At 42.2% G+C, this 444,969-nt stretch overlaps 2 protein-coding genes and 1 non-coding gene across 3 annotated transcripts; 2 read left to right on the forward strand and 1 right to left on the reverse strand.

Moving 5' to 3' along the window:
- The first annotated feature begins 30,124 nt into the window (after positions 1 to 30,124).
- TRNAC-ACA (transfer RNA cysteine (anticodon ACA)) lies at positions 30,125 to 30,196 on the forward strand. The gene has a single exon. It is a non-coding gene; the product is annotated as a tRNA-Cys (tRNA).
- Positions 30,197 to 118,563: 88,367 nt separating this feature from the next.
- CAMK4 (calcium/calmodulin dependent protein kinase IV) lies at positions 118,564 to 388,577 on the forward strand. Its single transcript, XM_068981356.1, has 11 exons — positions 118,564 to 118,724; positions 236,556 to 236,634; positions 264,438 to 264,500; positions 267,768 to 267,850; positions 299,423 to 299,495; positions 334,389 to 334,479; positions 336,520 to 336,594; positions 365,202 to 365,277; positions 375,790 to 375,916; positions 386,350 to 386,502; positions 388,164 to 388,577. The coding sequence occupies exons 1-11, from the start codon at positions 118,564 to 118,566 to the stop codon at positions 388,575 to 388,577; spliced, it is 1,395 nt and encodes a 464-aa protein (XP_068837457.1).
- An 18,248-nt stretch (positions 388,578 to 406,825) lies between these two features.
- STARD4 (StAR related lipid transfer domain containing 4) lies at positions 406,826 to 422,609 on the reverse strand. The gene is made up of 6 exons (XM_068981296.1): positions 422,496 to 422,609; positions 414,985 to 415,098; positions 413,982 to 414,031; positions 409,081 to 409,207; positions 408,215 to 408,329; positions 406,826 to 407,326 (listed from the first exon to the last, which is right to left on the reverse strand). Exons 2-6 carry the CDS (start codon positions 415,087 to 415,089, stop codon positions 407,097 to 407,099), a joined length of 627 nt encoding a protein of 208 aa, XP_068837397.1. The 5' UTR covers positions 415,090 to 415,098; positions 422,496 to 422,609; the 3' UTR covers positions 406,826 to 407,096.
- Between the last annotated feature and the right edge of the window lie 22,360 nt (positions 422,610 to 444,969).

The following is a 444,969-nucleotide window of genomic DNA, read 5'->3' on the forward strand; positions in this document are numbered from 1 at the left end:
TTTTTGTAAAATGTATCAGTTTGTGCATGCTGCTTTTTCTTTACCTTTTAAATTGCAAATGTAGTATATGACTGCATTTTACTTGTAAAAACATCAGTCTATTTTTGATTAACACTCAATCCCAATACCTTCCCTAGAAGTAACAATTGTTAACTTTCCATTTAGTCACTGCCATGTTTTCTGAGAATGTATATATATGTAATTGCTACAAGAAATGTATAGCTTCAGTTTTTACATAGATATATGTATATCATTCTGCAGCTTTTCTATGTGGTCTCTTTGAATATAATTTCACCTAATCTTACCTGTTGATTTTTGTATAGTGTTCCACAACCTACTTAGCCTATAATGGACGCTAGGGTAGTTTACTGCTTTTTTTTTTTTTTTTTTCTATTTTCAAACAATACTAAAAGAGTATCATCCTGTATGATTATATGGGCATGTAAGGATTTATTGTATGCTTAAGCTTTGACTTGCTGAGCCAGAGTTAGGCAGTTTTAAAGAGATACTTCAGTGATTAAATTTTTTTAATTTATAGGTGAAAATTTGTCATTTTTATTGTTTATGTTTAGGAAAAACCTTTACTAGTAGGTAAAGGTAAAAATGGACATCTTTTCATATATTTGCTTTAGCCATGTGAATTGCCTTTTGCCAACACTGCTCATTTTTCTGTGAATGATTTGTCTTTTTATCTCATGGCTTAGGAGTTTTTCATGTAGTTTGGATATAGATACTAGTATTTTTACATCTGTTTCAGTGTTTTCTCCCAGTCGGTCACTTGTCTTTAGTTTTACTTTTGGTATCTTTTTTAAACAGATGTTTTATATTTATATATAGTTAAATTGATAAATATTTTTATGACTTTCATTACAAAGTATAGATAGAGCATGTTCTGTGTTTTCTTCTAAGTTAATTATGTATGCATCTAGATCTCTATTTGGAATTAATTTCTGTGAAGAGTGCAAAATACAAAGCTTCTATTCAAAAGTCCAAAAACTATTTGTTGAAATCCATTCTTCCTGATTTGGGTGCTGTTTTATTATGTGTTAAATTCTCTAATTAAGGCATTTAATTTTCCTAATAAATAATGCATTGTTTAAATTACAGTTTTCTGGTATGTTTTCAGAAATGGTGGGAGTGATGCATTCCTAATGTTTTTCAGAAATTTCTTGGCTGTTGGTGAGCATCTTTTTGAGGTTTTGATTGTAGTCGCAGTACATTCATAATACTGATTTGAAGAGAATTACAGTTGACTCTTAAGCAAAAGGTTACGGGTGCCACCTTTCATGCAGTCAAAGCTGAGTATAATTTATGGTTGGCTCTCCTTACTTGTGGTTCCTCCATGTCCATGGTTCTGCATCTGTACTGTATGATCTCAATTCAGCTAACTGCAGACTGTACATACTTGAAAAAAAAATGTATAAGTGGACCACACAGTTCAAACCTGTGTTGTGTTGTTTAAGGGTCAACCCTGCAATAGTATTTCTCTACTATTTCTCTACTGTTGCAGGGTTGGCCCTTAAAAAACACAGGTTTGAACTCTGTGGTCCACTTATTCTTGGGCTTCTGTTGTGGCTCAACTGGTAAAGAATCTGCCTGCAATGTGCGAGATCTGGGTTAGATCCCTGAGTTTGGAAGATCCCATGGAGAAAGGAAAGGCTACCTACTCCAGTATTCTGACCTGGAGAATTAAATGGACTGTATAGTCCATGGGGTCACAAAGAGTCAGAAATGACTGAGCGACTTTCACCTTTCACTTGAAAACAATCTGTATTTTCAGTAAACCAGGAGTGGTATTCTCTTAATTTAATCAGATTTCTTTATATAATTATACATTTTTTGACATTTAATTCTGGGGATTTTATTTTCATTGCTATAGTGAAATTTGTCTTTTTTCTAATGTATTTCATAATTGATTATTGCTGTCCTAGTAAAAGCAATTTGCTTTTTATACAGTGATCTTTTATGACACTGCAGAACTCTTAGAAGTTTGTCAGTATAGATTTAGGAAATCCAAGAGAATCCCATCTTCTGCAATTGATGAGCCTTTGTTTTTTTATCCAGTATTCATATTTCAGGGCTTGCCAGGTGGTAAAGTGATGAAGAACTTGGTTGCCAATGCAGGAGATGCAAAAAACATGGATTCCATCCCTGGGTCAGGAAGATCCCCTGGTGTAGCGAATGGTAACCTGCTCCAGTATTCTTGCCTGGAAAATTCCACAGGTAGAGGAGCCTGGTGGGCTACAGTCCATGGGATCACAAAGAGTGCAACATGACTGAGCACACACACATTCATGTTTCACCGTTGAGGTCCTTTAATGGACGGGAACCTGGGGGTCCGGAGTCGACCGATAAGAAAGTAGAGGAGAGAGAGAGAGGCTGATATTCCTTGGTTTATGCAGAAAGCCAATGAAGCCCCTGCATCAGGCTTGCTCTGTTCACAAAGGCCCCAGGCGCCCTCTTGATGGGGTGAAGGTGCAGAGTGCCTTCTCAAGAGGGTCTTAGAAGCCTGGGCAGGAAAGTGAAATCAGAGAGCCTGTGCGCTCCAGGGAATCAGCCTGAAAGAGAGAGAAAGAGAAAGACACGGGAACCAGAGCTCTGATGGAGCAAAGGTGTTTAATCAGCTTGGTGTGGGCATATATACTGTCTTACAAGGTAGTTCTCAGCAAAGATAAAGATTAAAATTCCAGACTTAACAAAACAGGTGATGCATATTAAAGGGAGAAAGAGAGTTGTAAACAATCACTTTTACCTTTTGGTTCACAAGAAGGAAGAGGGTACTTACCACCGTATAAAAAAACTAATGAAGGAAATGCCTGGATTCCTCAGCCTCCTGGAGAGGCTTGCCTCTCCTGTTAATTCCTGAGTGAGTATTCAGGAATTAATAAGGAACAGAATTCCTGATAGACCCAGAAGAGCACACAGGAAGCCTTCTGTTAAATGCTTCCTGACATTCCACGTAGTTGTTTTTAGTTAGAACTGCTTTAGCAGTCCAGCACAGAATGTTGGATACTAGCAGTGCTTAGAGATGTTTGTGTTTCTGTAGTTATTGACAAGTGGAAATGCTTTTACTGTTCCACCATTAAGGATAATGTATCCTCTGAATTTCTGGTAGATAGCCTTGGTTAAGTTCTGCTACTTAAAAATATTTAGACTAGAGGTAAATATATGATTATACAGTAGAAATGACATAGATTCAAGGGATTATATACAATAGAGTGCCTGAAGAACTATGGATGTAGGTTCGTGACATTCCACCCAAGGCAGTGATCAAGACCACTCCCAAGCAAAAGAAATGCAAAAAGGCAAAATGGCTGTCTGAGGAGGACATACAAATAGCTGAGCAAAGAAGAGAAGCTAAAGGCAAAGGAAAAAAGGAAAGATAACACCCACAAGGAGAGAGAAGACAGCCTTCTTCAGTGATCACTACAAAGATATAGAGGAAAATAATAGAATGGAAAAGACTAGATGTCTCTTTAAGAAAATTAGAGAGATAAAAGGAACATTTCATGCAAAGATGGGCTCAACAAAGGACAGAAATGGTAGGGACCTAACAGAAGCAGAAGATACTAAGAGGTGACAGGAATACACAGAAGAACTGTACAAAAAAGATCTTCACACCAAGATAATCCTGATGGTGTGCTCGCTCACCCAGAGCCAGACATCCTGGAATGTGAAGTCGAGTGGGCCTGAGGAAGCATCACTACAAAAGCTAGTGAAGGTGAGGGGATTCCAGTTGAGCTATTTCAAATCCTAAAAGATGAAGCTGTGAAAGTGCTGCACTCAGTATGCCACCAAATTGGGAAAACTCAGCAGTGGCCACAGGACTGGAAAAGGTCAGTTTTCATTCTAATCCCAAAGAAAGGCAATGCCAGAGAATGCTTACACTACCACACAATTGCACTCATCTCACATGCTAGTAAAGTAATGCTCAAAATTCTCCAAGCCAGGCTTCAACAATACATGAACCGTGAACTTGCAGATGTTCAAGCTGGTTTTAGAAAAGGCAGAGGAACCAGAGATCAAATTGCTAACATCTGCTGGATCATTGAAAAACCAAGAGAGTTCCAGAAAAATACCTCTTTCTGCTTTATTGAGTATGCCAAAGCCTTTGACTGTGTGGATCACAATAAACTGTGGAAAATTCTTCAAGAGATGGGAATACCAGACCACCTGACCTGCCTCTTGAGAAATCTATATGCAGGTCAGGAAACAACAGTTACTACTGGACATGGAACAACAGACTGGTTCCAAATAGGAAAAGGAGTACATCATAGCTTTATATTGTCATCTTGCTTATTTAACTTCTATGCAGAGTACATCATAAGAAATGCTGGGCTGGAAGAAGCACAAGCTGGAATCAAGATTACTGGGAGAAATATCAATAACCTCAGATATGCAGATGACACCACCCTTATGGCAGAAAGTGAAGAACTAAAGAGCCTTTTGAGGAAAGTGAAAATGTTGACTTAAAGCTCAACATTCAGAAAACTAAGATCATGGCATCCAGTCCCATCACTTCATGGCAAATAGGTGGGGAAACAGTGGCTGACTTTATTTTGGGGGGCTCAAAAATGACTGCAGATGGTGACAGCAGACATGAAATTAAGACTCTTACTCCTTGGAAAGAAAGTTATGACCAACCTGGACAGCATATTAAAAAGCAGAGACATTACTTTGTCAACAAAGGTCCATCTATTCAAAGCTATGGTTTTTCCAGTAGTCATGTGTGGATGTGAGAGTTGGACTATAAAGCAAGCTGAGCGCCGAAGAATTGATGCTTTTGAACTGTGGTGTTGGAGAAGACTCTTGAGAGTCCCTTGGACTGCGAGGAGATCCAACCAATCCATCCCAAAGGAGGTCAGTCCTGAGTATTCATTGGAAGGACTGATGCTGAGGCTGAAGCTCCAATACTTTGGTCACCTGATGAGAAGGGCTGGCTCATTTAAAATGGCCCTGATGCTGGGGAAGATTGAAGGCAGGAGGAGAAGGGGACGGCAGAAGATGAGACAGTTGGATGGCATCCCCGACTCAGTGGACATGAGTTTGAGTAAACTCTGGGAGTTGGTGATGGACAGGGAGGCCTGGTGTGCTGCAATCCATGAGGTCGCAGGGATTCAGACACAACTGATGGACTGAACTGATATAAAAAAAAATTTTGCGACCCAGATAACCCCAGTGTTTTGATCACTCACCTAGAACCAGACATCCTGGAGTGTGAAGTCAAGTGGTCCTTCAGAAGGATCATTATGAACAAAGCTAGTGGAGGTGATAGAATTCCAGTTGAGCAATTCAAATTGTAAAAGACGATGCGTTAAAGTGCTGCAACTCAATATGCTAGCAAATTTGGAAAGCTCAGCAGAGGCCACAGGACTGGAAAAGGTCAGTTTTCATTCCAACCCCAAAGAAAGGCAATGCCAAAGAATGCTCAAACTACCACACAATTGCTCTCATGTCACATGCTAGCAAAGTAACGCACAAACTTGTCCAAGCCAAGCTTCAACAGTATATGAACTGAGAACTTCCAGATGTTCAAGCTGGATTTAGAAATGGCAGAGGAACCAGAGATCGAAAAGCCAACATCAGTTGGATCATAAAAAAAGGAAGAGAGTTCTAGAAAAACATCTATTTCTGCTTTTTTGACTTATATTCCAAAGCCTTTGTGTGGACCACAACAAAGTGTGGAAAATTCTTCAAGGGATGGAAATACCAGACCATCTTACCTGCTTCATGAGAAATCTATAGTCAGGTCAAGAAGCAACTGTTATTTGGACATGGAACAGCAGACTGGTTCCAAATTGGGAAAGGAGTACATCAAGGCTGTATGTTGTCATCCTGCTTATTTAACTTATATGCAGAGTACATCATGAGAAATGCTGGGCTGGAGGAAGCACAGCTGGAATCAAGGTTGCCAGGAGAAATACCAATGACCTCAGATAAGCAGATACCACCACCCTTATGGCAGAAAGCGACGAGGAACTAAAGAGCTTCTTGATGAGGGTGAAAGAAAAGAGTGAAAAGTCTTGCTTAAAACTCAACATTCAAAAAACTAAGATCATGGCATCTGGTCCCATCACTTCATGACAAATAGATGGGGAAACAGTGGAAACAGCTACAGACTATTTTCTTGGGCTCCAAAATCACTGCAGATGGTGACTGCAGCCATGAAATTAAAAGACGCTTGCTCATTGGAAGAAAAGTTACGCCAACCTAGACAGCATATTAAAAAGCACATACCTTACTTTGCTGACAAAGGTCTGTGTAGCCAAAGCTATTCAGTATTTGTGTGTGGATATGAGAGTAGGACCATAAAGAAAGCTTAGTGCCAAAGAATTGATGCTTTTGAACTGTGGTGTTGGAGAAGACTCTTGAGAGTCCCTTGGACTGCAAGGACATCAAACCAGTCAATTGTAACGGAAATCAGTCCTGAATTTTCATTGGGAGGACTGAGGCTAAAGCTGAAACTTCAATATTTTGGCCACCTAATCGAAGAACTGACTCACTGGAAAAGACCCTGATGCTGGGAAAGATTGAAGGCAGGAGGAGAAGGGGAGGAAAGAGGATGAGATTGTTGGATGGCATCTCTGACCAATGGTCATGAGTTTGAGCAAATTTTGGAAGTTGTTGATGGACAGGGAAGCCTGGTGCTGCAGTCCATGGGGTTGAAAAGAGTTGGAGATGACTGAGCGACTAAACCAAACTGATAGAATTTTATCAAGTGATGGTTTTCAGGTGAATTTTATTCAAAGATTTCTAACAGAGTCACTTTGACTTCTGTAGTAGCACTTTTTGTGAGGTGAAACTGACATACTTTTGTCTCATGAAATTCATTTATCATTGATAAATTTTTTGAACTTGGCTATTTAAGGGGAGAAAGGCTTGCATAAAGTCTCTATTACATGTTGATGTTTAACTACTTGATTTTTTCTGTTGTTACTGAAGTAATAGGAATTTCTATCTCTTTTCAGTCCAGTGTTGGTAAACTCTGTTATCCTTACAAATTATGACTTTGTAAATCTAGATTTTTAAATTTGTTAAATTATATTAGGATTGTGCCTTTTTTTAATTGCTAGGTTGTAAGTGACCAAAACCTAACCCAAATATATGAGTATCTACAATGTCCAGGCTTTACCTACTGCTGAATCCATGGATTCCACAAGAATTGGTCCTTTTCTTCATCTCCATTCTGTTCTTCTCATTTTTAGTTATCTGTTCAGTCACAGTCCTCATTCTCTGAGTCGTCAGATATTTATTGAGAACTTACTGGATCATGGAAAAAGCAAGAGAGTTCCAGAAAAACATCTCTTTCTGCTTTATTGACTATGCCAAAGCCTTTGACTGTGTGGAGCACAATAAACTGTGGAAAATTCTGAAAGAGATGGGAATACCAGACCACCTAACCTGCCTCTTGAGAAATCTGTATGCAGGTCAGGAAGCAACAGTTAGAACTGGACACGGAACAACAGACTGGTTCCAAATAGGAAAAGGAGTATGTCAAGGCTGTATACTGTCACCCTGCTTATTTAACTTCTATGCAGAGTACATCATGAGAAACGCTGGACTGGAAGAAACACAAGCTGGAATCAATACTGCCGGGAGAAATATCAATAACCTCAGATATGAAGTTGACATCACTCTTACGGCAGAAAGTGAAGAGGAACTAAAAAGCCTCTTGATGAAAGTGAAAGAGGAGCATGAAAAAGTTGGCTTAAAGCTCAACATTCAGAAAACAAAGATCATGGCATCCGGTCCCATCACTTCATGGGAAATAGATGGGGAGACAGTGCAAACAGTGTCAGATTTTATTTTGGGGGGCTCCAAAATCACTGCAGATGGTGACTGCAGCCATGAAATTAAAAGATGCATACTCCTTGGAAGAAAAGTTATGACCAACCTAGATAGCATATTCAAAAGCAGAGACATTACTTTGCCGACTAAGGTCCGTCTAGTCAAGGCTATGGTTTTTCCTGTGGTCATGTATGGATGTGAGAGTTGGACTGTGAAGAAGGCAGAGCGCCAAAGAATTGATGCTTTCGAACAGTGGTGTTGGAGAAGCCTCTTGAGAGTTCCTTGGACTGCAAGGAGATCCAACCAGTCCCTTCTGAAGGAGATCAGCCCTGGGATTTCTTTGGAAGAAATGATGCTAAAGCTGAAACTCCAGTACTTTGGCCACCTCATGCGAAGAGTCCACTCACTGGAAAAGACTGATGCTGGGAGGGATTGGGGGCAGGAGGAGAAGGGGATGACAGAGGATGAGATGGCTGGATGGCATCACGGACTCGATGGACGTGAGTCTGAGTGAACTGCGGGAGGTGGTGATGGACAGGGAGGCCTGGCGTGCTGTGACTCATGGGGTTGCAAAGAGTCGGACACGACTGAGCAACTGAACTGAACTGACTGTGATATTGAATTTTTTGCCTTGGAAACGAACAGAGATCATTCTGTCGCTTTTGAGATTGCATCCAAGTACTGCATTTTGGACTCTTTTGTTGACCATGATGGCTACTCCATTTCTTCTAAGGGATTCCTGCCTGCAGTCATAATGGTCATCTGAGTTAAATTCACCCATTCCAGTCCATTTTAGTTCACTGATTCCTGGAATGTCAACTCTTGCCATCTCCTGTTTGACCACTTCCAATTTGCCTTGATTCACGGACCTGACATTCCAGGTCCCTATGCAATATTGCTCTTTAAAGAATCGGACCTTGCTTCTATCACCAGTCATATCCACAACTGGGTATTGTTTTTGCTTTGGCTCCATCCCTTCATTCTTTCTGGAGTTAATTTCTCCACTGATCTCCAGTAGCATATTGGGCACCTACTGACCTGGGGAGTTCCTGTTTCAGTATCCTATCATTTTGCCTTTTCATACTGTTCATGGGGCTCTCAAGGCAAGAGTACTGAAGTGGTTTGCCATTCCCTTCTCCAGTGGACCACATTCTGTCAGACCTCTTCACCATGACCTACACATCTTGGGTGGCCCCCCGGGCATGGCTGAGTTTCATTGAGTTAGACGAGGCTGTGGTCCTAGTGTGATTAGATTGACTAATTTTCTGTGATTACGGTTTCAGTGTGTCTGCCCTCTGATACCCTCTTGCAACACCTACCGTCTTACTTGGGTTTCTCTTACCTTGGACTTGGCGTATCTCTTCACGGCTGCTCCAGCAAAACGCAGGCTAACTGAGGCACGTGCTAAATGGAATGGTGGTGGTGGGTGGAGGGAGGAGGAGAGAAGGATCTGGCAACACAGAAGGCTTTCTGTTATCCATATGCATTCTTGGAAAGAAGGGAGTAGATTGAACCACTAAGAAAGAAATAGATTTGGTAGAAAATCAGAACATATAATTCCACTAAATATGTATTCAAAAGAGCCTAATGCAAAAGCGACTGAGATACTTTTTATTTGGTAAATTTGTTTCCCCCATCCCTCAAATCAGTGGCATGAGGGTTTAGGATGATTTTAGGCCATTATATAAAAAATTCTGTAGGGATTTTTTTCAGTGTCTCTACTTTAGGCTGAATTTCCAATTCCAGTTATGCTAATTTCCAATTCCAGCTGAATTCTACTAGACATCTCTAAAGAAGTACACATAATATTCAGTATTTAGTTTTTATCTACACCAAAAGCATGCAGATAGTTGATTTAAAGTTCAAGGGAAAAAATGATGGTATAAATCCTAGACAATTGTTAGCAATATCATCTATTTGCAATTGCACCCAGGAATGTATATTTCAAATCAAAAGGTTTTGTTACCGTTTTAATTTTTTCCACTGTCTCTGACTAATCAGTCTTTAAAACTTACTTATTTTGGCTCTTTTCCCCTAGCTGAACTTTACAAGTCTGGCCTCCATCCTGTAACTCTGGCTTTGTTTTCCTCATTTGTGAACACACCCTGCTCTCTCCAGAGGAAATATGCAAGTGCAGTGGCTGAATTAGTGGCAAGTGTGAGCATTTTCCAGCCTGAATTCAGTTCACCGTCTGAACTGAGTCTCTAAGCAGTATAATACACGGAAAGGTGACCGCCTCCCACCCAGCAGTGTTTCACTCCTTTCTCCAGTCACTGACTTACTCATCCTGCTTCATCGAATGCTAGTCACTTAGTGCCTACGCTCTGAGGTGCTGTTTTATGCTCTTGAAATACTATAGAAAACAAAACATACATGGACTCTTGTGGAGCTGTTTTAAAACTCGTCCTTTCATACTCTGTTGGTGGCCATTTTCTTTTGCTCTTGTTTAGTGCAAACACACATTAGACCGTTTCCACACCCTCAGACTTCTCAAAACCGGTAGCTACGGACTTGTTTTGAATGCGCATGTGCGTGCCTGCGTACGCTGCGTACGTGCCTGCCGCCAGCAGATCTCCAGTCCCTTCTAAACGTGTGCAGTACCCGCGTGACAGGAAGTGCGACATGAGGAAGCGCGTGATTGCTTAGCTGCCATTCCTTTCTGAGGGAATTTGGTTATCACTTAGAAACGCAAGGCACGCGAAAGAAAAATAACTTTAACAACAACAACAACACACTTTTTCCTCAGAAGGCACCACCTGTAGGTTCTCTGAAGGGAGGCAACAGGTTGGTGCTAGATGACGACCTTTGGGGGGAGTAGAAGCAAGGCGTCAGCCCAACCGTGCCTGTGTGACGGGGCTCCTGGATCCGAGGGCCAGGCTCCAGGGGTTGTGGTGCCCGCTCCAGCTCCTGGCGCAGTGGACACGTTCCGGCGTGACGGGAAGGCGGAGGCGGGGACGGAGGTGAGGTGAAGGTCGCTGCGACAGCCGGGGTTGTAACCAGCGAGGAGACAGACACACGTTGGCACATGTGCTTCTCTCAGTCCGCCCCTGTACCCTCTCCTCAGTGGTTCTTACAGAATCCTGGGTGGGGTTCAACAGAGTGTTGGGGATACCAGCGCAAACGGGACAAGGTGCCCAAACCCAAAACTCCGACGAGATGAGCCGCACAGGAGGAGTGCCTCTGCCTCTGTGGAGCCAGGAGAGACTGCGTTGAGAGGACTGCTGTCAGGAGAGCTCTAAAGACAGGTGGGTGGCCAGGGGGTTGGTGGGTAGAGAGAGGCAAGAATTCAGGAACCTGGGGCAGAGAAAAAGGCAGGGGAAAGTCAGGGGTGACTGAATGCATGCTCTGTGTTACTCCGGGGAGTGTGGAGGCCACTGGTCCTTGGGTGTAAACGAAGTGAAGTTTTTTGTGATGTTTTACGTATTTAACTTAAAATTAGACAAAATCAGATAAAAAATTAACTTGATTCTGCATGTTGGTTTGTTTGCATTTCAGTGTTCTTTAGGGGTTTTGTTTTGTTTTGTTTTTTAACTCTTTTTAACTTTTCATTTAGTTTTTCAAATAAAATTTATATATACACACACACATATTTGCACACATACATATGGATAGACAGCTTGTCACCCATCCGTCCAACGTGCACACATACTATTATGTGCATATATCCTATGTGACTGGCCAGAATTGCATTTCATTCTGGAAGCGACCCCGGTAGCTACAGTTGTACTTTCTGCCCAAGCATTGGACCTTCCTCCAAACCTCCAAACTTGACTGATGACACTCACTTGAGGAGTGAAAGTCTCTAGCATTGGCTCTTTGGGAGGAAGTGATACTCTCCAGGTCCCGTCTTCTCCTACACTTGGCTAACAAGAGCTGAGATGTAGCAGACCCGTGGAAATGGCTGTGACTCACCTGGCACTGGGCCGAGCCTGGAGCTCTTTCAGGAAGTGGTGGGAAGGGCAACTAACACAAAGATCCTCACCTAAATAAGTGGTGTAGTGTGTGCCTCAGATTTCCCAGGAAGCTTGAGGAATATTGGCATGGAGAGTTTCACTCTCCTTCAGTGATAAGGAGAAACAACTCGCTTGATTCCTCATGAACTAAATGGCAAAAAAGACACGGTATCATATTAGCTTATCTCTTTGCCCTTTACTAGAGCCCACAAGGAAATTACCATTACCTTTCCTGCTGAGAAATGACAGTCTCTCAACAAACATACCATAACTAGTCATTGGAAAAGACCCTGATGCTGGGAAAATTTGATGGCAAAGGGAGAAGGGGGCAACAGAGGATGAGATGGTTGGATGACATCACTGACTGAATGGACTTCAGTTTGAGCAAACTCAGGGAGCTAGTGAAGGACAGGGAAGCCCAGCGTGCTGCACTTCATGAGATTGCAAAGAGTTGGACACGACTTAGTGACTGAACAACAAACTAATTTTAAAGTAATTGAAACTAATTAGTTTGAAACTTGAAACTAATTTTATCTTTAAAAAAATACTGAGCCTTAAGAGATTATTCTTTTTGGAAACAAAAGGTTGTTTTTTTTTTTTTTCTTACAGTTTTATGTAGCAAGACCACTGAACAAGTAACATTGCCCAGAGACACTTAGGGTAAATTTAGATCTTATGGGAAAGTGTCTCTCATTGTTTTCCCTTGTCTTCAGTGTTCCACCTGGTTGGTTTCCTCCTCTTCTTCTCACATGCCACTCCTGTTCTCATGGCTCTGCCTCTGTTTGTGTTATTGCCTTCAGCTGAACTTCCAAATTTGGTATAAAGTCTATTTCAGTGTTGTGCACACAACAAGTGTGCAGTAAATACCTAATTCCATGCTTTTCATAGAGTGATAGAGTTGCCTGGGGATTCCTGAAATCTTTTCAGAGGATCAGCAAAATATTATGAAAAACTATTTTCATAATAAGACTCAGAAGTTAATTGACTCTTTTTGATCTCAGCATTTCAAATACAGGAAATATTAATAGATATGATCTACATAACCAAATCTTGGGGTGGGGCTTAATAATTTTTCAGAGTGAAGAAGTCCTGAGACCAAAAATGCTGAAAATTACTGCCCTAATTAATTGGCTAAAGAAATACATAATCTCACCAAGAGATGCTAGCATATCCTATGCAGTAAGCTATACTTATATCTGAAAATGCCTTAAAACCTGATTTTCCAAGATATGGAATATAAGTCAATACTACTCATAGATTTTTGGAGAGGGCCAGTGGGGCCAGGGTGGCACTAACATTTTGAGGGCCTGTTCAGTGTCAGATTTAGTTGGAATCAGTTGTCTGTTGAGTTCAGTGAGGACTAGATGGCAGACTTTAGGCTAAGATGAAGAAGTGATAAATCAAGAATGCTTAAACTGTTAAGATAATGAAATGTATCAGTCCAGGTGTTTATAATCAGTTTCAGGTATTTTCAATAGAAAAAAAAAAAATCTTTACAAATCTTATGTGGCCTGTGTGGTTAAGAAGATGTCCAGATCACCCCAAGTCACTTGCATGGCCAGCCCTGGGTGTTGGGTGTATCTCTGGCACCACTGAAGACTGTGGATCTTGGCCACCACTCTTACTGAAATGGCTTCTGTACCGTACCTCCTCCACAACAGTGACTTACAATTCATATTGTAGGCACATACTGTGCAGGCACATCCAGTTGGAACAGTCTAAAGCTCATGCCTGTACCCAAGTCACAAGAGAAGCCGAGAGAGTGAGGTTTTGGATTCTGTGTTGGGAATGCAGAGACTTAAGTGGGAAATCTTCCAAACATAGAGTTTTCAGTCAATGATTGGAGTGAAAAGTAGGAATGATATTCCCATAGTTCTTCCCTTGGCTGTCCAACACACACCCTTATTCCTAGCAACAATAATAAAATGCTGCCTGTCATGCAGATAAAAACACACTCATCCTTTCCCCTAAATAGAGAAATAGTTATCTATCAGTTAAAAATGTCTTTAGGATTAAGCAACAGAAAATCCCAATTAACCATGATTTGGACCAAATGGGGACTTTTCTCATACATCAACATGTGTAGAGAAGGCAACTTTTCCCACATTGGTTCAATTATTCAGTGATGCTGTAAAGGATATAATTTTTTTCCCCAATATCAAGCTCTCAACATTTAATAGAATGAATATACAGAAAAGTAGAAGGATATAGTAGAACTGAGGGCTTCCCTGGTGGCTCAGGCCGTAAAGAATTCACCTGCACTGCGGGAGACCTGGGTTTGATCCCTGGGTTGGGAAGATACCCTGGAGGAGGGCATGGCAACCCCCTCCAGTATTCTTGCCTGGAGAATCCTGTAGACAGAGAAGCCTGGCAACTACAGTCCATGAGGTTGCACAGTCAGATACAACTGAGCGACTAAGCACAGCACACAGTAGAAGTGAAAGGCACTTTGAACCAATTCAAAATTAAGATTTATACAATTTTTACAGAACAGTAGGATACAAATTCTATTCTAAGTTCCCATAGACTATAAACCAGGAGACACTGGAGTATAGGCAGGGACATAAAACAAGGTGCAAAAATTCATGTCTAAAAGTATTGAAATCATATGGTGTCTATTTTCTTATCACTATGGAATTGAAAGGTTGTTGTTGAATCACGACTCCAGGATTCTTGGCCCTGAAGGAGAAGAATTCAATCCGGGGCCAGAGATGAGGCTTGATCGCTCAGAGCTTTTGTGTAATAAAGTTTTATTAAAGTATAAAGGAGATAGAAAAAGCTTCTGACATAGGCATCAGAAGGGGCAGAAAGAGTACGCCCCTGCTAGTCTTCACCTGGATGTTATATAGTCACTAGCAGTCTGTTAATGAAAGAGAGGAATGTCTTAAAACTCAGAATGGCACCAGGCCCCTCACCCATAAGATGCATTGTGGGATAATCTTGGCACCAAATGGTTCATCCTGGGCCATAAAATAATCAACTTGAATCTTGAAGAAGGCAGATCACCATACAAATCGTTTCATTTACATAAATTAGGGGAACAATATCTGAGTGTAACACACTGGTTTGTCAAGGAGGCTCTGAGCCAAAAGGCGCACTGACTTGAAGACAGAGTTTGGGGTAAATGCATAGTACATTAGCATAGCTTAAGATAAACATTTCCATAAGAAAAAGGCATTGGTTAACTTCAGGTGAAACCAGGTGTCATTTTGGCAACACAGAATTTTAAGAGAAACCTCCTTTTAAATTTGTATAGAGAAGGAAAAAAATATCTCTAGTTTGTTTCCTCCTGCCGCTTAAGAGAGATAAAAATGTCTGACACTTGGAGGCTGTTTCCTCCGTTTGGAGACTCCTGGCCTTCCTGCCTGTTACCTACCCTCTCAGAACTATGTTAGAAATCAATATCAAAAGACATACTTTCAAGTGCAGAGTGACATTTACCAAGAGAAATATTTGACTAAGCCATTGAAAGCCTCAATAAAGCTAGAAGACAGGAAAAAAAAAACCCCACTGAGGGTAATTGCAGAGAAGAAAGTATTTAAATCAGAAATTAATATTAAACGTACTTTAAAAACCCCAAGGAAATAGGGATTTCCGCCCCCCTCCCCCACCCCAACCCTGGGCTTTCCCTGTTTCATTTTAAAGTTCCTCATGTCTTCATTTTGTGGTTTAAAGGTGGCTGCCAACAACTGTAGACATTGAAGAACCTAAGCTTCTCCATTTTGTTAAAAGAAAAACTCCATTTTATAAGGTTCCGGGAAAAGAGCCTTTGGAAATCCCCTGACCTCACCTGACCACCCATGAGCCAATCAGACCCCAGACCAAAATCTCCTGACTTAACGCTCAGGAACTTGTGGTCTACCTAGACAATAGGGACCAATCAAGAACCAACACACAACCCTTCAAAAGAAAGTGACCAATCAGACGTCCCCCTACCTAGAAATCCTTTTTTTCCATGTATACTCCCTATATAAGCTATGTAATCCAAAGCCCGGGGCTCTTCCCTATAGCCGCTGCGTTGGTAACGGTGGGAGCCCCAGCTCGAACTTGGTAATAAAAAACTCTCTTGCTTTTGCATTGGATATCAGCTCCCTGGTGGTCGTTGGGAGATTTCGAGACTTGGGCATAACAGACATCAGACATTACCAAGCGTGAAAGAAGGAAGATAAGCAAAATTATTTATCCTTTTGAGGTTTTGTTTTTTTAACAGGAAAGACCCCAATCGCACCACTCAAAACAGATTCTCCCTAAGTATCATTAGATAGAACTGGCTCACATGACTGCCACTTGGCCCATCACTGATAAAGAGAAATGATTAACTTAGACTAAACATGATTTGGGCTTCCCCGGTGGCTCAGTGGTAAAAAATCTGCCTGCAATGCAGGAGCCATGGGTTAGATCCCTGAATCAGGAAGATACTCTGGAGGAGGGCACGACAACCCACTCCGGTATTCTTGCCTGAAGAATCTCAGGAACAGAGGAGCCTAGGAGGTAAAATCTCAAAGGATTGTACATGACTGAAGTGGCTTAGCATGCTAGCAGCACCCACACATGATTCATCCCCAAGGACTGGGAAAGAGAGCAGTGAGCACTATGTAAATGTGAAATTGGGATCCTATCAGAAGGGAAGAAATGGCAGGCATTGCTGTTATATTGGCAATAGATACCGTCTTTGGTTCATAATACCAAAAACAAACAAAAACTACATTGTTTTCTACTGGAGATTGTTTTTATTGAGTTGTAGGATATTCAGAGACGCAGAATACACCACACTTACGGCAGAAAGTGAAGAGGAACCAAAGAGCCTCCTGATGAAGGTGAAAGGAGGATGAAAAAAATTGGCTTAAAGCTCAACATTCAGAAGATGAAGGTCATGGCATCCGGTCCCATCACTTCATGGCAAATGGATGGGGAAACAGTGGAAACAGTGACAGACTTTATTTTCTTGGGCGCCCAAATCACTGTAGACAGTGACTAAAGCCATGAAATTAAAAGACACTTGCTCCTTGGAAGAAAAGCTATGACCAATCTAGACAGCATATTAAAAAGCAGAGACATTGCTTTGCCGACAAAAGTCTGTCCAGTCAAAGCTATGCGTTTTCTAGCTGTCATGTATGGATGTGAGAGCTGGACAATAAGAAAGGCTGAGCGCTGAAGAGTTGATGCCTTCAAACTGTGGTGTTGGAGAAGACTCTTGAGAATCCCTTGGACAGCAAGATCAAATCAGTCAATCCTAAAGGAAATCAATCCTGAGTATTCAAGGCAAGAACTAATGTGGAAGCTGAAGCCCCAATACTTTTGCCACTGGATGTGAAGAGCTGACTTGCTGGAAAAGACCCTGATGCTGGGAAAGATTGAAGACAGGAAGAGAAGGGGACGACAGAGGGTGAGATGGTTGGGTGGCGTCATCGTGTCTGTGGGCATGAGACTCCAGGAAACAGTGAATGACAGGGAAGCCTTGTTTTCTGCAGCCCTTGGGGTCACAAAGAGTTGGACGTGACTGCATGAACATCAACAGTGGGTTAAATACGATTTAAATGAAAGACATTTGGTATATAATTTAACAGTGGTCAAATATTTCAATATGAAATAAAAGTGAATGGATGTTAAGAGATGAAAATGGTCCAAATAAGTCCCACTTATTCTCCCTTGTGAGCCTGACTCACCATTTCTGAGTAGCTATGAGTGATGAACACAATATTTCTAGAATTGGCAGCAGTATGGCTCTTAGAAAACAGTCTAGAAGGGAAGATTCAAAGCCAAAGGTGACACTTGTGCCAAGACCTGACCATGTTCTCATATAAATTTGCATTCTAGTAGCAATTCCAGACTTCCTTCAGATTAAGGTCTGGTGTGAGGTGATGTCATTATTCTGTTTCCCCATCCCACTCATGTCCTCACTCTGCTAGGTCATTATGAGTAGAGTAGCTGCTCACATGATTATTTTTTACAGAGGTTTAATTGATATGGGCTTCCCAGGTGGCTCAGTGGTAAAGAATCCACCTGGAAAACAGGAGATGCGGGTTTGATCCCTGGGTCAGAAAGATCCTCTGGAGAAGGAAATGGCAACCCACTCCAGCATTCTTGCCTGGGAAATCGCATGGACAGAGGAGCGTAGAGGGTTACAGTCCATGGCGTTACTAAAGAGTCAGACATGACTAAGTTACTCAACAACAGCAACAATAATCGATACAAAAAATTGCATGTAATGTCTATACTTTGATGAGTTTGGTGCACACTCAGAGAGCCGTGATGGCATCACCGCACCTTGGCTGGGTCAGAGCGCCCTCTGCTGATGCCTGGAGCCCCTGGACCGACCGGCACTAAGGCAGGTCTAGGCAGTGTGTGGGGCGAGGCGCTGGTGAGTCAGCTTCTCAGCAGCTCGTCTGAAAGCGGCAGCACCGTGTGAAAGCTAAGGGCTGAAACGGCATTTCAGTCAAGGTATGGGAAATAGAGCTGGCCCTGCCTCATCTAAAGATGTTAGGTAGCGATATTAGAAAGAAGGTGCTAGGGAAGATTTTAGAACATTTTCCAGGGATTTATATTGGATTCCAAACCATCTCAATAGCAACTGCGTGACAATATTCTGTATTCAGAAAAAAAGAATGTTTACTTTTAAAAATAAAGACATTTCTATTAGTATGAATTTTACTTTCCATTAAGAAGCGACAAAAAGGGAAATGACATGTTTTAGGGGGAGAAAATATGCCGTGTTACTTTCCAAGAATAACTGATGCTACATTTTTAAGTCAATTCTGAAGAAAACAAATGTAAATAACATAGAGTGTAGAGTATTCCATGTTTCATTAAACTTATCATAGCAACTTAAAAATTTATCTCTTCCTTCTCCTCCCTTCAAAAACCAGAGAACTACCCGCTTAAAAATCCACATCATTGGGCCTTTTTCAGTGGCCAGAAAAGAGTTGTCTGTGCAAAGCTGGATGCCAGTTGCAGTTAGTGCTCCACTCATAGGGTTTCTGGCTGGCCTGAGAATTAAATGGACATAAAACCAGTTAGCAGAAGAAAAGCATGCAGGTTTATTCCATGGAACCTTTATGTGTCATGGGAATCCTCATAAGAAAATGAAAACTCAAAGAAGTGGCAAAACCTAAATGCTTTTATATTAGGTAGAACAAAGAGAGGCAACTGTGGGAGAGCAGCTAAATATATGGGGAGGCCATGCAATTCAAAGGCGCTTGCTCCTTGGAAGAAAAGTGATGACCAACCTAGACAGCACATTCAAAAGCAGAGACACGCTTTGCCGACTAAGGTCCATCTAGTCAAGGCTGTGGTTTTTCCTATGGTCATGTATGGATGTGAGAGTTGGACTGTGAAGAAGGCAGAGTGCCGAGGAATTGATGCTTTTGAACTGTGGTGTTGGAGAAGACTCTTGAGAGTCCCTTGGACTGCAAGGAGGTCCAACCAGTCCATCCTAAAGGAGATCAGCCCTGGGATTTCCTTGGAAGGAATGACGCTAAAGATGAAACTCCAGTACTTTGGCCACCTCATGCAAAGAGTTGACTCATTGGAAAAGACTCTGATGCTGGGAGGGATTGGGGGCAGGAGGAGAAGGGGATGACAGAGGATGAGATGGCTGGATGGCATCACTGACTCAATGGACGTGATCTTGAGTGAACTCCGGGAGATGGTGATGGACAGGGAGGCCTGGCGTGCTGCGATTCATGGGGTCGCAAAGAGTCGGACACGACTGAGCAACTGAACTGAGCTGAACTGAGCTGAAAGGAAGTTGAGAAGTATTTTAACAAGGTTTGCTTGTGCAGAATTCTCTCAGCCTTGACTCCCAGATTGTGATAGCGTTTCTTTCCTTCAGAATAAGAAGGACATAGTTCACGTGGGAGTTTTATTGCCTGCTTTCAAGGTGAAAAGCTTTCTTTTACCTGCTGTCAAGTCTTTAGCTCAAAATAATCCTGATGCCCAAATAGCATAACTGGGCCATGCTTCAGTGACTAAACTCTCTCCACTTTGAGCTTACAGCTGGGCACAAAGCATGGCATTAGGAGACTTTGGAGACAGACACACCTTGCTTCCAGCTCTGCCACTTGCCAGCTGGGAAAGCTTAGTTTCTTTGAGTCTCAACTTCCTCATCGGTAGAGTGAGAGTAAAAATAATCCTGCCTCATAAGGTTATTTTGAGAGTTTATTCCATGTGAAATTCTGGGCTCTGAGAGGCCTGATCCTCCTGGATTGGGGAGCAATCTGAGAAATAGGTGATCTCAATTGCTGAGTCCCACTGGCATCGCTGAGTGAGGCTTCCCCTTTTTCCAGAGAGAGAGAAACAGCAAGTCTGCAATGCCCCAAAAGTTACCCAGCATACAAGACTGGATTTACAGAGTTTCTCACAGTTGTAAACCCCCTCTTCCTTCGGTTCTTATTTCACCCAGGTGCTCACCTAACGCCTCCCTCGAGGTGGTCTTTCCGCCAGAGGCCCAGCCAGCTGTGTGCGCCTGTCCCCGTCGTGCGCACTCTGTGCCTCTGCCTGTGTGAGCCTCTGTCTTCATAATGTATAGGGGAGTCTGGCATCTTAGTCTTTGTTGAATCTGCACTGTCTTTCCTTGGAGTTATTTTTACTTATTCTTGATACTGTATTCATTATAGACCAACCACATTACTTTTTTGTCACATACAAAGAAGCAGAGATTTTCCCTTCATTATGCCCTAGATATAGAGACCAGTCACCAACACCAGTTTATCTGCCTGTGTTTTGTCAGTCCTTGACCTCTTTTTTTCTTGTTTATTTGTTTTGTGCAGAACTTTATCCTCAGGTTGTCTACTTATTTCTAAAAATACTGCTTAATTTGAACACATGAACAAGTATTTTCAGCTAATTTAATTCATTTTTTCCCCCAGCAATGAAAATTTTGTGTGAAAAGTCTGAAATAGCATATAGCATGGGGATCTGATGCAAAGGTCGGCCCTTAATATCTGAGAGGTTTTGATGGAAACAGATTTTAGAAAATACTATTCATTATTAGAGGCTTCCTTAGGTGTGTTTATACTGAAAAAGCAACTACAGACAAGCAATTCAGTCTGAGTCTGTTCAGCAGCTCTCCACTTGTAGGAGCAGAGAAACAGGGAAGAAAGATTGAAATTATTAAAACAGAAGCCTGAAGCAGAGGCATCAAGGAGCAGGGATTCGTAGAGCTCTGAGGACAGCGGGGCAGCCTCACTGATGTTGGTGCCTCAGGAACAAGGCACTGGAGGATTGCTAAACAGATAAAATGGATCTCTAAGGAAGCTGCATTGGCCAACTGTTGCTGGCACCTCTGAGTGAGTGCTGCTGCTGCTGCTGCTGCTAAGTCGCTTCAGTCGTGTCCGACTCTGTGCGACCCCAGAGACGGCAGCCCACCAGGCTCCCCGTCCCTGCGATTCTCCAGGCAAGAGCACTGGAGCGGGTTGCCATTGCCTTCTCCAATCATGAGGTCCTAGTGGTCTGGAAAAACTGCCAGCTGGAATCACCCTTGCCTCTGGAGTAACTTGACGGATCAGAGCAGGGTTGCTGGAGGGCTGCTGACTAGAGCAGGAAGCGGCAAGAGCGTGTCTCTTCTTCACTGCAGCTCGTCGTCCTGAAGTCTTCCTTCAGCAGCCTCTCGCTAGGGGACCCTGCCGGAGCGCGGGAGGGAATTTCAGTTCTTCCTACTCCCTAGAAATTAGCAGCGATGTCGTTTCCCTGTGCGGAGAAGTCAATGGCACCCCACTCCCGTGCTCTTGCCTGGAGAATCCCGGGGACGGGGGAGCTTGGGGGGCTGCCGTCTCTGGGTGCACAGAGTCGGACACGACTGAGTGACTTCACTTTCACTTTGCACTTTCATGCACTGAAGAAGTCAATGGCACCCCACTCCCGTGCTCTTGCCTGGAGAATCCCGGGGACGGGGGAGCTTGGGGGGCTGCCGTCTCTGGGTCGCACAGAGTCGGACACGACTGGAGTGACAGCAGCAGCAGCGGCAGCAATTTCCCGGTGATGATCGAGAAGTCACCCAGAGTGTGGAGCATCTCCTTTCTCTCCTTTTGCCTGTTTGTTCCTCAGTTTCCAGTTCAATTTGCCTTGTTCCCTGGCGGCAGCATTCCTCCCTTAAGAACCAAGATTTCCAAACCAGAAACGCCCAGCGTTGAGGGGAAGGGCACCAAGCACCCGGAGCGAGGCTTCTTCAGTGTAATGGGTTACTCCCACTTCCAGCACTTAATCATCACCTTCAGACATTCTGAGTGTGAGCGCATCAGCACCGTGTGTTGGTTGTTGGATCAAAACACGTACTGCCTTTGGCACAGTACCCCCTGTCCTTTGAGGGCACTCTCTCTCAGCTGTCGTCCTAATGCAGTCTTCAGCAAGCTGCCTGACTAGTCTGTCAGGTCACGGCCTTCTGGAGTTTCAGGGCCGTGGCAAGACCAGTGAATTGCATAAGCGCGCCCTTTGCTGAACTTCTCTTGCCGTGGCGTGCGTTTCCTGATCCGAGATACTGTGGGAATGCGGTGGAGGTGCGTAAGGCGCTCCCTACGTTCATGCATGCTGGTGCTGGCGTAGTGTTAAAAGCAAGGAGCGCAAATGCCCGAGGACAGATTGCTGTCCCTCCGTGATGGAAGAAGCCCAGTATAATTAACCTGCCGCTGGGTGGCTGGCTGGATCTCAGGAAGCACGCGTATGGGGGCTCAGCGCTGGTCTCTGCTGGGCGCAGCACCAGCACGCAGCAGCAGCAGTCCCCTCAGCCCGTGCCTGCTTGGAAGCCGGGCACTGCCTTCACCCTTGCCCCCGTGGCCATTGCCCATGGGCGCTTTAAACAGGCACTAGGGTAGCTTGGGAAGGAGGCACATGGGCATCCCCAGAACGTGTCTTCTTTTGAAAGCTCCCCGGTGGGAGAGGCCCTTCGGTGATACCACGTAGGACACAAAGTCTTTACTTCTACCCCTCTGAGGGTCGTGGCTCTCAAGTTGTGCAGGTGGCTAAAAGTCGCGTATGTTGTCTGGATAGAAGGGCCCAACATACTAATCAGCCAAATGGATTAGACCCAGGGGAGTTCTCGTTTGGGCGTAGAGGCAGTAGCCCTTGGACGTTGCTTTAGCTATTTGATTCGTCCAGAGTGATGCTTCATAATTTTTTTATGGGTTTTATTGACTGATATCAGCACAGAGGAAGCTCGGATCATCATGTTCTATCAGCGACCTCAGCTTTCACATGGATGAAATCCTCGACAGGAGCCAGCAGATAATGCAGTCTAGGAACCTGTCATCCTAAAGGGATCTCAGATCTGCTAACACGTCCCACTTGCTCCTCCACGCGTCACCTAATGTCATGACCTTGTTTCTATCCTTGTAGCCCAAGGACCCCTTAGGTATGCAACTGCTCTCCACTCACCTCCCCTTACCCCCCTCAGTACTTCAAAGGGACTATATGTCAGTATTGCCATTAGTCAAGAGTCATAAACTTCTAAAAAGGATGGAGGGGAAACTCAGTAGTAATTAAGAATCACCCACCTGATTGACTTCCTTATTCTTCCCGAATGCTTACAAATATTTTGATATTTGCTGTAGCAATTACAGTACATCAGAAGCAAGTGGCCTAGTAAAACAATGGACTAGCTTATTAAAGGCTCTGTTTCTGAGGAAGTGTTTTTCTCAAAAGGAAATCAAGTTACGTATGTGTCATGCAGATTTCTGAGAGGAGGCTGGGAGGGACTCTCATCTCAGTTTATGATTATTGACCTCACTTGATCATCTAAATAATCATCCTGTTCACCCTCCTGGTACCTGCTCGTTTGAAGTCATTTGGCCAAGATCACTGTATAGTTAGAAAGCCAGTCTCAGTCGCCACAGCCTAGTCCATTTAAGGAAACTGGTGCAGTGTCATTAAGATTGAGTAGAGTATTTCTGCACATCCTATACATCCTGGGTGTCCTGGCTGGGATTAATTAGTGCTGGGAACCTCCTCCTCTTTACCTTGGGGAAAGAACTCTGCTTGTGCCGATATTTAAAAAATGATCTGTTGATTTTATTATCACCCACAGAACCATTTTGCTGATCTGGTACCTGAATAGATGTGAAAACGTCATACCCAACAGCCCTCTAGATCTGTTTGTTTGGGAAGCAGATCAGAAAGGCACCCTGGCTAATAAAGAGCAGACCTCATTAATTACTGGCTTTGGTCCCCTTCAGAGCCTAGCACACCCTGGAGTATGGAATTATCTGGAAACTGACTTCCTGACTTTACCTGTACGGGTGAAGCTCACTATTTACAGAGGAGAAAAAGTACAGCCAGCCAGAACATGGTTTTTTGCTCAGCTATAATCTTCTCCACTTTCGAGAGGGCAGTTGAAACTTCAGGGTCCTTGGTTTATGGAAAGTGCTGGCAAGGCTGTTGGCAGTATCTGTGACAACCCTGTATTTTCTTTTCTGAGTTTTTATTTACATAAATTCAAATGCACAGATATTAAGTACCCAGCTTAGTAAAATTTGACAATCATACAAATTCACAAAACTACTAAAATAAGCTATTGACCATTTCCATCGCCCCAGAAATGGCACCTTTCGTCCCTCTGCACTCAGTCCCCTCCTCCACACACTCATCTCCTAAACCGCCACTGTTTTGATTTCTGTGACTATAGACCACTGGTACTTGTTCTTAGATTTCATGGACGTGAAATCAGGTATTGTGTGCTTTTTTACGTCTGGCTTTCACTAAACGAATGTGTTGAGATTTATCTGTTTCTCTGGGTATCAGTAGTTTTTTCTTTCTATTGCTATCTGATATTCCTTCATATGAATCTACTAACAATGTATTTTTCCATTTATAGACTTTCTGGTTGTTTCTAGTTTGGGCTTGTTTAGATTTTCTTTTTAAAAAAGATTCAGATTATCTGGGGTAGATTTCATGGAAAATTGTTAAAATATGTTTTGCAAAGAGGAGATTTCTCTAACAAAGCTTCATTCCTTTTCTGAAGAGAAAATAGAATTGCATTTGTTTTGGAGCAGAGAGAATTTCACATGGCCTTCTAAATATTCTCAGCTGTAAGATTTGGGGGATATGAAATTCTCTTCCAAGAGATCATGTGGCATTTCCTTCACTGAAGGACCTTAATGATACTCATTCTGATTGATGTGGGATAATTTGGATGAAATTCAGAGGCACAGGGAAGGATCAAGTCAGTATATTTCAGATGTTATTTTTAGCCCCAAGCTGATTTAGCCACCATTCTTTCAAAAAACTACTTCATTGGCTGCCGTGGTGCAGACATGTGCTCTGCTGTCTGACTAGGTTCTCTATTTCGCTTGTAAGAACCTTCAGCTTCCCTTGGCATGCTGAGATAGCCCTGTGCCTCATTGTCCGGTCATTTGCTCATCTAACACATTCCTGTGTACCGACTTTGCTTGAAGTTAAAGTTGAATAAAACTTACTTCTTTTGATATTATATGAATTGGTGGATGTCTCTTATAAGAGCCCAATATAAAAGTATTCTGTGTTATTGCTTGGTTTATAGTTAAGATGCTAAACATGCAGAGAGCAGTCACTTGATTCGTTACGGCAAAGACTCGGCTTGTGCTTTTCTCCAGCTGGAGGGTCGCTCCGTTTCCCGGAGGAGCCGGGTGATCAGACGTCCCGAGTTGCGGCAGCAGTGGTTTAACTTTCTGTCCTCATTTCTGGCCTCTTCTCTCCTGCTCTTTACCTCCTCCCCAGGGAAGGGTGAATGCCTTCCTTGGTTGATGGATATGGGAGGAGAGACTGTGCACATTCAGCTCAGATTTTCTTTCTGCTCCTCAGCCGATAGAGGGTGTTATTATCTACAGTCTGCCACATGGTGAAAGTGACCTGCCTTTAGAGAGCTGAGACAGAGGGCTGAAACTGTCCAGCTCTGCCAGGAAGCGCGTGAACAAGTGAGTTAAGTTCAAGAGTGAGATACTGACAAGACTGTTTGGCCTCAGCTCTGAAGCTGTGATATGCAGTCAAATTTTCCAGTAAAGAAAGCAGATATTTAGAGTGCATTGTCTTTAAGCACATCCGTTTCGCTAAACTTTTACGTTTCCTAATTTGCAGTAGGGTGGGGAAGAGGATGGGATAAAATATAATTTTAAAATATATGTAATTCATACAAATATGTGATGAGTGCACGTGAAAGATGCAGTTTACTTTACAGGAAATTCAGGCTGGTTCAGAGAGGATATAAGAGACTGAAAGAAAGTAAAAGACGGCCAAGACCAGTTCCTCCGCTGGATGCAGAACTAGTTAACGTTCTGTAGAGCAATAAGTTTCAAACTTTGGAATACCAGTTCTGCTGAAAAGAAATTACTTGCATCTCTACTGGACAAAAAAATTGTAACTTCTCTTTTCTAAGTAAATAAATAGCTTTACAGAATCAGAGCCTTAATCAAAAGTAGATAACAGGTCCAAGTCATCTTCCCATATATCAAATGACCCTTGTTAGATATCATAGCTTCTGAGACAGAAAGCTCTCGTGTGGCTTTCAAAAGGCATGAAGTGATTTTTTTTTTTTTTGCTTTTTTTATTTTGTGGGTACTCTTCTTAACAGTTGTTATTTATCAGGGCACCAAAAATCCTAAAAAATACAAGCACCCATTCAATAGAAAAGAAAACACTCTGGCCTGGAATATGGCCAGCTGAAGTCAGTTGTCACTAACTGGGAACCTTCACGTGACACCACGAATAACATTCCTAAAGCCAATCCATGCCCTAGAGCATCTGCTATGGACTGAATAGTTGTCTTTCCCCCAAATTCATGTGATGAAATCCTAAACCACCCCCACACACACTTCCCCCAGTGTGATGGTGTCAGGGGATGGAGCCTTGAATGATTCAGTTCAGTTCAGTTGCTCAGTCGTGTCCAACTCTTTGCGACCCCGTGAACTGCACCACACCATGCCTCGTTGTCCATCACCAGCTCCCGGAGTTTGATGCCATCTAACCATCTCATCCTCTGTCATCCTCTTCTCCTCCTGCCCTCAATCTTTCCCAGCATCAGGGTCTTTTCAAATCAGTTAATTATTCACATCAGGTGACCAAAGTATTGGAGCTTCAGCCTCAGCATCAGTCCTTCCAGTGAACACCCAGGACTGATCTCCTTTAGGATGGACTGGATTGATCTCCTTGCAGTCCAAGGGACTCTCAAGAGTCTTCTCCAACACCACAGTTCAAAAGCATCAATTCTTCTGTGCTCAGCTTGCTTTATAGACTAACTCTCACATCCATACATGACTACTGGAAAAACCATAGCCTTGAATAGATGGACCTTTGTTGACAAAGGAATGTCTCTTGCTTTTTAATATGCTATCTAGGTTGGTCATAACTTTCCTTTCGAGGAGTAAGTGTCTTAATTTCATGGCTGCAGTCACCATCTGCAGTGATTTTGGGGCTCAAAAAATAAAGTCAGCCACTGTTTCCCCATCTATTTGCCATAAAGTAATGGGACCAGATGCCATGATCTTCGTTTTCTGAATGTTGAGCTTTAAGCCAACTTTTGCTCTCTGCTCTTTCACTTTCATCAGGAGGCTCTTTAGTTCTTCTTCACTTTCTGCCATAAGGGTGGTGTCATCTGCATATCTGAGGTTATTGATATTTCTCCCAGCAATCTTGATTCCAGCTTGTACTTCTTCCAGCCCAGCGTTTCTCATGATGTACTCTGCATATAAGTTAAATAAGTAGGGTGACAATATACAGCCTTGACACACTCCTTTTCCTATTTGGAACCAGTCAATTGTTCCATGTCCAGTTCTAACTGTTGCTTCCTGACCTGCATACAGATTTCTCAAGAGGCAGGTTAGGTGGTCTGGTATTCCCATCTCTTGAAGAATTTTCCAGTTTATTGTGATCCACACAGTCAAAGGCTTTGGCATAGTCAATAAATGAGAAATAGATGTTTTCCTGGAACTCTCTTGCTTTTTCAATGATCCAGTGGATGTTGGCAATTTGATCTCAGGTTCCTCTGCCTTTCCTAAAACCAGATTGAACATCTGGAAGTTCACGGTTCACGTATTGTTGGAGCCTGACTTGGAGAATTTTGAGTATTACTTTACTAACGTGTGAGATGAATGCAATGGTGTGGTAGTTTGAGCATTCTTTTGCATTGCCTTTCTTTGGGATTGGAATGAAAACTGACCTTTTCCAGTCCTGTGGCCACTGCTGAGTTTTCCCAATTTGCTGGCATATTGAGTACAGCACTTTCACAGCATCATCTTTCAGGATTTGAAATAGCTTAACTGGAATTCCATCACCTCCACTAGCTTTGTTCATAGTGGTGCTTCATAATGCCCACTTGGCTTCACATTCCGGGATATCTGGCTCTAGGTGAGTGATCATACCATCGTGATTATCTGGGTTGTGAAGATCTTTTTTGTACAGTTCTTCTGTGTATTCTTGCCACCTCTTCTTAATATCTTCTGCTTCTGTTAGGTCCATACCATTTCTGTCCTTTATCGAGCCCATCTTTGCATGAAATGTTCCCTTGGTATCTCTAATTTTATTGGAGAGATCTCTAGTCTTTCCCATTCTGTTGTTTTCCTCGATTTCTTTGCACTGACCACGGAGCCCTCTTAATGGGATTAGTCTCTAAGAAGAGACATGAGAGAGCTAGTTTCCTCTCTCTTTACTCTCTGCCAGGGCAGATACCAGGGAAGATGGCCGCCTGTGAAAAAGGGAGAGAGTCTTCACCAGATACCAGAGCTGCTGGTTCTCCCTTGGACTTCCAGCCTATGGCGCTGCGAGGAAGGAAGGACTATTATTAAGCTGCCCCATCTATGATATGCTATTAATAGCAACCCAGATTAAGACCTCATCTATACAGTGGTTGATTTTGGACAGAAGTCTTTACCCTTAGATGAGTAAATTATCAAATGTGCTTTCAGATTGCTGAGTTAATTGACCTGTTGAATAGAGTTCTTTACTGCCTGGACCATAGCATGTAGGTTACATAGTGTTAGCCTTTACTTTTCTTGCCCATGTGAATGCTAAGTATCTGATATCAGCCATGATTTTATTGTGAATTATTAATAGTTAGCTCTTCCAACAACAATTGACTGGAAAGTTTGCTTCTTCTTGAAACCACACTTGGTTTCTATGACATAAACATAGAACAGAGCATTTGTCTATTTCTTAGCCATGGCTGGAAGCTAAGAAGCTGGTTCATCTAAAAAATGTATCATCATTTTGACTAAAGAAAAATGGAACTAGGACATAAAACTGTTCCATGCTGTTTTGTAGTGGAATGTACTGTCAACTGCTTAGCCCTAGTAACTGAGAGTCACAATCACCTGTAGGAAAACAGAAATTCTGAGGGAGCAGAAATAACCTGGTATCTATTTATAGATGAAATAGCTTGGCTATCCCATTGTTTCTTTTTATAGGATCAGGAATTGAAAGCAGGGATATGATTAGAAACTGTATTAGGATTGAAAACAGTGAAGAAAGACTTAACTAATGCTTAACAATTTACTGAATTGTAAAAGTTCAGTTTTTCCATCCAAGATCATCTTGTGCCTTTCACAGAAGAGTCACTTGAGAAAGTTGGACTGTAGCCATTTGTGTATAAAATTGGTATAGATTTACAAGGAGCTAGCTAGAGAAATTCAGTGCTTCCTCTTTGAAAAAAGAGAATTTTTGCATAGTGAAATATGTCGAGAAGCCAAATAAGGATATTGTTGTTGTTTAGTTGCCAAGTGATGTCCAACTCTTTTGCAACCCCTTAGACTGTAGCCCGCCAGGCTCCTCTGTCTGTGGGATTTCCCAGGCAAGAACACTGGAGTGAGTTGCCATTTCTTTCTCCAGGGGATCTTCCCAACCCAGCGATAGAACCCACATCTCCTGAATTGCGGGTGGATTCTTTACCACTGAGCCACCAGGAAAGCCCCAAATAAAAGTTTAGACGGACATAATGGGTATTCTGTGTACGAGGCGTCTGTTAAAATTGTTTTATGTGTTTATTTTAGTGGGCGGCATGAAGCTAAATTCAAAGCTAGACATTTCCCTCTTTTGATATCAGAATGTAGAAAGGAACATTGTCAAGATACAAAAATATGCCAAATATAATATGAATTTTAACCTTTATTTGAGGATATTACATTTTGCCATAGAGAGTGAGATTAAAAAACTGATGGAAGAAGCTTGTCTTTGTTCAGAAATAAGTAGGTTGGGGACCCCTGAGATATGTTAGACAAATAAAGGAAGTAGAGAGTTTGCGTGTGAGCACAGAAAGCGAGGGAGGGAGCGAGCAGTCACTGAACATCTCTCATTGCTAGCCGTACACGGCCTTCCCTGGTGGCTCAGCTGCTAAAGCATCTGCCTGCAATGCAGGAGACCCCGGTTCCATTCCTGGGTCGGGAGGATGCCCTGGAGAAGGGAAAGGCTACCCACTCCAGTATTCTTGGACTTCCCTGGTGGCTCAGCTGGTAAAGCATCTGCCTACAATGCAGGAGACCTGGGTTCGATCCCTGGGTTGGGAAGATCCCCTGGGGGAGGGCATGGCAACCCTCTCCAGTATTCCTGCTTGGAGAATTCCATGGACAGAGGAGTCTGGTGGGCTGCAGTCCATGGGATTGCAAAGCGTCGGACACGACTGAGCGCCTAAGCACAGCACAGCACATGGCAGAGCTCTGCGTGGGAAACTCAGTGTTTCTGAGAGCTGAAATCAGCTACTGATGAGTGCCGTTCATTCTGGCCCTACCTATTCGCTGCCAGATAAAAACCATCGCTGCTCATCACGCTATCATGCTGATTGTTGAGCGACACTGTGGCCACAGGCGCTTGCCTCTGGATAGTGAACCCACAGGAACCACTGTCTCAAGGTGATTGCTCACCTGGCAACAGGAATTGAGAGAAAAACGTTTCAAAAGCTTGGAACCGGACTCGTACCCCGCAAGCAGTGGGCCTCCTGTTGGTATCCTTTATCATCCGCCTCTCTGACTCTCACTGTGAGTCGCCGATGGTCGCGGTGGCCACTGTTCCTTCATCCGTCTGGACCCGCACGGCTCCCCTTCACCCCGTCGTGTCCGTCCGCTCTCTCCGCTCTGCCCTCCTCTCTGGCTCCTCTGCCCTGGCTGTCCGTCCCCCTTTCTCGCTGTCTGCATGCTGGGCCCTCTCTCCTCCCACCTTCCCTCGTCTCTGGCTCCTCTGCCCTGGCTGTCCGTCCCCCTTTCTCGCTGTCTGCATGCTGGGCCCTCTCTCCTCCCACCTTCCCTCGTCTCTGGCTCCTCTGCCCTGGCTGTCCGTCCCCCTTTCTCGCTGTCTGCATGCTGGGCCCTCTCTCCTCCCACCTTCCCTCCCTTCCCCTCTCTCCTCCCCACCTTCCCTCCCTTCCCTTTCTCCTCTGCCCTGGCTGTCCGTCCCCCTTTCTCGCTGTCTGCATGCTGGGCCCTCTCTCCTCCCACCTTCCCTCCCTTCCTTCCCCCTTTTCCTCTTCCCCTCTCCCCTTCCTTCCTTGTCTGCCTCCTGCCCTTTCCCGCCTCCTCTTTCTCTCTCTTGCTTTCCCTCTCCTCTTTCTCTGTTTCTCTTGGCTCTCCTTGCTCAGGCTTCTACATGGTTTACTTTAGAAAGATTTGAGGGTGGTTTAATGGGAGAAGGGCAGCAAGATAGTATTTGTGAAAGTAGGTGAAAAAGATAAATGGAAATCTTGGGTGGAGATGGAAAGTCAAAGTAGAAACACTGCACTCTGCAGGCTCTTACCAGAGAAGAGCCACACATTTGGCTCAGGCTTCTAGAAGTTAATGTGAAAGGGGAGACTGATCAGGATTCCCGACTCTTGGGCATATTGCTAGTGTGAACAGAACTGGGCTCTGTTAGTAACGAGTGAGGTTATTGAGTAGAAAACTAGCCAGTGTTCCTTACACCCCGTTGGTGGGAATCGTGTCATGTGGAGACCCTTGACTGAGGGGATGGACTGCCAGACACGGAGTTTGTAGCTTGGAGCAAAGCGGCAGGTCTGATAGTGAGTGAGGAAGGGTGAACAGAAATGGTGAAGGCAGCACTCAGTGCTTTTTACAGTGTCCTTCCAGGCTGACAGTAACGCTCAAAGCATAATTCAGTGATAATTTAAAAAATCAGGAGGACCTTCTGATATATTCTGGATAACTCTTTTGTAGTTCAATCTACAGGAAGATTTTAAAGTTTTCTCAATAAATATTTTTTAGGTACGGAAGCCTGAGGCCCAGCTTCGGATTTTCGTTGCTAGCGCTAGCCTCTCCTTGAAAGACCAGCAGGACTTGGAAATCTGGGCTTGGGGCCAGAAGAAACAGGTCTTCCCTGAAGCCGGTCACAGGGCCCTTCTGGGAGGGGCCCTCTTCCTCTGCATTGCTTCTTTGTGGAGGGCAGCTGCTGCTGCTGCTGCTGCTGCTGCTGCTGAGTCGCTTCAGGCGTGTCCGACTCTGTGCGACCCCATAGACGGCAGCCCACCAGGCTCCCCCGTCCCTGGGACTCTACAGGCAAGAACACTGGAGTGGGTTGCCATTGCCTTCTCCAGTGCATGAAAGTGAAAAGTGAAAGTGAAGTCGCTCAGTCGTGTCCGACTCTTCGCGACCCCATAGACGGCAGCCCACCAGGCTCCTCCGTCCATGGGGTTTTCCAGGCAAGAGTACCGGAGTGGGGTGCCGTTGCCTTCTCCGGTGGAGGGTAACAGCGCCTGTTAAAGACAGAGGGAGTCTCCTCTGGATGCAGGGAATCAGGCGCGATATCACACTTTGCCAGTAGATGGCGACACCTGTCTAGCCGGTGGGGATTTCCGACCAGAAATCCCTGAAGTTTGCGCATTGAATAGGAATCAGTATTTTCTGTCATCAATTGTTGTCATAAATCTTGACCCTTTACTGGGCTTTCCTGGTGGCGCAGAGGTTAAAGCGTCTGCCTGCAAGGCGGGAGACCGGAGTTCAATCCCTGGGTCGGGAAGATCCCCTGGAGAAGGAAATGGCAACCCACTCCAGTATTCTTGCCTGGAGAATCCCATGGACGGAGAAGCCTTGTAGGCTACAGTCCATGGGGTTGCAAAGAGTCAGACACGACTGAGCGACTTCACTTTCTTTCACTGAAGGATCAATTGTTATATTGACCCTTTACTAGTCGATTTTACTTAGAGTGAGATATATATGTTTGAATAGTAATATAAGCATCAGTATTTAGTTGCTTATATGCAATTTTTAATTAGTGGTAATTAATGCTGCAAGTGAAAGAGGAGAGTGAAAAATTTGGCTTAAAGCTCAACATTCAAAAAACGCAGATCATGGCATCTGGTCCCATCACTTCATGGGAAATAGATGGGGAAAGAGTGGAAACAGTGTCAGACTTTATTTTGGGGGGCTTCAAAATCACTGCAGATGGTGACTGCAGCCATGAAATTAAAAGACCCTTACTCCTTGGAAAGAAAGTTATGACCAGCCTAGATAGCATATTGAAAAGCAGAGACATTACTTTGCCAACAAAGGTCCGTCTAGTCAAGGCTATGGTTTTTCTAGTGGTCATGTGTGGATGTGAGAGTTGGGCTGGGAAGAAAACTGAATGCTGAAGAATTGATGCTTTTGAACTGTGGTGTTGGAGAAGACTCTTGAGAGTCCCTTGGACTGCAAGGAGGTCCAACCAGTCCATTCTAAAGGAGATCAGTCCTGAGTGTTCATTGGAAGGACTGATGCTAAATACTTTGGCCACCTCGTGCAAAGAGTTGACTCATTGGAAAAGACCCTGATGCTGGGAGGGATTGGGGCAAGAGGAGAAGGGGATGACAGAGGATGAGATGGCTGGATGGCATCACTGACTCGATGGACGTGAGTTTGAATAAACTCCAGGAGTTGGTTGGTGATGGACAGGGAGGCCTGGAGTGCTGCGATTCGTGGGGTTGCGAAGAGTTGGACACGACTGAGCGACTGAACTGAACTGAACTGAACTGAATGCTGCAAGAAAATATTCAAGACAATGCCAATGATTTATATATGAATTAAGAATATACACATAAATTACGATGAGAAAAACTTTCCAGATAAACAAGGTATCTTGTAGAGGAACCAGTGGAAAACTAATTAGGTGAGTTTAGCTGCTGTGGCCACAAAGCTTTCAGCCAAGTTTTCAGTCTTGGCTGTACATAGTAATCATTAAGGTAGTTAAAAAAATTACTGATGCCTGAGCCTTGTCCAGGAGATTCTGATTCAATTAGTCTGAGGTGGAACCTGAGCATCGACTATTTTAAGTTTCACAGGTGATTCTGTTGTGCAGCCAGCATGAGAGTGCCCCATTGGCCTGTGGCTGACACTAGTCCGTGTTGCGGTCAGTTGCCTAAAAGGACCTGTCTCCCCTGATACCGAGCAGACGGCCACCTGCTGGACATCATCTGTGGAACCAGGAAGGCTTCTGCTCTTTGGTGTAGAAAAGCTGCTGTATGTGCATGTCCTCCGTGATGGGCACATTTCATCACTGCAGAGAGAAATATTCAAAAAAATAAGCTCACAAAAGTCATACTTTGCGCTTTATTCAACTTTGCTGTTTGTTAGTCATTTTCCAGTAAGTATTCTTTGTGTAAAAGGGACACGAGAAAGCTTTGGACTTTGCCCATATCAGGGAGGGAGTCACCCGGGGCTGAGGCCTTGGGCATCACTGCCGTGAGTTCGGGCCCATGTGGCGCTGCCGGGGGCCCAGCGGCCTGCGGTGTGAAGGTGAGTTCAGACGGGGAGCCTGAATGGCCTTTTCCTCAGGTAGCTTTCACAGCAGCCTCTGAGGCGACGCCCTCACTGTCATTCCTGCCTGTGAGGCAGCGGACAGGAGTGCGTCAGGGACCCCCCAAGGTCACCCAGCTGATAGGAGGCGGGACCAAACTGTTTGGGGTTCTGACTACTGCACTCTACCCTTCTCATGTATATCTGTTCCCCTTAGGGGTGCAACGCCTTCAAGCAAACTGGCTGCTTCCATGGCTGTTTTCTTGTTCGTTATCTGGAAATGTTGTCTCTTAGGGGTGTGTTGAGGGGTACAAGATACGCTGTGTGAGAAAGCTCTCAGAAGCCTGACAGCACGGCGCGGAAGCCTCTAGAATTCCCATCCCACTGCTCGATACACTCTGATGATCATTCTGACACTGAGTCTGCCTCTTTAGTCCCACGGAACCTCCAAACATTTTAAACCACTTAGATAACATGACTTTTAAACAGAGACATTTAGAAGCACAAAGTCCAAGAAATCCATTCATTCCTGAGCAGTTATTTGCTAACCACTTACCAAGTGCCAGCTATTCCACTGAGGCTGTAAAGTCAAATGAGCCACGAATCACACTTCGAAGGAGCGTCTCATCTGGGAGCCCGAAGACCTGCCTCGTGACTGCAGAGTAGTGGTGTGAAATAGCAACTTCACTGCTGTGCTAGAAACATTCACCCACAGCCCCTTCTGTTTGTTGACTGCTATGTGCTCGGTATCGTGCTCAGTGGTTTTTCACTTTGAGTTAATCCTCAAAACTTCTTTAAGAGGTCGATATGAGATAGGTGTTAGTAGTATATCCACGTGTAGACGAGGAAACTAAGGCCCAGAAAGGTGACATAGCTTGCTCAAGGTCTCACATCCTATAACGTGAACACTTGATCTTATTATCCCACTTGCACTGATCTCTACATCCACATGCGATAAATGACGAAAAGGAACGCTGCAGCATGGGAAGCCCCTTCGTGCTGCAAAAGACACAGCTTAGACGGGGGGTCATTTATACACCAGATCATAAAAGGTCAAGGTCATGAATGGAATTCAGTTCTGTTCAGGTGCTCAGTCGTGTCAGACTCTTTGTGACTCCACAGACTGCAGCACACCAGGCTTCCCTGTTCATCACCAAGTCCCCAAACGCTCAGATTCATGTTCATCAAGTTGGTGACGCCATCCAACCATCTTATCCCCTTCTCCTCCCACCGTCAATCTTTCCCAGCATCAGGGTCTTTTCCAATGAGTCAGTTCTTCACATCAAGTGTCCAAAGTATTGGAGCTTCAACTTCAGCCTCAGTCCTTCCAAAGAATATTCAGGACTGAATTTCCTTTAGGATGGACTGGTTGGATCGTCTTGCTGTCCAAGGGACTCTCAAGAGTCTTCTCCAACACCACAGTTCAAAAGCATCAATTCTTCAGTGCTCAGCTTTCTTTACAGACCAACTCTCATATCCATACATGACTACTGGAAAAGCCATAGCTTTGACTACATGGACCTTTGTTGGTAAAGTAATGTCTCTGCTTTTTAACAAGCTGTCTAGGTTGGTCATAGCTTTTCTCCCAAGGAGCAAGCATCTTTTAATTTCATGGCTGCAGTCACCATCTGCAGTGATTTTGGAGCCCAAGAAAAGAAAGTCTGTCACTGTTTCCCCATCTATTTGCCATGAAGTGATGGGACCAGATGCCATGATCTTAGTTTTCTGAATGTTGAGTTTTGAGCCAACTTTTCCACTCTCCTCTTTCACTTTCATCAAGAGGCTCTTTAGTTCTTCTTCACTTTCTGCCATTAGCATGGTGTCATCTGCATATGTGAGGTTATTGATATTTCTCCCGGCAGTCTTGATTCCAGCTTGTGCTTCATCCTGTCCAGCATTTCTCATGTACTCTGCATATAAGTTAAATAAGCAGGGTGACAATATACATCCCTGATGTATTCCTTTCCCAATTTGGAACCAGTCCGTTGTTCCATGTCTGGTTCTAATCATTGCTTCTTGACCTGCATACAGATTTCTCAGGAGGCAGCTAAGGTGGTCTGGTATTCCCATCTCTTTCAGAATTTTCCACTCTTTGTTGTGATCAACACAGTCAAAGGTTTTATCATAGTCAATGAAGCAGAACTAGATGTTTTTCTGGAATTCCATTGCTTTTTCTATGATCCAGTGGATGTTGGCAATTTGATCTCAGGTTCCTCTGCCTTTCCTAAAACCAGCTTGAACATCTGGAAGGTCACTGTTCATGTATTGCTGAAGCCTGGCCTGGAGAATTTTGAGCATTATTTTACTAATAATGTATGTGAGATGAGTACAGTTGTGCAGTAGTTTGAGCATTGGGATTGGAATGAAAACTGACCTTTTCCAGTCCTGTGGCTACTGCTGAGTTTTCCAAATTTTCTGGCATATTGAGTGCAGCACTTTCACAGAATCATCTTTCAGGATTTGAAATAGTTCCACTGGAATTCCATCACCTCCACTAGCTTTGTTCATAATGATACTTCCTAAGGCCCACTTGACTTCACATTCCACGATGTCTGGCTCTGGGTGGGTGATCACACCATTGTGATTATCTGGGTCCTAAAGATAGTTTTTGCACAGTTCTTCTGTGTATTTTTGCCACCTCTTCTTAATATCTTCTACTTCTGTAAAGTCCATACCATTTCTGTCCTTTATCAAGCCCATCTCTGCATGAAATGTTCCCTTGGTATCTCTAATTTTCTTGAAGAGATCTCTAGTCTTTCCCATTCTGTTCCCATTCTCTATTTCTTTGCACTGATCACTGAGGAAGGCTTTCTTATCTCTCCTTGGTATTCTTTGGAACTCTGCATTCAAATGGGTATATCTTTCATTTTCTCATTTGCCTTTCACTTCGCTTCATGAAAAGATGCTTTTCAACATCAAAAATAACCTTTCAGTGGAGGCCAGATACCGTCATAGAACTTTCATACTTTGTGATGGATTTGAATGCTAAGAGAAATTCCCAATCCAGATATTTTAATACGCCCATTCACTTCTTGACGCCTTAGCATTAATGCTCTTGTTGGTTCGATGGACGGCACTGATTAAAACGTGAACATCAGTCCCAGAAGTGAAGCGCCACCTGAAAATGTGGGAGGTCGTTGGTGTAGCAGTGCCTTCCTAGTCCGGTGGTGAAGTGGGGAGCAGAAATAGAGAAGGTGGTAGCCCCTGACTTGTAGACATAAATGGGGACTGAAGAGGGAAGACGGACATTAACAAAAAGCGAGCAGGGTATTTGGGCCAGAAAGCGCATTGCACAGTTCTGCCCTGAACACAGCAAAGCGGCAGAGTTCCATTAAGGAAGCCTTTCTCTTTCAGGAAGTGACTCAGTGGGACTAACTAGATATTCTGCTGCCGCTTCTTCCGCTTAGTCTGTTTGCCACCCAACAACCAGGGTAATTTTGATAAAGTGGAATCATGTCACTCTCCTGTTTGAAGTCCTTCAGCAGTCTCCATCTCCTTCCCATGTTCTACCAGGCCCATTTGATTTCCTGCCCTTTTCTCAAACCTCAATTTACACCAGTCTCTTTATGACTGTAGTTTGTAGCGCATGTACTCCGTAAGCATTTTTCAGTGGTAAATTATTAGAAGACAAAGTGTCTGCCTATCCACAAGAATTATCGACACCGCAGACACTGGGCTAAGTCAGATCCTCAGCTGTGTTCACGCTCTGTGACCCCTTTCCACCTTTACATTTGCCTTTTGCCCTCCTTTTATCCTGCCAAACTGGAGGTCAGGTATATTTTTCTGTGTTGATTACTTATTTTTAAAAGCAAATCAAAGGCTGATCACTGGCCCGCATAGCAGTATGTTTCTGTAGCTCCTACCCTTCCTCTGAGACTCCCCGGAAGGGGCCTCCCTGCAGGAGCCAGTTCTGTCTTAGCACCTGTTTGCTCGCCTGCTCTCGTTTTGGAGGACCCAGCGTCCCGCCGGGCCCCTGCAGTGTCATCTAAACAGCCCGCTCTCCCCGGAGGCTAGCAGCACGCACATCTCGCCTTACCTCCCAGCTCAAAGCAGGGCAACTGCAGAGCTCGCAGACATGAGTTCAGGTCCCGGCCCACATGCTTACTGGTTTTTGATCTGGAGCCATTTCCTTAACCTGGCTATGGTTTTCTCAGATAGAAAGTGGGGAAAATAATATCTGATTTACAAGATTGGTATAAGAATTAAATGACACAATGTGCGAAACTGCACAGTATCTGATACAAAGAAAGTCTTCCCTAAATTGGTCTCTTTCGCTTCCCACCAGCCCAGCTTGTCGTGTGTTCTAAAGCAGACATACACTGGTTCACACGGCTGCTCAGCACCCGTTCTTCCTGGGAACCGCCTCGCTTCCTGTGGAGGAATCACTTAGCCTCTGTAGCTTTAGTGGGGCTGTAAATTAGGAATTTTATTCTTGTGCACTCGCTCCAAACTAGGCCAGCTGATTAATTCTCCCTGTACTCACGCAGGGGGGTGCACAGACAGAAAGGACAGATGCTGTCTACCCGCGGCGCGCGCTCAGCCCTGCCTCATTCCTCTCTCACACCCAGACTTGGTTCTCCAGTGTCTCGTCTGTTCCCCAGCCACTCGTTCTTGCTTTAATTCACTCTCTTCCTGGTTAAGGAAGCAGAGTTGTTCTCTGTTATTTGCAAATTGTAACTGATAAACATATTCTCATAAATCTCGGAAGTCATACTACATTTCACTATTTGTATATTTATGTGAGTTGATGATATCTTTTAAGACTTTGGTCACTTACTTAATTTCTTTATTTGAACTCTATGACATACAGTACTGTCAATAACTGTGCTAACCGATAGTCATTATTAGCTCTCCTGTTTTTCCTTTAAGACTCTAGTACAGCTGGACGAACTTTCTGACCGAGTTGATCGCCGAGTGACCCAGTAGACTGAACTATTCATTCAGTTCAGTTCAGCTCGGTCGCTCAGTCGTGTCCGACTCTTTGCGACCCCATGAATCGCAGCACGCCAGGCCTCCCTGTCCATCACCGACTCCCGGAGTTCACTCAGACTCACGTCCATCGAGTCCGTGATGCCATCCAGCCATCTCATCCTCTGTCATCCCCTTCTCCTTCTGCCCCCAATCCCTCCCAGCGTCAGAGTCTTTTCCAATGAGTCAACTCTTCGCATGAGGTGGCCAAAGTACTGGAGTTTCAGCTTCAGCATCAGTCCCTCCAAAGAAATCTCAGGGCTGATCTCCTTCAGAATGGACTGGCTGGATCTCCTTGCAGTCCAAGGAACTCTCAAGAGTCTTCTCCAACATGGTTGGTCCAAAAGTAATTGTGGTTGTGCATTGCTGACCTTTGCCGTAACCTTAGGAATAAATACATTTTTAAGTAAATGTGGTTATGTTTTACATCATTTTAATGCACATTTCTCGCTTTATTTTTTTGCTAATGACATTGCTTGCTGTTTATTTTATATCTTAGACTATAGAAATGATGTTAGACAAGACGCAAATTCGAGTGATTTTTTATTTGAGTTCAGATGGGTCATAAAACAGTGGGGACAACTCGAGACATCAACACATTTGGCCTAGGAGCTGCTAACGAAGGTACAGTGCAGTGTTGGTTCAAGTTTTGCAAAGGAGACAGAGCCTTGAGGGTGAGGAGCACAGTGGCCGGCTATCGGAAGGTGACAGTGGCCGATGGAGAGCAGTCGTCCCAGCTGACCCGCTACAGGGATGCGAGAAGTTGCCAGAGAACTCAGGTGCTGACCATTTTACAGTCACTTGGCATTTGACGGAAATTGGAAGGTGAAAAGCTCTATAAATGAGTGCCTCCTGAGCGGACTAAAAAAAAAAATCGTCATTTTAAAGTGTTGTCTTCTCTCATTGTATGCAGCAACAACCAGCCATTTCTCCATCAGAGTGTGATGTGTGACAGAAAGTGGATTTTTGTATGACAGCTGGCGATGACCAGCTCAGTGGTTGAACGGAGAAGAAGTTCCAAACACTTCCCAAAGCCAAACTTGCACCAAAAAAGGTCATAATCACTGTTTGGTGGTCTGCTGCTGGTGTGATGCATGATCGCTTTCTCGACCCCAGTGAAACCGCTGCATCTGAGAAGTGTGCTCAGCAGATTGATGTGGGGCATGGAAAACTGCTGCGCCTGCGGCCAGCGCTGAACGATAGAGAGGGCCCAGGTCTGCACGAACCCCCGGCTGACGTCGCACAGCCAGCGCTTCAAAAGTGGAACAAGCTGTGCCTCATTTGCCGTATTCACCTGACCTCTAGGGAACCAACTGCCACTTGTGCAAGCATTTTTGTAGGCAAACACTTTCACAACCAGCAGGAAGCAGAAAACGCTTTCCAAGAGTTCTTCGAATGCTGAAACACGTATTTTTACTCGATGGGAATAAGCAAACATTTCTCATTGGCAAAATTGTGTTGATTGTAACGGTTCTTATTTTGGTTAACAAAGATGTGTTGGAGCCTAGTTATATGATTTAAAATTCATGGTCTGAAACTGCAGTTACTTTTGTACCAACCTAAAAGGGCAAATGCAAAACCCCTCCCAAGTAAGGCTATTTTAACAAGCGAGAAATCACAATATATAACGTCTTATATCCCAGAAGTAAGCAAGCAGGCTGGGCAGGCAACAGATGTGAGGTGGTGAGTACTTAATGGTGTATCTGAGAGGTTTCCTCCTGAGATGCCAAAGAACACTCTGTGTTTGCAGCCACCACTCTGCCTACACATAGCCTCTGCGTGAGCGATCGTGCTCGTGCTGGAAGAGGGACCGTGGAGCTGCTTCACAGATGTTTTTCAGAGGAAGGGATGTGTGTGTGTGTGCAGATTGGAAGGAAAAGAGTAGAAAGGAAGTCAGATTTTTAAAATTTTCTTGTTACTCCAAAATATTTTATTAACAATTGGCCAGTAAATTGTTGGCTAAATGGAAACCATAGCTGTTTGATTGGTGTAAAGATGATTTACATTTATTTAGTACCTGCTGTAATCTAGTTACTTACACATGTCCTTGTGAATCCAGATTAATTATTCCATTCTACAGCTAAAAAACTGAGCTTAAATGACTTGAAATACCATGTTCAAAACTTACCCTGAACTTCAAACTTTCTGCTCTTTTCAGCTAACTCCTGTAAAATGTTGGTTAATGGTAAGATGAAGCAGAATTGAAAGGGAGTCATAGGGATCAGTAAGTGAAATCTAGGTTCTAGTAAATCCTGCCACTGTCCAACTAAATAGGGTGATTATGGAGAATTTGCTCAAGTTTTGATAGACTTTAGTTTCCTTGTTTATATTAGGTTGAAGCCTAAACACATTTAAAAAAGACCAGAAGTTAAAATTTAAGTGAAATGAGACAGTTGGATCAGTGTGGCCACAGGAGACATTATTGCCTATTATTTTCTATAATTGGATAACCACCGTGACTTCCATGAAAAAGTTTAGCCATGATCAATGGTGATAACCTGGAAAGATCACAAAGATCAGTCACTCCCCTGGGAGCTGAGTTACTTGGTACTTACACAGGCTGATTCCTCCCAATCAGAAGCATCGTATGGGAATTTTCTATTGTTTCTGTGTGCAAGGTCAGGGCTTTAACCTTGTATGCTGAAAACAGGGAAGCAGCATACTAAAGCCTTACTTTACGTGGATACGTGACAAATTTTAAATGAGGGCAGACATGGAGAACTCCAGAAAATGGATCTAAATTTTGTTTTCCTCTTACTTTCTATCCCAACTGTAAGGCCATTTCTAGGAGTGATTGTCTCGTGTGAAGTCCACGGATGTCTTTGCTGTCATCAGGATCTTTTCCATTAGCCCTTTCCCCTGAGGACTAGCTTCAGGACTCAGGAAGCTCTCCTTGAGGAAACTTAGTTGTTCTGTTTTAAATGTCATGGTTTCTGCTGAAACTTACGGGGCATTAGCCGCAGAGTTTAGGTCAAGAAGAGACAAGGAGGAAGTGGGACTCGCAGCCCCCACACTGTGCGAACATGAGTTTCTGCTGTTTAAGCCTCCCAGGCGGTGGCGTTTTGCTTGGTGACCTGAGCGCATATAGCAGTGAGCTCACGTCAAGAGAGAAACCGAGAACCCAGACTGAGGTGGTCACTTTGGGGTTACAGAAAGACAAATAAATGAAAGGTGAATAATTTAGTGATATCCTGAATTGGGAGAATAAGGGAGAAGGAGAAATCTAAGCCAGCCCCAAAATTTCTAATGGAAGTTGGGAAACTTGGAAATGTGTGTGTGTGTATGTGTGTGTGTGTATAAGTTAGCAAAAGGCACAGAAGCTATTAACTACGCACCCCCAAAATATTTTTGTGGCTTACAAAATATAGACCTTTATTTCTGTCTCACTTATCAGTTCAAACTCAGCACTTCAGATTGGTGGGAAGGTCTGCTTCTCAGCAATCCAGGTTCCTAGGCTGCCTTTGTTGTCATCTGTATGGCTGAGGTGGGCTTACCACAGACTTCAGAGTTCACAAAAGGGAAGGGAGATGAAACATGGAGTAAACAGATGTGGCCAGCTGAAGTCTTAGAGCTGGAAGTGGCACTCATCGCATTTGTTCGCATTCCTTTAAAGAGGAATTAGCAGTGTAGTCAGAACTAGCTTCAAGAAAGACTAGGAAATCTTGTATGTTCGGGAAACTTCATGCCAAGCTAAATGCTTTCTCCAGAAGAAAAGGGTAATAGATTTTGGCAAACTTTAAGCAGACTTACACAGTGATGATGTGAATGAGGCTGAAGAGGTACATTTAGGAGCCATAAAACTATGAAACAGATGAACTCTCAGGAGAATGTGTGCAGACGAAAACACGCAGAGAAGGAAATGCCAGTGTTTGGAACAGGAGCCTCTGAGGGAGGTCGAGAATAACTGGGCATAAATACAGGAGTAATCCGTAACTACTGGGATAGGCATTTATCAGTTTTTCAGCCTACCAAGTATCTCAGCCCTCTTTCTATGTTTGAGGAATTTCTTACCTCATGAGTTTTGATATGAGGAGAACCTACCTTCAAATACAGAGGTTGAAGGTACCATGTATTTCCTTCCCAGCCTCCGTGTAGCAAGACTGTGAACCTGTGAGCCCACTCTGCCATCAGATGCACCCGACCTGCCTGCCCGCTGCTGGCTGGTAAGGCTGGCAGCACTGGGTGCAGTGAGGGGCGTCCCGGCCCCCGTGCCCATGATGCTGGCCATGCAAGCTGCAGGCCCCCTCGTGAAGCAGACTCCAAACGTGGCTTAGAGTCTGTTTCCCTGTCAGTTGAGGGCTCTATAAGTTACTTATGCCTTATGGGAATAAGTCATATAGTTTATAATTTCAGATTCGGTATTTTTTTTTATCCATCTCTTGGTTATCTGTTAAGACAAACTCTTTTTTTCTGATTAGAAACACAGATTTAAATGGAGATAGAAGGTAGCTGATTTTCAGACCCGGAAGTCTTACAGCACTATTGAGGCATTATGAGTATTTTAAATCTGTTCTTTTTCATGATTTTTGACGATATCTCTCTGTCTAGTGGTCTGCTGGGACTCTGCCGCTGCAGGGCTTTCCTCCAGCTGCGGCGAGAGGCTCGCGGCGGTGGTCCCAGGCTCCCGAGCACAGGCCCGCAATTGTGGCTTATGGGCCCTGTGGCCCGCGGGATCCTCCTGGACCAGGGATCGACCCCTGTCTCCTGCATGGGCAGGCAGACGCTTTACCTCTGAGCCACCAGGGAAGCCCCTAAAAGTCTTTTCTTTATATTCCCCCATTCCTTTCTTGGTTTCAATTCTCTTTTCTATCTTCTTTCACTGAGAACTTCTTGAATAGACACTGACTTCGCTGTTTCTCATTCCCATTACTGGTCCTTTCTAAGTTACCCAGCCATCCTCTTCAGTTTTCACTTAAAAAACCAGAATCGTGTGTGTGTGTGGGGGGTATGTACATATTTATTCTACAGGGTAGTCTTTGTTGTGAGTTTAGCGGCTCTTTAATAAGTTTTGGTTTTGAATGATTGGCTAGGTGAACTAGAAAACCATAAGACGTGGATGAGGCCCACGTGTACGATCCTGCTGCAGGAGGACACAGAGCAGGCTCCACCTTGAAAGCAGGGCTCCATCTTGGGCCAGACTGTGGACTTTCAGCTCAATGCCCAGTATCTATAGAAACGACAACTAATGGAAAACCAGGCAGCCGGAAGGAAGAGCCCCAGGTCTCTCTGTTGCTAAAAGAATACTTTAATTATCTGTGTGACCAAATAGAATCATATATTCTATTATGCTTATTGGGGTATGACCACAGGCCTATTGATAATTGTCCGCTGTTAACTACCTAGGCTTAAGGCATATGAATCACGGGTTCACTTTGATTGTCAGGGAATTTGGGGAGGTGGGTTTGTGCATGTGCACTTAGGGTATATAAAGTTTTCACAAAAGCTGGTCGGGGTCCTTGGCTAAGAGGAGACTCTGCCTTGGGCCCGCCGGGGTAATAAACTGCACTCCACCATCTGCGTTGTCCTGCTGAGTGAGTCTGTTTCTCGGAACACATGGCTACAACGCTGCAACTAGAGATATATATATTTTTTAATCTTTAGTTTCAGCCATTGCCACCCTGTGTCTATGAATTTCTGGGCTGAATTTACCTAATTGTTGTTTCTCTTGTGTGGAAATGAGAATGTTATTTTTAGGGTGTAATGCTTGCTGAAACAGCTCCTGCTGCACACCAGTCACACAGCCTGTCCTTTTTAGTTTATTTTTAACTGGACGGTAATTGCTTTACACCATTGCGTTGGTTTCTGCCACACGACAGCACGAATCAGCTGTAGGTGTACATGTGGCCTTTCCCTCTTGAGCCCCACTCCCACCCCTTTGAGTTGTTGCGGAGCATGTGGTTGAGCTCTCTGTGCTATCTGGCAACTTCCCGCCAGCTGTCTGTTCTCCTCGTGGTAATGGGCATGTTTCAATGCTGCTCTCTCCATTTGTCCCACCCTCTCCTTTGTCCAGTGTGTCCACAAGTCTCTTCTCTATGTCCGCATCTCTATTCATGCCGTGCAAATAGGTTCATCAGTACCATTTTTCTAGATTCCATGTACGTGCGTTAAATTACAATATTTATCTTTCTCTTCTTGACATACTTCACTCTGTGTAACAGGCTCTAGGTTCACCCGTCTCACTAGAGCTGAATCACATTTGTTCCATTCATGGTTGGGTTGTACTCCATAAAGTGCTGCACTCAATACAGCGGCATTTTTGGAAACCTCTGCTGTGGCCACAGGACTGGAAAAGGTCAGTTTTCAATCCAATCCCAAAGAGAGGCAATGCCAAAGAGTGTTCAAGCTACCAGACAGTTGTACTCACCTTGCACTAGTAAGGTTGTGCTCAAAATCCTTCAAGGTAGGCTTCAGCAGTACATGAACCAAGAACTTCCAGATGCACAAACTGGCAAGCTGGGTTTAGAAAAGGCAGAGGAATCAGAGATCAAATTACCAACATTTGTTGGATCATAGAGAAAGCAAGGGAATTCCAGAAAGGCATCTACTTCTGCTTCATTGACTATGTGAAACCCTTTGATTGTATGGATCACAACAAACTGGAAAATTCTTAAGGAGATGGGAATACTAGACCATCTTACCTGTCTCCTGAGAAAACTGTATGCAAGTCAAGAAGCAATAGTTAGAACTTTACATGGAGCAACTGACTGTTTCAAAATTAGAAAAGGAGTACAACAAGGCTGTATGTCGTCACCCTGATTATTTAATTTCTATGCAGAGTACATGATGCGAAATGCTGGGTTGGATGAATCTCAAGCTAGAATCAGGATTGCAGGGAGAAGTATCAACAGCATCAGCTATGCAGATGATACCACTCCAGTGGCAGAAGTGAAAGGAACTAAAAAGCCTTTTGATGAGGGTGAAAGAGGAGAGTGAAAAAGATGGCTTAAAACCCAGCATTCAAAAAACAAAGATCATGGCATCTTGTCCCATCACTTCATGGCAAATAGATGTGGAAAAAGTAGAAGCAGTGACAGACTTTATTTTCTTGGGCTCCAAAATCACTGTAGGCAGTGACTGCAGCCACAAAAGTAGAAGATGCTTGCTCTCTGAAAGAAAACCTATGACAAATGTTGACAGCATATTAAAAAGCAAAGATATTGCTTTCTGACAAGGGTTCATCTGGGCAAAGCTATGGTTTTTCCGGTAGTCATGTATGGATGTGAGAGTTGGACTATAAAGAAGGCTGAGTGCCGAAGAATGGATGCTTTTGAATTGCGGTGCTGGAGAAAGAAGACTCTTGAGAGTCTCTTGGACTGCAAGGAGCTCAAATCTAATGGATCCTAAGGGAAATCAGTCCTGAATGTTCATTGGAAGGACTGATGCTGAAACTGAAACTCCAATACTTTGGCCACCTGATGCGAAGAACTGACTCATTTGAAAAGACCCTGATGCTTGGAAAGATTGAGGGCAGGAAGAGAAGGGGATGACAGAGGATGAGTTGGTTGGATGGCATCACTGACTCAATGGACATGAGTGTGAGCAAACTCTGGGAGATTCCCAGGTGGCGCTAGTGGTAAAGAACCCACCTGCAGTGCAGGAGACATAAGGGACGTGGTTTCAATCCCTAGGTGCCCCAGGAACCACTCCAGTATTGGCAGCTCACTCCAATGTTCTTGCCTGGAGAATCCCATGGACAGAGGGGCCTGGCAGGGGTTGCTGTCAGTAATGCCTAACGCGGCTCCCAACAACAAGGGCACATGAGAAGAAGTAGATAAGAGAATCACTGAGGCAAGAACTCCTTTTGAGGGGCAACAATGATTTATGGAGACAACAAATCTGGGTCAGGGAGAACTGAAAATGTCAAACCTCTGACCTAATGCTTTTGTAAAAGTATAAAAGAGAATCATAAGCTTGAAATGAATAGGTTGTCCAAGAAGACTGAGAGGCTGTCTCGTTTCTCACCGACACCGCTCACTCCTTCAAGTTGATTCCCTGGCTGCTGGAGCTGGACTCCGACAGGTTGCAAAGAGTGAGACACGACTTAGCAACTGAACACCAGCAGTATTCCATGATATATATGTGTGTATATATTTGTGTCTGTATATACGTGTGTGTGTGTGTGTTTGTACCACAACTTCTTTATCTGTTCATCTGTTAATGGACATCTAGGTTACTTCTGTGTTCTGGGTATTGTAAATAGTGCTGCTGTGAACACTAGGGTACAGATAACCTTTTGAAGTATGGGTTTCTCAGGGTATGTGCCCAGTAGTGGGATTGCTGAGTCATATGGTAGTTTTATTCCTAGTTTTTTAAGGAACCTCCGTACTGTTCTCCACAATGGCTGTATCAATTTACATGCCCTTTTCTCCACATCCTCTCCAGCATGCATTTATTGTTTGCAGATTTTTTAATGGTGGCCATTCTGACTGGTGTAAGGGGTCACCTCATTGTGGTTTTGAGTCGTGTTTGTCTAAGAATGAGTGATGTTGAGAGCTTTCCCTGTGTTTAGTGGCCATCTGTGTGTCTTCTTTTGGGGCTTCCCTCATAGCTCAGTCAGTACAGAACCTGCCTGCAATGCAGGAGACCCGGGTTCAATCCCTGGGTCAGGAAGATCTCTTAGAGAAAGAAATGGCAACCCCCTCCAGTATTCTTGCCTGGAGAATCCCATGGACAGAGGAGCCCTGCAGGCTGCGGTCCATGGGGTTGCAAAGAGTCAGACACGACGTAGTGACTAAACTACCACTATGTCTTCCTTGGAGAATTGTCTGTTTAAGTCTTCTGCCCATTTTTTGATTGGGTTGCTTGTTTTTCTGATGTTGAGTTGCATGAGCTGCTTGTATATTTTGGGGATTAATCCTTTGTCATTTGCTTCATTTGCAGTTATTTTCTCCCATTCTGAGGGTTGTCTTTTCACCTTGTTTATAGTTTCCTTTGCTGTGCAAAGACTTTTAAGTTTAATTAGGTCCCATATGTTTGTTTTTGTTTTTATTTCCCTTACTCTAGGAGGTGGGTTGAAGAGAATCTTGCTGCCATTTATGTCAGAGTTCTGCCTGTGTCCCCCACAAAGAGTTTTATAGTTTCTGGCCTTTCATGTAGGTCTTTTATCCATGTTGAGTTTATTTTTGAGTCACACAGCTTTTAGTGCACCCCCACCTTTCCACCCCCACCCCTTTGGTTCTGTTCTCTGAGCCTTTGAGTGGAGTTAGAACCTGTGCCAGCCTCCATGGATGTACTTAGAACTATATTGCTGTTTTGAGTCTTTAGTTCACACTTCAGTTCTTTTTTTTTTTTTTTTTTTTTTGGTTAAACATTTCTGTGTCTTAAAGCTTTACTAGAAAAAAAAATGTGTTTTATCCTTGGCTATCCGTAAAACTTTATGGTCTGTGCAGTTCTTTCTAGTGTTTATTTTCATTATCTAAAGACAACTGAAGAGAGCTTTTGAAAATAGAACCAGGCACTTGGTAGTTTGTCTCCACCTTATTAAAGGCCTTATTAAGTTTATCTGGTGAATTTGCAGGCAGAATCAAAGCATAGACTCTGTAAAATTCATTGACATAATAGGCAAAAAAAAAAAACTTACAATAATGTGAACTTATCTAAAAGCCAGTATACAGGTGGACCACCTAGGGAAACAAGTTGATACCAACAGGGAGTTTAAGCTTCCTATCTCAGAGGTGGAATCTCCAGATAAGACTGATGGTCTGGGTATTTTTGTTTTTGTTTTTTCTAGATTGTGTCATTGCTGATGACATTCAGGATCATAATTCAGTGTTGTTAAAACACCATGCAGTATACTTATTTTTGATAAGAATTAAGAAGATAATGAGAAATAGAAGGAAGGAAAAGATGAATAAAAGGAAGGGAGGGTGAGCAGAGGAAAAGACTGGAAACAGAATGAGACTCAGAGCAGGAGGGGAGCTCAGAGGAGGAGAAGGGGAGAGAGACGAAGGAGCAGGAGGGGAGAGAGAAGGAAGAGCAGGAGGGGAGAAAGAGGAGGAGAGAGAGAGGCAGGAGCAGGAGGAGAGAGAGAGAGGGAGGAGAGACAGAGCAGGAGAGAGAGGCAGGAGCAGAACTCAGAGGAGGAGAGAGAGGCAGGGGCAGGAGGAGAGAGAGAGGGAGGAGCAGGAGGGGAGAAAGAGGAGGAGAGATGGAGGAGGAGAGAGAGAGGAGAGAGACAAGGAAGAGCAGGAGGGGAGGGAGAGAGGAACCGAGATTGAGGAGAGAGAGCGGCAGGAGCAGGAGCGGGGAGAGAAAGAGGAGCAGGTGGGCAGGTGGGGGAGATGGGGGGAGAAGGGAGAGCGTCCAGAGGTGAGAGCTGTGTTCTCACCCAGTTCCACATGCAGGGTTGTCTGCTCGCTAGCCTAGGCTGCCTTACAGAGTCTCCAGAACTGAAAGAATTGGACTATTTTATAATACAATCCCAGCTCTATCCTTGGATAGCCTTTTCAGCTTTAAACAAGGAAAGTTGGCGTAGTATATTAGGATCTTTGTCATTCTTCCTAGGAGAATCTGATTTGGAGATGAAGGCAATGGCAACCCACTCCAGTACTCTCACCTGAGAAATCCCATGGACAGAGGAGCCTGGTGGGCTGTAGTCCATGGGGTCGCTAAGAGTCAGACGTGACTGAGAGACTTCACTTTCACTTTTCCTTTCATGCATTGGAGAAGGAAATGGCAACCCACGTCAGTGTTCTTGCCTGGAGAATCCCAGGGACGGGGGAGCCTGGTGAGCTGCCGTCTATGGGGTCGCACAGAGTCGGACACGACTGAAGAGACTTAGCAGCAGCAGCAGCAGCAGCAGCAGCAGCAGCAGGGTCCAAGAACTTATTTCAGATCAAAGTAATTTTATTTTTGAACTTTGGGATGTATGTTGTATTGAAACAGAGTTGGATAATATATCTGATTAGTTGGAATGCTCTGGCTCTTTCAGACAAGAAAAGCTGTATGTTCTGTGCATTGGACTGTTTTGATATTGTTATTTAAGAAATATGTTGAACTGACTGAGAGGCATGGAGTAGGACTTGCACTGTCAAGCCTCAAGTTTAGTAGTTCTGTGGTTTTGGGCAATTCACCTAACCTCCCTGGTTCAACTGAGCATGTATACATAACTGAATTAGTTCCCTTCAGCTTGAACATTACACAATTGAATGATTTAAGTCTTTCCTTGAGATTCCTTCATGTCTTGTTTCAGGAGGTATAGGTCATGTGAAAATGGACTCAGGAACTATGCATTGTCCTAAAACATTGGCACTTATGAGCACAGGGTCTAGAAAGCCTAATTTAAGTAATTGCAGCTCTGTCATTTGACTTCAGGCAACCTCAATCCTTATTCTAACCTTCAGTTCAGTTTAGTTGCTCAGTCATGTTCGACACTTTGCCATGCCATAGACCAAGGCACGCCAGGACTCCCTGTCCATCACCAACTCCAGGAGCCACCCAAACACATGTCCATTGAGTCAGTGATGCCATCCAACCAGCTCATCCTCTGTCGTCCCCTTCTCCTTCCTACTTCAATCTTTCCCACCATCAGGGTCTTTTTAAATGAGTCAGCTCTTCGCATCAGGTGGCCAAAGTATTGGAGTTTCAGCGTAAGCATCATTCCTTCCAATGAACACTCTGGACTGATTTCCGTTAGGATGGACTGGTTGGATCTCCTTGCAGTCCAAGGGACTCTCAAGAGTCTTCTCCAACACCACAGTTCAAAAGCATCAGTTCTTCGGGGCTCAGCTTTCTTTATAGTCCAACTCTCTCATCCATACATGACCACTGGAAAAACCATAGCCTTGACTAGACAGACTTTTGTCGGCAAAGTAATGTCTCTGCTTTTGAATATGCTGTCTAGGTTGGTCATAACTTTCCTTCCAAGGAGTAAGTGTCTTTTAATTTCATGGCTGCAATCACCATCTGCAGTGATTTTGGAGCCCCCAAAAATAAAGTCAGCAACTGTTTCCACTGTTTCCTCATCTATTTGTCGTGAAGTGATGGGACCGGATGCCATAATATTAGTTTTCTGAATGTTGAGTTTTAAGCCAGCTTTGTCACTCTCTCCTTTCACTTTCATCAAGAGACTCTTTAGTTCTTTGATTTCTGCCATAGGGTGGTATCATCTGCATATCTGAGGTTATTGATATTTCTCCCAGCAATCTTAATTCCAGCTGTGCTTCATTCAGCCCAGCATTTCTCATGATGTACTCTGCATAGAAGTTAAATAAGCAGGGTGACAATATACAGCCTTAATATACTCCTTTTCCTATTTGGAAGTAGTCTATTGTTCCATGTCCAGTTCTAACTGTTGCTTCCTGACCTGCATACAGATTTCTCAAGAGGCAAGTCAGGTAGTCTGGTATTCCCATCTCTTTCAGAATTTTCCAGTTTGTTGTGATCCACACATTCAAAGGCTTTGGCATAGTAAATAAAGGAGAAATAGATATTTTCCTGGAACTCTCTTGCTTTTTCCATGATCCAGCAGATGTTGACAATTTGATCTCTGGTTCCTCTGCCTTTTCTAAAACCAGCTTGAACATCAGGAAGTTCATGTTCATGTACTGTTGAAGCCTGACTTGGAGAATTTTGAGCATTACTTTACTAGTGTGTGAGATGAGTGCAATTGTGCAGTAGTTTGAGCATTCTTTGGCATTGCCTTTCTTTGGGATTGGAATGAAAACTGACCTTTTCCAGTCCTGTGGCCACTGCTGAGTTTTCCCAATTTGCTGGCATATTGAGTGCAGCACTTTCACAGCATCATCTGGAGGATTTGAAATAGTTCAACTGGAATTCCATCACCTCCACTAGCTTTGTTCATAGTGATGCTTCGTAAGGCCCACTTGACTTCAAACTCCCGGATGTCTGGCTCTAGGTGAATGATCACACCATCGTGATTATCTGGGTCCTAAAGATATTTTTTGCACAGTTGTTCTGTGTATTCTTGCCATCTCTTCTTAAAATCTTCTGCTTCTGTTAGGTCCATACCATTTCTGTCTTTTATTGTGCCCATCTTTGCATGAAATGTTCCCTTGGTATCTCTAATTTTCTTGAAGAGATCTCTAGTCTTTCCCATTCGATTGTTTTCCTTTATTTCTTTGCATTGATCACTGAGGGAGGCCTTCTTATCTCTCCTTACTATTCTTTGGAACTCTGCATTCAGATGCTTATATCTTTCCTTTTCTCATTTGCCTTTCGCTTCTCTTCTTTTCACAGCTGTTTGTAAGTCCTCCTCAGACAGCCATTTTGCTTTTTTGCATTTCTTTTTCTTGGAGGTGGTCTTGATCACTGCCTCCTGTACAATGTCATGAACCTCTGTCCATAGTATTAATCTTTCTATTAATCTTTGAGTATTAAGAAAATATATATTATGTAACGAATGCTAGTTCACAATGAGCTGTCAGATGGGTCAGAATAACCTGAGTCTCTGTGGACTGTGTCCAGTCGGAAGAAGAGCACCCTTACTCCATCCACTTCCTCCCTCCAGTTCGCTCTAACAGAGACTGCGCTGTCGTTGCTGAGCGGCAGTGCTGTCCTCACCGAAGTCAGCCTTTATTTTATTACTGTGAAATCCACGGAACAGATTTTTTGTCCTTGTCTCATTTTTGTGGCGTTTGTCACAGTCTACGGCTTCCTGTGTCTTGAAAATGTTCCTCGGATTTCTGAAACGCGCTCTCCCAGCTTTTCCTCCAGCCTCGCAGGCCACCCCTCCGCTTCTCCCTCTGCCCTGAGCTAGCTCACCAGCCTCAGAAGTGACCTGTTGTTCACAGTGTTTTCAGAGTCCAGCACATATCCCCTCTGAAAGATCATTCTTGCCTCAGGAATGCAAACCTGCCCTGTCCGTGCCCTTCTGAGCACACAGGAGCACCGTCTGACCCGGGCGGGCGCATGCCTCCAGCCCCTCCTGCCGCGCTTATGGTGCTGCCGCTGACTGCCCGGGGAGCATCTCTGCCGATCTTGCTCAGCTGCTGCCCAGGAGTTCTCCTCTCCCAACAGGACTTTCTGTCCCTCAACTGGTCATTAACTGCAGTTTATAATGAGGTAAAGAATTGGAAGAATTACTTTCTCTGAGAAGATTTCCCTGAACTCTGCCCCAACTCCTTGCTGAACTATAGTGTTGCTCTTTCTTATAGAACTTCTCAAATAGAGTCTATTTATTTTGTAAAAATTTAAAAATTTCATCAAGGTTATACATGCATATAATTTAAACAAAGAGTTTCACAAGTTTTATTATGAGAAATAACGTCCCACTGTCTAAATCAACTACTTTCAACCCTTGCGGCTTTGTCTTTTGGTTCTAACTCCATATACCCACATGACAAGATTTTATTGCTTATACTGCCATTTCTTAATTTGTCAGTCTTCTCTCTGTGGAAAATACGAATTTAATTTTCTTTCCTGCTCTCTCCACAGCCCACCAAATGAAGACACACACGCGCACACATCTCCCACAGCCCTTCTGGCATAAATACGGCAGTGGCTCGTGCCTGAGCAGCACGGCATGCTGTGATCACATCTCTTTCTTGTATGAGCTTTCGTTTTTCTTGGAGAAGATAATCTATGTTTTATTTTATTGTCTTAGTTTTCTGTGTAGCGATTACTAAGCCATCTGTACACTCTTTACCTACTCTAAAAACTTTCTGTTAGTTATTTAAACTTAACGGACATTTCAGTGAATTTCATCTCCGTTTATCCCCCTCTCCTAGAGCCCACTGTGCTCTCACACCATTTCTCTCTGTCAGGGGCTCAGCTGCTGTTCTAGGTTCTATGAATTCCACCCCTCTCATTGTATTGGATCCTCTATTTTATGTGGCCTATGTTTTCTCCTTTATTAGTTTATTTTCTTCTAATGAACATCTCCGTTCAAAGCTTCCTAAGAAAGGGTGAGTATGGAGAGATTCATTTGAGACTTTGAAAGTCTGGAAATGTTTTGTTTTGGTTTTTTTTTAACTATTTTTTTAAGGTGTAAAAGTGAATATTTAGAATGAGAAGGAAAATTTCCACAAATATTGGAATATTTGGAATTGTGAGGCCCTTTTCTCCTCATAATTTCTTTTTTTCCATGTCTTTTTTATAAAAACAAATTTTTGTTTGTGTAATTGATTTACAATATTATATTACTTTCAAAGCTACAACATAATAATTTGATATTTTTTATAGATTATACTCCATACAAAGCTGGCTTCCCAGGTGGTGCTAGGAGGAGACATAATAACCACAGTTTCAATCCCTGAGTCAGAAAGATGCCCTGGAGAAGGAATGGTAACACACTCAAATGTTCTTGCCTGGAGAATCCCGTGGACTAGGAGCCTGAAGGGCTGCAGTCTAGAAGGCCATGAAGAGTTGGACACAGATGAAGCGACCGAACGCACTCTACGGAACTAGTGCAGCATGGCCCGTGTGCCCTGTGTGTGTGCTGCGACCGTTCAGTGTGCCTTCTGCCTGGTGCTCTGTGCTGCTCGAGCCCCCTCACCTGTTCTGCTCTTCTCTCCACCCCTCTCTCCTCTGGTGACCACTTGTTTGTTCTTTGTATCTGTGAGTCTGTTGCTGTTTTGCTATGTTTGCTCATTTGTCTTATTCTTTAGATTCTGAATAGGAATACAAACATGCAGTATTTGTCTGATATTTCAGTAAGCCTAGCATCCTCCAGGTCCATTCATGTTGTTGCAAATGGAAAAATTTCATTCTTTGTTACGGTTAATATGTCATTATGTATGTACATGTATGTATGTATGTGTGTATATATATTACCACACAGTTTCACTCATCTCACACGCTAGTAAAGTAATGCTCAAAATTTCTCCAAGCCAGGCTTCAGCAAGACGTGAACCATGAACTTCTAGATGTTCATGTTGGTTTTAGAAAAGGCAGCAGAACCAGAGATCAAATTGCCAACATCCTCTGGGTCATCAAAAAAGCAAGAGAGTTCCAAGAAAACATGTATTTCTGCTTTATTGACTATGCCAAAGCCTTTGAATGTGTGGATCACAATAAACTGTGGAAAATTCCTCAAGAGATGGGAATTCCAGACCACCTGACCTCTTGAGAAATCTGTATGCAGGTCAAGAAGCAACAGTTAGAACTGGACATAGAACAACAGACTGGTTCCAAATAGGAAAAGGAGTACGTCAAGGCTGTATATTGTCACCCTGCATATTTAACTTATATGCAGCGTACATCATGAGAAACGCTGGACTGGAAGAAGCACAAGCTGGAATCAAGATTGCCAGGAGAAATATCAATAACCTCAGATGTGCAGATGACACCACCCTAATGGCAGAAAGTGAAGAAGAACTAAAGAGCCTCTTGATGATAATGAAAGAAGATAGTGAAAAAGTTGGCTTAAAGCTCAACATTCAGAAAACGAAGATCATGGCATCCGGTCCCATCACTTCATGGCAAGTAGATGGGGAAACAGTGGAAACAGTGTCAGATTTATTTTCTTGGGCTCCAAAATCACTGCAGATGGTGATTGCAGCCATGAAATTAAAAGATGCTTACTCCTTGGAAAGAAAGTTATGATCAACCTAGAGAGCATATTCAAAAGCAGAGACATTACTTTGTCAACAAAGGTCCCTCTAGTCAGGGCTATGGTTTTTCCAGTGGTCATGTATGGATGAGAGAGTTGGAGTATAAAGAAAGCTGAGCACCAAAGAATTGATGCTTTTGAACTGTGGTGTTGGAGAAGACTCTTGAGAGTCCCTTGGACTGCAAAGAGATCCAACCAGTTGAATATACATTGGAAGGACTGATGTTGAAGCTCAAACTCCAATATTTTGGCCACCTCATGCGAAGAGCTGACTCTGTTGAAAAGACCCTGGTGCTGGGAAAGATTGGGGGCAGGAGGAGAAGGGGATGACAGAGGATGCGATGGTTGGATGGCATCACTGACTCAATGGACAAGGGCTTGGGTGGACTGCAGGAGTTGGCGATGGACAGGGAGGCCTGGCATGCTGTAGTCCATGGAGTCACAAAGAGTCAGACACGACTGAGCAACTGAACTGAACTGAACATCATGAGAAATGCTCAACTGGATGAAGCACAAGCTGGAATCAAGATTGCCAGGAGAAATATCAATAACCTCAGATAAGCAGATGAAACCACCCTTTTGGCAGAAAGGAAAGAGGAACTAAAGAGCCTCTTGATGAAAGTGAAAGAGGAGAGTGAAAAAGTTGGCTTAAAGCTCAACATTCAGAAAACAAAGATCATGGCATTTGGTCCCATCACTTCATGGGAAATAGATGGAGAAACAGTGTAAAAAATGACAGGCTTTATTTGTTTGGGCTCCAAAATGACTGCAGATGGTGACTGCCGCCATGAAATTAAAAGGTGCTTACTCCTTGGAAGGAAAGTTATGACCAACCTAGATAGCATATGAAAAGCAGAGACATTGCTTTACTGACAAAGGTCGTCTAGTCAAGGCTATGCAGTGGTCATGTATGGGTGTGAGAGTTGGACTATAAAGCAAGCTGAGTGCCGAAGAATTGATGCTTTTGAACTGTGGTGTTGGAGAAGACTCTTAGGAGTCCCTTGGACTGCAAGGAGGTCCAACCAGTCCATTCTAAAAGAGATCAGTCCTGAATATTCATTGGAAGGACTGATGTTGAAGCTGAAACTCCAATACTTTGGCCACCTGATGCAAAGAGCTGACTCATTTAAAAAGACCCTGAAGCTGGGGAATATTGAGGGCAGGAGGAGAAGGGGACGACAGAGGATGAGATGATTGAATGGCATCACCGACTCAATGGACATGAGTTTGGGTATACTCTGGGAGTTGGTGATGGACAGAGCGGCCTGGTGAGCTGCAGTCCATGGGGTCACAAGCAGTTGGACAGAACTGAGCTCCTGACTGAACTGAAATGCATGGTAGTTTATTTTAATTTTTTGAGGAATCTCCGCACTGTTTTCCGCAGTGGCTGTATTAATTTACATTTCTACCAACAGTGAGCTAAGTTTCCCTTTTCTCCATTCTCGCAGCTATGAGGTGATAACATAGTTGTTTTGATTGGCATTTCCCTGATAATTACTGATTAGAACATGCTTTCAGGAGTCTGTTGGCCATCTGTTTGTCTTCTCTGGAAAAATGCCTTCAGGTCCTCTGCCCATTTTTAATGGAGTTGTCTTTTTGATTTTGCTGAGTTCTTTATATATTTTGGATTTAGCCCCATATTGGACATTGCAAATGTTTTCTCCCATTCAGGTTACCGTTTTGGTTTGTTGGTGAGCTCCTTTGCTGTGTGAAAGCTTTTAAATTTGATTATGTCCTTCCCATTTGTTTTGTTCTACTTCTAAAGTATTTTGTAAGTAACCGATTTTAAAACTGATTGTTTATTTTGGGGCTCGCTGGGTCTTTGCTCCTGTGCAGGCTTTTCTTCAGCTGTGGCAAGTGGAGGCTCCTCCCTACTTGCGGCTCACGTGTTTCTCGTTGCAGCGGCTTCTCTTGACACTCAGGCTCAGTTGCTCTGCAGCACATGGGATCTTCCCGGAGCAGAGATTGAGCCCGTGTCTGCTCCACTGAGCTCTCAGGGAAGCCCCTCCCACGTTGGCAGGTGAGTTCTTTACTACTGAGTCACCAGGAAAACCCTGTTCCACTCTTGATTTTAGGTGTTTTATTGTTTCAGTTAGCTGATATTGCTTAACAGTGTGTTTCAAATATATGTGTACTGATGTTTTCTTCTTCTTCATAAATTATGGAAAGAAGGGTGTTAAAGTCTCTAACTGCTGTGGGTTTGTCCATGTCTTTTTCCAGCTTCATCTTGTATTGGGTGCCTAGACTCAGGATTAGGGCCTGTGGTGAACCGATGCGCTTTAGCAGTGTGTTCAGTCTTCTGTGTCTGCTCTGTTATTAATCCTATCCAGTGAAAGTTTATTTCAAGTATTTTGTTTTCAATAAAAATTTTTATTTTTATTTCACTTTTATGTTATTTGTTTTATTTCTTTAAAAAATATCTTTCACTTCTCTCCTGTCATGTTTATGTTTTCTTATATCTTTCAAGCATGTATTATATATAGCAGCTGTTTTAATGTAATTTTCTCCTAATTTTACCATCTTTTTCATCTATGTGCCTGTTTTTATTACTAAGTTCACTCCTTTTTCTGGGACATTATTTTCTTCCCTCTTTTCATGCCTGACAATTTTAGACTGGATACCAGATATTTTAATTTTACATTATTGGTTGATGAAGTTTTTAAAAATTATATCTTTAACTATGTTTGAACTTTAATCTGGGCCAGTTAGTTTATTTGGAAAGGGTTGGCTTGTTTTGAGGCTTGCTTTAAAGCTTGGTTAAGCTGAGTCCTGAGCAAGATTAGTCTAGGGCTAATTTAGCTTCACTATTAAAGTGATAAACTTCTGATGCCTCTATCCACTGATCCATGTATTAAGAAATCTTTTCATCCAGATTGGTAGAAATTCCAGCCCTTTTCTTCAGACTTAGGTAGTTTCTTCACATGCATGCATTGATCAGTACTCATCCAGAGACTCAGAGGAACCCCTTGGGAGGTCTTGAGGGCTCTCTCTATGAAGCTCCTTTCTGTCTCTCCCCTAGTCCTAATTCCAGCTGCCTTGGCCTTTGAATTTCCAACCCCATCCCCTCAACAAGACTTCTGAAATCACTGGATTTCCCTCTGCGTGGCACACTGGAAATGCTTTCCAGCATAAGACTCCTTATTTCTTATCCTTCAGACTTCATTTCTTAGACTTCTCCTAAATACCATACAAAGTACGAGCTACAGGCCTCAGGTGGAAAGGCTCATGTGGGCTTCCTTAGTGGCTTAGACAGTGAAGCGTCTGTCTGCAATGCAGGAGACCCAGGTTCGATCCCTGGGTTGGGAAGATCCCCTGGAGAAAGAAATGGCAGCCCACTCCAGTATTCTTGCCTGGAAAATCCCACGGACCGCGGAGCCTGGTAGGTTACCTTCCATGGGGTCGCAAAGAGTCTGACACAACTGAGCGACTTCAGTTTCACTTTCATACTTATTTAAGGTTACAACTTTATACTTTTTATGTATTTTCATCCTAACTAAATAAATCACTCTTCTCCAAATTGGTAAATATATAACTTTAATTCTTTAATTTCTTGAAAGGCTATCAGTCCATGTAAATAGGTCCAATATTTTTATTTTCTTTTGTGTATAACTCAGTAAATCAGGGATAGAATCTGACTTTTCAGGTATGTAGGCACAGAAATCTGTGCTGTTAAGAGTGTAAACTCTTCCTGGAAATTCTTGTGCAACTTTTTAGCAACCTGATGGCCACAATCGCAGCTATGGGGAGGTTTGGGAAAACAGTCGTGTTCTTAAGATTCTTTCTTTATCTCGAAGGGCTTTCAACCATGCATGTAGGGATCATTACATCCTCCATGTTAATGTGCTTTGATTCCAAATGCAGCAGTGCTTTCATTTAGGGAATATGACACCGTGGGGGCAGATAATTTATGTAGCAGAAGGCCAGTCCATCTCAAGGCAGTCATGGGTATGCATGGTTTCTGCACATAAAAGGGGTTCCTTTGAGTGTCATATTTTCTTTTTCTAAAACTGTAAGTTTTCCCAGAATCAAAGTGGCTTTAGGATCTACAAAGTTTACAATTTTAGCATGGGCGAAGGAATATGTGCATACTGTAGGAACACAGTGCCTCTGTTGACATAGAGCATTAATCCAAGTATGTCAGCTGCTAAAAGAAGACAGATATCTCTGTACTGTCTCACTGATGTGAAAAGGAAAAGAATCAATCATATGAGGTTTCTACAGCAGGAGCCTCCAACTCTTCCAAGTATTTTCTCAGCTGTGAAGACTTAACATCATAGGGGCTTTTCAGTCAGTGTTCTGAGATGTATGTCATCTAACTTTTGAAATGTAAGCATTTTACACTTTCTTTTGGACAGCTCAGAGAACGATTTGTTTAGTTTTGTTGTAGTGTAAAGAACCAATAAAAAGAGGCATAGTAAAACTAGGCACAGGCCCATAATTTTCTGAAGTTTTTAAACACTGAATAATTTTTGAATATTATCATAGTTCAACATCAAAATGATAGAAAAAGCATGTGTTGAAAATGATTGCTGTCTTCTCAGCCAACACTCATGTTCCTTCTTCCCCTCTCCTAGTTTCCTGTGTAAGCTTTCAGGAGCTTTTTAGAAAGTAAACAAAAGCAAATCTGTAAATGTGACTTTACTGCCTCCATTTTAATGTAAACATCAGCACAACATGTAGAATGCCCTTAGTTTTGCTTTAAAAAAAAAAAAAACACCTAATAATACAGCCTTGAGATCTTTTCACCTGAACACTGATGTAATATTAAGCAGTATTTCTTTATATGAATGTGTCATAGTTTATCTAACCAGTCACCTCTTGATGAATTCTTGGGTTGGTTTGCGTCTTCTGTTATTATAACAGTGTTCCAATGAAGAACCTTACAGACGCTTTATTTGGTATACGTATTGGTTTAGTTGCAGAATAAGTTCCCAGAAGTGTAACTAGTAGGTCAAAGGGTAAATGCATTTGTAATTTTGACAGATATCATCAGATTTCTTTCAAGATAGATCGTACAATTTCTTCCTCCTAAGAAAAAGAATGCTTTTGCCTCTAGCTTTGCCACAAGTGTTTTTTACAACACAATTTTACATGTGTTTGAAAATTTGGATTTTTGACAGTATAATAAAGTGATAGTTTAGCATAGTTTCATGTACATTTTTTCATTTATGAGTCAGTTTAACAATTTCTTATGTATATGGTTGTTTATTTTTGTGAACTCTGTTGTTGCCTTTTACCTATTTTCCTATAAACTTGTTTAATTTTTAAATGGATATTTATAAATGTTTATAATCAGAGGGATTGGCTCTTGTGCTATGAGTTGCAAATATCTATTATTCTCAGTTTGTCATTTGCCTAAGTTTTAGTTATGGTATATATTTGCCAGTGAGGAGATTGTTTCTTTTTAACTTAGTTGTTCTTTTATGGCTTCTAAATGTTGTCTTAGAAAGGCCTTTCCAAGTTCAAGGTTATAAAGGAATTCTTTCTTGTGCTTTTCATGTTTTATATTTACATATTTGACTCATTTAGAATTTACTCATGTTTAGTTGATGGGATAGAGCTAGTTTTCTTTTTTCCTATAAGGTTCTAATTATTTAAACATCACATATTAAAGAGTCCAATTTGGGGCTTTTGGTATACAACTTTCATGACTTCTTAAGTCTCAGTGTGAATTTTGCTCTATTTTTGAACTTTCTACTCTGTTCTTTCAACAGCAAAAATCACTAATATATCTGAAACTAGGTTAAATTTATTACTTGCTGAAGAAGATAGAGATATGTTTTTGAGCCATTGTCTTTCTGAACAAAACAAAAAGGGAACTTTAAAGAATTTGGGACAACATGAAGCGTAGGGGTTGGCTGATTTTCAGAAGTGGTTTTTTTTAAAGAATTGGATGATGTTTAGCGTGGAGTTTAGTGATTGGCTGATTTTCAGAGTCGGGTACCAAACCAGATGTGTGATTGATTGATTGGCAGCAGCTTGTTTAAACCGGATTTATGATTACTTATTTACAAGTGCAAACTACAGACAAGGACCAGTCAGCCTTAAAATGTAGGAACTTTTTCTTCTCTGTTCCATTTCCTGTCCATCTGTTCATGGCATGGGCTAACTCCAACCAGGCTCATCATTTTATATAAACAGAGCTTCATGGGCCTCTTCATGACCATTTTTTTTTTGAAGAGATAATTTCATGCTCACACGAGCCATGGGCAGTAAGTCTGGTTTCTATACAGTCGTGATGAGTTCACTTTTCACAATCTTATTTTGACCTGTTTCCACCATCAGTTCTGAGAGATGTGGGCAGATGAGATATTGTTGAATCTTTAGAATTTTTCAAGGAGCATATAAAATACAGTTTGTGAAACACATGCCCTGACTCTGGTAGGAGGCAAAGATATTACAAACCTAGGAATGAAGACCCGAAACGTCTCTTGCTGTCAATTATTATGCTAGTCTCCACTCCTAAATATGTACCTACTCAACCAGAAAAGGTATATGCAGACATTAATATATTTTAATGAAAAATACTTCCCAATTGAGAAAATTAAGTTAAATGTCAAAAGAAGTATCTCTAATAGGCAATATGAGCTGCCTGTGTCTTGTCAGCTTCCAACATTGCAGCCTTGACAGATTGAACAGGGAGTTCTGAAACTGTTCAGCAACATGGTAACCTTTGGAATAATCTTGAATTTATGGTTTGCAGAGTTATTCATTACTCATCTATCTGTGTTTCATCTTTATCAATTTTATGGCCATAATTTCTTCTTCGTTACACTTTCCTGTGTAGGTTTATACCATTAAATTTTTTTAATTAAATTTTCCTCTGTCCTTTACTGTCATTTTATTAGGGCTTCAATTGAGAGTGAAGATAAATGCATACATTTTGAAACTTTTTCAGCTAGAAACTTCCCAGAGTATTATCATTTTACTCATCTATTGCATGACTACTTTGAACATCCCCTGAGAGAATACCTATGACTTACTCATTTTTATATAATCAGAGCTCCAGCCCATGGTAAACCATCACAAGTTTTCAATAGATCTTTATTATTTTAATTAATTTGTACATTTCAAAATATAGGCAGAATGACAGAAGGAACTTCTTAAAAAAGGACTCTGTCGACAGAGAATCTTCCATCTGACTATGTTCTGTGCTAATAGAATTGTTTGGATCTGATGGGAGGTGCAAGTTTTTCTGTTCAGTTCTCATTATCTGTTTTAACCCAGTTATTCTCATTTTAAGCAACTTGCTTAGATTTGAAATAAGATTAAGTCTCATTCAGGAAAAGCCAGAACATGGCAATAGAGAAACTTGCTGCTGTCTTATGTCAAGGAGAGCAAATGTCCTTCCATGGTGGTATGCGGCACACTGTCCTAAATCCCCAACACTCTCACCACCTGTTTTTCCTGAAAATTAGTGTAGACATTCCATCCCAGGAACTACTTTCTACTCATAAAATGTTGTTCATGAAATTATTAGCTTTTCCTTTACTCGAAATCAATGGATTGTTGCACTTTGCATGTAGAAGTCCTATGTCTGTTCATTGCAACGGACTGTACATTGGTCTTCATTCAACACAGTAAGCAAGAGAACCAGATGATCATAAATGGACCGTTCATGTTTATGATTGTACGCATTTGTGGTTACATGTATTGACTCACAGAGAAGAGTCCTGTTTGACTTTAAAAATAAAAGAGCTGACCATATTCTCATTTTTTACTACTCAATACAAAAATGATGCTGTGAGCAGCGCTGGAGGAGTGACTGTTCCAGCTGTCATAAAATTTTAAAAGAATCTTAGTGTTCACTCCTGTTAAAAATCGAAAACCAACACCGTTCCATTCATCTTTTCTTCCCTTCTTTCTTTTTTCCCCTCCTTTCAAAGGGTATTTCTTAATATAGTAAAAAAAAAGTTTAAGGACAGAAGTACACAATAAAAGTAAGTCTGTGCCTATCACTGACCTCTTGTTCCTCTCTCCAAAGGCAAGCACTAGGGCAAAGCCAGTATATTGTGAATCATTCCAAAGATGGTGTATCCTTTGCCAGTATATGCACGCAGAAATTAAATTTTAAGTTTTTCTCAAATGTTTGAATATTGTACATATTTTTGAGTCTTCCATTTTACTTAATAATGTACAGAAAAGAGTGAATATTTAGAAATACATTATTTTACAGCTGTAACTGGTGTAGCAGCATTTAGCATATGCCCTATTGATGAAAGTTTCAGTGTTTTTCACTTTTACATTAAAACAGTATAGTAGAGGACCTTAATAGATATTTTTTTCTAAAGACATACAGATGGGCCAAAAGACACATGAAAACATGCTCAACATCACTAATTATCAGGGAGACACAAAGCAAAAGCACAATGAGATATCTCCTCACACTCGTCAGAATGGCTGTTATCAGAAACACAACAAATAACGAGGATTGGGGAGGGGGTGGGGAAAAGGGAACTGTTGGTCGGAGTGTAAGCAGTATGGAGGTTCCTTAAAATTTAAAATTAGGTCTACCGTATGATCCAACAATTCCATTTCTGTGTATTTTTCCAAAGAAAACAAAAAAAGTTATATGAAAAGATACATGCACCCACCGCTATGTTCACTGCAGCATTCCTTATAGTAGCTGAGCTGCAGAAGCAATCTGTGTCCATCAACAGATGAATGGGTAAGAAAGATGTGGTTGGTATATGTATATAGATGTCTGTGTGTGTATATGTGGTTCAGTTCAGTTCAGTTCAGTTGCTCAGTCATGTCTGACTCTTTGCGACCCCATGAATCGCAGCATGCCAGGCCTCCCTGTCCATCACCGACTCCCGGAGTTCACTCAGACTCACGCCCATTGAGTCAGTGATGCCATCCAGCCATCTCATCCTGGGTCATCCCCTTCTCCTCCTGCCCCCAATCCCTCCCAGCATCAGAGTCTTCTCCAATGAGTCAACTCTTCGCATGAGGTGGCCAAAGTACTGGAGCTTCAGCTTTAGCATCATTCCTTCCAAAGAAATCCCAGAGTTGATCTCCTTCAGAATGGACTGGTTGGATTGCCTTGCAGTCCAAGGGACTCTCAAGAGTCTTCTCCAACTCCACAATTCAAAAGCATCAATTCTTCGGCGCTCAGCCTTCTTCACAGTCCAACTCTCACATCCATACATGACCACTGGAAAAACCGTAGCCTTGACTAGACAGACCTTAGTCAGCAAAGTAATGTCTCTGCTTTTGAATATCCTATCTAGGTTGGTCATAACTTTTCTTCCAAGGAGTAAGCGTCTTTTAATTTCATGGCTGCAGTCACCATCTGCAGTGATTTTGGAGCCCCCAAAAATGAAGTCTGACACTGTTTCTACTGTTCCCCCATCTATTTCCCATGAAGTGATGGGACTGGGTGCCATGATCTTCGTTTCTGAATGTTGAGCTTTAAGCCAACTTTTTCACTCTCCTCTTTCACTTTCATCAAGAGGCTTTTTAGTTCCTCTTCACTTTCTGCCATAAGCGTGGTGTCATCTGCATATCTGAGGTTATTGATATTTCTCCTGGCTATCTTGATTCCAGTCCGGCATTTCTCATGATGTACTCTGCATAGAAATTAAATAAGCAGGGTGACAATATACAGCCTTGATGTGCTCCTTTTCCTATTTGGGACCAGTCTGTTGTTCCATGTCCAGCTCTAACTGTTGCTTCCTGACCTGCATACATATTTCTCAAGAGGCAGGTTAGGTGGTCTGATATTCCCATCTCTTTCAGAATTTTCCACAGTTTATTGTGATCCACACATTCAAAGGCTTTGGCATAGTCAATAAAGGAGAAATAGATGTTTTTCTGGAACTCTCTTGCTTTTTCCATGATCCAGTGGATGTTGGCAATTTGATCTCTGGTTCCTCTGCCTTTTCTAAAACCAGCTTGAACATCCGCGAGTTCATGGTTCACGTACTGCTGAAGCCTGACTTGGACAATTTTGAGCATTACTTGACTAGTGTGTGAGATGAGTGCAATTATGTGGTAGTTTGAGCATTCTTTGGCATTGCTTTTCTTTGGGATTGGAATGAAAACTGACTTTTTCCAGTCCTGTGGCCACTGCTGAGTTTTCCCAATTTGCTGGCATATTGAGTGCAGCACTTTCACAGCATCATCTTTCAGGATTTGAAACAGCTCAACTGGAATTCCATCACCTCCACTAGCTTTGTTCATAGTGATGCTTTCTAAGGCCCACTTGACTTCACATTCCAGGATGTCTGGCTCTTGATTAGTGATCACATCATCATGATTATCTGGGTCATGAAGATCGTTTTTGTTATATGTTTTCTTGCCACCTCTTCTTAGTATCTTCTGCTTCTGTTAGGTCTATACCATTTCAGTCCTTTATTGAGCCCATCTTTGCATGAAATGTTCCCTTGGTGTCTCTAATTTTCTTGAAGAGATCTCTAGTCTTTCCCATTCTGTTGTTTTCCTCTATTTCTTTGCACTGATCGCTGAGGAAGGCTTTCTTATCTCTTCTTGCTATTCTTTGGAACTCTGCATTCAGATGCTTATATCTTTCCTTTTCGCCTTGGCTTTTTGCCTCTCTTCTTTTCACAGCTATTTGTAAGGCCTCCCCAGACAGCCATTTTGCTTTTTTGCATTTCTTTTCCATGGGAATGGTCTTGATCCCTGTCTTCTCTACAATGTCACAAACCTCATTCCATAGTTCATCAGGCACTCTATCTATCAGATCTAGGCCCTTAAATCTATTTCTCACTTCCACTGTATAATCATAAGGGATTTAATTTAGGTCATGCCTGAATGGTCTAGCGGTTTTCCCTACTTTCTTCAATTTCAATCTGAATTTGGTAATAAGGAGTTCATGATCTGAGCCACAGTCAGCTCCTGGTCTTGTTTTTTTGACTGTATATGTGATATGTGTATATATATATGTGGTGTGTGTATATGTGTGTGTGTATATATATATATGTGGTGTGTGTATATGTGTGTGAATATATATATGTAGTGTGTGTATATATATGTATACGTGTGTGTATATATGTATATGTGTGTATAGTGTATATATGTATATATGTGGTGTGTGTATATGTGTGTGAATACATATATATATATGTAGTGTGTGTATATATATGTATACGTGTGTATAGTGTATATATGTATATATGTGGTGTGTGTATATATGTGTGTGTGTGTGTATGTGGTGTGTGTATATATGTATATATCTGGTGTGTGTGTGTAGATACATATATATATGTGGTGTGTGTCTATGTATATGTGTGTGTATATATATGTGATGTGTGTATATATGTGGAGTGTATATATGTATATATGTGGTGTGTGTATATATGTGTGTGTATGTGTGTATGTGGTGTGTGTATATATGTATATATCTGGTGTGTGTGTAGATACATATATATATGTGGTGTGTGTCTATGTATATGTGTGTGTATATATATGTGATGTGTGTATATATGTGGAGTGTATATATGTATATATGTGGTGTATGCATATATATGTGTGTGTGTGTATATATGTGGTGTGCATATATATGTATATATGTCATGTGTGTGTATATATGTATGTAGTGTGTGTATATATGTATATATATGTGGTGTGTGTGTATGTGTATATATGTATGTAGTGTGTATGTATGTATGTATGTATGTATGTACATATGTATGTATGTATGTATGTATATATGTGGTGTGTGTGTATGTGTGTGTATATGTGGTATGTGTATATATGTATATATGTGGTGTGTGTATATATGTATATATGTCATGTGTGTATATATATGAATGTAGTGTGTGTATATATGTATATATGTGGTGTGTGTGTGTATATGTGTGTGTGTGTATGTGGTATGTGTATATATGTATATATGTGGTGTGTATATATATGTATATGTGTATGTATATATAATGTGGTGTGTGTATATATATATGTGGTGTGTGTATACATATACATGTGAGTGTCTGTGTGTTTATGTGGTGTGTGTACATATGTGTATCTATGTATATAGACACCATACACACACACACAATGCAATATTAGTTTAAAAAGAAAGAGAGTGAAATCTTGTCATTTGTGACAACATGGACTTAGAGGGTATTGTGTTAATTGAAGTAAGTCAGACAGAGAAAGACAAATGCTGTATGTTTTCACTCGTATGTGGAATCTAAGAAACAAAACAAATGAACAAACATCACAGACTCACGGATACAGAGAACAGGTGGTCACCAGAGGGGAAGGGGATTGAGGGATGAACGAAACAGATGAGGGAGATTAAGAGGTACAGACTTCTGCTTTAAAAACAGTGAGTCAGAGGGTGGATACAGAGCATGGGAAATGAGGTCAGTTATTGTAAGGTATAGATCAGACTGAGGCAGAAAGAGGAAAGACGACCTCAACAGAAGTAGGTTATCTTTATTCAGGCAAGAAGCGGTGACAGTCAACCTAACGACCCGGCTGAGCACAGAGAGGGGTCAGGGAGGCTCCATATTTGTAGGGAGGCTTGTGGAAGTGATAAGGGAAACGTTAATCAGGCGGGATGTTTTGGGTGTACTTTAGTTGAGATGGCGTTTGTAGTTGGCAGGGGGTGATAAGTCTTCTGGGCAGGTGTAGGGGGTGGAAGGTTTCTGGACAGGGGGTGATAAGTCCCAGATAGATGCAACCGGCCTGGAGCATCAGGGCAGGACCTGAAGTTCTCTTTTGTTTTCTCCAAAGTTAGATGATTCAGCAAGCGCCCTTGAAACTGTTGTTTTCTTTTCTAGGCCCAAAAGACTCCTTCAGTTATATTGTAATATCTTTGTATGTTGGTAGATGGTAGCTAGATATCATAGTGATCGTTTGTAATGTATAGAAATCCCTATGTTGTGCACAATGTTGAAGTGGTTTTCATTTTGTTATTACAATGTAGTAATATATATACTAGTACATAATTATTTGTATATAAGTAGTAAATATTTGTAGAAAAAAATCCCAAATGTGTACTGGCTGAAACAATAAGGAGTGTATATCTAACATATTGATAGACATTCCGGTTTTCCAGCTGTAATCCCACTGGCTATGTATGGATACTTTGATTTTCTTGTAACCCCCATTCGAATTTTTAACCTAATTGAAAACTGAAATATCACTTAGTACTAGTTGATGTTTCTTTTATTATAAGGTTCAGCATCTTTTCATGTGTTGTTGAAATTTTACTTTTTGTGATTTTTCTTTTCATTTTTCTATTAAATAGTTGACTTATACAAGTTTATTATATTAAGTGTTAATTCTTATAATCTTTTTTGCATATATTCTTTTCTTATTTTTATTTATCACTGGAACTTGTTTATGCAGAATGTTTTATTTTTAGGGATTTGAAAATCTATCTTAATTGCTTCTGGGTTTTGTTTGATTGCTGAAAGAGAAAGAGAGGGAGAATTCCAAATGTCTCAGATTTTCTCTTTGTACCCTCATTTGCCTTATCCTACATTTTAAAATTCTCTGTCTGGGATATAGTTTGGTATAAATAGTGATATATGAATCCAAGTGTTACAGTGTCTATGTTGTAGCCACGCATTCCAGGAAGCAAACTCACTCAGAAGGACAATGCAGATAGCGGAGTGCAGTTTATTACCCCGGCAGGCCCAAGGCAGAGTCTCCTCTTAGCCAAGGACCCCAACCAGTTTTGTGAAAAACTTATATACCTTAAGTGTATAAGGTTCCCTGAAACTAGTCTGAACAAGGGAAAAGGAAAGATACAATCAAAGTTAACCATGATCATATGCTTTAAACCTAGGTAGTTCAGTTCAGTTCAGTTCAGTTGCTCAGTCGTGTCTGACTCTTTGCGACCCCATGAAATGCAACACGCCAGGCCTCCCTGTCCATCACCAACTCCCGCAGTTCATTCAAACTCACGCCCATCGAGTCAGTGATGCCATCCAGCCATCTCATCCTCTGTCGTCCCCTTCTCCTCCTGCCCCCAATCCCTCCCAGCGTCAGAGTCTTTTCCAATGAGTCAACTCTTTGCATGAGGTGGCCAAAGTACTGGAGTTTCAGCTTTAGCATCATTCCTTCCAAAGAAATCCCAGGGCTGACCTCCTTCAGAATGGACTGGTTGGATCTCCTTGCAGTCCAAGGGACTCTCAAGAGTCTTCTCCAACACCACAGTTCAAAAGCATCAATTCTTCGGCACTCAGCCTTCTTCACAGTCCAACTCTCACATCCATACATGATCACAGCAAAAACCATAGCCTTGACTAGACGGACCTTTGTTGTAACAGTGGACAATTATCAATAGGCCTGTGGTCATACCCCAGTAAGCATAATAGAATGTATGATTCTATTCGGTTACACAGATAATTTGAGTATTCTTTTAGCAACAGACCACCCTGGGGCTCTTCCTTCCAGGGGCCTGGTTTTGCAGTTGGTATGTCGTTTCCAAAGATACTGGGCATAGAGCTCAAAGTTCACAGTCCTGCTTTCAAGATAGAGCCTGTTCTGTTTCCTCCTTCATCTACAGTTTACTTTGAAAATTCTTTAGTGTTTATATGGTGGTGTTTATGTTTGGAGAAGGAAATGTCAACCCACTCTAGTATTCTTGCCTAGGAAATCACATGGACGGAGTCTGAGCCTGTTGGGTTACAGTCCTGTGAGGTCACAAAGAGTCGGAGATGACTTAGCCGCTGAGCATATAGCGTGTTTCTGTGTATTACTTAGGTTGAGCTAAAATGCAGGTTAGCCAGTGTTGTATCAGAAAAGCCTGTACTTCCTAGAAGCAACTACAAGCTCTTCTGTTACACCCATCACCACCAAGTCATGCTTTTCTAATTAGCATATTGAATGTCAGAAATTGGTTTTCTTTTCTTTTAAGCTTTCTATTGAAAATTGTTGCATGTTCACTAACTTGATGAAGATTAGGTATGTAAGCCCACTGGTGAAGTTTAAGATATTTAAGATTTATAGATGGATCCAAAAAAAAATCTGGAGACATTGTAAGCATGCATGAACAGAGTCTGAAAATCCACTGAGCTCTGTTGAGGCTCAGGGCAGACTGGCCCAAAAGATGTCAAGTAGGCATACTGATTATTTTGAATTAAAGTGGCCTAGGAAATAGCCAGTGCAAGAACACCTGGACCCTACTCTGTCTCCTTGGAAACAGGAAGTGGAAAAACACCCGGAGGTGGGGAATTCAGGACAGAGGAGGCTTTGTAAACAGACTAAACAAACTGCTTCGATTCTTCGCTAATTAGTGCCCAAACCCAGCTTTTCTTTTTTTTTGGTCAATTCTTCACAAATTTATTGTTTATTTGCTTAAAAACTATTAAAGCTGCCTGCTTTGGTCATTTCTTTAGGCCCTATTTCTATTAGACCCCTCTATATACAAATTCAGTTTTTTTCCTGTTAATCTTTCTTGTGTCAATTCAATTATTAGACCCACCAAAAGAACTCCAAAAGGGTAGAGGCAACTTTCCCCTTCCACCACAGTTTCTGCTTCAGACTCTTAGGGGTAGAGCTTGAGTCTTGAATCTCTTAAATAGTTTTGAGTCTGGTCATTGTTATAAAAGGTTGGTCAGTTACATGATGCTGAATGTCATTTCTCAGGAATACTGTCCGGTTTGCCTTATGTGAAGGAAAACTTTCCTTTTATCGAAAGTGGTGGGTCTCAGAAAAGCTTAGAGCACCTCAAGTATTTATTTAAAATGTGTGTGGGGGGGTGGCGGTGGGGGTGGGGGTGGGGGGGTGGGGGGGGGTGTGTGTGCAGACGTGCTGGAACTTGGCAAGCCACATTTGTGTTTGCCGTCTGGTTCCCTGTCAAATTGGGGCCCAAGAGGCAGAAGGCAAAACTGGAGGTAGAAAAGGGGACTTGCTGCTTCTGATTCTGCTTCCTATTCCTGCCAGTGTCCTGACAGAAGTGGTGTTTCATCCTGACGACAGCAGTTTGTCTCTCGTGGTCCCAGAACAGCTCATTGCCTACTCAGAGGCACTGGTAGCAGCTTGCAGCTGCCCTGCAGCGGCCTTCTCTTAGGCTTCTGAGTCCCAGCTGTGTTGATCTCTCTTCTGAAGCTCCTGGGATGCCAGCACCCGCTGATCAGTTCTAATAATCTTATCCTTTCTTTTTGTTCCTCCGGGTTTAATAATAGGAGCTGCTTTTTTTGAGTTTCTATGTGTTACTTTAGTTCCTGTTACCTTCAGTTGTCCAGTAACTCTGTAACCGATTCCTTACATTATATTTACTCTGTTAAAATGTCTTGTCTTCATAAATGAATCCTGGCCGATACGTTCATTATTTATTAAATCAAGGAAAAGGTACAAATTTTAAAGGTTTATTAATGTAGATAGCAGTAAAATATCCAAAATAGAAAAAAATTAAACTGCAATCCTATTTTGGGGGGATTGGGAAAGAAATGTACATTTTAAATAATGTACAATATAATAAAAACTTCATAAATTATATTATGCAATATAATAAAAAATTTAAAACGTGAGATGACTTAACTTTTTTTAGTATGAGTTTTCATTAAGACGTAAGGCCTAATAACTAAAACTTTCCATTTGATTTTCATCCTTTTTCATCCTTTGATTTTTGTCCTTTTTGGCAGGCTATACATTTTCTCTGTAAAAAGTTTTGGGACAGTCCTCTTGGTGGTTAGTACTGGTTATGCCTTACCTTACAGAATCTGTGTATGGTATTAATACTTCAGAGTGGGTTTTGCAAGGCTTGAGGCTTGCAAATGCAGCTGCAACTGTTCCCCCTTCAGTGTCTCTCTGGTAATACTTTCCTGAGGCTGGCCCACCATAAACTTACAAAATATAACCTGTGGGTCTGATTTTAATTTCTTTAATCCTAATAAGTGATTTTTATTTTATAAGGCTCAGAAATTCAGGACATTAAGGAACTAGAAGTACACAAAATCGTTGACATTCTACGGAGAATTTACTCTTTTTTAATATAAATTTATTTATTTTAATTGCAGGCTAATTACTTTACAATATTGTATTGGTTTTGCCATACATTGACATGAATCCGCCACGGGTGTACACGTGTTCCCCATCCTGAACCCCCCTGCCACCTCTCTCCCCATACCATCCCTCTGGATCATCCCAGTGCACCAGCCCCGAGCATCCTGTATCATGCATCGAACCTGGACTGGTGATTCATTTCACATAGGATATTATAAATGTTTCAATGCCATTCTCCCAAATCATCCCACCCTCGCCCTCTCCCACAGAGTCCAGAAGACTGTTCTATACATCTGTGTCTCTTTTGCTGTCTCGCATACAGGGTTATCATTCCCATCTTTCTAAATTCCATATATATGCGTTAGTATACTGTATTGGTGTTCTTCTTTCTGGCTTACTTCACTCTGTATAATAGGCTCCAGTTTCATCCACCTCTTAGAACTGATTCAAATGTATTCTTTTTAATGGCTGAGTAATACTCCATTGTGTATATGTACCACAGCTTTCTTATCCATTCATTTGCTGACAGACATCTAGGTTGCTTCCATGTCCTGGCTATTATAAACAGTGCTGCGATGAACAGGTACACGTGTCTCTTTCATTTCTGGTTTCCTTGGTGTATATGCTCAGCAGTGGGCAATGGCAACCCACTCCAGTACTCTGGCCTGGGAAATCCCATGGATGGAGGAGCCTGGTAGGCTACAGTCCATAGGGTCGCAAAGAGTCAGACACGACTGAGCAACTTCACTTTCACTTTTCACTTTCCTGCACTGGAGAAGGAAATGGCAACCCACTCCAGTGTTCTTGCCTGGAGAATCCCAGGGATGGAGGAGCCTGGTGGGCTGCCATCTATGGGGTCACACAGAGTCAGACACGACTGACGTGACTTAGCAGCAAGGCAGTTCTATTTCCAGTGTTTTAAGGAATCTCCACACTGTTCTCCATAGTGGCTGTACTAGTTTGCATTCCCACCAACAGTGTAAGAGGGTTCCCTTTTCTCCACACCCTCTCCAGCATTTATTGCTTGTAGACTTTTGGATAGCAGCCATTCTGACTGGTGTGAAATGGTACCTCACTGTGGTTTTGATTTGCATTTCTCTGATAATGAGTGATGTTGAGCATCTTTTCATGTGTTTGTTAGCCATCTGTATGTCTTCTTTGGAGAAATGTCTGTTTAGTTCTTTGGCCCATTTTTTGATTGGGTTGTTTATTTTTCTGGAATTGAGCTGCAGGAGTTCTTTGTATAATTTTGAGATTAATTCTTTGTCAGTTGCTTCATTTGCTATTATTTTCTCCCATTCTGAAGGCTATCTTTTTACCTTGCTTATAGTTTCCTTTGTTGTGCAGAAGCTTTTAATTTTAATTAGATCCCATTTGTTTATTTTTGGGAAAAACAACAAATAACACACAAAGGGATTCCCATAATGATAACAGCTGATCTTTCAATAGAAACTCTTCAAGCCAGGAGGGAATGGCAAGACATACTTAAAGTGATGAAAGAAAATAACCTACAGCCCAGATTACAGTAACCAGCAAGGATCTCATTCAAATATGAAGGCGAAATCAAAAGCTTTACAGACAAGCAAAAGCTGAGAGAATTCAGCACCACCAAACCAGCTCTCCAACAAATGCTAAAGGATATTCTCTAGACAGGAAACACAAAAAGGGTGTTTAAACTCGAACCCCAAACAATAAAGTAAATGGCAATGGGATCATACTTATCAATAATTACCTTAAACGTAAATGGGTTGAATGCCCCAACCAAAAGGCAAAGACTGGCTGAATGGATACAAAAACAAGACCCCTATATATGTTGTCTACAAGAGACCCACCTCAAAACAGGGGACACATACAGACTGAAAGTGAAGGGCTGGAAAAAGATATTCCATGCAAATAGAGACCAAAAGAAAGCAGGAGTAGCAATACTCATATCAGGTAAAATAGACTTTAAAACAAAGGCTGTGAAAAGAGATGAAGAAGGACACTACATAATGATCAAAGGATCAATCCAAGAAGAAGATATAACAATTATAAATATATATGCACCCAACATAGGAGCACCGCAATATGTAAGACAAATGCTAACAAGTATGAAAGGGGAAATTAACAATAACACAATAATAGTGGGAGACCTTAATACCCCACTCACACCTATGGACAGATCAACTAAACAGAAAATTAACAAGGAAACACAAACTTTAAATGATACAATAGACCAGTTAGACCTAATTGATATCTATAGGACATTTCACCCCAAAACAATGAATTTCACCATTTTCTCAAGTGCACAAGGAACCTTCTCCAGGATAGATCACATCCTGGGCCATAAATCTAGCCTTGGTAAATTCAAAAAACTGAAATCATTCCAAGCATCTTTTCTGACCACAATGCAGTAGGATTAGATCTCAATTATAGGAGAAGAACTATTAAAAATTTCAACATACAGAGGCTGAACAACACACTGCTGAATAACCAAGAAATCACAGAAGAAATCAAAAAAGAAATCAAAATATGCATAGAAACGAATGAAAATGAGAACACAATAACCCAAAACCTGTGGGACACTGTAAAAGCAGTGCTAAGTGGAAAGTTCATAGCAATACTGGCATACCTCAAGAAACAAGAAAAAAGTCAAATACATAACCTAACGCTACACCTAAACCAACTAGAAAAGGAAGAAATGAAGAACCCCAGGGTTAGTAGAAGGAAAGAAATCTTAAAAATTAGGGCAGAAATAAATGCAAAAAGAAACAAAAGAGATCATAGCAAAAATCAAAGCCAAAAGCTGGTTCTTTGAGAGGATAAATAAAATTGACAAGCTATTAGCCAGACTCATCAAGAAACAAAGGGAGAAAAATCAAATCAATAAAATTAGAAATGAAAATGGAGAGATCCCAACAGATAACACAGAAATACAAAGGATCATAAGAGACTACTATCAGCAATTCTATGCCAGTAAAATGGCCAATGTGGAAGAAATGGGCAAATTCTTAGAAAAGTACAACTTTCCAAAACTGAACCAGGAAGAAGTAGAAAATCTTAGCAGACCCATCACAAGCACGGAAATTGAAACTGTAATCAGAAATCTTCCAGCAAACAAAAGCCCAGGTCCAGATGGCTTCACAGCTGAATTCTACCAAAAATTTCGAGAAGAGCTAACACCTATCCTTACTCAAACTCTTCCAGAAAATTGCAGAGGAAGGTAAACTTCCAAACTCATTCTATGAGGCCACCATCACCCTAATACCAAAACCTGACAAAGATGCCACAAAAAGAGAAAAGTACAGGTCAATATCACTGATGAACATAGATGCAAAAATCCTCAACAAAATTCTAGCAATCAGAATCCAACGACACATTAAAAAGATCATACCTCATGACCAAGTGGGCTTTATCCCAGGGATGCAAGGATTCTTCAACATCGACAAATCAATCAATGTAATTCACCACATTAACAAATCAAAAAATAAAAGCCATATGATTATCTCAATAGATGCAGAGAAAGCCTTTGACAAAACTCAACATCCATTTATGATAAAAACTCTCCAGAAAGCAGGAAAAGAAGGAACATGTCTCAACGTAACAGAAGCGACACATGACAGATGCACCGAATTCACTCTTCATACTGTTCTGCTCTCAAGTACAGTGTGTTCCAACACACAGCGTTTGGCTGAAGAGAGAACTAGACTAGATATTTCCACATCCTGTTAATCCAAGTAGCATTTCCTCTGTGAAATGTCCATTCTCTCTATTGTGCCGTATGATCTTTCCACTGTGATATTAAGAACTGTTCCTCATTTTGTTATTAGAAACATCCTTCAGAAATTTGAACAATACTTAAGTTTCAGCAGAAATGTTATCAAAGGGTCTAAATAAATATTTCTACATGAAACACGAATATTTTTCCTCTAAATTTCAATCTTTTTGTATTGGAGTTTTTATTTAGTATACATATGTTATGTACATCAAGTTTAAGCCAAATTAAATTAAGGACTAGTTAGCTGATTGTAATATTGAAAATGATCATTATTTTATGTTTATAATTCTGAAAAATTAGGGTTTCTGGGAGATTGCAGATTATTTAGAAGACTCTACACATGGACATCACCAGATGGTCAACACCAAAATAAGATTGATTATATTCTTTGCAGCCAAAGATGGAGAAGCTCTATACAGTCAACAAAAACAAGACCAGGAGCTGACTGTGGCTCAGATCATGAACTCCTTATTACCAAATTCAGATTGAAATTGAAGAAAGTAGGGAAAACCGCTAGACCATTCAGGTATGACCTAAATTAAATCCCTTATGATTATACAGTGGAAGTGAGAAATAGATTTAAGGGCCTAGATCTGATAGATAGAGTGCTTGATGAACTATGGAATGAGGTTCATGATATTGTACAGGAGACAGGGATCAAGACCATCCCCATGGAAAAGAAATGCAAAAAAGCAAAATGGCTGTCTGGGGAGGCCTTACAAATAGCTGTGAAAAGAAGAGAGGCAAAAAGCCAAGGCGAAAAGGAAAGATATAAGCATCTGAATGCAGAGTTCCAAAGAATAGCAAGAAGAGATAAGAAAGCCTTCCTCAGCGACCAATGCAAAGAAATAGAGGAAAACAACAGAATGGGAAAGACTAGAGATCTCTTAAAGAAAATTAGAGACACCAAGGGAACATTTCATGCAAAGATGGGCTCAATAAAGGACTGAAATGGTATAGACCTAACAGAAGCAGAAGATACTAAGAAAAGGTGGCAAGAATACACAGAAGAACTCTACAAAAAAGATCTTCATGACCCAGATAATCATGATGGTGTGATCACTCATCTAGAGCCAGACATCCTGGAATGTGAAGTCAAGTGGGCCTTAGAAAGCATCACTACGAACAAAGCTAGTGGAGGTGATGGAATTCCAGTTGAGCTGTTTCAAATCCTGAAAGATGATGCTATGAAAATGCTGTACTAAATATGCCAGCAAATTGGGAAAACTCAGCAGTGGCCACAGAACTGGAAAAGGTCAGTTTTCATTCCAATCCCAAAGAAAGGCAATGCCAAAGAATGCTCAAACTACCACACCATTGCACTCATCTCACATGCTAGTAAAGTAATGCTCAAAATTCTCCAAGCCAGGCTTCAGCAAGACGTGAACTGTGAAATTCCAGATGTTCAAGCTGGTTTTAGAAAAGGCAGAGGAACCAGAGATCAAATTGCCAACATCCCCTGGATCATCGAAAAAGCAAGAGAGTTCCAGAAAAACATTTATTTCTGCTTTATTGACTATGCCAAAGCCTTTGACTGTGTGGATCACAGTAAACTGTGGAAAATTCTTCAAGAGATGGGAATACCAGACCACCTGACCTGCCTCTTGAGAAATCTGTATGCAGGTCAGGAAGCAACAGTTAGAGCTGGACATGGAACAACAGACTGGTTCTAAATAGGAAAAGGAGTACGTCAAGGCTGTATATTGTCACTCTGCTTATTTAACTTCTATGCAGAGTACATCATGAGAAACGCTAGACTGGAAGAAACACAAGCTGGAATCAAGATTGCCGGGAGAAATAACAATAACCTCAGATATGCAGATGACACCACCCTTATGGCAGAAAGTGAAGAGGAACTAAAAAGCCTCTTGATGAAAGTGAAAGAGGAGAGCGAAAAAGTTTGCTTAAAGCTCAACATTCAGAAAACGAAGATCATGGCATCTGGTCCCATCACTTCATGGGAAATAGATGGGGAAACAGTGGAAACAGTGTCAGACTTTATTTTGGGGGGCTCCAAAATCAGTGCAGATGGTGACTGCAGCCATGAAACTAAAAGACGCTTACTCCTTGGAAGAAAAGTTATGACCAACCTAGATAGTATATTCAAAAGCAGAGACATTACTTTGCCGACTAAAGTCTGTCTAGTCAAGGCTATGGTTTTTCCAGTGGTCATGTATGGATGTGAGAGCTGGACTGTGAAGAAGGCTGAGCGCCAAAGAATTGATGCTTTTGAACTGTGGTGTTGGAGAAGACTCTTGAGAGTCCCTTGGACTGCAAGGAAATCCAACCAGTCCATTCTTAAGGAGATCAGCCCTGGATTTCTTTGGAAGGAATGATGCTAAAGCTGAAACTCCAGTACTTAGGCCACCTCATGCAAAGAGTTGACTCATTGAAAAAGACTCTCTGATGCTGGGAGGGATTGGGGGCAGGAGGAGAAGGGGACAACCGAGGATGAGATGGCTGGATGGCATCATGGCCTCGATGGACGTGAGTCTGAGTGAACTCCGGGAGATGGTGATGGACAGGGAGGCCTGGCGTGCTGCAATTCATGGGGTCGCAAAGAGTTGGACACGACTGAGTGAGTGAACTGAACTGAACTGAACCACATAGTAGAAGCAAATATCCTATCCTCAAGGAACTTTTGAACTCCCATGATAAATCATGTAGCCAAGATACAGATTAGAAAATTACGACAAAGATGTATACGTATATATAGCACACACACACATAGATACAGGTATTTGCTTTAGAATATTGCTGTGGAAATTCAGACTCCAAAGAAAATTACATCCAATGAAGGTGATGGGAAAAAGATTTCAATTAGTAAGATTTTTTTACCTTATCTTGGAAAAGTGAGATTGAGGGAAGCATATTCTAGGTAAAGTGAGTAGCACTTGACTAAAGGCCAGGTATGAGACGGCTGGAGGGCATCACTGACTCGATGGGTGTGAGTCTGAGTGAACTCTGGGAGTTGGTGATGGACAGGGAGGCCCGGTGTGCTGCAATTCATGGGGTCGCAAAGAGTCGGACACGACTGAGCTACTGAACTGAACTGAACCGAAAGGCATGGTATAAGATTGGAAAGTAGAAGTATTTTACAAGGGAGAAGGGAGAATGTTATCTGGTACAGTTAAATAAAAAGGATAGAGAACGAGAAATGAAGAATAAATTCACAAAATAATTTGTCAAGTGTTGTAGATTAGTTCAGTTCAGTTCAGTTCAGTCGCTCAGTCATGTCCGACTCTTTGCGACTCCATGAATCACAGCACGCCGGGCCTCCCTGTCCATCACCAACTCCCGGAGTTCACTCAGACTCACGTCCATCGAGTAGGTAATGCCATCCAGCCATCTCATCCTCTATCGTCCCCTTCTCCTCCTGCCCCCAATCCCTCCCAGCATCAGAGTCTTTTCCAATGAGTCAACTCTTTGCATGAGGTGGCCTAAGTACTGGAGTTTCAGCTTTAGCATCAGTGCTTCCAAAGAACACCCAGGGCTGATCTCCTTTAGAATGGACTGGTTGGATCTCCTTGCAGCTCAAGGGACTCTCAAGAGTCTTCTCCAACATCACAGTTCAAAAGCCTCAATTCTTCGGTGCTCAGCCTTCTTCACAGTCCAACTGTCACATCCTTACAAGACCACTGGAAAAACCATAGCCTTGACTAGACGGACATTTTTTGGCAAAGTAATGTCTCTGCTTTTGAATATGTTATCTAAGTTGGTCATAACTTTCCTCCAAAGAGTAAGCATTTTTTAATTTCATGGCTGCAATCACCATCTGCAGTGATTTTGGAGCCCAGAAAAGTAAAGTCTGACACTTTCCACTGTTTCCCCATCTATTTCCAATGAAGTGATGGGACCAGATGCCATGATCTTCGTTTTCTGAATGTTGAACTTTAAGCCAACTGTTTCACTCTCGTCTTTTGCTTTCATCAAGAGGCTTTTTAGTTCCTCTTCACTTTCTGCCATAAGAGTGGTGTCATCTGCATATCTGAGGTTATTATTATTTCTCCCGGCAATCTTGATTCCAGCCTGTGCTTCTTCCTGCCCAGCCTACTTAGGTGTTATTCTGGTTTAATACTGGTATATAACCCTACTGCTGCTACTGCTACTGCTAAGTCACTTCAGTCGTGTCCGACTCTGTGTGACTCCATAGACAGCAGCCCATCAGGCTCCCGCATCCCTGGGATTCTCCAGGCAAGAACACTGGAGTGGGCTGCCATTTCCTTCTCCAATGCATGAAAGTGAAAAGTGAAAGTGAAGTTGCTCAGTTGTGTCTGACTCTTAGCGACCCCATGGACGACTGTTGCCTACCCTGCTCCTCCGCCCATGGGATTTTCCAGGCAAGAGTATTGGAGTGGGGTGCCATTGCTTTCTCTGATATAAGCCTAAGGTAATCATAACCTTTACAGTAGCTGTTAACCACAACCATAACCATCGGTCTGACTCTTGTGACCCCATGGACCACAGCACACCAGGCTTCCCTGTCCATCACCAACTCCTGGAGGTTACTCAAACTCATGTCCATTGAGTCAGTGATGCCATTCAACCATCTTATCCTCTGTCGTCCCCTTCTTCTGCCCTCAATCTTTCCCAGCATCAGGGTCTTTTCAAATGAGTCGGCTCTTCACATCAGGTGACCAAAATATTGGAGTTTCAGCTTCAACATCAGTCCTTCCAATGAACACTCAGGACTGATTTCCTTTAAGATGGACTTGTTGGACCTCCTCATAGTCCAAGGGACTCTCAAGAATCTTCTCCAACACCACAGTTCAAGAACATCAATTCTTTGGCGCTCAGCTTTCTTTATAGTCCAATGCTCACATCCATACATGACTACTGGAGAAACCATAGCCTTGACTAGGCAAACCTTTGTTGGCAGCCTTTAATGTCTCTGCTTTTTAATATGCTGTCTAGGTTGGTCATAGCTTTTCTTCCAAGGAGCAAGTGTCTTTTAATTTCATGGCTGCAGTCACCATCTGCAGTCACTTTGGAGCCCAGAAAAATAAAGTCTGACACTGTTTCCACTGTTTCTCCATCTGTTTGTCATGAAGTGATGGGACCAGACCCCACGATCTTCGTTTTCTGAATGTTGAGCATTAAGCCAACTTTTTCACTCTCCTCTTTCACTTTCATCAAGAGGCTTTTTAGTTCCTCTTCACTTTCTGCCATCAGGGTGATGTCATCTGCATATCTGAGGTTATTGTTATTTCTCCCGGCAATCTTGATTCCAGCTTGTGTGTCATCCAACCTGGCATTTTGCATGATGTACTCTGCATATAAATTAAATAAGCCGGGTGACAGTATACAGCCTTCGCGTACTCCTTCTCCTATTTGGAATAGGTCTGTTGTTCCATGTCCAGTTCTAACTGTTGCCACTTGACCTCCATACAGATTTCTCAGGAGGCAGGTCAGGTGGTCTGGTATTCTCATCTCTTTAAGAATTTTCCACAGTTTATTGTGAGCCACACAGTCAAAGCTTTGGCATAGTCAATAAGGCAGAAGTAGATGTTTTTTCTGGAACTCGCTTTCTTTTTTGATGATTCAATGGATGTTGGCAATTTCATCTCTGCTTCCTCTGCCTTTTCGAAATCCATAACCATGATCATGTTCATACCCATATCCTCTGAATCTTTGAGAATTACATAGGTCTGTGGCTCCCAGTTCTTTCATATAGGATTCCCCATTCATTGTCCTTTAATTTAAACTTTAAAGACACTGAAATCTAACAAATATACTTTTGAAAGACCACCATAATATCCTAAATCTACTTAAAATGGAAAATAGTTCATAAAATTACATCCTTGGGGACTTCCCTGACAGTCCAGCCGTTGAAACTCTGCACTTCCACTGCAGGAGATGTGAATTCCATCCCTGATGTCAGAAAAGTGAAACCCTGCATGCCGGGTGGTACACATAAAAAGAAATTAAAAAATATATATCTGTTTCAATATGTAAATACGGAATAAGATTACAATAACAGAGGACATAATGAAGCCAAATATTTGCTTCCTTTTATTCAAAATTAATAAGTTTGGGTTTATGAGAAGTTGATCTGACACTTTCAGTATGAGAACACAGGAAAATTATAGAAGAGCGGCACAGGGGACATAAAAACAAAACCCAGCATTGGGATAAGTAACAGTAGCCAAAACGTTTTCATGTACAATAAAATGAACCTAACTTAATTAATATGGGAATAGTGTTTCAGACAGTCATGGGCTATTATCTTTTGTCTTGGATTCTTGGACTGAGACAGTAGGAGACCCCAGGGGCCACAGAGAGGTGGTGTGGTGGACACTGGAGACATGGAGAGAGAGGGACAACTCCCAGAGAAATAATTTTAATATGTAATTTACCTAGATTTAACCTGTACTGTAATTTGAAATTACATAGGAGCTTTTTCATATTAATATAAAATTAAAAACTTTTATGAATAAATTCATGATTCCTATGTGTCAAATATTTAGCTGTAAATCTGTTAGAATGAGAATCAGTCTCCTCTATTCTATGTTTGCCTATAAACTAAGGATAAGTATGTAGTTCAGCGGTGGTGTATTATATTGTCAGCTTAAAACCACAAACAGCATTGCTCCATAAAATAATTTCCTAAAATGATGGTCAACATTCTGGTTGTGCTCTTGAAAAATATTAAGACCATGAGAAAATACTTTGTGGTTATATTAAAAATTTTTATATGTGTTTATATGCCAAATATTTTAAGCAAAGTTGGTTTTAAATTGGCCTTTCAATTGCTTAGGGATCTGGTGGGACATTGGAAAGTTGTGCTGTTATGAGGCTTCTCTCAATGTTACATGTTGCAGGATGCCTCACCTCTCTTGTCCTGTCCACTATACTCAATTAGGTCTCTTCAGTCACTGCAATGACCCAAAGCAGCCCCTCAGATCTGGAGAATTCTCCCTAGGATGGGGTAGAACCTTCATTGAAAGTCACTGTCAGGGATGTTAATTATCAGCTTGCCAGAGTCAGACTCAAAGAATAAAACCTTTAAGCAATAATCTGAAAGATAGCTGGACGACCATCACTCACTGAGCCACGGCAGTGAGGCAGTCAGGAGGGAAAAAATGCAGGATCTGAGACGCAGGGATGGAATCACAGTCTCGTGGGACATGACACAGCTTTCTGAAGTTGTGCATCTCATCGTTGTACACATAGGATTTGTACGTAATTTTGTGTAGGTATTTCATAAGCATCTTTCTAAATTGGCATTTTACCAAAGAAACTCGATTATATAGTTCACAGTTCTCTTTTCTGTTTGATTCAAGGTCTCAATATGCTCCAGTAACTATGAGGTATTCAAATCAAGAATGAGTACTCCTCAGAGCTATAATAGTAAATGTATCGGAGTCAGTCCAGGAAAAAACTGAAAGTGGTTAAACTTGGAGGAGGAAGGGATGATTGGAAGCACATGGTAGGAAAGGAGCAGTGGGTGACCTCCGTGACGAAGTCACGGTCTCGGGAGCCCCTGAGAACTCCTCTCAGTCAAGGAGGGGCGCCTAACAGCAGAGACCACACACCAGCTCTCACCCTGGACAGCGATTAAGTTAAAGGCCGTGTGGACGCCTTATACACTCACATATAAGTGAGAGATGAAGAGTGTCCCCAGACATTTGGTTCATTAAAAATATTTAATCAATGGTATCAATGGTCTGAAAAGGAAATCAGATTTTCTTTTTTAAAATGTTTTATTTAGTAAAGTCATATATAGTTATCATGCAGGTCAGGAAGCAATGGTTAGAACTGGACATGGAACAACAGACCTTCCAAATAGGAAAAGGAGTACGTCAAGGCTGTATATTGTCACCCTGCTTATTTAACTTATAAGCAGAGTACATCATGAGAAACACTGGGCTGGATGAAGCGCATGCTGGAATCAAGATTGCTGGGAGAAATATTAGTAACCTCAGATATGCAGATGACACCACCCTGATGGCAGAAAGTGAAGAGGAACTAAAAAGCCTCTTGATCAAAGTGAAAGAAGAGAGTGAAAAATTTGGCTTAAAGCTCAACATTCAGAAAACTAAAATCATGGCATCTGGTCCCATCACTTCATGGAAAATAGATGGGGAAACAGTGGAAACAGTGTCAGATTTTATTTTGGGGGGTTCCAAAATCATGGCAGATGGTGATTGCAGCCATGAAATTAAAAGATGCTTACTCCTTGGAAGGAAAGTTATGACCAACCTAGATGACATATTGAAAACCAGAGATATTACTTTGCCAACAAAGGTCCGTCTAGTCAAGGCTATGGTTTTTTCAGTGGTCATGTATGGATGTGAGAGTTGGACTGTGAAGAAGGCTGAGCGCCGAAGAATTGATGCTTTTGAACTGTGGTGTTGGAGAAGACTCTTGAGAGTCCCTTGGACTGCAAGGAGATCCAACCAGTCCATCCTAAAGGAGATCAGTCCTGGGTGTTCATTGGAAGGACTGATGCTAAAGCTGAAACTCCAGTACTTTGGCCACCTCATGCAAAGAGTTGACTCATTGGAAAAGACTCTGATGCTGGGAGGGATTGGGGGCAGGAGGAGAAGGGGATGACAGAGGATGAGATGGCTGGATGACATCACCAACTCATGGATATGAGTTTGAGTGAACCCTGGGAGTTGGTGATGGACAGGGAGGCCTGGTGTGCTGCAATTCATGGGGTTGCAAAGAGTTGGACACGACTGAGCGACTGAACTGAACTGATATAGTTATCATAAGCTATTTTGATAATGTACTTGTTAAATCATCACTTTTAAACCATGGAAAACTTTATAAACAGAAAGTTGACCTTGAAGTGTGTTCCAGAATGGAATTACCTAATCATGAACTCCTGGAAGGCAGACACCATTTTTGTTTAACCTACTTTGTGTGTGTAGCATCTATTAGAGAAGAAATTGGGTTAGGTACAACCTGTATTCATTTCTATCACAGCACTTATTTCCCTGTGTTATTACTTCCCGTCTGCTTGTCTATTCCATTCCCTTGTTCCCAATAACTCTGCTGGAAAATAAGCTTTTCTGTTAGATTGACCTAGTTTTTAAGTGACATATTAAAATCTCCCTCTATAATTTTTGGTTTTATAGTTGTAACAGTGGTCACCATTCACTGTGTTGTTTGACCCATAAGTAGCCTATTACATTGTGTTAAAAAAAATTTGCCTTTTCTCATTTATATAGTGACCCTTGTGGCTTCCCTGGTGGCTCAGAGCTTAAATGCCTGGTGCCTCCAATGCGGGAGACCCGGGTTCGTTCCCTGGGTCGGGAAGATCCCCTGGAGAAGGAAATGGTAACCCACTCCAGTATTCTTGCCTGGAGAATCCCATGGACGGAGAGGCCTTGTAGGCTACAGTCCATGGGGTTGCAAAGAGTCAGACACGACTGAGCGACTTCACTTTCACTTTCACTTTCTTTGTGGCTAAGTAGTGATTGTATTTTTAAGTCGTACCTTATTTTATATGTGTAGGTTTATGCATACATGTATTCCTACATATGTATTCTTTTTATTCCTTTATTTATATTATATTTTTATTTGTATTTGCCCATAATTATTTCTGTCATTCTCATTTTAAAATGTATCATTTTAGACGTATGTCTTACAAATAACATTTAGTTGCATTTTTTTCTTTTTTATTGAGTTATGATTAACATGTAGCAGTGTATTAGTTTCAGGTGTTCAACATAATGATTTGATATTTGTATACACTGCAAAATGATCCCTGCAGTTGTTGTAGCCACTCGGTCCAGGAAACAAACTCACTCAGAAGGACGGTGCAGATGGTGGAATGCAGTTATTACACTGGCGGGCCCAAGGCAGAGTCTCCTCTCAGCCAAAGACCCCGACCAGTTTTTGTGAAAACCGTATATACCCTAAGTGTATGCGCCTAAACCCACCTCCCCAAATTTCCTGAAACTAGTCTGAACGAAGGAAAAAGAAAGATACAGTCAAAGTTAACCAAGGATCATACGCCTTAAGCCTAGGTAGTGAACAGTGGACAATTATCAATAGGCCTGTGGTCGTACCCTAGTAAGCATAATAGAATGTATGATTCTATTCGGTTATTCTTTTAGCAACAGAGCGCCCTGGGGCTCTTCCTCCGGAGGCCTGGTTTTCCAGTTGGTGTGTTATTTCCATAGATACTGGGCATAGAGCTCAAAGTCCACAGTCCAGCCCCAGTCGGAGTCCTGCTTTCAAGGTGGAGCCTGTTCTGTTTCCTCCCTCACGGTAAGTCCAGTTAACACCCATTACCCCACATAGTGACAGATTCTTTTTGTGTGATGTGAACTTTGATGTCTAGTCTCTTAGCAACTTTCAAACGTGCAATATGGTATTGTTAGCCGTAGTCACCATGCTGTACGTGACAGCCCCAGAATTTATTTATGTTGTCGCTGGGAGTTTGTACCTTTAAAGTCGGTTTACCCTTTCACACCCCGCCCCTAGCAACCACCGGTCTGTTCTTTGTGTCTATGAGTTCCATTCTGGGGTTTGGTTGGCTGGTTGGTGTTTAGATTACGCATGTAAATGAGATCTTCTGGTGTTTGTCTTTCTCTGTCTGACTTATTTCACTTACCATAATGCCCTCAAGGTTGGAGTTTTGTTTTTGAAACAAAATTAGAGCATTTTGGCTCTCTTACATGTGAAAGAAGAGCTTAGGTACTCCCTGCAGTATTAATTTACTATTTATCATTTCCATCTTTACTTTCCCTTGTTTCTTATGGTATGATAAACTACACTTTATTCTCTTTTTTTTCTCTTGTTAATTTGGAAGTTCAGCTTTTTGTTCCCATTGCACCAGGGGTTACCATATTCCCATTTTGAATACAAATCCTCACTTGTGATACAAAAGCAAAATATTCACTGTTCCTTTTGTGGACAGTGTTTTTTACCTACCCACCTGTAGCGCTCTCCCTGCTGAACTAATCAGAATGCAAATTTCTCTGGGGATGAAGGATTTCTTGCAAACTTGATTTCTCTAATTTAGATTAGCAGTGGCCAGGGACCATTTCCTGGCTCATTATATGCATGGAGAAATCTACTGGATGGGGCTTAGGAGAACAATAGTGTATATACTCAGCTGGCTTTTGGTTTTGCCCTTTGCCCTTCCTTTTCTTTATGCCTAAAATGCATACATCATGCCTGAAGGTGGAGCAGTCACCTTGTGTCAAAATGACAGCAGCCACAAGAATGGGGGCAGAGCGAATCAGGAGCCAGGCCTCTGTGGCCCTGTGAGCTGTGCCTGGACTGGCTGCTCGCAGTGTCTGTCCCAGGAGAAACTCGAGGCCCGTTCAGAGCCGTTCAGTTTCGCGCAGCTAGTGCAGTCTGAATGGAGTCAGTCCCCCGAGCAGGGCACATCTGATTCCCCCCTGCTCCCCCTGTTTTAGGTGGATGAGTGTCCCAGTGGCCTACTCTCCCCGAGCTATGACAGGGTTTCTGTTAGTTCTCTCCCTTTCTCCTCATTCTCAACACAAGTTTTGGTGGAATTATTTTTTGTTTTAATTCTGAACTTATTTTGTGTTATTTTAGAAAGTAGTATTTTATTCCAACACCCTAAATTATTTTGAGTCGCTTTCCTGCATAGAGCAAAAATCATAACCATGCTTGTTCTCCTTCACCTTTGCTAATGTTAAGATTTATGTTCTGATTTCACTCATTTGGCTAAAGCTCTTTATTACACATTCTCCTCAGATGAGACGTGTGCTGATAACTTCTGTGAATTCTTGTTTATTGGCTCACACTTCTTTTCTCTTGCGAGCTGTGAATGTTACTTGCCACCTAAACTCCACAGTCACAGACAAGAAATCTGATGTGTCTGTTCCTTTTTCCTTTGTAATCAATTCTTTCTGTCTAGAAGGTTATAATGTTTTGTTTTCTTTTGTTTTATCTTTGGGATTTATATACCGATATTATCTTTTATAAGTCAATCTTGTTCAAATTCAGTGAGCTCTTTTAACCTGCAGAATCAAATCTCTCTTAAAGCCAGGGAATTTTTCTCTTGTACTTAATTATTGCTTCTCTTCCTTTGTTTCTATCTGTCCTGGATCATCTATTATTTGCTTATTTAAACTTTCATGTGTTCTCCAAATCATTTCTTCCTCCCTCAGGATTTACATCTCTTTTCATTATTGCTCCATTTTTGAAGAATTTCTATACTTTGATTTTCCATGACAATGATTCAGTTCTTGGCACTGATCATTCTGTTCTTTATTTCATCTAATGCAATGCAGTTTTCAAAAGATTAAAAAGCATACCTCTTATTTCCAGAAAGTATATTTTAGATGGTGACTAGGTTCCCTTAAGTGCTCTTATTATTTTGCTGTTGTTGTCTTTAACGATTTATGTGTTTTTGGCTGTGCTGTGTGTCCATTGCTGCATGTGGGCTTTCTCTAGTTGCAGTGAGCAGGGGCTACTCTGTTTTGTGGTGCGTGGGCTTCTTATTGTGGTCACTTATCTTGTTAGAGTACAGGCTGTAGGTGTGCACACTTCAGTCGTGTGGTGTGTGCACTCAGTAGCTGTGGTGTGTGCTCAGTACCTGTGGTGTGTGTGCTCAGTAGCTGTGGTGTGTGCTCAGTAGCTGTGGTGTGTGTGCTCAGTAGCTGTGGTGTGTGTGCTCAGTAGCTGTGGTGTGTGCCCTCAGTAGCTGTGGTGTGTGCACTCAGTAGCTGTGGTGTGTGTGCTCAGTAGCTGCGGTGTGTACCCTCAGTAGCTGTGGTGTGTGCACTCAGTAGTTGCGGTGTGTGTGCTCAGTAGCTGTGGTGTGTGCACCCAGTAGCTGTGGTGTGTGAGCTCAGTAGCTGTGGTGTGTGCACTCAGTAGCTGTGGTGTGTGAGCTCAGTAGCTGTGGTGTGTGCACTCAGTAGCTGTGGTGTGTGAGCTCAGTAGCTGTGGTGTGTGCACTCAGTAGCTGTGGTGTGTGCTCAGTAGCTGCAGTGTGTGTGCTCAGTAGCTGTGGTGTGTGTACTCAGTAGCTGTGGTGTGTGAGCTCAGTAGCTGCAGTGTGTGCACTCAGTAGCTGCACTGTGTGAGCTCAGTACCTGCGGCGTGTGTGCGCTCAGTAGTTGCAGTGTGTGTGCTCAGTAGCTGTGGTGTGTGCACTCAGTACCTGTGGTGTGTGTGCTCAGTACCTGTGGTGTGTGAGCTCAGTACCTGTGGTGTGTGCACTCAGTAGCTGTGGTGTGTGCGCTCAGTACCTGTGGTGTGTGAGCTCAGTAGCTGTGGTGTGTGAGCTCAGTAGCTGTGGTGTGTGCACTCAGTAGCTGTGGTGTGTGAGCTCAGTAGCTGTGGTATGTGCACTCAATAGCTGTGGTGTGTGCTCAGTAGCTGCAGTGTGTGTGCTCAGTAGCTGCGGTGTGTGTGCTCAGTAGCTGTGGTGTGTGAGCTCAGTAGTTGTGGTGTGTGAGCTCAGTAGCTGTGGTGTGTGCACTCAGTAGCTGCACTGTGTGAGCTCAGTACCTGCGGTGTGTGAGCTCAGTACCTGCAGTGTATGTGCTCAGTAGTTGCAGTGTGTATGCTCAGTAGCTGTGGTGTGTGAGCTCAGTACCTGTGGTGTGTGAGCTCAGTAGCTGTGGTGTGTGCACTCAGTAGCTGTGGTGTGTGCTCAGTAGCTGCAGTGTGTGTGCTCAGTAGCTGTGGTGTGTGCACTCAGTAGCTGCACTGTGTGAGCTCAGTACCTGCGGTGTGTGAGCTCAGTACCTGCAGTGTGTGTGCGCTCAGTAGTTGCAGTGTGTGTGCTCAGTAGCTGTGGTGTGTGCACTCAGTACCTGTGGTGTGTGTGCTCAGTACCTGTGGTGTGTGAGCTCAGTACCTGTGGTGTGTGCACTCAGTAGCTGTGGTGTGTGCGCTCAGTACCTGTGATGTGTGAGCTCAGTAGCTGTGGTGTGTGAGCTCAGTAGCTGTGGTGTGTGAGCTCAGTAGCTGTGGTCTGTGTGCTCAGTAGCTGTGGTGTGTGTGCTCAGTAGCTGTGGTGTGTGTGCTCAGTAGCTGTGGCTCGTGGTCTCTAGAACATTGGCTCAGTACTTGTGGTGCACAGGCTCAGCTGCTCCACTCCTTGTGGGATCTTTCCAGATCAGAGATTGAACCCCTGTCCCCTGCATTGGCCGGGGGATTCTTAAACTAGGCTGCCGGGGAAGCCCTGCTTTGTTGTTAATACAGTTAAATGTGTGTCCTGTCCCCATGAGAAGCTCTTATCCCGGGGAATAGCCGTTTCGTTGGGAAGCACAGGCCATGCCTATTGCCCCTCCCTCTGGTGACGGATCCATCTCTTTTCTTGCCTTCAGGGCGCAGGCTGATGGGGGTCTTGTGGTGGGAGACACGATGTTATACACTCCTGTGAACTGAGGCTAGACCAGCATGGCTTCTTTCTAAGAAAACCTCTTTCCTTTCCGTTATCAGCTACAGAATTCGAGTCAGGCTGAAGCGGTAGAAAGTCAACGTTTTTGACCATGTTGTTTCAGGTGCTGCTGCTGCTGCTGCTGCTAAGTCGCTTCAGTCGTGTCCGACTCTGTGTGACCCCATAGACAGCAGCCCACCAGGCTCCCCTGTCCCTGGGATTCTCCAGGCAAGAACATTGGAGTGGGCTGCCATTTCCTTCTCCAATGTATGAAAGTGAAAAGTGAAAGTGAAGTCACTCAGTCGTGTCCAACTTTTAAAGACCCCATGGACTGCAGCCTACCAGGCTCCTCCATCCATGGGATTTTCCAGGCAAGAGTACTGGAGTGGGGTGCCATTGCCTTCTCCTCAGGTGCTGGTCTAAGCAATTTGTGAAAATCAAGGATTCCTATTATAATAGGAATAGCTATTCACAGCTATAGCTCCGTAGCTGTGGTGTGTGTGCTCAGTAGTTAAATGTGTGGCCTTTGATTTATACACTGTTATCTCCGTTGTATAAAAGAAGTGTTAAGAAGCTTGCCCAAGCTTTTACAATTATGAAGCAATGGAGTCAGGACTTAAATCCAGGTGGTCTTTGCCCACAGCAAGAAGACATGCTATTCTGCCCACAGGAGCATCCCTCGTGTGTGTATCCATAATAGCTATTCCAGGACCAAGCCGACCAGGAGTTCCTACAGGAGGACCAAGGCTCTCCAAAGGCCAAAGTCTCACCAGTAATTCCAGGGCTCAGATTCTTGCCTCAGGCCTCTCCACTACCGGTCTTTAGACTCTGTTGGCCAAAGGAGGACCCATCCTGTACCCACTTTAGAATCCAGGTAAGTCGAAGGCTTTGCACCTGACAACCATTTTTAAGCTCAGAGGAAGGAGTATTTGGAAGCTGGAGCAGAGTTTGAGTGCATTGAAGGCGGAGACATTGTGTTCATATAGCACCATCCTCTGAATGTAACTTGCTTTAGAGTGGTGACTGTTTTCATTGACCATTGCATTCTCAATATCCAGTAAATTATAGGGATCATGGTAATAAATATTTATTGAATGAAATTGTAATAGGACTTAGCCATCTGAAAGCCATCACCCTAAAGTAATGTGTAAACCTAAGAGTCCATCTTCAAAACTTTAACCCTCAAACCAGTTCTAGTCTTAATTTTTTGAAAACTCATCTCTGGGGTGGCTATCTTCCTAGAAGAAGAAACAGGAATTCATCTTTTGGTTATGAGTTTGCAACAATAAAAAGACAAGGCTTTACTTTCTTATGAAGCAAATGAATGAATGAATAAATACCTAGTGTGTGGAATAGCTCTGGAAAATTGTGTGTGTCTGTGTGGTGGTGGTGGTGGTGGTGGTGGTGGTGGTGGTGGTGATTAGGAGGAAAGGAAGAGGAAGATCAAGCTGATGAGAAGTTATTATGGCAACCAAGCTCATCAGACAGGAAGGAGGAAATGGCTGCTTAGCAACTAGAAGTTTCAAGAGGAAAATTCTAAATTCCAGTTGTAGAAAGTGTGGAAGGTAAGGAAATGTGTACCTAAAGGGAAGTCCTTTGAGATGATCGTTTTGGTGAATAATTTGCTACTTCTTTTCCTCTTCACCCATTGAAAATTGAGCCCTATCTCAAAGCATGAGTGATAAGTGGCCAGAATGAAGGGAATGGCCAGATTTGGGGGTGAATTTGTCCATTGCAAACAGAAGCGGCCAGGGGTCAGAAAGGAAAGTCTTTGCTCTTCATTTCTCTAGTTGTTTGTCTTTTTAATTATTCCATTAGTGCATGAATATATTCTTATTACAAAAGAGCTTATAAATACAGAGACTAAGAGCAAACCCTGGAGTGACCTCTGTAGTATGCTTCAGAACTTTCATTGCTGACTTGGTACCACTGCCATGTGTCTAGTATGCATTCTCCTACCCTTCCCCATGTATATACACATATGCTTCTTGATGTTTAACACAGAGTGGCCACATCTTAGTACTTGAACTTGAAAAAATATGGTTGGAAAGTTTTTGTGTGATAGGTAAATACATACATATATGTATAACTCATTCGTTTTACACATCATAAATCAAATGACACAACTTCCCTATTTGTAGACATTTCTGTACTTCAGTTTTACACTAATACATAAAGTTATGAATAGTCTTGAATATATCATTGCACACTTGAGAAAACATTTCTTAAAATGGTATCACTGGAAACAGAATTGCTAGCCCAAAGGAACAGAACACTTCAAATCCATACTTCCTAATTGCCTTCCCAAAAAACTTCTATCTACTGTATACAAATCTACCAGGTTTTTTATACATCTTTCCCAAATTTGACGTTTGTGCTATCTGATACACGAAAATGCACACACACAGTTGCCAGTGAGAATGCCTATCCTCTGTGTTTACTGGCCATTTTATTTCTCTTCGTAAGAACTGCCATCTAGCCTCCTTTACTCATTTTAGTGTGGAGTTGTTTGCCTTTTCCTAAATTATTTATAGCAGTCTTTATACATTCTGGTTATTAATATCTTGTCTGCTAAATGTGTTGCAATAATTTATCTCTTCCACTTGTTTATGTTTCTTTCTCCAGTTATACAAAATCTTTTGAGTTTTTGGGAGAAATCTGTGACATACACTTGGTAGTTTCTGGGCTGGAGGTCTCACTTGAGAAGACCTTTGCTACCTGAAGGCTTTAAAAGTTTTCTGTATTTTCCTCTAACACATTTATATTTTTGCTTAATGTTTGGTACTTTAAGCCATATGGAATTTTAGTAAATGATATGAGGCATGGATAGTATCTTGCTTCACTTTTTCCATATGAGAGCTACTTTCCTACAATTTAATAAACACATGATTTTTCTTACTGACTAAAAGGCCAAGTAAATAATAAGTTAAAGTCTTGAATATACTTGAGTCTGCTTAGGTACCCCATTCAACCTTGTTTCCCTGTTCCTAAACTCTCTAGGCTCAATTAGCATAGGCTCAATTAGCATAGGCTCAATTACTATGTATTCATATATATTTAGAAGTCGTGTCTCATTGATATTCTTTTTCAGATATTTTTAGTTCTTCTAGATCATCTTCAGAGAAAGATAGATAGTAGTCTTCGGATTAAATCAAAATTTACTCTGATTAAGCGAATTAGATATTTGCTATCTTGGTTTTGTCTTAAACCCAAGGGCCAAAAGCAAAATAATCCATGACAAGGACTCCTGCATTTCAGAATGAAGGATGTTTTCGGAGTATTTTATATTTTTAATAAGACCTATTTTTCTTACTGGAGAGTGCTCATAAAAAGAAATGCTAGCTTTATTGTTGGGCTTCTCATGTTGATACCTCCTGTTTCTTTCTCTCCATGTGTTCATCACACTGAGTAGCTGTAGAAGATCCTTTTTCTTGTGTCTGTAGTCACGGTGCTTCTCACATTTTGCCAGGTAACTGTGGTATTTTCTGTAAATTTCATATAAGCATCCCTTAGATTGAGGATATTTCTCTTTAGTTTATGCTTGCTGATTTTTTGAGTCACTAAAGAGCATTAAATATAGTCAAATATATATTTTCCTTAGACTGCTAATAGTGATGTGTATACTTATTTTCTGATAACCAGAAATAGTATTTAAGCAAAGAAACCCTGAGATCAGACTGCTTCACATAGAGTGGGGAAGAAAGGGGTAAGTATTAATTCAGATACATGAAAGAAAAAAGTTTCTCATCAACAGAAGGCTGAAACCAATGTAAGAGTATCTGAATATTGTGTAATATTATATTGGCTATAGACTCAGTGGTCAATAGAGTGACACCCCATTTCCTAAATTTCTTAACGTCCTCTTTACTGTGTGTGTGTGTGTCCAGAGAAGCAAATTTTCTAATTTTTCTAAATGCCAACACAGAGATAACTTCTACTTGATTATGGTATTCTTTAAATTCTGCTGTTTTTTAATTGGAGGATAATTGCTTTACAATGTTGTGTTGTTTTTTGCTGTACAACAACACAAATCAGCCATAATTTTATGTATATTCCCTCCCTCTTGAGCTTCCCTCCCCGCTCCCATCTGCTGGGTTTAGAATGTTAACACAGTTGACCCTTGAACAGCATAGGTTTGAACTGCATGGCTCCACTTACACGTGGATTTTTAAAATAGTAAATATTATGGAACTACATGATCTGAGGTTGGTTGAATCCCAGGGTGTGAAACCTTGGATTCAGAGGAACTGCCCGCATATATACATAGGAGGGCCAGCTCTAAGCTACACATGGATTTTCTACTGTGCAAAAAGATGGCACCCTTAACCCCCACATTGTTCAAGAGTTAGCTATATTTACTTTAAGGTTATAGTGGTCATGCTCATGAGAAGAAAATGGGTTATATTTCTCTCTTGATACACTTTTAGTTCTTTTTTCATAGTAGAGTTTGGCTTTTGTCAAAGAATTACATACCAAACTTCTTTTTAAAATCTATGTTCTGGGACAGTTTATATATAATGTGGAAAATATCTGCTATTTGAAGTTCTATAGAATCTGTGAAATTACCTGGACCTAAAGTCTTTTAAAGAGAAGATTTTAATTGCCTTGACCATTTCTTTGCTAATAAAACTTCTATTCCTATGTTTATACTTCTTGAATTATTAATGGTAATATATACTTTTCTATGAAGTGATACACCTCACATAGATTTCTAAATATAATATAATATTTTATTATAATTCTTATCTTGTTTAATGTAATCCTATATTCCTTTCCCGTCTATAATTTTGTTTACCTGTGTGTTCAACTTTTTTTTTAATAATTGCCAGAAGTTCAGTTTAATGGGATTTTCAAAGAAGAAACTTTTGATTTTAGTTATTGTGCTTGAAGTTCATTTATATAATCAATTTCTGCTTTTGTGTTTATTAATTCAAGTTGGTTTTGTACTATTTTGTCAATATTTTCTGGCCCCTTCAGTTTCTGTGTGTGGCAGGATGAGTAACCGGATATTTGCTGTCTCGGTCTTGTCTGAAACCCAAAGGCCAACATCATAGGCTACAAGGACCCTTACATTTCAAAACGGCGATCTAGCTCGTCTGTGTGCAGGGACAGAGGGGGAGCGGAGAAGCCGTCTGACCCTTGGTCCCACGCGCAGCTTGAGGGCGTGGAAGCATCGAGGTGGGGGGACCCGGGGAGCGCAGGGGCCCTGAGGAGCCGGTGCTGCTGGGGCGCCGTCCCTCCGCGTCGTTCCTCCCTCCGCGCCGTCCCTCCCTCCGCGCCGTCCCTCCGCGCTTTCCCTCCGCGCCGTCCCTCCGCGCCGTCCCTCCCTCTGCGCCGTCCCTCCCTCCGCGCCGTCCCTCCGCGCTTTCCCTCCGCGCCGTCCCTCCGCGCCGTCCCTCCGCGCCGTCCCTCCGCGCCGTCCCTCCGCGCCGTCCCTCCGCGCCGTCGCCGTCCCTCCGCGCCGTCCCTCCGCGCCGTCCCTCCCTCCGCGCCGTCCCTCCGCGCTTTCCCTCCGCGCCGTCCCTCCGCGCCGTCCCTCCCTCCGCGCCGTCCCTCCCTCCGCGCCGTCCCTCCCTCCGCGCCGTCCCTCCGCGCTTTCCCTCCCTCCGCGCCGTCCCTCCGCGCCGTCCCTCCCTCTGCGCCGTCCCTCCGCGCTTTCCCTCCCTCCGCGCCTTCCCTCCCTCCGCGCCGTCCCTCCGCGCCGTCCCTCCGCGCCGTCCCTCCCTCCGCGCCGTCCCTCCCTCCGCGCCGTCCCTCCCTCCGCGCCGTCCCTCCCTCCGCGCCGTCCCTCCGCAGTGCGCGCGGAGGTTTCCGCCGACCCCAGGACTCGCTGGGCTGACTTAGAGGACCGCTCCCTGATGGTTCCATATCCCCTCCTTCCTCCTTTGCCTCAGTGTCTGAGGGGCCCAGGGGGAGCGCGCTGCCAGAGCTGACCTGCCGAGGCGCGGAGGCCGCCTCCCCGACAGCCTGTGCTGCGGCCCAGACGCGGTCATGGAGGGTCCCAGGCCTGAACAGACCGAGAGGAGCCCTCAGAGGCAGGAAGCGTCCGCCTGACGAGGCCCGGAGGCCGCCTCCCCGGCAGACAGCCGCACGGAGGCCTGTGGGCCGGACCAGGCGCCGTCATGCAGGGTCCCAGGCCTGAACAGACGAGAGAAGCCCTAGAGACGGACCCCACGGGCAGAGGCTTAGTGGCCAGGCCAGACAGAGCTCTGCTCACATCCAGAGAGCCACAGCTTGATGTTTCTAGGAAAGCAGTTTCTAGAAAGCCTACTGAATACTTACGAAGTCAGCCGTGAAGAGTCGGCAAACCCAGAGAGCATGTCACTACATCACAGCCGCCCTCACCCTCCGTGGTGTTAGACTCTTCTTACCCGCCTGACCGCCCCGCCCCAGCCCGCCGGGCCCTGAGGTGGCAGCTGGAGGTGCGGGCCCGAATGCCAAGGGGCCCCCCGGAGCAGACGGAGCCCACCTGGTGCCCACTGCCACCAGCAGGGTCCCGACTGAGGCGGACTGAGTAGGGAAAGGGGAGTGAAGCATCGCGTCAAATGCCAGTGTAGACGGTTCCACTAAAGTGGGCCCCTTAGTTAATAAGCTTGCTGTAGCCATGCGTTCCGGGAAACAGGCTCACTCAGAAGGACAATGCAGATAGTGGGGAGCCGTTTATTACACCGGTGGGCCCAAGGCAGAGTCTCCTCTTAGCCAAGGACCCCAACCAGCATTTGTGAAAATCTTTCATACCCCATGGGTACTTGTCTGAACCCACCATCCCAAATTCCTTGAGACTTACATAAATAAAGGAAGAGTAAATACAGTCACAGTAACCCCATCATTCATGTGTTGCGTTCAAACAGTTAATAATAAGTCTGAGGTTACATTCCGATAGATACAGAAAATATTCATGACCTGTCCAGAGGCACGGGTGATCAGTGTATGTTTTCTCTGAGGCGATGAGTAACCTGGATATGATCTTCAAGATTCCCCCGTCCAGAGAGGGTCTTATCCTTATGTCCTAGTTTCCATAGGCAGTAAGCACAGAGTCCAGAGTCCACTGGAGAGGTGGTCTACCATGATCATCATGAACAGGCCTGAGATGGAGTCCAGGCCCTATGAATTCCTTCTTCAAGCTCATAGCCATTACTAGAAGTGACTGGAGGATTTTTTAAAATTCCCATTTAAGAGCAGTCAGAAAAGCTATGACCGTTTCTCAGTATTTTATCCAAGGAGGAGGAAAGAATGAGACTGTAGAATGGATTTTAAAAGATAGTGAAAAGAATTTGAAAATGAATTTTCTTTATATTTGCACCCTATCAATTTTTGCTAGTTCAGCATACCAGTTACTTATTAACTTAATAATAAGTTTATTTATTTTCAAACTTTGTTTACTAACATTTAAAATGATGACTATTTCTCTGAGTATTATGTTGACCATATTCCACAGATTATTGTAATTAGTGCTTCATTTTCATTCCTTATAAAGGATATAAATTGTAATTTATAATTTGAATTTTATCTGAGGGGTGTTTAAACAATTTCCACGTGTGACTTCTTTTGCTATTTTTTGTGTTAATCTCTAATCTGACTGCAATTTGATAAGAAAATTTGTCCTCTGTGATTTCTTTTATGAATACTGGAGATCTTTCTTTGTGACTTAACACACAAATTTTTATTTAAGGGCTTCAATCCAGCATCAAGGAAGCAGTTTCCATGCCCATAAAGTCTCCCTTATTCAATTTTTTGTTCAGATTCTCTTGATTCAGTAACCTCAGGATCCAAATTCATGGCAGTGCATGTTGGTTAGGTCCGGTAGCCCCTCAGGGTTTAGTTCCCTTCCTTGCATAGCACGCCCAGCACTTCCCTGTTGTGTTTCATGATGTTGTGACTTGACCCTACTTATTGGGTCAAGAGGAACGGTTGGGGGATAGACGCTGAATGAGACGCATATTGTCTTGCAAAGGTGAGGCCTCACTACCATCTCCGTCAGCGGAGGTATAACGGCCTTTAATAGGAGGGGTGGGCCACCCAGTATGGTCAGGGCCATCTGGGGTTACAAGCTTCTCCAGCGCATCAGCCGAGATGGTTCCACCGCAAGACTTGCAGTCCCATTCCTTCCGCCAAAGGCTCCACCTTGGTATGCCAGGCTTTCCAGGGTTGAGAGTTCACTTTTTTATGCAACTCGATAACTTTATACTCAAGTCCTGCTTGACAGTTCTTTCTGCTATCCTGCTGCAGAGGCATGAGTCTCTACAACAGCTATCAAGGAGGCCCACGCGCGGTTTCACTTTGCTTTAAACTGGAGACTAATCATCATTGGACTTTTCTTTTCCCAGTGGCTAGCTGCACTCAACAAAATCCATCTTATATCATTGCTATGATTATTTCTCCCAAACCTTTCAAAGATTTGAGACATCGCACCCATCAAGGCTTTTCCTCCTACCGTGCCCGCCTCAGTTCATCACTGGTGAATCTTTAACAGCTGTAGTCTGTGACGGCTGGTTCCCTAAGATGATCCCGATTCTACAGCATGTAAATGTCGTAGAGCTTATTTTCTCTCCCCTTGGATCTGGCCAGAGCTGTGATTTCTTTGATCAATAAAATAGGATATGTGTTATACTCTTGACCTGGATTTTAGTTAACTGGAAGTTTTCACATCCGCCCTTTTGGAACACTTGTTCTTGGAGTGTTCCCTCTTAGAACCCATTTGCCGTTCTGTGAAAATCCCACTTGTAGGCATCCTGGTCGCAGTCCCAGGTGACCTTGCAGTTGAAGCCAGCATCAGCCTATTTGAATGAGCCCGAGTGACTTCCTAGTTGATTGCAAATTCAGTTGACCTCTTTGAAGCTGAAGAACTGCCCAGTTGAGCACACAGTCATGAGAAATAATGAAATAGTTATTTTAAGCCACTAAACTTTTGGGTTACTTGTTATGAAATAGTTTATAATTATGATATGGTGTCATGGTGTGCCAGGAGCTGCTTCAAAGAAAGCAGAAATAATCACTGCCATTAGTGAGATCTTCATTGTTAGCCAGCTGGTGAGTGATTTGGCTCCAAAATTCTATTCTTAAAGTCTGCTTCATTGGACCACTTGTCTCCAGCTGTCTGAAATCAGGTCCCCTTAGAAACATTTAATGAGATAGAAATGACAAGCGACGTGCATGCAGTTTATTTGATGGTAATCAGAATAATGCCTGCAAGCGAATGAGAAGGGAAGGACTGGGCAGAAGGAGAGCTGAACTGTGATTCATTTGTCCCACGGCGACTCTGAAGGTGGGATGGGCCTTCAGCGTTTCCCTGGACTGAGGCAGGAAGCCTAAGATGAGTAATTGGGTGCAAGCCGCCCCCAGGGAGGGGGCTAACTTGCGTGAGGCGTCCTTGGAGTGTACACTGCAACATCCGCTGTAGTGTCACTTAAAATATTTGATGGTAGCGTTTTGCTAACCCCTCTGCCTTTTGTCTGTGAAACTTGCTTTGTCCTGTTCCCTCTGTTCATTATGTTGTTTGAAAGCTCTTACCATTTCTTAGTCTCTTCTCATTGTTATCCTTACGTTTTTGAATATGAGTCTAATCTTAGAACTTTTCTATCAGTATCTATATTTAATCATAACATCTATACTTTGCCTGGAAGGGATGGGATTTGTAAGCTGCTTCTGAGTGTTTTCTGATCCTCGCCTCTCTCCTCTGCTGCCTCTGTAGAATAATACGTTACACTAGTCTATATTATTATATTTTGTACTGATAAGTTTTAAACTAGAAAAAAAGCTATAGTTTTTTCCTCAGCACTATTGTATTCTGTATCACTCACTTTCTTGCACATATTAAAGGTTTTATTGCAGTTAATCCTATAGTGATTATTTCTGAGAGAATCGAAAGGGTGATACATTTTCCTAGTCCCTTAATATTTGAAAATGTCTGTTATTTTGATTCATTTGAAATGCTAGTTGCTTGGGCATAACACATAGGTTCAAAATCAGTTTTTTCCTTTGAACTTTGGAGTGATTGCTTCATTGTCTTCCAGCTTCCAGTGCTGCTGATGAGAAGTGTGATGAAATTCTGACTGCTGTTTCTTTGTAGGTAACCTGGTTTGAAACTTCAGTGTTCTTAAATGACAACAAGATATATCTTGATGTAGGCCATTTGCCTTTACTTTTTTCTTCCCGAATTCCAAATAAATGAAATCATACAATACATACTCTATTTCAGTCTGAATTCTTTTATGTGGCTTAATTTTTTTTTGAGGCTCATCCATGTTTCTGTGTATATTAGTTTTATTCCTTATAGGTATAGGTAAACTTACCTATATGCAGGTACTAAAGTACTACCTATATGCAGGTCAGACAGTTAGAGCTGGACACGAACAACAGACTGCTTCCAAATAGGAAAAGGAGTACGTCAAGGCTGTATATTGTCACCCTGATTATTTAACTTATATGCAGAGTACATCATGAGAAATGCTGGGCTAGAAGAAGCACAAGCTGGAATCAAGGTTGCAGGGAGAAATATCAATAACCTCAGATATACAGATGACACCACCCTTATGGCAGAAAGTAAAGAGAAACTAAAAAGCCTCTTGATGAAAGTGAAAGAGGAGAGCGAAAAAGTTGCTTAAAGCTATTCAGAAAACTAAGATCATGACATCTGGTCCCATCACTTCATGGGAAATAGATGGGGAAACAGTGGAAACAGTGTCAGACTTCATTTTGGGGGCTCCAAAATCACTGCAGATGGTGATTGCAGCCGTGAAATTAAAAGACACTTACTTCTTGGAAGAAAAGTTATGACCAAGCTAGACAGCATATTCAAAAGCAGAGACATTACTTTGCCAACAAAGGTCTGTCTAGTCAAGGCTATGGTTTTTCCAGTGGTCATGTGTGGATGTAAAAGTTGGACTGTGAAGAAGGCTGAGCGCTGAAGAATTGATGCTTTTGAAGTGTGGTGTTGGAGAAGACTCTTGAGAGTCCCTTGGACTGCAAGGAGATCCAACCAATCCATTCTAGAGGAGATCAGCCCTGGGTGTTCCTTGGAAGGACTGATGCTAAAGCTGAAATTCCAGTCCTTTGACCACTTCATGTGAAGAGTTGACTCATTGGAAAAGACTCTGATGCTGGGAGGGATTGGGGGCAGGAGGAGAAGGGGACAACCGAGGATGAGATGGCTGGATGGCATCACTGACTCGATGGACGAGAGTTTGAGTGAACTCCGGAGTTGGTGACAGACAGAGAGGCCTGGCGTGCTTCGATTCATGGGGTCGAAAGAGTCGGACACGACTGAGCGACTGAACTGAACTGAACTGAAGTTTAATTTGTTTTTTCTTTTCTAGTTGTTTGTTGCCATTATATAAGAATACAATTTTTGAATTGAATTTTGCACATTGTATTTAGTGACTGTAAACTCATTAATTCTAAGGATTCATTTATAGGTTCTTTTGGATTTTCAGCACAAGCATTTCATCTGTAAGTAATGACAGATTCTTTTGAATACTCTTAGTATTTTTTAAATCTTGCCTTATTACATGGGTTAAGACATCTGTACAATACTGAGTAAAAGTAGTGGTGCTTGCTTTCATCATTTCTAATCTCAGAATAAAATTTCTCAGCAGATCACCATTAAGTATGATTTTTGCTGCAGATTCTATCCTAGTTTTAAAATGCCATTCTGCTTTTTATGATTAATGAGCTTCTATATTTTCTCTGCATCTATTGAGATGGCTGTATGATTTTTCTGTATCTCATTCTCTTTTGAGGCCAGGATAAACTGGTTTATAACAAAGACATCATAGGGAAAAAATTTTAAGGCCAATGTTGCTCATGAGCTATTTTTATTTTTAATTAAGCAACACATAAAGATTATACTATATCAAGGTCCATTTGGGTGTATTCGAAAATACACCTCCTTTTCACCCATATTAGCAAATAGAAGAAAAGTCTCCAAAATATACAAACAGTTCGTGCAGCTCAATAATGAAAAAAAACCTAATAAAAAAATGGGTGGTGAATCTAAATAGACATTTCTCCAAAGAAGACATGTAAATGACCAAAAAGCATATAAAAAGATGTTCAGTGTCACTAATTATTAGAGAAATGCAAATCAAAACTACAGTGAAGTATCACCTCACACCAGTCAGAATGGCCATCATCAAAAATCTACAGACAGTAAATGCTGGAGAGAGTGTGTGGAAAAGGGAATCCTTCTACACTGTTGGTGGGAACGTAAACTGATACAGCCACAGGGAGAATAGCATGAAGCCCTGTAAATAGGCTCATCGATACCATTTTTCTAGATTCTATATATATGCATTAGTAAACAGTATTTGTTTTGCTTTTTCTGACTGACTTCACTCTGTAAGAGGCTCTAGGTTCATCCAACTCTGTTCAAATGACTCAAAGTCATTCCCTATAATGGCTGAGCAATATTTTATTGTATATATGTACCATAACTTCTTTATCCATTCATCTGCTGATGAACATCTAGGTTGCTTCTGTGTCCCGGCTATTGTAAGTGGTGCTGCAGTGAACACATGTGGCTTTTTGAATTTTGGTTTTCTCAGGGTTTATGCCCATTGTGAAGTGAAAGTTTCTTAGTCATGTCCAATTCTTTGTGACCCCATGGACTATGCAGTCCATGGAGTTCTCCAGGCTAGAATACTGGAGTGGGTAAGCTGTTCCCTTCTCCAGGGGATCTTCCCTGCCCAGGAATTGAACCCAGGTCTCCCACATTGCAGGCAGATTCTTTACTGTCTGAGCCACCAGAGAAGCCCTTACATACACATATTGCATGGATTATTCCACATTTTTTATTTTTGGCCACACTGCACAGCACATGGCAACTTAGTTCCCTAGCCAGGGATTGAACCCACGCCCCTGCCTTGGAAGTGCAGAGTCTGAACTACTGGACCACCTGAGTAATATGCCCATTACCCAGTCATAAAAAAGAACAAGTTAATGCCATTCACAGCAATATGGATGGACCTAGAGGTTGTCATATTGAGTGAAGTAAACCAGAGAAGGACAGTATCATATGCTATCACTTACATATGTGATCTGAAAAATATGGTACAGATGAGCTTGTCTACAAAGCGGAAATAGAATCACAGATGTAGAAAGCAATCTTCTGTTTACCAGGGGGAAAAGGGAGATTCATAAATTGAAAGATAAGGTTTGACATATGCCCAGTGCTGCATGTGAGATACGTAGCTGCTAACGAGGACTCACTCTATAGCACAGGGGCTGTGCTGAGTCCTCTGTAACGACCTATATGAGACAATAATCTAGAAAAGAGTTGACATGTATATGTGTGACTGACTGACTTTGTTATACAGCAGAACGTAGCACAACATTGTATTGGGTTGGCCAAAAAGTTTGTTCAGGTTTTTCAGAACATCTTGCAAAACACCCAGACAAACTTTTTGATTAACCCAATAAATCAACTATATTTCAATAAAATTTTCTTAAAAATAAACTTTAGTCTTAGGTAGACCCTGTGTTCCTGGGTCTTGAGGATGTGACTTTTTTGAAGCTTTTACCTTTCCACCCTTTGTAGTTCTATTTAGAGGACATATTCCTGCCTCTCTCTTTAGAGTAAAAGAATTTTTCTGGTTCCCTTTCCCCATCTGCTGTGGATTTATGCCCATAGGCACTGTTTGTTGTGGACACAGTGGCTGTTCTCCTTCTCCAGGTCTGTAAATCAGGCATGCTTCTTCAGGACTTTCAACCATCTTTTGTTGTGTGTGGAGTAGAGTTTGTGGAGAAAAGCTTGCAAGAAGGTATGAATTCTCCCCACATATGTGGCTCCCAGGCTCAAATTCTTTTGTTAGCCAACACTCAGTTCAGTTCAGGTCAGTTCAGTTCAGTCGCTCAGTCGTGTCCGACTCTTTGCAACCCCATGAATCCCAGCACGCCAGGCCTCCCTGTCCATCACCAACTCCCAGGGTTCACTCAGAATCACGTCCATCGAGTCAGTGATGCCATCCAGCCATCTCATCCTCGGTTGTCCCCTTCTCCTCCTGCCCCCAATCCCTCCCAGCATCAGAGTCTTTTCCAATGAGTCAACTCTTCGCATGAGGTGGCCTAAGTACTGGAGCTTCAGCCTCAGCATCAGTCCTTCCAAAGAAATCCCAGGGTTGATCTCCTTCAGAATGGGCTGGTTGGATCTCCTTGCAGTCCAAGGGACTCTCAAGAGTCTTCTCCAACACCACAGTTCAAAACCATCAATTCTTCTGTGCTCAGCCTTCTTCACAGTCCAACTCTCACATCCATACATGACCACAGGAAAAACCATAGCCTTGACTAGACGGAACTTAGTCGGCAAAGTAATGTCTCTGCTTTTGAATATGCTATCTAGCTTGGTCATAACTTTTCTTCCAAGGAGTAAGCGTCTTTTAATTTCATGGCTGCAATCACCATCTGCACTGATTTTGGAGCCCAGAAAAATAAAGTCTGACACTGTTTCCACTGTTTCCCCATCTATTTCCCATGAAGTGATGGGACTGCATGCATGATCTTCATTTTCTGAATATTGAGCTTTAAGCCAACTTTTTCACTCTCCTCTTTCACTTTCATCAAGAGGCTTTTTAGCTCCTCTTCACTTTCTGCCATAAGAGTGGTGTCATCTGCATATCTGAGGTTATTGATATTTCTCCTGGCAATCTTGATTCCAGCTTGTGTTTCTTCCAGTCCAGCGTTTCTCATGATGTACTCTGCATATTAGTTAAATAATCAGGGTGACGATATGCAGCCTTGACGTACTCCTTTTCCTATTTGGAAGCAGTCTGTTGTTCCATGTCCAGTTCTAACTGTTGCTTCCTGACCTGCATACAGATTTCTCAAGACGCAGGTCAGGTGGTCTGGTATTCCCATCTCTTGAAGAATTTTCCACAGTTTATTGTGATCCACACAGTCAAAGGCTTTGGCATAGTCAATAAAGCAGAAATAGATGTTTTTCTGGAACTCTCTTGCTTTTTCCATGATCCAGCAGATGTTGGCAATTTGATCTCTGGTTCCTCTGCCTTTTCTAAAACCAGCTTGAACATCAGGGAGTTCACAGTTCATGTATTCCTGAAGCCTTGCTTGGAGAATTTTGAGCATTACTTTACTAGCCTGTGAAATGAGTGCAATTGTGCGGTAGTGTGAACATTCTTTGACATTGCCTTTCTTTGGAATTAGAATGACAACTGACCTTTTCCAGTCCTGTGGCCACTGCTGAGTTTTCCCAATTTGCTGGCATATTGATTGCAGCACTTTCACAGCATCATCTTTCAGGATTTGAAGTAGCTCAACTGGAATTCCATCACCTCCACTAGCTTTGTTCGTAGTGATGCTTTCTAAGGCCCACTTGACTTCACATTCCAAGATGTCTGGCTCTAGATTAGTGATCACATCATCATGATTATCTGGGTCGTGAAGATCTGTTTTGTACAGTTCTTCTGTGCATTCTTGCCACCTCTTCTTAATATCTTCTGCTTCTGTTAGGTCCAGACCATTTCTGTCCTTTATCGAGCCCATCTTTGCATGAAATGTTCCCTTGGTATCTCTAATTTTCTTGAAGAGATCTCTAGTCTTTCTCATTCTGTTCTTTTCTTCCATTTCTTTGCACTGATCACTGAAGAAGGCTTTCTTATCTCTTCTTGCTATTCTTGCTATTCTAGCCCACACTCACTAACCCCCAATTTGCTAATCTTCACATCTAATTCTTACTGGTGTGTGGCTATGTTTGCTGCAGGTAAGCAACTGCCATCTTTCCTTGTAGATGCTTGTCTCATAGATTTTAGCCTACTTAGTTGTCTGTCCTCTGAAGGGTTCAAAAAAAGTCTTGACCTTGCATTTTGGCCTTTCACTGATGTATTGTAAGGGTTTGAGCAATGTTTTTTGTAGTGCTCTATATCCTGAGCAAAAACCATAAGTCTTTTAATTTTTAGTTTTTTTTAATGATTTTTAAGAACTCTCCATATATTCTATTACATATTCTTTTTAAAGGTATTTTGTTTTAATTGATTGATGATGGGCTTACAATATTGGTTTGGTTTCTGTCACACACCAACATGAATTAACCGTAGGTGTACATATGTCTCCTCCCTCTTGACTCCTTTCCCCACCTCCCGCCCATTCCCAGCCCTCTAGGTTATTACAGAGCCCTAGTTTGAGGTCCCTGAGTCACTAGTTACATATGGTTTGTCAGATGTTTCTACTGAAAGTATTTTTTCCCAGTTTGTGGCTTGTGTTTTTACTTTCTTAACAGTGTTTCTTGCTGTGCTGCTGCTAAGTCGCTTCAGTCGTGTCCGACTCTGTGCGACCCCATAGACGGCAGCCCACCAGGCTCCCCCGTCCCTGGGATTCTCCAGGCAAGAGCACTGGAGTGGGTTGCCATTTCCTTCTCCAATGCATGAAAGTGAAAAGTGAAAGTAAAGTCGCTTAGTCGTGTCCGACCCTCAGCGACCCCAAGGACTGCAGCCTTCCAGGCTCCTCCGTCCATGAGATTTTCCAGGCAAGAGTACTGGAGTGGGGTGCCATTGCCTTTTCTGTTCTTGTACTTAAGTGCTAAAATTTTATGAGTTCCAATTTTTAATATTTTCTTATGTTTAGAGCTCATTTGTCCCAAGATATTTTTATCTTGTAAGTTGCTGAAGATAGTGTTTTCTTTTAAAAGTGCTACTGTAGTTTTAGTTTTAAGGTTTATGATCCATCTTAAATTAATTTTTGTTTGTGGTACAAGGAAAACATTGAGGTCATTTTCCCTGCGTATTTATCCAGTTGTTCTAGTACGATTTGTTGAAAAGACTTTTCTTTGCCCATTAAATTGCCCTGACATTTTTTCCACAGATCAATTGACCACATGTGTGTGATCTCACTTCTAAGTTTTGTTCTTTTGTTCTTTCACTCCTTACACCAGTTCCCGTTTGTTCTCATTTCTGTAGCTTTATTGTACGTTTTGAAATCAGATAGAATGGGACCTTCAGTTTTGCTCTTAGCTTGGTTTTATATTCCAGATATTTTGCATTTCTTTACACATTTTAGCGTCTTCACGGATCACTGCCTTGGCATGGTGAAGGGGCTTGTGTAACTCAGTGAAGCGGAGTCATGCCATGCCACTCAAGACGGGCAGGTCATAGGAGAGAGTCCTGACAAAACATGGCCCACTGGAGGAGGGAATGGCGAACCACTCCAGTATACTTGCCATGAGAACCTCACAAACAGTATAAAAAGGCAGAAAGATACGATGACCCTGAGAAATGAGCCCCCCAGGGAGGAAGGTGTTTAATGTGCTCGTGGGGAAGAGCGGAGGACAGCTACTAATAGCTCTGGAGAGAAGGAAGTGGCTGGGCCAAAACAGAAGTGACGTTCAGCTGTGGCTGTGTCTGGTGATGAAAGTGAAATCCGATGCTGCAAACAACACCATTGCTTAGGAACCAGGCAAGTTAGGTCCATGAATCAAGAGAAATTGGACATGTTCAAGCAGGAGATGGCAAGAGTAAACGTTGACATTTTAGGAGTCAGTGAACTAAAATGGATGGGAATGAGTGAATTTAATTCAGACAACCATTAGACCTACTACTGTGGGCAAGAATCCCACAGAAGAAATGGAGAAGCCCTCTTAATCAGCAAAAGAGTCCAAAATGCAGTACTTGGGTGCAACTTTAAAAATGACAGAATGATCTCAGTTTGTTTCTAAGGCAAACTGTCCAACATTACAGTAATCCAAGCCTATGCCCCAAACACCAGTGCTGAAGAAGCTGAAGTTGGTCAGTTCTATGAAGACCTAGAAAACCTAGAATTAACACCAAAAAAAGATGTCCTATTCATCATTGGGGATTGGAATGCAAAAGTAGGAAGTCAAGAGATACTTGGAGTAACAAGCAAGTGTGGCCCAGGAGCACAGAATGAAGCAGTGCAAAGGCTAACAGAATTCTGCCAAAAGAACACACAGGCCAGAGCAAACACCCTTCCCAGCAACACAAGAGATGACTGTGGGGCCCTAAACGGGAAACCTTGAAAAGAGAAGGGCTAGCTTTGCGGTTTACGGCTAAGATGGCGCCTGGCGGAAGACATGAGGGCGTGGCCTAAGTTGTTTGTTAAAACTTTTGATTGGCTCTCTTGATTTCCGTGCACGTGGACAGCACGTGATCACCATAGACTCTTGTTACAATGAACCGCATGACGACTTGACCTTTAACGTGATTGGTGCAACTATGGCATATTACAATTTGACCTTTAATGTGATTGGTCCAACCCTCGAAAAATCCCCTTGCTTGCCTATATACACCAAGAGTGTGTGGCAATAAAGCGGAACTGCTTAGACGGAACCCCTGTAGTGTCTGATTGTCTCTTGCTCGCTGAGGGGCTGGGTTGGCAGACAGCAGGCTCACCTCTCCTCAGGACCCCTTGGCTTTGCTGAGGGAAGTTCCACTGCCTCTCTCTTTCTGCGGAGCGCCCCCCGCAATGACTTTATACATAGGCATCACCAAAGGGTCAACACCGAAATCAGATTGATTGTATTCTTTGTAGCCAAAGATGGAGAAGCTGTATACAGTCAGCAAAAACAAGACCAGGAGCTGACTGTGGCTCAGAAAATCAGCTCTTCATAGCAAATTCAGGCTTAAAATAAAGATGTTCTAAGCTGGATTTAGAAAAGGCAGAGGAACCAGAGGTCCAACTGCCAACATTTGCTGATTCATAGAGGAAGCAAGGGAATTCCAGAAAACATCTACCTCTGCTTCGTTGACTAGGTTAAAGCCTTTGATTGTGTGGATCATAACAGACTATGGAAAACTCTTAAAGAAGCGGGAATACCAGACTGTCTTACCTGTCTCCTGAGAACCCTGTATGTGGGTCAAGAAGCAACTGTTAGAACCCTGTATGGAACAACAGACTAGTTCAGGATTGAGAAAGGAGTAGGGTAAGGCGGTTTATGTCACCCTGTTTATTTAACTTACACGCAGAGCACATCATGTGAAATGCTGGGCTGGATGAGTTACAAGCTAGAATCAAGATTGCCAGCAGAAATATCAACAACCTCAGATATGCGAATGATACCACTCTAACGGCAGAAAGTGAAGAGGAACTAAAGAGCCTCTTGATGAGGGTGAAAGAAGAGAGTTAAAAAGCCAGCTTAAAACTCAAGAAACCAAGATCATGGCATCTGGTCCCATCTCTTCATGGCAAATAGAAAGGGAAACAGTGGAAGCAGTGACAGACGTCCTCTTCTTGGGCTCTAAGATCACTGCGGATGGTGACTGCAGCCATGGAATTAGAAGACGATTGCTTCTTGGCAGGAAAGTGATGACAAACCTAGACAGTGTGTTAAAAAGCAAAACTATCACTCTTCTGACAAAGGTCTATAGAGTCAAGGCTATGTTTTTCCCAGTAGCCATGTACAGATGTGAGAGTTGGACCACAAAGAAGGCTGAGCACTAAAGAATTGATGGTTTCAAACTGTGGTGCTGGAGAAGACTCTTGAGTCCCCTGGACTGCAAGGAGATCCAACCAGTCCATCCTAAAGGAAATCAACCCTGAATATTCACTGGAAGGACTGATGCTGAAGCTCCAATATTTTGGCCACCTGATGCGAAGAACAGACTCACCAGAAAAGACCCTGATGCTGGGAAAGATTGATGGTGGAAAGAGAAGAGGATGAGATGGTTGGATAGCATCACCTGTTCAATGGACATGAACGTGGGCAAACTCTGAGAGATGGTGAGGGACAGGGAAGCCTAGTGTGCTGCAGTCCATGGGGTTGCTAAGAGTCGGACATGGGCTTGGCAACTGAACAACAACACATTTTAGAATAAATTTTTTGATTTCTACAAATGCAGCCTACTAGCATTAGTCTACATCTCAATTAGGAGAAAATTTGTTAGCAAACATTGTAACTTCCAGTAAGTGACCATAGTATATCTTTCATTTATTTGGGTCTTATTTAATTTCTCTTAGATATATTTGTTAGTTTTCACTGTAAAAAATTTGAATATCTTCTGTTAAATTCATACTTATTTTACTGTTTTTTATTGTATTGTAAGTGAAGTATTTTATTGCATTTCCAATTTCCTGCTCATATGTAGAGATACAGTTGATTATTTTGACCTTGTAACCTGTGACCTTGTCAAATTAATTTATTAATTTTTGGAGTCTAGTCTTAGTATTTACTATGGAAAAATCAAGTCATTTATAAATGGCAACAGTTTAATGTCTTCCTTCTCAGTATTTATGGACTTTTAATTTTACCTAATTCAAAGAATTGCCAATGCTACTATTACAGTTTTTATTTTGCTTTATTGATATACAGTTCCACACAATAAAATTCATCAATTTAAAAGTATTTGTAACTGAAAAGTTTCAACAAATGTATGAAGTCATGTAATAACCATCAAACTCAAGATATAGAACTTTCTGTTACCATTCAAATCCCCTCAAACACATGTTCAGTCACTGTGCAGTTGAGTCACTGCATTCTGTCAATTCATTTTACCTCTTCTTGAGTATTATTGAATATTATTTAGAAGGAATTATACTCATTTTACCTTCACATATATTATAAACCATACAATTCAGTTATAATTTTTGCTTTAAACCATGAACTGTCTTCTAAATAAGAGAAGAATATGAAATGTGGCCATTTTATTTACACATATCTCCCATTTTTGCTCTCTCTCTTTTTTTTTGTATGTCTGATTTTCTATCTCGTTTATTTCCCTTCAGCCTAGACATATTTTATTGGCATAGAATTCTGGATCTATTTTTTTTTTCTCTTTCAGTTGTTAAATATCATCAGAGTTAAATAACTTTTGAAATATAATTCCATTGTTTTTTGTCCCATAGTATTTTAATGAGGCATCCACCTGTCATATTGCTTTCTTTAATGTATAATATATTCTCCCTCTCCCTTCTTTCCCTCTCTCAGAAGAAGATACTTTTAAAACTTAAAAACAAATCTATTGTTGAAAGCATTTGTCTTAGATGAATCTACATGTGGTTTTATTTCTATTTATTCTGCTTGGGTTTCTGAGATCCTTGAATCTGTAAGTTGATGTTTACCTAATTTGAGGAAATTTCAGCCATTATTTTTTCAAATAAATTTTCTACGTCACTTTTTCTTCTTTCCTCCTGGAACTTCAGTTACACGTAAGATACCTTGATTTGTCCAAAAAATCACTCAGAATGGCTTATATTTTTAAAAAAATAATTTTCCTTTTTGTTCTCTAGATTGGATAATTTCTGTAGCTATATTTAGTTCTCTGTGGCTATATAACAAATTACTCCACATTTATTGACTTGTAGCAGCAATAACCATTAAGCTCTCACAATTTCTATGAATTCAGAATTCTGAATTATCTGAAATTCTGAAACTGGTTTCAGCTGAGGTCTCTCATGACATTACACTCAGATGTCGGCAGGAGACGCAGTCACTTGAGAGCTTGCCTGGGGCTGAGGAAGCTGCTTCAGTTGCGGCCTCGTGGCTGGCAAGCGAGTGCTCCTCCCCGTCACATCTCCACGGGCGTGACATGCTTCTCGAGGGTTCTTATGTCGTGACTCCCATCACATAAGCACCCCAGGAGATCAAGGCAGAATCTGCAATGCTTTTGTGACCTTAGAAACCACATACCTTCACTTCCGCCATATTCTGTTTATTATGAAATAGACATATTCTAGAAGTCAACCCTAAATTAGTGTGGTGGGTAAGCTCAGAAAGGCATGAATTCCAGGAAAAGAAAACCGGGGCGGTCTTGGAGGTTGGGTGCCGCATTCTGTTTCCAGGGCCTCTCGCCCTGTTTCCTCCAGTCTGCGTGCTTCTGAAGCAGATCGAGTGATCCTGCCCCCCATCCCCCCGCCAAGTTTCAGGTAGTTTGCTTGTTCAGTTGTTAAATTTCTAATTGTTTATTTTGAATCATTTTCATATCTCTGATAGGAATACCCATCCCCACACTACTTGTGACTATATTTTCCTTTAATTATTAGAACATACTTAAAATGTGCTGTGCTAAGTTGCTTCAGTCGTGTCCGACTCTTTGAGACCCCATGGACTGTAGCCTGCCAGGCTCCTCCGTCCATGGGATTCTCCAGGTAAGAACACTGGAGTGGGTTGCCATTTCCTCCTCCAGGGGATCTTCCCAACCCAGGGACTGAACCCGTGTCTCTTACGTCTCTTGCATTGGCAGGCAGGTTTTTTACTGCTAGCTAAGGAACCTGGGACATATACTCACAATAACCGTTTTAAATAATTCATCTATGCATATCAACCTGTGAGCCATCTTGGGGTTGCTTTCTATTGACTGATTTTTCTTTTGACTCTGGTCCGTGTTTTCCTACCACTTCACGCGTCCAGCCTATGTGTATGTTCATTATGTGCGTATAGTGGATTGCTAGTGATGCCTTTGAGAGATTCTGGATTCCATTATCTTTTCCCTGAAGAGAATTTTTTGTTTTTTCTTCTAACCTACAGTTACATTTGGTAGAACTCATACTTCAAACCGTGTCTCCCCAGTGGTGAGGAAGAACTTAAGTTTTTCTCAGTGTCCAGCCTTCTAGTCACTGCTGTGTCCTTTTTGCTGGGTTCTTTAGACGCTCCGACACGTATACATAGCTCAGAGATCAGCCTGGTATTTGAACACAGTTTACATGTAGATCTTTGGATTCTTCCACTTAAGTCTCTTCTTTCTGGAACTCCCTCCTCGATTTTTAGTCTCAGCCAGGCCTGATTTCTGTTTTCTGACACCACAAGCTGCTAAAAGCTGTGCTGCCTTCTGCACCCTCAGAGGAAGAGCTGAATAAGGGTTTGGCTTACTCAGAAGAGTTCCTTTCTTTCATGGGTTTCATCACTTTCAATTTTCTGATTTTGGTAGTTCATTCTGCACATTTAAATAACCGATTTTATACTTAGTTCAGGGATAATACTTGTATGTGCAGGAAGGTTAGCCATACCAGCGACTCTGCCATACCAGAAGGGCATCTTGTGCATCTCTGTTTGAGTGAGACGCAGGAGAGCTCATTAGTAGCTTTAGGTTCCTGACCCTGTTCAGCGATGGGCTTCACTGTGAGGTGTGGACAGAAATCAAGTTCCTTTGTTGCGGCGGGGGCGGGGGGGGGGGGGGGGGATGGGGGGTGGGGGTGGGGGTGGGGTGGGGCGGTATCCTAATTGTTAGTATTCACAGATCCCCTCCCCTTGAGTTCTTTAGTTTTCTCATTGAGGAATCCTCTAATTTCAGTACAGCTGGGACTGTGATAGATAAAAGCCTGATCTTCAGCATCCTGGGAGCCTGTTGGACTTGGAATTCTCACTGCTTTTTGTGTAGAGTTTCACAAATCCCTCTGTTTTCAGTACATTCATAGCTATATCTTGTAATCTAAGACATACTTCATTTTTTATTCAACATTTCTCAAGAGTAAATCTTTTTTCAAAGGGAACTGTAGGAACTATGGTTTTGGCTGTGAATAGCAGAAGAAGAAATATTGGGACTAAGGGCTTCTTATTAAAAAAACATTGAACCAATATCTTATTCTCCACTCTACTTTTAGAAAGATCTAGTAAGTACTCTGATTCCTAAGCATTTCTGGAACTCTGTGGCAAGGATTATATTTCTTCATATTGGCTTCTCCCAGTTGTGAATCTGGGGTTCAGGTATATCCAGTCTTCTGAGTCAGTGACCATTTGTTCATTTGTTTCAAGATTTTAAGTTTTAGTTGATATTACTTCTCCTCTTCTTTTTGTGGATATATGGATTTGTTCCTTTTCTGTCATTTTAGATGGTATTTAATAATGAGTGATGATAAACCGCATAGATTCTATTCCTATTCCACCAAACTGCCATCTCTAATTTTTAAATAAACATAAACTGCATTTATGAAATCAAACACCTTCATTTTAAACTTCAGCTACTAACACTTTTACAAAAATCAGTTGTGAAAAGCCGAGGTGTCAAATAACTAAACCAGTGTTGAAGGTAAATGTCAACTCCGCCGTCACCTTTGTACCATGAAATACTGTTTCCCTGGCCACTGTTCCTTGGAACAGCAGGGAGAGGCTAACCGGCTTGTTTAGTGTAGCATGTTGCTTTCAGCTTATGCTGCAAAAGAATTGCTCACAGCAGACAGCTTGTGCACGCAGTGCTGCCACTCAGGCCTGGGTTCCGGGAGGGGCGAGTAAAGGCCCGGGCTCTGGGAAGGGTAAATAAAACACATGGCTTAGCTGCTGCTTCGTGCCCACCCTTCCACCGGTCAGAGCAAACCAAACGAAACTTACTTAGTAAGAACTAGAATTTACTTTCAAGAGCTTCATCAGACTGCTTTGTTTGTGAACTTCCATTTTCTAACATGAAGATTATGGAATTCGTTCTCTGAAGTTACAAATCATGTGAGCATTTGTATTTTACTGAATATAATCTGGTATTAATTGAATTTGTGTGAATCTACATGTACTTGCTGTTCTTCAGGCCGTTTCTAAACTGATCCTATGCTGATCTTCATAAAATTATCTGTGAAGACTAGTTTCTGAATTTACTTTTAGTTTTCAATCAAATGATGAGTCACATTCCTGTCATTAATTAGTTAGATTTTGGGGTTTTTGCTTTTTTATTTTCATTTTGGTAGTCCACCAATATAGCACGAAAGCTCTTCAGCTCAGTTCAGTCGCTCAGTCGTGTCCGACTCTTTGTGACCCCATGAATCACAGCACGCCAGGCCTCCCTGTCCATCACCATCTCCCGGAGTTCACTCAGACTCACGTCCATCGAGTCAGTGGTGCCATCCAGCCATCTCATCCTCGGTCGTCCGCTTCTCCTCCTGCCCCCAATCCCTCCCAGCATCAGAGTCTTTTCCAATGAGTCAACTCTTCGCATGAGGTGGCCAAAGTACTGGAGTTTCAGCTTTAGCATCATTCCTTCCAAAGAACGCCCAGGGCTGATCTCCTTTAGAATGGACTGGTTGGATCTCCTTGCAGTCCAAGGGACTCTCAAGAACAAAAGCATCAATTCTTTGGCACTCATCCTTCTTCACAGTCCAACTCTCACATCCATACATGACCACTGGAAAGACCATAGCCTTGACTAGACGGACCATTGTTGGCAAAGTAATGTCTCTGCTTTTAAATATGCTATCTAGGTTGGTCATAACTTTTCTTCCAAGGAGTAAGCGTCTTTTAATTTCATGGCTGCAATCACTATCTGCAGTGATTTTGGAACCCCCCCAAAATAAAGTCTGACACTGTTTCCACTTTCTCCATCTATTTCCCATGGAGTGATGAGACCAGATGCCATGATCTTTGTTTTCTGAATGTTGAGCTTTAAGCCAACTTTTTCACTCTCCTCTTTACAAAAGCTCTTAAGAGGGATAAATTAATCAGTAATAGAAGAAACTATTGGACCATGTTTACTGGTATAATCAGGAATGGAGACATACTGAAAAGAGTTTAGTACATGTTGCGAGAAAGAAAAAAAAAGACTAATACGTGTGAAGTGAGTGAAAAAGTTGGCTTAAAGTTCAACATTTAGAAAACGAAGATCATGGCATCTGGTCCCATCACTTCAGGGAAATAGATGGGGAAACAGTGGAAACCGTGTCAGACTTTATTTTTGGGGGGCTCCAAAATCACTGCAGATGGTTGTTATGCCCAGAGTTCGAGTCCCCAGAACTGAGAGAATAAGACGTCCACAGCAATGCAAAAGCATAAGGGGGTTTATTACCAGCTCGAGCCAGGACCCATGTTTCATCCAGCACAGGGGAATCAGACAAAGGCCCCGAGCTCTGAATCACATATACTTTTATACAGATGGTTCTTTGTTTCTGTAACAGCATAGCTGATTGGTTAAACCGTACACTCGCGCGGGACTTTTAAACCTCGCATCCCTATCCGGATTGGCTCAGGCCTGGCACCGGAAGTGGGCTACGGGGATTTTTTTCTCATTGGTCGAGCTACACTGCCTGCAGGAATTCCCAGAGCCTCAGCTTTTCTCAGGCCTAGCCCGCCCCTTAGAGCCTGTCCTGGCTTCAGTTTGGTCCTAACAGTGGTGACTGCAGCCATGAAATTAAAAGACACTTACTCCTTGGAAGAAAAGTTATGACCAACCTAGATAGCATATTCAAAAGCAGACATTACTTTGCCAACAAAGGTCGGTCTAGTTAAGGCTATGGTTTTTCCAGTGGTCATGTATGGATGTGAGAGTTGGATTGTGAAGAAAGCAAAGCACCGAAGAATTGATGCTTTTGAACTGTGGTGTTGGAGAAGACTCTTGAGAGTCCCTTGGACTGCAAGGAGATCCAACCAGTCCATTCTAAAGGAGATCAGCCCTAGGATTTCTTTGGAAGGAATGATGCTAAAGCTGAAACTCCAGTACTTTGGCCACCTCATGCAAAGAGTTGACTCATTGGAAAAGACTCTGTTGCTGGGAGGGATTGGGGGCAGGAGGAGAGGGGGACGACCGAGGATGAGATGGCTGGATGGCATCACGGACTCGATGGACGTGAGTCTGAGTGAACTCCAGGAGTTGGTGATGGACAGGGAGGCCTGGCGTGCTGCGATTCATGGGGTCGCAGAGTCGGACACGACTGAGAGACTGAACTGAACTGAACTGAACTGAAGATTAAATAAAGGGCTCAAAGTTATTTAGCCAGAAAGATGTGATGTAATGTCTTTATATATACAAAGATTCATTACATAATATAATGACTAGTTATTGTTCATCTCTGCTGAAATCTAAAAGGAAAAATGTTCAAGGGTAGAAATATTCAATGTAAATTTAACCAATGCTTAGAACGATAGCCTGAAGGTTGATGGGCAGACATTAGAAGACTTGTGATGGGACAGCTCTCCTGGGAAGAGGAAAGAGCTTTAAATACAGCAGCTTTCTCTGTCATGAATGATGCCAAGTCCCGCATTAAGGCAGAGAGCTGGACTAGTTGGCTTCCAGAGGCCCCCTTCCAAACCTGGAATTCTCTGATCATTTCTGTCGCTAGCCTTCGGAAGCTGGAGTCAGCCAGGCACAGCAGACAGCTGCCCTTTCAGGAGCTCCAGCAGTGCCGAGGAGGCAGCGCAAGGCAGCAGCTGGCCCCGCCGGAGGCTTCGTCCAGAGGGAGTCAGGGCAGCGCGCCCCTTCCTCCGCCTTCCCGGCTCTGTGCGCGGCGGCTCCGGAGGCCCGGCGGCCGTGGGCCGGACACCCCAGCCACCGACACGCCCTCTGACGGGGGCCGGCGGGACGGCTGGTGGGCTGGCGCCGTGCGGAGGGCCTCGCACCGGGCGCGCTCGGGTGGCACCTCCACCGCCGGGTCCCCGTGACGCCGCCGTGCAGGGCGCCCGGCCCAGGCGCCCCCGGGCGCGCCGGGCGCTGTCCGCTCGGAGCGGCTGCCGCGGCTCCCCCGCCGCGGGCCTCACCCAGTCTCCCGCATCCGGAGCCGCCCCGCGGGCTCGGCGCAGAGGAGGGCAAGAGGGAGGGGAGGGCGGCGCGGTGCGCGAGGAGGGAGCGCGGGGCGGCGCCGCTCCCGGCCACCGCCGCTCCCGGCCACCGCCTCCGCCCCTCCGGCGGGCGGCTCGGCCCTCCTGCACCCTCTCCCGCTGCCTCGCGCCCCCGCACGCTCCCGGGCGCCGAGGGGAGCGCGGCCGCGCGGAGGGGCCGGCGGGGGCGCGCTGGCAGGGCGCAGCTCGCGCCGGCGCTCGCGGGCGGGGACGCGCGGGGGCTCCTCGCTCCGGCAAACGGCGGCGGCGCTGGCGGAGTCCCGCCGCGAAGATGCTCAAAGTCACGACGCCCTCGTGCTCCGCCTCGTCCTGCTCCTCGGTCACCGCCACCGTGGCCCCGGGACCCGGGAGCCTGGTGCCGGATTACTGGGTCGACGGCTCCAACAGGGATGCTCTGGGCGATTTCTTCGAGGTGGAGTCGGAGCTGGGACGGTACGGCGGGGCGGCTCGGGGGCCTGGGGGCGGCGGGCTGGGGCGCTCGGGAGGCGCTCGGACCCGGAGGAGCCGGACATCCTGGGCGCCGGCTGGGGCTTCTGCCCGCGGCGCGCTTCGGGCGCTTGCCTTTCGCGGCTCCGGCTCCCCGGAATACCGGGGCTGGCCTCCCGGCCCTTGGGTTCTGCCGGGTCCGGGAGAGAGCGCGGGACCGTTCACGAGCGAGCCGGCGTCCCCGCGCGCGCCCGGGCCGGTGCAGCTGCGGGCGGCAGCCCGGGTCCTCCCCACCGCCGCCGCCTCCGTGGGTGACAGCTCCACCGCACGTGGGCCCTGCTTGCCCAAGCGGCGTCTCTGATCGCGATGATAGCTTGCCAGAGGGTCCTGTCTGTCTAGTTATTTTTTGGGGATGAGGGGAGGACGATGCCTCTCCAAATCTTGACAGAAATATTAGATTCGATTCTTCCTCCTTCCCCTCATCAAGCTCTCCAAAGCAAGTGGCACTGGAGATTAAACTTAAACACCAGCTTCCCCGCAGAGTCTGCTCAGGAGTGAAGGGGAATGAATCATTTAAGGGAGTTGAAGGCAGAATAATGAAAGTGTGGCTTTAAAGGAAAGGCAGTGGTAATTAGTGAGAAGACTTCTGCTGCTCTTTGACGTGCTGGAGTGATTTGTTTAATTATGTATGCAGAAAACCATCTCCCTGGGGTTGCAGAAATGTCCCTCATCCCTGCTTTGAAGATCCAAACAGGTAGTGATCTTGCCATGTGCATGATGCCGTGTGTTCCTATATTTTTATCCACTGAAAAATATTTTCCCCTTCCTTTTTCCTCCTTTCTTTCTGTTATTCATAGGTAGGGAGACCTCTTTTCAATATTCATTTTAGAATCAGACCCTTTATTATATGGAATCTAAAGATGTAATTTCAACCGTTAACAAGTTGAAGCTTCTATACTTAATATTTCTTTGCAGATTTCTTTTTTCTTTCTTTCTTTTTGCTGGAATAGAGTTAGCAGACATTTTCTATTTAGTGTCACTGGAGACCACATTATGGGATTCTGGATGGTGGTCCTTAGTGGGACTGTGTAAGGGCCCCTTCTGCTCTCTGAATTGCCTGTTAATGGCTCACTGAGTACAGAGGTGTGTAAGAAGGGCAAAACTTCTGACAGGAATTTAGAAATTGCCACTCTTTGAAAAGGTTTGCAGAACATTAGAACATTGAATAATATGTAAAATCCTGTTTTGATCAAGGTTTTCAATGTTCATCTAAAGGTCTGCTATTGCAATGCATTCCTTAGTAAAGCTGAAAATAAAACATCTCCTTCTGTAAGGTTTGAAGTCTACATAGTTGTATGATGAGCTGCAGTGGAACCCTGTAAACTTCTGATTTAAGTGATAATGCTTAAAATTGGTGAGTTTCAGAAACTGCCGCCTAGTCGAGGAAGCGCCTGACGGTGTATAGGGACTGTCCCACCACCAAATTTGCCTGTTTTTTGAGTCACATTTACCTTAGAGGTCCCTCATTGGCTCTGACTTAACCTCAGCACACATTAGCTGTGTGATTAAGGGTTGCAAGGTTAACTCAGGAAACTTTCTTTTATGTAATGAATGGGAAATTGGGAAAATACCAGTTGCATACATATACGGAATGGTAGACTTCATAGGGAAAACCTAAGGAATTTGGAGTTTGTTCTGCTTTTCAAAACCGTGTTGTATTTTGCAGTAATTTTGGAGCCCGGATATACACCAGTCATATATGCTCAGACTGCCACTCTGCCATCGAGTCATTTGATTGCTGTAAAAGTCACAGAATCAAAATATTTTGAGAAGAGGTTAAAAATGGCTCTTTCTGTCCTCTTTCTCAGTATTCAAGAACATTAGGCAAGTTCTCTGTAGATGGCAGTATTGGTGAGGTGCGTACTACTCCATTGGGTTGAGACTTTGAGAAATACCGGCACTTCATGATCAGAGTATTTTGTTTGTTTCTTTGCATGCTTGCTTGGCTTTTTTGGTGCCGCACGACTGCTTTTAGTTCCCTGAGCGGGGACTGAGCCAGCAGTGGAAGAGCAGAGCCCTAACCACTGGACCACCAGGGAATTCCAAAACCTTACTTTTTTTCAACAAAATAAAACTAAAACAAAAAACAGCTATGTTACAAATATAATTGCTAAGAATCTCTAAAGCCAGAGAATTCAACAGAATTATAATTGTAGGTATTGACTGAGTGACCAAAGTGTGCTTCCTTACCCCCCTAGTGATAAAGTTGAGGCTTAGTCAGTTGCTTTCAAGCCTTTCCTCTCTTTCCTCTCGGTCTTGTGCCAAGTCTGCCTGTCAGTGGTGATGCTAAAGCCCAAGCATTTAGTTCCTAGTAACACGGTTGTCATTCAGAGTAAGAGAACAATATCCCTGGTGCTGTGTGGAGCCACTATGGTTAGTTACAGGGGGTGCACTGTTCCCTGCAGACTAGTGTAGATTAAGTAAGAGAGTAATCCATTGCAGTTACCTGTTGTAAGCTAGTGACTCCTGATTTCAAGAATATTGGACATATGACCATCAGGGCATCGTCATACTTTGAGGATGTATTTGGGGATTTCCGGGAACAAAATTCCCGTGGCTGTAACCACCTGGATTCCCCATGTGGTGCTCACAGCACCGACCCACATATAAACAGTCAGACCGGGGAGATGTCATAGCTTGCTTTTTTCAGATTGCGAGTAAGTCAGGAATGGAAAGGTGTTGAAAGGAATTATTTAAGAGTTTCAGGTAAGCTAATTTATTTTTCTAAAAACCACATTTGAAAATACTGCTGTGTTTATAAAATTTGTTTAAAAGTTCATGAGAACCGAGGTCACAACAAATTCAGTTCTACTTAAAAAGATGAATTGGCCTTGATCCCATTCAGGGCTCCGTATCCTAGAGAGTGGTTGGTCCTTTGCCCAGTGATTTGAGAAACTGGTGTTTTAAAGGTTTTTCCAAGGGAGAAGTGAGCTTCCCTGCGGCCAAGATCCTGCCTGGTGGTTTGGCAAACAGAGGGACAGAATTTGGCCTGGGCTGCTCTGTGGTTCGGGCTCCAGCTCTTTCTCAGCTTCTGCTCCTGCCTTTGGTGTGAGATTGGAAGGGTATTTGCCATGAGATCAGGTGTGTGTCCCTCCACCACCCTGCAGCACACACACACACAAGTTCAGGGAAGCAAATGAAAGATAATTAGGACAAAAGAATAAGAGTGTGAAAATCACATAATTAAAGTATTTTGGGAAAAGGTTGAAAAATCTACTTCTGTTCTCATTTTGAGTAGAAATTGATTTTTTTGGAATCAAAACTTTTAATAAATTTTCATGCCACTTCACTATAATTTTTTCAGGCTAATGACTTTCAGTACCTTCTCTATCCCTCCCCTGAGTTGGTTCACAATTTTTAAAAAACTTATATAGCAACCCCATATAACTATAATTATATAGGGTCCCTTGCTATGTGTATCCTTGCTTAGGAACCAAATAGATTTAGATAATGAGTCATATGTGTGTGTAAAATGGGGGGAAGTTTGATAAAATAATGTTTATTCTTATTATGAACAATGTGTTCTGATATTTCCTATTCTATGCTGTTTGATTTTATCCTAGTTTTTTAAATATATTGACTGGACCCATGTGATTCCACATCCCACCAGTAGGTTGTGACTCAGTTTTAAAAGGACTGTTTTAGGCTTAACTCTGTGTGTGCTGGATTAAAACATAAGACAGTTCTTTTGAGAGGAGCCGTGCACACAGTTGGTGACACTGAGTCCTGCCTGATGGCACAGCTCTGAGAAGAAAAATTCCCCTGTCTTTATTTCCAGCATGATTGGGTCTCCCTTTTCAAACACTTTGAAAAACTCTGATGTCTCTATAAGAGAAGAGTGGAGTATCTGCTGGACTGACTGAGCGTTTCAGGAGGCTGGACCAGGAGCATCTTCACTGTGAAGCAGAGGAATCCAGAGGCCTGAGCAGGGCTGTATTCCACTCAGTAACACCTGACTTTGTTCCTGGGTGATGGTCAGCAAATGCTTCCTGTAAGGGAACAGCAGAAGGTGCTTCTTCTAAGAGAACGGCTGCAGCCTGTGCTCCTGGCTGAGAAGGACTCAGACCCCCTCTGCCCTGCCCTTCTGTTGGTCTGCACCCTTCCGCCACTCTCCACCGGGGCTCCAGAGTTCTCCATCTTCTCTGACACTGGTCTGTAGGCCCCACAGCTGCCCGCGGGCCTCCTGCCACACTCGCTGCGCTGGGTTTCTTGAGCTCTTGGGGGATGCTGTGGTTTTTATTTTTTAATCTCACTAAGAATTTAAAGTGTACCTGTTCAGGCCCTCTCTTGTTCTAGCTGCACCTGATTCTTTTCTCAGGCAGTTGACTCAGGAGCGAGGTGGGATTGCAAGCGGGAGAATAGCAACTGGGGCTGCACACGCTCTTTGTACCAATACTGAGGGTCTGTAGACCTGGCTGATTCACTGCTGGGTACTCATTGCCTACCTCAGTGCTCAGTACCCGGCGGGTGCTCGATAAACGATTCTGAAGAGAATGGATGAATGGTAACAAAATGCGCCAGCACCGTGGGTCCTGCTATGATCGTCTCAGTTCTGGGAACCCTAAGGAAAGGATAATCTGGTGACCTGCTTATCTTCTCCCTAAAACATATGCAACCGTGATCCTAATCTCACTCAGCATTTGGTTTTCTTTCTTGGTAGTGTGAGTGTTGATAACTGCCACCTCTGTAACTTTTTCCTGTTCAGAACAATGCTGCTTTGCTGTTGGCAAAGTGCTTTCTGGCTCTGAAATGAAAAGGATTCAGTTTCACCTTTACCATCATTTTACCACAGGCATGTCAGAGTTAAGAGTTAAACTAGCTTGAATTCAAAGGCATGAAATACCTCCAAGGTATGCCAGCTACTAAAGTTAATAAATAGTAAATGCTAAATTTAGAAATACTGTCGTTATAAAGAACCTTTAAGTCAAGTGAAGATAATGATAGCATCATTACTTTAAGAATACAGTATTTTTCCTTGTTTAAATACTGTTGCAAGGGTAAAAATAACTTTAAATTTGGGAAAAAAAAAACATAAAAAGACCCAGGTGCTGTCTGCTTCTAAGTTGCTCTGGTGAACTCTACTTGGAAAAAAAAAAGAGAAAGAACGAAAACACTAACCACAAAATAGCTTCAAAGACCTTTCTTGTAAACACTTACCCTCATACACATCTGTGTGGATTATGTATTTGCAATAATAGTTTTGAGAATAAAGTACTGAGTGGTAGCCAAGTGAACTGTTTCAGCTACTAACAGTTATATTGTTTTATGTTAATGATTTTATTTTTGCTAGATTAAAAAGTAGTTCTCTTTAAACTCCCTCTCAGGAAAGCTAATGCATTTAATAAAAAATATTGAATTAAAAAATTTCAAGGTCAAGTTTATTCTGCAAAATATAGTATTTGAGTCAATGAAGCATATAATTCAAGTCAAAGAACTCTACATGAAATCAGTAGCAGTTAGAGTCAAGGTTTTACTGAAGTTGTATTAATCTTTACCTCAATTATTTTAAAAAATCTATTTGATAATGCAGGATCATCTGAAAATGTCATAACTTCCATGGTTTAATTAGGAAATTTGATCTAAATATTGATGGCCTAATATTAGCATATAAAGGATCTGCCCCAGTGCAGTCTGTTTTTAAAATCCTAATTGCTGATGGAGGGCAGCGGCTGTGCGGGCAGTGTAAAGTAATGAAAGGTTTGGGTGGGAGATTTCCTCAGCAGTCTCATCTGTGGCAAAGATCGAATAGGGACAGCGTGCTGCACAGAGGGCGGCTCATAACTGTGGGCAGAGGCAGGGCGTGCTCAGCTTGCTCTTTTTCTCCAAGCAGTTTCTCAGCCTTGGCACCGTAGAGGTTTAGGGCAGATAACTCTGTGTTGTGGGGCCATCCTGTCCCTTGGGAGATGTTTAGCAGTATCCCTGGCCTTTACCCATTAGCTGCAGGCAGGCCCTCACCCTACTCCGCCAGTTGTGACTACCGAACGTGTCTGTGTGTGTGTTTGTGTGTGCGTATGCTCAGTCGTGTCTGACTCTGTGACTCCATAGAGCGTAGCCCGCCAGACAGGGAAGAATAGTGGAGTGGGTTGCCATTTTCTCCTCCAAAAAAATGTGTCTAGACATTATCAAATGTCACCTCCTCTTCTTTGGAGAACCCCTGTCTCAGAAGCTGGAAGCTCGTCTTTTGCATGATTTTCTTTTAGTGATGTGGATAGTTAACAAGGAGTTTGATGGATTAAAGTCATTTGGCTTTATTGATTACTTGCTACAATCAAATGTTTCTTCCGTTTTTATGTAATACCGTTGATTTCTGTTGTATATGCATAACCCTTGTGCTATAATTTGGTTAATATTTTTGTTTAAATCACCTCCTTTTGGTTAACCTAAATTTACTTACTGAGATTACTCATTTTCATTAAATTGAAAACCAGTATTCATGCCATAAATAGAAGCAATAAGAACAAAGCATTTTTACTAAATTGTAGCAGAAATGCTTGCCTCCAGAAGGCTCCAAGCCTAGAATTGTTTTTCTCATTGTTAAAAAGGGAGATTATCAAAGATTAGAGAGTTTAAACCATAGTAGCACAAATTGAGGTTTTCTTCTTGATGTTATCAGAAAGATTGAAAATAATTGAAAAGAGAATGATGTTGTCATCTTTTGATTTATTATTATTGAATTCCATATCTTCATGCCACTTCAAGTCCTCTCTGTTACAAGTCTGATCTTTTGAATATTATGAACTGGACACTTTATGGTGTGGGGACAGAGTGTGGACAGGGAAGATGTTAGAGTATGAATAGTGAAGTGAAGTCATTCAGTCGTGTCCAACTCTTTAAGACCCCATGGACACCAGGCTCCATCCATGGGATTTTCTAGGCAAGAGTACTGGAGTGGGTTGCCATTTCCTTCTCCAGGGAATTTCCCAACCCAGGGATCGAACCCAGGTCTCCCACATTGTAGACAGACACTTTACTGTCTGAGCCACCAGGGAAGTCCCGAGTATAAATGAATGTGATAAATAAAACCCTGCTTGGCATCCACATGCATAGTTTACTGATAAGGCACCAACAGTTCATATGAGATAAACAAATAAGACTAATACCAGATGGAGGGGCTTCCCAGGTGGTGCTAGTGGTAAAGAATCTGTCTGCCAGTGCAGGAAATGGAAGAGTCGTGTGTTCGATCTCCAGGTCAGGAAGATCCCTTGAAGGAGGGCACAGTAACTCGCTCCAGTATTCATACTTGGAGAATCCCATGGACAGAAGAGCCTATGGGCTTAGCATGCGTGCAGGCATGCGTGCACACCAGGTGGAGATAACGAGAATCACAGCAGGGGAGCAGGGGCTCAGGCTGCAAAGCCTCTGCCTACAATGCAGGAGACCCGGCTTGGCTCCCTGGGTCGGGAAGATCCTCTGGAGAAGGAAATGGCAACCCACTCCAGTATTCTTGCCTGGAAAATCCCTTGGACTGGTAGGCTACAGTCCATGGAGTCGCAAAGAGTCAGACACGACTGAGCAACTTCACTTACAACGAAGTGATCATTTTGATTGGGAAGATTGAGATGTCTTCTTTGGGAGGGGTGGATCTTGAAATCTGGCAGGATTTTAATGAGGTAGAGCTTTGGTGAAGAGTATCCCAGGTGGAAACTGCATTCTAAAAAAAAGGCAAAACTTGGCAGAAAAATGTGGAGTATACAATTTATTTTGCAAATTTTATAAAGTATGAATATTGTAATGAGAAATAAGGTTGGAAGAGTAAGTGGATATCAGAACAAAGAAAGCCTGTGAAAAAAATGGCTGAGTTTGTATCAGCTGAAAGCCAAAATTATACTTAAAACAGAAAGTAACCATTATGAGAACGAAAGGTGGCTATAGAAGCAGCTGCATCTTAGGGTAAAGATGTGGAACACATTTGCCTCTAACTCTTAATGCAGATAAGTGAGGGGGATGGGTAAGAGAGAATTTACCATGTTGGTTTAAAACAAACAAGCAAACAAACCTTCCTCCACTCCATGGATAGGATAAGAAAGGGAAGTGTGGGACTGAGGGGATTAAGATCAGCTGCCTGTACTGGGTAAAGAGCCTGGAAAGGGACAGATAGCACTGCTTTAGGTTTTGAGGGTCACAGGTCTCTCTGGCAACTCTCAACCCTGATAATTAACTGCAATCAGCCACAGACAACATAGGAACCAATGCACATGGCTGTGTTCCAATAAAACTTTATTCAGTTCAGTTCAGTCACTCAGTCTTGTCCAACTCTTTGCGACCCTATGAACGGCAGCACACTGGGGCTCCCTGTCCATCACCAACTCCCAGAGTTCGCCCAAACCCATGTCCATTGAGTCAGTGATGCCATCCAACCAGCTCATCCTCTGTCATCCCCTTCTCCTCCTGACCTCAATCTTTCCCAGCATCAGGGTCTTTTCAGATGAGTCAGCTCTTCACATCAGATGGCCAAAGTATTAGAGTTTCAGCTTCAACATCAGTCCTTCCAATGAACACCCAGGACTGATCTCCTTTAGGATGGACTGGTTGGATCTCCTTGCAGTCCAAGGGACTCTCAAGAGTCTTCTCCAACACCACAGTTCAAAAGCATCAATTCTTCTGTGCTCAGCTTTCTTTATAGTCCAACTTTCACATCCATACATGACCACTGGAAAACTTTATTAATGACAATGAAAGTTCAATTTCATATAATTTTCATGTCACTTAATATTATTCTTCTTTTGAGTTTTAAAAACCATTTTAAAATGTAAAAACTATTCTTCAGTTGCAGACTGTTCAAAAATAAGTGGCTGCTATCTTAGGCCCTTAGCCCATGGTTTGCTGACCCAATACATAGATCAGTCAAGGTAAACTTCTTCTCCTCCTCACATACATGAAAATTTCAGATTAAAATGACATCAAAGCTTCATTTATTCAAGTAACTACCTTTAGTCTCCCTTTTACTTGGGACATGTCAACCTGATAGTGTTTTCAGTGGGCACAGTCTTTAAATGCATTCTCATCCTTTTTCTATATCTGTTGAAACTAAATCAGTTGCAGTTCTTACATGTATAGTACATTGGTTAGTTTCATTCATCATTCTTGCTTTTGAAAATGAAGTAACTCTACTTGAAAGGTGTACTTTAAGCTAAATTTCCATACCATAAAATTTAAAAAAATTTCCACATCATGATCAGCATTCACATTCAAAGATTATTGGAGTGCATTTATTTTGTGTGTAATAATTAAATCAATTTCAATTGATCATTCTTCTCTTTATTTGAAATGATAGATATTACAAAAGTAATATGCTAAATAATCTATTTGCTTCTAATTAATAAAGTTTAGTTCATTTTTCTATTTACTAATATATTATCTGCATGTTGAATGATCCTTCTATCATGCATATATCACAGGTGGACTAACTAAGGTCCTTTGAGACTGTTTTAAGCATTAAAAAAATATATATTTTTTTCATTTGATTAGACTTTAGAACTAAAGTAAAGCAGTCCCTCATATCTTAACTAAAGCAGAGGTCTCCAAAGTGGGATGTTCGTACCCAGGGGGTGAATAATATATTGGGATGTTAAAAGAATGTAGAAGAGAATCTATTTTTACTTATTTTTCTAATTTTTGTGTTTTATAAATGTTTTGAAAAGAACATCACATTTTGGTTCAACAGCATGTGTGTTGGATTTATATGTACATAAGTATACACAGTTTGGGAGCATGTGCTCAAAACATTTTGTTTGATGATTACTGGGTCAAAGAATAGTAGTTTTAAGTGGCTATTGAGTAAGTTTTTTACTTAAATACTAACCTTTTACTTTATGAAAATTATTTTAAAGCAAATATATAGATCAAAATGAAAACAAGAAATCATATTGCAAGGTGTGACTTTGTGCAGAAAAGGGGAAGTGGACTCATATGTGCACTTGTTATGCATTTTAAGACTACCTGATGAAAGGTTTTGATAAGAGCTTAACTGCCATTATAACCAAAAAAAGTCATATAGCAAAATAAAAAAAAAAGAGAGAGAGAGAAAAGGAATACAGTTTGCCCATCAAGCAGAGGGTTAAATGAATTTTGGTTTTGACATTTGTTTTTGTGGGTGCGTGTGTGTGGTTGTTGAACCCAGAATTCATAAGCAAGAATGTCAGTTTCAAAATACCCAACTTACTTCATGGTAAATTTTGTCAACTACTGGCTTAGGCTATTGACTGCATTTTCCTAAAGTGTTTGATGGTCAGGGCTTGAAGAGGTGTGGGCAATTCATGCCAGGATGCTGAGTTTAACTTGGTTAACAAATGCATTGTCATCAGTTAATTACTTTTTAAGTCATGCTTCAGGGTGATATAGTGGAAAAATTCACCAGGTGCAAAAAAAAAATTTTTTTTTAATAGCTAGACTTGAGACAACATTCTGATTACAATGAGTTGCTAAAAAAGCAATGCATATAATGTGTCCACCATTTTCTTTACTAGTTTGTGGTAGCATTTTTTGTTAAAAACATACTTTCTTTGATTGATGTCATGGAGAGTATTTGACTAATATTACAAGCCAGAACAGAGAAGAGTAGGGGGTCGCAAATCTGTTAAGTTCACACGTTTGTTGTGACTCTAATGCAGTATTTGAACGACTTTTTCCCACTTTCAGTCTTCATGGACTGTTTAGTAGGTTCTTTGCTTGCACTTTCCCTTTCATTGTACTGTAGTTTGTCCTTTTAAGCTTGGTCTGCTTTACCTCTTGTACTGTCTTGAAGGGACAGTTAGTGACTCTAACTTAGTAAATGACAACTTTCCATGTGGGACTTTCACATACAAAGTTGTTCTTTAGTTGTAACAGCTAGTCAGTCCAAGTGTTACCTTTAACAGGATATAAATGCACTGCTACCTCTTCATTCAAGTGAATCTTATTGCTTCAAAGCTCCCTGTTAGGACAGCCAGTGAGAAAATAAGATATGTTATTAAATGTATCCAAATTCAAACTATATAATTCAGTAAATTAGCCTGGCCTGGAGGGTTCCCTCCTTATAGGCCTCTGCAGTTTTCTTTGTGACTGGAAACATTTTTAGTGGTTCCTATGGAGAAGGCAATGGCACCCCACACCAGTTCTCTTGCCTGGAAACTCCCATGGACGGAGAAGCCTGGTGGGCCTGCAGCCCATAGGGTCGCTAAGAATTGGGCATGACTGAGCGACTTCACTTTCAGTTTTCACTTTCATGCATTGGAGAAGGAAATGGCAACCCACTCCAGTGTTCTTGCCTGGAGAATCCCAGGGACGGGGGAGCCTAGTGGGCTGCCGTCTATGGGGTCGCACAGAGTTGGACACGACTGAAGCGACTTAGCAGCAGCAGCATAGGGCTGAGTCCTTCCTCTCCCTTTTCCCTCTGTGTGAACACAGAAGGCAATAAAAATGTTCAGTGAAGTTAACTTGTGAGTTCTCAGTGTAACCTGTTTCTAGAAGCAGTTTGTTGCTGCTGCTGCTAAGTCCCTTCAGTCGTGTTCGACTCTGTGTGACCCATAGACAGCAGCCTACCAGGCTCCTCTGTCCATGTGATTTTCCAGACAAAGAGTACTGGAGTGGGGTGCCATTGCCTCCTCCTCTAGTGGTTCAGTTCATTTCAGTTCAGTCGCTCAGTCGTGTCTCTTTGCGACCCCATGAATGACAGCACGCCAGGCCTCCCTGTCCATCCCAACTCCTGGAGTCCACCCAAACCCATGTCCATTCAATCGGTGATGCCATCCAACCATCTCATACTCTGTTGTCCCCTCCTCCTCTTGTCTTCAATCTTTCCCAGCATCAGGGTCTTTTCAAATGAGTCAGCTCTTCACATCAGGTGGCCAGAGTATTGGAGTTTCAGCTTCAACATCAGTCCTTCCAATGAATATTCAACTGGTTGGATCTCCTTGCAGTCCAAGGGACTCTCAAGAGTCTTCTCCAATACCACAGTTCAAAAGCATCAATTCTTTGGCGCTCAGCTTTCTTTACAGTCCAACTTTCACATCCATACACGACTACTGGAAAAACCATAACCTTGACTAGATGGACCTTTGTCGACAAAGTAATGTCTCTGGTTTTTAATATGCTGTCTAGGTTGGTCATAGCTTTCCTTCCAAGGAATAAGCGTCTTTAATTTCATGGCTGCAATCACCATCTGCAGTTTAAACATGTAATAATAAACAGAACCGGTCATGTATATGGATGCCACGTTAGCAGAGTGGGAATCTGAGCACATCCTCCGGGTAATTCATGGCACACGGTGCGGTTCTGTCCGGTCTCGAGGTTCTGAGGAGGTGGCGTGTCCAGGCCGAGCAGGGCGCCCAGGGCGGGTGAGGTTTAGGCCCGGGCCGAGGGGCTGCGGGGGCCCAGTGCCCGCTTGGGCCCTGGGGATGGAAGCGAGACCCTCAGGCGGCCTCAGCCAGGGGACAGCGGGGCAGGCAGGCACTCGGGGCCGGCTAAGGCCGGGGCAGCAGGCAGGGCGTCCTGGACAGCAGAGCCCGGCGGGGTGAGGAGGCTGGGAGCCCGGCAGGCGGTGAGGCGGCCAGGAGCCCGAGGCGGGCGGTGAGGCGGGTTAGGGGCCGCGGAGCCTGAGGCGGGCGAGGAGGCCGGGAGCCTGAGGTGGGTGCTGAGCGCGAGGTGAGGAGGCCGGGAGCCTGAGGCAGGCGCTGAGCGCGGGGTGAGGAGGCCGGGAGCCCAAGGCGGGCGAGGAGGCCGGGAGCCTGAGGCGGGCGCTGAGCGCGAGGTGAGGAGGCCAGAGCCTGAGGTGGGTGCTGAGCGCGAGGTGAGGAGGCCGGGAGCCTGAGGCGGGCGCTGAGCGCGGGGTGAGGAGGCCGGGAGCCCGAGGCGGGCGAGGAGGCCGGGAGCCTGAGGCAGGCGCTGAGCGCGGGGTGAGGAGGCCGGGAGCCCAAGGCGGGCGAGGAGGCCGGGAGCCTGAGGCGGGCGCTGAGCACGAGGTGAGGAGGCCGGGAGCCCGAGGCGGGCGAGGAGGCCGGGAGCCCGAGGCGGGCGAGGAGGCCGGGAGCCTGAGGCGGGCGCTGAGCACGAGGTGAGGAGGCCAGAGCCTGAGGCAGGCGCTGAGCGCGAGGTGAGGAGGCCGGGAGCCTGAGGCGGGCGCTGAGGCGGGTTAGGGGCCGCGGAGCCTGAGGCGGGCGAGGAGGCCGGGAGCCTGAGGCGGGCGCTGAGCGCGGGGTGAGGAGGCCCTAGGCGGGCGGTGAGCGCGAGGTGAGGAGGCCGGGAGCCCGAGGCGGGCGGTGAGGCGGGTGAGGAGGCCGGGAGCCTGAGGCGGGCGCCGAGCGCGGAGGCCGGGAGCCCGGCGGGCGGTGAGCGCGGGTGAGGAGGCCCTAGGCGGGCGGTGAGGCGGGCGCTGAGGGCGGCGGGCGGTGAGGCGGGCGCTGAGGGCGGCGGGCGGTGAGGCGGGCGCTGAGGCGGGCGCTGAGGGCGGCGGGCGGGCGCGGGCGCTGAGGGCGGCGGGCGGGCGCGGGCGCTGAGGGCGGCGGGCGGGCGCGGGCGGGACGCAGTGAGGTCGGCGCTGCGCCGGGCGCATCTCCCTGGCGTGGGCCTGGCCCTCAGTGGGCCTCCGTCTGAAGTGAAAATCGGTGGTGCCTCCATCTCAAGGTTGCCATGAGGATGAAGGGAGGTCACGTGTGTAAGGACACTTAACCGCAGGGTCGGCACTTGAGCTCAGTATCATCCCCAGGTGGAGCAGAAGGTAGGAGGTATTTCCCTACACAGGTCCTTTGCTAAACCAGCACATTGTGCGATTACTGATTCAGTGTCTTTTCCCCTCTGTTTAGAGTGTGAGCCTCTGTGGGCCAGACCTTGGTCCTGTCTCTTTGTTCACTCCTGTGTCCTCAGACCAATTGCAATGCCTGGTATAGTGAGCACTCATTAAATATTTGTTAAGTGAGTCAGTCATACCAGCAGGGCCTCTGCAATTCAGAGTCCTTCGTAACATTCTGGGCTCCAGTCTTTTATCAGGCTGCTCTGTCTTAAAGGGCCTCATGGTGGCCCAGCGGTAAGTATACTGCTTTGCAGGAGATCTGAGGTTGACTCCTGGGTTGGGAAGATCCCCAAGAGACAGAAATGGCAACCCACTCCAGTACTCTTGCCTGGGAGATTCCATGGGCAGAGGAGCCTGGCAGGCTACGGTCCATGGGGTTGTAAGAGTAGGAAATGGCTTAGCGACTATACAACAACCACCTCTGAATGACTGGGAATAATGTGACCTTCTGTGATTAGATCATTTACCTCAAAGTTACCTTCTAGCCACAAGCATCTGTGCATCTGTGTTTTCTTCCAGTTGATTATCAATCAATCTCCAGATGATTGCCTTAGTTCTTTACTGTGTGTTCAGGAGACAGAACAGCTTTTGGAGTAAGTAGGGCTCTAAGCTCCAAAGGCTTTATAAATGTGCTAGAAGATCTTGAATAATTTTTTCTTATTTTGTGCTTTTTAAATGCTTCATCTCTTTTTAGAGACATGTTCTTATTGTTATTTACTTCTTTTAGTGGAAGTAAAAATGGTGAAGGGTTATTTAAAATTATTTAAATTTAAAAGTAATGAAGGAATAGCTACTCTGAAAAGGCTTGACTCATGCCCTGTTTGTGGCTGTGTGAGCAAGTACTGATGCCCTGATGTCCTGTACGCACATCCTGCCTGCCCGAGGGTGGAGGAGGAGTTGAGGAGACAGGCAGGCAGGAGAGCCGGAGCAGCTCGCCCTGCGTCGGGCTTTATTTGTGCTTCTTACCTAAAAATCATCTATTGGGATGTCTAATTCTTTGTCTACTTCTTTATCAAAAAAGTCACCCTTTGACTTGACTTCTAAGTAGGGTCATTAACTTCACAGTCATGACTTTTATGCTCTGTCAAAAGAAGTATTCTCCAGTGTTTGTTTGTCCTCATCTTGTGTTTAATGGCAGAGAGAGGGGGCGGTATGGTGAAAGAAAGACTCCAGGCGGGGAAGGAAGGAAGGTCACTGCTTGCCGAGGACTGAGCTGGCTGCGCCTCAGCCCACAAGCACCTCCCTATTACTGTTACCTGACTTCTCCTTGTTCCTGTTGTCCCACCATAGCCCAGGTCCACCTCATTTTCCTTGTATCTTCCTTGTGACGGCCTGATGCTTGTGTCCCCACTATGGATCTCGTGCTGAAGTCCTCATCCCCATTGTAATGGTTTTGGCGCAGGGCCCTCGTGATCTGATCTGCACTCTCATGAGAAGAGAGGTTGGAAAGCGTGCTCTCGCACTCTGCCACATGAAGACACAACGAGAAGTCAGCTGTCAGCAAGCTAAGGTGCGAACTCTCACCAGAACCCAACTGTGCTGGCCCCTGATCTTAACCTTCAGACCCATGAAGAATAACCCTCTGGTTTAAGTCCCCCAGTCTGTTGTGCTGTGGCAGGTAAGGCAGCTGAGCCTGCCAGAATCCCATATGCCCCTTTTCTCCACTTTGACACCCTTCCGACTTCGGTCACAAACCTCAGAATCGGCGTGCTGTGTCTCAGGAGCCAACCTGAGTTAATCTAGGTTAGTGGGGCAAGTGTAGCTGGAGGAGAGGGATTCGCTTTTTCTTTCTCAGATGCCCAGTGTTGTTCCTCTCCCAGCTGTTCGGGATGGATTTCTGAGGCTGACTTCATGGGAAGGTGATGGTGCTTTGGCTTTATCTAGGAGCTGCCTCGGGCACCACTCCCATGGTATCCACTCTGCGTCTGTGTCCAAACCTGTGGGCTTTCCAGGTGCCCACGCCTGCCAGCTCCTGGCTTGTTGTTTCCTCAGCAGCTGGCACAGGGATTTTTGTTGTGAACTAGAGGCTCAGCTATTAAAACATAAAACTTGGCTCATCTTGAATATTGTATGTTTCCATCAGGACTTGGACCTGGGACAGCTCATGTGGTCACTTACACACCTCTCTCAGGACTGAGAACCCAGTGTTCCCCTGAGTTCTGTCCTCACTTTCACCTGCTGGTTCCAAGTGCAGTTTCCAGCCTGGAAAACCCTGTTAATGCTTTTGATTTGTTGAGCACCAGTTTATTAACATTTACTTAGTCTTTGTTGTTGTTCAGTCACCAGTTCATGTTCAACTCTTTGTGACCCCATGGACTGCAGCACACCATGCTTCCCTGTCCCCCACTGTCTCTCAGAGTTTGCTCAAGTTCATGTTCATCAAATTGGTGATGCCATCCAACCATCTCATCCTTTGTCACCTCCTTCTTCTCCTGCCCTGTATGTTTCCCAGCATCAGGGTCTTTTACAATGAGTTGGCTCTTTGCATCAGGAGGCCAGAGTATTAGAGTTTCAGCTTCAGCATCAGTCCTTCCGGTGAGTATTCAGGGTTGATTTCCTTTAAGATTGACTGGTCTTACTGAATTTATAAACTTGGTCAGTGTTTCTTCAACACTTGATTCCCTTCTCTGATAGTTGGTGTCAATTTTATATCTTAAACTGTTAATTTCTAAGAATCAAGTTCACATTACTTTGGCTAGTGAGAAGCTTACATACAACGTAGAGTCATGAAGTAGACACTGCATGACTTTGTATGAGCTTGAGGTGATCCAAGAAGGATCTTAATATTTGTAAATAACTGCTGTCCTTTTGCATTTCACATATTGAAAATAATGTATGGAATAACCTTAAGATTTTCAATATCTGTAGCGAAAAAGATGGTTGAGGGAGATAGTTTAAAATAACTGCTATAACTGCTAACTGTCTTTCTGTATAATTTTTAGTTTGTTTTTCTTATAAGAGGAGCATTAAAATTAGAAAATATTAATCATTTTGTAGCTTTCAGATCTCATTTGCCCTAACTTTAACTTTGGTACATATTCATTCGGTTCAGTTCAGTCGCTCAGTCGTGTCCAACTCTTTGTGACCCCATGGACTGCAGCACACCAGGCCTCCCTGTCCATCACCAACTCCTGGAGTCCACCCAAACCCATGTCCATTGAGTCAGTGATGCCATCCAACCAGCTCATCCTCTGTCATCCCCTTCTCCTCCTGCCCTCAATCTTTCCCAGCATCAGGGTCTTTTCAAATGAGTCAACTCTTTGCATCAGGTGGCCAAAGTATTCAAGTTTCAGCTTCAACATCAGTCCTTCCAATGAACACTCAGGACTGATCTCCTTTAGGATGGACTGGTTGGATCTCCTTGAAGTCCAAGGGACTCTTAAGAGTCTTCTCCAACACCACGGTTCAAAAGCATCAATTCTTCGGCGCTCAGCTTTCTTCACAGTCCAACTCTCACATCCATACATGACTACTGGAAAAACCATAGCCTTGACTCGACCGACCTTTGTTGACAAAGTAATGTCTCTGCTTTTCAATATGCTATCTAGCTTGGTCATAGCTTTCCTTCCAAGGAATAAGCATCTTTTAATTTCATAGCTGCAGTCACCGTCTGCAGTGACTTTGGAGCCCAGAAAAATAAAGTTAGCCACTGTTTCCCCATCTATTTCCCATGAAGTGACGGGACCGGATGCCATGATCTTAGTTTTCTCAATGTTGAGCTTTAAGCCAACTTTTTTACTTTCCTCTTTCACTTTCATCAAGAAAAGAAGCTGGGCAGCACCTTAGAAATTGAGCACAGAAAGGGCGCATGTCTCTCCTGGCTCTCCAAAGCTTTGGCAGTAGGAGTGGACCGGAACCTCGGCCTCTGCCTCTGACTTTGTGACACACTTCCTTCCCTAGTGTCAGTGAAGAGTCTAGGGCTTAAATTAAGCCACTCCTCTTTCTTCCTTCAACAGCTTTCCTGAATTATTTCAGAATACAATATTTCTTAATCTCTAAGAAACTGTTAATATTGAGATTTTTAAATTGACACTATTTTCTACTTTATATAGTGCTTTTTTTTTTTTCTTTTTGAGGAGGATATAGTCTTAAAAAGTAAAATGCAGCAAAACTATTAAACATTGGATAATGTTTTCCACTCCATTTCTTTCACATTTTGGACAGTGTTCATTCATGTTGTGAAAAACACTTCTGTCCCTGCAAGCATTGTTAGCACATTTAGAAGTCTTAGCATGCATGTTAGAATGCACTCTGTTCCTTTTGGTCTTTGCGGGGGCTGAGATTCTCATTCTTACACAATTCATTAAGAAACTAGCTGATGTGTGTGTCCCATCCACTTTAAAATGGCTACCTGTGTTAAACTGTAGTGTTAGTAAGTAGCTTTATTTGTTCTTTCTGACTCCAGGAAAGCTGAATGTTTGAGCAGATGAATTGATTAACATATTCAGTTCACTTCAGCTGCTCAGTTGTGTCCAACTCTGTGACCCCATGAACAGCAGCATGCCAGGCCTCCCTGTCCATCACCAACTCCCAGAGTTTACTCAAACTCATCTCCATTGATGAGATGGAGATGCCATCATTGATGGTGATGCCATCCAACCAGCTCATCCTCTGTCGTCCCCTTCTCCTTCCACCCTCAATCTTTCCCAGCATTGGGGTCTTTTCAGACGAGTCAGTTCTTCGCATCAGGTGGCCAAAGTATTAGAGTTTCAGCTTGAATTAATATATTAGTGCAGTATTTAACAGTACTTGAACTGGAAAAATTACGTGGAGGTATTCTTATGGTGCCATCAGATGTTATGAGATCAAGGCTGTTTTCTTACAGCTGGGGATGCTGTTGATTCTAAAAGTTATTTATAAGAGAAACATGCTAGATATTTATTCTTAATTTCAGTTAATATTGCCAAGATCTGTTTTTTTTTAAATAAATACTCTTTGTCTTTTTTCCCTAACCTCAGTAGTTTTGCTGACTCTATTGATAAGTTGTCCAGTTAGGTTTGAATTCTTTTAACTGATAAGAAAAACTGCTTTTATTTATTGTTGATAGAAATGGCAGAGATTTTCATTATCTGTAACAGGGAAAATTGGAACAGTATGTTATTTTTTTGTTCACATGACTATATTTAAGCCTGCGCTGAAGAATGCAACGCTAACAATACTTAATGCTGTATCTCATTTTCTTTTCTTAGTCTGCTGTCTCTGACATGAGTCAGCACAGCCAGTTTTAAATTTCTCTCAAACAACTTCTACTTTCGCCCCTGTAACTCTTTTTTATCCTCGTAATTCCATTAAAAAGTAACAGGTGAGTTCCACTTGACTTCTACCTCCCAAATTGATTCTTTGATATCACTTTCTAAACCTCTTAACCTCCTGTCAATCTGCTGATCAATTTTCCCTTACCTTTTTAAAAGCTGTAACAACTATGCTCTTCGTGCCATGAAATGCTGAGCATTCATAGACAAAGTTTACTGATGTAAATAAAACTTAAGATTCTGTTGCTGCTACTGCTACTGGTAAGTCGCTTCAGTTGTGTCCAACTCTGTGTGACCCCAAAGATGGAAGCCCACCAGGCTTCCCTGTCCCTGGGATTCTCCAGACAAGAACACTGGAGTGGGTTGCCATTTCCTTCTCCAGTGCATGAAAGTGCAAATTGAAAGTGAAGTCACTCAGCCATGTCCGACTCTCAGCTGACCCCATAGACTGCAGCCTACCAGGCTCCTCCATCCATGGGATTTTCCAGGAAAGAGTACTGGAGTGGGGTGCCATTGCCTTCTCCAAAGATTCTGTTAGATGTGTGTATAATGTCATGTGAACAGTGTTATCAGTCCCAGGAGTAAATGGTTCTCACAAATAACTGTAGTTTGTATAAGCTGTGTTCAGCCAAACCACATTTCTAGTTCTATTCCATATCTGCTCACAAACATGAGTGTTGATGGGTTTTCCTACCCCTGTGTAGATGTGTAGAGTAGTGGTTCCTAACTTTAATCCATAGACCTCCTATGTGGTAGGACAACATGAGACTCATGAAATTGAAAACAATTACGTGCAGTCTTTTTTCTGATGGACGTGACCACAGCTTTCATCAGGTTTTCAAATATGTTCAAGGAGCCCTGATGTTTGAGATTCATTCAGACAACGTGCATTCTTTATCTGTTCTGGAGAGCTGGGTAGCACGAGGCTTGTGTTGATCTAATCATTTAGGGGATATCGTTTTTCTCATTTCTGCTGCCCTTCCTGGTATATTTATGCTTAAACAGAGCTTTTTATATTTTCACATACTGTTTTTACCTCTTCTGTGTTCCCTTTAATTACTTTGGATACTGTTACCCGTGCGTGCTAAGTTGCTTCAGTCGAATCAGACTCTGTGTGACCCCATGGATTGTAGCCCCCCAGGCTCCTTTTCCATGGGATTCTCCAGGCAAGAACACTGGAGTGGGTTGCCCTGCCCTCCTCCAGGGGATCTTCCAAACCTGGGGATCGAACCCTGCCTCCCTTATGTCCCCTGCAGGCAGGTTCTTCACCACTAGTGCCACCTGGGGCGCCCCAAAGAAAAAGTGAAAAGTCAGAGTTGCTCAGTGGTGTCTGACTTTTTGTGACCCCATGGACTGTATAGTCCATGGAATTCTCCAGGCCAGAATACTGGAGTGGGTAGCCTTGCCCCAAAGGATACTGTTATATGCAGGTGGTATATATTGAAGTGTCAAAAGAAAGCCAGCTCAGGTTGTCTTTACCAATGGAATGGATTAATTGGCTGAAGTAAGTGAAGTCCAGAGGTTGTTCAGCTTTTACCTGTGGTTTCACTTGGAACACAGTTGTTTTTCTTCGTTTCTTTCAGTGTTGCCCTCCTAAGTTTGTTGGTTTGTCTCCATGCCAGCATTCCTCATGGTAGCAAAATGTAGCAGTCAGAGTCCTGATGCTGGGAACTGACCGCTGTCATCCAGGGCAGTAGGGGTCTTCACTTCCTTCTACCACTTAATACAGCAGAATCAGTGTGGCAAGGCCACCAGTGCATTTATTGTCTTCAGTCTATACTGCCAGCTCACTTGAACACATCATGTGACAAAGTGGAAGAGAAGAGTTTTTGACTAGTGCGAATCCAGTATTCTTGCTGGAAAGTCCCGTGGACGGAGAGGCCTGGAGCACTGAGGTTGATGGGCTCACAGAGTCGGACGACTGAGTGAGTGAGCGCACACAGTCAGGGTCTGCCTTTAGGATTCTGGCAGTTCCAGCCTGGGTGTGGGTGCTGACAGGACAGAGGCTGAGCAGCAGCTGGCAGTGTTTATTATGTCCCTTAAGTTAAGTGGGGTTCAGGAATACACTCCTGATGCCTGATTACAGTCATGCTGTGGAAGGTAGGAGTTTACTGCTGTGGAAGATGGGACTGTATTGTAGTCTCTAAAGAAAGTTATGTAAAATGTTAGTTTCTTGAGGTGTTTTATCAATGAGTTTGACCAGAGAAACAGAACCAGTAATTAATACACACACACATAAATGCACGTTTAAGGATTTAAGTTATAAATATTACAAAACTTAATGCATATTTAAATATTATTTATTTATTTCAAGGAGTTGGCTTATGTGACGTGGAGGCTGTCTAGCCCCAGACTGAAGGGCGGGCAGGAGCAGCTGTGGACTCTGTAGTCTGTTTCAGGGAAACCTCAGTTTTGTTCTTATGAGCTTTCAACTGGTGTGATGAAGCCCGCCCACACTGTTGAGGATAATCTCCTATACTTTGATGCCAACTAATTATAGACATTAATGAGATCTACAAAATGCCTTCACAGAAACATCAAGACTGGTGTGTAATTGAGCAGCAATCTGCTACAGTCTAACACAGTTGATGTATGAAACTGTCATGGGTGTTAATAATTGTAATACCAAAGAAGGGGTATGTGTCTAAATAAACTTGAGAAATTCTGTATTAAACATACATTAATGTATGTTATATTGACATATAGGTTATATTTCATTCTTTACTGTGCTCCAGTATACTGTGTTTTGAACTGTTTCTCATACTTACTTGATTAGGAATGTTTTTGTCTTCCCCTGAAGACTGTCTCACTGGACTAGTGAATACATTGTGGGAAACACTGGATCAAACTGATCGAGAAAACAGGTTTTACTGTAATTGTGGGCAGTTTCATTTGCCTGTATGTTTCTGCTGTTTGTGTTCTTAAATGTATTAGTGTGGGCTCCTCTTTCTCTGTTAAATTATAAGACTCTTTGGGATCACACTTTGTGTTTTCACCAAGTGGAGATTCAATAATGTTGATGGAGAAATACTTTTAGATAAGTGAATGGTTATTAAGTGTTGAGTTAATGATCTTCATATTTGCTCAGAGCCATCACTGTCCTTTGGCAGATATTAAATTGTAATAACTTTAAAATGTTTTCTTCCCTTTGGAGATTTTCTCACTGTGGGGAACCATTCACTGTGGTAAAGCAGGTTCTTGGTTCTGGACACAATAAGTCTCATTTTATTACTTTTTTAATGTGACAGGTTATATGTTTGTTCCACTTAAGAGATTGTTTAAATCTATAGAAAACAAGTGAAAGAATGGACAGGACTGGTTAGGCCCTGAAGTGATGCTGATATGACTTTGTTCCGTCTCACTCCACTCACCGTGTTCAGCACGCTGCTGTACTCTCAGTGGGCGTCGCGTGTGTTATGCCTGATTCGTGGAAGAGGAAAATATTCCTTCTTAACTCTGTTTAAATCCGTTCTCACTGTGATGAATTCTTAGATCAGACAGAGCTGAGATTCTCTCTGCTGTACCCCCTCAGGACTGTCACCTGATCTAGAGATGGTTTAAAGTCTAGATGTGGCTTCAGGTCCCGGCGAAAGACTGTGACCTGTGATCAAATCATGTTGTGGGTAGAGCCATTTGTCTGGAGTGCAGTGGAGCGTGAGAGGCAGGTGTGATCGTCAGCTGCGTGTCCCTGTGCGTAAGAGCTGTGTCTTGGATTCCTGCCAAATCCTCTGAGCTGCTTCCTGTATGAGCGCCACCCGAGCTTGTCTGCATGGATGTTGTGAACAAGGAAACATATTTTTGGAAAACAAATCAAAATTTAAAGTCTGATATTATTAGAAAGGTACTAGTTGAATCAAAAGAAACTGTTTTAAAATAGCAAGTGTGATTGGATCCCACCAGAATGCTGGCAAGCAAGCGAGGGAACTGTTGTTTGTTCTCCTTTCCACCTCCTGCAGCAGGGGCCCCACTAAGGCCTTGCCTGAAAAAAGCCAGTTTCTGTGAGAAAAAGTGACTAATTTCCTATTCCTTTCCTAACTGTTCTAAAGGAAAGAGGCTTTAAAGCTACTGTAGGTCAAGAAGTTGGGGTTAAAGCCCAACCTTGTAAAACTTCAAAGATTTCTTCTTCCTAAGGACAGAGGCAATCCTAAAACTGCCTGCTTTGCTTGAAACAATAGCCTGAAAACTGGAAAGAGCTGTCTTTAAAATCTTCTTTCCTAAGGTTATGCAGTGAATAACCTAAATATTATACTTAGATAATATTTTTTGTGTATATTTATTACAAATAAATACAGTATGTTTAAATGTATTAAACATTAAATAATTATAACAATTTTTTTTGAGTGTAGAAATTTTGAAAATGATAGATAAACAAAAGGCAGACAATAAAAATTGCTGTCAATCCCATTACTCAGAAATAATCACTGTTCATATTATGCTCATTTCTTTTTGTGTTTGTATATGTGCATAATTGTTTTTGTCTAGTTATTTATCTTCCCAAACAATTATTTGTTTCAGGGTTATAGTTAATGTTTTATAAATTTATAAATATATTTATTGTTGATTGACTTTAATATGCTTTTAGATAGTTTATATGGAGAAGGGAATGGCAGCCCACTCTAGTGTTCTCGCCTGGAGAATTTCACGGGCAGAGCAGCCTGGTGGGCCGATGGTCCATGGGGTCGCTAAGAGTCAGACATGACTGAGCACACACATGCATATAGTTTCTATAAAACATAAAAGCATATCTCATGTGTTCTTTCGTGGAGTAGACAAAATCACATGCAGTAATTGCAGCTGGCCTTTAACAGGTATGTACCATGAGCTGAGAATGGTATCTTTATTGTCCTCGGCACTCACAGTAACCTGCCAGGTAGGTGTTATTAACCTGGGGAGTAGAGCGGGGGCAAGCAGTACCCCGTCAGGTCAGACAGGCAGGAAGTGCCATGGTGCAGCTTGGTCTAGGAATCAGTCTGATTCCAAGCCAGTTCCCTTAAAACTATCATGTAGCCTCTTCAAAGTGAATTCCATGTTGAATTTACTAGGTCCCAGACACCATATCTAAGATATAATGAAATTATGAGCACATTGGCCAAGCACACCAATTTGGTATTCAGGACCTGGCCCAGGCAGTTCAGAGTGCTCTCACACTGCAGAGGTGTGATGGGACTGTAGGTCAGGGAGCTGTGGGAGCTGGGAGAGTCCTTTGGCCTGGACCTACCTGATTGATGGTGTGGTGCACTTCTTTAAAGAAAGGTTTTCTTTATAGGGTTTTCTTAAATATCAGGTTTGTTTCTGATAATGGCCTCAAAATAGTATCAGAGAACCCAAATTGGTGACTTTGTTATTATATTTTGTTATCCATTATTAGTGCCTAAGTGCCAGCTTTTTTAAATTGGCATTTAGTCGCTCCCTTGGACTGCAAGGAGATCAAACCAGTCAGTCTTAAGGGAAATCAACCCTGAATACTTGTTGGAACGAATGATGCTGAAGATGAAGCTCCAGTATTTTGGTCATTTGATGCGAACAGCTGACTCATTGGAAAAGTCCCTGATGCTGGGACAGATTGAGGGTAGAAGGAGAAGAGGGCATCAGAGGATGAGATGGCTGGATGGCATCACGGAGGCAGTGGACTAGAACTTTGGGAGATGGTTAGGGTCAGAGAGGCTCGGCGTGCCTGTCTGTCCCTGGGGTCTCAGAGTTGGACACATAGTTGCTTTACAGTGTGTGTTGGTTTCTGCTGTGGAACGCGGTGGCTCTGCCGTGTGTGCGTGTGTCCCCTCCTCCTGGACCTCCTCCCTGCCTCCCCCGTCCTGGCTGTCTGGAGTGCAGCGTTGAGCTCCCTGCTCGCTGTCTGTTTTCACGTGGTCATGCATCTGTGTCAAACCTAACATCCTGATGTATCCCCCTTCCCTCCCCCACTGGGTCCACACGTCCTTTACATCTTCACCTCTTTCTGCCCTGGAGCTAGGTTCATCTGAACTAGAGAGAACCATGTACCGCAGTGTTCATTGCAGCACTGTGTATGATAGCTGGAGCGTGAAGTGAAGTGAAGTGAAGTTGCTCAGTCGTGTCCGACTCTTTGCGACCCCATGGACTGTAGCTTACAAGGCTCCTCTGTCCATGGAATTTTCCAGGCAAGAGTACTGGAGTGGGTTGCTGTTTCCTTCTCCAGGGGATCTTCCTGACACAGGGATTGAACCCGGGTCTCCCGCACTGCAGGCAGACACTTTACTGTCTGAGCTACCAGGGAAGCCTCCCAACCTAAGTGTCAGTCAACAGATGAACAAACTCTCAAAATGCAGTACATGTACAATGGAATATTACTCAGCAATATAAGGAATGAAACTGGGTCATTCGTAGTTTGGGTCAGATGTGGATGGAGCCAAAGTCTGTCATACAGAATTAAGAAAGGAAAAACAAATATCATATGTGAGATCTGGATATATACACATGTATGTGAGATCTAGAAGAACGCGCCAGCTTTTTAATTCTAGAAAGATGAACACACAGCTGAGGGCTCAGTCCTGTCTTCCAGTGTGTGGGCGTGCATGCTCAGTTGCTTCAGTAGCTTCTGGCTCTGTGACCCTGTAGCCTGCCAGAATCCTTCGTCTGTGGGGATTCTCTAGGCAAGAATTCCAGAGTGGGTTGTCATGCTCTCCTCCAGGGGATCTTCCTGACCCAGGGATCAAACCCAGGTCTCCTGCCTCTCCTGCATTGCAGGCAGATTCTTTACCACTGAGCCACTGGGGAAACCCATTTTCCAGTGTACTGTTGCTTATTTGTACATTGTCTCTACCCCTTCAACATTGTTTTTACTCTCATATCTGGTTTATTTTTCATCCTCTCTATTCTTACCTGGTTCCTGTTTTACCGTCTCTGTCTTCTTTTTTCTTCCAGTTTTCCTTTCCTAGTCACCACTATCTTTTGTCCTGACTACCGTTTTATCTTCCATGCTGGCCTTCGACTTCTGTGCCAGGCAGTACTGAGCCCCGTCCTTGAGTTTCCTCATATTTTCCATCCTCTTTGTCTAGAACTCCCCCCGCCCCCACTCAGTGAAGTGTGACTTTTGTCAACTGCTTTCACTTAGTAAATTGTTGGATGTTCTTTGCTGTTGCCTACTGAGCTTAGATTATTTAACTTATATGCAGAGTACATCATGAGAAACGCTGGACTAGAAGAAACACCACCTGGAATCAAGATTGCCGGGAGAAATATCAGTAACCTCAGATATGCAGATGACACCACCCTTATGGCAGAAAGTGAAGAGGAACTAAAAAGCTTCTTGATGAAAGTAAAAGAGGACAGTGAAAAAGTTGGCTTAAAGCTCAACATTCAGAAAACAAAGATCATGGCATCCGGTCCCATCACTTCATGGGAAATAGATGGGGAAACAGTGGAAACAGTGTCATGCCGGGAGCCAGTGTGAGGAATCCCGCCCGTGACAAGGTCATGAGGAAGGAAGCTGACATACGCAAGGCATGCTCAGACTTCAGGGACCCCTCTGGAAATTCCTAAGCATGTACCCCAACAAAAATCTGCCGGCTTTTGTGCTCTGCTTTTCTGCTTTTCTGATATTCTCTGGGAAAAAGTCAATTCAGGGTTTTAGTCTTCTGCATTTGAAAGGGATGTTTCAGTTAAACCCCTCTGATAGCTCTCTAGCCTGCCTAACAGGTTCCCCAGACCTCTTACAGCTTGTGAATTGCTTACAGCCCCCCAACCGCCGGAGGCACAAAGCTTAAAAGCATCTTAAAGATACAGAGCCTTTTCTAAAGAGTTAAAAATTATATTGGTAGAGGGTTTTCACTGTTGACTCAAGGATTGCTGCCAGACCTCCTTATTCTTTATCTTTTAGGCACCTGGAAGGATGTTAATGTAAGCAGGATGTAGAAAAAGATACATAGTAGTTTTGATGTTAGCAACACTAGACTTTTGAGTTAATTGCTTCTCTTCTGCTGTAAATCACTGTACTCCCTCGACTTGTTATAAGTTGCTGTATCCTTGCTGTGTAAGAATGTAACTTTATTTAGTGCTTTCTGAGAGTGGCACCAGACCTTGGGAAGATCAACACAAATAAGTCTTGTGGTTGACAAACCCTTATCAGAAAAAAGGCTGTAAAATGTTAAATTGGCCCTTTTGGCTGGAAGATGATGTAAATTACCTAAGACTTGTGTATACAATTAGGTATGCAGAGAAAAAAGCCTGGTTTTGATAAGAGTCTGGACTGCTAACGCTGCATAACTTTGTGTTACCCATTGATCTCCATGTTTTATCAAAAGTATAAAAGGCCTTCTGAACAATAAAGGACGGGACCAGCTTCTCGGACCAGATTCTCGGACCAGATTCTCAGACCAGTTTCTCGGACTAGTCTCGGCCTGGTTTCTTGGGAATCTGGCTCCCCCCGTGTCTCTCTCTCTCTCTTTTTCTCTCCCTTTTTTTCCCTCTGCTCTTTACTTTAATTTCAGGCTGAATTTCCATCTGGGGCGCGGAGGCTCGCCAGGTCTACTTATTTGCCCTGGTTATTAAGATCCGCGAGAAAGGGAGCTTAAGGCGAGGCACCCTTAGATATTCAAGCGGGCACCGGTGGCCCAACGTAGATGGTGCAAATTCCTTGTCTGGAATTTTATTGGTCTTCCGCGTAAACCAAGCTATTCAGCCCTCTTTCTCCACTTAATCTTCCTACTGCACTACAGTTTCTTAATCTAATCTTATATTAATAAATAAACAAGTCTTTCCACGCCAACGCCGTCCACCCTTCGAATTCCCTGGATCCACCGGGGCTGGACCCCGGCAGTGTCAGACTTTATTTTTTGGGCTCCAAAATCACTGCAGATGGTGACTGCAGCCATGAAATTAAAAGACGCTTACTCCTTGGAAGAAAGGTTATGAGCAACCTAGACAGTATATTGAAAAGCAGAGACGTTACTTTGCCGACTAAGGTCCGTCTAGTCAAGGCTATGGTTTTTTCCAGTGGTCATGTATGGATGTGAGAGTTGGACTGTGAAGAAGGCTGAGCGCAGAAGAATTGATGCGTTTGAACTGTGGTGTTGGAGAAGACTCTTGAGAGTCCCTTGGACTGCAAGGAGATCCAACCAGTCCATTCTGAAGGAGATCAGCCCTGGGATTTCTTTGGAAGGACTGATGCTAAAGCTGAAACTCCAGTACTTTGGCCACCTCATGCGAAGAGTTGACTCATTGGAAAAGACTCTGATGCTGAGAGGGATTGAGGGCAGGAGGAGAAGGGGACGACTGAGGATGAGATGGCTGGATGGCATCACAGACTCGATGGACGTGAATCTGAATGAACTCTGGGAGTTGGTGACGGACAGGGAGGCCTGGTGAGCTGCGATTCATGGGGTCGCTAAGAGTCAGACATGACTGAGCGACTAAACTGAACTGAACTAAACTGAGCTTAGATAAAATTTGAGCTTCAAGAGTGGTGGACATTTCTGTCTTTAAGAAATATGGGTAACTGCATTTTCTATTTTCCACTTCTCTCAGGTTCACTTTCCTGAGGTGATAGTTCTATTACCAGTGGAAAGGCTCTTGCATTGTGAATAATCTGAGTATATTTTACTCTTAGTAATCTTTTGTTTGCTGGACAAAGGCTTTTGACCAAAACAAGCGACATCCAGTCACCGACCAAGCCGTAGCACTCCAGAGGAAGAGGCGTCCATTTTCTGGTCTTTCTCCAGGAGCGTTCAGTCCAGTGGAGGCCTTGTCTGCGGGAATGTCCAGGTTGGCCTTGGAAATAGAGAAGTGCACTGGTAGTAGGAAACAAGCAAGCCAACGGAGATCGTGACGGAAAGGAGCTGCCCAATAAGACACCGCCATGTGCTTGGCATGGCCACACGTCACAAGCCTAGAAGGGAGGCAAGGCTGGTTAATCCCAGCCATCTCTTCAGTACAGTTCAGTGCAGTTCAGTTCAGTCGCTCAGTCGTGTCCGACTCTGTGACCCCATGGACTGCAGCACGCCAGGCCTCCCTGTCTATCACCAACTCCTGGAGTCCCCCCAAACCCACGTCCATCGAGTCAGCGATGCTACCAGGGAAGCCCGTCTCTGCATTTAGCTTCTTTTTAAAATGAAAAATGGCAGCTATGAGGATTCAGTTTGAGAGAGCTTTTTTTCTTTCTCTGATTTTTTTGATGTCTGTGCTTTTCTTTAATTGTCTCCATTTGCCTTTAATTTTTGCCCTTTCTGTCTAGCCTTCAAATGCTTCTAAATATCAAGTCTAAATAAGGAAGAATGTAATATGTAACTGTGACAGAAGGGAAGCTTCAGTGTGTGTTCATGAGGGAAGAATTCCTGGTACAGAAGTGTCCTGAGGAAGTTTGTACTTTTCAGCTCATTTTGTGTGGTGTAAGTGTGTGACTTTGTGGCCTTGGGTTTGAGGCTCACCAGCTCTTCTGTGTTCATGGATCCTTGCCAATAAGGGAGTCAGATTTGATGGGAGAGAGCAGGGACCAGCTGTGGGTCCAAACTCCTGCATATATTTGCATTTTCTTTTTCTTTCTGCTTGTGTTACTTCTCAGTTCATGTGAGCGCGGCAGAAAGCATCTGGGGTAGGGCAGAGGGTTGTGGGAGCCAAGGCACCATCATCTTCGTGGTGACTCTGGGGGTCCCTCCCCATGCCTAGCTGCATGCTTCCCAGAAATGGACCCATTTGGAGGTGCATCTTAAGCTCTGTCACTTCGCCTGCCTTGGCTTCTTGGTTGATTCACGTGGGGACTCTGACTGTTGGCTGCTGAAGCACCATCTGCATGTAGAGATGTGGGGCTCATGCTGTGAATGGCATGGCACATCACAGAGCCGGAGAGAATAGTGCCTTCTCACATGGTTTCGTTTAGTATGGGGAAATGTGGAAGAACACAAATAAGACACGTTCCTACTTAGGCCTTCATGGTATGTGTTCAAGACCAGCATCTTCTTCTGTATTTCCCCTGGATCTCTCCATTTAACCACTTTAAATGGAAAAGCACTTTTGGAGAACTTTGGAGTTAGCAGATGGAGTGGAGTTAGTAGAACAAGATTCTATGAGCCTCACTCACAGGTCTCAGTGAGCCTGCATTTGTTGCTGGTGGTTCAGTCACTGAGTTGTATCTGACTCTTTTGCAACCCCATGGACTGTTCCCTGCCAGTCTCCTCTGTCTATGGGGTTTCCCAAGCAAGAATAACTGGAGTGGGTTTCTATTTCCTTCTCCATGGATCTTCCCGACCCAGGGATCAGACCCGTATCTCCTACACTGGCAGGCAGATTCTTTACCACTAAGCCCCCAGGGAAGCCCAAGAATATATTCATAATGTTAAAAATCTGTAATGACATTCTTAGCAACAGGCTAATGACTAGTCATAATAATAATAATAATATTGTTATAGTAAGTTAATTGTGATGTAATGCTTATAAAAAGAATTTGCTAGAAAAATTTAAATATTTTGTGACTCACTGCATGTTTTTTTTTGTTTGTTTGTTTTCTGGAGAAATTGTTTTGTCTTTGATTCTACTGATTTTCAAAATAAGGACTCGATAAGGAACTTGCCCCTAACATAATGATAGTTATTGATGTAGCATTGCATGGACTAAAAAATAATTCCAGTAGTCTACAAGTTTTCACCAGTCTGACAACTACTTATCAATAGCAAGTGGTGTATTCAGAGAAGGCAATGGCACCCCACTCTAGTACTCTTGCCTGGAGAATCCCAGGGACGGGGGAGCTTGGTAGGCTGCAGTCCATGGTGTCGCGAAGAGTTGGACACAACTGAGCGACTTCACTGTCTCTTTTCACTTTCATACTTTGGAGAAGGAAATGGCAACCCACTCCAGTGTTCTTGCCTGGAGAATCCGAGGGACGGGGGAGCCTGGTGGGCTGCCGTCTATGGGGTCGCAGAGTCGGACACGACTGAAGTGATTTAGCAGCAGCAGCAGCTACCTATATTGGTGAGAGCTCTGCGTAGATAATGTATGAAGAGATAGAGCTCAGTCTGTGAATTGTATTTGCATTTGCATTATTTTCCTTATTTTTGTGAAGCCTATTCCCTTGTCCACAGAGACTTCTTTTATGTCATCCTGACTTTGCTGATTAAATGGCTATACACAGACACAGACTCAGGCATACATTCGCGGTGGTAATGTGTGCGTCTCTGATGTGAAGGGGCACGCTCTGCTCTGTGTGGGTGGTATTTCCATGTGCCTTTTCTGCACCATCGTTCCTGCCTCTGACCATCCTCCAGAAGCACCTTGGGTTCTGGCAGCGTTTCTGAGTGGTTCTCCCTGCCCACGGCGGTGCTGGCTGTCCACTAGCCCTGGGCGCTGGGAGGAGGGACACTGCCAGGCCTGACAGGGCCGGGCAGCTCTGCCTCAGTAGATGGTCAGTCAGCATTTGCTTTTCCCAGGCCTGTCACCTGGAGAACTCCGACAGTTATGTGTTCTGCTACTTACTTTTCCCTAAAAAGAAGCAGAAAAGGGGAACACAATGCCAGTTCAAAATAGCCAGCAGCTTCAATGTTGATAAGCGTGAAACATGATATTTTAAAACAAGGAAAAGAACAGAAATGAGCATAGCACGTTTGCTAAAATGCTTCACTGTGATAATCTTGATAGCATTTATTTTATGGAAGTCTAAAAAGATAATTAAAAAGATATATCTACTGAGTAGATTTTGTACATTTTTTTTCATTTTTCAAAAATGTGTGCCAGAAATTTCCACTTTAATTTTCTAATTTTGTGTTCCTCTATGCACACTGATATTTCATCTGATTTTCAAAATAAGGACTGGATAAGGAACTTGCCTTTAACATAATGATAGTTATTGATGTAGCATTGCCACTTTTGTCATTATCAAACTCCATTAAGCTGCATAATGACAGGTCAGTTCATTATTCTAATAATTTCCAAATAAATTTCAGTTATTTAAATAATAAATTTCTTTTCTTTTCACCTGGAAAGCATTTCAGAAGACTTAGGCTGCTCTGATACAGAACTCTTGGCAAAATGGTCAGGTTAAGATCTGAACATTTAATCTGGCTTATGCAAACTAGAAGCCTAATGTGAATGCTCTTCTTCTAGACTATTTCTGCACACAGAGATGGGAGGGACTCCAATTCTGTTCTCAAATGTAGTCAAGGTCCGTTTTGGAAGTTGAGGGCAAGGGCTTTAGTTCTGTCTCCTGGGATGTAACTGGCTATGTTGCTACATCAGATTAACTCATTTTACGAGACTGACACAAAAAGAGAGGCTGACAGAGAATGAGAATCAGGGTGGGGAGCATGTGAGACCCAAAAGGAGGTCACTGTGGGCAGACCCTGCGGGAGGCTGGTGTGGACCGTGGCCCTGGGACCCTCGCGTTGCGGGGTGCAAGGTGACCGTGGATCTCTCTTCTGGAATCCTCTTCTACGTTGTGAGCAGGGTTGACACCCTTGATGAAACCCAAGAAACAGATGTGTTTAACTCCATCTTACTTTGTGATGACATGAACTCATGTTAACATCAAAATACAAATTTTAAACTGTGGCAGAGATATATGATGTTCATGTAGGGTATGAAAAATTAGCATTTTCTGAGAAAAACTGAGGAACCAAGAGATTGCTTTCTCTCAGGATTCAGAAATCCCTTCTCAGAAATACATTTGCTCATTCCTTCTCCTCTTGAGTCCTTAGATTGCCAGCATCTACCGGGAAAGGGATTGTCGCTGCTAATTACTCAGCGTTGCACCAACATTGGCCTCTACAGTTCTTTGGGTGATGGTGGTAAAAATGAAACTAAGTATGTGGTTCGCTGAGTAATGAAGGCACTGGCCTCAGTTCCCTGTTTTCCTCTGAGGCGGTAGCTCCTAGGGGCCATTTCCGTAGCCCGTGCAGCTGCTTGTGTTGACTTTGAGGGCCCGCATCAGGTGCTGGGGGGGGACCTGAAGCTCCCTGTAGCAATAACACTGCAGCGGGCTCTGTGACTGTGAAAGAGCCCAACAGAGCCTCAATTTCTCTGAAGTTGCACCTTGTCCAACCTTTACTTAGAACTTTGAAAAAAAAATCAGAGTGTTTTTTGTGTCTTCTAACTTGGGGCTGTTTAGTGGAATTCCCTGACGTAAATGAAGTGGGTTTCTGATTGACGTTATTGAAGGTCTGATAGCACAGTGGGGGTTTATCTGAACCGCTCGTGATGGTCAGCGGAGCCACTTCCTCTGGCTCACGAGTAACCATGATCTGCCCAACTCACACTCTCAGTACCCCCATCAGGTTTACTCACTTGGTTAGCTGAGAGGAGAGGACTGCCACCAAGCAGTTATATTTCTCCTTACGAAGAGAAAATGTTGCAGCAGTCTTGGCTATAATCTGAGTGTGTTTTCTTGGACTCATGCCCAGCAAGTTTATTTTTGTGTAGAGAGGTTGATTTTCTAATTTTCTGTATATTTCTTGGTAGAGTTTACCAAGCTGTTTATCTTTGCTGATAGCTTCAGCTAGGTCATAGTTTGAGTAAATGCCGTGGAACCTTTAAAAAGCTATTAGCTAAAGTTCCCTAAGCTCTCTATTGCCTCTTTTAGAGTATTTCTACAGCACCTTAGCTCAGCCTGTCTTGGGAATGAAGACAAGAGCTGAATTATGTTTGTATCCCCAGAGTCCCAACCTGTGTTTGTAAAGTTCCCGTTATTTGTTTATCTTTTTAGCCTTGGAAGCTTTGCATTTATGGATTCATTGTATCATCATCATCTTATGATCATTTGGAGTCTCTGATGGTGTTCTCATTAAAAGCTCACTTCCTCTTTACCAGCACTGTTTTACCAGCCTCCTCAGGGTATTTTTGGCTATGTGGGTGATGGATTGGAATCTGCAGTATTGCAGGAACTAACTGATTTTAAAGCTGAATGTAAAGATTAAAAATGATCCTTTTAAAGTAAGTTTTCTCATCCTTAGAACACAAACACATACACACTCCATATATAGCCATATGTATTTTTATACTGACTAATCATTCTTTCCAAACTGAGTGCAGCCCAGGGAAAAATTGCAGCAACTAATGGATCCTCTTAGTGTAATTTGATTTGAAGTATAGAAAAAAAAAAAGAGTGATTTTAACCCAACTGTCCCCAAAGTTGTTCTTACTGAGCTCATGATATCCATGGGAAGAATCCTGAAGGCAACATGGGCAGGTTTCCAACAGTGCACTGGGGGTGACAAGGGTCTGCGTTCTCTAGAGGATGGGACGTGGGTAAAGGGAGACGGCCCTGAGTTCTCTTCACCACGTCGTGACAGTGACCCACATGTATTGCTCCGTGCAATTAGAAGATATTGTAATTTTTAAAAATGACATAGCCATATGTGTGATCTCCTAATTGTTCTGGTACCCATTTAGAAAGTGTGATTCACAAAATTTACATTGTATAAAACTAACTTAAAGTATTTCAAAAGAGCTTCACATTATCAAAGTATTTCCCATGACATTCATTTAAGAGTGAACTCCTTTATGTGAAAGAGGGATTTTATAGATCGTTAACAAGTTGACAAGTTCTGGGAGTAGAAGAATATAAAACTGATGTGTTAGGAAGCAATGCCAATTGAAGATCGATCAAAAGCAACATAAAGTATTCTTGAAACCTTTAGATGAACTATGAAGAAAGTAGCGCAATTTATAAGCCATTTTGCAAGAAGCTATCAATTATATATTCTTGTACATTGTCTATAAATTCTTTTAATATTACCATAAATAATAGCTGAAAAAAATTTTAAAGGACAAAATAAGTGTAAGAAACACCGCAGGAAGAAGGAACCACCCCTATGGACCGTTGAACAGGGCCTTTTTTTGGGCGGTCGCTCTCGGGCAGAACTCCCGGGGGCGGATAAGCAGGGGAGCGAGGGGGGTCTGCGAAGCAAAGGGAGTCAGCGGGGTAAAGGGAGTCTGTGGAGTCTGCGAGGTGTGAAGGGTGGGGAAGGGGTTTTATAGCCCGGGCGGGGGCTCCCATATAAGGAAGAAAACGCGGGCTCAGCGGTGATTGGTGTTCAAGGGCTCCGTGTCAGTTCCTGATTGGTCGGCTTGGTTGCCGGCCCGTCTCCGGGGTGTGTCTGCAGCGCCCTCTGCTGGGGCATGCCCAGGCATGCCTGACCTTGCCCTGACCTTCATCCTGACCTCGCCCTGACCTTTCAATAAGTGTGTCTCCTTTTTTGTTTTATGGCTAACATTCTTGAAGGAAAAATCAGTCCACTTGTTTTCTCTTCATCTTGGTCTCTCATTCTTTTTTCCACCTGGGTCAGTCTTGATTCTCTCCTGTTCTGTAGCCCACCAGGCTCCTCTGTCCATGGGATTCTCCAGGCAAGAAAACTGGCCTGGGTAGCTGTTTCCTTCTCCAGGGATCTTCCCGACCCAGGGGCTGAGCCTGGGCCCCCTGCACTGCATGCAGACTCTACGCTGAGCTGCCAGGGAAACCTGACCCTGCCTGACTGGGCCAGTGCAGTTAGCTCAGGGCAGCCAGCCGCTCAGTCGCGTCCGACTCTGCAACCCCATGGACTGCAGCACGCCGGGCCTCCCTGTCCATCACCAACTCCCGGAGTTTACTCCAACTTGTGCCCATTGAGTGAGTGATGCCATCCAGCCATCTGATCCTCTCTCGTCCCTTCTCCTCCCACCTTCAATCTTTCCCAGCATCAGGGTCTTTTCTTTCCTTACTAGGTCACTAAAACTTACACACTTAAGTCTCCTTTTATTAGTGAGATTTAACAGAACTGTTTCTATTGTTTATGTTTGTTGACTTCTTTCTGGCATTGAATGGCTTTGATCAAACAAAACATTCTCTGTTGGTCCCACTTACACCTTGTCTCTGGTGAAATCCCCTCCATCCCTCACTGGCGCTCCTCTGTCCTTCACTCGTGCTTCCTTCTTTGTTTCTCCCTGGAGTGTAGGCGCCCCCTCAGCCTCCTTGTCTTCATCTGCAGCTCTTGCTTGGTAATCTTATATGTGCCAATATTTTTGGTTATAACTCAGTATTCTTCTTTTGAATATGTGTCTGATTTTCTAAAGTAAATTCTCTAAGGAAAGGGAGGTCAGGAGACTATAGTCAGAAAGAAATCTGTCTAAAGTGTAAGCAAACAATTTTAAATCCATATTGGTTAGATGGGTAAGCATAATCTAAAAGATAAATAACGACCCACTTAACTTGCTTTCATGTGGCTTTTCATATTTCATCAATAACAGTGAAATGGGTTGTGCAATAGGGCAGGTACCATTATTAATACAATTTATATATATTTAGCCTAATAATATGCTACAGTTGTGAATAATTTCCCTCTTAGGTTATGTCATTTTGAGGAGAAATGAAAAAGCACTTCAAAATAAATGCTTTGCAATTATCACTCTGTTTGTTAAAGGTGTATGCATTTAGCACACAGGCAAATATTTGTGATTTGATTGATTTGTATTATGGCTTTCTCTTTACTGTGGAAGTACCTATTAGGATAAGTCTTTTTTGTAGTGTGGACAATGATGATTTAGCACTCTAGTTGGATTGTTTCTAGTATAAGTGAATCCCATGAATCCAGAAGGCAGGTAAGTTAAAGCAGGCAGAGCAGTAAGATGGCACAAAGAGATCACAGTTCAGCGTCACTACCTTTCTGAAAGGTACACTTTCAAGGGTGATTCTTGACTACACCAGGTGATTTTTCTTTTCCACTTGGTAGAAACGTGTTTGACTTAGTTTCCCATGTCTGCTACGTGAAATCAATTTCATAAATACAGCTAGTGATTTCAAGGCAGTATTGATCTTTTAATTACATTACATATATCATAATTTTCATTGTGACCTGACATTTTATATAAAGTTTGCATGAAGTGGGGAAGATAAAGGAAATATATGAGCTCATCCGGGTACTGAGTGGAGTGGTCAGGAAAGCCTGACTGGGGACAGTCAGTAACTGGGACTCTTTAGGAAACACTGCGGCTCACTCCTTCTGTGACTGTTGGTGCTCGGGGCTTGTTCACCACTGCAGTTCTTTCCCGCCACATTGCTCTGCACTAGGCTGCCTCTCCAGACCCCATCACCAGCTCTCTGTCTGTCTCAGCCCAATTCCAAGCAAGCCTCTCACATCTCAGATGCATTATAGCAGTTTTTTGGCCTCTCTAATATATTATTTTTTACAGACTAAGTGTTTAAAAATGTGAACCAGACCACATTGTTCTTAATGTCTGTAAAACTCTCCCATTGCTTCCCAGTATGCTCAAAATAAATTCCAAACTGTGACCCTCAGAGCTCAGTGCACTCTACACTGTGCCCACCCATCTAAGTCCTCACTTCTTACCACTCTCCCCTGGGCCACAGGCCCAGGCACACTGTCCTTTCTGTCTCTTGAACCTGCCAAGCCTATTACTGCTCCTTCTCCCTGGACAGCTTTGCCACCGGATCTTTGTGTGGCAGGCTTATTATTTCCAGTCATCCCTCAGAACAAATGTCCTCTCATCAGTGAGGATTCTCTGACCACTCAGTCTGTGTTAGTCCCCTTCCTGCCATTCTGGTTTAATTTTCATTTTAATACTTATAGTTACCTGGAAATTCTCTTGTTTGTTTCCTTGTTTCGCTTGGTGAGTTGCTTTGAGACTATAAGCCCCATGAAGGCAAAGATCTTGCCTGTAATTATATACTGCTGTAACCAAAGCACCGAGGATACTCCTAGAACATTGATATGTTCAGTAGAAACTTGAGTGAGTTAATTACTCAGTTTTCTAAGTAAATATAACTTACTGATATCCTGCTGTCTGCCAGGTCCAATGCAATGTTGATTGGGAATAAAAAATGAGTTTTGCATGGGTCTATACATAGATAGCTTACTGGCTGGTTTGTGTCTTTATCTGGGCATTTGCTTATCAAGCTGTCTTTTCAGGTTTATATTTTACTTTGGAGAATCAAAATGCATTGATGATGTTCATGGGTAGTCAGATAATTTTGGTCCTCTAAGTATGCATGTATGCCAAGTCGCTCAGTCAAGTCCAACTCTTTGTGACCCGTGGACTGTAGCCCACCAGGCTTCTCTGCCCATGGGATTGTCCAGGCAGGAACACTGGAGTGGGTTGCCATCCGCTCCTCCAGGGGATCTTCCCAACCCAGGGACTGAACTCCTATCTCTTTCGTCTTCTGCATTGGCAGGCAGGCTCTTCACCACTAGCGCTGTCTGGGAAGCCCTATAAGTACACTCTATGTCTTTTTCCAAGGACTCTCTTAAAATTTAGCTCCTCTCATTATGCACATATTATTTATTCACTTTAATAAGGCTTTATCCAGCAGGCACACACTCAAGCTTTTTACTGTTTATTATGGAGTGTACACATGAGAGTAAGATGCTTGCCCTGGCTTCAAGGAATGTGAAATTTTGTAGGGAGAGATAAACTTTATAGTCTGATAAACATGAAATAAAGCTGTATCATATAAATTTCACTACAAAGACAACAAATGACACAACAGTGCAGAAAAAGGGGCAGTCACGCAGAGAGGAGATGAACAGGAGATGCTCCTGTAACAGATGAGCTTCCTCTTGGGTTTTAATAACTGCATCAGTTTTGACAGGTGGAGGAAATGGCACGTGTAAAAGAAATGGCAAGGGAAGTCAAAGGAGTTTTTCAGATGCAAGTTCTGGAATAGACCTCTAGCTAGAAGGCCCTGAAAGGTTTTGGTAGGTGATGGAGCCCCTGGGGTTTTCTGAGCCAGGGACAGTGTCTCAGCAGTGCAGGCTAGATGTCTTTTAGCGGGATGGATTGGAGTGAAGACAGAGTGGAGCAGGCAGACCAGTCGTTAGCAGCCTTTTGTGAAAGGCAGTCCAGAGGTAATGGAATAATGGTTTGGTAGAGTGGTAGTTTCCCTAAACAAATATTTTCAGGACACATGTGGAGACACCATTGTGTACCCACAAGGGACACGTTTATCCTGAATTAGAGTTGATCCATTCTTCAGACCTAGACTTTTTTACCTTTTATACTCATGAGCTATCTCTTCCTGTAGGTTACATCAGGAATAGATTTTGGAGTCCATTTTAACTATTCTTATGGGTTTGAAGACATGTTCACTATTTCTGTGAATCTTCAAAGTGTTTCACATTTTTGGCAGAGTTGAAACATCCAGACTTGAATTTGGTCTTTATTTCTTATGAGTTCTGTCTTGCTGTTCATTAGGCCTTCACAGATTGGCCTGGTTGGACTAATTTTCTGTGTAAGTCTTTTACTCCTTCCCCCTCTTCTAAGACGCACACACACACACGCCACACACACCAGATTGAATCATACTTGTCTCAGAAATATTTTGCCATACAAATCACACGTCTAGCCCTGTGACGTTCTGTTTATATATTGCGTTCATATATTTTAGTTGAGCCATGTACCAGTTTATTAATACCATAGCCCCGGGTAAGAGTGTCAAAGTGCTAAATCAACTGGATATGTTTCAATTCCTACCTTATTTGAATTCTTGGAATATTTGAAACGGATGACCATTTTGTCCCTGAAACACTTGTTTCCATTAGTTTCCGTGATGTAACATCCTCTCTGCTTTCTTTTACCTTTGCCTCTTAGTCTCTTTCTTCTCTAGTAAAGTATTCTCTACTTGTCCATTAAATAGTGATGCTTCCCAAAACCTAGTAAAAAAGGAGAGTGAAGAAGCTGGCTTGAAACTCAGCATTAAAAAAAGCTAGAATCAGGGCATCTAGCCCCATCACTTCATGGCAAATAGACAGGGAAAAAGTGGGAGCAGTGACAGGTCATATTTTCTCGGGCTCCTCAATCACTGCAGACAGTGACTGCAGCAGAAATTAAAGCACGCTTACTCCCAGGAAGAAAAGCTATGACAAACCTAGACAGCGTACTAAAAAGCTGAGACATCACTTTGCCCACAGAGGTCCGTCTAGTCAAAGCTATGGTTTTTCCAGTAGATGTGCGTGAATGTGAGTTGGACCATAAAGAAGGCTAAGCACTGAAGAATTGATGCTTTTGAACTGTGGTGTTGGAGAAGACTCTTGAGAGTCCCTGAGACAGCAAGGAGATCAAACCAATCCATCCTAAAGAAATCAGTCCTGAATATTGACTATGTGGATCACAATAAACTGTGGAAAATTCTGAAAGAGATGGGAATACCATACCACCTGACCTGTCTCTTGAGAAACCCGTATACAGGTCAGGAAGCAACAATTACAGCTGGACATGGAACAATAGACTGGTTCCAAATAGGAAAAGGAGTACATCAAGGCTGTATATTGTCACCCTGCTTATTTAACTTACATGCAGAGTACATCATGAGAAACGCTCGGCTGGAGGAATCGCAAGCTGGAATCAAGATTGCCGGGAGAAATATCAATAACCTTAGATATGCAGATGACACCACCCTTATGGCAAAAAGTGAAGAACTAAAGAGCCTCTTGATGAAAGTGAAAGAAGAGAGTGAAGGAGTTGGCCTAAAGCTCAACATTCAGAAAACGAAGATTATGGCATCTGGTCCCATCACTTCATGGGAAATAGATGGGGAAACAGTGGAAACAGTGTCAAACTTTATTTTGGGGGGCTCCAAAATCACTGTAGATGGTGATTGCAGCCATGAAATTAAAAGATGCTAGCTCCTTGGAAAGAAAATTATAACCAAGCTAGATAGCATATTCAAAAGCAGAGACATTACTTTGCCAACAAAGGTCCATCTAGTCAAGGCTATGGTTTTTCCTGTGGTCATGTATGGATGTGAGAGTTGGACTATAAGGAAAGCTGAGCACTGAAGAATTGATGGTTCTAAACTATGGTGTTGCAGAAGACTCTTGAGAGTCCCTTGGACTGCAAGGAGATCCAACCAGTCCATTCTAAAGGAGATCAGTCCTGGGTGTTCATTGGAAGGACTGATGATGAAGCTGAAACTCTAATACTTTGGCCACCTGATGCAAAGAGCTGACTCATTTAAAAAGACCCTGATGCTGGGAAAGATTGAGGGCAGGAGGAGAAGGGAATGACAGAGGATGAGATAGTTGGATGGCATCACCGACTCAATGGACATGTGTTTGGGTGGACTCCGGGAGTTGGTGATGGTCAGAGAGGCCTGGTGAGCTGCAGTTCATGGGGTCGCAAAAACTCGGACACAACTGAGTGACTGAACTGAACTGAGCTGAAAGGAAATCAGTCCTGAATAGTCATTGGAAGCACTGGTGCTAAAGCTGAAAATTCAGTACTTTGGCCACCTGATGTGAAGAGCTGACTCATTTGAAAAGACCCTGATGCTGGGAAAGATTGAAAGCAGGAGAGGGGGACGACAGAGGATGAGATGGTTGGATGGCATCACTGATGCAAGGGACATGAGTTTACACTGTCTCTGGGGGATAGTGAAGGACAGGGGAGCCTGGCGTGCTGCAGTCCGTGGGGCTGAACAGCAACCGCAGGAACCTCGTCCTCTTCTTTTCTGGTTCTGCCTGCTGTCCCAGCTGTTGTCTTCACTCCCCTTTTTCTGCCAGTAGGATGCTCTTTAGGTTGGCTCCTAAGTCCTTTTGAAATGACCCTGATAGTCTTTGATAGCTGCTTTGTTACCTGCTTTGTTAAGATATTCTAGGCTCTTCTTATATGTTTCCTGTCCCAGACCTGGGATCAATCATTTATCCAAAAAAGTTCTGTTTCTTTAAAGTGGTAAATGCTGTTTCAGGATCATAATTTGGGCCCAGTAGTGCTTGTTGAGACAGAATTTGCCATTGTTTCTAGGCTTTTTCATTTTATATATATAATAAATATATAATGAACCCAGGTCTCCCGCACTGCAGGCAGATTCTTTACCAGCTCAGCCACCAGGGAAGCCCATGAATACTGGAGTGGGTAGCCTATCCCTTCTCTGGGGGATCTTCCTGACCCAGGAATGAAACCGGGGTCTCTTGCGTTGCAGGTGGATTCTTTACCAACTGAGCTACCAGGGAAGCCCATATATATAATAAATATATATAAATTAACACTAATACTCATAATTCAGATTTAGGACTATGTGGCTCTTATTTTATCTCTTGTATATTACATCTGTGTTTTCCTTCTGTATTGAGAATCTTGGTTCTGAAGGGTGCAGGGGATAATAGAATTAGAATACCCCATATTCTGAACACAGTATCCTCAGAGTAAGTTCTAACACTATCACCACTAGTATGACTTATATATTGTATTTGCTTTAGGAGGTGTTGGCAAGAATACTGATGACTATGTTGTGCACGTATTCTAGCTGATTTAGAAAGTTACAGACCACTGTACTATTTGTGTAACAAACAGTACTGATTAGTAGAAGTGAGTTTTCCTCGGTATTCTCTTCTCTACCCATGAGGTTGTCAGTGGTTTCCAAGAGAAACCTAGTGGGAATTCCACACTCAGCACGTAGAGTGCCGTAATTAGGCCCAGCATGTTTCTCTGTCAGAGGCACCTGATAAGGCTGGAGGTGGGCCCCCTGCAGCTCATTCTGTTGACTCCTCTTGTAGTAAAGGGAGCTTCCAGATTCATGGGATTATTAGGTCCATTAGGGATCAGCAGTTCTGCTTTTACATGCTTTTCTTCCAGTGACCATAGTACTGATTTTTTGTTTCTTGCTAAGGTATATTTTAATGAGTAATTCCTTGAAAGCTACTTTGAGAGGATCTTAATTGTTGTTCAAATAAAGATGGAGGTATGTCTGTGATAGAGCTAGAATAGAAATGGGGTTTGATGGATTCAGATCAGAATGACACATACAAGTGTCCATCCTTCAGGAGAAAAAGGGAAGACAAGACAGGCTTCAGCAGGAAAAGTGAGGCTGGGGTTGTCACACTATCGGGGTTTTGGGTTTCCAGCCCATGAAGGATACCCACTCCGTTTTTTGTTTGTTTGTTTTAACGCTTAATATTTTTAGAGAAGCCTTAGGTTCAGGGGCTTCCCGGGTGGTGCTGTTAGTCAGGGCAGGAGATGTCAGAGAGGCAGGCTGGACCCCTGGGTTGGGAAGGTCCCTTGGAGGCAGGCATGGCAACCTGTTCCAGTGTTCTTGCCTGGAGAATCCCGTGGACAGAGGAGCCTGACAGGCTATGGTCTGAAAGCAGGGTTGAAAGGAAGGTGCAGGGGTTTACCATATACACTTCACTCAGCTTTACTGGGTAAACTGTTACATTGGATAAAGAAATCCTATTATTTGCAGGAAATTAATGAAAAGGCAAGCTCTTTTGAACTTTTGTGCAACAAGTTTTGGGGCAGCTAAACTCTAACTCTGAAAATTTAAGTATGAAGGAAATGGGAATGGTGGTGGAAATCATACTGTTTGCATTTATGCTGTGATTTAGTAGCTGAGAAGGCTGATGTGTGGTATGTGGCATGTCAAGGATAATTTCTTTTTGCTCCATTTTAATGAGACATCACTCACTAGGTGTTCCTTTCTAGCTGCTTCTAAACTTGAAAGATACTAAAAGAAATGACATGTAGAGCAGGAAAAAATTGAATTCTAAGGAAACATAGGGATTCATTTAAAAGGAAAAATGAAAGAAGTTAAATATATACATTTTCAATTACATCAGTTTAAGAAAGGATTTAACATACAAATGATAAGCAGTAAAGAAAAAATCTAAAAGCAAAAATTATTTGATGATTTAAGAGGTATGCAACTAGGAGAAAAAAAAAGAAATTAAAGTATTGGAAATTTAGTTTAAAAGTATTTTCATGTGTATCAATAATGATAACTTTAAAGAAATACTCTTCAATGTTTCTATGCATTGAAATTGTAAATTTACACGCTGTGTGCATGTTTGCCGAGAAATTGGAGATACTTAGAATGTCTTGTTTTTGAGCTGATTTGCCTTGAGTAGTGGAGTTTGTGCTGGGTTTGACTCAGGGGAAGGGAAAAGGTAAGCCTTAAACTTGGCATTTTTTTGTATCATATTATCTTCTGATTTAAATAACCTATTTTGGATAGCTCAGTCTTTTTGAAGTAAAGTATTCAATCTCTTAGGTATTTCTTCCTTTCCTTCTTTAACTCTCCAAAGCGGCGACTGGTGGTGTGAGGGATGGGACTGCTGGGAGTCACGTAACCAGTGCACAGCCTTTGGCTGTGGCTGGGCCCTTGCTGTGCAGGGGCCAGCTTGGTTTGCTTTTGGGACTGGTGGCTGCTGAAGTCTGTCTGCCTGACTTACAGTGTGGGCTCCACGTGAGCGCGGACAGCTGCCACGCTGGGCCCGTATTCTCTGCCGTTGCTCACAAAGCCCCTGCACACCGCTCATCTGGTCCCACTCCAGCCCCGCTGCAGAACCCGCCTGCAGTGCAGGAGACCCGGGTTCCATCCCTGGGTCAGGAAGATCCCCTGGAGAAGGAAATGGCAACCTGCTCTAGTACTCTTTCCTGGAGAATCCCATGGATGGAGGAACGACTGAGCAACGCCCCTTCCTGCTTCCCGCCCCACGAGCACCTTTTCATCTTCTCCTGGGCCCCCTGCGAGCCCTCGTAGAGGACCCAGGGGTCCCGGAGCTCTAACTCAGCCCACCCATCGAGCCACGTTTTATCTTTTAGCTGCCCTAGTGAGTCTTCTTTGAGTGTCTCTCAACCCATAAACTCCTAGAGGGAGTTTTGTTGTTTAGTCGCTCAGCAGCATCTGACTCGTGCGACCCCGTGGACTGTAGCCCGCCAGGCTCCTCTGTCCATGGGATTTTCCAGGCAAGAACACTGGAGGGGGTTGCCATTCCCTTCTCCCAGGGATCTTCCCAATGCAAGTCTAACCTGCGTCTCCCTTGCATTGCAGGCAGATTCTTTACCGCTGAGTCACCAGGGAAGCCCTTCACTGGGTCTTTTAGAAGAATTTCAGAATCACTGTTGCTTTCTTCTGTCCATGCTCCCTCCTCTCTTTCTTTTCAATCCTCATCTGTGTTATGCTGTAGGGAAGGCAACCAACATACAGATGCCAATGATGGTGTTAACATTTTCATATGTTAGGTAACCACTTAATATAATTCTCACAAAAAATTGTGATTACTGTAATAATAACTCAAGAGGTAGGCTGAAGCACAGAGTAGCTAAATAAATTTCCAAAGGACATACAGTTATTAAGTGTCAGGAACCTAGGTTTAAATCTAGATTTGAAAAATATGTTTTGCGACCATAATCATGAGAGACTACAGCCTAAGTTGACATAAAACTTAACGCTTGACTGAAGATATTCATGTCATGCACTGATTGCCAAGATTGCAGATTAGGAATTAGATACTGTTACAGATTCCAGTTTTTGTGATTAAGATGATTACTTGGAAATGTTGTAAATAAAATTATTTAAGTATTTCAACAAAGTTGCAAAATGTCTGAGTGCCAGATTGAAGGAATTAAATTCTTTAATGGAAAATGTGGCTTTGGTAGAAAGACAGTCATGGATATTTCCAAAGAGTTTGCAGAAAACTTTTGAAGAAGTCATTGTTTTAAAAACATTTTGTCATTTATCTGTGTATCTTTGTCTCTCTGCACAGTGTTTATGAAATAGTTGGCAGTAAGAAAATTAATTGTCTAGAGCCTTCCACACCCAATCCTTATATTGTATGTATCACTTTTCCTCACTCTGATGCATTCAGGTATGATTTACGGGACTGTGGTTTCTTAGCTATCAGTGTACATCTAAAGGGTTATTTTCTAATGAAGGTACACGGCTTCTAGGTCTATTTCTGTGCTTCTCTGAGTCAGGAATCTTTGGAAGAGCTTCCTCACTGTGACTCACCTTTCTATAAGCCTAGAAACTTTTGTCATGTTGGATACGTTATTGCGTCAGTAAATTGTATGACTGTCACTTTGCACAGATCCTCACTCAGATTTCATCATCACTTCTTTCTTCATCATGTGTTTCTTACTCTCTCCTGCTGACAGTATTACACCTTTCACAGGACACACACACACAAATGAAAGTCAGGTCGAATTTTCCAGAAAAGGTCACCTTTTATGGGTAATTATCATACTCGTGTACCATTTATATGGAAATTTACTTGTAATATTTCAAAGATCCCATCTGGAGAAGAGTATAGCCACAGAACTCGTTCTTTCAGGATACAACGTTTTGCTGAATGGTTAAAAATGATCAGTATTTTTCTTTGTCTGATTTTCAGTGTAACAAATAATACATGTATTCTTTCTCATTATAAAGAAATTAAAAACATGTGGATAGGTTTACTGAAATCTCTCTTGACTGCTTCTCCCATTCCATAGCTGTCCCCAGTGTGTTTCCCCTTTGGAGTGTCTCCTTCCAGCTTTTACAGACTGGGTTTATGTACATATGTACACACACACGCACACACAGGACACTTTAGCTTGTCTTGTGTTTGTCTTGGTTTAATATGCAAGATGTTACAGACGTGTACTGTCCTGTACCTTTTTTGTTAGTCTGTGTGTTCTTCAGACTCTTATCGGGACTCACAGCTGGATGGTATCTAGTCAGCTGAAAATGAAGTCCGGTGTCCTTCCGTGATGGGATCGTGGAGTATGCAACCCCATCTCTCTGTCTTCCTTATGCCCTCTTTCCAGCCCACTGGTTGTGCCTTAATGTTTCTGGAACATGCTGAGAATACTTGCTTGCCTGGCTCCTGCTTGAAATGCTCCATCCCTGGGTATGTTCTTGATTCGCTCCCTTACTTCATTGAGGTCTCCACCCAGAGATTCCTCTTCAAAGCTCTCTGCTGTTCCTCTCCGTCTCCAGCTACCTCCAGTTCAGCTTCCTTCCTCTCCTTTTTTTTTCTCTGTCTCTTCAGTCTGCATCTCCTTAGCCTGCTTTATTTTTATTCCGAACACCTACGCCTGGCACACACTAAACTCATTTCTTCGCTGTCTGTTTTCCTCCGCTACAACGTAGAAGTTACTTTCAGAGTTTGTTCACTGATACATTCCCAAGACCTATTATAGTAGCTGGTCCCATAATTGGTGTTCAAAGTATTTGTGAATAAATGATTAATATGGAAGTTTATTTAACTGTTCCTTCCTGCTGAACATTTAGGATGTTTCCAAGGTTACATAATGACAAGCAATGTCACCTGAGTTTTTTCTTATTTGTCTCCATGTATACAGTGAGTGTATTTAGGGGGGATTCTGGTAAGGAGCATCATGAGAAACGCTGGGCTGGAAGAAGCACAAGCTGGAATCAAGATTGCTGGGAGAAATATCAATAACCTCAGATATGCAGATGACACCACCCTTATGGCAGAAAGTGAAGAGGAACTAAAAAGCCTCTTGATGAAAGTGAAAGAGGAGAGTGAAAAAGTTGGCTTAAAGCTCAACATTCAGAAAACGAAGATCATGGCATCCGGTCCCATCACTTCATGGGAAATAGACAGTGGAAACAGTGGCTGACTTTATTTTTTGGGGCTCCAAAATCACTGCAGATGGTGACTGCAGCCATGAAATTAAAAGACGCTTACTCCTTGGAAGAAAAGTTATGACCAAGCTAGATAGCATATTCAAAAGCAGAGACATTACTTTGCCAACTAAGGTCCGTCTAGTCAAGGCTATGGTTTTTCCAATAGTCATGTATGGATGTGAGAGTTGGACTGTGAAGAAGGCTGAGCCCTGAAGAATGGATGCTTTTGAACTGTGGTGTTGGAAAAGACTCTTGAGAGTCCTTGGACTGCAAGGAGATCCAACCAGTCCATTCTGAAGATCAGCCCTGGGTGTTCATTGGAAGGAATGATGCTAAAGCTGAAACTCCAATACTTTGGCCACCTCATGCGAAGAGTTGGCTCATTGGAAAAGACTCTGATGCTGGGAGGGATTGGGGGCAGGAGGAGAAGGGGACGATCGAGGATGAGATGGCTGGATGGCATCACTGACTCGATGGACGTGAGTCTGAGTGAACTCGGGAGTTGGTGATGGACAGGGAGGCCTGGCGTGCTGCTATTCATGGGGCTGCAAAGAGTCGGACACGACTGAGCGACTGAACTGAACTGAACTATTAAGGAGCATCTCTGGGCTAACATGTATGAATTTTTAAAATTTTAACAGGCAGGGGAAATAGCCCTTTAAAAAGGCTATACCAGTGTGCACCTGCCCCAGTGAAAGGGTATGTTTCCTCGTGTCTCATACACCTTGCCAGTCTGTATTTAACTTCTCAATGTTTGTCCGTTAGGCAAACTGGAATTTGTTACTGAAGAAGAAAGAAAAAGTATGATTGTATAGGAAACCATTAGTTTCAGCCTTACAGTTAATTTTCTTTTCAATATTACATCACTCTTTTGTTTTTTCTTGACTTATAAGGCAACTTGAAAAAGCTCAGCATGCTGTTGCATAACAGAAGAGACAGGGGTATCCGTTTCTTATTCCCGGCCCTAGTTTTCACCAGTACATGTGGTTTACTTGTTTTCTTGTAGCTTCCATACTGAGTCAAGAACGTTTCTTAGTTTGCTTTGTATTCTTAGTTGGCTATGCGTTTTGTTTTCCTTTTAATCAGAGATGGGAGCTGTAGAATGTTGCCTGAGGTCCTCCTGTGGGTATTTTTCTCCTTTTGTATGTGTTATAGTGAATCGCACTAACACATTTTTAGATTGAAACACTATTACATTCTTGGAATAAATAATGGTTATGGTGAAATTGATTTGCTAGTATTTTTATAGGATTTTTATAAATTTTATTGAAGTATAGTTGATTCAAGTTGCTACTATTTTTCCTTTACATTTTTTACTATATGTTTGTAGAGAAAATTGACTTGTTTTCATATTGCCTTTGCTGGCTTTGGCATAGGAGTTATTTTAGCATTATAAAATAATTATGATAGCCTTTTCACTTTTTCCATACCACAGAACAGTTGCTGCAAGCTGGAAATTATCTTCTGCTGAAAGGAGTATGGAAATTCGTTCAAACTGTTTTAACAGCTAACTTTTTGAGGGTAGATATGTTCCATCTCTTCTATTGTTTTTGAACTTTTTAATGTCTCTTATTTTATGCCAATTTTGATAATGTTTTCCTAATAAAATTATTTGCCTCAATTTTCAAATGTATTGAGTAAAACTTCTCATAATGTTCTATCATTTTTATAAACCTCACAACCATTTTTAGTGTTCCCTTTTTTTATTCTTTGTTTCTTCTCCCTTCCTCCTTTTTTTGAAATTGATTTGCCAAACCATCTGGATTTTATGTAAATACTTCTATTTTTAAGTGTTGGCAACTAATTTGATTTTTAAAAAAATTAACTGAATTGTCCTGACAAAATACTGGCACTAGCCAGATTTGAACTGCTGATGATTCAAAACTATATTCCTTCTTCTTTCTAGTAGGAAAAGCTTCATTTTTAACAAATGTTTAAACGCTCATTTTACTTTCAATGATGAGTTATTCAGAAGCTATAGTCTCTCCAGATAAGACCAGAATCTAAGGAAACTTTTAGTTTTTCCTTCCTTTCTTTCCTTAACATTTCTCGTGTTGATTGCACCTGGGATTTAAATTAAAATTTGTTATTGCAATTAAACAATTTTTTAATATGCATTTATTTGCACTTAACCTTACAATTTACTGTTGTCTTTGCTCACCATACTTCCATGTTCCATTTTCCTCTTATATTTGTTTTTCATTCTAGTGTAGTAATTCTTTTAGATAGTGTCTGAGAGTGATAACCTTTGAGTTTCACATACTTGAAAATATCTTTATTTTGCTTTTACATACAAATTACATAGCTTAGGAGCATCAAATTTTAAGTTCAAAGTAGTGTATCTCATAACTTTAAAGATACATTTCCATTATCCTCTTGTATCAATTATTATTGAGAATTCTGTTTAAACCTGATACTGATTTTGTTTTCTTCAGTGTTTATAATGGAAGCTTAGTGGGTTTTTTCTTCTTTCTTTTTATTCTTAGTGTTCCCAGACTGACTGTCATCTGTATCCTCTGTACTTATCATCTCTTTGATTTTGAGGGTTAATGCCTTTATTTATATTTGAGAAATGTTGTGTTAATTTTTTTTGAAACATTTCCTCCAGTTGGCTCTATCTATTCTGTTTCAGGAATTATGATTATATGTGTTTAAAGATTTATATCCATCATTGAAGTCTCCATGTTTTTCGTTCAAGCTCTGATTTTTTTTTCTTGTTTTGCTGCTTTCTTATATACTTTCTTTGCTCAAAAGAAAGTATATCCCACAGCCCACAAAGAGTCTGCACACCGCAAGGAAGATCAGGGATCCCGTGCAGCCAAATAAATAAAATGCTGTAAAAATAAAGCATACAGATCCAAAGTGCTTAACACTAATTAAGATACAGAGCAGTGGTCTGATTCCAAGAGGTCTCCTGGGGCCCCTTTCCAGGCAGTCTCTGCCCTTCACTGGAAAGCACCATTCTAAGAGCTTGCCTGGTTTGAATTTCACATGCATGGAATCAGTTCACTCCTTTGCATCTGGTTTCTTTCTGTGAGGCTTTTGCTCATGGTGTTGCCTGTCTCAGTAGTTTGTTCCTTTGTGAGAAGTGTGTCATTACATGAATAGAATTTGTTTGTCCAGACTTACTGATGAAGTTTTGGACTATTGAGAAAAATCACTATGAACATTCTTGTACAAGTATTTTATGGACATATGCACTAATTTCTCTTTAACTATTCACTGTTGCATTGCGTTTGTTTCTTAGCCAATCCAATTTTTAATTTAAAAATTTTGGGTCATTTCTAAGATCTCTTTTTGTATGTATGATATACATGAAGGGTGATTTGTTCTACCGAATGTATTATTTCTTTTTATTCTCTTTTCTCTGCTATGGACTGGGTTATTTTTGAGAGTCCTGTTTGGGTCTCTTTTTCATACGGTAGTTCAGCGTTGTGTTTTCACCTTTGTCTGAGTTTAAGACGATTTAGAGCCCCTGGTGCATCTCTCCCCTCGAGTGTGAGAAAGAGGTGGAAGAGCTTGATGATGCTGTGGCCAGCTCTGGGCCCCGGGCTCCGGCTCTGGGAACTCTCCTGGACATGCCTGCTCCCGGAGCCCTGCGGCTGGTCACCCGGCCCCCTCGGGTGTGAGGGAGGCTCCGTGGGGTGTGGGGGCACCCCTGGGTCCCCTCGGGGGTGAGGAGGCTTCGTCGCCCCGAGGGGGTCATTGGCCGCGGATGCACAAGGCTGGCGCTCGCGAGCAACGCAGCTGCTCCCGGCCCCCCCCCCCCCCCGCCCGACTCCTCGAGCCCTGCAGCTGTCCTTCACCATTTTTTGTAGCAATCTAGATTTTGTCGTTTACGTATTTCCTTTTCACTTAGATCGAGTTCTGTTTTCTACCAGCTTTGTGAATTTTTTGTTTTTGAATTTGTTTTTGATGTTTGTCTGGACTTGGAGCCACGGAAGAGGCGTCCATGGGCTTCCTGGTTGCTCCGGGTAGAGTCCCCCCACGGGGGGCGGGGGGGAGCCGCAGGAGATGAGGGCTCAGCCCCTTGGTCGGGAAGCCCCCCGGGAAGAGCACACAGCAGCCGCTGCAGAGGGGACCCAGTCGGGAAGCCCCCTGGAAGAGGGCACAGCAGCCGCTGCAGAGGGGTCCCCTGGAGAACCCCCGGGGCAGGGGAGCCCGGCAGCCGCAGCCCCTGGCGCCACACAGAGGCAGATACTGCCGGCAGGAGGCTGCAGGCAGTCCTGTTCTGCCGTCTTGATCCCCTCCCTCCGTTAATGAAGGGTCAGACAATAGCCATAACTTATCTGTTATAAACATGGTTAAACACTAGAGATATTAAGAGAGAAGGCCCTTTATTCAAAGTTCTTAAACATGTGAGTTTTGGCCGTCTTTCTGTTAACATTTACCTGTGGTGGTGGTTTAGTCACTAAGTCCTGTCTAACTCTTGCAACTCAGACTAGCCTCCAGGCTCCTCTGTCCATGGGATGTTCCAGGCAAGAATACTGGAGTGGGTTGCCATGCCCTTCTCCAAGGGATCTTCCTGACCCAGGAATCGAACCTGCAGAACTTAGGTCTCCTACATTGCAGGCAGATTCTTTACAGACTGAGCTATGAGGGAATCCCAGCGTTTACTTGTAGTCCTTCCCAATTATAAGTTTGGCTCTTTAACCTCCCAAGGCTGTATGTAAGGCAGCAGTTCCCAACCTTTTTGGCACCAGGGACTGATCTCATGGAAGACCATTTTCCCACGGACCGAGTTAGGGGGTATGGTTTTGGGATGGTTCAAGCACATTACATTCTATTATTATTACATTAGCTCCATCTCAGATCATCAGGCATTAGATCCTGGAGGTTGGGGACCCCTGCTGTAAGGCATTGGGTCTTCAAATTAAGAGTGCATATTTCTGTTGCTTTTGGTGTTGCTGTTGCTGCTGCTAAGTCGCTTCAGTCGTGTCCGACTCTGTGCGATCTCATAGACGGCTGCCCACCAGGCTCCCCCGTCCCTTGGATTCTCCAGGCAAGAGTACTGGAGTGGGGTGCCATCGCCTTCTCTGTTCCTTTTGCTATAAACAATATTTTGATAGATTGAAAGTATCAGTTTAAAATGAAAATCCCCACTTGACTGAATTTCCGTTTTCAGGAGATGTACTCACATACCCCACAATATACTATCGGAAAATTATCTCCTAACTAATTTTCATTAAGATTTTAACATGTGGATGACAAACTTTGAGAAACTGGATTTTATGGATACAACACATGAAGTTCCATGAGGTACTTCAAATGAGGTATTTGAATCCTGGAGATGTCAGCTGTGGTTTTGGAGGCTTCAGGCTTTTAGCACTTGAACTGGAATCTAGTATAAGTTGAAAAAAGTCCTTGGCTTGTTCTTATAGCAATTGGCTGAAAAATATCCATTGACTAAGACAGTGGCATGTGGGTATGCTATGTCATAAAGCATTAGGAGCATAATACATCATAGAGACTCCCTGCAAACTGATTTTCTGGGATTAGAGGTAATGTTTCACTCAGCCAGTTGCCTGTTACAATTTCCACTAACTTGAAGCCATTTTATTATTTCCCTTTGTACCTACCTTTCAAATTTACCTCTAATAAGATTTACAGTGACTTTCATTTTGGTAAGGAATGATAAATTTCAGCAGCTCCAAAAGGATAAAGAATCAGTATTAACTTGCAATCAATACAGTTTTTAGGTATTCCCCGCCCTCCCCAAATTGTGAATTTTTAAATACTTGTCATTAGCAGCAGCAGCAGCAGCATCAAACTCAGTCACGTTTTTCTTTTTTAATTTTATATTACAGAAGTCTTTGTCTCTCTCAACTTTGGCTTCTACACTGCATGTACCATTTCATACATTTTAAAGTGTCATTTTACTTTTATTGTTGCTTAGAGGACCAAATGGTTACAAACTGCTTCTTACTGGTGAGAGCCAGGCGGCACGAATGGTAAAGCGCCCCCTGCCGACGCAGGAGGTCAACAGATGCGCGCCCCATCCCAGGGCCAGGAAGACCCCCGGAGGAGGGTGTGGCAACCCTCGCCAGTGTTCTTGCCTGGAGAATCCATGGACAGGAGAGCTTGGCGGGCAACTGTAGGGCCGCAGAGAGTCCAGCACGACGGAAGCGACTTAGCAAGCATGGATAAGGCTGCTGCTGCTGCTGCTGCTGCTGCTGCTGCTGCTGCTGCTGCTGCTGCTGCTGCTGCTGCTGCTGCTGCTAAGTCGCTTCAGTCGTGTCCGACTCTGTGCGACCCCATAGACGGCAGCCCACCAGGCTCCCCTGTCCCTGGGATTCTCCAGGCAAGAGCACTGGAGTGGGTTGCCATTTCCTTCTCCAATGCATGAAAGTGCAAAGTGAAAGTGAAGTCGCTCAGTCGTGTCCAACACTTAGCGACCCCAAGGACTGCAGCCTGCCAGGCTCCTCCGTCCATGGGATTTTCTAGGCAAGAATACTGGAGTAGGGTGCCATTGCTTTCGCCTGTAAAAGGCTACATACATATAAAAATATATGTACATATACAAATGTGAATCTGGAAAGATTTTAATTCAGTATTGCCAGAGGCACAGAGGACGAGATGGTTAGATGGCCTCACCGACTCCATGGACACGAGTTTTGAGTAAACTCTGAGAGTTGGTGATGGACAGGGAGGCCTGGCGTGCTGCAGTCCCTGGGGTCGCAGAGTTGGACACAACTGAGCGACTGAACTGAGAGGCAATGTTTAATTATTATGGGTAATAATTACTTAATTTTGGGATGTAGTATTACTCAGAGAAAGAGAGAAAACTTTTTTATGGCGAAGCTCTCTGGTGTTAGAACTTAAAGAATTGAGTTATTCTGTTACTTTATGTTTCAGTAGCTGTAATAATGTTTTTAGGTCATTCCTCTGTATGCTTTGTTTCTCCCAACTGAGATGGTGGTGTTCACAAAGGCAAGAGTTTTGCTTTTGGTTCCCTTCTGTATGAATGGTACAGTGCTTTAAACTGTGATCAATAGAGAAGATGCTTGGGGACTTTAAAGTCACTTGTGTTCCACTGGACAGTCATGCAAACCTACTTTGTGTGGGAAGAGGGTATCAGCATAAACCCACATAATCACTGAATTTCACAAATTTATGCAATAATGAGTTTCAGTAAACAGTTTGGAGATTGAACATTTGTTTGATTGTTTTCTCTTGCAGTGACACTTAAATAGTTCAGAATAATTTGAGAAAGGCCTTTCTCAATGATTAAAAATTTTAATGAAAAGTTTAAAAGAAATGTACTTCTATAACATTCAAATAAATGTACAATTTATATGTTGTATTATTACACTGTAATATTATGGACAGAGACCCTGTTAGGTCTATGTGAATAAATAGTTAAGAGAACTAAATATGTAAGTATTTATTAAGTGCTATGAATTTATGATTGATTATTTTCTCAGCAAGGCTTACCAGACATCTTAAAGAAGTCTCTGCCTTCTGCAGAAAAAGCACTCAGTCCTTTCCTTTCTGAAGAAATTAGAGGGAGAATAAAAAGGGATGGTTTCAAAGTGACTATAGAAAAATTTAAAAATATGTATGTATGATAGATCTCCTTTCATAGGAAAAAAGCAATCCTAGAGAGTTCTAGAAAGGACTGTAAAATGCCTTGAAACATGAACTCAGTGCCAGTAGGGTATCTCAGGAATGTAGGGCACCTCAATGGGGAGAACGCTCAGAGTGCCCTAGTGAACGGCGCCTCTGGAGCACAGCCTCGTGTAAATGGCACCCGTAGGGCGTTACAACAGAGGGGCTGGCCCAGAGAGATGAGGTTTTGTCATTTGCCTGAAATGAATACAACTTGCACACACCTCCCTTTGTTTGAAGTAAGTTTAGTCGTAGGCTTGAACTGATCATGTTTTGTTGTTCAGTTGCTCAGTCGTGTCCAACTCTTTGTGACCCCATGGACTGCAGCATGCCAGGCTTCCCTGTCCTTTATTATCTCCTGGAGTTTACCCAGACTCATGTCCATTGAGTCGATGATGCCATCCAACCATCTCGTCCTCTGTTGTCCCCTTCTCCTGATCGTGTATGTTGACCTGAGAAGTCAGGGTAGGATAATGGATACTAATGGGGGAAAGAGTGAGGTCAGGCTAAGGTTCAGAAGGACCTGGATTCCTGGCCCAGTAACTGCAGGTTCACACCCTGACTGAACCCGCTGGAAGCAGGAGCTCTGTCTCCATAGCAACAGTGGGACCACTTCTGCAGATCTTAAGCTGTCTCTGCCAATCAGCTTTTGCCCTGAGCCATCAGATCCATAACGCCGGATGCCGCACACTGAAGGATGCACAAACCAAGCACAGATGAGCTGGAGGAAGGAAGGAAGGGAAATTGTCTCTGAAAGTGATTTTACCCTTCACAGGACAGAAGTGATTAATGATCATAGAATACAACTATTCCATCTTTGTGTCAAAATACGGTTAATTCCACTAATTCTGGCCCCCATTGCTAATGAACTACTTCCTTTTAAGAGCACCTGTATAGCTTTATTTTTCATACTTCATGTATGGCACTCATTATTGTATTTTTGTTTGCAGTGTACATGCAAACATACATGTGAATGTATGTTTACTGTGTGTTTGTGGGTGTGTTCATTAATAGATGTCACGTGCTCTAAGGATGAGAATTTCATGGTATTTATCCTTCTGTCCTTTGCACCTGTTTCCATGTTTGGCATTTAGCTCAGCCTCTGTAAGCCCTATTTGAATTGTTGGATATAATTGGGAACGGCTAAACTTAATGAATTGGAGAGCTACTCTTGACTGGATTTAATTCCCAAGTGGACTGGAGGTGTTCACTGGAGGAGAGGAGTGTTACAGAACCTGTGTTTAGAGTATTATTGATGTCAGATAGTTTAGAAACAGAACTGTCAGTTTTATATGTACAGCTTGTAAGCAAAAACATTAGAAGGTGATTTTTATAAAGAGCACAACAATGTCTTTCAAAATAGGTATTTTCATAAACCCAGACACCAGTGGTCAATTAATCTTCAACCAAAGAGACAAGTATAACTAATGGAGAAAAGACAGTTTTTTCAGAAAGTGGTGTTAGGAAACTGGACAGCTCTGTGTAAATAAATGAATTTAGAAAACACTCTCAAAATAAACTCAAAATGGCTTAAAATATAAGATGACACCATAAAATTCTTGGTAGAGAAGTTAGGCAAACCATTCTCTGACATAAATCATACCAATATTTTCTTAGGTTAGTCTACCCAGGCAATAGAAATAAAAGCGAAAGTGAACAAATGGGACCTAATCAAACTTATGAGCACTTGTACAACAAAGGAAACCATAAATAAACCGAAAAGACAGCCTGTGGAATGGGAGAAAATACTTGATAATAATATGACTGACAGAGCTTAATTTCCAAAATATACAAAAACAGCTCATAAAACTGAATAACAACAAAACCCAATAAGTGGGCAGAAGACCTAAATAGACAGTTCTCCAAAGAAGACATACAGATAGCCAGTAGGGACATGAAAAGATGTTCAGTATCACTAATTATTAGAGAAATGCAAATCAGAACTGTCGTGAGGTACCACCTCACGCCAGTCAGAATGGCCATCATTGGAAAGTACAGAGAGCAAATGCTGGAGAGAGTGGAGAACGTGGGACCCTCCTGTACTGTTGGTGGGAATGTGCATTGCTGTAGCTACAGTGGAAAACGGTATGGAGTTCCTCAAAAAAACTGAAAACAGAATGACTGTAAGATTCAGCAGTCCCACTCCTGGCAAGTATCCGGACAAAACTGTAATTCAGAAAGATATGTGGAACCAACCTAAAAGTCCACCAACAAATAGATGAATGAAGAAGATGTGATACGAATTAAATAATGCGATGGATGGACCTAGAGATTATCATAGTAAGTGAAGCAAATTAAAGAGAGAAAGACAAGTACCATGTGATGTCACTTATATGTGGAAGTGTAAGCGCGACACAAGGGAACTCGTCTATGAAATAGACTCACAGACAAAGCGCAGACGGTGGCCACCGCAGAGGAGGGGGAGGGGGGCCTGGGAGCCTGGGGTGTGCACGGCACACCTCGTCACGTGACTGCACCCCAGAAACTAACACAGCCCTACTTCAATAGCAGCATTGTTTCTGGCTTTGAATATTTCTTAAGAAAATTTTTTTATTAAGGATAATTGCTTTACAGAATCTTGTTGTTTTCTGTCAAACCTCGACATGAATCAGCCACAGGCGTAGATACAGCCCCTTCCTTTTGAACTTCCCTCCCATTGTTTAGATTTGTGTTTTCAGATGTCTGATTGCGATTTGCTAATGGAATGAGGACATTGCCCAGACATCGTAGAAGGGGGCCCATTTTGAAACAGGACAGGCTTTTAAGTGATTCTTCTAATAGTTTGTCAGGTAATAGTGATAACCTCTCAGTTTTAAAAATCAGGAAATTACAGCTCCAGGAAATTACAAGCTTGATAAGAAGATGCCTTCTGGAGTCACTGGAAGCATTCTTGTATCTTAAGAAAAGGCAGAAGAAAACAATTTCTTTCACTGTTTTCTGAGATTCAAAGTCAGTCTGCCAGTTACATAACCTGGTCATGAACCAGGAAGCCCCGCCGGCGCCTGTGTTCAGTGCCCGTGCTGCTTCTCCTCCGCTATGCTGCTGGTTATGATTGAAATTCATGCAGATGACCAAGAACTTGGCAAAGACAACGAACACTCCAGAATTCTAAGTACAGTTATTTCTGTAAGAAAGCCAACTGTTCCGTAAAAAATCTAGGCTGAATGACCTAGATCACAGACTGAAAGGTTTGCTGAGACACGTGCAGCCGTGTAAGTCTCTGAGATGTGGGTTATTCAAACAGATGGTGACTGTGACACAGTCAGCTCCGCATGCAAATTGGCAGAGACCAAAACCAGAAAGGAAGCAAGCTAGAGAGGAAACATTATCTCACTGTGGACCTCTGAGAATTTTTATTTTTTTAAATAAAACACAGAGCAGAATTCAGAGTGCTTGAATATATTGCTTCAGAATATTAATTGAATATCAGTGTTGATTGTATTGTTGCTATGATACCAATAGGGGAGAGGGCTAGGGATGTTTTGCAATCTTCTTTAGACTTAATTTCTGGACGTGATGGTCCTGCCTGTTCCATGTTCATTCAGATAAGATCTGGAAGGGGAGAGGACTGTGGGGGTAGTGTTTCTGCAGTGCTGGTGATATTGGCAAATACGTTGTGGAGAGGTCTCGTTTGCTTTTTCTCTTACCTCATTCTGTGGCCAGGGTGCTGCTTGGGTAGGTGTCAAGAGCTGAAGCAGAGGCATCTGTGACCTCCAGGCCTGTGGATCTGGGTCCAGGCCCATGCGGCTGGGGTCCAAGAATCCCTAACGGCGATATGGGGAGAGCTCTGCCGTCTTATTCTGGAACCCAGCCCCACTGGCCTGGCCAGAGACTTCTCAAACTCTTAGTGTCGTGTTCTAACTTTCTAACTTAAAAGCGTTCGAATCCATTTTCTTTCCCGAAACCCTAGCCTAACTGATTCAGCTCCTGTGATAAAACACGGCTGTTTCCTCGCGTCCCCTTCCCCCACATCTGTATCAAGTCTCGTATGAGCCCTGATTCCACGTCGAATTTCAAAACAAGCATCATTACCTCATGCGTCTCTCTCTAGAAGGAAGAGAAGAATAACATTTCAGGAGAAGCGGGTTAACCTTATTCATTAAAACTCAGATCATTTTGGAACATGAGAATATTATCAAGAGAGAGAAAGGTAAAAATCAAGTTCATAAAGGTTTAAGGTCATGTTTGCAACTTAAATGCATCAAGACAGAAGATGAAAGAATGGTTGCTTCTCACGAAGAGCGGTTATCTCAAACTGGCAAAGAAATTTCCTGGAATTAGGGCAATGAAGTTTCAATTTACTGCATTTTTTTCTCCTAAGAGAGTTGAGGGACATTGAAGGATGGCCTCATAGTGCTTGGTGGCGCTGATGGAAAGCTGAGTCGTCTCGTTCATACCTGATTACTCTGTCTGATGTTGAAAATGTATGTGTAATTTCCTAATGTTAATTTACTTTCAAAAGTTGGGAGGCTAATGTGGAAATTGAAAAAAAAAAGTCCAACTAAAAAATAAAGACTGATAGTCTTATTAACCACTGGTAGTTCACCACTGGTTAATATTTATATGTATTTGCTTTCAGTCAATTTTTCTAGGTATGCAGTACTTGAAAAAAAATATCAGTAATGTAAGAGTGTATTTCCCATTTTAGAAGCAGAACTGTATAAATGATTCAGTTAGATCCCTGGCTTCTCTGGTGGCTCAGTGGTGAAGAATATGCCTGCCAAGTAGGAGGTGTGGGTTCACTTCCTGAGTTGCGATGGTGAAACGCAAGTTCATTTTTAGCTACTGCATAGTATTCCAGTTTAAAATCTATACCGTCTCTCTGTCTGCTCTCGGACGTTGTTTTCTTTCTTGCTATTCTCTTTCATTTGAAAAACCTTTGTACTTTCATAAATTGTGTCATCATAATGTTTAAAACTGACTTGCAAGGCTTTTGTAAAATAGGTATATCAATTCAAATATGTTAAACTTTAATAGATGATTAAAATAAATAACTAAATTAATGACAGTGTAGTTGTTAGGTGAAAATTGCAGTCTCCTCTCTTTAAACATTACCACTATCGGTTATTTAAATACTGTACTGTATATCTCACTTATAACTGTAAACCAGGTTTTCAAATTTTACATTGATAGCAGATGATTGTGGGCAACAAATATTTCAAATTTGGCTTTGACATTTTTCAACTTAAATATAAATATGGATTTGTTAACTATTAATCAGTATATTCATTTAAAGGGCTTATATTGGTAGTTTGATATTATAAGGTACTATATTGGGTAATATGAGAAATATAAAGATAGAACTAATATGAACTAAAAAGTTGCTCAGCCTTCTCATTATGGCCCTTTCTCAGAGTAATTCCCTGTCTCTCACTCGTCACCTCAGCTTTGGGGGTGCGCTTGTAGGCTACGTGCCAGGCACAGCAGGACACCCCCCTCCGTCCCCCACTCTAAGAGGGCACTTAGCGCAGAGCTGCATGTGCTTCTCTGGAATGCTGCAGGGGGAGCTCCTGAGCTTCAAAGTCTCCAGGATAGGCAGAAGGGCCTCGAGGAAGAGAAAGACGTTACCTCTTGAAATTTTTTTTGCTCGTTTGGAAGTGAAACATGCTAATGCCTTTCCAGTATTGCTGAACCCTATGGAAATAAGTCAGATTACAGTCAGATTTTTTTTGCCCATCTAGTTTACATTTTCGTTTCTGATTTCTTTATCATCTTTGATCTATGAAAAAGATCTTTATTGTAGTGAAAGTGAAAGGTGCTCAGTTTTATCTGGCTCTTTGCAATCCCATGGACTGTAGCCTGCCAGGCTCCTCTTCAAAAAACAGCAAATTCACTTTATCACAGAATCATATATGGAACATAACTATACATCAGTAGACTCTATAATCTTGTCATATATTACACAGGCTGGAAATACTGGATGTTTTCTGATTTTTTTTTAACATTTTATACATGATACATATGGAATGTCTGTCACTAAAATAAGAGCTGTATCACATACTGCTCTTTTGGCTGGAGCATAAAACTAAAGCCCTACTGCATGAAATTGAAATGAATGAAAATTGTCTTAAAATGATCATGGTATACCAGAATGAAAAAAGTCCTATATTTAAACTATGTGGAAATAAATATCCTAATGAACAGCTACGTATAATTGGGAAAATGAAACACACAAACACACCCTGAGCTGTCCATGTATCTCTGTGCATTTTATTTTATTTTATTTTTAATTTTTATTTTTACTTTATTTTACTTTACAGCACTGTATTGGTTTTGCCATACATTGACATGAATCCACCACAGGTGTATATGCGTTCCCAAACATGAACCCCCCTCGCACCTTCCTCCCCATAACATCTCTCTGGGTCATCCCCGTGCACCAGCCCCAAGCATGCTGTATCCTGCATCGGACATAGACTGGCAATTCGATTCTTACATGATAGTATACATGTTTCAATGCCATTCTCCCAAATCATCCCACCCTCTCCCTCTCCCTCTGAGTCCAAAAGTCCGCTCTACACATCTGTGTCTTTTTTGCTGTCTTGCATACAGGGTCATCGTTGCCGTCTTTCTAAATTCCATATATATGTGTTAGTATACTGTATTGGTGTTTTTCTTTCTGGCTTTAATGAAGCTGCTAAATGTGTGCTTCTCAGTCTCTGCTGCGTTTACACGAGTCATAGGTTGCCAGTGTGATTTTCATGAAAGTCAGAATGCCATGGCACTTTGCTGACTTATTGTTCAGTAACATAATGTGTCATCTTGCTGAAACATTTATAAACACAAAAGCGCTGCAAACATCGAGGCTCCTGTGCCCACTGGCGCCGCCCACTGCGCTGCTCCGGGGGTTGCGATGTCTTAATTCGTTCAGCACTGGTGCTTTCAATGCAGGTCATTTCTCACATCTGTTTTTTGTTTTTGTTTTTGTTTTTATGACTGTAATTTTAATTCTGCTGTGCTCTTAGAATGAAGGGACACAGTCGTCTCTTTCAGTGGTGGTCCCCTTGCAGGTGAGTTGTTCATGTTCCTTGTCAGGGCTATTATGATCAGAATGACACAATGAATGCTTTTTATTGCAGATAAATCTCTGCTCTACATTGTATAGGTACGCTTTTGATAATCTCTGTGGTTTCCATGTGCTAATCCATTTTTCTGATAAATTAATAAGAGTTTCAATACTCTGTTGAGGAGGATCCTATATCACTCTCAGATTTGCTGTGTGTAGCCGTGATGCTGCCATTGACCTTGGCTGGAATGAATGGAACACTCATCATCATCTGTCACAGGCTGTGCCATTCTGACCAGAATGCACAGGAACACACACCTGTAAGAAAGAACGATGGCACGCAAAATGCAGCAAGATCCAGATTAGACCAATGATGGCGACCTCTAAGAGTTCGACGGTTCTGGGTTCTGTACATAGCAGCTTTTGACATCTCACTTTCATCACTGTAATAGCTCTTTTGAGGTAATTCTTACCATTTTCTCTTTGTAAAGATGAAAAGGTGGTGCTCCAGAGAATGTATACTTTACACTCTGGGATCACATGGCTGTGCAGTTTGGTATCTGGCAATACCATATAGAAAATTTTTACTAATTAACTTTTAGCAGACTGATTTTTGCTTCTGTGTCCATATTACAGGAATACTAAATATGAAGTTAAATTAGCATAATAATTATGAGCACTGGTAGTACTTTAATAAATTATGTAGCAGATTTTATATATTGCTTTCCATTTAACAAGGCTTTGAAGCCCAGAATGTTCCACATGTAGAAGAGTTTGCCCAAAATCACATGACTATTAAGTTTCAAAGCCAGGACTTAAACCCAGTTCCTCGAGCTGCGATTCATGGGGTTGCAAAGAGCTGGACACGACTAAGCAACTGAACTGAACATTAATTAAAAGTTTATTTTATGAAAATTTTGCTGGTTTAAATACTTCATTAATCACTAATATTGTAAGTTGCTTTTTTAATGTAGCATTTCTGATAGCCAAATATCCAAATATAGAACACTAAAGATTAATCCTGTTAAGAACCTTGTGAATTGACACTAGAAAAACCAAGGGTTTCCCTGGGGCTCAGTGGTAAAGAATCCACCTGCCAGTGCAAGGGACACCGGTTCGATCCCTGGTCCAGGAACAGCCCACGTGCCTCTGACTAGCTCAGCCCATTCGCCGCAGCCGCTGGGCCCGCGCCCTAGAGCCTGGCCTCCGCAGGGGAAGCTGCTGCCGCGAGGAGCACGCCCCATGGCTGCTGGAGGAGAGCAGCCCGCTTACAGCAGCGGAAGAGAGCCGTGCAGCAGCCAAGGCCCTGAGCAGCCAAAAGTAAATACGTTTTAAGAAGATATTATACAGAGTGAAGATAGCCAGAAAGAAAAACACCAATACACTAACATATATATGGAATTTAGAAAGATGGTAATGATAACCCTGTATGCGAGACAGCAAAAGAGACACAGATGTTTAGAACGGACTTTTGGACTCTGTGGGAGAGGGAGAGGGTGGGATGATTTGGGAGAATGGCATTGAAACATATATACTATCATGTAAGAAACGAATCGCCAGTCTATGTTCGATACCAGCCCCCAGGATGCTTGGGGCTGGTGCACGGGGATGATCCAGAGAGATGATGTGGGGTGGGAGGTGGGAGGGGGGTTCGGGATTGGGAACTCATGTACACCCGTGGCTGATTCATGTCAATGTATGGCAAAACCAATACAGTATTGTAAAGCAAAGTAAAGTAAAAATTAAAATTATAAAAAGAAGATATTAACAAAGCAGAACTGCTAATAAATCTCATTTCTTGATTCCTTAATGGGTGAAGCTCTTTGAAATTAAAGTTTTCAGTGTATTAAACAGGTTCATTTCCTGATGCTTAGCGTTCATTCTCTCTCTCTCTGTCTCTCTCACTTTCTCTTCCCTCAGCAAAGCATTTAGCCTTTGTGTGTGTTCCTGAGACTTTTTTGGAAGTCACAGGTAATCAAATTCCATGACCTCTGTGACCTATTTGTTTTAAAGATTGCTGATTAGTGGGAATATTAGTGTCTTTTGATAAGAACTGTCTCACTGAACCTTAACTGTTCACTTCTTCTTTTTGTCAGATTCCTACAGGTACCTACAGACAGAAGACCGCTGCACTTTTTTTCTTTCCAAAAGGATAAACAGGCCACTAGGGAGGAAACCTGAATACTGTTCAGAATAGACAGATGGTACTTAAGTAGGAGAGATGAGTCACCCCAGAAAAGGCAGGGTAGGAACAAAGTCCCAGAGAAAGTTGGTGTGAATTTGAGTAAAGTTTAGAAAAGATCAACAAAAAGCTTTGGTTAATAAGTAGAAAATACAGCTTTCATATTACGTTTTACATGAAATCTTGCACAATTTAGATTTCATATATTGTTTTGAATTTTAATATTGTTAATGGTGATGGAAAGAATTACTGTATATTAATAAAAGTTATTTGTAAGCATATATAGTATTTACTATGACAGTTATTAACTATTTTGTCAAGATGTATTTACATTCTATTTTGTATTTTAATACTTGATAGGGTGATAGAAGTTAGGGTTAGATTCTTATGTAATAGTTTGTCTTTCAAATACTATAGCACTTACTAACCTGACTGCTACAGAAGATAACTGTCCAAAAAGTGGCCACCTCATATTAAAAAACAAATTAAAAATACATTTTAACCTTTTTATTGCCCAAAACACCCCATAAATATAGAGAAATAATTACCAGCACTCCAGGAGCCTCCTGCCTTTCTTTTCCTGATCATATTCCCTTCCTTTCTATGCTAATCAACTTCCTTACTTTCCTTTGTCATTTTACCGTTTGCATTTCTAAGTAATATAGTTTAGTTTTGCCTGTTTTGAATTTTATATAAAAAATCATGCAGTAATACTATTTTGGTTTGTTTCTCTTGCTCAGACTAAGTTGTTAAGACGTATTCATGTTTTGGGTTTTGTTGTGGCTGTTAATTCTCATTGCTGTGTAGTACTCTATTGTAAACATAAACCACAATTTATTTTTCTGTTCTGCTGTCCTGGAAAGATGGGTTGCTTCCAAGTTTTGGCTATTATGAATAATGATGCTCTGAACATCTTGTTTTGTAACCCACTGTACGTGAGTTTCTCTAGGGTGGATGATCAGAAGTGGAATTGATGCTCATAGAGGATGCGTAATTTCACTTTTTTAGATAATGCTCAGTTTTTTTCCCAAAGATATTAGATCTACTGAAAGCGCCACTGATACTGTATGAGAGTCTAAGTTGCTTCACAAGTTTGACAAACTACAGTATTTTGATTTAGTGCCTCAGTTATCTTAATTTGCATTTTTATGATTACAAATCATATTGAGCATTGTTTCATCAATTTTTGCCTATTCAGATTTTCTCTTTATGAAGCTTCCGTTCAGGCCTTTGGCCCAGTTTTCTGTTATGCTGGCTGTCTTTTTCATGCTGATTTTTGAAAATACTTTTATGTATTTTGGTTTCAAGCTCTTAGTCTCCCTTTTCCTTATAGCAGAGCATAGGACAGAGGGTTTGTCTGCTCTGACTTCTTTAGGAAGTGCAAGCCTAGAGAGAAGGTGTGAGGAACAGGATGAGTGACATGGAAGAGCAGGGCAGGAAAGATAGGAAGGGTCGCTGAGCAGGCTGCCCCGTGTGCAGCGGCCTGCTCCGTCTCAGAGGCTTGTCCACAAGAGCGGGAACTGCCTCTCAGGATCTTCCAGTGCAGGAGAGAAAAGGGGAAAGAGTTACCTGCTAGCTGTTGTTTCCTGCTGGCCAAAGGCCCACCCAAAGGGTGTTAACTGACCCACACTTCTGGGTTGCACGTACGTAGTGCTGAGTGGTATCTGCTAGTGCAGTGGAAAAGCTCATGGTGGCTGGAGAGGCTGAAACACAGGTATGAGGTAAGCTATCCAGGTCTCACAGGGGCTTTATTTTTTGAGAATACCAGACATCCTCCTCAGTAGCCCCTTAAGGTAATGACGTGTCACAATCTCTAGAAGACTTGAGGCAGGAGGGATAGTGAGGCAAGTAGTGAGCTCCACTGTTGCAGGCAATCCCAGCACTGCAGTTTATGTGCACTGGAGATTTCTCTCAGCGTCAGTCCTAGACTTTCTCTTCCTCTTTGGACGACAATTCAGCCGGTCTTGGTTGCTTGCCTGGTGAATAGTTTCACATTCCTTAGAGATCTAACCCTTTGTTTTTGGTGGCTTATATAGCTGCTGCAGTTGCCCATTTACCATTATCACAGATGCACCATGAGATGCCAGCAAGTCGCCCCTCCTGTGTAGCAGAAACCCTAGCTCCTCTTGATGATTGAGGTTGATTACCCCTGATAACGTAGTAACTCACTTGTCTGTTGAGCTTTAAGTATGAGGAACATTGCAGTATCTCCTGAGGACGTAGTATCTTCCTAGGAGCCCAACCCTGGCAGAGTGTAAGCTTGTGGGAACAGGAAGTACAGATTCTACAGTGGCCACTGGGAGTATTGATGAGAAAAGTCAATCCCACCTCTCCCCTTGAACACCCAGACTTGTGCATTCCAAACCAGTACAATGCTGTATATATGCCATTGGTTCAATATTTAAACCTTGGTTGGGCTTCCTTTGTAGCTCAACTGGTAAAGAATCCACCTGCAATGCGGGAGACCCTGGTTCGATCCCTGGGTTGGGAAGATCCCCTGGAGAAGGGAAAGACTACCTGCTCCGGTATTCTGACCTGGATAATTCCATGGACGTGGGGTCGTGAAGAGTAGGACATGACTGAGGGATTTTCACTTTGGAGAATAGACACTCCTCAGTTCAGTTCAGTTCAGTCGCTCAGTTGTGTCTGACTCTTTGTGACCCCATGAATCGCAGCACGCCAGGCCTCCCTGTCCATCACCAACTCCCGGAGTTCACTCAGACTCACGTCCATCGAGTCGGTGATGCCATCCAGCCACCTCATCCTCTGTTGTCCCCTTCTCCTGCCCCCAATCCCTCCTAGCATCAGAGTCTTTTCCAGTGAGTCAAGTTTTCTCATGAGGTGGCCAAAGTACTGGAGTTTCAGCTTCAGCATCAGTCCTTCCAAAGAAATCCCAGGGCTGATCTCCTTTAGGATGGACTGGTTGGATCTCCTTGCAGTCCAAGGGACTCTCAAGAGTCTTCTCCAACACCACAGTTTAAATGCATCAATTCTTCAGCATTCAGCTTTCTTCACAGTCCAACTCTTCACATCCATACATGACTATTGGAAAAACCATAGCCTTGACTAGACGGACCTTAGTTGGCAAAGTAATGTCTCTGCTTTTGAATATGCTATCTAGCTTGGTCATAACTTTTCTTCCAAGGAGTAAGCGTCTTTTAATTTCATGGCTGCAGTCACCATCTGCAGTCATTTTGGAGCCCCCCAAAATAAAGTCTGACACTGTTTCCACTGTTTCCCCATCTGTTTCCCTGAAGTGATGGGACCAGATGCCATGATCTTCATTTTCTGAATGTTGAGCTTTAAGCCAACTTTTTCACTCTCCTCTTTCACTTTCATCAAGAGGCTTTTTAGTTTCTCTTCACTTTCTGCCATAAGGGTGGTATCATCTGCATATCTGAGGTTATTGATATTTCTCCCGGCAATCTTGATTCCAGCTTGTGTTTCTTCCAGTCCAGCGTTTCTCATGATGTACTCTGCATAGAAGTTAAATAAGCAGGGTGATAATATACAGCCTTGACGTACTCGTTTTCCAATTTGGAACCCATCTGTTGTTCCATGTCCAGTTCTAACTGTGGCTTCCTGACCTGTATACAGATTTCTCAAGAGGCAGGTCAGGTGGTCTGGATTCCCATCTCTTGAAGAATTTTCCACAGTTTATTGTGATCCACACAGTCAAAGGCTTTGGCATAGTCAATAAAGCAGAAATAGACATTTTTTTGGAACTTTCTTGCTTTTTCGATGATCCAGGGGATGTTGGCAATTTGATCTCTGGTTCCTCTGCCTTTTCTATAACCAGCTTGAACATCAAGAAGTTCACGGTTCACGTACTGCTGAAGCCTGGCTTGGAGAATTTTGAACATTACTTTACTAGCATATGAGATGAGTGCAATTGTCAACTTCATGGAATTTTCCCCTAGCTGGTATTTAAAATAATTTAATAACTGGTCATTGTGTTGTTTTTTCAGCCACCCGCTTTTCATCTTTGAAGGAAGAGCAGTGATCTTCGTGATCACGCCCCTGCTTTCCACCAGCATGAACAGCTTTGCACCTTCTTCTCATAAAATGGTCCCCAGACAGACGTCAGAGCCTGAGGCCAAATCCTTATGAACTGTCAATTAGAGGATTAAACCCCAGGCTTTAGGAGTGAGGGAAAAGAGAAGTCAACTAGAAAATGGAGGAGAGCTGATATGAAGATGTTTTATTTTGCTGGCAAGCACTGAATGTGACGGGTTGCCTGATTCCGTGTGATTATCCCCTGAGAAGCCTTATAAACGCTTCTCAGGACTGTACCTTGGAGGCAGGGATGAGGGGCGAGCACAGAGGAAGGATTTGCCCACTGGCTATTGAGTTGGTCACAGAGGACCATTAAGGAGTGGTACCAGGCCGAGCCTGTTGGGGGGGAAGTGTTAGCAGCGTGGTGTCAGGAGGGAAGCCCCACAGCAGGAGACGGGAGAGACACTGCAGATGTTAGGTAAGATGCCGAGAGTCCTCTGCTACTGATCTTAGGCCCTAAAATCACACTTCTCTCTGAAATTTAAATAAAAGGGAGTATCTGAAACGTGAGGGACCACACATACAGACTTGGATTCTGCCATGAGACTTGGGCTTATAGTCCAAATGTCATTTAAATTAGGAAAATGCCACATAGCTCCTTATGTTTTTTACGACGAGTTCTAAGGAAAGAATCTCAGAATCCATGTTTCTGTGGTTTATATATGCATGAGATTGAAAGTTGTAAGTGAAGGAAGCTCAGTTTTTTTAACGAATCACTTATCTTTATGTCAAATCATCTAATGTCAGTATGCATTGGATTTAATAATTGAATGTAGGAGCAGTGTTCATTATGTGGTCAAAAAACGAGAGAGTTTGTAAAATACTGTTAACAGTGGTTCTCTCTAGTGCTTAAGTTATTTTCTTCTTTATGTTTGTTTATTCTTTGTATATTTAATAGGAAATATATTTGTGATCAGAAGAAATATAATGCTCGTTTAAAAATGACATAATGGCAAAGGGCTAAGAAAGGACTGATGTTTTCCTCCGTAAAAGTCAGTTTCTTTCCTGATAGCTGTAGACACACAGTATCACTTTTCTTTAAAGTTAACCAAAGCAAGCAGAGATTCCTGCTCAATCATGTCTTTGCAGCACCTGTCTCCTTGGTGCCTTATAGTATCTGAAGGCTCGATTAAGATTTTAATCAATCTGTATCTTTAAACTTGTACATAACGTTTTTTTCAAGGTATTTTCATTATCTGCCTTTGAAGTGATACTTATTAATTGTTTGAGATCTTGGGTTTCTCTTGAAAATATGCTATTTATAAACATTACACAAAACATATCTTACAGTAACTTTCAGATACTTAAGAAAAGAAGATAAGCCGCAATGGGTATATATTTATGTTTCTAATGTCCTACATCATAATCTGTGGTTGGCAGGGGAACAAAGGAAATGCACATTTGCAGTGAATTTTAATTTCCATCACACCATAAATGCACAACCTATGTCATGCTAACACTGCGTGGGTATAATCAGTCAGGCTTACAGTAACGCCAGAGACAATGTCTTCTCATAATTCTCTCCATGATGTCACCCTCAAAGGTTATGGTGTGTGTAAAATAGATTGACTTTCAGTAAACTCCTATATCTGTATCACGTTTGAATTTATCTAAGTTCCTCTAAGAGTTATGTTTTCAAACTATACAGTATCAGCCACAGATTATTATAGAAATAAAACACTCCTGTATAAGACTAGTATATATGATGTGTATAATAAGGACATGTGTAGCAAGAGCTTACCTTAGTAGACAGTTTAGGTTGGATGAGTTGGCAGAGCAAGGACATGACTGCTGTGGAAGTAGTATAGCTGGTGTTCAGAGGATATACCCAGTGATTCCTCCTTGCCTAAAAAGCAGTAGAAGAGACACCATTGCCACTGACGTTTGCTCTTTCCTGCCACAACATGTATGGAGAAGAAGTATGTGCCACACACTGCTTTGGACCCGTAGAGTCAGAGGACCAAGTTGCCAGTCCTTGATAACTGACACACACGTTCAGTTCCTTGTTGAATGGGCTTCCCTGGGAAAATATTCATTTCAAGGTTTTTAGATTTTTTAAACTTAAATTTATGTGTTAATTTAAATTTCTGAAGGAAAATAGCTATACTTATGGAAGATTAGGTTATATTTGGTATCCTTGTGTTTTGTAACTTTTAAAAATGATTTGCTTTCTTAAAAATGGTGGAAAGTTTATTCACTAGTTTGTATTTATCTACTTGTTCAATAACCTGTTCATTCACTAATATATTCAAACAAATACACATAGAGAGCTCACAGTTATGAATGAAATGGAAATGGTGGTCTCTTAACATTCTTACAGTGGGACGTTAAGGACTATATAAATGATTTGTGAGCTTTTGAAACCACAACCATTGTAACCTTAAGCATGGTACTCGTAATCCATAAATCTGGGGAAAATCACCCCTAATTCCATCACATTTACCCTTGCATAACACCTTCTAGTTATTTTTTACATACATGTGTGCATAGTTTCAAATAGCTGCATTAAGGCGTGTGCATTTTTTACATTCTTTTTTAATTTAACATTTGTGTGATATGTTTAATCAGAAGGAACAACGTAAAAGACTCAAGATTGCACATTCTCTCTTTAATTTTTCATCCTGCAGTTCTCCGAGTCATGATTGAGATATATATTGTTCAGGGAAAAAAGCGCGATGGTGATATCGTAAGAATGCTAGCACTGTCTAAGCTACAGGAGCAGAAAAATTGGTGCACATTGTTCTATATTACGTTGCAAATGGAGCCAGTTCCCAGGATATTGTAGAGAACCTAGTGAGGGCTTAGAAGAGCAGCTGAAGCCCTGTGGCAGAGTCCCTTGGTGCTTGAGTCCCACGTGCCCAGTCTCCTTTTTTAAAAAGCAGGTTGCATTCTTCATAAGAAAATTCTAAAAGTTGAGCTATTTTATTATAACTATGGAATTGCTGCAGATGCTGCTAAGTTCTGTTCAATGTATGAAGCTGTTATATTTTTCACTTTAAAAATTCAAGGTAATAAAAAGCTGAATGTCATACAGCTTTGGTGTCTATTACAGGGAAATAACTCAACATATAAAGCTTTAGGAGGCAAATTTCATTTTAGACATTTATGACTTTAAAAGCCTATGCAGATCTAAATTTTGAATTAAAAATATATTGCCAGCTGCTTGTTTTAGTAGGGCTTATTTGCAGTTGTTCTGACTTTTAAACTTAACTCTTTATAATAATTCTCCAAAATTGGCTTTCCCCTTTTATCCTTTTATTTAAGACTTTAAAGTAGTAAAAGAACCCAGCGGCAAGGGGAGGGGTGTTCTTTTCAAATCTGACTTAAATATCTTAAAAGCATGACAGTTTTTCGTGTCCTTTCACATTCAACAGATTTATCATTTATCATTTAGATGCACCACTATGCTCTCTTCCCAATCTGAAATTAATTGTCTATACTCTGTTACTCTAAAATGGTCAGTGAAGCATATTAAACTCTGGCTTAATTTTGAGAACTCTAGACTTCCTTTAGCCACCAGCTTGGTGCATCATGGTGGTGTACAAGCTGAAATCACCTCAGGTACATATCTGTAAAAGTTCTACCTATAATAAGGCAGACATTTAGGGACTGGGTTAGCCAAAAAGTTTGATCTTTCCATAACATCTTCTGGAAAACCTCAGTGAACTTTTTGGCCAACCCAATAATTAGTAAAGCTATTGTGGAATTATGGCTCATGAACAATATAGGAAAGAATATTCTACTCTATAATTCCAAAGTATATCTTGGAAATTACTTGCTGGGAGAAAGCTACAATATTTTAAAATATTCAGCAGCTGGGCTTCTCCTCCTTCTCGCAACTGTTGTCTGGGAAACAGAAGGAGCAGAAAATGAAAAAGGAACCAAGACAACTCACACCAGCAACTTTTTTCCTGTTGGTCATACTGTTTTTTAAAAAAATGAGGTTGAAGCATACAACTAAAATTAGGGTTTTTAAATAAATTATGAGTTCTTTTCTGTTACTGATTTTTATTTACTGTGTAGTTGACCATAGTAACTTCCTTCAAATAAGAGTTGTTTCTTGTATTATTTTTATTGCATCCATTGTGAAAAGAGTCCTACTATCTGGTTAATTAACACATCCAGCACTTCATATATTTATCTTTGTGCACGTGTGTATGACAACATTTAAGTTCTACTCTCTTAGCAAATTTCAGTTAAATACAGTGTTATTAACTATAGTGGGCTTCCCAGGTAGTGCTAGTGGTAAAAAACCCACTGCCAAGGCTGGAGCTTTAGGAGACATGGGTTTGATACCTGGGTTAGGAAAATCCCCTGGAGGAGGACATGGCAACCCACTCTAGTATTCTTGCCTGGAGAAACTCCTAGACAGAGGCGCCTGGTGAACTATAAAGAACTGGACACTACTGAAGTGATTTAGCACGCACACATTAACTATAGTTGCCATGTTTTGCATTAGCTTCTCAGACCTTATTCATCTTACAGCTGAAAGTTTGTACCCATTTACCAACCTCTCCCTATTTCCCCAGACTCCAGCCCTTTACACTCTCTGTTTCTGTGAGTTTGATGTTTTTTTTAAAGGTTTCTGATTCCACATGTAAATGACGCCATGCAGTCTTTGTTTTCTCTGTCTGGCTTACTCTTACTTTTAATTGTTTCACTGATTAATAGTATAATACTAAATGAAGGTAGGTCCTCAAAGCTGTTTTTATTTGGCAAGATAACACATATTTTCTTTTAGGAAATTCACTTGCTAAAAACACAAGCAAGTAACAACACCCATGTCTTCCTCCAGAAAATTAGCAGCTTTTCTGGCACCCTCTCAAACTCCCACCTCCACCCCTGGGGATATGGCAGATATCAATACATATTCATTGACCGTGGTAGAGAAAGAAGCATCTGGCAGCTCCACATAAGCCTCCTCTGAAAGAAGTCAAGCCTCACCTTCAGGAAACACAAGGGGATATTTAAGTCTAGTGAAGACAGTTCTGTTAATACCACTCCCACGTTCTATCCCTTAGGAAAATAGGAAAGTTTCCATGGTAGCCTTTATATATACAGAATTCCTAATTAGGAATTCCTGGTTCAGCAAATGTTTTAACAGGGAAAGATAATTAACTCTAATCTTTGCTGTCAGTTGCTTTTTTTCATTTATTAAAATTTGCATTTGCATTCTGTGATTGTTTTTTCAAATGAGTATCTTCCAAGATAAACTTAGATCTTGTTTATAAGACTACTCTATATATTAGCATCTCCTTCATGTAGCACAGCCTTGTCATGGTGAAGGGGCTTGTGTAACTCAGTGAAGCTATGAGCCATGCTGTGCAGGGCCACCCAAGATGGACGGGTCATAGTGAAGAGTTCTGACAAAATGTGGTCCACTGGAGGAGGGAATGGCAACCCACTCCAGTATATTTGACTGGAGAACCATTTGAGCAATATGAAAAGACAGAAAGATATGACACTGGAAGATGAGCCTCCTGGGTCAGAAGGTGTACAGTATGAATCGTATTTTCCTGGGCTCCAGAATCGCTGCAGGCAATGGCTGCAGCCATGAAGTTAGAAGGCAGAGACCAGCCCCTTGGAAGGGGAGCTACGGCAGACCTAGACACCGTGTTAGAGAGCAGAGACGCCACCTTGCTGACAGACGTGCACATAGTCTAAGCCAGCCCACTCCAGCACTCTCGCCTGGAGACTCCCACGGACAGAGGAGCCTGGTGGGCCACAGCCCATGGGGTCGCAAAGAGTCGGGCACCACTGAGCGACTTTACCTTACCCTGCCTATGGTTTTCCCAGTAGTCATGTCCAGATGTGAGAGTTGGACTATAAAGATACATGAGCACCCAAGAATTGATGTCTTCAAATTGTAGTGCTGGAGAAAACTCTTGAGGGTTCCTTGGCCTGCAAGGAGATCAAACCAATCAGTCATAAAGGATGTCAACCCTAAATATTAAGGACTGATATTAAAGGTGAAGCTGGAATACTTTGGGCACCTGATAGAAGAGCCAACTCAGTGGAGAAGACCCTGATGCTGGGAAAGATTGAGGGCAAGTGGAGAAACGGGCAACAGAGGATGAGGTGGTTGTATGGCATCACCGACTTGATGGACATGAGTTTGGGTAAACTCCACGAGATAGTGAAGGACAGGGAGGCCTGTGTGCTGCGGTTCATGGGGTCACAAAGAGTTGGACACGACTGAGTGACTGAAAAACAACAATAAATTAGCATGTATAGACAACCTATGGCTTGAAAGAAGTTGATCTGGGGTGAAAATATATCAGTAGTCAAGTAAGTAGAATTTTGAATAAAACAGAACAACATTCAATATTTTGGCTTTGTTCTGTGACTTTTACAGCCTTTGGGAGATGCCGTTGTGTGACAGACCCAGTCTCTGCCGGGCCAAGCATTTCTGACTCGGTCCCAGCAGTTTCAATCCTGTCCATGGTACTGAGAAGATTATCAGTCATCAGTCCTGAAACAGTATGTGATTATAGACACATGTATGGCATAAATCAAGAAATTGGTTATTGGAGGTAGAATTGGTGTTGATTAGAGCCTTTTTTACATTCTAAAAGGAAAACTCTTCCTGTTCATAATTACTTAGAATTGGCAAAAATGCCACATTCAGTAGCTTTGCGTGGTGGAGTCTCAATTTTTCTCTCAAGCTTCTTTAAGGTACAAAAGACTCAGATACTTTTTTGACTAAACTGCACAACAGAATTTCAGTTTCTTAAAGATTTCCTAAATTAAAATCCTATTGTAAAAATGAGTTCTTTCTAGAAGAACTTCAGAATTTAACTTTCATCAGTAAAACATCCTCTTCTTTTTTCATATTCAAGCTTTGTGGATACCATGCAATTAATTTTTAAATGATCATGAAGGCAGTTTAATAGCTCATTCGTATTTTCTGAACTCTCTCCTGGTAGTGTCTCCAGATGAATGAAGTACAGTGCTCTCCATAGCACCTAAGGAAGGAGTGTTGCTTAATATTATTCAAAGTGCTCTGAAATGAGAGCATTTACAATCATGAAATAATGTCTATTTCAGCATCTTTTATTTTAAAAATTCTGTATTGACCATTTACAATGTTTGTGGGCACATTCTAAATAAAGATAATAGAACCTGTTGCTCAGTTGTATCCGCCTCTCTGCGCTCCCATGGACTAGAGCCTACCAGGCTCCTCCGTCCTTGGGATTTTCCAGGCGAGCGTGTTGGAGTGGGTTGCCATTTTCTTCTCCAGGGGATCTTCCCAACCCAGGGATCAAACCTGGGTCTTCCGCATTGCAGGCAGACGCTTTACCATCTGAGCCGCCAGGGAAGCCCTATGATACCCTACTGCCTTCCAATATATAGGACACCTATCATATTTGCATCACCAAAACAAAACATTTTCCTTTTAAACCTTCAGATAGCTGTCTTATCTGTGATGAAAAATAAAAATTTCTGTCCCTTAAAACTTCTCTGTAAAACGATATATCTTATATATATCTGTGTGTCTTATAATGACATCAGATATGTTTCCTTGTGTTACAGTTTCCTTATTTGCCCGGTGGAGATGATGCAGGTCCCTACCAAGTTAACTAGGCTATTGCAAACATCAAGGAGATCAATTATGGACACATTAGTAGAGATAAATAAAGCATTATGCAAAATGCCCTTATGCTAATAGCAGTTACTAGGGATTAAGTAACTTCACCCTTTGGGTGAAGAATACAGAACTTCCTCTACTGTAGCTAGGTGATAAGACCTAAAGATAATACATATAATAAAGATATAATAAAAATATATAATAAAATGTAATAAAGATAAAAATAGTAAAGATAATAAGTATACATTATCAGATTGAATCCTATGTAAAATCAAGAATAGTATAAGGAAATAGTTTGCAGTAAGATCAGTGTACTTTTTGTTGAAATGCAATTAATTTATAATACACTTATTGCTTTGATATCTTTTGTAGAGTTGTAAGTGTAGCTAGGGAACTCAGCTATGATCATACTCTGTCCAGTGAGGGAATTTCATTATCTTTCTTCCCTCATCTGTCATCTTATACTCAGGTCTGAGTTTTGCAGATGGGACACTGTTCATGAGAGCAGAGGGGCATGAGGGACAGCAGACAGGAGGCCCAAGGCCCAGGAATGGAAGCAGAGTTGACCTAAGGTACCTGGGTTATCATGAACAGTGAACGTGAGTAAAAAAAGTGCATGTTGTGGTCAAGGTTAAACAAACAAACAGGATTTAGTTAAGAAAATGCTTCCAAGAGAGAACTCTAAAACAAGACCATGATGAGAATCAGACAATAAAGCTCAAAATGGGTAGGTAGAACGTTCTGGAGCCAAGTGGAATCGATGAGAAGACAGGACTGCAGAATGAAGTTCAGAACTCAGTGAAAGGCAAAATTGTGCTAGAGTCCCCCTTTGACCCTGTGCCATTTCCTTAAGCTTTGCCAGTGTGGTGGCTGAAGGGAGGAACAACTTAAAAATATTTGGCACTTCTTCTGCTTTTTAAACCTCCATTTAATTCTCATCCCTCTACAAATGTTTTTTCTCTCTATAGTACTCCCAGCAAATCACTGTCACTAAAATCAGACTTTCTAAGTAGCTGGTCCAAGGAACAAATTTTAGTCCTGACATTTAATATTATTGATCCTTTCCTCCTCCTAAGTGACCAAATGTGTGTGTATGATTATATTGTAGTTTGGAAAGAGGAGAGAAAAATTATTCTGTTGATTGTGTAGAGATTTGTGGCCAAATTTTTTTTATCACCCCAGCTAATCATTGAGGCCCATGGTAGAGACAGTTGCACGCTTTGCTGCTCTCATTCATTTTGTGTAGCTCCTGTATCTCCATCTACCAGCAATGTTCTAGCAAGGACAAAGGTGGCTCTAGGTTTGAGCTGAAGAAAAGTGCTGTTAGCACTGGGCCTCAAACAGTAAACAATCTGTCTGCAGTGCAGGAGTCTCAGGGTCCATCCCTGCATCAGGACGGTCCCCTAGAGAAGGCCTGGCAGCCCATTCCAGTGTTCTTGCCTGGAGAATCCCATGGAGAGAGGAGCCTGGAGGGCTACAGTGCGTGGGGTTGCAAAGAGTCAGACACGACTGAGTGACTTTCACTCACTTGCCATCTTAAAGAGAAGTTTGAAATATGGCTCTTATCTTGCCATAGAGAAGGAAATGGCAGCTCACTCCAGTGTTCTTATCTGCAAAATCCCACGGACAGAGGAGTCTGGTAGGCTAAAGCCCATGGGGTCGCAAAGAGTCAGACACAACTGAGCGACTAACATTTAATTAAAAATAACATTTGCTTTATGGAAAATAACATTTAATTAAAAAATAGGAGATTTTTTTTACTATTTTTGTTTACTGTACAAATTAAGAATCAAAGTAAATGTGCAAGTGACTTTTTCCTTTATTTAACGTGAAATCATTGAGTGCCTAATGAATGCAAGCAGCCGTATTAGGCGGTAAGAGGTTTGTACCGGGGACTGGGAGAATGGAGAGGAAGGAAATGCTCTGGGAGAAACACTGGAGTTTGTGTGTTCATGTGAGGCTGTAGGAGGAGGTAGAAATTTGAGAGGTGACTTTGAGGGTGGGTGAAACTTAAAAAGGTGAAAGGAGATGAGAAGGTGTTCTGGGCAACAGCATAATTCCAGACAGGAACTGGATAATGAACCTGTCTTCTAAGCATGAGTGTCTGATTGTGCAGTTCGCTGAAAAGAATAAAAGAAGTTGGTTGTAAGGGCAACATGCCGAGCGACAGCAGTGAGTCTGAGTCCCCCTCCCGTTCCGGCCTGTGCTGTCTCCTCCAGGTGTGCAGCGCCTAAGCACTTGAAGTGTGGCTGATCTGACTTGAGATGTGCTTAAAGTGTAAAATACACACTAGATTTTTAAGAGCTAGCATAAGAACAAAAAAGAATGTAAGGTATCTCAGTAATTTTATATTGGTTACGTGTTGAAATGAATTTTGGATAAATTCAATTTATATTGGATATAAACTTGGATACATTGACTATATTGAAAATATTATTAAAATTAATTGTAACCTGTTCCTTTTTACTTAAAAAATGTGGCTGCTGGGAATTTTAAATTACATATGTAGTTATCATTCAGAGATAGCAGTTTGCTTCTGTTGGTCAGTGCTGTTCTAAATGCTAGAAAACAGGAGAATGTGGAAATAAATGGCTTCTGCAGTATGATTACTCCCCATGTACATGTATTAATATTTCTAAAAGCCTTCTTTGACTCCTACTCACATGCTTTATATGTGATAGTGAACAGGATTTTCGTTTTGGTTGCCTAGTGGGTTTGTACAGTATTATGAAGTTGGATCTATGCTGAATATCTTGAGGGTTCCACCCGTGGAGCAAGCCTACAAGCCACCCCCGGCTCCACCCAGGAGATAGCTAGAGTTGGGCTCATACTTAGGCCCTTTTTGCACCTTCTCGTTTTCATCACTCTCTTTAACCTTTAGGTGAAGAAAGAGGAAAGAGATTGAGTAATGAGACCAAGTTTGAGACGATGAGGTTAACTGAAGTCACAGAAACGTCTGTGCTAGTGTCTGCTAAATTGTCTGAGAATGTCTCCATCATGGGATTGCTTTGCTCGTAAAATTTGTAAAACAAGGTAGAGTTGCTGCCATTAATACAGGTGAAAAATACAGGAGCGAGAGAGCTCATGTGGACTGATTGCAAAAAAGATGCTTACATTCTTCCTTCTTGAAAATCTGAAACGTTGCCTTGTCTGGGAACATGACTCTTCACTTTGCCTAGTTGTTTGAATTATTTTGAGATTCTATAATTTTCTTTTTGAAGAAGGCATCTAGTGATGTGTATTGTTTTAGTAAAAATGAAGTCATTGATGAAAAGTGTAGATAATCCTTGCAGTGCAGTAATAGTCTTTTTGTCCAGGCATTTTTCACAAAGGAAAGAATTACATAAAATGTCTTATTTTCTCCTTTTGTTGAAATATTTAATTTACCATCTGCTTCCTAGCCAGTGATACTATAGTGGTAGATATCATAGACAAATTGCTGAAGAAAAGAATGTAATTGACTTTTTACTGAACCAGTGGGTGGGATTTTTTTTTTTTCAGTATTTTAAGGAAACTGCCAAACTTGCATGCATCACTTTAAGGAGTTAACCCGTTTAAACTTTTGCAACCTCTTTTAAATAACCTTGAGAGAGATGTCATGAAAAAATACGGGACTGTAAATGTTGGAATCCAGGGAAAATTAGGTCACCTTAACATGACCTTTTAACACGTCATAAGAACTCTTCTGTCAAAAATCTGAACTGCATTTCACGGTAGATTCAGTTGAATGTGTTCGCATCAAAATTACCAGGAAACTTTCACGGGAGGAAAGCCTCTTGGGAGCCAAAACGGATTGAGCATCTCTGTGCTTGTGTCCAGGGTCTCAGTGACCATGATTTTAAAGCTTCATTTACCGTTGGGAAAATTTGCAAATTTGTGGTTTGAACTGACTCCTAATCAAATTCCACATACTGAGAAAGGACTTGATGTATAATTATATTTTTAACCAATCCCCTTCAAATATCATTTGAGAGGGGTATGGCTTGCCTCCTTCACCCAGCTAGGCTGTCTGTTTGCTTCCACATATCTCAGGGAAAATCCCTTCCTAGCAGTAATTGAAAAGATTATTTACTGGGGAATGACAACAAAGACTTTTTTTGAGAGTAATTCATCTCATTCTATAGAATGATTGACATACATGCTTGCACAGTATAACAGTCACAATGAGTAAGAATTAACAAAGAGCGGCTCTGGTAGTAGCTGCTGATCCATTTCCGTTTGGATGTTAATGAAACTCTTACTAGAGTGGTGGAGCAACTGTAAGCCCTGCTTTTATTCCACTTATATCTGGGATTGGAATGACCTCAATTATTGTTTTTAAGTGTAACCTATTTATTAAAAGAATATGTTACCTTAAAAGCCTAGGATTTTCAACTCCAAACATGTAGAATTATAAGAAAGGAGGTAAAAATAAGGATTGCAGAATAATATTTTATTTTATGAAATAACCAATGTTCCCTTAAAAAAATTATTTTCCTGTGATGATGATTATTTATTCATTTATTTATGGATATTTATCTAGATGTCACAGAGTTTGCAAGTAAAATTTAAAATAATTTTGGGAGTCACTGTTTTTGAAAATCAGTTCCAAATGACAGCAGAGCATCTCTGGCATTAAAATTTAGTGCAGTGGAAAAACATGACGTGATCTAGACATTTTCAGTTTGGTTGACTCGGGTTTTAGAAAAAGTCAATTATGAACAATATTCTTGAAATCATTTATGCAGTGGGAAAAAAGAACTAATTATCTGGGCTTTAGCCCTAGATATTGAACTCATTAAAAATGCTTTCTATAATCTCAAAATGAAACCCAGTTAATCATTTGAAAGGAAAAATAAAATTAAGCATCCAGTCATTTGAAGGAGAAGGCAATGGCACCCCACTCCAGTAGTCTTGCCTGGAAAATCCCATGGATGGGGGAGCCTGGTGGGCTGTAGTCCATGGGGTCTCTAAAAGTCGGACACGACTGAGCGACTTCACTTTGCCTTTTCACTTTCATGCATTGGAGAAGGAAATGGCAACCCACTCCAGTGTTCTTGCCTGGAGAATCCCAGGGACGGGGGAGCCTGGTGGGCTGCTGTCTATGGGGTTGCATGGAGTCGGATACGACTGACGCGACTTAGCAGCAGTAGCAGCAGATACAAAATATAATAATTGAAATGTAGTTTACTTTCCACTTGGCACATTTGGTTTATCTGTGTTGTGATTTTATTTGTTTAATTTCATTGACTGACTGACTTCTTTGTATAGCAAAGTTTGTGTTAGTCACTGAGTTGTGTCCAACTCTTTGCAACCCTATGGACCGTAGTTCCTCTGTCCGTGGAATTCTCCAGGCAAGAAGACCAGAGTGGGCGGCCTGCTCCAGGGGATCTTCCCAGCCCCGGGGTTGAGCCCAGGTCTGTGTTACCTGACAGCAGTGGTGAGCATGATCCTCTCAGGCACGTGACAGACTCACATGGACCTCTCCTAAGAATGCCATTGAAATGCAGTTGAATTTAAAGAGTGAAATTTATGTGCAGAGAAACTGTTATTAAAGAATCTGACAGCCATCAGTCTTTCTATAATCAGAGTGCTGTCTAAGTGAATGTGAAAACTTCAAGTCTCCCCTCTTGAGCTTCCCCCAAGCCCCTCTGCACTGTGAGGAAAAGCGGCATCAGTTTGGCCAGCATTAAGTTGTAACCAGGTCCAAGGCAAAAAGAAAAAATAATTATTCCAGTCCCTCTTCCTCATAGTTTCTAAAATCGGCTGCTGTCAGGGGCTGCCTGCTGCCATGCGGCAGCCACCACCTACGTCGTTGCTGCTCTGGAGACTTGCAGAGAGTGCTGGTGTTAGCATGCTGCGTAGCTTGCTGTTCATCTCTGTGATTTCTGTTTGAAGATAAATTGAGCTTTGAATGGAAAAACTCCAAATAGGTGATATGTTAACCCATTTTTTCCTTCGAAAGGAAAAAGGGTGCAGGGTTAGTATAAAGGCTACATAATGGACGGGAGGCCCGCTGGACAGTCTGTGACTCCCACTGAATATGCAGGGAAATATTCCGGTTTTGTAGAGCCAGCACCATGCCTGTGTTCACAGGGCAGCATTGTCACTCAAAAGTTTAAGGATTCCCTGCTTTCCTAGAGAAGTTTCTCAAAGCCTGGTAATTGTAAATACTATGTAAAGATGGCTGTGTTTGCTGTTGTCTGGTCTCATTCCAGCAGGGAATCAGTGTGGGTGATTGGTCAGTCTTCCCAATCTTCAGTAGCAGTGAGGTGGGTTTGTGGTGCTGTTGCTGTTCCTTTGGGGTTTTTAAATTTATTTCTTTGATATTTTTTCACTGCCAGTTCTCTTGGTATATTTACAAAGTCAGATTAAAAATTATACTGTTGTTTAGAAAACTCAGAGAACGGAAAATGTGGGATGGATTTCTGTTCTTGAAGTGTTAGTTCTTTTCGTTTTGCTGCTGCTGAGTCGCTTCAGTTGTGTCTGACTCTGCGCGACCCCACAGACGGCAGGCCACCAGGCTCCCCCGTCCCTGGGATTCTCGAGGCAAGAGCACTGGAGTGGGCTGCCATTTCCTTCTCCAATGCATGAAAGTGAAAAGGGAAAGTGAAGTCGCTCAGTCATGTCTGACTTTTAGAGACCTCATGGACTGCAGCCCACCAGGCTCCTCCATCCATGGCATTTTCCAGGCAAGAGTACTGGAGTGGGGTGCCATTGCCTTCTCCATCTTTTCGTTCTAAACCAAAGCAAATTGTTTGGTTTTCTAATTATAAGTTTTGGTACAAAGAACTTACTAATTCCGGGAAATAACTTCCATTTGATTGCAAGCTGATACACCCTACAAGATTACACGAAAGTTTCTCATGCAGCTGAGTGCCTGGACCCTAAGACCAAAGTGGAGGACCCCTGGTAGGCCCTCAGACAATGGGGATTTGAGAGTTTGCCAAGTAAACCAAGTATCACAGTGACTCTAATGCTAGAGAGAACTGAGATCAGGTTCCAGATTTGCCTCTTGCTGATTGAATGAACTCGAGCAAGAAAGGAACCACTCTGCGCTTCAGTCTTTTCATCTGTGAAACGGGTGTAAAATAAAACCATGCCTCTGTGTCTTGAGAAATAGAGGAGATAGTGCAAGTGCAGATCATGGCACAACGCCTGACCTAGAGTAACCGCTTATTAAATGTTTGTTTTCTGTTTTAAAATTTAATTAGAACATTGTTTTATATTGTGGTGTTGGTTTCTGCCACATGACAGGGGAAATCAGCCCTGATCACGCCCCCGGCCGCCCCGCCCCGCCCAGTCCGTTCCTCCGGCCAGCACAGCCCCAGCCCGGTTCCGGTGTTGACAGCAGGGTCTCCCCAGCCAGGCCCAAGTGCTGTGTTTCTGAGACACCTTGGTCTGTTCCTACTTCCATGACCGCATCAGGCTCAGTCTGAATATCTAGAGGCCTCCATGGCTTCTTTTCAGATATTCTGGAGTTTCTGGTGGTAGTCAGAGATTTCAGGACCCAAACGGATGCTACTTCAGCCACAGATTATAGAATTCTTCAGGCTATGCCTTGTAAATACTGTATTAATAAAGCAGTCAAGAAACAGCGATGTCTTTGAGTTTAAAACACAGTGTAGGAATGAGCTGAGGTCCAGTAACCCATTGGTTCAGGTGATTTCTGGGTAGAGGGCCTTTGCAGTTCTTATTGATGCCTTCAGTGGGGGCCTTTGCAACATTGGCTGTGGTATATTTTCTGAGACTTTAGTTAGCAATGGGACCCCTTATCCCATCATTGGGAAATATGATCAAAACTAATTTCTTTGCAAACTTAAAACAACTTTAACACAAGCTGTGCATGAAGTATTTTTTAGTACATCGAATGGATGTCCCTTCTATTTTGGGTATCTGTTATCCTAAACAATTTACAATTCCAAATTGGATGCATCTCACCTTAAGCCAGAGTTTCACAGCCTTGGCACTATTGATATTTTGAGCCAATAATTCTTCACATTTTTTTGAGTGATGTCATCTTGTGTTTTGTAGGATGCTTAGCAATGTCTTTGTCCTCTGCTTATAAAATGTTAGAAAACCCCTCCCACTCAGACAACAAAAATGTCTTCAGAGATTGATAAATGTCACCTAGGGAGGTGGGCAAAATCACCCCCAGTTGCGAGCCGCTGTCTTAAGTACAGTTACTTCTTGTTCAGTTGCAAAGTCGGGTCTGACTCTGTGACCCTGTGGACTTCAGCAAACCAGGCTTCCCTATCCTTCACTGTCTCCCAGAGTTTGCTGAAATTCATGTCCATTGAGTCAATGATAACTTCCAACCATCTCATCCTCTGTCTCCCCTCAATCTTTCCCAGCATCAGGGTCTTTTCCATTGAGTTGGCTCTTCACATCAGGTGGCCAAAGTATTGGAGTTTCGGCTTCAGCATCAGTCCTCTAGGATTGAGTGGCTTGATATCCTTGCTGTCCAAGGGACTGTCAAGAGTCTTCTCCAGCACCACAGTTTGAAAGCATCAATTCTTCAGTGCTCAGCCTTCTTTATGGTCCAACTCTCACGTCTGTACATGACTACTGGAAAAACCACAGCTTTGACTACACAGACCTTTGTCGACAAAGTGATATCTCTGCTTTTAAATATGCTGTCTATGTTTATCATTACTTTCCTCTTAAGGAGCAAGTAGAAAGTGAAAGTATTAGTCACTCAGTCATGTCCGACTCTTTGTGACCCTTTGGACTGTAGCCCATCACTCTCCTATATCCATGGAATTCTCCAGGTAAGAATACTGAAGTGGGTAGTCATTCCCTTCTCTAAGGAATCTTCCCAGCTCATGGACTGAACCCAAGTCTCCAGCATTGCTGACGGATTCTTTACCAGCTGAACACCAAGGAGCAAGTGTCTTTTAATTTCATGGCTGCAGTCACCATCCACAGTGATTTTTGGAGCCCAAGAAAATAAAATCTGCCACTGTTTCCACTTTTTCCCCAACTATTTTTCATGAAGAGATGGGACCAGATAATTTTAACGTGTGTATGTATATATGCTCAGTCGCTCAGTCATGTCTGCCTCTGTGACCCCATGGGTTGAGTCCACCAGCCTCCTTTGGATTGAATGTCAAAGTGGTGTTCAGAATCTCCCTTTCTCCATGACTTTCTCCTCTATTCGCCACACTTCCAGTAGCCCTGACTCTGGTCTCTGTCTTCTCTGCTCGTCTGTCTCTGGCTCCATCCCAGCTGTGTCAGCCATCAGAGCGCCGTTTTGGAGTCTCTCCGATGCCTCTCCCTTTCCTCCCCTCCCACGGCCGCCGCCCTCATCCGTGCCTGCACTTCTGTGCTGCCTTCTCCAGCAGCCTCCCGAGTTTTTCTCTCCAGCGTATGTCCTGCACCCCTTATCTTCTTAAAGCACTGGTCCTAATGCTCCTGGACTTGGAACCCTCAGTAACTTTTCTTCTGTGCAGTGTTGATCACAGATCTCCAGTCTTGGTGTAGGAAACTTTCCGTACTCACACCTCATCCGATTCCACGTTAGACCGCCCCCTCATGCACCCGGTGGAATCGCCTGCCCAGGGGTTCTCACTGTGCTTGTGTGTGTATTGAAGCCCAGCTCTTGCGCCACTGCTCACTTTCTTTTCATGGAATAGTCGTGGCTTTCACCTCCTGCTAAATTCTTCTTATCCTTGAAGGAGAGAGCCCAGTGATGCGTCCTCTATGAAGTTTTCCCCAATTCCATCACTTTTCTTTAAGCTACCATTGCCTTTTCCTGAGCTTCTTCCTTGTATCACTTGTTCTAGCACTGTGCATAATTAGAGACTCAAGAAGGATTTTTTAACATTTCTTGTCATTTTTAATTGGAGGATAGTTGCTTTACAGTGTTGCGTTGGTTGTGCCATTCGTCAGCATGAGGCAGCCGTCGGTGCACACGGTACCCCACCTCTGTGCCCGCCTCTCCCTGCCTCCCCATCGCACCCCCGGGCTGTCATGGAGCCCTGGTGAGCTCCCTGCATCAGACAGCAAGTTCCCACTGGCTGCCTCTTTCACATAACAGCAGTATATGTCTCCATTGTCCCTCTCCAATTGTCCCACCCTCTTCTTACCCCACTGTGTCCATTGCTGCCCTGCAGATAGGTTCATCAGTACCATCTTTCGAGATTCCATATATACACATTAGTGTATGATATTTGGTACTTTGGCCACCTCATGTGAAGAGTTGACTCACTGGAGAAGACTCTGATGCTGGGAGGGATTGGGGGCAGGAGGAGAAGGGGATGACAGAGGATGAGATGTCTGGATGGCATCACTGATTCGATGGACGTGAGTCTGAGTGAACTCCGGGAGTTGGTGATGGACAGGGAGGCCTGGCGTGCTGTGATTCATGGGGTCGCAGAGTCGGACATGACCGAGTGACTGAACTGAACTGAGCTGAACTGATATGATGTTTGTTTTTGTCTTTCTGACTTACTTCACTCCGTGTAATAGGCTCTAGGCTCATCCACCTCATTAGGATCGACTCAGGTGTGTTCCTTTTTGTAGCTGAGTAATGTTCCATCGTATATATGTACCATATCTTCTTTATCCGTTCATCTGTCAGTGGGCATCTAAGTTGCTTCCATGTCCTGCCTCTTGTAATGAGTGTTGCAGTGAACACTGGGGTCATGTGTCTTTTTCAGTTATGGTTTCCTTGGGGTATATTTTTTGGGGCTCCAAAATCACTGCAGATGGTGATTGCAGCCATGAAATTAAAAGATGCTTACTCCTTGAAAGGAAAGGCATGACCAACATAGACAGCATATTAAAAAGCAGAGACAGTACTTTGCCAACAAAGGCTATAGTTTTTCCAGTGGTCATGTATGGATGTGAGAGTTGGACTGTGAAGAAAGCTGAGCACTGAAGAATTGATGCTTTTGAACTGTGGTGTTGGAGAAGACTCTTGAGAGTCCCTTGGACTTCAAGGAGATCCAACCAGTCCATTCTAAAGATGATCAGCCCTGGGTGTTCTTTGGAAGGACTAATGCTAAAGCTGAAACTTCAGTACTTTGGCCACCTCATGCAAAGAGTTGACTCACTGGAAAAGACTCTGATGCTGGGAGGGATTGGGGGCAAGAGGTGAAGGGGACAACAAAGGATGAGATGGCTGGATGGCATCACCGACTTGATGGACATGAATTTGAGTGAACTCCGGGAGTTGGTGATGGACAGGGAGGCCTGGCGTGCTGTGATTCATGGGGTTGCAAAGAGTCGGACATGACTGAGCGACTGAACTGAACTGGGGTATATACCCAATAGTGGCATAAGAAGGACTTTTTGTATAAGTAGGTGACTGAACAGAGATGGGATCCTTTCATTAATGGAATTAAAACTTGAAATGTTTTTCCCTTCTACTGAAAGATCTGTTAGAAACTACTTGTTATCAGCTAATCTGTAATACTTAATATGAATAGCCACAGAGCTTTTCCTAAAAATATCAGTTATGCAAGTCATCAAATCCTCCCTCGCACTACATGTTAGCTCTGTTACTTTGGTCGTATTACTTTGCTGCTCTAAACCTTGCTTGTCTCAGCTTTTCACCTAGTTACTGTTATGAAATCATGTATATAAAGGGGTCCATGGAGTGCCTGCAATGCGGGGTTCAGTGCATACTGACTAATTATACTTTACCATTGGAACTATCCAGGACACTCTCTTTAAGTGAATTTCTTCTCTAAGGATTTCTACAAAATGCCTATAATACAGAAAAAGCTGTGTGCTGCTTGGATATTTTTCTGTTGTGGATTTAGGAGGAAGGCCAATGAAATGGGACCTAACTTTAATGAATGCTCTTTGGGATGATGTCTAAAGTGATGTAAACTTGCTATTTACAGTAGTTTCTTGCAGCAGCTGTGTGGGCATGTAGATTGACAGGAGTAGGGTCTCCCTTGTAGTCGACATTAGAGCTCTTAAGTGCGTCTTTTCCCCCATGAGGACAATGTTTGCCTATAGGAATCTTTGCTTTAGAATGTAATGGAAACTGATGGAAAAATCAGTCTAACATTAATTCATGTGGGGATGTACCTATTTAATATCTAAGATATGGTTAGTACTTATAATGGAATTTCTTTTAAACTAGGGTGTGTTTTGGTTAGTTATAGGCTGTGTAATTTTGAGGGGAAGGTAGTGATACTTTTTGGTGCTCTTAAAAGCACTCATGAAGATGTACCTTCATTATCTTTGCCAAATCCTGATAAGATTTGACCAACAGTACACAAAATTCACATAAGGGAAGTTCAGTTCAGTTCAGGTCAGTCGCCCAGTAGTGTCCGACTCTTTGGGACCCAATGCACTGCAGCACACCAGGCCTCCCTGTCCATCACCAACTCCCACAGTTTACTCAAACTCATGTCCATCAAGTCGGTGAAGCCATCCAACCATCTCATCCTCTGTCATCTCCTTCTCCTCCCACCTTCAGTCTTTCCAAATGAATCAGCTCTTCACATCAGGTGGCCAAAGTATTGGAGCTTCAGCTTCAGCATCAGTCCTTCCAATGAATATTTAGGACTGATCTGCTTCAGGATGGACTGGTTGGATCTCGTCACAGTCCAAGGGACTCAAGGGTCTTCTCCAACACCACAGTTCAAAAGCATCAATTCTTTGGCACTCAGCTGTCTTTCTAGTCCAACTCTCACGTCCATACATGACTACTGGAAAAACCATACCTTTGACTAGACAGTCCTTTGTTGGCAAAGTAATGTGTCTGCTTTTTAATGTACTGTCTAGTTTGGTCATAACTTTTCTTCCAAGGAGCAAGTGTCTTTTAATTTCATGGCTGCAGTAATTTCATCTGCAGTAATTTTGGAGCCTAAGAAAAGAAAGTCTGTCACTGTTTCCCCTGTTTCCCCATCTATTTCCCATGAAGTGATGGGACCAGATGCTATGATCTTAGTTTTCAGAATGTTAAGTTTTAACATAACTTTTTCACTCTCCTCTTTCACTTTCATCAAGAGGCTCGTTAGTTCTTCTTCGCTTTCTGCCATAAGGGTGGTGTCATCTGCATATCCAAGGTTATTGATATTTCTCCCGGAAATCTTGGTTCCAGCTTGTGCTTCCTCCATCCCAGTGCTTCTCATGATGTACTCTGCATATAAATTAAATGAGCAGGGTGACAGTATACAGCCTTGATGAACTCTTTTCCCTATTTGGAACCAGTCAGTTGTTCCATGTCCAGTTCTAACTGTTGCTTTCTGACCTGCATACAGATTTCTCAAGAGGCAGGTCAGGTGGTCTGGTATTCCCATCTCTTGAAGAATTTTCCACAGTTTGTTTTGATCCACACAGTCAAAGGCTTTGGCATAGTCAATAAAGTAGAAATAGATGTTATCCTGGAGCTCTCTTGCTTTTTCAGTGATCCAACGGATGTTGGAAATTTGATCTCTGGTTCCTCTGTCTTTTCTAAAACCAGCTTGAACATCTGGAAGTTCATGGTTGAAGCCTGGCTTGGAGAATTTTGAGCATTACTTTACTAGTGTGTGAGATGAGTACAATGGTGTGGTAGTTTGAATATTCTTTGGCACTGCCTTTCTTTGGGGTTGGAATGAAAACTGACCTTTTCCAGTCCTGTGGCCACTGCTGAGTTTTCCACATTTGCTGACATATTGAGTGCAGCACTTTCATAACACCATCTTTTAGGATTTGAAGTAGCTCAACTGGAATTCCATCACCTCCATTAGCTTTGTTCATAGTGATACTTTCTAAGCCCACTTGACTTCACATTCCAGGATGTCTGGCTCTAGGTGAATGATCACACCATCGTGATTATCTGGGTCATGAGTATCTTTTTTGTACAGTTCTTCTGTGTATTCTTGACACTTCTTCTTAATATCTTCTGCTTCTGTTAGGTCCATACCATTTCTGTCCTTTATCTAGCCCATCTTTGCATGAAATATTCCCTTGGTATCTCTAATTTTCTTGAAGAGATCTCTAGTCTTTCCCATTCTATTATTTTCCTCTGCACTGATCACTGAGGAAGGCTTTCTTATTTCTCCTTGCTGTTCTTTAGAACGCTGCATTCAGATGGGTATATCTTTCCTTTTCTCCTTTGCCTTTTGCTTCTCTTCTTTTCTTAGCTGTTTGTAAGGCCTTCTCAGACAGCCATTTTGCTTTTTTGCATTTCTCTTTCTTGGGGATGGTCTTGATCCCTGCCTCCTGTACAATGTCATAAACCTCTGTTCATAGTTCATCAGGCACTCTGCCTATCAGATCTAATCCCTTGAATCTATTTCTCACTTCCACTGTATAATTGTAAGGGGTTTGATTTAGGTCATACCTGAATGGTCTAGTGTTTTTCTCTACTTTCTTCAATTTAAGTCTGAATTTGGCAATAGGGAGTTCATGATCTGAGCTACAATCAGCTCCCAGTCTTGTTTTTGCTGACTGTATAGAGCTTCTCTGTCTTCAGCTGCAAAGAATATAATCAGTCTGATTTTGGTGTTGACCATCTGGTGATGTCCATGTATAGAGGCTTCTCTTGTCCATCCGTCTTGGGTGGCCCTACACGGCATGGCTCATAGTTTCATTGTGTTAGACAAGGCTGTGGTCCATGTGATTAGATTGGTTAGTTTTCTGTAATTGTGGTTTTCAGTCTTTCTGCTCTCTGATGGAGAAGGATAAGAGGCTTATGGAAGCTTCCTGATGGGAGAGAGTGACTGAGGGGGAACCTGGGTCATAAGGGAGAGCCATGCTCTGAAATTGCTCTAGCGCTCTCACAGTCATGAGTCTGCAAGTCCATTAGTGGTGTGTCCTGACTGGAATTTGTAACAGTGAAGTCTATTAATGAATATAAAGTATTGCTCTTCTTCAGTGTTTTTGTAAATGTAATTATAAGAATGTAAATTGCTTTATATGAATGTAAATTATTTCTCATTTACCCCATAATATACATTTAATATTATAAAAATTTGCTTTATAATTGCCCAATAAATTTAATAGTACCTGTAATTTTACAATAAAACAGACATGTATCTTCTCTTCAGAATATTTTCATATTTGAGCAGCTTTAAAATGATAATAGTTAAAAGTCTACAAAAGCTAATGAATTAGTTTGTTTTTATCTATGTGAGGATATATAGCAGCATAATTTTGTGTTGCATTTCTGTTCTTGAATATGACTGAAAATCATTGAGATCTTCAAATAAGTGTCCTGTTAATATGTGGAAATTATTGTTTCCATCTTCATAATGAACAATATACAGATGAGAAAAGTTGATATTTACCAATATAGGAGATTGTATTGTGTATAAACTAAGCCAGAAATGACTACAAATGACTGAGAGAGCTTTTTTAATCTTGCTATTTTGGTAAAGCAATAATGTCAATTTAGATGAAGAAATGTCTTTTTTGAAATAGATGGATTTGATATAAAAAAATACTTTATCAAAGATATGAGAATGCTGTAGTAGAATGATATGACAGATGGGTAGCATACACGATTGCACACGGCTCTTCCTCCTTGAGATACTTGGTTTCCTGGTGAACATTTTATTGTCCTGTTTATTGCTGGGTTAACTGGGAAATTCTTTCCTACCTTTATTTGAAATGAATGTGCATTTGGGTGACCTTTAGGCCAGAGTTCTTTAAGAAGAAAACCGCCACTTGAAAGGTTGTGTTCCTTCCGTATGCAAAATTGGTGGTGGAAGGGAAAGGTCACCGTTTGTGCAAACAATTAGAAACTTCTTTTTGCGTTAGTTTTAGTTGATTAGTGATAGAAGTGGTAAGCTACTTTAAGGACTATTTGCCTTGTGCAGTTTCATGAGTATTGATTTGTCCAGATTAATTTGAAATATTAACATTGTAGGTGGTGAACAGAACAAGGAATGTCATTTATTAATGAGCCTGCATTATGTGGCTAGGTTAGTCTTCATTTGAGGTTCTAAAATCAGATACAGTAAAGGGAAATGAAGGGAATTAAAATTCATTTAGCTCCATTTATGTGCCTGACACTGTGCTAGGATCTTTCACAAAAAATACCTAATTTAATCATCAAGACGATCTTAGTTGTTAGGATTATGATTTCCATTGTTTACAGATAAAGAAACTTACTCAACTCATTTTTTTCTCTTTTCCTCTAATTATTAAATTCACTAATTCTTTCCCCCCAAGGTGCACAGGAGGAGCTAAATAAAAGTTAGCTTTGGAAAAACAGTTTTCTGTTTGGCAATATGTAGACAAATCTGATCGTATTTTGTTGAACTGGCTCAGTTTTTCTGTCTGCAGCCAGTGGCAGCTTCTGCTACTAGGTAATTTTGATTATCACCTGGATAATTGCAAGAGTCTGCGATGCCCTAGCCAGAAAATGTTTTGTGTGTCTGTGTAAGCTAGACATGCTTCTTCCGGAAGCGGTTCATGCAGTCTAGGATTAAAGTTAGGAAGGGAGCAAAGGAGCTTATCATTTTGTTTGGCTCATTAAGCAATAATTAGATGCCATTTCTAATTAATGCAGGAAACAGAATAGACCACTACATTTTAGCCATTACAGATTGCATTTTAGGCCAACTAAAGTTATTTCATGACCCTAAGCAAACATTACCAATAATAAAGAGGAAATTGACATTCTCCCAAGGGATTTCCAATCATTCCTGATCGCATCAATGCCCTGGCATGCAGCCTAATACTCTAATCTCTTTCCCCCAGCCTCCTTTGGCCATTCCCACTCTATGGAAAGGGGCAGGAATGTCTCCAGTCTCCTGGGGGAAATAAAGCATCTGCCCAGTCCTTTCTGTGACTGGCCTTTGTGGTCTCAGTTTGGGCACTTTGTGATCGCCACTGTCCCACGTAGCTGCTCTCAGCTGTTTAGTTGCAGCCCACAGATACTTGCTCAGGAGGCCCAATCTGACATTTGGAGATACACTTTGAGTTGTAACCTCCTTTTCCTTTACTTTTTCTTTGAAGATTAAGACACCAAGGTGGCTCTTTTTTTTTTTTTTTAAACTCTGAGCCTCTAGGTTGGGTGACCTTCCTCCAGCTCTGAGGGCTGGACCCTCAGCTCTAAATGGAAGCTGAAGTAAGTGTGTGATGATGCAGAGCGAAGGCTCTACAGTCATAGACAGGATCCTGTTCAACAGAGAACTGCACTCTTTGTGTAAATTTCTTGGTTTAAAAGTAGTGTTCTTAGGTTACATTTTGGGTTGTTTTACTACAGAAGAAAAGGGTACAGAGGCTGTAGTGTTTCAATGTTTTAGTGACATTGATAAATCACTGGGAACAAGAAATCTACAATTTCAATTAATATTACATTTTCAGGGATAGGAATAGCAATATTCTAATCTGTTTCATAGCTATTTAAATTTTCCATGAAAGACCGAGTGAGAACAAAGACCAGAACAAAAAGTGAAGAGATTTTACCTTCACACTGAAAACTGAGTCCATTTTGTAATTGAATCCTGGTGTGTTCTCTGATTTCAAGATCAAGAAAATATAGGAATTCATTTTGAAATTTCTAGTTGGTTTAAGTTTGTCTCCTTTGCTTCTGACCGAAAAGCAAAATGCAGAAATATTACTGAAAAAAATTACTTAACAAAAAAAGCCTCTACCCATAGGGTGTGAAATGCTGCGAAAAAGGCAGAAGAGCTCAGAACTGAGGAGAGACACCTCACACTTCCCTCTGCGTAAATTCTTAGCTCAGCAGAAAGAATAAGTAGAGCCTGTTAATGCAGGGGTTCTCACTCTCAGGCCACGGACTGGTACCGGGTCGTGGCCGGTTCAGACCCGGGCCGCATGCAGGAGGCGAGCGCTGGCAGTGAGGGAGCCTCTATGCTTCACCGCTGGGCACAGCCTCCTGTCAGGGTGGCCGTGCCTCAGACTCAGAGTGCAGCCTCCTGTCAGGATGTCGGGGAATCAGACTCAGGGCACAGCCTCCTGTGAGAACGGCGGGGCCTCAGACTCAGAGCGTGGCCTAATGTGAGGTCAGCGGGGCCTCAGACTCAGAGTACAACCTCCTGTCAGGACGGTAGGGCCTCAGACTCAGGGCGCGGCCTCCTGTGAGGGTGGCGGGGCCACAGACTCAGGGCTCAGCCTCTTGTGAGGATGGCGGGGCCTCAGACTCAGAGCGTGGCCTCCTGTGAGGACAGGAGGCTTCAGACTCAGAGCACGGCCTCCTGTGAGGACGGCGGTGCTCAGACTCAAAGGAGCCCCCACTCCACTGCAGGCTGCACACGAGGGTTCCTTAGAACCATCCCGTAATCACCCCCACCCACAAGCCGCAGAAAAATGGTCAACCACGGAACCGGTCCATGGTGCCACAGAGGTTGGGAACTGCTGTATTAATGCATTTTTGATAACATGCTAGGAGAATTTCTACCTGCAAACTAGGCAAGTAGGGGTGGAGGATGGGTGAGTTGTAAAACTAAGGCAGCCTGATGCAGAGACTGGATGTACCAGAAAATGAACGTAAAATTTCAGAGTCTCATGATGTAGTGATTTGAAGCAGTTAAGGTTAGTTTCAAGGAATCCATTTTTGCTTTGGTAGATATATTCAGTAGATCTAAGCAGAATAAATCTCCTTTGGCAGATCTATTCATCCTAAAAGAAATCAGTCCTCAATATTTGCTGGAAGGACTGATGCTGAAGCTGAAACTCCAATACTTTGGCCACCTGATGCAAAAAACTGACTCATTGGAAAAGACCCTGATGCTGGGAAAGATTGAGGGCAGGAGGAGAAGGGGACGTCAGAGGATGAGATGGTTGGATGGCATCACCAACTCAATGGACATGAGTTTGAGTAAACTCCGGGAGTTGATGATGGACACGGAGGCTTGGCGTGCTACAGTCCATGAGGTCACAAAGAGTCGGACATGACTGAGCGCCTGAACTGACTGAGATCTATTCAGTAGACTCCCATTTCAAGGGGTATGTTATTGTTCTCAAAATATATAATCAGTGTAAAATCTTTGTAAAACCTGTTGTTTTAAGAAGAATTTGGGTTCTCAGAAATACGCAATTCTCATCTCTTTCAAACTTAGGCCTGTTAGAAGTGTTTTGTCCGTTCAGTCACTCAGTCATTTCTGACTCTCTGCGACTCCAGGGACTGCAGCACGCCAGGCCTCCCTGTCCATCACCATCTCCCAGAGTTTAGTCAAACTCATGTCCATTGAATTGGTGATTCCATCCAACCATCTCATCCTCTGTCATCCCCTTCTCCTCCCGCCTGCAATCTTTCCCAGCATCAGGGTCTTTCCAATGAGTCAGTTCTTCTCATCAGGTGGCCAAAGTATTGGAGTTTCACCTTCACTGTCAGTCCTTCCAATGAATATTCAGGACAGATTTCCTTAGAGTTGTTTAGGATTTACTGGTTGGATCTCCTTGAGTCCAAGAGACTCCCAAGAGTCTTCTCCAACACCACAGTTCAAAAGCATCAATTCTTCGGTGCTCAGCTTTCTTTACAGTCCAACTCTCACATCCATACATGACCACTGGAAACACCTTGGCTCTGATTATATGGACCTTTGTTGGTAAAGTATTGTCTCTGCTTTCTAATATGCTGTCTAGGTTGATCATAGCTTTTTTCCCAAGGAGCAAGTGTCTTTTAATTTCATGGCTGCAGTCACCATCTGCAGTGATTTTGGAGCCCAAGAAAAGAAAGTCTGTCACTGTTTCCCCTGTTTCCCCATCTATTTGCCATGAAGTGATGGGACTGGATGCCATGATCTTCGTTTTCTGAATGTTGAGCTTTAAGCCAACTTTTCACTCTCCTCTTTGACTTTTCATCAAGAGGCTCTTTAGTTCATCTTTGTTTTCTTCCATAAGGGTGGTGTCATCTGCCTATCTGAGGTTATTGATATTTCTCCTGGCAATCTTGATTCCAGCTCGTGCTTCTTCCAGCTCAGCATTTCAAATAATAAGTTAAATAAGCAGGGTCACAGTCCTTTCCCAATTTTGAACCAGTCTGTTGTTCCATGTCAGCTTCTAACTGTTGCTTCTTGGCCTGAAAACAGATTTCTCAGGAGACAGGTAAGGTGGTCTGGTATTACCATCTCTTTAAGAATTTTCCACAGTTTGTTGTGATTCACACAGTCAAAAGCTTTAGCATAGTCAATTAGGGAGAAGTAGATGTTTTTGTGAAATTCTTTTGCTTTTTCTATGATCCAAGGATATTAGCAGTTTGATCTCTGGTTCCTCTGTCTTTTCTAAATCCAGCTTGAACATCTTCAAGTTCTCAATTCACGTACTGTTGAAGCCTGGCTTGGAGAATTTTGAGCATTACTTTGCAAGCATGTGAGATGAGTGCAATTGTGCAGTAGTTTGAGCATTCTTTGGCCTTGCCTTTCTTTAGGATTGGAATAAAAACTGACCTTTTCCAGTCCTGTGGCGACTGCTGGGTTTTCCAAGTTTGCTGGCATATTGAGTGCAGCACTTTAACAGCATTATCTTTTAGAATTTGAAATAGCTCATCTGGAATTCCATCACCTCCACTAGCTTTGTTTGTAGTGATGCTTCCTAAGGCCCACTTGACTTCACACAATCACACCATTGTCATTATCTGGGTCATGAAGATCTTTTTTGTAGAGTTCTTCTGTGTATTCTTCCCACCTCTTCTTAATAGATTTATTATGATCATCAATTTAAGATGTATATAAATACTGAATAAAGCTCAACATTCAGAAAACGGAAGATCATGGCATCTGGTCCCATCACTTCATGGGAAATAGATGGGGAAACAGTGGAAACACTGTCAGACTTTATTTTTGGGGGGCTCCAAAATCACTGCAGATGGTGAATGCAGCCATGAAATTAAAAGACGCTTACTCCTTGGAAGAAAAGTTATGACTAACCTAGATAGCATATTCAAAAGCAGAGACATTACTTTGCCGACTAAGGTCTGTCTAGTCAAGGCTATGGTTTTTCCTGTGGTCATGTATGGATGTGAGAGTTGGACTGTGAAGAAGGCTGAGCACTGAAGAATTGATGCGTTTGAACTGTTGTGTTGGAGAAGACTCTTGAGAGTCCCTTGGACTGCAAGGAGATCCAACCCGTCCATTCTGAAGGAGATCAACCCTGGTGTTCTTTGGAAGGAATGATGCTAAAGCTGAAGCTCCAGTACTTTGGCCACCTCATGCGAAGAGTTGACTCATTGGCAGGAGAAGGGGACGACAGAGGATGAGATGGCTGGATGGCATCACTGACTTGATGGACGTGAGTCTGAATGAACTCCGGGAGATGGTGATGGATAGGGAGGCCTGGCGTGCTGCGGTTCATGGGGTCGCAAAGAGTTGGACACAACTGAGCAACTGAACTGAACTGATGATGTACACCTGAAACTAATATGATATTGTTTCTCAATTATATTTCAGTAAATAAAAGGACAAAAACCAGGGTAGAGCTTTTATGTTGGAAGTGTTTTGTAAGATTTGTTAATTAGATGGGAAAAAAATACATCAACCAATAACTTTGTAAAACATATTTTTTAATGTGTCTACAAAGTGAAGAGTCTACAAAGCGTTTGAACTTATGTGGCCTTTACCAGGTCCATGAGAGGGATAAGGCAGCTGTGATTAGGCCACATTTGGAAATGAACCATCTGAGTGAGGACCATGGAGGCTGAATGATTTGCATCTAGTCAGGTCCAGTGTGACAGCATTTGTCCTGAACAGTCACGTAGGTTCCCCAATTCATAAAAGCTCTACCCTTGTTTTTGTCCTTTTATTTATTGAAGTATAATTGAGAAACAATATTATAGTAGTTACAAATGTAGATCATAGTGATTCAGTATTTATATACATTTTTAATTGACCACCATAATAAATCTGGTTTCCATTTGTAACCATACAAAGTTATCACAATACCATTGACTATTTCCCTTATGGTGTACATCACCTCCTCGTGAATTATTTATTTTTTAACTGAAAGTTTGTACCTCTTAGTCCTCTTCACTTAATTCACCCAACCACCCTCCCCTCTAACAACCACCAGGTTTTTTTTAATTTGGATATATACCCAGAAGTCAAGTGGCTGGATAACATGGTGGTTCTATTTTAAGTTTTTTGAGGAACCTGCATACTATTATATCCTCACAATCTTTGTAATCTGTCCTGTTTTTGATAATAGCCATTCTGACAGGTGTGAGATGGTATCTCATTGTGGTTTTGATTTGCATTTCCCTGATAATTAGTGATATTGACCATCTTTTCAAGTGCCTGTCGGCCATATGTGTGTCTCCTTTGGGAAAATGTCTGTTCAGATCCTCTGCTAATTTTTTAATCAGGTTGTTTATTTCTGAACATTAAATTATGTAAGTTCTTTTATGTTATGGATATTAAGCCCCTTACCAGATACATGATTTTAAAGTATCTTCTCCCATTCAGTAGATTGTCTTTTTGTTTTGTAGATGTTTTCCTTTGCTGTGGAAAAGCTTTTTGGTGTGAGGTAGTTGCATTTGATAAGTTTTGCTTTTGTTGCTCTTGCCTGAGGAAACAGATCCCGCCCCCACCCCACGCACCCCGCACCAAAAAAAAAAAAAAAATCGCTGACATCTATGTCAAAGAGCTCACTGCTTGTGTTTTCTTATTAGGGATGTTTTGGTTTCACACATCGCATTTAAGTATTTAATCCATTTTGAATGTATTTTTATGTATAGTGTAAGATGTGGTCCAGTTTTGTTCTCTTGTGTCTGCATCGGTTCGGTTTTCCCAACGCAGATTTTTTAAGAGACTATCTTTTCTTCATTGTATATTCTTGTCTCCTTTGTCATAGATTGACCATGAAAACATGGATTTATTTTTAGGCTCTCTATTCTGTTCCATTGATCTGTGTGTTTTCATGCCAGTACCATACTTTGCTTTGATCACCATGGCTTTGTAGTATAGTTTGAAATCAAGGAGTGTGATATATCCAACTTGGTTCTTTCTTAAGATTGTTTTGGCTCTTCAGGGCCTTACCACTTGGTTTAATGCTTTGCTGTCACCATTTTGCAATCCTTTTTAATTTTTCAACAAGGTACAGTGTGTTGTCTGAATGCAAAATTACATTTTTCTGTTAAATAAATCTAGAATCCAGAACCCTAAAAGTAATGAAATATTTTAAAAAACATAAAATTTATTGAAAGGATACCTTTTAGAAGAGTGTATAAAAATCAGGTGCTAAGAAAGAATGGCAGATTTGTACTATATGCAGAGAACTGAAGTACTTGATTCAGTTCATATAAACTATTTGTTTCAGTTTATATAAGCTGTATAAGCTATTTTCAAACCATAGCTTTCCATTTATGACAAGAAGATAATTATAAAATAGTAATGATTGGTTTATATAGTTATGTAACTTAATTTAAAAATGCATTTAGTAAATGCATTAGGAGGAAGTACAATATTTATCTTATACTAAATGGCTTGCTAAATAATAGCACTATGAAAAATGATCAAGCTTTCTATATTTGGGTTTAAAGTTGGCAAAATATATGGCTAGCTGAATTCACTATTCCTGTGATCCACAGAGGATCATAGGATCCTGGGCAGTACTGTGACCCCTGAGATCCAGGGATCAGAGGATCCTTGTGCCAAGCCCAGCAGTTGTTAGATAGTCCAGCCCTCAGTGTGGTTCCTGTTTTCTGGGAAGAGTGAGAGGGGCTCGTTTATACTGTTTACAGAGCTTAAGACTCTTTAGGGGTTGACTGCCTTAGCATGGCTGTGAATGACACTTAGTTTACTCCCAGCTGAACTTTATCACCTAGATGGAAGAGGGAAAGATGACATTATTATTGTTATTATTATTTTTTTTTTGGAGGGGGGAACCCAAACAAACGGGAAATATCAAGCTCTGCTATCAGAGTCACTTCAACTCAGACAACGCTGTTCAGAAATGTCACTTCTGATTGTAAGATTTGCTTTTAAATTGTCATGATATGTCACTAATGGAACAAACTACCTGACATTAATGAAAGAAACACATGATACTTGAACAGAGCGGTGGCTATGACCTGGTGGAAAAAAATACAAGCATCTGAAAAAGTAAAGATGACAATGATGTGAATTAACTTTTAAATCCTAAACAAATGGGAAACAACAAGAGTTTATTGGTTTTATCATGACAAATGCTATTAACAAAGATGGGAAACAATTTACAGGGTATAAGTGAACTCATGTTTGCCTGTTTATTCTTCTTTTGTAACAACAGCCTTCCTTCTTCCTTTCTTTCCCTCCTTTCATATAGAATATCAGACATTGTTGTGACAGAAATAATAGAGAATAGAGACTTATTCATTCAGTCCCTTTAAGTTCTCCAAATCAATATTGCAGGACCGCTTCCTGGAAGGTGGTGGCTGGTCACAGGCCTTCATCCTCGAGTCACATGGTGGGGGGAGGTCATACACATGATGAACTCTTATACAAGTGGTGAGTGATAAGTTTTATAATGGTGGGGATATAGAAGACATGGAGATTAATTTATCAGTTGAAAAAAATATTGAGGTTTTGTGACCTCAGCAGGTAGAAAGCCAGAGAACCTGTATCTTTGTAGGAAACCCTGAGGCGTGGAGTAGAGATTTGGGTTTGGCCCCAGCACTGCCTCTTATGAACTATGTCCTTTTGAGCAAGAGTTGACTTTCCAAACTGCAGTTTCTTTATCAGCTGTGAATCTTAATACTACCTCACCTCTTGCTAGACTTTTGTAATTATCGTATTAGATTATTCAACTCAATGTATAAAATGCTTCTTGAACTCCAGCTATATATGCCAGGCTCTGTGCTAGGCACCAAGAGAGACAGATGAGTAAGTGAGAGTGTGAGTCTCTCGGTCGTGCCTGACTCTTTGCGACCCCATGGACTGTAGCCCACCAGGCTCCTCTGTCCGTGGGATTCCCCTGGCAAGAATACTAGAATGGTTGCCATTCCCTTCTCTGGGGGACCTTCCCAACCCAGGGATCAACCCAGGGATCAACCCAGGTCTGCTGCACTGCAGGCAGAGTCTTTACCATCTGAGCCACTAGGGAAGCCCAAGATCGGTAAGATACTCTCTTAATTCAAGGTCACAGTTCATACCCAAAGTTGTAAACTCGGTTGTTTATAGAGGCCAGAGCTGTATTGTAAACAAGTAAAATGACATTTAAAAAACCAGAGGGATGATGGACTTCATGACGCGCTGTAGAAAGTGTGTCTGATCTTGATGGGGCTGTCTGTTAATGCCATCTGGTCGTGATTATCCAGAAATGCTACTCTGGAAATGTCCCTAGGGACTGAATTTTCTTAAAATGTGAGATGTCCCTATTTTTCATGTAGATATCTAATCGTAAAAATTGTCTAAACATTTTATAGGCAGAATGTGCCTGTGCAGGGTAGAATCCACTTATGAACTGTCCATTTGCAAGCTTTGATCTAGACAGGCATGAATGCATGTGAATAAATCACAAGGCAGATAGTAGATAGGTGCAGAAGTGGACCAAGATGATTTCAAATGATTCCAGAATAAAATGAAACGGGTGTGGCATATATGCCAGAGAATGTGTCCCATCAGAGGTTGCGATTGTGTCAGATTAAAGAATGACAAAAATCTGAGTAACCAGAAAATTCAAAAGAGGTGATTCTAACAAAAAAGAAAGCATTTTCAAAGACTCCGTGAGTTTGGTATTGCTAGAAACAAAAGGAAGAGCAAGAGACGCTGAGAGCGGAGGAGAGAAAGGCAAGACAGAGTGTGGTCTCACATGGTGTGCTCAGCAGACTGGATCCTCACTGTTCTGGGGATGTGAGCATAGAGGACATACATGGCCTCACTGCTGTTCTGGAAAGATCGTCCTGCTAACTGAATGGAAGAACACATGACTAGGAGTGAGACTAGATGCTTGGCACATATTTAAAAGAGGCTATGGCCTTGGGAATGGGAACTGAAGAAACTGCAGTTGATCTGTAGGTTAGAAAGTGTGTTATTGATCATATCCATTTATGATGTTACCATTGTAATTGATATTAAATGCATAATCTTGCACATTTGCACATCTCTGCAATCAAGATGCAGCTTTCAGTCCTTGGGATAGCAGAGTTAAATGTAGGAGCTTTTCCTATTTTAGAGATCAAAGCTTAATGATGCCTCTTAAATCAGTGATGTCTTTGATACAGTGAAGCAGAAAATAATCAGGAACTTCTAACCACTAAAGTGAAGGTTAAAGCAGAGAGGCGGAATAAGTTCTAGGACTCGATAATCCCACCTGCATCTCTGGAAAGTAACCTTTAGCCATTTATCTGCTTTGATTGCCAACCGTTCCTATTTCCTGAATGTTCATTAGATTGGAGGAAGCAAATGTATATGCATAGGCGCTGGGAGATGGTGTAAATGCATAAAGGTAAGGGGACCACAGGCCGTCTCTAAATGACAGTCTCTTTTCTAGCTATAAACTACTCTTGGACCCAAATTAAAAATTAGTGTTGCCAGATTCAAGAGAAACTAGAGATCTGATTTTATTTTTATGAAATCTCTCAATATTTGAATGTTGGCAAGATATTCAACATTTTTAAAAAACCTTGTGCAAGCCAAACAAACATATCTGTGTGCTAAATAAGCTACCATCCTTGCCTCTGCTAAGCCTCTTGTTAAACAGGTGATCATTACTAATTTCGAATCCTTACACTTTCATAATATTAAATGCTAGACTTAGCTAAATGCCAGAGACAAGACTCAGTCTCAGCTGAGAGATGAAATCTCTTCCTTGTTTGTATCAGCCATCTGCTACAGCTCTCAGTCACATAAATCTTTTAGAAACAGCAATTGTGATAGTCTCAAGGTCTGTGATCTAAAATGGGTTAGTTATTTTGTCATAAAATATTCCTGTTTGATCATCTATTCAACAGCAGAAATTCTTAGGCATGGTGTTTTGACATAATAAAATTATATCTCATGTCTCAAAATTTTATTTTCTCCAGAAGCAATAGCAGAAGCTGTTGATATTTAGAAAGCTGCTGAAAATGCCTAAGGGAAAATTCTTAATTCTGCCCTTATAGATTTATCATTTGCTAATCTCTTTCAATCAAAACTTTGTTAACATTTGTAATGTAGTATTATTAAATGCATAAAGAATAAATATATCACTTCTCTCCTTTGCAATAATAATATATTAACTTAATAAGGTGATAAAAATTAAGACTGAAGGAAGAATTCTGCTCTGGAAATGATGAAATACCAGATACTACACTTACACCTCCACAAACTATCTGCACATAATGCATGAGACAGTTGTTTTCAGGCATTAAATAATGGGCAACACAGGGATTTGATCCCCGAGAGAAGGAAATCACAAGATGAGTGCCGTATTCATCTTGGCTGCCTAACTGGGCCAGTGTGGTGAGTCTTTATGTGGGTAAGCAGGAACAATGTGCTCTGTGGATGGATTGAGAGCTAACAGAGATAGGAAAAGGAAGATAAGCATGTTTTCCTAGAAGACATGGGATCTCTGGTCAATTCAGGGTGAGGAGACTTAACTGAGCAAATCAGATATTTGGTTGAGATTTCAAAAAATTTGAAAAACTTTTGAAAACCTTTACCTTTGTGAGTAAAGATCATACCCTTCAGTTCAGTTCAGTTCAGTCACTCAGTCGTGTCCAACTCTTTGCGACCCCATGAATCACAGCACTTCAGGCCTCCGTGTCCATCACCAACTCCCGGAGTTCACTCAGACTCACGTCCATCGAGTCCGTGATGCCATCCAGCCATCTCATCCTCTGTCGTCCCCTTCTCCTCCTGCCCCCAATCCCTCCCAGCATCAAAGTCTTTTCCAATGAGTCAACTCTTCTCATGAGGTGGCCAAAGTACTGGAGTTTCAGCTTTAGCATCATTCCTTCTAAAGAAATCCCAGGGTTGATCTCCTTCAGAGTGGACTGGTTGGATCTCCTTGCAGTCCAAGGGACTCTCAAGAGTCTTCTCCAACAAGGACAATGACTATGGACCAAGAGAAAAATACAAATAGATCTCTTCTGTAACAATAACAAATAAAGCCAAATAAAGCCTTGACAGGATCTGAAGGTGTATGAAATAAGATACTGAAAATACTAAACTCCTCGGTCCAAAGAATAGCAATAAAGTGTAGAAAAAGGAACAAAGAATAAATGAAACAAAAAACAAATAGCAGTATGAATGACTTAAACCCAACCATATCACTAACAATATTAAATGTAAATGAACTAAATAATGCAATTAAAAGGCAAAAAAAAATAACGTGATTTTAAAAATTGGCAGAGGAACTTAATAGACATCTTGCAAAGGAGACATACAGATGGCCAATAGCTGCATGAAATGATGCTCAGCACTGCTAATCATGTGGGCAAATGCAGTCAGAGCCACAATGAAATATCATCTCACACCTGTTAGAATGGCTGTTAACCATGAAGACCGAGATAATTGTTGGTGAAAATATGGAGAAAAGGGAAATTTTATGCTGATAGAAAACAATATGGGGGATCCTCAAGAAATTAAAAATAGAACTATATAATCCAGCCATACCACTTCTGGGTATATATATCCAAAGGAAACTAAACCAGAATCTCAAAGAGAGATCTGTACTCCTAGGTTCATTGCACTTTTACTCATAATAGCCAAGGTATGGAAACACTAAAGTGACCATCAGCAGGTGTGTGGTGTGTGTGTGTAATTCAACAGTGAGAAAGGACATCTTGCCATTTGTGACAACATGAATGGACCTTGAGGGCATTACGTTAAGTGAAATGTCAGACAGAGGAAGACAAATAACTGTGTGATACAATTTCAGTTCAGTTCAGTTGCTCAGTTGTGTCCGACTCTTTGCGACCCCATGGAATGCAGCACGCCTGGCCTCCCTGACCATCACCAACTCCCAGAGTCTACCCAAACCCATGTCCATTGTGTCAGTGAGGGCATCCAACCATTTCATCCTCTGTCGTCCCCTTCTCCTCCTGCCCTCAATCTTTCCCAGCATCAGGGTCTTTTCAAATGAGTCAGCTCTCCGCATCAGGTGGCCAAAGTATTGGAGTTTCAGCTTCAACATCAGTCCTTCCAATGAACACCCAGGACTGATCTCCTTTAGGATAGACTGGTTGGATCTCCTTGCAGTCCAAGGGACTCTCAGAGTTTTCTCCAGCTCCACAGTTCAAAAGCATCAATTCTTTGGCGCTCAGCTTTCTTTATAGTCCAACTCTCACATCCATACATGACTACTGGAAAAACCATAGCCTTGACTAGACAGACCTTTGTTGGCAAAGTAATGTGTCTGCTTTTTAATATGCTGTCTAGGTTGGTCATAACTTTTCTTCCAAGGAGTAAGCGTCTTTTAATTTCATGGCTGCAGTCACCATCTGCAGTGATTTTGGAGCCCAGAAAAATAAAGTCAGCCACTGTTTCCACTGTTTCCCCATCTATTTCCCATGAAGTGATGGGACCGGATGCCATGATCTTAGTTTTCTGAATGTTGAGTTTTAAGCCACCTTTTTCACTCTCCTCTTTCACTTTCATCAAGAGGCTCTTTAGTTCTTCTAGACCACATTACCTGCCTCTTGAGAAATCTGTATTCAGGTCAGGAAGCAACAGTTAGAACTGGACATGGAACAACAGATTGGTTCCAAATAGGGAAAGTACATCAAGGCTGTATATTGTCACCCTGCTTATTTAACTTACATGCAGAGTACATCATGAGAAATGCTGGGTTGGATGAAGCACAAGCTGGAATCAAGATTGCCTGGAGAAATATCAATAACTTCAGATATGCAGATGATACCACCCTTATGGCAGAAAGTGAAGAAGAACTAAAGAGCTTCTTGATGAAAGTGAATAAGGAGAGTGATACAACTTACAATGTGAAATATGAAAAAGTCAGACTCACAGAAGTAGAGCAGAATGGCGGTTGTCAGAGGCTCAGAGGTTTGGTTAATAGGGAGATGTTGGTCAAAGGGCACAAACTTCCATAAGTAAGTCCTGGGGGTCTAATGCACAGTATAGTGATCATAGTTCACAGAGACTGGATCATAGACTTGGCAGTTGCTGAGAGAGTGGATCTTCAACGTTCTCATCACAGAAGTGATTACATGAGGCATGATGAAAGTGTTAACTGACACAACTGTGATAACCATTTCACAATATGTGAATACTTGTATCAGATCAACATGCATGATCTTAACCTTATACAATCTAATGTCAGTTACAGCTCAGTAAAGCCAGAAAAATTACGATAAATAGTATACAAAAGCAATAATAGATGTTGCATTTGATGTTAGCAGGCTTAAGTGAAGGTGTGGAGGTTGGATTAGATGGATGTGTATTAAATATATTATAATAGAAGATACCGGAGAAGGCGATGGCACCCTACTCCAGTATTCTTGCCTGGAACATCCCATGTTGTTCCAGGTGACGGGATGAGCCTGGTAGGCTGCAGTCCACGGGGTCGCGAAGAGTTGGACACAGCTGACTGACTGACTTCACTTTCACTTTTCACTTTCATGCATTGAAGAAGGAAATGGCAACCCACTCCAGTGTTCTTGCCTGGAGAATCCCAGGGAGAGGGGAGCCTGGTGGGCTGCCATCTATGGGGTCACACAGAGTTGGACACAATAGAAGTGACTAGCAGCAGCAGCAGCAGCGGCGGCAGCAGAAGATACAGAATAGAAGGAAATGGGACTGGTAGTGAATGATAGATGCGGAAAAAGAAGAGCCGTAGTTGTCCTCGTGATGTATTGTGGCGTTGATTGGTTGCCTGGAAATTCAGTTCTTTGTGTGTTGCACGCACACAAAGAGAAAAGAAAAGTAAAGTCTTCATAAAAAGTTTGAATAATTGATACTAAAGGCCAACTGCAGAGGCATTAAATATTTTGAAGCAAACAAAGGAAATGACTAACAGGAATATTAAAACCTTTTATATATACAATTTTTACTGTTCTGTCACTTTGTGATTGAGAATGAATACTTAAGGCAACCTGATAATTTGGAACTGTTTTTTATGTACCTTGTGATGGCCAAAATTCAGCATTTGAATTCAAAGCTTCTTAAGTTCTTAGTTTATCTTAGGACAGGAGTTTTGTTAAATTTTTGAAACAAAAGGGGTCATGTTTCAGCCAGTCGTTACAGATTCAGGCACTAAGAACCAAGTCACAAATAGGTTCCATCAGGCAACTGTTGAGAGAAACTTACAAGACGAGCATGGTTGGGAGAAAACTGGAGGCACACTACGTAGAGAATATAACAGCGGTCTGAGCTGGTGTTCAGGGTTGAAAAGTTAAGCGCTTGGCAATGCGTGTAGGTGTTGAGGAAGCGAGCATAAATCAGGAAATAGATATAAATGCACTGGCTATAGACTAAGCTGAACCTCCAGGTGAAATGAGAAACGAGAATCTGTCAGGAAGACAGCTGCAAGGTCAATGTCAGCCCCTGAAGAGCAGGACTTGCTGTGCCTCCGGCGCTGGGATGGGGGCTTGCCCTGCCCCCTGGGGGAGTGAGCCGGAGACAGAGAAGGGGGGCAGCTGAGCACAGGCCCCGAAACCAGACTTACTTAAGCTTTGGGCCTTGAGCGCTTTTTTAAGGTCTGATGTTCAATATCATTCCTTAGTATGATATTTTTGAGATTTAAGACTGTAAAATTTCATTGACTTGGAAAAGCTCCAGGTCTAATAACAGCTTTCTAAATTCTAAACATTAGCCATTCTTCAAGTTGTAGGTCGAAAAATGCCAAAACAGTAGTTAAATCATTTCAGCATTTGTTTTCTTCTGTCCTTTGCTGGTTTAAGGTTTAGATTTTTTTTTTTTTTTAATCTTTGGTGACCAAAGAGCATCTTGAAACATTTAGTGAAGAATATTGAGGAGTTGCAGCTGACAGAGGTAGAGAAGGAAACAGTGAAAACCTGTTACTAGAATCAAGACGGACGCTGACATTGAACTCTCAGAGACTTTGATTTTCCAGGCTCCTGTTCCTGAATGTGACTCTACTTTCACCCCAAAGAAGTATCAAATTTTGAGATTCTAACCAGTCTTCTTGAATAATTAATCTAATAAAAAATCAATGAAAAGAATAGGCTTGTTAAATGACAGCAATTCAATCATGTGGAAGAAATATGACACTCTAGAGAGTTGCACAGATGTTTTTAGCATCTGATTGATAGTTCTTATAAATCACATCTTCCCTCTTAAACCATTTCATAATGACATTCGGAGGACCTATTTTGCAAGCACATACACACCTTGGAAATAAACAATTTAAAAGTCAAATTCAAAAACAAACAGAAGAATAAGAAATGCATTGAAATGTTTAGAAATGATTAATATTTTGACACAACTATATTCTTTAACCAAACACTTTCAACATCAGAAAAAGGTAACAACTCTTTGGTTCCATTTTAAGACTCCTTCCACTGAAAAAATAGGTGAAAGTTTTGAATAACTTATGAGGCCTAATTTCCTTAGCAAAGACAGTTTAACATGGCTGTGAAGATGGGAATACCAGACCACTTGACCAGCCTCTTGAGAAACCTGTATGCAGGTCAGGAAGCAACAGTTAGAACTGGACATGGAACAACAGACTGCTTCCAAATAGGAAAAGGAGTACGTCAAGGCTGTATATTGTCACCATGCTTATTTAACTTATATGCAGAGTACATCATGAGAAACACTGGGCTGGAGGAAGCACAAGCTGGAATCAAGATTGTTGGGAGAAATATCAATAATCAGATATGCAGATGACACCACCCTTGTGGCATAAAGTGAAGAAGAACTAAAGAACCTCTTGATGAAAGTGAAAGAGGAGAGTGAAAAAGGTGGCTTAAAACTCAACATTCAGAAAACGAAGATCATGGCATCCGGTCCCATCACTTCACGGGAAATAGATGGGGAAACAGTGGAAACAGTGTCAGACTTTATTTTTCTGGGCTCCAGAATCACTTCAGATGGTGATTGAGCCATGAAATTAAAAGACACTTACTCCTTGGAAGGAAAGTTATGACCAACCTAGACAGCATATTAAAAAGCAGACACATTACTTTGCCAACAAAGGTCTGTCTAGTCAAGGCTATGGTTTTCCCAGTGGTCACGTATGGATGTGCCGCTGCTGCTGCTATGTCGCTCCAGTCGTGGCCGACTCTGTGCGACCCCATAGACGGCAGCCCACCAGGCTCCCCCGTCCCTGGGATTCTCCAGGCAAGAACACTGGAGTGGGTTGCCATTTCCTTCTCCAGTGCATGAAAGTGAACAGTGAAAGTGAAGTCACTCAGTCATGTCTGACTCCCAGCGACCCCATGGACTGAGCCTACCAGGCTCCTCCGTCCATGGGATTTTCCAGGCAAGAGGGCTGGAGTGGGTGCCATTGCCTTCTCTGTATGGATGTGAGAGAGCTGGACTGTAAAGAAAGCTGAGCGCCGAAGAACTGATGCTTTTGAACTGTGGTGTTGGAGCAGACTCTTGAGAGTCCCTTGGAGGGCAAGGAGATCCAACCAGTCCATCCTAAAGGAGATCAGTCCTGGGTGTTCATTGGAAGGACTGATGTTGAACCTGAAACTCCAATACTTTGGCCACCTGATGCGGAGAGCTGACTCATTTGAAAAGACCCTGATGCTGGGAGGGATTGAAGGCAGGAGGAGAAAGGGACGACATAGGATGAGATGGTTGGATGGCATCACCGACTCGATGGACATGGGTTTGGGTGGACTCTGGGAGTTCGTGATGGATAGGGAGGCCTGGTGTGCTATGGTTAATTGGGTCACAAAGAGTTGGACATGACTGAGTGACTGAACTGAACTGAACTGAAGTATGTCATTACAGAGACACAGCTGGGCCCAAACAATGAAGTAGCAAACAGCCCTTCCGGACTTCTGTATTTTAAGAGATTCCATACCTGAAGTTGTCTTGCATTTCCAGCAGATTTAAGGTTTGGTGCTAAGGGAAGCCAAGCTCTATCACTCAGCCCAATCACAAATGTCCACTAGGTCCTTCCCCAGAAAGCCAGTCTCTAATTTATAACCTCCCTTAATGGGAGAATGCCAGTGATTATAAATTGTCTTAACATTGCACAGTCATCACAGTTCCCTAAAACACTGATGTGAATCCAGACATTAGATTTCCTGCTTCTGATCTGAAGTAGGTTTGACCTCTGCCTGGCCTTCTGAGAGCATTTGGATATCTGTCTCTGCTCGTAGGTGGACAGTTAGGTCAGTGCACTTAGATTTCTTTTGAAGGGAAAATAATACCAATCTTTAGCCAATCTTGTTTCTTTAAAAGAAGAAAAGATAGAAAAGGGACTCCGCTTAAAATGTCTTTAGGAAAATAAATATTATATCTGGTGTTTTTTCTTCTATATCCATAAGTTTTGGCACATAGTGCCAGGTACCAACATCAAGTGCTTCAACAGCTTTAAGGGCAATGGTGTATGTGCATGCATTATATATATATATATATAAATATAAAATACATTTATACACTTGTATAAATGTATAAATTTATACATATTTATACATTATTTATATATACACATATATATGTGTGTGTGTGTGTATATATATATACACACACACAACAGTTGTGTCCGATTCTCTTTACGACCTCATGGTCTATACAGTCCATGGAATTCTCCAGGCCAGAACACTGGAGTAGGTAACCTTTCTCTTCTCCAGGGGATCTTCCCAACTCAGGGATCGAACCCAGGTCTCCCGCATTGCAGGCAGATTGTTGGCTCAACTGCAATGTGGGAGACCCCGGTTCAATCCCTGGGTCAGTAACATCCCCTGGAGAAGGGAAAGGCTACCCACTCCAGTTTTCTATACACTGTATACATTGCGTGCATGCGTTCTCAGTCACTTCAGTCATGTCTGAAGTCTTTGTGACCCTATGGGCTGTAGCCCTTCAGGCTCCTCTGTCCATGGGATTCTCCAGGAAAGAAAACTGGAGTGGGTTGCCATGCCCTTCTCCAGGGGATCTTCCCAACCCAGCTATCAAACCTGCGTCTCACGCATTGCAGGCGGAGTCTTCACCCACGGAGCCCCCGGAAAGCCCTGCTATGTGCGCTGTGTACACGCTCTACATTGTACGTGCATGCAGTAGCGTGTACCTGGTGTCATGTCATCACATATGCAGACTGTAAATGGTTCTGCAAATGCCTGACAGGTTTGACTACTTTCTCTGCAGTGAAACATAGTAATCAACATTTTTAACTTTTTAAAACATTATCTGCCATATCAGACAAGGCTGGGCCTAAAATGTGGTTTTGTTCCTGAATTATTTTGAAAGAAAACTAATTTGAAAATAGAAGTCAGGCCCAAACTCCAAAAAAGTATTGACTTTTTTTCACCAAAATCTTTGCATAAAGAAGTTCTAATTGAAATAATTTCTATAGTCTTTGGCTTTCTTGTTAAAGAATGTGTTATACATGAATAGAAACGAGTAGTGGAAGTTTTTTTCCAGTTGAGTAACTCCATGAATATAAAATCCTCTGTTGTAATATTTTTGCTTCCTTTGTATCTCAAAGAATATTATGGTAATTCTCTCTTTATACAATTTATCTTGAAATTTGAATATTACACTTTCATAAAATATTCATTATATATTAAAAATTTGCTGTTAAGATACATATTTTTATTTTTATATGAACATACTGAAAGTGTGGTTTCTTTCTAAAATTAAACTTATAGACATTAAATGATTTAAGTTGTTTAATTTCAGCAAAGAATACAGAGTAAATTACTGAAGTATTATTTTCATTTACATTATTTAGGTTGTTCTATTCTTTTAATCTTTCCATCCTTTAAAAAGTTATTTCTAATATTACAACTATGTGAGGTGATGGGTATAGTAACTAATTGTGGCAAAAATTTTGTGATATATATTTACACCAAATCATTATGTTATACACCTTAAATTTGCATAATGTTATATATCAATTTTATCTTCAGTACAGCTAGGAAAAAATTAGTCCTGTTAACATTAACAACTTACTTAGCAAAATAAGTTGGACATTCTTATTGGATTCTCATATACAAATTTTTTTAAAATTTTAAGTTATTTCTAGCATACTTGTTTTCTGAATGTTGAGCTTTAAGCCTACTTTTTCACTCTCCTCTTTCACTTTCATCAAGAGGCTTTTTAGCTCCTCTTCACTTTCTGCCATAAGGGTGGTGTCATCTGCATATCTGAGGTGATTGATATAAAATGAAGATCATGGCATCCGGCCCCATCACTTCATGGGAAATAGACGGGGAAACAGTGGAAACAGTGGCTGACTTTATTTTTGGGGGCTCCAAAATCACTGCAGATGGTGACTGCAGCCATGAAATTAAAAGACGCTTACTCCTTGAAAGAAAAGTTATGACCAAGCTAGGTAGCATATTCAAAAGTAGAGACATTACTTTGCCAACAAAGGTCCGTCTAGTCAAGGCTATGGTTTTTCCAGTAGTCATGTATGGATGTGAGAGTTGGACTGTGAAGAAGGCTGAGCGCTGAAGAATTGATGCTTTTGAACTGTGGTGTTGGAGAAGACTCTTGAGAGTCCCTTGGACTGCAAGGAGATCCAACCAGTCCATTCTGAAGGAGATCAGCCCTGGGATTTCTTTGGAAGGAATGATGCTAAAGCTGAAGCTCCAGTACTTTGGCCACCTCATGGGAGGAGTTGACTCACTGGAAAAGACTCTGATGCTGGGAGGGATTGGGGGCAGGAAGAGAAGGGGACGACTGAGGATGAGATGGCTGGATGGCATCACGGACTCGATGGATGTGAGTCTGAGTGAACTCCGGGAGGTGGTGATGGACAGGGAGGTGTGGCGTGCTGTGATTCATGGGGTCGCAAAGATTTGGACATGACTGAGCGACTGAACTGAACTGAGCATACTTGTATCTTGAGATTGATTAGACAAGAATACATTTTGTTAAAATTTCTTTGAAACGTTTTGTTACGATAATAATTTATATGTTGGAATTAGTGATAGGTTAATGTGATAAGTAAATTAAGGAATACTTAATTTAATGGATTAAATTAATGGATAAATTAATGGATACTATTCAATATAGTTTATTTTGCATAAATTTTTGAATATTAATTTTCAGTTCAGTCACTCAATAGTGTCTGACTCTTTGCAACCCCATGAACCACAGCTCGCCAGGCCTCCCTGTCCATCACCACCTCCCGGAGTTCACTCAGACTCACATCCATCGAGTCCGTGATGCCATCCAGCCATCTCATCCTCGGTCGTCCCCTTCTCCTCCTGCCCCCAATCCCTCCCAGCATCGGAGTCTTTTCCAATGAGTCAACGCTTCCCATGAGGTGGCCAAAGTACTGGAGCTTCAGCTTTAGCATCGTTCCTTCCAAAGAAATCCCAGGGCTGATCTCCTTCAGAATGGACTGGTTGGATCTCCTTACAGTCCAAGGGACACTCAAGAGTCTTCTCCAACACCACAGTTCAAAAGCATCAATTCTTCAGCGCTCAGCCTTCTTCACAGTCCAACTCTCACATCCATACATGACCACAGGAAAAACCATAGCCTTGACTAGATGGACCTTTGTTGGCAAAGTAATGTCTCTGCTTTTGAATATGCTATCTAGGTTGGTCATAACTTTTCTTTCAAGCAGTAAGCGTCTTTTAATTTGATGGCTGCAGTCACCATCTGCAGTGATTTTGGAGCCCAAAAAATAAAGTCAGCCATTGTTTCCACTGTTTCCCCATCTATTTCTCATGAAGTGATGGGACCAGATGCCATAATCTTCGTTTTCTGAATGTTGAGCTTTAAGCCAACTTCTTCACTCTCCTCTTTCACTTTCATCAAGAGGCTTTTTAGTTCCTCTTCACTTTCTGCCATAAGGGTGGTGTCATCTGCATATCTGAGGTTATTGATATTTCTCCCGGCAATCTTGATTCCCACTTGTGTTTCTTCCAGTCCAGCATTTCTCATGATGTACTCTGTATAGAAGTTAAACAAGCAGGGTGACAATATACAGCCTTGACGTGCTCCTTTTCCTATTTGGAACCAGTTTGTTGTTCCATGTCCAGCTCTAACTGTTGCTTCCTGACCTGCATACAGATTTCTCAAGAGGCAGGTCAGGTGGTCTGGTATTCCCATCTCTTTCAGAATTTTCCACAGTTTACTGTGATCCACACAGTCAAAGGCTTTGGTATAGTCAATAAAGCAGAAATAGATGTTTTTCTGGAACTCTCTTGCTTTTTCCACGATCCAGCGGATGTTGGCAATTTGATCTCTGGTTCCTCTGCCTTTTCTAAAACCAGCTTGAACATCAGGGAGTTGACGGTTCACGTATTGCAGAAGCCTGGCTTGGAGAATTTTGAGCATTACTTTACTAGCATGTGAGATGAATGCAATAGTGTGGTAGGTTGAACATTCTTTGGGTATAGTTTATTTTGCATACATTTTTGAATATTAATTTTGCAATCATATAAAATTAAAATTAGATTTTTCATTTCCTTCAGTGTTTGCAAATCACTTACCTTTACATTAAGTGGAGTCATGCAGTTTATATGCTTTTGACCCTGGCTTCTTTCACTTAGGATATTATATTAGATAATCATCCATGTTGTTGTCTGTTTCTAGTTCATTTCTTTTTATTTGTGGATAGTATTCTACTCATTTCTCAGCTGAGGGATATGGGAGTTGTTTGCAGTGTTTCCTGACCAATAATAAGCTGCTATAAAGATTCATGTTCAAGTCTGTGAATGAACATAGCTTTAAATCGTATGGTATTCTTAATTTTATAAGAAACTGCCAAGCTGTTTTCCAGAGTGGCTGTATCATTTCTCATTTCTTCGCCAGTGTAGGAGTCCAGTCTTTCTGCCTCCTTGCCAGCCATGATACTCTCTCTTTCCTTAGGTGTTCCAGGAAGAGTGAAGTTGTATCTCATTGTGGCTTTAATTTGCATTTCTCTGATGTCTAATGGTGTTGAGCATCTTTCTTTGTGCTTTTTGCCATTCATATATTTTCTTTGGTGACATATATGTTCCAGTCTCTGGCCCACCTTAAAAATGAATTATTTTCTTATCATTGGACTTAGTTTCTAATTCTAGAGACGAGTCCTTTATCAGATATATGATTATAAAAATTTTCTCACTGTCAGTGGCTTTCAGAAGGCAATCTTTCTTAAGGTAAATGAAGTCCAATTTATTTGTTCTTTGAATTACTATGCTTTTGGTTGTGAGTTCCCCCGGTGGTGCTAGTGGTAAGGAACCTACCTGTCTATGCAGGAGACATGAGACATGGGTTCAGTCCCTGGGTCGGGAAGATCTCCTTGAGAAGAGAATGCCAACCCACTCCAGTATTCCTGCTTGGAGAATCCCATCAGCAGAGGAGCCTGGTGGGTTACAGTCCATGGGGTTGCAAAGAGTCGTACATAACTGAAGTGACTTAGCATACAGTTTTGGCTGTGTATGTAAGAAATCATTTCCTAACTAAAGGTCAGAAATCTTTTTTTTTTTTTTAGAATTATAGGTTTTACACTTGTACTTATGATCCATTTTGAGTAATTTTTTGGTAGAGTGGCACTTGGATAAAGGCTTTTTGTTTTTGCCTTTGTTTCTTGCATATATGTATGCAGTTGTTCCAGCACTATTTATTGTTGGAAGGACTGTAACTTTCTCCACTGAATTGCCTATTTACCTTTCTCCACTAAATTGCCTGTTTACCTTTGTCAGAAACCAATTAGTCATGTATACGTATAACTATTTCTGGATTCTTTTCTCCATTCTATTTATCTACAAGTTTATTCTTCCTTCAATACCACTCTCTTTATACTAAGTCAGGAAATAGAGGTTCTGAGTATTTTAACTTCAAAAAGAAGGTACATTCTGCTGTTTTGCATGGTGTTGTCTCAAAGTCATTTAGCTTAGCTTAGTTGATAATGCTGTTCATGTCCGTATCTTTGGTGATAATTTTTCTGCTTTCTCTGTTCACTGCTGAGAGAGTGTGGTGATGTCTCCACCTGTATTCAGGTAGTTGTCTATTTCTCCTTTCAGTTTTATCAGTTTTTGCTTCCTGTATTTTGAAGTACTGTTGTTACGTGCATACACTCTTACGTTTGTAATGTCATTTGGGGCAATTGCCCTCTTAATATTACAATTAAGGCATGTTCATCTTTGTCTTTATTCTGAAGTCCGTTTGACATGATGTTAATGGAGCTACTCCTGCTTTCTTTTGTTCAGTGTTTGCATAGTACCTCTTTTCTATCATTTTATTTGTAACCTTTTTACACTTTATATTTCAAATGGGTTTACTGTACACAATGTAGAGTTTGGTCTTGATTTTTTGATGTAATATGATGGTCTTTTTTATTTGAACCTGAAGTAATAAATTGTTCATTAGAAGCAAATCACTGACTGATGGAGTTTACACATGTCCCCAAATGTGGAAGGTACCCTAGAGTGGCAGATTTTCAGCATAAACAAAATTTCCCTAAAACCATATGGAATTATCTGTTTGGATCATGGCTACAAATGGAGGCTGAAGATTAAGTGCAGTCTGTTTTAGCATGTGACTGATGATCTTTATTTTTTAGTTGATGTGCTTATAAAGTTTATATTTGATGTAATATTTATAGTATTGGACTAAAATACACCATATTGTTAGTTGTTTTGGTTTTAATGTCTTCTTTTGTTTTGTCACCCAAGTACTCCATTTCTGGTTCCATTTTAGCTTCCTTATTCACTTTTTTATTAAAAAATTTTTATTTTGTTTTATAAAAATTTTAATTAATATTTGATTCCTTGCCCTGGGTCGTATAATATGCATCTTTAATTAGTCAGAGTCTACTATAAAAAGCATGCTACTTACCTTGTGGTAGAGGGTTAGCAGCGCTTTCTCAGCTTCTTCCCCTGCTCTTTGTGCTGTGCTGTCATAGCTCTTACTCCTACATATGCCATAGACACAATGAATTGTTAGTGCTTTTGCTTCACATAGATGTCATCTAGAGCAATTAAAAATGCAGTAGAATTTTATATTTACCTTCATTTATTCCATTGCAGCTCTCTTTCTTTGTGTATGTGTTGTGTCTTCCCCCTAATTTTTTAAGTGTGTTGGAACTGTTCCCACCTGTTAACATTTACATCACCAATTCCTGACTCTTGGAGGCTCCGTTAAAAATTTAATGTGCAAAGGTAGCTAGGAATATGTTTGATTTGTAAATTTCTTTTGTTCTTAGAATTTCAGAATCACCAGAGGGAAAGTGTCATAGAAACATCCCTTGGGACTACCTCCCTTTGTCCTTTGGCCTAATCTTCAAAGTCTGGCACGTTTGCTTCCACTGGTCTTCTTTCAAGATTTATCTGAGGCTCTCGCTCTCAGGTTGTACTTGAGCCCGTGTGGTGTCTTTCTGTTTCTGTCTCATCCTCTTGCTCTCATGACTGGAGAGGGTGCATCAGGACCACAATGTCCTGCTTTTTAATGGTCTCTTTTTAGTAACTTCACACGTGTATCACATAGAGATAGACAGTTATTGAGTCTCTTCTTACCATTCTCTTTACAGGTAAACATTTTCTGTACGTCTTCAATTTTTTATAGAGAGATAAATCTGCTTTTTCTCTGTATATCTTTAACATTCAATAGTATTTTCTCCTGGACATTTCACACCATCGCTTTTGTTAGTGCAGTGTAGGTGGTAACAGTATTCACCAAAACAAAGGATCCAGTCTCTCTACAGGGCGAACGCTGGTGTGGGGAGAGTAGCAGGGTTCCAGTGGTGGAGTGTGAATTCTCAAAGGTCCCCAGCACGCTTGCCACGTGCTGGGGACTTTCCTGACCTTTATGGCCTGGTGCTGGACTTAAGCTCCCCCCACCCCCCCCGAAGTCATGAGCTTCGTTGTGGTCCAGGTGCCTGCCTTCAGGAAGGGGGTACAGGCTGTGAGATTGGGTAGAGGCCCTACAAAATCTGTGTTTACCTGACGAGCCGTGACTGAATGCAGCAGGTCACTTGAACAGAGATGGGCTAGAAGTAAAAGGGCAAACAGGAAGACTGAGCACAGTATCCTTAATGACACAGAAAAAAGTCCTCTCGAGTTTGTCGAGTCCTGTAGTAGAACGTAAAACACTTGTCAGTTATGAGGGTAACTGCAAGAGATACTTGTTTTCAAGCTTTCCCCTATTTCTTACTGAGAGCATAACATTTTCTTTTTGTCTTTTTTCCCCCTCAAGGGGTGCTACATCCATTGTGTACAGATGCAAACAGAAGGGGACCCAGAAGCCTTATGCTCTCAAAGTGTTAAAGAAAACAGTAAGTTTATTTCATTATATAACAGCGTCTCTAAGGGATACGTGACCTGGAGAAGCAAAGAGCCCTGATCCAAAGGACAAAGGGCCAGAGGACTGTGGTGTGCAGCTCACTCGCTTGGGTTGTTTGCGAAAGGACAGCCGGATGAGTTGTTTTCTGATGGAAACTATCATTCTTTGAAAGCAGCTGGATCCCAAATTAGATATGGCTGTGGTGGAAAAAAGTAGGGAATGGAAAAAGATTTAGAGTTTCCAGGTAAAATTTGCTTCATATACCTGTCATGTTTTTAGATATATATGCGTGTGTGTGTATATACACACACACACACATATATATTTAATCTCCAATCACTTAATAGACTAGAAAAGCTTGCTATTTAGAAACACCTAAATGAAACACAAATCGATGCATTTCTTAGAGAATCCATCCGCTTCTAAGTCGATTTTCAGATGGTGCTTTTGCTTCACTGAACTACAACCAGACAGATGCTAATGTATCTGGGACTTAATCTGCTCATCTAAAAAGTTAATATTTGAACAAGAAGGAAGGATTTTGTTATCATATTGGTTTTTGTTTTTTTTCCCCTTACTTGTAGATGAGCTGAGGGGGCAAAGGTTACTTAGGCTCATCCCCAGTAAGTACCAAGTGCTAAGGTGAGAGGTCAAAATTTGAATACCAGTCCGTAATTCTGGCATTTTATACTCCTGTTGCCTCAGAGAGGGTTTGTCACTGTAATGCCTTACTGATGCTTTCTGTCCTTAGGTAATTTCCCCTTCTAAAACCACAAAAGTCAGTATATACTTTTATAGTGAACTCTTCCTTTGTCAAATTTTATGTGAACAAATATGTGAAACATATATACTTTTGAAAACCCAGCTGTAACTTATGCTGAGAAGAGACGTAACAACATAACTTTTGAAATCAAATCTACCTCTTTGAAGCCAAGGGTTTTTTTTCGTAAAGGTGACTTAGTATCACCAGCTATTGTATTGTATTGTCTGGCACAGGGAAATTTTAGACTCTCATGTAATGAATAAGAGAATAATGGCACAGGTATTCAGTCAAATAGAAGCAGAATGAAATTTTGAAACAATCTGTTAGAATTTAAGGCCATTCAACTAACAAGAGCAGTGTAGCTGAGGAAAGTAGTAGTTTAAAGGGCAGTTGTTCCTAATAAGCTCTTTCTTCTGAATTTTCCATTTGGTATAGGCAATGATTCCAGAATGCAGAGGGATCTTTTCCTCAGTAAGATTTGAAATTTTCTCCTAAATCAATTTCTTATGGTCATAAAATGTATTTGAGCTAAAGGATTATTAAAATTTTATGAAAGAGAATTTCCTATTAAACATTTCAGTTCAGTTCAGTTCAGTCACTCAGTCGTATCCAACTGCTTGCAACCCTGTGGACTGTAGCATGCCAGGCCTCCCAGTCCATCACCAACTCCTGGGGCTTGCTCAAACTCATGTTAAACATCTACTTTTATGAAAATTATTTAGCATGCTTTAGCAGTGGTCATACAAGAGATGTTTTTGGACTTGGTTGTATCTTTTCTTGATGGTTAAAAAAGTTGGCAGTAAAATTTGTGTGTGGTTATTTTATTTTCATAGTTGAGGAAACTTTAAAAGGTACTAGCTATATAAACATTGAGGAAAATAAGTATTCAGAAATGACTTGTGAATGCTCAGAATCGCCAAGGACAAAGGGTTGATTTAGACAGTACTTGCTATGTCAAAGAGCTTTGGATGAATTGGAACAAGAGCTAAGTGAAGACATTCAGTAGGTTCATGACTCTCATTCACTGGGAAAGTAAAGCTCTGATTTGCCCTGCCTGTCTGTTCTTCTCCACCTCTGTCGTGGAAGCATCTTCCTCAGAAGACAGGCAGGAAGAAAATGTGGATGAGAACCAAGTGTCAGATGGCACTGCAGAGCGACGCTGCGAGGCAGATGTTGTCAGACACGGTTACTGTTGTGCCAAACAGACTGAGAGAAATCCCTGGAGAAACCCGAGCTTTGACCATGAGTTAGATGGAGTTCCCAGCATTGTCTCCTGGAATCAGCCTTGCCCAGAGATGTGTAAGTGAGAGGAATAGCAGGCAAAACCTCAAAGAGCAGTTGCCTCCAGTGTTTAATTCTATATAGGTCATGAAGACAGAACTTCCTTCTCCAAATGAAATGAGCAAAGCCTAAGAATCTATTTACAGAGGAAAAGCGATGCAGGGGAAATGAAGTATTTCGGCAAATTCAGTTTAAGATCTACTCTTGATGGGGAAAGGGGGTTTCAGAAAACTTGAATCATTTATGAAATCTGTTTATTAGATTGAACCACATAAAATTGCATCTGTTAAACTATTCTTGACCTATAAAAATGACAGTTATGTGGTTTAACTGACAACTTTGAGGCTACTATATTACTCCACTGGATAATTCCTTGGGTCCTCATTTTATGACCAGCCCTAAATTTAAGAGATTTGAAAGATTATCTACCTCTATCTGTCTATCTGTCTATCAATGACTTCTCAGCTATCTGTGAGAATTTCTTAGGTTTGATATAATAAACTACCATAAATTGGATGGCTTAGAACACTTAAAATTTTTTTCCTGCTTTGAGTTCTAGAATTCTGCATCAGAGGGATAGCAGGGCTGGTTCCTTCTGCGGGCACGGAGGGGGACTTGGCTCCAGCCTCGCTCCTGGCTTCTGGGGATGGCCGGCAGTGCCGGGTGCTCCGTGACTGGCCACTGCCCTCGTCTCCCCTCTGTTTCCATCACATGGCAGGCTTCTTGCATGTCTTCATACCGTCTTTCCTCTCTGCGTGTCTGTGTTTAAATTTCCTTCTTATAAAGACATCAGTTCTGTTGGAGTAGGGGCCCACCCTACTCCAATATGAGCTCACCTTAAACTAACTACTGATATTTACAACAACTAATTCCTAAAGTTTCACTGTTAAGGACTAGGGGTTAGGATTTCAACATAATTTGGGGAGGGATACAATTTCACCCAGAATACTATCTATGAAATAGGACCTCTAAGGTGAATTTCAAAATATTCCATTCAATAATCTATCTGAAGTTGAATAAAATTTTTTTCACAGTCAAGAAGCTAATGAACATAAAACCCATCCATTTTATAGGTGATCAGATTCATATATAAATGTTTTTAAGTCCAAGAAAACGTTCCTATTTCTTCAACAAGTTAATTATTTGATAACAATAATCCTCTTTCCCGGGATCTGTTAAAGAGATTTTTAGGAAAGTTTACCCAAATTTCATTTTGTGGCAATATTATGTTCCTTTCTCATAGCTTAATATTTTAGGAAAGATTTAGTTTATATTGGCACTATGGGACTTATTCCCCCTATAAAACACCCTGATTATCATTGCCAACGCATTAAGAAGACAAAGACTCTAATTAATCCATCAGAAATCAGAATAAAGCATCCCCTCTCATGAAGAAATCCATATTCCATCAGTTGATAGGCACAGGACAGAGTTGATATGATAATAAACATAAAGTAAATTGTAACATTCAGACAGTTGGGTATTTTGGCTAATAAAATATTATTGCAGGAAATAAACAGTAATTATAGCAAAAATATTTTAAATGACCATATATTTTATGTTGTTCAGTCACTCAATAATGTCCGATGGACTGTAGCACGCCAGGCTTCCTTGTCCTTTGCTATCTCTCAGAGTTTGGTCAGACTCGCGTCCATTGAACTGATGATGCCATCCAGCCATCTCATTCTCTCTCACCCCCTGCTTCTGCCCTCAGTCTTTCCCAGCATCAGGGTCTTTTCCTATGAGTCAGCTCTTCACATCAGGTTGCTAAAGTATTGGAGCTTAAGCATCAGTCCTTCCAATGAGTATTCAGGGTTGATTTCCTTTAGAATGGGTCAGTTCAGTCTCCTTGCTGTCTAAGACTCTCAAGAGTCTTCTCCAGCACTACAATTCAAAAGCATCAATTCTTCAGCACTCAGCTTTCTTTATGGTCCAACTCTGACATCTAGACATGGCTACTGGAAAAACCATACCTTTGACTATATGGACCTTTGTGGGCAAAGTGACATCTCTGCTTTTTAATATGGTGTCGAGATTCGTCATAGCTTTTCTTCCAAGGAGCAAGCATCATGGCTTGCTTCATAGCTGCAGTCACCGTCTGCAGTGATTTTGGAGCTCAAGAAAATAAAATCTGTCACTGTTTCCATTGTTTCCCCATCTATTTGCCATGAGGTGATGGGACCAGAAGCCATGATCTTCATGTTTTGAATATTGAGTTCTAAGCCAGCTTTTTCACTCTCTTGTTTCACCCTCATCAAGAAGCTCTTTAATTTCTCTTTGCTTTCTGCCATTAGGGTGGTCTCATCTGCATATATGAGGTTACTGATATTTCTCTTGGCATTGATTCCAGCCAGGAGAAATCTTGATTCCAGCTTGTGCTTCATCCAACCTGGCATTTCACATGATGTAATCTGCATAAAAAGTGAAAAGTGAAAGTGAAGTCAGTCATGTCCACCTCTTTGTGACCACATGGACTATAGCCTACCAGGCTCCTTCATCTGTCCATGGGGTTTTCCAGAAAGAGTACTGGAGTGGGTTGCCATTTCCTTCTCCAGGGCGATCGTCTCAACCCAGGGATCAGACTCAGGGATCAAACCCAGGTCTCCCACATTGTAGGCAGATGCTTTTACTATCTGAGCCACCAGGGAGGTACTCTGCATAGAAGTTAAATAAGCAGGGTGATAATATGCAGCCTTGATGTACTCCCTCCCCAGTTTTGAACCAGTTCATTATTCCATGTCTGGTTCTAACTGTTGCCTCTTGACCTAACTGTTGCATACAGGTTTCTCAGGAGGCAGGTAAGGTGGTCTGGTATTCCCTTCTCTTTAGGAACTTTCCACAGTTTGTTGTGATCCACACAGTCAAAGGCTTATGTGTAGTCAATGAATATATGGATATAATACCATGTTCTTTATCTATAGATAGCTTTCATTTCTAGATTTAGAATACATTAAAATATATATTGACCAACATTATTAATGTCTGCAACTTAGTTTAAAATAATTCTCAACCAAAAAATGTGTGTATGTGTGTGCACATATGGGGAGAGAGAAAGAAAATATGACAGAAGTCAATAGTTAAGTTTAGGACAATGTACTAATGTTCATACTGGTATTTCAAAATTTCAGTGTATGAGAAAATTCTCCTAACAAAAAATTTGTTTTGAAACATACTTTACCACTGAGATCTTGTTCAACTTAACTTTTCTTTGGCCATTCAGAAAGTGTTTCAAGATCTTACAGTTTCTAAATGTTGTGATAAACAGCAGTGACTCTCTATCATAGAGGTGTTGAAGTGCCAGAAAACAGAAAATGGTATTAATAGTTGAACCAACTTCTGCTATACTGAAACTCCTGAGCTCTTGCAGAAACAGTGTCCATCTGTCTCACTGCGAAGGGCTGTTTGGGTTACTCAGGCTCCCTTGGGGGCTCAAACGGTAAAAAAACTTGCTTGCAATACAGGGGACCCAGGTTCAGCCCCTGGGTTGGGAAGAGCCCCTGAGGAAGGAAATAGCAACCCACTCCAACAGGTGATTCATTTTGAAATGTTTTTCAAAGTCGTATTAGAGATCCTTGGGCCAGAGAAGTCATCAAGTCACTAGAAGCGGCATGCCTACTCTCCTCCCGGGAAGAGTCTCTCATTTTGTAACTTTTTATTTGGAAACACAGATTCACAGCCAGTGCTATCTCTGTTGCCCATTAGTAACTCCTTACCTTGCACGTGAGGACTAATATCAGGGGAACTGCAAACTTTTGTAAAGCAAATCCAGGGTAAAGGAAACAAGTCTTGACATTTTCTTCCACTTGAAAAAGACTGCATTCAGTTTACTATGAAATCCTTCCATGAATACCCAGTATGGAATCTAAGATTAGTCTCAGTGTGTAAATTCAGAATTTATGAGTCTGAGAGCCCATCTCAGTTTCCTGACTCTCCTTAGGAACGGCTTGGTTGTGTGGTAAGATCATGGGCTGTGGAGCCAGACAGCCTGAGTTCAGGATCACTTCCACCACTTATTACCTGGATGACTTTACAGCAGATATGTACATCTCTTAATGTTAGTTTCTTCATCTGTGAAATGGGTTTAAGAATATCTAGTTCATGGCACTTTACTAACAATTATAAAGAGATAATTTATGTAAAATATTTCTCAGTACCTAGGGAACATGTAATAAATGGTGAACATTTTTTTTATTATTAATTGTAATTGGGGTCACAGAGTCAGACGCAACTTAGAAACTAAACAACAGTAACAACCACACAGATATTTTATATTACAATAGTACCATCTTATTCTGTGTAATTCTGATGTTTTCATTAGCTTGATTGAAAACTAAACTGAGCCACCAGATATGTTGTATACGGCTATATGAATAAAGTATATCATTTTGGGAGTCCTTTTAAAACAATCTGCCAAAAATGGATATGTATCTTTTTAAAATTAATTTTTATTGGAGTATAGTTGCTTTACAATGCTGTGTTAGTTTATACTGCACAGTAAAGTGAGCCCGCTATACGCATACATACATCCCTCGTTTTTTGATCTCCTCCCCATTTGGGTCGCCACAGAGCACTGTGCAGCAGGTTCCCATCATTCATCTGCTTTATATAGTATCAATTATGTATAGATGTCCACCTTGACTTCCGATTCATCCACCCCCTATTTTACTATTATCAATAAAATTTATTGTGATACTAAAGATTTCCGGTTATATGACCTCATACTTGAATCTTGGAGGCCCATGATTCCCAGATTTGAGCAGTTCCAACCCTCCTGTCCTATTCTGATTTTTGACGTTGGAGCACTGTCTCTTGATCTGTAGTGAGGAAAGTGTTCTGGGTCTAAATGCTGTCATATTTTAGTTATTAGGATATAAAGTTGCCTATAGATTAATGGAAAGGCTTTTCTTGAATAATTTACCATTCACATGGTAAATGTTTCTAACTTTTACAAAATTTTCATTAAATGCCCAAAGGCTAAAAGAGGCTTTTAATCTCTTCTCAGTTGGTTGAAGAGCTACACATTGTGACTTGCTAATCATTCTGTGAGTTAGTTTTTAACTCGTATTCATTTTTCCTGATATTCTTATGAATTGTATCTTGGAGCATGTAACTCTGCTGCCACAGCAGACTCTGAAAGGCTGCTCTAGATTGAACTGCAGAAAGTACACATGCCTACCTCAAACTCTCGGTAGCTGGATCTCCAAGACATCTCCTAGAGGAGTTTTCAGCTTCTTCAGTTCTGAATGGAAGTAATGCTATTGACTCCACTCAATAAACTGAAGGTTACCTGCTTTTATCTCTTTCTGTCTAACCTTTGGGAGCATGGAAACCAATAATAGGCCCTTTGCTCTCCAGGATCTGTGACAGACGTAGGAAAGATGGCTAGGTTAGTCTGGGTTAAAGATACGCAGCTATTAAACATTACTAATACTTGAAACATAGCTACTTTGAACCACTCATTGGTAGGCTCTAGAAGTGCAGTCAAGGTCGCCCTTGGTCAGTGATGGAGAGGACAATAATAAATCACTAGCTCAAAGAGATCTTTTGAGCCCAATTGAGGTCTCAGAACACATTAAGGAAAGTAGCTTGCAGATAACAAGCTGTGTCAAGTGAACTGAAACTTCAAGCGTTCTGTCTGTTGGAACCTATTGATTTTCATAGGGACTATTAAGCCAAGTTCCCTGGAATAGGAACGGGGATATTTCTATTGAGTTTGTGACAAGTATATGTCTACAAGAGAAGAGAGATAACAGGGTAGAATGTTAATCTTGGCCTGATTTGTATGCTCTGCCATTCAGAGATCCACTTGGAAGTCTGGGTGTTCTTAGAGCAACTTAGTCATTCTAATTTGATTTTTTTTTTTTTTTTGATAGAAATGCTGCTGGAATCCGTCACAATTCAGCTCACTTATCTATCTTCTCATTATATTGATCTTTCACAGGCATTTTGTTGCCTTTTGAAAAATAACACCATAATTCAGAGGCAGGCTGGTGCAAGAGGAGTACGTGTCCTAATGCTGCAGCTCACAGAACAGCTGGCATAATGTGCCCCCAAGAGCTGGAGGCACAGAGTGCGAGTGTTCGTCACTCAGTCTTGTCCGACCCTTTGCAACCCCGTGGACTGTAGCCCACCAGGCTTCTCTGTCCCTTGACTTCTTTAAGTGAGAATATTGCAGTGGGTAGCCATTCCCTTCTGGGAATCTTCCCGACCCAGAGGTTGAACCCAGGTCTCCTGCATTGGAGGCAGATTCTTTACTCTCTGAGCTACCAGGGAAGCCCCAGGGGAGCAGGGAGAAAGAAAGAGTCAGAGAGGGGGAGGCGCTGAATATACGGGTGCTGGTCTGCATGCTGTCACCCGGAAGAAACAGGCTGTGCCCGACACCACCCGCTCAGGCTAGCAGGCTGAACCCTCCAGGGCTTCTGCAAGTGGTGAGTGGTTGGATCTAAAATGGTCCTCACCCTGTATATGGAGTCTGTGGCGCAGCAGCAGGAGACGACTAGCCCGAACTAGAGGAAATCTTAGAGGGAGAGCTTAGGTCACCATTCCCTAGCAGAAGACAGGGACGGAGCTTCTCAGAGACCTGAGTGGGGAAGGCCTAGTAACCAGAGGAGAGGTGCAGAGAGGCTGAAGGAGCTCCAGGAGGGAGGGCTGGGGAGTGGAGCAGATGGGCCATGCTGGGAGAGGAGAGACGGGATGAGCCTGCAGGCACACTCAGGATTTCCTGACTTAGTGAGCTCAGGGAGTGAGAGCTGGGGAGCAGATGGGCCACAGCAGGGAAAGGCGAGGCTGAGAGGAGCTCAGGGAGTGAGGGCTGGGAAAGCTGAGGCTGAGAGGAGCTCCGGGAGGTGAGAGCTGGGGAGCAGATGGGAAAGGAGAGAGAGTGAGGAGAGATGGATGAGCCTGCAGGCACACTCAGGATCTCTGACATACTGAGGAGGAGAAGGGCTGTAAGCTTAGTGCTAACCATGAAAAACATTCTAGTAAGTTTTTATTTTTATATTTATTTGTGGTAAAAATTGAATAATGGTCAAAGCTGCATCTATCCAGACAATGTAAGAAGAGGAGAGAAAAAAGGCTAAGAGGAGATCAAGTCCTGGAACTCCAGACTGTTCATCTGTTGAGAGAGAGGAAATGAATGACTGTGTGCAAAAAGATATTGATTAGAATAAATCCAAATAATTTTCAGTATTGAATTAGCTTGCAACAGTTTTTTTTTTTTAAAAGAAAATGTTCTCAGATTACCATATGCCACTTCCACAATTTAAACAACAAAGAATAAAAATGGGAGCCACACTTAATTAATCAGCAGTCTAGCAACCCCTTCTATATGTTAATACAAAAATACTTCATGGGGATTTTTCATGGAAACCAAAGGACTCAGTAGCATGGAGTCCTAAATCTGAGCCCTTTCTGTTTGATACCAGATAGGTCCTGAAAGAGAAAAAAGATTGAAAAAGGCAGGAATGATCGTGGCCCCGATCTGGTGCTGAAACTAGATATTGCTCCTTGCTAATCTGGTTAAGGAGGAAAAAGCCTTTGTTGACTGACACACAGACACGGAGAAGCTGAGTGCAGTTCAAGTCACTCTGTGAAACACGAGTTTTCTGTGTACAGAGAAAGCAAGCAACATATTTCTTTTCTAAATGCTGTGAAACCGTAGGTTAGTGTCAGTATACAGCATTCACTACCAAATGAAAGATAAGTAATGGAGTGTGTAATGGTCAACGATGAGGGTGTCGCTCGCTTTGTGTTTCTGTCTCCTGCGTAGACAGGATGCCGACGGACCACCTGTGCCCGCGTACATGGCTCCCTTTGTCTCTGTGTCTCATGGGTACACAGGCCGCACCGCTGGCCCACTGGTGCCCGTGTACATGGCTCCCTTTTTCTCTCTGTCTCATGGGTACACAGGCTGCACCGCCAGCCCACTGGTGCCCGCGTATATGGCTGCCTTTGTCTCTCTGTCTCATGGGTACACAGGCCGCACCGCCAGCCCACTGGTGCCCGCGTATATGGCTGCCTTTGTCTCTCTGTCTCATGGGTACACAGGCCGCACCGCCAGCTCACTGGTGCCCGCGTATATGGCTCCCTTTGTCTCTCTGTCTCATGGGTACACAGGCCGCACCGCTGGCCCACTGGTGCCCATGTACATGGCTCCCTTTGTCTCTCTGTTTCATGGGTACACAGGCTGCACCGCTGGCCCACTGGTGCCCGTGTACATGGCTCCCTTTGTCTCTCTGTTTCATGGGTACACAGGCTGCACTGATGGACCACTGGTGCCCGTGTACATGGCTCCCTTTGTCTCTCTGTTTCATGGGTACACAGGCTGCACTGATGGACCACTGGTGCCCATGTATATGGCTGCCTTTGTCGCTCTGTCTCATGGGTACACAGGCCACACCGCTGGACCACTGGTGCCCGTGTACATGGCTCCCTTTGTCTCTCTGTCTCATTGGTACACAGAGCACACTGATGGCCCACTGGTTCCCGTGTATATGGAATTCCAGTTTGCTCTCCATTCTAAGTGTCAGTATCACAGGGTACATTCAGTTAAAGCTGTCATTCTTGATCTCTATCCCACAGATATGAAAAATGTACCATATGGCTAGTTATATCTACAATGCTTTTTGCCCCATAGAATGCGAGGCTGTCACTGGAAGAATTTTTCTTTGAAATTTTCAGATCCAGATAGTTTAGAACTATTTTTCATGATAGCATCAGTACATATTTGGGTGTCATGATCAGTTTCAAGGTGTGACAAAAATGATGAAGTAGTGTAGGCTGTGAATGACTTCTTTTATGGACAAGTCACAGTGAATCCAAGTTTGCTATCATCTTTTAAATTTTGACATATTTATTTGAAGGGGAATATGAATGAGTGTCATGATTTATCTACCATATTTATATGTGCATAAAAGAAGAAATTTAAGCATCCTTTATTTTCTATGACAGTTAAAATTCTTCCTGAATCTGATACCAACCTGTATCTGGGGAGAAAGTGCTTAAAAGTTGTAGTCAAAGATATCTTAGTTTTTTTTTTTTTTCCAGTTTGAGTCTCTTTTAGCTTGAAAGAATTTCTCTAGGGTAAGAATTCAGTGTAAATCCAGCTCTCTCTGAGAGCTGTTTCTCTCTCACCGGCTCTTCCTACGTTGGCTTCTGGATTCAAGGGTGGCTGTCACTGTGGACGTGGCCCCTTCCATGAGGACAGCGCAGCGGTGCACACGGCCACCCCCTGGTGCTGACCGCCCGAGCCTGGGGAGGCGAGGGCGTGGCAGCTCCAGACAGCTGTGGAGCCCACCGACACCCCGTGGGCATGAATACGGTCATGTATGCAGAGAAGGACAGGACCACCCAGTGCTGGCCACAGGCCCTTTCCACTGCATCCTTCGAACCCTGACAGTCCTGGGGACTGTTACCAAGGGGGAGTGGGGCTGGAACGTTAGCATGGAATGTATGCACAGCGGCCCAGTTAGTCCACGTGGAGCTTCGTGTCTGAGCCATTCATTCCAGAAGAGACTTAAGAGCACGCTGGTAGTGCACAGAGAATGTACACATCACTGCATAGAAATAGACTTTGAGAAGGATTGAGCCAATATGCTTCCATTTTTGATTTCTGGAAGCATCTGATCTCTTCAGAAAAATGAGCTCTGTGTTAAGATGTTAAGATGCTTCCTCACCAAAGAAGGCAAATCTGGCATTATACAACAGAAGAGAATACCACCATGGGGCAAAATCAACCGGGAATTTTTCTTTAAACCTTAAATCATTAAGATTTGTAGTATCTCATTCTTACTCTAGCCCTAGAGCTGTATGATGTTACTTTTAGGATCATTTAAAAGCCTTTTTTGTCTATAGCATGTTCTTTTCCTTTTTAGAGGAAGTTTTTAGCGTTTTTGAACAATGTTAACCAGGGTATCTGAAAGTCTTAATTATCTTAGAAAGATTGTCGGGAGCTAAAGAGTGTCCAGGTGTTCCCCCAATCAAAGCTATCCTCAGTAAGGTATTCAATGCCAAGATGTAACTGATGAGACTTAAATGCTAGTATTTCCAGGAGCACTTTTTGGTTTTGTTCTTTCTTTTTGTTCTTTGACAGGTTACAAAGTCATAAGCTTCTTGAACATCTAAATTCTCAGTTTTGTGTCTCATAGATGAGCACCTAGTTTTAGGATCAAAGGGAGAATTCAGGCCTCTGAGAATACACAGTGCTCTGCCTTTCGCTTCAGGTGGTTTGAGGGTTGTGCCGCCCAATCATTGCTGTCCAGCTGAAAGCAACATAAAATGAGAACTGAAGTTTGCTGTTTTCATGCCTCCTTAGTAATTTGTAAAGTGCTTTGAAAAGCACTGTGTTGATGGTGTGAAAATGACCAAAAAGAACAAAAGGGAAATGATGAAATTTTTCCAGGTCTGTTAGAACGTGAATGTCTATAGGACCTGGCTGATCCCCAGGTCTGTAGTAACCCAGGTGTTACCCTGATGGTCAGCAGTAATTAATAAACACAAGAAATGGTCTTGAAACTTCTATGGAGTTTAACTAAAGTAGTACAGCTCTCATCCCAGTCTTCAAAAAAGGTGAAGGAATGTGTTTAAATCTGAATGCAAAGAGGCATCAATGCCCCTCTTTGACTACCATTCAGCAAGATTATATTGGACATAGTTTAGGATTTTAATAAAACTGTCTTCAACTTTTAGGGAAAAAGGGTAAACAAAAACCATATTTTCCTGCTTGTTAAACATTTTTCCTTACCAGCGCTGGAATGCTGTCATAGATACCTTTAGTTCTATGTTGAGTTTGTTTTTGTTGGATTAATTTTTATGGAAAGACTTAGAAAATTGGAAATAGAAAACTGGGAAATGTCTACCTTGCTTTTCAAATTCTTTCAGGAATGGCACTGAACATCTACCATGGGCCAAAAGATTTTGCGTATATTCTCATCGAATCCTTACAACAATAAAATACTGTAGGGTAGCAATTATTATCCCCATCTTATCCATGGAGATATTGAAATAATCCTCACATGGGATAAGAGACTTTATAAAGGGGTCTAAATGGTAGGTCCAGAATTCAAATTAAATTTTTTAAAAAGTACAGCCAAGGATGTTCATTACAGAAAGACTTATATTAGTCACAAAATGTAAAAAAGTTTTAAAGTATCTAACCATAAGTTAGTGTTAGTCACTTAGTCGTGTCTGACTCTTCGCCACTCCAGGGACTGTAGCTCGCCAGGCTCCTCTGTCAGTGGAATTCACCAGGCAAGAATACTGGAGTGGGTAGCCATTTCTTTCTCCAGAGGATCTTCCTAACCCAGGGATCAAATGCAGGTCTCTTGCATTGCAGGCAAATTCTTTACCATCAGAGACACCAGTGTTAATGACACTGGGCCGTTAGGAAGCTCCTTTACATTCTGCTTATGAACACTGGTGGTGGTTTAGTCGCTAAGTCGTGTCCAACCAACTCTTGTGACCCCATGGAGTGTAGTCCATCAGGCTCCTCTGTCCATGAGATTCTCCAGGTAAGAATACTGGAGTGGGTTGCCATTTCCTTCTCCAGGGGATCTTCCCAACTCAGGGGTCGAACCTGCATCTGCTGCATTGCAGGCAGATTCTTTACCAACGGAGTTACGAGGGAAGCCCCTTATGAACATTAGGTAGTCATAAAACTGTATGATATTTTCAGTGAACATTGTAAGAAACAATTGTATCTGCATATTTTATATGCAAACAGTTGTATTTTGCATATTTGCAGAAAATTGTATTTCCATATTTGAACTATATAAGGAAATATGCACAATTTTTAAAAGTAAAAGGAAATAAAATGGCAATGTTAAAATGGTAGATATGTTACTCTCTTTTGCTTTTTATATTTTACTTTAAAAAAAAGTGACTATGATACCTTTATAAACATAAATAATATGCATTTATTTTCTTCCACTCTTGGCAACATGAACATAAAGGAACATTTGGGAGGCTAATACTATACTCATTTTTTAAATCACCGGATATCTATTTCATTTTTGCATGGATTTGATCATGAGGGTATTGAAGTCACCTCATTGGGGAATATGGGAGTCGGAATCCAGCAGAGCTTTTCTTCTGAACTGTCCCTTGACAGGCACAGAGACAGAGCAGAATATTCATAGTTGTGTCCCTAGATTTCTTTGCTTACTTCTCCTTCTTTGGGAATTCATATATATTCTAGCTCTCACTGTTCTCTTTTCTGATTTTCATCATCTCACTCTCATTTAATCTCTTCTGTGGTTGTGTTTGATACACAGTGTGAGTCACACAAATGACAGCAGTGTGTCCTGATTGAAAAAGAAGCTGTGACACTCTGTATCCTCCCGGGGCGAGAGGAGCAGCTGTGGAATATCCGTACCTGCCGCAGTGGGCTTAGAAAGGCAGTGGCTTCAACCAGAGCTTGTCTTAATTCTGTTTCTTGGAACAGTCCCTATTCATCCTGGGAGAGTGCAGTCTTGAATAAGTACTATAGTGACTCTTCGTGGCTCACAATTTAGAAATCACAGCTCTTACCTGTATAGCCTAGAAGATCTGGGTACTTAGACCTGCCTGTGAGACAGGCGCTCTCTACTCCATTGATGTTGATAGCATGATTTGACTGGCAGGAGGACAAATGACTAACCAAATCCAATCTCATCTAAACAAAGCTGTTAAACCAGAGAGTTTTCCTTTGAGCCACCAACCTTTTATATTCAAAGAGTAGCACCATCCCTCATTTATTTATTCAATAAGTTAATATATACCAGGTGTTGGTAAGTAATGCTGGATGTACTGATGGGTAAAAATGGACAGGCCATTCGCTATTATAGAGCTTATATTCTGGTGGAAGAAGCAGGTAATTTTTAACTAAATGGTAACACAGATTTGTGTAAATTTATGAAGGGACTACAGTGATGATTATGGTTGTGTGTATATGTGAGTCTGCGTGTGTGCTTAGTCACTCAGTCGTGTCCGACTCTTTGCGGCCCCACGGACTGTATGCCGCCAGGCTCCTCTGTCCATGGAACTCTCCAGGCAAGGGTACTGGAGTGGGTTGCCCTGCCCTCCAGGGATCTTCCCAACCCAGGGCTTGAACCTGAGTCTCCTGCAGCTCCTCCACTGCAGGCAGACTCTATCCCTGAGCCACCGGGGAAGCCACGTGTATATGTGCGTGTACCTTCTTTTGGTGCAGTGACCTGGGAAAGCCTCTCCGTTGCTTTCTGAGTGAAGTGAGAGGGTCAAGGGGAGGGGGCCTGGAGCCTGTTCTGGAGGTCAAGTGGCCGGTGTAGAAGGAAAACAACATCCGCCCACAAGGGTGAGGCCCCCACGCGGAGCTGTAAGGTGTTATTCTGAGCACAGTGGGGCGCCAGCATTTAAGCTGGAGAATGACACGACCTGATTTACATTTGAAGGATATCACTGGCTGCTGTACGCAGAGGGAGTGATCATCGCAGAGGCTAAAAATCAGAGCAGCGCTACTAGGTAGGGAGTGTAATACTTGTGTAGCCTTTAAAGTAGAAGAAAAGTCAGACCAGAATGGTGACAAGGTGTAATCAATTTCATGTGAACAAGGGAGTGATCAAATAATCTATCAAATGCTGCTGACAGAGTAAGATAAGATCAGAAGAGTAGTTAGCCTCCTTCAAGGAGACCACTGGTCTCTCCTATAAAGGCAGATGAAGCCAGATTGAATTTCACTGACAAATCTACGAGGAAAGGGAGGTGGAAGTGGAGAAAGAATACAGACAGCTCTGGAGAGGTTTTCTCCTAAGGGGAGCAGAGCTACACTTTGAAGGCAGGAGAGAGGTGAGGGATTGGGGAATGAGATGTTTTTAAAGATAAGACATATTAAATGAGGGTGACCCCTACGTATTCTTAATGCCAGGGAGAGACACAGAGATGAAATAGGAGAAAAGTGACAGTGAAAGGTGCTCAGTTGTGTTCGACTCTTTGCGACCCCATGGACTATACAGTCCTTGGAATTCTCTAGGCCAGAATACTGGAGTGAGTACCCCTTCTCCAGAAAGAGGTATGTAAAGTCCTTTCCACTTTATATATCATGTTCTTTTCCCATTTTTCTCTCCCCCTGTTAAATCTGTTTCTAAAGAAAGTCTGGCGTCAGTCAAATCTTCTGTATAAGCTTTGTTCAGCTTGTTATGTCTCCCAGGAATATTTTAAGCCTGCCTCATTCACTGTAAAGTAAAAGCCTGTTCCCTGTGAAAGGGTTTCTAGCATCTGCAAGCAGGAAGGCTCATATTTTAGACTTTAAGAACGAAGGAGAAGAGGTAGCCTCCCTTGGAAGAGCTGCTCTCTTCTGAACCTACCTCATGTACAGAGGTTTTAGGTTCTGAAAGACACGTGTCTTTTTTTCTGGGCTGAGCTCCTGAGGGGCATTTTTCTCTAGCCTAAATTCAGTTCCAATTCTCGGGGTCCTCCTCCGTTGGAAAGCTCCCGTTTCCTCCATTTCGTTCTCCCAAATGTTTCAGGGAATGCAGAGTAGGAGGCAGCCATCACAGAACTACCAAAATACATTGTTTCACAGTTCTTAAAACCAAGCTTATTTGAGCTTTTTGTCTTCTCATGCTGACTAGAGCCAGACTGGCATTAGACTAGTCTTGTTAAGTGTGAAATAGGAGATTGGCTCCTCTGCCACTTACGTCTTCTTTCTGCCCAGCCCCGCCATGTCTGTGGCTCCTCACGGCCCCCACCACTGAGCCCCCGCTGCTGAGCCCTCACCTCCTCTGCACCGCTGCCCCTTCCAGTCTCCTCTGAGTCCAAAGTCATGCTGAAATATCTTGGAGAAGAACATTCAAGACAAAAGACTATCAAGTACAAAGTGGAAAGGCTCAGAAGTGGAGACGATCTTTGATTTTTCAAAGATCAATTTGATGATCAGTGAGCTACAGTAGATGGCTCAGTGGTAAAGAATCCCCCTGCCAGTGCAGGAGATGCAGGAGACATGGGTTTGATCCCTGGGTTAGGAAGATTCCCTGGGGTAGGAAATGGCAACCTACTCCAGTATTCTTGGCTGGAGAATTCCATGGACAGAGGAGTCTGGTGGGCTATAGTCCGGAGGGTCTCAAAGAGTCCACACGACTAAGCAACTGAGCACGTACACGCACCAGCGATGGTCCAAGGCGGTGAGTAGTAGGTGAGTCCAGCACAGTGGGCAGAGCCATACTGTTATTTGCAACTTTCTAAACCTGATTCTCCCCAGTCTTCACCGTCTCAGTAAATGGCAATATCATTCTTCCCGTTTCTCAGGCAGAAAAACAGGCCGTCACCCTTTACACTAAGGTAGTTGTGAGATGCCCAGGTTTCTGTCAGATGAAGAAGATAAAGGAATAATCAGACTCGGCCAAAGTTTGGTAGTTATTGGAGATAATAGCTTCATGTAGGAAAACCTCAATATTTTATGTGTCTCATGTTTGGTTTATGCATGTTCAAGTAGCAGATCTTGGCTTTCAAATCCTTGTAGGCTAAAACTGTCATTCTTGAATTTAACAAAGCTCCTGTTGTCAAGTCATTTTACCAAGCATGTTAGTGCCAACATATACTTGTTGACATGTCTGAAAACAGGATGCTAAATTAAGCAGAAACTGTGCAGAAAAGAGTTGGGAAAAGTTAAAGATATTTATATGCTTATTTTCCATTAATAATTTGTATTTTGCTTCTTTTCACAAAGAATCTGAAGAGCACAGTTCTGTACTTCACATCATGTTCTCTGGTCATTGTTGAAACCAAAAATGAGCCTAAAAAGTCAAATAAATAACAGAGACAAAATAAGACTTACCATCTCCATCCCTGCAAAGAAGATGAGATGAGACTGAGCATTTTATGTGGGGATGCTGCTTTACTTGACTGACTCCTAGAAGAAGCAGAGCAGGAGCCAACTTGTCCAGAGTATTGGGAGTTCCGGAGTCTGGATCTCGACCCCGTCTGGGATGGGAGGGTCAAGGCCAGAGAGGTCTGGGGTGCAGCTACTCTCCTTTCCCAGCTACTTCACTGCCTATGTCTATCCATTGCGCTCACATGCAGAAACTGGCTTTCCTTTTTCTTCCTCTTTAATTCCCCAGTACTTTCTTCTTCACATTTTTTTCTGTTCTTCCTTCTTTTTTCCCTTAGCCTTCCAAATCCCAGCATAGGAGTATATTTGCTGTGTGTCTTAATGAAGGGCCCATGTTTGATTAGCTCTTCTGATGGTGGAGCCTTCTTCTCTGACGTTACTCTGGAACTGTGCCTCATACTCATTTTTCTGGCTCCCTCCATGGAAGCAGAAAGCAAAGTTGGGATTTCTTTCAATACTGAGGAGTCTTGATTTCCATGGAGTTTTAAAACTGTACAAATGATTTTATGATGATGGAAAGATATATTTCTTTGACTGTTTAAGGCAGTTCAAATAGTTCAGTTCAGTCGTTCAGTCATGTTCAGCTCTTTGCTGTCATCGCATGGGGAAGCTAAAACTAGGCTTTGCATGTGCCCAAGCCATCTAAGATTATCAGTGTCACATTGTCACATGGCACAAAGAATGTAAATGGAAGAAAAGCTCTTTCTGATGGGCAGTAAATTAGGCAAGCAGCTCTGGCCCCACCGCAGTCCGTCTGATTTTCCTGTGATGGATTAACACTCAGGATTCACCGTGACTGGGCCGAATGCCCATGGGCCTCCAGATCCCTTGCGCCGAACTGTCTTCAGACCAGGGAGGGCTGGACTGCCCGCCGGCTGCCCGCACGGAGGCCCACCCAGACAGACACTTCAACCTTCTGATTCCTCCAGCCACTTCTAAATCTGAATGAGATATGATACCTGATGAAGAGCAATACAGCATCACAAGCGCCTACCCAACACTACAGATGGAACCCAGAGGTATACAGAATTAACGCCTTGGGGCCAAAACTGGCCAGTGGGAAACAGGAGGAAGTTCCTCTCTCCCTGCTGTCCCCTGAACTTCAAAGTAGGCGATCACTCCTCTGAGGAAGGACTTTGAGGGGAAGGCAGCTGGGTGCAGCTGCCCCATGACCTGCGCGTCCTTGCAGCTCAGTGCAGCAGTGGCTGACTGCGCTCTGTCATCTCTTACCTCGCTGCACTGCCCTTTTCCTCACTCTCACTGCTTTGGGGATGCACATTCCAAAAAAAACCTGACTGTTAACCCTCACCTTATGTTTGTTCTCTGGGAAGCTAAAGTTAGAATTTTCTTGTGTATTTAATTTTTGTGTATATGTGTAATGTGTATTTTTATAATTGAAAATTGTTAGCAATTAAAAACTATCATTTTCCAAGTTATTTTGTACATAGTGAAGGTACGTTTTATGGGTTTTCAGATTAAAAACTCAAGAGTGAACCATGATTGGACAAAACTCCTATATAACAGTGTTGTTGTTGGTTTGTTAAAGCCATCTGTGGACGCTTCTGAAAGATGCAAATTATAGTAGCTCTTGAAGCTAATTCCAAGTGGCAGTACTGACTGTTCAGGTAGCTGCCCACTTTTGTGGCTTGCTTGACAGTTATGTTCTTGGAAACAGAGCACTGACTCTGAATGGCAGTGCCAGCACTCAGACCCTCTCCTAACCTGCCCTCTTCCTATTCCTGACCACACTGCGTCCGCACTGCTATGCACAGGCTGTCTCTGGTGCGAGCGGACACTGCCCTCTCGCTGTGGCATGCAGGTCACTCATCGCGGGGTCCTTTCTGGTTGCAGACCTCGGGCTCTGGGCAGGTGGGCTCAGTGGTTGGGCCTGTGTGGGGCAGCGGGTGAGCCGTACCCCCTGTGCTGGCACCAGGGAAGGCCCTGCCCAGGTGTTTGGAAGGGAAGTCAGAAATGGGAAGGCAGCAATATCATCTGGAACAGGAGAAACACTAGGGAGTCATCAGGTGAAACGGCTGTCAGGATGCCCTCCATGTGACCGCCAAGCTGCAGCACCTTTGGGGGAACCACCCCCACGGTTTGCCTGCCTAGGGGCCTCTAGACTTGGTTTTGAAAAGGTGACAAGTGACTCTCAGCTAATCTCTGTGGGAAAGATGTTCTGACCTCAGATTGCTTTGTCCTTGGCTTCTCAGCCATTTGTCTGTATCCTCTCTTGTTTGCTTCTCCCTTTCAGCTTCATTTCCACAGTTTATTGTGATCCACACAGTGAAAGGCTTTGGCATAGTCAATAAAGCAGAAATAGATGTTTTTCTGGAACTCTCTTGCTTTTTTGATGATCCAACAGATGTTGGCAATTTGATCTCTGGTTCCTCTGCCTTTTCTAAAACCAGCTTGAACATCTGGAAGTTCACAGTTCACGTATTGCTGAAGCCTGACTTGGAGAATTTTGAGCATTACATTACTAGTGTGTGAGATGAGTGCAATGGTGCAGAAGTTTGAGGATTCTTTGGCAATGCCTTTCTTTGGGATTGGAATGAAAACTGACCTTTTGCAGTCCAGTGGCCACTGCTGAGTTTTTCCCAATTTGCTGGCATATTGAGTGCAGCACTTTCACACCATCATCTTTGAGGATTTGAAGTAGCTCCACTGGAATTCCATCACCTCCACTAGCTTTGTTCGTAGTGATGCTTTCTAAGGCCCACTTGACTTCATATTCCAGGATGTCTGGCTCTAGGTGAGTGATTACACCATCATGATTATCTTGGTCTTGAAGACCTTTTTTGTACAGTTCTTCTGTATATTCTTGCCACTTCTTTTGAATATCTTCTGCTTCTGTTAGGTCCATACCATTTCTGTCCTTTATCAAGCCCATCTTTGCATGAAATATTCCCTTGGTATCTCTAATTTTCTTGAAGAGATCTCTAGTCTTTCCCATTCTGTTGTTTTCCTCTATTTCTTTGCATTGATCACTGAGGAAGGCTTCCTTATCTCTTTTTGCTATTTTTTGGAACTCTGCATTCAGATGCTTATATCTTTCCTTTTCTCCTTGGCTTTTTGCTTCTCTTCTTTTCACAGCTATTTGTAAGGCCTCCCCAGACCGCCATTTTGCTTTTTTTGCATTTTTTTTCCATGGGGATAGTCTTGATCCCTGTCTCCTGTACAATGTCACAAACCTCCGTCCATAGTTCATCAGGCGCTCTATCTATCAGATCTAGGCCCTTAAATCTATTTCTCACTTCCACTGTATAGTCATAAGGGATTTGATTTAGATCATACCTGAATGGTCTAGTGGTTTTCCCTACTTTCTTCAATTTAAGTCTGAATTTGGCAATAAGGAGTCCATGATCTGAGCCACAGTCAGCTCCTGGTCTTGTTTTTGTTGACTGTATAGAGCTTCTCCATCTTTGGCTGCAAAGAATACAATCGATCTGATTTCAGTGTTGACCATCTGGTGATGTCCATGTGTAGAGTCTTCTCTTGTGTTGTTGGAAGAGAGTGTTTGCTATGACCAGTGCATTTTCTTGGCAAAACTCTATTAGTCTTTGCCCTGCTTCATTCCGTATTCCAAGGCCAAATTTGCCTGTTACTCCAGGTGTTTCTTGACTTCCTACTTTTGCATTCCAGTCCCCTATAATGAAAAGGACATATTTTGGGGGATGTTAGTTCTAAAAGGTCTTGTAGGCCTTCATAGAACCATTAAACTTCAGCTTCTTCAGCATTACTGGTTGGGGCATAGACTTGGATTACTGTGATATTGAATAGTTGTCCTTGGAAATGAACAGAGATCATTCTGTCATTTTTGAGAGTGCATCCAAGTACTGCATTTTGAACTCTTCTGTTGACCATGATGGCTACTCCATTTCTTCTGAGGGATTCCTGCCCACAGTTGTAGATATAATGGTCATCTGAATTAAAGTTACCCATTTCAGTCCATTTTAGTTTGCTGATTCCTAGAATGTCGACGTTCACTCTTGCCATCTCTTGTTTGACCACTTCCAATTTGCCTTGATTCATGGACCTCACATTTCCAGGTTCCTATGCAATATTGCTCTTTACAGCATCGGATGTTGCTTCTATCACCAGTCACATCCACAACTGGGTACTGTTTTTGCTTTGGCTCCCTTCATTCTTTCTGGAGTTATTTCTCCACTGATCTCCAGTAGCATATTGGGTACCTACTGACCTGGGGAGTTCCTCTTTCAGTATCCTATCATTTTGCCTTTTCATAGTGTTCATGGGGTTCTCAAGGCACGAATACTGAAGTGGTTTGCCATTCCCTTCTCCAGTGGACCACATTCTGTCAGACCTCTCCACCATGACCCGCCCATCTTGGATTGCCCCGCAGGCATGGCTTAGTTTCATTGAGTTAGACAAGGCTGTGGTCCTAGTGAGATTAGATTGACTAGGTTTCTGTGATTATGGTTTCAGTGTGTCTACCCTCTGATGCCCTCTTGCAACACCTACTGTCTTACTTGGGTTTCTCTTACCTTGGACCAGGGGTATCTCCTCACCGCTGCCCCTCCTGATCTTGAAAGTGGAGTAGCTCCTCTCGGCCCTCCTGCGCCCACACAGCCACCGCTCCTTGGATGTGGGGTTGCTCCTCCTGGCCGCCTCCCCTGGCCTCGGGAGTGGGGTAGCTCCTCTTGGCTGCCACCCCTAAACTTGGACGCGGGGTAGCTCCTCTCGGCCATTCCTGCGCTGTTGCAGCCTGGCACTCTCAGCCGCTGCCCCTGACCTCAGACGTGGGGTAACTCCTGGCCACTGCCCCTCGGGCATGGGGTCCTGCCAGCTTCTGCCCCTGACCTCGGACGTGGGGCAGCTCCTTTCGGCCGTGCTATGTGCGCCAGTTGCAGCCACCTGTGTTTACTGTGTGGATCACAATAAACTGGAAAATTCTGAAAGAGATGGGAATACCAGACCACCTGACCTGCCTCTTGAGAAATCTGTATGCAGGTCAGGAAGCAACAGTTAGAACTGGACATGGAACAACAGACTGGTTCCAAATAGGAAAAGGAGTACGTCAAGGCTGTATATTGTCACCCTGCTTATTTAACTTCTATGCAGAGTACATCATGAGAAATGCTGGACTGGAAGAAACACAAGCTGGAATCAAGATTGCTGGGAGAAATGTCAATAACCTCAGATATGCAGATGACACCACCCTTATGGCAGAAAGTGAAGAGGAACTAAAAAGCCTCTTGATGAATGTGAAAGAGGAGAGAAAAAGTTGGCTTAAAGCTCAACATTCAGAAAATGAAGATCATGGCATCTGGTCCCATCACTTCATGGGAAATAGATGGGGAAACAGTGGAAACAGTGTCAGACTTTATTTTTTGGGCTCCAAAATCACTGCAGATGGTGACTGCAGCCATGAAATTAAAAGACACTTACTTCTTGGAAGAAAAGTTATGACCAACCTAGATAGCATATTCAAAAGCAGAGACGTTACTTTGCCAACAAAGGTCTGTCTAGTCAAGGCTATGGTTTTTCCTGTGGTCACGTATGGATGTGAGAGTTGGACTGTGAAGAAGGCTGAGCCCCGAAGAATTGATGCTTTTGAACTGCGGTGTTGGAGAAGACTCTTGAGAGTCCCTTGGACTGTAAGGAGATCCAACCAGTCCATTCTGAAGGAGATCAGCCCTGGGATTTCTTTGGAAGGAATGATGCTAAAGCTGAAACTCCAGTACTTTGGCCACCTCATGTGAAGAGTTGACTCTTTGGAAAAGACTTTGATGCTAGGAGGGACTGGGGGCAGGAGGAGAAGGGGACTACTGAGGATGTGGCTGGATGGCATCACTGACTCGATGGACGCGAGTGTGAGTGAACTCCGGAAGATGGTGATGGACAGGGAGGCCTGGCGTGCTGCGATTCATGGGGTCTCAAAGAGTCGGACACGACTGAGCGACTGGACTGAACTGAACTTCAGCTTCATTCCTGCTGGATTGCTCAGTTGTTGTTACCTTGGCTTTAGTCCAGGTTTGTCACTCAGTTTACTCTCTGGATTGATGACTTTACATACCCCAGTTTTCTCTAGCTTCCTCTTTCTAAGATTCTTCCTGGCCTCCACTTGAGTCATAACCTGCATTCAGTCTGGGCTGCAGCATTCAGAGGAGCAGGGAGGAGACGGTGTTCACATTCTTCTTTCATTTCAATTATTTCTACAGTTTTGGGTTTTTTTAGTTTTTGCTTTCAGATGTCTAATTTTAAGGTTTCTCGAGTAGTGGGTCTCTAACTTGTGGGCTGTAGAAGCCCTTTCTACTCTCTGACTCACTGAGTATCCCAAATAGCTATACACATTCACTGACACAATGGTAAAGCATCCACCTGCAGTGCAGGAGACTGAGGAGATGTGGGTTTGATCCCCTGGAGGAGGAAATGACAACCCACTCCACTTCTTGCCTGGAAAATCCCTTGGATTGGAGGAGGCTGGTGAGCTACAGTCCATGGGGTGACAAATGAGTCAGACACGACTAAGCAACTGAGCATACACATACACATTTACTGTATTAGAGACTGAAGAATCTCTATAATAAGAAATTAAAGAATTTTAAGTATTAACTAACTAAAGCTATAATAGTAATAAATCCAGTTTTAGTATATTTTAACATAAATAATATTTACAGTGAAAAATAAGTTTATTTTCCAAAAGAGAAAAATACTTAGAGGAGTGGCATTATTTTGTAAAACTCTTTATTATCTGGCTCAATAGAAGACAGTTTAATTCTCAACTGCTTCTGCATTCATTTGTTTCAAGTATGGGAAAAGAAATCTAGTCTCACCCAGATGTGTAGTTGGAAAAGGGCAAGTCTTTTATATACCGTGAAGAGTCTTAGGGACCCAGAAGGGTCCTCCAATCATAATTTGAGAGCTACTAATCTTAAGTATAGTGGGAAAATAATTACCCTTTGCAAAATTAACTTTAAAGAAAATTAATTCTGAATTAAAAACAAACAACTACATTAGAAGAGTGTTATTTCAAATAATCTAATCTGTTAGGAATATTTCCAGAGTTTAGATAGTTTTCAAAGAACTAATTCTTGAAGGCATCCCAATATTTAATGTGTTGACATAACATGATAAAACCACCGCAGTATTGTAAAATAATTAGCCTCCAATTAAAATAAATAGATTTGCTTAAAATTCATATTGGTATTAAAAGATTTTACTATATCTACTATATCATGTGAAAAAAGTTAAAGGATATCTCTGATACTTATTTTAAATGGATCAAAAATTATGAAAACAAGGAAGAAAACCTTGTATTATGTAACACTAAATGTGTAATAAGAAAAATAGGTTCGATTGTTAACAAATCTTAATTTAGAGACACTCATGTTCTGAAACTTTCTTAAACATCACACAGTTATGAAAAAAAAAATTTGTATTAGTGAGGAAATTCAAGTTGTCCTATGGAGAAGATTGTGATTAAAAAAAATCCATATTCACTGGATGAATTCTTCTTGTATGAGACATCTAAAATAGTCAGACTCATAGAAGCAGAGCAATGGCAACCCACTCCAGTACTCTTGCCTGGGAAATCCCATGGACAGAGGAGCCTGGTAGGCTAGTCCATGGGGTTGCGAAGAGTCGGACCTGACTAAGCTAATTCACTTTCACTTTTCACTTTCCTGCACTGGAGAAGGAAATGGCAACCCACTCCAGTATTCTTGCCTGGAGAATCCCAGGGACGGGGGAGCCTGGTGGGCTGCCATCTATGGAGTTGCACAGAGTTGGACACGACTGAAGCGACTTAGCCGCAGTAGCAGCAGCAGGCTTGTGTTTCCTAAGGGATGGGTGAGGAGGGGGTGGAGAGTTGTTGCTCAGTGGGTATCACGGTATACAAAGTCAGTAAGGTCCAGAGAGCTACTCTACAACACATTGCCCATAGTTAACAGTAAGGCACTGTTCACTTAAAAATTTGTCAAGAGGGTAGATTTCACATGGAGTGTTCTTAACCACCCCCTCGCCCCCACCACCCCGCTCCACACACACACACACACAACAAAGGGACATGGGAAACTTCCGGAGGTGATGAATATATTTATTATCTTGATTATGGTGATGGGAACTTGTGTCCAGACTCACCACATTGTATACATTGATTATGTGTGGGGTTTTGTATATCAATTATGCCTTAGCAAAGCCAGAAAAAATGTTAAATGTTTTAAATAATTAAAAAATTATCATGTATATGGAGATTTTTCTCAATAGCATCTGCAGAGCTGAAATGGAGTGTGAGCCAAGAGCTCTTCTGAAGAAATCTGTCAGTGTCTGCCTGCTTTAGCAATCCCTCTCTCTGTCAGAGATCTCCCATCTGATGCAAGTAGGATGTCTTTTGTTTAATAGCAAATTTTCATGAAATATGTGATTTTTTTCACTAGGTAAAAGAACTCATATAACATTTTCCTCTAACACCACATCACCCCCAAACCATGCTGTCTACATGCCATGGGCCGGGCTCCCAGATGTCACCGAGTGGCCACCAGCAGCCCACACATCACACTAGCATCACCTGTGCACACTCGAGCAAGTCTTCACTTTATTTTAACAATAGTGTGACTTTTAATGGCTAATAACTTCAGAACCTTTTAGAGTTAGCCCACTGAGTGGTAGCAATATTTTGACTCACAGAAAAATAATTCTTCACTGAACAATGAAATTTTTAAAACAAAACTTGTTTACAGCTTATGTTCTTCTTCTTATGACATCTTATATAGGAGTTTTATGCCCAAAATTAGATTATAATCTTCCTCTGAAAAAGATCATTTTTATCTGTTTTTTTTTTTTCATATGCCTGGCATTGTTTAATAGGAGCTTGAGCACATACAAAGCTGTATTAAACCCTTACTATGTGGCGTGCATTCATTACATATACATTCATGAGAGGTCCTTGACTCCCCTGGTTCCAAGGAGCACATTTTCTTTGTTTCAAATGGCTCAGATTTGTAAACTTTCCTCTGCCTGAGATATTTGGAGAATGTGATGAAAGCTGTATACCCTCTTCCATCCCAGAAAACACATAGGTCAGAGGAACTGCTTTATCCAAACCTGTTCTCCAGTCTTCCATATCAACTAGAGTCACTACTTCCTGAGACCCCTTTACTTTCCTTCAGCTTACATCACTGGTGGCATCAAGCAGCTCCAGCTAGTTTCAGTAGAAGAGTATACTCAGTAGCTCACACAGTAAGAGAGCTCAGAGGGCAGACTTGCTTGTGGGCAACTGAACCCAGTGGGTCACACTGTCAGCGGTACTCACTCTTCCTATCTAGCAGTATCGGCTCTGTTTTCAGAGAATTAGTCTCCAAACGGCATCAGTAACAGTCCCTGGTAGTGGCAGACTCCATCCTCTTTTTCTCTCCCAATTTCAGAGGAAAAGAGGATCCTTTGTTGATTGTTTGAGTAAAATGTCGGGGAAGGCCTGACTTGATCTGTTGATTCTCTGACTCCGTCACTTTGGCTGGAGAGCGAGTCTTCTGACTGGTCAGGCTGGGTTATACGCTCACTTCTGTGGGAAACAAGCAAGTGAAGTGACTGACAGCTCCAATGCGTTTGAATCAAGGCTTTTAAAAGAAAGGAAGAGAAGGAGGAGGAACAGGTGGAGAAGCACTTGTGCCTGAGTGGTGATAGGGATGACTTTTGACAGCAGAGGAGCCATGTAAAGGGTCTGACGAGTTGTGACCTGTATTAGTGAGTTCCCTTCATGTCTGAAGCAGAGGGGAAAACATGCAGCTGGGCACAAAGGGAAGAAGGTAACATATAAGAAAAAAGCTTAGACATTCACCTCTGCCATTGACCTGATTCATCCAGGTGGTTATTGCTGTTTCTGATTCTCTGCTACAATGAAGACATTTCTAAGGTGGGAGTATCTTTCATTTTCTGTCATTTTGCCTTTTAGGTGGACAAAAAAATCGTAAGAACTGAGATAGGAGTTCTCCTTCGCCTCTCACATCCAAACATTGTAAGTGGTTTTTAGCCTACTATTTCAAATGATATTTTTGTTCTTTACTGTCCATTCTGATGATGAGAACTCCTTCTTTCACCACCAGTAAGTAGCCATCTTGGCGTAATTCTTGTCCTTATCTGATCTTGTTTTTCAGTTCTTTAACTGAATAAATCTTAAGAATAATACCCCTTGAAAGAGTTTCAAAATGGGCAGACCAGCAATATATACATTGTTATTTTCATGCATAAGAGGATAACTAAAATTGGAGAGCTTTTTTTCACTCATAAAACACAGGCTTTTTCCTTTTGTGTGCCTATCTTATTAATACGCCATTGCTGAAAATGCCTATGAAGAAAATGCTTTGCTTTCCAAAGCCATTTGAGTTTCTCCTGTGAGACAGTATTTGCTTCAGAAATAATGCAAAGATTAAAATAAATAATGTGCTTGAATGGGGAAAATAAAACGTTCTCCGAAGCTCTGCTCTAGGCTATCTACAGATAAAGGCACCAAGGGAAAGAAGGGCTGGGGGAAGCTTCCTTGAGCCAATGAAGTGAAAAGAACAAAATCATTTTCCAGGCCATAACTTGTTTTTATAAAGTGAGCCAGTTACTTAAAATATTTTACTCATTTCACTGAGAAATTTGTGGTGTCTCAGAGGATGACCGGCATGCTTCAGCTCAAGGCAAAGTGCTTACAAGTTGTTTATTAGTTAGCAATTCAGTTGTAAATATCAGAAAACTTGAATATGCTGGTCTAAACAAATATTTTTCTTACGAGAAATCAGAAGGTAGGCAGTTGTTAGTGATAGTTCAGCTCCTCAGTGATGTCATCCAAGACCCATCCATTGGTTCTGCCACCTTTCCTCCTTTTTCCTGATCCCAACTTGGGATTGAACCCACCCCCCCCCCAGCCCCCCACATTGGAAGCATGGAGTCTCAGCCACTGCGCTGTGTGTGCTTAGTCACTCAGTTGTATCTGACTCTTTGCGACCCCATGGACTGTAGCCTGCCAGGCTCCTCCAGGGGATCTTTCCAACCCAGGGATCAAACCCAGGTCATCCTTGCTGTAGGCAGATTCTTACCATCTAAGCCCCCAAGGAAGCCCAAGAATACTGGAGTGGGTAGCCTATCCCTTCTCCAGAGTCTCTTCCCGATCCAGGAATCGAACCAGGTCTCCTGCATTGTAGGCGGGTTCTTTACCAGCTGAGCTCTCAGGGGGGCCCCTTAGCCATGGTACCACTAGGGGGCTCCCACTCTCCCGTCTTCAGGGAGCAGCTTTCACCTCCATGTTTCTCCCTCGTGGCCCTAAAATGGCTGCTATATTCATAAGTCTCCAGGTCTGTGTTCAAGACAGAAGGGAGCGGAGAGGTTTAACAGCAGAGTCTGATAAGAAGTGTAAAAGCTTTTCCAAAATTTCCAGTTGCAGAATTCTCTTCAGATTTTACTGGCCAGAGCTGGTCACACGATCACCCTAAATGGCACGAAGACTGGAAAATTAAGGACCTGGGTTATCATAAATGGCTTAGACTAACCATAATCCATAATTTGAGACTAGGTACTACCAGGGTCCAGCCCCGGTTGGATCCAGGGTATCCTCAGGGGGACAGCGTCAGCGACCTAGACGAATAATTTGTTTAGAGATATAGAAAGAGATAAAGAAGGAATATAGCAGTTAGGAAAATAGAGGAGAGAAAGAGTCTGATACTCCTTGGTTTACGCAGAGAGCCAATAAAGCCTCAGACAAAAGACTTGCTCTGTTCACGTAGGCCACAGGCGTCTGCTTGAATAGCAGAGGGTGCCCCGCCTCGGGCTCCCTCTCATGTGGATCTTAGAAGCCCGGGCAAGAAAGTGAACTCAGAGGGCCTCTACGCCCCAGGGAGTCAGCCTGAAAAGAAGATAAAGAAAGAAACAAAGAAAGACACAGGAGACCAAGCTTCAATAAGCGAGGCCCAAAACTTTATTTTTCCAGAGAGCTTATATACCTCAAGCTGTACATAGAGAATAATGGAAAATACAAAGTCATGCACGGTCAGCAGCCCTGACCCTTATCGAGACCAGGCTTTCTCTCTGCATACCTATCTGTATACACAGGTCTTAGGTGATTTACATCATCTTATGGCCAGGAGGCCTACTAACATCTTATGACCCTTTCTGATAATGATTAGTTAGCCAGAAAACTCATTTTCTCCAAAGGTGATTTTTCTAAAGTCAGGCGCCACCCTCTGAAAGCACTAGATAAGGTTGCATTCCTATAGGGTAAAGGTAAAGTGGGCTATAGCATGGGAGGAATTTATTAACTCAAGGTCTAATGTGGTTAAATCAAAGGACATTTTTCACAAGCTTTAGAGAAAGGTGGTAGGGAATAGCCTCCCATTAATGTCAGAGGTGTCAGTGAGAGGCATGATATAGTAAAACAGACAGATTCTGGTTTTGGGGTAGATGCTCGAGAGGGTTCAGGGGGGTCCCTTGAGGCCTGATCTCACCTTTGCCCTTCAGGTCTCTTCCTCATGACCTTTGCCATGAGTGGGATCTCCCGTGCTGGCTCCCAGCAAGGTACCTTGATTCCCTAAACAAGAGTTCTGTTTGCAGTAGGTAGGGATAGAAGGGTTTGGGGTAAGTAGTTAACAAAATTTTCCATATACAGTCACCACTTTTACATTATCTATCTTATTTCTTTCAAAGAGAAGTCAACATGAAAATTTCCTCAAATATATATGTCAGTCCTGGTCACTTGATTCTCAGAAGGAAAATATCCAAAACTGGATGGATTATCTGAATATCATGAAAACCCTGTTATGATCAGTCAAATCACTATCTCTGTTACTTTTCTGAGTTTTATCTACCAGCAACTCTTTAGCTGTTAAGGGATTCCCTTTCTGTGCTGATAGAATTTAACCTGGTCCATTCTATCTCAGATCCCTAATTGAAGTCCTGTTCTGAGAGAAAGAAACATTCGCATCTCTACCAGTCATGATGGTTTCAAATGGTTTAGGAAGTTTTGCTTGCGTCTGGTTTGTTTTTTTTTAACTCAGTTGAAATTCAGACATTTGAATGATTTGGCAAAATTTAGGAAGCACTTCTAGGGCAGCTATCTTTAGCTATCAAAAGGAAAAATATAAAAGTTCAAAAGGATCTCTGAACAAATGAGGTGACTGATAAAAAACAACCAGAGAGTGACAAATGACTGTCTGCTACTAGAATAAGGAGATGTTGTAACCATAGTTTTAACAATTCTCTAAAGATGAAAATAAAGAATTTGTGATTTTTTTATATCTTTTCCCAGATAAAACTTAAAGAGATATTTGAAACCCCTACAGAAATCAGTCTGGTCTTAGAACTCGTCACAGGAGGAGAGCTGTTTGACAGGTGAGTGGGTCCTGGAAATGTAACTAACTACAGTACAGTTTTCCATCCAATCACAAAAATAACTGAAGGGAAATTTCTCCTGAAATTCTTCATAATGACATGCTATACCAGTTAATAACTTCTACTAAGATACATATTTGGTAAGATGTGGGTAAATGAAAATTTGGGATGCTTAGTGAATGAAAAAAACACTGTGCTGTTTACTTTTGCAAACATCTACTTTCTACATACAAAACAATTTCTAAAGTCATACGAAATCTAAGCTCAACAGTAAGATTTAAGAGGATATTTTGTGAGAGAGTATTTCATGAAAATAATAGACAGAATGTGGTCCACTGGAGAAAGGAATGGCAAACCACTTCAGTATTCTTGCCTTGAGAACCCCATGAACACTATGAAAAGGCAAAATGATAGGATACTGAAAGAGGAACTCCCCAGGTCAGTAGGTACCCAATATGCTACTGGAGATCAGTGGAGAAATAACTCCAGAAAGAATGAAGGGATGAAGCCAAAGCAAAAACAATACCCAGTTGTGGATGTGACTGGTGATAGAAGCAATGTCCAATGCTGTAAAGAGCAATATTGCATAGGAACCTGGAATGTGAGGTCCATAATTCAAGGCAAATTGGAAGTGGTCAAACAGGAGATGGCAAGAGTGAATGTCGACATTCTAGGAATCAGCAAACTAAAATGCACTGAAATGGGTGAATTTAACTCAGATGACCATTGTATCTACAACTGCAGGCAGGAATCCCTCAGAAGAAATGGAGTAGCCACCATGGTCAACAAAAGAGTCCAAAATGCAGTACTTGGATGCAATCTCAGAAACGACAGAATGATCTCTGTTCATCTCCAAGGCAAACCATTTAATATCACAGTAATCCAAGTGTATGCCCCAACCAGTAATGCTGAAGAAGCTGAAGTTGAACAGATTTATGAAGACCTGCAAGACCTTTAAGAACTGACACCCAAAAAAGATGTCCTTTTCATTATAGGGGAATGCAAAAGTAGAAAGTAGAAAGTCAAGAAACACCTGGAGTAACAGACAAATTTGGCCTTGGATTGCAGAATGAAGCAGGGCAAAGACTAATAGAGTTTTGCCAAGAAAATGCACTGGTCATAGCAAACACCCTCTTCCAACAACACAAGAGAAGACTCTACACATGGACATCACCAGATGGTCAACACTGAAATCAGATTGATTATATTCTTTGCAGCCAAAGATGGAGAAGCTCTATACAGTCAACAAAAACAAGACCAGGAGCTGACTGTGGCTCAGATCATGAACTCCTTATTGCCAAATTCAGACTTAAATTGAAGAAAGTAGCAAAAACCACTAGACCATTCAGGTATGACCTAAATCAAATCCCTTATGATTCTACAGTGGAAGTGAGAAATAGATTTAAGGGCCTAGATCTGATAGATAGAGCGCCTGATGAACTATGGAGTGAGGCTTGTGACATTGTACAGGAGACAGGGATCAAGACCATCCCCATGGAAAAGAAATGCAAAAAAGCAAAATGGCTATCTGGGGAGGCCTTACAAATAGCTGTGAAAAGAAGAGAGGCAAAAAGCCAAGGAGAAAAGGAGAGATGTAAGCATCTGAATGCAGAGTTCGAGAGAATAGCAAGAAGAAATAAGAAAGCCTTCTTTAGTGATCAGTGCAAAGAAATACAGGAAAAGAACAGAATGGGAAAGACTAGAGATCTCTTCAAGAAAATTAGAGATACCAAGGGAATATTTCATGCAAAGATGGGCTCGATAAAGGACAGAAATGGTCTGGATCTAACAGAAGCAGAAAATATTAAGAAGAGGTGGCAAGAATACACAGAAGAACTGTACAAAATAGATCTTTACGACCCAATAATCATGATGATGTGATCACTCATCTAGAGCCAGACATCTTGGAATGTGAAGTCAAGTGGGCCTTGGAAAGCATCGCTACGAACAAAGCTAGTGGAGGTGATGGAATTCCAGTTGAGCTGTTTCAAATCCTGAAAGATGATGCTGTGAAAGTGCTGCACTCAATATGCCAGCAAATTGGGAAAACTCAGCAGTGGCCACAGGACTGGAAAAGGTCAGTTTTCATTCCAATTCCAAAGAAAAGCAATGCCAAAAGAACGCTCAAACTACCACACAATTGCACTCATCTCACATGCTAGTAAAGTAATTCTCAAAATTCTCCAAGCCAGGCTTCAGCAGTACGTGAACCGTGAACTTCCTGATGTTCGAGCTGGTTTTAGAAAAGGCAGAGGAACCAGAAATCAAATTTCCAACATCCGCTGGATCATGGAAAAAGCAAGAGAGTTCCAGAAAAGCATCTATTTCTGCTTTATTGACTATGTCAGGCCTTTGACTCTGTGGATCACAATAAACTGTGGAAAATTCTGAAAGAGATGGGAATACCAGACCACCTGGCCTACCTCTTGAAAAATCTGTATGCAGGTCAGGAAGCAGCAGTTAGAACTGGACATGTAACAACAGACTGGTTCCAAATAGGAAAAGGAGTACGTCAAGGCTGTATATTGTCACCCTGCTTATTTAACTTATATGCAGAGTACATCATGAGAAATGCTGGACTGGAAGAAGCACAAGCTGGAATCAAGATTACCGGGAGAAATATCAATAACCTCAGATACCCATATGACACCACCCTTATAGCAGAAAGGGAAAAGGAGCTAAAAAGCCTCTTGATGAAAGTGTAAGTGGAGAGTGAAAAAGTTGGCCTAAAGCTCAACATTCAGAAAACGAAGATCATGGCATCTGGTCCTGTCACTTCATGAGAAATAGATGGGGAAACAGTGTAAACAGTATCAGACTTTATTTTTTTGGACTCCTAAGACACTGCAGATGGCGACTGCAGCCATAAAATTAAAAGATGCTTACTCCTTGGAAGAAAAGTTGTGGCCAACCTAGACAGTGTGTTCAAAAGCACAGACATTACTTTGGCAACCAAGGTCCATCTAGTCAAGGCTATGGTTTTTCCTGTGGTCATGTATGGATGTGAGAGTTGGACTGTGAAAAAGGCTGAGTGCTGAAGAATTGAGGGTTTTGAACTGTGGTGTTGGAGAAGACTCTTGAGAGTCCCTTGGACTGGAAGGAGATCCAATCAGTCCATTCTGAAGGAAGTCAGCCCTGGGATTTCTTTGGAAGGAGTGATGCTAAAGCTGAACCTGAAGTACGTTGACCATCTCATGTGAAGAGTTGACTCATTGGAAAAGACTGATGCTGAGAGGGATTGGGCACAGGAGGAGAAGGGAAAGACAGAGGATGAGATGGCTGGATGGCGTCACTGACTCGATGGACGTGAGTCTGAGTGAACTCCGGGAGTTGGTGATGGACAGAGAGGCCTGGTGTGCTGTGATTCATGGGGTCGCAAAGAGTCGGACACGACAGAGCGACTGAACTGAACTGATAGATAGTTAAGTGTGTATTATAATAGTATTTTTTCTTATGATCCAAAGCTTAGGAAAATAGATTCTCTCCAAATGATTGTTTGTAGGGCTACTTTCTTTTTAGGCTCTTTAAAGAGGTCCAAGTTGCAGAGAAAAATATGATCTATTATATCCAATTATAGACAATTTTAGTTGTCTGTTCATATATTCATCACTTAAGGCTGAGGCTTGAGGGTGCAGGGAGTCTATCTGGAAATCTGGTAGAGCATAATACAGATATGTTATTTGTGCAAGTTTTAAGTTTGTGCATGCTTTAAGTTTCCATAGCTCTCCCACCCACCTCGTCTTCTCAGAATTCCCTCTTTGCCCTGATGTGGTCTTGGGAGCTCTTTGCTCTGCTGATCAGGGTAATTAAACAAAAATGAATTTGGAAGAAGACAAAGAAACTGAGTAGGCTTATATTAGAAACGGTAAGAAACTACAGTTTCTGTGATGTAAACATCTTATTGGTTGAAGAATGGGTGAAGAGATAAGTGGACTGAAGGCAGAAGAGAGGGTGAGGACCACTGATGTAGCCTGAACGCCTGGAGCCTAGTAAATTCTCAGTAATTAGTTGCTGCATGGGTGAGTGCATGAGCAGCTGCTGCAGTGAGTGGCCTCAGAGGAGAACGATGCCTAAGGGAAGCAGGCTTAGAATGTGGTGGAGAGAGGCACGCCCCCCCTCTCTCCTCCCCAGCTCCACCCGCTTAAATTTGCTGTCTCTTCAAGAGCTGGCAGAAGTCTTCAAAGTTTTCACTGTTGTTGTTTAGTCACTAAGTCCTGTTCATCTCTTTATGACCCCACAGACTGTAGCCCACTAGGCTCCTCTGTGCATTGGATTCTCCAGGCAAGAATACTGGAGTGGGTTGACATTTCCTTCTCCAGGGATCTTCCTGATGCAGGGTTCGAACCATATCTCCTGCATTGGCAGGCAGGTTCTTTACCACTGAAGCACCTGGGAAGCTCCATTTTCAAAGGTCTGTCTGCTTTTAATGTTACACTGCAGATTTTTGCTGGGGTCCAGCCCCGTTGGATCCAGGGTAATTTGAAGGTGGGGACAGAATCAGCGTCCTAGGAAGAAACTTATTTAATTACAGATATATAGAGAGATTAGAAACAGATAATGTAGTAGGAAATATTAGTGGAGAAAAAGAGGCTGAATAACTTGGTTTACGTGGGATACCAATAAAATTCCAAGACAAGGAATTTGCACCATCTACGTTGGGCCACCGGTGCCACTTGAATATCGGAAGGTGCCCCTCCTTGGGCTCCTTCTCACATGGAACTTAAAAACCTGGGGAAGTAAGTATACATGGTGAGCACTCACAATCCAGATGGGAATTTAGCCAGAAAAACGGGGAGCAAGAAAGAAACGACACGGGGGAACCAGTCTTTCCAGAAAACTGATCTGATTTCTTTATTTTTTAGGTTTGCTTATATACCTTTTGTTATACATAGGGATGAATACAGAGTCATGCAGGGGTCAGCAGTCCTGACCTTTATCAAAATCAGGTGCTTCACATAAATGTATAAAAAAAGGTCTTAGGGGTTTTACATCATCTTCTGGCCATGAGGCCTGCTGACATTTTATGATCCTTTCTTTCTGATAACCAAAAAACTTATTTTTTCCAAGGGTGTTTTTTCTTAAACCAGGCACCACCCTCCAAATAAAGTTGCATTCCTATAGGGTAAGTGTGTAGTGGGTTACAATCAAGAAAGGAATTTATTTAACCCAAGGTTAACATGATTAATCTTAAAGGTTAATACTTACTTCTCCTATATGCTAGTTATATTCATTATAAGGGCAGGGAATATGGAGTTTTAGCAGCAAACATCAGCTCAACAAATGAAAACCCTTCACCAGTGTTCCCCTTAAGATCTATTTAGTCTTAAGATAGAGATAAAGTTACATTTTTGCATAGCAATGGCACAGTGATTTATAACAAAGTACAGTGATCTATAACAGAAGAGAAAATTCATTAACTCAAAAAGTCTAGTATTGCTAACATCAAAAACTACTATATTTCCTTTTCTATATTCCAAATACATTGATTAATATATTCCCAGGTGCCTAAGGATATGGACTGGAAAAGGTCAGTTTTCATTCCAATTCCAAAGAAAGGCAATGCCAAAGAATGCTCAAACTACCAGACAATTGCACTCATCTCACATGCTAGTAAAGTAATGCTCAAATTCTCCAAGCCAGGCTTCAGCAATACATGAACCATGAACTCCCTGATGTTCAAGCTGGTTTTAGAAAAGGCAGAGGAACCAGAAATCAAATTGCCAACATCTGCTGGGTCATGGAAAAAGCAAGAGAGTTCCAGAAAAACATCTATTTCTGCTTTACTGACTATGCCAAAGCCTTTTACTGTGTGGATCACAATAAACTGTGGAAAATTCTGAAAGAGATGGGAATACCAGACCACCTGACCTGTCTTTTGAAAAATCTGTATGCAGGTCAGGAAGCAACAGTTAGAACTGGACATGGAACAACAGACTGCTTCCAAATAGGAAAAGGAGCACGTCAAGGCTGTATATTGTCACCCTGCTTGTTTAACTTATATGCAGTGTACATCATGAGAAACGCTGGACTGGAAGAAACACAAGCTGGAATCAAGATTACTGGGAGAAATATCAATAACCTCAGATATGCAGATGACACCACCCTTATGGCAGAAAGTGAAGAGGAACTAAAAAGCCTCTTGATGAAAGTGAAAGAGGAGAGCAAAAAAGTTGGCTTAAAGCTCAACACTCAGAAAACGAAGATCATGGCATCTGGTCCTATCACTTCATGGGAAATAGATGGGGAAACAGTATCAGACTTTATTTTTTTGGGCTCCAGAATCACTGCAGATGGTGACTGCAGCCATCAAATTAAAAGACGCTTACTCCTTGGAAGAAAAGTTATGAGCAACCTAGATAGGATATTCAAAAGCAGAGACATTACTTTGCCGACTAAGGTCTGTCTAGTCAAGGCTATGGTTTTTCCTGTGGTCATGTATGGATGTGAGAGTTGGACTGTGAAGAAGGCTGAGCCCCGAAGAATTGATGCTTTTGAACTGTGGTGTTGGAGAAAACTCTTGAGAGTCCCTTGGACTGCAAGGAGATCCAACCAGTCCATTCTGAAGGAGATCAGCCCTGGGATTTCTTTGGAAGGAATGATGCTAAAGCTGAAACTCCAGTACTTTGGCCACCTCATGCGAAGAGTTGACTCTTTGGAAAAGACTCTGATGCTGGGAGGGATTGGGAGCAGGAGGACAAGGGGACGACCGAGGATGAGATGGCTGGATGGCATCATGGACTCGATAGACATGAGTCTGAGTGAACTCCGGAAGATGGTGATGGACAGAGAGGCCTGGCGTGCAGCGATTCATGGGGTCTCAAAGAGTCGGACATGCTGAGCGACTGAACTGAACTGAACTGAACTGAACTGAAGGATATGGAGGCCTGGTGGCAATCATTGACTCAACAATGAGAAAGCCCCATGCTAATTAAAACTTTCAAAATACTCCAAACTCTCTGTGCTGTTTATGGTTGAGAAGTTGTTACACAAGCTAGTCTGTCAGCAGAGAGGTTTGACCTGAGAGACCCTTGTCACACCCAGGGCAAGGAATTAGCAGCAATTATTGGCACAACAAATGAAAAACCCTCCACCAATATAATTCCTAACCAACCCACTATACCAACAATTTCTAACTCCCCAAAAGAATCTGCCTTTAGTAAGTCTAAAATATCTCGTGCCTCTCACGATTGGGAGGCTGTAAACAATCACATGTGGCCGGACGAACCTGTACAGGCAGACTAGATAACCTTCAGAGGAGTTCGTAAGTTGAAACACTCTTGTCACACCCAGGAATTTTTATTGACTTGGAGCTATAAGTTAACTCCTTCTCAGAGAGGGGTAATGGGGGTCAGCCCCCCGTAAAATCAGAGGTATAGGTGAGAGCATAAAACAGTAAAATAGGCAGACCCTGGTTTTGGGGGTAGATGCTTAGGAACAGGGGGTTTCCGGAGGCTGGATCCTGCCTTTGTGTATGCTGAAGCCTCCTTCCTCATGACCTTTGCCATGGGCGGAGTTCATCACGCTGGCTCCCAGCAGATTTTGATCTTCAGATTGGAAGGAGCAAAATGGCCTTGATTGGAGATACATATATATCTTCAACAGATACATAGTTTTGTTCAGATGTATATTAAAGTTTCCTTAGAACAAGTTATGTCAATAACCAGGTTTTAAAAATTATAGCATTTACACTATGTTCATTCTTTATAGATAAATGAATCACCTGAGATACATAAGCATAGGTAGCCTCAACATATACTTCTTGTGGGATTTGGTTCATAGCCAATTGGAGTCATGTTGTAAATCCTGACTTAAGGAACAAATAACTGACTCAGAGTAGTTTGGTTAACTTCTCTGAACCTCAGAACAAATTTGAAGCTGTTGTGTGATGCTAAGAAAGCCAGGACACGCTGATCTGCTGTAAGGACAGCTTTGTCTTAAAACTGCTGTGTTCCCTCGTGCTTAGTCAAGACTCTTCTGGACTAGTTCATTTGAATGCTGCCTAAGTTTGTCCATAGTTGTCCTCTTTCAGCACTACTTTAGCTTACTCTTTCATGGACATATTCCTCCTTCAGGTACATTAATAGAGTCAGATTATAGTTAGATCCTGCTGGCTCTGGAGTCGTGAGGTCTCCCTAAGGAAGGCTGACATATTTCTCTGCTAATTGTGGTCTACCAGAGAAAAACCACCCATTCTTTGTAAATAATTCCAGGACAGGAATTTTCACAATTAAGTAAATAGTATTTACTCTGTACCTTCTTACCTCTGTTTGTTTCAGTCATTTTGGAAATAGGGGCCTCTCTTTCCCTTCTCCCCAGCCTTTCTGGGTCTCTCATCTTGTAGTCTAGTTGATTTTTATGGGGTAGAATTAATTCAGCTATAGATAAGAATGAAAAACTAAATGTCAATAAATTTCATTTATAATGATAAATAGTCAAATTTAGCAGAGGACATCTAAAGAATGGTAGATAGTCAGTAAAGCACTCAAGTGACTGCTCTATGAACTCTTAGTGGTCTTAGACGATAGACTCCCCCCCCACCCCCCGCCCCGAATGTTGTCTACATGTCTGTTGCCATATCTGAGATAAATGTAGTTTCTCCATTAAGTTACTTAATCCTACAGTTATCTTTAAATTTGGGTCAAACTGAAAATATATCCTGCATTATTATCCACTTACTGGTTTCTTTCCTGAGAGATCAAAATCATAATATGATCTCTTTTTCCTGTACTTAGGTCAAAACCCAAATTTATTTAATTGCAATAACATAAATTCATTCCTGGTCTAATGATGACTCTAATAGTATCTAATGAATGAACTAATGGAGCAACTGATGAAGAGATAATTATGTTAGCCCATCACAGTCAAATGGTGTATGACTGTATTTTATTAGCAAAAGATCTATGTTGCTGCTAAAAACCTAAACCTGATAAGTATAAGTGAAATCTGCTGTTTCATGTAGCATATGAGTAGTAAATTGCATGGGACAATGGATTACAGTTTTTGGAATAAAATCAGTGATATTTTGTGCCCAAGGAAATTCCCCCAAAAAATCTGCACAAAATTACAATATCATGAAGAAAAGGAATCTCTATAACATTTTCTTTCCCATCTTTCTTAATCTAGTTGCAATTCTTATAAATGTATTGAACTTTTCAAGTGGATAATGTGTGAGATTGCTTAAGAGTAAATTTCCAATTTTTTTTCCAGAAAATGATTGTATTATAAGGCAACTAATTCAGCAGTATCCTTCTGGTCTTCTAATTAAAATTTTTTAACTTTTTTTTTCTTTTCTGATTTTTGTCTAACTCTAGTATCAGGATATCTTGTGAATTTTTAAATTTGTCTTTTTTCTGCTTTCTCCTTGTGTTTTTGTTTGCCAGGTTATGCTTGTTCACATGCCAAACATTATTTATGAAAGGATTTAGAATTTAAGGCTTTAAATGCTGTCGCCTCGAAAAAAGCAAATTTTATTTTGCTTCAGTAGATAGTTAAGGTAAGGAACAGATCACTTTAATCTAATCAGGCATTGGACTGATTCAAAGCTGGGTTTCCTGAAAGCAAATCTATTTCTTGTCAACTCTTATAGGTTTTGCCCTTTAAGGGTCCCAGTTGAAGCCAGGGGATTTTTGCCAAGGATCCCCTTCCTTGGCAGATCCTAAATGCCAGCTTCTGTTCCCTCTACCGTGTAAGGTGGCCTGTCAGCTGCTGATTTAGAATTTGTTAATGCCTTTAAAGAAAAAGCATAAGCATCAGGTATCAGGTCTGCTTTTCGGCATATTTCTTCTCTTCTAGAGCTTGGCTCCTAAAGCCTTCACTTCCTTGGTAGCTCTGTGGTGTCTTCAAGTATACTTTATATTTTATTTAGCTTGTTTTCATTGTTCTAACCTGTAGGCTTGTCCACCCCACCACTACTGAGAGCAAAAATTCAGTACATATGGTTTGAAAAGTTCTTTCGCAGACAGCAGTGTGTCTTCCTCTTTTATGTCAACCCTTTGGGACAAGCAGGATGAAAAGCACTGTCCCACTCTACAGATGTGGAACCTGAGGATGTAAATGATCGTCCCCAGATAGGCAGTCGGTCTGTCTTCTGGTCCAACTCTTCCTCCCCATATGGCCTCATTGTCTTTCTTTTTAAATCCAGTTAGCCCCTTTCAAATTATTTACAAGAGAATAAACTGCTGTTTATTTTGTTTAAGGAGAATCCCTGATGTATTGCTTGAAAAGTGAAAGTGAAGTTGCTCAGTCGTATCCGACTCTTTGCAACCCCGCGTACTGTAGCCTACCAGGCTCCTCCATCCATGGAATTTTCAAGGCAAGAATACTGGAGTGGGTTGCCATTTCCTTCTCCAGGAGATCTTCCTAAACCAGGGCTCCAACCCAGGTCTCCCACATTGCAGGCAGATGCGTTACTGTTTGAGCCACCGGGAAGCCGCTTGGCCTTGTATTGCTTGGTCCTGTGCAAAAAAGTATTTAAGTTACTCACTCATCTTTCAGATTTTTCTGAGGCATTATTATTCTCATTTTTTTTAGGACCACAAACTGTAGAAATTGATAAGTCATACAGTCAGGCCTGAAACTCACTACAAAATTTTTTTTTCATTTCCCCCGACTGAAAGTATTCTCTTGCAAGAAAATAAACAGTTGTCAATATCCAGGAGAAGTAGTGGTTATATTTGGAGATTATGCATTTAGCTCCTTAATTACCTGACAGAGTCCTTCGTATTCCAGTCCTGATAGTCATTTCTGCTTCTGCATTCCTGGGTCTCTGCTCTTGATGGAAATAAATGGAATTGTCAGGACACAGTCATTAGGAAAGAATCCTAGAAATGGAAATTAGGACTTTTCTCCAGTCTTTATGGAGTTCTGTCATGGTTGGTTTTATGGTTAACCAAAGTCAGAACACATCTGAATTTGTGAAGACTGTTGTGTCAAAAATTCATCATTAATGTTGAAATGAAGATATGTAACATCTTACTGTCTAAAAGAATAATTAGTCACTATAATGAGGGCCATTTTTGAGTGCCTTTTAGACTCCTGGCAGTGACAAAACATTTTACTAACCATGATCTCATTTAATTCTCAACAGCAACACATATAAAACATAGGTATAAAACGTAGGCCTTGATATATATATATTTTGTAGACCAGATAACTGAGGATCAGAGAAACAATAATTAAATGGAAGTGAACTCTAGTATGTCATATTCCAATGTATATGGTTTTTCTAACACACCATACTGCTGCTATGTAAGCAGATGCTAATAGTCTTAATATTTAAAAATGAAACTTCAAATTAGTGACATACATTTTTTTCTGCTTAAGTGTGGCTTAACTTAAACATTAATGTGTGTGTGTATATATATATGTATATATAAATACATATTCTTTTTATGCAATTTTGTCTGTCTCAGTTCAGTTCAGTCACTCAGTCGTGTCCGACTCTTTGCGACCCCATGAATCGCTGCACGCCAGGCCTCCCTGTCCATCACCAACTCCTGGAGTTCACTCAGACTCATGTCCATCAAGTCAGTGATGCCATCCAGCCATCTCATTCTCTGTCATCCCCTTCTCCTCCTGCCCCCAATCCCTCCCAGCATCAGGGTCTTTTCCAATGAGTCAGCTTTTCTCATCAGGTGGCCAAAGTACTGGAGTTTCAGCTTTAGCATCATTCCTTCCAAAGAACATCCAGAACTGATCTCCTTCAGAAAGGACTGGTTGGTTTATCTGTCTACATGTAAACAAAACGTGCTTTGATTTGGAGTAGATTTAAAGTCTGCTTTTTCAGAAGCTTGACTATAAAGGGAAACTAAGTGAGGCAGCAGAAAGGGACACAGGGTAAATGGAGGCTTAGTGTCTGTTTTGAACTGGCCCACTGGAAACACATTAATTTGCCGAAGGACGGAGCCTACTGGATAGGGAAGCAGGAGAGATCTGAGAGGGACTTTTATTTGGAACAACATCCCAGAGAAGACCCTGAGGGAATAAGATCAGAGTCACATAAAACGGTTGTTTTAGAAAAAGTTTCTCTCTTCCTCAGAAGCATGAAGAGTCAAGCTGCAGAAGGGTCAAAGGACCAAACAGTCACAGCAGAAAGGAAGAGGAACACAGAGGACTTACTACCGGGTCAGCACTGTGATTCTGTCCTGCTGCTAAGTCGCTTCAGTCATGTCCGACTCTGCGTGACCCCATAGACAGCAGCCCACCAGGCTCCCCGTCCCTGGGATTCCCCAGGCAAGAACACTGGAGTGGGTTGCCATTTGCTTCTCCAGTGCATGAAAGTGAAAAGGGAAAGTGAAGTCACTGAGTCGTGTCCAACTCTCAGCAACCCCATGGACTGCAGCCCACCAGGCTCCTCCATCCATGGGATTTTCCAGGCAAGGGTACTGGAGTGGGGTGCCATAGCCTTCTCCGGTGATTCTATTCTACTTACACACTAGCACATTAGTCTGGTGCACTTCCACGAGTGCTGGGAGAGGCGTGGGACGCGTGAGCGGAGCCCCCTGGGCAGTGCAGCAGGCTCAAATGGGCGCCTGCAGGCAGAGGAGAGTGCGTTCCAGGAGAGGATGTGACATGAGTGTCCATAAGCAGAAAATGGAGAAGGAGAGTGCACCGAGGAATAGCATTCACCCATGAAAAGCAGTGTTTCTTTGGTATATACTGTGTATGCCTCTCTTCCCATGTCCTGTTGAGCCTTCGCATTCTCCGCCATTGCAGTAGACTCCTACTGGTGTTAGTTTCACTTTTGTCCATCCGTCAATGTTTAAGGCACAGCTTGGATCCCAGCTTAGCCCAGAAGGCTACTTGCTACTTTCGGTTCTTTGAAACATGGCAGAAGCCCCTTATAGTCAGGCCTCATGCTGCTGGGTCAGGTTCACCCCCTGCTTTATTCTCTTCCCAGCCATTGGGTCACAGAGAGTCGGACACAGCTGAGTGACTGACTCAAGCACGCGCACACACACACCTTGTTAGCCGGGGAATTTTTCATCCTCTCAAGGAGCTCACAGTCTAGAAGAGGGAAAGTAAAACTAATAGGGACCCAAATATTTGTATTTCTACCAACACACCCAAAAATGTGTACTGGAGCTTATAGAGACAACCATACTCTCACAAGTTTTAAGAAAATACGGGAGGGCAAGAGATAAAAAAAAACAAAGGTAAGAATCAGTAGTACATAGAAAACCTATCACAAAATACTTTGCATTTACTACAGACTGGTCACAAATTTGGCTGTAAGGATTCATAAATGCTATAACTGGGGCATAAACACAGTCCATTGGTTACAAATTAAGGGGGTCTTCTATGCCAGGAATGACTTCAGGGAGCTAATAAAGCCTTTTGAGCTGAATCTTAAGTAGGAAATAGGAAATCAGCAGGTGAAGGGCAGAGAGAGGGGAGAGGGATGTCCAGTGCAGAGCATGCTTGGTGGGGGTCTGTCTTGGAAGCTATTCTAGACAGGAAAGCAGTTCCTGTATATCTGTCAGATGGGTGATTGAATAAGCGCTATGCTCTGGGGCTATTTATATAGCTTGGGGTCAGGCTTTTCATTTGTAATATGAGAGTTTGCACTGGGAATCCCTTAGACCCATTTCCAGATCTGCAGTTTGATTTGGCCTCTTCTTTCTACGCTGTCAGCTCCTTGGCCAGCACCCACAGTGATCCGTGGTTCCCTCACTCTCTCCCTAGCTTACAAATTTAACAGATGCTGGTAATACCCCATGAAACTGTTTATTTAAGCATATGAATTTAATACTCTTTGGGAGAGTTCTTAGAGAAAGCAACAATATAGACAAAGATACCATGAGTGAAATAAGAAAAAGCATAAATGAAGCTTAGGAGTGGTAGATTTACACAAGGTACAGCGGAATTCATTTAAGTATAATTTTGTGTGTTGCGCCATGATTGTGTCCTGGCAGCCCTCAGGACTTGATTTCTAAAGCATATCACTCGGGGCTTTTCAGCCTGTGCATTTGATATTCAGTGCCCATCCTCTCCAGGCCAGTGTGTTTCTCACATAAACCTACAGTCATCTAATAACATCTCCGTTTAAGCAAAAGCTGCCATTGGTGGGGAGAACAGCTGGGCTCCTAATCTTTGTGCCAGGAAGTCTGAGGGCCTCAGGATCTGATCAGATTAGAGCTTTTCAGCTGCATTGTTTGTGCTAACTGCTGGGCTGGAGATGAGCTCAATTCAATTTGCAGCAATTAAGATGACAGGAGCAAATGTACAGGAGTCATACTTTAAAGCAGATCCTTAGAGAGAAAGAGGCATCGCCTGTGTTTTCTCATACTGCGTTTAAAATGATAAGATAAACAGCCCCAGCCATGGGGAAGAACACATGGGCCAGGAGCAAACAGTGAACGTTGGAAGCACGGCCTTCGAGTTAGAGGCCTGTGGAGGCCGGGGTGTGTGGCCTGGGAGCTGGGGGAGACACGGTGCCTCCTTCCCAGTGATCCCTGTGCCCAGGCCCATTAGTGGCTGGGAGCCCTGTAGAAACTGGGACCCCAGGGCAGCCTTTTGGGTTGGCATTGTGATTAAAATCCTAGGAGAGATTTTAGTTTTAGCAATTGACAATGGAACAACAGGAAATTGTGCAGCGTAGATACAAACTACTTGGTCCTGGACCTTTGAAAATGATCTGAAGTCACTAGTATATTTTGTATAAAGCTGTAAACTCTTCCTACCTCTGTGTAGGTGACAAACCATGGTAGTATTTGCATTGCCCGTGACTTTCTCACTCATAGAAATCACAGATATTGTTGTATTATATTAGTTGTTCCAGAGATCTCGAAACAGTGTTTATACTCATCAATTTTTTGAAGCTGTGAATTAAAGTTTGCCACTGGACTTGTTATTTAACTCAGTAGGTCTTATTATTCTACTACATATCCAAAATGTATTTGACAAGCCTAATTCATTATAATTAGTTTCCTTTATAACCCCATGTATTTTAAGTGTATATTTTTAAAACATTCTAAAAATGGTCCAGTAGGCTCTCCCAGACTGCCAGAGGAGGCTGTGGCATGCCACCCTCTGTTCTGTGGTTTGTGCCGGGCAGCTCATTTATACAGGCCACACTGGTCAGCGCTTAATTAGTGAATCTGAAACCATGTTTTGAAGTTGTTGGTGGTTTAGTCGCTAAGTTGTGTCCAACTCTTGCGACCCCATGTACTGGGAACCTACCAGGCCCCTCTGTCCATGGGATGCTCCAGGTAAGAGTACTGGAGTGGGTTGCCATTTCCTTGTCCAGGGGAATCTTCCTAACCCAGGAATCGAACCTGCATCTCCTTCATTGCAGGCAGATTCTTTACTGACCAAGCTACAAATGAAGCCCTTGTTTTGAGGTTAGTGCCTGGAAAACTATCTTATGCTTTTGCACTATTTCAGAGTTATTTTTATGATAGCATTCAGTTGTTTTTTGAGCATCTAGTTATCTAGACCTCTTGTTTAATAGCATATGGTTATAATAAGGTATTACATTTCTGATTAAAACTAGAGTTAGGCTCTCTTGTGTAGCTTCTGAGAATTGTTTCTTCATCAAGAGTATTTTGTAGTGCTGTTTTATAAGAGGCACTGAAGAAACTGGGTGAAAAGTAGACCTCAAATAAGAGAGCTCATAAAATTAATTTTTAATGCATTTATGATCTCTTATTTTATGGCATATCTTTATTTTGGTTATTAATTAATTTTCTCAGTTATCATTTGTTACATAAGTAAATTAATATTTTGTGAAAACAATATGTCACTAATTACTCATATGATCTTTGTTGTTGTTCAGTCATGAAGTTGTGTCCAACTCTTTGTGACCCCGTAGACTGCAGCATACCAGGCCTCCCTGTCCCTCACTATCTCCTGGAGTTTTCCAAATTTCATATTCATTGAATCGGTGATGCCATCCAACAGTCTCATCCTCTGTCATCCCCTTCTCCTACTGCCTTCAATCTTTCCCAGCATCAGGGTGTTTTCCAGTGAGTCAGTTCTTCTGATCAGGTGGCCAAAGTATTGGAGTTTCAGCTTTAGCATCAGTCCTTCCAATGAATATTCAAGACTGATTTCCTTTAGGATGTTCTGGTTGGATCTCTTTGTAGTCCAAGGGACTCTCAAGAATCTTCTCCAACACCATAGTTCAAAAGCATCAATTCTTTGGTGTTCAACCTTCTTTATGGTCCAACTCTCACATCCGTAAATGTATTTTCATATCCATGTATCCAAAAAAATACAAATATACCATTCTATTTTGAATTACTCATTTGTGTCCAACTCTTTGCCAACCCCATGGACTGTAGCCCACCAGGCTCCTCCATCCATGGGATTCTCCAGGCAAGGATACTGGAGTGGGCTGCCATTCCCTTCTTCAGGGATCTTCCTGACCCAGGGATCAAACCCAGGACTCCGGCAATGCAGGCAGATACATCATCTTCTGAGCCAACAGGGAAGCCCTGAATAGCTAAGTTTCCCAGATTGCTAAATGAAGCAACATTAATTTCTATCTAGTAATTGGGCTTCCCTAGTGACTCAGTGGTAAAGAATCCTCCTGCCATGCAGGAGATATGGGTTTGATCGCTGGGTCAGGAAGATCCCCTGGAGGAGGAAATGGCAACTCATTCCAGCATTCTTGCCTGGGAAATCCTATGGACAGAGGAACCTGGTGAGCTACAGTCTGTGGGGTCACAAAGAGTTGGACACGACTGAGTGACTGAGCACAGTAAACTTTTAACTGTATATACATTTGTTTGGTTTCTTGGGCATTTTCTTTTGAAATCTCAGCTGAATTTTTGGTAAGAATCGTTATTGTTGCTCGTGAAACAGCTGCTCTATTTTGCTGAATTTAGTCACTTTTGTTAGTGCAAGTTTGATTGCCCATTGCTTGGTGAGGACAGACAAACCAAAATGTCAGAGTTTGGAGCTGAGAAAGGTTTATTGCAGGGCCATGCAGGAAACGACTGGGTCATATTCTAAGAACCCCCAAGCTTGAGCTCCCCAAAGGGATTTGGCAAAAGCATTTTTAAAAGCCAGGTGAGGGATCACAGGGTTTGTGATCAGCTCTGCACAGTTCTACAGTTTGCAAATAAATGAGGTCACAGGGCAGCATCACAGGGGTTAACACACGCCTGGGGCTGTGTGCTGTGTGCTCATGGGCATCAGGTGGTTAATGTCTTCCGCTTGGTAGCGGGAGGCTTCACATCTGTACAACTCAGGGAGCCTCCCTCAGATAGTGTTGCCTTCCTCAGAGAGTACTCAACAGAGGATGTGGGGAGGGCCTGTCCTCAGAAGGCTGCTTAGAGCCCTGCTCCATTACGTTGGTTTTTTTTTTTAATATATAAATTTATTGAATTGGGGGCTAATTGCTGTACAATATTGTATTGGTTTTGCCATACATTGACATGAATCTGCCATGGGTGTACACGTGTTCCCCATCCTGAACCCCCCTGCCACCTCCCTCCCCATACCATCCCTCTGGGTCATTCCAGTGCACTAGCCCAGAGCATCCTGTATCATGCATCGAACCTGGACTGGCAGTTCGATTCACATATGAAAATGTACATGTTTCAGTGCCATTCTCCCAAATCATCCCACCCTCGCCATCTCCCAAAGAGTCCAGAAGACTGTTCTATACATCTGTGTCTCTTTTGCTGTCTCACATACAGGGTTATCATTCCCATCTTTCTAAATTCCATATATATGCATTAGTATACTGTATTGGTGTTTTTCTTTCTGGCTTACTTCACTCTGTATAATAGGCTCCAGTTTCATCCACCTCATTAGAATGGATTCAAATTATTCTTTTTAATGGCTGAGTAATACTCCATTGTGTATATCTACCACAGCTTTCTTATCCATTTATCTGCTGATGGACATCTAGGTTGCTTTCATGTCCTGGCTATCATAAACAGTGCTGTGATGAAATTTGGGGTACACATGTCTCTTTCAATTCTGGTTTCCTCAGTGTGTAAGCCCAGCAGTGGGATTGCTGGGTCGTATGACAGTTCTATTTCCAGTTTTTAAGGAATCTCCACACTGTTCTCCATAGTGGCTGTACTAGTTTGCATTCCCACCAACAGTGTAAGAGGGTTCCCTTTTCTCCACACCCTCTCCAGCATTTATTGCTTGTAGACTTTTGGATAGCAGCCGTTCTGACTGGTGTGAAATGGTACCTCACTGTGGTTTTGATTTGCATTTCTCTGATAATGAGTGATGTTGAGCATCTTTTCATGTGTTTGTTAGCCATCTGTATGTCTTCTTTGGAGAAATGTCTGTTTAGTTCTTTGGGCCATTTTTTGATTGGGTCGTTTATTTTTCTGGAATTGAGCTGCAGGAGTTGCTTGTATATTTTTGAGATTAATTCTTTGTCAGTTGCTTCATTTGCTATTATTTTTTCCCATTCTGAAGGCTGTCTTTTCACCTTGCTTATAGTTTCCTTTGTTGTGCAGAAGCTTTTAATTTTAATTAGGTCCCATTTGTTTATTTTTGCTTTTATTTCCAATATTCTGGGAGGTAGGTCAAAGAGGATCCTGCTGTGATATATGTCGGAGAATGTTTTGCCTATGTTCTCCTCTAGGAGTTGTATAGTTTCTGGTCTTAGGTTTAGATCTTTAATGCATTTTGAGTTTATTTTTGTGTATGGTGTTAGAAAGTGTTCTAGTTTCACTCTTTTACAAGTGGTTGACCAGTTTTCCCAGCACCACTTGTGAAAGAGATTGTCTTTTCTCCATTGTATATTCTTGCCTCCTTTGTCAAAGATAAGGTGTCCATAGGTGCATGGATTTCTCTCTGGGCTTTCCATTTTGTTCCATTGACCTGTATTTCTGTCTTTGTGCCAGTACCATACTGTCTTGATGACTGTGGCCTTGTAGTAGAGCCTGAAGTCAGGCAGGTTGATTCCTCCAGTTCCATTCTTTCTCAAGATTGCTTTGTCTATTCGAGGTTTTTTGTATTTCCATACAAATTGTGAAATTATTTGTTCTAGCTCTGTGAAAAATACCGTTAGTAGCTTGGTAGAGATTGCATTGAATCTACACGTTGCTTTGGGGTAGTATACTCATTTTCACTATATTGATTCTTCCGATTCATGAACATGACATGTTTTTCCATCTATTAGTGTCCTCTGTTTTCTTTCACCAGTGTTTTATAGTTTTCTATATATACATCTTTTGTTACTTTAGGTAGATATATTCCTAAGTATTTTATTCATTTTGTTGCAATGGTGAATGGAATTGTTTCCTTAAATTCACTTTCTATTTTCTCATTATTAGTATATAGGAATGCAAGGGATTTCTGTGTGTTGATTTTATATCCTGCAACTTTACTATATTCATTGATTAGCTCTAGTAATTTTCTGGTGGAGTCTTTAGGGTTTTCTATGTAGAGGGTCATGGCATCTGCAAACAGTGAGAGTTTTACTTCTTTTCCAATCTGGATTCCTTTTATTTCTTTTTCTACTCTGATAGCTGTGGCCAAAACTTCCAAAACTATGTTGAATAGTAGTGGTTAGAGTGGGCACCCTTGTCTTGTCCCTGACTTTAGGGGAAATGCTTTCAATTTTTTACCATTGAGGATAATGTTTGCTGTGGGTTTGTCATATATAGCTTTTATTATGTTGAGGTATGTTCCTTCTATTCCTGCTTTCTGTAGAGTTTTTATCATAAATGGATGTTGAATTTTGTCAAAGGCTTTCTCTGCATCTATTGAGATAATCATATGGCTTTTATGTTTTGATTTGTTAATGTGGTGTATTACATTGATTGATTTGCAGATATTGAAGAATCCTTGCATCCCTGAGATAAAGCCCACTGTGTCATAATGTATGATCTTTTTAATGTGTTGTTGGATTCTGATTGCTATAATTTTGTTAAGGACTTTTGCATTTATGTTCATCAGTGATATTGGCCTTTTTTTTTTTTTTTGTGGCGTCTTTGTCAGGTTTTGGTATTAGGGTGATGGTCGCCTCATAGAATGAGTTTGAAAGTTTACCTTCCTCTGCAATTTTCTGGAAGAGTTTGACTAGGATAGGTATTAGCTCTTCTCTAAACTTTTGGTAGAATTCAGCTGTGAAGCCATCTGGACCTGGGCTTTTGTTTGCTGGAAGATTTCTGATTACAGTTTCAATTTCTGTGCTTGTGATGGGTCTGTTAAGATTTTCTATTTCTTTCTGGATCAGTTTCGGAAAGTTGTACTTTTCTAAGAATTTGTCCACTTCTTCCAAGTTGTCCATTTTATTGGCTTAGAATTTCTGATAGTAGTCTCTTATGATCCTTTGTATTTCTGTGTTGTCTGTTGTGATCTCTCCATTTTCATTTCTGATTTTGTTGGTTTGATTTTTCTCTCTTTGTTTCTTGATGAGTCTGGCTAATGGTTTGTCAATTTTATTTATCCTCTCAAAGAACCAGCTTTTGGCTTTGTTGATTTTTGCTATGGTCTCTTTTGTTTCTTTTTTTATTTTTTTAATTTTTTAATTTTTATTTTTACTTTATTTTACTTTACAATACTGTATTGGTTTTGCCATACATTGACATGAATCCACCACGGGTGTACATGCGATCCCAAACATGAACCCCCCCTCCTACCTCCCTCCCCACAACATCCCTCTGGGTTATTCCCATGCACCAGCCCCAAGCATGCTGTATCCTTTATTGGATATCGACTGGCGATTCGATTCTTACATGATAGTATACATGTTTCAATGCCATTCTCCCAAATCATCCCACCCTCTCCCTCTCCCTCTGAGTCCAAAAGTCTGCTCTACACATCTGTGTCTTTTTTGCTGTCTCGCATACAGGGTCATCACTGCTATCTTTTTAAATTCCATATATATGTGTTAGTATACTGTATTGGTGTTTTTCTTTCTGGCTTACTTCACTCTGTATAATCGGCTCCAGTTTCATCCATCTCTTTTGTTTCTTTTGCATTTATTTCTGCCCTAAATTTTAAGATTTCTTTCCTTCTACTAACCCTGGGGTTCTTCATTTCTTCCTTTTCTACTTGCTTTAGGTGTAGAGTTAGGTTATTTATTTGACTTTTTTCTTGTTTCTTGAGGTATGCCAGTATTGCTATGAACTTTCCCCTTAGCACTGCTTTTACAGTGTCCCACAGGTTTTGGGTTGTTGTGTTCTCATTTTCATTCGTTTCTATGCATATTTTGATTTCTTCTGTGGTTTGTTGGTTATTCAGCAGTGTGTTGTTCAGCCTCCATATGTTGGAATTTTTAGTAGTTTTTCTCCTGTAATTGAGATCTAATCTTACTGCATTGTGGTCAGAAAAGATGCTTGGAATGATTTCAGTTTTTTGAATTTACCAAGGCTAGATTTATGGCCCAGAATGTGGTCTATCCTGGAGAAGTTTCCCTCCATTACTTTTTGATTTGTTCAAAATACACGTCTAGAAAGATCCTTGTTACTATAATATCTAGAAACTGCATGACTGAGCTTGTTCCTAAAAGTAACAGTAACGTTTCTGTCTGCTGTATTTTCCTTTGGGAAGCACGGGTATGAGTGGTCTCTCTCTGGATCCGCGGGCAGTTGCTTGCAGCGGCTGAGCATCCCTTCCCTGTCCAGTGCTTTCTTTTTGCCATGATAAGGAACATAGGCAAATGTCCATATTCTGAAATTTTTCTGGCATCCATTCACTTACCAATTAGTACTGATTCCACAAATATTTATTGATCGCCTACTATGAACAGCTTTGCAAGGGTGATCAAAGCAACAGTTTAGTGATAAGGCTGAGAATTTTGCCACAGTACCCAACAGAAGACATTGACCAAGCACATCTACCATAGTGATGCTATAAAGAAAAAGATTGCAGGGTTTCAGTTTCCTTTGCTTGATCACCAGTATCTTCACCTACAACCTTATATCTCAGTTACAAACCTGTATTTGCAGCTTGAGAAGTTCCTTCCCATTGCTCTTCCCAATCTGTCATGAATGACCTAGGTCACAGCTCAACTTATTAAATATTTAAAATTGAATGTCTGAGTTTCAGAAACTTGTCCCTGTGACATTCTGATGAAAAAATCAACTGAGAACAAAATTTCTTTTAGCAGAAGGAGCCTGGAAGAGAAGCAGTTGGGTTTTTATGGCAGAACCTAGTAATGGTGTACAGAGTTCATGGGGGATTAGGTGGGGAAGGCAACTGTATTTGAGCACCTACCCTTATGTCTGCTCTCAAGATATTTCTGACAACAACAGTGAATACATTTCTTGGCTATACAAACCTTAGTGTAACATGTATTTATGGTGATATATTTATTAGCAATTTCTCCATTGTGTATGGTCTCCTCAGGGGCAGGGCCCAATTCTTACTTGCCTTTAATTATTTGTTTTTGGTTGTGCTGGGTGTCCGGCGGTGTGCGGGCTTTTTCAGCAGTTGCAGAGGGCGGGGGCTGCCCTAGTTGCCGTGTGCAGACTCTCACTGCAGCGGCTTCTCTTGTTGCTGAGCATGGGCTCCAAGGTGCGTGCACTTCCGTAGTTGTGGCACAGGGGCTTAGTTGCTCCAAAACATGTGGAGTCTTCCCAGATCAGGGGTCAAACCTGTGTCCCCAGCATTGGCAGACAGATTCTTTACCACGGAGCCACTTAGGGAAGTCCCCAAATCTTATTCTTTATTAAGTCCAGCAAGTATGGGCTCACATTTGACAGTTAGAAATACTGCTTAAATATCATTATCCCATCTTCACGTTCTAATTCTCTCTGTAGTCTTGGTCCTTTTCCTTAGAATGGTTTCCCTGCTCTCCAGTCCCATGCTTCTCCCCTGCACGTATCCCACCCCCAGCTCCTATCCTCCTGACAGCTAGAAAACTCCTGTATGCCCTTCAGGTGTAAGCCACCCCTGGAATACCTTTCTTACCCTGCCTGGCCTGCAGAATAAATTTTCTGCCCTTTCTAGAAGCTCCCAGGCCATTCTCTAATATCTGTCACAACGTTTAGCACACCGTGTGGATTGTTGTCTGTGTTTTTATACCAAGAGAAACCAATTGAGTGCAGAAGCCTTGTTTGGTGTACTACTGAGCACCTAGCACACAGTGGTCATTCCATAATATTTATTGAATAAATAAATACATGGGTACCTTTGTTAGAATGCATCATCCTTATTAATTGGATGAAGTATATTGCTATTTTAATATATAGTATAGGGAAGTAGTGGAATTTTCATTATTCTTTCTACAACCACTACTCTTCCCTCTACACTACCTGAAAATAGTCCCAAGTAAATTCACTCCTCCAGCCAGCCAGTCACTAGACATTCACACAAGGACATGTTCTGAACACAGCCCCTTAACCGTTAATTATATCAAACTGAAAACTCATAAATATCATACTTAGGTCAAAGCTTGAGAATTCACAATAAAGTGAATTATAGAGAAGAAATTCTAGTGAGTGAAGCACTTCTTTTCTAAGGGATGGATAAGCTCATAAGAATTCACATATGTTTAACAGACAAGGAGGGTTTCTCATCAGGAAGGCCACTCATGGTTGTGCAGGTTGGTTCTGTACTAACCCAGAAAGAGTTCTTGGGTAAATGAAGCCATGAGTCATGCCCCCTGGAGGGGTATCCCAAAGTTGTGGTGAAGCTCTAGTCTTGAGTGACTATGGGAGAATCCACACTGATTTTTGCAGGGCCAGAGGTAATTGATTCTCTCCTCTTCTGGGCAGAATAGGAGATGGAAAAAAATGTTAATTATCAGCCATTCTTTTCTGTCATCTGCATAACAACATCCTTCCTTTAATAGGACTGGAGCAAACCAAGCAGGTGCGGCCCCCAGAGGACACACTGATCACATTTGTGTTTGTTGATGGGTGTGCCACAGAATCCACACTTAGAGAGGAGTGCAGAGGGTGAGGTGATGGTAGTCAAAGTTCTCTACTTCCTCTGACACAGTAGTTCTTCTTTTCCCCTTTTAAGGGGATACTCGATTTGAAAATACTCAGAGAGTATCAGTCAGTCAGTCAGTCAGTTCAGTCACTCAGTTGTGTCTGACTCTTTGCAACCTCATGGACTGCAGCACACCAGGCCTCCCTGTCTATCACCAACTCTCGAGTTTGCTCAGACTTATGTCCATTGAGTTGGTGATGCCATCCAACCATCTCATCCTCTCGTGTCCCCTTCTCCTCCTGCCTTAAGTTTTTTCCAGCATCAGGGTCTTTTCCAATGAGTCAGTTCTTCAGGAAGTCAGTCAGAGAGTATAGTTCAAGTATAGTTTCAATTAAAATTTTAGTAAGTAGATTATATAACTTAATTGTGAATTGGAAAAACTCATATTGTTGTAAGGAAATATCAGTGAAAATTTATTTTTAAGGACCAGTTAATAATAACCCCCTGAGTATTGTAATCTGTCTTTGCATTTTATTTGACTCTGGTGCATAACAGGTGTCTAATAAATGAACTGTGATGTTTATAATAAATGAACTGTGGTGTTGGAGAAGACTCTTGAGAGTCACTTGGACTACAAGGAGATCCAACCAGTCCATTCTGAAGGAGATCAACCCTGGGATTTCTTTGGAAGGAATGATGCTAAAGCTGAAACTCCAGTACATTGGCCACCTCATGCGAACAGTTGACTCATTGGAAAAGACTCTGATGCTGGGAGGGATTGGGAGCAGGAGGAGAAGGGGACGACAAAGGATGAGATGGCTGGATGGCCTCACTGACTCGTTGGATGTGGGTTTGGGTGAACTCCGGGAATTGGTGATGGACAGGGAGGCCTGACGTGCTGCAGTTCATGGGGTGGCAAAGAGTCGAACACGACTGAGCGACTGAACTGAACTGAATAAATAAAAAAGTTAGGAATAATATTCCATTTTTCATTCTTTGAAAATATATGAGGTTTTTTTGGCAGTGTTCAAAATAATTGCATGAAGAAAAGAATTTACTTCTTCCCATCAATATGGTTTTTCTGAATCTTAATAATTATGGTCATTGAGGTATCTTTTTTTAATACATCTTTTTATTTTGTCATATCTGTTCTGATCATGCCCTGTTTGGAAAACATTTTCAAAATATAGCATCAGATACTTTGAGAACTTAAACTTCTTGCCACAACATTAAAAAAGAAGGTACTTTCTGAAAAATAACTATACTATTTGAGATACTAACCATCTAAGAAAAATTACAATGTTAAATTACAAAAATTCAACAATTTTTAAGATTGTTTTTTGCTGTTCTGTCTCTTTTAAGTTTTGAATTGACCTTTTTCAGATGTCTTTTCCACAAACTTTTTGTCAGATGAAAACATCTCGTGCAAGTTGTTAATCTACAGTCTATCCAAAAAAAAAAAAAAAATTCTCTTAAAATTCTGGGAAGATGGAAACCACTACAAAGTTGCTTTTCAGCCTTCCCAAATATCCCTATAGATTAGACAGAAAAACTAGCACAGAAAAACCAAAACCTTACAGACAACATCTATAGCAAAACCAGGTGACAGAGTATCTCTGTGATGCTAAAATATGAATGAATGAGGACAAAATAATGACAATTTGGAAGAGCTGTGTGGTATTAGCATTTATGTAAGACAAGACAGAGGAAGCAAGAGGACATGTGATAGAACTAAGAGCAGAAAACTCAGATCTCCAAATCATTGGGAGAAGAATGGACCAGTATCAGAAGAAGGCTAAGGGCTGGAAGAAGCACAAGCTGGGATCAAGATTGCCAGGAGAAATACCAATAACCTCAGATATGCAGATGACACCACCCTTATGGCATAAAGTGAAGAGGAACTAAAAAGCCTCTTGATAAAAGTGAAAGAGGAGAGTGAAAAAGTTGGCTTAAAGCTCAGCATTCAGAAAACTAAGATCATGGCATCTGGTCCCATCACTTCATGGCAAATAGATGGGGAAACAGTGGAAACAGTGGCTGACTTTATTTTTTGGGCTCCCAAATCACTGCAGATGGTGACTGCAGCCATGAAATTAAAAGATGCTTACTTCTTGGAAGAAAAGTTATGACCAACCTAGATAGTATATTGAAAAGCAGAGATATTACTTTGTCAACAAAGGTCCATCTAGTCAAGGCTATGGTTTTTCCTGTGGTCACGTATGGATGTGAGAGTTGGACTGTGAAGAAGGCTGAGCACTGAAGAATCGATGCTTTTGAACTCTGGTGTTGGAGAAGACTCCTGAGAGTCTGTCCCTTGGACTGCAAGGAGATCTAACCAATTCATCCTAGAGGAGATCAGTCCTGGGTATTCATTGGAAGGACTGATGCTAAAGCTGAAACTCCAATCCTTTGGCCACCTCATGCAAAGAGTTGACTCATTGGAAAAGACTCTGATGCTGGGAGGGAATGGGGCCAGGAGGAGAAGGGGACGACAGAGGATGAGATGGCTGGATGGCATCACCGACTCGATGGACATGAGTTTAAGTAAACTCCGGGTGGTGGTGATGGACAGGGAGGCCTGGTGTGCTGTGATTCATGGGGTCGCAAAGAGTTGGACACGACTGAGCAAGTGAACTGAACTGAAGGCCTTTCTGTCATCCGAATTTCTCAGAAGTGCAGTGGCTACACCCCCAGTAAGGTTTAAAGAGCCTGCTACAGTCAAGGCCCTATGAACTCTTGAAATTAATATCTAAAGCCTTTTTGGAGGGTGGCAGGGGGAGAAAATGTATTTAGGAGAAACTTCTGGAAAGAGACTTCAGTAATCAGAATAGAGAGGATAGGCGAGGGAATGATGTTCCAGACAGGGAAGAGATCTTAGAAAGGATGAGGTCCAGACTTTGAAGCCTTTGTGAAATTAACTATACAGTCGAGAGCTGTGACACTGGAATAGATATCCTAACCTATAACTCTGTAAAAGGTTGAGAAACAAATTTCCCTTAAAAGTAAGCAGCAAAAATGGCTTAGTTAATTCCAAAACAAAATGATTATAAGAAGATAGAAAACAAGAAGTAGAATAGGGTCCCTTCAGGTGGTGAAAGCATGGTTGGAGGATATGCCCAGAAAAGGAAGGAAATTATAACTTAATGCAGAATAAACTAAAATTAAGAAAATCATAGAAAAAAGAACAATATAACTCAAAAGTTTAAAAACTTTTCTTTAAAGTGTACTTGATTTGCAGTATTGGTTTCATAGCATAGTGATTAAACATTTCTATAGAGTATATCCATTTAGCGTTGTTAGAAAGTCCGCCCGTGCTGTGCTGGCGCCCTTGCTGCTTGTCTGCTTTGCGCATGGACGTCCAAGTCTCAGTCTCCTGCCCCTGTCGTGGCCTCCCTTCTCCCCTTTCCCCATGCACACCACCAGTTTGTTCTCTCTACCTGTGAATGTGTTTCTGTTTTTTTTAATGTACGTTACTAGTTTGTTTTATTTTTTATATTCCACATATTAGTGATAACATAGAGTATTTGTTGTTCTCTGATTTATGTAACAAAGCATAATTCTCTCTGGGTCCATTCACATTGTTGCAAATGGCCGGACTTTGTTCATTTTTACAGCTGATTAATACTCCACTATGCCTGTGCACCACATCTTCACCCATTCATTGGTTGATGAACACTGAGGTTGCTTCCATGTCTTGGCCATTGTAAGTGGTGCTGCTGTGAGCATTTGGGTGCATGTAGCTTTCTGAATAGTGTTTCCATTTTCTTTGGATATATACCCAGGAGTGAAATTGCTGGATCATATGGTAGTTCTATTTTCAATTTTTTGAGGAACCTCTATGCTGTTGTCTAATATGGTTCTACTGATTTGCATTCCTACCAACAGTGTACAAGGTTCCCTTTTTTCCACATCTGTGCCAACATTTGCTATTTGTGGGGTTTTTGATGATAGCCGTTCTAAAAGGCGTGAGGAGATATCTCACTGTGGCTTGAGTTGCTTTTCTCTGACGGTCAGTGATGGCAAACATCTTTGTATATACCTATTGGCCATTTGTATGTCTTTGGAACAAGTCTGTTCTGGTCTTCTGCCCGTTTTTTGATCAGGTTGCCTGTTCTGACACTGACTGGCATGAGCTGTCACACATGTCAGTGGGTGCATGCGTGCTCAGTCTGTCAGTTGCGTCCGACTCTGCGACCCCGTGGGCTGTCGCCCACCAGGCTCCTCTGTCCATGGGATCTCCCAGGCATGAATACTGGAGTGGGTCGCCATTCCCTTCTCCAGGGGATCTTCCCAAACCAGGGATCAAACCGAAGTCTCCTGCATCTCCTGAATTGGCAGGCAGATTCTTTATCACTAGTGCCATCTGGGAGGCCCATATATGTTGGATATTAATTCCTTATTGGTCATATCATTTAAAAATAGTTTCTCCCATTCAGTAGCTTGTCTTTTCATTTTGTCAGTGGTTTTCTTTGCTAAAAGCAAAAGCTTTTAACTTTAATTAGATCCCTCTTGCTTATTTTTTCTTTTACTTCTTTTGCTTAGGAGACAGATCTGAAAAAATATTGCTATTATTTATGTCAAAGAGTTTTCTGCCTAGATTTTCTCCTAGAAGTTTTATGGTTTCAGGTCTTATATTTAGATCTTTAATCCATTTTTTTAATGGTGTGAAGAAATGTTCAAATCTCATTCATTTACAAGTAACTGTGCAGTTTTCCCAGCAGCATTTACTGAAGAGACTCTCCTTTCACAACTCTGTATTCTTGACTCTTTTGTCGCATATTCAGTGCAGTCGCTCTGTCGTGTCCAACTCTTTGTGACCCCATGAATCGCAGCACGCCAGGCCTCTCTGTCCATCGCCAACTCCCGGAGTTCACTCAGACTCACGTCCATCAAGTCCGTGATGCCATCCAGCCATCTCATCCTCGGTCATCCCCTTCTCCTCCTGCCCCCAATCTCTCCCAGCATCAGAGTCTTTTCCAATGAGTCAACTCTTCGCATGAGGTGGCCAAAGTATTGGAGCTTCAGCTTTAGCATCATTCCTTCCAAAGAAATCCCAGGGCTGATCTCCTTCAGAATGGACTGGTTGGATCTCCTTGCAGTCCAAGGGACTCTCAAGAGTCTTCTCCAACACCACAGTTCAAAAGCATCAATTCTTCAGCGCTCAGCCTTCTTCACAGTCCAACTCTCACATCCATACATGACCACAGGAAATTGGCCATAAGTGTGTAGGTTTTATTTCTGCAGTCTCTATTCTGTTCCTTGATCTAGGTACCTGTTTTGTGCCACCTCCATGCTGTTTTGATTACTGTAGCTTTGTAGTATAGTCTGAAGTCAAGATGCATGATACCTCCAGCTTTGTTCTTTTTTCTCAAGATTGTTTTGTAAATTTGGGTTTTTTTGTGATTCCATGGAAATTTTAGGATAATTTGTTCTAGTTCTGTAGAAAATGTCATGGGTAGTTTGGTAGGGATTGCATTAACTCTGTAGATTGCTTTGGGTAGGTTGTGAATTTTAACAATATTTATTCTTCTAATCTCAGAACATGGGCTGTCTTTTCATTTCTTTGCAGTATCTTCAGTTTCCTTCATCAGTGTTCTATAGTTTTCAAAGTATAGTTCTTTCAATTCCTTGGTTAAGTTTCTTCCTAGGTATTTTATTTTTTGGACATAGTTTTAAACAGGATTATTCTCTTGCTTTCTCTTTCTGATCATTATTTGTGTATTGAAAAGCAAATAGATTTCTGTATATTAATCTTACATCTTGCAACTTAGTTGAATTCATTTATTCATATCATGTGTTTGTGAAGACTTTAGGACTTCCTATATAGAGTGTCATGTCATCTGCAAGAAGTTCCATTTTGCCTCTTCCCTCCCAGTTTGGATGCCTTTTATTTACTTATTTATTTATTTTTTGGTCAGATTTCTGTGGCTAGGATTTCTAATACTGTGTTAAATAAAAGTGGAGAGAATGGACATCCTTATCTTGTTCCTAATTTTAGAAGAAAGGCATTTAGCTTTTCACTGTTGAATGTAATGTTGGATTTTTCAATCCAGCTGTAATCCAGCTGTGGATTCGTCTTAAATGGCCTTTATTATTTTGAGATGTGTTCCCTCTCTACACAGTTTGATGAGATTTTTCATCATGAATGCTTGTTGAATTTTGTCAAATGCATTTGCTGCATCTATTGAAATGATCATGTGATTTTTATCCTTCCTTTTGTTAATGTGGTGCAGCACATTCATTGATTTGCAAATATTTAACCATCCTTGCATCTTGGAATAAATCCTACTTGATCATAATGTATGATTCTTTTAATATATTGCTAAATTAGGTTTACTGATATTTTGTTGACAATTTTTGCATCTACATTAATCAGATATTGGCCTATAATTTTCTTTTTTGTGTGTTATCTTTGTCTGGTTTTGGTATCAGGGTAATGGTGACCTCTTAGAATAAATTTTGGACTTTTCCCTCCTCTTACATTTTTTGGAATAGTTTGAGAAGGATAGATAATAATTCTTTTTTATGTGTTTGCTAGAATTACCCTGTGAAGCCAGCTCCCCTCTGGACTTAAGTTTGCTGGGAGTGTTTTTTAATTACAAATTCAATTTTAATACTAGTGATTCATCTGTTCAGATTGTCTATTTCTTTCTGATTTAGTCTTGATGGGTTTGTTTCCGATTTAGTCTTGACGGTTTATTTCTAGAAAGTTTTGCATTTCTTCTAGGTTGTCCAAGTTGTAGGCATATAACTGTTCATGTTATTCTCTGTCTCTCTCTCTCTTTTTATTTGTTTTTGTATTTCTGTGGTATTTGCTGCTATTTCTCCTGTTTCATTCCTTATTTTGTTTATTTGAGCCCATAAAGTAGAAAAATTATTGCTGCTGCTGCTGCTAAGTCGCCTCAATCATGTCTGACTCTGTGCGACCCCATACCCCAAAGAAGAAATTCAAAGCAATGGAAGAAAAAAAATATGAAGCATTCTAATTCAGGAAAATTCTCTTAAAAAAAAGAAAAGACTTTAATTTCAAAAGAAAATGTCTGTCCCAAATCTACGCAAAAGGAGCGAGTCATTTATTTGGAAAAGAAAAGCAGATGAGAGGGTATAGGGGGTGTAAAGTAGGACCTGCAGATAAAAAGAGAATAAGGGACATATCAGCCAATCAGTTGCATGGACTTTATTTTGATACTGATTCAAACAAACCAATTTTAAAAACAATTATAAAGTTGAAACTGCATATCTGACAATATTAAGGAATTGTCATGTATAGATATGATAATGGCATTGTAGTTATGATTTTAAAAGATCCTTTATTTTTAGAGATACCTCCTTAAATATTTATGAATGAAATTATATGATGCCTGATATTTGCTTTAAAATAATAGACGAGAAGGGAAAGTAATCAGATAGATAAAGCAACATTGGCCATGAATTAATAATTGCTGAAGCAATATGACAATTAAATGAGATGGTTCATGGTATAATTGTCTACTTGTTATAGGTTTAAAATTATTTGCAACACAGAGTTTGAAAAGAATTTTTTGTCCCCAACAGGATGGATACTTCAAGCCTAGGCAAAATAAATGTTTTCCATTTTCCTAAATAAACCTAAAGACTTCTAGATTGCCAACTTATGGAAATCTTTCCCCCTGTGTTATGGTAGCCTGCTGTAATTGTTTAGATAAATCTTCTTTAACATTAATTTAACTTCTTTTAACATCTGCTCAATTGAATGCATGTGTCTGAGAGCATTTCATGGTTTTTTTTTAGGATTGTGGAAAAGGGATATTACAGTGAACGAGATGCTGCAGATGCCGTCAAACAGATCTTGGAGGCAGTTGCTGTAAGTATGAAGTGACAGCAATAGTGTAACTCTCGGTAATGTCTTCCTTTTACAGAGTCATCTTTAAGAAGTATATTTCAGTGACAAACCATAAAATTTACAGAAAAACTGTATGAAATATTTACTAGAAAATGTTGAACAAATTTGTATTTTCTGTTGATAACTCAGACTCTGAAAGATGCAGTCCTCATATGTAATGCCATAAGTTTGTAAGAATCATTTTCATTCTGTTGTTTTGAGTAAGATCAGCCTTTGGTGCCTATGGTTGTTTTTTTCTCTCCGCGTTTCTTGAGTTTTGCTCTTTATTGTTTTTGTTGTTTAGTAAGGAAGTGGGAAAAGGTTCAAAGAGATAAATATAGACCTTAGAGCATAGAGGTTGTTGATTTTTCTTTCAAGAAAAGAAATGAGTAAATTAGGAGAATAAATTCTGACAGATTTTTGAAAGGGAAAAGAAGCGTGTTAACACTTTAAACTGGAATAAAGCTTTATAAGCTGATGGAAACATGCACCCCTATTTACACACACACACAAAATGTAGTTATTAGTTCAGTTGTATTGAATTAGTAGGGGAATATTTGTCTAGATAAAACAGACTCAATTCGTGAAAATCTTCCCATATATTCAATGGTGTCTAGTACATCCTTGGACACTTTGATGATCCTTTTATTGAATCTAAAGCCAGAACAAATTTAAAACAAAAACTGTGTTATTTTACCTACTCACAAAGCTCTACAAAGCTTCAGTTTAGGAAGCAGGTTACTACATTCAAGTCAAACATTCTTTGAGAGAAGTTTTAAAAAAATCAAATTTTCTCTGATTGCTGAAAATAAGGGTTAACTTGGAGAAAAAATTAATGCGTTTTTTTCTTAGTGTTTCATAGGTAGAAAGAAGAAATTTAAAACTTGTGAGAAGTAGCTGACATTTATGAAATAGTTTATTGTCAGCTACATGGCTATAGAGAGCTATAAAAAATAAGACAGTTGGGAACTCTAAGTAATCATTGATATAGCTCACATTTCTTCTGAATCACACACTTTAAAGACTGTATCTATGCTGGTATTTGAACCCACAGAGGTTGAAAACTTCAAGTTACTTGGGAAATATATTGCAAGCATAATTATATCCCTTAGGTGACAAACCTTAAGACCCTTCTCTTGGCCCCTACGTCATCTCAATTCTTGCCCCAAATATTTCACACTATTTGTGTAACTGTAATCTTGCTTCTTGTGCTTTTTAGATTCAAATAGCATTTTTAAAAGCTTTTACAGTGAATATGAAACTCCAGTACTTTGGCCACCTCATACGAAGAGTTGACTCATTGGAAAAGACTCTGATGCTGGGAGGGATTGGGGGCAGGAGGAGAAGGGGATGACAGATGGACCTGAGTCTGAGTGAACTCCAGGAGATGGTGATCGACAGGGAGGCCTGTCGTGCTGTGATTCATGGGGTCACAGAGTCAGACACGACTGAGCGACTGAACTGAACCGAACTGACAGTGAATATGAAAGATGTTTCCCCTTGGGTTTGAATTCATTCAGTCAGTCTTTAAGTACAGTCTTTAAGCCTTCTTGATACTCAGCCTCTTGAAATAAATTCCAGGTTGTCCCAAGTTAAACGGTCTAGTCAGTCTGGACATTTGGGAAGTGTCATCATGTCATCTGTCATGAAGCACAAGGCCAAAGCTTAAAGCTCTCTTTTCTATTTACTTATAGAGATAACCAGGGAATATTTCTTCTCCTCTGATAGCTCACTGTTTCTGCCGCCTCTAGTCCTTTCCTTGTTACCACTGATATCCTACTGTTCCTCTATTTTTAGAAAAATCACCGTCATTCTCTTTTATCCACCTCTGATGCTGCCTTCTCTCTTTTGCTAACCACAGTTCTCTTGGGCATATATTAATTTCAAAGCCGTGAACTTAGAGCCTGGAGAAACTTGCAATATAGAGTGTACAGTGAATTTAACAAAATAAAAGGAAATGGTTGAAGAAATACTAAATATGTCTGCTATCTCAAAAAAACAGATTATTTTGTTTGAATTGTTTTAAATATTATAGTGATGGGCATGAAGAGTTGCAAACAAAGTCATCTAACCCTTTAAGGTTATGGGACAAATATGGTATCTGAACATTGAAGAAATAGAGGAAATGAACATGATTATAAGGACGCAAAAAAGGATGGAATAGTGGAAGTTCCTTTTGTTAAATTTTTAAAATCTGTAATCTCCCCTAAAAAAGAAATAAATTTAGCCTGTTAGAATTAAGATAAAGAATTAACGCTAGATATTGAAGAACTGGAAAGACAAAAGGGCAACACTAGGCTGATATATTGTAGAGGTAGCAGCTTCGAGACGCAGCCTCCTTTTGGACTGGAGAAACCCAGTAAAGGGGCTGGATGATTAAAATTTAGACGTGTAAAGGAGGAGCTCTGTAGTCCTGTGTGCAGGCCGACTGTGAGGAGCTGCCCATGAAGCTGCTCCGCAGACTTTGGAGAAGAGTGGTCTGGCCAACCAGTGTGGGTGTCACTGAAGAGGGGCCCAGGATTGGTTCTGTGAGTGCTGGAAAAAATGGAAACAATGGTTGCTGTCCAAAGGATCTGCCCCTGCAAGGCTCAGAAAGGGAGCAAGTGCCTTCATCCTCTTCCAGCCTGCACCATCTCCCTGGTGCCCTCTAAAACAGAGTCACACAGGAAACCAGCAAGGAAGAATGTGGCTGGTAACACAGTCCCAGCTTCACAAAGGACTGTAAAAGGCAAAGTTAAAGTTCAGAGACGATACCTTAATAAATGGTACTGTAAGTTATTTGAAAACAAAGATCAGTTCTCAAAATTTTTATTTCCATTCATAGACCCTTTAAAGGTTTCATGGTCTTTACTAATGTGTGTGAAGTGGTTCTGGAGGTCAATGAAAGCAAAACAAATGCAGCAGCATTAACCTGCTATCTGTGTCTATAAAGGGCAAATTATGCATTATCCAGCTTTACATTGTTTGATACATTTAAGCCTGCTTCCATCTGACCTCCAATTCGTTGTTGACAGAACCAGTCTACTTTTTATAAAGATGGAAAGGGCTAAAACTTCTTTCTTCAGCCTCCCTTGCTGCCAAGGGCATATGACCCAATCCTCACCAGTGGGTTCTGAGGGGCCATCTATTCATGAACTGTTGGAAAAGTTTCCCTTTAATAAAAGGAGAACCAAGGGCAGAAAGGTCTTCTCTCCTTTTCACTGTCATCTTGGAGTTTATCTGTGATGCTGGGAGCTGCTTTTGCTGTCTTGTAATTATGAAGAGAAACATAACTGTGCTGAAGAAGGCAGAGAATGCATTTAGAGTTCTGTTTGACACCTCTCAGTATTTCTGCCGCTTTAAGTTGTGTGTCTTGTTACTTGAAGCGAGAGACACTGAACTCACTCTTGAATAAAGTTTTGAGTATATACTAATAATGGTTATGTGTCAGAGCACATTGCATACTTTTCCATCCTTGTAAATGTGACATGAAGGGCATACTCCTGGACAAAGAGATTCTGGTGCTGCACTTGTCTAAAAACTGAACTTCACTGAGTGTAAAACACACACCAACGTGCCGTGTGTATGCGTACTAGTCGCTCAGTCGCACCTGACTCTGTGTGACCCCTTGGACTGCAGCCCACCAGGCTCCTCCGTCCATGGGATTCTCCAGGCAGGAATACTGGAGTGGGTTGCCATTTCCTTCTCCAGGGAATCTTCCTGACCCAGGGATCCAACTGACATCTCTTGCATCTCCTGCATCGGCAGGCAGATTTTTTACCACCGCACCATGGGAAGGCCCCCACATACTGTTAAATCAGGATTAAGTATGATTCAAAGGGCCAGTGAGGTTTAAGGTTACTAACAATAAGCTTGTTTCTGGCTCTTGTTCTTGTGAATGTTGTTCCTGCTTGGGTCCACTTATTGTCAATAAAAAGATTCTTCTGAGGAGTTAATAAGCATTGAGAGACTAGAACAGCAAATGTGGGTGGTTTTGTTGTTTGAGTTTGTCAGTTCCTGTGATATTTACTCTTTTTCTGGGGAGATTTTGTCTCTTATTATTTTCGTTTGAGCATTGATCTCTGGAGGATGGATTTGGTGCAAGGCTGAAGGCATTAAAATATTATAATGAGAATTTTACCAGTAAAAAGTAAATATAGTTTCTAAGAATTGAGAGATTACATCCATCAGAGAAGAAATAACATACAATTCTGTTAATATGCTAATGTTTTTTATTTATAAACATAGACTAAAATAGATCAGTGGCTCAGGCATAGCAGGGACATTTTATCAGAAAAAAAAATTGGAGCAAAAATAAATAACCTCTATTCTTAAAATTATAGCTCAGTAGTAAGAACGTGGAGATCTAAAACTAATGCCTGGGAAGGAGGTATTTTTCTCTAATGTATGGAATGTTTCTGTATGTCATTATTGGCAATGATAATGATATCAAAAGTTTTTAAAATTCTGAGTGGGCTTCTCTCTTTTGATTCCCAGTTGAATCACAATAAATTCTGAAGTACATGTCTAGAAATTTTCCAATTTCTATATATAAAACATCGTGTCAATTGTTACATTCTAAATGACTTGGTGCTTCTGTAAATGTTGAATAATGTCAGTAATTCAGTTCAACCATTAGCTAATTTTCTGGTGTGTGCCAAAATCTTGGATACAGAGATTAAGAAGTTCACTAGTTTATAGAGCATATAGACACATTGACACATAGCTGTAAGAATATGTATGTGTACCAACTGATGCATTTTGCAAATTCAAAGACATTACAGAAGGCAAAGCTATTCAAAACATCTAGAAGGAAACTGAATCAGAAAAATCTTGCCAGAGGAGGTTATGTCTGTGTTGGGTTTTAAAAGAAAAAGATTCTTGTTTGATAGGCAACCAGTATGCAAAAAAAAGGAAATTTCAGGACTATTCCTTTTCTCCAATAAGTTGTTACAGATCATAAAAAACCAAAGGCAAAGGCATGAACTGCTGGTCTTTGGATATTGCTAAAAAGTAAAGCTCACTTGAGAACTGGGGCTTGAGTGAGAGGCAGGGAACCTGTCCTGAGAGGCTTGCATGATTTGTGAAAGAGGGTCTGTGTTTCTGTGGTTGAGAAGGCCTGAGGGACTTCAACTACAGGACCACCCTTCCTCATGGTAGCCTGATGTCCAGGAGCACGGAGGCCAGTGAAGAGGTTGAGATATCAAGCAAGAAATGAAAATCATCTGAAGCAACATGGTTTGTGATGTTGTGAGTGAAATATGCTAATAGCTAAGCCCATGCAGAGCTCCCCTTGGACTTGCACTGTCAGTATTTATTAGTGAAGACTTATTTATATGTGAAGACTTAGAGAGGATGAGCAGTAAACCAGAGTGGGGAGCGTGTAGAGCAGAGGACCTGCAGCGTTGGCCAGATCCCCGTTGAACTGGCCCCCCTCACCCGCAGCGCGGTGCCTTCTCCCCTCCCCTCTGCCCTCCTGCTCTCCAGGCTTCACTCACTGCCTTCTCATAGTTTCTCTAGTGACTTTTTTCTTCAATTTCTGTTTCCTTCTCCTACATATTTCCCTTTTGTACTCTTCTTTTGCCTCTCCTCCAGCTGAAAACATGATGAATAACACAGTTCAGTTCAGTTCAGTCGCTCAGTCGTGTCCGATTCTTTGCGACCCCATGAATCACAGCACGCCAGGCCTCCCTGTCCATCACCAACTCCTGGAGTTCACTCAGACTCACGTCCATCAAGTCCGTGATGCCATCCAGCCATCTCATCCTCTGTCGTCCCCTTCTCCTCCTGCCCCTAATCCCTCCCAGCATCAGAGTCTTTTCCAATGAGTCAACTCTTCGCATGAGGTGGCCAAAGTACTGGAGCTTCAGCTTTAGCATCATTCCTTCCAAAGAAATCCCAGGGTTGATCTCCCTCAGAATGGACTGGTTGGATCTCTTAACACAACACCAGGAAAAATTAAAAAAACGTTTTAAGAGACCAACCAAAACCTCTAGCTCAGGGTGACCATGTTCCCCACACATAGCACGTGCTATTGGTCCTGAGGAGAGCTTAGAAAGTAAACATGAGACACAGTCCCTGTGTCTGGGAAAATTTAACCTGGAAAAAGAGAATAAAAATAGCATCTAAGTTACCTTCCTTTGAAGGAAATACCTCAGAATTGAGATGAATGTCTTCACTATTGCAGAAGCCTATTGAAGGGTTACGGACATGAGATTACTGAGTAGACATGGCCTGCTTCTTACTTAATGCCCTTGCATTGCAGTCTTTAGAAGTTCATGCACAACTGTTGTTCAGATCTCAGTTGCTAAAGGAATGAGAGCCACGGAATCTCTGACTGTGGAGCAGCAGAACCGAGTGACCTCAAGAAAGGGCAGGAAAGATTTTTCTAGTTACTTGTGGCAGTATTTTTTTTAAAGCATAAAAAAGGAAAATGTAGTCATAAGAGGACTACCCAGAATGTCCTTATGTGGTGGGAACAGCACAAAGGCATGCATTGTTTCTGTTTATATAGATGATCTACAAAGATTAATGTGAATAAAGAGGAATAAAAAAGACGGGGATTTCACCTATAAGGGAATATGGTTTTAAGTGAGGTGATATGTTTTGATTCTATTTAAAAATGCTTATTCCAAGCAGGTGTGCGTTGGCTATGAGAGGAAGGATATTATCACTTTATCGTAATACCTTTTCTGTCTTAAACAAACCTTACTTTAATTGGCAATTTGGGCTATTTTCTGTTCCTGTTATGCCATATTGCACATCTGTGTATTCTGTTCCTCTGACCCTCAATGCTCTGCAAAGTTGAAATTCAGAAAAAGCTGAGCAAAGAATTCTACCACCCATGATGGGGTCTCTGGGAGGACAGTCTTCTTTATGTTGGTGTAGTTTGTGTGTGACAGCCTCTTGTATGGGCTGCAAGGGAATGACTCCAGCTGGAAAGATTCCTTTGACAGCGATCCCCTTTTAGGAAGAATGTTGAGTGGGAAACATCAAAGTATTGTGGCTTGAAGGTGAACAGTGATCCTTCTTTGCAAGTGTGCTTCTTTCCAAGGATCGCAGAGTAACTAGGTGAGACTCTAGCTGACACTTTCCGTGTTGTCTTTCATGGATTATCTACTGAAGCGTGGGGGCGGGACCGTGAAGTTTATATCTGTGCTCTCTCATAGTGGTTGCCTGCCCCAAAGCTGAAGCATTCTCTGTCTTCAGAAGATGAAGTCTTCTTTTGAATTACATGGATCAGTGTGAATCTTCTACATTTGATGTCTTTGACCCATTTGTTGTTGTTGTTCAGTCACTCAGTTGTGTCTGTCTCTCTGTGACCCCATGGACTGCAGCACGCCAAACCTCCCTGTCCATCACCAACTCCTGGAGTTTACTCAAACTCAAGTTCCATCGAGTTGGTGATGCCATCCAACCATCCTCTGTCGACCCCTCCTCCCACCTTCAATCTTTCCCAGGATCAGGGTCTTCTGAAATGAGTCTGCACTTCTCATCAGATGGCCAAAGTATTGGAATTTTAGTTTCAGCATCAGTCCTTCCACTGAATATTCAGGACCAATTCTTTTTAGGATTGACTGGATTATCTCCTTGCAGTCCAAGGGACTCTCAAGAGTCTTCTCCAACACCACAGTTCAAAAGCATCAATTCTTTGGTGCTCAGCCTTCTTCACAGTCCAACTCTCACATCTATACATGACTACTGGAAAAACCATAGCCTTGACTAGATGGACCTTAGTTGGCAAAGTAACATCTCTGCTTTTGAATATACTATCTAGGTTGCTCATAACTTTTCTTCCAAGGAGTAAGAGTCTTTTAATTTCATGGCTGCACTCACCATCTGCAGTGATTTTGGAGCCCAAAAAAAATAAAGTCTGACACTGTTTCCAATGTTTCCCCATCTATTTCTCATGAAGTGATGGGACCGGATGCCATGATCTTCGTTTTCTGAATGTTGAGCTTTAAGCCAACTTTTTCACTCTCCTCTTTCACTTTCATCAAGAGGCTTTTTAGTTCCTCTTCACTTTCTGCCATAAGGGTGGTGTCATCTGCATATCTGAGGTTATTGATATTTCTCCCAGCAATCTTGATCCCAGCTTGTGTTTCTTCCAGTCCAGCGTTTCTCATGATGTACTCTGCATAGAAGTTAAATAATCAGGGTGACAATATACAGCCTTGACGTACTCCTTTTCCTATTTGGAACCAGTCTGTTGTTCCATGTCCAGTTCAAACTGTTGCTTCCTGACCTGCATACAGGTTTCTCAAGAGGCAGGTCAGCTGGTCTGGTATTCCCATCTCTTGAAGAATTTTCCACAGTTTATTGTGATCCACAGAGTCAAAGGCTTTGGCATAGTCAATAAAGCAGAAATAGATGTTTTTCTGGAACTCTCTTGCTTTTTCCACGATCCAGCAGATGTTGGCAATTTGATCTCTGGTTCCTCTGCCTTTTCTAAAACCAGCTTGAATGTCAGGAAGTTCACGGTTCACGTATTGCTGAAGCCTGGCTTGGAGAATTTTGAGCATTACTTTGCTAGCGTGTGAGATGAGTGCAATTGTGCAGTAGTTTGAGCATTCTTTGGCATTGCCTTTCTTTGGGATTGGAATGAAAACGGACCTTTTCCAGTCCTGTGGCCACTGCTGAGTTTTCCAAATGTGCTGGCATATTGAGTGCAGCACTTTCACAGCATCATCTTCCAGGATTTAAAACAGCTCAACTGGAATTCCATCACCTCCACTAGCTTTGTTCATAGTGATGCTTTCTAAGGCCCACTTGACTTCACATTCCAGGATGACTGGCTCTAGATGAGTGATCACACCATCGTGATTATCCGGGTCATGAAGATCTTTTTTGTGCAGTTCTTCTGTGTATTCTTTCCACCTCTTCTTAATATCTTCTGCCTCTGTTAGGTCCATACCATTTCTGTCCTTTATTGAGCCCATCTTTGCATGAAATGTTCCCTTGGTATCTCTAATTTTCTTGAAGAGATCTCTAGTCTTTCCCATTCTGTTGTTTTCCTCTATTTCTTTGCATTGATCGCTGAAGAAGGCTTTCTTATCTCTTCTTGCTATTCTTTGGAACTCTGCATTGAGATGCTTATATCTTTCCTTTTCTCCTTGGCTTTTCGCTTCTCTTCTTTTCACAGCTATTTGTAAGGCTTCCCCAGACAGCCATTTTGCTTTTTTGCATTTCTTTTCCATGGGGATGGTCTTGATCCCTGTCTCCTGTACAATGTCACGAACCTCATTCCATAGTTCATCAGGCACTCTATCTATCAGATCTAGGTTCTTAAATCTATTTCTCACTTCCACTGTAGAATCATAAGGGATTTGATTTAGGTCATACCTGAATGGTCTAGTGGTTTTCCCTACTTTCTTCAATTTCAGTCTGAATTTGGTAATAAGGAGTTCATGATCTGAGCCACAGTCAGCTCCTGGTGTTGTTTTTGTTCACTGTATAGAGCTTCTCCATCTTTTGCTGCAGAGAATATAATCAGTCTGTTTTTGGTGTTGACCATCTGGTGATGTCCATGTGTAGAGTCTTCTCTTGTGTTGTTGGAAGAGGATGTTTGCTATGACCAGTGCATTTTCTTGGCAAAATTTTATTAGTCTTTACTTCATTCTGCATTCCAAGGCCAAATTTGCCTGTTACTGCAGGTGTCTCTTGACTTCCTACTTTTGCATTCCAGTCCCCTATAATGAAAAGGACATCTTTTTTGGGTGTTAGTTCTAAAAGGTCTTGCAGGTCTTCATAGAACTGTTCAATGTCAGCTTCTTCAGCGTTACTGGTTGGGGCATAGACTTGGATTACTGTGATATTAAATGGTTTGCTTTGGAAACGAACAGAGATCATTCTGTCATTTTTGAGATTGCATCCAAGTACTGCATTTTGGACTCTTCTGTTAACCATGATGGCTACTCCATTTCTTCTGAGAGATTCCTGCCCGCAGTAGTAGATATAATGGTCATCTGAGTTAAATTCATCCATTCCAGTCCATTTTAGTTCGCTGATTCCTAGAATGTCAACATTCACTCTTGCCATCTCCTATTTGACCACTTCCAATTTGCCTTGATTCATGGATCTGACATTCCAGGTTCCTATGCAATATTGCTCTTTACAGCATCGGAACTTACTTTTATCACCAGTCACATCCACAGCTGGGTATTGTTTTTGCTTTGGCTCCATCCCTTCATTCTTTCTGGGGTTATTTCTCCACTGATCTCCAGTAGCATATTCGTCACCTACTGACCTGGGGAGTTCCTCTTTCAGTATTCTATCATTTTGCCTTTTCATAGTGTTCATGGGGTTCTCAAGGCAAGAATACTGAAGTGGTTTGCCATTCCCTTCTCCAGTGGACCTCATTCTGTCAGACCTCTCCACCATGACCCGCCCGTCTTGGGTTGCCCCGCTGGCATGGCTTAGTTTCATTGAGTTAGACAAGGCTGTGGTCCTAGTGAGATTAGATTGACTAGTTTTCTGTGAGTATGGTTTCAGTGTGTCTGCCCTCTGATGCCCTCTTACAACACCTGCCATCTTCCTTGGGTTTCTCTTACCTTGGGCGTGAGGTATCTCTTCACGGCTGCTCCAGCAAAGCACAGCCGCTGCTCCTTACCTTGGATGAGGGGTACCTCCTCCCGCCACCATTCCTGACCTTCAATGTGGGATGGCTCCTCTAGGCCCTCCTGTGCCCACACAGCCACCACTCCTAGGACATGGGGTTGCTCCTCCCAGCCGCCGCCCCTGGCCTTGGGCGTGGGGTTGCTCCTCCCAGTCGCAGAAAATTCATAGCTTTCACTAGATGGACCTTTGTCAGCAAAGTAGTGTCTCTGTTTTTCAATACCCTGTCTATGTTTGTCATAGCTTTTCTTCCAAGGAGCAAGCATCTTTTAATTTCATGGCTGCAGTTTAAAAGAAATTATTTGGGGAGCAGTTAATTCAGAAATACTGTGGAAAAAATGAATAATTCTCTGGAAGAGTAAGGTAGGTAGAATACTTTTTTTTTATATTTCTGGTTCAGAAGAAGCACTTTCAGGTATTACTATAATAATAGTCTTGTTAACTTCATTCCTTGAACATGGGATTTTGATTTTCGTATTATTAAATAATTCAAAAACAAATTCTGAAAAAGGTTTACAAAGTATTTTGCCTGCCTCATAAATGAGAAGTGTATCATTCAATGGAAGATGTCAAAGTAACCAGTAGACAGAGGCCTAGTCATCGCCTGCACCACTGGTCATGGAAACAGGACTTTGCTTGATGTCTTGTCTTTGGTGCAATCTCAAGCGTGTAGCTTCTGCACAAGGAGTGCTCACAAAAAATCCAGCTTACTCACTTTGGCTAAGACTGAGAGTTTCTCAACAGAAGAAACAGGGTCACTAGTTTCATTTGGGTAGGGCAGTTCTTTGTAGGTGTTTCGCCTCAACGGCTTTGTTAACCTGTTCAGGCTACTGTAACAGAATACCACAGATTAGAAGGCTTTAAAAAAAGGGATTTATTCTCTCAGTTCTTCTGCTGCTACTAAGTTGCTTCAGTTTTGTCCAACTCTGTGCGACCCCATAGATGGCAGCCCACCAGGCTCCCCCGTCCCTGGGATTCTCCAGGCAAAAACACTGGAGTGGGTTGCCATTTTCTTCTCCAATCATGAAAGTGAAAAATGAAAGTGAAGTTGCTCAGTCATGTCTGATTCTTAGCGACCCCATGGACTGCAGCCTACCAGGCTCCCTCATCCCTGGGATTCTCCAGGCGAGAGTACTGGAGTGGGGTGCCATTGCCATTGCCACAGTTCTGGATGTCCCCAAACAGGACGCCAGCTTGGTCCGATTCCAGGTGCGGGCTTGCCCTGGTTTACCAACTGCAGCCTTCCCGCTCTGTCCTCACAGGGGAGAGCAAGTCTGGTCTTCCCATTGTCTTCTGAGGGCCCTGATTCCGTCACAGGAATTCCACCCTCCAACCTCATCTAAACTTACCTCCAGACTTACCTCCAAAGGCTTCAGCTCCAGATAACATTCCACTGGGGATTAGGGCTTCAACATATGAATTCTGGGGGGACACGAATATTCAGTTCCAAGGAGCAGAGCAAGCGCCTGTGAATTCCATGGCTGCAGTCACCATCTGCAGTGATTTTCGAGGCCCAGAAAATGTCTGTCACTGTTTCCACTGTTTCCCCTTCTATTTGTCATAAAGGGACGGGGCTGGATGCCATGATCTTCATTTTTTGAATGTTGAGTTTTAGGCCAGCTTTTTCACTCTCCTCTTTCACCTTCATCAAGAAGCTCTTTAGTTCCTCTTCACTTTCTGCCATTAGGGTGGTATCATCTCCATATCTAAGGTTATTGATATTTCTCCTGGCAATCTTGATTCTAGTTTGTGATTCATCCAGCCCAGCATTTCACATGATGTATTCTGCATGTAACTTAAATAGCAGGGTGACAATATACAGCTTTGATGTACTTCTTTCCCAATTTGGAACCAGTCCATTGTTCCATGTCTGCTTCTAACTGTTGCTTCTTGACCTGCATACAGGGTTCTCAGGAGACAGGTAAGGTGGTCTGGTATTCTGATCTCTTTAATAATGCTCTGTAGTTTGCTGTGATCCACAAAGTCAAAGGCTTCAGTGTAGTCAATGAAGCAGAAATAGGGGTTCTTCTGAAATTTCCTTGCTTTTCCTAATATCCAACAGTAAACTGTTCATATACTGGGTATTTTGCAGAATCCCATGAACAGTTTACCATTTACTAACTGCAAAATACCCAGTATCTTTATTTTTCTATTTCTGACTAACGAGTTACCACAAATTTAGCAGCTTGAAACAGCTGATTATCTCTCAGTTCTGTAGGTCAAAAGTCAGAGGGTTCTGTTGGGTTCTGTGCTTAGTCTCACAAAACCGAAACCAAGGTGTTGGCTGTGCGGGTGGTTATTTGGAAACTCTGAGGAGGAATCTGCTTCTAAACTCACTGAGCTCCCCAGCCCGCCGGCCAGGTTCACCTCCACATGTTTGCGCGGCTGGCGGCCCTGCTCCCTGCTTTCAGCCAGGGCCTGCTTTCTGCGCCTCAGGGCTGCCTCATTCCTTGCCACGTGCCTCCCCACAACCTCAGGGAGAAAGTGTTTCAAATCTCTGACTTCCTTTTCTGCTGCCAACCAGAGAAAACTCTCTGCTTTTCAAGGGTACATGTGACTTGATTAAATCTACCTAAAATCATCTTCCTGTTGTCATGTAAATTAATATAGTCCAAGGAATGCTGATTCATCACATTTGTAGAATCTACCGACACTCAGATGGATGGGCATTTATTATAAGAGCTAATTATACATGGGGGTCATTCATAAAATTCTGTCTGTTACACCCAGACCAACCTACTCTTACTAATCAAAATGTGATGCATTTTTTCCCTAACATAATGTATTCAGTCTAATTAACTCAAAACATGGATTATATGGGAAAGTAAATTAGGAATCTAAAATTCCACATTCAAGGATGAACTTGAATGTCATTTGTTTTCAGGCCTTTCAAAGACTCACTCACTAACAAGTGTTTCAGTTTGTTTTTTCATGTATAGTACTTAATTTGCGTTCTCATGCATTTCTACTGTGCTCTCCTGGGTCAGTTCTGCTACTTCAGAGCGCTAACCACAGCAAGTATTCTCAAAGGTTGTCAAAACTATTTGTCATGTCTTAGAAAACAGGCTGAAACATAGATCAGTGATCAGAAAGAAGGGATGATGGCTGTGGCTGAGGCTATGTGGCGTCTAGCGTAAAATATATAAATAATGCAATATACTTAAGTGCATTTGTTTCTTTTTATGTTGCAGACTTATTTATTTCTTTGGTTAACAATACACCTTGGAAACTTTTTCCATTGATGTATTAGTTTCCTGTTGCTGCATCCCAAATTACCACAAACTCAAACACTTATGGCACCATACGTTATCTTACAGTTCTGTAGGTCAGAGTGAGACACAGCGTGAATAGACTCTCACAGTTCCCACATCGAGGCATCATTAGGCTGCGCTTCTCTCTGCAGGCCAGGGGAAAGAATGTGCTTCTAAGCTTATTCCGCTGCTTATGATTGTCTCAATACCTGGCCTTCTCCATCTTCACACCAGAAAAGGCACGTTAGATTCTTGTCATGCTTTAGGTCTGTTTCACTGACTCTTCTGCCTGCCTCTTCTGCTTCTAAAGGCTCATACAGTTACATTGGGACCATCTAAGTGATCCAAGGTAATCTCTGCATTTTAAGGCGACAGTGATTCATAATCCTAACTACATCTGCAGAGCCCATTCGCCATGCTGCATGGCACGTTCACAGTCCTGAGACTGGAGCTCAGAGCCTTCTTTGGGACCATAATTCTATCACATTGAATACAGCTGGATGTTTTCATTTCTTTAGTCGCTATGTGGTTTTTCATACTATGAGTTCTATAATTTATTTACCAGTTCAAATCAAATGGTTTTTTCTAATTTTAAAAATTATACATAATATTGTGATAAATATCCTTGAGGCATATTATGTACAAGTGAAAATAGTTAGTATATATTCTAAGAAGTAGCTTCCATGAGAGAAATAATATATTCATTTTATATTCTTTTATGGATGCTGCTAGATTGCAAGGCTTTACCAATCTCGTATCACTGATGCTTCGAATCTGCCTCTTTATCAGCATGTACATCTGACCAGTCCTGATCATTATATTCTCTTTTCTATTCTTTGCTCTGTTTTTCAGTAATTTTTATGTATTTTTATGTGTTTTTCTCTTGTTGGTATATAGGAGCTCTCTATATATTCACGTCTTAACCTTTTATATATATATATATATATATATATAATCTTTTGTTTATACACATATGTCTTTGTGTGTAATCTGTATCATATGCACAGATAGATTAAATGTTTTCTCCTAGGTTTGCTTTGTGTGTATTGTCTTGCATAATTTTCTCATCAAATTTTTAAGGGTTTTTAAAACTGGTTCTAAGATTTTTAATTTTCTATATCTTTCTTAGGAAGTCGTATCTTATTCTCTCTCTCCCTTGCTCTTTTTTTCTCTATATGTACTTAAACAGTCTCGTGTACTTACTCTCAAATCCTTTTGGGTCGTTTTGTTCTGTTCTTATCCTTTTCTTAGTTTCACAGTTTTTTAATACACACGTATCAGTTTGATCCGTCTTTGTCTACTTAGTCCGCATTTGTCTGTCTGGCAGCTCTATATGAAAGTATCAGTTTGTGGCTATGCTAGTGAACCTGTGTGTGCATTTCTGTTTTTAGTTCTCTGGTGACTCCTTTTACAACTTTCAACAAGATTCTCTCTTGTCATATCTTTGTTTTATACCAGTGTGGCTTTCACTGTTTATATTCTGCATCTTATTCATTTGTTTGAATTCTCCCTTTAAGTGGACTTGATGCTCATCACTAGCCCTTCATCACAGTTTTTTCCTCTTATTTCTTAACTGACTGGATTTACTAAAGGAGATCAGTCCTGGGTGTTCATTGGAAGGACTGATGCTAAAGCTGAAACTCCAATACTTTGGCCACCCCATGCAAAAAGTTGACTCATTGGAAAAGACTCTGATGCTGGGAGGGATTGGGGGGCAGGAGGAAAAGGGGACGACCGAGGATGAGATGGCTGGATGGCATCACTGACTCGATGGACGTGAGTTTGAGTAAACTCCAGGAGTTGGTGATGGACAGGGAGGCCTGGCGTGCTGCAGTTAATGGGGTCGCACAGAGTTGGACACGACTGAGCGACTGAACTGAACTGAACCAACTGACTCACCAGGTGGTTTGGGTTTTTTGTTTGTTTATATTGCTTTGGGCTTGTTTTCTCTGTTCCCAGAAGGCATAGCAACAATACATTCCCCAAGTTTTTTCCATGACTTTTTTGGCCACTTTATATTTTTAGGACGCTTTGTAACTTCTGTGGGAGGGGACATGTGGTCCTAACCTCCGCAGTCTGTACCCCTTCCTGTATAATCTCCTGGCACTGAGCGCTGCCTTGCAGATCTGACATCAGCTTGCTATTCCCCTTCTTACAGATGACTTACTTTTTTCTGCTTAGAGGTCTACAAATCCCTTCTTTATCCTTGAAGTTCAGGTACTTAAGCAGGTGCATGTCAGTTTTCATAGCTCTTTCTCTGTGGGAAAAGCAGCAATAACATTTTCCCCCTTTTAAAATCATGCACAAGCTTGGAGAGGTTGTGCAAACCGTGGAACCAAAGCTGTGAAAGCTACCAGTCTAGGCTCAACTGCACGCCAGGCGTCTGTGCAAGTCTCCCTCGTTGGCCTTTGGGATTCTGCTCTTTTACATTTCATTCTGTACAGAAGTCCACTAAGTTAGGCAGTCTCGTGGGTTTTGATAATTCTCTGCACTTGTCTCCAAGTCAAAGCAAGTGGAACATTTGGGCTCTTTTGGTTTCAGTGATCCCCTGGCCCAGTTCTTAGACAACTGCTGAGCCCTAAGGTTCTACCCCTCTCCTTCATCCCCTGAATTAAATTCTTAAGCTAAATGCATATATTTGTTCTCATTTTTATCTTTTTGACTTCCTGAGAGATTTAAGTTTAGAATTTAAACAAATCTACTCTCTTCTCTGTATTCTCGTGCAGTAGTTTTAGAGGCCCCCAAAATGTAGTTTGTTACTGTTTCCACTGTTTCCCCATCTATTTCCCATGAAGTGATCGGACTGGATGCCATGATCTTAGTTTTCTGAATGTTGAGTTTTAAGCCACCTTTTTCACTCTCCTCTTTCACTTTCATCAAGAGGCTCTTTAGTTCTTCACTTTCTGCCATAAAGGTGGTGTCATCTGCATATCTGAGGTTATTGATATTTCTCCCGGCAATCTCAATTCCAGCCTGTGCTTCTTCCAGCCCAGCGTTTCTCATGATGTACTCTGCATAGAAGTTAAATAAGCAGAGTGACAATATACAGCCTTGACGTACTCGTTTTCCTATTTGGAACCAGTCTGTTTTTCCTGTCCAGTTCTAACTGTTGCTTCCTGACCTGCATACAGGTTTCTCAAAAGGCAGGTCAAGTGGTCTGGTATTCTCATTTCTTTCAGAATTTTCCACAGTTTATTGTGATCCACAGAGTCAAAGGCTTTGGCACAGTCAATAAAGCAGAAATGGATGTTTTTCTGGAACTCTCTTGCTTTTTCGATGATCCAGCGAATGTTGGCAATTTGATCTCTGGTTCCTCTGCCTTTTCTAAAACCAGCTTGAACATCTGGAAGTTCGTGGTTCACGTACTGTTAAAGCCTGGCTTGGAGAATTTTGAGCATTACTTTACTAGCGTGTGAGTGAGTTCAATTGTGCAGTAGTTCGAGCATTCTTTGGCATTGCCTTCCTTTGGGGATTGGAATGAAAACTGACCTTTTCCAGTCCTGTGGTCACTGCTCAGTTTTCCAAATGTGCTGGCATATTGAGTGCAGTGCTTTCACAGCATCATCTTTGAGGATTTGAAATGGCTCAACTGGAATTCCATCACCTCTAGTAGCTTTGTTCATAGTGATGCTTCCTAAGGCCCATTTAACTTCTCATTCCAGGATGTCTGGCTCTAGGTGAGTTATCACACCATCGTGATTATCTGGGTCGTGAAGATATTTTTTGTACAGTTCTTCTGTGTATTCTTGCCACCTCTTCTCAATATCTTCTGTTTCTGTTAGGTCCATACCATTTCTGTCCTTTAGGTAACTTTTTTAAGATCACACAGCTGGATTGTAGCAGAATCAAGATTAGAACACAAAATAAAAATTGACTTCAGAGCTTATGCTTTTAATCCCTTTTCCGTCTGCGTTCTTCTGCCGTCTCCTGCCATAGATGAATTTAGGCCCAAGGCCAGAGACACGGATGAGCAGACAGAGAAACCTGAGCACAGAGGGGTTCAGAGCTGACAAGGGGATGTAACAGGTGAGACACATCTGTTTTAAAGGTCACACAGCAGGGAAAATGGTCACCTCTTTAGGAGACACAGGTGCCCTTCAGCAGGCCAGTGCACCTGTTATGTTTGCTTCTGCTTTCTTACTCTTGAATTCACTTCTTGAAAACTGCTTATTTGACATAATGAGACAGAATCACTTCACATGCTATAATTTAAAAATGAAGTCTGACTCAAATTAATTAAGGACATGAATGCTCATATGCATGTTCCAGTGTTTTTTGGCCAGGAGAAGGTGGGAGTATGAGAGCCCAGAGGGAAGACTCTCCCACATGCAATCAGCTCTGTCACTTTGTCTGTATCCAGAAGGGTGGTGGTGTCAGAATGTGAACGCCCCTTGATGTGAGGTGATAGTAAGAAATTGGCTAGCAGACTTGAATTCTTTGTAGCCAAACCCAATGTCCATGTAATTATTTTATTTCCACACAAGTAGTTGCCCTTTTATATCAGTTTTGGGCGTCATAATATTGTGCAGCACTCGTGGGCTGATCATTCAGATTGGTCTTACCAGGCCTGCTGTTGGTGGGACTGGCTCTTGAATAGCAGCTCTCTTTGCTTTCAAAACGGAAGCATCTACGTTCTCCTCCTTTGACATTTTGTGGAATGAGTCCCTTTCTTCCTCAAAGTGAGGTCAGACCATAGCTCGACTGAGAGAGCTCATCTTGGCAGAATTCAGAGCTTTCTCCTTCTGTTCATCCAGCTCTTGTTAAACACCAGGAACAATGGGCAGGCAAAAAGGAGCTAGCATGGTGTGTTATGACAGTATAACCAATAGAGTCAAATATGATTCTTTTTGCATTATAGAATTTATTAAATAAACTATTAGATTTGCATATGATTAAAATCCTATTCTCTGTAAGTACCAGAAACTGCATTTATATTCACATGGAATTTTCATGGAATGGGCAATGTACTGTGTTGCATTTATTTTATTCTGGGTTTTATGTTAGATTTCTGCCTTAATATCACTTCAGGACTTTTAACCATGAACCTCATTATGTGAGTTCTAAAGAAATGTCATTTAATAATTAAAAGCAGTGTATTTAATGTCATTTAAAGATTGAAGACAGGAGAAGGGGACGACAGAGGATGAGATAGTTGGATGGCATCACTAACTCAATGGACATGAGTTTGGGTAAACTCCTCCGGAGTTGGTGATGGATAAGGAGGCCTGGCATGCTGCAGTCCATGGGATCACAAAGAGTCGGCCGTGACTAAGCAACTGAACTGAACATAAATCGACAATACCAGTAATTTAAAGAATGTAGTGTTTAATGGAATGATAAAACTTTTTGTATTTTTAATATCTGAATTACTGAACTTACCAGAAAAGTCTTACACTCATATATGAAGAACTTGAAAATATATAACAAATTATTTTTAAGTACTCCAATCCAGAGTAAAAAGATGAAAAGAAATAAGAATTAGAGCAGAAATCAATGAAATTGACAACAGGAAATAAGTAGGAAAAAAAAAATCAATGAAACCAAAAGCTAGTTATTTGAAAGAGTAATAGCCTCTAGCCAGGCTAACTAAAAAATAAAAATAAGTGACAGGGGACACAAATTACTAATCCCAGAAATGAAAGCTGGCATCATTGCAGAACCTGTCAACATGAAAAGAATAATAAAAAGTACTATGAATAACTCTGTGCCAGCAAAGTTGATAACCTGCATGAAATAGACCAATTCCTTCAAAGAAATAGTTTGCCAAAACTCAAGCAGGAAGAAGTAGACAATCTGAATAGGCCCATTTGTATTAAAGAAATTGGATAAACAAATAGTAAGTCTCCAGAAGAAAAGGCACCAGGCACCACACAGTGTGGGTGGTGACCTTAGGTCCCACACCAGGGACAGAACCCACATCCCCTGCATTGGTGGGGGGGACTCTCAACCCCTGGGCCACCAGGGAATTCCCCAGTAGAAAGTTTTAATGTAGGATCTGATTAGTATTGAGCTAGATGCAGGTGTTCTCCGATTATCATTCTTTCTTTCCTTAACAGCCTTGACTGCACTTATTATTACGGCATCAGTAGCAGTAATATGTTCAAAGTGATCTCACATGCTGAACATAATTACAGTTTTAGATATCAAGTGAAGTATTATTTTTTAAATGTTGAAAATGTCTCGAATAATGTTTGCATTGTCCACTCATGACAAGATGGAATGAAAGGGAACTAATTTATACTTCTCTCTGAAAAAGAATATGTGTATGTGTCTGTGTGTGTGTGCACGTATGTGTGTCTGTTTGTATGTGTGTCTGTGTGTCTCTGTGTGTCTCTGTGTGTGTGTGCACATGTATGTGTGTCAGTGTGTGTGTCTCTGCGTCTCTGTGTGTGTATGTGTGTGTATGTGTGTGTATCTCTGTGTGTGTGCATGAGTATGTGTATCTGTGTTTGTGTGCACATGCGTGTCTCTGTGTCTGTGTGTGCACACATGTGTCTGTGTGTGTCTGTGTCTGTGTGAGCACGTGTGTGGGTATGTCTGTGTGTTTCTGCATGTGTGCCTGTGTCTCTGTGTCTCTGTGTGTGTGTACATGTGTGTGTCTCTGTGTGTGTCTTTGTGTGCACGTGTGTATCTGTGCACATGTGTGTCTGTCTCTCTGTGTGCACACGTGTGTGCACATGTGTCTATGTATGTATCTCTGTGTGCACATGTGTGTGTCTCTGTGTGCACGTGCATGTCTGTGTGTGCACATGCGTGTGTATCTCTGTGTGTGCACATGTGTGTCTCTGTGTCTGTGTGGACGTGTGTGTATCTGTGTGTGCACATGTATGTGTCTCTGTGTATGTCTCTGTGTCTGTGTGCGTGTGTGTGCACACGTGTGTGTTTGTATGTGTGTCTCTGTGTGTGCACGTGTGTGTGTGCATGCACGTGTGTGTGTTTGCACATGTATGTGTGTGTGTCTCTATGTGTGTCTGCGTCTGTGTGTTGGTAACAAGGTTTCAGACACTGGATGTCAGCCTGCCCGGGTGATCCCTGCAGAGGGTTCTTCGGCAGCCCTGCAGGGAGGGAGAAACCCCCAGAGGCCAGGCAGTCTCCCTGAGGCGAGGGGACAGAATGTAGTGTGGGAGGTGGAGGCCAGAGTCTACCAAGCAGGTGCGGGGGGAAGGGTGGTCTCCAGGGAGCTGCAGGTGGTCCCTCCCCGGATCTTCAACTGACGAGACTGTGCATGAGAAGGAGCAGCCCATGGCCAGGACAAGAGCCTCGGGTTAGAGGGAACGCTACTTGTAGCTCTCACAGGAGTGGGAAGAGAAAACAAAATTAACAGTTTAAATGCAGACCACAAAAGGATCGAACTGTTCTCAAGTAGCGCGACCTAGATGCACGCAGAACAAAGCTAAAAAAGATCACAAATGCATCTGTGTTTGTCAAGCAGCCAGCAGGACAAACTCACAATGTGCCTAGTAAAAAATTATAAGGAATGCGTGCAGAAGGCGCGCCCAGAGTGAGACTGCATGAAAGCAGGAGGAAGTTCAGTCAATAGAAGCAGACTTGGAAGTGACACAGATGAGGGGCTTCCCTGGGAGTCCAGTGGTTGAAAGTCTGCCTGGCAACAGTCCCCTCTCTAAAGGAATTTCTCTCTTACTTTGATAAGCAAGTACGTAGTTAACTGTGATAATAGTACGAGAGGGTTATAGGGATATGAAGAAAATGCTATTGGTGGGGGGCAAGGAAAATATTTGTTTTATTTGTGGGATTAGAGGAAAATTTCAGAGAGGAGGCAGTATGTAATCTGGAATGAAGTGTTCCTGATGGTGTTGCTGTGGTAACAAATTACCCCCATTCCTGGTGGTTTAAAACAGCTATTTTATTCCGCTCATATATTCTCTGGGTTAAGACTCCAGACAGGGCACAATAGGAATGATAGTCATCTGCATTTCGTAATATCTAAGACTCAAAGGTTGGGAACTTGATAGCTAGAGGCAAGGATCATTTCAGAGTGTCTTCATCCTCCTGACACTCAATGTCTGTCACCTGGACTCAGCCGGGGCAGTCAACTTGAACAGCCGTACTTGGCTTCTCCACGTCACCTGGTTTTCTTACAGCACTGAGATCTTAGGATAATCAGATGTTTTACATGGCAACGTAGGGATCTGAAAAAGAGTCTCTAGCAAGCCAGATAGGAGTTGCAGTGACTTCTGTAATCTGACCTCAGAGGTCACACACTGTCACTTCCACTGCATTCTGTTGGTCACTAGTCAAGTCAAACCAGATTCAAAGAGAGGAAATGAAGCTCCACTTGTGGATAGGAAGTGGCAGTATTCTGGAAGAGCATTGGAGATGAGTAATATTGTTTCAAGAATCTTTAGAAGGTACACTTTGGCACATGAAAGATTCTTATTATTTGGGAACCAAATGAAAATATAAAATAGACATGATTTAGGAATAGTAAACAAAGCTATACAGTGAGAGCATGGTGAGACTTGTCCCAGCATGATGTATAGCTAGAAATTGGAACAAATTTTGAAGGGCCTTTAATTTTCATGTTGAAGAGATTAGACTTTAATTTACAGGCATTCTGGAACCGTTAAATTGTTTTTGTTTTTAGACTAGCAGATTGGCATGAGTTAATCTTGTATTTTAGAGAGAGGACCCAGGTACAGGGCTGTCTGTATAGATGCAAATGTTAACAGTGTCAGTAGAGAATAGGAAGGATTACACTAAGTGGTGAGAATATAAATGAAAATAAAGAGATATGAGATATATTCTGGAGGTAGAATTATGGCTATAATTCATATAGTCATAGGCAAGGAAGAGAAAAGAAGACGTCGAAGATGAAATCAGTGAGAGTGCCCAGAACCTGGCTCTCTGTCTGGCATACATTCCTCTGGCCCTGAGATACTCTACAGATGGAGGTCCTGGGATGCCCTCCGTCAAGGCCATGGATCTCACCCCAGCCTTACCCGTGCCTGTTGATCTCTAGTAGTGGATTCAGTCTTCGCTTCTCATGTATGCTGCTGACAGTTCTGAAGGTGCCACAGAGCAGAGGTCGAGGATAAAAGCAGTGGTGCCATCAGGTTTCCAAAGCAAATGTGACACATAAGTAGATTGCTTACTTTGACATTCTTACTTAAATTTATGTATATTGGTACTAAGCTTTCTGAGCAAATGCATGCAGTTTCATTTTTCTTCCCAGTAAGAGAACTGTAGTCAGAATACCATTTTCTTTTTTTAATGACTGGTTTTTCTTTGTCCTGTTAGATTTTTAAAGAGATTCACGCTCCCTCTTACCAACTCCTGAGACATTATCAATTAACCACACACAGCCCATCGAACACAGCATAGCTGTAATTAAACAAAATTACTATGCAGTAGCTCTCATTACACAATGACACAGTTTTTATTAGGACCATAGAGAGAGTTTAATTACATGTCTAGACACCCCCTGAATGCATGGCAGCGGTGTTATCTTTGTCTATTTAAGAGAGAATTTGAGCTTTTGGTGATCGCATTTTTTGAAAGACCAAATGGTAAGATAAGTTTGGGAGTTTTTTCTTTTTTCTTTTAATTCCACATTCTACTTCAATGCATATTTGATTTAAGAACCATTTTTACATCTGTGGATGTAAATGTTTCCCAAGAAAAGTGCACAGAATTTCACTCTTTGTCATATTTGATATACATTTCATTGCATCCAAAACCTTTCATTTTCAAACACGTCCCAGATTTCCTCTCTTACCTTATTATGCATAAATCATGTACTGTAGTCTGAAGCACAGACAGATCATCATAATAGTCCCAGCTTCTCCACGCCTGTGAAGAAGCTCCGCTCTTTGCTGGGGGACGGCATGTCCTTGGCACGCACCCCCACCCTCCCCGTCAGCGTCTCTGCACCGGATGCGGACTCCACCTGTGTGTGGCTCCTGAGCCCCTGCGCGGCCGGAGCGTGCAGATCCAGGCGTCCCTTTGCTCCTTCCGTGCTCCAGCCTGACCTCCCCTCTCTCATTACAAAAGCACGTTTGCAGCTTCCTTCTCCGTAACTGCAGATCATTTCTGGACCTTTTCCCAAGCTTTTCATTGTCTCCTGAGTATCACCTCTTTTAATTGGTTAAACCATTTCCATTGCCTCCATTCCTAAAAACTTCATCTTTCCTAAAATCTTACCATATACATTGGAAATAAGAGAATGGAATTATCACAGGCTTATTCTTCCTAAGCAATCTCAAAAGTTCGCTCACTTGCTCTGACTTTGCATACAAATACATTTTAGACACTGATTTATTTGTAGATTTATTTATTTGTAAATTACATTAAAACATTATTTTAGTTTTCTTTATATTTTTATATTCTGTTCAGTTTGGTTCAGTTCAGTCGCTCAGTCGTGTCCAGCTCTTTGCGATCCCATGAATCGCAGCACGCCAGGCCTGCCTGTCTATCACCAGCTCCTGGAGTTCACTCAGACTCATGTCCATTGAGTCAGTGATGCCATCCAGCCGTCTCATCCTCGGTCGTCCCCTTCTCCTCCTGCCCCCAATCCCTCCCAGCATCAGGGTCTTTTCCAATGAGTCAACTCTTCACATGAGGTGGCCAAAGTACTGGAGTTTCAGCTTCAGCATCATTCCTTCCAAAGAACTCCCAGGGCTGATCTCCTTCTGTTAGCATGTCTAAATCAGAACACATCACTTTTTCCATCATTTTTTTACCCCATAATTTATTATTAAGTGAATGAATTAATAATTGCTATTGATAGCAATGATTTTTTTCAAGTCTTCAGTGAATGTTTTAGACTTGGGATTGAATCTAAGGAAAATAGTATAGGTAAAATGATATTTCCACCATAAATAGATTAAATAGACTGTTAGGCTAAATAGACTGTTCCTAGAAATATGTACTTAATAGGACTTTCATAACATACACATATATAAATAGACAGGAAATTAATTTCAACCTGTTAAAAGCACCCATGTTTCCCAGTCTGATTCTGTACATCAGGAGGCTCATATCAAAGTCAGAAATAAGGATTGGAGTCTGACTGTTCTTTATGACCTCTTCTATCATCTACTCTAACATGACACCCCAGGTTTGTCTACCCAATGCCATTCATAATTACCCTCTCTAGAAAAGCATTTCTTTCCCCATGATATTGCCACTCCAGCAAGCATTTTCCAGCAAAGCTTTGCTTTAGCCAAACACTTCAAGCCACATCTGTAATCTAATAACAGGGTTCACATCGGAACCTCCTCCAGGGTCAGTGGCAGGTCCGGTCCTCAGGCCCACCCCTGGGGTCCAGGGGGCTCTTTCGTTTGCAGACAGAGGTCTGTGGGCATGCTCACTCTTCACTAGCATGTCATTATGGCTGGGCAACAATTTATGAACATTTTAGACGTGAAGGAAGCTGAATGGAAAACAAAGAGATGAATTTTCAAGTGTCTTTCCCCGAACTCCCCTGAGGCTTATGTTGTATTGCATACGAAGAAATTAGTTCAGCCATAGCAATCAACTTAATACTGCTACAGAAAAAATATGTAATTATTCAAAATGTCATTTTGAATATGGAACCCTTTTGTCTGATCTTATAGTTAAAATATTCTTACTGGATTTTGGCTTTTCTCAAAGTGATGCTGTAAATCTCATTTATCTAACTGATACTCACTGAGAACCTCTGAGGTGACTGAGAGCTATTATCCAGTAAATATAGTATGTTTCATAAACACATAGATGCCTTACTTCAGCTAAATGTATCAAAGTGATGTTGCTATGGAAATATATCGCTATAATGTAAGCAGAATTTAAACTTCTGAAATTAATAATGGCAAATGAATAAAAGATGCAGATTGCAGTCATTCTTGAATATGTAACTAAGTTCTCGACTAAAAAGTAAAATAACATACATGTCCATAGGAAACGATTTCTTTATTGTTCATTCAAAAGTATTGACTGAGTGCACATTTACATAGGCACTGTACAGAAAACTAGGTATCCGGGGATCCAGGTAAAAATGTCCTTGTCTTTTTGGAGTTTTCCGTCTATCAAGGGAGATGTTCCTTAACATAAAGCTTGCAAGACACAGACATGATTTAAAGAAAAATAGAAAGCATGGCAGGAGCACATAAGCGCGTGAGTGCCTGAGAGAGCGTGCTCATCTGGTACAGCCTCCGCGAGGGCCTGACTGACAGCCGGGAATGCGGATGCGGAGAGCTGGCCTGTCCTGCGGTAGTTGTGTGCTGAAAGCGGACCAGCGGGAGACGGGGTGGCGGGCGGCCGGGTCGGGGGGTGGAGGCACTGCTGGTGAGGCGCTGCCAGGGCACCTGAGGGGAGGGGGCGCGAGGGCCTGCGGCAGCCTCAAGGGGTGGCGCCAGAAGACCCCCAAGGCCCCTGAGAGGGGCCAGGAGCAAAGAGCAGGCTCTGAGGCGCAGCGGCCTGTCTACGGCGGTATGACTCGTAATAGCTGCTCCTTGTGTCACGACTGGGAGAACCATGGTGAGGAGGTTCCAGATCCTAACTACTGCAAACTTTGTGCCTTTTCTAATGTCTAAACATTCTTGCCGTAAACTATGAACACATATATAGCAAGTTCAGTCCTTGTTTTCCTTAGACTTGTTTCAAAGGTTAAGAAGGCTAATAGATAACATATTCAATCTCTGTAATTTATATTTCATCTTCTTGGGAAGAGAAGTTGTGGTAAATTAAATGAAAAATAAAGCTATTAAAGTGGAAAAAGAATTTTTTAAAAAGCAAGGAGAAGAAGTAAATAGTGTGAATTAGGCTAGTTAGTGCAACTGAAGCTTGTCACCGAGCTGCTTGGCAGCCAAAACTGAAGGAAATGGAATGAAATAAAAAGCGTTTTCTGATCAAAGTATCCTTTGATACTGCAGAAAAGAGAAACTATTCCAAATCTCAAAGGATTTCTAGATGTATTTTATAAGGGACATAAAAGAACAATGATAGCGTCCCAATAACTCCTGTTTACGAAGTAGAATATCTACTCCCTGCTAAGGGTTTCTCACCGCAGCCACAGAGTGGATACTGCAGACGCGGAAACAGATTCAGAGGGCTGGCAAATTGTTTCAGGACACACAGATAATAGACAGTATACTTGGTGTATGTGGCCCCACAGCACCTCTCGTGATGTTACTCCTTAACAACCATTTCAAAAGCAATATTTCAAAACTTTATATGCCTTATTTCTTGTATTATCCTTGATCAAAACCAACAGTGTGATATTAAAACAGAATTCAGCTAAGATATGCCTTTGGTACCAAGGCATTAAATTTTTTATCATAAGATCCTTAAAAAGTATCTGTTTCCTATTTTGATTAGTCTACAGATAAAATTATACTTGTCATTGAATGCTTTCTTTCTAAAAAGAGAATGCACTTTCCAAAAACTGAGCCCGTAAATTAGTTGTGTGCTTCTCTGCCTCTGAGGCTGTCTGTTTCTCCTCCTCCTTTTTCTTTTTATTCCACAGTTTTAATTAAATTCATACACATATGGTTATTTGCTCTTCCAGTTTCTTTATTAAAAGTTACTGTTACTCAAGATTAACTTCAGTAATTAGTTGCTACAATTTTTGTCAGATTCATTATTTCCTCCTATTAAATTTTTGGATTTATATAGAAGACATTGTAGGTCTTCTCCCAAACTATTGTTCAGATTTTCAATGTTTCCTTGCTTGTCCTTGATTTACTTTAATTGCTATTACCTCTAACACTTGGTTTATTCTAGAATGGGCTTCCCTGATGGCTTATTCTAGAATATCCAATAATCTTACTTTTTAGTTTTTCTAATCCTCTTGTCTATTTATGTTGAATCTTCATGATTTAAATAATCTGCAGCTAAGATAGACAGTACCTTGATAAGGTCTATTTCTTTGTGCTTTCAGTTCAGTTCAGTCGCTCAGTCATGTCCAACTCTTTGTGACCCCATGAGTCGTAGCACTCCAGGCCTCCCTGTCTATCACCAACTCCTAGAGTTCACCCAAACTCATGTGTATTGAGTCGGTGATGCCATCCAGCCATCTCATCCTCTGTTGTCCCCTTCTCCTCCTGCCCCCAATCCCTCCCAGCATCAGGGTCTTTTCCAGTAAGTCAGCTCTTTGCATGAGGTGGCCAAAGTATTGGAGTTTCAGCCTCAGCATCAGTCCTTCAATGAACACCCAGGACTGATCTCCTTTAGGATGGACTGGTTGGATCTCCTTGCAGTCCAAGGGACTCTCAACAGTCTTCTCCAACACCACAGTTCAAAAGCATCAATTCTTTGGTGCTCGGCTTTCTTCACAGTCCATCTCTCACACCCATACATGACCACTGGAAAAACCATAGCCTTGACTAGACGGACCTTTGTTGGCAAAGTGATATCTCTGCTTTTTAATGTGCTATCTAAGTCAGTCATAACTTTCCTTCCAAGGAGTAAGCATCTTTTGATTTCATGGCTGCAATCACCATCTGCAGTGATTTTGGAGCCCCCAAAAAATGAATTCTGACAACTGTTTCCACTGTTTCCTCATCTATTTCCCATGAAGTGATGGGACCAGATGCCATGATCTTCGTTTTCTGAATGTTGAGCTTTAAGCCAATTTTTTCACTCTCCTCTTCCACTTTCATCAAGAGGCTTTTTAGCTCCTCTTCACTTTCCATAAGGGTGGTGTCATCTGCATATCTGAAGTTATTGATATTTTTCCCAGCAATCTTGATTCCAGCTTGTGCTTCTTCCAGCCCAGCGTTTCTCATGATGTGCTCTGCATATAAGTTAAATAAGCAGGGTGACAATATACAGCCTTGACGTACTCCTTTTCCTATTTGGAACCAAGTCCAGTTCTAACTGTTGCTTCCTGACCTGCATACTGGTTTCTCAAGAGGCAGGTCAGGTGGTCTGGTATTCCCATCTCTTTCAGAATTTTCCACAGTTTATTGTGCTCCACACAGTCAAAGGCTTTGGCATAGTCAATAAAGCAGAAACAGATGCTTTTCTGGAACTCCCTTGCTTTTTTGATGGTCAGGCTGGTTATAGAAAAGGCAGAGGAACCAGACGTCAAATTGCCAGTATCCACTGGATCATCTTTGTGCTTAGGTATTTCGTAATCAGTTCTATGTCATTCATATGATATGGTAAAATGTTTTACTGCATTTTCCTATGAGTACACAATTTTGAGAAGCATTTTTCACTGTTAATATCCTTTTCTTCCCCACTTCTCCATGTGCAGGGATCTTGACGTATCAAAATAGGATTAGGATTTGCTGAGATTAGAAGTGTATATTTATTTAAAACCTAGTTTGAAAATAAGAAGCAGTGTTCCTATTATTCAGCTCTTTGTTCTTGTTCAGTCGCTCAGTCATATCTGACGCTTTGTGACCTCATTAACTACAGCACGCCAGGCTTCCCTGTCCTTCACTGTCTTCTGGAACTTGCTCAAACTCATGTACATTGAGTTGGTGATGCCATCTAACCATTTCATCCTCAGTTGTCCCCTTCTCCTCCTGCCTTCAATCTTTCCAGCATCAGGGTCTTTTCCAATGAGTCGGCTGTTCTCATCAGGTGGCCAAAGTACTGGAGCTTCAGCTTCAGCATCAGTCCCTCCAACAAACATTCAGGGTTGGCTTTTATGATTTCTGATGCTATAAAACAGAATTTTTCAAAGATATTCTAGGGATTTTTTAAGGGTCACTGAAACCCCTTTCAGAGGGTCTGTGAAGTCAAAACCATTTCAGCATAATATGAAAGCATTTCTCCTTACTTTCCAGTAGTCATGTATGAATGTGACAGTTGAACCATAAGGAAAGCTGAGCACCAAAGAATGCTTTCAAACTATGGTGCTGGAGAAGACTCTTGAGAGTCCCTTGGACTGCAAGGAGATCCAACCAGTCCATCCTAAAGGAAATCAACCCTGAATATTCACTGGAAGGACTGATGCTGAAACGGAAGCTCCAATACTTTGGCCAAGAGCCAACTCATTGGAAAAGACCGTGATGCTGGGAAAGATTGAAGGCAGGAGGAGAAGGGGATGACAGAGGATGAGATGGTTGGATGGCATCACCAACTCAATGGACATGAGTTTGAGCAGGCTCCGGGAGATCGTGAAAGACAGGGAAGCCTGGTGTGCTGCCATTCATAGTGTCACAAAAAGCTGGACACAACTTGGGGACTGAATAGCAACAACATGGGATGTGATTTTATGATAGAGAAAGAAGAAGTGTGTATGAGAATCCAGCTGTTTTCTGTAAAACCAGAAATTAAAGAAATTTGGAAAACTTTAAAACAGTGGTATAGTACTAACTAGTTTCTTATCTTAGAAAATAGTTATTTATATTTTAAAATGTGTATATTGCCATGAGTTTATTGTTTCATTTTTAAATTAAAAGTAATTTTTTGATTTCTCAGTTTTAACTGCTTGCACAGTAACTAAATGTTAGGTAGAGCTCACATAAACAAAAGCTCCTTGAGGTTCTTAAAATTTTAGCTGTAAAGAAGTTCTGAGACCAGAAAGTCTGAGAACTGGTGCCCTAGAAGCGTGGCTGTGTCTCCTTGAGGGAAGCAGGAGATCATACTCCATGTTTGCCATCTTCCTGGCTTCCCAACTGGAAATAATGTAAAGGTTACAAGTAGTAACCATTGATCAAAGGCAGTCAGTGGGTCTAAGCAAAAATAAAATGGCCATTTTGTCAATAAAGTCTCCCGCACGTGTGGATGATTATATCATGAGCATTAATAGTCTTTCGCCACCAAGTCACTTACAGCAAATGATCCTTGCCTCTGCCTTTAAAAGTCAGGGTCAAAAAAAATAAAAAAATAAAAATTAAAGTCAGGTCAGGACTGCTGGCATTCATTGTAGTATTGGCTTTTCAGTTGGTTCCTCTGGTAGTGTGTGACTCCTAGATCTATTATTTTCTATAAAACTTTTCTTCTCTTATCTGTCTGGCTCTCCTTTTGGAGTGCCAGCTGATGTTTTGTTTGTTTTGTCTTGCTTTTTTAAAATTTGCACTTAAAACACATAACCACCATTTTTGTTCAAGAAAGCCAGAACAACATTTAATGAAAATCTTTGTATAATTAATACTTAGCTGAACCAACACTTGTCCCTTCATCTCATTTTCTGTTGCTGTGCCACTGTTTTCAGAGTCATTTTCTTTTCCAAGTTATGGAGCTTCTAAACTGGGTTAGAAAATCAATGCTTTGTATTGATCTGTGCAATTCTTAGCTATATTCCAAAGCTATTTGTATGAGACACTCACATCTCTGCCTTTCACACTCTAGGTATACAGGATAGAGCATGTTCCCCCTCAGGGGTGCGGTGTTTCCTTCCAGGGTATGATCTGAGGCTGCATGTGGTCTTCTATCACTCTTTTCTCCCCCCATCTTACTAAACACCTTGTCCCGCCACCAGCACTCTCCCCTGCTGCCCTTCATTTTATTTCCATCTCATCCCCACACTACGCAGCCACGCACTAAGTGGTCCTTGAGCTCGTGCTTGGGAATCCTGCACGGGCGGGTGCCCAGACCTGAACCCACCACCACGACATCCAGTCAGGACCTTGTAAGGATCTCGTAGCCTCTTTATCCTACAATGTTGTGTTGCTTTCTGCTGTCCACCAAAGTGATCCAGAATATAAAAAAATAATTCTCCTTTATACTCCTTTCCATTGTTGTTCATCGCAGGATACTGGATGCAGTTCCCTGGCCTGTGCAGTAGGGCCTTGTCTCTGCATTCTGTGTGCAGTACTTCGCATCTGCTGATACCAAACTCCTGGTCCATCCCTCACCCCCCTCCTTGACAGTCACAGATCTTTTCTCTCTGTGAGTTTGTTTCTAATTCCTGCATAAGCTCATTTGTGTCATAGTCTAGATTCCACATGTAAGTGGTATCATATGGTACCTTTCTGACTCCCTTCGCTTGGTGTGACAGTCTCTAGCTGCACCCATGCTGTGCGGATGGCCTTGCTTTGTCTTCAGTGGCTCAGTCGTATTGCTTTGTGTGTGTGTTTGACGTCTTCCTGTCCATTTACCTGTTAGCGGACATTCAGGTTGTTTCCGTGGCGTGGCTATTGTGCTATGAACACAGGGGTGCGTGTGTCATTTTTTATTGTAGTTTTGTCCAGATATATGCCCAGGAATAGATTGCAGATCATATGGTAATTCCAGTTTTGGTTTTTGAAAAACCTTCATACTATTCTCCGTAGTAGCTATACCAGTTTACATTCCCACCAACAGTGTAAGAGGGTTCCCTTTTCTCCACAACCTCTTCAGCATTTGTCATTTGTAGACATTTTAATGGCAGCCATTCTGACTGGTGTGAAGTGGGACATCATTGTAGTTTTGAGTTGCAGTTCTCTAATAATTAGTGATTATTGAGCATCTTTTCAAGAAAAGACCAAAATTTTAGACTCACCCAGTTTTAAATTTCTTGCCTCCCCCACCTTGGGATCTGTAATTCATAAACATAGTGGTAGGAACTCCTATTGGTTTCTGCTTTTCTTCTTCCTCTTTTCCAACCAGCTACGTGCTGATTGTGGTTCTTGCAGGCTTGGGCTGCAAAGGCGATGATAAGGAGCAGGATAGGAAATAGGGGATTAAAGCTTGGTCTTCCTGGGCTGGTACTGGTGAGCTGGTACAGTGATCTCTGGTTGTGGCAGGTTACAAATGCCTGTTGTCTTCCCCTGTGGGACACCTTTGATAGCTCTTCAGGGACTCTTTGCAGGACAGTTCTCTCACTCCAGGCGATCTGAGTGGCCCTTCAGCTGCCTCCTGTCACTGCCCTCAGGTTCTGCTTTCTGTGATGCTGAGATGAGGTGGCATCACCCCCGCGGGAGGCACTCCAGCAGAAGGACCTCCTCAGGGGACCCGTGTCCGATGCCCTTCTGCACAGTGCACTCTGGGTCATGAGAAGGACCTCCTCAGGGGACCCGTGTCTGATGCCCTTCTGCACAGTCCACTCCGGGTCATGAGAAGGACCTCCTCAGGGGACCCGTGTCCGATGCCCTTCTGCACAGTGCACTCTGGGTCATGAGAAGGACCTTCTCAGGGGACCCGTGTCCGATGCCCTTCTGCACAGTGCACTCTGGGTCATGAGAAGGACCTCCTCAGGGGACCCGTGTCCGATGCCCTTCTGCACAGTGCACTCTGGGTCATGACAAGGACCTCCTCAGGGGACCCGTGTCCGATGCCCTTCTGCACAGTGCACTCCGGGTCATGAGAAGGACCTCCTCAGGGGACCCGTGTCCGATGCCCTTCTGCACAGTGCACTCTGGGTCATGAGAAGGACCTCCTCAGGGGACCCGTGTCCAATGCCCTTTTGCACAGTGCACTCTGGGTCATGAGAAGGACCTCCTCAGGGGACCCGTGTCCAGTCCCCTTCTGCACAGTCCACTCCAGGTCCGTGAGAAACATGCTTCTCTGTCCAGCTGTCAGGTGAGGCCAGCTGAGTCTCACTGAGACCCTGTCCCCTCAGTCACCTGCTCCAGCTGTTTTCCAGTTTTTCATGAGTGAGCCAGGTATCAGCCCATTTCCTCAGGCCACTAAGTGACACATGTCAGGTGACCTTCAAGCTTTTTATCCGCTTTTACTTGGCTTGAGTAGAGAGAAAGAACGACCTCCTCCCTTCCTCTGTGCCACAGGAAAGGAGAAAAGCTGCAGCACCGTGGCAACTTTTTCTCTTAACACAACAGAAAGACAGGCAAAGGATTTGAATGGGCAGTTTATAAAAAGGAAAGTGTATAAGAAGAAGCTAGACTATAGTAAACAGAGAAAGAGAAATTAAATCAAACTTATGACATAATTCTTATATTCCAGCTCAGCAGAAGTTAAAAATATAAATTTGCTATTTAGATATTAGGAAAATGTATACACTTACACTTTTATGTGAGTAAATGTTGTTGGAGTCTTTTAGGAAAGTGATTTTGCAGTACATATTAAAGTTAAAAACCTGTACACTTTGTGACCACACCCGACCTGCTTTCAGGTATCTATCCTAGAGAATATCAGCAAAAATGCTCACATTTCCAAGTATTGAAGGTTTATTACTGCATTGTTTGTAATTGTTAAAATTTGAATGTCCATCAAAGTGGAAATAGCAAAATAAAAAGTGATATATCCAACAAAAAATGAATACAAGGGTTAAATAAAATAAGTTGTGGTAACATATGGGAAATATTTTTAAAACATGTTGTTAAAAAAAAGGCACTGTGAAAATTTTTATTAGTGATACATTTATGTAATAAAATGGAAAAATCAGGTATATTTCTTTGTATGCATGTACTCATATTTGTAAATGCATAGACAAAAGTTCAGACCATTTCACACTGATGAATGACTGCTTTTGGAGAGGACGTAGACTTCCCCTGGAGGAGAAGCAGGGTCAGGTAGAACTTTAACATTCACAACAAGAATGTGCTACATGTGTGATTACACATGATTTACAAAAGAATTTAAAAGATAATAAAACGAATGTTAGAGGTAATCTTTAAGATAATATCAATGATGGCTAGGTATACTAATCTTCAAAGAGCCTATGAGAGCATTTATTGTCATTAAACAATAGTTATCATATTAAAGGTAGTTCTCTATAGTAATTACTCACATCTAAATGTCTGTTCAAACAATAATTATGAAGTCTTTGCTATGGTTGTGAGCTTCTAAGATGACACAGAATTATGTATTTCAGATAATAAATCAGACAAATTTCAACACAGGGCATGTTGACTTTATTGTTTATAATAATAAGCCAATTTGAGCTGATATGATAATATACATATGAGAACTGTAACTAATATTCTCTGAAAAAAGTAAATATTTTATTTGTGGCAATCACTTCTATATAATTTAAATTGCATTTCATTTTTAGGAAACTGTGTATAAGCTATCTCAAATGACACATAATTTAAAACTCATTCACCTTTATGGTGTTTATTTTTAAATTTTAATATGTGCATGTTTGAATTATATAACTTAGTAAAGATTATTATAATTCTGGAAAGATTAAATATAAACATTGGCCCCATAAATATAATTACATGACTGTTACTTCATTATTGTCCAAATTTAGTACCTACATGAAAATGGGATTGTCCATCGTGATCTCAAACCAGAGAATCTTCTCTATGCAACTCCAGCACCAGATGCGCCACTCAAAATTGGTAAGGGTATTTCCTGAGGTCTTATGATCCCTGTTCCCAAAGCAAAAGAAATTTATTCCGTGGAATTTGTAAATATTGCTCTATCCAGTTTTCTCTCCATTCAGTTTCCTCTAATAGCAAAGTCTGTAGAGGAATAATACATTGTTTTGGAAATCTGTACTCTTCCCTAGAATATCAACTTGAATATGTGTGCACGTTGGTACTTTATAGTTGGACACACAAAGGGATCACAGCCCTTGGAAAAGACAGGCACTTCAGGAGGTGAGCTTATATTTTGAAGATAAGTTTATTATAGAAGAAAATCACAGATTACATAACACTTCTTTTTGGTTACCAACTTTTATCACAAGTTAGTTGGAGCTTAATTTTAGATAATGAAGAACTCTGACACAAAATGCTTAGAACCTGTCAGTGTACTTTGGCTCTGAGTCATTTGTTTATATGAACAGAGATAAGTTGAGATCTGTATTTCTCAACATGAACTCCACGGAATGCCTTTTCTCAGTGAACAAGTGTGGATGACCCCCTTGGGGGTTGAGTGTGGAGGTGCTAGGTTTGGTCAAGTCAGTCAGGGAACTCTGAGTCACAGCTAAGCCACGCTTTATGTCTGCAGGGCTTTCAGAAAGTTAGAAGTGCTAATGTGTGGGCTTAACATCTAAATTAGTGTCTGTAAGGCTCTTCCCAAACCTTATTTGACTTTGGAAACCTTGATTTGTGTGTTTTTTTTTCCCAATAAGACCTTGAAGAACTACAGAGATGATTTGGAAAGTTCTGATCTACCCAGAGAGATCAGTAAATTACCATTTTAGAAAAAATGTATATTAAATTTTACTTTCCTTGTCCCTTACAAAGCAAATCTTTGTTTACCAAAATAATTATAAAATGTATTTTGGATGAAATCTCCTTTGGAGAACCTGTTCTAAACCCTCGGAAGGGCACTGTTCTTTTGGCGCTGTCTTTTATAATGCTAACCTGATGAGTTCACTGCATCTATGTTAACAGTTTTGAAAATTAAGTTGTACATATCACGGGAAAGCTCAGACAACATAATGTGCTTTATGAGCACAAGAACCTAAAGGACAAATGCTGACGTCCTGCTGGGCCGCCAGCTTTTTCTCTCTTCACTCCTGAAAGGCAGCGGGCAGCAAGGGAGGCTTCCGTTTGTTGCTTCCTTTAACAGCTCTTTCAAAGATTTTATCCTTAAAGAGATTTCTTTAAATGGATGGATAGATACTAATTTAGCAGGGAGAGCCTTCCTTTCTAAGGACTTCCTGCTGCTTTTTCTGATAAGGATCAGCACCTCCATGGAAATGTGGGTTTATCTTTGAAGTCCACGATGGCATCAGTTCTGCACCTGCCTCTCTTGAAGAATGCCCTTGAACTGTTTCCTCAGGTTTCCTGGGTGAGGGAGATGTAGCCCAGCAACGAGAGTGTAATGATAGCAACTTCTGGTCATGTTTTATCTAGGTAACATTCTGAGAAATAAATAAAAAGGATCTTTGCACAAAGTTACATGTTCCTCATATGAAAGTAAATTCTTATCCATCAAATACACTAAAGAATGAAACCGTTTATTTTGAAGCCGAATAAACCTTTTATATTTCTGCTCATTTTCTTGACATTTATGAAAGTCTAATTTTTTTATTTGATTTCTTAGATGGATTAAAGTTCTGATTTTATTAGTACTTCTATGCTGTCCTTTAGAGTTAGTTTCAAATCTTAGAATTAACATTATACAAAATATATCCATTGCATCTATTAATTCCAGAAGAAATAGCTTATTTACTAAAAGCTAGTAATTACAGAGAAAACAAAAAATATATATTGGAGTCATGGGGTAGAAAATTTTCCAATCTAATGCCAGACTTCAATTACTATTTAGGTTTTTAGTTTACACTCCCAAATGACTGTCCTCTACACCCACCCCAATATCAGATACAAAAACAAACAAGTTTTGTTTTGCATAATAAAATAGTAATCTGTCATCTTATAAAAGCTGAGAAAATACTCATTTCATTAATTTTTTTCTTGTCGTCTTAGCTGACTTTGGACTCTCCAAAATCATAGAACATCAAGTGCTCATGAAGACAGTATGTGGAACCCCAGGGTACTGCGGTATGTCCTTCAATACTGAGATTTTACTTCTTTGTAGTCAAAGTCCTATTATCTCTTTTTGAGACATAATTTGATATGAGTCTCCATGAGGAAGGTGTTTATAAATGACACTCAGACCAGCTCTTGCTCTGCATGAGGTGTTCAATGATGTTGATTTTAGGGCGCCCCTGCAGGACAGCAAGGAGGGTGGAACCAGGAGAGGGACAGGAGCTCTGCGCCTGGGGACCAGGAGAGGGACAGGAGCTCTGCACCTGGGGAAGGCAGAAGGGACAGGAGCTCTGCGCCTGGGGACCAGGAGAAGGACAGGAGCTCTGCGCCTGGGGACCAGGAAAAGGGACAGGAGCTCTGCACCTGGGGACCAGGAGAGGGACAGGAGCTCTGCGCCTGGGGACCAGGAGAGGGACAGGAGCTCTGCACCTGGGGAAGGCAGAAGGGACAGGAGCTCTGCGCCTGGGGACCAGGAGAAGGACAGGAACTCTGCGCCTGGGGACCAGGAAAAGGGACAGGAGCTCTGCACCTGGGGACCAGGAGAGGGACAGGAGCTCTGCACCTGGGGAAGCTAGGAGAGGGACAGGAGCTCTGCGCCTGGGGACCAGGAGAAGGGACAGGAGCTCTGCACCTGGGGACCAGGAGAGGGACAGGAGCTCTGTGCCTGGGGACCAGGAGAGGGACAGGAGCTCTGTGCCTGGGGACCAGGAAAAAGAACAGGAGCTCTGCGCCTGCCTTTCAGGGAGCAGCTGCTCTTATCCCTACTCAGGAGTAGGAACAGAGTCTAGGGCAAAGGACAGGGAAATACCTTTGTGATTGGGATTAAAGCCATGAACGCTTTGTCACTTTGCTCGCTTGCTCTTTGTTAGGAAGATGTGTGAGGAGACGTGTATTCGTTCCGATGGTTTGCAGGACTGCAGGGAGTGAGGGTGGCCCCTGGTTCTCATTGATGGCCCTGGTCTACCCTCACTAGGAGAAGGGCTGTAGGTGGCGTTTCCCAGCCAGAGGCCTCAGAGATGACACAGTCCTCGCATCCTTGACCATCCTCCCAGCCTCCTGGAATGGGATGGAGGCACCCTGAGGACAGGCCACAGCCCAGAGACAGAACAGTAGCATTTGATCCAAGACAGCCTGAAGCGCGCCCCCCTATTTTTTCATGATGACTCTCTTAATCTGGCAACAACCTAAAAGCCAATAAAGCTTGTAAAACTTATCAAGAATTTCTCAAGTTTTTCTGACTCATGAATATATCACAAATTAATTAAAATCTGTGTTACAAAGAAAAGAGACAAGATTTCAAGTTACCAGTTGTACAACTAGCTATCATTTTCTCTTAGGACTGTCATTTTTTTATACAAATCTTCCTTCACTTACTCATATGTTCAGCAAAATCACCTGCTGTATTCAAGTCAGTGCTTGGCACCAGGAAGATGCGTTTTCTTGCCCCTCCTCCACTCCCATGGGCTCAGCATCTGTAAGGAATGAATGTGAAACCAAACGTGTGTACCTCGAGGAAAGCCATGTTATGCTCGTGGAAAGGCCATTATGGAAACATACGAGAAAGGTGGTTTCAGCATTATCTGTCCTATTCTTCTGTGGGATTTATGTTTATTAGTCACGTCATGTCATAAGTAGCCACATAAGAACTACATTCAGTTCAGTTCAGTCACTTAGTCGTGTCCGACTCTTTACGACCCCATGAATCACAGCACGCCAGGCCTCTCTCTCTATCACCATCTCCCGGAGTTCACTCAGACTCACGTCCATTGAGTCAGTGATGCCATCTAGCCATCTCATCCTCGGTCGTCCCCTTCTCCTCCTGCCCCCAGTCCTTCCCAGCATCAGAGTCTTTTCCAATGAGTCAACTCTTCGCATGAGGTGGCCAAAGTACTGGAGTTTCAGCTTTAGTATCATTCCCTCCAAAGAAATCCCAGGGCTGATCTCCTTCAGAACGGACTGGTTGGATCTCCTTGCAGTCCAAGGGACTCTCAAGAGTCTTCTCCAACACCACAGTTCAAAAGCATCAATTCTTCAGCGCTCAGCCTTCTTCCCAGTCCAACTCTCACATCCATACATGACCACAGGAAAAACCATAGCCTTGACTAGATGAACTACATTACTAACTCCTTTTAACTCTTAACAACTTTTGAGTTCACAGAAATCAGACTGGAACAGTGCACTAAGAAAGCCACTGAAGGAAATGTATGGTCAAATTCACCGAATTTTAGTGCTGGAAGGAACTTTAGTATCTAGTAACATTCTCATTTTACTAAGGTCAAAAGAGTATGACTTCCTCAAGATTCCAAGTCTAGTTACTAGAGGATCAGGGATCAGGGATGAGGATCCAGGTATGCAAGGTCCTAAAAACAGAATTACAGAAGGAGGCGGAGCTAACCCCCTCCAGTGCTCTTGCTGGGGTAATCCCATGGACGGAGGAATCTGGCAGGCTGTAGTCCATGGGGTCACCAAGAGTCAGACACAGCTGAGCACACACGCATCACACTAATCAAAAAAGCAACATAGAAAAACCAATATAGTTTCCTTTCATAGCAATATATATCATTTACAGCTTTCAGTTTAAAATGTTCCTTATTTTAATTTTTGAAACCTCAGAAGTGTTGGTCATTGTAAGAAGTGAAAATCCGAACATTGTTACTCAGCCGCTCAGTCACGTCTGACTTTTTGCCACCCTATGGATGGCAGCACAGAAAGACAGGAAATGTCCCCCACCGTCTCCCGGAGTTCACTCAAACTCATATATCTTGAGTTGGTGATGCCATCCAACCATCTCATCCTCTGTCGCCCCCTTCTCCTCACACCTTCAATCTTTCCCAGCATCAGGGTCTTTCCAATGAGTCGGTTCCTCATATCGGATATCCAAAATATTGGAGCTTCAGTTTCAGCATCAGTTCTTCCAGTGAATATTCAGGGTTGATCTACTTTAGGATGGACTGGTTTGATCTCCTTACAGTCTAAGGGACTCTGAAGAGTCTTTTCCAGCACCACGGTTCCAAAGTATCAATCCTTCGGTGCTCAGCCTTCTTTATGGTCCAACTCTCATATCCATGCATAACTACTGAAAAAACCCATAGCTTTGACTATATGGACCTTTGTCAGCAAAGTAATGTCTCTGCTTTTTAATACACTGTCTATGTTTGTCATAGTTTTTCTTCCAAGGAGCAAGCATTTTTTAATTTCATGGCTACAGTCACCATCCACAGTGATTTTGGAGCCCAGGAAACTGAAATCTGTCACTATTTCCACTTTCTCCAAACATAAGAGATGTTGATTTCTCTGCTACACTGGAGGTCTGGAGGCAAGCGGTCCCGGCAGGTTCCGCCGCTATGGCTCTGCATGTCTGGTGGATCTCAGGGTCAGGGAGTCAGACTTTTCCTGTCTTACTCTACCATTCCTCAGTATGTTTCCTCACAGTCCAAAATGACTGCTTGAAATCGGTCATTACATCTGCATTCTACACAACCAGAAGAAATAAACTCTAAGAAAGCACATTTTCATGTTAAATGCACTTCCAGAAGCCCCATGTATCACTTCCACTTGTATCTTATTTGCCAGTACTTAGTTCCAGCCCCAGAAGACCAGAGAAATTGCCAGTACGTCCTTACTGGACGTGCTGTAGTCCCCTGTGAGCTTGGGGTCTGTTAGCAGAGTGAGTGCTGCACCAGACAACTGTCTCTACCACAAGCTTATGAGTGAGATTCTCATTCTCAGAAAAAAATGTGGAAGCCATTACAGTATGTTCCTTTTAGCCATCCTCTTCTTCTGTTTTTGTATTTGTATTTTCCTTAGAACTGTTACCTGACAACCTGTCCATCACCCTTCCCTTCTAATCGTGCCATAGGAACTTTTCCTTTCTCTAATTCATATGTCCTTATTTGACCTCATCCTGAATTTCTCTCCTGCTTCCAGATCTCCAACAACATGGAGAAAGAAGAGCCCTGGATTCAGTACTATATACCAAGTGGGGTGGCCCATTTTTGACCCTTAATTGCTGACCAGTTGACAGAAGGATTGAAAGAGGATTGAGGAGAATGAGACAACAAATTAAGGGTTTCCCACAGCAGTAAAGCTGGTGGGCAACTTAGTAATTGCTGTCTAATACTGAATACTGAGTATTCCAGGGAGATAGGTAGGTTGGAGAAATCCTCTGAGAATTGAGCAGCCTGAAATGTAAGGATCAGGGAGAAATTACCCTAGTGATCTCTCAGGGTCCCTTCTGTGACTGAGATAGCAGAGTCCTTTCAACAGCTTATTAATAATAGTGATAAGAGCAAGTCTTTCTTGTGACAGTACAAAATGATCATTTTCAATCAGTCAGTTCAGTCGCTCAGTCATGTCTGACTCTTTGTGACCCCATGGACTGCAGCACGCCAGGCTTCCATCACCAGCTCCCAGTATTTACTCAAACTCACGTCCATTGAGTCGGTGATGCCATCCAACCATCTCATCATATTGGGCACCTACCTACCTGGAGAGTTCATCATTCATTGTCCTATCTTTTTGCCTTTTCATACTGTTCAAGGGGTTCTCAAGGCAAGAATACTGACGTGGTTTGCCGTTCCCTTCTCCAGTGGATGTTTTGTCAGAACTCTCCACCATGACCCACCATCTTGGGTGACCCTACATGGTGTGGCTCCTAGTTTCACTGAGCTGGACAAGGCTGTGGTCCATGTGATTATATTGGTTAGTTTTCTGTGATTGTGGTTTTCTGTCTGGTCATTCTCTGAATGAATGATTGATTCATATTGATTCACTATGAATGAATGATTCATTCACTGGTAAAATGAACATTAAATGTGTTAATAGACTCCATGTTAGTCACCGAGATTATGAGTGAACACAGTATGATCTTGCCCTTCAAGGATCTCATAGGCTATAAAGAAAGACAGACCTGTACAGGATAAATCAGAATTTGTTGTGATAAATTACATACTTATCTGAGCCTAAGGCTCACGGATGCAGAGGGGAGGGAGTAGTTAATCCTACTTAGGTGGGCCTTTACAGAGGAGGAACACTGGAGAATGAGTAGGAGTTCAGCGAGTGAAGAGGCGGCCACAGGCCTTTGTCAGCAAGCACAGGGACAGAGAAGGCAAGGGAGTGGTGGCATCTGGCAGCTTCAGGGCTGTTTGCTGCTCGATCATTTTGCACGACTACAGCATAGAGTCTTCGGCTCCGGGAATGCAGATGGACTTGGAAAAGTAGCATGCACCGGATTTTAAAAGAATCTTTGCACTAGGCTAAGGGATTGAGACTCGCTTTGGTAAATAATATTGACCCAACAAAGGTTCCTCATCAGAGCAATTATATTTTAAAATCAAGTCTGTTTTATCAGTGTCTTGATAATGACATTATGACAGATGGATCTGAGAGAGAAGAGAGATCGAAGAAGACAAATTAGAAAGCTACTGTAGGTGCTCTTTCCATCGATCCAGTCATTTATTTTTTAACATAAAATTATTATAAAAATACTATTTCCAACTCTTGCTTTGCCTTCTTATGAGACAATGCTCTTAAGGCGATTCTGTCTCATAAGAGAGGCTTGTTTTCCATTTGTTTTTTCCCGGCAGATATCCACATCACCCTTGAGGCTGGGTATCGGGGTAGAGGGAGCTGAGTGGTTGAATGAGATCGAGGCAATCCATCCACTGCGCTGGCGGCAGAGGCTCCCCAGGAAGGCGTGGTTTGCTGAACCGCACAACAGAAGGAAGCAGCTAGGACTCGGCGGCAGGAGGGGGTCAGAGAGGAAATAAATGTGCTTTCGGGCTCTGAAGTGCTAGACTCACACTGGAATTGTAGAGGCCAAGGCAGGCTTAGAAATAAAAAACAGGAAAGTCTGATGTACTTAATTTAAAAGACAAGGTTCATAATATATATAAACAGACATGTATTTTCATACAGTCTCTTGATCCAAAGGAAATACAATAGAATATTAACCCCAAGAGGGGGCAGTGGGAGCAGGATTCTAAGGACCCAGCGACACCGGGGCATGGGCAGCAGGCAGCCTAGAGCAGAGAGAAGGTGCAGGGATGTGAATTGTTTCAACTTAATGTGATAATATGTCTATTCATCTGTCTCACAAACAATGAGACCTTTTATGGGTAAGGCTGAAGCCCTCTTCGAGGATCACCCTCAATTCCAGCCCTTTCTCCCCACACCACATATAAGTACTGGTGTTTTGTATTTTTTTTTTTTTTAAGTTCATTGCAAAAAGACAGTCATCATTGTGAGTATCACTTTTCCAGGTAGCCTTCTGAGAATATTTGGGTGATGAGGGAACTGTTCATTTATAGAAAGAGCTGAAAATGAGATTCAAGTGCAAGACTGGCAGAAATCACAGTCATGCTATGAAAAGCATGACTTTACACAGAGACTTTGCATTTAACTTGGACGGTGACAGAGAAGGCAGGCTGAGCTTGCTTCTGGCTTGATGTAAGGACGATTGTGTCCTATGTGAATTATTCTTATTTAAAATCACTGCAGATGGTGACTGCAGCCATGAAATTAAAAGATGCTTACTCCTTGGAAGAAAAGTTATGACCAACCTAGATAGCATATTCAAAAGCAGAGACATTACTTTGCCAGCTAAGGTCCGTCTAGTCAAAGCTATGGTTTTTCCTGTGGTCATGTATGGATGTGAGAGTTGGACTATGAAGAAGGCTGAGCACCGAAGAATTGATGCTTTTGAACTGTGGTGTTGGAGAAGACTCTTGAGAGTCCCTTGGACTGCAAGGAGATCCAACCAGTCCATTCTGAAGGAGATCAGCCCTGGGATTTCTTTGGAAGGAATGATGCTAAAGCTGAAACTCCAGTACTTTGGCCATCTCATGCGAAGAGTTGATTCATTGGAAAAGACTCTGATGCTGGGAGGGACTGGGAGCAGGAGGAGAAGGGGACGACCGAGGATGAGATGGCTGGATGGCATCGCTGACTCGATGGACGTGAATCTGAGTGAACTCCGGGAGTTGGTGATGGACAGGGAGGACTGGCGTGCTGTGATTCATGGGGTCACAAAGAGTCAGACACGACTGAGCGACTGAACTGAACTGAACATTCTGTCTGATTTCTTGAAGGATTTTTCAATTACATCTTTGGAGAGTGTGGGTATTTATGTTATACCATGTGTCATTTGTTAGGAAATTTAAAAAGGAAAGCTATCCAATCAGTCTCACTTACAGAACTTTTGCCCCAGGCTATTAATAACAGAGGGTTCTCCTATAAAAGAATCTCAAAGGAAAAAAGATCACAGATACTGTGTGTTTAAGCAAATACTCATTATTTCCTGGGAAATGTGCCCAGTTGAAACAGAACTCCAGGCCAGAAAACTAAAATTTGTGATTCAGATAAATGGAATCAATGACTAATACTCTGAAATACTCCATGAAGTATTCAACGTTGAAGAAATTCTCAAAATCTTGTTAAGAATAGAAATAGGTCTCAAGAAAAAAATATCCATTGGGCATGGCTCCTGATAAATGTGTTACAATGTAACTATGCAATACTACTTCCAGAATATCTTAACTGGTTCAGATATTTAAAGCTTGAAGTTTGTGGGTGTTCTGCAGATGGTGACTATAGCTATGAAATTAAAAGATGCTTGCTTCTTGGAAGAAAAGCTATGACTAACCTAGACAGCATATTAAAAAGCAGAGACATTACTTTGCTGACAAAGGTCCGTCCCTCTAGTCAAAGCTATGGTTTTTTCAGTAGTCATGTATGGATGTGAGAGTTGAAGTATAAAGAAAGCTGAGTGCCAAAGAATTGATGCTTTTGAACTGTGGTGTTGGAGAAGACTCTTGCGAGTCCCCTGGACTGCAAGGAGATCCAACCAGTCCATCCTAAAGGAGTCAGTCCTGAATGTTCATTGGAAGGACTGATGTTGAAGCTGAAACTCTAATACTTTGGCCACCTGATGTGACGAACTGACACATTTGAAAAGACCCTGATGCTGGGAAAGATTGAAGGCGGAGGAGAAGGGGACGACAGAGGATAAGATGGCTGGATGGCATCACCGACTCAATGGATATGAGTTTGAGTAAACTCTAGGAATTGGTGATGGACAGGGAGGCCTGGCCTGCTGTGGTCCTTGGGGTCGCAAAGAGTTGGACACAACTGAGCGACTGAACGTAACTGAAACGTACCCATGCCCATCATAGACAAGAAATACAAGCTGTTAGAGTAGAAAAGAAACCAGTACAGAAGTGGTTATATAAAAGAATGTTTCTGTCTAATATCAGTTATCTAATTTATTCATAGGCTTACTGAATTATGTATCTTCATATTTTATATTCCTACTTATGTATTTATCCACATTCTTTTTTTTTCCAAATTGTATAAAGAATTTTATTTGAGGGTTTTTTAAGCTGAACTTTTTTTGTTGTTCATGTTTTTGTTTTGTTTTTCAGAAAATAGCAAAAATCAAGCTGGAATAAAACTGAGTGCTTTAGAGAACAGTAAATGTTGCTATATTTTCTTCTCTGCTGCACAATAAAAATAAACATGATTTAATAATTTTATACTAATTACTTTTTGAAGGCATAATTAGTATCTGCTTTAGTTTTAAACATTTATTTTGTTTCATAATCTTTCCTTTTTAAAATTATTCATTTTAATTGGAGGCTAATTACTTTACAATATTGTAGTGGTTTTGCCATACACTGACATGAATCAGCCACAGGTGTACTGTGTCCCCCATCCTGAACCCCCTCCCACCTCCCTCCCCTCCCCGTCCCTCTGGGTTGTCCCAGTGCACTGGCTTTGAATGCCCTGTTTCATGCATTGTGCTTGGACTGGTGATCTATTTCACATATGGTAATATATTCAGGGTCCAGAAGCTATTAAGAATTTATTTCCTCTTGGCATTTTCCAGGTCTAATTATTCTAGGGAAAATCCTACTTCGTTACCACATTGACATATTCTAAAGAAATAACCGATTCCATTCACTGCACCAGAATTAAACTTTCTCAGCAGTCTACAGTCAGAAGAGATGTCTGTCTACATACAGACACATTGCCATGGAAAATACTGGAGAATTCAAATGAGTAAAAGATGTGAATCTAATAGTCTAAACTACAGACTTTCTCTTTTTTTCCCTTTGTCTTACTCATTTTATTTATTTATTTAATATAAATTTATTTATTTTAATTGCAGGCTAATTACTTTGCAATATTGTATTGGTTTTGCCATACATCAACATGAATCTGCCACGGGTGTACACGTGTTCCCCATCCTGAACCCCCGTCCCACCTCCCTCCCCATACCATCCCTCTGGGTCATCCCAGTGCACCAGCCCCGAGCATCCTGTATCATGCATTGAACCTGGCCTGGTGATTCGTGTCACATATGATATTATACATGTTTCAAAGCCATTCTCCCAAATCATCCCACCCTTGCCCTCCTCCACAGAGTCCAAAAGACTGTTCTATACATCTGTGTCTTTTTTGCTATCTTGAATATAGGGTTATCATTGCCATCTTTCTAAATTCCATATATATGCATTAGTATACTGTATTGGTGTTTTTCTTTCTGGCTTACTTCTCTCTGTATAATAGGTTCCAGTTTCATCCACCTCATTAGAACTGATTCAAATGTATTCATTTTAATGGCTGAGTAACACTCCATTGTGTATATCTACCACAGCTTTCTTATCCATTTATCTGCTGATGGACATCTAGGTTGCTTCCATGTCCTGGCTATCATAAACAGTGCTGCGATGAACATTGGGGTACACGTGTCTCTTTGAATTTTTATTTCCTCGGTGTGTAAGCCCAGCAGTGGGATTGCTGGGTCGTATGACAGTTCTGTTTCCAGTTTTTTAAGGAATCTCCACTCTGTTCTCCATAGTGGCTGTACTAGTTTGCATTCCCACCAACAGTGTAAGAGGGTTCCCTTTTCTCCACACCCTCTCCAGCATTTATTGCTTGTAGACTTTTGGATAGCAGCCCTTCTGACTGGCGTGAAATGATATCTCATTGTGGTTTTGATTTGCATTTCACTGATAATGAGTGATGTTGAGCATCTTTTCATGTGTTTGTTAGCCATCTGTATGTCTTTGGAGAAATGTCTATTTAGTTCTTTGGGCCATTTTTTGATTGGGTCGTTTATTTTTCTGGAATTGAGCTGCAGGAGTTGCTTGTATATTTTTGAGATTAATTCTTTGTCAGTTGCTTCATTTGCTATTATTTTCTCCCGTTCTGGAGGCTGTCTTTTCACCTTGCTTATAGTTTCCTTTGTTGTGCAGAAGCTTTTAATTTTAATTAGGTCCCATTTGTTTATTTTTGCTTTTATTTCCAATATTCTGGGAGGTAGGTAAAAGAGGATCCTGCTGTGATTTATGTTGGAGAGTGTTCTGCCTATGTTCTCCTCTAGGAGTTGTATAGTTTCTGGTCTTACGTTTAGATCTTTAATGCATTTTGAGTTTATTTTTATGTATGGTGTTAGAAAGTGTTCTAGTTTCATTCTTTTACAAGTGGTTGACTGTTTTCCCAGCACCACTTGTGAAAGAGATTGTCTTTTCTCCATTGTATATTCTTGCCTCCTTCGTCAAAGATAAGGTGTCCATAGGTGTGTGGATTTGTCTCTGGGCTTTCTGTTTTGTTCCACAGATCTATATTTCTGTTTTTGTGCCAGTACCATACTGTCTTGATGACTGTGGCTTTGTAGTAGACCCTGAAGTCAGGCAGGTTGATTCCTCCAGTTCCATTCTTCTTTCTCAAGATTGCTTTGTCTATTCGAGGTTTTTTGTATTTCCATACAAATTGTGAAATTATTTGTTCTAGCTCTGTGAAAAATATCATTGGTAGCTTGATAGGGATTGCATTGAATCTGTAGATTGCTTTGGGGTAGTATACTCATTTTCACTATATTGATTCTTCCAATCCATGAACACGGTATATTTCTCCATCTATTAGTGTCTTCTTTGATTTCTTTCACCATGTTTTATAGTTTTATATATATAGGTCTTTTGTTTCTTTCAGTTCAGTCGCTCAGTTATGTCCAACTCCTTGCAACCCCATGAATCGCAGCACGCCAGGCTTCCCTGTTCATCACCAACTCCCAGAGTTCACTCAGACTCACATCCATCAAGTCAGTGATGCCATCCAGCCATCTCATCCTCTGTTGTCCCCTTCTCCTCCTGCCCCCAATCCCTCCCAGCATCAGAGTCTTTTCCAATGAGTCAACTCTTCGCATGAGGTGGCCAAAGTACTGGAGTTTCAGCTTTAGCATCATTCCTTCCAAACAAATCCCAGGGTTGATCTCCTTCAGAATGGACTGGTTGGATCTCCTTGCAGTCCAAGGGACTCTCAGGAGTCTTCTCCAACACCACAGTTCAAAAGCATCAATTCTTCGGCTCTCAGCCTTCTTCACAGTCCAACTCTCACATCCATACATGACTACCAGAAAAACCATAGCATTGACTAGACAGACCTTTGTTGGCAAAGTAATGTCTCTGCTTTTGAATATGCCATCTAGATTGGTCATAACTTTTCTTCCAAGGAGTAAGCGTCTTTTAATTTCATGGCTGCAGTCACCATCTGCAGTGATTTTGGAGCCCCCCAAAAATAAAGTATGACACTTTTCCCACTGTTTCCCCATCTATTTCCCATGAAGTGATGGGACTAGATGCCATGATCTGTTTCTTTAGGTATATATATTCCTAATTATTTTGTTATTTTCATTGCAATGGTGAATGGAATTGTTTCCTTAATTTCTCTTTCTATTTTCTCATTATTAGTGTATAGGAATGCAAGGGATTTCTGTGTGTTGATTTTATATCCTGCAACTTTACTATATTCATTGATTAGCTCTAGTAATTTTCTGGTGGAGTCTTTAGGGTTTTCTATGTAGAGGATCATGTCATCTGCAAACAGGGAGAATTTTCTTATTTTCCAATTTGGATTCCTTTTATTTCTTTTTCTGCTCTGATTTCTGTGTCCAAAACTTCCAAAACTATGTTGAATAGCAGTGGTGAAAGTGGGCACCCTTGTCTTGTCCCTGACTTTAGGGGAAATGCTTTCAATTTTTCACCATTGAGGATAATGTTTGCTGTGGGTTTGTCATATATAGCTCTTATTATGTTGAGGTATGTTCCTTCTATTCCTGCTTTCTGGAGAGTTTTTATCATAAATGGATGTTGAATTTTGTCAAAGGCTTTCTCTGCATCTATTGAGATAATCATATGGCTTTTATGTTTTGATTTGTTAATGTGGTGTATTACATTGATTGATTTGCAGATTTTGAAGAATCCTTGCATCCCTGGGATAAAGCCCACTTGGTCATGGTGTATGATCTTTTTAATGTGTTGTTGGATTCTGATTGCTATAATTTTGTTAAGGACGTTTGCATTTATGTTCATCAGTGATATTGGCCTGTAGTTTTTTTTTGTGGCATCTTTGTCAGGTTTTGGTATTAGGGTGATGGTCGCCTCATAGAATGAGTTTGAAAGTTTACCTTCCTCTGCAATTTTCTGGAAGAGTTTGAGTAGGATAGGTGTTAGCTCTTCTCTAAATTTTGGGTAGAATTCAGCTGTGAAGCCATCTGGACCTGGGCTTTTGTTTGCTGGAAGATTTCTGATTACAGTTTCACTTTTTGTGCTTGTGATGGGTCTGTTAAGATTTTCTATTTCTTCCTGGTTCAGTTTTGGAAAGTTGTACTTTTCTAAGAATTTGTCCACTTCTTCCAAGTTGTCCATTTTATTGGCTTAGAATTTCTGATAGTAGTCTCTTATGATCCTTTGTATTTCTGTGTTGTCTGTTGTGATCTCTCTGTTTTCATTTCTGATTTTGTTGATTTGATTTTTCTCCCTTTGTTTCTTGATGAGTCTGGCTAATGGTTTGTCAATTTTATTTATCCTCTCAAAGAACCAGCTTTTGGCTTTGTTGATTTTTGCTATGGTCTCTTTTGTTCCTTTTGCATTTATTTCTGCCCTAAGTTTTAAGATTTCTTTCCTTCTGCTAACCCTGGGGTTCTTCATTTCTTCCTTTTCTACTTGCTTTAGGTGTAGAGTTAGGTTATTTATTTGACTTTTTTCTTGTTTCTTGAGGTATGCCTGTATTGCTATGATCTTTCCCCTTAGCACTGCTTTTACAGTGTCCCACAGGTTTTGGTTGGTTGTGTTTTCAATTTCATTCATTCCTATGCATATTTTGATTTCTTTTTTGATTTCTTCTGTGATATGTTGGTTATTCAGCAGTGTGTTGTTCAGCCTCCGTATGTTGGAATTTTTAATAGTTCTTCTCCTATAATTGAGATCTAATCCTACTGCATTGTGGTCAGAAAAGATGCTTGGAATGATTTCAGTTGTTTTTTTAATTTACCAAGGCTAGATTTATGACCCAGGATGAGATCTATCCTGGAGAAGGTTCCATGTGCACTTGAGAAAAAGGTGAAATTCATTGTTTTGGTGTGAGATGTCCTATAGATATCAATTAGGTCTAACTGGTCTATTGTATCATTTAAAGTTTGTGTTTCCCTGTTAATTTTCTATTTAGTTGATCTATCCATAGGTGTGAGTGGGGTATTAAAGCCTCCCACTATTATTGTGTTATTGTTAATTTCCCGTTTCATACTTGTTAGCATTTGTCTTACATATTGCAGTGCTCCTATGTTGGGTGCATATATATTTATAATTGTTATATCTTCTTCTTGGATTGATCCTTTGATTATTATGTAGTGTCCTTCTTTGTCTCTTTCACAGCCTTTGTTTTAAAGACTTTTTAATCTGATGTGAGTATTGCTACTTCTGCTTTCTTTTGGTCTCTATTTGTGTGAAATATCTATTTCCAGCCCTTCACTTTCAGTCTGTATGTGTGCCTTGTTTTGAGGTGGGTTTCTGGTAGATAACATATATAGGGGTCTTGTTTTTATATCCATTCAGCCAGTCTTTGTCTTTTGGTTAGGGTATTCAACCCATTTACATTTAAGGTAATTATTACTTTGGCCACCTCATGCGAAGAGTTGACTCATTGGAAAAGACTTTGATGTTGGGAGGGATTGGGGGCAGGAGGAGAAGGGGATGACAGAGGATGAAATGGCTGGATGGCATCACTGACTCGATGGACGTGAATCTGAGCAAACTCTGGGAGTTGGTGATGGACATGGGCGCCTGGCGTGCTGCGATTCATGGGATTGCAAAGAGCTGGACACAACTGAGCGACTGAACTGAACTGAATGATCCCTTTTCCATTTACTTTATCGTTTGGGGTTTAAGTTTATACACCCTTTTTGTGTTTCCTGTCTAGAAAAGATCCTTTAGTATTTGTTGGAGAGCTGGTTTGGTGGTGCTGAATTCTCTCAGCTTTTGCTTGTCTGTAAAGCTTTTGATTTCTCCTTCGTATTTGAATGAGATACTTGCTGGGTATAGTAATCTGGGCTGTAGGTTATTTTCTTCATCACTTTAAGTATGTCCTGCCATTCCTTCTGGCCTGAAGAGTTTCTATTGAAAGATCAGCTGTTATCCTTATGGGAATCCCCTTGTGTGTTATTTGTTGTTTTTCCCTTGCTGCTTTTAATATTTGTTCTTTGTGTTTGATCTTTGTCAATTTCATTAATATGTGTCTTGGGGTGTTTCGCCTTGGGTTTATCCTGTTTGGGACCCTCTGGGTTTCTTGGACTCTGGTGATTATTTCCTTCCCCATTTTAGGGAAGTTTTCAACTATTATCTCCTCAAGTATTTTCTCATGGTCTTTCTTTTTGTCTTCTTCTTTTGGGACTCTGATTCGAATGTTGGGGCATTTAACATTGTCCCGGAGGTCTCTGAGATTGTCCTCATTTCTTTTAATTCATTTTTCTTTTTTCTTCTCTGTTTCATGTATTTCTACCATTCTATCTTCTACTTCACTTATCCTATCTTCTGCCTCCATTATTCTACTGTTGGTTCCCTCCAGAGTGTTTCTGATCTCATTTATTGCGTTATTCATTATATATTGACTCTTTTTTATTTCTTCTAGGTCCTTGTTAAACCTTTCTTGCATCTTCTCAATCCTTGTCTCCAGGCTATTTATCTGTGATTCCATTTTTATTTCAAGATTTTGGATCATTTTCACTATCATTATTCAGAATTCTTTCTCAGGTAGATTCCCTATCTCTTCCTCTTTTGTTTTATTTGGTGGGAATTTATCCTGTTCCTTTACCTGCTGGGTATTCCTCTCTCTCTTCATATTGTTTATATTGTTGTGTTTGGGGTGGTCTTTCTGTATTCTGGCAGTTTGTGGATTTCTCTTTATTGTGGCATTTCCTCACTGTGGGTAGGGTTGTACAGGTGGCTTGTCAAGGTTTCTTGGTTAGGGAAGCTTGTGTCAGAGTTCTGGTGGGTGGAGCTGGATTTCTTCTCTCTGTAGTGCAATGAAGTGTCCAGTAATGAGTTATGAGATGTCAGTGGGTTTGGAGTGACTTTGGGCAGCCTGTATACTGAAGCTCAGGGCTATGTTCCTGTGTTTCTGGAGAATTTGTGTGGTATATCTTGCTCTGGAACTTGTTGGCCCTTGGGTAGTGCTTGGTTTCAGTGTAGATATGGAGGCATTTGATGAGCTCCTGTCGATTAATGTTCCCTGGAGTCAGGAGTTCTCTGGTGTTCTCAGGATTTGGACTTAAGTTGCCTGCTTCTGGTTTTCAGTCTTATTTTTACAGTAGTCACAAGACTTCTCCATCTATACAGCACCATTGATAAAACATCTAGGTTAAAGATGAAAAGTTTCTCCACAGTGAAGGACACCTGGAGAGGTTCACAAAGTTACATGGAGTAGAGAAGAGGGAGGAGGGAGTTAGAGGTGACCCAAATGAGATGAGGTGGACTAAAAAGAGGAGAGAGCAAGCTAGCCTGTAATCACTTCCTTATGTGTGCTCCACAGTCTGGACCACTCAGATGTTTACTGAGTTATACAGAGAAGAGAAGAGGGAGGAAGGAGACAGAGGTGGCCAGGAGGATAAAGGGGGAATCAAAAGGAGAGAGACAGATCCAGCCAGTAAACAGTTCCCTAAGTGTTCTCCACTGTCCAGAACACACAAAGAGACTCACAGAGTTGGGTAGAGAAGAGAAGGGGGAGGGAGGAGATAGAGGCGACCTGGTGGAGAAAAAGGAGAGTCCAAAGGGGGAGAGAGCAGTCAAGCCAGTAATCTCACTCCCAAGTAAAACTGGGTACTGAAGATTGGGTTCTTAAAGGTACAAAATTGATAACAAATACCAAAAAGCAAAGATTAAAAATCTAGAGTAGAGGTTGGATTTTCAAAAATACAATATTAAAGAAAAAAGTCACAAAAATTATAAAATATATATATATGAAGTTTGCTTTTAAAAATAGGGTCTCTCTCTCTCTCTTTTTTTTTGCAAAGTAATAGTAGGTTATAAAAATAAAAATTAAAGGAGTAATAGAGGACTTAAAAATAAAAAAAAATTAAAGAATGATCATAAAAATAGTAAAAATATATCTAGGACTTTCTCTGGTGTTGCTGTGGGCAGTGTGGGGCCAGTTCATTTTCGGATAGTTCCTTGGTCCAGCTTACACTTCTCGAGAGCTGTAGGCCCCTTCCTGTGTGGTTGTTCTAACCACAGGGTTCCAGTCTACTGCTCCTGTCGCTTCCAGGGCAGTTCCCTCTGTTGTAGCTTCTTCTGTTTGCTGGTCTCTTCAGCGTCTGATTTCCACCCTGACCCAAGGGGGCGGTGGCGGACACTTGTTTAGGCTCACTTGTTCAGCCGCGCTGTGGGGAGGGAGGGGACACTGCAAACAAACAACGCTGGCGTGTGCTCGCACTGTCTCCGCCACACTGGGTTTGCCCCCACTCACGGTGTGGGTGCTTTCCCTATCTACACTGCTAAGGCTCTAGGTTGCTCTCCCGGGAACTGTCTGAGGCCAGCCCTGGGTTGTATGCACTTCCCAGGTCTAAGCCGCTCAGGTGAAGGTACTCGGGTAGTCCTCAGAGGTGCAGACTCAGTTGGGCCTGTGTTTTGTGCTCTTCCCAGGTCCGAGCAGCTCAGGTGACCAGGTGTTTGGCAGATGCAGTTGCTGCAACTTTTCACCTCTCCCGTCCCTGACACTCTGTTTTCTGGGTGTACAACCAGCACACCTTCTCAAGTGGATGTTGACTGTCCAGAATCCAAAGAAGTATTGGTTAGCAACAAAGCCTGCTTGCAGTTTGGTAGATAATGCCTTTATGGGGCCGCGATTGCCCCCTTCTGGCTCTGGCTGCCTTTGCCTGCCTGTCACTTGAGGGGGATAGGCTGGCCTGCAGCCAGCTAGCTCTGCTCAGTCCTTTGTTCTGTGCACGGTCCTGGTGGTGTCTTAGGTTAGGGCTTTTTGTGTGGTAGCTATCCCACAGTCTGGTTTGCTAGCCCAAGTAAGTTCCCTCAGATTGCCCTTGGGGCATTCAGGCCCAGTCGTTACTCTAAGCAATGCATCCCGCACCTCCCTGCCCAGCCCCCGCTTGCTAGTGGCGGATGCAGGCATCTGCGCTGCTTCTCAACTGGAGGAGTTAAGTTGGGCTCGTAATCTGTGGGTTTTAACTATTTATTTATTTTTCCTCCCTGTTATGTCACCTTCTGTGCTTCCAAGGCTTGCCACAGACTCGGCACCGAGAGTGTTTCCTGGTGTTTGGAAACTTCTCTCTTTTTTAAGACTCCCTTCCTGAGACAGAGCTCCGTCCCCCTCTCTTTTGCCTCTCTTTTTATCTTTTATATTTTTTCCTACCTCCTTTCGAAGACAATGGGCTGCTTTTCTGGCTGCCTGATGTCCTCTGCCGGCATTCAGAAGTTGTTTTGTGGAATTTACTTGGCATTCAAATGCTCTTTTGATGAATCTGGGGGGGAGAAAGTGGTCTCCCCATCCTATTCCTCCACCATCTTCCAAACTTTCAAAATAGTTTCATGTCTTTGTTCATTTCTAGAAGACTAAATAGCTAAGGTGAAATAATTAGAGTATCCAGTTACCTTGGTAGTCTAATCATGTAGGGAATTATATCACCTGAGAACTAATGAAATACCCACAATGATGACTTTCTTTTTCAATGAACTGTAAAAAAAATAAAAAACACTGTAAGAAATAAGTATGTAGTACAATGTCGCCTGCACTGCCTGGAAGTCTCCCTGACTGGCTGCTGTGTGTCAGATGGTCCCCGGGCTCGTGGACAGTGAGATCGGGGCAGGAAAGGCTTGAGGGAGGCAAGAACGCCCGGCAGGCTGGCCCGAACCCATCGCCCCTTCCTGCACATCCCGTCTCCTTTCCCCAAGCCAGCGCGGACTGTCCCAGGCAGGCTTGCAGTGCCCAGTCCAGACGAAGAGGTGCCCGGGAAAGGGAAAGTGAAACTGGTGACGAGCCAGGAGTGGTGAGCAGGGGTGTTGCTGACCTTGGTGTTGACCTTGCAGAGCACAGGGGCTCAGAGGTGTTTGGGAAGTTTTAAACTTAGAGAGAACGAGTCTCTCAGGGCCTTTGTATCGTCTGATACAGACCTAAAGAAAGGGATTTCTGTGGAACTTTAGTCTTTTTTCATTTAACTTTTACTAAATTCTTATTATGCGGGCGCTGTTCTAGGTGCTTGAGATACAGCAGTGAAAAAATTATTTAAGGAAGGTAAATTTTAGTGGGAGAAGACAAACAATAAACAGAATACATGTGTAAACTATATAAAAAGAGAATTTCTGTGGACGAACCTAGAGTTGGGGAAGAGGACGGGAATTGCTGGGAGCCTGAGTTAATGTTTAAACGGTAAACTGTGAAGGCTTCACGGGAGAGGAGATCACAGCCTTGGAGGAGGGCAGGGAGAGAGCCCGTGGTATAGACACCTGGGAAAGGACATTACAGGGGCAGGGACTGAGCGCACCAGCCCCGAGGAAGAGCGTGCCGGCCCGCGAGGAGGCGGCTGGCGGGTGTGTAACTGCAGGGGACAGGGGGCCTGAGGCGGGAGAACCACGCGGGAGGACACAGCCGCCCTCCCTGGGGCAGAACACCTTCCGAGCAGCAGGCGCGGGGCGGTTGGCCATGGGGTGCTGTGAGACATCCCGGCGAATGTGTCTGAGGTTCAGAAGCCAGGGCGTGGCTGCTGTTACCAGTGTGTAGATGCTACTTAAAGTCACGAGACTGTCCAGCATCCCCCAAGCAGAAAAGGAAGTGATCCCACTGACACCCAGGCAGCATGGCCTTCAGGAGGCCAGAGAGAAGAGAAGAGACCGCGTTACCATTCAAACGGTCCAACAGCAGACACTCCACAGTGCAGAGCTAGGAATGAATAGCTGTGTAAGACACCAGTCTGGGGCTCAGTGCACAAAACCGTGTTCCAACACCTAGAGCTGTCAGCAGCTAAGGCGCTCATACAAGCAGCCACCTCCCTCGCGTGGGAGATGGTCCCAGACCCGCCTACGCGTCCCGCAGGGTCAGCGCCTGGACAGGGATAAAGCGAGAGCCCTGCACACGTCCTCATCACCCCTACGGTATTAAGTGGTATTCCTGCAGAATCCCTGTATGCATTCTGTATTTGTCAACTAAGTTGCGAAACGAGCACTTAACCAAGTATATTTTAACCTGAGATGGCTGATAAAATGGAGTCTAAAGAAATTGTCACCAACGTCACCCCTCACTTCTCCTGCTCCCTTTAGTTTAGAGACAGTCTTTTTAAAATACATTGTAGTTGGAGGACAGTTGCATTACAGTGTTGCTTTGGTTTCTGCTGCGCATCAGCGTGCATGGGCCGTGGGTGTGCAGGGTCCCCGCCCACCCCCGGGTTCTCGCCAAGGCATGTGGGCTCCCCGCCCAGCAGGGCCCCTCCGGCTCTGTTTACCTGGCGGTGTGTATGTTCCCGTGCTCCTGTCTCCTTTCATCCCACCATCTCCCTCCCCTCTCTGCATCCATGGGTCTGGTCTCTGTGTCCGCCTTACAGACAGTCTTCTAATGTACTGGAAATCTGTAACTTCTTGGTCTCAGTATCGCAAATCATTCCCTGTGCCCTCTTCCTTATAACTGTGAGAGACCACTTCCAGAAAGAAGCAGCCGCGCCCACGAATCGCCTGCTGTGAGGATCCGGCTCTGTAATTGCCTATGTGAGGGCGGGGCAATGGGAGGGAAGGGGTCAGAGAGCTGACTGACGCGCGTGGGTAGCGTGCGCTTAAAATGCACCATTGGAGCCTCAACACCCACAGGATGTTCCATTTTAGAGTGTTTGTGACAGAAGGGGTAATCATAAAATAAACAGTAAACGTTTCGAAAAGAATTATTGCTGATAATTATCAGTGAGGTGTATATTTCCTTTAGAGAAAGCACAAATATTTGCCAACGTAACACATGAGACAGTTTGAATGCTAAATCCATCACTTTATATCTGCATCGTCATATAAAAAAGAGATTCTTATATCATGTTACTATTAGGATGAGATAAGTAATTATATGGTGTATTTATTTATACTCTGCCTTTTCCCACAAAAATGGAAAGATGGCTTTTCAACAGTTGACACTCGTTTGCTACCCCTCAGCCAGCATCCATCACAGCTTTAAAGTAGCCAGGAGATTTGGTATGATCAAGATTTGGAACAAATAGTGATTACTCCAAGATGGGAGAACTCAAGGGAATCATAGAAAAGTGAGTTTCATAGAAATGAAAGTTTCACAGGGTGATGAAAATAAGTCGTGTTTCTTTTGTCTGCTTCTGAAAGCACTAGGTGTTCTAGGATATTTGATTTTCTCTTCAGGGTATCATTTAAAAAGCAAAAAAGTGAAGTGAGAAAAATAAACAGGCTCTTTCTTCACCCATTTATAAGAGTTATACAAAAAGAAATGTCATATGATTCATGTGGCAAGGAAGACTTCTTCAACAGCTGAAATGAAGAACAGTGAGAGTTGTATGGGCTGATGTTTGCAGTGTAAAAGAGCCAAGGAAAATAGAAAAGATGCATTAGAGCATAAAGAGCCTATCGCTTATGTCTCAAAACACCCTTCAGACGTTTTTTTCTTGCTCTACACTACCAAGTGGTAAATAGCTCGAGTGTCCGAGGCTCCGAACGCCCCCTCGCTTGTTCTCAGCCTTCCGCGGCAAGGCGTGTATAGACGTGACAGTGTTCTGAGGTTCACTGCAGTAAACGGGCACGGCTGCTCCCAGCCAGAGGCAATGCCCCCGCCCCCAACCCCAGAAGCCTTTCGGCTGTATCGCAGTCTGATCCGGTCCATACCTTTGTTATCGCATTCAGCATACTGCGCTCACACATTACCTGTCTTCTCTACTGTCAAAGCAAACACTGCCCTTGACAAAGTTGAAAAGGTTGTTCCTGATTCTTGCCAAATATATAAGACCCTGTAACAGAGAACCACACACGGTTCTGATGCTCAGAAAAGCCTGCCGTGGGCACCATAGGAGCCGGTAAGCTCTGTGAGCCTGTAGGAGGCGCCCTGGAGGCACCTCCTCGGGGGTCCTCCTGGCCAAGCTGGGAAGCGGGGAGGAGCAGAGAAGGTCCAAACAGGCTCTCCGGCTTCTGGCAGATAAACCCTTTCCCTCCTCCTGCTCGATGCCCAGGGGCGGTGCTTAGAGGAGTTTCTAGGTGCTGAGGGTGCCGTGGATTTCTATGGCCCAGGAGTCTCTGAATTCAAGATCAGCCTCTGCACTGCGAGCCCCACTGTGTCTGTCTGTCCACCGTACTTCTGTAAAGTCAGATTCGGGCTTTAGAAAATAAACCTTTTCTATTTTTTAACTGAAGTATAATTGATGGACAGTATTGCATTAGTTTCAGGTGTACAACATGGCGATTAAGAATGTCTATATATCATACTCCATTTATAGTTATTAGAAAACTTTGGCTGTATTTCCTATACATGCCAGGAGAATGGTTGAAAGGAAAATATAGGAGAGAATTTAAACACAAATGAGCAACAACAACAAAGCTCTGAGGAAGTGGAACCCATAGTGGCCCTAACCTGCTTGCGGGCACCCTGGGGCTGACCCCTCCCTTCCCAAGCCCCAGCTCCTCCCTGCTGCGCAGTCTCATCGCCTTTGCTTTCGTCAGGAGCCCTCTTCTGTGTTTCCTCAGCCACTGCCTCTCTCCCTTGCCTGGTTCAGTTCAGTTCAGTTCAGTCGCTCAGTCGTGTCCGACTCTTTGCGACCCCATGAATCGCAGCACGCCAGGCCTCCGTGTCCATCACCAACTCCCGGAGTTCACTCAGACTCACGTCCATCAGGTCCGTGATGCCATCCAGCCATCTCATCCTCGGTCATCCCCTTCTCCTCCTGCCCCCAATCCCTCCCAGCATCAGAGTCTTTTCCAATGAGTCAACTCTTCGCATGAGGTGGCCAAAGTACTGGAGTTTCAGCTTTAGCATCATTCCTTCCAAAGAAATCCCAGGGCTGATCTCCTTCAGGATGGACTGGTTGGATCTCCTTGCAGCCCAAGGGACACTCAAGAGTCTTCTCCAACACCACAGTTCAAAAGCATCAATTCTTCAGCGCTCAGCCTTCTTCACAGTCCAACTCTCACATCCATACATGACCACAGGAAAAACCATAGCCTTGACTAGACGGACCTTTGTTGGCAAAGTAACGTCTCTGCTTTTGAATATGCTATCTAGGTTGGTCATAACTTTCCTTCCAAGGAGTAAGCGTCTTTTAATTTCATGGCTGCAGTCACCGTCTGCAGTGATTGTGGAGCCCAGAAAATAAAGTCTGACACTGTTTCCACTGCTTTCCCATCTATTTCCCATGAAGTGATGGGACCGGATGCCATGATCTTTGTTTTCTGAATGTTGAGCTTTAAGCCAACTTTTTCACTTTCCTCTTTTAATTTCATCAGGAGGCTTTTTAGTTCCTCTTCACTTTCTGCCATAAGGGTGGTGTCATCTGCATATCTGAGGTGATTGATATTTCTCCCGGCAATCTTGATTCCGGCTTGTGTTTCTTCCAGTCCAGCGTTTCTCATGATGTACTCTGCATAGAAGTTAAACAATCAGGGTGACAATATAGAGCCTTGACGTACTCCTTTTCCTATTTGGAAGCAGTCTGTTGTCCCATGTCCAGTTTGAACTGTTGCTTCCTGGCCTGAATACAGATTTCTCAAAAGGCAGGTCAGGTGGTCTGCTATTCCCATCTCTTTCAGAATTTTCCACAGTTTATTGTGATCCACAGAGTCAAAGGCTTTGGCATAGTCAATAAAGCAGAAATGGATGTTTTTCTGGAACTCTCTTGCTTTTTCCATGATCCTGGGGATGTTGGCAATTTGATCTCTGGTTCCTCTGCCTTTTCTAAAACAAGCTTGAACATCAGGGAGTTCACGGTTCACATACTGCTGAAGCCTGGCTTGGAGGATTTTGAGCATCACTTTACTAGCATGTGAGATGAGTGCAATTGTGCAGTAGTTTGAGCATTCTTTGGCATTGCCTTTCTTTGGAATTGGAATGAAAACGGAGCTTTTCCAGTCCTGTGGCCACTGCTGAGTTTTCCAAATGTGCTGGCATATTGAGTGCAGCACTTTCACAGCATCATCTTCCAGGATTTGAAATAGCTCCACTGGAATTCCATCACCTCCACTAGCTTTGTTCATAGTGATCCTTCATAAGGTCCACTTGACTTTGCATTCCAGGATGTCTGGCTCTAGGTGAGTGATCACACCATCGTGATTATCTGGGTCGTGAAGATCTTTTTTGTACAGTTCTTCCGTGTATTCTTGCCACCTCTTCTTAATATCTTCTGCCTCTGTTAGGTCCATACCATTTCTGTCCTTTATCGAGCCCATCTTTGCATGAAATGTTCCCTTGGTATCTCTAATTTTCTTTAAGAGATCTCCAGTCTTTCCCATTCTGTTGTTTTCCTCTATTTCTTTGCATTGATCGCTGAAGAAGGCTTTCTTATCTCTTCTTGCTGTTCTTTGGAACTCTGCATTCAGATGCTTATATCTTTCCGTTTCGCCTTGGCTTTTCACTTCTCTTCTTTTCACAGCTATTTGTAAGGCTTCCCCAGACAGCCATTTAGCTTTTTTGCATTTCTTTTCCATGGGGATGGTCTTGATCCCTGTCTCCTGTACAATGTCACGAACCTCATTCCATAGTTCATCAGGCACTCTATCTATCAGATCTAGGTTCTTAAATCTATTTCTCACTTCCACTGTATAATCAAGGGATTTGATTTAGATCATACCTGAATGGTCAAGCGGTTTTCCCTGCTTTCTTCAATTTGAGTCTGAATTTGGTAATAAGGAGTTCATGATCTGAGCCACAGTCAGCTCCTGGTCTTGTTTTTGTTGACTGTATAGAGCTTCTCCATCTTTGGCTGCAGAGAATATAATCAATCTGATTTCGGTGTTGACCATCTGGTGATGTCCATGTGTAGAGTCTTCTTTTGTGTTGTTGGAAGAGGGTTTTTGCTGTGACCAGTGCTTTTTCTTGGCAAAACTCTATTAGTCTTTGCTTCATTCTGCATTCCAAGGTCAAATTTGCCTGTTACTCCAGGTGTTTCTTGACTTCCTACTTTTGCATTCCAGTCCCCTATAATGAAAAGGACATCTTTTTTGGGTGTTAGTTCTAAAAGGTCTTGTAGGTCTTCATAGAACTGTTCAACGTCAGCTTCTTCACCATTACTAGTTGGTGCATAGACTTGGATAACTGTGATATTGAATGGTTTCTCTAGATCTTTCACATCTGTTTAAATTTCACTTTCTCTGAATACCTTTCTTGATCTTTCTGACCAGGTCAACCCTCTGTTATAGACACTCCCTCCAAGCACTCTGTGTTTCTTCGTGTGTTTTTTTCTGTGGTAGTGGAGACTTGTTTTCTGTGACGCCCTGTCATACCCCAGCACTACCCACAGCACTTGTCACATGGCATGTGCTTAACAAATGCAGTTCATCATCAGTTGAATGAGTGAGTGAAGAAATCTGTTGATTTCCTTCGCCTGGTCTCCCTTGGATTGAGCTTTCTCAAAAACAGTTAACAGTTTGAAAAAGCCTTCCGATAAAGAATACCTCTCTGTGGTTTTAACTCCGTAGGTAGGAAGGGATCACGCTCATCTAGGGCACCAACAAAATGAAGGTTCAACAAAACGAAGGTTCAGTCAGTTCAGTTCAGTTCAGTCGCTCAGTTGCATCTGACTCTTTATGACCATCACCAATTCATGGAGTTTACCCAAACTCATGTCCATTGAGTTGGTGATGCTATCCAACCATCTTATCCTCTGTCATCCCCTTCTCCTCCTGCCTTCAATCATTTCCAGAATCAGGGTCTTTTCAAATGAGGATTCAAATGATCTCTTCTCATCAGGTGGCCAAAGGATTGGAGTTTCAGCTTCAACATCAGTCCTTCCAATGGATATTCAGGACTGATTTCCTTTAGGATGGGCTGGTTGGATCTCCTTGCAGTCCAAGGGACTTGCAAGAAGAGTCTTCTCCAACATCACAGTTCAAAAACATCAATTCTTCGGCACTCAGCTTTCTTTATAGTCCAACTCTCTCATCCATACATGACTACTGGAAAAATCATAGCTTTGGCTAGACAGACCTTTGTTGGCAAAGTGATGTCTCTGATTTTTAATACACTGTCTAGGTTTGTCATAGCTTTTCTTCCAAGGAGCAAGTGTCTTTTAATTTCATGGCTACAGTCACCATCTGCAGTGATTTTGGAGCCCCCCCACAAAAAGTTAGTCAGTCATCCAAATTATCCCTCTATTTTTCTCTTAGGGCTTTAGGAGAAGGAAAACCTAGCATCAGTCAATATATCACAGGCTATACCTAATCTTGCTTATTTTAGAACCATTTCCAGTTACAGTGATTTTATTTACTAAAATGAATTAATTCCAATCTTTATATGTACCTTCAATCTCTAGATATTAGACTGTCAGGTTTCCTGGGAGTTCTGTAGCATTTAGTGTTTAATGAGCAATAACATGAATGATGGTAACTTTAGGAAGTAGCAGAAAACTTGACTCTACTTAGAAGACAGCCAGGAAAATCAATGAATGATTATTAACTATTTCTGAAAGAAATTCTAAATCATTTAAAATACATGTAAAAAAAACCACTGTAGTACACCTTGAATGTTTTCATTCCCCTGCCCCTGCATTTTGCTTGTTTACTTGTTTGTTTGTTTTGATAATGAGATAAGAAAATATATGAAGGACATCCAGGAGTGTCTGTATGAATAGCATTAAAAGGTGGACTGGTTGATACCTTTTCTTGAACTGAATTGGAAGTAGTCAACTATTTCTGACTCTTAAGAAAATCATAAATATGTAGAATTACCCTCCAGGACATGTGATACATGGGAGACTTGAAACACTGATGTGCCAGAGACTGAAGTTTATTCTAGAAAGCCTTTTGGCGCTTGGAAAGGGTTCACATAGATTACAAGAATGTGTTCTGCTGGCTCTGATTCCTATTAACTAGTGATCATAAATATTTAAAGGTTACTGTGTATTAATATCTAATTGTGTCTAGGTATTTAGGCTGATTTCATCCAAATTTTATATTATGATAGTGAATATAATAAATCCATTTTAAAATTTCTTTTTAAGAGAAATTTATTATGGAGGACAAACACATTCTATATTCCATTTGTCTCAGTCAACCTCACTGTGGGAAGTCTAGCTTTCATCCCACCAGTTTACTCATCTTGCAGCATAATGCCTTCCAAGGAAATAAATTGCCTCTGGGAAGTAAGGTTGCACCCAGTGATGGGAAGGGAGGTCAAATATTGCCACATCGGGTAGAACCAACTAAAACCCTGTAACATGGTTTCAAAAAGGACTTTGTTTCATAGTATTCCCTTCCTTTGGGTCCCTTGACTTGGGAGCTACAAGGATCAAAGTCAGGGGAAGCCCTGGACCTTTAAGACAGCCCGCTGGCCTCCGCAGGCGCCTCCGCATGCAGGCTGGGGTGAGGACCCCCCCCGGAGCTGGGGGTGGGTGCCCGCAGGCGGCAGGCGCAGTGGCTCTCCAGGGGGGGTCCTGAAGCAGGCACACAGGGGGAGCACCCGTCCTCTTTTCTTGCCTGGACCCTCAACAATTCTTCCTTCACTTGGATGACAGCATATGAAACCCAGATGAAGCCTGGAAATTAGCTAGTGCAGTTCATTTACTGGAGGTAAAAACCAAGACCCAGAAAATATGAGACTCTCAGCGTCTCATGTGTGTGTTTAAATGTCAGTAAGGGATTGTTGATGCTTCCCTGGTGTGGGACTTGGCCTGGGGAGGGTACGAGGCTCTGACTGTGCCAGATGTGTGCGCCTTCAGCCCCCAGCGGAGGTGGCCCTTCTGAAAGCTGCAGCCTCACCTCAGGCCCCTCTGCCCGACGCTGAGCAAGGCGTTTGCGAGTGGGAGGTCAGTGCAGAGGCCCTTGGGCCCCAGAAAGACGGTCTGTGAGGTCCAGATGGCTCTGGGGATGCACGCGAGCCTGGCTGAGAGGGTGGTACTGGCTTTGAGCGCGCATTTTTCTTAATTATGTTAATTAAGTCTAAAAAGGAAACTGTTCTAGGAATAGACGCCCGTGGAGCCCGGAGCCCGATCCTCAAAGCGTGCGTCCCGCTGAACTGCCGCGCGGAGCGTGAGGACGCAGGCCCACTCCACGTGCCCTTCACCTGTGACAGTTTCCACAGGAGGGAGGGTATCCTGAGAGAAGAAAACGGAGCGGGAAGACGTCAGAGGGAGGCCGCGGTGTCCTCTCTGTAACTTGGGGTCCCCTGAGGACAGCTTAGGGGCTCCCCTTGACGTGTCCTCCAGTCCTGACATCCCCAGGCCGCGTGGACGCGGCTCCGGCTCCCCCGCTGCCCCGCCCCGAGGGAAGGAGTGCGGAGCCCTGACCCAGGGCCGCCCTCGGGGACACTCAGCACTCCGCTTCCTCCCCGGGGGGCCCCGCGGACCCCCCCAGCACGTCTGTTCAGAATAGAAAACGGCTGCTCTGGGGCGTAGACCTGCGCCCTGCTTCGGCAGAGAGAGCAGAGCTCTCCCTGCTCCGTGTCTTGCGTTATTAGTGGGCCAGCAAACCACCTCCAGGCCTCGGGGCAAGCCGTGGACCCAGTCAGCCTCCGTCTCACAGCTGGGTCTGCGCTGTGGGCCGCTGCGGGGCGGAGAAGACCTGCGTGTCAGGCCAGAGCAGCGGCCTGGCTGCGGGCAGGGAAGCCCTCTCTCCGCCCTTAATCCCCAGGCACCGCGGACAGCCGCGCTCTGCTGCGCGGGTGCTTCTCAGCGCCGAGACCTGCGCCGGCTCTTGTCCGCCCTCCAGCGGTGGACTGTGCAGCCCTGTCGCCGTCCGCCCTGCCCCTGCCCTACACGCGGTCGGAAACACAGGCTCCCGGAGACCTCAGGCCTCAGGCGGCCTGACTGTGCGTCTTGCCTCTTCTATGCCGACCTTTCATTTCTTTCTTTTCTGTGTGCAAAGCTCCCTTTGTAGTACAGGTACAGCTATCTGATTTGAAAAGTATCATGATGTTCTGATGTAGAATATTAAAGTTAGTAAGTTTATTTTTATGTATCCCAAACACAGAATATAATCTTTTCCACTAAAATTGTCATAAGAATTTGTAGCCTCATACTTCGGTTTGAGGAGAGAACATTGGTTCTAAACCTGTTCTGAAGTTTCTGTTGATTTCTTCTCCATTGCTTGTTACTAAAATGTGAATACTGAATTTAAACTCTAATACAGTTTTCACTTTTTCTGCAGCACCTGAAATCCTTAGAGGCTGCGCCTATGGACCCGAGGTGGACATGTGGTCTGTGGGGATAATCACCTACATCTTGTAAGTGAATAGAAGCGATCTCTAAGCACACTCTTTCCTTTGCTATAGTGTCTTCTAGTTACTTATGTGTGCATGCATGCTAAGTTGCTCAGGCCTGTCCAAGTCTTTTTGACCCCATAGACTGTAGCACACCAGGCTCCTCTGTCCATGGGATTCTCCAGGCAAGAACACTGGAGTGGGTTGCCATGCCTTCTCCAGGGGATCTTCCCAACCCCGGGATCGAACCTGTGTCTCTTATGACTCCTGCTTTTTCAGGCAGTTTCTTTACCACTAGCATCACCTGGGAAGCCCAAGTACTTACAGTACTCATAAAAAAAGCAAGATCCCTTTTAACTGTTTGTGGTTCTTTATGATGTACTACATCGTGAGAAACGCTGGGCTGGAAGAAACACAAGCTGGAATCAAGATTGCCGGGAGAAATAGCAATAACCTCAGATATACAGATGACACCACCCTTATGGCAGAAAGTGAAGAGGAACTAAAGAGCCTCTTGATGAAAGTGAAAGTGGAGAGTGAAAAAGCTGGCTTAAAGCTCAACGTTCAGAAAACTAAGATCATGGCATCTGGTCCCATCACTTCATGGGAAATAGATGGGAAAGCAGTGGAAACAGTGTCAGACTTTATTTTCTGGGCTCCAAAATCACTGCAGATGGTGACTGCAGCCATGAAATTAAAAGACGCTTACTCCTTGGAAGGAAAGTTATGACCAACCTAGATAGCATATTCAGAAGCAGAGACAATACTTTGTCAACAAAGGTCCGTCTAGTCAAAGCTATGGTTTTTCCAGTAGTCATGTATGGATGTGAGAGTTGGACTGTGAAGAAGGCTGAGCGCTGAAGAATTGATGCTTTTGAACTGTGGTGTTGGAGAAGACTCTTGAGAGTCCCTTGGACTGCAAGGAGATCCAACCAGTCCATTCTGAAGGAGATCAGCCCTGGGATTTCTTTGGAAGGAATGATGCTGAAGCTGAAACTCCGGTACTTTGGCCACCTCATGCGAAGAGTTGACTCATTGGAAAAGACTCTGATGCTGGGAGAGATTGTGGGCAGGAGGAGAAGGGGACGACAGAGGATGAGATGGCTGGATGGCATCACGGACCTGATGGACGTGAGTCTGAGTGAACTCTGGGAGTTGGTGATGTACAAGGAGGCCTGGTGTGCTGTGATTCATGGGGTTGCAAAGAGTCGGACATGACTGAGCGACTGAACTAAACTGATGATGTACTAAGAGTAGTTAATCAAAGAATTTTCAGAAAACGAGCATCATGTTTTGTAGTTTTCTTGGGGTAAGAACTTCTGTCTAGGGCTTCGGGGTGTCTCATTATATTATGTGGTGTATCACAGACATGGGAACAATTCATTATTTGATGATATTAATGGGCATGAAATCACCTATTAAACTTGCTCTTGTTTTACTTATGCGCATGTCATCCAAATGATAAGAGTATTATTCCTTTTTAAGGGACAAATGGTTCTTTAACCTCTGAAGCAATCCCAAACCTATATATGTCTTATCAGGAATGTTTTAAAGGCATTTTGACTACCAGTTTTATTTCCTGTATGTGTTAAGTTCTCAAGGACTGCTGGGGTCCAGCCCCGGTGGATCCAGGGTAATTCGAAGGTGGGGATGGAATTGGCGTCCTAGGGAAAAACTTATTTAATTACAGATAGAGAGGGATTAGAAAATTAGCAGAGAAAAAGAGGCTGAATAACTTGGTTTACATGGAATACCAATCACCACCTATGTAGGCCACTGGTGTCTTTCCGTTCTCCCGAAGGAGAGGAGACACTGAGGCCTCCCCGGTCTGATCTTAGAAGCCCAGGCAAAATTAGTAGGCTTGGTGAGTACCCACGTACCAGATGGGAATTTGGCCAAAAAACAGTAGGAGAGAAAAAGATTCTGAATAACTTGGTTTACGTGGGATACCAATAAAATTCCAAGACAAGGAATTTGCACCACCTACGTTGGGCCACCAGTGCCACTTGAATATCGGAAGGTGCCCCTCCTTGGGCTCCTTCTCACGTGGGCTTGAAAGCCGGGGCAAGTAAGTAAACATGGTGAGCACCCACCCTCCAGATGGCAATTCAGCCAGAAAAACGGGGAGCAAGAAAGAAACGACACAGGGGAATCAGTCTTTCCAGAAACTGATCCCATTTCTTTATTTTTTAGGTTTGCTTATATACCTTTTGTTATACATAGGGATGAATACAGAGTCACGCAGGGGTCAGCAGTCCTGACCTTTATCAAAATCAGGTGCTTCACATAAATGTATAAAAAAAGGTTTTAGGGGTTTTACATCATCTTCTAGCCATGAGGCCTGCTGACATTTTATGATCCTTTCTTTCTGATAACCAAAAAACTTATTTTTTCCAAGGGTGTTTTTTCTTAAGCCAGGCACCACCCTCCAAATAAAGTTTCGTTCCTATAGGGTGAGGGTGTAGTGGGTTACAATCAAGAAAGGAATTTATTTAACCCAAGGTTAACATGATTAATCTTAAAGGTTAATACTTACTTCTCCTATATGCTAGTTATATTCATTAGAAGGGCAGGGAATATGGAGATTTAGCAGCAAACATCAGCCCAACAAATGAAAACCCTTCACCAGTGTTCCCCTTAAGATCTATTTAGTCTTAAGATAGTGAAAAAGTTACATTTTTGCCTAGCAAGGACACAGTGATTTATAACAAAGTTTAGTGATCTGTTACAAAAGAGAAAATTCATTAACTCAAAAAGTCTAGTATTGCTAATATCAAAAACTACTATATTTCCTTTTCTGTATTCCAAATACATTGATTAATATATTCCCAGGTGCCTAAGGATATGGAGGCCTGGCGGCAATCATTGACTCAACAATGAGAAAAGCCCTATGCTAATGAAGACTTTCAAAATACTCCAAGCTCTCTGTGCTGTTTATGGTTGAGAGGTAGTAAACAATCATGTGCTGAGTATGGATAATCCTGTCACACAAGCTAGTCTGCCTGCAGAGAGGTTTGACCTGAGACACCCTTGTCACACCCAGGGCAGGGAATTAGCAGTAATGATTGGCACAACAAATGAAAAACCCTTCACCAATATAATTCCTAACCAACCCACTATACTGACAATTTCCAACTCCCCAAAAGAATCTGCCTTTAGTAAGTCTAAAATATCTCGTGCCTCTCACGATTGGGAGGCTGTAAACAATCACATGAACCTATACAGGCAGGCTAGATAACCTTCAGAGGAGTTCGTAAGTTGAAACACTCTTGTCACGCTCAGGAATTTTTATTGACTTGGAGCTGTAAGCTAACTCTTTCTCCGAGAGAGGTAATGGGGGTCAGCCCGCCGTAAAGTCAGAGGTGTAGGTGAGAGCATGAAACAGTAAAGGAGGCAGACTCTGGTTCTGGGGGTAGATGCTCGGGAACAGGGGGTTTCCTGAGGCTTGATCATGCCTTTGTGTATGCCGAAGCCTCCTTCCTCATGACCTTTGCCATAGGCGGAGTTCCTCACACTGGCTCCCGGCAAAGGACCTTTAGTAAAATACCCAGAACTCAGAGAAAACTTCTGAGGCGTGGGAGGGTGTTATCTTTCACTCTCTGGTATCTCCAGCTCCATTTCTAAGCTCCTGTCTACTAATAAACAACAGGTTTCAGTCTGCCAAAGAGATGATGGAATTGCAGACAAATATGAAGGAAATAGTCTAGAGTGATAGGAGAGTGTCTGTCGAGGAAGGTTGCCTGTGGAACAGCTGCAAAAGCAAACCTCATTGAGCTCCAAGTTCAGTTTCAGTTCAGTCGCGGAATCATGTCCGACTCTTTGCGACCCCATGAATCGCAGCACTCCAGGCGTCCCTGTCCATCACCAACTCTCGGAGTTCACTCAGACTCATGTCCATCGAGTCCATGATGCCATCCAGCCATCTCATCCTCTGTCGTCCCCTTCTCCTCCTGCCCACAATCTCTCCCAGCATCAGAGTCTTTTCCAATGAGTCAACTCTTCACATGAGGTGGCCAAAGTACTGGAGTTTCAGCTTTAGCATCACTCCTTCCAAAGAAATCCCAGGGTTGATCTCCTTCAGAATGGACTGGTTGGATCTCCTTGCAGTCCAAGGGACTCTCAAGAGTCTTCTCCAACACCACAGTTCAAAAGCATCAATTCTTCAGCGCTCAGCCTTCTTCACAGTCCAACTCTCACATCCATACATGACCACAGGAAAAACCATAGCCTTGACTAGACGGACCTTAGTCAGCAAAGTAATGTCTCTGTTTCTGAATATGCTATCTAGGTTGGTCATAACTTTCCTTCCAAGGAGTAAGCATCTTTTAATTTCATGGCTGCAGTCACCATCTGCAGTGATTTTGGAGCCCCCCAAAATAAAGTCTGACACTGTTTCCACTGTTTCCCCATCTATTTCCCATGAAGTGATGGGACCAGGTGCCATGATCTTCATTTTCTGAACGTTGAGCTTTAAGCCAACTTTTTCACTCTCCTCTTTCACTTTCATCAAGAGGCTTTTTTTAGCTCCTCTTCACTTTCTGCCATAAGGGTGGTGTCATCTGCATATCTGAGGTTATTGATATTTCTCCCGGCAGTCTTGATTCCAGCTTGTGTTTCTTCCAGTCCAGCATTTCTCATGATGTACTCTGCATAGAAGTTAAATAAGCAGGGTGACAATATACAGCCTTGACGTACTTTTCCTATTTGGAAGCAGTCTGTTGTTCCATGTCCAGTTCGAACTGTTGCTTCCTGGCCTGAATACAGATTTCTCAAAAGGCAGGTCAGGTGGTCTGGTATTCCCATCTCTTTCAGAATTTTCCACAGTTTATTGTGATCCACACAGTCAAAGGCTTTGGCATAGTCAATAAAGCAGAAATGGATGTTTTTCTGGAACTCTTTTGCTTTTTCCATGATCCTGGGGATGTTGGCAATTTGATCTCTGGTTCCTCTGCCTTTTCTAAAACCAGCTTGAACATCAGGGAGTTCACGGTTCACATACTGCTGAAGCCTGGCTTGGAGAATTTTGAGCATTACTTTACTAGCGTGTGAGATGAGTGCAATTGTGCAGTAGTTTGAGCATTCTTTGGCATTACCTTTCTTTGGAATTGGAATGAAAACGGAGCTTTTCCAGTCCTGTGGCCACTGCTGAGTTTTCCAAATGTGCTGGCATATTGAGTGCAGCACTTTCACAGCATCATCTTCCAGGATTTGAAATAGCTCCACTGGAATTCCATCAGCTCCACTAGCTTTGTTCATAGTGATCCTTCCTAAGGCCCCCTTGACTTCACATTCCAGGATGTCTGGCTCTAGATGAGTGATCACACCATCGTGATTATCTGGGTCGTGAAGATCTTTTTTGTACAGTTCTTCCGTGTATTCTTGCCACCTCTTCTTAATATCTTCTGCCTCTGTTAGGTCCATACCATTTCTGTCCTTTATCGAGCCCATCTTTGCATGAAATGTTCCCTTGGTATCTCTAATTTTCTTCAAGAGATCTCCAGTCTTTCCCATTCTGTTGTTTTCCTCTATTTCTTTGTATTGATTGCTGAAGAAGGCTTTCTTATCTCTTCTTGCTATTCTTTGGAACTCTGCATTCAGATGCTTATATCTTTCCGTTTCGCCTTGGCTTTTCACTTCTCTTCTTTTCACAGCTATTTGTAAGGCTTCCCCAGACAGCCATTTTGCTTTTTTGCATTTCTTTTCCATGGGGATAGTCTTGATCCCTGTCTCCTGTACAATGTCACGAACCTCATTCCATAGTTCATCAGGCACTCTATCTATCAGATCTAGGTTCTTAAATCTATTTCTCACTTCCACTGTATAATCAAGGGATTTGATTTAGATCATACCTGAATGGTCTAGCGGTTTTCCCTGCTTTCTTCAATTTCAGTCTGAATTTGGTAATAAGGAGTTCATGATCTGAGCCACAGTCAGCTCCTGGTCTTGTTTTTGCTGACTGTATAGAGCTTCTCCATCTTTGGCTGCAAAGAATATAATCAATCTGATTTCATTGTTGACCATCTGGTGATGTCCATGTGTAGAGTCTTCTTTTGTGTTGTTGGAAGAGGGTGTTTGCTATGACCAGTGCTTTTTCTTGGCAAAATTCTATTAGTCTTTGCCTTGCTTCATTCCGTATTCCAAGGCCAAATTTGCCTGTTACTCTAAGTGTTTCTTGACTTCCTACTTTTGCATTCCAGTCCCCTATAATGAAAAGGACATCTTTTTTGGGTGTTAGTTCTAAAAGGTCTTGTAGGTCTTCATAGGACCATTCAACTTCAGCTTCTTCAGTGTTACTGGTTGGGGCGTAAGACTTGGATAACTGTGATATTGAATGGTTTGCCTTGGAGATGAACAGAGATCATTCTGTCGTTTTTGAGATTGCATCCGGGTACTGCATTATGGACTCTTTTGTTGACCATGATGGCTACTCCATTTCTTCTGAGGGATTCCTGCCCGCAGTAGTAGATATAATGGTCATCTGAGTTAAATTCACCCATTCCAGTCCATTTTAGTTCGCTGATTCCTAGAATGTCGATATTCACCCTTGCCATCTCTTGTTGGACCACTTCCAATTTGCCTTAATTCATGGACCTGACATTCCAGGTTCCTATACAATATTGCTCTTTACAGCATCGGACCTTGCTTCTATCACCAGTCACATCCACAACTGGGTATTGTTTTTGCTTTGGCTCCATCCCTTCATTCTTTCTGGAGTTATTTTTCCACTGATCTCCAGTAGCATATTGGGCACCTACTGACCTGGGGAGTTCCTCTGTCGGTATCCTATCATCTTGCCTTTTCATATTGTTCATGGGGTTCTCAAGGCAAGAATACTGAAGTGGCTTGCCATTCCCTTCTCCAGTGGACCACTTATATCAAAACAAGTGGATTTGGCCGTCGCTAGAAGGCGCTGCAGAGTCAATTGTGGTGCGTGTGTCCTGTGCACTCTGCCTTGTCCGACTCCTTGTGACCCCATGAACTGTAGCCCACCAGGCTCCTCTGTCTGTGGGATTCTCCAGGAAAGAATACTGGAGTGAAGTTGCCCTTTCCTTCTCCAGGGGATCTTCCCAACCCAGGGATGGAACCCACATCTCTTGCGTCTCCTGCTTTGACAGGTGGATTCTTTACTACTGCACCACCTGGGAAGCCCAAGTTAATTGTTGGAACCTGTATTATTCAAATCTGTAAAGAGATTTTGAAGGGTGTGAAAGAAAGTGAATTAGGCAGCTCAGGCTTCTATAACAAACCACAGAGGCTGGGTGCTACAGAACTACAAACGTGGAGCCCTGGAGTCTGGAGGCCAAAGGCGCTGGTAGCTCAGATCCTGCCAAGAGCCGTCTTCCTGGTTGCAGACAGCGGCCTTTTCCCTGTATCCACCGAGGCAGGAGGAGGAAGCACGTTCTGCGGTCCCTCTTCCGTGAGTGCACTGCACTGATCACAGCACGAGGTCTCATCCTTGTGGCCTCATCGAACTCTCTTAACTGCCAGAGCCCTCATCTCCAGATGCCATTACACAGGGCTCAGGGCCTTAACGTCCTGATCGGGGAGAACACAGTTCAGTCCATAGTAGGAAGAGGTTCGGTTTGGCTAATTTAATAGTGATCTTAGAAAGTGCAGTGTCTAGGTAATATGGGCTAGGAAGAGGGCAACCAGGGTAGACTTCCAAGCATGTTAGCAAACTCTTGAGTTCACCTGTTTATTTGTTGGTCAGTAGCAACCATAAAAAGGTTTAACAAGCACACCATAAAACAGTCATCTGCTATTATGTAATGTCAAAAGATACTTTCAGTGATCACTTCCCTGCGTTTCCAGGATGTAGTAAAGCTTGAAAAGAATATAGAGAGCTAGGGAACCATGTTTTTTCTCATGAAGGTGCAAACTTTCAGGTAATTTGTTTTCCACACTTATTGCTTAATTCATTAGTAATGAATTCATAAGGTCACATCATAGAATTCCTTCAGCTTACATTTAAGATCACTATTGTGCTGTGGAAGAAGGTTGCTCCTGAATTGTGTGCGTGACATATTATGCTTAGCGATGTTCATTGCAAAACTGAACTACAAATACTGCTTCCTGTTTGCCCCTAAAATGGAAACGTGCCCACCCAAGTAGAGTTTCTTACTGAAATGTGATGAAAGGGGTTGAAGAATTAAGGATATGTGATAACTCAGAAAGATTGAGGTAGGAAATTTAATAACATTTGCCCTGGAAACCTGAAATATGGAATGAATAACACTCCCATGTCACTAACATGGGAAAGTGAAGAGAAAAAAATGTGACTATTGGAGAAGCATCTTATTATAACCCTGAAAATAATTTAAAACTCTATCAGGTTTCTTTCCCATAGTTCACTTAAGCCCATTAGTTGAAAGTTGCTGGCTGAGTAAGTGGTAGCAGCTAACAGTGCCGCTCACGGCTAATATCCTTTAGTTCTGGTCCGACTTCTGTCAGCCCCTGAGCCTAGGGACTTTTTATTTAATCTGCAGTCCGTTAATGATTGATGAAGTCTACTAGGCAAGGCTCATTGGAACATTCTCTACAATGGATTGTGCCGCTGGGTTCATGTACCTCCTTTATTATTATTAAAAGTTCTACCCGGCTGTTTTGTGCTATGACCGCGCTATTTCTAAGGATGACAGTGGCTTGGACATGAAGGCCGTTCTGTTGTTTTTCAGAAGAATTCTGCTCCTTCTACCTTCTAAACCTAAGCCCTTTACCCCTATAGACAGAAGCAGTTACTGTGGTGTTCGGGTCAGAATCAGATAACATCGGAGATTCACGGTCGCCTGCAGCTTTCAGCGCTGCGTCCTGTCCGTGGCTCCGAGCGCCCTGCTCACACGCCGCCCGCCCCGCAGCGTCGGGTTCTCCCCTGTGCCCCGAGCGCGCTCGCCTGCGGCTGCGCGTCTGCGCCTCCCGGCCCCACCCTCCAGGCTAATGACCTAACCAGCTTGCGCAGGTTGTCCAGGATGACAGGAAGGCGTCTGAGTGCCCCACTTGCACAGCTGTCATTGTCCCCTCAAATTCCGGAAGACGGAACGTGCGAGGTTCCTCAGCTAAGCCTGGACGGTTGGCGGCTTTCCCTGGACCCGCGGGCGGCGGCCGCCTCTGATGGGCGAGGCCGCCGGGCGCGGTGTGGCCGCGTGCCCGCCTCCCTGTTCCCTTTGCTGGAGCCCCGTCTCTCTGGGGCCCCGCAGCGGCCGTGTCTGTCTGCAGGAGGCTGGGCTGCAGGCGCAGTGTGGCCGTGTGCCCCCTTCTCTGCTGGAGCCTCGTCTTCCTTGGGGGGCCCCCAGTGGGTGGTCGTGTCTGATGGAGGCGGCCACCGGGCGGGGTGTGCCGTGTGCCCTCCTCTGCTGAAGCTGCGTCTCCCCGGGGGCCCCGCAGGGCACGGGGCGGGGGGCGCCCAGCCCGGCCTCGGTGCTCCTGAGCCTCGGCTTTACCCGGCTGGCTCTGCAATATTTGAAAGAAACCAGGACCGTCGAGCAGGATGGTCCCTGAGCCAAAGAGCAGGAGAAACTGCTTCCTCTTACACACCTGCTGCGCCCGGATCCGCTGGACTGTTTCACGCTCTGCAGCAGCCGGGTCAGTTTGATGGAAGGACTTGGGGAAATGTTTCTTACTGTGTTCATTCTTTTTCCTTCATTCTTTGTCACGTGAAACACACGCCCTGGCAAGGACTTTTTTTTTTTTTTTTTAACAGTTCCCTTTTGGTCTTTAGTGATTTAGAACCTCCCCTGACCTGTAAGCAGAGGCTTGGTGGTCCCACCAGCAGCTCACTTTGCCTGTCTCTCTTTTTTATGCGAAGGGTGGTTCTGTTTCTTTCCTCTCACATTTTTATGTGACCGTGCTGGAAGGTGACGATGATCATAGTGAGATGTCTTTGCGATGTGCAGAAGTGAGGCTCGCGTGCCTGGCGACGGTCCTCTGGGCTGCGTCGCCCGCTGAAGTCAGTTCAGAAGGCCGTTCCCCGCCGCCGTGTAGGCTCCTGTCTGTGTTCACTCTGAGACCCAAACTGGAGTGGGATGGAAACCCAGTACTTTTTTCATCCCTATGGAAGAATTCAGTGAAAAGGACTGAACAAAAACGACTAACAACTTTTCTTTGCACCTTTTAACCTTTTTATTCTCAAAATCCTAACTTTTCCATTTTATGATAAATTGGAACTCCAATCTGCTCTCTCAATTCCTGGTGGAAAAAAACACGTGGAAATAGCACTATAGCATAATGCTTGTAATAGTGTTATTGTAATATTATTGTTGCTTTGTATCATAATTATTAATGATTATAACTTTTTGTAGAAATCTTACATTGATTTTTTTAATCTATTTTTACTTCCCTGAAGACATGATTGTATATTTATATAATCATAAATGAATTATAACAAGGCAATTACACACTTAAGCTTAGCAGACGTACATTCATCACAGGAAGCTGTGAAAAAGGGCAATATTGAATTTCTGCAAAAAATTGGTGACATACACTTAGGCTTTTAAAGGTACATTTTACAAGATACATTTTATCTTGTATCTTTTGTCCTAGACTTTGTGGATTTGAACCATTCTATGATGAGAGAGGCGATCAATTCATGTTCAGGAGAATTCTGAATTGTGAATATTACTTTATCTCCCCCTGGTGGGATGAAGTATCTCTGAATGCCAAGGATTTGGTAAGTGTGACTGAAACAAAATGAAATAAAATCCCTTACATTCATTTTTTTAACTAATTAATGGGCAGTGCCATTTAGAAAATTAATCCCTCTTAGTAGCTTATTTCTTTTTAATTATATAGTATTTTTAAGAAAACAATGCATACTAATTTTCCTTGTAGATAATGAAAAAAGATATGTTTGATTCATCTCTAGCTGAATTATCACAAATTACAAATTACTGCTTGTTAATTAATGAGTTCTTATCATCTAGTACAGAACCTGTAAGCTATGAAGCTAAGAAGACAGCTGTGCTGGGTGACTCCAAACATAATATACACAGATGAATTCTTTTTTAAATGGCTTGCTGTCACTTAGGTTAGTTATGCTTTGAATAAAGCAACGTTATTTCTTTAAATGTTCAAACTTATTAAAATACCCTGATGGTAACACGAGTCCTATCCCGCATGACTCCCATACATGAGTCACATTGTGTGTTTTGTTCGGCTTTTTGTTTGTTTCACTGACTTCTCACCTCTGGTAATACTGGAGTTTATTTGCATTCAGGACAGGTGGGGCGCTGGCCTATCCTCTGGGGTGCTGGCCCACCGGTTCTAAAATAAAGAAGATACTGAGGTGCCATTGAAGCCTTTACCATCAATCCTTTAGAGCTGTCATCCTCAATCTTTTTGGCACCAGGGACCAACTTTATAGAAGACAATTTTTCCGTGGACTGGGGGTAGGGAGGCTAGTTTCAGAATGATTTAAGCAGATCACATTTATTCTGTGCTTTATTTCTAATTGAATACAGCTGCTGATAGGATAGGACGTACTAGTCCACAGCCCGGAGACTGGGGAACCCTGTTCTAGAGAGAAACCACACAGAAATGATGAAAAATTGACTTCTGAATCATAGAAGTTTAGATCTCCAAGGATCTCAGGACTCATTTAATCTTCCTTGAATTTTAAGGATGAGTTTGCTCAAGCGCAGAGAAGTGATGCACAGCTTCCCAGCAGAAAGGCATTGCTCGAAAGAAAGGGTCCAGATTTCCGGACCCCTTCTCCAGGGCTCTTTTCTCATCTTACCATCTGTGTGCTGGGAAAACAGGTTTCCTAAGGTCATGACCTTTCCAGCAAGGTCTGAAGAGAGGCAGCGTGTGCGTGTGCGATGCGAAGATATCGCCACGTCGCCGTCGCGCCCCCTCTGTTGAGCGTCTCTGTGTCCTCCCGTCTGTCCGCCCCATCGAGATGCCCCGGGCCAAGCCGCCCCCTCCCTCTTCCCGGTCCGTGGCCGCGGCCTCTCCCCTGCTCTCCCTGCCTCTTCCTGCGCGTCTGCAGTGCGCGCCCTGCGCAGGACTCAGGGGGCGGCCTCACTGGGGACGGGGCTCCCCTCTGCTCCACGGTGCACGGACCCCCCCCCTGGCATGACTCTGGGTGGTCTGTGCTGTCCTTTCATCCTCCCTGCTCCTTCCTCTCCACCACACACACACAGATACACACACACAGACACACAGAGACACACAGAGACACATACAGAGACACACACACACAGAGACACACAGACACACACAGACAGACACAGACACACAGAGACACGCACACAGACACAGAGACACGGACACACACGCAGACACACATAGAGACACGCACACAGACACGGAGACACAGACACACACACACACATATACAGAGACACACACACACACAGACACAGACACACAGAGACACACATACAGACACACAGACACACAGAGACACACAGAGACACACACACACAGAGACACACAGACACACACAGACAGACACAGACACACAGAGACACGCACACAGACACATAGAGACACGAACACACACAGACACACAGACACACATAGAGACACGCACAGAGACACACACAGACACATATACAGAGACACACACAGAGACACACACACACAGACACAGACAAACAGAGACACACACAGACACACATACAGAGACACACACACACAGAGACACACAGACAGACACAGACACACGGAGACACGCACACAGACACACAGAGACACGGACACACACACGCAGACACACATAGAGACACGCACACAGACACGGAGACACAGAGACACACACACATATACAGAGACACACACACAGAGACACACACACACACAGACACAGACACACAGAGACACACATACAGACACACACACAGACACACAGAGACACACAGAGACACACACACACACACACAGACAGACACAGACACACAGAGACACGCACAGACACATAGAGACACGAACACACACAGACACACAGACACACATAGAGACACGCACAGAGACACACAGAGACACACACAGACACATATACAGAGACACACACAGAGACACACACACACAGACACAGACACACAGAGACACACACACAGACACACATACAGAGACACACACACACAGAGACACACAGACAGACACAGACACACAGAGACACGCACACAGACACACAGAGACACGGACACACACACACACACAGACACACAGAGAGACACGCACACAGACACACAGAGACACACACAGACACACAGACACATATACAGAGACACACACACACAGACACAGACACAGACACACAGAGACACACATACAGACACACACACAGACACACAGAGACACACACAGACACACATACAGAGACACACACACACAGAGACACACAGACACACACACAGACAGACACAGACACACAGAGACACGCACACAGACACACAGAGACACACACAGACAGAGACACACATACAGACACACACACAGACACACACAGACACACATACAGAGACACACACACACAGAGACACACAGACACACACACAGACAGACACAGACACACAGAGACACGCACACAGACACACAGAGACACGAACACACACAGACACACAGACACACATAGAGACACGCACAGAGACACACACAGACACATATACAGAGACACACACAGAGAAACACAGACACAGACACACAGAGACACGCATACAGACACACACAGACACACAGAGACACACACAGTCACACGGAGACAAACACACATACAGAGAAACACACAGAGACACACAGACACACAAACAGACAGACACACAGAGACACGCACACAGACACACAGAGACACACACACACACACATACAGAGACACACACACACAAAGACACACAGAGACACGCACACAGACACACAGAGACACACACAGACACACATACAGAGACACACAGACACACAGAGACACACAGACACAGAGATAAACAGACACACACACAGACACACATACAGAGACACACACACACAGAGACACACAGACACACACACAAACAGACACGCACACAGACACACACACAGACACACAGACACAGAAACACACAGACGGAGAGACACACACACAGAGACATACACACACAGACACACACACCCAGACACAGACACACAGAGACACACACAGACACACACAGAGACACACAGACACACATACAGACAGACACACAGAGACACACAGAGACAGAAACACACAGACACACAGACACACACACAGACACACAGAGACACACAGAGCCACAGACACAGACACACATACAGAGACACACACACAGAGACACACAGACACACATACAGACACAGACACACAGAGACATGCACACAGACACACACAGACACACAGAGACACAGACACACACACACATACAGAGACACACACACACAGAGACACACAGACACACAGAGACATGCACACAGACACACAGAGACACACAGAGACACGGACACACACACACACATACAGAGACACAAACAGACACAGACACACACACACAGACACATAGAGACAGACACACAGAGACACACACACAGACACAGACACACAGACACACAGAGACACACAGACACACATACAGAGACACACACACACACAGACAGACACAGACACACGGAGACACGCACACAGACACACACACAGACACACACACAGACACACAGAGACAGACACACAGACACACAGAGACACACAGACACACATACAGAGACACACTCACACAGAGACACAGACAGACACACAGAGACACGCACACAGACACACAGAGACACGGACACACACACACACATAGAGAGACACACACACATAGACACACACACAAACACAGACACACAGAGACACACGGAGACACATACAGAGACAGACACAGACACAGACACACAGAGACACACATACAGACACACACAGACACAAACACAGACACACACACAGAGACACACACACACAGAGACACACAGACACACACAGACACAGACACACAGAGACACACACACAGACACACACAGAAACACACACACAGACACACAGAGACACACACAGACACACACATACAGAGACACACATACACACAGAGACACACAGACACACACACAGACAGACACAGACACACAGAGACACGCACACAGACACACACAGACACACAGAGACATGCACACAGACACACAGAGACACAGAGACAGACACACAGACACATACAGAGACACACACAGAGAGACACACACACACAGACACACACAGACAGACACACAGAGACACACACAGACACACAGAGAGACACACACAGCCACATAAACACACAGACACACACAGAGACACACAGACAGAGACACACAGACACAGAAACACACAGACAGAGACACACAGACACACAGAGCCACAGACACAGACACATATACAGAGACACACAGACACACACACAAACAGACACAGACACACAGAGACACGCACACAGACACACACAGACACACAGAGACACAGACACACACACACATACAGAGACACACACACACACAGACACACAGAGACACACAGACACACAGAGATGCACACACAGACACACATACAGAGACACACAGACACACACAGACACAGAGACATGCACACAGACACACAGAGACACACAGACACACAGAGATAAACATAGACACACACACAGACACACATACAGAGACACACACACACAGACACACAGACACACAGACAGACACACAGACACAGAAACACACAGACACACACAGAGACATACACACACAGAGACATACACACACAGACACACACACACCCAGACACAGACACACACAGACACACAGAGACACACACACAGACACACCGAGAGACACACACAGAGACACAGACACATACACAGACACACATACAGACAGACACACAGAGACACACAGACACAGAAACACACACACAGACACACACAGACACACACAGACACACAGAGCCACAGACACAGACACAGAGACACACAGACACAGACACACAGAGACACACACAGACACACACAGACAGACAGACACACACACACAGAGACAGACACAGAGACACACAGAGACAGACACACAGACACACATACGGAGACACACATACACAGAAACACACAGACACATACAGAGCCACAGACAGACACACAGAGACACACACAGAGACAGACACAGAGACACACAGAGACAGACACACAGACACACACAGAGACACACAGACACAGAAACACACAGACAGACACAGAGACACACAGAGGCAGACACACAGACACACATACGGAGACACACATACACAGAAACACACAGACACATACAGAGCCACAGACAGACACACAGAGACACACACAGACACACAGACACAGAGACACGCACACAGACACACAGAGACACACACACAGACACAGACACACAGAGACACACACAGAGACAGACACAGAGACACACAGAGACAGACACACAGACACACACAGAGACACACAGACACAGAAACACACAGACAGACACAGAGACACACAGAGGCAGACACAGACACACACACACAGAGACACACACACAGAGACACAGACACACATACAGAGACAGACACAGAGACACACAGAGACAGACACACAGAGACACACACACACAGACAGACACACAGACACACACACAGAGACACACATACACAGAAACACACAGACACATACAGAGCCACAGACACACACACACAATAACACAGACACAGGGACAGACACAGACACACACACAAACACACAGACACACACAGAGACACACACAGACACATACACAGACACACATACAGACACACACACAGACACACAGGGACAGACACACACAGACACACACACAGACACACACACACCGCTGTCCTCTGCACATGGACCCCAGTCCCGGCAGCATGACTCCGCGCGTGCCCGCTGCTCCTCCGTCCGCCCTGTGATGCCCCTCCGTCGTCCTCCTTTCTCTCCATACACGCACACACACAGAGCTCTTTACACGGTAGCTGATCTTTTTTAGTGTGTTTTAATTGAAGGATAATGGCTTCACAGTGTTGTGTGTTCTCTGCCGTGCGGCACACAGATCCGCGTGGGCGCGTGTCCCCTCCCTCGTGAACCCCCCCGCCCCTCCAGGGGTCACAGGGCAGCACAGGTGACTCGTCATCGAGCCCTGGCTGCCGTGACCTTGTTGAGGAGACCTGGTCTTCGGGGGGCACGCAGTTCTCCTCACAGTTGGTTCATTCCTTCTGCGGCTTGATCCTCCACCCTGGGCTTCCTTTTTCACGATAAGCATCAGTTCCATATGCTGTGCTCAGAGGTATTCCTTAATGAGGTTCAGGCTCTGGGAGAGGATGAAGCAGGTGGGCCCAGATCTTAGTGCCATGTGGACGTGAAGTGCAGGCTCAGTAAATGTTCGTTGAATGAAACCATCAGTCGGGAAACGGATCAAGGATTTTTAAAAGTCGGACATGCCTGGGCTCAAGTACCCCGCCCCGCCCCTGCCCCCCGTTTCTAATAGTTGCAGGTTTGACCTTGTGCTAACCTGACCTCCCTGTGCTTCGCTTTTCTTCTCTGGATGGTGCTGGTACCTGTCTCTAGGTCTTTGGAAGAATTAAGGGATATGATACATACTAAGTAACCATCACCAACTAACTCAATAATAATCCCATTAGTTAGCCCCCTTCTGTTTCTTTTTATCTCTGATAAAAGGTTAAATGGATAAGAGGGTTAGCTGTGATGTTCCTTCATTCAGCTATACCTCCTTCTGGTTAAAACATTTACATAACTTCAGAACTAAAGGAATCTTTGAGCCCCTAAATGAAACACTTATTAGCAAAACCTGCGTCTGTTCTGTCATGGGGCATGGGGAGCTGGTCTGTAAGTGGAGCTGTAGGATGAGGGCGCGTCTTTGGGTCTGAATCCTGACGAGGTCACTGAGTCTCTCTGATCTTCAACAACTTTCTTAAAAACTCAGTGCCTCAGTGCCTCCAAATGTAAAGATGGATGATGACATATATAAAGTTTTGGTGCTAATTGGCTTTCCATAAATTCTTCATATTTTCAAGCAGAAGAGAATGGTGATGATAGGGAAGAAGCAGCAGAAGATGAGAAAAGCAGCATCAAGTGTCTAATTGTCAAGGATGTTTTAAGGGTTAGGTATCACTTACATGGAATTATTAGTGTATGTATCCAGCAGATGAGAGCTCTGACCACCATCAAAGCTGTTACTGCTGTGCATTCTTCTTAATTATCCTTCAGCTCCCTCCACCTCCTCGCTGACTCTAAGCCTAAAGTCTCAAGACTGTACCATTTTCAAATGCAGTGTCTCTACCCCACATACATTTCTTTGCAAATGCTACAAAACAGAAAGTGAAGGGAGAACCAGATATTCATTCTTCATCTGACTAACTTCCTAATTTTGTTAGCCTGTGTTCAGTTTTTGGATTTTTAGAATTAGAAAAGATGTTATGCCTTAAGTCATCCAAAGTCCCTCATTTTACACACCGGCAGACTGAAACTCAGAAAGCTTGTCTACCTTGAAGGTACTGTGGTGTCGTGGCCACAGGACAAATTCTAAGACAAGACAAACCCTAGTATAAGTATGCTGCTGCTGCTGCTAAGTTGCTTCAGTCGTGTCCAACTCTGTGTGACCCCCATACACAGCAGCCCACCAGGCTCCCCCATCCCTAGGATTCTCCAGGCAAGAGCACTGGAGTGGGTTGCCATTTCTTTCTCCAATGCATGAAAGTGAAAAGTGAAAGTGAAGTCATTCAGTCGTGTCCGACTCGTAGCGACCCCATGGACTGCAGCCCACCAGGGTCCTCTATCCATGGGATTTTCCAGGCAAGAGTACTGGAGTGAGGTGCCATCGTATAGCCCCCACCAGTTACATGAGGTTTTACGTTACATGAATCACTAAATCTTTGAGCTTCTTTCCATCCCTCATTCATGAATTGCAGCTAAAGTTACTAATTGATGAGGATATGGATAGTATTACATAAATTTTTTAAAAATGTTGCATGCCTGTAAGAAAAGTGTTTACAAGGAAATTAGGGTGGAAATTAGGTTGTGTAAGAAGAGGGCCCAGGAGGGTGTCCATAGTCACTCAGTACGGGCAGGTGGGTGTCTGAGGTCAGACACATGTGGGTCTTTGAGGTCACAGAAGTAGAGACTTCGAGCAGGTTAGGACTTAAGCGCGCTTCCTGACTTCAGGTAATCTCTGCCTCATCCCAGGTCACTTCTCTGAGCCCAGGGCTGGGGGTTATTTTGGTTGTTGAATTTCCTGGCAATTCATTGTCTGCTCATGCTCACCATTGGAGTAAACCTCCCAGAATGGGCTACGATTCATTTGAATTCAGTCCTTTTAAATAAACTATAGCCCCAAACCACTGACACCTTTTCTTTGATTCTAAGTAGGCTTTTACCCCAGCTCTTGGCATATTCCTTCCAGGGATAAAAGGCTTATGAAAGCGTCCTGATGGGAAAATCAAATTGCCAACATCCGCTGGATCATCGAAAAAGCAAGAAAGTTCCAGAAAAACATCTATTTCTGCTTTATTGACTATGCCAAAGCCTTTAACTGTGTGGATCACAATAAACTGTGGAAAATTCTGAAATAGATAAGAATACCAGACCACTTGACCCACCTCTTGAGAAATCTCCATGCGGGTCAGGAGGCAACAGTTAGAACTAGACATGGAACAACAGACTGATTCCAAATAGGAAAAAGAGTACATCAAGGCTGTATATTGTCACCCTGCTTATTTAACTTCTATGCAGAGTACATCATGAGAAACGCTGGGCTGGAAGAAACTCAAGCTGGAATCAAGATTGCCGGGAGAAATATCAATAACCTCAGATATGCAGATGACACCACCCTTTTGGCAGAAAGTGAAGAAGAACTAAGGAGGCTGTTGATGAAAGTGAAAGAGGAGAGTGAAAAAGTTGCCTTAAAGCTCCTCATTCAAAAACGAAGATCATGGCATCAGGTCCTATCACTTCATGGGAAATAGATGGGCAAACAGTGGCAGACTTTATTTTTGGGGCCTCCAAAATCACTGCAGATGGTGACTGCAATTAAAAGACACTTGCTCCTTGGAAGAAAAGCTATGACCAACCTAGACAGCATATTAAAAAGCAGAGACATTACTTTGCCAGCAAAGGTCCATCTAGTCAAGGCTATGGTTTTCCCAGTAGTCATGTATAGATGTGAGAGTTGGACTGTAAAGAAAGCTGAGCACCGAAGAATTGATGCTTTTGAACTGTGGTGTTGGAGAAGACTCTTGAAGTCCCTTGGAAAGCAAGGAGATCCAACCAGTCCATCCTAAAGGAAATCAGTCCTGAGTGTTAATTTGAAGGACTGATGCTGAAGCTGAAACTCCAATACTTTGGCCACCTGATGCAAACAGCTGACTCATTTGAAAAGACCCTGATGCTGGGAAAGATTGAAGGCAGGACAAGATGGTTGGATGGCATCACTGACTCAATGGATATGAGTTTGAGTAAACTCTGGGAGTTGGTGATGGACAGGGAGGCCTGGAATGCTGCAGTCCATGGGGTTGAAAAGAGTCGGACACGACTGAGTGACTGAACTGAACCTATTCTCAAGGGCTGAGAGAGCACTATTGATAGGATCACGGTGTAATCATAAAGGCTGTGACCCCGCCCCCTTTTGTTTGCCCGTCAGTCCCCACAGAAGCAATGGCGGCTGCATGAATGATCCATCTCACCTGAGATGTAGTTTACCTTCTGAATCCTAAGTGATGTGAAGTTGCAATCTAGAATTATCCAGATGCTGGCTCCCACTCAAAGTTCTTGCAGTTCACAGGCAAGGCAAGCCTTGTTTCTCTGATCTGTGGGTATCTGTGTGCCAGTTTGGGCTCTCGGTTCGCACACACCACTCTTTCCAGACTCCTCAGCTACTGGTGCCTGAAGCCATCCCCACAGTGACCGCTGGGGACTTAAAAAGGTTGTTTAATGTACATTTAGTGCACCGCCAAGGAGACAGAATAATAATGTACATTAGTGTGCTGCCAAGAAAATTAGATAAGGCCTAGAAGTTCACAGCTGAGGGGCAAGCCTCAGGTAACCATGAAAATCTCCCTAAGGAGTCGATGGTTCTTTATCATTTCAGGTCAGAAAATTAATTGTGTTGGATCCTAAGAAAAGGCTGACTACCTTTCAAGCTCTCCAGCACCCATGGGTCACAGGTAAAGCTGCCAATTTTGTACACATGGATACAGCTCAAAAGAAGCTACAAGAATTCAATGCCCGGCGCAAGCTCAAGGTTAGATGGCATTTATTTTGTTTTATTTTTTAAAAAAGATTTCTCTCCTACCTTGCGAATCAAAGATCATTCGCATTGTTTCTCTAATGCTGTTACTCGTCTCCTGTGGTATCTGGGAAAATGCTGCTTTGAAATCCTAACTGTGATGGTATAAAGCCAACCACAGTTCTGTTTTCCTCTCGTAAGAATTCAGTGTGGGGTTTTATTTTTCTGTGTGGGGAGTTCTCGGGGAGGAAATGGCGCTGGGCAGCTTGTGGGACTTTTAGGGAAGCAGTGACTCCTACCACTGCCTGCCAGGGAGTTCCCAGGGTTCATTGGCAGTAAAGGGAAATGTGTGGGGTGTTGAGATTCACTCACCAAATAAATACATTGTCATTGCTTCCAATTTAATTAAGGCTGAATTGCTTGAAAGTGTTGTTCAGGAAACTATTTATAAGAAAGTTGTCTTTTTTCTGAATGTGCTAAAATTGGGAAACAATTTTTTCAAGCTATATTTTATAATATAGGCAAATAATTATACTTGGTAAAATTAAAATAATTCAAGTGATAGGAAAGTTATCCATCAAATTGTACCCCTTTTAATAGAACATATATGGATCAGAGATGAAGTGTTTTTCTCTTACATAATAGTATTTAGGACATGACTGAGCAACTTCACTTTCACTTTTCACTTTCATGCATTGGAAAAGGAAATGGCAACCCACTCCAGGGTTCTTGCCTGGAGAATCCCAGGGACGGGGGAGCCTGATGGGCTGCGGTCTATAGGGTCACACAGAGTCGGGCACAACTGAAGTGACTTAGCAGTAGCAGCAGCAAACATATAGGAAATCTCAGGGGACCCCTGGGGGTCAGAAATAGTGTTGTATTCAGCAGTCACTTATCGGCTGATACAAGCTAAATAAACCTGAAGGGTTCCATGATCAAATTAATTTGAAATACCCTAGATTAAATACCCTTGACTTAACCCAGAATTTCTCAAGCAAGTTTGGCCATGGAACTCCCTTATCTTTATAGTACCTATTAACATCCATGGAAGTCGTGTCCCGTACTTTGGGAAGCACGACTGAAGTTCTTGAATATTGGCAGTCGGTGGGAATATGCGTTTATTTAGGCTTTCCTCCAGATGACTAAATACACTACTCTGAGATTAAACAGATTTTGCTGTTCATTCTTCAAACAAGTGTTCATTAGACAATCTTGGAGTCATACACTTTCCAAGACTAAACAGTAAGAGAATGCTGCTGAGTTGCTGCAGTCGTGTCCGACTCTGTGCGACCCCAGAGATGGCAGCCCACCAGGCTCCCCCGTCCCTGGGATTCTCCAGGCAAAAGCACTGGAGTGGGTTGCCATTTCCTTCTCCAGTGCATGAAAGTGAACAGTGAAAGTGAAGTCACTTCAGTCGTGTCCAACTCTTAGCGACCCCATGGACGGCAGCCCACTAGGCCCTTCTGTCCCTGGGATTCTCCAGGCAAGAATATTGGAGTGGGTTGCCATTGCCTTCTCCAAGTAAGAGAATAACACTCCCTACATGCAAAATTGAGATCAAGCTTTGATTTGGGATTTTCAGTGGAAGTAGCCCCTGACCCTTTGGTCTAAGGCCCGGTGGTCTCCTCCGGGCAGGGATTTTCCTGCCGTAACCCCTGACCTTTCTGTCTCCCCAGGCGGCGGTCAAGGCCGTGGTGGCCTCCTCCAGGCTCGGCAGCGCCAGCAGCAGCCACAGCGGCGTCCAGGAGGGCCGGGCCAGCCGGGAGCCGTCTCCACCTCAGGCTGGCGATGGGGGCGTCTCGGGGGGCGAGGGGTCCCCGGGGGCAGCCGAGGGGGCCGCCGGAGTGGAGCTGCCAGAGGTGCAGGTGGGGGAGAAGGAAGGCAGTGCTGATGGAGACGCCGCGGCCCCCAGGGTGGAGCCCCAGGCATCAGAGGAGGAGATGGAGGAGGCCGGCCCGGAGACGGAGGGGCGCCCGGCGTGGGAGACGCAGGGGCCCACTGGAGCCGCGGCAGCCCCGGGAGGACGGGAGGAGGCCCCTGCCCTGGAGGGCGGAGCTCAGCAGGGTGACGCGGTCCCGCCGGAGGACTAGTGGCTTTCTTCCCGCGTGGCAGCCAAACCCTGGCACTTTGTGCGTTTTGTCCTTCAACAAGGAAGGTGGAAGCATGATGTGCACCATAGTGTGATTGTTTCTGAGGTGCAAAAATACATATGTATCGGTTGGTCATCCGAACTTCAATGCATGTGACTGCTTTATGAGAAACTAGTGTCTCTTATGGTACGTAATGGATATCAGATACCGATGAATTAGATTTAAAATTGCAAGTAAACACAACATATAAAAACACACGTTTTCAGGGACCAGTAGTGCACATTTGAGGTAAATAGTAAATTGTTTTTGTTTTGTTAACCTAGCCATCCTCCACCCTTTGGATTTCTTCAGAAGGTAATTCCTTTGGACTGTTGCTCAGCTAATACTAGGTAGAGCTATAAGATGTATTCCCGTGACATTTACAATGTCTTCAGTAATATGCTAAAACTGTTTACAAGAAGATGGTTAGGTTATAGTTGTATGTGCAAAAAAATTGCATATATACCACTTATAATAGTAAGAAACTGAAGCATATTTTAAGGGCTATGAAACCATATGCCCCTAAACCTTGTGTGGAGAATGCTTTTTTATCTTGTCTTTATTTATATAAACCATATTACTAATACCCTGAAATGTTCTATCACAAAATTCTGCCATTTTATAGTGCTGGAAAAAAGTATTTTACAAACTCATGCTAAGGAATTTATTCTCACCTCCACTGGCTCTCTAATAAGAAGTCCTTATGATGGACAGCGCTTAGGAGTGGGAAAAAGAAATTTAGTGAAAAAAAGAAAAGACTGGGACTTAGGCTAATGAAGACTGACTCTTTGCCATTTCAAATAAAATTGAATTTATTCATGAGCTTGTACACTTTTAAAGGTAGGAACATTTTAATGGATAAATTCTATACTGACCAAGGTTCTAAATTTATAAAAAATCTATACCAATGGCTGGTGCCAGAATGTCTGAATAGAGTGAGAGTGATATGCCATTGTAAGATCATTCATTACTGAACCCACTGCGGTAAGGAAGGGGCTTCCCCAGTGGCCCAGCGGTAAAGAATCAGCCTGCAATGCAGGAGATTCAGGTTCAATCCCTGGGTCAGGAAGATCCCTTGGAGAAGGAAATGGTAACCCACTCCAGTACTCTTGCCTGGAGAATCCCATGGACAGAGGAGCCTGCTGGGCTACCGTCCATGGGGTAGCAAAGAGTCAGACACGACTGAGCATGCACACACATAGTAAGGAAACATTTTTGTTTATAAAAGTTCTTTTTTCCTTCAATTGATGACTCTTTAGATATACTGCTTATGGGCTAAAGATATTTCTAGGAAGCTAGTATACTTTTTTCTCATGCTTGGATGGAAGCACTCATAATTCACAATGTAGTTTTGTAAGTTTCCATTTTGAGAAATTTAGGACAATGCAGCTTTTCATTTACTTTAATAAACAGAAACAAAGAAAAAAAAAACAAACACTGATTTCAAATCAGACTGTTGAGAAGCTGTAACATTAGACCTAATACATTATCATGGTTTTTTAAAAAATATTTTTCTTTGGTTTTCATATAAATGCTTTTTCCTTATAAAAACTCACAGTTAAATTCCAAACACCTCAGATTTATCTCTAGTTTGAGCTTAAATGGACATTTTTATCAACTTAATTATATAGAATATTTTAGTAGGTTTCCTTAATTTAAAAAAATTATTTTCAGGCCAAAATTTTGGACAACAAAAATGACTATCAGATAAAAATCCTCGTCAAAAAGAGGGACCTTAAATTCTTTTGGCGCTTCTTCAGAACTATTAAGTTAGAAAATTAAATTAAACCTCTGGTTTCTGGGGACTGTCAGACCTTGTAGACGTTCTGCTTTCCAAGTGCAGGTCTAACTTCACTACTGTTCTCATGAGGAAAATCAAGTAGGACTTTCGTCTTCTGTAATATCAGGGCCTGACGGGTCACTGACATGGAGGAGAAGGCCTGTAAGGCACAGCATCTGAGCTTCTGAGAAAGAGTATTTATGTTTGTTTGTTTTATGTTGATTAACTAGTAGAGACTATTTATCTTCTTTCCTTCTTTATTCTCTCAATTTCCATTTTAGGTATTATAAGAGGCTCCCTAGTTTTAACCTTTTAAGAATGCCTTATTAATCTTAATGCATTAAGATTTCCATTTTAAAAGGCCAATTTCCTTGTGTCCTTTCCCGAGGAGACTTCCTATGAAGTCTGTGTATATGGTTAGGTGATAGATGGGAAGTGTCCCATATATTTGGAAAAGGGAAGAAGAAAGGGAAAGGAATCTTAATGGAATGGGGCATACAGTCAGATGAAGACACGCTGTCCTCCCAGCCCACGTCCCTGACCCCCCAGCCCACATCCCTGACCCCCCAGCCCTCGTCCCTGACCCCCCAGCCCTCGTGTCTCCCCAGCCCATGTCCCTGTCCCCCCACCCCTCGTCCCTGTCCCTCCAGCCCACATCCCTGTCCCCCCGGCCCTGGTCCCTGAACCCCAGCCCTCGTATCCCCCCAGACCTCATCCCTGTCCCTCCACCCCTCGTCCCTGTCCCCCCAGCCCTCGTCCCTGACCCCCCAGCCCTCATGTCTCCCCAGCCCATGTCCCTGTCCCCCCACCCCTCATCCCTGTCACCCCACCCCTTGTCCCTGTCCCCCCAGCCCATGTCCCTGTCCCCCCGGCCCTGGTCCCTGACCCCCCAGCCCTTGTATCACCCCACCCATCGTCCCTGTCTCCTCAGCCCACGTCCCTGTCCCCCCAGCCCTGGTCCCTGTCCCCCCAGCCCTCATATCCCCCCAGCCCACGTCCCTGTCCCCCAGCCCACGTCCCTGTCCCCCCAGCCCACGTCCCTGTCCCCCCAGCCCTCGTCCCTGACGCCCCAGCCCTCATATCCCCCCAGCCCACGTCCCTGTCCCCCCACCCCTCGTCCCTGTCCCCCCAGCCCTGTGTCACCGCGGCCCTCGGGGCTGCCTGCACGGGTTGGGCGTGGGGAGCGTGGCACGTGAAGAGTGCTGCAGGTGCAGGAGGGCAGTGTGTGCTTAAGCGTTTGCCCTCTTGCACCAGCGCACACGCCCGCTCCCTGGTGAGTGAGGGTGTGAGTGTAATTTCCTCTTTTTAACCTGCAGATTGCATTCTCTCAAAATCAGAGGGAGTTTTAGATTTTGATTTGAATGTTAAAAATTAAGACCTGATAATCAGATAGTCATTTCAGTGGAAAACAAGCTTTTACAAAAATCGGTCACTTCATCCAAATGATTCAACCTGAGATTTCAGAGATGCTATTTAAGTTAGCATAGTTAACATTTTTGAAAGAACAATACACATTTATATTACCTGTTAAAATTGAATATGTTATCTCTCTCAAAGAGTACTTAGCTAAATAATAGTAGACTAACGCAGATAGAACCTTAATTTGATGAACTATTTTGTAATGTTTCATTTATTGTACAACATAGTCACAAAGCAAAGTAATCAAGGGAATTTCAGCAAACAATAAACTACCTTTTGCATTTTAGAACTGACAGTTACTATATCGCGTTATTGATTTTTGTTCTCAAATAAGTTCAGAAACATAGCATAAACCAGACTATTTTGCCACAGAGAAGAACAATCTTGAATTATTTCCCCCATTTAAAAAGTCTAATTGGAATCCCAGTGTTTTTTTCTCAAACCATAAGAGCACATTTGTCCCATGAATACATCAATAAGGTAGAAATTGGGATAATACTGTTATAGACGTTATTGTCTAGAAACAGTCCCGCCTGATATAAGTGATACAAACCATATATGTAATTTTAACTTTTCTCTTAGACACATTAAAAAAAAAGCTGATAAAATTAACTATATATTTTAATATATCCAAACTATTATTATATTCTAATATATAATCAATATGAAAAACTGACACAATAGTTAAATTTTTTTATCTTTGTATTGAGTTTTGAAAAGCGAGATTGTGTTAGCATTTTTGGTACGTCAGGTGACCAGCAGCCACCTGTGAGCTGTGGCTGCTCGTCTGGAAGAGCGCCGGTCCAGAGCACCGTGAGAGCGAAATGACACACGAATGTCTGCGCTTAGGTCTGAGCTGCCTGTTTTCCACACTGATAAGTTGGTAGGAGGCCAAAAAGAAAAGGTTTCAGAAATGCCATAGACTCAAGTGAGTGAAAACTCTGTTGGCCACGTCTGTTTCAGCAGGTGCTTCAGAGGAGGCATATCTCCCAGCATGACTTCAGAGGACAGTCCTTTCCTGCCCAGCAGTGAGCTGCCCATTGGCCACAGTTCCTCTCATCCCTCTTTGGGCCCCGGAATCTCGGCCACAGGCCGGAGTCTCGTACAGCCATAAATCCAGCCATGTTCTCACAGACCAAAATCTACGGTGGGTGAACAGTTTTCCTCATTCAAGAAGGGCTGCACATAGAACCTCAGTAGGATTTTGTAGGCTTCTGAAACATACAAATTTACATGATAAAGACTGATGAAGATGATATCATCCCAGCTATCCCTAAAATGAGACTATGACCATTGGCTGACATTTTTAAGATTTCTTTAGAAGGATGTAAACAACACTGCCATTACACATGGATTCAAAGGACTTGGAATTTTCTTAAAAATTGCTATGTTACAATAATCCTCAAGGTTCTATAGCCACTTTTAGTGGCAGACATTAAAAGAAAGAAACAGTTTGTCTTTTACTGTGACCTCAATTACATGGTATTTTAAACATATTTTGTAATTTAGAGTGCTTACCAATCCCTATTTTTCTGGTTTCACATGCGGGTAACTGCTTGTGGATTGCCTATAGACTGAAGATTTAGAGAAAGTCATTTTGGCTTTGTTTCATAATTCAGTTATTTCACAGAAGCATCTGGTTGCATTTCAAATTGGAAAATAAAAGAAGTAAGTGTCAAAAAGGCAGAAGTTAAAATCAGTAAAGCATTCTGTTTTAGGATCGTCTTTGCAAAGCAAATACAAAAAGTCAAAAAAGTGAATAAGAATTAGGTTTTTCCTGATGAGGCTGACTCCACATAAATTGGCATACGTATACTAAGCAGAGTCAGTTACGTAATTACAATGCCATTATGTACTTTACTTGTCATTGCAGAGTATTCAGTCTGATTACCAAGGTCTACTTTAGCTGGTGCAAAATTTCCAGACGTTTACTTACATAATAGGATTTGTAATATCCTTTTAATTACTTCCTGTTTGGTCACGTTCAAATTTCCTCAGTGTTAATCAGTGATATGTTTCTGATCAAGGTCATTGCTAACATTTTGAGCATTTATTGGTTAAAAACTGCTTACTGGTTAGACTTTTATGTGTATCTTCAGTGTTTTTTAAACATTTATGCACATATAATCTCAATATTGGTATTGTAATACTCATAACCACATGATAAGCAGAAATGTAGCCAATGATTTTCTACAACTTTTTTTATTTGAAGTTTTTCTCTTCCCCTGGAACAACTCAGGGTGAGTTTCTGGCTTCTTGACAAATAGAAAAAGAACCTAAAATATCACTGGAGGGATATCAGCTATCCACCCATGTTAACCTAGTTCAGCATTTCTTCTTTCTGTATCCTGATCTATTAAAGGCCATTTTTTGTCATTATTACTTTCAAATATCATCTGAGATCAGATAATATAGTCTCAGCTTATAAAGCCCAACTGTTTATATACTTATCTTGGAGAGCAATAACAAACTTGACTAGTTTATGTCTGCTTGTTCAAAATTCTAATTTTCACACACTCTGTGGTGTCCTCTAGAAGGTTTGATTGCATGATTTTAACCTCAAGATTCAGTCTTTTCCTTGTCACCTGGCCCAGAGGTCCACCTAGGACAAGACAGAAGTGTTGCCACTAGAAAAGACTGTCTGAGTCCTTGGCAGGAATAAGCATTGCTCTAGCGAAGACTCTAGGCATCTGGCTTGGTTGAGCTCAAATGAGTCAAACAGGAGAAAGCCTCTTCCGGTTATACTGCTTGAATTGGTACAGTGCCACAGTCTGTAATGGACAGCAGCATCTCACCAATCATTTGCTCTTCTCAAGACTTGGTTTGCTGCCACTTGTCCCAAATCAATGTTTTGTTCCATCCCTGTGGCCATCAAGCTTTTCAAAACTTTACCTCTAAAATCCTAGAAAGTATCCCAGACTGGCTGAATGAATGTGGAGCCCTTGGTGGCCAGAATTTAGTTTGAAATGCCAAATAGGCAAAATCATGCTGGTCTTCTTAAACAATTGTTTTCAGTACATTTTGAAAAATGACCTGGAATACCCATGGACATGCAATATTTATCTCTGTGTTATCTTTACTGTGATTCACTTTGTTAAAAATGACATGCGTAATCTTCATCAGATTATATAATAACATTTCTTTTCCATTTAAAAATTATTTTAGGTTACACAAATACAGTAGACTTCATATTCGAAGTTTTGAGCACGGTTGTTTTCCCTAAGCACTCTGACAGTCAGTTGCGGATGATGAAAATTTGCAGGTATGGTAGTTAATGTGGTTTGTAAGAAGGACTTTAATGTGACAACTGTCACCTCACAACTGTCTCTTTCTAACTCATTCTATAGCCTATCATGCAGCTAACATATAGTAGAATGCAAATAGCATACTCATGAGTTATGATTTTGTTTACGTTTTTTGTCAAGATTGTTACTTACTTTCAAACTTCCCAAAATGTTTATATTCATGTGCCCTTTTGAGCAGACTCTGGGAGACGGTGAAGGACAGGGAAGCCTGGCATGCTTCAGTCTATGGGGCAGCAAAGAGTTGGACACGACTGAGCGACTGAACAGCAACAACCCCTAATTTCAGTAATATATTCCAGGCCCCCCCAGCAAGCTGAAAGAATCTCCAACACGTCCATTTATTAACTAGTCAGGTCCAAACAACGCAGCAGTTGTGCATTCCATGTCTGCCTGACGTCACTCCGCTTTCCTGGACATTTAAAAATGTCCTGTGCGTTCCCTGGGGGCTCAGACAGTAGGAATCTGCCTGCGTTGATGCAGGAGACCCGGGTTCAGTCCTTGGGTCAGGAAGGTCCCCTGGAGGAGGGCATGGCAACCCACTCCAGTGTTCCTGCCTGGAGAATCCCCTGGACAGAGGAGCCTGGCGGAGGGGTCCACGGGGTCTCAGAGTTGGAGCCGACTGAGTGATTAACACCGACTGACACTGAGTTTACTGTGTGAGGTCAGCAGACAGGTGACAGGTGTGTAACTCCTTATGTTCAATGAAAAATGGGTTGGGTATCACACAAAGGATTCTTAGGAGAAAAGTTAGAGGCCAGTACTCTTTTTTTTTGAATGCCATCATTCTGTTATCTGTGGTCTTTGTGATATACACAGAAAACTTAGATGTGCATTAAAAAAAATAATTTCCACATAATTACACAAGGAAATAGACTTAAAATCTCCAAAGATCAGCTTTCCAAGAGTCAGGCAAACTATGGGTCATGGACCAAATACACCAGAGGCGTATTTATTTATAAATAAAGTTTTATTGGAACACAGCCATGCTCACCTATAGTCTGGCTGTAGCTGCTTTCACACTACTAGGACACACTGGAGTGGTTTCAACAGAGACTGTATGGAAAGTCTAAAAGGTTTATCTGGCCCTTTACAGAAAACATTGATGACCCTGGTTTTTCATGGCACCCTACCCTTTTGGTAGCAGCTAGGAACACAGATTCCCATACTCCAGAATTATTCTCCTTAGCATAGGGTTCTTTGTCTCATTTGCTTCTTAGGAAGTTAGGACAGGTTTGTTTCTGTGGAGAACAATAATTCTGTGAATAATTATTCACAGCAGTAATTTTGCTGGAAGTATGGCTTAGTAAACTTTACCTACGGAACTAAGATTCAAAAGGGCATCATTCCTGAAAAAAGTTTAGAGTATGAATTGACTTGGTTATAATGCAGTATTGACTCACTCATCTATAGCTCAGGAAGCAGGCAAACAGCTAACTTTTTACTTTACAGTCCCTGTGTTTTTCGGAATGTCATATATTTCATTTCTTTGAAAAGAGAAGGCTTTGAGCAAATGCATTCCCTTCCTTTTCTTATTTAGAAATACAAGAGGACCCCTTAATCTATTTCTGTCACAGAGAAACTGTTCATTTCACCTGTATTAAGGGAAGCAGGGGGCCCAGATACTGAGGATGTAGGTACATGTGACCTTTGTGTTTGAATATCTCTAGCCAAAAGGTTACAGATGAGATATTGAGTAGAAGACCTATTATCAACTTCTTATTAGGAATACCTAAAATTATATCGTGACTCTAATTAAGTAACGTTTTGTTTAAACTGTTGCAGCCATCAATACGCTGTAGCCACTGGGATACACTGTAGAACTCAGGAAAAAAGACGCGGCTGCTGTGAGTGGGAGGGAGCCTTGCCCGGAGTGGACGAGGGGAAGGTAACGGGAGACCGGACTCCACACTCCCACCACCCGCTCTCCTCCACTGCCCAGAGTTTGAAGGCAGTTAGTGAATTAAGCTTATCATTTTTAAATCTCTCAATATCTGGGACACCAGCTTCCCTTAGAAATGAACAAACCAAAGCCAATAGGTAATTTTCCTCCCAGAATAATGTTAAACAGTGTGTTTTGGGAGTATTAGGCCTTCATCGCAAACACACTTTAATGAAATGATTTAGTGGTTCTGAAGCTTTCTAGGAGCAGACTATGCCTGGAACCCGTTTCCTCAATAAACTTTCACTGAAAAGCAATTACATACCATGAAAGAGTCAGAGTTGAATTAAACCCATGCTCCCCTCTAGGAGTGAGCTTTGCAGTTGAAAACACAACTGTATCTATGGCCTGTGCTCCATCGAGGCAGGCAGTGAAAGCTCCCTTTGCTTAGAATGACCAAGGAAAGCTTCCTGGGAACGTCAGCTAAGCATGATGGATGAGGAGAAGCTTGTGGGCAGGGACGAGGAGGGATATTGGGCTGAGAAGAAATGCACCGAGCGGAGGAAAGTGAACAGTGCTGGGCATGAAGGGCTGGATCTGCAGGGAGGTGTCACTCAGTCCGCCTGAGTCTCGATCGTGGGCAACGCTGAACCAGACAGGCTTCCTCTCCCCTTTCTCACTCTGGGTAGACACCTGTACAGCGCCCCTCAGCATCTGGCCCTCTGTGATCCACAAACCTGGCTGACTTGGTGCACCCCAAGCAGAAGAAAAATCACCCAACACATACAGACATTTTTGCAAGCCACCAGTTGAAACAAAGCCTCAGTCACTAAAAGCACAAACTGCATTAACGAGGTCTCCACTGACAAGGCAGCGTAAAGGATAATAGTGGTTGCTGCTGCTAAGTCACTTCAGTCATGTCCGACCCTGCAACCCCATAGACGGCAGCCCATCAGGCTCCTCCGTCCATGGGATTTTCCAGGCAAGAGTATTGGTGTGGGGTGCCATTGCCTTCTCCGATGATAGTGGTTACTTGAGTAAATTTGGCAGAATTCCAGTATCTGAATAACTCCCCGTTGACGCTACAACGTCACCTAACCACTTGCTAAAGCTTTGCCAACAGAGGCCTACATCAAAGTTACTGCTTTTGTAGCTATTTTAACCTTTAAATTATCTGACCTAAAAACAAAAAAATCTGACCTGAAAGGGCAAGTCCTGTGAGATCTGAGATAGAATTATACCTGCAAGTTTAGACTTCGAAAGATAACCTGTGCTAAGCCTCAGACAACAGAGTTTAAACTCTTCAGAGCTGCTTTCCCCCAACACCAAGCTGGTCCTGTGAAGTCCTTTCTTCTCCCTCTGTTTCACCCCTTAATAGGCTCTTCTGTCATTTCCTTTTTACTCATTGCAGGCAGTATTTTACATCCATCTTCAGGAAACTTTTAAAAAAATAGGTAACAGTATATATACTTTTAGGCATCTTACCACTTTGCTTGTTTCAGATAACGTCTGTGATTGGTAGATGCCTTATTGTTTCTCAGGGCAAATGAAAGGAAGGAAGCGTCATCTGAGTGATGGAAGGGAGGCCAAGACAGAGACGCTGTGGGGACGCAGCACAAGTGAGCAGGCGTTTGAGAAAGGAATGCGTCTTCCGAGGGTTTTCAGACTTAGGGGGCGTTACCTATACGCCTTCTCTGGGTTTTTGTAGAGGGCGGACCTGTATCGCCTTGCTGTTGAAAGTATTCTGGACTAGGGATCTAAGCAGCTCACGGCAGGGTGGAGGCTTAGGTGAAAGGATGGAACACCACTGCAGCCAGGAACCTACATCTGCAGGAGTTTAGGCCGCAAGCCATTAGCCAAAACAGGCCCTTTGAAGGACAAAGAACAAGCGTCAAGATTTGGGTTTTCACGGCCGAGACTACAGCTGCCTTCCCAATTTCTGATTGAAAGTGCCGGAAGGTGAGCTGCCAACATTTCATTTTTAAAACCTGTCAAAACGGTGCTATCGATCCTTAATACAAAGATCCGCTATGGTATTTTTTAGGTAAATGTGTAAGTTTGCCCTGGCCATAAGTGTAAATACAAAGAATGTCTGTAGAGAGTTCATCGGAGTCCCGCGCGTTTGCTTTTGACCCAGCTGCCTTCTTCAGTGGCCGAGACGGCGGGGCGTCCGGCCCGGCAGACACCGGAGCCCAGGCTCGGCGCCCAGCCCGGCGGCGCGGAGGGCGCGGCCGGCCGCCTCCCGGACTCAGGCTGGACGACGCAGTGCCGCGGTTCAAATGCTCACTTCGTGGTGTTTCCCGGGAACGTAACGGATGCTGGGAGACTGTGGCAATGAGCTTAGCGAGGCCCGCGTTGCTTCGTGAGTTCTCTCGGGTGTGTCAGAGCATGCCAAAAGCAGCATGTACCTACCGCTGGGAAGCGTGTCAAGCAGTTTGCATGTACAGTGTGATAATAATTCATGGAAGAGCCCACCAACACTCTGTATCCTGTGGTTTGAAATGTTAGCACAATTCAAGAGTGGCACAGTGGACATTTCCTTACGTCTGAAATGTGGAGTTGCATTCCGTGAGTGTTTTTCCAGTTTCTCAGATAAAATTATACCCTGGGTTTCACAGCATTTTTAATATTATATAGTGATGTCATAAAATCATAAAGTTAAAAGAGGATCTTTGTACTCATTTAACCCAACCGGCTCGTTTTACTAAAAAGAAGTAACAGCCAGAGGTAATGACTTATCCACGGTCACAGTTAGTGGCTGAGATCTGGGCTGCCCATCCAACCAGTGCTCCCACAACTGAGAAGTCAGTTCACCAAAGTCAAGGCAGAAATTCATATAAAAATTGATTTCCATTATAAAAAGCGGAAAATACAGAAAAGTACAAAATTACCACAAGAATTCTTTCAAAGACAAGCATTGTCTTTTTTAATCTACATTAGTCATTACAGCCTTTATCATGTTGTAACTGTTTTGTATCAACCTATATCACTATAGCGCAGGCTTCCCAGGTGGCTTAGTGGTAAACAATCTGCCTGCCAAGCAGGAGACCTGGGTTCCATCCCTGGCTTGGGAAGATCCCCTGGAGAAGGGAAAGGCTACCCACTCCAGTATTTTTGCTGGGAAATCCCATGGACAGAGGAGCCTGGTGGCCTATGGGATCGCAAAAGGGTTAGACACAACTTAGTGGCAAAACAACTATTACTATAGAAAGCATTTTTTGCATAATCTTCGCAGACATTTATGAGAGTTGCATAATAATCCAGTCTCAATTATTTTTTTTCTCAGTAACACTACAGAAAGCTTTTCTGAGTTTGGGGAAATCTCTCCTAAGGGAAAAATCCTAATGTCGAATTGTCAGGCCAAATGAGATGCAGTGGTCTCTTCATGATAGTTCTTTCAAACCTACATTATTCTACAGTACCTGAGAATGAAAGGGAAAATCCTTTATTTTCACTCTTAAGACACTGATTATTAGCAACAAGAGCTGTAAAAAGATCTTTAAGTTTTTCTTGAGTTTGGCCATCCAATCAGTTAGCAAACATTTGTGTAAAATATCTGAGGGGAAGGTGTAATATTTCAGTGAGGTTCCTTATCAGAACTGTAGCTTGCTACCAACTACTACTAGGTCCAAAATCCTCACCTAAACAATGTCTTCTTAATTAAGGGAAATGCTAGAGAAAAAAACTGCAAGTCCATTTTTACAATATGAAACATCTTTTTATTTCAACCTGTTTTTCACAATCTCTGGACTACTTCCTTTAATAAAAAATCAGCTGCTTGTACTTAAGGTATGTCACTAAAGCAAAACCTAAGTAGGAAGGTAAAGCTCCTGGTAAAGAAAATACCATCCAAGTAACGAGTAAAACCCCATGTGGTCTTCAGTATTTTCTTCCGGCAGAATACTACACCCCACTAACTGCCTGTACAGCTGGTAACACTAGTGACATGGACCACCCTCCGTCTCCAAGGACAGGTCTGCAGTTCACGTTTTCCAGCAATTTTCCGTCTCCTGGTACGGAAGTCGTCATCCATAGTGGACCCTTTGCTCCAAGAAGTGGAAATGATGTAATATAAACAAAGGTCATTCACACTGGATGCCATGTGACATAAACCATTAGTAACAACTCACTGAGGAAGCTCCATCAGCTCATTACCTGAGGTAAGGATGCTGTGTAGCGTCTGCCATATAGAAGGTGTCCAGTGAATGTTTCATGACAGAGTGAATGCCTACTAGGGAATTTTCATTTCTACTTTGTGTGTCTATCACTTTCCCATTGACGTTCAAAGGAACTTGATACAACTTCCAGAGGTGGCCCGTGGAGATGCTATGATTGCCCAGAGTCATTACCAACACTCCCTCCAAGAGGCTGGAAGTCCTCGCCTTCCCAGCTAGTGGTAGTCAGGTGACCCGACCACTACAAAGAAAAGCTACTGGAGACTCTGGAAAAGCATTTGCTTTCCTGACAAGAGCCGATGACTAGTGCCCTGCCTTCCCCGTTCCTTCCTTTCCTGATGCACATGGACTGTCCAGGGCTAGTTGGTCACTTTATCATATCTGAAGGAAAGAGGCAAACTGCAGAAACACACCCTGACATCCTTGAGCTGATGGTAAACACTAATCAGTACCCATATCCAAACTTTATTAAATGCGGAAAACAACTCCCTGGTTGGTTTTTTTTCTTTTTTGCCATGCCTTGTGTCTTACTGGATCTTGGGTCTCCCTGACGGCTTAGCTGGTAAAAAATCCACCTTCAACGTAAGAGACAATTTGATTCCTGGGTCAGGAAGATCCACTGGAGAAGGGATAGGCTACCCACTCCAGTATTCTTGGGCTTCCCTTGTGGCTCAGCTGGTAAAGAATCCACCTGCAATGTGGAAGACCTGGGTTCAGTCCCTGGGTTGGGAAGATTCCCTGGAGAAGGGAAAGGCTACTCACTCCAGTATTCTGATCTGGAGAATTCCATGGACTGTACAGTTCATGGGGTCGCAGAGTCGACACAACTGAGTGACTTTCAGTTCCTCAACCATGGATTAAACCTGCACCCTCCGAAAGGACAGTACAGTCTAACCACTGCTAGACTGCCAGGGAATTCCTGACTCTTTGTTTAAACCACTTAATAGTCATATTTTCTATTGCATATTTCTCCAGCACTTGTAACTACTTTCTTACAATATAGATCAATAGTTCCTTTGGAGTCACTTCCAGCTTTTTTCAACTCCAAATGAAATCATCACAACTGCTAATCAAGTTAATACAATTATTTAAAAATGTACACAATAAGCCTTACCTATGTTACTGTAGTAACAGCAGAACAGATCGTCATCCTTGCTACATAACAGCAAATCAAACCCAGCAGCGCTGTGACTTATTTGACACTGGCAGGCTAGCATGCGCATTGCTCATCTTAATTTTCCTGCCGGTAATTTTCTTTTGTAAGAATTCAAGAAGCTAAATTACATACTTTAAATTCAAATAAGGTTAAAGGAACTAAGTATCAACAATCAACATAAGAGTGTGCAGAAATTTTATTGATATATTTCATAGAAATTTAATAAATTACATTTAATTATATTAATACATGCTCTTATTAGGTTAACAAATGTTCCAGTTTTACATATTGGCTCATGAAAGAAATACAAACTTCTTAAAAATAAAATCTGTATACGCCAGATAGCTTTTATTGAACTCCAAGGAATGGATTTTTATCTGACCACACATGTAAAACCTCTGGAAACAACAATGTGTTATCTCAATTCCCTGTGCTCTGGGATTAACCTAATGTTTCTTCTAAGCTCAGATCCTACCATCCCCTCCTTCTGAAAGTTGAAAAGGAAAAGTATGGGAGACCGACTGGACAAGTAATTATATAACACAGGGTCTAAGTCAAATCTCCTAGCTTCCCTGGGTTCTGTTAATTTATGCATAGGGTTGTGATTTCCACAGTATAAACTGGATTTTAACAACTGATTCAAATGATGCTAGTGTGTTCTTCAGAGTAAACAGGTAAAGCTTCTATCTACATCAAAGGGAGTTACTCACACGTAAAAGCTCAACAGACATCAGGGTTTTGCATTGTGCAACGTTCCCTATCTTCTCCAGAGGCAACCTCGATTACAGAGATTTTAGCTTGAGATGTTAATTTAATTCAACCTGAGTGTTGCTAAAATGTCCTTCAGTTAGGAAGGAAAAAGAAAGGAGGAGAGAAAAGAAAGGCATTTGTTTATTGGGAAATATTTTTACATATAGAAATCTACAGTTTCAAATACATCCAATCTCAGTGAACAACAAAATGAAGAGAATTTTTAAATGAACAATCTGTCTTTAACAGCTAGCAGTTTATATTACACATAACTGCAGAACACTAAATTCTCATAATTATTATTGCTGAGTATTCTGTAAACTTCAAGGATTAATCAAAGATTAACATGCAAAAGATAATCAAAGGTTCATGCAAAAAAGTATCTTCTTGTATGAAACTAACTTCCTTAAAAAAATAGGTATGTACTGAAAACAGTACTATGCCAAATATTTCCTACATACACATGTTTCTAATACAAACTAGCTATAAGCTAGAGAAAATAATCATATTACTATAAGGCAGATTATATTCTTTCATTTCATCAACAGTCCTATGAAAAGTTCATTATCTTTAAAGGGAAATATTTTGGGCTATCATTTTTATTTTATTGACAACTGATATTTATTTCTGACTGATTTATTTCTAATGTTAAGAAGTTCACACTTCTTAGTGCAAACTAAAAGCAAGCACTGAAGGCTTCGGAGACCAGAAAAGATTTTGTACTTAAGAGAGTGATTCGAGGAAATTCTCTACTACATCATACAGAAAGACAAACTAATATGTAGATTACACCCCACTCCAGTGCTCTTGCCCGGAAAATCCCAGGGACGGAGGAGCCTGGTGGGCTGCCGTCTATGGGGTCGCGAAGAGTCAGACACGACTGAGTGACTTCACTTTCACTTACTTTCATGCATTGGAGAAGGAAATGGCAACCCACTCCAGTGTTCTTGCCTGGAGAATCCCAGGGACGGGGGAGCCTGATGGGCTGCCGTCTATGGGGTTGCACAGAGTCGGACACGACTGAAGCGACTTAGCAGTAGCAGTAATACAAAACTGTGTATTACTAAGTTATTAAAATTAACTTGAAAAGTGGCTAGCCCAAATTAGTAAAATATACACCAGAAATCAAAAAATTAGTACAAAAGCTAATCTTAAAAGATTAGCTATCTTAAAAGATTTTTATGATTATATGTTGAAATCATATTTTGGATACGCTGAAGTGAAATAAACTATACTATTAAAATTCCACTGATTCTTTTAATTTTTTAATGTGGCCGCTAGAAAAATTTAAATGACATCTACAATTACGGCTCACATTACTTTTCTATTCTACCGCACTGCTACAGAAACAGCAGATTCCATTACACGTGTTAGTATTAATCCCAACCCACACTGTTACATTTCGTATCATTATGGTATTGACATAACATATGTAACCTATTACCACAAGGCTCTTGAGCTTAGAATCAAATACACCTCTACTCTCGAGTACAAGACAAACAAAACCTGCCCTTTTTCATCATCATCTATATACTAACAACTGTGCTAAACTTTGTGTATGATTCGACCAACAGGTAAAAGAGATCTTTTGAATGATACGAATGTTCTAAAACTGGACTGTGGCGATAGCTACACGTCTAGAAATGCCATCCAGAAGCTGTATGTAAACTGCAGGTAATTCAAGTATGGTCCTTCAATCCATCAGATGGCTCAACACTGTGAATAAATTTTTCCATGAGGGTCCTGTTACCTGCAAGGATCCTCATTCAACAGTAGATTATGGAATCACTGGTTGGAGGTTTAAGTTATGAAAACCGAGAGAACACAGAGTAGCTGAGAGTGGACAGTTTATTTGCCTTTAGCAGTTCCCAGCTTAGGCAATAACAGCCCTTGTAGCAATATACATCTTGTTGCAATCTTACCCAATCTGGGCACCCTATAATTGGACACCTGCTGGTATTTTGCCATGCTAGACAGAACACTGGAGTATAAGGAACCTCCTACTCTACACTATTAAAACCAAATAAAAGACAATAGGGTAAGTAAAAATTAACAGTTAACAATTTCTAAGGGAAGCTGAAAGTTGAACTGCTCAGTTCTCTTTCCTTATTGCAAGAAAAAGAAGTAGCAGAGGAATTCAACAACTCAAAAATTTGGGTAGTCAATCTGGAAAAACATCGGTGATTAATAAATGTCAAGTTAAGAATACAAGATCATTTTTTGCATTGCTTCTATCAGACCTTGAAATGAATTATTTTTAATCTAAAATTTGTGAGATTATTCACTATGGATACAATGGTACTGCCACCTTTTGTTTTGAACATTATCTCCAATAGCAAAAAAATAAAAATAAATCAGCTCTACTTTTTCTATTTTCAAATGGGTCCGAAGAACTATGAGTTATGTTTTATTTAACACTCAGGAAAACACAGGAAAGTAAAATACAAATCACACCTTCATGCAATTGAACCATTTTGTTTTTCTGCTTTTCCTGGTCTAAAGTGAAAGTGTTGTTCAGTCATATCCAACTCTTTGCGACCCTATGGACTGTAGCCCACCAGACTCCTCTGTCCATGGGATTCTCCAGGCAAGAGTACTGGAGTGGGTTGCCATTCCCTTCTCCAGGGGATCTTCCTGACCCAGGGATTGAACCCAGGTCTCCTGCATTTTGGGCAGATTCTTTACTGTCTGGGCCATCAGGGAAGCCCACCTTGAGGTCTATCTAGTAAATATTATTTCCAGAGCTCACTTAATCCCACATTAACCCAAGAGAAAGAAGAGAAAATGAAACAGTGGGAACAGTAATAATAACACATAAATAACTCACACTGAATATTGAAATGGATTTCAAGATGTGTGCGTATACACAAATATAAATATAAAAATTTGTACAGACACACTGAGTTCCCTCAAATTCTCAACTTATACGTAAACTAGGTAGACATTGCAAATGCCAAAGAGCGTGTGGGATATTAAAATCATTCAGGAATGTTCATCTAATGTTGCCACAGAATCAAGTCCATTCTAGCTATAAGATAACTCATCCAGGAATTTGTATAAATCTATGAATGCATTTGTTATAGTTCCAGACTGAAATTACATCACAATTGTGAATGTGTATGATACAGTGAGTAACTTATGATTTGAGTGACACATTTAAAAACTCAAACAGGTACAAAACATTCATCAAATCTAACTTTCTAAAAAGATGATTCTCTATTGGTTAGTACTGGATACCACTACCCATTTCACACAACCCAGAATATTGCTCAATCAACGTGGTATCCCAGCACATATCTGGCAGTTTTTTGCACTGTCTTATTCATGCATAAAGGCTTTTAAGACTCCCAAGATAAAAGCACATAAGGATACAAATATATTTTTAAAGGTATCTATAAAATACTGTTATCTAGGTATCAAAACTGAATTGCATTGTATTAGGATACCTATTCTTATTTCTGATATTTTCAATATTTAAAGTAGTTCAAGTCAATAGTGCAGTTCATCTTTAGGAAGTATAGAGAAAAGTAGTATTTCTTTAGTCCAAGATTGTTAAACTCACAGAGCATACATATAGTAAAACATTAATATATAACTTTCTCCAAAGTTAAAACTTTTACAGAATGTTTATAAAGCTCTAAAACAGGTGATTTTAACCTACCAGCAAGAAGCTTGGCTTTCTCTAGTTTCTAAGCAGCCAAAATATTCCTACTGAGGCACGATTCAATTTCTCGAGAGTTTATGTCAAAGACCTATATCTACTTCTTGGTGAATTTCTGTCATCCTCTACATTCCTAGACACACTACCATTCCAAACAATGTGCAAATAACTGTTTAGGAAAACTGAGATGCTCACTCTAGCTAGCTATTTACTTTCTGAATAAAATAAACCAAAAGCATCTCAAAATTTTCTACAGGCTACGCAGAAGAGAGGGAAGGGTGATTTTCTATGAGCCACACAGCTAGGAGATGGAGCTGAACCGGAGAATGCGCTACTGCTGTTGAGTTTAAGCAAATTATGCCTTTTGTAAGGCTTTTTGTAAATCACCATAGAAGTTAATTAAAGTGCTTGCCATAGCTGTATCTACTGCAGACTGGGGAATCATTCCGCGCAGATCCGTCTGAATATAGCCTGTCAAAAGACTCCGGCTTGGACTGTCTTTAAGAGGAACACAAAACCAACCACAGGGATGGTTATATCCACGAACAAATTCTGATCTCTTTTCACTCCAATCAAGACTTATCCCTACAAGGCAATTTAAAATAAGATTAATAACAGCAATGACTGATATTAACCTAAAGTTCATTAAAAGTATTATCAGATTGCTTATTTAAACATTCTTATCCATGTAGATGAAAACTAAGCCCCAAGAGTGACCGTGGAAGAATGAAAAAGATAAGTACCAAGTGGAATTCTGACAGAGCCTGGTAGATGTATAATAGGGAAAGTTCTAATCCCTTCAGAATAAACGGCATGTCATCTTGGTAACTCCCTGGAAAACAGGAACCTTCCCATCGCAGTGGGCCCCAGGCACCGAGAATCACACCTGCAGTGTGACCCTTGCTCCCACAGGCCCCGCCAAATCCAACCTGGCTCTGATGACTGACAGTAAACAGGTGGAGGTGTACCTGAAACTGCCACCTCAAAACACACTGTACATACAAAAACACTAATTTACCTACAGATATATTTTCAAAAGCATGAGCCTTCTAACAATATTTTCAATTTTGAAAAGAAAATTACTACACAGATCAAGGAAGGAAAAATATCCTAGCACATGCCGAGCATATTTTTTTTTAGAGTATATGACCAAGAAGCTATTTCTTGAGAGTGACTTAGAAGGAAACCCACTGACAAGACCCCTTTCTTGGAGGCAGTCACGTGACCCATATTTGTTAGCTGTGGCATGAAGGGTACTATGTAATGGGGAACAAAAACTCATCAGAAAGACTGCAAAACCCTTTCTGATATTGTTACTTTCATCCCTAAGGTTTGGCATTTGCAAACCAAGCTTATTGACTATAAAACAACCATGAAGGTTGAAAATATATCTTGTGTAGAAAGAAATACCCAGCCTAGAAAACTCAAAATTTACAACAAACTGAGAGAAAGTAGAGGCTTTGAGACATTTACCACAAGATAGAAGCCCTTCTTTATAGCCCACAGTGTAGGAGAAGTCAACAAACTCTCTTGGAGAGATTATATTCCAAAGCTGACCCGCAGTTGTATAACGCATCACACAGCAATTCTGAAAAAGAACAGCAAACAGCTGTTAGTAATACAAGCAACACAGACACAGACTCACATAAGTTAACCTGTAGTAAAACATTAACACTCACTGAAAATGTGTTATAATGATTACCAACATTTCTTACAGTGATTCTGACAGATTTAGAAATCTATTCTGTATCTCACTGTTATCTATGGACATGTGCACGATATACAATCAAAGTACAGAGGTAAGTTACCCAGAATCCAAATCTCTCTTTCAAAACAGTCACCTCATACCCTCTCTGGTAAGTGGAGGCAGGCAGTATAGACTGTAGATGGCTAAGATGAAATCCACAAACACTTTGATTAAAACAAACATGGCAAGAAATGAATTAATGAAACAGAAAAAGCCACTTTCATTACATACTTCTCTAATACCAAAGGTGGCATTTTTTTCTTTGATTTTGGCTTAACGGAAAACCTACATACTATTACCTAGAAAACTGAATATGATGGTGGTATTTTCAGAATTTTAGATTTCAGAACCTCAAAGTTTTACAATCAAAGACATAATTTTCTTAAGCAGAATGGATAAAGCTATTGCAAAAAACAAACTCAGTTCTAACACTCATCAGAGATCTTTGCCGTGACTGCTTAGTCTCAACGCAATGACTACAGTAGTGAATGCAAGTGCATACACACTTGAGCCCTCCCGTGCACAGTCTCACACACGACACACACAGACACACACACACACACAATCCGCAGTAACATTTCAAAACAAATACCTCTTCAAAGTGCTCCAAAATATCCAAAGAGGTCATTAAGCTGTCCCAATCCAAGCGACAGGGACCTGGGCGTATATGGTCTATTACACTATTGACAACATCGTCTATCACCCCTTGGGCTTTGAAGCTGGAAAAAAAATATTAAAGTCAAATGCTATTGGAATGAAAAATTTCAGTATGCTCTCATAGTTCACAGTTCACTTCAAAGAAAGTAAAATTTAGTGAAGATTTTTTGAAAAGAGTAAATCCTTACAACTTGTGTGATAAATTAGGTTCTATCAATTATTTCATCAAAATGTACTCTGAAGATCTAACAGGAGATCTGAAGGCTGTCTTCCGCATTATCAAGAACACAGTAAGTACCTTCATGTTACACTGGAGCCAAGGACAGTCTGCAGAACACCGTAATGCTCCATTACTCTCTATGCTGTTCTTTTCTCAGATACGCTCTAACATGGTATTAGTATATCCATGTTTTAGCCTAACTTTCAAAAACTTTTTATTAGGAATAGAAAAATAGGTCACCCAGGAATAGAACACCCAGGACTGACTCATGAATAATAGCAGAACTTAACATATTTCAAAGGTGGCAGGCCGTATCAGCACGAAAAAGACGCACTATTTCATAAATGGTGTATGGATTCCACAGTTATCCTAACAGAGAAAATAAATCTGAATTCTTGCTTCACATCAGTCAAGACAATTCCAGATAGACTAAATACCACTATATAAAAGGTAAAATTTTTAAACTTTGAGAAAATTATGTAAGTTACTATCTTTGTAACCTCAGGATACAGGAAGATTATTTGACTACATAAAACAGAAATAACACAAGATGGTTAAAATTAAAAACTTGCATACCACAAATGACAAAATAAGTAATTTCTTTAAAAACTAGTCGCAGACTGGAAGAGTATAAGTGTAACACATATTTAGATGCTGCTTCTTAGTTGCTCAGCTATGTCCAACTCTTTGTGACCCTACGGACTGTAGCCTGCCAGGCTCCTCTGTCCATGGGATTATCCAGGCAAGAATGCTGGAGTGAACTGCCATTTCCTTCTCCCAGGGGATATTCCTGACCCAGGGATCAAACGTGGGTCTCCTGCATTGCAGACAGATTCTTTATCGTCTGAACCACCAGGAAAGCCCATGGACTGAGGAGACTGATGGGCTACAGTCCATAAGGTTGCAAAGAGCTAGACATGACTGAAGTGACTCAGCACAGCACAGCACATACTTATTATAGAAGATATATGATTCAGTTCAGTTCAGTCGCTCGGTCACGTCTGACTCTTTGTGATCCCATGGACTGCAGCACACCAGGCCTCCCTGTCCATCACCAACTCCCAGAGTTTACTCAAACTCATGTCCATTGAGTCCGTGATGCCATCCAACTATCTCATCCTCTGTCATCCCCTTCTCCTCCCGCCTTCAATCTTTTCCTGGAATCAAGGTCTTTTCCAATGAGTCAGTTCTTCGCATCAGGTGGCCAAAATATTGGAGTTTCAGCTTCAGCATCAGTCCTTCCAATGAATATCCAGGGCTGATCTCCTTTAGGATGGACTGGTTGGATCTCCTTGCGGTCCAAGGGACTCTCAAGAGTCTTCTCCACACCACAGTTCAAAAGCATCAATTCTTCGGCGCTCAGCTTTCTTTATAGTTCAACTCTCACATCCATACATGACCACTGGAAAAACCATAGCCTTGACTAGACGACCTTTGTTGGAACCATTGTTCAAACAACGAGATAAAGACAATCCAAAGAAAAGATGGGCAAAGGACAAGAGTGACCTGAAAGATCAATAAACCTAGAAAAGATGCCCAATGTCACTCATAGTCAAATCATTACTAGCCAAGATACCATCCTGCCAGAGATTAAGAAATTAATAACAAGTGTTGAATGGAAGAAAATGACATCTCTCAAAGTGCTATCACCGCTTTACAGAACAGTTTGACAACAGGTACATACCCAAGAAAACGATACACATGTGCAAAAGGAGACGTGTACCAAGAAGCATACTACAGAGAAGAATTGACAACAAACTAAAGATTTATCAGTAGGCAAATCTGCAAACACAGATAAACACACTGAGGTCGTGAATATAGAACTGAAAGTGCAGATCAACATGTAACAACACGGATAAACTGAAACGTAACATCGAACAGAAAAAATTAAAACACATTACCAGAAGAAACACACACACGTATGGCCCAAGTATGAAACATGAATACTACACCTTCAAGACAGTAGTTACCTGCGAGAAAGAAAGGAAAAAGAGACAGACTGGCTCCAACCATCATTATTTTGGGGGTCTTTTTTCTCTTTTTTAAGCATCTGAAGCTTTTTATCAGTTTGCAAATATCTCAAGCTCAAGCTTATACTATCCTCCATCTTAAATCTGCTCTTTCGCCTAGGTTCTCTAACTTGGGACGAGGGTAGGGGTGGGTAATACAAATTAATTCAGGCATCCAAATTAGAAATCTGGGATTCAACTTCAACACTTCTTTTTCTCTTAACCCCATTCAAACAGTCAGAACTAGAAAGTCACTGTGTTTTACCAAGATGACTTTCTAAACATTAAGTACACAGAACAACATGTGGGTTTCAACAGATGTTAGTTATCATCACCACTGTCATTATTACGCTACCATCAAATCTCTTTCAAGTCCATTTGTCCTTTTCAGCTCCCCTGCTGTGTCCTTAGTTTGGGAACTCTGTGTCCAACTCAATACTGCATCAGTTTCTAGCTCTTCTGATCATATAACTCTAACAATCTGAAAAAAGCCACAGATCTCTTCCCAGGAATACACATTGTCAGAAAACTTTGTATACAATCATGCTACTGCTAAGTCACTTCAGTCGTGCCCGACTCTGTGCGAGCCCACAGACGGCAGCCCACCAGGCTCCCCTGTCCCTGGGATTCTCCAGGCAAGAACACTGGAGTGGGTTGCCATTTCCTTCTCCAATAGATGAAAGAGAAAAGTGAAAGTGAAGTCGCTCAGTTGTGTCCGACTCTTCGTGACCCCATGGACCGCAGCCCACCAGGCTCCTCCGTCCATGGGATTTTCCAGGCAAGAATACTGGAGTGAGCTGCCATTTCCTTCGCCAATCCATGAAAGTAAAAAGTGAAAGTGAAGTCGCTCAGTTGTGTCCGACTCTTAGCAACCCCATGGACTGCAGCCTACCAGGTTCCTCCAACCATGGGATTTTCCAGGCAAGAGTACTGGAGTGGGTGCCACTGTATACAATCATAGGGACACTTTAAGAAGCCAGCTGTAGTCTCCGAGGATACAAGCTCTTCTCTAAACTTTCTATGCTCATTTCTGTCTCTCACAACTGTTACCATAATAAATACAAAATCCTTTGAGGACCTGGGAGGGTTGGGTTGAGCAGAGGATAAACACAAAACCGAACTCCTTGGTTTAAGAATTCAGAAGTCCTTCAGACGTGCTCTCCTCATTCCTATACTTTATGTTCCAACTATATAAACACAACATGAACCTCCGTAAAAAAAAGTCAGTCGCTCAGTCGTGTTCGACTCTTTGTGACCCTTGGACTGTAACCCACCAGGCTCCTCTGTCCATGGAGTTCTCCAGTCAAGAATACAGGAGTGGGTTGCCATTCTCTTCTCCAGGGGATCTTCCTGACCCAGGGATCGAACCCATGTCTCCTGCATTGCAGGCAGATTCTTTACTGTCTGAGACAACAGGGAAGCCTAAATTCTGTAAACAAACTCTCTCAGTGTTTCCCATCTACCTGGAAGTCATCTGTGTTAATGTGATTAAGTGCAGTTCTCTCTGCCTCATTCCCTAAGAAACACCTGTCTGTTCTTTCTGGCTCAGCCCAGGTATCAGCTCTTCTGTGAGTTTTTATCACTGAGCACAGTGCCCTCAGGCACTTTTAGACTTTTTCAGCCCCTGTGGGGAGTTACTGATCTAAAGGGTTAACTTCCACACTTGCTTACAGTGTTCAATCCAACCCTAACTGTCCTTCTCAGAAATACTGTACAACTTACCTTTCTGGAAATGCTATCTTTGGCAATACACTTCAAAACATTCTGTATGTATAAAGTGTGGTCAACAGTTTCATTTTAAAAAGTGCCATGCCCCCAGAATATGAATATCCCACTCCAATTACACAAGGCACCTATCTGCACTGGCTTTAAAAAACAAAATGTATTTTTTTACTGGTTAAAGACATAATTCTTACTCTGCTATATGCAAAAAATAAATAAACAAAAATCACACATAAAACTGCCCTCTAGAGGTACATACTTTTGTGTTAAATAAAAACATTTTAATATAAAAATAGTTAAAGTCAATTCATGACTGTGCTACATACAGGTTAGTACTCTGCTTTATTCACTTTTCATTATATCTTTAGCATTTTTTATGTTCTTAAATAATATCTGAAAATATGGTTTTTAAAGATTGTAAAATAGCACATTTTATAATTTAATCATTCCTTAATTTTTGATTATTCAGGTTGTTTATAATTTTTAATGTTTTAAGTAACATGATAGAAGAGACAAGTACTTAAATAACTATTAATTTCCAATGATTTCTTCAATACACATTCTTAGAGCAAAATATGCTATAGTACTGAATAAGTGCAGAAGGAATATTGGAAGTATTTTATATACCACAGTAAGAAATTAAGATTTTATCAGCTATACCATCATTCATGATTCCCAAAACCACCAACTCTATTCACCAGGGATACAGATATTTTAAAAGCTTTGAATACATAACATGATTTTCTTCTCAGAAAGTTTAAAATCTTAAAAGCAAAAGCCAAACTTTACTGCCAGTGATCATTTAGTGATCATGAGTATATGTGTATATACATTTGAAGTTTAGCAGTATTTTAAGAGCTATGTAAAACTACAAGAATTACTTACAGATATCCATTAAATTCTTCTGAAGGTTTCCTCCAAATTGTTACATCTTTCTATACAAATAAAAACAGTGTATAGTGATAATTACATAGGTGGCAATCTGGATATAAAACTGACAATTTCATAAAGTCTACAGCATTAGCTTTTGCACGAAAACAAAACATAAGTAAACAGTCAAAGAAATACATACAAGTCACTCATACCATGAAAGAATCCATGTCTGAATTTTTTCTGTATCCTAGAGTACTACACATCTTAAATTACAGACCCCTAGGAAAAGGTTTTTCAGCAGCTTAAAGACACCCAAGCACCAAGATCCGGTGATGGCACTCTCACTGGCCATTATTTGCATGATTACAGTCTCATCTATTTACCATTACTGAAGAATTTAGTCTAAGATACTAGAATCTTAAATATTTAATTCTGAATTTGCTCATATATCTTTTTAGGTTTAAGCAATTCACATCTATGATGACAGTACTACCCTGAATGAGTCCTGACATTTTTTTCCAGATCATCTCGTAAGAAATTCTGCGCATCAGAACAGCTAAAGCACTTAACTGGAAGAGCCCTGGTCTCTAGGGTTGGCTCTGTCAACATTCAACTGTGTGACGGTTCGGGGAAGTCGTACTGGTGAAAAAAAGAATACTAATGGACCACCCTCACAGGCTTGTTAAAATATCTGAAATGATTTCAAACTATCAATTTCTATACTTTCCTTTCTTAAACTGACCATGACATGTTGCATTTATTGACCTGAGAGGCTGCTCTTTACAGTCTTGTTGCCGTGAGTCTCTTCCTGTGTCCACTATCTGAACAGCTGATGACTGTGTGCAGGACTGCTGTCCCTCCTCTGTGAGCTATGAAACCACCAGCTTTACTGACACATTCATCTACCCTGCACATTCATCTAAAGTGTGGTCCATATGTTTCTGTACCATTTTGAAAGTCATCCACCAGCTCATTAGAAGACAGACCCCAAACACAAGTAAGTTAATTAATTTACCGTCTTCTTAGCAACTCGCCACTTTTCATCTTCAAGGTTGTGGTACTGGATAAGAGTGTTTTTAAGTCTAGTCGCCAAAACAGCTGCATCAGGCAGGGCTTCCATTTGTTTTTCCTGTTACAGAGACTAAGATTATCATCAGCAAATACCAGAGTTAGATCCAGCAGACGAGGGGGAAGGGCTCAAATCCGACAGCATTAAAAAAATCCTCCGGGAGCTGAGAGACACCTACACATGCAGCCCACCCCAAGTCAGTAATCAGAATCCCTGCACATGGCTCCTTCCTCAAAGCTTCCAGGATGTGGAACACGAAGGATAAGAATCATATATCTTGCGTTATTAAAATCCTCATATAAAAAAGAAGATACAATCCTATTTCCCTTTCCAATAGAATTGAACCAAAAGAAATAAATTAAAAAACTCAAATAACAACAACAACAAGAAAACACAAAACTGCTCTTTCCAAAATACAAAAATAATATACAAGGTATAAACTCTTTTAAAAGTCCTTAGAGTTTTAGCAATTGAAAATTTTCATTTTACCATCCAACAGATATAGCACTCATTCTAGCAAATAAATGACAACCACAGTTGGAAACATTGCACATCTTTTAAGGATAGGGCTGGGGGGGAAAAAAGAGATAGGGCTAGAGACCTCTGAAGAATTTCAAAAGTCTCAAGAATTCTACTGACTTCAATATTTTATTTGATGAAGTGTCACATGATTCAGTGAGGTATCTGTGTAACAAAAGAGGTGATATGAAGACCTCTGAGCTACCAATACAGCATAAATAAGTGGTTTATAGTTTTAAGGCAATAATTTAACTATATAAAGAGGAATGATTAATAGTTGCAAAGAAAAGCTATCGTTCAGCAATACTTTGAAAGGGAAATAACTAAACTTGAAAGAAAATAGTATGAGGGATTCTATAATGTAATCATTGTAGAACACTGCTGCAGATTCTCTGATGAGTCTGACACTGCATGACTTCTGCAGCTAGCTAAGAGAAGTCCATGGATGTCTGAGAATGATCACCCCAGGAGCCTCTGATAAACGAGCAAGCACACAAGGAACGCGGTTACCCCTGAGTATTATGGGTTTCCCAGGTGGCTCAGTGGTAAAGAATCCACCTGTCAACGCAGGAGACACAAGAGGCCTGAGTTCGATCTCTGCGTCGGGAAGATCCCCTGGAGAAGAAAATGGCAACCCACTCTAGTATTCTTGCCTGGGAAATCCCACGGACAGAGGAGCCTGGCAGTTTACAGTCCATGGGGTCACAGAGAATCAGACACGACTGAACACACACACACTATACTCTACTCTTTGACTACCATGACCCTTACTAATAAGAGGGGTGGTCTCATGTCTGCTTTTTAACTACTATAACCCCACCAAGTAGAACACTGTCTGAAACACAGCAGGCCCTTAATATTTACTGACGTATACTTGCTTCAGAACATGAACTAACTTCTCTCCTTTTGGTGCCATGGTACTCTCCACTAAAAGGCTAAGGAAGAAAAGGCTCTGGAGAAAGCTGTCCATTGACAGATCACGAAGTTACTGCAAGAAGAGATCCAAATGGAGTATCAAGGCTCACACCTCTGTGGGAAAGGATGCCGCTCTCACCACAGGTGCACACATCAGAATCGCCTGGCGGTAATTTGCAGCAGTTGTTGATGTTGACAAAGCCTCTCTCCTTGGTCAGGCTCCTCTGAGCTCTCTTCACAATGAGGCCTAGCCCTTGGGAAGCTGGTGGCTTAGTGGAAAAGAATCCGCCTGCAGTGCAGTTCTAAGAGATGCAGGTCTGATCCCTGGGTCAGGAAGACTCCCCTGGAGGAGGGCATGGCAAGCCCTCCAGTCTTCTTGCCTGGAGAATCCCATGGACTGAGAAGCCTGGCGGACTACAGTCTGCAGGTTCGCAAAGAGTCGGACACGACTGGGCAGCACACACGCCAGCTCCTGGGCTTGTCCTTGGACCCCACAGTCCAGTTTCTGCAAGAGTCCTGCTGAGTCAGCTTTATGAAATCCCCTACCCTGGAACTTCCTTATCCCACTTTCAATCTTATCACCCTAGCCTGCCTTTAGCAAGAATCCTGTCAAGTTGCTTTAGGGTAATACCCCTTAGTAATTTTTCACTCACTGACACCCACCTTGCTCCCTTGCTATCCACCCCCATTTGCCCTTGCTGTATTCAGAATGAAGCCTAGTTCTATCCCAAGGTTTCTTTTCCACTATTGCAACAGTCACTGAATAAGATTCGCCTTTACCACTCACTCTAATTTGTGTCTGCCTCTGGTTTTCTGTGACACTGATTTTGGATATTAGATTTCATGGACTTCAGCCAGATAGTCTGATTCAGTGGGTCTGTTCTGGAACAGGCCCCAGAAAACTAGGTCCTTTAAGAAGCCTCACTGATCATTCTGTTATGCAGTCAGGAGTGACAGCCACTAATCTGAAAACTAAAGTGACAAAAAGAAGTCAGTGCTATAGGTAATATTGAAACAGCACAGACCAGAGCGTAAAAGCCATTAAACATGATGAAACATGAAAATGAGACAGAAGTTCGGGAAAGGAAAAAAAGCTTCTTCTCTATTCTCTGATGATCTATCCTGAGATCTGCAAATTAAACTGACAAAAGATAAACAGAAAAAAAACGTTAACAAAACGTACTTGATGACAATATTTAATTTCTATGTGCGAAGAGAAGCAATTACATGTGGAGTTTATACACCATTTTAAAAGAGAGTGATAAACTGCGGAAAAATGACAAGACAAGGGAAAGGGGGTTTGAGCTTCTAGGGGTGGTAAATTATTGCAAAATAAATATATGAGGAAGAATAATAAAAGATAAGGGCTATTTTAGTAAAGTTAGACTGTGTAGACCATCTCAGGGCCAAATTTCTGTCTCCATTGACAGCAGTTATTCTCCTGGTACAGGAGCAAAGTCAGTCCTTCACAAAAGGAAATTTATGTCCTATTTTTAGGCAGATAGTGGAAGGAAAAATAGTTCTCCTTTTGCTGCTTCTTAATTGCCTTCAGCTCAAAGTAAACTTTTTTCTGAAGTAGCATATTTTGGGGTGGCATATACCTTCAGAGGGCTTCCGTGGTGGCTCAGTGGGTAAAGAATCTGCCTGAAATGTGGGAGACCTGGGTTTGATCCCTGGGTTGGGAAGATCCCCTGGAGGAGGGAATGGCAACCCACTCCAGTATTCTTGCCTGGAGAAGCCCCATGAGCCCCAGAGAAGCCTGGTGAGCTACAGTCCATGGGGTCTCAAAGAGTCGGACACAACTGAGCGACTAAGCACAGCACATCCCTTCAGAAACATGGAAAAGTATATAGAGAAAATTCAATAATACAGAACTTAGGATCTATGAAAGTGCGAAATATTTAATAATTATAGATCCTAACCACAGACTAAAAGTGGATGAGCTCATTCAAAAAGTCTGTGAGTCAGAAATAGATCCTCTGCACCCAAGAGACTGCTAACTTGACAGCCAGGGCAATGGCCTTATGAAAGCATATGTTATAAACAAACATAAGTTCTTGAGAGGACTTACAATGGAAATTTAACTTATCTATTACTGGGATCATGCTGATTAAACAACATTCTTTAAATCCAAGGGTCACCCCTACCAGATTTCTGTGTTGGGCAGATAAAAGTATTTTCAAAACTCTTTGATAGAAATCAAAGGAAAGCTACTGTCAGCATAAACCATACTGTATTTATGCAAATCTAGCACACAAAAAGCAATAAGAAACTACCTCTAAAGATGAGAATCTGAATTTTTACGGTGATTACGTAAGTTATCATTCACTCCCACTGGATAATATAAAGTTCACATTCCTTAATGTGGCTTATGGGTCCATTTCCAAGCCGACTGTCTAATTTCTACTCTTCTCTCCTGGACACCCCCTTAAGACTACATCAGCTCCCCCTTAATGTGAAAAACTCCTGTTAATGGGCCTCTTTAGGTGTGGTGGAGTAGGAGGTAGAAAAGGAAGAAAAGAAAGTTTAATTATAAACTTGGGAAATCTCTCTTCTAGTCTCATGAAGTATTTAACCAGGCAGTTAACTCTTGCATGGATTTTCTTCATCAAGATTAAGTCCAAAAGGGAGTGACAGTTACTTTCTAAACTGATCATTTGTGTGTGGACAGGCAATACAGAGCATCCCTCATGGACCAAGGTGGGATGGAGCTAGGGGGACAACACTGGGCTTATCAAGGTCTTGAGGCTTTCCTAACATAAGAGGACGTTCGCAGTCATTGAAAAGAAAAGCCACAATATGCCCTATTCCAATCTCTGCCTGGTGAGAATGTCACGAAATGTTTTGAATACCATTCTGAATTCCCTCTTACTAACCTTGCTGCTACTGCTGCTAAGTCGCTTCAGTCGTGTCCGACTTTGTGAGACCCCATAGACGGCAGCCCACCAGGCTCCCCTGTCGCTGGGATTCTCCAGGCAAGAATACTGGAGTTGGTTGCCATTTCCTTCTCCAATGTATGAAAGTGAAGTCGCCCAGTCATATCCGACTCCTAGCGACCTCATGGACTGCAGCCTACCAGGCTCCTCCATCCATGGGATTTTCCAGGCAAGAGTACTGGAGTGGGGTGCCATTGCCTTTTCCGACTAACCTTACTTGACCTTATAATAAACTCTCAAACTCCAACTGTTATACATCAGAGAAAACAGCAACCACAACTGTACCAGAATCTAACAGCTCCATATAAAAAGTTATCTACTCTTGACAGTTTTATAACCAGTTCAGTTCAATGGCTCAGTCATGTCTGACTCTTTGCGACCCCATGGACTGCAGCATGCCAGGCCTCCCTGTCCATCACCAACTCCTGGAGATTGCTCAAACTCATGTCCATCAAGTCAGTGATGCCATCCAACCATCTCATCCTCTGGCCTCCCCTTCTCCTCCTGCCCTCAATCTTTCCCAGCATCAGGATCTTTTACAATGAGTTCTTCACATCAGGTGGCCAAAGTATTGGAGTTTCAGCTTCAGCCAAGTGCTAAGTAATGTCTGTCTATATTTTTTTCCTTCTGTTAGCTGCTGTCGTATCTGACTCTTGTGATCCCATCGACTGTAGCCCACCAGGCTCCTCTGTCAACGGAATTCTCCAGGCAAGAATACTGGAGTGAGTTGCCATTTCCTACTCCAGGGGATCTTCCCAACCCAGGGATCCAACCCAGGCCTCATGCCTTGCAGTCAGAGTCTTTACTATCTGAGCTACCAATCACTTTGCTCACGTTTCCATATTTATGTTTTCAAAGTGGCCACTAGTGTAGACAGTGGTTCCCGTCATAGACTGGGAAGCCTTCACAAGTTAAACATTTTCTTGAGGCCATCTATCAGCATCAGTCTTTGACCAATACAATTTCAATCTGTCGAACATCAGTGAAATGGCCATAGGTTTCAATTATATATGGAACATAATAATAATAAGTAAGTGTTAATTTCTCAGTCGTGCCTGACTCTTGGAGACCCCATGGACTGCAGCCCACCAGGCTTCTCTGTCCATGAGAATTCCCAAGCAAGGATACTGGAGTGGGTTGCCATGTCTTCTCCAGGGGATCTTCCCAACGCAGGGATCGAACCCAAGTCTCCTGCACTGCAGGCAGATTCTTTACCGACTGAGCTACAAGGGAAGTCATATATGGAACATAATAAACATTTTAAGCTTTAATGAAAAGTGAACGCCATAAAAATCTGTTTTTACTTACGTAGTATGATTAAGTCAGAATTCACTTATTAAAGAAGTTCATAACAGAACTGCTTTACCTTCTATTACCTGACTGATGTGGGTTTCATTTATGTGAACAGCTTAAATTTAACATTCCATAGATTTTCCCCAAGTTGTACAAACCAAGACCATGTAAATTATATTTTCTACCTAACACAAAAATTTCAGCATATGCTTAATTTCTGATCAATTCTGAATTAGTAATTTAGCTTTTCCAATTAATCAAGTACAACAGTTTCTCATTTTTGAGACTGGCTCTAGCAAGAATGCAACAGGGAAGGAAGCCTCCTGCAGTGTGATGGATACACCTCTGATTCAGTGTTCACTTTGGCTTATTTTAGGGGCTTCCCTCATAGCTTATTTTAGGGGCTTCCCTTGTGGCTCAGCTGCTAAAGAATCCACCTGCAATGCAGGAGACCTGGGTTCCATCCCTGGGTTGGGAAGAAACCCTGGAGAAAGGAAAGGCTACCCACTCCAGTGTTCTGGCCTAGAGAATTCCATGCCTATACAGTCCATGGGGTCGCAAACAGTTGGAGGTAACTGAGCGACTTTAACTTTCACTAACTTTCATAGCTCAGTTGATAAAAGAATCCACCTGCAAAGCAGGAGATCCGGGTTGGATTCCTGGGTCAGGAAGATCAACTGGAGAAGGGACAGCCTACCCACTCCAGTATTCTTGGGCTTCCCTTGTGGCTCAGCTGGTAAAGAATCTGCCTGCAATGCAGGAGACCTGGTTTGATCCTGGGTTGGGAAGATCCCCTGGAAAAGGGAAAGACTTCTCACTCCAGTATTCTGACCTGGAGAATTCCGTGGACTATCCCATGTGGTTGCAAACAGTCGGGGACAGGACTGAGTGACTTTCACTTGACTTATTTTAGGACACAGTTTACAACACCAATGAGACTTGTACAAAACTTAATATTAAATTTTAACAATGTCACAGCTTTGAGTCCAAGTACTATTCAAGCTCCTAATACTCTAATCCTTTATTAAAAAAAAATACTGGCCAACATTTATTATTTATTACATGATCAATCTTTTTGGCCACTTTAAACTGTATTCTTTCATTTAGTCCTCATACATAAACTTAAGAGCATATCCTACTATTATCTTTATTTTACAGAAAGTGAAAGTATCAATACGGAGATTGTCTCTTGTCCAAGATCACACAGCCAATAAGTGATGGAGCCAGAATTCCAACCCACGACCTCTGCCTTCAGAGATTAAAGGGCTATTTTGTAAAACACTGGAAGCTGATCAAAGGCTGGAAGAGTCTCTACATTAAAAATGTGACATCATGTTGAATTTGCTGTATTTTGTCTAGGCTCTTGAACCTAAAAAAATGTCAGGTAATCTTTCCTAATTGCAATTTGGGGACAGCAGCACCATTAATTTATTGGGGAATTCCGAATTATTTTTAGAACCGAATTTGGAACACAATGAGCCCTCGGAAAACACTGCCCCTTAGTGTTTCCGCCGACGCCTGGAGTGAAGGCGCGCACCTTTCGTCGTTCGCGCACCGCAGGGGCGCCCTCAGAGAGCCTCCCCCGGCCCTGGGGCGCCCGCCGCCGCTCCCTCATCCAACACACAAGGTGCCGGCCGGCGCCCGAGCGCCGGGGAGCGGGCGGAGCGGGTGCAGACCCCGGTCCCTCCAGGGCGTCCCCGCTGGCCGCAGCCTGCCTTCCCGAGGCCCCTGCCGGGACAGCCCCAGGAGGACGCCCCGCCGCCCCTCAGCCCCCGCCTCACCTCCGCCACTCACCGCTGCTCGGGGGGCTCCTCGGACCACTACGCGACTAGGCGCCCGGGGTCCACACGCCCCGCTCCCTGCGGCCCCGCCCGCCGAAGCCCCCTCGGCCAATGGGCGCCAGGCGCGGAGGGCACCACCTATTGGAAGGCCGTAAGTCTTCCGGGGGGCGGGCAGAGCCCCGCCCCGCCCCGCCCCGCCCCGCCCCGCCCCCGCTCTCCCCGGCGCTTCCGGGGCAGAAGCCTGTAGGCCGACGCGCGTCAGCTGGGAGTGGCGGGTGGCGGCGCGCGGCCTGCGGGTTGGTGGCCGCGGGTGGGCCGACTCCGCGCGAGGTGTGAGTCGGCAGCAGCCCGGCCCCCGGCGCCAGCCGGGCCTCTGCGGGCCTGGCCCGGACGGGGCGGCCTGCTTTCGAGCGCCTGAGGGCGGGTTGCGCGTGACCGCGAGTCTGGCGGAGCCGGAGAGCGCAGAGGCCTGAGAGGGCTCTGAGGGCCGGGTGGCTGCTCGGGCCCGAGTCAGACAGACGGAATATGCGCGGGCGGGAAGCGTGGGAGCTCTCGCCCCCGGGACTCGTCACCGCCGCCGTGCGAGCCGATCTTTCTCAGTGCGGGCTTCGGGGGCAGCCCGGAGGTAGGAGCTGCGGCCGAGCAGGAGGCTGTGGCGGCCTCACAAAGCGCGCCGGTTTTCCTGTGTTCGAAGGCGGGTCACCCATCTGACGGGGAGTTTGCAGATACATTTATTGGGATATGTGATTTGAGAACCAAGAGAAGGAAGGAATGCAGTGCTACGCTCTTAGTTATTTTAGACTCAAACAAGGAAATAGTATTTCATAAAATTTTTATTTAGCGCCCTGAAAAAGTTCACCTAGCACCACCTGATAGTTATTATGAGCAGATTGTCAAACTCTTACCTGATTGTTCATATATAAAAGGAATAATGGCTTGATAACTTGTGTATTAGCGTCTTATATCTTCAGTTCAGTTCAGCCACTCAGTGGTGACCGACTCTTTGCGACCCCATGAATCGCAGCACGCCAGGCCTCCCTGTCCATCACCAATTTCTGGAGTTCACTCAGACTCACGTCCATCGAGTTGGTGATGCCATCCAGCCATCTCATCCTCTGTCGTCCCCTTCTCCTCCTGCCCCCATCCCTCCCAGCATCAGAGTTTTTTCCAATAAGTCAACTCTTCGCATGAGGTGGCCAAAGTACTGGAGTTTCAGCTTTAGCATCATTCCTTCCAAAGAACACCCAGGGCTGATCTTCTTTAGGATGGACTGGTTGGATCTCCTTGCAGTCCAAGGGACTCTCAAGAGTCTTCTCCAACACCACAGTTCAAAAGCATCAATTCTTCGGCGCTCAGCTTTCTTCACAGTCCAACTCTCACATTATACATGACTACTGGAAAAAACCATAGCCTTGCCTAGACGGACTTTTGTTGGCAAAGTAATGTCTCTGCTTTTGAATATGCTATCTAGGTTGGTCATAACTTTCCTTCCAAGGAGTAAGCGTCTTTTAATTTCATGGCTGCAGTCACCATCTGCATGTATTCATCTGTAAAACACACCTACCTTGGCGGGCTATGTGGATTCAATGAAATATAAAGTATGTAAAACTCTAACCAAAGCAGTTTTAAACGACTGTCTCAAGGCATTATCCTCTGTACATGCAAACAAAAACCACAATAATTGACCAATAATAATTAGCAAGTGAGTGAGCCCCAGGCCTAGCTCCTTAAGGCAGATTACTTAATTTCTGAGTAGCTAAACTGGACTTTGGTCCAGGCATTCTGAATTCTAAAACTGGGGCACTTAACCCGCAGGAAACACAACATGTGTTTCACAAGCTCTCTATCAGGCGTCTACCTGTGCATAGCATGGGGGACCAGAAATCAAAGACCCAATACATGCCCGGAAAGTTTACACAGTTAAACGGTGTATGGGGAGGAACAACTCCACATTAACCATTTCCAAAAAGTAGAAAATTACTGTCTCTATTAGAATTGAGCTGTAGGTACATTGCTCAGTAGTTTGCCTATTCTCTCACAGAATCTGGTAGAATTGGTTTACAAAATCAATATGGCTTTTTTTTTTTTAAGGAGTTGCATGAAGTTACACATCACTTATGTCTCACTTCAGTTCAGTCACTCAGTCATGTCCGACTCTGCCACCCCATGGACTGTAGCACACCAGGCTTCCCTGTCTGTCAGGAACTCCCGGAGTTTACTCAAACTCATGTCCATTGAGTCGCTGTTGCCATCCAACCATCTCATCCTCTGTCATCCCCTTCTTCTCCTGCCTTCAGTCTTTCCCAACATCAGGGTCTTTTCCAGTGAGTCAGTTCTTTGCATCAGATGGCCAAAGTATTGGAGTTTCAGCTTCAGCATCAGTCCTTCCAATGAATATTCAGGACTGATTTCCTTTAGGATGGACTGGATTGATTTTCTTGCAGTCCAAGGGACTCTCAAGTCTTCTTGAAAGCACTGGTCATAGCAAATAGTCTCTTCCAACAACACAAGAGAAGACTCGACACATGGACATCACCAGATGGTCAATACAGAAATCAGATGGATTATATTCTTTGCAGCCATAGATGGGGAAGCATTACCTTTCTTTGGGACTGGAATGAAAACTGACCTTTCCTGGGCCTGTGACCACTGCTGAGTTTTATAAATTTGCTGGCATATTGAGTGCAAAACTTTCACAGCATTATCTTTTAAGATTTTAAATAGCTCAACTGGAATTCCATCACCTCCACTAGCTTTATTTGTTGTGATGCTTCCTAAGGCCCACTTGACTTTGCATTCCCGGATGTCTGGCACTAGTGAGTGATCACACTATCATGGTTATCTGAATCATGAAGATCTTTTTTGTACAGTTCTTCTATGTATTCTTGCCACCTCTTCTTAATATCTTCTGCTTCTGTCAGGTCCATACCATTTCTGTCCTTTATCGAGCCTATCTTTGCATGAAATGTTCTCTTGGTATCTCTCATTTTGTTTATGATATCTTTAGTCTTTCCCATTCTATTGTTTTCCTCTATTTCCTTGCATTGATTACTGAGCAAGGCTTTCTTTTCTCTCCTTGCTATTGTTTGGAACTCTGCATTCAGATGGGTATATCTTTCTTTTGCTTCTTTGCCTTTCGCTTCTCTTCTTTTCTCAGTTATTTGTAAGCCTCCTCAGACAACCTTTTTGCTCTTTTTTTTCTTGGGGATGGTCTTAATCACTGCCTCTTGTACAATGTCATGAACCTCCATCCATAGTTCTTCAGGCACTCAATCAGATCTAATCTCTTGAATCTGTCACTTCCACTATAATCATAAAGGATTTGATTTAGGTCATACTTGAATGGTCTAGTGGTTTTCCCCACTTTCTCCAATTTGTCTGAATTTTGCAATAAGGAGTTCATGATCTGAGCCACAGTCATCTCCTAGTCTTTTTTTTTTTTTTTCTGACTGTGTAGAGCTTTTCCATCTTCAGCTGTAAAGAATATAATCAATCTGATTTCACTATTGACCATCTGGTGACATCCATGTGTAGAGTCATCTCTTGTGTTGTTGGAAGAGAGTGTTTGCTATGACCAGTGCATTCTCTTGGCCAAACTCTGTTAGCCTTTGTCCTGCTTCATTCTGTACCCCAAGGCCAAATTTACCTGTTACTCCGGGTATCTCTTGACTTCCTAATGTCCTATGATGAAAAGGACATCTTTTTTTTTTTTTTTTAATGTTAGCTCTAGAAAGTCTTGTAGGTCTTCATAGAACTGTTCAACTTCAGCTTCTTTGGCATTACTGGTCAGGGCATAGACTTGGATTACTGTGATACTGAATGGTCTGCCTTGGAAACAAACAGAGATCATTTTGTTGTTTTTGAGATTGCACCCAAGTACTGCATTTCAGACTCTTTTTGTTGACCATGATGGCTACTCCATTTCTTCTAAGGGATTCTTGCCCACAGTAGTGGATGTAATGGTCATCTGAGTTAAATTCACCCATTCCAGTCCATTTTAGTTCGCTGATTCCTAAAATGTTGACATTCACTCTTGCCATCTCCTGTTTGACCGCTTCTAATTTACTTTGATTCATGGCCCTAACATTCTGGTTCCTATAACACTGCTCTTTACAGCATTGGACTTTACTTCCATCACTAGTCACATCCTCAACTGGGCATTGTTTTTGCTTTGTCTCCATCTCTTCATTCTTTCTGGAGTTATTTCTCTACTCTTCTCCAGTAGCATATTGGGCACCTAACTACCTGGGAAGTTCATCATTCACTCTCCTATCTTTTTGCCTTTTCATACTGTTCATGGGGTTCTCAGTGCAAGAATACTCTAGTGGTTTGCCATTCCCTTCTCCAGTGGACCATGTTTTGTCAAAACTCTCCACCATGACCTCTCTGTCTTGGGTGGCCCTACACTGCATAGCTCATAGTTTCATTGAGTTAGGCAAGGCTGTGGTCCATGTGGTCAGATTGGTTAGTTTTCTGTGATTGTGGTTTTCATTCTGTCTGCCTTCTGATGGAGAAGAGTAAGAGGCTTAAGGGTGCTTCCTGATGGGAGAGACTGACTGAGGGGGAAACTAGGTCTCCTTCTGATGGGCTCAGTAAATCTTTAATCCAGTTTTCTGTTGATGGGCGAGGCTGTGTTCCCTCTCTGTTGTTTGACCCTAGACCAAACTATGGCAGGGGTAATGCGCATAATGGCGACCTCCTTCCAAAGGACTTGTGCACGCATTGTTGTATTCAGTGCCCTGACCCTCAAGCAGGCCACTGTTGACCCACGCCTCTGCCAGAGATTCCTGGACACTCACAGGCAAGTTGGGCTCGGTCTCTTGTGGGATCACTGCTCCTTTCTCCTGGGTCCTGGTGGGCATGAGGTTTTGTTTGTGCCCTCCAAGAGTCTGTTTTCCCAGTCCTGTATAAGTTCTGTAGTCAAATCCCACTGGCCTCCAAAGTCAAAATTCCTGGGAGTTCACATTCCTTTTGCCTGATCTAGAAGTTCAGAAATCTGTTGTCAGTCCTAGAACTTTCTTAACAGTGTGAGAATTTATTTGGTATAATTGTTCTGCAGTTTGTGGGTTGCGTGCTTGGTGACTCTATGGTGAGTTTAGCCCTCCAAGAGGGCTTATGCCACATGCTGTGTGACCCTGGTCTGCTGCACCCAGACACTTACGCCTACAGGGAGGTTGTTGTTTCTTTGCCTTTTGCTCTTCATCTGTTGCCATATTTATCTTGGTTAGGAATAAGTTGGGCTAACTCAAAACCACTCTATTTCTATCAAAGTGGAATGCTAATGTAAGCAAAACTGCAGGTTCAGAAAAACAAAAAACACATAATATTATCAGAAGCTATTATTGAGGGCTATGGGCCAGACACAGGGCTAAGCATTTTACATGTATTAACTCATTTAATCCTGATAACAACCTCATAGGGTATGTACTATTATTACTGTGCTCATAAGAAAACTACATGTAGTGTATAAAGCAACAGACAGGTCCCCTATCCAAATAGTTTGGAATAGGTGGAATAGATGGAAATTAGCTTTCTGTCTAAAGCTCAAGTATAGAAGAGACATATGGTGTATCTGGGGGCTTTACAGGTGCCTCAATGGTAAAGAATCCACCTGCCAGTGCAGGAGACATGGATTTGATCCCTGGGTCGGGAAAGTCCCCTGAAGAAAGAAATGGCAATCACTCCAGTATTCATACCTGAGAAATCCCATGGACAGAGGAGCCCGGTGGGCTGCAATTCATAGGGTTGTGAAAGAGTCAGACAGGACTTTGCAACTAGACAATAACAACAGAGTTTATTTGACCAGCTATAGAAAGTCACCCTGAGGAGGAAAACTAGCTTCCCTACCAAGCCCTTACTGTAATCAGGATGAATATGTTAACATATCTAAAAATGGAGTTTTCAAGAAAACAAAAACCAAAAAAATCCAAAATACAGATATAATGTATCCACTATTTCTGCCAAGAGGCAGTAAATTTAGAAATAAAAAGCAAAATAAAAACATGCAAAAATATCCTCAACTACTTGAATTTTTTTTTTTAAAAAGTCAGTCCCCCAAACTCTTTTGGATCAAAGAGAATTAAATATTACATACTGAAGAAGGATGACTCAATGGACATGAGTCTGAGCAAACCCAAGGAGATGGTGAAAGTCAGGGAAGCCTGGCGTGCTGCAGTTCACGGGGTCACAGAGTCGGACGCGACTTAGTGATTGAACAACAGTAATTTAAAACATTAATATTAATAAATATTAACATTAATAAGTTTAAAAAGTAGAGTCTTACCTATCAAAACTAGGGAAAATGACAAATTACATACTTAGAAAACTTGACTCAGGAAAATTTATAACCTCAATTCAAGTCAGCAAATAATTATTAAATCTCTGCTGTAGGAAAATCTGTTGAAACTGGGGCAGTTTATAAAGTGACCTCCCCACCCCCAGCCAATTTCAGAGCTGGATTTGATCCTGAACCTTTTATTTATATAATCCAAGTGTTTTTTAGGTCAGTTTGAGTTAGCTTTCTCTCATTTAGAATGAAAGAGCTTTCACGGAATAAAGACCCCTTTTCTCTTGTGACACTTTCTTCTTTTGTTCTATCCAGCCATGGTCCGGAGTCAGGTGAAAACAGGAAAGAAGTGAGTGTTGGGACGGACATCCTAGCTGCAGGACTAAAGGACCTGAACATTTTCATCTATGGTTATGGAGACAAGGATAGTTTCAGCATTCCTGGCAGGTCCTGCACCTGGTTGGAGCAACTTTTTTGTGTAGTCCATTTACATGCATGTTGGGAGAAGACATGTATGAGAATCATCTATTTCTTTTGTTGTCACGAGTATCCTAAACACCAGAACTGTGCTTAAATGAATATCCTTAAGGTCAAAATGTGTTTTCTACTTTCAACTTCCATGAAATTCTCCAGTATCCTTTCAATAAGCCTTCTTCATGTCCTTTAAATGGGTTTCTGTTTCTTGTAATCAATCCATGGCTCTCACAGAAGTACATCCTCGTCCCCTTGAGGAAATTTTTTCCTTGCTTAAACAAATGGAACCAATATCAATGATGATATTAACTATACCTCTTGCCAAGGAAGGAGGCAGAGGACTTTGCACAAAGCATTAAAGATAATTGAGCCTTAGTTTCCTCCCCTGTGATTTGGGATTAAATTATGGTAGTCAAAACAGTATAGTACTGGCATGAAAGCAGATATATGAATCAATGCAACAGGATAGAAAGCCCAGAAATGAACTCATGGATATATGGTCAGCTAATCTATGACAGAGAAGGCAAGCTGGACAGCTACATGGTAAAGAATAGAATTAGAACATTCTACAACATCACACACAAAAATAAACTCAGCATGAATTAAGGAACTAAATGTAAGACCAGATAATATAAAATTCTCAGAGGAAAACACAGGCAGAACACTCTTACAGCAGCAATATTTTTGGGATCTGTCTTCTAGAGTAATGGAAATAAAAACAAAAGTAAATAAATAGGAACTTAATCAAACTCAAAAGCTTTTGCACAGCAGAGGAAACCCATAGACAAAATGAAAAGACAACCTTCAGACTGGGAGAAAACATTTGTAAATGATGCTACTGACAAGGGGTTAATTTTCAAAATTAATTTTGAAAATTTCAGCTTATGAGACTGAATATTAAAAAAAAAAAAACAGCTCAATCAGGAAAAAAAAAAAAAACCCACAGGGAGGAAACTTAAACATTTCTTCAGAGAAGACATATAGATGACCAACAGGCATGTGAAAAGGTGCTTAACATTGCTAATTATTAGAGAAATGCAAATCAAAACTACAATGAGGTATCACCTCACACCAGTAAAAATAAACATTATTAAAAAATAAAAATAATAAATGCTAGGGAAGGTGTGGAGAGAAAAGAACCCTCCTACATCATTAGTGAGAATGTGAATTGGTGCAACCACTATGAAGAACAGTATAGAGGTTCCTTGAAAAAGTAGAAACAGAGTTACTGTAAGATCATGCAGTTCCACCTCTATGCATATATCCAGAGAAAGCTAATTTAAAAAGGTACATGCACTCCAATGTTCATATTGGCCCTATTCACAGTAGCCAAGAGATGTAAATGACCTCAATGTCCATCAACAGATGAATATACAGATCTGTCCATCAACAGATAAAGGTGTGAATGGAATATTACTCAGCCATTAAAGAGAATAAAATAATGCCATTTGCAGCAACATGGGTGGACCTAGAATTCATCATTTTAAGTGGAGTAAGTCAGGGAAAGACAAGTATCATATGATATCACTTATATGTAGAATCTAAAAATATAATATAAATTAACTTGTTTACAAAACAGAAATAGACTCATAGACATAGAAAACAAGTTTATGGTTACCAAAGGGGATATCAACTGGTAGGAAGGGTAGGAAGGGACAAGAGATAAATTAGGAGTTTGGGGTTAATACACTACTAGAGAGAAAACAAGTAGACAATAAGCTCCCTACTGTGTAGCATAGGGAACCTTACTCAATATCCTGTAATAACCTTTAAGGAAAGGAATCTGAAAAAGAATGTGCATAAACACACACACACAGATATATACATCATATTACTGAATCACTTTGCTATGCACTTGAAACTAATACAATACTGTAACTATACTTCAATAAAAAAAATTGTTTTTAAATAAGAACATCTCCTTTGTAGGGTGTTTGAGACCATGGCTGCAGAGGCCGGAGCTGGCAGATTTTGGCACTGGTGGGCACACAGAACTGGTAGTGGGGGGTTGGAGAAGAGCCCTTGAGGGAGAACACAAGTGAGGGTGTAGAGCAGAGGCCCCCAAATCTCCCACACATGTGCCTCGTGGAAGGGAAGCATTTTAAAATACAGACTTCATGCCCTATCTTGAAACTCCTAAATCAGGATCTTTGGAGGTAGGAAGAAATGTGATTTCTGGATGATGTCCTGTAGCTAATCTAAAACCAGTCTAACAAGTGCTTAAGTGCTATCAGAAAAGAAGAGGAAGCAGGCTTGCATAAGAAGAGACTGGGCCAGAGGCATAGCCAAGTGTTAAGATTCAGTGGGTAAAATACTTAATTGTCCAAGGTATTTATTTCTGTTACTTACTTCTTGTGCTGTCTGCTATATTGGTTAAAGTTTATGCTATTTTTAAAAAAAAAAACTATGCTTTTAAGAAAATTTAGGGCAACTGAATAGCAAAACGTGTTCTACCAATGTATAGAAAATATTCATGTTAGATCCAACCAGTTCATCCTAAAGGAGATCAATCCTGGGTGTTCATTAGAAGGACTGATGTTGAAGCTGAAACTCCAATACTTTGGCCACCTGATGTGAAGAGCTGATTCATTTGAAAAGACCCTGATGCTGGGAAAGATTGAGGGCAGGAGGAGAAGGGGACAACAGAGGATGAGATGGCTGGATGGCATCACCAACTCAATGGACATGGGTTTGGGTAAACTCTGGGAGTTGGTGATGGACAGGGAGGCCTGGCATGCTGCGGTTCAAGGGGTCGCATAGAGTTGGACACAATGAGCAACTGAACTGAACTGAGACCATGATTAAAATAAACCAAAAAAGCAAATAAAGCTCAAATTATATTTGTTGTTCATATATCAAAATATTCAGGTGAAAATGAAGACCAACTAATGATATAATCATTGTAAATTATATAACTGAAAAAAATGAAATATTAGTCACTCAGTTGTGTCCCACTCTTTTCAATCCCATGGACTGTAGTCCACCAGGATCCTCTGTCCATTCTCCAGGCCAGAATACTGGACTGGGTTGCCATTCCTTTCTCCAGGGGTCTTGCCCACCCAGGAATTGAACCCAGGTCTCTTGCATTGCAGGTGGATTCTTTACTATCTGAGCCACTAGGGAAGTCAATTTCCCATGGTAAAGAACATTCATGGAATGTTTAATATAGTCCAGGCACAACTCTAGGTAGGTATTATGATCTCCATCTTGCTTATTAGGAAACTGAAGTTTAGGAAATTTAGATAATTAACCTAAAATCACACAGCTAACGAGTGACAAAGGTCAGATGTCAGGACCAAACGGAATGCCCCATCAAGGACAGCAATAGAATCTCCATCTGGGTGTGGGTGGCCACGCTGGCTCTCCTCTACTCTTGGTATCTGAGGATCAGGAGACAGTCAGTCAAGCCAGCCCACAGTTGTGGCCGACAGAAACCACACTGAGTGCTTCATGTGTGGCTGAGCACAGTTAGTAGCGACTTGCTATCTCCACTGTGAAGACAGCTTTTGAAGTTAAAGAAATTTCCTGTTGTGTTTAGGCTCACAAATGGTCAGAAGAACATTAATATTTGACCGTAAGGTGAAAGCAAGCAGAAGGAAGTGCTGGTCTCAGTCACCAGAAGTTAGGTTGAGTGTCTGTGTGAAAGAAAGAGCTCCACACACACACTGAAAATGAAAGGACCAACTACAGCCCGTATCTTCTGTGATGAGCAAGGTGACTCTGATGGAATCGGTTTCAATTTCAGGCAAGTATGTAAAACAATGATCAGCAAATGACAGCCTATGTGCCAAATGAGGTGCCCCACACTTCTTGTAAAAGCATTTTGTTGGAGCATAGGCATGCTCATTAATCAGTGTGCCATGATGCTCCCACACTGCAGTGTCATGATTGAGAAATGGCAAAAGACACTGTGGCAATGGGAAAACATTATTCTCTGAATGTTTATAGTAAAACTTTGCTATCTTTGTTCTAAAACATTTCACAAATGTGTGAAAGAGGAGAGTGAAAAAGCTGGATTAAAACTCAACATTAAAAAAAAAACAACTAAGGTTGCGATATCTAGTCCCATCACTTCATGGCAAATACAAGGGGAAAAAGTGGAAACAATGACAGATTTTCTTTTCTTGGCCTCCAAAATCATTGCAGACAGTGACTGCAGCCAGAAATTGAGACACTTGCTCCTTGGAAAGAAAGCTATAGCAAACTTAGGCAACATATTAAAAAAACAGAAACATCAGTTTGCTGACAAAGATCTGTATAGTCAAAGCTATAGTCATGTATGGATGTGAGAGTTGGACCATAAAGCAGATTGAGAGCTGCAGAATTGATGCTCTTGAACTGTGGTGCTAGAGAAGACTCTTGAGAGCCCCTTGGAGTGCAGGGAGATCCAACTAGTCCATCCTTAAAGAAATCACCACCATGAAGAGTCATTGGAAGGACTGATGCTGAAGCTGAAGCTGAAGCTCCAATACTTTGGCCACCTGATGCGAATAACTGATGCGTTAGAAAAGACCCTGATGCTGGGAATGAAGGCTAAAGTAGAAGGGTGTGGCAGAAGATGAGATGATTAGATAGCATCACCAACTCAATGGACATGAATTTGAGCAAACTGGGATATATTGAAGGACAGGGAAGCCTGGCATGCTGCAGTCCATTGGGTTGCAAAGAATTGGACATGACTCAGTGACCAAACAGCAACAACAGCAATTTTAAAGAGATAAACTCAGGCTTGAGATATTTCCTTGGATTATGGATATCAAACACATGAAGAGGTGAAGTGACTTGAGAAGGAACAAAGTCTAAGAGAATTCAACTGGACCAGGACCTTTGACTTATGAGGTCAGCTTCTCCTGCAGAGAATGAACTTTGTTCACTAAAAAGGGTACATGTTAAATACTCCAGCTCAGAGAACACTGTCTTGAACTTGGATAAGCTAAAGTGCAAAGCAATCGTGACATAGGTTGCCTATTACAAATCTCACCTCTTGTTTCTGGTTTCACATTTTCTCTCTTAAGAACTTGGAACTATTGTGTTTCTATAAATGCGTCAGTTGGTAAGGGTCTGCTCTGCGTCAGAGATAATTCTAAAATATCACAATCTGACTACTGGTTTATCTCCTTCCTCCTTTTCTGTTGTCGAATTAGAGCCCTTAATTTCTTGGGCATAGCAGTGTCCAGAATAACAGACATTCCAGGTGCTCTGTTGGTTAGAGCTCTGAATGGACTTGGATCCTGCAAATCAGATGTACTTGTGAGAGATCTGAAGAGATGCCAAAGTCATGGTTTCACTGCTTCTGCCATTTGAGCAAGTTTCTGTCTCCCATTGCCCTGCCCCAGTTGTGATCCTGATGGTTTCCCAGTAGCTATAGGAACATCTGCACTGGTGCCCCTCCCCCCCCCCAACTCCGTCGTCCGGTTCTAAAAGGATGTCTTAGACCTTCCAACTGATTCCCTAAGCCATAACAAAACCTGTACTAAATCTTTTTCTGATTAGACTAGTTGAAACGGCTTCTGTTCTTTCCAAGTGTATGCTGATCGGTCCAAAGTTTGGAATTTAAAAGTAAGGTGATACCCTGAAGTGCAGGGGTCCAGCCCCGGTGGATCCAGGGAATTTGAAGCAGGGATGGAGTCGGCGATTAAAAAGAGATTAATTAGAAACTTAAAGAGAGATTAGGGAAGAATAATGTAGTGAAAAAATAGAGGAGAAAAGAGACTGATGTTCCTTGGTTTACACGGAAAGCTAATAAAGTCTCAAGACAAGAAACTTGCACCGTCCACGTTAGGCCACAGGCACCCAGTTGAATAGCGGAGGGTGCCCCACCTTGGGCTCCCTCTCACGTGGGTCTTAGAAGCCCAGGCAAATAAGTAGACACGGTGAGCCTCTGTGTTCCAAGGGATCAGCCTGAAAAAGAGAGAGAGGGAGAGGGAGAAAGAGAGTGAGAGAGAATTGACACGGGGGGAGGCCAAGCTTGTGCAAAAACCCCATAACTTTATTTTCAAAAGGTGCTTATATACCCTAAGTTTTACATAATGGAAGATGCAGAGTCATGCAGGGGCAGCAGACCTGACCCTTGTCGATACCAGGCTTTCTTTCTGCATATCTTTCCGTATACAAAAGGTCTCAGGTGATTTACATTATCTTCTAGCCAAGAGGCCTGTATGGCTCTCTTCCTTAATGAATGTTAATCTCATCTTCCCTGAAGTGTTTTTCTTTAATCTGCATCACCCTCAAAGCACTAAATAAAGTTACATCCCTGTAGAACAAAGGTGCAGTGGGTTATAACAAAGAAAGTACTTAACTCAAAGATCTATGTTGCTACTTGTTTTTTCTATATACCAACTATATCAACAAATAAAAGATATGAAAACTTGGCAGCAAGTATTGGCTCAACAATGAAACCCTTAATCAGTCCTATTCTAACAATTTTAACTCCTCAGAAGCCCCTGCATTCTTAGGATGTTTTATGCTTCCTGTGCCTCTCACGGTAGGGAGGCTGTGAGCAATCACATGCGCAGTTGTAAAAGGTCTGGACAAACCTGTCAGGTAGGCTAGAAAGCCATCAGAGGGGTTTCTGGATTGAAACACTCTTATTATGCCCAGGAGATTTATTATCTAAAAGATCTAAATTAACTTTTTCCAGAAAAAGGTGGTGGGGGGACAGACCCCTGTTAATGTCAGAGGAGTTGGTGAAGGGCATAATATAATAAAGCAGACGGATTTTGGTTCTGGGGGTAGATGCTCGAGAAAATCCAGGGGGGACCCCTGAGGCCTGATCCCATCTTTGCGTTTTGTCAGGCCCCCTTCCTCATGACCTTTGCCACAGGCGGGATTCCCCATGCTGGCTCCCGGCACTGAAGGATATTGATGGACACTTTCCTGGCCTGGCCATCCAAGAAGCAGTTGGTAAGGACAGCAGCAGCTGGCTCTTCTTCTCCATAGGTTCTGCCTCCACTGATTCAATCACAGAACCCGAGGGTGCTGAGGGCCACCCGGAACTCTGCTCAGGAAAGGTGAGAGAATCTCAAGCTGTAGCAGAGAATCTACACCTGTGTTAAAGAATCTAAAATATTTGTGAACCTAATAATTGGGTGCTTCACAGTGTTAAAAATCCACTATATCAGTACCTCCAGACTGAAGCAATGGTAAGAATTTGCTTTGAAGTGGCATAATGGCCCTAATTCCTAGACAAGAACACGTCCCAAGCCTTCTGGGCTTGGCAAGAAGAATCAGCCCAGCAGTGCAGATCAGGTCAAGGGTGCAGCCCTACCTTTCAAAACCCTTATTTTAGGGCATCATGGAAGCCCCCTGTGTTAGTTTCCAGTGCTCCCATTAAAAAGTACCACAAATTGGGTGGCTTGAACCATAGACATTTATTATCTTACAGTTTTAGAGGCTAGAGTTTGAAATCAAGGTGTCGGCAGGGCAGTTTCTTCTGAGAACTGCCAGGGAAACCTGTCCCGTGGCTCTCCCCGGACTGTTGGCGGTTCACTGACAACCTCTGGCATTTCCTGTCTTTACCCTGCATTACCCTGATGTCTGCCTTGTCTTCATGTGGCATCGTCGTTGTGTGTGTGGCTGTGTCCAGATCTCCCCTCTTTTTGTAAGGACACCGGTCATATTGGGTTAGGGCTCACCCCAGTGATCTCATTTCAACTTGACGGCCACTGTGAAGATCTTGTCTTCAAATAAGGTCACATACTGTGGTACTTGGAGTTAAGATCAGGCATATGTTTTTAGGACGGAGGACACAATTCAACCCATAGACATCACATCATCAGGCTGTGCAGACTGTAGCAGGTAGGAAGGAATGAAAACCACGTCTGTGGACTTCTGTTGATAAACAGAAGCATACATATAAGTGTGTGTATGTGTGTGTGTATAATTTCTAGATGATGTCTTTGGGTTCAATTTTTATACAGAAACTGACCAGGAGAAAGACTGCGTGGCTATTAAGAGGAAATTCTTTACCAGAAAAACCATAAACTTGGCCTGCCAAAGCCTGACTGTCTTGAGTCAGTCTCAATGCAAACTTAAGTACCAAACTTAAACTAGTGAAAAGCAGGATGTGAGAGTTTGCAGCCCCAAGAACAGCAGGCACTCCAATGCCCAATGGAGTGTGACAGAGGAGACTAATGGACCAAGAGGGACCAGGTAAACAAAGCCAGTGGTCTTGGAGATGACAGAGGAAGCAGAGGTTTTTGGATGGGCTAACCTAGGAAATTATAATAGTCTGTTGCCAGGGCAGACACCTCTGAAATTCCTGCCCATTACAATAATTTTTTTTTTTCTGAAGAGAATCTTTTATTATAGTTATCCTGTCCCTATTCCACCATAGAATTGTGTGTGTGTGTGTGTGTGTGTGTGTGTGTGTGTGTGTGTGTGTGTGTTAGGCATGGGGGAATAACTTACCAGTCACTTCCTGGATCACCTGTCCATAGGTAGCCACATCTGGACCTAATGGAGAGAAATTTGTGTTCTCCTAATGAAGACACAAAGAGAACTTTGTGTCCCTCAGATATCCTGACCTAAACCGGAGCTGGGTTTAGTCTCTCAATGGAACTTTGAAGTCATCTCTTAGGTAAGGTATGAGTTTTCTCTCTGGGATAAAGGGTGCTCACAAATCCAAGGACGGAAACTGTGGTCTTTTGCAGACTGCTAGATGTCCTCTGATAGCTAGTCTTCCCCTTTCTTTTAATCTATGGCAATAGAACCCCCAATATTTTATCTGGACACAAGATCACTCCAAATAAAGACTAATATATTTCTGAGCGTTCCATACAGCTACAGCTGTGGTTTTGAATTAGTTTCTGTCAATCAGCTGCTCTCTGGAAACATTCAGAAGGCAAGAGGCAGGAGAGGTGATGAGGAGGTCTCTGGTTTGCCTGCAGTGGCTTCTTGACCAGAGAGGCTTTCCTGGGCATTGTAGAGACAAAGTAATTTTAAAATTGGTAACCATAGGAGCAGCTTCCCAAATGGACAGGTGACTTCACAAACATAGAAGACACAATAGGTCCCCTGGTGTCCCAGTGTTACGGTATGACTGAGATTTATTTTTGAGACCTCAAACTATAACTGATTTTATGTCTTCCCCTACAGTTCTTTAGGATCTTTAAGACTCTGGAAAATTCCTTTTCTATTTAAACTAGCAGAGGGAATTTTCTGGGGGTCCATTGGTTAGGACTCTACACTTTCACTGCCAAAGCTGCGGGGTTCAATCTCTTGTCAGGGAACTAAGATCCAACAAGTCACCAGGCACAGCTAAATTAAAGAAAGAAAACCCAGGGCGGGGCAAGCAGAGTGTTGATTCACTGCAGTTGAATGTGTCCAATACAGATTGGAGTTATTTTTTCATTTTATGGGTAAAGAAACTAAGGCTTAGAGACAGTAGTGAGCTGGTAAACCAGTTCTCTATGGGGAAACAGTGCCCACATTTGTAGCATTTGACACGATCTGTGGTAAATACTCCTACCATGACTGGTTTCAAGTCTCCAAAGGTTTAAAAACCTTTAGGTAAAATTCCTAAAAGTTTAACAGTTGGCTCTTGCAAGCTGGCTCCTGTTCAAACACACCATGCTTACGGAATTTAAGTAACTTCCCCAACATACCAAGTCAATAACTGTTTAAAAAAAAGATTGAACACATAGTGATATCTTAAAAATCATTGCAGTTTATCAGGAGAGTTCTGGACTGCCAGTGTAACACTAACAGAAATGTACATCACATGGTATAAATGCTTCCAGTGTGTCCAGAGATTTCCTTAATGAACATTGAGACAGTAGTTTAGGCAGGATTGGGGTGAGTAGTCTTTACTGATAGTATTACATGCATGTGACATAAAGGGGATTTAAACAGCTTAAGACCATCAAAATTGCAAGTGGGACTTAAGGAATGAGAGATATAATTCATAAATTGAAAAATTTAAAGTTGGTGCTTCCTGACTGCTGTGAAACTGAGTTTGTGGTTGGGGTAGTTATGCCACAGACCTACTAGAGAAATCCTGAAGACCACAAAGTGAATGGAAACTGGGCTTCAAGCATGTTTGTATTTTCATAGTATTGCTTTTTGATGTTAAATGAGCAATAGTGAAACCTATCAAATATTTCCTGTTTTTCTGGGGTGGGGGTGTTATGAAGAAATTTATTGCTTTGTCTGATGAACTGGACCTGGTCACTGGTCAAACCTCCTGATAACAATGACCCCAGACATCTATTTTTTTCCTTTTGTTGCGACTGTGATGGCCCAGCTGAGGCGAAGGCTATTTAGGTAAGTGCTCAGAATAAACCTTACAATGAGATAACAGACCTTTTTAAATTTTTGAGCAAAGGGCTAAATAATCTGTTAAAATAAGAGATAAATCATGCAACATTTCTTAGATCTTAGCATTCAAAAATTATAAGACCCTACTGTATGGCACAAGGAACTATATTCAATATCCTGGTATAAACCATAATAGAAGAGGATATGAAAAAAGAATGTGTGTGTGTGTGTGTGTGTGTGTGTATAAAACTGATGTGTATATATAAATATAAAACAAAATTTCTCACTTTGCCGTACAGCAGTAGTTAAGACAACATTGTAATTCAACTATACTTCAGCAAAAAATAAATTAAAAAAAATTATCAGGTGAAAGTGGAGGGAAAGAGAAGTACGGAGGGAAAGAGAAGTACAAAGGAGAGGAGGTGGGTAAAGCAAGAGTGGAGGCTCAGACATGGGCCTACTCTCTCCTTGCACTGAACAAGCTCTGGGCACTGCAGGGCCGGGCCTGCGGGGGCCTCTGGGATCTGCTGTCAGGAAGACGTGGGGAGTTCTCATTCTCTGGTCGAGTGACCAGACAGGCTTCGCTTCTACACACTGCAGAATAACAAATAAAAGTATAGTGAGACTAGACAGGATTCTCAAATATGCTATTTCTTTATATAGAAAGAATATAAATCAGAAGGGCAAACTATTTTGAGATCAAGAGAATTTCTTACAAAGTAATGTGGGGTTATGTGAATCCAGTAGAAACATTTGACCTGGTTTCCTTCTATGAAGAAACCTCTCTAAAGTAGTTAAAAAATGGCACTGCTTGACAAGTGAGAACAAATGCTAAGAAAACAGATATTTTAAAGAGAAATGTGAAGACACAATTGTACCTAAAATGCCACTGCTTTAAAGATAGAGACTAATTTTAATTCCTACAACATCAGTCACTAGTTGTGATAGTATCTTTTGCTTTGATATTTCTTCCACTCATCCTGATGTCTTCATTGAGGAATTTGTCACCTCCCCAACCTCTTGTTGATAGTATTAGGTTAGTGCAAAAGTAATTGCAGTTTTGAACCGTGAATTTTAAATCATTATAACTACACTCAAACACAAGTAACTTGGTTTATTCCTGTAGCATAAAAATCTGTGCTTCAGGATTCAATGAACTCTTGGAAAGCATTTTCTACCTCCTGCTGGTTCTGGAGGCATTTTCCCTGCAAAAAGTTGTCGAGATGCTTGAAGAAGTGGCATTTGGTTGGCGAGAGGTCAGGTGAATATGGCAGATGAGGCAAAACTTCATGGCCCAATTCATTCAACTTTTGAAGCATTGGTTGTGAGACATGTGGTCAGGTATTGTTGTGGAGAATTGGGCCCATTCTGTTGGCCAGTGTTGGCTTCAGTTTTCTGTGCTTCCCCTCAATTTGCTGGGCGTACTTCTCACATGTAATGGTTTCACCCAGATTCAGAAAGCTGTAATGGATCAAATGAGCAGCAGGCCACCAAACAGTGACCATGACTTTTTTTTTGGTGCATGTTTGACTTTGGAAAGTGCTTTGGAGCTTCTTCTCAGTCCGGTCCAGCCACTGAGCTGGTCACTGCCGTTGGTTGTATAAAATCCACTTGTCATCGCACATCACAATCCAATCGAGAAGTGGTTCATTGCTGTTGCATAGAATAAGACAGGACTACACTTCAAAATTACTTTCAAAAAAATTTTGGTCAGCTCATGAGGCATCTGCTTATCTAGCTTTTTTACTTTTCCAATTGAGTACAAGTGCTGAATGACCATAGGATGGTCAATGTTGAGTTCTTTGGCAGCTTCTCATGTAGTTGTGGAGAAGGCAATGGCACCCCACTCCAGTGCTCTTGCCCGGAGAATCCCATGGACAGAGGAGCCTGGGGGGCTGCAGTCCATGGGGTTGCTAAGAGTCGGGCACGACTGAGCGACTTCACTTTCCCTTTTCACTTTCATGCATTGGAGAAGGAACTAACTCCAGTGTTCTTGCCTGGAGAATCCCAGGGACGGAGAAGCCTGGTGGGCTGCCATCTATGGGGTCGCACAGAGTCGGACACAACTGAAGCGACGCAGCAGCAGTAGCAGCAGCAGCATGTAGTTGTAAGAGGATCAGCTTCGATGATGGCTCTCCACTGGCCAGTGCCACCTTCCGATGGCCAGCCACTGCACTTCTCATCCTCAAGGCTTTGCAAACCTTTGAGCTACTGTTGCACTGTACTTTCATTAGCAGTTCCAGGGCCAGATGTGTTGTTGATGTTGTGAGTTGTCTCCACTGTTTTATGACCCATTTTGAACATGAAATAAAAAATCGCTTGAATTTGCTTTTGATCTAACATCATTTCTACAGTCTAAAATAAATCTACAGTAAACAGCAAATCATAAATCATTAGCAAAAAAATAAATTGAGAAATGTGCATTAAAATGATGTATAACATGGCCACATTTATTTAAGAATGTATTCCAGTATGTAATGGCAAAGTGTGACAATGCAAAACAATTGCTTTTGCACCAGCCCAACAGTATCTTTTAATATTTCTTCCACCCGTCCTGACATCCTCACTCCTCTGTCACCACCAAAACCTCACGTATATAGTATTATGCTAAAATCTTCATGGTATGGAGTACATTGCCCTACTCCCAGTTCTTTGCAGCCAAATCTGAGTATGGATTTATCTTTACAGGAAGTTTTACAACTCCAAAGTCAGTGTCTTCAATAGATATCAACTTCCTTGGGTTATCTACTTCTTCAATAAGCCTGGTATGTAATGTGTATCTTTTAAGGAAGTTGATGTTTTTATTTCTTAAGGTAGAAGTTGATGTTATTAACTGCAGATCATTCTTCATTTTTAATGTGTGTTTTTCTGTATAGGAATATACAGGAAAATATAAAAATTAAAATTAAAAAATATTATGTGAAATGAACTTGGACTCTCTGCACTCATTCTTTAGTATTTTCTTAGATGAATTCCAAGAAGCAAAAATTCTGAGTCAATGAATATTTACTTCTTTTTATAGAATTTGTACTTGCTGCCAGGTGTTTTGTTTCATGCTTTTCTTTATATTTAATAATGTGCAAGTATTTCCTTCAGATCAATTTTTTCTATACTATATTCTTTGTGACTGTATAATACTTTATTGATACATCAAATTGTACTTAATCATTCTCTATTGTTGGACATCTTGGCTCTTTCTGATTTGAGACAAATTTCCATAATGCTTTAATAAATCACATTAGTTTGTGGAAAAATATTGACCTCATAAAAGCAGTGATTTAGGAAAATTAGTCAGGAACTAGTTATCTATTGAAAGCACTGAATCACTGAATCAAATCTAACACCATATTAAAAGGATAAAACACATCATGACCAAGAAGGGTTTATCTAAGGGGTGCAGTTAGTTTAGCATTTGAAAAACCAATCAATGACAATTACCCTATTAAAAGACTAAAAAAGGAAAACAATATCATCATCTCAAGAGATGAAGAAAAGGATTTTGAAAAATATCCAACATTGATCTTAATAAAAACACTCCACAAACTAGGAATAGAAAAAATAACCTCAACTTGATAAAAGGTATCTATGCAAATTGTACTGCTAACACCATAATGTTCCAAGATGAAATTCTTCCCACCAAGGTGAGGAAACAGGCAGAGCTGTCTACTCTCACCACTTCTATTTAATATTGTACTGAAGGTTTTCACCAGCCCACCAGGCAAGAAAGAGAAATAAAGGCTATCCTGATTGGAGATGAAGAAGTAACATTGTCTTCAATCACAGATGACATGATCATCTATAGAAAATCACGGGAAATCTATTTATCTGTGTATTTACTAGAACTAATAAGTGGTTTAGCAAGGTTTGAAAATGTAAGATCAGTACACTAGCAACACACAACTGGAAATTGAAATTAAAATAACAATCCATTTATAATCACATAAGACATGAACTACTTAAGAGATAAATATACAGGAAAAATGTGGAAGACCTGTCCTCTGCTAACTACAAAATATAACGAGAGGAAGAACTCCTAAATGGAGACAGAAGCCATGTTTATGGATAAACATGGATAGAGTATCAGTTCTCTCCAACTTGTATACAGATTTAATGCAATCCCAGTTAGAATCTCAACAGGCCCCTTCGTAGATATTGACTGCTAATTCTAAAATTCATGTTGAAATGCAAGGACGTAGAACACCCAATACAACTTTGAAAAAGAGCAAAGTGGGCGAACACACCATCTGACTTCAGGTTTTAGTATAAAGTTACACTGATCAAGGTGTGATATTTAGCTCAAGAAAGACAAATAGATCAGTAGAACAGAATAGAGAATCTAGCAGTAGGCCCATACACATATGTCGAATTGATCTCAACAAAGATGCAAAGGCAACTTGAAAGTACGAGGTTAACTGAGTTAATTACCATTAAATTTTGCTGTAAAGATGCATGTCAGCAGAGTAAGATATTCATAAAGTATTAAGAGAAAACTGCAAGGTCTAAAACAGTTTGGCAAATTATTATTCTATTGTTGAATAGGATCTATATTTTTTCAAAAGGATACACACAAATAAATACATGCATTTACACACAATAGAAGTGATTGTTAATAGTAGGAGCTTGAAATTGCTTATAATTTCAGTTTAGCTTTCAGTGTTTATGCTTCTATTCTATTTTCTTATAATAGATACACACTGTAATAAAAACCAAAAGCAACTCTTCCTTTAAGCATGTAGGATCTAGTTCCCAACTATGGATCAAATCTGGTCTCTCTGCATTAGGATCACAGAGTCTTAGCCACTGAACTACCAGGAAAGTCTTTTGGGCAAATTATTAACTTCACTTTATCTCAGTTTTCTCTTTTAAAAATTGTAGATAAAAGAACTTGGGCTTCCCTGGTGGGTCAGACAGTAAAGAATCTACCTGCAATGCAGGAGGCCAGGTTCAATCACTGGGTCGGGAAGATCCCCTGGAGAAGGAAATGGCAACCCACTGCAGTATTCTTGCCTGGAGAATTTTATGGACTGAGGAGCCTGATGGGCTACAGTCTACGGGGTTACAAAGAATTGGATGTGACTGAGTGACTAACACACAGACAAGAGAACTTACCTCAGAGAGTTGTGGGGTAAATGAGTAGTACTGAAAAGTATTAGAATATTCTTGGAACATAGTAAGCACCCAATGGATGTTAGCTATATAATTACAATGATTGTTTTTATTATCAACACAACCTCAAAACCAAGTCTCAGTTATATGTGCCCTTTGGGTAAACCTGAAAAATTTAAGGGCTTAGGAAGCATTCTGAAATACCCTCTAAATTTGAATTGCTATTGTTTAGTCTTTTTAGTTTGTCTAAGATTTCTCATATGCTGTCTGTCTCTAAGCAGTATTTAGGCAGCAAATAAAGTGAGAATTTAGAGCTGATTGAAAATTAAATGCCCATTGCAAAGCCCAACTTTTGCCACAAGGT

This window comes from Capricornis sumatraensis, chromosome 9 (assembly GCF_032405125.1).
Source record: "Capricornis sumatraensis isolate serow.1 chromosome 9, serow.2, whole genome shotgun sequence".
Lineage (NCBI taxonomy): Eukaryota > Metazoa > Chordata > Mammalia > Artiodactyla > Bovidae > Capricornis > Capricornis sumatraensis.

What these genes read in the sequence shown, in the direction of transcription:
- STARD4 (XM_068981296.1), bottom strand. Translation starts at nt 415,089, where the DNA reads ATGGAAGCCCTGCCTGATGCAGCTGTTTTGGCGACTAGACTTAAAAAC. An exon ending in TTTTGGAGCACTTTGAAGAG is followed by an intron (nt 408,330 to 409,080) that starts GTATTTGTTTTG and finishes GTTCTTTTTCAG; the next exon opens with AATTGCTGTGTGATGCGTTA. An exon ending in AGAAGGGCTTCTATCTTGTG is followed by an intron (nt 407,327 to 408,214) that starts GTAAATGTCTCA and finishes ATTGCCTTGTAG; the next exon opens with GGATAAGTCTTGATTGGAGT.
- CAMK4 (XM_068981356.1), top strand. Translation starts at nt 118,564, where the DNA reads ATGCTCAAAGTCACGACGCCCTCGTGCTCCGCCTCGTCCTGCTCCTCG. An exon ending in TCAAAGTGTTAAAGAAAACA is followed by an intron (nt 236,635 to 264,437) that starts GTAAGTTTATTT and finishes TTTGCCTTTTAG; the next exon opens with GTGGACAAAAAAATCGTAAG. An exon ending in GGAGGAGAGCTGTTTGACAG is followed by an intron (nt 267,851 to 299,422) that starts GTGAGTGGGTCC and finishes GTTTTTTTTTAG; the next exon opens with GATTGTGGAAAAGGGATATT.